This window comes from Dermacentor andersoni, chromosome 10, assembly GCF_023375885.2.
Source record: "Dermacentor andersoni chromosome 10, qqDerAnde1_hic_scaffold, whole genome shotgun sequence".
Lineage (NCBI taxonomy): Eukaryota > Metazoa > Arthropoda > Arachnida > Ixodida > Ixodidae > Dermacentor > Dermacentor andersoni.
Genome location: NC_092823.1, coordinates 135,788,225 through 136,364,940, shown reverse-complemented (window position 1 = coordinate 136,364,940; position 576,716 = coordinate 135,788,225). Strand labels below are relative to the sequence as shown.

The 576,716-nt window shown below is 45.8% G+C and overlaps 11 protein-coding genes, 1 long non-coding RNA gene and 3 pseudogenes across 18 annotated transcripts in view; 10 read left to right on the top strand and 5 right to left on the bottom strand.

Annotated features, from left to right (window-relative positions):
* Positions 1-15,001: 15,001 nt before the first annotated feature.
* On the top strand, positions 15,002-35,625 carry LOC129380346 (uncharacterized). Its single transcript, XM_055061150.2, has 3 exons — positions 15,002-15,149; positions 18,282-18,537; positions 35,222-35,625. The coding sequence occupies exons 2-3, from the start codon at positions 18,283-18,285 to the stop codon at positions 35,615-35,617; spliced, it is 651 nt and encodes a 216-aa protein (XP_054917125.2). The 5' UTR covers positions 15,002-15,149; position 18,282; the 3' UTR covers positions 35,618-35,625.
* Positions 35,626-44,549: 8,924 nt separating this feature from the next.
* On the bottom strand, positions 44,550-66,583 carry LOC126543726 (uncharacterized). Its single transcript, XM_072284747.1, has 7 exons — positions 66,340-66,583; positions 62,931-63,107; positions 59,469-59,796; positions 55,295-55,550; positions 54,717-54,785; positions 47,005-47,094; positions 44,550-45,432 (listed from the first exon to the last, which is right to left on the bottom strand). Exons 1-7 carry the CDS (start codon positions 66,581-66,583, stop codon positions 45,331-45,333), a joined length of 1,266 nt encoding a protein of 421 aa, XP_072140848.1. The 3' UTR covers positions 44,550-45,330.
* A 44,959-nt stretch (positions 66,584-111,542) lies between these two features.
* LOC129388131 (uncharacterized) lies at positions 111,543-139,437 on the top strand. The gene is made up of 4 exons (XM_055078281.1): positions 111,543-117,045; positions 125,795-125,863; positions 128,059-128,148; positions 138,824-139,437. The coding sequence occupies exons 1-4, from the start codon at positions 115,948-115,950 to the stop codon at positions 138,905-138,907; spliced, it is 1,341 nt and encodes a 446-aa protein (XP_054934256.1). The 5' UTR covers positions 111,543-115,947; the 3' UTR covers positions 138,908-139,437.
* A 12,139-nt stretch (positions 139,438-151,576) lies between these two features.
* On the bottom strand, positions 151,577-207,793 carry LOC126545181 (uncharacterized). The gene is made up of 8 exons (XM_055078280.2): positions 207,619-207,793; positions 205,841-206,066; positions 204,490-204,629; positions 193,423-193,557; positions 185,459-185,606; positions 179,044-179,200; positions 172,165-172,318; positions 151,577-153,840 (listed from the first exon to the last, which is right to left on the bottom strand). The coding sequence occupies exons 2-8, from the start codon at positions 206,044-206,046 to the stop codon at positions 153,500-153,502; spliced, it is 1,281 nt and encodes a 426-aa protein (XP_054934255.1). The 5' UTR covers positions 206,047-206,066; positions 207,619-207,793; the 3' UTR covers positions 151,577-153,499.
* LOC126545179 (uncharacterized) lies at positions 164,453-166,388 on the top strand (annotated as a pseudogene).
* Positions 207,794-207,919: 126 nt separating the features above from the next.
* LOC129380345 (uncharacterized) lies at positions 207,920-208,972 on the top strand. Of its 2 annotated transcripts, XR_011890520.1 has the most exons (3): positions 207,920-208,105; positions 208,220-208,287; positions 208,433-208,972. It is a non-coding gene; the product is annotated as an uncharacterized lncRNA (long non-coding RNA). The 2 variants fall into 2 exon arrangements; XR_008608337.2 differs by having other exon boundaries at positions 208,220-208,972.
* A 23,429-nt stretch (positions 208,973-232,401) lies between these two features.
* Positions 232,402-290,534, bottom strand: LOC126545154 (uncharacterized). Of its 3 annotated transcripts, none has more exons than XM_050192914.3 (10): positions 290,342-290,534; positions 281,028-281,135; positions 273,615-273,961; positions 273,140-273,283; positions 263,456-263,759; positions 260,355-260,529; positions 253,270-253,502; positions 243,970-244,083; positions 239,813-239,938; positions 232,402-232,862 (listed from the first exon to the last, which is right to left on the bottom strand). In XM_050192914.3, exons 1-10 carry the CDS (start codon positions 290,352-290,354, stop codon positions 232,804-232,806), a joined length of 1,623 nt encoding a protein of 540 aa, XP_050048871.1. In that variant the 5' UTR covers positions 290,355-290,534; the 3' UTR covers positions 232,402-232,803. The 3 variants fall into 3 exon arrangements, with proteins under 3 accessions (XP_050048871.1, XP_050048872.1, XP_072141184.1); XM_050192915.3 differs by having other exon boundaries at positions 263,456-263,681; positions 290,342-290,532; XM_072285083.1 differs by lacking the exons at positions 281,028-281,135; positions 290,342-290,534 and adding an exon at positions 278,161-278,796.
* A 7,892-nt stretch (positions 290,535-298,426) lies between these two features.
* On the top strand, positions 298,427-298,566 carry LOC126546431 (U2 spliceosomal RNA; annotated as a pseudogene).
* Positions 298,567-306,070: 7,504 nt separating this feature from the next.
* Positions 306,071-306,826, top strand: LOC126543725 (uncharacterized). The gene has a single exon (XM_050190829.3). The coding sequence runs from the start codon at positions 306,071-306,073 to the stop codon at positions 306,824-306,826; it is 756 nt and encodes a 251-aa protein (XP_050046786.3).
* Positions 306,827-307,887: 1,061 nt separating this feature from the next.
* Positions 307,888-313,487, top strand: LOC126545166 (uncharacterized). Its single transcript, XM_050192931.3, has 2 exons — positions 307,888-307,911; positions 312,214-313,487. The coding sequence occupies exons 1-2, from the start codon at positions 307,888-307,890 to the stop codon at positions 313,390-313,392; spliced, it is 1,203 nt and encodes a 400-aa protein (XP_050048888.2). The 3' UTR covers positions 313,393-313,487.
* Positions 313,488-344,673: 31,186 nt separating this feature from the next.
* Positions 344,674-344,851, bottom strand: LOC126546362 (U2 spliceosomal RNA; annotated as a pseudogene).
* A 19,493-nt stretch (positions 344,852-364,344) lies between these two features.
* Positions 364,345-458,715, top strand: LOC126545159 (uncharacterized). Its single transcript, XM_050192925.2, has 6 exons — positions 364,345-365,021; positions 436,014-436,095; positions 437,874-437,997; positions 452,141-452,327; positions 455,718-456,020; positions 457,155-458,715. Exons 1-6 carry the CDS (start codon positions 364,679-364,681, stop codon positions 457,280-457,282), a joined length of 1,167 nt encoding a protein of 388 aa, XP_050048882.1. The 5' UTR covers positions 364,345-364,678; the 3' UTR covers positions 457,283-458,715.
* An 8,261-nt stretch (positions 458,716-466,976) lies between these two features.
* On the top strand, positions 466,977-492,728 carry mRRF2 (mitochondrial ribosome recycling factor 2). Its single transcript, XM_050192911.3, has 10 exons — positions 466,977-467,481; positions 469,129-469,499; positions 472,798-473,071; positions 474,989-475,232; positions 476,054-476,220; positions 479,099-479,191; positions 482,514-482,654; positions 483,977-484,234; positions 490,242-490,352; positions 492,473-492,728. Exons 1-10 carry the CDS (start codon positions 467,110-467,112, stop codon positions 492,629-492,631), a joined length of 2,190 nt encoding a protein of 729 aa, XP_050048868.1. The 5' UTR covers positions 466,977-467,109; the 3' UTR covers positions 492,632-492,728.
* LOC126545153 (transmembrane protein 62-like) lies at positions 469,396-566,950 on the bottom strand. 3 transcript variants are annotated; one of them, XM_055078278.1, is made up of 14 exons: positions 566,386-566,950; positions 565,425-565,536; positions 565,162-565,299; positions 564,846-564,891; positions 559,523-559,670; positions 550,097-550,215; positions 543,280-543,402; positions 536,704-536,859; positions 534,986-535,135; positions 533,323-533,446; positions 527,725-527,806; positions 520,797-520,925; positions 513,860-513,978; positions 469,396-469,486 (listed from the first exon to the last, which is right to left on the bottom strand). In XM_055078278.1, the coding sequence occupies exons 1-14, from the start codon at positions 566,593-566,595 to the stop codon at positions 469,469-469,471; spliced, it is 1,674 nt and encodes a 557-aa protein (XP_054934253.1). In that variant the 5' UTR covers positions 566,596-566,950; the 3' UTR covers positions 469,396-469,468. The 3 variants fall into 3 exon arrangements, with proteins under 3 accessions (XP_054934253.1, XP_054934254.1, XP_050048870.1); XM_055078279.2 differs by lacking the exon at positions 469,396-469,486 and adding an exon at positions 493,620-495,201; XM_050192913.2 differs by lacking the exon at positions 469,396-469,486 and adding an exon at positions 496,683-505,063.
* A 3,517-nt stretch (positions 566,951-570,467) lies between these two features.
* The window catches only part of LOC126545160 (uncharacterized), a 30,186-nt gene continuing 23,937 nt past the window's right edge, over positions 570,468-576,716 (top strand). For both annotated transcript variants that reach the window (XM_055078275.1, XM_055078276.1), the window contains exon 1: positions 570,468-571,579. In XM_055078275.1, coding sequence (XP_054934250.1) covers positions 571,353-571,579 — 227 coding nt within the window. In that variant the 5' untranslated portion in view covers positions 570,468-571,352. The remainder of the gene's footprint in view (positions 571,580-576,716) is intronic.

The following is a 576,716-nucleotide window of genomic DNA, read 5'->3' as shown; positions in this document are numbered from 1 at the left end:
AGCGAGAAAAGTGCATCTGGTTTGGCCCCAATGAGCGACAAAGGCCGATGCGGAACGCCGTCGAACAACCCCGGCAGCTTGAGAGTCGGCTCGCAGAGCGCGCGCAGCGGGTCACGACCGCTTCCGACAGAAAAAACGCGCGTAGCTGCCGCGACGGCCGCTGGTGGATCTGGAGCTGCCTCTGTCGACGGCAAAGGGGCACCCCCTGATGCATCAACGAACCGCAAGTTCGCAGCCAGCTCGCCGGAGACCAAGTCCGGTTCCCACATGGTCTCAGCCAACACGATCAACTCTCCAAGAGACGCACCCAACGCTACCAAAAGCTCATCGCCATTCACCGGCAAGAGGCGTACTGCGTCTCCGGAAACTTCTGTAGCGGGTACGAAGAGAGCCAAGAAAGGGTCCGGTGCCACCTCCGCGAAAAGTGCCTCGATCGGTGCAAAAAACACGTCCACCGCAGCCACGAAGAAAGACGCCACGTCGCATGCCGGCTCCGCAAAGGCGCCAGCAAACGGTGCTTCGGCGACGAGGGCCGGGAAAAATGACCAGGCCCCGTCTGTCAGAGATGCACCGGGAACCGGCTCGGCCAGGGGCGGCGCTCCAGGACACGACCGAGAGCAGAGCAGCGCCGAGGCGCCGTGCAGCGTCGAGGCGAGCTTGTCGCCGACCAACACTGCGGAGACAGCGCAGCCCGCCTTGCAGCGGCGCAGGGGCGAGGCATACGTGCCACCCGGCTGGTTCAAGCCCCGCGAGTCGCGCTCGAGCGAAGAGATGTTGGAGAGTGGCACGGCGACGTCCGCCGAGGCCTCTGGCTCGAAGTCCTCCGCCACGTCACCTAGGTGGGTCAGTGGCGCTGTACCACATGAATACGTGCAGGGAAAACAGGTGGAAGGCGGGAGATGGAAATTCACGACGATGAGCAAATAGAGAACAAGGTGAAAGCGGGAGCGAACGTTTCGACAAGTGGAGTTGTCTTTTCTAAGGCGACATATACTTTCCTCGCCACTGTATATATAGGTAGAGTTCTTCGAGAGCGGACAGGGGGTAAGGCGGGTGAGTACGGCAACGAGCGAAGGTGGGTTAGCAGCGAGGCTGTAGAATTGAGAATAAAGGAGTGCTGTGCAGAAGGCCGGTGACAGGGCCGTCTGTCAGCCACGTGTCAACGGCCGTGTGTCAGCCGGCGTGTCAACAGCGTGCACAGCACCTCTACTACCTGCTTCGCTGGCGGTCGTGAGCTATCCTGTCTCTGAAAGAGATAATAGGAGGGACAGAAACCGGTGCTCGTGAAAAAAGGAATATATAAAGAAAATACTGAAATGGAATAAATAAATGAAGGCAAAAAAGGAAAGGAAGGAGAAAAAAAGAAACAAGATGTTGAATCGAGTTGTAGTTGGTTTATGACCATAGCGAAACAGCGCTGCTGAAAAGACGAGCGAGTACACAAGACGGTGCACACTATAATGTGCACTGTCGATGTGAGAAGGCCTTTGTTAACGCTTTTCTCAAACTAGAGGAAGCAGTGTGAACCTCATGCGCGCGTCAACAAGCGGCTCGACGTCAAGGACGCCGCCAATTCAGTCGAGCTTGTGCCCGACATTCCTGCGCTGTGCCGCAGATTGATCTCGTCACTTGCAGAGCGCAGTTTGGCGCTATCTTGCGTGCAGCGGCAGCAGCTGGATGCGGCGCATCGCTGGTAGCGAGGGCAAGCTGTCCGCGCGCCAGCGGTGCAGCTTGTGCGCCGCCTGCTGCGCCCTCGTGGTGTGCGTGGCATCGGCCGCCGCGCTCGCAGTGGCTGCCTTGCTGCACAGGGGCGACAGGACCTGGGATTACGGCTGCAGGTGGGCCGAACGATGTGATCCGATGGTGGCGCGGATGGGCATTTCCTGTAACTGTGCGCGCGCGCATAAGCACGCATAAGTGGAAATGACGGCAGGAATCTTTCTCTATGAATGAATGAATGAATGAATGAATGAATGAATGAATGAGTGAATCTTTATTTCAAGAAAGGGGCGGTTCTCGGCCGCTAAGAAAAAGCCCTAAGGGTGATGTGTGTGCGTCGGACCTAAGTTGAGGGATCTGATCAGTTTAAAAGCAAGGAAAGCACTGAAATAAACTAAACTAATACATTGCGTATTTGTAATTCTGCCTGCGTTTGCCCATACAGAATAGGAGACCGTAGTAGTGTTTTGACTGTAGTAATGACCGTAGTTGTGTTGTGCTTCCAGTCATTGCGCGCCGTCATGAACTTCTTATGCTAAAAACTGCAACACCACAACGGTCTTCAAGACGCCTCAAGTCTGGCAATTACTGATATTATATGGGTAATTTTATGGTAGCACCAGCCAAATAGCTTGTCATGTGCAAGTGTTTTGGTATTACTTATTTGTAAGTAATCTGTAGGCTACTGTTCTCGGCCTGACCTCATTACAACCAATGGACTCATGGTAATGTCTATATACGGAATAAATGTTGCTCCAACACAGTCAAAGGGGCTCTGAAATGTGCATTTTTCGAGGCACCTTTAAGGTGCATGGTTCCTCTAAATGCTCGAGGAGTCACATGCGGCGACGTCTGATTCCCACGGCGTGGACACCAAGGATCTCGTGACATGCACGCGCCTCATTGCATATGCCCAATGTATACAGCCCAGTCGGCATGTGATCCAAGCTGATTTTGACTATACGTACTGATAATTTTCCTTCATAATATGAGAGCTACGAAAGAGGAAGAGAACGTGCACTGTCTGTTGGCTCAGGTATCCTCCTTGAAGCGCCATTTTTCTTACCTTAAACCAAGAAGACTGTCAGTAAATGCTCGTGAGCATGCGGAAGAAATCTTACTTTTCAGTCCGAACTCTTCTTTGCATTGTCGCACACCACTCACTTTGCTCGTGACCGAACCCGTGATGCGAGCACCGTATACGCTGTACAACATTCCGCAGTGCCAACGGCTCTGCGGTGCAACCATGGCCCATCCTCGGCGACAACACTTGTAGCATTGCTCTAAGGATGGGTTCATAAGTGCGGCGCCAAGCGGTCATTTCTCTCCGTTGTCCTGCTCTCCGTCCATTCTGTTGTTCTCGTGGTTGCGCTCGAAGCATTGCAGCTGAGGACAGCCGCTCGGCGCTTGTGCACGGGCCGCGTGGCTCACCAGGCTTTCGTTTTCTCGCGCGCAGGACGAATTTCTGTGTGCGTGCCCTCGAGCTGATGCAGCCACCGCCGGGGGCCCCGAGTCCCTGCGATGACTTTTACGGCCACGTGTGCTTTGCATTCACGCGCTCGCACACGGACTTCCTCGAGGCGTTTCGGCTGCGGCGCAAGACCGACTACCACGAGCATATGCTCGCCGATACCTTAGCAGCGGTCACAGGAGACGCGTTGCACAAGCTCGCCTACGCGCACCAGGTCTGCGCACAGTTCTCGCACCGACAGGTACGGTCCACCGAAGCGCGCCATGCCCGGTTTAAGCGCTCCATAGCAGCAACCGATTCTTCTCGCAACAGACTTGAGTAGTTTAGGTTGCGAGGATGATGTATTGACGATACACTTATACCGAGACAGTATTAAGACCTATGACGTAGGGTGAGCTCTATGTGGCCTTGACAGAAAGCTTGAAAATCGCAATGGGTGAACGGCAAGCGTACACTTAGCTTGAGTATTCGTGCTATCTTGTAAGGTTCAATAACTGTGCGTTACCTAGAACTGTCGTACGTAAGCCAGAACGTATATGGACTCGACCGTTCCGGTTACTCTGATGTACAAGGTGACCTATTATAGAAAGGGTCAACCAAGTGTCCTATCTAAAGAAGGCAAGGTCGGCACATATGGTTCTATAATTTGATGAATAAATGTTGGTTATATCTCTCAATGCTGTCTGTTTTAATGCGAAAGCATGATATGCCCAATTACGCGAAAATCCGTCGTAGTCAGCGGAGCGATCGAATTACGGTACCAAGAAAAGCCGACGTCGCAAAGAGTACAATCAAGTAAACAAAATAGTGCTCAGATTGACGTCATATATATCAGGCAGGTTCCTGTAAACGAAGTAAATTACTGGCTTTGAAAATAAAGTTTGGTAAATTTAAATCTAGGTGGGATTCGAACCCGGGCCTCGGTCATTGAGGCCCGGGCCAACGGGCGCACGCCATGAGTGTATAAAATAGAAAGCATTAATGTCCGATTGAACCCCGCTTGGCGGGGATACGAGGTATGAACTCGTCGCGGGCTGGCGAGTGTGTTGAAACGCTTGGCGCATTTTGATTTGGCCTTACCGAGCGAGAGCTTGGCGGACAAGGAACGCGCGGAGAGAAACATTTCACCGTAATGCTTTCGCATCACCCCCCTCCCGCCCCCTGCGAGCAGTCCTAAGTGTCTCTGCCGAATGTGTAATTTTACAGCGAAGCTGTTTGCGGCTAGGGTTCCGTGCATTTTTGTTCTGCGTGTGTAAAACTCAGGTCCCGAATTAGATGCAAAATGGTTTGATTCTATGCAAAAGCGTATACGTCTCATCACTTGGATATTCATTTTGAGTAATTAGTTATCATTAGGCACCATGTTGAAGATCAGTAGACTCTCAGGTAGATAAAGGTTTCTCAAAGATTTGCCGCCACGGAGGAAGGAAACTCAGGAGAGGCCCTGACGTCACTCTTTGTGAAGCGAAAGTGAAGCCGGAAGTTGGCGTTGCTCATGGCATTGCTCCGCCTATCGGGCCAGCCCTCCCCTCTTGTTTACATTTCTCGGGAAACCACGCCGCGCTGCGCGCAACCGTGCTGCTCGGACCCGCGCGCTCCGAAGCAATACTAAACAATCTTTAGCACGTTAGCATGATTTCGCCAAAAAGGGCAAAATTTCCCACGGATATTCCTTCATCCGTTGCCATTGCCGTGGCGCGGTACATTGCGTACAGGGTTGCATGCGCGTTCATTTCACAAAATTTAGTTCCTCCTGTCCCACCTGGCCAGAGCAAGATCCGGTAGAGCACGGTCCAGATAACGCAGCGCAACAAAACACGGAGACCAACGCAAACCTGCCCGCACGGCGCCTTTGCCACGGTACGAAACGTACGGAGCAACACGTGTGAGCGCACAGAACAATAACAAAGCCGCCATTGTGGCCCGAAAGGCAGCGCCACTACAGCAAAGAAATAAAAAAAAACACCAAAACAAAGGAGAACCTACTACGTCATTTCCCCCACACTTTTCTCCTAGCGCGCGGAGGGGGTAGGGCCTCTCCTGAGTTTCCTTCCTCCATGTTTGCCGCTGTGAAATCTGCGTCGGCCATGTCTACGTTCGCACCGCCCTCTCGTTGTCGACGTTCCAAGCGCTTGCCTATTGACCTTTTTCGTGGAGAGGAGTTCGTTCTAGAGAAACGAGATGGCGCTTACAACGGCGCGCCGCACGTCGCCTCAGCGACGGCGCACGAATACGAAACGATTACCGCTTCACCTTGCTTCTGTGTAATCAGCTCTAGAAAATGCAACTGAGTTTTTCGCTAACACATTGTGCTCCAATCATGCCGGATTGACTCGTGTGGATTTGAGCCGTGTGCAGTAGTTGGCTGCAAAAATAGTGCTGACATATTAAGGAATGGAATTAATCTGCGTAGCCAATTTCGCGGAGCGTTTCTGCAACTGTCCGTACGTGTTACCGGCACTTCGACATGTACGGCTTTCTACGAGGATACAGAAATTTACTCCTCCGCCATTATTCTATCGCTAACCTTCAAAGAAAGTGCTTCAGCACCGTAAGGTCGGCAAGAGTGAGTACCGCTCGTTAAACAATGACAAACGGAGCAGCGCCGCTTCCTGTCATAGTACGTTTCGCGCACAGTATCTGCACACGTTGTCAGGATTGGGGGCTCAATCCCATCGCTCGTAACCCGTTGTCAAGATTGGAGTCCGGCATGAATTAGAAGGTAGCTGGCCCATGCCGTCGTCCAACTTATCCACGCTGAGGACGTTGACGAAGGGAAGGACTGCTTCTCACCGAGAACGAGGAATATGGGTTTAATTACAGTATTTATATCAGTCTAACATGAGTGTGTTTACACGCAGTTCATCAGTCTAGCATGACTGCGAGAGAAAGTATGTCAATCTAACATGACTGCGAGAGAAAAGTGTCTCGACCATGCACACAACAGCGGTTTGTAAACATTCGGTCCCCCCTCGATTCCAAGGCGACGGAAACGTTCGTCCATACTTCGTAAACAAGCCGCCTCTCCGCGGAACGACTCACACACACACCCGCGCACACACACACACACACACACACACACAGGTTCATGGTCCGTAACCGACGTCACATGGACTTCGTAGAACTCGGGGCTTACTGCAAGAACGGTGCGTGGGGAGAGGTCTCCGTCGACGTTACCGCGGCGCTTCCCCGCTCGCAGCAGACCAGGGCGGCGGTGGCGAGTGCAGGCACAAAGCCTGCTTCGTCGAACTCGGCTCCAGCGACGGAGAGTTGAGGACGCGTGTATTGTTCTCGACACACAGTCGACTTAGTCACGCCGTGGCTAGAGGTTTGCGGCGACGCTTCAGGAGAAGATGACGCCCGCGGTCGCAACTGGTTGGCAAAACTTGCACGTCAGCCGGCCGTTCTTAACAACGTCTACCCCAACTGGCACGGAATTACGTCCATTATATCGCGAACGTGTAAATAAATGAATGGCCGCACACTTGAATATATGCGCGCCATATACGCACAATAAATGACGCACTACAGCGACAGCGCACAAATGGCCGAAGCTGAATGTTTCGTGGCAGTCCACATGAGTAAGCGAGTTACTAGGGATAATACATCTTTGCTACAAGGTATTACGATGTACAAAACAGCTACGTTTAAAGCCTTGCGTGCTGCAAGAACAAATCTATCGGAACTGAACACTTCCGTGAGTGATTAGGCAGAAATAATCAGATAGTGACCGCACCAAGGAAATTTATAGTCAGCAATGTGACAAGCCGCTGCTTCAAATATTTGCCAAATAAAGAACGAATAGCAAAACACACTAATCCTGATTCAATACATGAGTGAAAAGCTTGGATAGTTTGGAATAGATACCTCGCTTTTAAAACAAGCACCCCATATGCTGCTCGCGCTGCTTGGACATAGCTTAATCAGCTTCCAAAGCGCTTTTGTATGTTCTCTGAAGCTGTGCCCAAAGCTTAGTCCCGGATTCTGAAACACCCCTGTCCTTACTAAGGATGTCTCACACGCTGTAAGGCGACCTGACGTCAGTTCTGGAACGTACCTTACTAAGGGGCATTATGTTAAGGCCTCCTTGGTGCTTGCCCGCGCTTAGGGAGCCGGAATGCTACCTCCATGCTTCCTAACTGTGCTCCTCTAACTGAACGCATGCTTCTCCGCACGACTTTGTACGCGGTACGCTCGGCTAGAATAGGTGCCGTGCGCATCCAAGGGCGCGTAGCCAGCTGCCGTGTATTGATGTCCAGTTTGGTTCCGCGGGCCGCGTTTTGTGCCATATCTTCTTACTTTGATTTTGTTAAAAGCGAGTGGTGAGAATGACCGCCTTGCGATATTTATCCGAAGACAATAGCTTCGAAAGCTATGCACGGTTCTTCGACGAGCAAATGAACTTCTTTACGGGACTGTGCACAAGCCTCCGCCTTTGACTATCGCCCGGCGTCTGATTGACAGGCAGAATCCACTGCAATACTACGACGAAGTGGACTTTCTAGCCCGGTAACGTTTTTGCAAGCGAGCTGTTACAGCCATACCTGCAGAGCTGCAACTGCATTGTAACACTGACAACAGAGGAGAGCAGCTGCCTGCTCTCTTGAAGGTCCTCATCGCAGTGCGTTGTTACGGAGCGGGTGCCATGCAAACTGTTGTAGGCGACCTTGTGTTTGTATCCCAACCCTCTGTGTGCCGATGTATTTGGGAGGTGACACAGCTTATATGCCTACGTCTGTATCCTAAGTACGTTCGGCTGCCAAACGCCAGTGAAGCGAGGGTAGTCATGACCAGGTTCTATTCAATCGGAGGACTCCCTGGGGTTACTGGGTGCATCGAATGTACTCATATACCCATTAAAAGTCTCGGTGGAGACGACGCAGAAGTCTTCCGAAACAGGAAAGAGGTATTCTCGGCAAATACACACACAGACGAAACAAAACGTACGCAAAAAAAGGAAAGCGACACCTGAGAAACCGAACTCAGATGCTGCCATAGTTGCTAGACTGAGTTTTCTTTCCTGCCATATGCATCATGTTTGAACTATTTTTACGTTATTAACCAAAGAAATGGAATTTATGCCCCGGTATAGAATAGAAATGCAATTTTAACAGTCCCGGCACTTTACCTTGGCAATTCATTACAAATATTTTACAATTTTTTGTGAGTAATCTCGAAACCAGAAGCCTCTAACGTTACACTTCCTTTGGTGAGGCGCTCCATCCGTAGGCGGTGGCCTTCCGAGGGCGCCTAACGTTTAGGTAGCATGGAGGACTCCTTGCGGAAGGTAGGGAAACGGTCCAAGGTTAGGAGCATTTCAGAATCCGGCCCTTAGTCTTTTAAATATTTATGGAACCCTCGTTCTTTTTCATCTTTTTTTTCATGTGTGATATGACGTTGGCCTGATGCTAGGGTACCAGGTATCGGTGCTAGGGTGCCAGGTGCTAGGGTATTGAGGCACCCTATAACGAGACATGTTTGGTGATAGTAAGGGTCAGGTAATAGGTTACGTGTAGGCAATGTTCAAAGTGGATGGGTTAGTTGGGGCCTTGGTAATAAATTAGGTATGCAATTAAGTGCTCTATAGGGTTATGAGGGGGCCTTACGAGCGGCGCCATATTCAGCCTGTTACCCTGGCGGAACTATATAAATGCCACCGAGATCAAATTTAGCGAAAATGGATGGAACGCTACGGCAAATCTCTGTGCGAAATTAATTGCTTGTGGATGAAATACAGCGTTTGCAAAAATTTTCTTGATCAAGTGCTAAAAACTATCGTACGGCCGCCATCAGCTACGCTTCCTAATGTCCCGACATAGCTGTGCGCTACTCCAGGATCATATTTCGGGGAAAGGGGACACCGCGTTTAGTGCAATTTGCGACACTTTTCACATTCCAGGCCTAATTATAAGAATTGCGCATAAATACTGTGCCCTCGTATTTTTCATAATGTTATGCATCATACGACTTTCGCAGTTTGTTTCTCCGGTGTCCTCGGTGAACTACACAAGGTATACCTTGTTTATATTAGGCTTAATTAAGGGGCACGTTATGGGTAATGTGTGCGCAAGGTTCTAATTGTGCGGACTGATTACGGCATTTTCTGTAAATTACTTATTCAAGCACGTGAACGCAGCACAGATCAAATTTAGCAAAAATGGAGGAAGTGGGACACTAATATAGGCAATGTTCTGGCGAAGTATATTGTGTGCGGATGAATTACTGCCTTTGTGAAAATTCCTCAACAAGTGCTAAAAGCGTTATATGCGCGCAAGGTTTGAAACGGGACAATGATACACGGGCAACGCTTTCAAGCATGGGACTTAATTACACGCAATTGAAGCTTTCATTGCAACTGCTCCAAATAAGTAGCTTCGCTGGAAAATAGATGTGGATTCTGCAAGGTCACACGAGTGTGCTGTAACTGTTTTTATTATATCCTTGGTTTTTGATGACTGTTACTACGGGCCAAACAATAATATCTTCCTTACCTCAGTAAGGAAGCCTTCACAGCGGTGAGGCCACCTTATGTCACTCTGAAAGCTTCCTTACTGAGGGGCACTCGGTGAAGGCTTCCTTGGTGCTTCCTCAGCGTAAGGTACCTCCGAAGCTACCTTCATGCGTCCTTACCCCGCTTCTGGCCCTGAACGAGCGCTTCACCTCAACGCTTAGCCACGTGACGTTTTCTTGCGCATGCGCGCTGTCGCCCCCCTGCGGAGAAGCGCGAGCGCGGTACGTCTTGCCAGGCATGTTCGTTTCAGTAACGCGTGCCGCATGAAAGCATTGCTAGGCGTTGCACGACGCCGGCGTGCTAGCGTTGCGGGAACACGTCAAGTTTTGCACTGCAATGTGGTACTTTTTCTTACGTTTAGTAAACAAAACTAGAAGAAAACGTCGATGCATCTCTATATTAGCTCTTCAATTTAAAAATTGTGCGACGATACATTTTTTTATTGAATAATGGTGCTCGCGTAAAGCTTTTAAGAGATAATCTTGAATCCAGGCATGCGGAAACCGCTCCTTACGTGAGAACGGGCGAAGGGAACTTTCAGAGTACCCTTGCTTCCTCCATCGGTCCTTCGCTGTAAGGAGGCCTCACGTAAGGTTAGGAAGCGCTCGAAAGAAAAGAACGTTTCATTGTTTGGGCCTACGTTTTCTCGGCATTGAGAGTAATCATTTGATACCATTCTCATGTTAAGACGACATGTACAAATCCCCTAGGAGATCCGTTTTCTCAGGTTGGTTACGAGTGAGTCAGGTTCGACGCACCAACCCCGTCTGAGGTCAGAGACTTCGTCTTCAAATGCGTCTAGCCGGTACCCAAGAAAAAGTTACTCACGCTTCATTTGCTGAGTATATAGTTTTGTTGAGCGAGAATCTACCCTATCGTACTTTTTAGAACTTGACCGTTAAAGAGACAATAAAGTGAGAAATTATTTCTTCTGCATCAGTAAATTACCGTTCTAGAGCACCAAAAACACCACTCTTACAACGATAAGGCGTTTGGCAAGCCAGAAGAAGCGCAAGAACGAAATACGGGCGGCGACGCCTACTTGAAGTTCCCGCACCTGGGGGCTGTGACGTCTTGGATTTTGATTTCATCTTCTAGGGCCTACTGATTATATATAGCGGTACAGATTGACTACATCGTGTTCTAAAGGAATCAAATATTAAACATGGCAAGTTTCGGGAACCTTTATTCAGCCAACGCGGCCCAAATGCGAAAACATACTTCGGAATTCCTGACGTCACGCTGACGTGCCGGCGCGGGGTTTCGGCGCGCCGGTACGTCAGTGGGGTTTCGGCGCGAAATTCAAATACTGATACTTGGACCTTCATTTTCTCATCTAATAATCAAACTACTTTTTTGAAATGACTGCCTGCAGGGTTCTCAAACAATGCTTCATTAGACTAAACTGATTTGTTGTTTCGCTTTAGTGTCCCTTTAAGGTAAAGGATAGTGGTACCGAATAGACAATCGGCGAACACGCCCTTTCGTATTGACCTCTATGACGGCCATTTACGTGCGGAAGGACGCTCATAAGTGCAATGCGCTCTTAAAGTCGGAGTACGCATGGTGGCTAAAGATATGACAGGGGAAGCTGCGAAGCGAGTTGTATCCTCTTGCTGGCCTTAATGTGTCGCCCTTGACAGAAGTGAAATCGCTAAATATAAGCTCGAGAGGACTGTGTGCAGAATGTTGTCGAAACCGGACATCGTCTGCACTTTTTCCTCTAATGGACCCTTGCAGCCATCTACAGTCCTCTTAGTGTTCTCTTGCCTTGGAATATGATGCGCGAGTAAACATTGTGCAGTACTTATTAGATTTAAAAAGAGCTCTTGTCATCGCGCTAACCACTATTTGTATACAGCTAAAGTATGGCTGCGCTATATTTTTTAATGGTTATATTGCACTTAGTTTTACACTGACGATGTTAAGTGAAGGACGTGGGCGTACGTAGCGCAGCGTACGTCCACGTATGTTGGACAGGACGTACGTTGTGCTACGTACGTCCCCGTCCTTCACTTAACATCGTCAGTGTAAAACTAAGCGCAATATAACCATGAACGTTCACCAACTAGCCACCTTCATTGCTTTACTATATTTTTTATATGTAGAATATGTTAATAAAGGGTCGATCGCGAGCTGCATACTTCGATGAATGCTGGCCTTATTACCATTCAAAAGCTCCTTTTGAATGTGGATCACAGTGTACGGGCTGTTCATTTAAAGCGACTTCCTAAAATTTCAGTGTGACAGAGCAACGCCTACTTATCGAAGGCAGGCAGGGCTGTTGACATATATGTATATGCTAGTCTAAACACGGTAACATCTATAGAGTCGCATATTTCTACAATTATAGCTAACCACTGCTGTTTTACAATAAATAATTATGCGAGCAGCCACGCGGGCTTAGACGTTTTGTTTATTTTTCGTTAGGTCGGAAGGTAGCATCGATGTTCAGCGCAACGCGTTTTTTCACAGATAGTGTAACACTGGTGTTTTCGTTATCTGAGGTTCATTTCTGTAAGTTTTATTGGAGTCAATGCCGAATTCTCGCCCGACGAAAAGAAAGCTACATATTCAAGCTTTCCCGCATATGCACATTATTCTAAGAGTGTCGGTTATCTTTAAGATACGAAAATTTGCATCTGTACAGAAATTGTTCTTTAAGAAAAATTTGTTGTTGAGCTAGTTTCTGCATGTTTTGGGCCAGAAATGTGCCAAAGCAATAAAATGAGGCGAAAGAGTATTACCAAAATATAATAAAAATTGATGTTTGAGGGGAAAAAAATAAATTATGGGGTTTTACGTGGCAAAACCACTTCCTGATTATGAGGCACGCCGTATAGTGGAGGACTCCGGAAATTTCGACCACATGAGCTTTTTAACGTGCACCTAAATCTAAGTACACGGGTGTTTTCGCAATTGGCCCCCATCGAAATGGATCGTTGAGGGAGCTAAATGAATTGAATTGCAATGAATCTAGATACCCGGGTGATCGTTTTTTTTTTTTAAATAGGTGCTCACCTTTCTTGTTCATGTGCGCATGCGCTAGATGCATTGGCTTTCTTGGGGGAATAAATTTGTTGTAGGTGTTCGCCTGTGTCGTTTCTATCGATTAAGTCCTCAATGCGTGCTGCGCCACAATTCTGGTCTAAAAGTTCCTAAAGCATAACCGCGAGTCGGCCTAGTTGGAACAGATACACTTCTTAAACACCTCTTGTGCGCGAACAAACGGGGACGAAGAAGAGGAGCAACACAAGGACGAGCGCTTTCTAAGAACTGGCTTTATTTTCGAAGAACCACCTGCTTAAACACCCACAGATCTGCGCGAGTTTACTAGATCGCTATGTTCGCTCCGTTGACTAGATCGCGCAGATCTGTGGATATCAGGTGGTTCTTCGAACATAAAGCCAGTTCTTAGAAAGCGCTCGTCCTTGTGTTGCTCCTCTTCTTCATCCCTGTTTGTTCGCGCCCAAAAAGTATTAAAAAAAAGTTCCTGTGCTCAAAGCGCACAGCCCGGAAGAGCAGAACACCGCCACCGTGGCCAAAGTGGTGTGAGCGCTGCGTGGCTGCACTTGGTCTGCTCTGTCGAAAGTGCAATTTTCTCAAATCAGACCAATGTGAAGAACGCCAGCAGCACCACGAGGCCTCACGCCGCCCGCCCGTCGGAGTGCAGCACTGAACGTATTACGAACATGTGAACAGACAGCTCGCAAGCAACGAGCACTTGGAAGACACTTGCAGAAGCTGCGTGCGGTAGTTATGGAGCCTATAGAGTAAACGTGTGCACCGGATGTACAGTGCGGTGCACTGTTAAATGGAACATGAATGCGTGCGAAATTCCCCCTCTGGCAAGTGTACAATTCTCTGGCTCTGCAGCAGGTGACTCATATTTGGTGGCGCTCGCACCTTTCCGTATGTCTGTTCGGTTCATTTATACGTAGCTCCAGCAGGAATTTGCAGCTACAGCGCCAGCAGAGAGAGAGCCGCACATTAGAGCGTTCCCTTTAACAGTGCACCGCTCTGTACCGTATGCAAGGGGCTTTATGCCGTACAAGCTGCGAGCGCCACATACTGATGCGCCCTGTCTGCCGACAACGTTTCCCCGCGCATGCGCAGAATCCCTCGCTGCGCACCTTGGCATCCCAGATGCGCCTGTCGCTGGAAGGCGTCATGACGAACTTCCTGGAGGCGCGCTCCGAACACGATAACACCATGTTCGCCCTGACCTGGGCCGCCGTGCGCCTGGGCATCAGCACGCTGTTCAATGTCACCGAGGTCAATACGACCACGCTACTGCACATCTACGCCAGGTGCGCCCTCTCCTTTGGGCAGGCTGCACGCTTCGCGCCTACGTGTTTCGGGCCTTTACCTCACTCAGCTTGTCTGCACATGCCTAGGAACGTTACGTCTAACAGGTACGGCGTGTTGTGGTGGAGCGGGCAGAAATAATTGCTAACGTGCCTGACTCCCGATTATCAATGAATGCGCAGTTTCTTTCGTGTGCTAACGCAGCACGTGTTCTCGTTTCTCTTTTCGTGAACTATTTCTGGTATACTTTCCACACCATAAATATTACCACGCAGCGCACACTGTTAAAAAAAAAAAAACGAAAAAAAAAACAACGTCCGCCTCCATTCCGCCGTGTGAAAGTGGATGTTCAACGAAGCTGCAGTGTTGCCGACGAGCACAACCGACGCTAAAGTATCGTCCCAACTGACGCTTGGCCCCTTGCGCACGAAGTTGCTCGAGTTTGGCCGCACGCCGCTGCTGGTCGTATACTGTCGTTTCTTTTCCCCTCTGCCGCTAGCGCACCTGCGTATACGTGGCCCACCCATAGCGCAGCCGCAGCCACACTGAAATCCATTACTAGGATATACCTCTCCTCGAAAAGGTCTCCGTCACGTGACATTGGGTTACTCCGATTTACGTCAATCCAGACGCCGACGACTGCGGGTGCCTTCTGGATGGATGGATGGATGTTATGAGCGTCCCCTTTGGAACGGGGCGGTAGGTTGCGCCACCAAGCTCTTGCTATTATACTGACTTGTGTCCTACCTAGGTTAAACAATAAAAAAGAGAAAAAAAGACACTATGAACTACCACACCCAAATTTTCTGATCCCCTATTTCGAACTGTGCTTTTGTACGTCTTCGTTTTTTGTCGTTTCCACACTTTTCTTCCACCAATCCTCTAATCCTTCTGACGCCTTCTGTCCAGTGGCGTCAGCGCCCCCTTTACCAGTTGCCGTTTTAGGTCTGTCTGAGTGGCCGCGGCCTTTAGGTGGCGGTACTGTTTTTGGGTGAGCGCGAGCCGACGAAAACTCCCGACTTGCTAGAGGCTAACAGCATCGCTGTAAAAGATATTTACTTTTTCATTGGTGTTCCATCCTGTTTTCAAACTCTGCGTTCTCCGTGTTCAGGGCGAACAGACGTCGTTTGACTTACGCAGGTATGTGAATCTCGTCTCTTCCCAATGGGTGCGGAATTGAAACGCTGAAGAAAGGACACAGAACGCTGCCGTGGCCACTGGCGCTCGTTGTGAGCCATGTGCACATTGGCAGTCGCCAATGGATCACGAAAGCCGTGCCCTCCTTTCCGCGTCACTTCCACTTTCGCATTCCGTGGCGTGCTGACGCGTATTTTGTGGCGAAGCGCGTGTATTCATATTGCGCTTTAGTCTTTCTTTGACCCGAGCTGTTGAAATGGACGATGCAGTTTTGCCTCGATAAATGTTTTTTTTTTTCTCCTTCCGTATCTATGTTAGGCGGGCGTGTGAAGCCACAATTGCTTGGTACGCAGGTGACAGTAGTGCGAAATACTTACGCAATCTGACATTCTTCGTAAGCACGATGTATTTAATAGATCATTTCGTGGGAACTTGGACAGTTCTACACAAATATGTATTTAACATTTATGTGCATTTCGTGTAGATACAGAAACGATGTCCACCTATGCTGGCATTTGTTATCAGACTTTATTTATGCATTTATTCAGAAAAAAACTGAATACTCAACAAAGAAATAACTGTTGTTCCATTTCAGGCAACATTCGGAACAAAAGCATCGCTCTACGAACGGTGGACATTATCTTTGTATAGCTAATGACAGGTAACAAGAGTCGAAAATGTAATCAGTATGTGGCCGCAGCCACAAGTGAATTACTGAACTGTACTATATCAGTGAGAGAGCATCTACATCAGTCCTGACATCAGTGTTTTTTGCATGTCGATTGCTGTCTTGTTGAATAATCACTTGCCACATTGTCTTGTGCTCACTGCAGGGGCGAGACTTTACACTGCAAGCGAGACTCACTGCGAGACTTTAAATTTGCCCTTCCTTACGCAATGAATACAGCGACACTGAGTAAGAATGGAGTAGTAAGAACGGATTCATTATCTACAGCGCAAAAAGACGGAGACAAGCTAAAATCAGGGGCACAACGAGCACTATCTTTCAATCGAAGGTGTATTGAAATGTGTGCCCATTCAACACACAAGGTCACAAATTAATAAGATTGTATATAACACGAAGCTATCATTCATAAAGTCATTATAGGTCTTCCTGTTGCTCACCAGATTTCACTATATAACGCTTCCGTACTTGTGAAGCACATAGGTTAGTGCACTCGCGAACGAGCTTATCATATTGATTAAAAGAAAGCTTTTTGATTAGATTTTGTTTTACGTGCCAAAACCACGATACGGTTATGAGGCACGCCGTAAGTTCGACCGCCCTGGGTTGTTCAACGTGCACCCAATGCACGAGCATATTGCATTTAGCCCCCATCGAAACGCGGCCAGCGCGCCATCTGCTGTTGCTCAGCAGCGCAACGCCACCGCGGCGGGTTTTACGTAGAAAGGCATGCGCAGTCTTTTGTGAGCCAGTCATCGATCAATCAAAGCAGGAATTTGCCTTATCTATAAATGACACTCAACTGCCCCACGCCCACGTGACCGCTAATGTTGCCACCTCACTTTTGACACGTTTTCTTTCTTTCACGAATTTTATACCACGTTTATGTATAAGCGGCGCATGTTTTCAATAAACCTTCAGCTGAAAGACAGCGCTACTGCTGTCCCTCTACTTTTACTCCTTGCCACCGTCTTTTCTCGTATATCATGAAAATTAAAGTTAATTTTCGTCAATAAATTAACGTTGTCCGCGCCATGAGCGTGTCACAGTATTTTTCACTACTACTCGGTACAAGTTCGATAAAATGTAGCAGCCGCGTAGCTACTGAAGTAATAAAAATGGTACAAATGCAAGGAGTGAAACTGAATCTTCAAAAGATCAACGTCTTATCTTACCTCGAGAGCTCTGCAGAGCCAACATATAATGAAGACTAGGAATGTGAAGTTATTTGTAGTTTTCAATGGAAGGGTTGAAATGATAACACAAAGGAAATGAAAGTGCACGGTAAAACAACGCGGCGACTGAACCCACAACCACGCGTGCGCTGCAAAAGCATCCGCTGTGCTACGGCTGTTCCCGCGTCCACCGTGTCTATTCAAGGCCATGGTAGCGAATCATTCGTTTTGATTAATGGCGTCCTGTCAATTGTTTGTTTTTGTTCGTTCTTTTCTCAATAGTGGTTCCTCACTTTCATTTCCATTTATCTGATCATTTGTACACCTCAATTAAAAATCTACAAATAACTTCGCCTCTGCTTTGCTTGCTTTCATTATCTGTCGAATTCCTATGGTTCTGGCTAATAAAAATGAGGCCTCTCCGTTCCTCTTGTTGTCGTCCCTCGACAGATTCTCGTTATTTAGTGGCGTGTGGAGCGGCCGCAACTTATGTTTAGCGTGCGTTCTCATAAAGCACTGAAAGTTCGAGTAAGTGGCTCCTACGCCACACTTCTGATTCCAAGGACGATGAATAAAAAAGAAGGGGGAAGCGAGATGGGCGTGATGCCGCACACGTCGAAAGCACTGCCGAAACTGGCTGGTCATGCATGCGCTCGGTTTGTGCTCGAGACCGCCGGTTAATGTAGCTCCGCGTTTGCAACGTTTCGGTGCTCGCATCCTATGATCTTTTTACTTGATATTCGATGAAAGTCTCTGCGCAAGTTTCTGGGCTAAGCGTAGGCAGTACCACACACACACACACACACGCACACGCACACTCACACGCACAAACACAATTTTTTTTTCATGGAAAGCAACGCTTCTGGTTGTGAAACTATTTACAGCTGCAGCGCCGTCCCTCTCATGGACGCAAAACTGGCACCAGTTGGCGGGGCCTTAATTAAAGGAAAAGGGGCCATACATGAGGGGCATTCCAGACACAGTTCTCAAATTGGCAAATTTACCCACTTTGACGTTGCATGAACAGCTTTATTTGAGCCATCTTTAGACACGAGGCCGCGGTGGCCGTCGCCATTGGATGGGCGAGGAATGCAAGAACTCTGGCACTACGAGCGTTAGATTCCCGTAAACCAGCTGATGAGGGTTTGTCCACTATATATATGACCCTACACTACTGCGTCATTTGGGATGTTAGGACACTACCAATTAACCAACCTTCCAGTCTTATTCTTCAAGCTTCCCAACTAATAATGGAATTTGTTCGCTCGTGGTCAGGATGCCGGACCAGTACAACTTCGGCCTGTCGGACAAGAACAAGTTGCTGGTTTACGTGGACAACCTGCTGCGCCACCTGTGGCGGAACAAGGCCACCGACTCTGTGCTTCAGGCCATCGTAGAGCTGGCCTCGACGCTGTCCAAAATGTCCTTTGAGAATGACGCGCGCACCCAGGTGCCAAAGCTCGAGGACTACGTGTTGCCTCCCGGCAACTTCAAGATCGGCGCCATGTTCGTCAGAAGTGTGCCTCCAACGGTAAGCATTCGTATGGGCCACACACACACGCACAAAATAGTATTGATTTCACGAGCAGTTGACAATAATTACAAACCTTGTAGACAAAGCCCTCTATTTCTCGTATTCATTATTTTACATTCCTGATATTCTGGAGGTAGCCGCGCCCCAGTTATATCGCGGGAATCAGCCAGTCAATAGACGTATTATAGGGTTATTCCAAACGGCCCTACATTTGCGACTCAAGTCCCTCAAATCAAAGCGAGCAAGAAGGTAGCAGTGATAATGATCAGTACGATCGTCTGCCGTCATATTCTTATAATCGGACCTCATTTTTACCACACAATAACTGAACCTTTTATAATAGGTCAACTGGCGGCCACCGCAAAGAAATAAGCCAGACACGTGATGGGCTCAGCGTTGCAAGAAACGAGCATGCGAAATTGGAAGAATGCATGGTGCTTGTAAGAAATTCTACCATGAAGGAAAAAAAATGTACAATTCGCTCTAGTGGGCATATTAAATACTTTCAGCTTTTTAAGTAACTACATAATTGAACAGGGCAGCAAGAAGGTTCATATCAACTTAGCAGCTAGCCTTACTTTTTGTATTAACAAACATATCTCATTCAACTTGGTGAATGTATTCCCGTTGTCCAATTTCGTATATCTCTTGTCTTATGACAAATCACCGACGTCATAAATACTCCATAGATGTATATACACCTTTAATTAGTTGACTTTTCTATGCATCCCTTTTTTGCAGTTAATTCGGGCTAGAACTGCATAGCTGGCAAGCGACAATCAGTCGATGGGGTATTACTCGTTTTTTTTTCTTTTTTCCCCGGCATTTTCCTTGCAGCGACCTGAAAGGGCAACATCGAAGGGTCACGAGTTCAAATCACCTGTTATGTTCCTTTTTTTTCGCCCCTTTTTCTTTCTTTTTTTTCTTTCTTTTAATGTCTTTTCCTTTATTTATTTTTTTATGGCCTCACACTCACATGTGCAGGTCATAAATACCAGGTTCTCTAGCCGAGTGCCATCCATGCGGTATAACCGAGCTCAGATTGGTCCACCTTGACTGACCAAATAGGGCACCACTGTAGGTTAAATGAGGCGTACAACTCCTGCGGGAACGCCGTGGTTGCTCAGTGGTTATGGTGTTAGACTGCTGAGCACGAGGTCGCGGGGTAGGACCCCGACCACGGCGGCCGCATTTCGATGGGGGCGAAATGCGAAAACACCCGTGTACTTAGAATTAGGTGCACGTTAAAGAACCCCAGGGGGTCAAAATTTTCGGAGTCCTCCACTACGGCGTGCATAATCAGAAAGTGGTTTTGTCACGTACAACCCCATAAATTAATTTTTAATTTAACTCCTACGGGGACGGTAGAGTATACGTCTCCAGTGCAAGAGGACCGTGATTCAAATCCCGGTGCCGCGCTATTCTCCACCGGAAAAAAAAAAAAAAACCCGTGTGTTGAGAAAATTGCACAAACAGGCCTGGAGTGCGGCCTGATCCCGGTGACCAGAACCGGTAACGCACTCTCTCACCAGAGCAGGATTGGCCACCCTGGTGCAGTACTTGGCCACAACCTCCTATATGAATACAACAATCGAACCCCGGCCCTCAGTCCCCAGCAGCCGCGAAGCAACTGACCACGGCGGCGGTCAGATCTGTGACGCTGCAGAGGGTGCTAAGAATACCTGGCTCCGGACAGGCCGCCATTGGAATCTGAACCTGGCAACGTTTAACGTTAGAACGCTATCTAGTGAGGCGAGTCTAGCAGTGTTATTGGAGGAATTAGAGGGTAGTAAATGGGATATAATAGGGCTCAGTGAGGTTAGGAGGACAAAAGAAGCATATACAGTGCTAAAAAGCGGGCATGTACTGTGCTACCGGGGCTTAGCGGAGAGACGAGAACTAGGAGTCGGATTCCTGATTAATAAGGAAATAGCTGGTAACATACAGGAATTCTATAGCATTAACGAGAGGGTGGCATGTTTTGTTGTGAAACTTAATAAGAGGTACAAAATGAAGGTTGTACAGGTCTACGCTCCTACATCTAGTCATCATGACCAGGAAGTCGAAAGCTTTTATGAAGACGTAGAATCGGCGATGAGTAAAGTCAAAACAAAATACACTATACTGATGGGCGACTTCAATGCCAGGGTAGGCAAGAAGCAGGCTGGAGACAAGTCAGTGGGGGAATATGGCATAGGCTCTAGGAATAGCAGAGGAGAATTGTTAGTAGAGTTTGCAGAACACAGTAATATGCGGATAATGAATACCTTTTTCCGCAAGCGGGTTAGCCGAAAGTGGACGTGGAGGAGCCCGAATGGTGAGACTAGAAATGAAATCGACTTCATACTCTGCGAGAACCCTGGCATCATTCAAGATGTAGACGTGCTCGGCAAGGTACGCTGCAGTGACCACAGGATGGTAAGAACTCGAATTAGCCTAGACTTGAGGAGGGAACGAAAGAAACTGGTACACAAGAAGCCAATCAATGAGTTAGCGGTAAGAGGGAAACTAGAGGAATTCCGGATCAAACTACAGAACAGGTATTCGGCTTTAACTCAGGAAGAGGACCTTAGTGTTGAAGCAATGAACGACAACCTCATGGGCATCATTAAGGAGTGCGCAATAGAAGTCGGTGGTAACGCCGTTAGACAGGAAACCAGTAAGCTATCGCAGGAGACGAAAGATCTGATCAAGAAACGCCAATGTATGAAAGCCTCTAATCCTACAGCTAGAATAGAACTGGCAGAATTTTCTAAGTTAATCAACAAGCGTAAGACAGCGGACATCAGGAACTATAATATGGATAGAATTGAACAGGCTCTCAGGAACGGAGGAAGCCTAAAAACAGTGAAGAAGAAACTAGGAATAGGCAAGAATCAGATGTGTGCGTTAAGAGACAAAGCCGGCAATATCGTTACTAATATGGATGAGATAGTTCAAGTGGCTGAGGAGTTCTATAGAGATTTATACAGTACCAGTGGCACCCACGACGATAGTGGAAGAGAGAATAGCCTAGAGGAATTCGAAATCCCACAGGTAACGCCAGAAGAAGTAAAGAAAGCCTTAGGAGCTATGCAAAGGGGGAAGGCAGCTGGGGAGGATCAGGTAACAGCAGATTTGTTGAAGGATGGTGGTCAGATTGTTCTAGAGAAACTGGCCACCCTGTATACGCAATGCCTCATAACCTCGAGCGTACCGGAATCTTGGAAGAACGCTAACATAATCCTAATCCATAAGAAAGGGGACGCCAAAGACTTGAAAAATTAGACCGATCAGCTTACTGTCCGTTGCCTACAAAGTATTTACTAAGGTAATCGCAAATAGAATCAGGAACACCTTAGACTTCTGTCAACCAAAGGACCAGGCAGGATTCCGTAAAGGCTACTCAACAATAGACCATATTCAGACTATCAATCAAGTGATAGAGAAATGTGCAGAATATAACCAACCCTTATATATAGCTTTCATTGATTACGAGAAAGCGTTTGATTCAGTCGAAACCTCAGCAGTCATGGAGGCATTACGGAATCAGGGTGTAGATGAGCCATATGTAAAAATACTGGAATATATCTATAGCGGCTCCACAGCCACCGTAGTCCTCCACAAAGAAAGCAACAAAATCCCTATAAAGAAAGGCGTCAGACAGGGAGATACGATATCTCCAATGCTATTCACAGCATGTTTACAGGAGGTATTCAGAGGCCTGGAGTGGGAAGAATTGGGGATAAAAGTTGATGGAGAATACCTTAGCAACTTGCGATTCGCTGATGATATTGCCTTGCTTAGTAACTCAGGAGACCAATTGCAATGCATGCTCACTGACCTGGAGAGGCAAAGCAGAAGGGTGGGTCTGAAAATTAATCTGCAGAAAACTAAAGTACTGTTTAACAGTCTCGGAAGAGAACAGCAGTTTACGATAGGTAGCGAAACACTGGAAGTGGTAAGGGAATACATCTACTTAGGGCAGGTAGTGACCACGGATCCGGATCATGAGACTGAAATAACCAGAAGAATAAGAATGGGTTGGGGTGCGTTTGGCAGGCATTCTCAAATCATGAACAGTAGGTTGCCACTATCCCTCAAAAGGAAAGTGTACAACAGCTGTGTGTTACCAGTACTCACATATGGGGCAGAAACCTGGAGGCTTACGAAAAGGGTTCTGCTGAAATTGAGGACGACGCAACGAGCTATGGAAAGAAGAATGATGGGTGTAACGCTAAGGGATAAGAAAAGAGCAGATTGGGTGAGGCAACAAACGCGGGTAAACGACATCTTAGTTGAAATCAAGAAAAAGAAATGGGCATGGGCCAGACATGTAATGAGAAGGGAAGATAACCGATGGTCACTAAGAGCTACGGACTGGATTCCAAGAGAAGGGAAGCGTAGCAGGGGGCGGCAGAAAGTTAGGTGGGCAGATGACATTAAGACGTTTGCAGGGACAACATGGCCACAATTAGTACATGACCGGGGTAGTTGGAGAAGTATGGGAGAGGCCTTTGCCCTGCAGTGGGCGTAACTAGGCTGATGATGATGATGATGATGATGATGATGATGATGATGACCTGAAAGGCAACCGAGACACGAGGTATGACACGACGTGAAGAACCCATTGCCGAAGAATAAATTTCCGGGTGCAGTGTACGGAATTCGATGCGCTGACTGTGACCAGATTGACACAGCGGAAGCCGAGATTTTGATAGAAGATTTCAGCAACATTGCTATGATGTCTGCCTACTGAGCTAGCCGGGCATTCACGCAAAGAATAAGGAAAAGCAAGTAGCAACAACACCTAGCTGCAAAGTCAACACACAGATTTTCATCACGTCAGAACGATCGCATATGCGTCCATTCCTTTCGTCTTCATCTGCAGTTATTCTGTCTTGCTTATTTTCGTTTGTATTCCCGAGAATACAAACGAAAATTTTGTATTCATTGTATTCATATTGTATTTTGTTTCATTCCTTACGCACACAACCGAGGGGAAGGAGGAAAAAAAAGAACAGATTCGCAGTTTCCACGCAAGCGCATTAGAAATTTTCGTGCTCTGATCCTATCAACAGACTGGTCATATGTATTTGAAAAACAAAATCCAAATGCAGCCCACGAATTGTGCAGCCCACGATTACGTGCTAAGACCTAGCATTTCCGTTGAAATTGTGCAATCAGAGGAACAAGAAAATACGAAAACCCTGGATAAATGCGGCTTTGCTAAAAATGATAACAAGAAAAAACAAAATGTATCACTTGTTTGTAAAATGCAGGGGTGTGCAATTGTTGACTGATTACAAAAAATACCGAAATAAGGTCAACAATGAATTAAAGCAAGCAAGAATTAATTACTATGAACGATTATTTGCTAAAATAAAAAATGACCCTAGGAAAGTTTGGAATCAAGTTAGAGACTTAATATCTGCGAAAAGACAGAACACGGAGATAAACATAAAGACAGCCACTGGCGTGTTGACAGGCAGAGAAGCAGCAGCTGCTCTCAATGAATATTTCGTTTCCAGTGCCCAGCACCCCGACAGGGGGGAACCCACGGCCACATCTATAGTGAATAAATTCAGTCTTCCTAACTCAGTGATACTTACACCTGTTACACCTGCTGAAGTTGTGCAGCTGCTGTTTAAAGTAAAAAACAATGTCTCGGCTGGGTATGATGATGTGGAACCAGTACCAATGAAATATATTGCCGATATAATTGCACATGTCATTGTTCACATCATAAACAGAATGTTTGAAAGCGGTATATTTCCTGATTCTCTAAAGATAGCGCGTGTATGCCCTATTTACAAAGGAGGTGATAAACATTTAATGACAAATTTCCGGCCGATATCTGTCTTACCTGTTCTATCAAAGGTGTTCGAGAGTGCCCTGAATGTTAGACTACAAAAGCTTTTCAGTCAATATAGTGTAATTAGTGACATGCAGTATGGATTAAAAAAAAAATAAATCTTGTGAAGCAGCTCTTCTTAATATCAAACATAAAATAATAAATATTGAAAATAGAATGTACACATTAGGTTTATTTGTAGACTTAAGGAAAGCCTTTGATTCAGTATGCCACAGTTTATTAATTAGCAAATTGGAACAGTGCGGTGTACGAGGTATCGTATTGGAACTTTTACGACATTACTTAACCAATCGCTATCAATATGTCAGTATAAATAATCATGTTTCATCTCACGCGGAAATCGTAACGGGTGCTCCACAAGGATCAATACTTGGACCTCTTCCGTTTGTAATATTTTAATGATCTGTGTGACATCCCCGATTCTCCTGAATTAGTTATGTATGCAGATAATACTAACATATTCTTTAAAGCTGCTACTATAACAGAGCTCGAAATTAAAGTTAACAATTACCTGGCGCAACTCTCTTGCTGGTTACAACGTAATAAGCTACAAATGAATTCCTCCAAAACAAAATATATGATATTTGTTCCTGCTAATAAACGACGTAACTGCAATGCGGCTATTCTTTTTGAAGATAGGCTGATAGAGCAGGTAAAATGTCAAAAATTTCTGGGTGTGTGGTTCCAAGAGGATTTGGCCTGGAACATGCACATCGACAAACTTGCTATCGAACTAAGCAGAAGTGTTGGTTGCTTATACAGACTGAGTACTCTGGTTCCTCCATGGTTGAAAAGTTCATTAAACTACGCACTCTTTTATTCTAGATTAACCTACTGCATATTAATTTGGGGCACTACTTCGCAAAAAATTATAACAAATTGATAGTGCTACAAAAAAGTCTTACGCGCATTCGATGGATATTATGGCCCTGTACAAAACTTTAGAACCGCACCATATTTCATGAAACATTTTATGTTAAAGGCAAACCAAGTGTATTACTACAAGTTGCTGCAATACATTAAACAAAACAAATCACAGTACATATTGAATGTACCCACCAATCTGCATTACAGCCTTCGACAACATAACATGAGAACACCAAAAATAAGAACCAATTACGGAAAACTACTAGTCACTTACCAGGCACCTTCACTACTAAGTCGCCTACGTGATTTTGAAGATGAAATTATAGAAAATTCGAATAAATTACTCAAAAATTTTCTCATTCTGAACAATATTGAGTTTGTCTGATTAGAACCACAGTATAAATTGTCAGTCTTTTGTTTCTTTTGTTTTCTGGTTGTGGTTGGTCTGAAACAAAATACATCGTACTTTGAGTATTCTGTTGGTTTCTCATATTTCTTGTATACATGTTTCGTTTCACGAAAATAATATTGTCTCGTGACTCTCCATTTGATTTCAGTATCTATGTATGATACATGTTGCTGCGTACGGCCTGCGTGCCGAATAGTTGTGGGAGCAGAAGCCTCCGTCAGGCCACATCGCCTTTAGCTTCTGCTTCCTTTCTGTTGTAAACAGGAGAAATAAACTCATTCATTCATTCATTCATTCATTCATTCATTCATTCATTCATTCATTCATTCATTCATTCATTCATTCATTCATTCATTCATTCAGAATTGTATTGCGACCGCTGCGGTAGCAGAGCCGTCAATTGCTTACAAGCGCGAAATGTTCAAACCATGTCTGACTGATCGAAGAAGGCACCACTGTAGGTTAAATGAGGCATACAATTCCGAACTCCCTAGCGTTTAGGGAGTCCCAGAAAAACTACGGGGTCTGTTACCCCCCCCCCCCCTCCTCCCCAATTTCCTCCTCATTAGTTCTAGTATAACCACTGTCCAAAGCTGTAGAACGGCTGAATACACCATTGGGAGCTATCAAGGTAGCCTGCTTTGCGCGAGGCTCAGAGCGGCATTGATACGGCGGCACGACTCACCATTCTTAACCATTCTGAATAGCTACCCGGGCACGCTAGTTTTCGGACGCCAAGGGACAAGCGGACGCGACGAGCGAATGATACGCGACTCGGGGCCTCTCGGTAAGCGCTGAAAACTTCTCCCTTTTTTATTTTTACACAGAAGTGTTAAGTGCTGTTCAAATTCAGTGAAAATATATCGTGTACCTAGGCACGTTGAAGACCGCGTGCATGCGTGACATTCGGGAAACAAGAGGTTAGGACCACGGAGAATTGACACTATTAGCCCCGAGAACACCTAGAGGGGCGCCGCGAGCGCCGCTCGCGTGTCGTCAGGGCACGGACTCGCGCCTGTCGTCTGCTGCAGTTCAGGAGGTGCCCGGGCGCCTTCTGCAGTGTTTCCGTTTGTTCGCTCTCGTTCTCTATGCTTGTATACTTATGATGGGCCTCTCAGATATATCTTTTACAAAGTCTTCGTTCGCGAAAATGTAATCGAGGAGCTTATTTCCTAGACGACAATATATTTCTCAAAGGCAACGCTATAGTGCCACTCACGCGCCGTGGTTGCTGAGTGGCTCTGGTATTGGGCTGCTGAGCACGAGCTCGCGGGATCGAATCCCGGCCACAGCGGCCGCATTTCGATGTAGGCCGAATGCGAAAACACCCGTGTACTTAGATTTAGGTGCACGTTAAAGAACCCCAGGTAGTCAAAATTTCCGGAGTCCTCCACTACGGCGTGCCTCATAATCAGAAAGTGGTTTTGGCACGTAAAACACCATAATTTTTATAGTGCCACTCGAGGGAGCTCAGACCAGCCGATTACGGGTTTTTCATGCGCGGATTTACATTTTGCGGAGGTAGCTCACGTGAATAATAAAAGCATAGACGCAAAAGCACAGCACATAAGAATCCAGTTAGGATTCCATACCCACCATGGTGCAACATGCTTGTCACAATCAAACGCTGGCTATATATGACTTGTACAACATTTATCTTGATTTTAAACCACTAAAGCATGTTTGCTGACGACGAGTAGTTCATAGTATATTATCGAATTGTTCTATTTCTTCACAGAAACGCTCGGCAGTAACACGAGGACTTAACTCACACTGCAGTTTAGATTCTGCCAGCACCACCTGCGTCTTTAACTGTTTCTCAAAAGGCCGTTCTGCACCGGTTAAACTTAAGTGGGGGAAATTTGAAGTAAAACTGATTGAAGCTTACAGCTCTTTGCAGCACACGGAAAGGAATGTACCAATATTTATTCCCTTTCCATGCTACACGTTCAGCTCAATTGAGCAATTTACTGGTGCTTCTTGCTTGAGAAATAGACATGATGAACCTCTTTGGAGAACTGACACAGGTTGTTCGGGCCAAATATTTGAGTGAAATATGCCTTTTGTACCGTTTCACTGCAGCCAGCAAGTAGCATTAGTAGTGCGGAACATATTGAAGATATCATTGTTCCCCAGTGGAGGCCTAAGTCAAGTGAATTCATGTGAGGCTTGTGGTGTCGTCTTTGTGAGGCGGGTATGCGAGATCTTCTTGTGCGTACTGACGAAGAGAATAGTTTTCAGTTTGTATAATTTAACAACGCAGGATCGAGACATGGTGAGGCAGAAAGTGTTTGAATTTTTTATTTCAAGGGAGCCTAAGCTGTAATTGGCGCTGTAAAGAGCTACTTCATGGTTTCAATTGGAAGTTGTAGTGAACGGTTCGGTTCCGCGAACAATGCGCGCCTCGCCATAACGACAGTCGGTTACTTCCGTTGCGGGAGCTCGGGTGGGCCATGTCGTCGATAAAAGCTATCGAAGGCCACTATGATACATTTCATCGTTTGCAGTTGATTGATTCTCGATCTTAACCACAAAATTTTCTTTCATGTGATTGCTGTTATGGTATTCGTTAAATATATATATACAATACATGATGCGCTGTTAACAGCTAATGCGTTTCTGGGTGCCTATTTCAGAAAACGGTGGCACTAGTACCAAACCTTTTTACAAAAAATGCGCGCGTAACTCTTCCTTTTAGGCCTTAATACAGTTGCAACATTTGACTAAAACTCACCAGAGTAATAAGAATCATGATGAAAGCTTCCTTCTAACACGATTTTATAATGTTGACACCAAATATCAAGGTTTCCTTCCATGTAAAATGCGATGTCCCTTACAGCTAAGTACTAAGAGAATGTTAAGTGCTTAGAGGAGCATCATGCATAACTTCGCGTGTTGAGCTTGAGTCTGTGAAGGAGTATGTTTGCCTAGGTCAATTAATCACAAGGAACCTGATCATGAGAAAGAAATTCATAGAGGAATAAAAATGGGTTGGATTGCATATGGCAAATATTGTCAGCTCCTGACTGGAAGCTTACCATTATCATTTAAAAGGAAGGTGTACAATCAGTGCATTTTACCGGTGCTGACATATGGGGCAGAGACTTGAAGTCTGACAAAGAAGCTTGAGAACAAGTTAAAGACCACGCAAGGAGCGATGGAACTAAGAATGCTAGGCATTACGTTAAGAGACAGAAAGAGAGCGGTTTGGATCAGAGAGCAAACGGGTATAGGCGATATTCTAATAGACATTAAGAGAAAAAAATGGCGCTGGGCAGGTCATGTGTGAAGATTAGGTAACCGTTGGACCATTAGGGGGACAAAATGGGTACCAAGAGAAGGGAAGCACAGTAGAGGACGGCAGAAGACTAGGTGGTGCGACGAAATTAGGAAATTTGCGGGTGCGAGTTGGAATCGGTTGGCGCAGGACAGGGGTAATTGGAGATTGCAGGGAGAACCCTTCGTCCTGCAGTGGACATAAAATAGGCTTGCTGCTGCTGCTGATGATCATGCTATGATGTGAAGAAAATAAATTATTTGACGAATGTTTTCGCTGAGCATGCTAAAACCTTTGGCCACATCATTGACTGGGATTACGCACGCATCATCGGCACTCCAGATCACAACCGGATGGCACGCCTTCATCTGGAATTACTACACGTTCAAACGAGACTGCACATACGCTCAATCGAGATGACGGCACACTCCCGGCTGCTTATGCACGCTGTTTGCACCCCCGTTTTTAGACGTATATAGTGCATGCAAACTTAATCTGTAACCATTGTGAACAAGGTTATCGTACCGGAGCCTAGACGTCTCGTTTCTTCTTGCTTGCTTTCTTTCTTTCTTTCCTTTTTTAAAGTTCTAATTTCATGGTTGGTGTCCCGTTTTTTTTTTACCAGATGCGAGATCATATTGGAACGTTCCTCTTTTGGAAGTATTTAGTGTGCGCTCAGCTGAAAAGAAAAGGACGTACCAGTGAAAAACAATATACGCCTAACTTAGCGAACGAGAAATAAGTTCAGCGGATGTCAGCAAGGCAGGCGAGGTTCCATAAAAGAGAAAAATCGACCCTAGCGTAGCCTGCAAGAGTTGAGGTCGGGCATGTAAAACGGGGTGGCTGGCCCATGCCGTCGTCCGACTCATGTACGCCAAGGACATTGAAGAGAGGAACTTCTCATCGGAAACAAGTAGTACTGTTCTCGATGACAACAAGTTCCTCTCTTCAATGTACTGTGTTTATTTACAATATATCATGTATGGCCTCCTAGGCCCCGTCAAGCTGTTTTCTTGCAGCTTTTAGCCCAGGAGTCCAGCCAGGATATTTTCTGGTAAATCATGCAAATTGAATTGAATCTACCTGAAGAGTGGAGAACGATACATCTCATCAGTCTAGCATGACTGAAAACGAAGCACACCGAGTAGCCGAAAACGTCTGCTTAAAACCCCCTCTTTCCTCCCTAGATCCCTATGCCAGGGAAGCTGCCGTCCAGTCGGAGCGTCCAAAGTTGTCGAAGGACCCGCCTTGGAGGGCGAGGGTTCCCACATTCACTCCCGCACCTTTGTTTCCCTGAACACATGCAGAATCAAGCATCCTTCCTTTCTTTAGATCACTATCATCACAGTAAGAAGGTGGGCTTCGTAGAAATGGGTTGTTACGCTTGACTCAAGCTGGCGCGTCTTGGTTCCTGGTATGACCCCGCAGTTAGCTGGGGCGTTTGTCAAACGACCGTGGCGGTTACTGAAGTCCGTGGGGGGAACGCCATAGAACATCCTTTGGCGCCGTAGAACACCCCTTGCGGCCGCCAGTAGTCTGTCCGTGGGGGACGTGTTGTCAGCGTCACGAATCGATTTGTCGCAGTGGTGCAGGAAAGGCTAGAAGATCACTACCACCGCTGGCCGATCGTAATAAGCTCAAAGCTGCCCAGTTGCCCCGGTTCTGGCGCTGCATTCGGGTTGATGGTATTTTTTCCACAAGGGAGGTGGTTTGGAAAAGTTCATATTCAATGGCGTATCCTTGACATTAACGTAACTTAGAATGAGTAAAGAAAAAAGGAAAAACACCAACAGTAGAGAGGAGAGGGTGTGCTAAACCACGCTCGGTCTGGAATGCGCATCGCTACAGACTGGCCGTGGCTAAACTTGCAACTTCTAGGCTTGCACTTGAGACCTTCTTTATCAAGAAGAATAGAGATAGGTTATAAGTGAGCCTTCTATCTCATTACGTCATGCTGAATCTGACTTCTTGCGCAACCGCCTTTGATGTGCGTGTGCCTGTTCTTTCTGCTTGGTATGTGCATGCGTGACAAGAGGATATATAGGTACGATTCTATCCTTCCATTAAACAGTTGAGTGTAGCGCTTGTCTTTGTCGACCTTTCTTGTTTCTGTGATTTTTATCGCGCTAAGTTACTACTTCAATTATTGCATCTATTATAACGGCCGTACTCAGAATCAACTTGTGAAGCTGAAATCGTAGCAATATTTGCAGAAGCTAGTGTGAGCTTGCCGTATGTACTCTAGTTATGCAAAGAATTGGTGTTTCTAAGTCTGTCAATCACGTGTCGCTTGAGCTGTATGTATTTTTGTTTGTTTTGTTTCCTTCGTATAACACCAATTCGCATGTGTCACGTAACAAACAGTTGCCCGTCGGTCTTATGTTTCTTGTTTTTTCGTTTTTCCGTTACTAATTCCGAGTTGCGCCAATGCCAATGATACGACAGCTTTCCCATTTCATTAATTACCTGCTACATGTAGCGATGGCGTCATTATATCCTGTCACAGATTTTGCCATTACTTTAGCCCCTTTGTCAAAGAGAAAGCCTAGAAAAGTTTAGAGATGGAATTATTTTAGAAAGCAAATGAATCCGTTTTCCAATGAACATTTTGTCAAACGTGTCAGTTATGGCTGTAATACGTAATGTAACTGTGGTTTAATCACCTTGTATTTACATCGCTGTTAGCATCATATGTATTCTTTCAATAATGGTGACCTACTTATTTCTTAAAGACCGACTGAAACGAAATTTCGGACAGCGTACAAAGCGCATCTTCAAACAGTGTAGATATAGAGCAACCATTCTTGGGCAGAGCACAAGAATGGATAAATTCCAACTATCCCTTCTACAGAGCAACCTCCGTGCAATATTTCACGCTTGAAATACGAATTTGTGCCTCACGAAGAGCTCGCGAAAGCAGACGTTTTTGACACCGAAACCAAAAAAAGAAGAAAACAGCAAGAAAATCCGCCGCTAATTACTGGCCGCTGAAAGTGAAGCATGACCCACAAAGGCTCCTCGGCATTGCCCCCGAGACAGGGCACCGCCTGCTGCGTTTGACGACGCGCATAAAAATCTCGGAGGCGACGTATGGTAGGATTTAGGGCATATTCGCTAACCACCAGGATCGCGCGTCGATCGTCCGCTAAGGGGCTATTTAAAGGCTGTTAATGCGAAAGCTAGACGACCATCGGCATTCCAGCCATGCCAATATTGCTTCAACGGTGTGTACCACTAATTTATAACCAATTTAGCCAAAGTGAAATTTAGTTGCAGATGTCCTTGAAGGTGTGTAACGTGTCTGGTGATAAAGTACAGTTTTTGCCCAAGTACGTTCAGGTGCACACGTGAAAAGCTGAAATACCCTCATTTTACCTTAGTAAAGTCTAACATTGGGTTAGTTGGTTCCGTATGATCGAAGGCACGGTGGAAGGAAAAAAAAAAATATAGGAGGGAGCCTCGCGCAACACGATTGAAGCCAGGAGTGTCGTCCCAACACGTGGCGTCAAAGCACGGATGATACGTTCGAGCACGCGTAGTACTCCCGGATGAATTTTTTTTCGATAGGCATGGAGGAAGGAAAATGTCTCTCCATGTCGGCAAATCTCGATTCTTGCTCCGTGATCTCGACGCAAGAGGTCACGTGTTGGGCCGACCCTGAGCAAAAGGACTGTGTCACCGAGCGTTCGCTTGCGAAGGCTGGTTGTGTGACGCAATGCTGTTTCCTAACTTTTTCCTTCCTCCATGATTTAAGGCATAGTAGCTTGACGACCGAAGGATCAGAAAATTGCTTGCATTTACTAGTTAGAAGAATCGCCGAAAATGAGAACTTAAAAAGAAGCGTCGAGCTTACAGCACAGGGACTCTGAGGTGTAAGAAAATACTTAGGAGGTATTTATAAAGCTGACAATATCCATAAATTTGAAATTATTTAGCTCTGTATTACGCTAAAATGTAACGAATAGGAGTGCTGCATAACCTACGTCAACTGAGTCACGGTTCCAGGTATTCTGTTTTTGATATGTCAGATTAGTGCGCGCTGACATATCACGAAGTTCACATAGCACAGCATAGCACGAAGTTCACAAAAGAGAATCGCGTCGATCAAAACTTGGTGCATGTATGAAAACAGGGAAGGCACGGTGCTGCACCAGCAACTGATGGTTTAGTCCAAGTGATCAATACATACGGGGGGGATCATATTTAGGTTTTCCGGAATTTCTAAATGTTGCTTGCGGCAGATAGCATAATTCTTGTCCTTGAGCTGTGCTTTTCGAAGAGGCAGATATTACTAGCGCGACAAAGCATTAAGCTAATTAACACAAATTCACTAAATATGTTTTAATTACTTACTTTGCGGCACATATTGCAATTCACGAATTGTAGCCGGTGAGCTTGCGAGACGTATGCGCTTGAAAGGAACCTCGAGGATGACAACAGTGTGGATATATTTCGCAAAATGTAGCACGAAATACACGGTCGTTTCAGTTACATTAGTGTTTCAATGCATGAAGGAACGTTTCGTTAAAGAAGTAAACGGTACAAGAGTGCATTTTTAGGCAAGTTTGACGGTTCATATCTCCAAACTGGTGTCATTCCGTAAATTCCTTCCAAGTGGATACGCATTGCAAATTCACCGGCTACAATTCATAAATTGCAGTATGTGCCGTTAAGTAATTAAGAAGTGAATTAGTGGTATGTTACAATTAATTGGTAATCTGTTTCCATTTCAAGTGCAATTAATGTCCGCCTCCGTCAATAATCCAGCTCAATGGCTAGAATTATGTTAAAAGTTCCAGAAACGTTAAAGATGATGACCCCGTATATACGACCGTATGCAACAGAAAGGAAATACAAAACAAATACCACCAAAAATTCCACCATCAAACATCTGTCAAACGCCGCTGTCAAGAAACGAACAGTATTTCCTTCTATCACAAGCAAACTGCCTGGCAGCTTTTTCGCTTCTAGCGTTCAGCTGAAATGATTCTACGACCTGAGCTCCTGCGAACACCGGCTGCAGTGCACGCAGGGGTCGGAAAGACGAGCGTGCCAGCTTGCTAATATATATGTGTATAGACCCGTGACCGATCATTCAGACATGCATCTGCCCGTCTCTCCTCTTGCCCGCATAGACCAAACTACAGTCATTCTGCGCTCGTATGTCGCAAATGAATCGTGGTGCTTTTTATCCCAACCACGTCGCTTCTGCGTATCGCTATTCACTTTCGCACGCAGACGTCAAAGTTATAAAGGAGCGGGGAAAAGACTTCCGTGAAGAGAACAAAACAATAATAAACGATGACAATGACAACTCGTCCTTTAATTTTTTCTTGAATATTATGGCTGCCCTGGTGAAGGTATACGGCACACAGGAACCTCTGCTCCTTTATTTTTACTTTATGTGTCTCTGCTAGTTTGGTTCAGCAGAATCAAGCCTGTCCTTGTCGCATTTCCGTATGGCATGCTGCCGGTCACCAACAATAACCGTACAGCTGTCGTAATCAAGCGCGAAACTTGATTTCAAATGTTTCTGTGAACAAATTGCAAACAGCATAAACCTGATTTTCAAACACAAAGGAAGTCCGCAAAGTCTGATCAGTCGTACTCGAGCAATTTTAGGAGCATTTGATATAAACTGCCGAAGCTAAAGTTGCGCCCACTCACCATTTATGTGATTGTCAAAAACAGTTTTCTCTCTATCGTAGCGGCCTGTGAGAGATAGCTTTTCTGAGATCTAATCTGTGCTGCGGTGTTTTTTTTTCTTCCTGCTGTGCGATGAACAATATTGCACATGCATTGATACTCCACGTGCAATGAACCGCCAGCTTTTACCAGAGCCATTTCATCGTGTCGCGAAGAAACGGCCGGTTTGCGCTATGCATTACGAGACACGATACCAGCTAATTATCCCAGTCTGTCATACTGCGTGAACTCTAAAGTTATTCTTTTAAGCATTTTTTAATTGTATGATCTAAATTGAAAATCAACTCTGTGAGCATGGTTGAACGTTTTCTTTTAAATGCAACTGTATAGCGGTGCCGATATACTAACAGTAACAGAGCGATCCAACTCAAAGACAACAGAACGCTGCTCGGCTGGCAGCCTTCACTGGAAATCGCCGCCGATAATATAGAAACGGGATGCATCTGTTGCCCGTCAGCGGAACAAGTTTCGTTACGTTTCACCTGCATTCGAATGCGGGAATCGGGGGTAGCTTCTTTTTAGCCCAGTCGCTTTGATGCTCAACACAAGCGCGGCGTCCTTTTCCAAGGTGAACCTCCGGCGCAACGTGAAGGCGGCCATCTTCCACGGAGACGTCATCTCGCGAACGTACGAGATCCTCGCGTCGGCGACGCGCGAGACGGCCAACCTGTTCCTGCTGGTGCTGTTCTTCGACGAGTACCTGAAGCTGGTCACGGGCTGGTCCCAGCAGACCTTCGACGAGTCCCTGAGCTGCACGATGCTCGGCTCCAAGCTTTTCCCGCTGCAGTACGGCAACTCCGAGGCGACCCTCTTCTACGACCAGACCGCGGCGCGCGAGCTCCGCGAGATCTTCACTGCCGCCAAGGTGCGAACGCGGGCTCGCAGCGACCGGAGTGCCCCTTCCGGCACAGTTCGTACTCAAAGTACTAGGGGTGCGAATATTTTAGACTATACTTACAAATGAGGAATCGAATGTTGTCCCATTCGATTCGGTCCTCCAATCAATTATTCGCAAATGCGAAAGCTTTCGGATACTTCACGTTGTCAACTAGCTGAGCACAATCACGCACGAAGCAAAAATAGAATAACTTTATTCTGGCGACAAGGAACGCTAGCGTAGTAGAAGAATGTTCAGATCTGACGCACGCGTTGGAATTTATGGGAAGCGGGTAAATAAATGCTTCACGATTAACGGCGACGCGTAAGATTTTTCTTGCTTTTGTGCCGTGTGACGTGTAATCTCGTGAAATGTTTGTTCATTCACCACAAGGGTGCGAACTTTATTGTCATGCGATCTTTACGTCTATGCACTAAATCGCTCACAAGCTGTACCAAATGGCAAGCCCCAAATCTCTACCTCACCACGTCTCGCCAGTGTGAGACGTATACGCGGCGATGCCACAAAGACGATGTACGGTGCCTGTCGGCGGGAAGAACGCGCGGGGACGACAGGTGTGTGTGTGTGCACGCACAGAGGCACGTATCGAGCAACGCGTAGAAATTCTGTGCCTTTTGTTTCACGTGCCCATTTCTGAGCATTGAGCAACCACCCTGTGACGCACACTGAGTGATTAAATTATAGAAAGTAAAGTGAATTTAAAAATTCCGTTACGCATATAGTTCGCCATTCCAGTGAGAGATTGGTGTGCTTTAGTGATGTGTGAGCAGACATCATATGTTCGGTTTTTATGTAGAAAGTTATTTTCTGTCACGCAAAACAGAGGTGAGAGGATTCGAGGTTTATAGCGAGTGCTTCTTTCTTTTTTTAGATCATACAGAATTTTCAAAAATCGCCTGTGGCAGATAGCATAATTTTAGTCATTGAGCTGGCTTACTCATAGACGGCCGTTACTTACGCAGGACAACAAAATCTGTAATATACTAATTAACGAGCATCCGGTAGGTAACATTATCTTTAATTACTTTACGGCACGTATCGAAATTTACGAATTGTAGCCGGTGAGTTCGCAAAGCGCTTAGAACGAATTTTCAGGAGGACACCAGTTTTGAGATATTCATTCACAAGGTGTGCGACGGAATGCATGGGCATGCGTAAAACAGCGATTTCAATGCATAAAATAACCACTTGTTAAAAAGTGGAACAATAACGCATTTTTATGCGAGCATCACGGCACATATCTCCATGCCCATGCAATCCTTAGAAGTCGTTCCAAGTGGATACGCCTTGCGAACTCACCGGCTACAATTCGTAAATAGCGACATGCTGTATACGTAAGGTAATTGATTAATAGGTTAATTCGTGACTTATTAGTCGAATATGGATTTCGACTTCTCGCATGAATAATGCCCTCCGCTTCGAGTAATTCAACCAGGCACGTACCCAGGGGGGGGGGGAGGGGGCGAGCCCCCCTTCCACACACACGCTCCCCGTCCACGCCACCACTTCTCAAACACATTCCTAAAGCGCCGCCAAATCAATGTTGAGACTTGACAGCTATTCGGCGGTCAACATTTTGCTGCCTTTTTCACTGCTTTTGGAAGGAGTAGTTATCGGGATCTACTGGGATGTGAAGGCCAGTTTCCTCATCGATTCGGTGGCCGCGCGATCAACTCGAGATGCATTCAATTGTCACCGTCTATTCAACGTTCACACGCATCGCTGTTGGTTCGTTAGTCCAACCTTCTTTGTTTAGACTGGTCTAGAGACCAGGAAAGGGATTCGGTTCGTGGTCAGCTGGTCTGTATGTACGTGGAACGAGCATGCGCCAGAGAAAACGCCAATTGCGTTGAACTTTTCCTTTTTGCTTCATTATTTTCTCGAGTGATGGCTCGCCGAAACGCTGACAGATCCTCGAAACCATATGCCCGTGATATGGGTCAGATAAGGTGGAAAATAATATAATGCGAGACAGCGACCATCATAAAACTCTGCAATAACCCTTAAACTCATAGGCAATACGACTTTCACCCATTAACTCGTCTGGTTTTTGCCTAATTGTGCAGCACTTTTTGTGTAAAATTGCCAACTGGAAACAAGAGTCGCAAGGAGTTGAGAAATTAAGCGATCTACTAAGGAAGAGAGCCGAGGCAACAGCCAAACAGGAAGGAAAAGCGAAAATTAACACATTTACCCATTGTTTATGAAATTATTTGTGGATCAACATTTTTTTTTATTTAACTAGGAAGTACAGAAAACGCCGCCGGAAGAGGAGAACAATTTCGCGTGTACTGAATGAAGCTTATACAGTTATCATTCGAGCCGCCTGACGTAGCCTCTTCTCTGCTGTGCTTATATATATAGGTGTCTTTCTAACCTTCCGCGGTGGGCGCAGTACGTTTAGAATCCCAGCGTTCTGCGCCCTACGCAGTTGTACGGGACTGGCAGCCACGCATCGCTACGTAACTTCCCAAATAAATGTACGGGTCGGTTGTGGCACTTGGTAGAGCAGTAAACGAGGGATCCAAAAGAACTGTGATTGTTCCACAAATATATATTTCTCTATAATTGTTCCAGAGCGAATTCAACAAACGCTACTGTAGTCGGCTACAACTTAAGTCCGCCAGCCACTGTTCCTCCGCGAGGCTGCAAATAATTCGTACTTGAAACTTTTCCTGTTACCCAAATAAGGCGGTAACCACAAAAATAAATTTATTAACGCGTAACTTTATATATTTTACCTCGCCTATTATAGGGGAATGGCGAAAACCTAATTCTTTATTGAACTGAAATAACATGCTTGCTTCGCTGCAACTATTTATTGTCAAGTTTCACTTCAGTTGGCAGTGAGGTTTCATGAGTAAAACGGGTTCAACAATGAAATGAACTGCACCGCAGACTTTTGAAGTGTGAGATGCTCAGACTCCATACACTTTATCCATGTATGTTGCACACCTCATTGCTTCCGCCGATGAAAAGACTCTTCAAGAACAGCAGACGCTCCGGAGGCATCAAGTACGACGCCATATTGAAAAGGCCGCATGACAACGATATTGTTTGCTTCTGTGATTGGCTGGCGGAGTAACAAAACTCCGCGCGGTCCGTGTGCCTTGGTTGCCAACTGCTGTCCTTTTTAAGTAGTATTCTACTAAAGTAATCTTTATCTTACACATTTGCTTCTTTACTTGTTCTCGGCACTGTTCTTCCTGCGCTTCTTTCCTGCGCGAGTCCATTTGACATGGTTCCTTGTTTGCCAAGTAAAGGAGAGGGGCATCGCATAGGCGTAGCTGTAAAACACACCTTACTTCATTTTTACTTTGTGGGTTTACACTTTTTTATGGCGAATGGTGTGCGTTATTCACATTTCTGCTAGTAAAGGTACACCCCCCCCCTCATTTGCATAGAAAGGTTACCTTGGGCTGCCTCCCCCCCCCCCCCCGAAAAAAAATCCTGGGTACGTGCTTGAATTCAACTCAAGGACTACAATTACGTTATCTAACACATGCAATTTTTTAACATTTTGTATAGCAAAAAATTAAACACCCTGCATAATACATTTCGTGGGGACTTTCATGTAACCTTTGTACATATGCCCGCAAATACATCCGGAGAAACAGCGACCGACAGGCACGCAAAAACCGGTAAATTAGGCAAAGAAACCTTCGCTTTAATACCTTGTGTCGTTCTGCGATCCTGACTATTCCTCGGCTAAACATGGATCAATCGACCATTAATATTTCTTCTATAGATGGCATTCGGTGGTGGCTGTTGTTTTACACTATTTATTCATTGTCAACCTTTGTTCTCACTTCGGATTATATCTGAGTACGCTTCATTGCAAGATTGATTGATTTACTGATCGTACAATCTGCCGCAACCATTCGAACTAAAAAAAAAAAAGAGTCCTTTTTTTGTTGGTGTCATCACCGCAGACGACGCATATTATTTGGTTTAGTCTCGAAAGTATGTGGAGATTATAATCGGCCTTTCAAAACTTGCAATACCCGCTGCTGGGCAAGCTGGCTCATGATTTAGGCTTAAGAAGTAGCGCAAGAAGGACAAGAGACAGGAAAGGCTCAGTCCTATTGAAATGCAACAGCGACGCGCCGTTTCTGTCTCTTCATGTCGTTTTTACTCCCTCCCCCACCACAACTGACCGCTGTTCAGGTGCCAGCAGACTGCGCTAGACAGTTACTGCGGTCAGCAGTAATTTTAAGCATGAAATACTTTTAGCTGCCGTTGTCGGCTACCTTCAGGAGAGGTTGAGCCAAAATCCAGAGCCGTTATCATGGCACTCAAGACGAGCATGGGGCGAGAACGAAATAAGAATATCCGGGCATTGTTGTGAGAGCAAAACGAGACCATCCGGGCAATCAATCAAAACTTAAGAAAATCCGGTCTCTGGCCCTCGACCCCTTGTATAGGACCGCGCTACATACGCTAGTTACTGCCCAAACAAGTTTTTAAAAATATTGCTTCCGATTTCTTCCGAATGTTTGTTCACAATATCACTCAAGCTGTAACTTCTTGTACGCTGAAGTTTGTCATTTCCAATAGCGACGTTCAAAAGGCGGATATACAGTACACTGTATACTTGATTGTCACCTTTTGGCGTCGACACAGGGTTGCCTGTACTCTTTTCAACGCCAGCGGTCCGCGATTTGCGCCGCCTCCTTCGATAGAAGGCGCCACGCTGTCTGGCCAGGCCTGCAGCGTCCGGCGCACCGCGGATAGTTGTGAGATGGTTGCGAGCAATCGTCCCACAACCATCCGCGACGCGCCGCGGACGCTGTTCGTCGTAATTATTCCGACCAATCTGCTTTGCCGCTAGCCATTTCGTGCTTACATCTACTCTCTATTACGGGAAAGGCAGTATCTTTTGTTCCCTCCAATTTCCTTCATTTATCTATCTAGATATTTAAATAAACAACCAAATACTACTATTTTGTCTCTGCAACTTCGCCTAACAAGTGTCCGGCATGAATGCGCACATTTTCAATCAGAGCAGCAGACTCTTTCCTTCGCTGTAAATGTTGTAGGTGACGGCAGAGGGCCACTTGGGTGTCAAGACACAGCCAGTCGAAGTCAACATCAAGATCCTGGAGCCAAATTCGTTCCGGAAGGACGCGGTCGACGGCACGAACCTGTTCCAGACGCACGCCCTCAACCTCCTCGAGGGACTGAAGGCCACCATGACCGCCATGCTTCGGCGGGTAGCCGAAGGCAAATACGGAGGCGAGAGTCGCATCCTGGTCGAGGCCCAGTTTAGGGGCGCCTTCGACTACGACTCGAGGGTCTCCAGCCTCCTGGTCGCGACGCAGAACTTGCAGCCGCCTTTCTACTGCCGCCAGAGGACCACGTCGAACCTGTCGCTGGGCACCAACGACACTGCGGTCAGCGTCAAGTGCGACGGCGGACAATTCAAGCCGTTTCTCAACTACGGCCTCGCTGCGACGGCCACGGTCGAAGCGTTGTTGTCGGTCATTATCCAGAACTCCCTCCACAACGCGAAGGAGATCGAGGAACGGGCCAGCTGTTACAAGAAACAGCTGAACATCGACGGCTCCGTCGACACCGCGACCTTGGCGACCACCGCCATGGGCCTGTCGCTGTCCTTCTCGATGCTCAAGACGTCCAACATGGCACTCTGGCGGGACCTGAAACTTAGCAAGGAGGACCGCGCGGCGCTGCAGCTGTTCTTCCACCGTCACTGCCTCCGCCACTGCGGCAAGACGGGAACGCTCAGCGGCAAGCATAAGTGCCATCTTGCTCTGGTCAACATGCGCCAATTCTTCACGGCCTATGGATGCAGAAATGACGCACCAATGAGACCGACCGTACACTGCGCTATATAGCACTTTCACCTGGTAGTTGACTTTTATGCTGCAAAGGCTGCAGTTACGCGACCGACGGATTATTCCGATTGTTTGGGGGTGTAGAGAAATTGAAATCGCGGCTGTCAGAATGCCTACGTGTCGCACTTGCTCGCATGACACTACAGCTTATTCAGATATTAATGTTATTGCATTGCCTTTTTCATGGTGTTACGACATTTCTTTCTTTCTTTCTTTCAATTGTGCAATATAATCACTGGTTTGTACGAGACAACGTGCAGGGTGGAAGAGCCACGAATAAGTCAAAATGTAGATTTTGTTTATTTATTTATTTAACACACACACACACATATATATATATATATATATATATATAAACGAGAACAGAGGGGGTTAACCGAGGGTCCCGATTTTTTATTAGTCATATCATAAGAAGCGAACAAACACTGACACCAAGGACAACATAGGGGAAATTACTTGTGCTTAATAAATGAAATAAAGAAACGATAAATTAATGGAAATTAAAGTGGATGAAAAAACAACTTGCTGCAGTTGGGAACCGAACCCACAACCTTCGCATTTCGCGTGCGATGCTCTACCGATTGAGCTACCGCGGCGCTGTTTCCCCATCCACTTTCTTGGGTATTTATGTGTACTAGTAGAACCCTGGGAGTGTTATCCAGCGCCACCCCTCACAGACCTTGGCGGCGGACGTGGAACGTCATTTTTGCCGCAGGCGTCAAGAGAACGTGATCTTTTTGGGTGAAGGCAACTGGTCAATAAACCCACACATGCTACCTGGAGGCATCAATGTTGCCGGATTCGAGGCCTTCACCGCAGAAGATCACGTTCTCGTATATATATATATATATATATATATATATATATATATATATATATATACATATACGAGCAAGCACAATATTCTAGTTATACAATGTTAGCTAAGGCGTTCTTGATCAGGTTGTGACTTGTCATGGAGGTTACATGCGGAGGAAGGTGATCCCACTCTTCTGATGTCCGTGGTAAGAGTGAATGAAAAAAAAAAGCATCAGTTTTGCAGAAAAGAATACGAAATTTTAGTGGGTGATCTGAGCGGGATGAAACATATTGAGGAGGCGATATGAACTCATTACGGAGATGAGGATGATGAAATATGGCGTGAAAAAGGCTTAAACGAAATAACTTACGACGGGATGCAAAGGATGATAGGTCAAGACTTGATCTCATGAAAGATATGCTTGCTGTTCTGTCGTAGTTAGAAAGAATGAATCGTGTAGAGTTATTTTGAACTATTTCTAGTGAACGAATTAGGTTATCATGGCTTGGATCCCAGATGGAGGCGGCGTATTCTAGTTTCGATCAAATGAGTGTTTTGTACATGACTGATTTTGAAGATGGAGGTACTTTTGCAAAGTTACGATGGAGGTACCCCAAAATTCGATTAGCGTTGTTAATTATATACGAAATGCGGTCTGCCCAAGAGAGGTTTGACTTTATGTGAATTCCAAGGTATTTATACTAGAACACAGTCTCCAGAGCAGTATTATTGATGTGGCAAATGGACCAGACAAGCGATGTTCAAGATATGCGCATATCTTTGCATTTCCTTATGTTAAGTTCCATCAACGATATGTTACACCATTTGTTATAGCGCCAAGGTCAGATTGAAGGGCCTTAGTGTCATCAGCGCAGGTTATTTCTCGATAGACAACACAATCATCGGCAAATAATTAATGTATGAAGAAACACAGGAAGATAAGTCATAAATGTAAACAAGAAAGAGCAAAGGCCCTAATACCGTTCCTTGAGGGACCCCAGATCGAACAGCAGTATGCTCTGAATTAACGTTATTTTCAGACACGAACTGGGAACGGTTAGTAAGAAATATTTCTAGCCAAAAGAGCACTTCGGAGTTTATGTTAAGCTGGCGCAGTTTGTAGAGAAGCAGTTTATGACATACCTTGTCAAATGCTTCAGAAAAGTCTAGAAAAATGCAGTCAATTAGAGAACGATCAAGGACGGCATGAAGTTTGTGAGGAAAAGATATTAGTTGGATTTCGCAAGAGTATGATTTGCGAAAACCATGTTGTGATGGTGAAAAAAAGGAATTTAATTCGAGAAAGTTAGCAAGGTTTGAAAACAAAATGTGCTCAAATATTCTGCAAGGAATGCTGGTGAAGGAAATGGGCCGGTAATTTAATGGTGATTGCTGGTTATCAGACTTGAAAAGTGGAATCACCTTGCTGATCTTCCATTCAACTGGCAGGGATCCCGTGTCCAATGATTGCTATAATAGCTTGGTTAATATAATGGATGAATACACATTTGTGGCTTTCAAAAACTTTGTGGTAATCCAATCGCAGGCGGGTGAAGAGGAAATCTTTAATTTGTTAATTATATTTTCAACACCGCTAAAATTCATTATTATAGGAAACGCAATGGTGTATTCGGAGCATGAAAATTCTGGCAGTGAGACATTTACGCCATCAGAAAAAGTTGTGCGAAAAAACGGCGTTAAGCACGGATGCACATTTCTCGGGCGAAATGGCACCACCATGCAAAGCTATCGATAAGGGTTACTGTGTTATCAGCTTTGGGATTTACAGAGCGCCAGAACTTTCGCGGATCAGTTATCAGCATGCATGGTAAAGTGTTTTGTTGATAATTCTGCTTCGAGTTTTTAAGGGAGGTCATGTATTCTTCGGAAGCCTGTTTGTACGATTCCCAGCTCATGTTTCTAGGACGTAACCGGGATAATTTATAAAGCCGCCTTTTTTTCGTTTGCTAGCCGCTTAAGGCTAACATTAAACCATGGTGCATTGCGATTTAAAATTAGACGGTGAAGAGGGATGCACTTGTTGGTTAATTCAGCGACACTGCTTGGACGCAGGAACCGCATTATCGATCCCTCTTGGACTTCATTAGGTCAGCAAATCTTTTTTCATTCATTTAATCATCCTTATTCACCCCCATCCCATACCCTTGTATGCCCTGAGGCATTTACCCTCGCATTAAAAAAAATTTCAGCGACACTACCTATAAACATGCTCCAGTTAGATTGAACACTACGGTCGCTGAAGTGGTTAAAAAGTATGTCTATAAAAGTGCAGAGCTCGCGGTTAATTGTCTCAAAGTTAGCGTTCTTGTAATCTCTAATAAACTTATATATTTTTAATGTTTAAGGTCATGAAGTGTTCATCTGAAAAGTAATCAGTAAATGATAATTTAAGATAAGCATGTAACTTTAGAAATAAAATCGGGTTCAGATGTTAGCAGCAGACGAAGAATATTCGACACGGATGGCGTTATTCTAGTAGGTTGACGGACTAGCTTGCCGGACAATTCGTCAGACATTACCATCACTTGTGATTTTATTGCACTGACAGCAACATCCTCATCCACTCTATTGTAACCCAACCTTGCCTGGAATCAGTCAAGTTGTAACCACTGATAATGTTTATGTTTAATGTTCGTGCGTATTTTGTGTCGGGCACACACGTCTGAATCATTCATTTCTAATCATGGCGAATTAGCAGCTAGAATTTGATACTTGTCAGCATTAATTTATTTAATCACGTGTACAGACTTCCTACAGCGCTTAAAATATAGAAGCGAGAAATAGTGGGGGAGATCGAGAGGCGTACAAGTGTGCTACATACATAGAGCACCGTGTTTCGAGTTAAGTTTCCTTTAAATTTACGTTTAAGTTTATTGAAAACGTCTTCATTTAGGTTTGAAACAAGCACCAAGCGTAACTTTTTGTTTTTTCTGTGTCATTATTTTTGTTTGGTGTTTTTTCGTTGGTTTTACATGCACATAGGCATGGTGCCGTCACTTCTTGTTCTGTATTAGAAAACGAGCAGGCTCCTGCTCACGTTGCGGTTTAGAGGGACCTCGTACTGCTTGCACACGGTGCATGCTTTGCATTTCTAGGTGTTTTTTCTAGGCGATTGTATGGTTTGTGCACTGTTCAAGCGAACCCCTCAAATAGCTTTCGTTCGTCTGGACCAACACGACGGTGTACGTGATGACAGCACCCATGATCTGAAAATAGAATGGGGAACACATGTGTGGGAATGTGCACTGTAGTTGCAACCTTCGCCACATTTTCAGCAAATGTGCGAAGTAGGGCTTGCTATCACTCTCGCGTTCGATCTAAAGGCACTTGTCAAATCACAGCCAGTTGTGTATGTGTGAAGAAGTGCGATTTTATCGATGTATCCAGCTTAAGACTAAACGTAGAAGACAGATGCACCCGGGCTGCGAAATTAAATTGCGGGGTTCACCATCCCGTAACAGTTCAGAATGCCATAGGGGACACCGTAGCGGAGGGATTCAGGATCATTTTGAACACTCCGAGTTAACTTGGACCCGAGCCGAGCGGTATGCGGGCGTTTTCTCGTTCCGCTCTCGTTGGAATGACCGCCGCGACGGAGAATCGAACCCGGGACCTCGCAGCCCTACACCACGGCGCCATAGCCACCGAGTCACCTCGGTGAGTATACCGTATGGACTCTTTCTGAGAGGGAGCATAAAATCAACGCTTCTCCATTAATCTTTGCTGTCCCGCGCGGTGTTGCGTTCCGCTGGCAAGCGTCGCGGTGCAGTCGCCCAACGGGGGAGCGGTGCGCGATATGGCTCCGAGATGCCCTCCAAATGATGTTCGGAGTGCACGCCACGTCGTTTTGTTGCCGCCTCCGCACGACGGAGATTAGCCGCACTGGAGCGCGCCCAACAATAGATAAAGAGGGGTAAAAAAGCAAACAATCAAGAACGAAACATTAAGCAAGTAAAGCAACAGTTTCTTTATGGTTCCATCCATAAATATAAAGAAATAAAGTACACTATGGTCGGTACCCAGTAGCTTACTTGTTTTTTCAAGCCCATGAAGTGACGTTAAAGCGGTGACGTAAAAAGTGTTAAGTAACCGAGCTGCCGCAGTTCTGTGCGAGTCCACCATAACATTGCGAACAAAGCTTCGAAATAGCAATAGGTTCGTATCCTTAAGTGGGTGTATATATATATATATATATATATATATATATATAGTTCAAGGAAATGTTTCGTAGGCCCAGTGCATAGGTATAGTTGAAGACACGAAGTGGCACACTTACGAAAAATGCATGTTTAATAGTTTCGGCCGTACCCTGGCCGGCACGTTGAACCATTAAACATGCAATTTTCTAAAGTGTGCCCCTTCGTTTCTTCAACCATATCTACACATATATACTGACGCGATGATATCAATGTATGTGCGATTAGATAAACATTCGTTTTAACACAACGGTGAAACGGTTCCGGGTGACAGCGAGAATACCAGGATTGAAAGCCTTATCGTTTTACGTATATATTTTAGCTTTTAGCGACACGCAGTACATGCAGGCTCAATTGCAATGCATCTCGCTCTTGAGCAGCTTGATCGAAGATGTACTTGACGCGATTAAGGCTTCACATCGCGTCGTCATGTCGTTCTTATTTTCGTGCCCTTTATATACTTTTGTTTTCCACACCCTTGTTCGATGTCACCCAGACGTCATTATACGAAATACACCGACCTTTTTCATGCGCTATAATAATTACCAAAGCGAAAAACAAGGAATCACAGTCGTTACTCACATCGGCGAACGTCGACAGGTCCACCACAAAGAACCCGCAGCCCGTAAACCTGAGGTCGTCGTGCTTCATGCTGTTCAGCATCATCCGCAGCTGCGAATAGGAATGTCTAGTGGCGCCTACTGCCTGAGATCTCGGTGAACGCATGCCGTGAAAGCACATTTCGCGCTCGTCTGACGCATCTGCCTCATGTGTGACCTTGCGACCAAATCATGCCTTGAATAGGAAGGAAAGCAAGCCGCATTCGCACTTTGAAGGGACGCCCAAGAAATGTACTTGATCAGTTCAACCTAATGAAGTACTCTTTCAAAACGCTATTAAAAATTAAGTGTGCCTGAGCAGACACTGTCAAATCCGTGACGTCACGGCGAGCTGGTGACGTCTAAGGTGCCGTCCGCCATCTTTTTTGGTTTTTGCGTTTTTTTTTTCTGGCTTGCCCAGCCTCCTCCTAAGGGTGGCTTTTCTCTTTCCTTTCTTTTTTTGTTTCGGTAGACAGGTAGTTCAGTCTAAGTAGAGAAAGAACATCTCGACAGTGACACTTTCATCAGTTGAAATGTCTTTTATACCCCTGTTACACGGGCACTTGCAACGGCCGTTAACGCAAACGGCAGTTGAACGCCGCAACGGCCGTGGGAACGGAACGGTGGTGGCTGCGCTCACACGGCACTTTCCATGTTCAGTAGGTGCGCTGCCGTTGCAACGAGTTATTACGTGACTCTTGAACTTTTTACCTCGCCAACTCGAAAACATTTTGTTTCTGGATCCAATTCGATCCATTGCGTTGCAAAATGGTTGCGTTTATTGTGGTTTCAACGTGGTGAAGCGTCCCATTTCACGTTCCATCGCTTGTACTAACCGCAGCACCACTGTGCATTTCCTTTTTTCTTTCGTACCGCGAGTGACCATCTGCGCGATTCAGTAGGTGCAGTGTTTAACGTGGTGCAACTTTGCGACGCGCATCCGAGAACAGCTGAGGAATGGCGCTTAGCCGGCCGCTTATGAATGCGACCGTGATCGCCCACCCGATTTGCTTCTCCTGGTTGCGGAAGACGACGAAGTGTGGCGACGGGTCGGATGGGCTCTACATCTGCTCCGCACAGAAGCTACATTTTCGGCGAAATCACCTCCGCATCCAGATTCTACGTCATCATCGTGTGCCTGAAGTCAGCCAGAGCACGTCAACACCAAACTTGAGGGTGTAAGTGCTATATTTTGCATTTTACGGCCACATCAAGTTTCGACGCGGGGCCGCCCCGCTAAACCTACTTCGCTAGTGGCGAGGCCTAGCAAAGGCTTCGGCCGCCGCACCGCTGCAGATGGCGAACGCGCTGCTCAATGCCGACGCCGACAAAGCCCACCAATCGTCTACCGGGGCCCCGGAGGACGAGGACATGGAAATTCGCGAATCCCAAGGACTTCTTCGGGCTGCTGAGGAGAACGAAGAAGACAGTGAGCCTTGGATCAATGTTACCAGTCGTGCCCGTCGCCGTCGGCTGCAGACACGCTCGACCACGCCCCAACTTTCCCGAACGCCACCGAAGCCCGTTCTCCGCCACAGCCGACCGGCGATGCGCAAGCCCCGACAACCCCCCCTTCCTGCCGATGATTACAAGTTGGCGGTTCGTCCACGGAACGGCCTGCAGCTCAACAAGGTGAGCCCAGGGAAGTTAGTAGACGCCATTACAAATGAGGCAAAGCTACAAATCGGCGCCACCGGATTCAAAATGCGCATCGACGAAGACCAAAACATCCTTGTTCTGAGCACTGCCTCAGAAGCTACGGCCTCAGCACTAAGCAAGATGCAAAAAATCACAATTGATGCAACAACATATGATATTGCATCATACGGAATTTCCCCCGATAACTCTTGCAAAGGGGTAATATACAACATCGATCACGACACCACGCCCGAAATGTTACTTAAACGCATTGAATCTCCCGGATACGAGGCGCTAACATGTAGAAGACTGGGAAACACAACCACCATGGTGATCACATTCTTGGGAAAAACAGTACCATATTACATCGAATTTTCCGGCCTTCTTCTGCGGTGCTACCTCTACAAGAGAACCGTGCCGCATTGCCGAACCTGCAACGAGACAGGCCACAGAGAGGACGTCTGCCCGCGGCCCCCCGCCACACCCAAGTGCAGAGAGTGCGGCACTTCGCTAGCAATGGAGCAGCACGAGTGCCACCCTCGGTGCTCTCTGTGCGGCGGGAATCACCCGACAGCAGCGAAAACCTGCCCCAACAGGTTCCTGCCGCCCGTCAACCGCCGGAAACCGCAGCAGACCCCGAGAGCAGGCTCCTCGTCTCCGAGGCCACGTGGCGAGCACTCAGCATCCCGCAAGTCGCGGTCCCCGAAACGACGCGGAGCTGTCCAGGGGAGGAGCAGTTCCAGGCCGCGTTCCGGTTCCGGTTCCAGGCGAAGGACCTCATCGCGACGACGGACGCCATCCCATGGCAGGACCTCGAGCCGTGGTCGTTCCGCAAGCGGCAGGAGGGGAAGCAAGGGTGCAGCGCAGGTCACGCAGCAGGTGAGCTGGGCACAGGTTGTTTCTCCCAAAGCTCGTCCCCCCACTCTTGACACAGAACTGGCACAGGCACATGCCCAGATTAGGCGTCTCACTGAAGAAAACGCAAAACTCAAATCAGAAATCACTAGCGTACACGCAGAATTCGTAGCACTTAAAGATGAATTGCTTGGAAGAAATAGCACTACCCCTACACAAAACACTTCAACCCCACCCCCGGAGAAGCGGAAACGGGAAGAGCAGCCAGCTCACACAGTCACTTCAAATCCGACACCACAACGAGCAACCGCGCAGCCCACTGCACCGCAGGGAGTCATACCCGTCCAATATGCCACTCTCCAGAAGGTAGAAGAGGTAGTAGCAAAAGCTATTCAGAGCCTTCAGACATCCCTACAAGCTACTATGCAGCAACAACTCACAGCTATACAACAGTCAGCGGCACAACAACAACAATTCGCAACTCAACAACAACACTCTAACACTCAGTTGGCGGAACGCATCATGAGACTAGAGGAACGCATACTAGCACTGGAAGCTCGTCAAAGCCGGCGCCCCAAGAAAACAGCTCATCAGACCCTACCAGAATTGCCAGATTCTCTGGGCTCCCCAGAACCCCATCTTGTGCACGCATCACCACCCCTTGATAACCAAGATGGCTCCGCCCCAACATATATGCAGTAAGCGCGGGGGCTCCCCAGGCGAAACCACGGTGTGGCAGTGGAATTGCCGGGGCTACAAGAACAAGTATGGATCACTGATACAATACATCGCTACATCAACAAGACCACCTGAAATCATCGCACTGCAAGAAACGAACACACACGTCCGCCTACCCGGATACGTCACTTATGGCACCGATACAGGGAGCAGCCTTCACACCCTGGTCAGTAAAAAGCTAGTGGCCGTTCAACACCACCTCCAGCAATCCGAACCGCTTGCCATTCTGCTCGAAATTATTCCACAGGCAACAAAGAAAAAGGGTCCCATGTTTGTTCTAAACGTCTACTGTCGGCCGAAAAGCGCGCCATCGGTCCTCAAACTGGTTTTAGAGCAAGCCACGCACGCAGCCGGCAACCATCCGCTTCTAATTGTGGGCGACTTTAATGCAGCCCACCCCCTCTGGGGTTATACGTACACCAACCCCAGGGGAAACATGCTTCACAAAGTTATTGAGGACCTGGATCTCACGCTCGTCAACGATCCAAGGAATAGCACGAGGCTCGGCACAAGTGTGCAAAGAGACACGAACCCCGACTTAACCCTCACCAGAAGTATCCCCCAAGCTTGCTGGACCAATCTGGAGGAATACCTAGGCAGCGACCACGCGCTGCTAGCCACCACTCTCCATGGTCTCGAATACAAAGCCAGGATAGGCACGGCTCGCCTCACGGATTGGACCAAGCTGCGGGAGATAAGAGAAGAAAGAGCTGCGAACGACCAGAGCCAACAGCTTCAGTCAATTAAGGAGTGGATCACTCAGCTTCACCAGGATGTGAAGGCGCACACCAAAATGCTTGAAACATCCACCACCACTCCAAGCATCGACGCTCGCTTGCTCCACATGTGGGAAGCCCGGCGTAGCCTGCTGAAGCGTTGGAAAAGGCAAAGATTAAATCGCAAGCTCAAGAGGCGAATAGCACTACTCACACAAGAGGCTGCGGAATACGCTACCACGCTATGCCGAGAGAATTGGCTATCCCTCTGCGACAGCTTGAGAGGAAGACTGAGTACTTCCAAGACGTGGAAGTTATTGAGGTATTTAATCAACCCGGCCAGCAGCAAAACGGAATCCCACCACAATATGGCTCGAGTAATTCACCAATTTCCTGGAAACGAGGCGGACCTCCTTTTGACTCTCAAAGCCCAGTACTTCCCCACACAGACATCGGAGCCTCTGCCACCCTACACCGGCACCCCTAACGAGCTCCTAGATGAGGACATTCATCTACATGAGGTAACAGCGGCGATAATGGGCTTGAGACGCCACACAGCCCCGGGAATGGACCAAATTACCAATAAGGCACTTGTAAATCTTGACAGCCCCTCGCTAGTAGAGCTTACCGCTCATCTTAACGAAGTATGGAGGACAGGAAACCTTCCCGAGGACTGGAAAATAGCCGAGGTTCGTCTGATACCGAAGCCAGGCAAGCCACCAGCCATTGAGAACCTACGACCGATCTCCCTCACTTCATGTGTAGGAAAGCTCCTAGAGCACATCGTTCTCAACCGGCTACAGCCATTCCTGGAGGATTCGGGGAAACTTCCAACAACGATGATAGGATTCCGTCCACACCTCTCAACTCAAGACATCCTACTTCAGCTGAAAGAGGAGGTGATTGTACCAGCGACACGCAACTCCCCCACGGCTATCCTCGCCTTAGATCTTAAAGGGGCGTTCGATAACGTCAAGCACACAGCAATCTTACAGAGGCTAAACGCGCTGGGCTGTGGGGCCAGGACGTACTCCTATATCAGAGATTTCCTCTCAGATAGAAAAGCCATCCTAAAGGTCGGGGACAAAGCCACAAACCCCTTCCTACTGGGCGGGCGCGGCACACCACAGGGCGCAGTGTTATCCCCTCTCCTTTTCAATATCGCCCTAATAGGCCTACCGCCGCTCCTCGATAACATCCCAGGGATCCGGCATGGCCTATATGCCGACGACATTACCATCTGGTCGTCCACAGGGTCCATAGGGGAAATGGAGAACCGCTTGCAGGAAGCTGCAGACGTGGTGAGCGACTATGCTAAGTCATGCGGGCTCAGCTGCGCCCCCCAAAAGTCGGAGCTACTCCTGGTCTCACCTCGAAAGAAGCACACATCCGACTCGCCCACTATCAACATACAACTGGAGGGACACACCATCGTTCCGTCTCAGAGCGTAAAGATATTGGGAATGGTTTTCCAGTCGGATCGCACCAATACAATATTAATTCAAAAGCTTAAGAATACAACAGCCCAAGTTACGCACATGATCCGGCGAATAACAACCAAGACAAGAGGCATGGGGGAGGCGGACACGCTTCGGCTTGTCCAAGCCTTCGTCGTGTCTCGAATAACTTACGCTATTCCATACGCACTACTCAACGAGACGGAACTGAAGAAAATCAACACAATGATCAGGAAGGCATATAAGCAGGCGATGGGCCTGCCAACCAGTACTTCCACAGAACGCCTACTACGACTAGGTGTGCACAACACGGCCGAGGAGCTGATCGAGGCACATTTATCCAGTCAACGAACAAGGCTGGCGGTTACGGAAGCAGGGAGGTCCATTCTCTTACGCCTGGGGCTCTCTGCCCCTCTGAGCCATCCGCCGCCTGAGACTGTGAGCTTACCCCATGCCATCCGGAGAAACATCACCGTACGTCCTCTACCTCGCAATATGCACCCAGTGCACCACGCAGAGCGAAGGGAGGCCCGCGCCCTGGCCATACACAAGCGATACGGGACTTTACCCTCTACAGCCTACACGGACGCGGCTTCTTACTCCAGACACGCAGCCACAACAGCCACCATAGTCGTCAACAAAGAACATCGGAGCGGCATTTCACTCACGCGAAACAATCCCCTCCAAGCCGAGGAAGCGGCCATAGCCCTCGCGCTCTCCCAAACAGAGGTTGAAGTCATAGTGACCGACTCCCAACAGGCGTGCCGCAACTTTGCTAGCGGCAGAATTCATACCACTACGCTCCGGATCATCAATCAAAAGCCGCCAACGAGATCAGTCATGATCATCTGGGCGCCAGCTCATCAAGGCATTCCTGGCAACGAGGTCGCCAACCACGTGGCTCGAGATCTGACCCACCGAGCCGACGCCGAGGAATCTGAACCCGAGCGCATGCACCCTCTAGTCTCTTACCAAGACATCACACAACACTACAAGCTCACCCGCAGAACATACGCACCCCCACACAAGTCACTACCTAGAGAGCAGGAGCGATGCCTCCGAGCTCTACAGGTTAATACATTCCCCCACCCAACCAGAAATCACCTCATAGACCCTACAAAATTCTCTCCGCAATGCCGCTTCTGCGCAGAGCCCGGGTCCCTCAGGCACATAGTAGGGGGTTGCAGAGCGGCTCCATTAAATCCTCCGGACCCTTACCCCACTAACGAGCTTTGGGAGAGAGCCTTGGCCAGCTCCGACCTCGAGGATCAGCAACGGCTGATTGCGAGGGCCCAGGACGCGGCCCGAGCTCAAGGCATCCTGGAATGAGGACGCCTCTCCAAAGCTTCATTCACCGAATAAAAAAGTTTATTCTCTCTCTCTCTCTCTCCTGGTTGCGCACTACGAGGCCTTGTCTGCAAAAAGGGCTGAACCGCAAGCTGTGCGCATTAAGAAAGCGTCAATCAAGAAGAAGCGGAAGGCGGCCGAGAAGCGATGTCGCATCCTCGCTGCACTCTCTGTGGTGATGTCTGCCAGGCAAAGGAGTGTGAGGACGCTTTCCAGACGACCGTCTTAGTACGACACCACCGTGCCGACGTTGTCGGATCAAGATTTCAAGGCCAACTTTCGCGTGACCCGTTCCACATTTGCCTACATCGTGAGCTCGTGTCCCTCACTAGCATGGGAGGATACGAACATGCGAGCTTGCACACCCCTACACCAGTGCGTCACCCTCTCGCTGCACAGACTGACTGCACAGAGCTGGTTGAACAGTGCCGTCATCCTTGTGTACACGGGCGCATTGTGTTTCTGAGCTCGCAGTTCGGCAAAGTAATCCTGCCACAAGTTGATAAGTAAATGAGTCAGTGACGCTGTCCAGGCAAAGCGTTTTTGCGCCGGCGCGCTCACCTGCAGCGGGGACACGTTGCTGCTGGGATCTGCCATCTTGCCTATTTCACGAGAAAACAGACGGAAACGGTGGCGGAACGGAGACCCGCGAGTCAATCGCCGTTGGATTTCCCACGGCGCTCGCGCTGCCGTGCAACTCCGCCTAACTGCCGTTAAGGCGAACTGCCGTTTCCCTTAACGGCCGTTCGAGTGCCCGTGTAACAACAGGGGTATTAAGTGTTTCATTTGAAGTAGTAGAGTTATTGAAGAATATCGTTGATACTCTTGAATGTGTTACTGGGAACGTTCACTGCTCTCGATTATTTAATATAAACCGTTGCTAATCTGTGAGCAGGTAGAATTTAGCTAAGACATTATAACGACGCAAGCCACAATGAACAAACCTGTGCTAGCAGGTCGTCGGAGTAATCAGCCATTGACACTCCTTGCACTGCGCTCCGCAAATCGATGACCTGAAATATAACAGCGTGTCCATCATGCCACATTTTTCAAGCCAAAAATTAAATGAAACAGCTTTTGGTTACTTGACGTTCATGCGCTTATCTGTAGACTCCAACATGGTATGTTGTTTATATTTGTAACTGCTAAGGTACGGTTGTAAACTTTGTGGGCTTCAATCTATTTTTTTTAAGTTACCCGCCTTGGTAGCTTAGTGATTTTGGCGTTGAACTGCTAAGCACGAGGTCGCGGGGTCGAATCCCGGCCACAGCGGCCACATATCGATGAGAGCGAAATACGAAAACACTCATGTACTCAGGTTTATATGTGCACGATAAAGAACGCCAGGTGGTCAAAATTAATCCGCAGTCCCCCGGCGTGCCTCATAATCAGAATTGTGGTTTTGTCGCGTAAAACCCCATTTAAAGAAAAACCTTTTAAATTCTTATTTTAGGTAATTTCTCTGATCGATGGCCCCAGTATGTGCGCATCTCGTGTTCGGAATAGCCGCACGAAGGCTTACGGCTCCCTTCATGCGGTGCGTGGTGACGGTGGGCAGCAGGACGCTGAGCCAGTGCAGCGAGCCGAAGAAGAAGAAGAAGAGTCGGACGCGGAACTCCAGCTCCGGGATGATGGTGTAGTAAGCGGCCGCGCACAGGATGGCCACGCTGTACGCGTAGGCGTACAGCAGGCTCGGACCGAGCAGCGAGCTGGCCAAGTCGACGCAGTTCTTCAGCAGCGCCAACTGGACGCGCATGTGGTCCACCAGCAGCACTTTCCTGCGAACGCGCGCTCCGCGTAATTAACATGCTTCTGCCACCGCGTAGGTGGTTTTCTTAGCTCTCCCCGCCTTGCAGACTTGCCGGGCGTACTCGCTCTGCTGCGACACGTCTTGCACAAGAGGAACAAGTTTGTGGCATTTGATCAACCACTTCACTGTAGATTCGCTCTAAATAGATCCTAAGATACCCATTGGGTCGACGTAATTTCTTTTTCTATAAAATTCGGGGCGTTTGGCCGATGTGTTGATGACTGAGCGACAGTGCATGAACTTTCTGTGAAGAATACATTATTGTTATTCTTAACTTTCTGTTAAGAATACGGTACATTGCAAATCATACGAGGCCAGATTCACCAGTATGAGCGTAATGGGCAGAAGTAACGAGGTGCTTCCACGATAAATGTTGGAGGCATAATACATGAAAAGAAAGAAAGATACCTGTGTTAGCGATACGTCTGTGGTGTTGTGCGATTCTGTGTTTGGATTCTTTAGATGCTTTTATAAACTAGCACGTGTCTTGTTATTGACCGATCTAGGCTGGTATTACACGCAGAAACTTCCCGCGCATGTGTGGCTGGCTACATGTGACGCTGTTTTCTAAGAATAAAGATAGTTGGCACCCATTCTTTTCGCCTGTCTTTTCCTTGGTGTTTTGCGTCTTTTTCGGTGTATAAAGCACGCACCAGCCAGCCCAACAACAAGCTTTATTCTGATACTCCCAATGCGCATTAAAATTCTGGCAGAAGCACTTATCTCACGGCGACTGTGGGCATCAGTGCGAATATATATATAACATTCAAGCAATGTAGCGACGCACTGCATTGCTGATGACATGTTTACTTGAGCCTGTAAAGCAGGCTGAGAATGCTAATCTCATTATTGCACCCACTCGCCACAGCGCCACCACAGACCACAGCGCCTACACCGGGGGGCCCCAAACTACGGCCCGCGGCTGGATCCGGCCCGAAGAGACCTCCGGACCGGCCCCCGCGGTGGCCCTCCCGATGGCGGCCGGACCGTAGGCAGGCCGTTATTCTTCGCAAAGCTCTTCTCCATAAAACCTTGGGCTATGGGGCTTGTTCCCGAGAGCCGGCTTCACTGCAGTTACACGCCGACGCATCCGCAGGCGCCTCGCGGCCGACGAGGCATCTCCTCGAAACGGGGAGAGAGAGAAAAGACTTTATCGATCGGGGACGAATCGTCGCCTGCTCGAGTTTATGCTACGACTGCTTTTCCCTCCGCGTGGCCATCGCGTGCCACGCCGGCCTTCGACGCGTTCGTCGAACGCCAACTAGACGCACGCGCATTCGCGCATTCAGGTGCTGCGGTCGACGGTGGGGCTTTGTCGCCCGTATCCATCCCCTGCACAAGACGTCAGTAAGAAGACAAGTGCGGCAAGCTTTCCGAGACGTTAGTCACAACATCTTAGTAGTTCGTCGAAACTTTGCGCTCGCAAGCATGCAAAATAGAAACGATAATGCTCCTTTTCACACATCTGGTGCAACGCTATGGAGGCTGATAGGCTTATCGCAGTGGCTGCGTTCGCGCCTAGAAACAGTTCGGCGTTTTCTGACCAATTTTTGCGAAAATGTCCTTCACAGTATAGGCTCAGTTACGAATGAAAAGGAAAATATCTTAGAAATAAATAAACCACGTACTTATATGCGGCTACTAACACGTTGTCTTATATCGCTTTGCTGTTCGTTGTTTTTATTTTTAGCGTTATTTATTTGCAACCCGCCGCGGCATTTGCTCGGCAACCCGCCGAGCAAATGCTGCTGGCGCGCAGCGAAGTTCTTATGAAAGAACGCCCGCGGAGTGATCCATTCTGGTGACCGTGCCTGGCCTTCACAGCGTTGCACCGAGTGTATGAAGCCGAGTACAGAAAGATTACTCGACAAAAGCTTGTTTTTTACTCGTCCTGAAACAATAACATACACGGAAACGTCGTTAAAGCCTTAAGTACAAGAATTTCAAAGTATGCTGGTACATTCCTTAAATTTCTGCGATATACGGACATTAACAGATAATTTAGCGGTAGCAGAAAACTATTCGCTTAGTTTCACGATCGTCATCGATGGTTTTTTTACATAACTTTTCGTCTGTTGCGAACACATTTATTGCCGTTGAAGACGCCCTAATGTGCCTTATAAAAGATGTGGTCATATTCCGTATTTCCTGTCGGTAAAAGTTACAAAATGAAATCGATCGCCAGCAAGTTGTGTTTGTCATTTTCTGGCGAATAACAATAAACGCTAAATTGTTAATTATAATGAGGTTTGAGAATTGTGATTACAAGTTCTCTCTTTTTGCCACTTCGCGGGTTTTCCGAGTGAACGTGCGCGCGCCTTCGTCACTGGCATTTGGCGGTAAAAACAAACTTCTATAATAACTATAAAATGCTTATTTCGCTCCTTTTCTCGTCCTTACGCCAGAAGGTCAGCACTGCTAGTTAAGATTTGTCTTTGAATAAAGCAGGGCGCTTAATTGGAGTAAAATACTAATTTACCAATTTTATCTGTATCTTTATTGTCCGGTCCTATGGCCAGAAGGCTTCGAGACCTTGGTCAGGTAAAGAGCTTCGAATGTCACAGTGAAGAAATGTTCACCAAACGTGTCCTGCCAACCGAAGCCTGCTTTGGCGCCGACGTTCGTTCTTTTTCGCTGCCGCCGCTGGCACTGCAGTTCAGGATTAGCCGACTCCCGAGAATGAACTTATAGCGGCAGCAGCAGCATCTGCGTCGCAACAGAATTACGCAGACGTTCGCGTCTACACGAGGCAGGTGCTGCTGGCACGCGTCGGCACGGGCTGTCGTTCGGATCTCTCTCTCTCTCTCTCTCTCGGAAGGCCGACACTGCACCGGTCTACGCGGCCGCCGGTCGCCACAAACTGTACGGCTAAACGGAATGGGCCACTTCTCCTAAACTTTACTTTTCAGCGTCAGCTAAAACAGCGCACGTCCTCACTTTTATCACTGGGACGCGTAGCTTCCTCTTTCGTTTCGCGAGCGGGATTAACGTTTCAGGGACCAGAGCCGCAGCAAGCTAAATTTGAGCGGACGGCGATTGAATTAATAGCAACGAGATGAGAACGTATGCACGATATCAGACACAGACGTTGGTGAGCTGGGTACAAATGTCCACCTGCTTCAGTTTTCATGTCTCCCTCACTGCCCCGTCTTTCATGCTGCCTAATAATCGCAAAAGCCCAAACTCGTTTAATTTCGAAGCCAGTCGGTCTCGCGACCTCTCTGAGTCACCGCTGTAAGTTCGCGTTCAAACTTCTAGGCACGACGTCCTGCAGTACCAATTCCTTTGTCACGGTTCGAACGGCACACAGAAACGCCATTTGGCGCTGTGCCTGCATTTGATTTTGTCGCAAGCCCCGTTAAGCTTTAGACGTTTCCCTAAACTGGGTTTTTTCGCATTATGCACAACTACAGTGCTGTATTTTGTGAAGTAAGAAGCATACAAGACTGGCATGGCAATGATCGGCCATGTTCTCCTTATCAATAAGACGTTCTGCAGCTATTCAGTCGATCTGTTATTGTATCTTTTTTCGGCTGAAGTGTCTTTAACGAAGTAAGGTCGACACCACGTCACTGCACGCCTCCAGCAGCGCTGGCATACTTGGCATACGGTCCCTTTATCGCAGTAATGTATAGCAACAGTGAAGCTTCTGTCGTGGGTTAACATATTGCTTTCAACAACCGCGGGCAAAGTGCGTGCAATCCTAGCATGCGTGTCAGACAGAATAAAAAGCATTTGATGAAGACTGAAATGAGCGAATACGTTTCTGCGCTGTCCTGACCGTACACTTACGAGCGCCGATTGGCCTAAGATTAGTTTGTTCTGCACGGAACATTGCGCACCACCGTGTGTGCCGTCAAATCACTTGTTCAAACACAAAGTCCACCTGCTTTCCGGAGTGCTCCTCGATCGCAGGCACTGGTCCAGGTTCCTGTAGATGCAGCCCAGGTAGAGCGCGACGGCCCTGGAGATGTACATGAGAAGGAGCCGAGTGCTGAGGCACATGGCGGACAGGTACACGACACCCACGAACCCATTGCTGACGGCTAGGTTCATGACAAGCGGGTCCAGCTGGCGACCATCTTCTGCCAGCAGCACCGTGCCGAAGTGCGAGTGGACGTTCAGGGCCACGTTCAGGATGATGGCGGCAACCTGCGTGGGAGGAGACACACTTGAAAAGACTGCTCCGTCCCTCCTGCTCCGCTCTTGGTCCACTGACAGCGGAAATATTAATGCGAAAGCACTGTATGGCTCGTGGTGCGGGAAATCCGGCGTTGGCGTGACCACGTCGTTGTCCGAAAAGTCTACGATCCCACCGACCCTTGGCGTTAATTAAGGTGAATTAAGGCAAAGTTAAGTAAGACAGAGTTAATTAAGGCACTCGAACCCACGATCTTTGGGATTAAGGCGCAGTTCTTTAAGGCGCTCCAACCCACGACCTTTGGTGGGAGTCGAATCCACGACCTTTGGTGTTAATTAAGGTGTTAAGGCACAGTTATTTAGGTAGAGCTAGTTAAGACACTCGCACCCACGACCCTGCGCTGTGCGCACCTTGTGGCAAACACCATTGGTCACGTCGCGGCACTTCTCCTGACGCGGCCGCAATGCTTTCGCATTCATCCACGTAAGTGCCCCTTGAATATTTGTCTTTCACTTTTATACTTTGATGAGTCTGTATATATCTGATAATCACGGAGTAAAACCGTAAGTGCTCCAATGTGACCGATAGCATAATTAATTAGGATCGATTTTAATGTCACTTACACTGCCCACCCGAAAGCATAATAGTGGGCCCAACAATCTGAGGAGCACGCTTGTTGAATTGCCAGTTGCTGAATATGCCTGCTAATTGCGAGCGTGTCGTCGGCCTCAGAATCGTGGTCGTCGTCATCCTACATAAAGTGAGGCCGATGACTGCGTGCCAGTCGGAATCACTGCCGTAGTACACACGTAGCGAACCGTTTTCAGTTGGGGCCCCTCACTGCAGCGGGTTCGAAATTGACAGCACTGCAAGTAGAACATGAAAACGTATGCACTGGCAGCCCCGAAAAAGTGAGTGCGAAAGAAATAACAGAATGGTGCGGGCAAATGGTGTTGCTCTCCCTTGGTGTCCTTTTATTCCGAGCCGTGTTGAAAGGGAAGTCAACCAACTGTTGTCGGTGTTCCGCGGGGGGAAACGAACGATTCGCCTGCTGCGGTGCCATCTCTGTGCTACGATGGAGACAGCTGCAACCCGCGCACCGATGCCTCGTCATGCCGGTATGTTCAGACTGCTGCTACACACGGTGTGATTTCGCTGCTATCCTTCGTATACGACTCCTGGCCACTGGCCGTAGCTGCTTAGTGGTTTTGGCGTTACGCTGATTAGCACAAGGTCACGGGATCGAATCCCGGCCGCTGCGGCCGCATTTCGATGGGGACGAAATGCAAACGCCTGTGCACGGGGTACTGGCTGTTCGTTAAAGAACTTCAGGTGGCCCAAATTAATCTAGAGTCCCCGACTACGGCGCGCCTCATAATCAGATCGTGGTTTTGGTACGTAGCACCCCATAAATAATGACATTACGCCTGGCCGTCCTACTTGCCGCATGTGCGCAGTACAGATATGAAACGGGCGCGCGAGCGACCGTGCGCAGTGCAGACTCTGGCCAGATTCGGCGTCCCTGCATGCATGCATGCACGGTCGCAAAAGTTCGTATCGTCATCAGGAAGTACAAGATGAACTCATTTGCACGACGCTCCTTAGTTTTGCACGAACATTGTCAATAAAAGCACTTCACAGCTAGCGACCAGCAGTTCACAAAGGCGCGTCGTCCACTGGCGCGCGGCTCCGATGACACCCGCCCATGAATCCAGTGGCCACCGCAGCCGATGGCGCTTGCGACCCGGCCGGAGCGTATGAGTACTTATTTTAGAGCACAGCTATAGTAGGCGCCCCGAGCGTCGGCGTCCCTCGTAACCGAGCGAACAAGCTCAGCCAAGGATGAAAGACCGAGCGCGGAGCGCAGCGGGGAATGAAAGACGGCGATAGCGAAGAGAGCGCGAGGAGGAAAGCGGAAGAGGTGACATACCCGTGATATTTTGGTGTAGGTGAGGGATATAAAACTATTTACACGGTGTATTTACAAGAGATACATAAACATCAGCAGAATCCCGAGAGGCTGTTGCCACTTCGTCGTCTTCACCGTCGTCGACATTGTCCTCTTTTCCCACCGTAACAATATTACGCGTTTAGTGGCTGCTTGGGCTCTCTGTGACGTTCGCCAGCTCCACGACTATTATTGGCGTCAGAGATCGGGATACTTGTGCACAGCACCACGGGACGCTGCTTCCTCGCTTCCATCTAGGGCTGGTCGTCTGCTCGCATGAGGCACACGGTACGATCTGTCCACGGATCCGGCGTGCGACTTGTGGCTACTACGACGTCCAGCTATTTCCAAGTTTCAACAGGTTGTAGCGTTAGATTGGACGCCGTACCCGTGACGATATCAATATATTGTTACGGGTACGGCGATGTCGCGAGGTGCTGCCAACTCAAATCAGCCGCTCCACTGCTCCGCAACTGTTTTCGTGCCGCAGCGGCAACGTGTGGCGCCGCAGTCGTCATCGAGGAGGCACCATGGAGGTCATAGTACAATGTGGTACCGGCGCTGTAAGGTCAGTGCATGCAGCATACACGAACACGCCTTGGACGTAGCTTACAGTGTGGAAGTGCAATGTTCGGATATAATGAAGCGAACAAAGAGACTTGGCTATCGCGAGGAAATTTCACCAGACATAGGCAAGTGTTTGCAAAGTCTTGGGTATGGAAGTTTATTTAAGGAATGAGAGAGATCGTCTTGAGGAAGACAGCTCTACCCTAGCTGCTGCTATGCGCCGGGATCAAAGAAATGGAAAACAAAGAGGGCTGTGAGTGATGATGATGATTATGTGTACAGAAGGTGTCAGTAGAAATTCTATAAGATGAACTTTCACAACCGCGAGTCGAAACCGTACTGTGCAGGAATGCAAGTAATGTGCAAATTGCTCTGAAATTGCATTTGCTGTCTGGCCAAGGTTCCAGTATTACGTCTTCCGTAAAATACCAATCGGTGATATAGGATAGAGAATCAGCCAGCGTATTCTGTTCATGTGCACTGGGGGATAGTGGGGGCGATGGCAAGCCTTTCTTAGAGGCAGGAATTGTCCAAATTTGCATACATCTGCGAAGGTTCCTTTATTTTCCTTTCACGCGCGGTCAAGTGCCAACATGAGCGCCTTACCTGGAAGGTCACCATGGCCCATGCGAAGCGGACTGTCTGTCGCTGCACGTAGGGAGGCACAGCAGTGTGTAGCTCGATGAACCCACAGATTCGCAAGAGCTCGACAAACTTGGGCGCCTGGACCAAGAGGAGCACGTTGTTGAGCGCAGCCTCCACGATGAGCGCCGCCATGAAGGCGATGAAGATGGTCTTATTCAGCCGGTCCGTGTCCTTCATGGCGTGCTTGTGCCGCTCCGAGTCCACGAACAAGGTCAGGCCGACCGCTGCGTTCGAGCACGTCGCGCATACCCATCTCGTGGTGTTCTATTAGTTCAGTGAAACGCACATCTTAACACAGCCATCGAAACATCAGGACGCCGGTGCACTGAGATACTTATGAAGTGAAACGTCGATAAAACATCTATCTTTTAGGGCCTTTCAATCCCTCATACCCTCCCCCATGCAGAGTAGTATATGTAGGACACTGTACACATGTCCGCAGAATCGTTTCATTAGAGCTGTCTCTCTCTCTCTCTGCTCTTAAAAAATACACCGCAAGGATACTCTGCCACGTTCTTATGCCACGTACTTATGTAGAAATAGGAAAAAATAATAGATATTCTGGCGTTACTTAAACTAGTCACTTGAATTTCACTGCATATATCTGAAAGTCATTCCTCCGCGCTACAGAAATAGCGCATTTTACAGCGAAGCTACTAAGGGCTACTTTCCCCACTATCGTGTCCGCGTGTAGAAAAAAAAAAAAAAAAAACTCGAAGATAGTGCAATGCCGGGCTGACCCGCGGCGGAGGTGACGCAAGCGTTGAGCACTTCCTTTACATGAGCCAATACCGGAGATGGTAGTTTATAACTTCTTGCTGGGCTAGTTGGGGCATTGCTTTGAAGAACCAAGTTGCGCATTCAAAAAATACGGCCACAGGAAAAGGCGACGGAGACGGAAAGAGCGCTCTTTCCGTCTCCGTCGCTTTTTCCTGTGGTTGTATTTTTTGAATGCGCAACTTGGTTCTTCAAAATCCGAAGATGGTTCAATACTGGGCCGACCCACGCTGGAGGTGAAGCAGGCTTTAAGCACTCCCCGTACGTGGGTCGATCCCGAAGATAGTGAAATGCCGGGCCGACCCGCGGCGGAGGTGCAGTTCGCCATTAAGGGGCACACGTACACAGCTTCGTTGGTCATCCTTCTTCACAGAGTGGAAGGGAACTGAGCTGTTTAGAGAAGGAAGTTAAATCAGGTTATACAGTTCAAGGTAAACTACAAGCTTCAATGATAATGCAATTATTAGTTTGAAGTAAGAGTACGTGCCTGTAGTACGGGACCTTTGCGTGAGAACACAGATTCACCGCTTAGAAATGGTACCGAGGAAAGCGGTTTGGAATATTTTTAACAAATACAAAAGGATAGCCTCACCAACTTACAAATAGTATACCTACACGAGCGCCACGCTGAAAAAAAAAGGGCCGTGTGGTATATTTGCGAAGTATTTTGCTTGGATTAATCACTGTAAGCACACCTTTGTCTAAAGAACCCCTGACAACACGAACGGTCACCACACTCACAAACACACTACAAGAAAGTTCTACAATAAAAACAGCTTAGAAACAGTTTTTCCCCCGTTTACAGTCTCAGCGCACTGGAACTTTCTCGCTGAACATGTATTTCAGCCTGGTAGCTTTCATGAAGCTGTTCAATAGCATTTACCACACAAAACATTTTTATCACGTTATTTTTACAGCCCTACTTGCTGCTGTACTGAGTATTGCTAAATGGTTTTGATTCTCCAAGTGTGTGCATGCTTTGTGTATTATATGTATGTTTTCTTTGTTTTTACGACGCCTCGTTAAGCCAGAGAAGACTTGCAAAAAACAAATAAACAAATAATAAAGTTGAGTGTGACCTACGTATTTAAAGTCTTACGTTCAATGTTGTAGTCGCTGTTAGAAGCATCTTTCTTATTTCGGCACTTTATTTTTACGCACACTGACACTGCCAACGTGCGTCCTCGCCGTCTACGAATTCACGAAGCGGCACGTTACGCCACTGGGCTCTTCATTGTCAGCGACTTCGCGTGTAAAGTCGGCAGTCTGGCACGCAGTTCTTCTTCTGTGCACTTGAGTGGGTTTTTTTTCTTCTTCTTTAGCGACAGCCACAACGAAGGAGTTGTTGTTAAAACTTGGTTCAGGAACTGCAAGTGGTTGATCCTGCTGAAGGAAGTGGTCGCGACTAACCCATCAATCGATTAATCTCAAAGCCCCCCCCTCCTCCCCCCATCTTCTCATTGCTTAGGCAAAATGTAAACCAGTTGACTACTTGCCTAAAAGCATTTATGCCTTTCACATGCATTTTGACACATCTGGTAAGCCCAGAACAAAAATTTTTCTTAAATGTATGGCAGCGCAGCAAACAAAAATGACAGAACGCATATGCTGTACTTCCAAGTGATTTTTATTACATATACACGCATATTTTATGCACACATGTATGAAAAAAAAAAGATTATCTTACACCATGATTTTACTTAGAATCAACAGCAAAACAGAAGAATTACATGAGTGAAATTGTGTATTGTAAATCTAACAAGCTTAAAGAGGAAAAGAACCGCGACTTGAGACGGGACGTGAGACGAAGTAGTGGAGAGGATGAGCGGTAACTAGCAACTGAGGTTTACTACCATGAAACACATAGCAGCAAAAGGACGCATCATATCAAGGCACGCTGCGCGCTGATGCGTCCTTTTGCTGCTATGTGTTTCATGGTAGTCAACCTCAGTTGCTAGTTACCGCTCGTCCTCTCCACTACTTCATCTCACGTCCCGTCTGAAGTCGCGGTTCTTTTCCTCTTTAAACATGTCGGACCAACTGGCCCAAAGTTCCCCCCTCTTAAACCTAACAATTTTGCGCAGACGTGTATTTGCTTATTTCACTTGTTTCAAAATACTGTGAGCCCATTGCGGGCCTTTACAGGCTGAAAAAAGGAACGCAAACTACGTAACTACGCAAGACATGAAATGTTTCGTAACACGGGAATCAATCATGCGTTACAAGAGAAATAATTTCACAAGAACACATCAGACAAGCAGCAGTTGCTGATTTCTCGTAGAGGCGACAACGAAATCCGTAGTGGCCTAAATGTCCGAATTAAGATTGTTCCACTACAAAATTATTTTAATTACAAAGAGTGTTTAAATTATTAACTTTGGTTGATTAGGGCATAAAAAATATCAGCATAATTTGTGCACAGAGAAATACTGGCAGGGGGTCACAAGTACACGCTGGGGGATATCTCTCGTGCGATCGGTGCAAAAATTATTAATCTCGAAGTTTCTCCGCGAGTTTCAAGATACGGCAGGTGCGCTCTCGTAAGTAACACGGATTAAATATCGCTTGGAAGTGCCGTTCACGTGTCCCTTTCTGTTTGCCGACATGCAAATGAAATGGCAGTACTACGAGAGTTCGTCCAGACCACGTGAAACGTTTCTCGTCGTCGTGCGGGCTTACTCAAGTGGTAGCACCATATGCAGAGCGGGTAGAGCAGGTAGAGGCTCGCCCTCTTGGCCCGCACGCGCTGCGGATCGGCCGAGGCCAGGTTCTCGAGGAAGCAGCAGCCCAGGAGCCGCTGTGCGCGGCCGATGACGCGGAATCCGGCGTAGAAGGGCCGCCACTCGTTGCGCAGCAGCTCCCGCGCCAGCACCTTGCTGGCCGCGGGGCTTCGCTGCTGGGTCGCGGGCGCCACGCGGAACATTTGGGTGTCCCCAAGGGGAACGGCGCGAAAGGTTGGTTTCTTCCTTCCCGACTGTTGCGTTCGTTTGACTCACGAAGAGAACGAAAGAAAACAGTCACGGAGATCAAACAACAACACAGGATAACGACACAGGATCACGAGTAGAACAACGAACAGCATTTAGGGCTGAAGCGTTGGTGCAGTTTTTGCCCTTAAGAACTGTAACGGTGGCTTCGTCACCATCTAGTTCTGCGCCATTTCGGAATAGTTTGTTCTGTTAACGGTTTGCGATAAATGTTCAGCTCCGATACATCAGTATGACGTCACAAATTTCCAAGTATTTTCGTTCATTTTAGCCGTTTTTAGATTGGTAACGTTCTTAATGTTTTTAGGTCAAGTACTTGGCTTCCGTAGAATGCAATGCAGTCACCTCTTTTACCGGCAAGTTAAATTCCATGACGTCACGGCACGGCTGTATCGCGAGAGTCGAGGTGGCGTCGCCACTCGTGCTTTGTTGGGCGTCTTTCCTGGCTTATCAAGCTTCCACTCGAACTACCTCAATTTTCTTTTTTTTTTCTCGTTCTATGGGCAGCATATCAATAAGTGAAAAAAAAAGAGTAACACTAAAAACATTGCCAAACAACAAAAAAAAACACTATGTTTGCTCACATGAATGTCAGAAATTTTCATCTCCTGTGACTTCTCTTACTTTATGCGCAGCTTTTCCTAAGTCGATGGCCTGGTCACTCGTCATTAGGGAAAAGCACGCCACCGAGAAACGAGTCACTTTTTCGACTCACCCGCACATTGCCGACTGGCATCAAGCGGCGCTTCGGTCAATTACGAGCTCCTCCGAGCAGAGTGAAAAAGCCCGGTGTGCCCGCCCACTTCTTTTCGCGAGAATATCGAACTTCGTGCGCATCTGGGGCGGTGGGCGTGCCCGCCCGCCAGTAGGAACGCATCGATCCCGGCGCGCCATCGTGAGGCTGTTCACTGAAACCCATCGATTGGCCTTTATCCCAGTAGTGTTGCATGCTCGCTGGCTGTTTAACGACGAGACAGAAGAAAATTGATCGTGGTGCACTTGCGTGTGCGTACTCCTATCACACGCCAATTAATTATGTTGATTAAAAATTTTGTTTGAACACATTTCTTGCCTCTTCACTATCATGAAAAGAAACCAACTGCAGAATGGGTCAAGAATGTTTCATTCTTCAGCTAGTTTTGTCAAGTCTACGGAATGTGGACTCATTTGAGAACTCTATACAAGATCGTCAGATTTGAGGATATCATCTATATTACGTCTAGCATACTTGAAAGCATTTAGTCAGCCATGAATACTGGGAACGCACCTATTCACCCATTTGAAAAATCTACGTGATACGTTGTGAAAAATTTGGCAGACTCCACTGTAGTTGACGTCTACGTAATGTGAATCAGTCATAATTTGCAGAGAAGGGTTGTATGAATAATGTAAATGTTGGGTTGCGAACAATTATGCAGAGATTGTATGTAAGGCAATGTTTCTAACGGAAAGATATAAGACTGAAAGCCAAGTAAGACACAGCGGCGCATACCAAGTGGCCAACGTAGCGATGGCAACGTTTTTCCCCTCGAGTGAAAAACAAAACAGAATAAAAGTGAGCGGTAGCCTGCGCCAATAAGAGGTGTGCCGGGCATTAATACCAATGTAAAATAAGTGAAGAGGTCTTTTTTTATGAAAATCCTATACGAAATTGGGAATAAAAAACCAATTAAATCTAAATTAAAAAGAAACGTACGCAGCTTGCACTAGTGGTGCAAGGCTGGAGTCAACAGTGGAGCTTGGGATCACCTAGCTTTTACGTGGCTTTCCTAAGTTGTTTGTAGGTTTTGCGAGGTTATGTTAGGTTATCTTAGTTGTTGGTAGGCTTGACTATGTCGTTTATAGGTTTTGCGAGGTTATGCTAGGTTTTGCTAAGTTGTTGCTCGGCGGGCTTGGCGCTGGAAGTTTTCGAGCAGTTGCAGGCCGGGATCGCTTTCTCGGCGACGTCGAGGGTTCAGGCGCCGACTCTCGCGTTCCCTGGACTGAAACTCGGGATCCTCAACTCGGCGTCACCTGTTCTCAGCTGCAGCTTCGGCGCGGTGTTCCGGACCAGCTCGGCGGCGACGCATCGCTTCTCGCTTGGAAATACGGCGCTCTTCCTGGTAAGCCGCTTCTTCGGGCGTGCGGACTTTCTTCGGTCTTCCTATGGCAGCAACACGTACGCATGGAGTAGATGTGTGTCGCCGCGCTGGCTGTTCCGAGCTTTTTCTCGCCTGTGACGTCAAGACTCCGCCCTAGCGCGTGGGGTGTGAGGAGGTTACGTGGCTCGGTGCTCTCGCAGGTGGTTGCTAGGCAACGCGAGGCGACGCACAGCTGGGCTGAGTTTTCTGGTAACGCTCCACGGTGGAAGTAAAAGCTTAAACAGCTCCGCTGTTAAAAGCAGATTTGAAGGCTAAATCAGTGGAGAATAACAGGATGGTAACGTTAGGTCATGGACGAAGCAGGCTGAGTAGCACAAGGTTTGGCCAGCAACAGGAGTCGTCCTCCTGACCATCACATGTAGATATTGTGTAATACTGATTGGAAAAATTAGTGTAAAATATAAAGGTATTGTAATGCTCGGCAGTGATTTTCTATACCAGTTCTACAAATCTATTTCCAGTGCGATTTATTGGCTGTGTCAGTTTCCCAGAAAAGTGTGCCGTTGTCCCTGGTGATAGATGTAAGCGATGCTTCATACAGTATAGCTTCAGGTAGATGTTAATGGCGATCATCCGCTGGCCAAGCACTTACGAAATTGGCTGGGAGGCCTCTTGTCTTAGCAGGCCGCAAAACTTAGGCCAGAAGGAAATCGTTTGAAGTCATGACAAAGTAAAATAAGTAGTAAAGGGGAATACGCAGGTGTAAATGAAGTAATAAATGAATATAACAAGATGTGGCCTAAAGATGACGCATATATTTGTTAGAGCCAGTTGGCGCGGGACCAACCCCACCATGGTTGGCGTAATCCGCGATTATGACAAATAACAGGCATGCGAACATAACATGAAAATAGCGTAAATGAGGAAGTGATTGAACACGGGACAGAAGTGAGTGTCCAGATCAAGTGGAAAGCAAAGAACAACGTCACGACCCGCCTGAATGTGATGATAGAGAAGTGGTGATGGGGACAGGAGCGTTAATGACCCGAACAAGCTGCAAAAGCATTCTCTACTAGCGCAGGGCATTGAACAGGAGGTTTTCGTTCATCATTCACAACACATATTGTCGCGACGATGTGCGCGCTGAGGGGGGACAGGAGGTAATGTGACTAATTTTCACTGAAGTCACGTACGCACAAGTTTCCGCGGGCATCAGATTAAATCTGTGTAAGTAGCAGAGGAAATGACCATGTCCGTTTAGTAAATGACTCTAGTCTTTATTGGGAGGAAACAATCGCGGTATGGCGTGCACGCTTTTAACCGAATTATGCATGCTATGGTGTTTGCACCCTCCGACTGTCAATAGCAATAAGAAAAAAAATTCAGCGATCATATAGAACTTTGCGTGAATCGATTGAGTCGATTGCACGTTTTCCCTAACGGTCCGGTAAATAGATGCAGACGAAGCTGTTGTGTCCATGAGTTCATTGCCCGATATATCGCTGCGACCCGATACATGAAATAAATGTAAACAATAACCATATTGTGTTTGCGAATGGAACAGACACTTAATGTGATGGATGCGCGACTCTGTATCATTAAGGTGCGAGAGAGCTGTTAAGATACAGTCTGTGTACAGATACGCACTTTTCGTGTGATGTGTGTCTGCTACAAAATAAAGCGCTTCCGTGAAAGCTACCGCCTCGGCGCTGTAGCTCATGGCTTTGTCTACTCTGTATTTTTCGACGCAGACTAGTCTGCCTTGAGCGGTCAAAAACGACCTAAGCCGCACCAGCTGCATTAGTGGTATAAGTCCCGTCCGTATATATATGATACACATGGTTTCATGAAACTTGATGGGCTTGTGACACAGTTGACCACTTAAAATGAAATATGAATTCTCGACTGGGGTGGTCTTTCCATGGGTCACAGGGGAAATGAATTTGGGTAGGGCAAGCCGTTTGTGGTCCGTAGTGAGTGATACTGTGCAATACAAACAGTGAGATTTCTGCACAGAGCCTGTCCAACTCAACTCTTAATGGAGAGGAATTTCCCAGAACCTGCAGTGCGGCGGTTCGTGTGGTGTGATATGCACTAGTAATAGCCAGAAGAATTGATGGCAGAGCTGAAAGTGCCCTGGTTGTCAGATAGATTGTTGGAAATGAGGGCCACGGTGCAGGTTGAACCATTAGAGAGTTTTAGTTTGGGGGACGCAAGCGGCTTGCGTACGCAAGAACTAGCGGCGACGGTACTGCGCATGCGCAGACCGCTACGTCTACTTGCGTCCTTGGGTTGTTAGGCCGGCCGAAAACATAGCTGCCCCTAAGTGGTTACGTTACCCACGTGACTCTCGCGGTGTAGGAGAACTTACGAGTAGCTAGCGGGTAGATAATCTAACAACTCTTTCGCCAAGTGTCGACAGACGTCGTTTTTATATATATTAGAGAGGTTTAGCGTGTCCGGTATTCGGACAAACGCCGTTGGGGCGTTGTAAAGCCCCTCCATACACGTTTCCGCCGACCAGGTTAAGTACCGCCAACCTGCCCTCCTCCTGCACGCTCCTCTCCCACTCACCCCCTTAGCTTCCGGCGGCAAGCGGAACTTACGTAGCTGCAGCTTCCTGTTCCGAGTGGAAGTGGACGCTTTGTTTTTTAGCGTTGTCTACTTTCGCAACGCTGGAGAGGCTTTAATTGCACGAGCTGCGGTTGAAACTGTGAATGCGATTCCATCCAAGAACCACCGCCTACTGTAACCAGCGATCTGCTCGTGTTCGCTGCTTCGCGTCAACCTGCGACGGGTTGTGGTACGAGCGACAACGTACAGTGGAATGTAGTGCCTAGGTGCTTGGAGACCACTGCCGTTTTTCGTGCATTTGGAAAACAGCGACCGCGTACTACTACTTCAGCGGAATACACAGCTTGTCCCCTTTGCATTCTTCTTATGGCGACTGCCACAGCTCTACTAAGCACGCGCGGGCGTCTCACCATCGTCCAACAGCAGTCAAAGCGGAAATTCCCACAGCGCAACTCCAGGAAGCGGAAACGCCGGAACCGGAAATGTTTAAACCAAAAATGCCGGAACCGGAAATACCGGAACCGGATTTGGTGTGAGGGGCAAAGGCGGCGCACAACAAAGGTTGTCGCTACTTAAGAAAGCGGCGGTGGCGCGTGGATGGAGGGGCTTTAGGGCGTTGGGGCGGAACCATAAACGGGAGCGGTCGGCATGGTGCAGTCACCTGGCGGCGCAAAGCTCAAACGGACAAAAGCAGCTAATATTGCTGTAACCAAGTCTATTCTACTTCGCTGCTGGTGTAAATTTTCGGAACTGGCGTAATTGTGTTGCTGCCAAAAATTTATACCCGCAGCAAAGTAAAATACACTTGGTTACTGTAATATTAGCTGTTTTGCTCTGTTTGAGCTTTGCGCCACCAGGTGGCTGCACCATGCAGGTCGCTCCCGTTCATGGCTACGCCCCAACGCCCCAGCCTGCGTTTACCCGAATACCGGACCCTCTAAACCTCTCTATTAACTGCTTTTAATAAGAATAGTTTTATGTGCTTTACTTCATATGCTTTATTTCATGTTTTAAAAAATGATAACGCAGCAAAGGAATTATGGACTCTGAAAACGCTGAATACCTTTTGAGGCACCGAAAACACCGAACACCAAAAATCCGAACAAATTATGGAAGGCAAACAATGGCGTATCAAATACCTGCGATCTTAAACAAATTTGAAGGTAAGCTAAACTTTGAATGCAAATTAAAAGCATTTAAAAGCCAACTTAGGGAGCTATTGCTATCTTGCCAATTTAACTATAGCCAAAATTGAAGTGTTTTTTATATTTTACTGTCTTCTCACAAATGATACATAAAACTCTATATAACACAAAATGACTCTAGAAATTGCTCTTATCTTACTTTTGTGTCGTTTCAAGAAACATTATTCAGTTTCACTGACAATTATATTTTATTTGTATGTTTTTGTACAACAGCTGTTTGTGCTGATTTATTCAAGTAAATTGCTTAGCGTCCTATTATGTATGATTTGTTATGTGTCATTTGTGTGCAACAGTATATGCAATACGTTTGTGTGCAGGTGTCAAATGCTGCGTCTTTCTTAAAATTTATTTCCTTTGTTTCTAAGATTTGTGTTGTATCTGTAACCGCTGTAGACTGTTTAGGGTCAGAGGCCTCGTCAGGCTCCATCAGCCTTTAGCTTCTGTCCCTGCATCAGGCCCTGTTTTCGTCTGATGCTGAAATATAAAAGAAATAAAGAAAAAAAAGAAATAAAGATCAGACGTTGATGGCGCTGCGAGCGCATGCGACCTCACTGCGGCTTGCGTTTGGGGCCGCTAAACTATAACGTGTTTCTGCTTGCGTACGCAAACGCAAACGCACCCAATCGCTAGGGGCCCCAACGCCTTGCGTCCCCTAAACTAAAACTCTCCATTGCCTTACTGCTGGCAGCAAAACTTCGTCTGCACAGTCGTCGGATTATGCCAGGATTTAACGAACGATGGGACCTAATGAAACTCAACAGACGCACAACCAATAGCTCAGGCGCTGACTTGATGTAATCTACATGTTCATGAAAATTTAATTTTTAATCGAATACAATTCCCAGCAGTTTTATATGATATTTGTGTTTTAGAAAAGCGCCATCCAGTTTGAATGATGGACGAAGCTTTTAAGTGCCAATGTGTCCATTATCAAAAAACAAAAGTAGAATACTAATGGAGTCTAATTGTGACCTTACTTTTGCTTGCCCATTGGAAACAGATGAAAGGTTTTGCTGTGGCCTGTAGCTGCAGCCGTGAGCAGCCGGCAAGAAGTATAATCGTTTCACCGGCTTGCCGGCGCACGCCTTGTGGAAGGTCTCGGCCAAGCAGACTCTGAAGGACCCACAGTACTGGGCGCGTTGGCAATCCTTGTGGGTGGATGGATGCGTCGAGACTTCACCCGCGTCACTTTCCGGTTCTTCAAAAATAACTAATAAATAATAAAGATTCGTGGGACAGCGGTGTTTCCTGAAGAAGTCAAGTACAGTGTCGTGCCATGACACTATCAGAGGCACCGGTAAAGTTCAATTATATTATTATGTCTGGTGTTTCTTGTGTATATACACTCCAGTGAACCATTACCGCAACGCGTACAGGGCTAGAGAGGAGTTTTTTGCGTGCGTGAAACTGAATTTTTGTTCATGGATGAGGTTGTTTGAATTTAGAAAGACAGAAATTTAGTAAACGTTCGAGAATCTTTTCAAATAGGGAGTTCCTTACGATAGGTCTGTCTGCCATAGGAAGGATAGCACATCGGCCAATTTTCGGGATAAATATAATATCGCCTTGCTTTCAGCAGGAGGGGAAATGACCTAGTTTAAGCGCGGCGTTGGATAACAATAGAAACAATTTGGCATGTCAATTCAATAAATTAAACATGGCCGTCTAGACCTAGCGCGGAGCGGGTGTTTCCTAAACAGAGAGCATGTTCCGTTTCACGCCAAAGGACGGTTCTGCGGACTGCGGGGTGTCGGCACGGACGCGGTAATACAGCGTACCCGACGAAGGTACTCGCTGTCGCCTACGCCAGTGTGTGTGTGTGTGTGTGTGTTCAGTAACAGTCTTGCGGATTCCGAGGCGCGCGGAAACTTCCATCGGGTATAGACGGCTAGGGGTATGAGATGTGTAGTCTGAGTCTGCTTCTCAAACGCCAATTTCTGTCCACAGGTGTGCTTGATGGCTAACTCGCGGCATATTTCTTCGTCAAGTAGGCCTTAGACTTTTTTGATATCTTGTTTCTACTGTGTGCAAGCACTTGCACATTCTTTTTTGAATCTCTCGCAGGCGCGCATCATCTGCATGCTGAATTTTCATCGACATGGCCCTCACCGTTTTACGCTCCTCGATTAATTCCACCAGGCTCGATTAGTCCACCAGGCTTTGTGATGACTGCTTCGAGGTTTCATTTTACATAAATTATGTATAAACCTTCACAGATCTTATAAAATCTCACACTAACAGAGTCGAGGGTAAGGCCAGAGTAAAAAATGCAGTGGCCGCATACCTACAATTATTTTCTGCATAATCATTCCACGTATTCACTACAGTTATTTATACCGCACTTGGAGGTTACAAATTCACATTCTGTACAGAATGTGAAATGAAACAAACCAATGTATCGCTAATTAGAGTGCTTACTTCTAATACAAGTAATTGTAAGTCTCAGTGAGTTCCAGTGAATGGGGCTAGTCGAGACCAGATAAATATTTACGAGAGCGAGATACCGTCTACTGAATTTGTGGCATTTACGAGAGCGAGATACCGTCTACTGAATTTGTGGCGCTATTTGGCCATCATATTCTTCCTGGAATAATGCCTGTGATAAAAAATATTCATAACATTTTTCGTTACGGCGAAACTTTGTTTTGTGTTACATGATGGTTCGATATTTTATTCCGGGGTTGTGACACAATGACGAAGAAAAGCTGAAAGCTATAGTAAAGCAGCGTTATCAAGACGCCATGCAGGCCCTTTAATTTTTCAGACGGCACCCAGAGACGGAGCCTCCAGAAAACCATTTGAGGACAAAGCCGTTTGTTCCAAAACGCACACAAGGCTTTTAATACAACCAATGTAAACATACACATATCAAATAAGCACTCGATGAAAAAATTCGCAGCAAGAAACCAATGCACTCAACGCTCGGACACCACGCAAGTTAGGGCCGACCACGGCTGTGATGGCGCTCAACAGTTCGACGTGGAGCTAGGGAGGCGAGGCGACGAAAGATTGGTCTCACCGATGTGGCCGAGCGACGAACGGGCGACTGCAGAGCAGCTTGGAAATGGGAAGCAGGTGGCTTGGCAGCATGTGCAGATGGAGGTGGCCGGCCAGGCAGCTGGGCGCAATCTTGGGCCCGACAGCTCACGCTCGGCCTGAAGGCGCAGGAGTTGGTCGGCCTCGGGTCGTGATCGGGCAGAGCTGCGGCGCCTGGGATCGGGTGAAGTTCTGGAGGCTCGGGTCCGGAACACGACAGCCCGCCTTCACTCCGGGTCAGGTGGCACCCTGGCGCCGATTTCTGGAGCTCTTCTGCCAGTGCGCCTCGCTTTTCTGCCGCTCTGACCGATTTGTCTTTGCCTGATTCGGAGTTCCGTCTCCACAGGGCCCTTGAAACTTGTCTTGTCTTGTCTTGTGTCCCAGACAGTGGCGCATACCCACTATGGGGGATTGGCCAAGAAGCAGGCGGTTTTTCGTATGCTTAGAAGTAAAGCCAAACTAGATTTAAATAGTGGAGCGTGGGACTAGAACTGTAATTTAGACGTGTGATGAAAATATTGTTAAGAATTAGATAAAATAAATTAACGTAAATAAACGAAATAATAGAAAATATTGATAATTTTAGAAATTCAGCAACGTACTCTTTTTGTCTCTCTGATAAAATTGTAAATTGCAAGAAAAGCATCCCTGTGGCTGGATCCCAGTGAGGTCGCACCAAAAGAAAGAATGGTTGGCGACGTTAGCAACAGCCCAAGTTTCGTAAATGAGTATACAATAGTATTCTTTGTCTTAGAAAGCGGCGGCAGAAGAGAAAATAATGTTCGATAGTTTCAGGTGCACTGCAAAAACAACATATAGGGGACATAGCGAGACCAGACCTGTGCAAGTAAAAATCTGGAGGAGGTTTACAACATCTCAATTTTGTAAAAGAAAGTTCCAATTGTCTCGAAGGACGCCAATTATTATTCCATGGGAAGCCAAGATGGTGGAAATCAGAAGACGGTGTTAGCATGGATGTTGCAGAGTTTTGAGATACAGTAAACTCTCAGTTGTACGAACGCCGGTTTATCGAATATTTCAGAATAACGAACTTTTTAAATATCCCCGGCAGTTTTCTTATAGATTCTATGCAAAAATGTTTCACTTAAACGAATTTCGGAACAGTCAGTATTTCAATTTAACGAACTCGCTCAGAGGACCAAGGCTTATATTTAACGAAGTTTTGCGCCCTGCACTGCAGGCGCAACCGATGCCCGCCCTCATCAAACCTCCCCTCCAGCGGCAATGTAACGTCGCTGGCGCTACAGCACCGCTGGGGCAAAGCAGCGGCGCGGAAAACGAACGGCAACGAGGCATGCCCTCCGAGATTGCCCACACAAAACGAGCAAGCATGTAATCTCGGAGGCCATGAACAAAGTAACATCGCTGGCGCTTACAACGCAGCCAGAGCAAAGCAGCGATCTGTCACACAACAAACCATGTGGTGTGTGTGTTTTTCCGACCGGCTAGTCGTGGCATTGTCGTCGTCTCTCTTTCCACACAAACGACCCACGTGGTGCGTTTTTCATTGATATGTAGAAATTCCATTTCACACATTTCTGACACTATGGATGCCGTGTCTTATGTTGGTCTGGTGAATATTCAGTTTAGTGAACTTTCGGTTGAGTGAACTATTTCCTTCGGTCCCTTGAAGTTCACTCAAGTGAGAGTTCACTGTATAGCGAAATTTCTGTACCTAGCCGCGGTGACATAAGATGATGTCGGCAAAACAGATACGATAGGGCCGTTGAGGGATGCTCGTGCGAGTGAATCGGCCATTTAATTCAAGTGTAACCCATGATGTCCCGGTACCCAAAGGAAACAATCTTTCCGTAAATACGGAGGCATCATAGAACGAAATGTTCTTTCAATTCTTGTATCTAAAGATGCAGTTACTGCTGTACATACAGGTAGCGAGTCGGTCACGATAACAACTAATGGGTCATTTTGGGGGAGTTTTCGTAACGCTAATATAATTGCTAATAATTCTGCTTGAAATATAGATGTGAAATCGGGAAGGCGAAGGGAGTAAGACCATTGAAGAGATTCAGAAAAGATCCCCACTCCTGCCTTCTCATTGCACACAGAAGCGCCAGTAGCTATTACATTTTCAGTGGTTAGTTGGTGTAGGTGGTCGTGTAAGATATCATTTAAATCTCGCCTTGGTAACAGTTTAGCATGATTCGGAAATATGTCCTCGAACTCAATTTTGAGGTCTGTTAAGGCATCATTTGAATGACAAACTTGGCGTATGGACACATCCAATTGTTGTAACTGTGCTTGCACAAATAATATCTGAGGACTGTGGAATCTTGACCACGATACCTGAAAAAACTCAGATGGTTCAGTGATAAATGCACATTGCGTGCGTCTTTTTAAAGAGTCATAATGTCTGAACCGTAAGCATGCGGAATCTGCAATCTAGGGTGGGTATATGAGCTTCCTGATATAAAACAGCGTTGGCAACAAATCTAGGTAGCCCGAGCCATGACCGTAGAGCTTCTTTCTAAAAGTATGAAAGGTTTAATTTTGTAGGCGGGGCCACCGGAAATATTACGCAGCCAAATTTTAATATGGGCCGAACATACATTTTATAAATCATCAGTAAGGTATGCCTGCGTAGTCCAGAGCGGCGGTGGCTGAGCCGGCGAAGCATAGCTACGGCTCGTTCTGCCTTTGTTTGAATATGTTCAATGTGACTGCGCCAGGTGAGTTTGCATCGTAAATAACACCAAGGTACCTGACGTCGTCAACTTGAGGAATGATTTCCTGTCGGTATTGCAAAAATATATGTACCTGTGCAGTTAATGGGAATACTAAGACCGCACTTTTGCTAATATTTAATGACATACTTAATCTCTCTAGCCATGTCTCCAGCATTCCTAAGTAATTTTGCAACGACTGTTGTAGAGAATATATATTGCTTGCGGAGGAAAAAATGCGATATCGTCCGCATAAACATAAACATGTACTTCCGGAGACAAAGGAATGGTGCTTAGCAAAATGTTAAATAATATAGGGGAAAGAACGGAACCATGTGGTAGACCTCTTGTCTGCTTGTGTTTTGACGTCGAAATGCCGTATTGGTAACAATAAAACTCTCTGTCCCTCATAAATTCATAGATCCAAGCGGTTATATATTTTGGGAAATTTGTAGAGTGAAGCTTATCGAATAGAATACAATGTTCTACAGAGTCGTATGCTTTCGATACATCTAGCCTTACCAAAGCTGCGTACTCTCGTTTGCGGCGAGCAAGTTTAATGCGGCTCTCTAAATGTACATGGGCGCACCATATGGAGTGGCCCGGACGAAATCCAATCTGACAAGGACTGAGAAGGGTATCGCCCCGCATGAAATTTGTTATACGGTCGTGAAGAACCCTTTCTATTAATTTGACGACATTTGAGGTAAGAGAAATTGGTCTTATGTTTTCTAAGTCAAGTCCAGATGATTCTTTCTTTAATAGTGGGATAATTTTAGCTACTCTCCACTCTCTTGGAACCCATAAGTTCTTGAGAGAGAAATTTATTATGTTTAGTAGGTCCTGAGGCGCATAATTAAATAAAACTTTTAACATTCCTGTTGTAATTTCATCTGGACCGGGGGCTGACGCCGGCAACGAATTAATAATGCCTTCAAGCTCTGTCGCTGTTACTGTTACAAAGTCGTCTGCCAAGCGAAGTTTCTTTAGTCCTATCGGCAATTTATGTGTGAAACGTCGCGAAAGTCCTTGAGCAATTTTCTCAAGGGATTTTGATAATTATTTTGTTGATATAACGACAGATTCGACTTTCACGAGCGCCAGTATAGCTTTGCGAGAGCGAAGAAATTAATACAGGGCTTTTTTATTCCTAGACTTTGAAAGGTATGCGTAGTGCCTGGAATCGTAATCCTCCTTAGCTTTTGAGACTGTTCGTTTAAATGTGGTAGCTATATATGTATAATCAGCTCAATTAACAGGACATTGGTTGTATAAAAGCTTTTTCCATGCAGCTTTTCTACGTCTAAAATCTCGCTCGCACTCAGAATTCCTCCAGGGACAATATGATCCACCCTTATAAGATTGCACAGCAAATTGAGATTTTTTTGATGACTGTTTTAGTACTGAACATAGGTTCATTGCTTTAATATCCCTCTTCATGCCCACCTGGGCTTGTAAAACTGATTTCAAAACATTCAAAAATGTTTCGTAGTTAACAAAAGTGCGCATATTAGCTACACTAGTTAACGGAGTAAGCAGTTCAAAAATTATAGGAAGGTGATCACTGTTAGTTCCGGTATGTAGTCTTCCAGAGAGAGAGGGAAGTGGTCCTTGTGGGGAAAGGAGGAAAGGCTGGCACTATCTTCTGCAACCCTTGCGGGAGCACGGCTCAGCGCCAGCAGGGGTATGGATATGGGAGTGAAGGAGATAGAAGGAGGGAGAAAGGTGGAGAGTCACCATGGCAGCAGCGGAGCAGCCCGCCAGGGAAAGCCTAGTGGCTTCGACCGGAGGAATGGACTGGTGATAGACCATAGGAGGTGGCCCAACAAAAGCGAAGTTGCTCGAGGTAGCAAACGTAAGATCTAGGGCAGATCGCGACTGACCACGAACGAAAGTATGTGCTCTCGTATTTAAGCAAGAGAAATGATTAATTAAGACTCAATCTCACAAGCGTTTGCCACAAGTGTCCGTTCGGAAGCCCCACGATACATGATGAGAATTAAAATCTGCCATTAGTATGATGTTCTGACTGCGAGCAATAGAGGTATCTAGATAACGGGTATCTTGTACTCCAGCGGGGAAGTATGTGTTAATTATAGAAAAGGGTGTGCAACCAGGTAGTATTATATCCAGTGCTAAGATTTCACAGTCTGGGGACATTATCTGGTATGCTATAGTAGCTCTATGGCAGAGTTTTGATGAGACAAACAACACTAAACCACCGCCTCGGCATAGGCGATCCAATCGAAAACATCGGAAATTTTTTAGATGAAAAGATTGACCAGCAGCAAGCCAAGTTTCCTGTAAAATAATATCTGGAGAATATGTAGAAATAAGATATAATAAATCTGTTGCGGCCGAAAGTATGGAACGACAGTTCCACTGAATTACTGTTAAAGTTCCTATGGTGCATAAATCCGAGCAGCAGAGACTGCTTGGTCTAAAACGTTCTCTTTTAAGAAGTCCTTCTTAGTCAGAATATCTCTAACGTACTTTTTTGCCTTGGAGTTGATGGGAGAGCTAGATTTTTCTCTGTCGGTGACCTTGTTCGTTTAAGAGATGGGAGGTCCATATCTACATCTTGATTTTCCACCCCATCTGGGTCGGAGAGACAGATTTGGTCGACTTTCTCATTGATGGCTTTGGTGAATCGTTATTTGTGAATGGCTGCGCGGTCGATGTTTCATTAGGTGGACTCCGCGGTAGGCCCGACACCGGATCCTCAATATTGGCTTTATTAGTTAGTTGAAGCCGCGGAGTTAGTGGTGAGGACAGCACCTGAACAAGGGAGTCGATGAAATTTGTCATGATGCGCTCCATTGCTTTCTCCAACGCCTTTTCTACGGAAGCTGCCACAGCCTCAGAGATTGAGTTCTCCATAGACAATGTTTGACGGGCCGTTATACCAGCATACCCTTGAGTCCTGATCTGAGTTTCTCCAATGGCCTCACGACGAGAGCATCGACGTCTGTCAATTATTTCGAGGATTTGTACTTCTTTTGACCTTGCAGGGCAATTAGGTTCATCTGCGAGGTGGGGACCACTGCAAAGGCAGCAGGACTCATTTCGGGAAGAACAGTCATTTGAATGATGGCCTTCTCCACAAATTCGGCATCGTGTGTTAGACCTGCAGCCTTTTATGGAATGCCCAAACCGCCAGCATTTAAGACACTGAAGGACACAAGGTGATAGAGGCTCAACTAGGTATATAAGTGACCATGCCTTGATTTCCGATGGGCGGTTCGTTCCAGCGAAAGTGGCTATGACTGTTTCAGTGGGCATGCGCTTATTATCAACGACACGGCTGCAACGATACACAGAAATCGAGCCTGCTGCTGAAAACATTTCCAAAAGTTCTGCCGGACATAGACTTATATCGACAGCGCGGACTAGGCCTTTGTTACATGCAAGGTGATGAGCAATGAAACTGCTCACCGGATGTGTCACAAAAACATCGCACTTTAGTAAATCTTGAACACAAGCCTGGTCTGACGAGCAGCAAAGAATGCCCCCTGGGCCAGATTTTACTGTCAAACCTCGGTGATTTGTTGAAAATTGGCCGAGGCCATCCGGAGTTTGGTTTGAATTGCTTTGGGATTCTTCATGCGAATCACTCCACCATCACTCGGAACCAAAGCCACCGGTACGCTGCTTGTCCCACTGCGTAAGAAATGCTCCACCGGCAAATCAGAGTTAGGAAGAGAAGCCGACCAGGAGGAAGCCTCCTGGCCTGGCGATGAGAGTGACATTGCCAAGAAATAGGAAATTACTCTGGAAGGTTAACAGATATTGAAACAAAAGGTCAAAAACAATTACGTAAAATACACAGATTAAAAGAAAACCGCCAGCTACTCGACCAGAACCAGTGTTCGGGAGCTCAGGCACCAGGCCACGGTCTGTCTCTATTTCGCTTTCTTTTTTTACTTTTATTGCGATCGGATTCTTTTCCTCTTCTTGCACCCTCGTATACCGGATTGAATTAGATTGGATTTCCTTCTTCGATGGCGCGTACCCACTGCGGGGGTTGGCCAAGATTTGGATGGTATTAGGAGGATGTTGGTAGTACAAAAACTGGTAAAAGTGTTGTGTGGAAACGGATAAAATTAATGTTTGAAGAATTCAAACAATGCTCTTCCCCGCATGTGCTGCAACGCTGGCTAGACTTGCATCCTGCACTACTATGGCCGCATCGCCAGCAATTACGGCATTGCAGCAGACGCGATGCCAGAGGGTCAACTCTGAATACAAGGGGCCACACCTTTAGTTCTGATGGACAAAAAGTTCCTGCGAATGTTGCAATCACCCATTTTGTTGGGACCCTCTTATTGTCTACCACTCAATTGTAGCGGTAAATAGCAATTACTACAGTCCCAGACAATCTCTCTCATGTTTCTGATGGAGATAAATCAGCATCGACACCTCTGACTATTGCAGGGATGATGAACAGGGATGAAGGCACTCACCGGCAATGACGCGAATGATGAACACTTAAGCAAATCCGCGACACAGGTCTGGTCTGGTGATCTGCACACGACCTCCGCGGCCGAACGGTCTCACTTCTGTGATGGTCTGGTACGCAGAAGTAGCAGCACGGAGAAATTTCTGGATAGCCTGGGGTTTGGTCAACCGTATAGAGCCTCCATTGGAAGGAACCAGAGCCACAGGGATGCTGCTCACGCCACTGCGGGTAAACAAATCCAGGGGTAATTCGTCTGTGGGAATAGATGCTGTCCAAGGGGGAAAACCCCTGCCAAGGGAGTTTTTGGACATCAGCCTAGGATGATGCAGGCGCAAGAATAATAGGCGCAAGAATAAAGAATAATAACAAGATCAACCAATAAGCATAGAAAAGCCTAATACCACCCAAAACTTGGCCAAGTAACAGGAGACGCAGACAGGTCCGAGGAACGTCCGAACAGCGTTCGAAGGCTTCCATCCAGCGCGGGATTCCCATTTGCGCGCGCATTCTTTGTTGTCGTTTCCTAACCAGGGCACCGTCTCGCACACTATACATATCACAGAGTGGTACATCTTTATTCGATGCTTCTTCATTGTCAACACAAGATATTGCGGGCTGATTAGTCATTAGTGTAAAGATTCGTGTAATAATACCACAGCTGTCTGTCCACTGAAGAGGAAGCAACCTCACTCAAATATGCGCATACAGCATAGTTACAAGTTCGTTTTTTTTTTTTTTTAATGTGGGGTTTAGAGTCACAACCTGCACGGCAGCTTATGAGAGACGCGGTACTCTTGGGGCTCCTGATAGATTTCTGCAATCCGGTGTTATTTAACGTGCACCTAAATTTAAATTTAGGCGCCCCCCCCCCCCCCCCCCCTTACGCGGCCGCCGCGAGCGGGATTCGACCCGCCGCCGAGGCAACGTCGGCTGTTGTGGCAAGTAGCTGTGAAGCGGCGGAAGCACAGTCTCGCTTATAGTGAGCGAACAAGCTGGGGAAAAGGGTCTATGGCGTGCACATATAAATAGGAATATATTGATTTCCTGCCAACCATGACAAGGAGGCCGGCCTTAGTGACGAAAACAGCGCCATATCTGACAGCCACCGTAGGCTGCCAATAAATACGTCGTTATTTTTTTGCCTGGATCTTATAGCAACTGTTGAAATAAAACGGTACAGTTTTCCACAAAGATGCGGAATAAATGGAAAGCTCGCTGTCGAACCTTGTTAGTGCTGACGTACGCGTCAAGATATTCAACAAAGAGCCCCCTATGCACTCTTATTTTTAATTATGATTCCCTACAGTCAACCCTTATGGGTTTAGGTTTCTTGTTTCTACTTCGTTTTACTCTCTACTGATTCAGTAGCTCTTGCAACAACGCTTCATTCATCATTTGCTCGTTTGCAGTTGATCCGTTTCCAGCCTTTGAGGCGGTTGGCAGTGTGCCTCTTCTTGTCAGCGCGTTTTATCATTTTTTTGTGTTTGTCACTTGGAACATTAACAGACCTAGCCTCCATTCTTCCGAAATAACAAAGCGCAATCGCAGCCTTCGTCAGAACACGTCGCGGTACCTCACAGCGGTGCCCGGCGCGGCGTGGCAGAAACAAAGCCGCAATGATCGCGACTGAATAGTCACGATCGAAACGAAAGCTCGGAGCTCAGTCATCTAGCATGGAAACCCTTCGACAATTGCACCAATGCTGTACCTTCAACTGGCCCCAGTTTACAGCACAAGGCGAGCGGATCCTGGGCAGAAGTCGCATTAATTTGACGAAGAGCCTGGAATAAACTCGCCGCACCGCAGAACACACTGTTTGTGAAAAATCCGAGTGCACCCTATACCACTGGAGCACCATGATGCGACAACGGACGGGATACGGATACTGGAAAGAAAAGTTTGTCGGTAAATCGGCTGTTTTTATAAGTGTTTCATTGAATACTTGATTAATGCATTGATTGAGTGATTAATAATCCATCGATTAATTATATATTATAATGAATTACTGCATAATGAATGAAATGATCCTTCGCGTTGATTGATTAATTAATTAAGGCTTACAGCTACCGGGCTATTTTTTCAAGAAAATTATTCTGAGCCTCTTCGTTTATTTACCGCGAAAATCGGTGTCAGCGCGTGCGTGGGGATTGATGTATGCGAAGAACGAGCGCTTTTGGGTGAACTTATTTTTCCCGGCTGAGACGATGTTTTCAAGGGATACAGGCTTAGTGTTCATTTTTCCTAGAACATTATTCTGGGCCTCTTCGTTTATTTATCGCGTAAATTAATGTCACCGCTTGCGTGGGGATTGATGTATGCGAAGAACAATCGCTTTTGGGAGAATTTGTTTTTCGCAGGTGAGACGATATTTTAATGGGCCATATAGGCTTAGTGTTTTTTTTTTTCATTTTTTCGAGAAAGTCATTTTGGGCCTCTTCGTTTATTTATCGCGTAAATCGGTGTCAGCGCGTGCGTGGGGATTGATGTATGCGAAGAATAAGCGCTTTTGGGAGAATTTATTATTCGCAGAGGAGACGATATTTTCATGGGGTATAGGCTTAGTGTTGTTTTCATTTTTCGAGAAAGTCATCTTGTGCCTTTTCGTATATTTACCGCGTTAAACGGCGTCTACGCATGCCCGGGGGCTGATATATGGGGAGTACCGGGGCTTTCGAGACACTTTATTTTTCGTCGCAAAAATGATATTTTCATGGGCTGTTTTTTCCATTTTTGGGGAAAAATTATTCTTTGCCTGATGCTTTATTTATCGCGTTAAACGGCGTCTACGCATGCCCGGGAACTGATATATGCAGAGTACCGGCGCTTACGAGACACTTTATTTTTCGTCTAAAAAATGATATTTTCATGGGCTATATATAGGGTTAGTGTTTTTTCCGTTTTGGGGGGAAAATTATTCTTTGCCTGATCGTTTATTTATCGCGTTAAGCGGCGTCTACGCATGCCAGGGAACTGATATATGCGGAGTACCGGCGCTTTCGAGACACTTTATTTTTCGTCGAAAAAATGATAATTTCATGGGCTATAGGTTCAGTGTTTTTTTCCATTTTTTGGGGAAAATTATTCTTTGCCTGATCGTTTATTTATCGCGTTAAACGGCGTCTACGCATGCCAGGGAACCGGTATATGCGGAGTACCGGCGCTTTCGAGACACTTTATTTTTCGTCGAAAAAATGATAATTTCATGGGCTATAGGCTCAGTGTTTTTTCCATTTTTCGGGAAAAATTATTCTTTGCCTGATCGTTTATTTATCGCGTTAAACGGCGTCTACGCATGCCAGGGAACTGATATATGCGGAGTACCGGCGCTTTCGAGACACTTTACTTTTCGTCGAAAAAATGATAATTTCATGGGCTTAGTGTCTTTTCCATTTTTGGGGGAAAATTATTCTTTGCCTGATCGTTTATTTTTCGCGTTAAACGGCGTCTACGCATGCCAGGGAACTGGTATATGCGGAGTACCGGCACTTTCGAGACACTTTATTTTTCGTCGAAAAAATGATAATTTCATGGGTAGGCTTAGTGTTTTTTCCGTTTTGGGGGGAGAATTATTCTTTGCCTGATCATTTATTTATCGCGTTAAACGGCGTCTACGCATGCCAGGGAACTGGTATATGCGGAGTACCGGCGCTTTCGAGACACATTATTTTTCGTCGAAAAAATGATAATTTCACGGGCTATATAGGCTTAGTGTTTTTTCCATTTTTGGGGGAAAATTATTCTTTGTCTGATCGTTTATTTATCGCGTTAAATGGCGTCTACGCATGCCAGGGAACTGATATATGCGGAGTACAGGCGCTTTCGAGACACTTTATTTTTCGTCGAAAAAATGATAATTTCATGGGCTTAGGCTTAGTGTTTTTTCCATTTTTGGGGGAAAATTATTTTTTGCCTGATCGTTTATTTATCGCGTTACACGGCGTCAACGCATGCCAGGGAACTGATATATGCGGAGTACCGGCGCTTTCGAGACACTTTATTTTTCGTCGAAAGAATGATAATTTCATGGGCTCTAGGCTTAGTGTTTTTTCCATGTTGGGGGGAAAATTATTCTTTGTCTGATCGTTTATTTATCGCGTTAAACGGCGTCTACGCATGCCAGGGAACTGATATATGCGGAGCACCGGCGCTTTCGAGACACTTTATTTTTCGTCGAAAAAATGATAATTTCATGGGCTGTTTTTTCCATTTTGGGGGAAAAATTATTCTTTGCCTGATGCTTTATTTATCGCGTTAAACGGCGTCTACGCATGCCCGGGAACTGATATATGCAGAGTACCGGCGCTTACGAGACACTTTATTTTTCGTCGAAAAAATGATAATTTCATGGGCTATATAGGCTTAGTGTTTTTTCTATTTTCGGGGGAAAATTATTCTTTGCCTGATCGTTTATTTATCGCGTTAAACGGCGTCTACGCATGCCCGGGAACTGATATATGCGGAATACCGGCGCTTTCGAGACACTTTATTTTTCGTCGAAAAAATGATATTTTCATGGGCTATAGGCTTAGTTTTTTTCGTTTTGGGGGGAAAATTATTCTTTGCCTGATCGTTTATTTATCGCGTTAAGCGGCGTCTACGCATGCCCGATAACTGATATATGCAGAGTACCGGCGCTTACGAGACACTTTATTTTTCGTCTAAAAAATGATATTTTCATGGGCTATATATAGGGTTAGTGTTTTTTCCATTTTAGGGGGAAAATCATTCTTTGCCTGATCGTTTATTTATCGCGTTAAACGGCGTCTACGCATGCCCGGGAACTGATATATGCGGAGTACCGGCGCTTTCGAGACACTTTATTTTTCATCGCAAAATGATATTTTCCTGAGCTATAGGCTTACTGTTTTTTCCGTTTTGGGGGGAAAATTATTCTTTGCCTGATCGTTTATTTATCGCGTTAAACGGCGTCTACGCATGCCCGGGAACTGATATAGGCGGAGTACCGGCGCTTTCGAGACACTTTGTTTTTCGCCGAAAAAATGATATTTTCATGGGCTATAGGCTTAGTGTTTTTTCCGTTTTGGGGGAAAATTATTCTTTGCCTGATCGTTTATTTATCGCGTTAAACGGCGTCTACGCATGCCAGGGAACTGGTATATGCGGAGTACCGGCGCTTTCGAGACACTTTATTTTTCGTCGAAAAAATGATAATTTCATGGGCTATAGGCTTAGTGTTTTTTCCGTTTTGGGGGGAAAATTATTCTTTGCCTGATCGTTTATTTATCGCGTTAAACGGCGTCTACGCATGCCAGGGAACTGGTATATGCGGAGTACCGGCGCTTTCGAGACACATTATTTTTCGTCGAAAAAATGATAATTTCACGGGCTATATAGGCTTAGTGTTTTTTCCATTTTTGGGGGAAAATTATTCTTTGCCTGATCGTTTATTTATCGCGTTAAACGGCGTCTACGCATGCCAGGGAACTGATATATGCGGAGTACCGGCACTTTCGAGACACTTTATTTTTCGTCGAAAAAATGATAATTTCATGGGCTATCGGCTTAGTGTTTTTTCCGTTTTGGGGGGAAAATTATTCTTTGCCTGATCGTTTATTTATCGCGTTAAACGGCGTCTACGCATGCCAGGGAACTGATATATGCGGAGTACCGGCGCTTTCGAGACACTTTATTTTTCGTCGAAAGAATGATAATTTCATGGGCTATAGGCTTAGTGTTTTTTCCGTTTTGGGGGGAAAATTATTCTTTGCCTGATCGTTTATTTATCGCGTTAAACGGCGTCTACGCATGCCAAGGAACTGGTATATGCGGAGTACCGGCGCTTTCGAGACACTTTATTTTTCGTCGAAAAAATGATAATTTCATGGGCTATAGGCTTAGTGTTTTTTCCATTTTCGGGGGAAAACTATTCTTTGCCTGATCGTTTATTTATCGCGTTAAACGGCGTCTACGCATGCCAGGGAACTGATATATGCGGAGTACCGGTGTTTTGAGACACTTTATTTTTCGTCGAAAAAATGATAATTTCATGGGCTATAGGCTTAGTGTTTTTTCCGTTTTGGGGGGAAAATTATTATTTGCCTGATCGTTTACTTATCGCGTTAAACGGCGTCTACGCATGCCAGGGAACTGATATATGCGGAGTACCGGCGCTTTCGAGACACTTTATTTTTCGTCGAAAAAATGATAATTTCATGGGCTATAGGCTTAGTGTTTTTTCCATTTTGGGGGGAAAATTATTCTTTGTCTGATTGTTTATTTATCGCGTTAAATGGCGTCTACGCATGCCAGGGAACTGATATATGCGGAGTACCGGCGCTTTCGAGACACTTTATTTTTCGACGAAAGAATGATAATTTCATGGGCTCTAGGCTTAGTGTTTTTTCCATTTTGGGGGGAAAATTATTCTTTGTCTGATCGTTTATTTATCGCGTTAAACGGCGTCTACGCATGCCAGGGAACTGATATATGCGGAGTACCGGCGCTTTCGAGACACTTTATTTTTCGTCGAAAAAATGATAATTTCATGGGCTATAGGCTTAGTGTTTTTTCCGTTTTGGGGGAAAAATTATTCTTTGCCTGATCGTTTATTTATCGCGTTAAACGGCGTCTATGCATGCCAGGGAACTGGTATATGCGGAGTACCGGCGCTTTCGAGACATAATATTTTTCGTCGAAAAAATGATAATTTCATGGGCTATACGCTTAGTGTTTTTTCCGTTTTGGGGGGAAAATTATTCTTTGCCTGATCGTTTATTTATCGCTTTAAACGGCGTCTACGCATGCCAGGGAACTGATATATGCGGAGTACCGGCGCTTTCGAGACACTTTATTTTTAGTCGAAAAAATGATAATTTCATGGGCTATAGGCTTAGTGTTTTTTCCGTTTTGGGGGGAAAATTATTCTTTGTCTGATCGTTTATTTATCGCGTTAAACGGCGTCTACGCATCCCAGGGAACTGATATATGCGGAGTACCGGCGCTTTCGAGACACTTTATTTTTCGTCGAAAAAATGATATTTTCATGGGCTATAGGCTTAGTGTTTTTTCCGTTTTGGGGGGAAAATTATTCTTTGCCTTATCGTTTATTTATCGCGTTAAACGGCGTCTACGCATGCCAGGGAACTGGTATATGCGGTGAACCGGCGCTTTCGAGACACTTTATTTTTCGTCGAAAAAATGATAATTTCATGGGCTATATTAGTGTTTTTTCCGTTTTTGGGGGAAAATTGTTCTTTGCCTGATCGTTTATTTATCGCGTTAAACGGCGTCTACGCATGCCAGGGAACTGATATATGCGAAGTACCGGCGCTTTCGAGACACTTTATTTTTCGTCGAAAAAATGATAATTTCATGGGCTATAGGCTTAGTGTTTTTTCCGTTTTGGGGGGAAAATTATTCTTTGCCTGATCGTTTATTTATCGCGTTAAACGGCGTCTACGCATGCCAGGGAACTGATATATGCGGAGTACCGGCGCTTTCGAGACACCTTATTTTTCGTCGAAAAAATGATAATTTCATGGGCTATATAGGCTTAGTGTTTTTTCCATTTTGGGGGGAAAATTATTCTTTGCCTGATCGTTTATTTATCGCGTTAAACGGCGTCTACGCATGCCAGGGAACTGATATATGCGGAGTACCGGCGCTTTCGAGACACTTTATTTTTCGTCGAAAAAATGATAATTTCATGGGCTATTGGCTTAGTGTTTTTTCCATTTTTTGGGGAAAATTATTCTTTGTCTGATCGTTTATTTATCGCGTTAAACGGCGTCTACGCATGCCAGGGAACTGATATATGCGGAGTACCGGCGCTTTCGAGACACGTTATTTTTCATCGAAAAAATGATAATTTCATGGGCTATAGGCTTAGTGTTTTTTCCATTTTTTGGGGAAAATTATTCTTTGTCTGATCGTTTATTTATCGCGTTAAACGGCGTCTACGCATGCCAGGGAACTGATATATGCGGAGTACCGGCGCTTTCGAGACACTTCATTTTTCGTCGAAAAAATGATATTTTCATGGGCTATAGGCTTAGTGTTTTTTCCGTTTTGGGGGAAAATTATTCTTTGCCTGATCGTTTATTTATCGCGTTAAACGGCGTCTACGCATGCCAGGGAACTGATATATGCGGAGTACCGGCGCTTTCGAGACACTTTATTTTTCGTCGAAAAAATGATAATTTCATGGGCTATAGGCTTAGTGTTTTTTCCATTTTGGGGGGAAAATTATTCTTTGTCTGATCGTTTATTTATCGCGTTAAACGGCGTCTACGCATGCCAGGGAACTGATATATGCGGAGTACCGGCACTTTCGAGACACTTTATTTTTCGTCGAAAAAATGATAATTTCATGGCTATAGGCTTAGTGTTTTTTCCATTTTGGGGGGAAAATTATTCTTTGTCTGATCGTTTATTTATTGCGTTAAACGGCGTCTACGCATGCCAGGGAACTGATATATGCGAAGTACCGGCGCTTTCGAGACTCTTTATTTTTCGTCGAAAAAATGATAATTTCATGGGCTATAGGCTTAGTGTTTTTTCCATTTTTGGGGGAAAATTATTCTTTGCCTGATCGTTTATTTATCGCGTTAAACGGCGTCTACGCATGCCAGGGAACTGATATATGCGGAGTACCGGCGCTTTCGAGACACGTTATTTTTCATCGAAAAAATGATAATTTCATGGGCTATAGGCTTAGGTTTTTTCCGTTTTGGGGGGAAAATTATTCTTTGGCTGATCGTTTATTTATCGCGTTAAACGGCGTCTACGCATGCCAGGGAACTGATATATGCGGAGTACCGGCGCCTTCGAGACTCTTTATTTTTCGTCGAAAAAATGTTAATTTCATGGGCTATAGGCTTAGTGTTTTTTCCGTTTTGGGGGGAAAATTATTCTTTGTCTGATCGTTTATTTATTGCGTTAAACGGCGTCTACGCATGCCAGGGAACTGATATATGCGGAGTACCGGCGCTTTCGAGACACTTTATTTTTCGTCGAAAAAATGATAATTTCATGGGCTATAGGCTTAGTGTTTTTTCCGTTTTGGGGGCAAAATTATTCTTTGCCTGATCGTTTATTTATCGCGTTAAACGGCGTCTACGCATGCCAGGGAACTGATACATGCGGAGTACCGGCGCTTTCGAGACACTTTATTTTTCGTCGAAAAAATGATAATTTCATGGGCTATAGGCTTAGTGTTTTTTCCGTTTTGGGGGAAAAATTATTCTTTGCCTGATCGTTTATTTATCGCGTTAAACGGCGTCTACGCATGCCAGGGAACTGATATATGCGGAGTACCGGCGCTTTCGAGACACGTTATTTTTCGTCGAAAAAATGATAATTTCATGGGCTATAGGCTTAGTGTTTTTTCCGTTTTGGGGGAAAAATTATTCTTTGCCTGATCGTTTATTTATCGCGTTAAACGGCGTCTACGCATGCCAGGGAACTGATATATGCGGAGTACCGGCGCTTTCGAGACACTTTATTTTTCGTCGAAAAAATGATAATTTCATTTGCTATAGGCTGTGTTTTTTCCGTTTTGGGGGGAAAATTATTCTTTGCCTGATCGTTTATTTATCGCGTTAAACGGCGTCTACGCATGCCAGGGAACTGATATATGCGGAGTACCGGCGCTTTCGAGACACTTTATTTTTCGTCGAAAAAATGATAATTTCATGGGCTATAGGCTTAGTGTTTTTTCCGTTTTGGGGGAAAAATTATTCTTTGCCTGATCGTTTATTTATCGCGTTAAACGGCGTCTACGCATGCCAGGGAACTGATACATGCGGAGTACCGGCGCTTTCGAGACACTTTATTTTTCGTCGAAAAAATGATAATTTCATGGGCTATAGGCTTAGTGTTTTTTCCGTTTTGGGGGAAAAATTATTCTTTGCCTGATCGTTTATTTATCGCGTTAAACGGCGTCTACGCATGCCAGGGAACTGATATATGCGGAGTACCGGCGCTTTCGAGACACGTTATTTTTCGTCGAAAAAATGATAATTTCATGGTCTATAGGATTAGTGTTTTTTCCATTTTTTTGGGGGAAAATTATTCTTTGCCTGATCGTTTATTTATCGCGTTAAACGGCGTCTACGCATGCCAGGGAACTGATACATGCGGAGTACCGGCGCTTTCGAGACACTTTATTTTTCGTCGAAAAAATGATAATTTCATGGGCTATAGGCTTAGTGTTTTTTCCGTTTTGGGGGAAAAATTATTCTTTGCCTGATCGTTTATTTATCGCGTTAAACGGCGTCTACGCATGCCAGGGAACTGATACATGCGGAGTACCGGCGCTTTCGAGACACTTTATTTTTCGTCGAAAAAATGATAATTTCATGGTCTAGAGGATTAGTGTTTTTTCCATTTTTTTTGGGGAAAATTATTCTTTGCCTGATCGTTTATTTATCGCGTTAAACGGCGTCTACGCATGCCAGGGAACTGATACATGCGGAGTACCGGCGCTTTCGAGACACTTTATTTTTCGTCGAAAAAATGATAATTTCATGGGCTATAGGCTTAGTGTTTTTTCCGTTTTGGGGGAAAAATTATTCTTTGCCTGATCGTTTATTTATCGCGTTAAACGGCGTCTACGCATGCCAGGGAACTGATACATGCGGAGTACCGGCGCTTTCGAGACACTTTATTTTTCGTCGAAAAAATGATAATTTCATGGGCTATAGGCTTAGTGTTTTTTCCGTTTTGGGGGAAAAATTATTCTTTGCCTGATCGTTTATTTATCGCGTTAAACGGCGTCTACGCATGCCAGGGAACTGATATATGCGGAGTACCGGCGCTTTCGAGACACGTTATTTTTCGTCGAAAAAATGATAATTTCATGGTCTATAGGATTAGTGTTTTTTCCATTTTTTTGGGGAAAAATTATTCTTTGCCTGATCGTTTATTTATCGCGTTAAACGGCGTCTACGCATGCCAGGGAACTGATATATGCGGAGTACCGGCGCTTTCGAGACACGTTATTTTTCGTCGAAAAAATGATAATTTCATGGTCTATAGGATTAGTGTTTTTTCCATTTTTTTGGGGGAAAATTATTCTTTGCCTGATCGTTTATTTATCGCGTTAAACGGCGTCTACGCATGCCAGGGAACTGATACATGCGGAGTACCGGCGCTTTCGAGACACTTTATTTTTCGTCGAAAAAATGATAATTTCATGGGCTATAGGCTTAGTGTTTTTTCCGTTTTGGGGGAAAAATTATTCTTTGCCTGATCGTTTATTTATCGCGTTAAACGGCGTCTACGCATGCCAGGGAACTGATATATGCGGAGTACCGGCGCTTTCGAGACACGTTATTTTTCATCGAAAAAATGATAATTTCATGGTCTAAAGGATTAGTGTTTTTTCCATTTTTTTTGGGGAAAATTATTCTTTGCCTGATCGTTTATTTATCGCGTTAAACGGCGTCTACGCATGCCAGGGAACTGATATATGCGGAGTACCGGCGCTTTCGAGACACGTTATTTTTCATCGAAAAAATGATAATTTCATGGTCTATAGGATTAGTGTTTTTTCCATTTTTTTTGGGGAAAATTATTCTTTGTCTGATCGTTTATTTATCGCGTTAAACGGCGTCTACGCATGCCAGGGAACTGATATATGCGGAGTACCGGCGCTTTCGAGACACTTTATTTTTCGTCGAAAAAATGATAATTTCATGGGCTATAGGCTTAGTGTTTTTTCCGTTTTGGGGGAAAAATTATTCTTTGCCTGATCGTTTATTTATCGCGTTAAACGGCGTCTACGCATGCCAGGGAACTGATATATGCGGAGTACCGGCGCTTTCGAGACACGTTATTTTTCATCGAAAAAATGATAATTTCATGGTCTATAGGATTAGTGTTTTTTCCATTTTTTTTGGGGAAAATTATTCTTTGTCTGATCGTTTATTTATCGCGTTAAACGGCGTCTACGCATGCCAGGGAACTGATATATGCGGAGTACCGGCGCTTTCAAGACACTTTATTTTTCGTCGAAAAAATGATAATTTCATGGGCTATAGGCTTAGTGTTTTTTCCGTTTTGGGGGGAAAATTATTCTTTGCCTGATCGTTTATTTATCGCGTTAAACGGCGTCTACGCATGCCAGGGAACTGATATATGCGGAGTACCGGCGCTTTCGAGACACTTTATTTTTCGTCGAAAAAATGATAATTTCATGGGCTATAGGCTTAGTGTTTTTTCCGTTTTGGGGGGAAAATTATTCTTTGCCTGATCGTTTATTTATCGCGTTAAACGGCGTCTACGCATGCCAGGGAACTGATACATGCGGAGTACCGGCGCTTTCGAGACACGTTATTTTTCATCGAAAAAATGATAATTTCATGGTCTATAGGATTAGTGTTTTTTCCATTTTTTTTGGGGAAAATTATTCTTTGTCTGATCGTTTATTTATCGCGTTAAACGGCGTCTACGCATGCCAGGGAACTGATATATGCGGAGTACCGGCGCTTTCGAGACACTTTATTTTTCGTCGAAAAAATGATAATTTCATGGGCTATAAGCTTAGTGTTTTTTCCATTTTTGGGGGAAAATTATTCTTTGTCTGATCGTTTATTTATCGCGTTAAACGGCGTCTACGCATGCCAGGGAACTGATATATGCGGAGTACCGGCGCTTTCAAGACACTTTATTTTTCGTCGAAAAAATGATAATTTCATGGGCTATAGGCTTAGTGTTTTTTCCATTTTTTGGGGAAAATTATTCTTTGTCTGATCGTTTATTTATCGCGTTAAACGGCGTCTACGCATGCCAGGGAACTGATATATGCGGAGTACCGGCGCTTTCGAGACACGTTATTTTTCATCGAAAAAATGATAATTTCATGGGCTATAGGCTTAGTTTTTTTTTCCATTTTTTGGGGAAAATTATTCTTTGTCTGATCGTTTATTTATCGCGTTAAACGGCGTCTACGCATGCCAGGGAACTGATATATGCGGAGTACCGGCGCTTTCGAGACACTTCATTTTTCGTCGAAAAAATGATATTTTCATGGGCTATAGGCTTAGTGTTTTTTCCGTTTTGGGGGGAAAATTATTCTTTGCCTGATCGTTTATTTATCGCGTTAAACGGCGTCTACGCATGCCTGGGAACTGATATATGCGGAGTACCGGCGCTTTCGAGACACTTTATTTTTCGTCGAAAAAATGATAATTTCATGGGCTATAGGCTTAGTGTTTTTTCCGTTTTGGGGGGAAAATTATTCTTTGCCTGATCGTTTATTTATCGCGTTAAACGGCGTCTACGCATGCCAGGGAACTGATATATGCGGAGTACCGGCGCTTTCGAGACACTTTATTTTTCGTCGAAAAAATGATAATTTCATGGGCTATAGGCTTAGTGTTTTTTCCGTTTTGGGGGGAAAATTATTCTTTGTCTGATCGTTTATTTATCGCGTTAAACGGCGTCTACGCATGCCAGGGAACTGATATATGCGGAGTACCGGCGCTTTCGAGACACTTTATTTTTCGTCGAAAAAATGTTAATTTCATGGGCTATAGGATTAGTGTTTTTTCCGTTTTGGGGGGGAAATTATTCTTTGCCTGATCGTTTATTTATCGCGTTAAACGGCGTCTACGCATGCCAGGGAACTGATATATGCGGAGTACCGGCGCTTTCGAGACACTTTATTTTTCGTCGAAAAAATGATAATTTCATGGGCTATAGGCTTAGTGTTTTTTCCATTTTTTGGGGAAAATTATTCTTTGTCTGATCGTTTATTTATCGCGTTAAACGGCGTCTACGCATGCCAGGGAACTGATATATGCGGAGTACCGGCGCTTTCGAGACACTTTATTTTTCGTTGAAAAAATGTTAATTTCATGGGCTATAGGCTTAGTGTTTTTTCCATTTTTTGGGAAAATTATTCTTTGTCTGATCGTTTATTTATCGCGTTAAACGGCGTCTACGCATGCCAGGGAACTGATACATGCGGAGTACCGGCACTTTCGAGACACTTTATTTTTCGTCGAAAAAATGATATTTTCATGGGCTATAGGCTTAGTTTTTTTTTCCATTTTTTGGGGAAAATTATTCTTTGTCTGATCGTTTATTTATCGCGTTAAACGGCGTCTACGCATGCCAGGGAACTGATATATGCGGAGTACCGGCGCTTTCGAGACACTTTATTTTTCGTCGAAAAAATGATAATTTCATGGGCTATAGGCTTAGTGTTTTTTCCGTTTTGGGGGGAAAATTATTCTTTGCCTGATCGTTTATTTATCGCGTTAAACGGCGTCTACGCATGCCAGGGAACTGATATATGCGGAGTACCGGCGCTTTCGAGAGACTTCATTTTTCGTCGAAAAAATGATATTTTCATGGGCTATAGGCTTAGTGTTTTTTCCGTTTTGGGGGGAAAATTATTCTTTGTCTGATCGTTTATTTATCGCGTTAAACGGCGTCTACGCATGCCAGGGAACTGATATATGCGGAGTACCGGCGCTTTCGAGACACTTCATTTTTCGTCGAAAAAATGATATTTTCATGGGCTATAGGCTTAGTGTTTTTTCCGTTTTGGGGGGAAAATTATTCTTTGCCTGATCGTTTATTTATCGCGTTAAACGGCGTCTACGCATGCCTGGGAACTGATATATGCGGAGTACCGGCGCTTTCGAGACACTTTATTTTTCGTCGAAAAAATGATAATTTCATGGGCTATAGGCTTAGTGTTTTTTCCGTTTTGGGGGGAAAATTATTCTTTGCCTGATCGTTTATTTATCGCGTTAAACGGCGTCTACGCATGCCAGGGAACTGATATATGCGCAGTACCGGCGCTTTCGAGACACTTTATTTTTCGTCGAAAAAATGATAATTTCATGGGCTATAGGCTTAGTGTTTTTTCCGTTTTGGGGGGAAAATTATTCTTTGCCTGATCGTTTATTTATCGCGTTAAACGGCGTCTACGCATGCCAGGGAACTGATATATGCGGAGTACCGGCGCTTTCGAGACACTTTATTTTTCGTCGAAAAAATGTTAATTTCATGGGCTATAGGCTTAGTGTTTTTTCCGTTTTGGGGGGGAAATTATTCTTTGCCTGATCGTTTATTTATCGCGTTAAACGGCGTCTACGCATGCCAGGGAACTGATATATGCGGAGTACCGGCGCTTTCGAGACACTTTATTTTTCGTCGAAAAAATGATAATTTCATGGGCTATAGGCTTAGTGTTTTTTCCATTTTTTGGGGAAAATTATTCTTTGTCTGATCGTTTATTTATCGCGTTAAACGGCGTCTACGCATGCCAGGGAACTGATATATGCGGAGTACCGGCGCTTTCGAGACACTTTATTTTTCGTCGAAAAAATGTTAATTTCATGGGCTATAGGCTTAGTGTTTTTTCCATTTTTTGGGAAAATTATTCTTTGTCTGATCGTTTATTTATCGCGTTAAACGGCGTCTACGCATGCCAGGGAACTGATATATGCGGAGTACCGGCGCTTTCGAGACACTTTATTTTTCGTCGAAAAAATGATAATTTCATGGTCTATAGGATTAGTGTTTTTTCCATTTTTTGGGAAAATTATTCTTTGTCTGATCGTTTATTTATCGCGTTAAACGGCGTCTACGCATGCCAGGGAACTGATATATGCGGAGTACCGGCGCTTTCGACACACTTCATTTTTCGTCGAAAAAATGATATTTTCATGGGCTATAGGCTTAGTTTTTTTTTCCATTTTTTGGGGAAAATTATTCTTTGTCTGATCGTTTATTTATCGCGTTAAACGGCGTCTACGCATGCCAGGGAACTGATATATGCGGAGTACCGGCGCTTTCGAGACACTTCATTTTTCGTCGAAAAAATGATATTTTCATGGGCTATAGGCTTAGTGTTTTTTCCGTTTTGGGGGGAAAATTATTCTTTGCCTGATCGTTTATTTATCGCGTTAAACGGCGTCTACGCATGCCTGGGAACTGATATATGCGGAGTACCGGCGCTTTCGAGACACTTTATTTTTCGTCGAAAAAATGATAATTTCATGGGCTATAGGTTTAGTGTTTTTTCCGTTTTGGGGGGAAAATTATTCTTTGCCTGATCGTTTATTTATCGCGTTAAACGGCGTCTACGCATGCCAGGGAACTGATATATGCGGAGTACCGGCGCTTTCGAGACACTTTATTTTTCGTCGAAAAAATGATAATTTCATGGGCTATAGGCTTAGTGTTTTTTCCGTTTTGGGGGGAAAATTATTCTTTGCCTGATCGTTTATTTATCGCGTTAAACGGCGTCTACGCATGCCAGGGAACTGATATATGCGGAGTACCGGCGCTTTCGAGAGACTTCATTTTTCGTCGAAAAAATGATATTTTCATGGGCTATGCTTAGTGTTTTTTCCGTTTTGGGGGGAGAATTATTCTTTGCCTGATCGTTTATTTATCGCGTTAAACGGCGTCTACGCATGCCAGGGAACTGATATATGCGGAGTACCGGCGCTTTCGAGACACTTTATTTTTCGTCGAAAAAATGATAATTTCATGGTCTATAGGATTAGTGTTTTTTCCATTTTTTGGGAAAATTATTCTTTGTCTGATCGTTTATTTATCGCGTTAAACGGCGTCTACGCATGCCAGGGAACTGATATATGCGGAGTACCGGCGCTTTCGAGACACTTTATTTTTCGTCGAAAAAATGATAATTTCATGGGCTATAAGCTTAGTGTTTTTTCCATTTTTGGGGGAAAATTATTCTTTGTCTGATCGTTTATTTATCGCGTTAAACGGCGTCTACGCATGCCAGGGAACTGATATATGCGGAGTACCGGCGCTTTCGAGACACTTTATTTTTCGTCGAAAAAATGTTAATTTCATGGGCTATAGGCTTAGTGTTTTTTCCGTTTTGGGGGGGAAATTATTCTTTGCCTGATCGTTTATTTATCGCGTTAAACGGCGTCTACGCATGCCAGGGAACTGATATATGCGGAGTACCGGCGCTTTCGAGACACTTTATTTTTCGTCGAAAAAATGATAATTTCATGGGCTATGGCTTAGTGTTTTTTCCATTTTTTGGGGAAAATTATTCTTTGTCTGATCGTTTATTTATCGCGTTAAACGGCGTCTACGCATGCCAGGGAACTGATATATGCGGAGTACCGGCGCTTTCGAGACACGTTATTTTTCATCGAAAAAATGATAATTTCATGGGCTATAGGCTTAGCTTTTTTCCATTTTTTGGGGAAAATTATTCTTTGTCTGATCGTTTATTTATCGCGTTAAACGGCGTCTACGCATGCCAGGGAACTGATATATGCGGAGTACCGGCGCTTTCGAGACACTTCATTTTTCGTCGAAAAAATGATATTTTCATGGGCTATAGGCTTAGTGTTTTTTCCGTTTTGGGGGGAAAATTATTCTTTGCCTGATCGTTTATTTATCGCGTTAAACGGCGTCTACGCATGCCAGGGAACTGATATATGCGGAGTACCGGCGCTTTCGAGACACTTTATTTTTCGTCGAAAAAATGATAATTTCATGGGCTATAGGCTTAGTGTTTTTTCCATTTTTTGGGGAAAATTATTCTTTGTCTGATCGTTTATTTATCGCGTTAAACGGCGTCTACGCATGCCAGGGAACTGATATATGCGGAGTACCGGCGCTTTCGAGACACTTTATTTTTCGTCGAAAAAATGATGATTTCATGGGCTATAGGCTTAGTGTTTTTTCCGTTTTGGGGGGAGAATTATTTTTTGCCTGATCGTTTATTTATCGCGTTAAACGGCGTCTACGCATGCCAGGGAACTGATATATGCGGAGTACCGGCGCTTTCGAGACACTTTATTTTTCGTCGAAAAAATGATAATTTCATGGGCTATAGGCTTAGTGTTTTTTCCGTTTTGGGGGGAGAATTATTCTTTGCCTGATCGTTTATTTATCGCGTTAAACGGCGTCTACGCATGCCAGGGAACTGATATATGCAGAGTACCGGCGCTTTCGAGACACTTTATTTTTCGTCGAAAAAATGATAATTTCATGGGCTATAGGCTTAGTGTTTTTTCCGTTTTGGGGGGAAAATTATTCTTTGCCTGATCGTTTATTTATCGCGTTAAACGGCGTCTACGCATGCCAGGGAACTGATATATGCGGAGTACCGGCGCTTTCGAGACACTTTATTTTTCGTCGAAAAAATGATAATTTCATGGGCTATAAGCTTAGTGTTTTTTCCATTTTTGGGGGAAAATTATTCTTTGTCTGATCGTTTATTTATCGCGTTAAACGGCGTCTACGCATGCCAGGGAACTGATATATGCGGAGTACCGGCGCTTTCGAGACACTTTATTTTTCGTCGAAAAAATGTTAATTTCATGGGCTATAGGCTTAGTGTTTTTTCCGTTTTGGGGGGAAAATTATTCTTTGTCTGATCGTTTATTTATCGCGTTAAACGGCGTCTACGCATGCCAGGGAACTGATATATGCGGAGTACCGGCGCTTTCGAGATACTTCATTTTTCGTCGAAAAAATGATATTTTCATGGGCTATAGGCTTAGTGTTTTTTCCGTTTTGGGGGGAAAATTATTCTTTGCCTGATCGTTTATTTATCGCGTTAAACGGCGTCTACGCATGCCAGGGAACTGATATATGCGGAGTACCGGCGCTTTCGAGACACTTTATTTTTCGTCGAAAAAAATGATAATTTCATGGGCTATAAGCTTAGTGTTTTTTCCATTTTTGGGGGAAAATTATTCTTTGTCTGATCGTTTATTTATCGCGTTAAACGGCGTCTACGCATGCCAGGGAACTGATATATGCGGAGTACCGGCGCTTTCGAGACACTTTATTTTTCGTCGAAAAAATGTTAATTTCATGGGCTATAGGCTTAGTGTTTTTTCCGTTTGGGGGGGAAAATTATTCTTTGCCTGATCGTTTATTTATCGCGTTAAACGGCGTCTACGCATGCCAGGGAACTGATATATGCGGAGTACCGGCGCTTTCGAGACACTTTATTTTTCGTCGAAAAAATGATAATTTCATGGGCTATAGGCTTAGTGTTTTTTCCATTTTTTGGGGAAAATTATTCTTTGTCTGATCGTTTATTTATCGCGTTAAACGGCGTCTACGCATGCCAGGGAACTGATATATGCGGAGTACCGGCGCTTTCGAGACACTATTTTTCGTCGAAAAAATGTTAATTTCATGGGCTATAGGCTTAGTGTTTTTTCCGTTTTGGGGGGAAAATTATTCTTTGCCTGATCGTTTATTTATCGCGTTAAACGGCGTCTACGCATGCCAGGGAACTGATATATGCGGAGTACCGGCGCTTTCGAGACACTTTATTTTTCGTCGAAAAAATGATAATTTCATGGGCTATAGGCTTAGTGTTTTTTCCATTTTTTGGGGAAAATTATTCTTTGTCTGATCGTTTATTTATCGCGTTAAACGGCGTCTACGCATGCCAGGGAACTGATATATGCGGAGTACCGGCGCTTTCGAGACACGTTATTTTTCATCGAAAAAATGATAATTTCATGGGCTATAGGCTTAGTGTTTTTTCCATTTTGGGGGGAAAATTATTCTTTGCCTGATCGTTTATTTATCGCGTTAAACGGCGTCTACGCATGCCAGGGAACTGATATATGCGGAGTACCGGCGCTTTCGAGACACTTTATTTTTCGTCGAAAAAATGATAATTTCATGGGCTATAGGCTTAGTGTTTTTTCCATTTTGGGGGGAAAATTATTCTTTGTCTGATCGTTTATTTATCGCGTTAAACGGCGTCTACGCATGCCAGGGAACTGATATATGCGGAGTACCGGCGCTTTCGAGACACTTTATTTTTCTTCGAAAAAATGATAATTTCATGGCTATAGGCTTAGTGTTTTTTTCCATTTTGGGGGGAAAATTATTCTTTGTCTGATCGTTTATTTATTGCGTTAAACGGCGTCTACGCATGCCAGGGAACTGAAATATGCGAAGTACCGGCGCTTTCGAGACACTTTATTTTTCGTCGAAAAAATGATAATTTCATGGGCTATAGGCTTAGTGTTTTTTCCATTTTTGGGGGAAAATTATTCTTTGCCTGATCGTTTATTTATCGCGTTAAACGGCGTCTACGCATGCCAGGAAACTGATATATGCGGAGTACCGGCGCTTTCGAGACACTTTATTTTTCGTCGAAAAAATGATAATTTCATTGGCTATAGGCTTAGTGTTTTTTCCGTTTTGGGGGGAAAATTATTCTTTGCCTGATCGTTTATTTATCGCGTTAAACGGCGTCTACGCATGCCAGGGAACTGATATATGCGGAGTACCGGCGCTTTCGAGACACTTTATTTTTCGTCGAAAAAATGATAATTTCATGGGCTATAGGCTTAGTGTTTTTTTCCATTTTGGGGGGAAAATTATTCTTTGTCTGATCGTTTATTTATCGCGTTAAACGGCGTCTACGCATGCCAGGGAACTGATATATGCGGAGTACCGGCGCTTTCGAGACACTTTATTTTTCGTCGAAAAAATGATAATTTCATGGCTATAGGCTTAGTGTTTTTTCCATTTTGGGGGGGAAATTATTCTTTGCCTGATCGTTTATTTATCGCGTTAAACGGCGTCTACGCATGCCAGGGAACTGGTATATGCGGAGTACCGGCGCTTTCGAGACACTTTATTTTTCGTCGAAAAAATGATAATTTCATGGGCTATAGGCTTAGTGTTTTTTCCATTTTTGGGGGAAAATTATTCTTTGTCTGATCGTTTATTTATCGCGTTAAACGGCGTCTACGCATGCCAGGGAACTGATATATGCGGAGTACCGGCGCTTTCGAGACACTTTATTTTTCGTCGAAAAAATGATAATTTCATGGGCTATAGGCTTAGTGTTTTTTCCATTTTTGGGGGAAATTATTCTTTGTCTGATCGTTTATTTATCGCGTTAAACGGCGTCTACGCATGCCAGGGAACTGATATATGCGGAGTACCGGCGCTTTCGAGACACTTCATTTTTCGTCGAAAAAATGATATTTTCATGGGCTATAAGCTTAGTGTTTTTTCCATTTTCGGGGGAAAATTATTCTTTGCCTGATCGTTTATTTATCGCGTTAAACGGCGTCTACGCATGCCAGGGAACTGGTATACGCGGAGTACCGGCGCTTTCGAGACACTTTATTTTTCGTCGAAAAAATGATAATTTCATGGGCTATACTTAGTGTTTTTTCCATTTTTGGGGGAAATTATTCTTTGTCTGATCGTTTATTTATCGCGTTAAACGGCGTCTACGCATGCCAGGGAACTGATATATGCGGAGTACCGGCGCTTTCGAGACACTTTATTTTTCGTCGAAAAAAATGATAATTTCATGGGCTATAGGCTTAGTGTTTTTTCCATTTTTTGGGGAAAATTATTCTTTGTCTGATCGTTTATTTATCGCGTTAAACGGCGTCTACGCATGCCAGGGAACTGATATATGCGGAGTACCGGCGCTTTCGAGACACGTTATTTTTCATCGAAAAAATGATAATTTCATGGGCTATAGGCTTAGTGTTTTTTCCATTTTGGGGGGAAAATTATTTTTTGCCTGATCGTTTATTTATCGCGTTAAACGGCGTCTACGCATGCCAGGGAACTGATATATGCGGAGTACCGGCGCTTTCGAGACACTTTATTTTTCGTCGAAAAAATGATAATTTCATGGGCTATAGGCTTAGTGTTTTTTCCATTTTGGGGGGAAAATTATTCTTTGTCTGATCGTTTATTTATCGCGTTAAACGGCGTCTACGCATGCCAGGGAACTGATATATGCGGAGTACCGGCGCTTTCGAGACACTTTATTTTTCGTCGAAAAAATGATAATTTCATGGCTATAGGCTTAGTGTTTTTTTCCATTTTGGGGGGAAAATTATTCTTTGTCTGATCGTTTATTTATTGCGTTAAACGGCGTCTACGCATGCCAGGGAACTGATATATGCGAAGTACCGGCGCTTTCGAGACACTTTATTTTTCGTCGAAAAAATGATAATTTCATGGGCTATAGGCTTAGTGTTTTTTCCATTTTTGGGGGAAAATTATTCTTTGCCTGATCGTTTATTTATCGCGTTAAACGGCGTCTACGCATGCCAGGGAACTGATATATGCGGAGTACCAGCGCTTTCGAGACACTTTATTTTTCGTCGAAAAAATGATAATTTCATTGGCTATAGGCTTAGTGTTTTTTCCGTTTTGGGGGGAAAATTATTCTTTGCCTGATCGTTTATTTATCGCGTTAAACGGCGTCTACGCATGCCAGGGAACTGATATATGCGGAGTACCGGCGCTTTCGAGACACTTTATTTTTCGTCGAAAAAATGATAATTTCATGGGCTATAGGCTTAGTGTTTTTTTCCATTTTGGGGGGAAAATTATTCTTTGTCTGATCGTTTATTTATCGCGTTAAACGGCGTCTACGCATGCCAGGGAACTGATATATGCGGAGTACCGGCGCTTTCGAGACACTTTATTTTTCGTCGAAAAAATGATAATTTCATGGCTATAGGCTTAGTGTTTTTTCCATTTTGGGGGGAAAATTATTCTTTGCCTGATCGTTTATTTATCGCGTTAAACGGCGTCTACGCATGCCAGGGAACTGGTATATGCGGAGTACCGGCGCTTTCGAGACACTTTATTTTTCGTCGAAAAAATGATAATTTCATGGGCTATAGGCTTAGTGTTTTTTCCATTTTTGGGGGAAAATTATTCTTTGTCTGATCGTTTATTTATCGCGTTAAACGGCGTCTACGCATGCCAGGGAACTGATATATGCGGAGTACCGGCGCTTTCGAGACACTTTATTTTTCGTCGAAAAAAATGATAATTTCATGGGCTATAGGCTTAGTGTTTTTTCCATTTTTGGGGGAAATTATTCTTTGTCTGATCGTTTATTTATCGCGTTAAACGGCGTCTACGCATGCCAGGGAACTGATATATGCGGAGTACCGGCGCTTTCGAGACACTTCATTTTTCGTCGAAAAAATGATATTTTCATGGGCTATAAGCTTAGTGTTTTTTCCATTTTCGGGGGAAAATTATTCTTTGCCTGATCGTTTATTTATCGCGTTAAACGGCGTCTACGCATGCCAGGGAACTGGTATACGCGGAGTACCGGCGCTTTCGAGACACTTTATTTTTCGTCGAAAAAATGATAATTTCATGGGCTATAGGCTTAGTGTTTTTTCCGTTTTGGGGGGAAAATTATTCTTTGTCTGATCGTTTATTTATCGCGTTAAACGGCGTCTACGCATGCCAGGGAACTGATATATGCGGAGTACCGGCGCTTTCGAGACACTTTATTTTTCGTCGAAAAAATGATAATTTCATGGGCTATAAGCTTAGTGTTTTTTCCATTTTCGGGGGAAAATTATTCTTTGTCTGATCGTTTATTTATCGCGTTAAACGGCGTCTACGCATGCCAGGGAACTGATATATGCGGAGTACCGGCGCTTTCGAGACACTTTATTTTTCGTCGAAAAAATGATATTTTCATGGGCTATAAGCTTAGTGTTTTTTCCATTTTTGGGGGAAAATTATTCTTTGTCTGATCGTTTATTTATCGCGTTAAACGGCGTCTACGCATGCCAGGGAACTGATATATGCGGAGTACCGGCGCTTTCGAGACACTTTATTTTTCGTCGAAAAAATGATAATTTCATGGGCTATAGGCTTAGTGTTTTTTCCATTTTTGGGGGAAATTATTCTTTGTCTGATCGTTTATTTATCGCGTTAAACGGCGTCTACGCATGCCAGGGAACTGATATATGCGGAGTACCGGCGCTTTCGAGACACTTCATTTTTCGTCGAAAAAATGATATTTTGATGGGCTATAAGCTTAGTGTTTTTTCCATTTTCGGGGGAAAATTATTCTTTGCCTGATCGTTTATTTATCGCGTTAAACGGCGTCTACGCATGCCAGGGAACTGGTATACGCGGAGTACCGGCGCTTTCGAGACACTTTATTTTTCGTCGAAAAAATGATAATTTCATGGGCTATAGGCTTAGTGTTTTTTCCGTTTTGGGGGGAAAATTATTCTTTGTCTGATCGTTTATTTATCGCGTTAAACGGCGTCTACGCATGCCAGGGAACTGATATATGCGGAGTACCGGCGCTTTCGAGACACTTTATTTTTCGTCGAAAAAATGATAATTTCATGGGCTATAGGCTTAGTGTTTTTTCCATTTTTGGGGGAAATTATTCTTTGTCTGATCGTTTATTTATCGCGTTAAACGGCGTCTACGCATGCCAGGGAACTGATATATGCGGAGTACCGGCGCTTTCGAGACACTTCATTTTTCGTCGAAAAAATGATATTTTCATGGGCTATAAGCTTAGTGTTTTTTCCATTTTCGGGGGAAAATTATTCTTTGCCTGATCGTTTATTTATCGCGTTAAACGGCGTCTACGCATGCCAGGGAACTGGTATACGCGGAGTACCGGCGCTTTCGAGACACTTTATTTTTCGTCGAAAAAATGATAATTTCATGGGCTATAGGCTTAGTGCTTTTTCCGTTTTGGGGGGAAAATTATTCTTTGCCTGATCGTTTATTTATCGCATTAAACGGCGTCTACGCATGCCAGGGAACTGATATATGCGGAGTACCGGCGCTTTCGAGACACTTTATTTTTCGTCGAAAAAAATGATAATTTCATGGGCTATAGGCTTAGTGTTTTTTCCATTTTTGGGGGAAAATTATTCTTTGTCTGATCGTTTATTTATCGCGTTAAACGGCGTCTACGCATGCCAGGGAACTGATATATTCGGAGTACCGGCGCTTTCGAGACACTTTATTTTTCGTCGAAAAAATCATAATTTCATGGGCTATATAGGCTTAGTGTTTTTTCCATTTTTGGGGGAAAATTATTCTTTGTCTGATCGTTTATTTATCGCGTTAAACGGCGTCTACGCATGCCGGGGAACTGATATATGCGGAGTACCGGCGCTTTCGAGACACTTTATTTTTCGTCGAAAAAATAATTTCATGGGCTATAGGCTTAGTGTTTTTTCCGTTTTGGGGGGAAAATTATTCTTTGCCTGATCGTTTATTTATCGCGTTAAACGGCGTCTACGCATGCCAGAGAACTGATATATGCGGAGTACCGGCGCTTTCGAGACACTTCATTTCTCGTCGCAAAAATGATATTTTCATGGTGTATAGGCTGACTGTTTTTTTCCATATTTGGCGGAAAATTACTCTTTGCCTAATCGTTTATTTATCGCGTAAATCGGCGTTAGCGCGTGCGTGGGGATCCATGTATGGGAAGAACAAGCGCTTTTGGGAGAATTGATTATTCGCGGCTGAGACAATATTTTCATGGGCTATAGGCTGTGTTTTTTCATTTTTTTCGAGTCATTTTAGGCCTATTCGTTTATTTATCGCGTAAATCGGCGTCAGCGCGTGCGTGGGTAGTGATGTACGCAACGAACAAACGACTTTGCAGAATTTATTTTACGTGGCTGCGACGATTTTTCTCATTTTTTCGAAAAAATTAATCTGACGGGTGGGACGGAATTCTGATTAGGGTTACCTTTTTCTCGCGAAATCTAATTTGCGCATACCCCTTTATTCATCGTGTAAATGGGTGAATGCACGTACACCAGCAGGGAGTGGTACTTGCGCCGAACCAGCGCTTTCCAAACAATTGGTTGTACTTGGCTGGGCCAAAAGTCTAATGGGCTATAGACTTACCTTTTGTCCGCAAAATCTAATTTGCGCATACCCCTTTATTCATCGTGTAAATGGGTGAATGTACGTACACCAGCAGGGAGTGGTACTTGCGCCGAACCAGCGCTTTCCGAATTGATTGTACTTGGCTGGGCCAAAAGTCTAATGGGCTACAGACTTACCTTTTGTCCGCAAAATCTAATTTGCGCATACCCCTTTATTCATCGTGTAAATGTGTGAATGCACGTGCACCAGCAGGGAGTGGTACTTGCGCCGAAGCAGCGTTTTCCGAAGAAATGATTGTGCTTGGCTGGGCCGAAAGTCTAATGGGCTATAGACTTACCTTTTGTCCGCAAAATCTAATTTGCGCATACCCCTTTATTCATCGTGTAAATGGGTCAATGCACGTACACCAGCAGGGAGTGGTACTTCGCCGAACCAGCGCTTTCCGAATAGATTGTACTTGGCTGGGCCGAAAGTCTAATGGGCTATAGACTTACCTTTTGTCCGCAAAATCTAATTTGCGCATACCCCTTTATTCATCGTGTAAATGGGTGAATACACGTGCACCAGCAGGGAGTGGTACTTGCGCCGAACCAGCGCTTTCCGAAGAATTGATTGCACTTGGCTGGGCCGAAAGCCTAATGGGCTACCTTATTTCTGCGACATCCAAGTTGTGCATATCCCCTTATTCAACATGTAAATTGGCGCATGCACGTGAACCAGCCGGGAGTGCTGCTTGCGCCGAACTAGCACTTTCCGAAGAATTGATTGCACTTGGCTGGGCCGAGAGCCTTTTTTCCGCGAAATCCAATTTGCCGATATCCACTTATTCATCGTGTAACTTGGCGGAAGCACGTGCAGGGGGAGTGCTGTTTGCATCTAACCACTGCTCTCCAGGGTGATGACTGGATTAGGCACGTCGATATTGTAACGGGCTATGGTGTTATCTTTCTATTTCTTTTCAGAAAGCCAATTTGACCATATATCTAATTCTTCGCCTGAAAATTGGATTTGCCCAAATTAGCTGTCGTGGAAAAAAATAAGACTATGTATAGATAAGCCCATTGGAAAGTCTGCACGCCAGGTTCAGTCACTTTTCTGGAAGGTGCTGGTTTGATGCATACATTAAAATCCAAGGTAGTTTTTGATTGTGTCGAGTCACCATTGCTATATGAACAAAGGGCCGCAAGTGCGCGTCGCTCTTGGAGAAACGGTGGTATACGAGGGCACCTACAGTCAAGCAGGTAAAGCTGTGCGGAGTGCTGTCGGTTAGTTTGGGCAGACAAAACATTTATGAGGTCTGATGGACAGAGAGCGGGTTGTTAGTTCGCGCCGTTCATAGGCTCCTGCGTGGCCCCCGGCCTGTTTCAGTCTGCGTTTGTCGGTACGGGCAGTCTCCTGTTTAGCAGCTATGCTAGTTGCACTAAGTGCTTACACCATGAACACCCAGGCGTTCCAAGAAAGCAAGGTGCCCTGCCAGTAGCAGGAAAACGCTGCAGTACCACCCAATGCATGCCTCTCCCGCATTCCGCTTGATGTTAATCCAGCCGCACCGCGTGGATAACGAGAGTGCTTGTTGACGCAACTCTGTCAAGCAAATACGTGGGGGCATTGTTGCTTCCCATCTAGGCATTGTCTCTACTTGTGGCACCAGGAGATTAGCATCTTCGGTACTTGACAGGAATGTCGACCACGCGACCACGATTCCCTGGCACTCGCCCGCAGAATACATGCCACCCCGTCTCGCCCCGAGAGAACATAAAATCGTACCAAGAATTACTCCAAAAATTTCGTGCTGTCTTGTTTCCCCACAATCTACACCCAGCCACCTAGAGGTATTGAGCATTGTCGTCATGAATTCAGTAGTTATTCTAGGAGAATGCCAGCAAACTTGAAAAAAAGGGGAAAACTCGAGAGGCAGACAGACAAAGCGACAGGGAGGTGGCCACCTTCCTGTCGCTTTGTCTTTGTCTCTCGAGTTCTCCCCTTTTTCGGGTTTGCTGGCATTCTCCTAGAACAACCACGTACCAACTGGCCCAACAAGCCACTCTCATGAAGCCATTCAGTCGTCTTTACTATATTGCCGGAACTGTCGCTGAGTAAGGCGGTTGGCAGTAGCAGAGGCAAACTGTTGAATGTTATAAAAGTCGCAGCTTCGAACGAAAGGCGAAGCGTCGATTGCCATAGAAAATTAACGGACAGCTATACGAAGCAAGGATAGTAGTTTTATCGGCCGTGTAAACTAGTAAACATGTTTCCTACTAACTAAATTAACAAGCACGGTGTCACGCGCAAAGGCAATCATGAACACATATTGATCACCGCGGACGCTCGCTGTCGAAACGCTAGCGTGAGGAAGAGCGACAGCAGCAGCGAGAGAATCCACCTTCGTGCTGAATCTCGCTTCAACACGAACTAAGCGGCGAGAACACAGCGCACACGAATCTATCAGCCTTCGGCGCACCTAGACTCCACCCATCGCAAATCGCCTACAAGAGAGGGCCCGCGCTCAGCCGCGCATGCGCCGCCGCCGCCGAAGAGAACTCGCGCCGGTGCCTTTCGCGCGATGCAAGACGGCGCGCTTCCTCCCCACTTTTCTTCCTTGCGCGAGATCCCGCCACCATCTTCGGTTCACTCTCGCACGCATTCACTCGCATTCACAACATACGGCGCAGAGCCAGGATGTTATCGCATTTGGACTTATGATGATGTGATAACTTTATCTGGAATCCGGCGATTGGGAGGCCCGTGCCTGGGGCCGCCTAGATGGCCACTGGGAGCTGCTGCTCCCGTGCGGCGTCTGATACGAGCCGCCGCAGTTTTGTTACCGGCGTGATAAGTGACGCGCCAAGTGACGTCAGCAGGGGCTCTTCAAGAAGCGAGCACCTGCATGAGTGCAGCCAGACAGCATTCTAGCTGCCGCCCAATAAAGTACTACGCAGCCTTCTTATCGCTTCTTGCTTTCTTGAACCCGCGAACATCACAGCTTCCTTGGCTCGCTGGACGGCCCAAAGTTGTTCTTGGAGTTCTGAGCTGAGCAGCACGGCCAACCACCGCGCCCGTAGATTTTCCAGGGAGTCTGCCATTTTATATTGGTATATTTCGCATCCCCACAACATGTGTTGAAGGGTGGCTCTAACAGACTTGCAATTAATGGAACTTGGACTTAAGAGGAAGCTTTACCTCGGGTTCTCCTATGTAAATACATGTAATAATAAGAATATAATAATAATCTTTATTTCACTCATGAAGTAAGGGAGTGCGGGAAACAAAGCTGACAAGTCAGCTTGACTAGTTCCCAGCTCCCCGGAGTACAAAACAGAAGAAACAGAACACTTTTCGCATGGCAATATAAAAACCACAAACAAATAGTAATAGTAATGCAGCAATAACTTGTCGATAACAGTGAGAATAAGTAACTATAGAAATAAAAAGCTTGTTAACAGCGTGATAGACCAATGTTAAAGGAAACGTACAAAAATGAAAAACCTGCAAGTAAAAAGCGCTACATAATGAAGGTAAAGACGAAAAATAAAACGGCACACATTTGTATAGTATGAAACAGTACATTGGTACATTGCAATGCGTATAGCGTACATGCGCAGAGATGAAAAAACCACATTAAATTCTGTCATGGGAAAGGAGCTTTGCCACAGAAGAACAATTTCAGTTTCTGCTTCGATGCTGTTTCGGGAGTGAAACCGTTGTTATGGCAGAAATTTAGCAAATGCGGTAGCGTTCTGTTTACCATTTGTTGTCCGTATCCGGTTCTGCACGTTTTGATTAGCCATGGCGCTGTGTTTCGATTCTCATAAGGTGTGGTCCTTTTAGAAAGCGATGCCAACCGTAGTAGGGAGTAGCTGTTATTTTCTATTTCAAGCTTATAACGTGAACAAAGGCAATGCGGGTATAGGTCGTCTATTTTCTTTATACATTACTTCGAGAACAGAGGGTGGGAAGGGTGACTCATGGGGACGTTTTCAATATTTCGTAAAATTTTTTTCTGTAATATCATGATTCTTTGCAAATTACCTTTTGTTGTGTTCCCCCAAACTAATTGGCAATATTTCATATGTGAGTAGAATAGCGCATTGTACAATAGAAGCTTAACCTTTGACGGTAGAATGTATCTGTTGGCGTATGTCGATCCAACGATGCGAGACAGTTTTGACACAACGTGGTCGATATGAATGTCCCAGGTCATATTTTCACTGAAATACACTCCAAGTATTTTAAATGCACTTACTAGTTCAACCTTCTGAGTTTTGCAGCTTAATATCTGAGGTAACGTTAATTTTCGTTTTTCGCACGGTATATGACAGCCTTCGTTTTACTAACGTTTATTTTCAATTTGTTAAGTTGCGCCCATGTATCTAATTCTACAAGCGTTCTGTTCGCTCTCAGAATCAGCTCATCCGTACTTTCTGCAGAGAATAACAGTGTCACATCATCAGCATAAATGACGAATTTCACCTTAGGATCGACGTTAACAATGTCATTCAAATATAAGTTAAACAAAAATGGGCCCACAATACTCCCTTGAGGTACGCCGGCAGAAATTGGTAATATATTAGAAGAGCAGCCATTTAAATACAGGTACTGCTTGCGCTCACTAAGGTAGGACGTCAGTAGTGGTAGAACCGTTCCGCGGAATCCGTACATTTCAAGTTTCCTTAGCAGGATAGAGTGATTCAAATAATCGAAAGCTTTCGTAAAATCCGCGTATATTCCACGGGCTACTTCTTTATTTTCAAGCGATTGCAGGTTAAATTCTTTTTGTTCTAACAGTGCCATTTCTGTTGATCGATATTTCCGGAAGCCATACTGCGCGTCGTGAATGATATTGCATCGTTCGCTAAAATGTTATTCTAGTAAGAGCCATTTTTTCAAATCCTTTTGAGAAAACGGGTAGTATGGATACTGGTCTAAAATTTGTAAAATCATTCTTACTACCTTTTTTGTGCAATACGCTCACTTTGGCCAGTTGCATTTGCCCCGGAAATGTTCCTTGAGATAAGCAAAGGTTGTATATGTAAGCTAAGCACTCTGCTATGTTTCCTATCACAAATACAAAATGTAAAAGAAGTATTCGTTTTTCTCGGCAACCACTTCACCGAACCTCACGAGGTTTGTTGCATTTAAAAGAAAAACCTAAAATCTAGTTACTGTTGGTTTCGTATTTTTGATTTCGGCAGTCAATTTTTTACTAGATTGGCGAAAATCGCACATTTTCAGAAAACTAAACTATCAGGTTTACAACTCCTTATCTCAGCAATGAAAAACGGTAACACAATGCTGGGAATTGCATCTCATAGTACATCTAAATCGGACAAAATTGATATGTTACACATGATTCTCAAAAAATTTAGTAATATGTAAATATATAGAATTTGTCCGCTTTGAATGATATAATGGAGGCCGTTTAAAGAACCGCGATACCTGTTCTTGATGCAGAGTTACTAACTTATAAACTTCGTGTGTCTTTTTTTCGAACTTGCGAATTATTGAAAATGCTTTTAACAATCTTCAGGCCATAAATCGAAATTCCGCTACCAACAGTCACTGGAATTTAACTTTCACTCTCAAATGCAGTAAATTTCATTAAGATCGGTCCAGGGGTTATCTCAGAAAAGCGTTTTTGCGTTTTACATGTATTTGAATAGGCCGCGTCGGAGTTGGGCCCGAGCTAAAGCTTCCTCTTAATACGGATCACGACAACGACAGCGGGTATGCGCCTGAAAAAAATGAAAAAAAACTTATGCAATGAGAAAAACTTATGCAGGTCCAACGCACATGCTGGAATCTATGTTCGAGGGACTGACAACCAATTTTCATGGTAGCCATTTTTTTCAGTGCAATGGAAAGCTTACCTGTCAGAGTATATAATCATGAAGTACTAACGCCGAAAACGCCGTGGAACATTTTTTCGTCAGAATTTTTCGATCTGCAGCGAGGATATGGTTGTTCACTGGAAGCATGCTGAAAACGGTGATATGTGAGCGCGATAACGATTATACGCCGGAATTAATGGGAGGCAAGCGACAAGTGTGGCCGTAGCTGTGACGAAGTATGATTTTGTTTATCAAGTTGGTGTTCCTGTGATTCATGTTTTCCGAATCGACTAGTATTTCTGTGATAATAGCTATGTGTTTTCGTGGATTCCTGCCCCCAACTGCTTTAGTATTTAACTTGTCAAAACGAAACCAACCGGATCGAAAACGAAACGACGCCTTTACGCGTGATTCAGCGTGTTGCGAGTTTTTGATTTCGGAAGCATAGAATAATGCGCGAGTGTCTGATAATATACCAACTGCAATTTTAGGCAATAATTATGGTGTGCTTAATAACAGTCGACTTACATACAGTAATAACATAGAACACATTCGAAGTAGCAAGATTTCACCGCGAGGCCTCGCTACTTGCGGGTTTTTCAGTCTTTCTTTGCCAATTTAAAATTAAAATTCCTACTTAAATTGCGAACAGTGTGCTGGATTCTTTCACTATAAATCAGTCATTTCATTTCCATCAATGTCTCACAACACATTCCGGCCAGTTGTCAGTCCCTTTAAGCGAACCTTTCGTGAAGCGTTTATTGCTGGTTAATAAAATGCAATAAATTTGCCCATATAATTTCTGCGCCTTTGGCGTAAAGCAAACTGGCGCGCGCACGTGCTCTCGCGTACCCGTGCGAGGCAAAGTGACAAATCTTATATACACATATTCTGCAAAGCTTCCAATATGCATACCCGCCGTGGTTGCTCAGTGGCTATGGTGTTAGGCTGCTGAGCACGAGGTCGCGGGATCGAATCCCGGCCACGGCGGCCGCATTTCGATGGGGGCGAAAACACCCGTGTACTTAGAATTAGGTGCACGCTAAAGAACCCCAGGGGGTCGAAATTTCCGGAGTCCTCCACTACGGCGTGGCTCATAATCAGAAAGTGGTTTTGGCACGTAAAACCCCATAATTTAATTTTTTTTCCAATATGCATATAAGGTGACCATGTATATGAAGCTAAACCTAGTCACTGATAAATAAAGGTTGGGTAGGCTTATTTTCTTACTGAGTTATGCAACTTCGTACATAAGTATGACAGAAGAAATGGCCGCTACATGCGTAGGCCAGGAAAGATCAGGGCTAAGATACACACCAAGGTGTTTATATGATGGAGCGTTAGAAACAAGTGTTATTGATCTAATAGGCATATAGTCGGAGTTAGTGCGCATACGGCTAAAGGAAACTTGCCATGGTTGAAGAGTGGGCGTGTTGGTATAGCATATTAGAGATTGGATTGCGGAACATTTTGACAAGACACAAAAGAGAAAACAGACACGACAGGGCGCTGTCGTGTGTGTCTCGTCAAAATGTTGCGCAATCCAACATCTAATAGTCTAAAAGAAATTACCTTGCATTTGAGTTATTAAGAGACATTTTCCAATTTTTGCACAGACCATAGGTTAGATTAAGGTCATTCTGAACAGTATAATGATACTAGTGCGGTAAATGATGCAGTCGTCAGCGAACAATCTAAATGAAGATGATATATAAGCGGGTAAATCCCTTATGTAATATTCAGCAACTGCATGCCGCCCCCTGCTAAAAAAGCTTTTTCAGGATAAAAACGAGAAATGTATATTAGATTGCCTAAACATACGAAGCAGAAGAGGCTGAAAACCCAGCTGTTAGCTGCGTACCATATCGCAATACAATCTGTCTACCTTCCGTTCTCCTTTCTCGCAGTGCCTTCGAGGAGCGCGCATCATCAGGAAAGAACAATGGACACCAGCGGTTCCGCAGTTTTTCGCAGCGTCCAGGTCATGATGCTCACCAGCAGAATCGCCGGTTGCCCTTTCGTCGACGACCTGTGCAAAACAAAAGCTCGCGAGAGGTTCTCCATGCTTTCACCAATCCGAGGATTGCTTCGCCTTGTTTACTTCCTCGTTTGCGCGAGTCTTTTCTCCTGCCTTCTGTCGACTTACGTCATCATCCGGCTCTGGTTCAGTAGGCCGACCGACCAGATCACCATAGTAACTCAAGCGGGCAACTACCTAGTCGTCTATGGTCAGGCCATGATCAGCTTCCTCAACATGGTCCTCAGGCGAGACCTGCTAGCAGACATCGTTCTCTCGGCAGTAAAGCTCGAACCGAACCTCTTCTTGGACACGAGAAACGCTAGCCGCCGTCTTTGGAAGTTGTCGCTCCTCTGCCTCCTTTTCACGATGGCGGACGCAGTCAAGCTGTTCGCGGGCCACAGCGGTCACATTGCAGTGGCGTCCCTCCTGTTAGAAGGCCAAAGCGAGCACCTGTTCATGTTGGCCTACATCGCGAGTTGCTTCCTCCTCTCCGTCTGGTACAACATGGTCTTCTGGCAGATCGTCTGCTTCTCCAGCCTGTTTCGCGAGTACTTCGCCACGCTGGCACGTCGCCTAGAAGGCAGCTTGGAGCGTGACTCCGCGCACGTCGACGATGGAAGGTGCCTGGCCGCCGAGTATGCGCGCGTGAATCTGGTCGAGCTGCAAAGGCTCTTGCGCAAAGTTGACGCATTCGTCGGACCACAGGCGCTGTGCTACTACGCAGGCAGCGTTTTCTTCCTCTGCGGGATGCTGTACAGGATCGCCGTCTCGAGTAATACGCTGATCCAGAAGGTGTCGCGCTGGAGCTACACGGCAGCCATGGTGGCGGGCCTCGTTCTCTCTACTGCTGCGGTCGGCAGCATGAGCAGCCAGGTGAGAGAAGCACCTTCTCATTGCACTGGGACGTGACTGTAAAATATGTTGGCTTTTTGTACTTCATCAATGGTCCACCAGCCCAGAAGAGACCAATCGCTCAACGTACAATTGACGTTCTCCAAAGGCCAGCTCTTCTAATAACTACATTTATTCATTTCACTTCAGACACACGAAAAATGTATACTCTGATGAACGAGACAGGTGAAACGGTTAGCCACAAGAAAAAACAGAGCAAGAAAAGAATACAGTACACAGAGCTTGACAACGTCCAGAGTTTCAAACGAGACAATTGTTCCTTGGTGTTTCGGCACTGGTTCATCACCAATAAGGCGACTGATAAGTCATCCAGGGATGTTGAAAAATGTTAGGAGGGTTTTACGAGACAAAACCAAATCTCATTATGAGGCACGCCGTAGTCGAGCAGGGCGGATTAATTTCAACCACCTGGGCATCTTTAACGTGCACTCAATGCACGAAGGGATATTAAAACTGTATTCGCTATTCCCAACAAAATGACACTAAGAATTAAAGAATATCGCTTAGCAAAACACATTGCAGGGCTAGTTAATGACGCATGACAGGACGGGTGCTTCCGTCCTGTCAGGTATATCTGTCATCAAAAAAAAAAAAAAAGTAGCGGTGGATTACTTTCGCAAGAAATTACAAAAATAACGGAGGTTTTACGCGGAAGGCCCCACTCTTTCTTCGTAGTCGTAGTTCGCTATAGTTGTGAATATACTATTTTCCTTATTTTGCACAAACAATTGGGCAAACAGTTTAAGTTTAATTAGAATATGTTTAATCAACTTACCTAATGGATGATGCATGAATGAAAATGTTGTGGAGGATAGCGAGAATTTACCAACAACATTCCAGGCAACGTAAATCTTGCGTTGTCCTTTTTTACGATGAATAAAGGAAGTCCGAGAATTAAAAAAAAATACTGTTTCGCCGGAAGTTGAAGCACTGAAAGTGAAAGCAAGCTTTAGCGTAGCGCTGAAGGCATCTCAGAACGCTGCCGTGATAATGAGCGTGCTAGCGGGGTTCCAGGTGTCGCACCTCGATGGTGCATGAGATGAGATCGAAGGAAAACCGTCAGCGTTGGCTAGCGTCCACAGAAACTTATGCAGATCCAACATGTTGGAATCAATGTGACGCGAAGCTTCGTTTATTGGTGACGCCTATTTGATGCTATTCAAAGACTGGTTGAGTTTAGTTTGATGAGTCTTGCATATTATAGTAGCGGGACATGCCAATTATGGAGGATTGGCCAAGAACGGGCACACACCCGCTGGCACATACTGAATAGCTAAATGAAAGGGAAGAAAAAAAGAAAACCCGAGGACACCTAAGCGCTTCTTATGAGCTGTGAATGCGAAAGTGTTGATGTCCAATTGAACGGCGCTGAGCGGACCTTCTGCACTGCAAGTAATGTACCATAGTGGTACATAGCCCGCAAGCAGCAGAAGCCTGCCGTGCGAACGTCGCATGCCACCGATGCGCTCGCTATCGACGCAGCCATGCGTTCCCTTTCACCCGCTCTGCCAACGCCTGGCTCTGTCGAGGAGCGCTCGTGCCAAGAGCGTCGCGGCGATGCCCTCTCCCCTCACGCAACACCTGGCACGCTATCGACGCAGCATGGTCCCCTTTCATTCAGCTCTGCTCTGTCGAGGCGCAGCTCGTGAGTTGGCGTCGCAGCCAATGGCAATGCGAGCTTAGGTGCTGTTTTGCTGCTGCAGATGACAGACGCGGGCCTTTTTGCTCAATGGGCCATTTGACGCTTTCGCATCAATAAAGTAAATCATAGAATCTGTTCAATATAATTCACCATTCCGTTAGCAGATCGGTGTGCCTTAGAGATGTCTGTGAGCCGACATTACACGTTCAGGTTTCATGTATCAAGTTGCTTTTTGTTAGGCATAACAGAGGTAGGCATACTTGGTCATATAAGCCCATTCACTGTGTTCAGTGTCCCGAAACTAACAAACTACAAAATGGGTGAAAGAGACAAAGCTATCGCTATTATACCATGTGACAACGCATCCGCGCGCCAGCGAAATCAACAGCTTAGGTAATACCACGGTAATTTGCGATGCCTCACTAAAAGTGATATACACTACCTGAATTATTTTGTTTCGACACAAAGGCATTAGGCACATCGTGGGTGCGTGTCACCGCCCCCCTAGCAGCCAGCCAAACTTCATTGATAATTTGCATGACTCATTAGAATACGTGTTCAGTGTGCATCAACAATGCATTCTAATATTAGGCGCTGATTTTAATTACCCCGGTAAAAATTGACAGTGGCTGAGCTCGGCTATGCCAGGACATACGTAGCGAAAGCTAAGGCATAGCATGGTTAGCCTTGGTTAATCTTGATTGCAAGTCCAGGTTAGTCTGGTTGTCTAGCTATGTTGCGGCGTTTAGCCAGTCGTTCGGCGCGCTGTTCGTCTGTTTCCTGGGCGATTCGTTTCCTCTTCATCTCGTTCCGATGTCGATTCCAGGCCTCCTCCTGGTTATCAGAATTGTCGCCGTCCATACTGCCGCCTCAACTGTGGTTGCGGAGCACGCGAGCTCTCCTTTTCAATCCTCCGACATGCTATCAGGCATGCGACGCAGCTGGCGAAGCGAGCGGAGGCGAGCGCAACGACGAGGAACGCGGTGTGATGTCATACCAAACGGCGGCGGCGACGGAAAGGTGCGGCGCTGCGCAGCGGCGGAACACCTGTGGCTCGCTGCTACTAGTGGCGCATGCGCAGTAGTAACTATGGAGCGAGAGAAAAATATCCGCGGCGAGGCGCGCGTTGTGACGTCATGTGCCTCCTCGGAGAACCGCCACAGCGAAATCGCAAATTCGCGGCCAGTGAAGCTGTCGCTTTAAAATTGGACGACATCCCCTGTGAACTCTTCGGCCAATAGTCACAAGTGTTCCCACTTTCTTTACAAAATAAGCCTGTTCAATTTGGTCCAGCTGGCACACAAGCCGACTAGAGGCAAACATGTTCTAAATTTACAATTTATATATACTACAGGTAAAGTTCATACAAACGTATTTCCGGAAATAAGCGACCACAGATTCGTTCACTGTAAACTTCCACTGTCCCTTAAAGCAGAATCTACTGCCACAAAACAGATACTAAACTTTTCCAGAGCTGAAAAACTAAACCGAATGTTGGATGAGTTTGCCCCCATGTTCGAAGACATGTTTAATACATGCACAACAAATGAGAGCTGGTTTGTCTTCCATGATAAAATGAAAGAAAGTGAACTTGCTTATATCCCCAAGATAACCCTTAAAACCACACTAGATGCACCATGGTTCAGAGGAAATGTTAAACAAGTCTTAAAAGGAAAGAGAACGCATATCGAAGAGCGAACAAAACGCTCACAATGGTTGGCAAAGATACGAAGAGGCGTACTTGCTAAGACAGCAATTAAGGAGGCTAAAGGTAATTTCTTTAATTATACATCACCTAACTTGTCAAAAACTAACCCTGCAAAATTTTGGTGAGTGGTTAATCCGAGAGAAGAACCTTCAATACCTAGAGAAGAACCTTCCTTCAATAAACAATGGAAGCAATAATGCTGTCCCCATAGAAACAACAGCCAATGTCTTTAGTGATTACTTTTCTGTAAATTGCACTGATTAGTCACATTTTCAGGCTATTGTTGAGGGAATTAATTGAGCTCTTCATCACCCGTGTGCACCAGGCGTATCCCATGCTATTGAGCAGCTGCCACTTAATTCAAGCCCTGGTCCTGATGGCATCAACACTGAACTTTTGGAAATGACAGTGCACATTTCAACCATTTTACTGTCGCTCATCTTTCAGCAGTCCTTAGAAAGCAGGAGCATTCTTGATGACTGGAAACTGGCACATGTCATTGCGCTATTGAAATCCAGCAATACTAGTACAAGTCTTAACAATTACCGACCGATATCACCGACCTGTATTTGGAGCAAACTGCTAGAACACATTCTTGTCTCGTGCATTACAACTCATTTAAATACAAATAACTTACTTTTAGATAGTCAGTGTGGCTTCAGGCATAAAAAGATGTCGTCAAACACGATTGTTCGAACTAGTTACTGATCTTCATGACTACATACATGAGCAAAAATGCCTAGATGCAACATTTATTGACTCTAGAAAAGCTTTTGACCATGCTGCACATAACCAACTAGTCAAAAAAGTCAATAACCTAGAATTGGATTCTAACGCAACCCGTTGGACTGCCGAACACCTAACTAGTCAATATCAATGAGTTGTCATTAAGGAACATACATCTGGATGCACACATGACAAGGGTCAGTTCTGGGACCATTGCTTTTTCTCATTTACATTAATGATAATAAATAACATAGGTTCTAAAACAATACTTTTTGCTGACAACTGTGTCATCTACAGGCAGATATTAGATTAACTCCTGAGGACGTCACTAGCTTACAAGCAGATCTAGTGCAACCCAACCAGTGGTGCAAGGTCTGGCACATGGAGATTAATGCAGAAAACACAAAGTTATGAAATCTTATACACTTACTAATATTACTCTAAGTGCTTACACAATAACCAATACAGTTATAGAGAGAGTGCAAAGTTTCAAATACCTGGGCGTCTATTTAACTACAGATCTAACTTGGCATACACACATAGAATACTTAACAAAAAAGGCATTTAAAAAATTAGGATTAATCAGACATTGTTTGTATCCTGCCAACTCAGAAACAAAGCTTCATGCTCACACATCTCTCATCAGGTCTTATTTAGAATATGCATTCATAGCATTGCATCCAAGTACTATTACTTTACAAAACCACATCAAGTCAGTACAAAATAAGGCGATAACATTCCTACTTGCCTCATATTCACCCTGTGTGAGCGTATCATTGTTAAAAAGAAGCATCAACATTTTCACCCTGAAAACCCCACACAAATATTCGCGTTTCAACATCCTTCCACTCCTTATATTATGGCAAACCAAAATTTGCAACCAAACGTATTAAGCCAGCGAATAACATTTCGAGCACACCGGATCATGAACATAAAGTGCAACCTATATTTGCTTGAACACTAAAATATCGATGTTCACTTTTAGTGCAATCCATAAACAAGTGGAAACCAGAAAATATTGTTACTTACACTGAAGCATCTATTTTTCAATGGGAACTTCTAGAACATCTTCTTCATGAATAACAGCTGTGTTCATTTTTATGCGTGTTTTAGAATTGTATAGCACTTCTTTGTCTTTCCTGCTGTTTTTACTCGTGTACATTTAAATGTCACTCAGTATTCATATTATAATACTCTAGGTACCATTTCTGGGATTTATATCAGTGGTTTTTCTTTCTTGTGTTCATGTCATTTATGCACATTTGGAATCGTATCTTATTTCTCCTGGTAAGCTTGATTTTAATTAACATTTTGAATGTGTCATTAAACTTCCTTTATACCACGGTGTTAAAGTTTTCTCCAATTCAAATCTTTTTGTTTTTTCTTCAGATGTTTCCATATTTGACACAATTATTTTGCATTATTCCCTCCCCCCCTACGTAATGCCCTCTAAGGCTTTTACGGTACCTAAATAAATAAATAAACAAAAAGACTATCACCATGCTTTTTGCTTTGTTTTAACAGCATCCTTAATAATTAAGCCGCACTAAAACAGGGAGCTTTGGAAAAAACACATGAACAGCAACCTATGAATGTATTGACTCCAGTTCTATCAATATCTTCCTTGCTTTCTTTACATCGAATACTCAAATGCCTCTTGCATATATATACCGACAGCTGACCAGTCCCTATGCCCCCCACCACGGCGCCCTATCTCAACCTAGTGGAGGGATCGTACAAGACGGCACTTCCGGGCAAGGGAAATGCCCCGCGCCCTTAAAGGGACACACATTAAAGGCAAATACTAAGTCAATGTGGACTGCTGAAATAGCATTGCAGAAACCTTGCAGCACTTGTTTAGTGCCAAGAAGAATTCGTTTACGAGAAAATGGCGTCTGAAGGGCCCGCATACCTTTAGCGCAATTAAAATAGCCCACTGCAGAGTGGGGGAGTGGTGACGTTGCATATGCCATCACTGCCCTTTACTGCAGTCAGTGGGTAAAACGGCACCCAACAAACAGCGCTACCGTTTTTTGCGCAAAACTCAAACACGCGGCCATGGAGAAACCGAGCCAAGACAAAACGCTAGATTCACTGCTGCAACTGGTCTTGGTTAGGTGGCGTGGACTGTTCGGGAATCCCGCAACATCACACGGACATGGAATGCTCGACTACTTGCTGTTTGCGTGAGTTTCGCGAGCCAGTAAGACCAGTGCAGCAATACACATATGATAATGAAACTACTGAAACATTTTAGTAGAGTAGTTTGCTGGGCCAGTTGGTGCATGGTGAATGTATAGTGGTTTCCAGCAGGTACGGACGCGAGCACAAGTAAGTAGAAACGGACAGGACAACGCTGGACACAGGACAACGCTGGACAGAGGACAACGCTACTGAAACATGAAAGCACGAGTGGTGACCCTTGACTGCCTGCGTCTTTGTCAAGCGTAACATCAATTAGTTCTCTTTTCTAAAAAAAAAACAAATAGAACTGAACAAGTAGCATTCTCTTCCGCCTTATAATGCAATACAATTACCTTTCTATTGCGAGTGGCTGAGTACTAGTAATACAATTATAATGAGGAGTGCCTTCATCATCGGGCTAGTACTTGAATTTCGCAGGGGAGTAGCCTATAATCATGCCTTGTATATACTGCAATTTCTTGATTGTCAAAGCTCTGTTAGCAATAATATTGATGCCTTAGAGTTTCTCAAGCACTAAACTATCACTATAGCTTGACTTAATATTAGCCTTTAGTGCCACCCTAATTCTGGTAAACGCAAGCGAGCTGGGCATTTTACCGGATGAGCGGAAGTGCAAGCATGAACTGCCTGCAAGGTGCAGCCACCTGGTGGTGCAGAGCTCAACACCAGACAAACAAAGCTAATATTGCAGTAACAAAGTGTATTTTACCTTACTGCCGGTGTAAATTTTTGGCAGCAACATGATTACACCGCTCCGAAAATTTACACGAGCAGCCAAGCAGAATACACTTGGTTACTGCAAAATTAGCTCTATGTCTGTCTGGTGTTGAGCTCTGCGCCACCAGGTGGCTGCACTGTGCAGGCCATTTGCACTTCTGTTCATCCGCTAAAATACCCAGTCCACTTGCATTTACCATAATACCGGAAACACTAAAGCTCTCTATTTTTGAAATTTAGCGTTTGGGATGTGCGAAAACCCAAGGAATGGGTACGGCGTAGGCACTGTGGTTAGACGCTAATCTGTAAATAAACAAGGCAAAACTTCTCGCTGGTTACGAAACATGCCCATGTGCACTAATATATACATCCTTTGTAAATAAAGTGCAGAGAACTAAGGGTCAACAAACACATCATTATTTGTTGTTTTTATTTCTGTTGTTTTTCTTAAATGTATAAATGACTTGGTAACTTGACTCGTGAACACTATTTGCCATTACATGTGGCCGTAAATTATTTCACTTGTGTCCAAAGAGAGGCCATTGCGTGTATTAATCGTTTCTAATTAATAAAGGAAAAATCAGACAACCACCCGTTCGTAGCAATTGTTACAAAAAAAAAACCCATATGGGTTCCTCGAAAGAAAGGCCTTGCAGTTGAAGAAAAATTCGTCCTGGTATGGGACTCAAACCCGGGACCACCGCCTTTCCGGGGCAGCCGGTCTACCATATCAGCTAACCAGGCAGCTAGCAGATGGCAGGGCGAAGTCGAATTTGTCAACAACTCGAAGCAAAGGCAAGAGTTTTGACGTAATAGTTCTGCGGAAACCCACAAGGTGGGGAGAAGTAATTAATGAAGGGAAAAGCAGACATCCACCCATTCGTAGCAATTGTTACAAAGGAGACCCATACGGGTTCCTCGAAAGAAAGGCTTTGCAGTTGAAGTTCTCCCTTTATTAATTACTCCCCAGCTTTTGGCGGCCAAACAGCAAAAACACAAATTTCTTTCCGGTTTTACTCGTTACAACACCAAATTTTTACATCTCAAATTTCCAAAAATATAAAACACAAACATGAGGGACCCTAAATATATATTGTGCATTTTACATCTCATTGGTTCCAATAAATTTAGCTATGCTATCCCTACCGAAAAAAAAATAAAACGGTATTCCTCATAACTCATCTCCACTAACATAGCATATGACACATGGGAAAAACAAGTTTCTGTGTGGGAAACTGTATGTTTCATATCAGATTATTGTATATGGGAGTTATGGAGCATATGTGATTTTTCAATAGGGATAGTGAATATATATTGATGAGTTTTGTAATATAAATTTTGTAGGTAGAGTGTTTATTGTAAATATGGCCTGAAGGTTTTGTTTTCTCAGATTGGCAACATACAATGGTCACTTAAGCAATATACCATTTAAGTGACCGTTGTATATAGCCAATGTGAAGATTTTCATAAACCAAATCAAGCTGCTCTGAGTAGTTTTTAGTCTTAAGTACAGTCCAATTCTTCTTCTGGAAGAATGAAGTTTGACCTTGAACTTAAGATATTGCCCAAGGACGTCAACCCAATCAATCAATTCATAACTCAACCTATAGAACTGCGCCATCTATAAAAACATGTGCTTCATTGTGCAAGTTCCATGGTGAGACAAAGTTCTTGCAGGTTTGAAATCACGTGTGTATTATTGTTTTTTCTAGGTGTCAAGAATTCAGAGTATCATTCAAGCTTCGAAGTTTCAGAAACTTTCAGATGCAGCCACACACAGGGTAGGTCTATAGGACGATCTTACAAATTGATAGCTGTGATTCATGTGCTTTGATGCTAACAAAAGAGAGACAAATTCGATATGGAGAAAAAAAAGGTCAGGGCGGACTACCAACTTTGTTGCACAGAAAGATAGGAATCAAACAAAGACATGTTCATTAGAAGCGCAAACAACAATCCTGATATATATTCTTTGAATTCACGTACATGTCACACATGTCACCGTAATTAATGACTTTATGGCATATACTGCGATGGAAAAGATTCATTCTGATGGAAATGAATCTCCAGGATGACACTAGTAGTTTCGAGATATTTTCCAAAGTGTGGGACGAAATACATGGGCGTTCCAGTTCCTTTTGTGCTTCAATGCATAAGAGTGTTTTATTAAAAAGTGGAACAACAGGGCATTTTTGTGGAGAGTTTGACGGCACTTATCTCCAGACTGGTGCTACTGTGAAAATTTATTCCTAGTGCCTGGCAAACTCACCGGCTACATTCATAAATTGCAATATGTGCCTTAAGGCAAATAATTAAGAACTAGTGATTGGTTCTGATTAGTTAGATGTTATTTTTTTACTATTTCTTGTGCAAGTAATGTCTGTCTCTGAATAATCCAGCTTAAGGAGTAAAATTTTTATCTGCAACAGGCGATTTTGAAAAATTCCGGCAAACTTAAAAATGATCTCCCGGTAGTTTGTGTGCATGCATAAGTGTATAACTTTTCATCAATGTTGTAACCGTACCGACATTTCTAGACGCTTTATTGTTGTTTGTGTCTTGATATGTGATCATCAACATGTTATTTCTTTTTTAATGTCTGTGTTTTGATGTCTACTCACTAGAATATTATTTTGTGAAGTTTGAAGTGTTTGCCATATGAAAATCAATACGAATGTCAAGCGTTTACCTACCTATTCATACACGCATTTTGCATAGATTTGCTGGATCTACTCACAGCGTTAATGTACACCTTGTTTTATGTTATATCTTTTATTTGTCCTTATTGTCATTGATAGGGGCATGAACCTCGTCAAGCTGCAAACAAACAACTTTTAGTTCTTGTCCTAGCATTAATTTTTGTAAAGGAATGAATGCAAGTAAAGATTGATTGTTTGATTGATTGATTGTAGCATTTTCAAGGGAAATATTGGTGTGCAGTAATTTAGGATTCAGGGACACAAACTGTGAATAACTGTGCACACAAACTGTGAATAACTCACCTGTTAACATCTGTCAATCCACATAACATCCGTTGAAGCACAGACATGCATCAAATATCACATCTTAATCTTTGTTTTGTTAGGAAAGAAGCAGTTTACTGACACATTCAACAGTCCCTATGGTCAGTGACCTGTTTCTGATTTTACCTGACAAATTTGTATCCCATCTTACATGACTGTAGATTTTGGTTCTTTGTATTTCTGGAGGATTTGATTTGCCGCAAGCCATTGAAACTGTAGGTCTCGCGCCAGTCTCTTCATCATCAAAGCCGCATTTACTTCGAGTGCTCAACAGTTTATAAAAGTCAAGGTTTTTTTTTTTTTCATTGTAATGCGAATGGCATTCTTGGCACTGTCAGACCAGTTTTCTTTCCGGACATCTAACCATTGTAGGCCGATCCCGAAGATAGTGCCGTCTAAAATCTGGGCCTAACCTTGTTCATGGTGCCATTCAACAAAATAATAATAATAATAATTCTTTACCATTTCTCCTGTGCTTGGCGGAGTCGAACCCGCTTCACATGGGTTTATCAATACAGTAATCAAACGATTTAGCGCACTGCACCATGAGCCCCCGCAGGTAGAGATAGATCAATTCTCAGTGTTCGCACGCAACAGCACACAACACATCTCGGAGGCCAGGCCAGGACTTCGCAAGCGCACTGCTAGATGGCACAATGTGTCCAGAGGGAAGCACGAGAGAGGAGCCCAGTTGCTATGCACATCTCATACATGACACATCTCAGCTATTCACATATATGGATAGCCATTATAGATGAGTTCTGCCTGAATTTTTTCGTTTAGCACACACTGCAGAAAATCTTATGTTTGTGGATTTGCTACTGTTAACCAATGTTTATGCTTGTCCCAGACAGATGCATACAACAATTCGAGTTGGACAGTTAGAAGCTTCTCTCTAAAAAAAAGAAATCATTAGGCTTCAGTGATCATCAATGCTATCTCCTTTTTTTCAGCTGCACATATTGCTATTAGCTGTGGAGGAGCTACGAGGCTGCCTGACCGGCTGTGGAATGTTTGTCATCAACCTCCCACTGATTGTTGCCGTAAGTGAAGGAGAAATGTACTACGCACTCGTGACTAAGTTTGTCAATCATGATGACCTTATCTCGCGTGGGAACGGGGGTGGGGGTGGGGGGGGGGGTTAGAACTTGAAAGCCTTTTAGATCTCAGCCCCGACCACGCTGAAGAAAAAAAGTGCATGGCACGCTGTGAAAGCTGTGGCAGCTTTTTCATGCTGTGGGAGACATCGATCCTGGACCCACTTTTCGTGCACCGCAGATGGAAGAGATAAATGAGAACGACCCCTTCAGTGACGTACACGCAGGAAATTGGTGTCATGCGAACCTGCCTGAAACAAGTTGTCTGGTGTAAGCCAGACAGCTTGTTTCACACTATTGTCTGCTCGCGTCAGCTCTTGTTTGCGCTTCTTTTGGTTGGCTTTGGTTTGGTCTCATTCGCACTTGTTTTAGTTGTCAAGGTTTGCAATTGCTTTACAATGATGAGTCTAAACAAAGATCTCCCGATGGGAAAGCTCTTGGAGACAGTGCACCATATTCGATTTTGTGCAAGGCAGATCCTGAATACAAGGATGCGGAGATGACACCCAGTACCTTATTCTCCTTGTCTCTTGAACATGGAGGCGCTGCAACAGAAGGATGCCAACCAATATAGTTACATGAGCAACCTCCAGATGGCACCATCACACTGTGGCGCAACCCCTTCTCTAGGATTTGCTCCCTGGCTTCTCGTCAAGCAGACCACGCCTCGCAGCCCTCGAAGTAAGATGCTTATGGCGGCGTAACCTCAATAAACGTCTCTCTTTGAAATCCTGTGCCTTCCATACAAGCAATCAACATGGTGTCAGAAGTGGAAGACTGAAACCGCTGATGCGACCAAGCAGCAAGGACAGGCTACCGCCACAACCGAAATTCGAAGCTGATAGCAACGCCGCAGAACAATGGTGCACATTCAAACAAGCCTTCATGCTCTACGTGAAAGCGACTGATGCCACTGACGCATCCTTGGAAAGGCAAGTTGCTTCTCACGGTCAAAGGATCAAATCTCCTTGATGTGTACAACACACTCTATTGTGGAGAACCAACTCTGGCACAACCGCACCCAGAATTTGGCTTCAAGCATGTGGTAAAACTGTATGACACGGATTTCTCACCAAGGCAAAACGAAGTCTGCTCCCGTTATATCTTCCACATCCATGCACAACTTTCCAATGAGAGCTTCAACAGCTTCCTGATGGATCTGAAGCTGAAGACTAGATACTGCAACTTCAAGTCAGAAAAGGAGATGATATGCGTAGAGATTGCCTGTGGAACAAAAAGCAAAAGAGCTTGTGCTGACATCTTGAAGCTGGAAGACCCCTCGCTGGAGAAAGTTATCAAGGTGTGCCTCACGCACGAAACAACAAAGCAGCAGATGAATGTTTTGAAAGAGGTAGCCGCACCCGCTGAAGATGTGCACACCATCACTGCAAAGGTCAACAGAAAAAGCAGCCAGCAGCGAGGAGAAGAGTGTGAACATGCAATTATTGTGGAGGAAGTCACGAAACCTCAAGGAACGCATGTCTGGCATGGAAGCAAACATGTAACAACTGTAAAAAGCTCAACCACTTCGCAAGTGTGTGTAGGATCAGTAAGACTGTCGTCAGCTTGAAACCTCAAGGTGACGATTCTGATGCTATACTTATGGTTCGAAATGGCACAGCAAACCCATTGCCCACGAGGTTCGATGTCAATGGAAGGAAAGTGAAGTTTCAGGTTGACAGTGGAGCTGCAGTTAACGTCATCACGCAGAAGAGTGTCACATTATGTCAGATAAAGCTGACATCAGCAAGTCTATGCATATGGAATGGTGCAAAGGTGATACCGATGGCAAGACAAAATTGAGTGTGATCCCTCCAGATGGATACGAGCATGCTGTAGAGTTCATTTTGTGCAAGATTACCTCACACCACTTAAAGGACGGCAGACAGCTGAGGCCATGGGACTCATTACTGTGGACTATAATCTCGTTGCCAGTGTCTGTGAGGAACACAAAAAGGCTCGCCGAATCGCATCTTCCACAAGTGCCCAGCTGTCTTTGAACACTCCTTAGGTTCGCTGCCTGGGAAAGTGCATCTTGTAACGAAGTCATCAGTTTATCCAAGAGCAGTCACACGTTAAAACGGATGTTTAGGCGAGTTCGTAAGCCATTTTAAACAGAACAGCGCATATTTTGACAGGGACAAAAAGCGAGACGCGACACAGACAAGCGCTGCCATGTTGCACTTGTCTGTGTCGCATCTCCCTCCTTGTCCCTGTCAAGATACGTGCTGTTCTGTTTAAAAAAAAGCACTCACGAACTTCCACATCCCTGTCAGCATCAAGCCACAACTCGAAAAGGCACTCAGACACATGGAGCAACGTGGAATAATAGAGAGGGTCAGTGAATCAGAAGGGTTTGGGTGCGAGCTAGTTGGTACAAATCATTCATATTTAAAACAGAGCCAAAAAAACACGGACAAGGGAGGACACAGGATGAGCACCGACTGCCAACAACAAAGGTGGTGTTGGCAGTCAGCGCTCGTCCTGTGTCCTCCCTTGTCCGTGTTTTTTGCCACTGTTTTAAATATGAAGGGTCAGTGAACCTACCCCATGGGTCAGCCGGATGGTCGTCGCTACAAAGAAAAATGGTGAAATGAGGATCTGTGTTGATCCACAAGCCCTGAATAATGCTCTAGAACGCAAACAACACCCGCTACCTGTCTTGGATGACATATTGTCAGAGGTAGCAAAGGCCAAGATCTCAAAGTTTGACCAACGCGCTGGATACTAGCAGTGCATCCTGGATGAAGAATATAATCTTCTAGCTATATTCCAGACACCAATGGGCCATCTCGTAAAAAGAGGGGCACTGCACTATAAAAACATGGACAACAGAAGTGGACAGGATGCGCACAGACTCAACTGAATTTTATTGGGTGAAAGATGACACCATATACAATGATCAAAAAGGTTTCATTATGCCCATATGCCATTCAAAAGTGCAGCCACCACAATCTTGCATCCAGTGATTTGTGTGTTTTCTGCGCAGCACTCCCCTTATTACAAGATGAGCTTGCACCAACTATCCAACCTTGCCGCTCTACTGCTTTGCCAATGGGACGTTTGAAATGTGTCGCGTCGCATTTGGTTTGGTAGTGAGTAGTGCAGTCTTTCAAAAAAGGCTTCAAACAGCCCTCAAGGGACTCAAAGGTGTGCAGTGCATAGCGGATGACGAACAAATTTTTTCGTGTCGGGGAAACTGAAATGGAAGCGCGACGTGATCATGACCTGAAGCTCAACAGCTTACTTGACAGGTGTCGCAAAATCGGTATGCATTTGAACAATGAAAAAAACTGAACTTCACCGTAGAAGTATGATATTTCTTGGACAATTTCTCACAAGTGATGGATTAAGTGTCAACCCTGAAAAGGCCAAAGCCACACGAGAAATGCCGCTGCCCAATGATGTCTACGGCATTCAATGTTTCTGTGATTTGGTCCACTACCTCGCACGCCCCTTACCAAGAATCTCGGAAGTAACCAAGCCGCCCAGGAAGCGAACAGTCAAAGATCAAGCGTGGGACTGGAAATATGAACACACCAAGGCATTTCAAGAGGCCAAGAACCTTGTTACTGAAGCACCAGTATTGGCGTACTATGATCCCCAGAAGCCACTTGTGGTGCAGTGCGATGCCAGTGAACGTGGTTTAAGAGCTGCACTCCTACGAGAGGATCAGCCAATAGCATTTGCAAGCAGAGCACTCTCTCCAACTGAAGTGCGACATGCACAGATAGAAACAGATGCTTGCAATTGCATTCTCACTATGTAAATTCCGTCAGTATACTTTCGGGAGACACACAACTCTGCTGACTGACCACAAGCCACTGAAAACAATCATGAGGAAACAGCTTGATCAAGTGCCGAAAAGGTTGCAAGGGATGATTTTGTAAATGCAGCATTACAACATTGACATAAAGTATCAGTATCGACCAGGTAAGGAGTTTCTTCTGGCCGACACCATGTCCAGAGCGTTCCTACCAAATGAACAATGCCAAGAACAAGCGGAGGACATAAATTTCTCGCAGTGCTTACCAGTTCGTAAATATACAGTTGAAAAGAAACTTGCTGCAACTCTGATGGATGAATCTCTGCAGAAACTTAAGACTGTTACTCTCTCAAGATGGTCACAAACCAAACATTAAATGTATCCGAAAGCCAAAGCCTACTTTTCGTTCAGAGATGAGCTTTTAGTGCATGACAACCTCATATACAAAGGGCAACATCTAGTGATCCCCAAAGCTCTCCGACCTCATTTGAAGGAGAAGCTACATGCAACACACGTGGGCATTGAGAGCACACTGCGACATGCACGAGAGTGCATATGCTGGCCTGGAATAAATGCTGAAATCAAAGATCATATTGAATCATGTGAAGTGTGCCACCAGCCCAACAAAGAGAGACACTAAATCCTCATCGATGACCAAATTTCCCGTGGGAGTGCATGGGTTGACATAATGGAGCACAAGGGTAAGTACTTTCTGGTGACCACGAACTATTATAGTAACTTCTGGGAGGTTGACCAGCGAATTGTTCTGAGCATGGTTGTTGGTTGCCGAGTTCCTCGGAGAGGAGCTGTTGAAGCCTACTCTGTTGCGATGGCTCGAGGTGCTGCAGGACCGTGCTTTTAAGGTCATCATATGCTGTGACCGAAGGTGTACCCACTAGCAAGTCATCTATGGCATCGGCGATGTCAGAGGGTAGCGCGGCAACAACGTGCAGGTACCTTGCTGTCTGTGAAGTGATGCGCCGGAGTTGAAAATGGGCCTCTCGAGGATTCTTGTGCCAAAGGCTGGGAAGCTGAAGCTCTGCGGCGATGACAGGAGACGTAATCGTGGAGTCTTCTCTGTCAGCAAAAAAAACGTAAATGTCCTGGGTCCCCACTTGTTAGAAGCTTGGTTTAGCGAAGGTACGTGATACACGTTTTGACAGGTTGAGAACGAAGAGTAGACTGGCTTCATTCCACAGTAAAACAGGTTTGCCGAAAGTCAGTGGCGGTGCCCCTGTTGGGCAGCCACCTCACGTCCCAAGAAAGAGCAGGGGGCAATGACCCCCACGTGGAGGCCAGGCAAGGTAATTGAATTTTACAGAAGTGGGGGATAAATCACAGTGACAGACGGTCACTACAGATTTACTACTGGCAGCGCGGCGCCAGTGTTTTTTCTCCAGTATGACAGGGACTTCACAGCTTGAGTATGCCACTAGAAATCAAAAGAGAGCGCTTTGCATTCAAGACTGCGAGTCATACCTAGCTCCTGTAGATTCCAAATCGTGCAGCCAGGCTAAAAGCACGTTCTGCTTGAAAAAATGTATACGAGATGTTCAAGGAAGGCTTGCTGTAGCACACTGTGGTTTCTTCATAGGAGCCTCAGTTAGCTAGCTTTATTGTCCATATCACTACGAGCAGTATCGCCTGTGTGTTTTGTTTTTGTGAGTTTCGTCAGTTGTATACTTTCGAGACCGACTGAGAAAGAATACAATTCAGTTTGTTTAGGTGGACTATAGCTGTATAATTGAAGACGTGCATATTAAACTTGCACAACAAATTGAAATGGCCATATAGCTAATTGGGAAGATGAGCTAATTAACACTTTTTAAATGTTTACCTTGCTCAATCTACTAAATTGAAACTCGGGCGCGGTGAATTTGTATCTGCGTATACTATAGCAGATATCCTGAGAGCCTATATAGCATCACTTTTACGATTTTCATGCCCAAAAAGTGCTAGAATATGTGCTCACGTTGCTGTTATATTAGTGTTTCGAACTCTTTCGAAGTGGCTTTTGTGCAATGGCTAACAGGAATGCCAATATTTTTCGCACATCTTGGAGATGCAGTTTCGAAATTGGTACTAGTGTAGGGATTTTCACTAAGCAGACGTGACTTCACAACCGCTCAATTTTACTATTTCAGTATGCAACTTAAACGATACACTTAAGGTAAAAAATTCAGAGCCCTTCCACTATGTGAATATGGCAGTGAAGCTGTATTGCTCAATAGGTATGTTAAGTTTTCTATGGTGGTTGTGCTATATTGGTTGAATAAAGGCACAAACATATAACTGTGTTCCTTGTTTTTCTTTATTTTCTGATTTTCAGATTTTTTACTTTTTTTGAACTTTATACACATACACCGACATTTCAACATGCATCGTCATAGACTAGCATTTGGGCAACAGCGTTCATCACTCCAGTGCATTGCTTTTGTCGACACCTTGAACACATTTTTTCCAGATCCTAGCCATAGACAGCTTATGCAAAATATAGTGAATCTTTTCAATTACAGCCACCTGGATATTGCAATTTGCTGTGCAAGTAATGTCCACACATCCAGATGACTTATTTGAATAATAGTTTAATTGCACCCCCCCTTTCAAGGCAATTAAAAACAAATCCTAATTAAAAAAGGAAAACAAATAAAAAGAAAGTAAATGTGCCTCAGTGTGCTTACGCCCGAAAAATGGGTAAAGCAGTACCATAAATAGCGTAAAAGATGAGGCGCTATGGTGTTCGTTCTTGTCTCATTTCCTGCGTCCTGCCTTTTTTTTTTTCTGCACGAGTTCAGTATATGTATATGTGGGTTTTAATTCACAATGTTTGGGAGCATTCCACATAACAAAAGCAAACATTGTTGCATAAATACCGCCAGAGCTGTTTGAAGATACATTTGCCATGCAGCTAGAAACTTTGTAGCCCATGGGGACATGCGATATAGCACTTTGTCACAATTTAATCTTTTTTTCTTTTTTTAATATTCATCTTGGTGTTCAATAATTTAGCATACAACCTGAAGAATGTATGCAACCTTTGGGTCTTGCTCCCAAACGATAATTGCCATCAATCTCCTTTCATATCCAGTATTTCAGATCACGAACGACATGCGCAAAAAGCTGAAACAGCGTGTCATAGCATTCTTAACAGGAAAGTAGCTAGGACCAAGGAGCTTTGACCAGGGTACCGGAATCTTTTCCTTCAAAAGCGGCCTGCCCTCCAAGTGGCTGAGACAGGCTCACAGAACACATCATTGAGCGTCAAAGGATGGGCAGTGGTACAGAAGGTGCTATTCATTACACCCGCAAAAACTGCACACAGTACTGTAGGCTGTTACTATAACTAGGAATGAATAGGCAATGGTAAATGTGCAACCAACCACTTGCAACACAGGAAAGTTGTTTCGCAATGAGAGAGTCTAGGTGGCAGGCGAAGTCAAAAGTGAACTCATACAAACTAATAGGAGCTAGAAAGGTTTTGGGGTCAATCGGATGTCATGTGAACTTGCCAACAGCCAGGTGGCAACTCTAGCAATGAAAAAAAATCTGGTGTCTTGCAAACTATCCAGAGTGCTATCAATGTGGGGAAGAAGGCGCACATCCTTGCAACTTAATTTTGTTTAAGCGACCATAATCGATGCAAAATCGAATGAACGATACTTTTCCGGTGAAAAGAAACAGGTGATGACTACAAAATGCAGGATCATGGTGCCTCAATGCGCACCTCTTTTCCCACTAGTCACAGGCGAGGAGGACATAGAAGGCAGGATGGTTGGATGATGCCATAATACAACAGATGGTTGACTTGCTTGGTGACGGCTCAAGCTCAGCAGAAAACATGTGGTATAGGCACTACCGCAATGACAGTGGGTAACAATAACTGTTCAGCCTGATGATGTTTGCTGGTGCTTAAATTGAGTTTCGTGGCCTTGCAAAGCCCTATTACGATTGCAACCAAGCACCTTTACACCGAAGAGGAAGCTTTTGCTTGGGAGCTCCTACCTAAATACATAGCAACAGAGAAATTGTTTTTCCTACCCAACTACTGCACCGATTTTGACAAGGTTTGTAGTTTAAAAGGCCCCTCACCAGGCCAGACAGCAAACCTCGGTTATACGTAGGAAATTGTTACATGTCCACTAGGGAGCGTTCTGCCGCAAACATTTTTCAGATCGACTCATTAATAGCCGAGATAGAAATATTTCAGTGTCACGAACCCATAATTTCAGGAGGCGAGCTCCACTGCCGAGTGAGATACTCTCTCCGCTTGCCCCATCTAGCCTCCACAAGCGAAATTCCTTCTCTGCGTTACCCCATACTAGAGCTTGAGTACTACGTGACGCATATGTCATAGGCCCCGCCTTCTTTTTTTTTCCTTGCTTTTTTTCGGCGCAGCGCACTTCCGCTGATGGCATCGTGCGCGAGCTGTTGCGGTTGTCTCACTTCGTGCAGCGCACGATTTTGAGCGCTGTGCACGAGGACACCCGACTAGTGGTATAAGTCAGTGCTACACTAATACTGAGGGAGACACAAGCGGATCACATAGCATGATCTCGCGCTGGAACACGGTAGAAAATGACATAGTTTCGGTGTATGCGCGAGTGACTGCATGAGGTGGAAAGAAGCAGACGAGAAGGAAGCACATCTCTCTTGCTGCGATGCGAAGTAAAGCAAAAACATGCAGACATTCGGTTTGTGTGTTTTATTATTTCTCTAAGCTTAAATTCATCTATTCAAGCAGCATAGTACTACACAAATAACAGATGTTGCCTCACATAATTCTCAAAGTCATGTGTCACCACCAGCGACATCACAGCACAAACACGTGTACGTAGGCACTACTAGCTTGTGTACATCATTGTCTGACTTGGAGTGTGGTGGCCGCGAAGAGAAGAGAAAATGGCGTTCGGTTTGAAATTTCAGATCTTTACACGGCATGTAGCAATGTAATACTTTGCAAACACAATCGTTATAGTGCATTGTATGCTCTGCGCTTGTCAGCTCGAAATGGCCAGACCTGGTGAGGGGCCCTTTAAAAGTAAGATAAAATCTAGTGACTGTAGGAAGCATATTTCTTATTTAGGCCGCTTTTTTTGCTTATTCTTGAAAATTCCAATATTCTAGAAAACTCAACTCCCATGTTTTCAACTCTGTAACGAAGTAATGAAAACTGTCTTTACAATATTCCAAAACTGCACTTAATAACACATCTAAAGTGGACAAAATTGATGTATTAGTAGACACCACTCTGAATTATACCTGTAATTTGCAAGTAGGACTTCGAAAAACTGTCTTAAAAATCGTAACAATTGTACGTACACTATCATTTTATATATCAAATTTGTCAGCTGCACACATCACCGCAATATCTGTTCTTGGTGCACAGTTAGATTTGTAAACTGCATGCTACCATTTTCGTAAAACATTCGAGACTTTAAATCAAAATTTGGCTTCCTAATATTGCTATAGAATTTATGTTATTTTAAATGCAACAAATTTCATTCAAGTCAGTCCAGTGGTTGTCGCATAAGCGCATTTCTGCACTTCACATGTATTTGAATAAGGAAGTCTGAGTTGAGCTTGAGGAGCTAAACTTTCCTTTTAAGGTATGTTGCCACCTTCAAAAATAGATTTTCTGAAGAAATATTAGTTCTGTGCCATTTACTATTCTAAAGTTTCTGGTTATTCTGGAATATTTTGCCAAAAAGAATGGAGGTTCCATCTTAAGCCACTGAAAAGTAATGAATGTTTTTCCAACCCTTCTGCTCACACCTAAAACCAAAATTGAACCTTTTTTATTTCCGGACATAAGCAATTTCTTCAGTGATATTGTTTGCTTTGAATATTACACAATGATAACTTGTTTTTGTACGTTATAACATCTTTTAGAAGCATTTTGGGACGCTTGCTATATTTGAATCAGTTAAAAACTTTCGCTAGAAAGCTTTCAATACCTAGACAATTGCTTATTTTCTAGCCCATTTCACCTGAAACGTTCTTTCTTTAATTTATGGTTATGCGATCAGTGAAATTTTTTGTAATAAATATCTTTCCATGAACTTTCACATGCTGCTTCATTACGCATTAAGCTGTGCAATGAAGCAGAATAACCGTAACTGAGCTGTGACTTTTCATACTATGAGCAGCTGTTTTGGGAAAAAGTCTGCGATGAGTTACATTTTTTAGTCTTTTGATGATAACACCTTTTTGCTCCAAGATATAGTTATCATGGTGGCTGGTTGCACAGTTTGTTGTCCCTATTATGCACCTGCCAAGCGGCATTTGTTTTGTACTTACCATTTCATAGTTACGACGGTTGGTGTAACACTCATATTTCAGCAAATCGTAAATAATATTAAAAAAAATGTTTTAATAGTTTTCATAGCTCAATCACCTGAAAGGTTCGAACTACATACATAGGCTTTTACAAGATAAAAATGTAATGGCAGCTTTGTGACTAAAATTGTACATTGTTTTTCTCGAAGGTGGTGACACACCTTAAAGTTTGGGAGGAACACTTTCCCACTCGAAACTGATTTATTATTGCTTTTTAGTATCCCTTTAACAAGTTGTTCTATGTTAGGCTTTCACCCCCCACAGTGACTTAGTGGCTATGGTGTTGCGCTGCTAAGCATGAGGTTGCGAGATCAAATCCCGGCCACCATGGCTGCATTTTGACGGGGGTTAAATGCAAGCACCCACATCCCTAGCATTGCAGGCATGTTAAAGATCCCTCGTGGTCAAAATCAGTCTGGAGTCCCCCACTACAGCGTGCCTTAAGCACAAAATACCCCAGAATTCATTTATATGTTAGTCTTTGCCTAAACGTATTTATAAGTTTTGCTTCTGTTACAGATTGCCGGTGCAGTGATCACGTACACTGTTGTACTGGTTCAGACCAACGAGAGCATCATGGGAAACAAGTGCCTGAAACCTTAACGTACACTGCTGTGTTGACGAATCAGCCACGGACGTGGTTACTATTTAAAATATACACACGAGGGTGAAAGGGGCAATAACTTCCTAGTTTATTCAGAACACAGACCCATGATTAAACACACACAAAAAAAAACATCGAAGTATGTGCCCATCACTTAACGAGATTATATCAACAGATCCAATGAGGGCCATAACAACATGCAAGCACAGGAAGAAATTTGCCCTTGCATTCCAAAAATTCCAACTCCATCAAAGATATTAGGGTTATTGCAGACATGGTTACCGTACACATGTAAGTGCGCAGACTGCAAAGGCTCAATTAAATGGGATCTGGAAAATGTTGCATTAAATGAAGGTCCTGCATGGACCAAGTCTAACTCTAGAAGACATACTGGCAGGCCTCAGAGCGCCCAAATAATTTACTAAATGGCTTTTATACGAACCAGTTACAGCTTTATTTTCAAGGAGGTGAATGCTTCATGACACAGAAGCTAAAAAACATGGGAGCATAACGTCGCTGACTCGGTCGTCTTCTAAGCTGCTACTCATTGTTTAGCCCGACGTAGTAGAAATTACCTAAACTACCCCCATGCAACCCAACTCAACTAAACGTATTTAGCACGTGTTGTTGATGTTGACGAGAAATCCGAAGCATTGACCAATTACTCAGGATGTAAATTTTTAAGTTGCATTTACTGAAACCTTCCACAAATGTAGTCAAACTTTAGAAAACTAACATAATATGACAGTTAACTTAATGTAACCTAAATTTTAATTGCATGTTTTGTTGATGTAGAGAAATTCAAAGCATTGACCAAGTACAGAGGATTTAAAGTTTAAATTGCATTTATTGAAACCTTCCAATGCAGTTGCCATCTTGGACAAACTGACTTGACCCACCCTAACCCAATCTAATCTAAACTAAATTTCTTATGCTTGTTGGCCAGGATTATTTTTTTGGGAGGCATCCCCAGGTAACTTTTCTATGAAAATGAGGGAGGTACCTTTACTAGTACAAACATGAATAGTGCCCACCGAAACTATATCATGGGTATATGGTTTCGAGGATCTGCCAGCGTTGCGGTGAGCCATCAAGTGAGGAAATAATGAAGCAAAAGCAACTGCCGTTTTCTCTGGCCGCAACTCGTTTCTCGAGCATACAGACCAGCTGGCTGCGAACTGAATCCCTTTCCTGGTCCCTAGATCAGCCGAGACAAAGAAGGTTGAACTAACCAAGCAATACCGTTGCAATAGACGGTGACAACTGAAGGCAGCTTGAGCTAATTACGCGGGCACTGAATCGATGAGAAAACTGGCCTTCCACCATCCAAAAGGTGCGAGAAAGGCAGCGGAATGCACAGATAGGAGTATACTATATAGCCTGTGCAAAATTCCACCAAATTTTTTTTTAGTGGAACGGACAAGAAGGAACTGCCACAGACGAAGTTTCATACTCAGAAATCGCTTAATGCAACATTGTCCTGTATGCACAGCCACAAATTAAGAAGACAAAGGAGCACTGGGCTTCTTACAAAAACTTAGACTATGAAAAAAAAAAATGACAGATCTTACTACCCTATTTCACACAAGATCGTAACAGAATTCTTTAATGAAGCAAGCACAAGGTCCAAATAGGAATAACCTGAAAATTGCACAGAAGAAAAACAAAATATGGTGCTGTATTATTGTGTGACATAGTACGTACCATCTTTACTACATACGCTGGTTACACAGACGAAGCAGGTATGAAGAATACACACCAAGAGAGCCGCACACTTATATACAGTTAGGACAAAATATTATGCATTGCACACATACCAGTAAACATTCCCATCACAAAGAGGACAATTTAGAAATTGTGAAAAATCTATATGCTTAGCATTAGCATCAGCACTACACCTTTATGCTAGTGGCATTTTATAAATCAGAAGAAAAGTGCTGTATATGACAGTGGCGTTTTTATTCTGCCAGCTGTACTTTTGGTGTGGGTTAGAAAAATAAAACTTTTTTTCAAGCTGCGACAATTCGCCATGGTTTCTTCAGAGCGTGATTCATAGCGCAAATGATTCTGACCATAGCAATTACAGGACCGAGACGACCTGCAATACATGTAAATAAATGAAGAGATGAATTATGACATGTGTCGGCACTTAACTTTGACAGTTTGGTAAACAAGCTTGTTATTGCTTCCAGCTGTGGTTTGTCCCACCTTTGCCCATAGTCACGGCTCAAGATGGGGAGACCTCAAGCCATGCTCGTGCAGGTTTAAATAGCCCCTCTTTGTGTCTTTGTGGGTTTTAACACGAAAGTGTTTTATGTCGGGGTCCACGATCAACTTTCTGTAACGGATGTGACGTCAGCGGCGAACAAGTAAAATACAAATTCTTGACAGGGATGGTGCCGCCATCTAAGAGCGTTGAAGCGAAGTACTGCATCATGACACTAACGTATGCCGACCATAAGCGCTTGGCACTCTCAGCGCAGCGGCAGCTCCAACACGGTGTAGCCTGACCTGGGTGGTGTAGGCCTTCTGCTGAAAAGACGACACAGTTCCTGCACATTGGTTGTCTTTCGTATCGGGTTAGCCTGTGACATCTCATGGCCTATGGAGTGCAGCTTCAACATGCATTAGCAGTGCTTACATGCCGCCTGCTGCTTCGCTTGCAGTAGCACCAACTAAGAAAACTGCTATGCTAAGCGGCGCAGAAAGGCAACGACATCGACAAGCGAATCTAGCGTTGGTCTGGCGAGACGTGCCAACGTGTCCAATAATGGAGAGCTATAGCTGAGTGAGTTTACAGGCCAGCGGGCCCAGCGGGCGAGCGGAGACGGCAGTGGAGAGCCGCACAAGAGGAAGAGATTTAGCTCAGTGATCCCTCACTCGGTCAAGCGGAGCACTTTGATGCACCACCTGTCGAACAAGGTTAGAGTTACCGTGAAAAGATCAATACGCTCACTTCAGGTTCTCAGTCACGGTCATCCACTTCAAACCACTGCTAAATGGTCTCCTTGCTGAAACCTCTCATGGGATACAGAGGTCCTCTTCCATGGTGAAACACCTCTGAGGCGTTTTCGCCTGCAGGTGAGCCAGCGCCGCGTTTTAAGACAATGCCGACGACATGCCGCTGTTCATGTCGGTGGTCACCATGTCTGTTTCGAAAAGACGCTGGTCCACTGCGCACGCTATGCTGGGGGGGAGATACCAGCAAGTGAGCGGCCCGCTCCGTAAACACAATGACCACCCCATCGTACTGCACATGCGCAGTGGTGTCTGCGCTCTGGGCCCGCTGAGCTAGAACTCTCCAACACTGCAACAGCAGCCCAGTGTTGACTGCCGAATAGCTGCCAAGTCTCAAGATTGATTTGGCAGTACTTTCGGAATGTGTCTGAGGAGTGGTGGTGTGAGCAGGGGCATGCTGCTTAAGGGGGGCTCCTCCTGGCTCTTGTTGGCAAAGAGAAATGCAAAGCATTGAGTCAGGTTGCAAAGTTTGAAATTGCATTTGTTGAAACATTCTGCAAATCTAGTAGCTGTTTTGAACAGATTAGCCTAACCTAACTCAACCTAGACAACCAAAGCCAACCTAACTTTTTAGGTGTTGCTGTCAAAGAGAAATGCCAAGTACTGCGCAGGATGTAGATTTTGAAATTGGGACAAGCAAATTGTCCAAGAGGTCCCAAAATTGGGACCTCTTGGACAAGCAAACCTGACCAAACGCAACCTAACCTAACCTAAAGTCTTATGCATGAGTTATTGATGTAATCGAGAAGTGCGGAACACTGACCAAGTACTCAGAATGTAAGGTGTGAAACTGCGTTTATTGAAACCTTCTGCAAATGTCACCATGTGAGACAAAGTAACCTAAGCCACCAGGCTCTATAGTTGGGCGAGTAAGATAACATGTGTTGCTTCAGCACGAAAAGATGCACATGTAGACAAGAAACACAGGACGAGTGCTCTCCTTACCCAACCTAACTTCTTTTCTTGCTGTATATCAATAACTTACCTGACCATGTTTCACCAAAAATACAGCTTTACGCTGGCGACTGTGTCATTTATCAGGACATTACCTGCAATGAGGTTCACCTTCCTAAAATAGCTCTTTTAAATATTTTGTATATGTATGCAGTCTTGCCATATTATTTTGGAGCGTGTTGCTAAACTGAGACAAAAAGTCACTAAATTTCCGCTAAATTTTGCTTCAAAGTCACTAAAATTGTCGCTAGAACTGTCGAGTGAATCTTAAATAATGTATGTGTTTTTGAACACTATAACATAAGCTAACATTGTGTAAATAATCTACCGAAGTGTTTCATGTTTACCTAGTATTTGTGCAAATGAAGAATAAATAGTAAGTTTACCAGCATAGAGTCCAGGGATTTTATGTAGTAATATATCAACATATAATGAGGCAAGCTGAAAATCTGCATTAACCTTTAGAATGTAGGGTTACAAATCTAGGAGAATTGCAAAAACATGGGCAACCTGATATTCTTAGTACAACAATTAAGGCACTTCCACCGCATTACCCCAGCAAATTTTGTAGTTCTCGGCACTTGACAAAGCATAACACCCTTCAACATGGGCTTGGTCGTATGTTGGTAGCACAACAATGGCAATTGCGTGATCTTTATGTAGGTCAAATATTACATTCCTGTCCCTTAATCCACCTGAAGGTTTCATGCAGTACTGATTTGTCCTAAAGCCAAGAAACTTAAGTAGTGTGCTCAGATTCGCGTGAACGACCCTAACACTTCGATATGCAGAACTGTCAAAAAAAAAATTCTGGGGTTTTACGTGCCAAAACCCTGACCTGATTATGAGGCACGCCATAGTGGGGGACTCCGGAAATTCAGACCACCTGGGGTTCTTTAACGTGCACCTAAATCTAAGTACATGGGTGACTTTAACTGTCAATCTGACTGATTAGCCCCAACTGCACTCTGAATATCACCATACACTTTGCTGCAATTAGCTTCGGTAAATTAATTTACTGCTACAGTTATGAATATTCACTAATCAAGCAGTTTAGCAAAGGTGCAGAACCAGCACCACTACGTCCCATTAAAATCAGTTTTATAGAAACTTGAACAAAGAAACGTGCTTTTTGTGAGCGTGGCGTATATGTTATGAACCACAAGCACGATGTGAAAACCACTGATGTGAAGACAATAATTTCTTCCTCAGAGTCCATGCACTGTACAGCCAAGTTGAGTGACTTGTACTTGTAGTTTTGGAATAATAAAAGTGCTTCCTAGAAAACCATTTTTGAAGCAACTTTCCTGACTTTAATGTTGCTAAAATGTCGCCGATTCTTCTGCTATGTCGCTAAAATGCCCCTGTTCACTATAGATAGAAAAATTTGTCACTAAACTTACAAGGAAGTATCTAAATCTAGCAACAAAATCACTAAAATGGCAACACTGCCTGTATGTCTTTTTCAACACATACCTCACTGTCATCTTTCATTTACTAATATAATGAAGGTTCGTCCCAGCAAAAAGTGTCTGTATACAGTACCTGGGTGTTATATTTACAGACTTCTCATGGTCTAAAAACATTGATTTAACCTATACTAAAGTGCTTTCTTGTCTCGACTATTTCCAATGCACACTTAATTCAGCTCCCATGGCTGCCAAATTGCTTACTTCAAGTTACAAGAGCTGAGTGCATCCTATCCTAGTACATGGCTCAGTAATTTGGAATCCCTACTTAAAATGGGACAATTTGAAGCTCGGATCGGCTCACGACATCCACTTTATATGCCAGTGTTATGATCATGACTTCTCCCTCTCTTCGAACATCTTTTGTTTGAATCTCACTACTCTTTATGCATGTCATCAGAATGAATGCCTTAAATTTCTTCAGACTGTAACTAATACTCGACGCTGCTTACCTTTACATTACATTAAATTTTTCAAACCTAGCTTCGACTAGAACTTTTCACCCTCTAAATATAGCACTGATTTATGGCAGAACTGATAGATTTAAACACAGCCTCTTCTCTCGTACTATTGAATGTTGGAACATGTTGCCCAGTGATGTCAGGTCTTAGTCACCAAAGGAATTTGTAACTATTAACAGTTGCTAATATTGTCTTAATGTTGACTGTGTATTGTGCACTGTTTGCTTTTACCCCACTCCTGCAAAACCTTTCTTAGGCTTGCAATATGCACAAATAATAAAAAATCCTAACCTAATCAAAACTTTATTGAGGGGTATTAATAGGATCAGGCTACATGTTCCTTCATATAGTGTCCCAGATAGTATATCTGGTATAATTGGCCAATAAAGTAGCATCAATATGTCAATATAATAAATAAATAATATATATATATATATATATATATATATATATATATATATGTCAATGAGTAAAATATGGATAGAATTGAACATGCTCTCAGGAACGGAGGAAGCCTAAAAGCAGTGAAGAAGAAACTGGGAATAGGCAAGAATTAGATGTATGCATTAAGAGACAAAGCCTGCAATATCATTACTAATATGGATAATATAGTTCAAGTGGCTGAGGAGTTATACAGAGATTTATACAGTACCAGTGGCACCCACGAAGATAATGGAAGAGGGAACAGTCTAGAGGAATTTGACATCCCACAAGTAACACCGGAAGAAGTAAAGGAAGCCTTGGGAGCTATGCAAAGGGGCAGCTGGGGAGAATCAGGTAACAGCAGATTTGTTGAAGGATGGTGGGCAGATTGTTCTAGAAGAACTGGCCACCCTGTATACGCAATGCCTTATGACCTCAAGTGTACTGGAATCTTGGAAGAACACCAACATAATCTTAATCCATAAGAAAGGGGACGCCAAAGATTGAAAAATTATAGACCGATCATCTTACTGTTCATTGTCTACGAAGTATTTACTAAGGTAATCGCAAATATAATCAGGAACACCTTGGACTTCTGTCAACCAAAGGACCAGACAGGATTTTGTAAAGGCTACTCAACAATAAACCATATTCACACTATAGATCAGGTGATAGAGAAATGTGCGGAATATAACCAACCCTTATATATAGCTTTCATTGATTACGAGAAGCGTTTGATTCAGTCTAAATTTCAGCAGTGATGGAGGCATTACGAAATCAGGGTGTAGACGAGCCGCATGTAAAAATACTGAAAGATATATATAGCGGCTCCACAGCCACCGTAGTCCTCCATAAAGAAAGCAACAAAATCCCAATAAAGAAAGGCGTCAGGAAGGGAGATACGATCTCTCCAATGCTATTCACAGCGTGTTTACAGGACGTATTCAGAGACCTAGATAGGGAAGAATTGGGGATAAGAGTTAATGGAGAATACCTTAGTAACTTGCGATTCGCTGATGGTACTACCTTGCTTAGTAACTCAGGGGACCAATTGCAATGCATGCTCACTGACCTGGAGAGGCACAGCAGAAGAGTGGGTCAAAAAATTAATCTGCAGAAAACTAAAGTAATGTTTAACAGTCTCAGAAGAGAACAGCAGTTTACGATAGGTAGCAAGGCACTGGAAGTGGTAAGGGAATACATCTACTTAGGCCAGGTAGTGACAGCAGATCCGGATCACGAGACTGAAATACAGTAATCGGAAGAATAAGAATGGGCTGGGGTGCGTTTGGCAGGCATTCTCAGATCATGAACAGCAGGTTGCCATTATCCCTCAAGAGGAAAGTGTATAACAGCTGTGTCTTACCAGTACTCACGCACAGGGCAGAAATCTGGAGGCTTACGAAAAGGGTTCTACTTAAATTGAGGACGACACAACGAGCTATGGAAAGAAGAATGATAGGTGTAACGTTAAGGGATAAGAAAAGAGTAATATAGGTGAGGGAACAAATGCGAGTTAATGACATCTTAGTTGAAATCAAGAAAAAGAAATGGGCATGGGCAGGACATGAGGAGGGAAGATAACAGAGGGTCATTAAGGGTTACGGACTGGATTCCAAGGGAAGTGTAGTAGAGGACGGCAGAAAGTTAGGTGGGCGGATGAGATTAAGAAGTTTCCAGGGACAACATGGCCACAATTAGTACATGACCGGGGTGGTTGGAGAAGTATGAGAGAGGCCTTTGCCCTGCAGTGGGCGTAGCCAGGCTGATGATGAATGAGCAATGTGTACTGCATAATAAAGCAATAAATTGCGGCATGCTGTATAGACTCATGTATAAGCCACCACCATGTATAGCTTGCACCCCCCCCGCTTTTGGATGCAAAAAATGGGGGAAAAAACAGAAAAACAAAACGTGCTTAGTCCCACAAAGTGCAACAGGATGTCACCAGTTAGTTTTTCCCACTCACCGCATACAATTATCATCGACACTGCGCATCGACATAACAGACCGAATGAAGGCTCGGCTGGCTGACTGCCGAACGGACTTAGCCGTGATTCCTCATGGCTTGACAAGTGTGCTGCAATCGCTCGATATTTTTGCAAATTGGCCATTCAAGACAGAATTTCGGCAGTGCTACATCGAGTGGATGGCCGCAGGCAACCACGAAACAACTCCGGCAGGATGACTGAAGCAAGCGTCCCTTCAGCAAGTGTGGGGTTGGATTCTGGACGTGTGGCATCCAGAATAGTGGACACTATCGATAGTGGACACTATCGCAAAGAGCTTTAGAGTCACGGGCATTTCAAGTGTCATGGACGGCACAGAGGACGACCAGCTCTGGGAGCGCGCCGGTGAGGTGAGCTCATCTGACAGTGGTGAGAGTGCCGATGAGCTGAGCTCGTCCGAGAGTGATTAGCTTGAAAGCCGCGCTAAATGGTGAAATAATATGCTGACATCTGTCACCAGATTTTTAATTATCTGACCCAGAAGTCGCAGTGCCACTAAAGTGTGTTAATGTGTAGCTGTAGGCTTGATAACCTGCATCTGAGAAGTGTGGCTTATATACGATATATACGGTAAAATCTCACACCTGGGCAGTTAGCTTCCTGGCACAGAAATTTTTGACAAGTGGAATAGGGAGTGGATTGCTCCGAGTAAGCAGCAAGCTAACATTATCCCATCGGTCTCACTTCATGCACCATCAAGGTGCAGTGCCTACAACACCACTGGTGGCACTCATCACGCCAGCATTGCAAGATGTCTGGCAGCTGCTAGAGTGCTCTTCCTTCTGCCCAGTGGGAGTTGCCTTGCTTGCCTGTGCATAAGTCCTCTGTTGTGTCATCACGCCAGAAAGGCGGCAGACAGAACGAGTACAACCAGAGCCATGGCGCACACGGTAAGCATTTAATTTATTGCACATGTGACGAGTATTTACGTAGGTGAGCGATGGCGCACCTACGTAAATATGTTGTTGATAAGATGGCTATACAAGGGTAGATTGTGATCACATGTCCTCCTAAAAAAAAAGAACCTCAACTGATGAAAGCAAAGCAAGCAATCAAAATGCTACATGCTATGTTGTCTTCTTTTTGCTGCTCAGTTCCTGTCCAATTTCTGGCATGATAATGTTTTTTCCTCATGTATCCTGCATCTCTTCACTGTTCCCGAGTTGAACCACCCCATTTGTGGACGGTCTGCAAAGCCTGGCATCAGCAAATCATAGCAGCTGGTGGCACAACTGCTCTCTACAGCTGTGGTATCGCTGCCTCACATTATGGTTGAAGCTGCCTTTTGTTCTTTCTTTATTCCTTTATAAAGGTCTAGCAAAGCACTTCGGGATTCCTGTTAACATTCACCGGCAGACATCAAAACCATTCAGGAAGTGCACCCATACTAGCTATCACTGTATCGTGTTAACCCGATTGTTCATAACCTTTGGATTTATTAAACTGTGTTCATGGAGTTACACACATGAGCAAGAAAATTGAAACTTTTGTTTTATGCAGACGAACTTTGAAGAAAAATCTGTGCTATTTGAATGTTGTTTTTTATCTGAATGTTCTGTTGTTATCTGATTGTTGTTTTTGATGTCACGTCAACAGCACTGCGTTAGTGGACATATTGAACATATCAAACTCCCCCTCAGACATGATCATAAGTATCGTAAGTGCAGCTAGCCCTCTGTTCAACACACTGCAATAGCAGCTGCAGCAGAGACTAGACTTTCTTCATGCTGGCTTAAAGTGAAAAGCACATGAGTGTTCTCACAAGCCCACGAGTGCAGTAAAAGAACACAGTAGTTCAATCTGTCATTCTCTTCCTTGTTGTCAGCAAGCGAAGTGGGAACGACAGTTCCAATGCTTGCATAATTTTGCGAGTGACCTCAATTTGATTATTTCTGATCAAACAAAGTGTGATAAAAGCATTAAGCAATTAATCAGAAGATTAATCGTCAATCGTCCAGCCTTAGTGCAATATGCCATATTTGTCCTCTTTAAGGGGGCATGCGGGGCTGAAGAGTCAACTTTTAAACTGCTGCACAAATTTTGATAAAAATTTTAGGGATGGTTTATCTTGTCATTATAATATGTTCTAAATTTCAGCACCCTAGCACAAAGACAGCAATCCATATGGAGCAATCAAGTGTGTCGAGTTAGAAAAACTATCATTTCAAAAATAATAAACATATACTGTTTGTGATTAGATACCTTCTAGATGGTTTATAGTGCAGGATAAAGCAAATCGCATATTTTTTTGTCATTTCTGTAAAATTGTCATCACTCTAAAAACGAAGTCCATTCCTTTTGTTGTCATTATATGTCAGCCATCTGATAATTTATTGTGTTGGAAAATATTTATGGATCTAAAAAGTACCTCACCTTGTTCCTGACAAAATTTCAGTTATAAGACACCTTGTAAGCAGCTTTTGGCGAAGCAGTTTGGAAATGAGTTTTTCTAAAGGTTTTGTTCGGCCAAAAAGAGCAAGTTGAGAACAATGAGCTTACAGATTTTTGAACAATGCTATCTTATCTTAAGAACCAAAAATTATTATAAATTATTAATAAAAGTGCCCTGCTTCATACGTTTGGCCATCCTCTTCACGATTTGAACCTGCTCTGCAGCAACAGCTTCAAGTCGCCTTTCTTTCTTTTTTTTTATCTTTATAACAGTGCAGCATTCTTGCCTGCACTCGTAGACAAGCTTGCCACAGCTTGAATTATGTCTTTCTTTTTTAGTTTTTACTTTGCGGTCTGCTGTACTCTCGATGGAAGGTATCTCATGATTTAAAAAGCACGACAAAGAAGCTCTCCCAATGCGGGCATTTGTTCCGTGTTTGGTTTCTTGTGCGGTTGCGTCTCGAACACAATGTTCACAGGCGCTCTGACGGTGAGCGCATTCCACCGTTACGAGAAGAGAGTTCATTTTCATTTTTTCTACGGCACAGATTGCAACGAAACCTGGTGATGAGCTTCTTTATATGTCTAGGTATGCAAAATAAATAAATTTAGGAAACGCATTTTTCTTACGAAAATCTCGATTTTAGCCCCGCATCCCCCCTCAAGTGCTTATCAACCCATTCATTTTTGCAGCGGGCACAGACCAGCACAAAAAGAAAATCTTTATATAAAGTGTGAAACTAGCTAAAATGACAAATTTTATTTTAAAATATTCCAATTGTGCTGTTCTTTCATGCGTAGTTATAAGAAAATGTGTGCAAAAATTTCCTCACATTTAAATGGCTTAGTAAAAAAAGGAAACAGAGTGTGCATTTTCAGAATATTTTTACTCAAGTCATTGATGTTTCAGCCTCAATAAATTTTTTCCCACTTTTGCCTGTTGCTGTAGTTCATGCTAAAAATAATTTTAAACTATATTAAAAATAAGTAATTTTCAAGAAACTTGCTTTCAAAGTTGGCAGAAAATGTCTTTTTTACTAGATTCATACTTAAATTAAGCATCAAGGCCCTCCAGATAAAGATACATGAGAAGGCTCATTATACACACCAGCCTCTAAGCTTCAGTTTAGAAATTGTATCTAGAAAAGTAAATTTTGCTTGAGGCGATAAAAAAAATTTTGAATTCCACAAACAATCTCACCAGTAGGCACTGCCATACTGTGTCTTCACTGCAGAGCACGCACATGCCAGAAACGAATTCTTGGCATGCTTATGAACTCGGGATCTATGATATGTGGGCACATGTGCTGTTTTATGTAAGGTAAATGGCAGCAAGTAATTAAATTACGTACACTATTTGCATGTTGATGCCCCCACAACTGGTTTTTACATTTTACATTTGTGTGATGAAATTAAACTATGACTGCTTCAAGGTCGTCATGAGGGCCCGAGAGTTATCATTGTGCACGATGCTGATTCGTTGTTCTGGAAGCATAGCAGAGAAAAAATTACCGTGCAATTCTTCTGCCTTCATGTTGGACAGAATGAGGCAAAGTTGGCCACTGCAAAACGCTCACATCGATGCTGTGTTTGCTTACCTGACCACCCCAAGCCACAAACATGAGAAGTGGTAAACTGATGAAAATACACTGTTCACAATGTATTTATACAGATGTCAACCAACCCAGCACACATTCGCTTGGCAAGGTGCCAGAGAGCATGTGAGTGACTGAAAAATAGCTGGCAGCATGTATGTGTTCTGCAGTGAAGACACAGTTTGGCAGTGCATGCTGGCGAGACTAGTTGACTTCAACATGGTTTTTGCACCTCAAACAACATTTACTGATGTAAAATTTCTAGATCACAAGCTAAGAGGTTGGCACATATAAAGAGCCACCTTGTGTACTTTTACCTGAAGGGCCTTGGCACTTAATCTAGGCCATGAATCTTGTGAAAAAGTCATTTTCTGCAAACTTTAGAAGAAATTTCCTTGAAAAGTACTTTTTTAATAATGTAAAATTATTTTTAGCATGCACTACAGCAGCAGGAGAAAGCAGGAAAAAACTTATTGTGGCTGAAGCATTTAACAATGTTTGTGCAAAAAAAGTTGAGAAAATGCACAATTTTATTGCTTTTTTTTACTGAGCCAATTAAGTGCTGAAAATTCTTACATGCATTCACTTATAATGTCCTGTGAGAGAACAATCAAAGCTGTTATTTCACATGACAACTCATCAGCTAGACATCTTCTATCTTCTCTTCCTCCTACTGCATTCCTGCACAAATAAACTTCTCAGTGCTGTTCCCAGTTCAACTGCAACAATATTCTAATGTAAGATTTGTCATTGTACCTACTTTCACACTTGATTTTAACAAGATGAACCTCCGAATTTTGCTTTTTTTTAGGAAAACTTAAATGAGCACTTAGTTGACCAAAACGTATTTTATAAGAGAAATATTTTGATGAAACCTCCTTCACACAATCGCCAACTAGCTAAATTTTTTTAAAGACAATTGGTGACAGTCGCTTTTCAGCTCTGGGACGTTTCACATGGAATGACCCACTGCCAAGCTAGCAGCAATCAGTCATAACAAGACTTAGAGCAGGCTAAAGAATAGCCATACATGTTTCCAACATCCATAAAGAGGCATGCTTAAAATCACACTTTGAGATTGAGCACGTCACTGTACAAAACCATTCAACAGCGACAGCAGGCTCTCGGCTAGAACAGCTGCTTCATGAATTTAAATTAGAAGTGCACTGGTAACCTCGGTATCTAAACTATGCACTCTGCAGGATCTGCAAAAAGCCTGAATTTCCACATAGCTCTAGGTTTTGAGCTGCATGTCTGCAGAAGAATGAAAAAAAAAAATGATATGTTGTGTTCACTTACAGATCGCATGCACAAAGTCTGTACAAGTATCCCGCAAGCTTTTGACACCAAATACAGTACATTGTACAACAGTATATCAAAGCACTGGAAAAAAAAAAAGTTAAATGCAGCTCACAGAAGAGATTATGGTGGGTGAAAGTTCTTCTCTATTCTTTTTTCAGGCAAACAAAGCATGTATGTTACTCTGCACAAGAAACAGTGCAGTGAACAAAACGGCCAGCTGACTGCGTGCAACTCAATGTACACAGAAGAGTAGTCACTACAAGCAGCTAAATGCTGCACAAGGCCATCAGGTGCATCAAAGGGCACAATGTGATCTGCGGCAGGCTTCAGTATGGGAGCCAAGCAGCAAGTTTCCCATCTGATACAACAAACCACTATATAGAGCAATCACAACTAATAATCAACTCTTGATTACAACAGCCATCTTAAGGATCAACTGTGCAATGCATGATGCCCACATTGGAATCGTGGCTGAATTTCGTTTAGTCTTATCACTCAAACCAGCAGCAATATGCAATTCACATTTTAGAGGAATTTTAACACAAGCATAGCATTCCAAAATGGAAGCACTAATGCTAAGGCAATACCTGCACAGCATTTTCGACAACAGCTAATACTTGCACCAACGTTGTGACTGAAGTGAGTAGTGCGGGGTGAAAAATCAGGCAAGTTGATATGCGTTCATAGCTGCAACAGTGCTACTGGGCAAGGATTAAAAAAAAGAAGGGGACACCACATGGTGCAGTGCCATGTAGTGTGCTTCTTTTTTTTTTAACCTTGTCCAGTAGCACTGTTGCAGCCATTAGCTGTGTTATACACCATAGGGTCTCATAGTATGATAAACTGCAGCATTGCGTAACATGGCTGTACACTTGCATGTCAAAAAAGCAACACTAGAAAGCCTTTCCTAGATGGTTTCCAGGCATACAACATATGCACATAAATTAGCAACAAGAAACATGACGAACACTAGTCAACACTCGACACAGAATGGAAAGGCCAGGTGACCACATACCGTTGATGGCGAGTGGCGGCTGCCACCACTGGCCGTGGGGTGTCCGGCTCACTGGTTACATCAACAGCTATGATTGGGTCTCTGTCTAGCTGCTGGCTCCAGTCTGGCAGCCTAGACTCCAAGTCAAGAAGCAAGTCCTGCACTCGGTACACGCACAGCCAACCACTGTCCAGGCCAATTACCAGCAGTGGGCCTCGTAGGGCCAGTGCCGTCACTCGACCGTTCCATCGCCGAGCAGCTACGATCTCCCGCACTTGATGGCCAGCATCCATTGATATGTACAGCCTCATGTCAACTGCATAGGCAATCGGAAAGTCAAGAAGCTGACATCAGACTACATTTCCAGATTTCGCTTCACGACTAGTGCATACTGATGGCCTAGTTACAAATTATACTAGAATACCAAAGAAGAACACAGGAACAGACACCACAAAGAACATTTTAGTAGAGCTGGGCATCAATTAAAGTTTTGAACCCATTTATTGGAATCACTTAAATGAATAATTAATTAATTGGATTTGTGAATTGACCTACATAGCAACAAGAATCATTACAGTGATTTGTCACTATACATAATTTGAAGAAAAGAAGTTGTGCTATTTGAATCGACAGTTGCCTTTATTATTACTTGAATGACACTCTGCACAAATGGGCATTCAATTTTACAAGCATTGTGATGAGTTCAGGCTTGCTTTTTGCCAGTGGCTTTAATGCCTGAAGTCTTCGATTCAGTCAAAAAATCAAAGAGGGCGGCATCTACCTTCGTTCTGTGCCATGCCTCCTCCCTTGTTCCGAGTGCCTAAGGAAAGTAAGGTGCCTCTGGGTGGTATTTGCCCTTTTTTTTTTTGGGCTGAGAAAAAATGCCTTACACTTGTGCGACAAAACACACAGAAAGAGGAATAAACATTTCAACAGATTTTGGCACAAGTGCAGCACAAATGTGAGGGAGCAGTCGAAGCTTGTTCTTTTCCTTGCTGTTGAGCAAAAGAAGTGGGGACATCAATGCCGGCGCTTGCCTGATATCGGCCACATGAGCTTAGCCGATTAATTGCGATTAAAGCTTTAATAAATTAATTAATTGCAAGGTTAATCGATCAATCACCCAGCCCTACCTTTTAGTCTATTTCTTTGTCTTCATCTAAAATTGCACTATGCATATATACAGTCGACTTCCATTAACTTAACTCTGACAGGACCGACGAAATTGATAGGATTATTCGGTGGGTTGAATTAAACAAGATGCAGAAAAAACGCCAGAACACATTGCCGATTCATTTGGCACCATGTACCCAAGTCTAACAGTTACGCCCCTGAATCAAACACGCACCCACTTTCTATGCGTCCGGAGTAGAAAACTAACGTAGAAATGACATTAAAGCTCCTAAGCAAAGTCGAACTCTAATGTGCAGCCGATTCGTCAGCCAGAAAAAAGGGCAAGGTTCTAAGAAGTGCATAATAACGGCTGGTTTTCTAACGTTATACCCCTGTCAAGCGGGCAAGTCAAGTGCACTTACGGTGAGTGCACTTCAAGACCTTGAGTGACACCTTAGGCTACGCAGTGCTAAACGGGAAAGCAGAGTGCACTCGCACTAAAAAAAGATGGTGACAGACTAAAACCATGTTTTTTGAAGATGTAGAATAAAATTTAAAAGAAACCTTTTAAAAAGAGATTGCTTTATTGTATTATAAATAAAAAACAATCGTAATCTAAATTTACTCAACAAAAGCGAAAGTATTTTTATCATAAGAGTGTTGCAAGTCAAGGCTGGCCAAGACAAATGCCTAGCCAATCCAGAACAATATGGTGGCGTGCGGCGAGGCAGCATTTGATCCTGCTAGAACAGAATATCAGTGAGTTCTGCCCCAATTATTTTGTTAAACACTGTTCGACAGCTAAAATTAATTTCTGTGTCCTTTTTCTATGCATTACATTTTGTATCGTTGAAACTGCTGGCGGTGAGGCTCGACCAGCACTCGACCAGCAAAGTGCGTTCCATGAACGCACTCCAACCGGAGTGCACTTTTCTGTGAATACACTCAGATTGCGACGTTCAGATTTGGGAAAGTGCACCTAAAGGGCCCCTGCAACAGTTCGGACAAATTTTGTAGACGCGTAGGGTACAGCTTAAGTAGAACATTCGCACCACAATTTAAGTGAAGCGTTACGTATTAATAGAGCTACAAGCGATTGCAAGTTACCCTCCTCCCTAGCCATGCTTTTCCTCCTCAACTTGTTCGCCAAGCGATCGGGGCTAAGCTCCGCCTTCACTGGTTCTGCGTCACGATGCGACGTCACATCGTGCACTTCCGGTTGTTTTAGAGCCCGCCCCCGCCTGCACGAAACCTCTCCGCTAGCTGCTTGGCCGTCGACCCCAAGCGAGAGTTATCGAAGCAGCGTGTGTTGCGAGCATTCTGTCGCAGCGCCGAACGTGTCTGGTATTCCAGTAACCACACACTAGCTGAACATTTCAAGGGAACGGTGGAGGCATAAACTCAATCTGATGAAGGAACTTTAGTGCAGACGTAGGTGAGCTGCCTGATCGGCCTCCACAGTCCAGCCACCCGTTGGCGCAGAGCTTAACCAGCCAAACAAAGAGCTAATATTGTTCTAATCAAGTGTAAAATATTTTAAACATTTACAATAACAACATGTTAACGATTACACTCCTGCGAAACATTTACACCAACAGCAAAGAGGAATACATTTTGTTACTGCTACTGTGTGTGGTTCAGCTCTATGCCACCAGGTGGCTGCACCGTGCAGACCATTCACATTTGCGCTTCTGTTCATCCCCTGAAACGACACGCAAGGGGACACGGGCAGGCCCTGTCCCTTTGCGCTTGCATTTACGCTAATACCGGACTTGCGAAACGCTATTGCGTTAGTAATATTCCAGTCTAAAGTGACGGCCGCAAACGGGAAAATCCTGGCGCCGATCGGATAGCGGTAGTCTGATGCGCTGCAGCCAGTCCGCTTGTCTACTGGCTTGCAGAGGGACACGATGTCGCAGCTTAACGTATTTCCAGCCATTACGTTTGCAGTCCACAACGCAACAAAGTCGAATCATAGCGCTCACGAAAAGACAGACCGACACTGACGGTGGAGCTCTCGTCAAAGACGGAGCACGTTGTAACACAAGCACACAACACTTGCTGTGTGCAGGAAGTGCTTAAGTGTACTGAAAAATTTTTCTTGTGCATTCCCTTTATGTTACTTTCTTTTTATAAAAACAAATTAACTAACATTCCAACTATTACGAACATCATTTGTTTACCATAAAGTTGGAAAAATTACCGATCACGCGCCCTCGTCAGCCAATCGGATAGCTCGCCCCACTGACGTCATATGGGTGATTTGCGTCATATGGGTAGGGGCGGCTTAATGTTCCACCGAGCAGTGTGCTGCGATCGGCAGCGACATACATCTTTAAAACATTATAATAAATTACACGCTTTACGCGGAGCACTTAGATATGTCAATTAATGATCAGAACGACCTACTCTAACGACTCTACGTTTGTAGAAAATCGTCAAAATCGTTTCAGGGTCCCTTTAAAACTGAGTGCACTCTCCGTAAGTGCACTCAACTTGCCCGTCTGAGAGGGGTATTAGCTTCACCACAATACTACAGTGTTGTGCGGTAAAGCATTTAAACACCATGAAGGCGGTTTTGGTTTTGTATCCGATAGCAGCGCGCAGCCAATTTTCGGCACAACTTTCCTGGAAAAAAAAAGAAACAGGGGCGTGCGACCGAATCGCACAAATACAGCAATCACGCATTGTGAGCTACAGTTATTGCTTAGAAATCTTCCTAGGACAGGCCGAAGATTGACATTTTCGACGAGAGATGAGTGTTCAACACATTCACTGTCTCCTAAGCTACCGAAACAGATGCTGCCACTAAAGAGGTCGCTATTGGGGACACCATAGGAGTCGGGCACGTGAGTTCTGACTGGCAAAGTTCGAATTATCCAGCGAAGGTCAATTTTACGATCGGAATAACAAAAGTTCGTGCCCTTAGAAATGCATGGGCTCTGGCCGCAACCTTCAGTTGGGATCCAATTAGCCAAAACATAGATTTAACTGTAGTAAGAGTAATGGAAGTTTACTGTACATACATAATAGCACTACACAGAAGGCTGAAATTATACTGCGTGAGCAAAGGGCAACTACTGCTACTGGCCACTTTCAATGCTATTTGTGCAGCAGGCTCCTCAGTGCATGCCATTGCTATTACTCATAAGAAAAAAAAGGACAGCAACCATTCAGCTGTATTGACAGACATTTTTGTTGTACAGTAGAACCTTGCTCATACGCTTTGGAAAGAAAACATGAAAACAAACGAACTAACCGGGAAAACGTACGACCTGAGGTCACTAAAAAATTTAACAGACTATACTGTAGTTGACCTCTTTGCATCGTTGCAGTACGAGACGCCGACGCATGCCGATTTGGTGGGGTCCGGGTGGGTCGGGAGGCGTGCTGTCGTTTTCCCATTGCATAGTATTTTAAGACCGACAGAAAACCTAAATGAAATCAAGCTGGTGGGCGAAGATGGAATATGATGCCGTTAGAGCTAAATATGACGCTCACTTCCCACTGCCTGCAGCAGGTAATGGCGGCGCATTTGAGTTATCGTCCATTAAAAGCATGCAGTATGCTTCCAACGTCATTACGCAGCACACGCTGTAAAATGGATAGGTGAATATGCTTATCGCAGCATGGTTGGTGGCGATAACTGATGGTGATGCGCAATGACCTGCGAGAAGATTTGCCGGCACCGGGAGAGGAAAGTGAGTGCATGCCAACATTCTCAAGTATGACACGGACGGCGAGTACTGCGGGGAAGCTGCCACGGCAGGCGGCTACTGCCTTCGACTGGGTGCGCCTCGCTTTTTTTTTTTTTTTGTTCACGTGCGATCTAGCGGACGAGAAATGCATCACATGATTGCGCTTTGACAATTTACTGAGCCTGGTGCCGACAGACTGTGTTTTCCTCAAAGGTATTAACCGGTAAAAAAGTCGTAACTGTATAGGTCATTTTTTTGTTTTCTTGATTGCAAACGTTGGCGCTGGGAAATCATATGAAACTGGATCGTATCAACGAGGTTCTGCTGTATTTTGGCAGTTCTTTTTTTTATCATAACATAGACTCGTTGCAGCAACAGAAATAAAAAGTGTTGCAATAAAATCTGCGCTCACAACAATACCTGCACCTTCGTGTGGTGACAAGACCAGTTCTCTCATAACACCAGAAAGCTTGCAACAAGATGCCAGAAGACAAATCTGTCCTGTCTTGGGATATTGTTTGTTGTCATCTTGGAACCCCGAGATCAACACTAGTTCTCATAATCTGTCACATCAGTGTCCCACATAGTTTTAAGTTAATTGGACTACGTAAAAATGTCTTTCAGTAAATGTAATGAGTGGAAAGCCAACACATTTTGCCAAGAATATGTGGATAAAAGAAGCACATATTTTTCTATAGCACTTCTTTAAACACTGAATTCTTTTCTCCTGTTTTTACTTTGTTGAATAAATGTGAACCCAATAATTAGGCAATACATAGCAATCTTCACTCACTTTACTACAATTATAAATGTCCTCTATTACTTTGATCAGTCCTGGCTCTGATTCAAACAAAGCACCACACTGAATGCAACATAGCTGGTCGATATCCGCACCCAAGACAACCACAGCTGATGATCAAGTGGCTTAGTGACAAGCCAGTGCAGAATTCACCGCAGCCGTGGCCTCATAGTTGAGCTTCTGCCACTGATGCAGGAGGACATAAGTTCAAAATCATGCTACTCTTGGTTACCCACCTGTTGTCGAAATGGATACAGGCATTCCCCAGCCGACATTCAGCTTTTAATAGGGGTGAGTTATTCTGGGGAAGGAGCCTGCACCATAGAAATCCCATCTAACCCTGTGAGCACAACAAAACACTGAAGAAAACAAACACAGGATGCCTACCAAGTAGATATTTCCAAATTCCCTGAGTTTTCCAGGTTTTGCCTGAGTGCCTATGCAAAATTCCCTGAGTGGCACAGAACACTGTTTTATGTCAAGACAGACACCATGTCACCCGATGCTGTCACTCTCTAGTAAGCATGCTAAAAAGAAAAAGCGACTACATCCAGTTTGAACAGTAAGGAGTAGCATTTATTTTATTCAAAAAGAAATCAGAAAGGAGGGGACAGTAAAATGCACAATGAATAAAATATCCCTTGCCTAGTACGAGGGATCATGCGGCAGCCCTCCAGTACATTTCTATAAGTACTCTCAAAATGAGGGAAGTTTTTTACTGTCGAAATAATAATCATGGGCAAACTGAAAGCACGAATCGTTTACAGATGCCATCTCATTACCAAATACGTACAGTGAAAGCCACTGGGAGCGGTCGCCGCGATGGAACCGGCTTGCGTGAAAGGTCGGCAATCGCTGAGCGCAAACTATGTGAAATATGTTCTTATAGTGGGCGATCTGTAAAACCAAATGGCACATAACAGAACGAAGCCTCAATGCATGCAGCGATCGCACAGGTTCGCAGCGACTGACTGCGTGTCTGCATGCATGTGCATGCACAATGTTTCGCTTTCACTGGGAGCGTTTTCGCACCATGCTGTGAGCTTTAGGCCGCAGAATATGAGCATTTGACAGTCCACAACCAACCATTGTTGCGTGGACGTTATAAGAGCTGTTCAAACACAATTTCGTTTTAACGAGGGACTTCGACGCCTACAGCAACTGTGATGTGCCGTCGCGACGATTCAATAATTTTCTTCTAAATTCTTGGACGTTTCAATATTATTTCTAAAGTTCCATTGCACTGTATGCACTCAGCAGGCGATTTCATGCTGCTTCCTTTTCGTAATCCAGTGCGTTAATTCATAACACAAACAAACATGACCATATGCCATGCCTTTGTTTAATGTGCTTCTTACCACTCCCATTCCATTCCAATAAACTTGCCAGTGTCTAGCATCAACAAGTTCACAGACCAAACTGTCGTGACATTAGCCGGGCAGCGAGTGTGGGCAAACGTCTCTGTGCGCGTTTTCTGCTACTCACCGAACATCGCAGTCCCAGCACCGTAGCAGAAATATTCCTCGCGTCTGTACTTGCTGCATATTCAAGTTGTAGCTGATGGCTGTTTGCCGGTCCTAAGTTTCGCGAGCCAAGCTTCATGCAGCTTCTTATCCAGCAGCTATGTGTGAATAAGGCTGACACTGGGCTCCGTTGCATATGTCCGGCACTGCGGCACTGAGCAGTAGCCTACCATGCTGCACGCCTCCAAAGGCAGCCACTACCTATTATAGTGATTTCAAATGTTATCAAGCAGTCACCCAAGGCGGAAATGCTTCATCACTTAATCAAAACCGCAGCGCAGGTGGGACTTTAAACTTTGTTTTCAGCTCGCTTCAGCGTTTCTGAAGCAGCCGACGCAGCCGCTGTGTCCACGTGATCATCATCACTTGGACACAGGTCACCATCACGTGAGCGAGTGAGCTGGGTCAACGTAGCGAAAGGGAACAATATAAGGAATGCGCAGAAAATCACCAAAGTCACGAAGAAAGATGATATGAACAAGGTACGAGAAGCAAATGAGACCCTAAGAGAAGAAAACAGGGCGTTGCGAACGACTATCAACAACCTCACGAGAGAGATCGCCGAGATCCGTTAGTTGCTGCTATGCAACAACGAGCCTCTATAGAGACCCACGCCAAGCACAAGCAAGACCGAGAAAACAACCACGAACACCCAGGAGACAGCCGTAGAGGAAGCGGTACCAAAGGAGCGAGCCATCGAGGCCACGTGCAAGCAAACAGAAAACTGTCGCATCGACCACCTCAAAGTGAAATTCGAAGCAACATTCACCAAACTCGAACAGCTAATTACGGCGAACATCGTAACAGTGACAGCAATGAAACAAACAATGGAGACCTACCAAGCCAAGAACACGAAAAGATTCGCCTACATTGAAAGGACCCTACAGCCGATGGCATGCCACCCGACGTTTGCGCCCCTCTTGGCGCAACATCCACCCAACCAGGGAGCCCCGTGCACGCCAACGTAATCATGGCCGCCAACGCAACACCAGCAGCAGCAGGTGTAACAGCGTGGCAATGGAACTGTCGCGGTCTCGAAAGGAAGGAGGCAGTCATCCAATAGCACATCACACATGCCGCGCGCAAGCCGGACGTTACACTATTACAAGAAACACTAACCGACGCACCATCCCTCCCCGGCTACAGAGTGCACAAGGGACCGCCCAACGGGAGAGGCCTGTGCACCCTGATCAAGAAGGGACTCACGTTCGTCGAACACGAGCTGCAAAGCAATATCAAGATCCAGCACACACTCACCGAAATCATTGCGAGCAAGAAGACAAAAGGAAGCATATTTCTGCTCAACGTCTACAGCAACCCATCGCAGAGAAAATAGAGATTCAAGACATTACTGCACAGAGCCAGCACTGCAGCGGGCTTCAACACGCTGATTGCGTGCGGCGACTTCGACGCGGCCTGGGGCTACAACAAGTACACAGTAAAGGGCCGTGACCTGTACCAAGACGCCACGGGTACGACGCATCACGGGTACAACGCATCCGACAAGAATCGGTAACACCGTGTCCTAGAACACCACTCCGGACCTCACGTTCGTCAAGAATGATGTCCGAGGCACGATCACCTGGAGAAACGCAGGCACCGACATCGGCAGCGACCACACCATCGTGGAAATCGGCATACCGGAACACAACAACACCAGCATCAAAACACACAGATGGATAGACTGGGATTCCTTACAAGACGCCAGAAGCAAGAAGAGAGACAGTGATGATGAGATCGAAGACGTCAACTCGTGGACGGCCGAAATCATCAACAGTGTACGCAACGAAAGAAATTGAAACGGGCATGGAGATTGACAAAGTAGACAGCCGGCTTGTGCATCTCATTGAAGCCAAACAGTCGATGCTCAGCCGCAGACTCAGAAAGAAGGTGGCAGAGCTCAACCGAGCGATCGAGAAGCACTTCCGCGTGCTCTGCATGCAACAGTGGAACGAGATCTGCAACACGGCAGACGGGTAGATGCTCAACGGGAAGACGTGGAACTTGCTGTGACACCTGCTCAACGAAACCAAGACCAAGGGCCAGATCCCACTGCGGTTCCATTCAAGAACCAGTTCCTTTCGCCTCCTCTCATTGGCTGACCGTCGTCACATCCGGCGTGACGAAAAACTTCCGGAGGCAGCTCCGCAGTTTTCGCCTACGTCACGGGGCGTGGCCACGGCGCCGAAAGGAACCATTTCGCCGGCCGGCACAAGAACCGCAGCGAGTAGGTCCACTTCGCGGGAACCACTGTAAACAAACATGGCGGCGCCCATGACTCCGTATCTTTTCACGGCTCTTTGCGGCCCCACTGGGCAAAGAAGACCTAGAAACAGGGAAGATGCCTTCGATCAGCCGGAGGAGGATTTCCGCCGCCATTTCAGGATGAGTAAGGGGCTGGTGCATAGGCTGCGTGCTGATCTTGAGGGCGAAATCGGGACGAAGGGGCCGACCGGACTGTCGACAGAAGCGAAAGTTCTCTGTGCGCTTCGGTTTTTTGCGACCGGGAGCTTTCAGACTTCTGTCAGCAGTGAGGTGACCATCCAACTCTCGCAATCCTCAATGAGCCGCTGCAGTTATAGACTTCTTTTTTTCAGAACTGCGGCCACTGGTCTGCTGTTTTCGTTGCTGGCCCCTTCGCATTTAAAATCTCTGCGAGCTCACGCCACAACCGCGCTTTGCTCGCTTTTGTAACTTCTGGCATCAAAACAGATGACCCTTTCACGAGCCACGGGTGTTGCTCCATGAACTCTACAAGCAAAGTACGCTGTCGCGGCGAAACATGGGAGCCAAGAGGCCGGCGAGTCGCTGCTTGTGCCATTGCGAATCTTTGTGTCAGAAACGGAACAAAAGGCAGACGGAACTTCAACGCACGCGCCAAAAAGCCCACAATTTCCCAGATGGCACCGCGCGCGGGCGTATGCGACACCATCTACCGAGAGAAAAGAGAAACATGTATCAAAAGAAACGTCAAAATAGTTCTTTACTGCACTCTCTTGTGCATACTGTGACTTCTTATTAAATAATATGTATTACCATTTATTTGTGATATTTCATTTCTTTTTAAAACAACCTATCTTTTAGTGTACGGCTCCCGAAAAAGCCAGGCAGTCGTGGGCCGGGCTCCCGCGAGGTCAGGCGCTCGCCGATTGGCCGTACGCTTCCCCTTCTTTCTCCTCGCGTTCTTCGCTGTCGTCATTTTGACGTCACTCCGAAAAGGAACGGTTCGGAGACGGAACCGCAGTGGGATCTGGCCCCAAGTCGCACCAAAGGGACAGACTCGCCAGGCTCATACATTGGGCGGTCTCGGTACACGACGCCGACGAAGTCACCAGGCACATTAACGACAAATACCTGCCGACTACACCCACTGAACAACACGCGCCGTACGGCGGCCTATCCAACGCGATGCTCAATCGTGACATCGATGTTGAAGAGGTTCGCGCGGCCCAGCACGACCTCAACAGCCGGTCGGCAGCCGGCCCAGACCTCGTCACGAACAAGGCACTCAAGAATCTCGATGACGGCTCGATTGAGAACCTCGCAAAATACTTCAACAAGTGCTGGAGAGCAGGCGCGGTGCCAAAGCAGTGGAATACAGCCAAGACCATCCTGATCTCCAAGCTGGGGAATCTGCTGGACACAGACCACCTCCGGCCCATCTCACTTACGTCCTGCGTCAGCAAGGTGCTGGAGCACGTCCTGCTGAACAGGTGGCAAGACTACCTGGAACGAGAAAGGCTGTACCCAGCCACAGTGATCGGCTTCAGACAGCACCTAAGCACGCAGGATGCGATGCTGCAGCTCAAATACCAAATCATAGATGATGGCAGCAGCGCCCGCGACAAGGCAATCCTGGTCCTCGACCTGCAGAGCGCCTTCAATAAGGTGAAACATTCAGCGATTCTGTCCCAGGTCTCCAAGCTCAACATGGGCAAAAGATCCTACAACTAGTACATCAAGGACTTCCTCACAGACAGGACCGCCGAGCTACGAGCAGGTGACCTACAGACGCAAGAGAAAAAACTCGGGAGCACCGGCACACCGCAGGGATCGGTCATTTCGCCGATGTTGTTCAACGTGGTAATGATCGGAATGGCCGAGAAGCTCACGGACATCGAAGATGTTAGGCACACCATCTACGAGGACGATATCATGCTGTGGGTGAACGGTGGCAGCGACGCCCACATCGAGGGCGCGCAGCAAGCCACCATCGACGCGATAGAAGACCAGCTGGTAGGCACCGGACTGAGATGTTCGCTGAGCAAATCGGAGCTTCTCATACTACCACCTACCAACAACAGCTGAGGCAAGACCAGACAACGCGAATACAAAAAAATCAGAATCATAACAAAATCCGGCAACATGATCCCCGAGGTCGGCAAAATTAGGATCCTAGGCATGGTCATCGAAAAGCACGGAAGAAATGGCGAAACCATCAACCGTCTCATGGCAAAAGCGGCCGACGCGATTTGACTCCTCAAACGAGTCACTTCCCGGAAGGCTGGCATGAGAGAGGAGAGCCTAATTAGGCTCGTCCAATCCTTCATCATCAGCCACGTCGCATACGTTGCAGCCTACCACAGATGGCTACAACATGAACGTAACAAAATCAATGTGATCATCAGAAGAGCGTACAAGACAGCGCTGGGCCTGTTCAAGTCCACGAGCACGACCCGCTTTTTACAACTCGGGATACACAACACGCTTGAAGAAATAGCCAAAGTGCAACGGACCTCTCAACTGGGGCGGCTGTCCACGACCAAAGCTGGGAGGAAGATACTGGACGACCTGGGAGTAGGACGCTCGAATGAGGCGGAGATGAAGCTCTCCGTCCCCAAAGAGGTCCGATGCCAGACAAGAATCGACCCCATACCGAAAAACATGAATCCCAAGTTCAACAAGGGAAGAAGAGCGGCAAGGGCCAAGGCTCTCATCGACCTGCACGCTAACGACGAGCATGCGAGGTACGTGGACGCGGCCGAATACCAGCGAAACGCCTTCGCAGTGGTCGTCACAGAGGCGTCAACCGGCACCAAGAGGATGGCAGCGAGTGTGAGAAGTGCCGGAGCGGAACAAGCGGAGGAGGTAGCTATCACCCTGGCCATTGCCGACGCAAACTGTTACACGGTGCTGAGTGACTCGAGACAGGTGGTGCAAAACTTCGCCAAAGGCCAAATCTGCAATGAGGCCGAGCACGTACTGCGAGCGGCCAAACTGCAAAGCAAAAAAGTAAGACTCAAGTGGTTCCAGACGCATGCCCACGCCCCGGCGACAGACCATCCGACGTGGTTCAGAGCCAAGGACCGCATGACAGACTACAACAACATCACGAAGGCCTACTGCCTGGCTCGCAGGACTCTCCCACATTCCCACCCAAGGCTGAGTCAAGTGAAGGCAGTACTGCTGAGACAGCTCCAGACCAGATCGCTACCGAGCCCGGGACTGATGCATCGCATGTACCCCGAGACATACCCAACCAATCAGTGCAGTCTGCCGGAGGGAGATGGTAGTTTACACGCACATCTTGGGGGACTGCATAAAAAATCCAGAAGCAAGATCAAGAACGATCCCACCGTGGCTCGAGGCAGCCACAAAAAGCTACGACCAAGACCAACAGCTCTGGGCCGTCCAGCAGCTCCTCGGGGCGTTCGAAAGGCAGGGACCCAGCAAGCCGGCAACGGCGAGCGGAGACCCGTGCCAAGTAACGGCAACCTCGAGGATGACATAGGGCCTTGTCGGGGCGCAATAAGTGTTTATTTGTGCCTGCCCAACTGCAGGCACAAATAAAGTTTGCTCCAATCCAATGCAATCATGCCACGTCACGCCAACGGTGGCGGCAGCTTTTCCAGTAGTGGAGCTCGCCCCCAATAACGCGCCTTATCGATGTCATCTGGAAGCGACGCAGCGGGGTGTCATTTCTCGACGTTGTACGCCAGCTTCCTGTTCCTTCCTTTTTTTCTAAATTTGAACTTCGTAGCGAATTTCGGAGTTGAGGTCGGCATCGCTGTTAGCGCGGGAAACCACGCTGGCACGCACGGCGGGTGCGGAGCAGCCACGGAGTGATGCAGATAACACCAGTCTAGCCAATGGCGCGGCTAGCTGAGGGTCACGTTCCTTTGTCGACCAATGACAGCACAAAGTGGGTCTTCATTCTGAGGCGGAATTTCTTCACTGCCAATGTGCGGACGGAGCCGGTGGTGGCGGGAAAATGAAGACAAGAGACTACTCGTTCAAACGATATACGGGTCAGCGCGACCAAATGACTGCGGGGGCCGTCACACGCCGTTGAAAAAGCGATTTTTTACAGAAGCTTTGGATAATATTTAGCCTACACTGGTGCCAAAAATTTATATTACGGCTAAAATATTGATTTAAAATGCGCAAAATTTGGCGAAGTGGTAGAATAATAGTTGGAAATTTGAAGAAATTGAAATTGCCTCCCAGTCAAAGTCAGTCGAGGAATTGTGGCAGCGATTGAAATGCATTATTACAACTTGCGTCGACAGATTTGCACTAAGTCATTACAAAAAAAGAAAACAGAAAAATCCACGGATAACTCGCGACATTGTTCCCATGAAACGTAAAATAAAAAGGCTATGCAAACAGCCAAAGTTAAACTATCACGGGTACGGAGCAGCCTTAAAACAGCATTATCAGAATCAAAAAGAAAGTTCTTCAATGACACTCTCGGCAACTTCCTTAACAGTGCGTCACAAAAATTTTGGCGTTTTTTTGGGAGCACAGAAAGAAAAAATAGAGCAGATAACAATAGAAGGCGACCTTGTCACAGACACGCAACAGATAGCAGATGGTTTCAATGAGTTCTTTCAGTAGGTGAACACAGAGATACAGATAAACAAGTCACAGATGACATAAACTATTCCTGCACTTTTCCTTTGGAGCCTCTTTCGTTTCACCAGGAGGGTATGTTTCACCAACTTGCTAAACTTAAGATTCAAAGAAGGCCAGTGGCCCCGACGGGATACCGACAGTATTTCTGAAGCGATATGCCAAGTGGATGTCCTTTTATTTAGAAATTATTTTTGAACACTCTTTACGGACTCATTCCCTTCCACAAGATTGGCGCTGCGCTGCTGTTATTCTGGTGTTCAAAAGTGGAAATCGCCTGCTTCCAAACAACTATCGCCCTGTATCCCTGACATCTGTATGCTGCAAACTTATGGAGCATGTAATAGCGAAACACATTACTCATTTCCTGGAAACAAATAAGTTACATTATGCAAATCAGCATGGTTTTAGACAGGGCCTCTCAATGGTTACGCAACTAAACGAAACTGTTCACAATTTTTCAGTGGCTTTAGACGAACACCAACAGACTGATGTGATTTGCGTTGATTTTACGAAAGCGTTTGATAATGTGTCGCATAATAAACTGCTTTTTAAACTCTGCCAAGTAGGTATGAATAACAATATTTTAAAAAGGATTGAAGCATATTGAACAGGTCGAAGGCAAGTTGTAGGCATTAGTATTTGTGTGTCAGGTTTTTGGGAGGTATTTTCTGGGGTACCACAGGGGTCGGTGCTAGGCCCATTATTGTTTTTTCTTTATATTAATGATGTACTAGTTACAGTTGTTCAGCCGCCAGTGGTGTTGAAGGTTTTTGCAGATGACTGCTTACTTTATGCACCAGTTACTTGTAAAAACAATCAGGTAAAACTTAAACAGTGTCTCGAAGGTGTCATGGTGTCATACATGGTGTCAGAAGTGGACATGGAAATTAATTATGCCAAGACCACCTTCGCACGTATTACCCGAAAGAAAAAGGTTGTTTCCTTCCAGTATCATATCGGAAATGTTATTTTGACAAATGTGTCTAGTTTCAGATATCTTGGTGTATTGATTGCTGATGACTAAACTGGCGCAGCCAGATTGAAAATGTGTGCTCTGCATCATACAAAAAGCTGTGTTTTCTTTGAGTAAAGCTACGAAACGGAACCAAAGACGTCAAGCTAATGGCATACAAAACTTTTATTTGACCTGTTCTAGAATATGCTGCCGTAGTTTGGAGTCCCCACCAAAAAGGTCTAAACGCTAAACTAGAAATAATTCAAGGACTTGCAGTCTGATTTATAAGTTCTAGGTACAAAAAAACGCTCAGTTACCGCAATGCTAAGTTCATGTAATTTGGAATTATTAGAAATTAGGTGAAAGAGGAACAAGATAAAATTAGTATTTCATATTCTCCAGGGTCACATAAAGATTCATAAAAACAGGTACATACGTGCACCTGGTAGACTTAGCAAGAGAATAAATCATGGTGCAACCATCCGTCCTTAAACCACCCGCACAAACGCCTCTCGTTATTTGTTTTTTCCTGATGTCATTGAAAAATGGAATGGACTACCTGCACATTACACATATTGCTGAATGCACTGATGTAAAAGCGTTTGAAAGTTTTCTTGATAGTTTTGTTCCCTGAAATTCATTCAATGTTTTCTTGATGCTCTGCATTCCTGTCAATCATTCTATGCCACTTGTTCGATGATCTTGATATTTTTCGATGATGTTTTGTTGAAGTTTTATGATACGTCAAAGTTCCTTCCATATCAGTTTTGTATTTGTGATGTATTCCCTCCCTGTAATGACCCTCACATGAGGGTTAACAGTATGTTTAAATAAATAAAAATACCGTTTTCGAAATATTGATTTTTTTCCCAATTTTTTGGTCTCTAAAACCTGTGTCCCCCCTTGAGCATTTCAAGAAAGAAAAAATATATATTTTTTCAGTTTGCTACCGACATGCCCCCTGTCAAACGTCATGTAAAACACGGTGATGCCTTCACCAAAGCGGTACTCTGTAAGGGTACATATCATTCAAAAGTAAAATGGAAATAATTTAGGTTATAGGAATGTTCAATTTACCTTAAGATTAACGTCTGTACTCCATTCCTTGCTACCACTGCCCAGAAATGGCAAAAATAGGTCGCATTCACAAATGTGAACACCATGACTGTAGGGGATATGAGCTATTTCTATCAACTGATAGAAAGCTCATTGGTATGAGGCCCGAACCTTGTCGCAAGCGAGATTCTCTCTCAACAAGTGGTGTGTCAACTTCAACTGTCCTGACATACTCTCACCCCACACACAACGCCTCAGTGTTGGGTTTCACTGCTTTAAAGAGTTTATTTTGGTTTGCATGAGGGACACCAGGATCTCGGCGTCAGCCAACACTTCGTTTATTGAGCTCAAGCGCCTTGAAAGAAGCAGTGGCACGCTTCCTTTGCCGTTCATTCCTCAAGGTGTAGGTCCTTTATGTTCTCGTCCTCCTTTCACCGTGCGTTCGCCCTGTGCACCATTTGAAGCATCCTCTTGGTCAAGTGTACAGTCAATGTCCAGTTTTTCAGACTCCCTAGGGACCGTGAAAACATAAAAAAAATCGGACAGTTCAAAAAAATGAATGCGTGCCTTTTACTGCCCTTAAGGGTTCCGAAAAGGCCGAGAAGGTCTCATCCGAAAGGCCTGCTAGTACACTTATTAGGCATATCAGTGCTCATATTGTGACAGGTGATGGCAGGTGGACACGTGTATAATTAAAGGATACATACTGTGTCCCATGACAATCACCCCATCCCACGCTTGTTACGCTTCACCGCGTAGCATTGCTATATTGAGGCAAAGCTGACTTTCATGAACCGCCATACTTTCCGGGCTTCGAAGCCAATCGCGACAACCGCAAAGGCGGAGTGGAGAATTCTTTCAATGAAAAACACGGCGCCGAACGGTAAGAAGGTTAATAGCGAAGGTTGAAGCTAGGCCTAGCAGGTGCTGCAGTGGTGGCTACGGCTGCCAGCAGATCTGCGTGCGAGAGCGCTGGCGAGTCGGTGAGGTAATCAAAACAACGGCACCGGTGACTGATTAATACCGTTTCGGACCTACGGTCATGGCAAAAAGTCCGGCAAATCAGACAGTGAAGGGTTCTTGCGTCCGAAATTTCACACGTTCTTATACACTGACTCTATGGGGTATGTGGTAGTGCCACGAAGCCGTCCGAATTATCGGGCGTCGGTAAAGTCGGTCGTTGACTGTACACTGGCAACTCCTCCAGCCGATGACACGACGTCAAAAGACAATTCGTTACGATCTCTCTCTGTTACTCGAGCCAGCATTACCGCGATTTTCATTCCCTTTCAATAAAATTAGCTAATTTTCCCTCATAGAAGAACAAATTCTCTGAGCTTTCCCTGAGTATTTCCGGACTATTCGAAATCCCTGAGAATTCCCGGTTTTCCCGGTTGGTAGACATCCTGAAACAGATTTATGCGGCACTCCCATGGCAGCAATTTCCCATGTGACATCCTAAAGAACCGATTAGGTGAGGACGCCTTCGGGTTACGGGGATAAGTCCTTTTCCAAGCGTTAAAGAACCATAATGGCTGAGTAGCAGGCTGGGAGCACGCTTGTAATTATTTTACCGGTAAGCATGGGGCGCACACAAGGGGGCCATGGCCCCTTCTGCCCTAATTAGTGGGAGAGGTACAAATCGAGTGCACAGTCATTAATACGAGGTCCCACGAGCACCTTCAACAGTTGCTTTTGCCTTTTGTTGATCAGGGCATTGTTCTGTCTACCAGCGATGCTTTCACCATCCAGTATGGGTCAAAAGAACAAGGTTTTTGAAAGGTGAGGACAAGACGTGTAAGCGCTAGAACCTTACTCACATTACCCATGTCTGATAGCATCTTGAGTTGTTCATTCCCATCGCCTTAAAAATCACAATGCAAGATTTTATGAAGGTTGTTTTCCCTTTCTGGAAATACGTAACTTTAAGAGTCTTTGTTGGCACTATAAGAACAGTTTTCATAATAAACCTACACATTTATGAAGGTGTGAAAACCAAGACGTTGTAGATTTCTCTTCTTTTTTTTACAATGAACAACAAGCTCTCGATATAGTTTCTATGACCCAGTTTGTACTATTGAGCTTGATGCATGGCTGCAGGTAGTTTGAAATAAGATGTGGACAAAATGCATGTTTACAACAGCCTAGCGCATTACAATATAGAAGTCTGATAAACTATTATTGAGTAAATAATAAATATTGTATTCCATGGCTCTTTCGATTTCCCATGTAAACTTTGCAAAATTCCCTACGCAGGGTGGATAGGAAAAAAGAAAATCGATTGGGGGTAGGGGGCACTGCAAGATAGTTTGAGGAAAAAAAGTGAACAGCCCAGATCACAGCAGTCAATCTTTCAGCCTTGCTATGTGCAAGTGTCCGAAATGGTGACACGAGCAGTTCGAAAGTCACTAGGCCACAGGGAGCCACAGAACGAGTCATGGTGACATCTATGTCACAAGGCGGAGCACTCTGAAGTCAGCCACTCGCATGGTTGTTAAAATTATTACGAAACATGGTCTTAGCAACCCTCCATTAATACTCCAGATCCACAGAATAAACAGATAATACACACAACTCAAGCTTGAAATTCTGTTTCTGAGCTCCACCCCCAACACTGCATGCTTGCACACCACGCGCTCACCTGTGGCGATGACAAAGATCCCCTGCCTCTGGACAAGGGCAAGTGTCACATGCAGTGGCTCTCCTCTGTCCACTGGCGCCAGTTGCCACGTCTCTCTGGCTTGGCTTGCAATGACAGCCTTGCCTGCAAGCCACTGTGGTCCCATGTGGAAAACCTGAGTGCAGCAAGCACATAGAGGCTGTTGTAGAGCCACAAGGGCCACTTTTCTACAGTTCCTAAAGCTTAAGAAGCTTCCACTTTTGCTGGCAGCGCACTGTTGGTGGGCTGCCAGCAAGAGCCACGTTATGCAGTCACATTACAGTCACATACAGTAAGTTTATACAGTTACATTAAAGGAAGTGTTACCTTAACTATCACTAACTAGAATGTGAAGGCTCAGTGACATTGCACTGTGCATGAGCTGCAGCCATAAGTCAGACACATGTGAACATTGGCACCAGTGGACTGGAGTGCCACAAGCATTTCATTGATTGTCAACACTGTCCTGCCACGTTGACAGTTGATGCGGTACCATATTTGTTGTTGACACAACTTTAAACACCGTCATAAAATGATGATAGTTGATGCAATGCTAGTAGCAATCCAATCTAGTGGTGTGAATGTCACCTTCATAGGGCCGGCCCCACATGGTGGGTGACTGCATCCTGACACATGATCTGCAGCACCCGGAGCAGAAAAAAACCTCCCAATTTATGCACACATCTAAGTTCAATGTCTATGTGCAGTCCTTGGGTATGTTATCAGTTTACAAGAACATGTAGCCTGTAGCAAGTTTCGCACCTTGCAATGACAGTGATGGCAGCCACCGACACGGTCACAGCCTACATGCTGCGGACAATTGTTATCGCTGCGCTTGGAAAAAAGATACGTGCTCCACCTGAATGGAGGAACATATTAAAGGACCCCTCACCAGGTCACATAGCAAATTTGGGATATAAGCTGAAAGTTGATACATGCTCTCTAGAGAGCATTCTGCCACAAGGATTTTTCGCATTGGTTCATTAATAGCCGAGATAGAAATATTTCATTGCCATGAACCCATGATTTCAGAAGTCGAGTGTCACCACCAACATAGACACTCTCTCTAATTGCCCTGTCTAGCCTCTGCAAGCGAAATTCCTTCCCTGCGTTCTCCCGTACCAGAGCTCGAGGATAGCGTGATGTATACATCACGAGTCCTGCACCCCTCTCTCTCTTTCTTTCTTTCCTTTTTTTTCTTTTTCAGCGCACTTTCACTGACAGTCTCGTGCATGAGTTGTTGCGTTTGTCTCGTTTCTCACAGCGCACAATTTTGTGCGCTGTGCACAAGAACACTTGAATAGCAACCTAAGTCAGTACTACACAAACACTATAGCAAATGCAAGCAGTTCAAAGAGCATGATCGCACGCTGCAACACCGAAGAAAATGACAGTTTCGCTCTCAGCATGCGCAATTGCACGACATGGGAACAAGCAGTCGAAACGGAAGTACGTCACTCTTGCCACAATACAAAGTTAAACAAAGACACGCAGACATTCAGTTTATAGGTTTTATTATTTCTCTAAACCTTAATTCATCTATTGAAGCAACAGATAAAACAAACAACTGCTTTTGCCTTGACTAATTCTTGAATTCACGTGTCACTGAGAGTGATGTCACAGCACGGTGATGTACGTAGCGCACTTGCGATTTGGACGTCACTCTTGGGCTGGGAGCGCGGTGCCCGTGAGAAGAAGGGCAAACAGCATCTGGTTTGAAATTTCAGCTCTTTCCGCGGCTCGTAGCGATGTAATACTTAGCAGATACGTCATTAACACGCATTGTTTGCACTGCGCTTGTCAGCTCAACATAGCCAGACCTGGTGAGGGACTCTTTCACAGCAATAAATTAACAGGATAAAGAACACAAGTAGACTAGACATGCACTCATCTAATTGTGCCCCTAGTCCCATACCTTTAAGCACTATTCCATAAAAAAAAATTTCACTCTAAGCGAGAACTGCAGTGTCTATAGTACCGTGCCACTGCCTGCTTTATGTGCAAATAGGTGCGCATTCATGAAACACTGCCTGGCTGCGAACTACAACAGATGCAGTGCACGATTTCATCAATCATGCTGCTGATAGCAAGCACTGTCAGTGCAAGACAGTTTACTGCTGACTATGAAATCGACTGTAGTCAAGCATATGTTGGTTAGTTACGTTCACTCACTCAATAATTTGAATTTGAACCTGTAGGCTCCTGACATAGATTGATGATGTAGGCAAATAAGAAATAAAACAAAATCCAAGAACACCTGAGCACTTTTTACGAGTTGTGAACGCGAAAGCATTGATGTCCAATTGAGTCACACTCGCATTTCTTGCACCCAACACTACTGCAATCCTCCAGCCAATGGACCAGGGCACAATTAAGACAATCAACTGAATTGGAACACCACTGAGCAGTCCTTCGAGCTACAATCTCTTCACGGGAAAGCGAGCGAGCTGAGATCCTTGGTGCATTTTGATCTGGCCTTATCGAAGCGCAGTTAGAATACAGGCTTGTGCGGACAAGGTACACGTGGATAACACAGGCTTCTGAGAATGAGAGCGAGAGTTGCATGGGGTCGTGGCGACGCCCTCTCCCGTCACACAATGCCTGGCACATTAGCGCAGCAGCAGCAGGTGTTCCCTTTCACCCACTCTGCTCCGTCTAGGTGCACTCGTACCATGGTGTCACAGCCAATGACAATGAGAGCTTAGGTGCTGTTTCGCTGCTACAGACGCGAGGCTTTTCGCTCAATGAGCTACTTGATGTTTTCGCATCACAATGAAATGCAAAATACACAACACCGAATGCGCACTGTTACATAATCAAGATAAAACAAAAAGTTGTAACTTCTCATGAAATTTAACAGCACCAGTCATTAACCCGATCCAGCTTGGAAAACCATTCCAAGGCTTTACTAAGACAACACAAAAGAGATTGATGATTGTGTTTGATCAAAGATGCATCTGCAAATTAAATTATCATGAAGCCAACTAGATGTGAGAAACTAGCAGGTGAGCAGCAGACAATGCTGAGCCAGCTAGCATAGCATTCTGAAGCAGGATTTCAAGTTTGGCTACTTAATGAACATTCATACAGAGAAAAAAAATGACAGTAGTTAAGATACAGTTATCGGTTCATTCCAAGTCTATTTGCATCATTAACCACTGCACTTTCTTTTTCTCAGCACAGCATCCTTTAAGAAATCTATAGCACAACAACACATGGCAAGAGAACAAGAGAACTTGTATGGATGGGACAAAGCACTGAAGTGAACATGGAGGCACACTCAAGCAAGTAATGCACATTTTCCACATTGTAAATGAGCTAACCGTGATGAGAAACACTGTAGAAGTAAATTTGCTAACCATGAATCATGTGCAAAACTCATTTGTCACAATCTATTTACAAGTCTAGTAAGTGCTTTTTATAACAAAGTCACATCCAACACGAAAGTATTTTTATTATATCCGACATTCATCATAGGCATATATACTATTTCTGCACACTGGCACAGATATTTATTTCATTATATTGAATAATTAGTTATATCACTGCTCATTACATTGAGGTTTAACTGCAGTTGCAAGTGGTTGCCCTGTCCTATCCATGTGTGTCCTTTTTCTATACTGTCATTCCTTCTTAGAATTTATGAGCTTATATGAAATACAGAACATACTCAATCTCCTGAATAACGTTTTCAGGAGATATGTCAGTTTCTGACCAATTATAGCAGTTTCTCTTGGTTGCACGTATGCTAGATATTTTTTTCAAGATGATACATTTTTTTCACCATATTGCAACAGAAGTGCAGTAAGAAACAGCACGATTTCATTTTGTATTGCACCTAGTGATTGTGCGACGGTTACTAACACATAAGGACACGCCAAACAGGATGAAAAGGCACAAACTACGAACAGGTTTATTTTCATTTAAACCTTTTAACTAGGCCAGTTCCTAGTTTACCAAGCGATACATCAAAGAATGTGATATCGATGTTATAAGCGTTGTTCTTGTGTTGTTTTTTATCACACTGCTGCTCTAATATGTCACATACTACGAACTGGTTTATTTTCATTGAAACCTTTTAACTAGGCCAGTTCCTGGTTTACCAAACAATACATCAAAGAACGTGAAATCGATGTTATAAGCATTGTTCTTGTGTCTGTTGTTTTTTAGCACACTGCTGCTCTAATATGTCGAACCAATTCGCTCTTCAAATTGGTTTTAACTTTTCTTTTTGTATGTGTCATGTAAATGAGGCTTGATTTTACATTGCAGGAATACCAATTTTGACACCAAAAGCAAGCTAATCCTGAACACCTGACAGTATAAATCCTTCAACCACTGCATGCATAATCACACCAAATAATACCTAAAAATCCGGGTTATCAGTGAAAGCAATGACACTAGCAAAATGTTGCTTACATCTAAAGGGACACTAATTAAAAATAAAATGAGCCTTATTAATTAATTACACTTCAACACTTTTCCAAAATAAGTGAAAACCCTTGCCACTCCATTCGTACAGTCACGAAGGTGCCTTCAGTGTTCTCTTTACGTACAAGGAGTTCACGGCACATCCAACCCACCGCAGCGTGTACAGCCAAGGTGCTCATCTAAGACCTGCTATATATACCACATTGAAGTCGAAAATCAAGATGAGGGCTGACAGATGGAGTAGCATACGATGATATAAAAGTTATGAACAGGGGTAAAGTGCCTCAGAAAGGCTGGCCAATGTTTAGATAGGATGTCTAGGCCACCTTTGACGAAGATATGTCCTCCTATCGAAACATTGGTCAGCCTTTCTGAGGCGCCTTGTGCCTGTTTATAACTTCTAGACCACAGTTAACCAGGTGTTTCAGGTGACTTGAGCCAAGGATGTAAATAAAGCGGTTAGCCGCCGCTGAATGAAACCAATGGCACATGGTTTGTCGTCATATGGCACTCCTCAGACCATTCTTTATATTCTGCTCAATTAGTTAATTAACTAAGATCAATTATGCAAAATATTTATTATTCACTTAAGGGCCAAGTGCGCTTCGTTGCGTTGTAGAGGGCGTTCACAAGTGACCGATCCAATTTTTTATGGCAACGTACATGCTGCGTGGCAATTTTTTTTTGGCATTTCAAGAAAGCCTGCAATATACGAAATAAAACCACGTGACTGCACTCGTGTGCCATCGCATTGCAGCGCTCTCAACCATGCGTCGAGCCTATCGCTTATCAGGGACAACAGCACTTCCTTTCCGTGTGCCACCACCAAAGATGCTGATGCACTATGAAGCCGTTGTCAAGAGATGTGGCCTCTAACTTTGCCATGGTCCACGCCCATGGTTCTTTCGCATAAACCACACTTGCGAGCACTGCAATACCGTAGCACATGAGCGCAGTCACATTGTTTTATTTCATATTTTGCAGGCTTTCTTTAAACGCTGAAAAATATTGCCGTGCAGCATCTACGTTGCCACAAAAAATTGGACCGGTCGTTTCTGGCACCGCTCCACAACGCAACGAAACGCACTTTGCCCTAAAGTGAATATTAAAGGTTTTGCATAATTTATCATAGTTAACTAATTAAGCAGAATATAAAGAAACTCTAAGGAGCACAATATGACAGCAAACCATATGTCATTGGTTTCATACAGCTGCCGCTCACCACTTTCTAAAAATCTTGGTTCAAGTTACATGAAACACCTTGTTTACAACATCGACCTTCTTGTGTTGGCTTCATGTTCCCAAGACATCATTCTCAGGTGGGATGTTTAGTCATGCCATCATGCTAATATCAACTGCGCTCATGCACAGCAGGAGCTCTTTGCATTGTGTGATACACCTACCAATATGTTGTCATCGTCCGACAATGACCTTCCTCCTCGCAGTGGTGCCATGGCTCCTGTTTATTGTGCCATTCTATCCAATGCTACCATTCTGTTCCTGCCCTGTGATGTCTTTAGTCGCCACCACCATACGTTGCTGCTGTTTGCCATCCTCATGCTTCCTTAGGATGCTACCGGCATACTTGTTTGCAACCTCAACGCATTCCTTCTGACATCGTGCTTGGCCACGTTTAGCTAGTAGTCACTGATGCCATCGTGCCACTTGATTCTTTTAAGACCTATAGCAGGTCTCAAACGAACGCACTCATTGCTAATTTTACATCCGACCTCTTGCCCTCTGATTCTTTCCAGCATTCCATCACCAACGACTTCACTCCAGCTCAATGAGTGCCGCTTCTAGCCCTTCTGTATGAGTTTTGCACTAATGCCATTGTTTATACAATTGGCATTGGAACTTGCACCCCTTTGTGACAGCTCCCCAGTGCCGCTTGCTTCTCTTCTTCATTACAATAGAAAAGAGGTTGTGAGAGGAGGTTTGGCAAGCTGAAAAGAGGCAGAAGCAGAAGATTGGTGGCAATGCCACCTTGACATCATGGCACTGTGGATTTGAACAGCGTCCGCTCGAGCCTAGTTAACTTTTTTTTCCTGATGAAGATAGACTACGTTGTATTCTAAAGAAGCAAAAGACTGGACTTGTCAAGTTTCCAATAGTTTTACTGTGGCACCGACAGCACAAATGCGGTAAAATACTTTGGAATCCACAATGCCGCACTGACGGAACAGCGCTAGGGTTTAGATGCAAAATTTCAAGAACAGAAGATTGGCTTTCATTTGCTCGCATACTAATCAACCTCTTACTGCGGAATTAATGAAAACAGAGTTCTGAAAGAATCTTTTACCAGTTTGAACTGATTTAGTGTTTCTCTTTAATGTCCTTTTAAACAAAATCAATTAGCCAGGCCCAATCCTTATCATTTTTTTGTAAGTAGAACATGCTACCAACGTGCAAGAAGAGTCACCCACTCACACATTGTTTATTGAGGCCTATCCATGAGCAGGCACCCTCTTGCAAGAAAGAGCTCAGCAGTGGTTGAAACTGGAGATTGCCTCCTGTCAAGGTCAGCCGCATGACAGACACAACACACCGCACCAAGGTCAGAGTGGCCAACAGATCACCACAAATTCTGCAACAGGTCAGACAAAAAAAAAAAAAAATCAGAATTTGCACCACTCACAGTGAGGCACACAGTTGAAACTTGTTATATCCAACATTTGTTATAAGCATGCATACCATCGAACATAGATACAATGTAGATATAACAATTATCAAACATAATAAAGTAAATGCAGAATTTCCTCAGCGTTATCAGCATGAAACAAATATTTACTTGTAATGCATGTCGGATATAATGAAGGCATTTTCGTGTAAGACAAGACTGTTATAATGAAGTTCGCCTGTATTTCTTACACGTCGATATCAGCGTTAAATATTTGCTATTTAAAATCTTGTTACAACAAAATTTCACTGGCCACAAAAATATCTTCATTACATATTATATTTGTTTAAACATACACACAGATATTATCAATAAATATATCTCGATTCTGTCTATGCAGAATAATGCAAGCAAGGTGTCTCCAACGAGCCAGCAAAAGGTCTCCTGCGGATTTTCATGGCCCGCCGGCATCTTGCCACACCGATACGAGGCTTGAAGCAACAACAAATTCTACATGCAGTGTTCTGCATTACCTCGAATATGTAACCATGCCATCGGTATTATTATACGGGATCGGTACCTGGCTTGCTAACTGCGGTCCAACCAGCCAAGCCACCGGAGAAAACATGCATGCGCCAGTATGTGTCATTTAAGCTGGCTATTGCTGTGTTTTGCTGCTGGCATACTTTACAGATAAGGAGTGAACTGCATCTTAGATCTGTACTATGCTGGCACACATCTGTCAGCCTTGCCTGTGCATTTGATCTCATGCTCGATTGTCGATTAGGTGTGCGAGTGCGAACATCTTGACAGCGAGCTTCCCATGACAGCTTGTCACCAGCCACTCTGCCAGCTGCATTGCTTAGGCCTCTAGGCCTAACCAGTGCCATTTCGTCAGCAGCCAAACCTGCGGCTTCATGCCAGTCGACATGATGGCAACAATGTTTATGGCAACCACGTTTGCGGCCATCACGTTTGCAGTTCATGCCCAAAATGTCACGCAGCATCCAAAATTTCGGTTATTATTCCAGTGCTTGGCATATAGGTGGCAATGCTGCAGGGAAGTTTAAATAATCACACGTCCAAAAAATCGGTTGACGACTTTATTTGACATTTTTGTTAACAGAGTACATATATTGAGCAGACTGGTACAAGTTACAAAATAAAAGTAACGAATTACAATCACTTCACTCATAAATGTAACTGATTATAGTTACCAATAACTGCTCCACGAAAGTAATTGAGGAATTACTAAAAAGTAATTGACTACTTCCACGTTACTTTCCTCCTCACTTTTAATAACATTGCACAGATGCCCTAAACAGAAAAACCTATTGTGGCACATTCAGAGCCTCCTCTGCAACATCGATACATTGCTTATCTTTACTAACAATCACTTTCAAAAATTTCATCGGTCATCTTCCCTCGTTTTTTTTTTTGTGAAGACATCAGCAGCGACAGTGAAAACTCACTCAATGGAAGCGCCTGGGATTAAGGTGGTGTTCGAATGTAGGACATCTCTCGTACGAGATTGCCATTACTCAGAATCTGGGTCCTCTGTGAAGCGCAGTGCTTTATTGTTCCTGGAACTTGAAGAAGACACTCCTGCTTGGGCCAATGATATCCTTTAAACATTGTTCGTAAGTGATATCCTCGCATTAATTTTCTAAGTGGCCCTCGCTATCGAGACATGCCAGAGTCAGCCGAAATCTGGTGGAGCATTAGCATGAAGAAATATTGAACTCTCAGTTTTGCCCGCCTAAACTGGCTGCTGCGTGGCATGACCTGTGGCTTTCAACTGTAGCTCCAGATAAATTCTGGCTCCGAAAATAGCGTTACCAGTTACAGCTTGTCTTGCCAATAAAGTAACAAATTACATGTCAGTGGCTACTGAAAAAGTAATTGCATTATAGTGTGTGTTACCTAGTAAAAAGTGTAATTGTTACACAGTTAAACCTCGATTTAATGAATGTCAATGTAACTAAACTCTCGACACAATGCAGTATTTAACTTTTTCTAGCTTACTGTCCATAGAACACCATGTATTTAGAACCTCAATATAACAAAGTGTACCTACACATGATTTCCATATAACAAAATTTCCCTGCCGTCGTGAAAGAATGCAAAGACAATAAATGGAAACTTGCGTGGATGCAGATGGTTAAATGGCTGCTTGTGAATGCAATTATCAAAGCACACACAGCATGCCTTAGAACAGCCCCTGAAGTGGAGCGGCGTCATATTCCGTATAAAGTCCAAGTGCAATAAGATCCTGTTGCACCCCGTGCACTGTATGCTTTGGGTGCGAGTGAAAGCACGTGAGGGTGAGCTGAGAAGGATGGTGGCTTCATGAGCGCCGCCTTACCACGCAAGCAAGGGGAAAGGTAGGGGAAGGGAGCGAGCTCGTGGTAATGCAGTCAAGCGCACACAAAGGGGGGCAGAGTGGGGAGGCAGTTTGGCACGTCTACTTCTCTAGCACAGCTGAGAGCATATGCATACTGCAAGCCCTGTTTTAGAGCTAATCTGCCATGTGCGCAAAGAATGAGCATGCCGAGATGGTGTGGCATCATGTATGCCGTCGTCTTGTGCATTTCGTACTGGAGGTTGCATAATCTCGAGTTTCAGAGACCAACTGAGAGGCAGACGAAGCATTCGCTCCCCGCTGCAAGCGCTTTTCATGATACAGTCTTCCCACTGCAGGGGACACTATCAGTAGTGAGGGTAGAGCGGGTGCGAAAGCATGGCTGGCTTTGTTTCGTACCACCGACGTGAAGATATCGTCGACAAGGCACAACACCTTATTTTTCGCAAATTTAAATTTGCTGCCCCTTCCACGTAAGAAAAATCCATCAGCGACTGCACTTATTTGCATAAAAGATCAAATTTTAATACAGCGAAATTTCAATGTAACAATGCAAATTGCCAATTTTGCCAACTTCATTATATATTGAGGTTTAACTGTATATCGTATGATAAACGTTTCATATTTATTTTTACAAAATTGTGCCTCAGGTAATGAGCATGAACTGTGTATTTATGCAGTGTATCTGTATGCCTGTGTTTCAATGCCAAGGATTTGGGGGGGGGGGGGGGGGCAACAACCTTTGTTAGCAGCTTCTTGTTCTTGTCCTCACATTCATTCTGATGTTGTATTGAATGCCAAATGAAACGATTTCATTATTTGTTTATTTGTAATGTCACTGAGGGCACTACAGAAAGGAGTGGAAACATTTACAAAATATTTGTGATTGAAGTTTAACTCTTTCATAACTGGGCCCCAAGAAATCGATCAATTTGATCGACAGTTTTTGGACGCGCTGTTAAACAGTGCCATTGGAATTCTGCCACGAACAGCACCATGCACCATATGATGTATGATGACTGCATTTGAATTATTCGTCAGATTTGCCAACTTTAGCACTTTGGGGAGTGTGGAAAAATAAAACATTGACAAGAGGTATCGATCTAGCTTCCAGTGCTCCTAGCGCATCCCCAGCAAAACTACACAAGATTTGCATTTTGGTCGGCTTGGCAACATAACTTTTAAATAACGGCAGCAGTAAAGATGCCGAAGCTTCTATCGGATTGTTTAATTTTCTTATCCGACATCTATGCTGCTTTAACAATGTCTCAAACATCGGTACATGCTCAGGAGTGCTTGTTGTTTTAGCGATTGTGCTCAACTAATATAGAATGCAACTATTTTTTCCCACAGTAGTTCACTTTTATTCATCGGCATTTTGGCAGCATATCTACAACTTATTAAGAGCAATTCTACTCGTCGTGTAAGCTTTCTCTCACACAAGAACACCACAATCAATTTCAGACTGAATTACTAACATGCTGCACAAGATGCACAAAGAAAGAAAAAGAGATCAGGACAGAGCACAGATTATCAACTTCATGAAACGACAGAAGACCTTTATATAGGCAACCTAATCACATGCGAAGTGATTGCAGGAGCTGAAAATATGTCATAGCCACCATGTGTCGTTTTGTGCTTGCATGTGCATCTCGAAGGTGTGCTGCTCCTTTTATCGCACGTGTGAAGGAATTGCGGGCACAATTCAAAGTGTAAGCAACGAACACGGCACCGTGACCACCAGGCCCCGTTTTTCTCAAAAACCAAGGTGCCTCGAAGATATTGAGGAGACAGTCCCGCAAGCGGCTGGCTGCATGCCTGCAGCCTCGCCACCACCCCCGGTTCGACCCCCCTTTGCTGCCTGCAGGCATTTCCCTCCGCCTTGAGCCCCGCGTCTTACGACCCCGGCAGTGTACAGTAACCTGTGTCGGAGAGAGAGTAAAGTTGCGTTTCAAAGAGAAAGGTTGTGCGTCTGTTTGCTCCCCCAAGTTCACAAGGCGCCCTTCTTGCGTGGGAGCCGCTTGGGGCAAGTGTACACGTGTGCCTTACTTTGTGTCGAGTGTTTCTGGTCCACAGCGGCACATTCGCAGGCCACTGTCGACCAGAGCTAGTTTCCTAACCAAGTGCACGGTTAGCTAGCTGAGTCCGTGGTAGAGAACATTCTTTTTTTTTACACAATGGCACCTTTGCAGCGCCATTGGGTAACAAAGCATGCACTGCGAAATGTCAGATGCTGTCTCGAACTGTTTTAAAGCAGACGACACAGCGGCAGCCCCTCATTTCCCAACATCACACAGTGGATGCCAAAATGGGGGCCAGAGGCAGTAGTTTTTAATTGAGATTCTGAATTAAAAAGTCCATGAGAGCTCAGTTTTCTTGTGTGTGAGAGACAGAGACAACTAGAAGACAAGAAAGGCAGGGAGGTTAACCAGACGCACGTCTGGTTTGCTACCCTGCACTGGGGGAAGGGGGATGAAGAGAGAGAGAGAGAGCACAGTTTCACGTAAAGTTTAAGGTTCGCACCTAGTCTACACACGGTTGCCAAGATCTGTCGACTTGAGGAATTTCAAGTGCTTTTGTGGCTTTCTGTGCCATCGACACGTACAGCCATGGTCCAAGGACCTTCAATACCGAAAAAGGTCTAGAGTCCAGCTGGTTCAATGCTGTCTGGAGAGCTTCATGCTCAACGTCGTATTGGGGACAGATACATAAGATGTGTTCAAATGTTTCTGCGGTTCCACAAGAGTCACACATGGGTGTGTCCCCACTTCCAATGCGGAACGAGTAGGCCTTCGTAATTGCCCCCCCAAGCCAGAGGCGGCATAATACTGTCGCCTCAGAGCGGGAAACTTTTGGTGGCACTTGTAGTTTTAAGGATGGATCCAGCCTATGAAGATGGCACTTCGGGAGGTTGGGAGAAGACCAGCATTGGTGTGTCATAGCTTTAGCCACAATATGAAGCTTTCTTGCTGCATCGGTTCTGGATAAGGGGATTGGAACTGGTTGGGCTTCCAGATGGGCAGACCGGGCGGCTTCGTCGGCGAGGTCACTACAACAAATGCCGGTATGTCCAGGTAGCCGCTGGAATATAATTTCATGCCCTTTAGCGATAACTTGATGGTGATTTTCTCTTATTTCATGTCAGCTGCTCACGAGTCCTACGATATAGGACAAAATGCCGACTCTCAAGTGCTGCCTTAGAGTCGCAAAAAATGACCCATTTCTGAGGTGCCTCTTGTCAGAGATATTTGACAGCAGCACGCAGCACAACAAGCACTGCCGCCGTTGATGTTGTCATGTGGGACAGTTTGAATTTGATTGTGGTTTTCGTGGCCGGAATGACAACGGCACCTGAAGAGCTGGTTTTCTTGTGTGTAGTATGTATAACTATATTGGGCCTTCTGCTCTCAGTCACAATCATAAACTGACAATAGTTGGACGACTATGTCAGGGCACCTTTAAGTATAGTCAAACTTCGTTATAGTAACAAAGTCACAATTGACAGTAAGACACCTTCGTTATATATGTGATATACACTATGAGCATGTGTTTGTTAGATGTTGATTTTGGTGAGAAACATTCTAGAGTCTACTTTGTGGTGGCACCACTAGCGGCCACTTGCACCACTTGCCAAAGAAGGCGACGATCGGCTCGGCGTGCGATCAGAGAGAACACCAGGCAGCAGCCAACATATCTTTGGTACATTGCGGCTGCTCAGCCTCTTCTCAAAAAATGTGGCCATGGTCGCAACGGTAACCTCCAAAACTTCACTGTATATGATAATTCAAAATATCCGTGTTCGCTATATCGAGGTTCAACTGTACTCACGATGGAACTCGCCAAACACATAAGATGTCACTCACTTCATAGACACTATTGGGTAAACTGTCCTGGCCGGATTCATACAGCTCGAACCTCCATCTTCCAGACTGTAGGCTTTCAGGAGTGGCTCATGCGGTGCACACAGAATGTGAGCACGCTTGTAGCAGGATGGGCCCGGGTGTAGCGTAGCTGTAAATGGAACTTCCTTCAGCAGGCCATACTTCACTCTACAATTTAATCAAACAAGCCACTGTCAAGATTTTCAATTTCACAGGATCAACTTTGGCAATTTGTTTCTGAATCAATTATGTACACAACATAGCCACCAGAAAAATATAAAATGCCGCGATGAACCAAGAAAAATAATGTCATAATTTACAACGTGCTGAAAAAATCAGAGTAATTCCCTACTTCTTATGGTAACCCATTTCACTCATTAATAGTACAAGCATAAAATTGAATAGTTAAATGCATAATTGTGGCATTATTATGTTTTTGTTTTTTTGCAATCTCTACCCTCTGAACCATAATGCAGTGCACCATTCGGCCATTGTATACATTGTAAGATTCGTCGGACGATCCTACCGCTGTCGACCAGATGTAGGAGTCGTCGGACTATCTCGCCGCTGCCACCATTTGAAGGAGGTGAAGGTCGTAGACAGGAACTTGGTGTACAGGATTTATTTACATATTAACAGTTTAAGCAGGATACATTGGCAGACTAGCACGACTCCCATATGGAGCCCGCAAAACTAACATACAGCAAACAGTTTACGAGCACCCAGCTCACTAATTCATTTCTAGCATGACAAGGAGCACTCAGCTCCCGACAACGAGCACGACACGAGCACTCCCTAGCAGCCGGCAAACGCTGCTTATAAGCCCTTGCTCGACGTCATAGTTCGACGTCATTCAATATGACCCGCCCTTTTGGAGGATGAGGTGTGTCGGAGCAGGAATGGTCGGGAAGGTTCGTCCAAGCATTGTAAACTCGCCGCCGCCCCGCACTATGGCTCACACACACAAAGGCACACACGTTCGAGCCCATACACACAAAGGCTCCGGAGTCGACGACCGAGGGCTTCGTAGAACTGTGCTCCGTCTCGGGTGGCGCGGCGGAGTACCACATTCCTGAGCTGACCGCGCGCCACGTGGCCGCCGGTCATCCGCAGTTCTCGGTGCCGCCCAGCTTTCAGTGCCGACGTCAGAGGGCTTCGTAGAACTGCTTTGTCCCGGGTGGCTCGGCCAAGTACCAATTTCCGGAGTTGATCGCGCGCCACGTGGCTGCCGGCCGTCCGCAGTTCTCGGAAGGGCGCCCCGACTGGTGGGCTTGGAACACGTGCAGCGGGCTGAAAGCTGGCACGTTGCCACCCCGTACGGCCATTCTTAACAGCTCCTCCATGGCCCGGAAAATCTCGCCTGGCCAGTGCTGGCAACCGCTCGGCAGGAAGAGAATGGCTGGCGAGCAAGACGATGGCTTTGCTCTCTGCAACCCCTGCGTACTTGGAATGCCTTCAACCATCTTACAACAACTGGCACAGAAGAGTCGACCCGGCAACACAATACCGCTCAGCGTTCAAACGCCCGGAATTAGCTGCTAACCCACCAGGCCTCCTATCACAATTTCCATGCAAGTCACTCAACTGGGAATCCCAAATTTTGCCCCAAAATTTCGTGCCGCCAAAGCGAGCGTTCACGTTCCTCCTGAGTTCGACCAAACCCGACCGTCACGCTGCACAAGAGTAAAGGTTTACGCAGAATTAAACTGAAGCCTTTCAAACGCCAATACTCAATCATAACTTCAGCAGCATAACTTCGCGAACAGCCTGTTCCTACCCTATCACAGTGGCGTACTTATCTCATGTACTGCTGCCACTGAACCGTCTGGCCAACTCCACAGGTACGTCATCACAGACGCGCTAAGTTTGAGGTCCCTATTCCGAACACGTGCTTGCATCATACAAAGTTTTTATCACGCTGACTCACATTTGTTCCTTTAATCCACACAGGACACGTTCCTTAAACAAACAACCAAATTTGCGTAACTTACGCAACACAGAGGAACCTTCGAACAAATGTGTCTTCTAATAACTAGCTCTACGCACGCGTACTAGAGAAGTCAGAATACGGCTGCCCTCAACACACACGAGCAACCCAGTCATAAACGTTCTGCTTCCTTCCGTCCGCACAGGACACGCGCTAATGGACCTAAGAGCTCTTCTCAGTGCAAATCACGCACTTACTGAAAATCTACGCGGTTAACCTTAGAAAAATAAAAAAAATGCTTAAAAAAAGAAGGTTAAACAACACACACGCGCGTTACGATAGGCCTCTCAACGATAACCTTGACCTTCAGGTTACTCACACACACAAAAAAAGAAAGCCTATATACTTATTAATGAACACCTCGCGAGACTACAGGTTTACTTAAAACGCATCTTTCAAATCTCGAGCTTCTCAAACAAATCATAAACAGAGCTCATACCTTACATATTGAAAGAAATCCTAGTCTCAAATCGCGAAAATTTGCAAATGTTCAAAAATGAAACAGAACAACACGTTTTCCTACTACGGAAGCTCTCCTGGCCTCCCGTTCCCGATTGCTTACGACTGACTCATACTTTCAGCCGAACCCGAGGTGGTCGCGGTTTAAAAGCTACTCTGGCTACGGAGGAACAACAAAAGGGCTGACTCACTATCAGCTCCCCCAAGACGTTACGGTCTCCTGCCAATTTGCGTCCTCGCGCCCCGTTTTCAACATGACCTCGACTGACCACGTCGCTACTCCCCACCTGGTCTCGTCTTGCCACCTTGCGCTTCTGTGTACTGCACGCTAAGCTTCGAAGAGAACGACGGAACGACGAGGAATTTGACTGCCCCGTGCCCTTTGTCCGCGTCCGTGCAGAACAAGCTTCTCGGTCCCCCTTTGACCGGTGGCTCGAACGTGTTTGATGCATCAACATCGTCCGTGACGACCGCACCTGTCTTTTCTCCGCGCCCTGCCCTTCTGGGTCTCTCGCCGTCTTTGGCGATGCTACATTAGTCACCGCATTCCGATTTTTTCGGCGCTTTTTTCTGCGGCGCTTTCTCCTCGAACTCTCTTTCATGCCGTCATCTCGCGCCTCGTGCTGGCCGTTACACATCTCGTCGGCCCGGATCGGTCTCTTACCCGCACAGTCTGAGTGATTTACATTTAAATCTACTCTCACTTTGCCTCGACTGGCGGACAGCTCAACCGACTCTGGAACAATGCAGCAGGCTTTACTCGAGTTATGCAACTCGCACTCTTGCGAACTGCCCTCTACTGCATTGCCCAGCTCACGCTGTGCATCTGCACACAGCCTGTCGGTATCGATCGCTGTATTTCACGCGCACAGTCCGAATGATTAACAACTGAATCATCCCTATCTAGGTTATCTAGACTGGCGGAGAGCCGCACCGATCCCTGAACAATGCAGTTGTTCTCTCGTGAGCTACGGAGCTCGCCACCCCGAGAACTACTCTCAACTGCATCGTCCAGCTGGCACATTACTTCTGCACGCAGATCTGACTCGACATGGGTGCTCGCGTCTGTCAAGTCCGTAGTATTCTGTACCTCGCTAACGACCTCGCTACCATGAGATGCGACGCACACGCGCGGTAACTGTGCCAATTTGTTCGCAGCTGGCCTAGCTGTCTCTATAGTCATCTGTTGGCACAGTACCTCGTCGCTCTCACTCTGGCCTTTAACGGCCTCTGCTGCCACCAAGGCTTCGTTAGCTGCTAGCACTTCGAATTCACTTGTGAACGTGCTGCTACTCTCACAGGTACTACTACTTTCCTCGGCTTTTGAACAAAATCTGCTATTTACTTCCTGCCACTTTCGCTGCGTCCAGCCTACAGATTTCTCAAGCCGCTGTTGTCTCTGTGCCAATAACTGATCACAATACTGTATCTCTTTGATCAGTGCTGCCTTCTTTCTGTCATACTTTTGCTCCCGCTCACGCTTACGTTCCTGATACTCACGTTCGCGTTCATTCTCACGTTCGTGACGCTCACACTTAAGAGTAAGTTCTTGAAGCTCACGCTTCCGTTCATTCTCGCGTTCTTCACGCTTATGCTCACTCTTACGTTCACGACGCTCACGCACCAGTGGTTCCTGTCTTTTACTTAGAATTCGTTTGCCCATTTGTTCTATGAATTTCAAATCATTGTTACTTTCTAGAATGGTTTTACGAATCTCTGATTCCTTCAAGTCCTCATCTACGTTTACCTCGATCTCCTCACACAACCACAACAGGTCAGCTCTCGTCAAACACATTAGGACCATGATCACTACTTTAAGCTTTGGCTCTGCTGTCACACAATACTTGTTGCGATACCCACGCAAATCAAAATACAAGTAACAGATCCCAGCGAATCAAATTCAAAAACACAGAGAAATTGAAGCCTGGTAAATCTTACAGCCAAAACCAAACGCTTACCCACTGAAGCAACACCATATCACCAATCCTTCCCCGCCGTATCCAGTCAGTTGCAAGAGGTGGTCAATCTCAAGTCGCCTCCAACTTGATCAGGATGCCGATCGGTCACCATGTGCCAACGTCCGTCAGCTGCCGTTGCTGTCTCCGAGTCGTAGGCCGATTTACGAGCCGCAGGCCGATCCCTCCGCTGCCACCAGTTGTAAGATTCGTCGGACGATCCTACCGCTGTCGACCAGATGTAGGAGTTGTCGGACTATCTCACCGCTGCCACCATTTGAAGGAGATGAAGGTCGTAGACAGGAACTCGGTGTACAGGATTTATTTACATATTAACAGTTTAAGCAGGATACATTGGCAGACTAGCGCGACTCCCATATGGAGCCCGCAAAACTAACATACAGCAAACAGTTTACGAGCACCCAGCTCACTAATTCATTTCTAGCATGACAAGGAGCACTCGGCTCCCGACAACGAGCATGACACGAGCACTCCCTAGCAGCCGGCAAACGCTGCTTATAAGCCCTTGCTCGACGTCATTCAAGATGACCCGCCCTTTTGGAGGATGAGGTGTGTCGGAGCAGGAATGGTCGGGAAGGTTCGTCCAAGCATTGTAAACTCGCCGCCGCCCCGCACTATGGCTCACACACACAAAGGCACACACGTTCGAGCCCATACACACAAAGGCTCCGGAGTCGACGACCGAGGGCTTCGTAGAACTGTGCTCCGTCTCGGGTGGCGCGGCGGAGTACCACATTCCTGAGCTGACCGCGCGCCACGTGGCCGCCGGTCATCCGCAGTTCTCGGTGCCGCCCAGCTTTCAGTGCCGACGTCAGAGGGCTTTGTAGAACTGCTTTGTCCCGGGTGGCTCGGCCAAGTACCAATTTCCGGAGTTGATCGCGCGCCACGTGGCTGCCGGCCGTCCGCAGTTCTCGGAAGGGCGCCCCGACTGGTGGGCTTGGAACACGTGCAGCGGGCTGAAAGCTGGCACGTTGCCACCCCGTACGGCCATTCTTAACAACATACAATAAGTATACTGGGCTGCTGAAAAGTTCATTGCCAAACCTATCTTGAAAATTATGTGTATAGTTTTATTGATTTCATTAAAAATAACATTCCTTCGCATGATGGTGCATGGATTTTCACATATCAAAAATTTTTTTATGCAGTTGTTCGAGCCATGTCAGAGGCGAATGCAGAATAATTTCGCCTTTTGACCTTAAAGGCTGTCATAATGTTTCTGTTCTTCCAGAAGAAAATGTCAAAGATTTAAGAAAATATAAGGAAGACACTGGGTGGCAAGTGCCTGTCCTACTCCACTGTTAAGGAGTGGTGTTCACAACTTCAACAAGGCCTATCTTGAACCGAAGCTGCAGCATGGTACGGGTAGCATTCAACCGCTACGGTTCCTGAAATTTTTTAACATGTCCCCTACATTCTACTGAAACACCGGAATCTAAGCTAAATTTATTGCTAAGACACTAAACATACATACATAAAGAATGAGCCCCATTCATAAACCATCAGCCGTTGATAACACAGAAGCTGTTGACAAAGAGGGTGCCCAAATGTTTGAATGCCAGTGAAACGCGTCGTCAGGAGGAAGCATCGAAGCCCATTTTCGAGCATTTTGAGCAATCTCGTGGCGACTTCCTTGACCCCTTGTTTGGCCACTGTGGAGGAAATGTGGCTGCATAACTGTGATGGGTAATAAAAGAAAAACCGAGTTATGAGAACAACATTCTCAAGAAACAGGTGAGGCTTGTTTCTGCATTAGCTTCATGAATCTTACCACGAGCACAGACATACAACAAGGGCACTCAATAATGCGACGTTTCACAGCACAGCTAAATATATAAAGCAACACACCAGGGAGCACAATCAGTTGATGTGTCAGATGTGCATGTTGACAGCACATTGGCACATTCGGTGCAGTCGTCGTATCAGCTTGGCAAAGTGTGGTTCGACACTGGAACAACTGTTGCTTCAGTGTTAGTTGAAGATGGAGGATGTGGGGCTTGAGGTCATGCAAAGCCTTATGCTCCGACACATGGCCTTCACCAGGCAGGGCAACACTTGGGCACACACCAAACCGTGTCGCTGATGATCCTGGCGGTTTCCTACGGTGCTCCACCCAAGGCCAAGTTAAATGGCCAGCTTCGACTGGTTTCTCACCAGACACTTGGGTCTACACCCAACCATGTTGCTGGCCCCAGCAATCTCCCATCTCAGCAATCTCCACTGAGGAGGACGGTGAGGCCATGTGAGGCACTGCAGTTCAACTCATAGCCAGACACTCGGGACTACCCTCGACCATGTGGCTAGCGAAAAAATACCCCTGGTCCCCACTATGTCGTTCAGGTGCCTCAGTAGCAACTGCCTGGCTTTTTGTGTTCTCAAACGTGCTCTTGTGACAAAGGAACGACATTAGTGGAAACAAACCAAGGGATGTTTATTGTGCCTTTTTTACATCAATGTCAGCTAGAAAAATCACAACTAATGAAACGAGGAAGTCTGACTGACCGCACATGATATTGAGCGAATATGCTTGCCCCATGCTGGGCAGCAAGCCTAAGCCATTTACGGGTAAAGTCTCACAAATAGAGGTGCATACAAGCTAATGAGAAGGTGTCCGCAGGACAGTCAGCTCCATCAAGCACACGTGTGATCTGTCTGCGCAGGCCAAGCACCCGCAACCAAAGAGAAGGAGGTTACTTCCTCTTGCACCCAAGTATCCGCCATTAGGTGGCATTAGCAGCAGAACACTCGCGCCATCTCTCTCTGAACCTTGAACTGCACAGCAGTCCCTGTAGTGGCATCACTCGGGTTAGCTGCTGCTAAAGGAAGTCAGGGCCCAGAAAGCAGCTGGGAAAGTTATGGGTACAATTTCTTGCGATAAAGAAAAGTGCTACTGATCAACTATGTCTAGAAGGCTCGTACAGTGAATGCAAAGTACTAATTCAACTTATTGTTTCAATTAAAGGATGCTTTAAAAAGCAAACAAAGTGGGACATTGCAGAAAGGTCTTCTTTTGCAGGAATACACCCCTGCACACAGAGCTGCAAAAGCAACAGCTCTTTTGAGCAAACTAGTGTTTAAATGCCTTGATCCCCCACCGTACTCATGCGATCTTGCTCTATGTGACTATTTTTGTTTCCTTACCTTATAAAGAGCATCAAAGAAAAAAAAATTGAGCAAGTTTGAGGTCATAGCTGCAGCAGAGCAGTATCTCAATCAGCAATCTTTACTATTTTTGTGTAGGTACTTTTCTTGGTTTTAAGAGCTACTGAAGCATAGTGTGAATTAAGCTGAGCTTCAGGGAGATAATGTGAAATAAAGTGGAAGTATCAATATTTTCTGTTTGCTCCTTTGTCAGGCCAAAAACTTTTCAGCACCCCAGTACAACAGTGAATGCAAATGACAACCTGCAACAAGTGTACGAAGAGTTCACCACAAGCAGTACCGACTCATTGCAGACTTTAGGAAAGTTGAAGGAAATCACAAATACACTTGGACCAGCACAATCAAAGCAAATGCCACCTTACCAGGACCATGAAGGTTGAAGAATGCCAGATCAGATATTGCATCTCCAGATGCCTTTATCGACAAAACTTGCCAGCCTCCCCAAGCATTCCAAACAATTATATATCCAGTATTATGGCCACTCACAATTACGTTTCCTGCAGAATACAAAAAAGAAGAAAGAAAGAAAAACAGTTTTAGCTTTCTGTCCTTGGTCCGTCGTCTAGAAGCCAAAAATATATTGCACAGCATATGTACATTTCTGGCTTTTTGCGCCAGTAAAAAGGAAAACAATTCGCCAACACATGTGCCTCATCCAATCACCATATTTACTCAACTTCCACATTTATTACCATAATCAGTCAATTAGTACGATATTTACTTGAATGTAGGTTGATACTTTTCTTTAAAAAATGTACGAAAGCCGCTGGTCACCTTAGATTATAAAGGATGCGGCTTGGTCACAACCAGAAGCCACTGCTGATTGGAGAAAGGTTGATGCCAACAGACCGAAGAAGACGTTTCTGTATTTATCAAGAGACAACGGAGAGTGGGAATGACCATAATGAAGGGATTCACACAGGCAAAAGAAGAAGGTTGCAAATATTCAGGGCGTCGTTCCAAATAAGTTTAGATGCCTGTACACTTCGATATGCCTTCAGCATGCCTACTTCCCTTGGTCAGGTCCTGATGGCCTTGGTGGCATAGGATCGAATTCCAACCAAGCTGAGAATACAAGCATTCCGAAAGTGAATCTCGGCAATGCTGAATGTTCTTTTCACAGTGCAAATACTTTTTTTCATTCAATGTATATTCAAGGAAGACTTTTTCTTTGTCTTCTGAGCTGCTAAATTTCATGAGTCAGCCTAAAACAAAGGTTGGCCTAGATTCGAATAAATACGGTACTGTTTACCATATTTACTCACTTAATGATCACACTTCTTCGTCAGAAAAATTGACGCAAATTCAGGGGTGCGATCATTATGCGGGTTAAATTTTCAACGAAAAGAAAAATATATATTTTTTTTTCACCTCGCATTTGCTGCGGGATGACAACAGGTCAACAAACAGGCATGGAGGAAGGAAAAATGCAAACAGGTGGCTGCCGCTGTAACATTGCAAGACACCAAAACCGCACATGCATTGAAACACCTACACCTTCCGCACGTGCATTGAAACAATTTCTTCCATATCAGCAATGAATAATAATATTAATATCGGCAAGTTTGCAACAATAACGCAGCCATATCCACTTTGAGAGGACAAAAACAGAGATAGGCCCGCTTAGCTACCAGTGACATGTGCAGTGGTAGAGCATCCACCTCGCGTGCAAAAGGACTGTGGTTCAAATCCCCGTGCCAAGCAATTTTCCACTGAATTAAAAAAAAAAATCTGCGTGTTGATAAAATTGCCTAAACAGGCCTGGAGTGCAGCCTGATCCCGGTGACCAGAACCGGTAACGCACTCATTCACCAGAGCAGGATTGGCCAACCTGGTGCAGTACTTGGCCACAACCTCCTGTATGAACACAACAATCAAACCCCGGCCCTCAGTCCCCAGCAGCTGCAAAGGAACTGACCACGGCGGCAGTCAGACCTATGACGCAGCAGAGGGTGCTAAGAATCTCTGGATCCGGACAGGCCGCCATTGGAATCTGAACCTGGCAACGCTCAACGCTACAACGTTATCCAGTGAGGCGAGTCTAGCAATGCTATTGGAGGAAGTAGAGGGCCTTAAATGAGATATAATAGGGCTCAGTGAGGTTAGGAGGACAAATGAAGCATATAAAGCACTAAAAAACGGGCATGACCTGTACTACAGGGGCTTAGCGGAGAGACGAGAACTAGGAGCTGGATTCCTGATTAATAAGGATATAGCTGGTAACATAGAGGAACTCTATAGCATTAACGAGAGGGTGGCAGGTCTTTTTGTGAAACTTAATAAGAGGTACAAATTGAAGGTCGTACAGGCTTGCGCGCCTACATCTAGTCATGATGACCAGGAAGTCTAAAGCTTCTATGAAGACGTGGAATCAGCAATGGGTAAAGTCAAAACAAAATACACTATACTGATGGGCGACTTCAATGCCAGGGTAGGCAAGATGCAGGCAGGAGACAAGTCAGTAGGGGAATATGGCATAGGTCCTAGGAATAGCAGGCGAGAGCTATTAGTAAAGTTTGCAGAACGGAATAATATGCGGATAATGAATACCGTAATTATTCGAATCTAGGCTGATAGTTTTTTTGAAACAATCATATTCCAAACTCTAGGGTCTGCTTAAATTCGAGGATTTTTAAAAACGTGCCAGTTTTTCATTGAAACTGCTAAATATGGTGCATAGCTAGTGCCATCTAGAAAAGTCAGTATCGCAGCCGCTACTAGCCATGCCAGTAGACAACCGTACACAAGCGAGGTCGCCATTTTGACCTGTGTCATGTCGGCCGTGTCGGTGTGCGGCATGGTGTTATCGCAATGGCACCAAGCGGGAGATGCCACTACAGTGCTGCTTTCAAGCGTGAAGTTGTGACAGCCGCAGAGGCATCGTCGAACCTTCAAGCCGGGCGGGACTTCAGCATCAACGAGAAAAACGTCCGTCGTTGGAGGGGACAACGACAGTAGCTTTTTGCGTGCGCGGCAACAAGAATGGCATTTAGTGGACCAAAGAAAGGCCGTCACCACGAAAGTGGAGACAGTTTTGGCCGACTTTGTTCGGACACAGAGAGCAGCTGCCCTTCCAGTGACAACAGAAGTGTTCCAAGCGAAAGCTAGGGAACTTTCGAGGGAGCGAGGCCTCACGCCAAAGGATTTCAAAGCCAGCCGGGGCTGGCTTCAGAAATTCATGAAGCGCTTCGGCTTCAGCCTCCAACGTCGCACTTCAGTCACCCAGAAGATGCCAAGCGATCTTAAAGAAAAGCTAATAGCTTTTCAGTGCTACGTGCTGCGAAAGATCGGCATCGCCAACCAGACGGCTGTGTATTTTGATATGCCAGTGGCGTACACAGTGAATGAAAAGGGTGCCAAAGAGGTGAAGGTGCACTCTGCGGGCTACGAGAAGCAGCGCGCAACTGTGATGCTGTGCTGCACAGCTGATGGACATAAACTCCCTCCTTATATGATATTTAAAAGGAAGACAGTGCCTGCTCGAGAAACTTTCCCAAGAAATGTCATTGTGCAGGCAAATAAGAACAGGTGGATGACAGGTGCGATGGTGGAAGAGTGGTGGAAGAGTCGGATTGTGTGGCGACAGCGTCCAGGAGCCCTTTTGACAAAGAACTCTCTCCTTGTCGTCGACTCTTACCGTGGGCACTTGACCGACAATGTGAAGGCTGCGCTCGCCCCAGCGAACACTGACCTCGCTGTCATACCGGGCGGCATGACGGGCCAGTTGCAGCCACTTGATGTCTACATCAACAAACCTTTCAAGGATCGTCTACGGAAATATTACAGACTGGTTGACTGACAAAGACCACATGCTAACGGCAACGGGCCGCATCAAACATGCATTGCTATCGCAGCTGGCGGGCTGGGTAGCTGCAGCGTGGCATGACATCCCAGGTACTTTGATCGTGCGCGCCTTTAAAAAGTGCAGCATATCTAATGCGCTTGGCGGTACCGAAGATAGTGCATTATTTGAAGGTGACACTGACAAGGAACGCAGCAATGAGGACGTTGAATGAGCTCTGCACGTTCAGATTCAATAAATGCTGTTTGCATTTTGTGAACGCTGTCCTTGCTTTTTATGTTCTGCCTACATTCAAGGTAATATATATTTTGTTGTTGTTGGCTTCGGACTTTAAGGGGTTGGCTTAGAATCCGGGTCGGCCTAGATTTGAGTAAATACGGTACCTTCTTCCGCAAGCGGGTTAACCAAAAGTGTACGTGGAGGAGCCCGAATGGCGAGACTAGAAATGAAATAGACCTCATACTCTGCGCTAACCCTGGCATCATACAAGATTTGGACGTGCTCGGCAAGGTGCGCTGCAGTGGTCATAGAATGGCAAGATCTCGAATTGGCCTAGACTTGAGGAGGGAATAGAAGAAACTGGTACATAATAAGCCGATCAGTGAGTTAACGCTAAGAGAAAAATAGAGGAATTCCGGATCAAGCTACAGAACAGGTATTTGGCTTTAACTCAGGAAGAGGACCTTAGTGTTGAAGCAATGAACGACAATCTTATGGGCATCACTAAGGAGTGTGCAATAGAAGTCTGTGGTAACTTCGTTAGACAGAATACCAGTAAGCTATCGCAGGAGACGAAAGATCTGATTAAGAAACGCCAATGTATGAAAGCCTACAGCTAGAATAGAATTGGCAGAACTTTCCAAGTTAATCAACAAGCGCAAGATAGCTGACATAAGGAAGTATAATGTGCACAGAATTGAGCATGCTCTCAGGAATGGAGGAAGCCTAAAAGCAGTGAAGAAGAAACTAGGAATAGGCAAGAATCAGATGTATGCGTTAAGAGACAAAGCCGGCAATATCATTACCGATATGGATAAGATAGATCAAGTGGCTGAGGAGTTCTATAGAGATTTATGCAGTACCAGTGGCACCCACGACAAAAATGAAAGAAGGATTAGTCTAGAGGAATTTGACATCCCACAAGTAACGCCGGAAGAAGTAAAGAAAGCCTTGGGAGCTACGCAAAGGGGGAAGGCAGCTGGGGAGGATCAGGTAAAAGCAGATTTCTTGAAGGATGGCGGGCAGATTGTTCTAGAAAAACTGGCCACCCTGTATACGCAATGCCTCATGACCTCGAGCATACTGGAATCTTGGAAGAACGGCAACATAATCTTAATCCATAAGAAAGGGGACACCAAAGACTTGAGAAATTATAGACCGATCAGCTTACTGTCCATTGCCTACAAAGTATTTACTAAGGTAATCGCAAGCAGAATCAGGAACACTTTAGACTTCTCTTAAACAAAGGACCAGGCAGGATTTCATAAAGGCTACTCAACAATAGACCATATTCACACTATCAATCAGGTGATAGAGAAATGTGCAGAATATAACCAACCCTTATATACAGCTTTCAATGATTACGAGAAAGTATTTGATTCTGTCAAAACCTCAGCAGTCATGCAGGCGTTACGAAATCAGGGTGTAAACGAGCCATATGTAAAAATGCTGAAAGATATTTATAGCGGCTCCACAGCCACCGTAGTCCTCCATAAAGAAAGCAACAAAATCCCAATAAAGAAGGGTGTCAGGCAGAGAGATACGGTTTACAGGAGGTATTCAGAGACCAGGATTGGGAAGAATTGGGGATAAGAGCTAATGGAGAATACCTTAGTAACTTGCGATTCGCTGATGATATTGCCTTGCTTAGTAACTCAGGGCCTTGCTTAGTAACTCAGGGGACCAATTGCAAAGCATGCTTACTGACCTGGACAGACAAAGCAGAAGGGTGGGTCTAAAATTAATCTGCAGAAAACTAAAGTAATGTTTAGGTCTCGGAAGAGAACAGCAGTTTACGATAGGTAGCGAGGCACTGGAAGTGTTAAGGGAATACATCTACTTAGGGCAGGTAGTGACTGTGGATCGGGATCATGAGACTGAAATAATTAGAAAAATAAGAATGGGCTGGGGTGCGTTTGGTAGATATTCTCAGATCATGAACAGCAGGTTGCCATTATCCCTCAAGAGAAAAGTGTATAACAGCTGTGTCTTACCAGTACTCAACTGTGGGGCAGAAACCTAAAGGCTTATGAAAAGGGTTCTACTTAAACTGAGGACAACGCAACGGGCTATGGAAAGAAGAATGATGGGTGTAATGTTAAGGAGATAAGAACAGAGCAGATTGGGTGAGGGAACAAACGTGAGTTTATGACATCTTAGTTGAAATCAAGAAAAAGAAATGGGTATGGGCAAGGCATGTAATGAGGAGGGAAGATAACCGATGGTCATTAAGGGTTACGGACTGGGTTCCAAGAGAACGGAAGCATAGCAGGGGGTGGCAGAAAGTTAGGTGGGCAGATGAAATAAAGAAGTTTGCAGGGACAACATGGCCACAATTAGTACATGACCGGGGTGGTTTGAGAAGTATGGGAGAGGCCTTTGCCCTGCAGTGGGCATAGCCAGGCTGATGGTGATGACATAGAAACACATGACGGGCATGTTGCAAAAACTGCAGCATTTGTCCTCACTACTATCCAAATATGGCACATTTCCACTAACAGTAGACAAATATCTTAGTTGTGTTACAAGCTTCGGCGTGTGAATAAAGAACACTTGGAATGTATCAGTGTAAACGTGGCTACTATCGTTATCGTTCGCGATTGATTACGTGCCCACGAGTGCAGACGAGAGAAATCGAAAGGCGCCTTTATTGTTGTTGTTGACCACAACCATTATAAAGCCTACAAATAATAAAGTCAAGGCAAGTTTGCGTATAGCTTCTTTTTTCTTTCATGGAAGTGTGGAAAGTGATGAAACGAACGAAATGGGGCATCTGGCTTAAGAATGCTTGATGCATGCAGACCGCTTGGTATTTCTTGAAGAGTCGTCTGCATAGCATTCGACAGATGGTAAGTGCGATCATCACTAGCTAGACTTGGCACACGACATATCACTGCGGGAAGTTCGGGGTGTGATCATTACACGGGAAAGAAAAAAATTGAATTTTTATGACAAAATTCAGGGGTGCAATCATTATGCAAGTAAATACGGTAATTGTTTTTCACTGCTCTCATTCAAATGCAAGCAAAACACACCTACTCCCTGCTTATCCAAGTCACTAAGCTTCACCTGGCCTTAATAATAACTTCTTGAGACGCCGTGGACATCAGATTTTGTCCTTTTCAAAACTGAACCCGAGGTGATATTTAGGTATTATGCCCAATACATGCAGCACTATCACATGCACATTGTGTTAATGTTTGCCCGTGACCATTTTTCACTAGACTAGCACTGTTATCAAGTTATTGCTGAATGCACCAATTGTATTCAAAATGCCTTTAATGTTGCCAGTGATTTCCTAATGAGAGCATTTTCTAATCAGGCTGCACATTTAACAGAAATAGTTATACATTCTTGAATGTATGCAAGCCCCAGCAATCACTCTGGAACGTAGGGTGATGCATGTATAGTTGGCTACCAGACGACCTACTGGTTCAGACTAAACAACCAACGATTGAGGACACCACTACAGGTGGTTTGGATGTTGCTCCTCTTTCTCGGCATAAGTTCGCAGTTTTGGCAGAGTGTTATTCTTCACTGTCATCCCTAGTGCATAAAAATATATCAATGGTTTCATCATCTCATTGTTGCCACCAGTTCTTATCTCTTTAAGGATGAGACGAAGCTGCCTGAACAAAGCGTTCATTTTTCATTGAAGTGTGCAAAATAACACTTGGAAATAAGAATATTCAATTTTAAAAAATACATTTTTTGTGGGCGCCTTTTCAGCAATAGGTGGGTAACGCCAGGTAGAACTCTAGAAGCAAGCTTCACCCAAGGCTTCATATGAAACTAGTAAAGACAGTTCTCGCCAGGTGTGAAACACAAGCATGCTTTGCATTTTCTCCACATTACCAACGTTCTACCACTGCAGCCAGGAATCTTTCATTGATCTGTCTCCTACAACCACATCAAAAAAACAAGTCACGCACCAAAATTATTCTTCCTTGTCCTCTTTTCCTGCTTTAATATAACAAATGGTGCTTGCTGCTGTCTGTCATTCATTGTTGGCTGAAGACATTTAGCCAAGAGCTCCATGCTCAAAGCCAAAACTCAGCAAGAAAAATCTTTTTCTGGTGTGTTGCTGTAGGCGACACTCTTCTCCAAAGCTTTAAGATGGATGCCACTTCACTTGACAGCACTGCGTCATCAGCAACAAAGTGTGCTTGTGAAGTACATTTATATGAAGAATTTGCTGCCATTCAGGATGAAAAATCAATACAACAAATAACAATGCATTTAGCTCTATCCATGTGTACAGGTAATAAATACAATTTTATTTTTCTGCTGAAGGTGAAAAATGGTTATTTTGCTTATATGCAAGGAGATGCTGTTATGTGCATGTACTTATGCCATTTGATCAATCTATTGCATAAAATTCTGAGTGCAATAGTTTCTTCAGAAAAATATATCTAGTGCAACCAAGAAACAGTCAATTTTTCCCTTCGTAGGGAAAGAGTTTAAGAGGAATTGAATTTGTTGCGCTTTGAAAAGAACCTCTGACACACAATGTGCAGAAGTCCATGAAATGCCCACCACCCAGAGGGTCAAGGTGGTAGGCCACATTCAAACGTCAAATTTTTTTTCTTTTTTACATTTAATGAATGTCCAAACATTCAGCAACTGGTTGCAAAAAATAATTATCTTCCGACAATCATTTTGGGAGCTGCAGCGAGTTTTCCAACCCATACGGGAGTTGCTACAACACCAAAATCAGTACTATTTATTTTGTATAAATACTATTATTCAAAATACATCTAGAGCGCAGCCCTTAGGTGCCCGTTCTTGCGGCGAGCGTCGGCATTGTGCAATGGCGTAACTGAGTGAACAAGTACAACGAAAGATCAGAGCGAAGAGGCACGAGGAAGAAAGCGGAGAGGAGGGTATGGCAAAAGCTTGAGAAGAAAAGCGCAGAGCAGCGGCAATGGCTACGAGATAGCGCCAGAGTAGCACACATCATCTGGCAGCTCTGTCGGCAGCGGCTGCTGTGAATCACGCCCACACATCACCCATGCGCTGGCTTTTGAAATCTACAGATTAGCGGAGCAGTCGCGCCGCATTTTGCTCCGTTTGCAACGTGCCGCACGAGACAGATTGTCCACACCAGCCAATATATCACGAAATGAAAACACATATACAGCTGCGCTCAAATTTTGCATTAGGGAGTATCATAATCATCAGTGAATTTTTTTTTATTTTATGTTATCATCGAGCAGCTACATAAACAAAAGGAGACTCTAGTGCATCTCATGGAGGCTTCAGCTATGAAGCTGGTGAATTTTAGGCCTCTGCGTAGTTTTTCACATCTTTCACATAGTTTGAAGATTGTTTGCATTTTTTTTTAAAACAAGATTTTGCTCCACCTCACATTATGCAAAATTCGATATTTTTTAAAATGAAAATTTCAATCTGAAATTTTTTACACTCCTTCCTCGCATAGAAAATGAGTACAAACTAGAACAGAAGAAATTGATGCAATAGTTTCACATTTACAGCTCATTTCGCAAATGAATTTGGTCCTAATTTGCAATTTTTTTCCCTTTGCTTAGTTTTTTTAATGTTACTTTCTTAATACGTATCACATCGCATTTACACTAGTTCACTGAACAGGTCGCCCACTTAGCAACATAAATGCCATAATATTACTCAATTCAGCAATTCATTAGTTACGCACCACTGCTGCCGTGACGAGCACTTTTACCACATTTCGTGACAAAAATTACCTGCCAAAAATAACATGAACCATTTTCTGCACTTTAAACAGTTGAATAAGCAAAATAAGACATGCTTATTCAGGAAAAAAAGTTGCTCATATCCTGGCTTCCAATTTTAAAAGGAATTTGTGTGTGGCCTACCACCTTAGAGGGTCCTTGAAACGGTTCAGACAAATTTTGTAGATGCATAGGGTACAGCTACAGTGAATCATTCACACCACAATTTGTGTGAAGCGTCTCATATTAAGAGCACTACGAACGATTACAGGTTACCCTCCTTTATAGCCATTAATTTCCTCCTCAACTCATTTGCTGAGTGATCAGGGCTAAGCTCAGTCTTTACTAGCTCTGCATCAGGATAGGATATCATGTCGCCTACTCCCAGTTGTCTCAGAGCCAATACGTGAAGCCTCTCCAACCTCTCCGCCAGCCACCTGGTAGTCGATCCCAAATGAGAGCTATCAAAGCAACGTGCGTTGAGAGCATTCAGAGCACAGCGCCGAGCGTGTCTGGTATTTCGGTAACTACAGGTGAGCTGGGCGTTACGACAAATCGCTGGTGGCATAAACTAAATCTCCTCCATACTACTATTGCTGTGATGAAGGAGCTTTAGCATAGACATACGTGAGCAGCCCGATTGGTCTGCACGGTAAAGCCACCTGGTGGCGCAGAGCTTAACCAGACAATCAAAGAGCTAACATTGCTCTAACCAAGTGTAAAACATTTTAAACCTTTAGAAAAACAATGTGTCTCCGATTACGCTCCTGCCAAAAGTTTACATTAACAGAAAAGTAGAATACACTTTGTCACTGTTATGTTAGTTCTGTGTTTGGTTGAGCTCTGCGCCACCAGATGGCTGCACCGTGCAGACCGTTCATGTTTGTGCCTCTGCTCAACTTGCGAAATGCCCAGGCAGAGTGCACTTATGCTTGCGTTTACCCAAATACCAGAGACGCGAAACACTACTGTGGTAATAATCTTCTCGTGTAAGGCGACGGCCGCAAACGTGCAAATCCTGGCGCCGATCGGATACCAACAGTCCGAAGCACTGTAGCCACTCCGCTCGTCTGCTGCCTTGCACAGGGACACGATGTCGCAGCTTGACATATTGCCAGTCACTACGTTTGCAGCCCACAACGTAACAAGGGCGAACCATGGTACTCACGAAAAGACAGACTAGCACAGACCACACAGCTTGCATCAACATGGAGCACCTTGTAACACAAGCAGACAACACTTGCTGTGTGCCAGAAGTGCTTAAGTGAGAAATTGTTCTTGTGCATTCCCTTTCTGTTGCTTTCTTTTTAGAGAAACAAATTAACTAACATTTCAACTATTACGAACAACATGCGTTCACCATAAAGTTGGAAACGTTATTGATGACGCACTCTGGGCAGCCAATCGCATAGCTCGCCCTACTAGCATCATATGGTCACCTTGCGCCACATGATCAGGCGTGGCTGAAAATCCAGCCGAGTAGTGTGCTGCGATCAGCAGCGATGTACATTTTTAAAGCCTTATAATCAATTATACGTTTTACGCGGAGCACTTAGATGCATCAATTTATGATCAGAAGGGCCTGCCCTAACGACTCAGTATGTCTGTACAATATCGTCAAAATCGTTTCAAGGTCCCTTTAAATCAGGCGGAAAGATGCAATGCATTTAAAGAACTAGAGAAGATGAAGCACCTACCTGATGCCTTCAAGCACGTCACGTCCCGTAAATAACAATGCAGCATGCGAATGCGATGAGAGAACTTTGAGATGGCACTCGTGCTATACCAACGCTTGTAGACCTTGAACCAGTCTACTTCCACTCCTCCAGATTCATCCCTGCACAATACGGTGTTCTAGTCATTCACCTCCATGCAAATATCCATCAAGTACATATTGCACAATGTTGACAGCTGGCATGCAAAGAGTTCACACAAACTTGCAGTAAGGTTAATGGAATACTGGCAAATTATTTTTTCGAAACTTTATTTTCATCAAGTTTGCAACAGTAGGCTGATTATTTGAAACGAAAATGAAGGAGAAACTTCCATTCTTTTCTTTCATTTCACACCAAAACGTTAGTGCTGAAACATTAGTCCTGTCATCGGCACTGCTTTCAGAATGTCAACCTCGGGTGTCTTCGTTCACGTACTCGTCATCTATGTGCTAATCCATTCCTAAGTATGTCAACCTCAGATCAACTAGCTTATCTACACACAAGATGGCAAGTAAGCTTGGTTGATGTTCATCATAGTATGACTCTTTCATTTCATTTACTATCACCTTGAAGGCCCAAAAGCATTACACAAGTGCGGGCAATACAAACACATGTAAGAGAGGTTACATACAACTCTTATGTGTAACAGCTGATTCACCAAAAAAGATGAGGCAACAAACAGTAAACAGAACAGCCAATTAATAAGTCAAGCTACAGTCACTTTACATAAGGAGTTTGCCATCCTCAATAATCAACAGTAAAAAAAATTAAATTCTGAAGTTTTACGTACCACAATGCTAATATGATGGTGAAGCATGCTGTAGCGGAGGTCTCAAAATTAGTTTTGACCACCTTGTGTTCTTTAATGTTCACTTAAATATAAGTGCACAAGCGTTTCTCCATTTATCCTCCATCAGAACATGGCTGCCGCAGCTGGGATCGTACCCCCGCCATTGAGCTCAGCAACGCATTGCCATAGCCACAAGCTAGCATGACAGGTGACCATTAACGGTTGCCTGGTTTTCTGGTAGTTTTGGGCGTAACATACTGTTGCAGGTATAAGATTGTTTTTCATGATGTAACTGGTTTACCCATGCCCTTCTGCACATGCACAAGAATTTTGGAACTGCTTATACTGTTGGTGTGTAATAAACATTTCCATTGTGAGTGGAGCACTGTCCTGCCTTCCACTCAGTGCCAGCTGTTGCTCTTCAAACATCACACTATGATGAATTATTATACAATATGATACTGTGATGAAAACTGTCTTTCCAACAAATTTAGCAAATAACTAAGCAGAAGTCACAGTAAATTTGCAGTAAAAATGCCTTACTCTGGGCATGACTGGTCAAGAAGTTCAGCCAGCACGTCAGGGTCAATTTCTGACTGGCATATCATTTTCCAAAGAACATGGCTGTGTTGCAGGATTGCCTCCACTAGTACGTGCCACCGCTTGCATACACGCTTGCACCTGACAAGACTTGCACCATCCACAAGTGCCAGAATAGGCAGCAGCACCTCGTTTGGCACAGTGTCCATGATCACTCAGGATTCCCTCCCTGAAACAGTTTAAGAGCACATTTTCAGCCTTGAAGTAAACACATGGCAACAACTTTTTTTTTTTTTGTAATCAAACTTGGATTACCTTGGCACACCTTGAACTACTACATCTAGTTCCTTCTTGATCCTTTAAGATAAAGTGCAAGCAAGCAACACACCTAAAATAACAGTACCTTTTACCAGTTATGGCCCTCCATTACTACTTCTATGTAGCCCCTCCATAGGATGAGTGGCTACCACTGTGCTACAATTTTATTACCACCAAGACAACAAAGCTTCACACAAGTGGGAAGCCATCTCTTGGATTAGGGTGCCTTGATGCAGCGCGCCGCCGTTACATCGAGGCACCCTATCTTGGATCAGAAAGCAGTGCCCCTAGAGGACACTGTGTGAACAGCACGAACACAACTGTTCAGAGAAATAGATGGCAGGTTGACTTCATCAGCCCAACAATTAAAGCCCAGTATTCACACTGCTCACAGCTATAACAGAAACAATACATTCTTTATCACTTCATTTGCAGGTCATACACGATGCGATTATAGGTGTTCGCAACTCGACCAACATTAATGTCATTCATATCTATGCTACCTCTCCCAACACTGTGAAGCAGCTTAAACAAATAACAAAAGCAATGCATATCTCTGAAGCCATTCATAGACTTCACATGTCCAATTTCATCGTAAACCGAGTGCTGTCACAGTCACAACCCCAACAATATGGCTAAGGGCTAACTGTTGGTCTACTTGGTCTTGCACAGCTGAACAGGTTGTTGCTAGAGCTAGCCGGCACACTTGGGATAGCGCAACGGAAGACACAAACGATGCAAAGGGGAGACTCTTCTGGTCTTTCGTTTTTGACCGTGCGTTCGAAAAAGAAGACCTTTCACGTGACAAAATACAACAAGTTGTATAATTGTGAATTCGGGCTCGTGCAGATGTAGAAACCCCGTGCAAAAATGCATGTTCCATTCTGAATAAGCGTGAGGATCGTCTGCTGCCTGTCGATAAATGCAAATGCCATTCTCGGCAAAACAAACAGCAACTCCATGTGTCTGCTTTTACAACAAGTGGAGGCGCGCACCGTGCTTTTGCATTAATCACGCAAATCGTTTTACCATGTAACAGGCACTGCACTGTCCCACTGGATATGAAGGCACCGCGGATGTGCATAAACCACAGAATGCAAAAGTGCGCGTGTCTATCGTCGACATTGCATTGCAATGCATTGTAAACGTTGCAGTCTTGCGACTCCGTAAACACAACAGCAGAACTTTTAAACAATGCTAAAAGAGAAGGATTAATATACATTACATATATGTCAGCTATCTGTAGTGCACGTGAGAATGCCAGAGATTCTGGGCGCTGCGAGTTGGAATAACACAAAAGCAGTCGAAAATTAAGTACCGCTGACGAACAGCACCTACACGAGCATGGGCAAACTCTTATTGCTGCACAGAAAATTACGCGTCACGGTACCCAAAAAGTCCGCGTGCACGTGTGAACGTTGCGGCGGGCCCTTCCCGCTGCTCAGCATAACATGCATTCTTACCAATTCGGTACGTTTTTTTCACAAGCAAGCAATAAAACGATGTAGCATCGTTGTAGAAACGGCGTGTGGAAACGAAAGTGGCAATCCGTATGCGTCGTCTTGTCAATATGTACGCGCCAAAAGTTGAACACTATCACGAATACTATATGCCTGCGACGTCGCCTCCTATGCCCTGCCGCGTGTTTCTATTTACGCCCAAGCCCAGCGCTCGATCGCTGCGCCGCCATGCGCCGTTCGCGTGTACCACGTTTCTAGGTACGGGCTTGCTCCGGCCGTCCCATTCAGCGCGCACCCCATTGGAGAGGTGTAATCGGAGAAGTTTCCTCGCGCGCCGCGGAGCGGCGCTGTTCTCCCACCCCTGCTGACGGCGCGGCGGCATGGCACATGCTTGGAGAAGCGAATACATCGGAGAGTGCACGTGTACAATCTGGCGTCAGCTTCGCTCTAAAATGTGTTGACAGCCAGAGGAAACCGCAAGGAAATCAAGGTACGTCTCTGTATATCCTCAAATCAGGTTTGCACAGTGCACGTTGTTTCTTGTAGCATAATACGATCGAGACGCAGCTAAGGCTGCGTGATGCATGACCGTTTTGTTTTCTAGCATTTGTGAACCACCGAGTTTCGTGGATGATGTCAACAGTTTGCTGGCGCCCTTGAAAGTGATGCCCTGTAAGTAGGCAGACTTAATGTATTGTGCATGCAGTTATAATAGCCTTTCGCGCTTATTACTTTTTCAAGCCGGGATTGGAGCTCCATATTCCTTAATTAGTCCTGATATGAGCACTTTGTTCTTACCTTTTCTTTTTCTGTGCAGCGGCCACCTTCAACAGTGGAAACCGCTGCAGTAGCATACGTCGCCGGTTTTGTCGTGAAAGCGATAGAAGAACAAAGGATGTGCAGCGCCTGCCCAAAACTGAATGATTCGGGACCATCAATATCACCAGTGATGGGACTTATTAACCACCGAACTAGAGGGGGTTTGGTGTTCCCAAAGCTCGAGTTTGTAGCTGTTCTTGTAAAAGTAAAGAAGGCCATCGACATCGCAGTGCCACGTATTAGCACAAACGATGTGTGCAAGATCACGGCAATTATTTTGCCGCATCTGGAGAGCTGCCCTCTATTTATATGCGAGGCAAGAGAGGACCATGCCTCGGTCATGCACATCCTCAATAGTGGTAAAGAAATTCATAAAGCCCCTCCTATCAAACATTGCTGCTCTTGTTACGGACAGAGCGGCCTATCGCAAAAAATTAATCACTAAGCCGCTCAGTCGAAAGGTTTAGCGCGTTTAAAGAGCTCGAGCGCGCGCGAGCTGACAACTTTTTATTGTAAATAAATTCCTGCATACACTGACTTTGTTATGCTGGTAATTTTTACCACGAATATAGTCATGATATTCAAGTATACAGACTAATCAGAGCCACAGGACGTTGCTCTCCGCGGCTGTCGACTCTGGTGAGCAGATTCTCTCGTACAGGAGGAACAGTGATGAGCTCGCCTAAGGAATATAAAATTGACACCTCAGCGTGCAACATCGCCTGCCCATTTTCTTCATAGTAACATTGCCATTTTTCTTCCAGGCTGCTTTTTTGACCGGTAAAGACATTCTGACCGAGCTAGTACGTCATGCACAAACGTTCATGAATTTACAGGGGAAAAAATTACTACTGCGTTGCCTCGTGAGACGTGGCACTTCTCTTACGCTATTATAAAGAAGTAATGCTTTTCCATACTTCCATGCTTTCATTGGCCTGCTGCGCCCAAACCCGCAGATATCATTGTTTTCCGGGGAGCACTCGTTTAGCATGGCATCACGTTTCTTTTGAAGCGATATACATAAGTGGGAGGAAACCGTCGATGGATGATTGCCCAAGTTACGAGATAGCTTCGTGATGAGTGCTCGCTTCGGGCAACATGCTGCCGCAGCGTCTGGAGCAAATAAATACCTAGCCGCAGGAGGCATTGGTATTCTTGTGTGACTTTGTATTCATCGTGGTTTTCCGTCACTCTTCATCACGCAATACGTCCAAGGCGCCGCAAATCGCCTCGTGCGAAGCCATAGCACAGGGAGGCGAGGGGTCGGGCACGCGCGCCGCGGTGCGGCGAAAGGAGCGGGCACGCCACTCTCCGCAATTACACCCTCTCCGTCCGAATGGAACGGCCGGAGCAAGCCCCGCCGTGCGCGCGTGATCGAGGCGGCCTTGCTAGGTACTTTTCCCCAAAGCTCCACGGCGAGCGCCCTAGATTCTAGATTCTAGCTCTGCCAGCAGGGTTGCCAGGTCCAAAATGTGAAAAGTAGCCAAAAAATCTGGGAAAGTAGCCAAAAAAGTAGCCAACTTTGGCCACATACAGAAATGTAGCCAAAAAAGTAGCCACGTTACGGAAAAACGTTGCATTTTCATTTATTATGCAACTCTGAAGACATTATCACAGCCAACACTTAAAGCTGCTTTTAGTAAATGTAGGAACATACACAAAATATTATGAAACGTGTATAAATGACTACAGCTAAGAGTGCTTTGATCAGCATGTAATATGACTAGAATATATATCACAAATCAGAATCACAGCTCCAGTACAGGTGTAAATGTCTGAGTTAATCTTGGCACACATTTCTCGAAGAATGTGCGCCAAGCATTGTCAGCAAAATTTTGAACAAAGGGACGAAACCGATCGCTCGAGGCATCCTCGAGCGATCGCTTTCGCGATTATTTAGGTGCGATTTTGCGTTTTGGCATCGGACGCGTCGCAGGCCTTTTGTTACGCTCTGCAAAGTGAGATGCCCAGTCGCGCGAAATCTCGCAAAAGTGGTCGTATTCTTGAATACAGCTGTATATTTTCAAGCTGGGAACACATAAATGGACCGACTACGCCGAGAGCGCGCCGGCCAGACCGGCCGCTGACATGCTGGTATAGCATGTTTACGTTTATCCCGCGGTCAGCTGTCCAAGTGTTCGATTTTGCAAACTTCGGGCGGCTTCGGGTTTTCTTAGGATCCCACCTCACGGTGACTTCCCATCAGGACCGGCACTAGCTGGCTACCGTCTGGCTGCCAGCGGGCTGCCAGAACTCCGAAAACCGAAGAAGCCCAATGTGCGGAAGGCCTCACGCGGAACGTCAATGCGAAGATGGAACACGCTGTGACGTCACCAGTGCGAAATCCTTTGCATGAAATGAAAGCGCGCGAGTCAGATTGACGATGATGATGGACCAGCTTGAAAAGATTTGAAGTGTCGTCGTCGTGCATTGGCCTAAATATTTGCTAATGTTGCTGCATAATATGAGCCACACATGTTCCTACTCAATTTTTACAATAGTCAAGCTATGGTGGCTAGAGGGGGGTAGTGTGGCGGGCGCCTCATCCGCTCCGTGGAGGAGGAGCGCGCGGAACGTGGTGAAAATTTAGCCACCGCTAGGGGCACTGCTGTGTTCAAAGGTGCCACGCTTGCGACGGCCGGGCACTGACAAGGCTTCGCCGGCTGCGTTGACGCTTCGCTGTCGTCGTCTGTGAAATTTGTCTGCAGTGTTGGGTCGTCGCGTTGCCACACGAGGAATGGACTCTTCAGATTCAGACTGTTGGATGTAATGAACCCTGCCGTCAAGCCGCTCACGCACGTGCTTTATACCTGGATGCAAAGGCAGGTATCGATCTTTCTCGCAAAAGCTTTCTGTGTTTGAAAGCCCCAACTGATGTCTTGCGAAGGGAGCAGTGGACCTGAAATATTAAACGGGCTGAAAAAGAGCTTACCAACGACAGCGTGGTTTGTGAACGGCACTTCGACGAAAGGTTCGTCGAAAGGACCTACCGGCACACAGTCAACGGTGAGGTTGTGGAATTGCCGCGCGATCGTCCGCGTCTGAAAGAAGACGCCGTGCCCACTGTGTTCCCTGAGGCACCTAAGTATTTCACGAAGCTCCGATGAAAAGGAAAGAGAGAAATATATGCGAGCAGCTTGGACCTGCTGCAAAACGGCAAAAGCTGAACGCAATCAACAGTCAAGACGCCCAGCAAGAAGACACCGTAGCGCACACGCAGCTACGCCAGGGGCCAGATATACCAGATATCATTGCCTCAGATAAACAGCACGCCGTGCAACTTGAGCGTGCGTGTCATAATGTCTGCCTACCTGATGCAACATGGAATAAGGTAACGTTTCCAAGTGAACGTTACAGTGTGTTTTTCGGAACCAGTGAGCTCGAGGGCGAGCAGGTTGACCACATCTTGGTGCCGAAGTTAGTGAAATTCAAGTCGGAAAGCAACCAACCGGAGTCGTTGTGTTGCTCTGTATTCCTCAGGGGCCAATTGCGCTACCAGTGCACTGTTTCTTCGCCGGAGGAAGCGCAGTCAGTGCTCCACAGCACACATGCACTTATATTGTGTGGAGGCTGCGGCGTGAAACCAGAGGAGAAAGGAAGATATATATCGTTTGCTGGGTGTTACCTTTCCATCAAGTGCACTTACGTATGTGAAAGTAACGGCCCCTGCATTCATTGCAAATACTTGAGAAAACTGCTGCAGAATCAATTTTCACGTAAGCGACGGAACGGGAGTGAAACAGTTAAAAAAATAATGAATGAAAATGTTCGGTGCGACAGAGCCCTGACTACAGCATTGCCATTTCTACTCTAAAAATATAAGCTCTCCAAGGAAAAAGAAAAGAGAAAATTCAATTTAAATTATTTCAACACTGAACAAAACCTTCGAGAGCGAAAAATAAACACGCGAACCATTGCTTCTTATAAGAGGAAATATTAAGCAGTTTACACTCCAAAAAAAGCCCATAAAGAAACAAACACTCAAGACATAGTTTGACTGCGCTCACGTAAATGGATTAATTCACATGAAGTTGGCGAAACATGTCAAATCTGGTCAATGCTGAGAAACATTTAATTATAAGCTAAACGCCGCTTACCAGCTGCGTCTGTCAGAAATATTGTGGTTTTCGTTTATGTTAAGTAGCACCATTTCAAATTTCAAACGCACGCTTTTCAACGAACTAACAAAATGACTAGTTCATGTCCTGTTAACACGGACGCGGCGTGTAATTATTGGAAACAAGGTGAAAGTAAAAACACGTGGTCCAACGCGAAACCGGCCAGCCCCGCTGGCACCTGTCGCGCAGCCAACGCCATCTACTGGGGCCGCCATCTTTCATCACAAATTTGTGCACCCCTCCGCTCCCGCCCGTCACACTACCCCCCTCTAGCCACCATAGTCAAGCTATTTCAAAAGTAGCCAAAAAAGTAGCCAAGGCATTTTTTTCCCCGCCAACAGCCTCGAAAAGTAGCCAATTTGGCGCAAAGTAGCCAAATCTGGCAACCCTGTCTGCCAGCACTGGTGAAAGCAGTGGAAAAAACTTTAAAAGATAGACGAATACCAGACAGTTGGCGACAAAGTAGAATGAATTTAATTTATAAAGGTAAGGGGGAGAAAGACAGAATTCACTCGTATAGACCGTTGACCATTACATCGGTAATATACAGGCTAGCAATGCAGGCAATCAAATTAAAGCTTCAAGCATAGGCAGAAAATAATGGCATTTTGGGAGAGCTTCAGAATGGCTTTAGAATAGGTAGGCGTTTGGATGATAACTTGTTTGTTCTTACTCAGTGCATTGAAATATCAAAAGCAGAAAGCAGACCGTTGTATGTGGCCTTTTTGGACATTACAGGAGCCTACGACAACGTAGACCGCAACATATTGTGGGGTATTCTGGAAGGGGAAGGCTTAGGTAACGATTGTCTACAGATTTTGAGAGAGATTTACCTAGAAAATACCGTTTGCGTTGAATGGGAAGGGATGAGGAGCGCGGAGAAAGTTCATATCAACAAGGGACTGAGGCAGGGGTGCCCTTTATCCCCGCTGCTGTTTATGATGTACATGGTGAGGCCTGGAGAGGGCGCTAGAAGGAAGTAATATCGGGCTTTCGCATAAGGTAAATCTGTATATATTCACGATTTTGCCATATGGAATGCAAGATAAGGTCATTTAAATAAACTGATTTTCCTAATATTGTTTCTTTTTGTGTCGGCGTCGCCTTATTGCAGCTCGGGCCTGGTCCGAGCCGGGCCTGAACCCGGCCTAAGGCCGAGCCCAGCCGCACCGGGCGAACTCAGGCTTCTTTAGCGTCGGGCCGGACCGGGCCGCCTGTGGTAGTGTAGGGCCCGGGCCGGGCGCGGGCTCAGAATTGCGGCCCGTGCACAGCTCTACACCACAAACCAAATCAATAGATACGGGCGCGCATTGAAGCTATACGACTGCATTCGTAGGCTTTAGTGAGCCTTGCAAAAGTGTTGAGAATGTGCTAACCTCTGGTGGAGCTGAAAAAAAATTGCCTGAATGAAGTCGCTTTTATGTCACACACCTGCTGCAGAAGCGAGCACGTTCGTGGCAAAACAAAACTCCTGTGAAACAAAGCGAGCACATTCGAAAAAAGTAAACTTAAATGCGCTAAATACCGCGCACAGCATGGACACATGCAATCATATTTTTAAAGAGGCAGGCGTAAACGAGGTTCAAAAGAAGAGGTAATGAAGAATGTGCCACTTCACAAAGCCGTGCGGTTTCTTGTTTTTTTTCGCAACTTCCTTGAAGTCAGCCCGTCCGGCGCTGTGCATGCACGCTTTTCTTTGTGCGTTGCGCTCGCCCAGAGGCGTAGCCAGGAGGTGGGGAGGGGCTTATTGGGCTTCAGCCCCGCCCCCCGGAATTTTTTCGTGCTGTCATGCACTGCCGACCAAAACACCCCCACCGCCGGAAGTCATTCTGTATTTTGTCTAGAGATTATTTTTCACGCTCAAGAAGACATTTCGGCGCGAAGATTGTCAACTCGGGCTGGATTTCGTGGCAACGCCCATGCACCTGGAGTCACATAACACAAAGAGCCCCACCCGATCACAAAGTTTCAAGGGCGTTTTGATGGCGAGCGGGCTCGTCGCGGATGCCATGGAAGCTACGGAGAGCATGCATTTCAATTCCGATACTTTATGGGCGTATAAAGATCACATGAACTTTTGATGCGAAAGGTGCATTGACATTTCCAAAGTCGTACTTTAGATTTTCAATTACAGATCTTTGTGGGTTTAATGTTCTCATAAACATTTGACGCCAGAGGTTCATTGACTTTTCTAAAGTTGTACATCGAACCATACAACGAGACAAGCCAAATCAACACACTATCAGACAAGTTCACAAGGCACTCAGCGAGGCCCGATGAGACGAAGCGTTGTGATGATTCATTTGTACCATCATGTCACAGAAAAGAATGTCAACATTTTTTTCACCTGCGCCAAAACATCCATGTCGATACACTATATAAAGCCAGCAAAGGTAACTACGTTCTTATTTTTTCTACTTTGCCTTTTATTCGCGAGGACACATTGAGCCTCTTCAATTTTCTTGTTATCACTAACTGCGGGCTGCCAGAGCCAGCCAGAGGTATGCGTTTTTTACGTGTTGCCCTGCCAACCACGCGGCGCACTTCGGTGCGCGTTCGTTTTTCTATGGCCGAGTTGATTTTGGCCTCACAGAGTTTTGGACGCTTCCTGGCTTGCTGACGAGAAAAAGAAGCAATGGTCGCTCGCCGCCACCACTGCGGGGATTCGACGGATTGCAACGCGTTCGCTTGAGGACATCACCTTCATTTCGATGTTATCGCAACCTCTCCGGAAAATATTTTCTCTCGACAGTGTTGGATAACGAGTAGCATGCATATGGCTCTCTGTGGACCAAGCGTCTGACGTTTTCTTCAATATTCCTTCGGTAGCCACATTAGATGCACAAAGTACGCATTCGATTGTGGCCAAGATGCTTTACATTGCGGTTTTTTTTTATTTCTGTGCCGCCTCACCACACACACAAAAAAGACGTTGCGGTAGCGCAGCGAATCGTCGCATGGTGAAAGTTCGATTTTGTTACTTCTTTTGTGGAAATTAATGGGCCACGGGACGCTTCAGCTGCCGGATACTCTTGCTATATTATTGCGATAGCAATTATATGTACACTCAAGGCGCATTCCTGTCGTCGCCGTCATATTTCGTATGAAGTCCAAGAGCGATAACATCGTCACCACGCACCGCATGCCTTATGTGCGAGTGAAAGCGAAGAGGGGGGGGGGGGGGGGAGTATGGGGTGAGCCGATGAATGGTGGGTCAGTCTTGTGCGCGCAACAGAGAAAAGCGGGGAGGAGGCGCGCCGCCTTCTGTCGCGCGCGATGCATCGGAGCGAGTAGAGGGAGGGAAGGGGGGGCTTAGGATTCTGTGAATCTGTGATTGCACAACATGTTTATTTGCCTTGTTTGACGCCCTATACAGGGTGTTTCAGCAAGCTTCAGCCAGAGTTTAAGAATATGCCGATGCACTGTAAGACGACGTGACCAAATGCATGTTGCTGCCTTTTGTATGTAGTGTGTCATGCTATTTTTGTATATTATTTAATTGGACAATTAGTCACGATTAATTAACCAATTTCTGAAGCAACGAAGCTAAGAAAGAAACTTCCAATTAGAAAGTTGAAGAGCGGTTTGCAGAACGTTGGAATAAACAGTTTCTGTCTTTCTATCTATTAGGTATTAGTGTTCCTAACCTTGCTGCGGATGCCCGCGATATACAAAAAAAGCACAACGTGACATGCCGGCTTGCGCGTCGCGATTGCAATGCTCCCAAGCATTCTGCGCACAAACAGCCATAGGTACGCTGCAGCTTAAAAAGCGGCTAATTCACACGCTAGCATGCGCAGCGTGGTGCACAGCTCGGTGTGTCCAACTCAACTACCTGGAGGATATTGAAAACACCTGGACTGCACCCCTATCATCTGCAGTTGCATCAATGCCTGGAGTCAAGGGAAGTCCAAAAGAGACTCGAGTTTGCGAATTAGATTTTGATTCAGGAGGAGCAAGATTCTGACTATCTCACCAAGGTATCTCTGGACTGAAGAGGCGAACTTTTCCCGAAATTGCCAAGTAAATATCCACAACGCACACTATTGGAGTAAGCAAAATCCCCACTGGCTAGGAATATCCCGCTACCAATATCAGTGGTATTTTAAGGTTTGGTGCGGAATATATGACAGCACAGACATTGACCCAGTGTTCTTTAACAACACTCTGACCGGCAATAGGTATGTAAGTGAGTTCCTCAAAGGGTCGGTTGAAGACTTCTGCTGCAACATGCCACTAGCCCGGCTTGACGCAATGTGGTATCAGCGCGACGGGACTCCAGCCCACACCTTCAGTCAAGCACGAGCATGGCTTGATGTTACCTTCCCAGTGCAATGGATAGGGAGAAACGGGCCTGTCCTGTGGGCGGCAAGGTCACCCGACCTCAACCCTTTTGACTTTTTCTTGTGGGGCTATATTAAGCATCACGTATACACGACGGTAACGACGATTCCAGAAGCCTTACAGGAGAAGATAATTGAAGTATGCCACAGCATTTCACTGACTGTGCTCAAGGCAGCGACAGCAGGCCTTCTCAGGAGATCCCAGTGCTGTATTGCTGCAGAAGGTGACATCTTCGAGCACTTGCTGGGAAAGCGCATGAAAAATAAACGTAAATTCAGTGAAAGGCGGCGTCTGGCCATTTAAGATGCTCTTATTCTACCATTTTCAGCCTTCTGAAAACTGAGATTTTTTTTAAATTTAGGGATGTTCAATTTCTTTGCAGCTATCGCGAAATGACGGACTTGTTGCTTCCGGAAGCACAAGCGATAACCGCTGCGTTTGCTTATCGCTATAACGAAATGTCGCGAGGGGAGCACATCGCTGGCGTAAATGACACAGCCAACGCCTACGTCGCCGCCCTGTCGCCTTTTAAGCGGCAGCGCGCCTATTGCTGTTTGTGCGCGCACCGTTTGGGAACAGTGCAATCACGACGTGCAAGCGGGCATGTCACGTGGTGCTTTGTATTTCGCGGGCATCATTAGTAAGCTAAAATACGCTAATACTTAATGGATAGAAAGACAGAAACTGTTTATTCGGACCTTTTGCAAACCGCTCTGCAACTTTCTAATTGAAATTTTTTCTGCTAGCTTCATTACTTCAGTAGTTGGTTAATTAATCTTGACTAAAAATTTAATTAAGCAAAAATGCAAAAAATACCTTGACACACTAAATACAAAAGCAAGCAACATGCATTTGGTCGCGTCGTCTTAGAGTGCATCGGCATATTTTTAAACTCTGGCTAGATTTAGCTGAGGCACCCTGTATACAGTGACTTTTGCCTAGATACGTATATTTATTGGAGATTTATACGTATATTTAAATATCTTGTTGCGAGGTTTTGTGGATAAATGCAGTGAATTTTGTTTTCAGTGACACTTTTTTTTCCTTTATAAAGCTTTATCTTCACATTTATGTATTATTCCATTGTATCTTCGTATTTCTAATGTATATTTTGTAGGACTCCTGCTTTTTATATTTGATCTCTGTTGCGACTATAATTTCCGTGCAATTACAATACACGACTGGTGACAGCTGCTCCTGCACAATACATTGAAACGATAGACAACGTCATTTTCCCTGGCCGTTGCATATGTACAAAAATGTAAACAAGGTTCTTGAATGACATAGTTTCATTAAAATATTTGTCCTCAATTCGTTCATTTCACGGCCTTCACATTTATCATACCACCGGAATGCACTGCTTTGCTGATTTCTAACTGATATAGTTCTGAAGTCCGTGTGATATTTTCTTTACTTATTAAATAGATAAAAAATGTGGAAGCATTTATATCAGTTAATGGCACAATTTTTGGGACATACGAACATATTCTTTGCGGAAAAAAATTCACATTTTACTTGTCTTGACAGTGCGTAGCGTCCAAGAATTCGTTTGCGGCACTGCAGGAAAGCCAACTTACACTTATGCGTAGAACACTAGAGTTTACATTCGTAGTACCGCGCCAGCATCGACTGGAAGGCCGGTCAGTGCCTGATAACGGCGCGAAGCGACGAGCTCAGCAAGAGTAGCGCATGCGCACAAAGGAAGCGCAAGTTGCGTCTGCTATAGTCGGGAAGCAAAGGGAAGCTGAAAGCTTTTCCAGAAAAAATAAGTGAAGAGCAGTACGTCATGGTTTTCAACCCTCTGAATTCGAATATCGCATCGAAATTGAGCGAAAGAAAGCGCAAACATGTTTTATTTCGACGAAAAGTGCAGCAGCAGACACGCCCCGCTCGCGCGCCTCGTTTCCGCCTGTGATTGGTCGGGCGCCTCGTGACGTCAACAATGGTGTTCGTCCGGACCGACTGCTGCCGCTACACATGAAGCACGGTGCAAGGTAGTTTGGTGCTGTTTTGCTGAGACGGTCATGGAATATTTCGAGAGCTTGCGCTTCTCTGAAGAGTTCGGCGTTAAGTCCAAACTCCACGAGAGCGATTTTGCGCGCGACGGTGACGGGCGACGGCTTCGAGCGACAAAACGGGCCGTCGCTTTAACAGATCGCTCGGTGTTGTCGCTCGATCGCTCGTTTCTAGAAATCTAGAACTCGTCGTTCGTCGCCCGGAAGTGCTATGAGCGACTAGCCAATAGTGCGAAGCCGGAACTGGATGTACATAACTCAAATACTACTGTTTGTCCCACGGAACGAGCAAATTATTGAATGTGACACGTGCAAGGAATAAGAACCTAGTGCAAGACCTTCAGAAATATTTTATGCTCCTTTTTCAGTAAAATACATCAACTTAAATTGATAAAGCATGCGTCACGCTAGTTTCGGCGCGTATATTGCTGCCCTCATACCGGGAAGTCGTCGCTCAAAGCCGTCGCTCGCGTGGAGTTCGGCTTGCAGGCAACGAGCGAACGCGACAGCCACCGCCTCGCTTGTTGCGCTGTCGCTGTCGCGTGCAAGATCACTTGTAAGGGGTTTATACTTTACTCCCTTTATGTACGAGCCGATTGCGAAGAGCCGGCCTCTCCAAGAAGTAAAAAATGCTGGTGCAAGCATTGCTTTCCACGCGAACGAAGGTGAAGTGTTAGCATCTCCTTGTGTTGGAAATGTTCTTTAGCGAGTATGTTTTCCGCTAAGCTGCATTCAGCGTTCCAGTGAGTAGGTAAGCTAACACGAACGGGAACCCAAAGCACGCATTATTGATAAACTCCGGTAGTAATCGTCACGGAAGTGGCTAGAGCACAACACTGTTGTTCTTGAGCGCTTGAAGTTGTTTCGCTTCACAGCAGCCTCCCATTTAGCTGAAAGCTTCTTGTCTTGCAGGAACTAACGGAACATCGTCGCGGCTGCTGGTGTTCGTGCAAGCGTAGGCTGCACAGAACGCCGGCATGATCGGTCTACAAGTTCAATTGATGCTGCGCACGTCAACTACCACTCCTATATACACACAAACAAAGAAATGTAGGGTCGAGCGAAGCAGATTAGGGCGGCACGCACGCAGGCACGGTCGCGGAGACTGCGAAGGAACGGAACGCCAGTGCCGACGTCACTACGCCGCGGTTTCCGGTCTCCGCTCGCATCGTCAGCGTCAGCAGCAGCGCGCGGCGCTCGACGGGGGGCGGAGCTACAGCGCAATTTTAACTGACGATTGCACGGAGGAAGGAAACTCAGGAGAGGCCCTGACGTCACTCTTTGTGAAGCGAAAGTGAAGCCGGAAGTTGCCGTTGCTCATGGCGTTGCTCCGCCTATCGGGCCAGCTCTTCTCTCTTGTTTACATTTCTCGTGAAACCACGCCGCGCTGCGCGCAACTGTGCTGCTCGGACCCGCGCGCTCCGCAGCAATACTAAACATTCGTTAGCACGTTAGCAAGATTCCGCCAATGAGGGCAAAACTTTCCGCGGTTATTCCTTCGTCCGTTGCCATTGCCGTGGCGCGGTACATTGCGTACAGCGTTGCATGCGCGTTCATTTCACGAACTTTAGTTCCTCCTGTCCCACCTGGCCACAGTAACATCCGGAAGAGCACGGTCCAGATAACGCAGCGCAACAAAACACGGAGACCAACGCAAACCTGCCCGCACGGCACCTTTGCCACGGTACGAAACCTACGGAGCAACACGTGTGAGCGCACAGAACAATAACAAAGCCGCCATTGCGGCCCGAAAGGCGGGGACGCTACAGCAAAGAAATAAAAAAAAAAAACGGCCGTGGCTTAGCTTGGTTAAGCTTGGTGATTGCGAAGCAATAGTGTGTTATTCTCGGATCAGCTGGTAGTATGGCTGGTGGTAGTCTTGGGTTATGCTAGTGTTACGGCTTACAGTGAATCATCTAAGCACCAGCAGGCCGCTGCTGATGTCGCGACACGCGAGGATGACTCGGGTAGTGTCCTGCGGGAGCATATACAGGAACACTAGACTCGGGCGCCGCGCCGCGCCTCTGGTGAGAGGAGCAGGAGTTAGGCCGCTGTTGGTGGCTACCGCCTCGCCTCGCGACGGCGTGAGATGGGGCCCCGTTTTTACACAGCTGGTGTGACGTCACTCTAGGTCACGTGGTGTGACGTCACGCAGCGAGGTCACGCTAAAGGTCAATGGTGCCTACCACCGCCTCGCCACGGAACGGGCTAAAGTAGTATTGCTTCGCAATAAAAATGAGGAGAACCCACTACGGCATTTCCTCCACACTTTTCTCCTAGCGCGCGGAGGGGGTAGGGCCTCTCCTCAGTTTCCTTCCTCCATTGACGATTGCGTCGCTCCTAAGTGAAAAATTCCCCCCAAAATTTTACCTGCATGGTTTATAAGGTCCCCGCATCCGTATATGAGCGTCTTATTGAATTCGGCAGACTCTTCAGCTTCCCATTAAGTCTGCAATGAAGCCCCGCCCACGCCCTCATAACTGCCAGTCACTGTTCCTCCGCGAGGCTGCAAATAGTTCGTACTTCAACCTAAATAAGGCAGTAACCACAAAAATAATATTATAAGCGCGTAATTGTGTACGTTTTCACTTGTCTATTATAGTGGAATGGTGAAAGACTAATTTTTTTATTGAACTGAACTAAAACGCTTGCTTCGCTGCAACTATTTACTGTCAAGTTTCACTTCAGTTGGCATTGAAGTTTCATAAGTAAAACGGACTCGGCAGTAAAATGAACTGTACCATGGACTTTTGAAGAGTGAAATGCTCAGATTCCATACACTTTGTCCATGTCTGTTGCACACCTCATTGCTTCCGACAATGAAAAGACTTCAAGAACAGCAGACGCTCCGTACGACGGCATATTGAAAACGTTGCATGACGATGACACATCTGGCGGCGGAGTTTTGGCGGGGAGCGTTTCGCCAGCGCTGGCGCCGTCTATGTATTGCGGCGTTGCCTAGCCTGTGTTGTGCTTATGGGTGCAACAACCGAGGAGGCTAGGGGAAAAGACATTTCGTTATTCCATCCGGAAGAAGCAACGCGGCCCGCCGAAAGATTTGGCTCCACAGGATCGGCCAGGCAAACTTTGAAAATGCGCGGGACCCGCGCCTTTGTGAGGAAAGTGGCCGTTCATCAGAAGTCACTCGTTATTTTTTCGGACGATTTGGTGAGAAGCGCGAGCGTCTGCGGCCTTTCTTCACACTAAAAACGTTCGGCATGTTTGCAGTTGGAAACGTTCTCTCGCTGCTACGAAAGCCGCGCTTCATGGTCTTTGAGCCTCGCCGTTCACGCTTCTGGTTCGGCAGGCTTTATTATGGTGTTGCGCACATTGCTTGGCGCACTCGATTCCTTGTAGTTGAAATCGTTGCTGGGCTCAGACACGAAAGTTGCGCTTCATATGTTAGTTCGGCCCCGCCGTTCAGTGAGCGTATTGCTAGACGTTTTCTTTTTAGTTGGACTCCGCTGACAAACTCGAGACTAAAACGGCGGTTCTCGTCGTTTGAGCCTCCGCTGTTCATGCTACTCGCGCTGCAGGTCTATCTTTCATGTAGCGCGCATTGCTGCACCTATTTGTATTTGCGGGGTTGTTGCCAAAGTCGGCAGTAACTGTGCCTAGGCACAGTAACGGCAGCTATACCTTGAGTACGCCATATCTGCGCGCATAATAAATCAGAATGCAGACATCCGCTAAACACAGCCGAAGATATATTGGGTTCAAAGATGCCGTGCAAATCTAAGCTGGATAAACATTTTTAACGCGGATAGGTCGAGTAAAAGAAACCTCTAACGAAGGGGCGCGCAATGACCCACACCATATTCAACGTTCGACGTTGATAAAATTGTTATGGCCACGCACATGGCGGGCTGACATTTCAACAGTTCTTATTTTCGAAATTATTTGTGAGATGTCACGGTGTATATCCCCCCCCCCTCCCTGCCTTGTATCATTTCTCAAGAAAGTTGTGTCATACCAAATCTTAGTTTATTCATCTTAGGATAATTTCACCGAAGACCAATTTGAAGGCCAAATCCTTCGGAATTACGGTATCAAGAAATTAAGGCCAGTTGCATTACCACGCCGTTTTGTAGTGCGAGCAAACGCGCCTTTGACAGAATATATTATGGAAGTAATACACCACCATCGATTCATATAAGCCTAGACCCCATGTCTGTGTTTAAGTAAAAGGTAAATATCCACATACAAAACGTGTGTTGTTCCCAGTTCTCTTGGCGGCGTTGAAGTTCAAATGAAGCTGATCAAAAGGCGCCGTTCGATAAGAAACACTCCGTTAGCTTGCTTGCGCACACCACCTTCACCGTTGACACCGCAATCGAAGCGATCGCAGTGGAAGGAGCTTCGATAAAGTAGTACAACGTGGATCACAACAGTCATTGGAGTAACTCATTTATAAAACTCGCTTGTCATAAACGTGGCAATCAACTCCTTCAGGCGCGCACTGCACTGTGCGCTAAAGGGCCGAACGTTGAGAGCGTCTGCTAGCTGTACACGGCCTAGGTGCCGCCACTGTCGGCGCCCGGGATGAGCCGAGAGAAGGAGCGCAGGCATAGGATGCGAGACATGCAGGAAGGAAACTGAGGAGAGGCCCTACCCCCTCCGCGCGCTAGGAGAAAAGTGTGGAGGAAGTGACGTAGTAGGTTCTCCGCTTTTTTTGCTGATTTTTTATTTCTTTGCTGTAGCGGCCACGCCTTTCAGGCCATAATAGCGGCTCTGTTTTGGTTCTGTGCGCTCACACGTGTTGCTCCGTAGGTTTCATACCGTGGCAAAGGCGCCGTGCGGGCAGGTTTGCGTTGGTCTCCGTGTTTTGTTGCGCTGCGTTATCTGGACCGTGCTCTCCCGCGGATGTTGCTGTGGCCAGGTGGGACAGGAGGAACTAAAGTTCGTGAAATGAACGCGCATGCAACGCTGTACGCAATGTAGCGCGCCACGGCAATGGCAACGGACGAAGAAATATCCGCGGGAAATTTTGCCCTCTTTGGCGGAATCATGCTAACGTGCTAACGAATGTTTAGTATTGCTGCGGAGCGCGCGGGTCCGAGCAGCACGGTTGCGCGCAGCGCGGCGTGGTTTCGCGAGAAATGTAAACAAGAGAGGAGAGCTGGCCCGATAGGCGGAGCAACGCCATCAACAACGCCAACTTCCGGCTTCACTTTAGCTTCACAAAGAGTGACGTCAGGGCCTCTCCTGAGTTTCCTTCCTCTGTGATGCGAGAGGAGATATCGTTACCTTCAGATCATTTAGGGGTTTTAGTACCAAGTACTAAGTGGACAGGTGTAAAAGGAGAAGGGAAGAACAGGCGGGTTTCACGCCCCCGTAGAGAAGGGGCTGGTTGAACATTGATGTCGATAAGAGTGGCGACAACATTCTTGAACGAAAGAAATCTCTACAATGCATGCCTCCAGCCGTAATTAATGTTCTTGACATGGCGGCTATGACATTATTTTTTGCGGGGCGGGGGTTAGCTTTTGCAAGCTTCCAAATGCATCGCCTTTGAGATTCGTGTTTGCAATTCCCAGAAAGCGGTCGCCAGGCATTTGATTTGGACATGGATACGTCTACCCCTGCCCCCATGTACTTGTAACCTAAAAAAAAGTTTTGATTTGTGACGCTCTGTTCTTGCATAATTTTCACAGCAAGATCGCATTTTAGGGTCCAGATCGTGCATATGTAACCCTTGGCACTTACGGTGGTCGCTTTCGTTGTTTGCTACGCGGCAAAGCATGACCTTTTAAGATCGATTTTCACAACTCATTGCAGCATGTGACTGGGACATTACGAGGTGCAAAGACGAAATTCATAGTGTCCTTTATTTTTTTTTCTTAACATACCAGACAAGTGACCGAGCCAAGTGTAATACTGAACGATCCTGATAGTAAAATATTATTTTCCTGCGAAGTTTGAGCAAGAACAGAGCAGCACGAAATATATCATGCACTAAAAAAAACGTATATATAGTTACATTCAGCGCTTTCGGTTTATACTAAAAAAGGCATGTCAACTTTGTGTTTTTTATTCGGTTTCCATCGAAAAACCAGTGAAAGCAAATTTATCAGACAGCCAAGACAAGGTTCTGTAAGCGGCTGCGAGCGTGTGCCTGCATGTGGACCATGACACCGCCTCCCCCCCCCCCCCCCAAAAAAAAAAAATTATTTCAAGTACACCTACGCATACGAAATAGTATCAATAAACTACATTTGTTGGTGAGTAGTGCACCAGCTAGAACAAATATTTATTCACTGTCTGTTGTCCAGACATTTTTGCTTGCAACTGTACATATGCACTCAAATGCAAGAAGCCTTACGGTAGTGTTATGGCGTATATCGTTCTTCCTGCCCATTCCGCAGCAGTCAATGGAATGCAAATTGCACAGGAGGGCATCCAAGAGGCGCAAAGGTAAATTCGCAGTTTCTAGCATAGAAAACAAAAGCAGCTGTACCGAAACGCTGCAGGTGGCATACCGACTTCACTCTGACTGTAGCAGACCACAGATGAGCGTGCCCATTCCGATTTCACATGAGAATAAAAAAATTATTGAGGCACTTTACATGAGAAGCCCTTGCAGCATTCTGTAGGCCATACCAGGGATAACCACAAAGCACCCTGGCAGCACTGTAGTACTGCACATGCACAGTGTGGAGCACGCAATGATAAGTCCTTGCGGTTGATTCTACTAAATTAGTATTGTTGAATGGGGGCACGGGGAGGAGTCTCACTTTTCTAAGGTGGCAACTAGAGGTGCAGGTTATAAGTGCAAATATATAGGCATACGCATTGTATATTAAACCATCCTTTGCCACTTTCTCATCAAGAGGTGAAACACGGCTTAGAGAATCAACTTGCTTATTTCTTCATGGATTTTGATGAAAATTGGCATAATTGTTTAGAATGTCTCCCTGATGCTTCCATAAACGTTTCAGAGCGATATCTAAGAACGTTTTATTGAGCAGACTTTTTTCTCCCTCGAACTTTCTGGGGAGCCTGGGGAACTTGAAAAGACGGTTTGTTAAGTATTGACTGCATAGCTAAATGCGTGCTGAAGGTCGTGACATTTTCTTTTTGGCAACGCAAATTTTTTGGAGTGCCATTTTTTTATGTTACCTTCGCATCAAGCCCACTTTCGGGGTAGATAAATAGCCATATCATAAAGTTACAAAGGGTCAAGATAAGAAAGCGAGAATGTCACGACCTGCACTGTAACCCAAGGAACGTGACAGAAAAAAAGAAAAAGACGGAGTCAAAATATGTTAAACGGTAACAAAGAAATCAGCTCCAGAAACTGAGCAGAAAGGAAAAAAAAAAAATGTTTTGAGAAAACGGCTCTCAAAGTTTCACCTTCTCTTCAGTTCTCAAAAACGCACCAAATTTCTAGTCTTTGGGGTGTTTTGTGATGTACAGCTTTTTTATACGTGGCCTTTGGTCTGGTGTGCCTTCGTCCGCGCCCCCCCCCCCCCCTTTTTTTGTTTGACATTCTTTGCTGCTGCTCTACAAAGAGCATGGTGTCTGGGTTTCAAACCAATTGAAGCGCAGAACTCTGTGTGGACATGAATATAGCTCCAGTGTTGTACCTGCAGGCTGCCTGATTGATAGCAGTCCCCAGTACAATCAGTGAGGCCTTTTTTTTCTTCTTTTGGTAGAATTGACCATGTTACTGAATGAAGGCTCTGAGTGTCAGCAGCCTTCCAAGTCATCTTCACCTGACAATGGCTGTAAACTTAGGATCAGAGAGCCAGTGGTAGATATGCAGCTGCTAGGTGCTTTCCAGAATATAGCTAGGTGCCTAGATCACTTCTGCAGCCAGGTGTCTGTGCCAGCCCAAGGGGCCTAGTGAACTATAAATTATAGAGCTCATGATGAGGTTCTCTTTATGAAGGGGTGGTATGACAGATATTGCTACGAGCCATCGTGACAATATGATAATATAGTGAACGTGCAATTTGCTTGGTTGCGGGTCCGAGGGTTGCCGGTCCGAGGAGCCTACGCGCGAAATTCCGATGCCGTGGGTTCGAGGAGTCGACACTCGATGCACTTATTCGCGCAGTCCGAGGCGCGCAATGTGCTTGATCGCGGAGTCGGTGACTCCTATGTACGAAATGCTTAGCCGCGGTACGAGGATTGCGTGCGCGATGTGCTTGGTCACGAATTCCGAAACATTGAGTGCTGAAAGGCTTAGCCGCACGTCTGAGGATTTTGCGCTCGAATCTTGGTCGCAAAGTTTGCGTCGCCGATGCTCGGAATGCTTAGCCGCGGGTCTGAGACGTTCGCAGACGTAGGTATCGGCCATGCTACTAGGTGTTCTGTGACGCTACTGCGATGTCCGCGTAGCATGGCGTAGCGCCCGTTTTGACACGTCGAGATTACGGCTAGTAGGCGAGTGAATACTTCCAGACTCCAGGGTTGCCAGATGGCCACAACAAAGAATAGCCAAATGATCTCAAAATGTAGACCAAAAATAGCCAGACTCAAATTTTTCGTGAGCGAAAAGTAGCCAAAGCATAGCCAAGACGTTTGATGACGTTCTGCAGGTGTATTATAGATGGTGTAAATATCGAAATCTCGCCACATATTTCCGGCTCTGAAATCACTTCTGCCGCATGCAAACAACACAACAGTGGCCTCAAGATCTGCATAAAGAATTCTAGTGAGAGCTGCCACTCAAGCGTGGATTTCGACAGCACTTGTTACAATAAACGGAAGGGTTTCTTTTCCGATTTACTCGTGGCATTACTGGTACTTACTAAGCCACGTTCTGAGCTAACGTTAGTTCACGCCTCACTGTATCCGGAGCATTTTTAGAGTCGGGCAAAATATGGCCAGCACCAAGCTCGAGCATCAGTTTCAACTGTTGCCGATCGCCTGCCCAAGAGGCAGCCCGAGCTTAAGGCATTAAAATAGGGATGCCTTTCCTAACCCCTATTCATAATATAAACCTGTTTTTTCTCTCCTGCTCTCTTTATTTTTCAGTTTACTTGAAAGCAGCTCTACACTGAGTTAGCAAATGCTGCCACTTGGAGGCACACTGGACCTTGGAGAAAACCTGAAACCTTCTCGCATTTTCCTCGTGTGAAAAAGCGGCAGTTGTGACTGCAATTCGCCTTTCAGTGGGAATAAACAGGACGACCTACTGGCAAATAACAGAAGAGGTGGATTAATGTTCATACTTTTAAATGCCACGTGGGTTACAGCACTGATAGATGGTATTAGTATCAAAAAGAGTTGAACTACACAATGTTTAAGCAGGGATTTGGTGGCAAGATTTGTGCTATATGAAAATGCGTACTTCAGTTGAATGCAGGCACGAATGCGTGTTGCCAAATTTCCAAGAGGCTACACACGTTACTTTCAGGGTCACTTGAAAAAATAACAAATGTTTCACTAGGGAACTCACAAATTCGATTTACATGGGCCGTGCACGGCTGTCATGAAGTTAAGTACAAAGTAAAGCCCTTTGTCTAACAAATTCAAGCACCATATATCAGAATAGGAAGTCAGTAGAACAGTATATATATGTTTACAAATTGGCAAGAACTTCTTGCCTAACCACCACTATGATGTGTGCAGAAATAATAAAATGTGGACATAACATTACCGCAAGCACCTATTACGTATATTGAAGCAGTTTTTTTAATCACAGCTGAAAAATATGCGTGAGCAAAGTACAATGTAATGACCAGTAAGACAAACAAAGCAGAATTAAAATGATGATAAAGTAGTGCTTATAAAAAGTTAGCCATAATCGCAACTACCCGCACGCACAAAGCTTAAAGGGAAAAAATTGACGCAGGAGTACGGTATGAAAATCGATGAGTTATCCCAACGTTCGGTTGGCAAGGCGATCACTCACCGACCTTTGGCGAGCAATTGCCTTGGCATCTTCACTGAGGACGAACATCGTATTTCATGTATTTACAGAGCCTATCATTGTCATAATATTTAACGTTCAAGAAATGCCATGAAACAATCAACTTTCACATAATACGTAGCTGCTTTACTAAAACAAAAAACGAAAAGAAAAGAACAATGCGTAGAGTCCCAGTTAATACTGCTCACACTGGCGATTTTTGCAAATGGATTAAATATACAATCTAGCCCCACTTGAATTAAGTTCCACAGCCACTTGGACCATATGGAACTGCAGAGTTGAAACACAACAGTAACTGTTCAACTGGCTGAAAATCTTTGCAGCAGTCCCCATTCTCTGCCAGACCAAACTTGACGTGAAGGAGAGCTTGCAGTGTCTCATTCGACAGGCGGTTTGTCAAATCATTCTTTGTCAACAAAACCTGGCTGAACACACGCTGCATTTGAAAAAGACAGCAGTGCAGATGAAGACGAAGCAAGCTCAGACAGAAGAGGGAATGTTGCATTTCTAGCCCAGTTTTTTGCATTCCTGAGGCTTGGTGATACTAGAATATTTTGTTCTGATCGACAGTCAAGGATACTGCGCTTCACTGAGCATGTACGTAAAGACTTGAACCGTCCCGCTTCTCGTCTAAAGGGACTTGCGAATTTTTCCCTAAATTTACCGGGTAAATAAATAGCATGGTGCTTTGCAGGAAAACCAAGCAATAGGCATCGAGGAACCCTTGATAAACATTGAAGGACCACGGGCGAAAATTACTTGCCACGACATGTGTTTGAATAATTCAGCGGTTGTGTAAGTTGCTGTATAACAGCCACCATAAAACACGTACTCGACAGCTGTCAGCCCCACCATTTTTCTTCCTGAACCAGGCGTGAACCGACCACAGATGGTGCCGAAACCAAAACGAAAAGAAGAGAGCTCAGCGCTGGAATGACGTATAAATATGGCAGCCATGACTTACCGCCATCCTGCCAGCACCGACATTGCCTAAATACACAGCTTTCGAGATTGCCCACATATTTTTGTAGCAGCAATGAGCTTTGGGTTTTTATCAGCCGGTGTTCGCAAATTTTGTCAGCGTTAATCTGTCTTTGAGACTCTGAACTTCTTAAGACAAAAATAGCCCAAATATAGCCATGTAACCAACTCAGAATTTGCAACACCAACCCACATGAAAGTAGCCCGATTTGGCAATTAAAAACCCAATCTGGCAACCCTGCCAGGCTCGCGAAGAGCTAAGAGCCGAGCAGACGACGTGAGCGCCGGACCAATGATGAACCGTACTGGAGGCACGTGGCGGACACAGCCAATCGCAGACTCCGGCATGACCTTCAATCATTTGCTTTTTGTGTGCTTGTTCCTGTATGGAGGAGATAGCTGAAGCAGTAAATTTGAAGATGGAGAAATGCGCTTTCTATCAGGACCAAGATGGCGGCGCTCAGTCGTGCCGTTCCAGAGATATTGTGGCTTGAAAAACGTTTTTCTTAATTTCCGTGAAATTTTTCACCACCTTCACTAATAAAACAAACTTTTTAGAGCACTTCTATGTGGTTTATAGTGATGATATTTTGGAATCAGAAAAAGCTATAGAAGCTGACAATGCGATATTCAAAAAATCTACTTTGTGGCCATTTTTCGCAATGCATAAGCTGCGTCCCCCTTTAAAGGGCCCCTTACCAGGTCTGGCCATATTGAGTTGACAGATGCAGAGCATACAGTACGCGCCAAGGATCATGTTTGCAAAAAATTACATCGCTACGCGCCATGGAAAGCTCTGAAATTTCAATCTGAATGTCATTTTCCCTTCTCCTCGCGGCCACTGCACTCCAAGCCGGACGGCGGCGTATTCGTGTCCCTGCGCCTACGTACTCGGGTCCGCAGTGTGACGTTGCTCGTGGTGACACACGACTTCGAGAATTAGTCAAGGCAACACCTGTTAATTTTGTGATCTGTTGCTTGAATTGACGAATGGAAGTTTAGAGCAATAATAAAACACACAAACGGAATGTCTACATGTTTTTTGTTTTACTTCGCGCCGAAGCAAGACAAATGTACTTTTGCTTCGTCTGCTTGTTCGCATGGCCATGCAGTCACGTGCATAGGTACCGAAACTGCCATTTTCTACGTGTTCCAGCGCGTGATCATGCTCTGCGACCTGCTTGTTCTGCCTCAGTATTCGTGCAGCACTGAATTATAGCGCTAGTCATGTGTCCTTGTGCACAGCGTACAAAATCGTGCGTTGCGTGAAACCAGGCAATCAGAACAGTTTGTGCACAGCGTCGAAAAAAAAAAAAAAAAAAAGTGAAAAAAACATGACATATGAGTCATGCGATCCTCAAGGTCCGGTATGGGAAAACATAGGGCAGGAATTTCGCTTGCGGAGGCTAGACGGAGCGAGTGAAGAGAGTGTCTCGCTATGCAGTGGAGCTCGCCTCCTGAAACCATGGGTTAGCAGCTTTGAAATACTTCTAGCTCGGCCATTAATGAACAGATCTGAAAAATTTTTGTGGCAGAACGCTCCCTAGAGGACACGTAACAACTTTCAGCGTATAATTAAAATTTGCTATGGGGACTGGTGAGGGGCCTTTTAACAAAATAGACCAATTTCATAAGGGATTGAAAGGCACAACCTTGCATTAGGCTCAACTTGCTAACATTTGTAGACAATTACTATTGCTATGTCAGAGGCACCTGCTACCTTACTCAACTCCAAATATACAAAAAATATTTTTTGTACAGCCATCTTGCTTTTTGCAACGACTTGCACGAAAATACACCTGGGCCGGTATACTGCAGCAATTCCTTTCACCCGATTCTATACCTTTATTATCCGATGTTCATGACCGACTGATTCTGTTAATAACATGACGTTGGTGCCAGATCACAGCTTGAGCCACTTACAAAGCACAGGAACAAAGAATTGGAATAGAATCATTACATTACACTGGCCCTCAACAACAAACATAAGCAAGGGCTATCAATAAACAGCAATGTGAGCTACACTTCGATTACTCTGGTCATCATAGCATCAAATGGTAAACAATATGGGAGCAAGTAGTTCTAGAGACGTTACGCTTGCCGTGGGCTTTGGCCACAGCAGGTACCCGACTATCTATGGTAACATTTTTTAATTCCCTCATATTTCCAGATTCCTTGCGACTGCTTTTATAAAAATTCCTGGGCTGCCTTTGACACTGGAGCTTCAAGTTTATGGCTTGCCCAAGTTACCATGCTAACCAAAAAAAAAAAAAAAAATCACCCAGTACAGCCATTACTGGTAAGCTGCAAATAAAATTGGATGTAGTACTGCATCACTATCACATTTGACTGAGTCTTGTTTTACACTATTCCAACCACCCAGCCAAGCACACATTCACAAAACTAGCAAAAGACACCACTATTTGCAGAATGTGAAGGTTCGCTGTAACCAATTACCACGATTCAAAACAACCAGAGTAAAAAATGCCTAGTCTTTCTCCCAATTTTCCAGAACTGTCAAATTTACTTTAAAGTTCCAGGTTTTCTCTGATAACCTGCAAGCGGAAAAAAAAAGGAGATACTAGAGTCTCCAGTGTACACAGAATGACTTCACACAAACAGCAGTTGCTCCATTCAGACAGCAGGAACTTTATTATTATTTTTCTTTTCACTGGTTGCTTGTACCTAGACCTGCTTGTGGTCTGAATGCCTACTTACAAAAACCTGCTAGGAACCTTGGGCACACGCACGCACGCACACACACACACACGCGCGCACACACACACATAAAAAATGGGGGGGGGGGGGGGCAAAGGAAAGAGGGAGGGACTCCCCTGCTGCCTCCACTGTGCTGCACGTCTGAAGCCGCGCAAGATTCTGGCAGCACGAGAAGCACAGTTGTTGCTTGTTGCCCGGCCTGCCAACTGGTCGGCCAATAAATAGGAAAAAAAGGCGGTATGTACACGGTTTCGCGAAGAGTCATTGCACATGTTGCCACCATGTGCACACTGCTTGTTGCACATAGGCCAGGTCACTTTGGCACCAGCTTCTTGGTGTCCACCGGGGAAGACAGGTCCAGCGGGCCATCGACTGCACAGAACACAGACGGGCAAGATTAGTCATTCGTTGCAAAGCATGGCACCGCAAGCTCGTTTTTTATAGCAAATGCACTGTCGGGCGCTAGATACGCTACGTGGACTGCGCAAGCCAAGTAGTTCACTGGATTCCCCTTCTTTTGTGGCAGCTGCTACGTAGGCCAGACGGGAAGGTGCTTAAACAACTGTCTGCACGAGCACAACAACGTGCGCAATGGTAAAGAAAGATTTTTTAGCCATTCACTGTCACACCTTTGGTTGCACCCCCTTGTTTGAACAAACCAATGTACAGTAACACAGTTGCGAAAATTACTTTCATCCACAATAAAGCCGAAGTGCATAATGCGGCTTTAAATATATTAAATATTAAAATATTAAATATAAAAAAAATATTGATTTTTCATCAGCACAATCGTGGCACCATCTGTCACCACTCTTGTGAAACATGCCTTGCACCATAGCGGTTACAGATGGGGCCACCACTCTGTTGCAGTACTATATCTTTTTTAAAGGTGTTAACATAAGGAGTATCAAAGTGGGAAAAAGTATATGTATGAAGCATAGGAAGCCAGTCGCATGGTAAAGGTAGAGAAGGGATGGGAGAGCTAAGAGTATGTGTGAATTATATATATAAATTCGGTCCAAGATATGTCGAACTCGAAGTGGATTGTGAAATACGTAGTTCGATATATTGACCATTCGAAATATAAAATATGTCTATCTGACTGAAGTTTACCTGAGATCTCCACACGTCTCGGACAGTTTCCAGAGATCATGAAAAGCAGCAACTTACCAAGTGGCTTCTCTAAGGCAGTGTCGAACACACAAAAGATGACTTATTGCTCATGAACACTGCAAGTCACTCATACTCACGCTGCTAAATGGTCTTTGATATACTGATCTAAAAAAATAATTCCATTCGGACGAAGGCCTCTCCCTGCGATCTCCAATTACCCCTGTCCTGCAGAAACCGATTACCACTATGGCGTGCATATTTCCTAATTTCGTCGCCCCATTTCTGCCATCTTTGACTGCACTTCCCTTCTCTTGGCACCCACTCTGTAATCCAAATGGTCCGCCGGTTATCTAGCCTACACATTACGTGACCTGCCCAGCTCCATATTTTTTTCTCTTAAAGGGACACTAAAGGTTACCAGAAAGTCAAGTTAAAGTGATAAAGCAATGCTCTAGAACGTCTAAGGCGTCAATATAATCGCGAACAGAGCTTTAGTAACCGAGAAATTGAGGTAAATGCATGACACGATTTGAGACCCCTCAGCGACATTCCGGTACTAGCCCGATGACGAAAGCACTCCTCATCATAATTTGTCACTAGTACTCAACTACTTGTATTAAAAAGATAATTTCATTAGATTATAAGACAGAAGAAAATGCTACTTGTCTACTTCTATTCAATTCTAAAGAAAAAATAACATCTTGACGTTACCCTTGAGTAGTATGGGTGATTGAAAGGTTTCGTTTTAGCTAAACTCTGCGCGCTCGACTTTGCGCCGCGCGCGTTTTGGAGTTTCAGTTATTTCTTTATCGCGTCTTGCTGAGGTGGTCCTGCTGGCTCGCGAAACTTGCATTTGGAACAAGCAGCGAGAATGCCACGTCCATGTGATGTCGTGGGATGCGCGAACGGTCCGCGGAACTTGGCCAAGGGCAGTTGCAGCGGCGAATCCAACGTTACTTGTCACTGTGTGCCAACGAGTGAACCTCTCCGTTCGAAGTGGTTAAATGCCGTACCTCTGCCACAGCGCGCTGGCAAAGAGCCGAAAAATCACGTAGTGTGCTCGCTGCACTTTCGTCCAGAGGATTACGAGTTCAACGCCTTACTGAAGTCGCATTAAGTGCCTTTCAATGCAGGCCGTCGTCGTAGTAGTACGCAACGACGCCGGCAGCGCGAGCCCTCAACAGCAGGTCACGTTCATCAGTGCTTCAACCGCTGAACTTGGGCCCAGCATCGCGAGCTAATGTGTCGTTGTCAGGGTCATCCATTGCAACGAGCGTCGAAGTTGGCGTCATAAAATAAAGATCCAGCTTATCGTCGTGCGCTTTCCCTTTTGCTAGCCACCATAGTCCTACTTTCGCGCTGTTGTCGGCTCTGTTTCTGGCCGTGTGTTTGCGTTTTGTGCAGAAAAGCCGTAGCGCCGTCTGCGGGAGCCGTTTTACTCACTGACGGTGCAACGTCACTATGAGACCATGACGTCAATACTCCTCGATCGGAGGGCGGGTGATTTGAACTGCGCTAGAGGTACGCGGACGCTTCAAAACGCATTTTCTCTTAAAATAAGTCTCTTCTTCGCACGAAACAAGCGTTTCAAGGTTTCTGGGATGGTATTTCAACAGTCCACATTGACTTAATATTAACCTTTAGTGTCCCTTTAATGTCAATTAGAACATCGGCAATTCCCATTTGTGCTCTGATTCACAATCTCTCTCTCTGTCTCTTAACGTTATGCCTACAATTCTCCATCACTCTTTGCATGGTCCTTAAGTTGCTCTCAAGCTTCTTTTTCAATTTCCAAGTTTCTGCCCCGTATGTTAGCACCAGTCAATGCACTGATTGTGCCCCTTTCTTTTCAATGATGTTGCTAAGCTTCCAGTCAGGATCTGACAATGTCTGTCGTATGCACTCCAATCTATTTTTATTCTTCTGTAAATTTATATATATACACTAAACTCCCTTTAAGATGAACTCGAAGGGACCACGGAAATTTGTTCATATTATCAGAAGAATAATTAGCAACATGACCAGGTGCATCCAAATATGTTACTTCAAAACAGCAAATGAAGTAGACGTACAAATGGAGAAAAATGACACAAAAGCATTTATTTAGCTGAACTTAATAGGAAGCTGTTTTCAAGTGGTGCTCTTGCCTGGTTTCATCCAGTCCGTGATGGATGTTTGGCGCTTCTGTGCAAATTGGTGAGCAGCCACAAACAATGTCATCTCATCTAATGACCTTAAATATCATTCTGTGCTTTCGTGCTGCTGGAAAAAGTTCTCTAGGGAGTTCAAGCAGGCATCTGCTGTCTCACAGGTCATTGGTGCAGGGTCCGAGCTAGCGCAAGTACAAAGGAGCACGCTGAGCGTGCAGCAAAGCAGCGCAACCTCGAGGAAAGTCTACGTCACGTCGAGCGAAGTGGGTAAGTAGAAATTAGGCGGCTTACACACAGTTGAACACGGATATATTGAACCTACAAATAATGAATTCTTGCATAGAACAAACAGCTCTAAAATCCCCTTGAGAATTTTAAAATAACATTCGTATTTGACATATAGGATTACCTATACAGGGTGTCCCACGTAACTTGAGCGAAAATTTTAAAAATGAAAGGCATGTCGGAAGCGAATTGAACTGAACGCATACTAGTCACAATAGCCTATAGTAAATCGGGCATTTTTTTTTTGTTTTTGCCATAACCCACTCATTCAGTTTAATTACCCAACTTTTTAATTATTGGCTGAGGACCCCAAGTATGATATGCAGATTTGCAGACCACCTTCAGAAACCGCCGATGAGTTTCCTGTACTCATGTCTCATGTAGCCCTTTTTTTGTTGCTGTAAAGAAAGCCTGCAAAATATGAAAAAAGCCACGTGACGAGCGCTTTCACAATGGTATCATGCTGCTCTCAAGCATGTGTTCGATGAGCAAGGTCGGCTGCACTGGGACTGGCGACGGGGAAGTGGCTGAGGAAAAAGCCATGTTTACGTGGATTTTGGACGCAAGGGCACTAAATGTGCCCATAATTGACATGATCTTGCATCAGGAAGCGAAAGATTTTGCGTGCATTCTAGGCCACAAGGACTTCAAAGCTAGCAACAACTGGTTGCAAGGTCTTAAGAGCAGGCAAGTCTGCTTCTGCTGACAGCGACGCTTCTGCACCATGGGCTGCCAAGAAGCTGCCTGACTGTTTTCAGCCGCTACAATCCGTTCAGTTTCAGTTTATTTCTTTAATAAGTGGATATATGCTTACATAAGTACACAGAAGGAGGTGCCAGAGAATGTGGCTGAAAGGGGACCTCCTGTCAGAAAATATATACATTAGAACAAATACAGTCGCCGACCGTTTATTCGGACCTCACGGGGACTGCGGAAATGTCCGAATAAACAGGTGTCCGAAAAAGCAGATTAAGAAAAAAAAATGAAATCCTTTATTTCCACGCACTTATTCGGGCTCTGCAGTAGGCTTGAAGAAATCGTGAGTGCGCCGTTGCACGCTGTTCCGTTTACGCGCAATCAGATAAACCTGAATCTCGGAGAGGGTCGAACGGTCACTATAGGCGGCTGAAAGCACAGTCACTGCTTGTGCACATTCCGCATGCGACAGCAGCGTAGCACATGGTGCGTCATCTTCCAACTCGGAGTCATCGTCCGGCGGTGCAGCATAGAGAATGGGTGCAGCAGAAACCTGACGAATGATCTCGCCGTCGTCGAGTTCTGCGCATGTCAGTACAGCAGTGTCAGCACCTGTGAAACTCTCAAATGAGACGGTGTCCGGAATCGCAATGCAACCACTGCGCAGGTCTCGGCAGAACTTTTTCCGAGTCAGTAGGGAGCACATCGGAAGGCGACAAATCTTAGGCCCCCCGGCACCCGCACTGTCGGCGCCATTAGACACTTGACGCGATGTTTCCGTACGCCGCGTTGGAACACCAAAACCTCGACACAGCACACAAAGCAAAAACTATCGTGCCGACACCAGTGGCACAAACGAAAAACGCGGCCTGCTCGCATCGTCGTGCGCGAAAGAAACAAATCAGCTGCTGGATTGTCTTGACATGGCTTACTAAGCTGAAACCGGAACTGCTGTACGGCCATTCTATCGAACCAAGCAGAAACGATGATGATGAGCGGGGATTTCCAGTAGCGCCGCTTCGTGGGGCAGCAAGGAGGCTCCGTTCAAAACAAAAATGGCGTTCAGCAAGTCGAACTATGCGCCGGTCAGAGTCGGTGCATGATGCCCTCGATCGAGTTGACTCAAGGAGTGTCCGAAAAATCAGACGAGAGGCTGCAAGGTGTCCGAACTTTCGGCAGTTGTTATACATTATGGTCTATGGGGAGAACGGCGGTGCCGCGAAGCTGACCGAATAATCGGGCATGTCCGAATTTTTGGAGTCCGGAAAATCGGTCGGCGACTGTATACAGCATAAAACAGCAATATAGTCGTCACTAAGTGGTTGACATCTACAACGTTGAGGAGACTGCTCTGTTTTATCAGATGCTGCCAAATCGCACACTGGTGCTTAAAGGACAAGACTGCCACGGTGGCAAGCAAAGCAAACTCCACGTGACAGTTTTGTTTTGTGCCAACAGTGATGGTAGTGAAAGACGAATCCCGTTAGTTATTGGGAAAAGTGCCTAGCTCAGATGCTTCAAGGGAACGAAGTGAATGATAGTTAAATATGTGGCCAATTATAAAGCGTGGATGTCGCGGGTGATCTTTTCTGACTGGTTGAAAGAGGTTGACAAAGACATCAAGCGACGAGGCTGCCAAATCTGCTTGCTGCTCGACACTTGCTCCGCGCCTTCAGCTGTCAAACATCATGTTGATATATTTTCCTCCCAATTACACATTCCTGATACAGCCATTGGGCAAAGTGATCATCAACAGCTTCAAATGCTGCTATCACCGTCAGGTGATAACATCCTTCTGGACATCCGTTTTGAACGGCGAAGATAAACATATATCAAGCGATCGAGATGCTTGCTGTGTCGTGGCAGGAAGTTGGAACCCAGACGGTTTCAATTTGCTTTGCCAAGATCCTAATAAAAGTCGTTCAAGCTGGAATCTGCGATGATGAAGCGCAGCATGAAAACCCACCCGATGCCACCGAAGCGTAGGATGCGCTATGTGCGAATGGTGGAGTGCCCAACGACAACGAACTTGGCGTTGTTTTGTATGCTGACAATGGCATCGTATGTACTGAAGAAATGTCAGATGCGGTGCTTGTTGAAATCATGCAAGATCTTGGTGACGAGGTGGGTGCATCAGAGGCAGATACACAGTTTGTCGTGCCTGCCACGAGAGACGTGAGGGACACATTGGATGTCTTGCATCGTTCTGTTGGTACGCAGGATGATGAAGCCACATTACATGATTTAGCTTCTTTGGAGTGCCGCTTGATGTCGTCAATTATGCAGAAGAAACAAGCTAAAATCATGCAGTTTTTTTTTCTCCTGAATTGAGAGGTGAGCTCACCTGAAGTGAAATCCATCCTGGTTTCATTATTGCACGATACTTGCCAGTTTTCATGTGAAACCGCATGTAACAAAAACCTGTATATAAGGAAATATTGTGGACTTCAATTTCGTTACATCCAGGTTTAGCTGTATTACCAACTTTGGCAAGATTGTTTTCATAGCGAAGTCAACGAGCAATTTTTTGCACATGCCTGATTATTTGGAAACCTTCACAACACCACAACATATTCCACAGAGCCAATGTATAAAGACATTGAATGCTGAAGCCCTTCACCGTCCGATTTTTCTGACTTTGTATGATGTCTACACGTTCAAACAGCATTAATCGAAGCTATTACTGCTGTCATTTCGATTATCTTGCAGTCTTGGGCCAGTGCTTTCATACGCCGATCTGTTGGCAGCCGTAGCCAGCCGTAGCCAGCCATGGCCACACGGCCACCACAGCTATTTGTGTGTGGTTTTCTGTGCTGTCGTGCGCTCTTCAATGCTAAGCCTAGTTGCTTAAACCTTCGCTACCAAAGCTCCTGCTGTTTGGTGCTGCGTTTTTTAGCGACAGAATTCAATAATGTCAGAAATGGCGCCAACTCCGTTGGTTGAATACAGCATCCGCAGCAGGCGGGGTTAGCCTGGCAGCCTGGGTCAGCAATTGCTCTGCCTCTGTTTTCTCGCGCTATGCAGCATAATGCCACAGCTAGTGGATTGCCCTGGAGGATAGAAGGAGAGGCACCTGACCTGTGGTGCCAGTGGCAGCCGGTGTCACCAGAGGCGAAGTGGTGCTGGTGGTAAACAGGGGAGCCAGGAAAGGCACTCCAGTAGGCCGGCCACCACGCCAGTTGGGGCGACAGCGTTCCACGCAGCCTGCAGCACACACAGTTCATAGCATTTGTGGCAAATAGTCCACAGGGCCTAAAGCCCCTAAATAAAGCATTTCAAAGACTGAAACAACATTGTTTGGCAGAGAGCGTTGAACCGAAAATGTCTTGCTTCCAGTTTGGCAAAAACAGTTAATTTCTGGTTCAGCTTCAGCATGGAAAAAAAAAACAAAAAAAAAAAACGGCATATAATAGAACCCTGCTGATATGTTCTTCATTCATAGGTTTTCTCAGGCATTGCATTGCTAATGCCCGGTACCAGCCAAAGGCTCACAGGCACCTATGTAATAGAATCCTTATTGATGTCATGATTTCACCAAAGTTCACGCGTAATACATTGTGACTTGGGTGATTAATTACAAGAAAATATCAACTGTACCATCTATAACACAACAAATCTTTAAAAAAATATAGCCAATCGGACATCCTAGGCCCCCTATACCAACACACTTCCGACCACCACCAACGTGTGCTTTCGATGTGCCACGGTCCTGGCAGAAATTTCTTACTGCAGTGCAGCGCGATATAGGACTCCGGCTGCACGAAAGCGTGCCAATCTGGCCACAGAAATGAGAAAAAATAACTGCATTTTGGTTTTCATACCGTATTTACTCGTTTCTAATGCACACCCGTTTTCCGTCACGAGAAAAAGGGGGGCAAAAATGCCCTCGATTGTAACGTGCACCTGTTTGCCGTGACCTAAAAAAAAGAAAAGTCCTTTACTGTACTGCAAACCTCGTTATTTCATACAGAAATAAAACTTTCTCTCATTTGAAAAACGGATTTACTACCAATGTACTAAAGTTGTGATAAATAAAAAAGTCACAGTTTCGCCCGAAAGCCGAGCATAGACTGCGATAGCAAATTAGTAGACAGCTATACGAAAAGTAAAGATAATAGTTTTACCGGCCGTACAAACTTTGAAACATTCACTTACTAGCTAAATTAACAAGCATGGTGTCACACGCGCACAAGCAAACGTAAACACGTCTTACTCAATGCCCACAGAAACTTTTTACCAGAACGCTGGAGTGAGAAAGTGCGGTAGCAGGAGCGAGCAAATTTACTTTTGTGCGGCCTCTCGCTTCAGCGTGAACTAAGCGACTAGAACCCAGCGCGGTGCGCCTAGATACGTAGCCTGTCTCCATCGCAGATCGCTTTCGAGATAAGGGCCGCATGGCCGTGCCTACGCAGTAGGCACTGGAGCAGAACGCTTTTACTTTTGAGGCTAGTCCAGCAGGCAAGTTTCGGGAACTCCAAACACCTGTGATGCGGCCTGATTTTCACCAGTCTCTGTACACGTGACCACTTTCCTTTTGGAGGCCATGATGCATCATGTTTCACGAGCGCATGCTCACATTTCAGAGTCATGAGGCCACGTCTCTTCCTTTTTACATCCGTCTTTCTGCACACACCTCTTCTTTCTTTCGTGCTTCTATCTGTCGCCCTACCAGCTAAGTGCACGGGAAATGTAATCCAGCTCTAGCGAGACAGCTGCAGTGTCCATGGCAAGGAATGTGAAGAAAAGAGTAATAATAATAAACATTATGCTTTATAGGCGACTTGGACCTCTTTTTGTTGGTGGTTTTCTAGGCCTCGGCGTCTCTTTTGCGAGTGCTACTCTATATACAATGCTGTGGTGGTGCGTAGCACGGGAATCTATGGAAAATAGCAACAGCACAGGTCGAGAACCAACAGCAACGTTTTCGTGGATAGTTCATTTGGTTACAACTGGTAAACTAATGGGTTGATGGGTGAAACGGTTAATTTTGGGCCTCTCAATATAACAACTTTTCAGAATAACGAACAATTTGCCGTGGTCCCCTGAAGTTTGTTATATCGAGATTTCACTGTACTTCCCCCCTCCCTTGGACGCAAGATGTCCATCCATTAACAATTATCTACGGAGAAGCCTGAATTCAACATATTTTTCCTTTCCATGTCCCTTTTAATACCCAGCTGCACAACCCCAACAGGCAGGACGTACACACGAAAATAACTACATTGAAAACACGCTGCACACATCCAGTACCCCCTCTCAGTGGACACATGCTTCAAATTTGGTTAGCCCATTTAGCTACACTGCCAGCAATTCACCGACTGCTCAAATAACGGCTGCTTCTGGCCATTTTTCATAAATGACAACACAATGCATACTGTCTTCGAGATGTTTTGGGTTTCGCACACTAGATGTAGATATCTGTCTACACTTTCACCAAATGTTGTTTGTAAAACAATGGAAAGATTCCTGCTCATCAGACTCCTCTGTTGTTGTAGCCGTTGCAACCAGAGTACCAGGCTCAAAAAAAAAAAAAAAAAAAAAAAGTGTACAGGCTTCCGGGTGGGCTAATTTTTTTACGCAGATACCACCAAAAACTGTAAAGCAGAACCATTTGATGCTGTGCTTAGTTTTGGAGGGCCTAGTTCACAAGCCCAAGAGGCATTCCGATTGCAAAAAAAAAAAAAAAAAAAAAAAAAGAGAGAAAGCAAAAGTGCACTCCGCGTTCCTGCTCGTGTTAAAACTTTAATTGGCCTCACTTTCTAGTTTTTTTACCACATCTGACGCAGAAGCCTTTCGGGAATAAATCAGACATTTTATACATGCAATGTCTGTAGCAGATTTCAGAGCGATCTTACAACACAGTACGCCAGGCGTCGCAGAGCACCGAACGTGCGGAAGCAAAGGGGTTAATGTGAAAGAGATGAATATGAATAAGAATGAAAGAAAGCTTTGGCTTTTTTAGAATCGGCTTCTCGCTGCAAACTACTGCGACTGCCTTTTCCACAAGGCACATTGCAGTAACCCCATTTTTAAAGATGACTTGTTCCATCATCCATCCTACATGTCCTTCTGCACCGATCATCAATTCAAGTTGCTGTCCCTTCGAGCTGCACCAATGTCTACTTTTTAACTCTTTTTATACCAAGAACTGCGAACGATTGGAACTACCTTCCCGCCACCATCGCTGCCATCTCTGATGACGCCACTAATTTTAAAGACGCTGTCACCTAATACCTTCACTCCTCTCTGTAATGCCTTCAGCCCTGAGAGTATGAAATATAAATAAATATGCATGAAGTGCACAAGAAAAATAAATGGAGCATGGACATTGCCAAGCATCTTGAAAGAACTAGCATGGCAATACAAATGGCTCTCTTATTCATTTTTTTTTTTTTTCAATGATTATTCACATCGTGCCACTTCAGTGCAATCGGGCACTGCAGTGCACTTTACTGCACTACAGTCAACAACCGATTTTTCAGACGTGCCCAATAATGTAGGCTTTTTGCAGTGACCACATGTCCGAAACGGCATTAATCGAAGTTACCACCACCGCCATTTTGATTATCTTGCAGCGATGAAGCGGCACTCTCGCACGCCAATTCGCATAGCCACCATGGCAACATTAGGCCTAGTTGCTTCAATATTCACTACAAGCTGCCTGCTGCCTGGCACCATGCTTTTCAGAGAAAGAATTTGCTGCTGCCAGCTATGGCGCCAACTTCACCTTCTGCATTATCGCAAACAGCTTCGAAGTACACAAAATATGGAAAGGGACAAGTGTTGATAATGCCAGTTCGCAAAAGTCAGCTTCGTCGTAATACAGCAGTGTTACGCGATCAAGCATACCAAGAATGAAAAGGGGGTCACGGTCGCGGGACACTGTATGTATTCTTTAATTATACACGTGTGCACCCACTTTCTCCTGTCACAGTATGAGTACCGATGTGTCTTCACATAGCTCTAACATGCCTTCAGAGCTATTTCAGACATCTCTGTGGCAATTACAGCCCTTGGGAGCACTAAAAAGCACGCATTCATTTTTTTGGACTACCCATTTTTCGGACATTTTCGCGGCGACTAGGGAGTCCGTCCGAAAAATTGGATGTTGACTGTACGCATAGAACAGTTACTTGCACTTGTATAATCTGAAGTATTTTTCAGTGTTGAGACATGTATCAAAGCCCAGTGCCTTGATGACTTGGGTCATCAAAAGTTGGAGTCACTGTGCTTACCATCAGCGTGTGGTGAACCCTGCGGCATCAAGAGTGGTGGTGGCGAGTTGGAGGCGCTCTGGCTCCTAGCTGGTGCCGGGGGACGTAGAGTCAAATTCAGGGGTGGAGGAGGGCCTGAACACACGGGGGGGACACTTCATTTACCTGCTGCACAACACTCTTCTGTGTCCACACATACAGTCAGCGAATGGTGCCCAATCAAGCGAAATGTCACATTCTATGACAAGCAGTTGCAGGCTTTCGGCATAGAATTACAGAGAAATCATGAAAATGAGAACCAGATACAGATAGCTGTCTTGCAACTAGGCTTTACTTACAAGCATGCATACACTGATGACCTGATCAAGATGACACAAAATTATCAACCAACCAAGCTAAAGAATACGTGCAGCGGCATATGTTGAAGAACAGTAAAAGCAGTATCACCTAAGACATATCCTCCTCATGAGAAGGACAGAAATGAAAGCTCTTTATCCAACAGGTGGACTGCCGCTATACTCGCGTCCGTACACATCACTGTTACTTCAATCATTGTATGGCTTCCTTGTGGTCTGCACTTTTCCCAACACAGTTGCAACGAAGCCTGTAAAAACGGCAATTAGCTTCATTATATCAAATTATTGTTGCATTGAATTCGATCTTTTATGCAAGTAAGTACAGTCACGGATCAATATTTCTTACAGGAAAAGGGCTGCAAAGCTATCCGAATAATCAGGTCATCAAGAAAAGCAAATCTGAATGAGAAAAAAAAAGTATTTGGCTTAATTTGAGAGTCAACAACAAAACATATGTTTTCATGCTGTGTTGACGATATCCTTACATCAGCAGTACAAAATAAGGGAAGCCAGCTACTCTTTCGCGTCCAATCCATCCCCGTGGCTGATAGTGTCACCTGCAGTGGGACGACGCTGTGATGAAAAGCACCAGCGGCAGGGAGCAAATGCTTCGGCTGTCTCTCGCTTCGACGCATCTCCAAAACTCAAGATTACACAACCTCCAGTATTGAACAAGTGGGAAAACAGCACATGGTGCCAAACCATCTCAGTATGCCCACTCTTTAAACACATGGCAAACCTCTAAAACAGGGTGTACGGGCTGGATATATGCCCAGCCGTACACAGCCATGGCTGCTCTAGAAAAGGTGATGCACGTCAACCTACTCCTCCCTCTCTCACCCCTCCTCCCCTCGCAAGTACTTGATCTAAATACACAGTGTTCTATAAACAAGAAGTTATGAAAAGTTAAATACTTCGTTATATCGAGAACTTCATTATAGTGAAGTTCATTATATCGAGGTTTAACTGTACAACACATTTTTCGGTGCAATTCTGCGCTGAAGGCCTGCAATGTATTTAGAATTTTAACTCCATCAAAATAAAACAGCACAATCCGGACAAAGTACAATAGACTCTAACAACGCAAACACTGCCTCTTTGCACTGTTTGATTTTGACAATGTTAGCCTACCAACTTGGCTAGCTTGCCATTCTGATACAGATTTCTAACACTGCAAAATCATCAAATCTATCAAAGGACACAAGCCAGGCAGCAAGAGTCGTGCAACTCCTGCGCTAATTTGAGCCGACAGGAACTATCTTGAGTGCTATGAGAGAAAGCACAATTACTGGATGTGGCAAGGTTATGACAAAACTTTTCTTGAAACAGAAAAAGGAAAAAAGAAAGGACATGTTCTCAAGAAGCTATAATAGTCAAAATATCCCACCAATGATTTGGACTTGACAGGGATGACCTAAAAGTAGGAATAATGCTTGAAAGTTGGAAGTTTAAAAAAACAGACGCACCAGAAAAGCTCTTCATTGCATTGCTGCAGGCGAGTGTGCATGCATGCAAGCCGAGTCAGTTTGTATTCCAGCCTTGTCAAACCACTGCCTTAGTCAGATGAAAGCACAATCAGTGCATGCAACCAATCTGGGTTGTGTGGCAACATTGAACTGAGAGATTAACTCGGTATATTCCTTGCCAAGGGGACGCCAAAGACTTGAAAAATTATAGACCGATCAGCTTACTGTACGTTGCCTACAAAGTATTTACTAAGGTAATCACAAATAGAATTAGGAACACCTTAGACTTCCGTCAACCAAAGGACCAGGCAGGATTCCGTAAAGGCTACTCAACAATAGACCATATTCACACTATCAATCAGGTGATAGAGAAATGTGCGGAATATAACCAACCCTTATATATAGCTTTAATTGATTACGAGAAAGCCTTTGATTCAGTCGAAACCTCAGCAGTCATGGAGGCATTGCGGAATCAGGGTGTAGACGAGCCGTATGTAAAAATACTGAAAGATATCTATAGCGGCTCCACAGCCACCGTAGTCCTCCATAAAGAAAGCAACAAAATCCCAATAAAGAAAGGCGTCAGAAAGGGAGATACGATCTCTCCAATGCTATTCACAGCGTGTTTACACGAGGTATTCAGAGACCTAGATAGGGAAAAATTGGGGATAAGAGTTAATGGAGAATACCTTAGTAACTTGCGATTCGCTGATGGTACTACCTTGCTTAGTAACTCAGGGGACCAATTGCAATGCATGCTCACTGACCTGGAGAGGCACAGCAGAAGAGTGGGTCAAAAAATTAATCTGCAGAAAACTAAAGTAATGTTTAACAGTCTCAGAAGAGAACAGCAGTTTACGATAGGTAGCAAGGCACTGGAAGTGGTAAGGGAATACATCTACTTAGGGCAGGTAGTGACTGTGGATCGGGATCATGAGACTGAAATACAGTAATCAGAAGAATAAGAATGGGCTGGGGTGCGTTTGGCAGGCATTCTCAGATCATGAACAGCAGGTTGCCATTATCCCTCAAGAGGAAAGTGTATAACAGCTGTGTCTTACCAGTACTCACGCACGGGGCAGAAATCTGGAGGCTTACGAAAAGGGTTCTACTTAAATTGAGGACGACGCAACGAGCTATGGAAAGAAGAATGATAGGTGTAACGTTAAGGGATAAGAAAAGAGCAAATTAGGTGAGGGAACAAACGCGAGTTAATGACATCTTAGTTGAAATCAAGAAAAGGAAATGGGCATGGGCAGGACATGAGGAGGGAAGATAACCAATGGTCATTAAGGGTTACGGACTGGATTCCAAGGGAAGTGTAGCAGGGACAACATGGCCACAATTAGTACATGACCGGGGTGGTTGGAGAATTATGGGAGAGGCCTTCACCCTGCAGTGGGCGCAATCAGGCTGATGATGATGATCCCTTGCTTAATTGTAGTTCCCATCGATGAAGACAGCGCTGGTGACGTTGGCAACCATTGAAGCTACCTGATCATTCCAAGCAATAAAAATTGGCCAATTTTAGGATCTAAATAAAGAAAGTTTGAGCTTATACTTACGTATGGGTGCTGACTGAGACCTTTGGTCGGAATTGAATTAACTGAAAAATCTAATTAGCCAGAATCGAATTAAACGGCCCATGAAACAGTTCTAACAAATTTTGTAGATGCGTTGTATACAGCTACAGTAAAACATTAGTGCCACAATTTAAGTGAAGCGCCTCATACAGTGAGACGCAAATATAATGAACCTGGACATAATGAATTGTTGTATACAGCGAACAGCTGTAAAACCCCCTTGAAAACTATTGTATAAAATTTTTATTTTATAAATCGAAATATATTGAACTATTTCGCAATCCCCTTCGAGTTCGATATATCCAGGTTTGACTGTATTAAGAAGGTTATGGACGATTACAAGGAACCCTCCTAAAGTCATGCTTTTCCTCAACTCGTTAGCCGAGCGATCAGGGCTAAGCCTTGCCTTTACTGGCTCTGCATCATAATGGCATGTCCTGTAGTCTACTTCCTGTGTCTTGAGGCGAGTGCACAAAGCCTCTCGAACCTCTCCACTAGCCGCTTGGCTAGTGGAGAGGTTCGGCGTGTTGCATTGCTTGAGACGAAGCTGCAAATTTTGCAAGGCTCAAAGTGTGAGCTCACTAAGGGACATTGGGATTATGACGGCTGCAACCAGGGGCCATGCCAATCAATGGAAAAGATGGGCTGGCTTTGTGCACCAGGGTGAAACCTCAGGAACCAACACGGTGGCATTACCGCGGACATTACCGAGCTCTGGAACCATGTCACTACTGATGATGAAACAGGTGATGCTTCGATGAAGGAGTTTCTGGGTTCAGATAGTGCTGCCTCGTTATGCAAAGAGATCGCCGATGGGGCGATTGTTGTCGGGACAGACTGCGACGTTGTGCCACTGGGGCGACAAGATTGAAAATGACTCGTCTTTGACACCAACCTCGATATCCATGCGAAGTGCACTGTCGTCGATCGATTGCTCATTCATTTGATGCACGCTTAATCATTGCCGCTAGTGTTTGCGCAGCAGCTAGACACCACAGTTTTTAACCTGAAACTCCCACAAAAGCAAGTGCGGATTTCTGACTATGTCAGTGTGTGTAGTGGTTGATACACTGTTTAGAGGCATAGATAAACATTTTGTTCTTCACAGACTACTTAATACAATGTCTATTTTTCAGCCCAAGTGGCCCATTGGGTTTCAGAGCTGCAAAGGTATGTCCGGCAGCCTTTCTTTACGGCAGTCCAGATATAGCGATGATCGGTTATAATGATCGGATTTTTTTTTCTCTTGATATCGTTATAAGTGGACTGTACTGTAATTCTCGCCAATGGCTACGAAGCCCGGAAGGCACGACGCGTTTCATAATGCTGGTTCCTGAAAGCCAGCTTCGCCTCGTTGCAGCAATGTTATGCAATGAAGCATACCTAAAGTGGGAAGCGGTAATTGTCAAGAGACACAGTATGTATTCCTTAATTATACATGCGTGCACCCACTGTCTCCTGTCCCAGTACGAGCACCGATATAGCTAATAAGTGTACTGGAAGGACTTTAGAGCTATTCCAAACGTACCTGTGGCAATCTGAGCCCTTGGGGGCAATAAAAGGCATGCATTAATTTCTTCGAACTTTCCATTCGTTTATTCGTTTTTTTTTTTCACCATTTTTACGACCCCTAGGGAGTCTGGAAAATTGGACATTGACTGTGTATGGTACCATTATAGGTGGACTACACTGTATCTCTTTCTGTAACGTTTCTTATAGAAAAAACACAGTGGAACCCCAATTATACAAGTTTGAGGGGACCAGGCAAAACCGTCGTATAATCGAAAAACTAAGAATACAGGCAGTGACGCTGCCTTGCAGAAAAAAATGGACACAGACTGCCCGAATAAGCCAGCTGCATGAACCCACACTGCTCAAAGGAAGATAGATTAAATTATTAGAATACCTGGCAACCATGCATTTAAGTGGAGGAAGTGCCGTTGGGGTCCCATTGCAGTCTCGAGGGTCCCGTTGCAGTCTGACTTTGGGACCCTCGTCTGTATATTGTATCTCACCAATGCATTGTATTTAAAGAATAATAAACTGAAATTGAAAAGTGCGAGCGAATCTTTATTCTCACCTTTAAAAAAATCTGTGATAATAGACAGTTTTAGTTTAGCGTACACTATGTGCTATAGTGTAGCGTACGCTAAGCAGCGCAGGTTTTTTACAGTTTTAGTTGGCCAGCGAGATCTTCGGATCTCAGAGGCCATATGCCGTCATTGCGGCTATTTCCGGACTGTAGCGATAGGTGGCACTGACATCTCGAATGTTTCGTTAGGCTTCGACTCGTTCGAAACAAGAAGTGATCTCGAAAACACCACAAGGTTATCCATAATACTCTGTCATCGAAGCAGCCTGAGACTAAGCGAAAGCCGTTGACACAATCATTTGCTACGAACGAAGTGCATTTTACAAAAGCAATGCCAAATTCAATTCGAAGCGGGCAGCCAGGACCGCCGCCAAGTTTCACACAAACTCCGCAAACCACGCAAAGACGCTAACGCTAAATCTGAGAAATAGCGTACGTACGCTATACACTATGGGTCGTCTAGTGTGCTGCGCATGCGCAGTGACGACCCGTTATTTTATAGCGTACACAATGGTATAGTGTACGCTATACTAAAACTGTATCTTTCTGGACATTTGCGCAGCCATGACGTGTCAGCTTCCTCTCGAAAGCTGCAACATCTAACAGCAAGTTGCCGACATGGTCGTGTGCGCAAACAAACCGCCAAATGTAGCCGTAATTTAGAACAAACAGACAATTCGGAAACAAGTTCTCTTCACTTATCGTCGTCGTCTGAACTGGAGACTGCTTTCCTCGGACGGTATTCCTCGGCGATCCCTTTCGGAAATAGTTTCACTTTTGCGAAATTTCGCCTGACTCGGCCCCAATAGTACCAAGAGCACTCTTGGCCGTATACTTCAAAGCCAAACTACCTCTGTAAGTGATCACACGAGTACATGTCCGCTTCGAGCTTGTTTGACATTAAATTTATTCAAATCTAGGTCAATAGTTCTTTTTTCAAATAATCGCATACATAACTCTAGGGTTAGCTTAGATTCAAGGATTTTATAAAACACAGAAGTTTGTAACTGAAAATGATAAATATGGTGCATAGCTAGCACTATCTAAAAAAGTCAGTTTCACAGCCACTAACTGGCCGGGCCAGTAGCCAACTGAAGTACACAAGCGATGTCGTCACTTTCACCTGTGTAGTATCAAAGCTGGTTCTTTATTCTATGGTACAGGTGTGCGGCGTGGCATTGTCCTAATGGTGCCAAACAGGCGATGCCACTATAGTGTCGCTTTCAAACAAAAAGTTGTGCTAGCCGCAAAGGCATAGCAAGCCAGGCGGGACTTCAGCATCGATGAGAAAAATGTCCTTCGTTGGAAGGCGCAAAGGGAGATGCTTTTGCTTGTGCTGCAACGAGGAGATGACAGCGATAAGGAAGGCAAGCGTGCAATAACAGAGTGCTGTTCACCGAAATCGTGCCACGTTTCGACACATGCAATGCCGTGCCGTCAGCGCGTGCATGGGCACGTGGATGCGAGCTTGCATGCGTCTGCAAGCTTACATGCGGTCTGGGCTATAGGGAATGAGACTAGTGGCGGTGCCAATGTAGAGTGAGCTCAGCATGTTCATATTAAATAAATGCTGTTATCATTTTGTGAACGCTGTCCTCACTTTTTTTGTTCGGCCTAACACTCGAGGTAAGTTTTTTTAAGTTTTTTCTGGCTTTGGACATTCGGGGTTTGGCTTGGAATCGAGGCCGGCTTAGATTCGAGTAAATACAGTACTTCTTAAGAGACCGCACAGCCATTTGATAGGGAATGGTGTCAGGCCACTATGAGGTCCACAGAGCCCTTCTGAATGGGCTCACATGTAAAGGAAGTCTCCCGCGGGTCCTGCCATCCGCGAATCGTTGCCATCGAGCCACCAAGCTACGGTGGAATTTCCCTCTTCCTTGGCCATCAAAATTGCTCACCTCTCGAAGCGTGAAAGACTGCAGGGTACTGCAGTACCGTAACCATGACACAAGTACGGTGAAAATGGCATCGACTCCATCCAAAAACAAGTTTTGACTTTGGTTGACTTGTACATGGATTTGATGGAGACTTAAAGGCACATATTGCCAACGTAACGCTAGAAACCATGGAATTTAGGATATTTGTTTTAACATTGCGGATTTTGTCATTATTCAAATGTAATGAGAATGAAACCTGTTATCAGCCAGCTGCAGTGTGCTCCCGTGCCAGCGTCCGTCTGCTTAGGCCTTTTCCTTCTTCCATAGTCATACGAGGAGGGTTTGTCATGAAATTGTGTTGCATAAAAGAGGCTTTTAATACATTATTTCTATGCGGGTTCTGCCAGGACCAAGCCAATTCGTCGTAAAATGCGGGTCGTTGCATGACTGGGGGATGTAAAATCAAGGTTCCACTGAACCAACATTCCAACAATTATGAACAACATTGTTCACACTTGTTCTTGTTGCCTTTTTGGTGTCCTGCGTCCACTCTTGCGCTAGTCACTTCAGTATCTTCACCATAAAGTAAAAAAAAATTATGGAAGACAAAACGTGGGTAGCCGATTGGATAGCTAGCTTGAGTGACGTCACGCGCATATGCCCGCCATGTAGCTGGTGACGGGTCGGCTGAAAACTCAGGGGAGCTATGCTGCTGCAATCGGTAGTGATGCATATTTGGAGATATACCTTATAATAAATTAACCACATACCGTGGAATGTGTAAATGTGTTGCTTAAAGGGACACTAAAGGCAAATATGAAGTCTACGTGGAATGTTTAAATACCTTTCCAGAAACCTCGCAACGCTTATTTCGTGCCAAGAAAATACTTAATTTATGAGAAAATTGTGTCTGCAGGGTCCGAATACCCTTTTCGAAATTCAAATCTCCCGCCACCCAACCGGGGAGGTGGTGACGCTGCATACGCCATCAGCAGCTGTTGGTGAGTAAAACGGCGCCCAACAGATGGTGGCACCAAGCCAAGACAGAGCAGCGGATTCGCCACTGCAAGTGCTTTTTGGTCAAGTAGCGTAGACCATTTGGGCATCCCGTGACATCACATGGAAGTTGAATTCTCCGCTACTTGCAGTTTGTGCGAGTACTGAAACGCGAAAGCGTGGGCAGCGCAGAGTCAAGTGAACACGAAACCTTTCGACCAACCGCGTAGTTGTCAACGGTAGTTTCAATGAGTTCTTTTTTCTAAACATGAAATGGAACTGGACACGCAACATTTCAGTTCACCTTATAATACAAAACGAGGATGTTTTTTGCAACGAGTAGTTGAGTTCTAGTGGCAGAATTTAACTGAGGAGTGCTTTCGTCATCGGGCAAGTCCTTGAATGTCCCGGGGAAGTCTCTAACCATGTCCAGCATTCACCTCGATTTCTCGATTATTAAGGCTCTGTCCGCGATGATATTGACAGCTTAGAGATTCTCGAACACTAATCTATCACTTTAGCTTGACCTAGTATTTGCCTTTAGTGTCCCTTTAATGAGCAGAAGGACCTAGCTTAATGATTCAATACATTTGCACAAAATCGTCAAAGTCATTTCAAGATCTTTCTAACAGAATTCTACTTTATTGGATTAAGCCATAACAGAAGCATTGTTACTCAGCTGCTAAGCATAGTGCCGAGCAGGTGAGGTATTGAAGCGAATGGTCACTCTGTCTGCCCATCATGATGATTGAGTTTATGTCATGCAGGCAAAGCTTGAAAAGCGAAGTTTGATCCTTCAAATAAGCCAAGACTACGAAGCCTAAAGAGGAAACAGTTACCACTGTTGGTGGTACAACCATGGCTCTGCTTGGATTGCGCTCCTTAATTTGCTCTGACTTTTCAGAATGGTTGAAGGTGAAAATCTGCCATTCTTATTCTTCAGCTCACCGAGAGGGGGCGCCTGAGGTGGGCACTTGGGCGAGGGCGCAGTCCTGGTGGCTGACGGGGGCCGCTGCTGGTTGCTGTCATCGTCACCTCCATCCTCATCTTCCGTACTGTTGTTCGTGTTGTTGCAGCCCCCCGAGGTGCTGTCATCAGGCGTTGCCATCCGAGCCGTTGCCAGGCTTCCTGAAGGCGTCAAGGGCGCTGTCTCTGGCCATGACGTGCACCGGGAACTGCCCCTGTACGAGCAGAGAAACAGTTTTCACCCAAGCGACACACACAAGGCAAACCCTCATGATTAAAACGTTGATTAGAGAGAGAGAGAGTGGAAGCAAGGAGCTATGGCTTTCACCACACCGCTATCTGAGATGAGCACAGGAAAATAACTACTAGCAGAACATTCAGAAATGATGCTCAATTGCAAGGAAACTTATTGCTGAAGGAAAAAAAGTTGCAGTTTCGGCTGAAAGGCGAAGCATCGATTGCAATAGCAAATTATTAGACAGCTATACGAGGGATGGTAGTTTTATCAGCCATATAAACTTGTAAATATTCGCTTACTAATTAAGTTAGCAAGCATGGTGCCACGCCCACACAGGCGAACATAAACACATCTCACTCGATCAGCACGCACACTCGCTGTCAGAACACTGGCGTGAGGAAGGGTGGCAGCAGCAGGTGAATTGACCTTCGTGCTGCCTCTTGCTTGACGCGAACTAAGCAGTGAGAACACAGTGTACACAAAGCTATGGGCCCTCGGTGCACCTAGACTCTGTACTCATCGCAGATCGCATTGAAATAAGGCCTGCGTGGCTGCACTCAGCCACACCATAAGCAGCCACCGATGGAGTAGAATCGATCACCAATATGTTTGGACTACCATAAAAAAAAGCTGCTGAACATACCTTCGTAGCTCCTAACCCAAATTTGCCTCTTTCGCTAGATAATAGAGGTTGTAGAAAGCAGGCAGTAAAAAAGTAAACATTTATACCTCTAAATGGCATGTCAAGCATCAGGCACACTGAAACAGAAACCTGCACTTGCTTTCGTGGCAGCTTCGGGTTTACAACCACAGTGCGTATTGCATCCAGCTGCAGCGTGAGCACTGGCGGCAATACTTTAGCATGTGGGAAATCAATGAGCGACTTGAGTGACCGCGACGCACTTTGCGTGATAGTCGGGGTCAAAGACTGGCCATTGTCAATCTTGCTGTCACTGCCACTGCTATCAGTGCCTCGTTGGAGATCTCTTTGCAGAACGAGGCAGCACTATCTGCACCCAGGAATTCCATCAAAGCACCATCTGTTTCATCGTCAGTAGCGACGCGTTCCCAGAGCTCCATAATGTCAGCGGCTTCCACTGACAGTTTCACTATCATGGAAGGTTTCGCCCTGGTGCACAAAGCCTTCCTTTATGCAACAGTTGCTTATTGTGGAAAAGGGTCCCAACCCTTTTTCTGTTGATCGGTATTGACATTGGTTCCAGCTATCATGATCGTGGCAAGCCTGGTTTTTCAGAATTGTTGATATCGTCACTGCATGAGCTGATACTTGCTTGGGTTTTGCAAGACTTGTGGCTCTGTCTCAAGTGACACAGCTTTGAGCTTTGTTGGCATCATCTTCTACAAACTGGGATGTCTGCTGCTTTGGGGATGCTTCCATGGAGCATTTCCACGCTTGCCGACAGAGAGAGAGAGACAAAGATTGCAGAAAGGGTGGGCTAGGCGGTTTGGCCAGTGCTGCGAATGTGCTGGCGGGTTGTGTGCACTCTCTCCAAGCCCCTATACTGCGAGAAATGCCTGGCAATGCATTTCACCGAGCACATTTCGCTGTAACGCCTGCGATCATCATTTGGTCAGTGCAAATAGCATAATAGGAGGGTCAACATTTTCAGTCAATTGCTTTCGAAGCTACCACTTCAAGCGGATGCAAATTGTCTAAGCCAGCGAGCAGCTTTTTATCTCTTCGCACTTAGCCACTAGGCCATGGAGCTAGCTTTATGTTGATAAAAGCTGTATTATTAATTAATTTTCTTATTACTAGGCCTTACAGTAACCCACCTTGGAAAAAAAAAGAAAACAAGGAGAAAAAGAAAATGCTCATTGCTCAGCGAGCAAACATATCTCCAAAAATTATGGACCGAAATTACGTGCCTCAACATAGAGGGAACTGCCGTGCGTGGTCTAACATCCCCAAATATATGACTAAACTGCATAACTAATGGAACAGAACACATGAATAAAATGTTTAATTATATGAATTAACTGTTACAGTTCAGTGATCATTGGCACCACCTCATTTTACATAGCTTTCGTCTCTTGCAATGTGAAGCTTACTTTTTGTTGCCTTCGTAAAAAAGTCCAGCTTTGTCAAGGCAAAAAATTAATCATATTCCTTGTGGCTGCATGGCCGTTTTTTTTCTTCTTTGATTGTTCTTTGTTGCACTACAGAATGTATGCAAAAAACTGCACGCAGGAAACTGTGTACACTGCAGTCAACTTCTTTGAGTTAATGCCCTCAGAGGAAGCTAGTTTCTGCAGAAAAAATAGTAAAAGCGTTCTTCAGCTTTGTTCTCAAACTTAAAGGACCTTTGAAGGGTAGAGTAAGCGTCAGCGACTGTCAGCCGGATGTCATTTTTCTTTTTAACACAGCCAAAGCATATATGTTGGGTTTCCCTCATCCAAGAGCTGATCAATGTGGCTTGCTTTATGTGCTGCCTTTCTTTTTGTCCCTACATCAGATGGCTGCAGAAGTGAACTTACAATCTCAGCTGGGGAGTTTCTATTCATTGATGTCTTTGCCAAGTTGTGAAACCGAAGACTATTTAAATAAGCAAAAACTGGTTCGGGGAGGGAAGATCATTCCAGCCAAATGATTGCCTCATTGAGCAAATTTTTTTGATTCAAATTGGCTGTCAGCAGATATTTGTAATTTAGTTACATACTTCAGCAGTGACAGTGTGCTTTCATATGTAACATAAGTCCAAGGGCATTCCCTGCATTGAGAAATAGTCGAAATCCACGATAATAAAATCTCGCAACAACGAAACATTTTCGTACGTGGCAAGCGCCCATAGGGTTCAATGCATTTCATACGTGTCGACAACAAATTGTTGTGTGCCACAATCCTGCATCGCCGAAATTTGCTGGAACCTAACCCCACATATTACCTACTTGCACAAGGCTAGCAGGCTCCAAAATGTGCTCAAATGTGATTGCTTTGCACTAAAATTGCATAAAATACACTACTTTACACTTGCGTGGGTGCTGCCATTTTTGTTTACAAAAACAACCAAGCGCCGGAAGCGATTGTGTGCGCTGGAAACACGTCATGGCCACCATCTTGTTTGTTGATCGCCCATTTGAAGCGACACGCATGTTGCTACCGACATGTGACGACGGTTTTTGCACACTTGGTGCAGTGTGTAATGTGCACCTCGGTGAGAAAAATGCAGCAAAAACAAGAAAATCCACGTCCCACTGACGCGGAATTGCTTATGGAGCTCGAGGTGGCAGTCGCAGCATGGAGTTCCACGCATCGGGCCGTGATTGAGCGATCGTCCGGGAATACACATCCCTTACTTCAAGAACGCCGGTTTTGGTGCCCCCCAACAGGTATTATGTGCGGATTCGGCACGGGACGTAGATTTGTGCAAAAGGGTCGTAATCTTGATCGATTGCCTTCGGGTATACAAGATAAGATCACTTTCGTGCTTGGCACCGGACGCATCAGCACCTACGGGTGACAGCGTGTGCTAGACAAATGCAGCTGCATGCATGGAGCACTGTTGCTCTGTGTCTGGTGCCGAGTTACGCAAAATCTCGCAAAAGTGATTGTATCTCGGAAAGCAATTGACCGAGAATACTGCTCCACGGCAGTGCTGCCACTGTTGATTGACACATGCGGCGTACTTTGTACTGTCGGCAGTGCGGTTCTATATCCTCGAGCACAGCTTGCCAAAGTAGGCTAATGGAATGTTGACAGTAATGTTTCGTCCTGCAACACATTACCTATCTGTGCTGTCTCTCTCACTTTGCAACAACGAAATTCTCACGAAAGTGATATTTTTCATGTTCCCCGTCGATGTCGTTATTGCGAGGTTCAACTGTATACCCCGTGCTGAGCAGCATAGTGCTCCCATGCATTCATCCTAAATGGTTATAGAATCTTCTAGAAAGCCCGCACTCTCCGACTTTGCTTGAAGCTCTTTGGACGGTACCCCAGACGTCATGACAAAAATTACTCATTACATGAGTTTCACAAATATTCCAGCTTCCCTACTTTCACTGGACTAGGCACGAACGAGAAGCAGTGGTGGAACTGGCTCCCTCTACTAGCCACTAAGCGACCGGAAGTGGTGTCTGCTCATGACACTAGACAAACCTTCTAGCCTCTTTAGATTCACTTTCCACGTTATTCCTTTTTTTTTTTCTTTCTCTACTCTGGATACGTATGGCGCACGGCACCGACACAAAGCAGCTGAGTGCACCAATTCGCAATGCTTTCGCAATCAGTGCACGAGCGGGACACATTGTGATGCAGTAATGGTGGCAGATACGAACTACCGTACGCAAGCTTTTCGCCCTGTCTCAGCATCGTTCATTTAAGGGGAACTTAGCAATGTAAATGTCAAGCTCAATCTGCATGAAAAATGCCATCCAGAAAGCAAAACGTTTTATATTCGACATGCAGTCATAACATATCATTATATATGTTATTTTTTTCATGGCCCTAATGCACATCTTTTGCATCACTAGAATGACCAAAAAATGCAGTAATCCCTCGTTATAACGACATCGCCTTACTCGAAATATCCCTTTATTTGAAGTTTCTTCCTGTCCCGACCCGAATGCACACATTTTAAGCCCCATTACTCGAAGTGCACGAAAAGCTTGACCTGCTTAAAGTGGCGAGCGGAGGCATCGGTGGGCGATCCTTTTGCGCATGCAGAGTCAAATTAATACCGCCAACGAATTAGTCTCATGCAGGCACAGAACAGGCCACAGAAGTAGGAAACCCACAACCGACAACCGCCTAGTAACGGGTACCAAGCGAGTGCCGAGTGCTCCCAGCTGTTTACTGCGGAGCGAACGGAAGCTGTCAACTTCCGTGGTGCAGTGTGACCAAACCATTAATCTCGGTCGCAATCACATTGCTGGTGTCCCCCACGATGGAATCCACATGAAAATAAAGTTTTCCCAACACTTTGTGATGCCAGGAAATCATGGTCTCTTGGATGCCGAAAAGTAGCCAAAAGATCGCGGGCAGACTTGGGCTGTAGTATTCCATGGGGTGCGCCCGGCGAACAAAGTTTAATGCTCTAAAGAGCGTTTCTGGCACTGAAACGTGCCAAAAAAACACAAAAGATATGTCCCTCCAATTATAAGTGCCATGTTGGACACATGGAGCTACATTAACAAATCACGAAGAAGACTTTGGGGAAGCCAGTCTAGAAATTTGCTCGCCACTCGCCATAATCAGCCTGGACCACAATAAAACACTGCCCCTAGCTTCGTTGCACTTTCGACGCAAATCGACTGATAACTTGCCAAAAACATGAAAAATCCAAGTGTCGCCAGCGACCAGTGAGGCTGTCAACATGGCGGGTCAATACAAGCTGGTGTTTCCCCAGTGATATTCTCGAGCCGGTCATGCTCGATTCGTGCCATGCGAATTTAGACAAACCGAGTGCTGCTATCTTGGTCTCATTGGAAAGCACATTTCTCTGTCTTCAAATCTGCTGCTTCAGCTGTCTCTTTCGTACAAAAACAAGCGCACATAAAGCAAATGATCGAAGGTTGTTCCAAAGTCTCCGATCGGTCACACCCGGCATTTGTTCAACGCACACTCTGTAAGCGCGTCGTCTGCTCTTGGCACCTCGAACACTGTGATCTCGATAAGCGTCGAAATGGGCGCAACATGGACATCAGAGAAGCGCTGCCAGCCCATCCATTACTCGACGTTTCAGAACCACGGCTAAGAATTCTGTGCATCGGTGCGTGGTGTAGTGACCAAGCACTTCGCACGCGGAATCCTCGGACACATGGATAAGCCTTTCAAGCGTGGGTGCTTCGGACTTCGCTTCCAAGTTTACTTCCAAACACATTGCGCAAGCAATCTTTGGACCCGCAGACCAAGAACATCGTGTGCGAATTCCTCAGATTTGTGGCTAAGCATCTCGCACATTGGCCCCTCAGATTTGGCTATTGAGAACATTGCGCACGGACTCCTCAGATTCAGCAATCGAGCACATTGTGCGCACACTCCTCGTATCTACAGCTAAGCAATTTGCACATCGTGCGTGGACTCCTCATATCCATGGCTAAGCATATTGCACATCGGCCCCTCGGATTCAGCTATTGAGCACATTGTGCCTGACTCCTCATATCCATGGCTAAGCATTTCACACACTGGCCCCTCAGATTAGGCGATCAAGCACTTTATGCGTGCACTCTTCATATCCACAGCTAAGCATTTTGAACATTGGGCCCTCGGATTGGGCAATCAAGCACATCAACCACCGAAGTTGGGCTTTGATTTTATTTATGAAATAATGAAATCAATTGACACTTTTGTTCAGACAAGAGTGCACATTTCACTTTGTTCACATAAAGAACTGTCTGTCCCTTGCACCTTGGTTGTTTGCATTGTTGGCATGTGCCGTTGACAGCTGGCCAGTGTCTGGCGCTGTCAGTGTTAACATAAGTTACAGGTAGGGGGTGTAGCCAGGGGCTAACGGGAGCTGGTGCACATCACCAGACAAATGCCCAGACAGATTTTAAGCAGGCTTCCTTTACTTAATTTTCCGCAGAAGTCTGTGAAAGACTGTTTTAGATTTTGCTAAACAGGGTATCAATGGCTTCTGCATCATTCAAGGAGTTCAGTAAGACCAACCTTAATGCTCTGTCTTCGCAGCAAGAGTTGCGAGCCTTCAAAGTCGTCACTCGGAAGAGTGTTTTCCTTCCATTTTTTTACCCCCACCATAAACAACCACCTCTATCCCGCATCTTTGTGCATGCACCTTCCCTTGGTCAGTCATCCAAGCAAGTCTGCGCCTTCATGGTTGCCCAGTGGCAGGGAGGGAGCACGTACCTGAGTGGTGGTGTGGCACTGCCTCCTGCGCCAAAGGACGTTCCTGGCGCCCCATCATCGTCATCACTCGCGTCCTCCGACGGGGGCTGGCGTGGGCGCCCCAGCCGGGGGGTGTCTTGGGCTTCAACCCACGACCCCCCTTCCTGGGCGCTCAGCTTCAGCACCAGCCGACCCCCTGCGTAGCAAGAAGTATGCAAGGAGCAAATGAGGCCAGACGAACAAGCAGCTTGCCAACAATTTCCTACAAGAATCACCAGAGGGTACTCTGGCACTGTGGTCATTCAACTATCACAGGGAATGCAGACCCGCCAACTTTAAGGTTTGGAAAATACTGCTGATGAAGCCTAAAATTACTAAATTTATGCTAGATGATGATGAATAAACTTTTTCTGAGCAGAGGGTTGTCGTCCTTGGCTTCGAGCCGTCCTCTTTGCCTAGTCCACCAGCTTTCACCGGTCATCCGAGTAGGTGCTGGTCAGCTGGTTACAAATACTAAAAATTGCTTTAGCACTCGAGATGTGGACTGTTTATTAAAATAATTCACAGCTAATTTGTTCTGTAGGGACACTGTAAACAGGCAGACTCCTCTATATTCACAGCTAGAATGATAAGCATCACAGATGGAAATACAGTAGAACCTCACTCATACGTTTTGGGAAAAACCGTGAGAAAAAAAAGTACTAAGTGGGAAAATGTATGATCCGAACTACCGTATTTACTCACGTAATTAACACATTCGCGTATTGAACGCACCACCATATTAGGTGGGAAAAATCTGAGTATTTTTTTCCTCGTGTAATGAACGCACCCCTAATTTTGCTACTTTGCAATTCCACAATCGAACAGTCATGCTGTAGTTTTTCAGAGAGACTACAATCTTTGACTCTCGCACATGTGTTTAAAGCAAGCAGACTCAATGCTTAACACATCTTTTCTGCCAGTGCCGCCGTAAAGACACCTCCCACATTTGAGAGAGAAAAGAATACAACTAGCTCTCTGCAACATATGCAGTTTACGTAATTTACACTGACATAATAGGAGTGCACGCACATGGGATGCACGGCCTGGCGCGGCACACAGGAGAGTTAAGTGAAGAAGGGGTGTCTGGCACTTGATCAGCACAGTGGCCATAGTCGGGCGTAGATGGCCGGAAGCGGCTGCGAGGACGAGCTGGGGTGCGATCGGAGATCACTGTACGAAGCGCGCGTTCAGTTTTACCGCGTGCGATTGGTCTAGGCCGCACCGACTTCGCATGGCTGATGTGTTAGTTCTTTATCCTATGGTGGAACCACGATGTAAAGTTACGGCTTGCAAATGGTATACATGTATTTATGCAGGTTCCAAATAATTACCGCCTTACTTTTAAATTTCTTGCTGTTTCGAAAATGTCTCCATGAAATTTACCCCAATTAATGAATGCACTCGTCAACTTTGGTATAATGTGGAAAAAAGTGCATCCATTACGCGAATATACACGGTAAATAAAAAAATTTGACAGACTCAACTATTGTTGACATCTACGTAATGCGAAGTGTCGCACAGATCGTTGCAGCACCAGACGCCAATGCATGTTGAGCTGGTAGTGCTCTGGCGGCCCGAGACGCATTTTGCCGTTTTCCTATTGTGTGGCATTTTAAGGCAGTGACTGGAAACCGAAACTAAATCAAGCTAGTGGGCAACGCAGGATGCCACAAAAGCGAAACGTGATGCCCACATCATGCCACCTACAGCGGGAAATGGCAGCACATTTGGATTATCGCCCCACTAAAAGCGTGCAGAACTCTACCAATGGCACTACGCACCATGCGCTGTAAAACAGATAGGTGAATATGCTTATCGCAACAGGTTTAGTGGCACTAACTGCAAATGCAGCATGCAACGACCCGGGCAGAGATTTGCTGCTACAGGAATAAGAAACTGTGCATGCCGTCGTTTTCACGTGAGGCGGGCGGTTATATACTGACACGTGTACATGTTTATCTTTATCGGGTAACCCCATTTCACTGCCTAACAAATGTTATCGCACAGCGCAGGGGGCGCCTGCATGTATCAGCAGTTTCTCAAAAGTTATCGATGGTTGTATCTGGTGTCTGTTGTCACCGAACCTTGTGTCATCTGATTTCATGCATGTGCGACGCGAATGGTGTAGAACTTTCTGGAAGACACGCAGGCACCAGCCATTACTTTGGAACGTTCGATGAGATGAGATGCTTGACCCGCTGATGAGATTTTCGGCAATTGCCCACTGTGTTCACCACTATCGTTGTGCCTGTTTTTAAGGGCACAGGTTCGCCCAATAAAACACTAGTTTCGCCATTCACAGTTTTGCTGCTTTCTTCACCGTCGCTACCACGTGACAATACTGTTCTCGATTGCGTGTGCCTCGCGTATTTCCTTGTTCACAAGGGATCTAGCTGTCGGAAAGCGTATGCAATGGCAATCTGCAGCAGCGAACGACAGCGCATTTCAGTTATCGCCCATTAAAGCATGCGCTATGCTTACGACGGCACCATGCGCTGTGAAACGGATAGGCGAAGATGCTTATCGTAATAGGATTGGCAGTGATAGCTGCGAATGCCATGTGCAACGACCCCAGAGAAGATTTGCTGGTACTGAAATAAGAAACTGAGGGCATGCCAGTGTTTTCACGTGAGACGGGTGGGCAAGTATTGCGGTGAAGCTGCGGCGGCGGGCAGCTATATACTGTTCTTGATTGTGCATGCCTCTCGCACTTTCTTGTTTACACGGCATCTAGTGGCCGGAAAACGTATCGTACATTTGCAGTTTGGCGACCTACTGAACGATGGTGCCAAAAAATCATGTTTTCCGGGAATGTATGAACCAGCAAAGAATGAATGGAACTCTCTCTATTGGGTCATGTTTGGTGTTTTCGATCACGAACGTTGGCGCCGGGAAAACATACATAACGGGAACGTATTAATGAGGTATTACTGTATTTTCAAATTTGAGAAATATTTCTGAAACAGCAGCTGAAAATATAAACGGGTGGGTTCAATGGAGTGGATGGTGCTGCTGTGGATACCTATCCGAATGATAGAGCAGGTCCGAAAAATGCAGCTCTGAAAATTGAGTACGCTCACCAAGGAAAAACTTGAGTGAACCAACGGGTGCTACCGAGGCAGCGTCTTCAGGTGCTTTCAGCGGCTTGGCGCGCATGGGCTTCACCTCGGGACCTGATGGGGGCGCGCGGACTTCTTCACTGCCACCTTCGCCCACAGGTGAGGCCGAGGGGGCCTCCTCAGCTGCTGGGAGCTCCTCCTCGTCCTCGGGCTCGTCTGGCGGCTCAGGCTTCACCTCAGGCTCCTTCTGCACAGTGCAGACAGACCTCCCGCCCTCAGCGAGTTGGCTTCTGTAGAAGCTGCCCGCACTGGACCTGTCCCCAAACTGCACAAACGACGACTGAATCATAATCTGGTACTACTTGTTTAACCAACATAGTAGACATCGCACAAGTAATCCCATCACCGTGGTCCCATCGGCTATATTGCTGCAGTAAGTTTTCCTGGCAAAGCTGCAACTGAGGCCAGTTGGTTACACAATGTGTTCTAGACTAATTCGCCGTTTTGTACAAATTAAGAACGACTTTAGCACAAGACGAGAGATATACTACACAGAGTGAAAAGAAATGTCCCTTCCCGTTCTGAAGTCATTTTTGGTTTTGTGCAAAATAGAGTGTTTACAGTATACAAATCAATTCTTCCTGGGGACATATTCTGCAACAATTCCTTTTGGCGAGAGTATTGCCTTGGCCGTCATGCACACGCTGATTGGCTGGTTGAGCACTATATCACACAAAAGCGATAGTATCGCTGAAGTGATCGTATTTTGCGACAATCACTTTAGGCGACAGTACTGCCTCAGCCGACAGGCGCACGCTGATTGGCTGGTTGAGAAAAACCTGATTGGCTGATTGAGCACTACGTCACACGAAGGCAATAGTATCGCCAAAGTGATCCTCACAGAATATGTCCCCTGCATACAACTTAGGATAGAATGCCTTTCTGAGCCGCATAACATTCATAAACGATTCCGCACGTTTTGAACCTACTGTAAAGGACGAAGAATCATCTGTAAAAATCTTCACTGCCATTGTCCTTCGTATGCTCACCCTTCATGCAAGGTCCCTTTCATGGGACCTTGGCCATTTGATGGTTGGGCTAACATAATGAGAACCACATAAATATCTCCTCAATACATGCATCTTCTCAAAACAGTAGCTGCACAGATGTGCAACTACAACTGAAACTCGCAACAACGAAATCGGTGGGGAAGGCAAAAAAATTTGCTTTCGCGAGAATTTTGTTGTTGTGAAATGTGACAGCACAGATAGTTAATGAGTCGCAGAATGAAACTTTACTGTCAAAATTCCATTAGCCTACTTTGGCAAGCTTTGCTCGAGGATATAGAACTGCATTATCAACAGTACAAAGTGTGCCGCATGAGTCGATCAGCAGTGGTAGCACCGCCGTGGAGCAGCATTCTCGGTCAACTGTTTTCCGAGCTACAATCGCTTTTGTGAGATTTTGCGTAACTCGGCACCAGATGCAGAGCAACAGCGCTCCATGCATGCAGCCGCATTTCTCCAGCGCACGCCGCCGCCCGTAGGCGCCGATGTATCAGGTGCAGAGCACAAAAGTGATCGTACCTCGTACACCCGAAGGCAATCGATCAAGATTATGGCCCTTTCGGGCAGGTCTACATCTGGTGCCGGTCGGGCGGCACCAAAAAACAGCATTCTTGAAGCAAGGGATGGGCATTCTTGGACTATCGCTCAATTGTGTCCTCATGCGTGGCACTCCATGCTGCGAGTGTCATCTCAAGTGCCATTAACAATTCCACATCGGTGTGATGTGGATTTCCTTGTTTTTGCTGCATTTTGCACGCCGAGACGCCCACGAAGCACTACACTAGGTGCGTAAAAACCATTGTCACATGTCGGTAGCAGCATGCTGCTTCGTATGGGCAATCATCAAACAAGATGGCAGCCATGACATGTTTTCGGAGCCCACGATTGCTCTAGGCACTTGGCTGTGTTTTGTAAACAAAAATGGCAGTGCCCACGCAAGTGTAACGTGGTGGTGTTTTACACAATTTCAGTGCAGAGCAATCGCATTTGAGCACCTTTTGGAGCCTGCTTTCTAGCAAATTTCGTTGATGTGGGATCGTAGTACAGTGACATTTCAGAGGTACACATTGCAATGAATCCTATGGGAGTTTGCCGGAGATATGAAAATATTTCGCTGATGCAGGAATTTCATTGACGCGGAGTTTTGTTATTGCGGGCTTCAACTGTACTGAAAAGTTGCCTGAACTGTAATTAGTACTACATTGTCATGATGCCCCATGGGAAAGCTCACTTATGGATCTAGGAAAGGAGTCTTCACTAGGGGTGTGCGAATACCAAAAGTAGATTTCAAATCGAGTATCAAACCGAATCAAGAAAAACAAGTCGAATATCGAATAGAATATTTATACATCAGAACACGTTCCACAACATTTAACCATTTGAGGCTCGATATTTTTCGCCATATGCGACCGCCCAGGGTCGATTTTTTTTATTGCAGATTCCAATTCTTAGGGACTCATTTCGAAAAAAATTTACCGCAATTTTTCTAGGGTGACCGTAAAGTGAGAAAAAAATATTTTGCGTTGGTATATATGTGCTGTTCATTCATGAATAACAACAATAAAAAGGAAAAAAAAAACTTGTAAGAATTAAAAATTAGATGCATTTTTATGCACACAGTTCAAGGCCTTGAATATGCACACATGATAATATTTCGCAAGACTCAAATATTCCTGCTCTTACACCAACGTGTACATCCATAGCGTAATCGAACTGCGTAGGTGCGCACACTCAAGAAAACTGTGCGGTTGTGTGCCCGTCAAAAAAGCACTACGTGTGACAAACTTCCACTAATCTTTATCTTATCACCAACCAGAGGCAATTAGTTTTCGCGAGTGTCAAAAAAAAAAAGAAAGAGGCAACGGAAACGCATGCACGGCGGCATCCTTCCTATTCACGCTTCACCAGCGTCACATTGTTAAAACAATGTGCCGTGTTGGAATCACTATAAATGCACAACCGTGTGAGGTCTGTTACGTTTCGCCTACAACGCGCGGTAATGCCGGCGCGGATGCAACGGACGCCGGGGCTTTGTTCAAAACGGCGGACATTTTGGCCTGTTCGACGCCGCCGCGACGCCTACCCGCCAAGCGTGTCCAGGCGTGTTTCAGTGCCACGTGTCTTCGTGTGTGCGTGTGTGTGTGTGTGCCCTCGCTTGTCAAAGCGCGGCAGCCGGGGAGCGGAGTTCCCCGAATGAGGAGCCTGGACGTCTCTCGGCTCAACTGTTCACGCCGTCGTGTGGGTGAAGGTTGGCGATGCGTCACTACACTCGGTTCAGCAGGTCTCTCGGCCCGACAGTTCGCGCCGTCGTGGGCTCCTGCTGCGCCGTCCCGTGACCTTCATCCCGTGACCTTCCCTCCTTCCCTTTTGGACCGCGACGCCGGGAGTATAAGAGCAGCTGCCCCCGGACGCCAAGGGAGAGGCTCCGATTTGTACTGTTGAGTTACGTGCTCTCCCGTCTCTCCACTCCGGTCGACCTGACCGGCCGCTCTTTTGCTATGTTAGAATAAACCAGTTGTTCTGTTACCAGTCTTCTCATGCTTTGCCGGGACCTTCGGATGCTTCCAGTGCCCCAGGCCGCCAGGCCAACGCTACCCTTGGGGCTTGCGACCCATTGGCAATAACGGGCGTCAGCACCGAGACCCCAACAACTCGTGCCAGCGGTGCGATTACAACATCTGGTTGGCAGCGGTGAGATCGCGACAACGGAGGCCAGCAGCGAAGAGATGCGGTTGAATGTATGCTGAGCAGCACAACGACCATCCGGGAGCAGCGCAACGAGCCCTGTGTGATGACTGGTTGCCTGCAGCGGAACGACTACGCTGAAGTCTTGGCTGCGAGGTTTGGTGAGTGCGGGACTTTCTTCTTCTGAGTTTTGCCAGGCTTTTGTTAGTGTCAGAAACAGAGCTGGTAATTGTGGTTGTCGTTGCTGCCGGGTTAGTTTGCGGCAAGACAATAGTAGGCAGTAGAGAAAGCAGCATTCAGAGCAGCCATGGATTTGAAGTCGTTGCGCAAACCGAAATTGCTGGAGCTTGCAAGAGAGTTGGGTCTGGATGTCTCAGACAAACTCAGAAAACCAGAACTGCTAAGGGCTATTCTTGAGTTAGAAGCTGAGGATGACGAGCTGTCGGAATGCCTTGAGACCATTGAGGAGAGGGAGCGTGAACGAAAAGAACAAAAAGAGAAAGAAAAAGAAGAGCGCGACCGTCAACACGCATTGGAAATGAAGCGTCTCGAGGTAGAGATGGAACGCGCTCGTAATGGAAGTCAGGCACACGGTGCAGGAGAACGAGTATTGTTCAAAATGACTGACCTGATGCGGCCGTTTAAGCTTGGAGAGGACATTGGTTTGTTCCTGGTTAACTTTGAGCGAACGTGCGAGAAGCAGGGGTTCTCTCGGGAAACGTGGCCACAGCGCTTGCTCACTTTGCTACCCGGCGAGGCGGCCGACGTAGTCGCTCGCTTGGAGAGAGAGGAGGCAGAGGATTTCGACAAAGTGAAATCGAGTCTGCTAAAAAAGTACCGGCTGTCAGCGGAGGCGTTCCGTCGGAAGTTTCGGGAAAATGAGAAAGGCAGAAGTGAGTCATATACAGAGTTTGCGTACAGGCTTATGTCAAACATGCAGGAGTGGCTCAAAGAAGAGAAAGCGTTTGGTGACCACGAGAAAGTTCTGCAGTGTTTCGGGCTAGAACAGTTTTATAGTCGGTTACCTGAGAACGTGCGGTACTGGGTCTTGGATAGGCCAGACGTTAGTACGGTGGCTCGAGCTGCTGAGCTAGCCGAGGAGTTTGTGACGCGTCGGGCTCGTGGAGCTAAGGACGGTCAAAAGGGTGAATTTGGCTCTAAGTTTGAGAGGCCGAAGTTCACGCCCATGAGAAAGCGGTTCGAGACGAGGCAAGCGCGCGTGTGTTATACGTGCCAGAAGCCGGGTCACTTTTCGGCGCAGTGTCCGACCGAACGTAAGGAGACGGCGGCAGCCGAAGCCGAACGCAGAAAGCGGTTCGAGGCGAGGCAAGCGCGCCTGTGTTATACGTGCCAGAAGCCGGGTCACTTTTCGGCGCAGTGCCCAGAAACAAAACCAAAAGTCGTGTTTTTTTCATTAGGCAGCACTGACGAGAACATGAAGCTTCTCGAGCCTTACATGCGAGACCTCCTCGTGAACGGGAAAGAGTGCCGAGTGCTTCGCGATACCGCAGCTACGATGGATGTAGTTCATCCCTCTTACGTAGAACCCGATATGTTCACGGGCGAGTGCGCATGGATCAAGCAAGCAGTGGAAGCTCATAGCGTGTGTCTGCCGGTAGCAAAAGTGCTTATTGAAGGACCTTTCGGAGCACTTGAGACGGAGGCCGCAGTGTCATCTATGCTGCCCCCCCAGTACCCGTACCTATTTTCGAACAGGTCCGATCACCTCCTGCGCGAGAAGGAGCTTTTGTTTGGTGAGGCTAGCGTTCAGGCCTTAACCAGATCGAAGGTTCGGGAGCTCGCTGCAAAGGCGGTAGATGCGGGACCGACGTTGTTGAACGATGAAAAAGGGTCAGAGGCGCAGCAAGCTGGTATTCGGAGCACGCCCGAACGGGATAAAATTGAGCCTGTAGCGTTAAGGGCACCAGATACTGGAGAGGAAATTCCCGATGCGGGAAAGTTAGAAGAGCTTCCGGTCGAGCTTCCGGGACTAGGCTCAGTGACGAACAGGAAAGACACCGATCAAGTCATTAGTGACTTAATAAGTAAAGCATCGCTGTCGCCTGAGCAGAAAACAGAACTACACCAGCTCTTACAAGAGTTTCAAGGTCTGTTCTCTGAGAGGCCTGGTAGGACTTCTGTCCTTACTCATGACATAGAACTTACCTCCCCAGAGCCAGTACGATCCAAGGCGCACCGGGTGTCACCCCGCCAGAGCGATATTATGGAGGCTGAGGTAAAGAAAATGCTACAGCTCGGTGTTATTGAAGCGGGTGAGAGTGATTATACCTCCCCTTTGATTTTAGTTGAGGTACAGGGCAAGGAACCTCGTCCTTGCGTCGACTACCGCAGGCTTAATTCCATCACTAAGGATCAAATTTATCCGATCCCTAACATCGAGGAGCGCCTTGAGAGAGTGAGTAGCGCTCAGTTTATTTCCACCCTAGATCTTGTCAGGGGTTATTGGCAGGTTCCACTTACAGAAGAGGCTAGTAGGTATGCGGCGTTCATTTCACCAATGGGGACATTCCGTCCTAAAGTTTTGAGTTTTGGTTTGAAGAACGCGCCATACTGCTTTTCAAGCCTCATGGATAAAGCGTTGCGGGGACAGCAAGAATTCGCTTTACCGTATCTAGACGACGTAGCGATATTCTCCGCATCCTGGCCGGAACATATGGCGCACTTGCGGGCAGTGCTAACCCGCCTGCGCGATGCGGGCTTGACAGTCAAGGCTCCCAAGTGCCAGTTAGCACAGGCCGAGGTTGCCTACCTCGGACACGTGATTGGTCGGGGTCGTCGCCGCCCCTCTGAAATAAAGGTGGCCGCTGTGCGAGACTTCCCGCAACCGCGCACGAAGACCGATATTCGGTCGTTCTTAGGTGTCGCCGGCTACTATCAGAGGTACATCCCCAGGTACTCTGATATCGCGGCTCCCCTAACGGATGCTCTAAGAAAGACAGAGCCGCAAACAGTCGTCTGGGATGAGACGAAGGAAAGGCGGACATTTTGGCCTGTTCGACGCCGCCGCGACGCCTACCCGCCAAGCGTGTCCAGGCGTGTTTCAGTGCCACGTGTCTTCGTGTGTGCGTGTGTGTGTGTGTGCCCTCGCTTGTCAAAGCGCGGCAGCCGGGGAGCGGAGTTCCCCGAATGAGGAGCCTGGACGTCTCTCGGCTCAACTGTTCACGCCGTCGTGTGGGTGAAGGTTGGCGATGCGTCACTACACTCGGTTCAGCAGGTCTCTCGGCCCGACAGTTCGCGCCGTCGTGGGCTCCTGCTGCGCCGTCCCGTGACCTTCATCCCGTGACCTTCCCTCCTTCCCTTTTGGACCGCGACGCCGGGAGTATAAGAGCAGCTGCCCCCGGACGCCAAGGGAAAGGCTCCGATTTGTACTGTTGAGTTACGTGCTCTCCCGTCTCTCCACTCCGGTCGACCTGACCGGCCGCTCTTTTGCTATGTTAGAATAAACCAGTTGTTCTGTTACCAGTCTTCTCATGCTTTGCCGGGACCTTCGGATGCTTCCAGTGCCCCAGGCCGCCAGGCCAACGCTACCCTTGGGGCTTGCGACCCATTGGCAATAACGGGCGTCAGCACCGAGACCCCAACAACTCGTGCCAGCGGTGCGATTCCAACAGCACTAAACGAGCGAGAAAGAGGCGGTCGCCCTTTGAGCGATTAGTAACGAGATAGTCATCCGTTCTGCAACTGCAAGAAGCCGAAACCACCAGCGTAACAAAACTCGAACTGCCACCCGCCTGCCCGCGTGCCAATGCGCCAGCGGTAGTATATAGATGCGCGAGAGCAAACTTGCTCTAAAACAAACCATGCAACGAAAACCGAGAAAGGGGGGTGCGAGAAAAAAATTCCCTGTATTCCCACATAGTGGCAGCACATGACAGAAAAGAAAAAGTTAGGAAATTGGCGCGTTTTTTAAACTTACAGACGGCGCTGTAAATATACGGCATCAACCATTTTATGACTTGTTCGCGGCGCCGTATATTTAGGTCATTGGCCCTCAAAGGGTTAACGCTTACAAATTTTCGGAAAGAAAGTTTGGGAAAGAAAATGTGGTGCTGCGCATGCTTGGGAGTCTCCTAGCACTGAATAACATGAATGTATGCAGCTATCAGTAACATAGGCACATGGAAATTAAGACATACAATGCGGTATACTCTTATTAAAGGGAACACCAAATTAGTATGTCAGCACCGATTACAGCTCCATTCTAGTATATGAAGGTCTGGAAAATATACTTGTTTAGTAATAAAATTCGCCGCTGGCCGGTGTGATAATAGGCCACTACCCGTTCCGAAATGCTTGACGTTAATAAGTTCATACGGGTGACTCATCAATAATCAGTCCCAATATCACGTGTGCAGGTGAGATTAATGGCGATTGGCGTATATTGAAGCGGCATTAAGTTCGTCGCCGTGCATCCAACATGCTCTACATGCCTATTGGGGGCTAATCAGCCCGATCTTCTCACATGCTTCCGCATTTTACTAAATACAGTCAACGACTGAATTTTCGGACATGCCTGATATTTCAGACGTCTTCGCGGCACCGCCACGAGCCCCATAGAATCAATGTATAAGGACATCTGAAGTTTTGGATGCTCGAATCCCCCGCCGTCCAATTTTCCTGACTTTTTGACACGATGGAACATCCTTTGACTCCAGAGGTTGTTGATCATGATGTGATCAATGACCTCTGCTCTGCTGGGGTTTCCATACCCACGGAAATAACTTTTGAACAGTTTGTTGACGCTGACAACGAGCTCAACTTCTGCGCAGAACTGACTGATGAGGAAATAGTCCGTCAGGTTGTGGGGGATTCAGAAGACTGCGATGTTGAAAGTGAGGAGCCAATGCCTGCCCCACCTACAAGCGCCGAGTTGATGCGGGCAATGTTGACTCTTTCATCAGTGTACAGTGCTGACATGACCCTTGCTCAGATAGAGGCGAATATGATCGCATGCAACCGGAACGCCGTCCAAACAACCATCAACAAGTTCTTCAAGCCACTGCAGCAATAACACCGGTTGCCCGACGATGCACATGTACATAATAAACCGGCAGTCGGCTGCATACAGAGTTTTTGAACACCTCTTTTTATAGACACTTCACTGATGCTTTGGCAGGGTTTTGGAAGCCTGGTACTTCGCCCTTTACCTCTAGATCCGAGAAAAAAAGAAAGAAGGTGAGTTTTTTTTGCATGCATTCATTTTTTCGGACTGCCTGAATTTTCGGACGTTTTTACATTCCCTAGAGGTTCCGAAAAATCGGTCGTCGACTGTATGCACTGCTTTTTTTGACGTTACCTTTATTCAAGTCACATTATCGTTTTGATCGGTCCTGTTGACCTGTATTAGCCTTGTACCAACAGACGTGGAACTAGCCAATGCGGCGCGAGTTGCAGCGTTCGGGTGCTGTGTGTGCAATCCCCGCATCAGGCCGAAATCGGGGAGTGCTTGCAGTGACCAAGACTGCTATTGCATCAGCTGAGGCGACTCGTCTGCGGCACACTCAGTGCTCCTTTAGCACTGAAAATGAAGTGAAATGCTCACTTTGGTCGCATTGAGCCCGAGGAGCTCTGTGGCACCGGCAACATACATGGCACTGCACGTGTTTCTACATGAAATATATTACATATTCTAAATATCTAATAGTAGATATTCGATTCACAAATCGAATTATTCGAACATTCACTATTTAATGTGATTTGGCGATAGCCAAGTATTCGCACAAGCTCGGTCTGCCACATAAAGTTACCTTTGCTTTTTGCTGTTTTGAACGATTCAGCTGCAAGAGAACCGTGGTTTTGCTGAGTTATTAGTTTGAGTGAATGCGTGAGACAGATGCATGAGGCAAGCCACAGGGTAGCAATAAATGTCAAGTGCATGTGGAACAGCTTGTGGTGAACCACTGGTGAATTTGTCTAGCAACTGGGGCTGTACCTTAACACAGTTGGCAGTGGAACAATGGCCTCCGCTGCAGCCAGCAGCGCCATCTTCTTCCTCTCCATCCTCCTGTGGCTCCTGCTTGGGGTGGCGCCCCTGGTAGTAGAACTCAATCAGGCTCTTCACCGGTTTCCAGGGCAGCTATGGACATAAAGGCATCACTCTCAGCTGTTAAGAGGATGCAGACAGGCATCACAGTCGACTCGCGCTAATTCCTGCGCACAGCATATGCCAACTGAATATATTAAATGACACAAAAAGGCTTTTCATTTTAGAAGCGACAAAGAGGCATGCACACCTACGCAGCTATTGTGGAAAGTTTGCAGACACTTAGTGTTTGTGAGACATTCTGCACTGGCTGTCTGCAAATGTGCTCTGCATATAACACCCCAGCTCATTCAAAACAGCAGGCAATAAATGCAGGAAAACTCCTGTCCCAAACGAATGGGCGAGCACTTGTGCGCACACTCACAAAGTCCTTCTTGATGGCACCGAAGTTCTTGCCACATTCGTCGAGGGCACGCGCGAACAGGCCCGCTTCAGCAGATGTCCATGTTGGTGGTGGGGGCTGGGCCACACGGCAGCCTGCATCCTGCTGGCAGCCATGGTGTGAGGCCACAAAGTCAGAGAGTCCCCGCAGTGCCGTTTGCAGGCACTCTGGCCCTCCACCGCCCTCGGGACCCCACTTGTTCATGGCGCGGGCAAACAGGCTTACTGCCTTGGCCATCGACAGGTACTCTTCAATGCTCTGCTCCGACAGGCTCTCAGGCCGCCACCGGAGCGTCTCCAAGTCTTCCAGACGACGCCCATCACTCTCCCCTAAAAACAAAGCACAACTTATAGTAACAAAATTTGTTGCTGGGCTAGTTGGTTCATGCTTAACAACTGAATACTGGTAAGCGCAGTTCCAAGACGGGACAAAAGGAAGACACAGAAGCACAGTACAAGCACTTGTACTGTGTCTTTCTTTTGTCCCATCTTGGAACTGTGCTTACCAGTATTCAGTTGTTAGACATAACTTACAACGTGCTCAGTAAACGCTGTTGAACTACTATACTCCATTTAAAATATAGCAGGCAATGAAACAAAAGCTTGAGAAGATCCTCTCACTGCTTGCATTCACAACCAAAAAAACAGACCCATCACATATCAAAATAAGCTGTATGCTTTGTCATGTAAATCTATGTAATATCACATCTCACAATTTTACACAACAAAACATGAAATATTCTTTACATGGATAGCATCACAGATCTGAACCTACTCGCCACCAAATGAGCAGAGTGACACATTTCTGTAACCAGTGGCCACAGTGCAGCACTTGTGCTTGTGACCAGAACATTGTATTTCCCATACTGGAAACACAAAGTAATATGTGATTTGACATAGGCTGATGTCTACAACTTGGAGCCGTAATGGGTGGTGTCCAAAATATGGTGCCTATGTCTTTCTGGTTCAGCAAATTGTTCCGGCGCATGCAGTTAGCAAAAGCATGGCCTTCGTGATCTGTTCTTGTAGCCCAATGAGTGTCATCACTTGGGCATTGATTTGGACACAACCTATATATAGCATTGTGAAACACGCAGAGTGAGACAATAACTTATTGAGTGTATTGCTGCTTGCTATATCACATGATCTTTAGTAGCACAAGAAATTCAGCAAGAAGTAAGAATAACAAGCAGCAGAAAGAGCAGGGAGTAGAACAGGCACTGAGAGAGTTCTATGACCACACTACATGCACGGCTTCCAGTGTTGCCTGCTACATATGAAACGGTGTTTACAAACCAACAGTTTCTGGAGTATTATACTTTAATTAAAAGCTGTACACAAGCATTTTTGGATTCTGGTCCAATTGAAATGATGCTGGGAATAGCCTAAGCCACTGGGTCACCAATGGTGGGTTGAATGCCAGGTGGAAGTCCAAACCATAAGCCTGCACTGCCTCTAGGCCACAGCACATGATGACCATTTTTGGCGGTATGTATTGTGCAAGCAGCCATCACTAGCTAGTGTTCTTGATCTGCCCACTTCCTGCCCAACTTGGCAACCATCTGGCAGGGACAGCCAAAGCTAAACAGCACCATTTAGCCTAATCATGCTGCTATATCCCCTTGAGGTGCTGTGTGCACAATTGTGTACGTCAAAACAGCACATTAAAAGCAACACTGATGGAAATAATGATGTTTAACACTTTCCGTGCCACAGAAAATGGCAAAAACTGCAAGAAAATTCCAAGAAATTTCCCTGCAATGCAACATGTAAGCACTGATGTTTCAAATGCAAGTGTTCAAGCAGCCCGTAACACTAAAAAACTACACATGATACCCCTAATGTTAACCACTGATGCCATCTAGCACCAAAGACTGCAACTAGAAGCGAGCTCACAAATACACAAGTCATAGGCTATGTATTAGTTCCAATGACCTGGCAGTGGTAAAGGAATCGTTAAAATGTGTCACATGCAATTTGAGACACTTCCTGATTGGACCTTTGGTGCAAATTTGAATAATATGTGCACAGTGATTATAGCAGGTAGAAATCTGGGTGTTTCCTCTCAGTGTGAGTATGTCATTATGTAGTGAGATCACTTCTTTCAATGCTTCTAACTGTGTTTTACATCAGGCATATTCTTCATGTGGCTGGATGGGCACTAAGTATGCCAGACATGAAATAGTTGATGTTCACACATTGGAAATTTCTGCAGACCGTTCCCATGTGGAACACACACTTTGCAAACTTGAAAAAAAAAACTAACTGAAGAATTCGGAATTCTTATTATGTTCTGCAGTACATTTTCAGCAATTATGAACGCAAAAGAGATGTGGTGATTCAATTGAGTAATACTTGTTGGGGGGCTAGTTGGTGCATGTTTCCAGAAGAGAGTTGTAGCGCCAAAAAAGACAACACCTGTCTCGCTTCTATGTGTTGTCTTTTTCGGTGCTACAACCCTCTTCTGGAAAGGTGATTCAATTCTTCAATTGATAAGAGTTAATTGGCATCTGAAAGGGACATTCTTGCTGTCTCTTCCACTGAAGGAAGGCTTTAAAATGACTGTTTTCAATACCCTTGCCCCTCAGAAATATACAGCACCTATCTCAGTCTAAACTTTTTTATAATGGTGTTAAGCTGTGTTACATCAAGCTTGATTTGTCAATTACATTTCTGACATAACAACAATGTATTTCAAGACCAGTGGCACCACAGAAAGCACTGTATTGTGGGATCCATCCTTGCTGGATCTAAAAGCCAATGAAGTGCTCTCAATGTCCTCTGAATGCTTTATTCAATGTTGCTCAGTGCTTTTGTTAGACAGACATGTGGTAATTCTTTCCATTAGCTCCAATACGTTAACATTTTAAGCTCTCATAAACTACTAAGGCTGTCTGGTAAGACCATCTTTATGCAATTTAACAAGCAGGTTCATCTGATGTCTTTCCTATAAAACAAACATTACAGAAAATGAAAGTCAAACAGCTAGTGCCACATATGCAGCAAAAATTAAATGAACAACAAGGCATGCCTTGAATGTCTGATAATAACACCTCTAAAAGCAATACTTCATCCCTAACTGAGTGTCTCAGGAAAGCATTCCTTAATGACATGAGCTCACATCTTGATCAAAACGTACCCATAGATGCCCTCTTCTTAATTTCCAAAAGGATTTTGAGAAGGTTCCTCATGAACGGCTCTTCCTAAAATTATTGCAACTTAATTTTAACCCTCGTGTTCTCCAATGGATACCCAACTTTCTGACTAACCGTCAACAGTTCGTTTACGCTAACCAATGCTCGTCTAATTTATCACCCGTTATCTCTGGCGTGCCGCAAGACACAGTCCTGGGGCCACTACTCTTCTTAATTTACATTAACGACTTACCGAGAGGTTGTTCTTCCAACATTTGTATATTTGCTGATGATTGCGTAATCTATTGTCCTATTACTAACGACGCTGATTCTCGTGCTCTCAAATCCGACCTTAACGTCATTGAAATTTGGTGTAATAATTGGCTAACGTCTATCAACGTGAACAAAACATCGCTACTTACTTTCCACCGTCGCCAATCATTTATTTCAGCTAATTACGTTATCGCCGGTTCTGAAATATGTGCTGTGACTTCTTATAAGTACTAAGGTATTAAGTTGACCAGTAACCTTGGTTGGTCCTCACACTTTGCAGCATTAGCAATGATGCCAATCGTGTACTATGCTACCTGCATCGTAATCTAAGTCTTGTTCCCCCCTCAGTAAAACTATTCGCATATTTAAAGCTCGTTCGACCTATACTGGAATATGCATGCTCAGTGTGTCCCCAAGACCAATCTAACCTGGCAACAGCACTGGAATCAATACAGAATTGTGCAACAAGGTTCATTCACTCCGACTACTTTTACCACACTAGGGTCACTAAACTTAAGTCATCTCTGAACATTCCCACCGTCGAGCACCACCGCAAAACAGCAAGACTGTGTCTCTTTTACAAATTTTATCACTCGCTGCTTCACCAGACCGACATCACGCCTGCACATCATGCCTGCACATCACACTTCATCCCGTCATAGCCATTCAAAGGCTGTTTATCGCCCTCCAGCTAGTACCATCGCTCAATCTTAACTCTTTCGTCATTCAAACAGCGAAAAACTGGAATCATCTACTTGCTGAAGCGGTGCACCACTCAAGTCATTCATCGTTCAAGGCATTCATTGAAAATGTGACCTAAATATGCCCACTCCTCATATAAGACCCCAAAAATGAAGCATTTGAGGTATGAATAAATAAATAAAAATAAATAAAAAGCTGTCATTACTGGCTCATTTACGTTTATTCTTTTATTATCAGCTTCTCTACAGATAAAAGAACCAAATAACTAAAAAGCAATGAATATTCCACAAACAACACTTACAAGAACACTAAAGAGAAAAACTATTTTAGCTGTAATAGTAAATTGGAATTCTAGAATGCCAAATACGCCATTCTTGCAAGTTAGGCAAGTAGGAATGAATTCATTGAAAGTATACTTGCAGGCAACTTTTGGCTATGAAGTGAAGGCTACGGCACCGAATCGCACCTCTTGCCCTGCAGCTGCAGGTAGTCCCGCAGTTTTGTTCACCGTTTCATACGTGCAAAATAGATAACATACAGTCGAACCCACTTATAACGATACCGGTTTTAACAATATATCGTTTATAACAATGAGAAGCTGCTGCACCGTCAACTTTTGTATGTTTTCCATGGTGAAATAACCCCCTTACCACAATGCCCAGATGCCGGATTATCGGTTATAACGATGAAGTCTGGCTGCTGGGTGCCCATGATGAAAGGTAGTGAAATATGAAATCCTTGAAAAAAAAAAAAAAAAAAAAAAGAACGAGAACTTCGAGCCGCTAAATTGTGGCCCTGACAGCCGCCGTGCATTCATTTACCAGCCTTCTCCGTGTGTCTCTCTCCCATCACCCTTCCACCCCTCCGAACACAATGGGCTGTGTACATATCTCTACACCACACCACCCTCTGAAACACGCATGGACTGTGCCAACTGCGCTACTCCCAGATTGCTCACTGGCTCCTTTCAGTGCAGTTCTGTAAACAGCTTAATCGCTCGCTTTGTTTTTGTTGAAATCGTTCCTGGCCACATGGTTTCCCAGCCTCGTTTGACTAGCTGCCAAATCGGAAGATGGCTGATTCGCCCGCTGAACATTGTCAATGCACGAGGTTGCGGGTGAAAAGAAAGCGCTCAGCTATAGATTTCGAAACTAAAGGCTTCTAACCGATGAGGTGAACGTCGCGAATGTGCTTGCATCGGATAGCGATGGCAGCAATGACACAGTAGGGCAGGCTGCCGCACTATTGTCCTCACAGGAGGAGCAGCATATGATTCAGCCCTTCCAGTGCTTCGTTTTCACGAGGAAGCTTCCGCTGCACTACGTGGAGCACCTAGATGCCTTGGAGAAGGATGTTGGCAAGCTTCGCGTAAAGCATGCAAGGCTAACGGACTTCGGGTTTTCTCATGCAGGCTAGTGAGAAGTATGTTGCGAGATGCTTGTGGCAATCTTGCCTCAGCGTTTCTTCTAGATTTCTCAAGCTGACAAGCTGCAGCAGCAACCGTCTCGCATTTCTTAAAAGGCCCCATTTGGAGCTACCAAAATGATGCCTCAGTGGAGCTCGCATATCGCTTGCCACCCATGACCCCTCTTTGTAGTTGTTATATCAGTGCCATTCTTTAACGCTGACAGCCGTGTTTTGTTGCATGCGATCGGAGCCCCTAGGAAGCAGTTAAACATGTGAACAATCAGCAGCCGGATGAAGCAATGTGATGGGGAGGAGCACTGGCCTCCCCTCCATTATAGTTTTCTCACAACAACTCTGCCATCCCCTAGTTTGCTTTTTCATGCAACCCGGTTATAACTATGATCAGTTATAACAATGGAATTTTTGTGGCACTTGAATATTGTTATAAGTGGGTTCAACTGTAGGTACATATATATATATATATATATATATTTTACAGCACATACTTTAAACAATACGCAAGATTCGCCAGTCAGCTACTGTTATTTTATTGTATATTTATTATGCCTTTTTGAGTTTTAGCACACACGAGACTGTCGCACATTTTATGTATTCCTCAAAGGCAAAAATCGCCTGCATCTTCTGGCGAGTATTCACCGCTTGCTGCCTCGTCCGTCAGCTCCACTGAAAGTCTGATGACCAACTTCAGCAACAAAGGATCAGAACTGTCAAAGCACATAGAACTAGCGTTCGCAGCACTTACATGGAAACCAAACGAACACATCTGGAAATTACAAATGTCAGCACGTACAAATGAATGAGTGAGCCGACTCATGCTGCACTGGCAATACTGAAGCCAGCCTCGGTTACACGTCTTATTCCTCACCGACGACGAGGCCATACTGCCACTTCAGGGCTCCAATGCAGGGTGCGTTGCCTACTGTTCAAAACTCAATACATGTTGGTTGTATAAAACATATTTTAGGTTCAGAAATTCATGCCAACTGAATTGTTTCTGCCTTCACTAAGTTAAGCAGCTATGCAAAGTCGGACAAACTGAAACCAAAACCGATAACAAACTCACCCAGGCTGCATTGCATACAAATACATGTGCAGAAAGCTCCGGCCCTGCAGCTTTTGCTTCATGGCCAAAAAGCTGTCCAAGGGTATAATGCACAAAGGAGATGAGGAACAAGCAAATAAATAATGACAAGGATGCAGCACATTATTTGTTTGCTTGTGTCCTCCTCCCCTTTGCACATTAATTACAATGTATGCCATTCTTACTATGAAGAGTGCCTTGGACACTAAAGAGAAACGGTAAATGAATTCACACTGATAAAGCATGCTTTCAAAACACTACTTTTGTTAATTGTATAGTAAGCGGTAATTAACTAGAAGAGAAAATGAAGGCCAACCATCATTTCGTTTTTGTTTTGTTTGTTTGTTTTCCAATTTCATGTACCATTGTTATTTCATGCAGCACTTTTCAATTTCCCAGCGCTGCTAAATTATTGTGACATTCAAAGTGCATTTTTTTTAGCACCTTTAAAGCTTTCGAAAATAACTAAGTTTATAGTCTTTGGCTCTTTTAGAGCACAATGTTATCCATTTCTACCAATAAAAAATCAACTATACCCAAGCAAATATCAATATCCATGACGTCATGGTTGGCTGGTAAGGGAACTTCAAGGCAAGGTCTCCATTCATCCTATGTTTCTTGCATCTTCTCTGGCCTATCAAGCCTGATCTCATGGTAACACTGGCTTATTCAGTATTGCAGAAAGGTATTTACTAATACAGCTTAAGATACATTTCTCTTTAGTGTCCCTTTAAAATAAGTCACTAAGCCCTGGAATACCCAGAATCAAGCCTCTCACCTGGCCTCAGCAGCGGAGGCACAGTGGCCTGGTACTGTCGGCCTACTCGGATGCGGTTGCGGTTGTTGTTGCGAGACTCATTCTCCCAGTACGAGTCAAAATCCGCATCTGTACACAAAAATGACCGGCAACATGCATGACCACTTCCACAGCCATATCAGCACAACAAGGCAGCGCATAAAACATTTCTGCTATAAGCACAAACATGTAAGGCAAAACTCTTTTCCAGCCCTTTTGCTAGCAAGCAACCAGCATCAACCACTTCCCAAAGGCTGGAAGAATTGCCTGCCTAGCCAATAAATGGAAAGCTTTTGCACAAGGAAACACTGTGGATTGGAACAACACAGATGTTTAACAGAATGTATGTTGAAACAACATGTACAACTTCCAAGATTTTTAGTAAGGCATAAGCACCGACTACACGGCATGTCTGCATGTTATAATAGCAAGAAGCGACAATGGTGTGTACATGCATGCAATGGACACCGAAATGCAAGCACTGTCTGCAATGCTGTTATGTTTAGGGGGACACACTTTGCCACTGTTATTTGTGCAATTTGTTTTAAAAAAAACTGGTGTGAAGCAGAACATGTGCATAACTATGATGTGTCATCTACAAAAGCTTTTTTTTTTTTTCATTACTGGTCCTTTGTATGCATAAGCAAATTAAGATGAGAAAGAGAAATGAGAATATGTAAGAAGATATAGTGAGGAATTCTTGCAAACAATGGGGCCTTGAAGGACAATAAAGACAGGGCATGTACACTCATTGAAAGGGAGAGCATGGAGGATGACAGTCCCACTGATGAATCGATTGTGCGCTTTCACATACTCTTGCTGATCTCATTGGCTCTATGTAACACGTGCTATAACAGATCTGTATCAAGCCAACAGGCAATGAAGCCAAGGAAAGCATAGGGGTAATTAAATGTGGTTGAAATTGAAGAAAGTAATGAGGAAAAGAGAAAATAAAAGTGGACGTTACTCATGGCAATGTTTAAAGGGCCCCTGAAATGGTTCGGACCAATTTTGTAGACGCGTAGGGTACAGCTTAAGTAGAACATTCACACCACAATTTAAGTGAAGCGTTACGTATTAATGGAGCTACAAGCGATTAGAAGTTACCCTCCTCCCTAGTCATGCTTTTCCTCCTCAACTCGTTCGCCGAGCGATCGGGGCTAAGCTCCGCCTTCACTGGTTTCGCGTCACGATGCGACGTCACATCGTCCACTTCCGGTTGTTTTGGAGCCCGCCCCCGCCGGCGTGAAACCTCTCCGCTAGCCGCTTGGCCGTCGACCCCAAGCGAGAGCTATCGAAGCAGCGTGCGTTGCGAGCATTCTGTCGTAGCGCCGAACGTGTCTAGTATTCCGGCAACCACAGGCAAGCTGGTCATTTCGGCAAATGACTGGAGGCATAAACTCAAGCTGATGAAGGAACTTTAGCGTAGACGTACGTGCGGCCTGATCGGTCTGCACGGTCCAGCCACTTGCTGGCGCAGCGCTTAACCAGCCAAACAAAGCGCTAATATTTCTCTAACCAAGTGTAAAACATTTTAAACATTTATAAAAACAAAGTGTTGATGATTACACTCCTGCGAAAAATACACACCAGCAGCAAAGAAGAATACACTTCGTTACTGCTACTGTGTATGGTTGAGCTCTGTGCCACCAGGTGGCTGCACCGTGCAGACCATTCGCATTTGTGATTCTGCTCATCCCATGGATCATTCCGTTACGGCACAGTCAAGCGGCCAGACCCTGTCCGCTTGCGCTTGCATTTGTCCTAATACCGGACTCGCGAAACGCTATTGCGTTAGTAATCTTCCGGTGTAAAGTGACGGCCACAAACGCGCAAACCCTGGCGCCGATCGGATATCGGCAGTCCAATGCGCAGCAGCCAGTTCACTCGTATGCTGCCTTGCAGAGGGACACAATGTCGCAGCTTGACATATTGCCAGTCGCTACGTTTGCAGTCCACAAAGCAACAAAGTCGAATCATAGTGCTCGCGAAAAGACTGAGACCGACTCTGACCGCGGAGCTCTCGTCAAAATGGAGTACGTTGTAACACAAGCAGACGACACTTGCTGTGTGCCGGAAGTGCTTAATTGTATTGAAAAATTGTTCTTGTGCATTCTCTTTATGTTACTTTCTGTTTATAAAAACAAATGAACTAACATTCCAACTATTACGAAGATCATTTGTTTACCATAAAGTTGGAAAAATTATTGATCACGCGCCCTGGTCAGCCAATCGGATAGCTCGCCCCACTGATATCATATGGGTGATTTTCGTCATATGGGTAGGGGGCGGCTTAAAATTCCGCCGAGCAGCGTGCTCCGATCGGCAGCGATGTGCATTTTTAAAACCTTATAGTAAATTACACGCGTTACGCGGAGCACTTAGATGTGTCAATTAATGATCAGAAGGACCTACTCTAACGACTCAGTACGTTTGTAGAAAATCGTCAAAATCGTTTCAGGGTCCCTTTAACAATCCACTGGAAAACTGTTGATCAAATTGATTAATTTCTTTCGGCCCAGTAATGAAAGAATGTTCTGAAACTGGCACTGTTGCTTATGAAGGATGCCGCAGCAGAGGTGTTCTGGGTTGATTTTAGCCACTAGGGTTTGTTGACGTGCAGCTAAATGTAAGTAAACAAATGTTTCTTGCATTTTGACTATATTAAAATGTGCCTGCCGTGACCAAGGGTTGTACCGGCGACCTCACACTCAGTACAAGAATGCTATGACCAATAAGCCACCACAACGTGTCCAAAGTGCATAACATCATCGTGAAATATTATTAGACAGCCTTCTTTTTATAGCCTCATCAACAAAAATAATACTAGGTTTTCAGAGCACAATCACCTTCTCTTAGCTAAAATCAGATCCAACTATGGAAAATTTGCACTTCGCTTCTATGGCATTTCACTTTGGAATCACATCCCTGTTAACATTAAGTCATCTCTTTCATTGCAGCTTTTTAAGCACAAGATGAAAAAAATACTGTTAGCAAAACCACCTTGTCATTTGTCATAAACACATTTTCTTAATTGTTACATTTTCTTTTATTTTTTCTACATTACATTTATTACTGTATGGCTAGGATCCACATTTTTGCAAGACAAGTTGTATTTTTCGTTGTTGGTAACATGTAAAATGGTGAATATTTTTCTTTTCTTTACTAAACATTCCTGTTTATGATTATTTATTGTGATACTATTGTATAATGTTTTAATGCTTATCTAATTGTTTTCTATTTTATAACTGGTTCCCTACGGATTGTATTTCTTGACACTTTTTTTGCCCAGTTGTTGCTTCTCTAATACTCTTACGTAGCTACTAATGATAGGAGGTCCCACTATCAGTTTCTTACTCCCTGATGTTGTATATAATATGAAAGCCCATTTTTTCATACAACCAACTTGAACACAGCAGGTGTAAGAGTAAAAGAGCTTTAATTCATAACATCTTCGGGGAGATTTTACTCATGTACGTACACACATTTAATTGGTATTTATGCTACAAGTGCCAGTCACTATATCATTGAGCTGCTGAGCTAGGCAGCCTTCTGCATGCAGCAGATTTGTTTTTAATATGATTAGCATTCTTAGGGTACTTCATACACTTTTGGGGGACTGACTATCTATCTATCTGTCTCTCTGTCTGTCCGTCCATCTTCATTGTAAGGTTCGTTACAACACAACATAAGACACGGACAAAAGGAAAGTACAAAACGACGACATGGCGTGCCTTGTGCTGCACTGTAACGAACCTTACAACGAATCCTAAGCAATTGGCCCAACTTGCCATCTTGATGTCTGTCCGCATGTCTGTCACACAGGATATTCCATGGTCGAATGGGTAGCGTATTGGGCTTCTGTGCTGAGGAAACAAAGCTTGAAGCCAACCAGCGCAACAACATGGGTCGGTGGCTATGTGGCACTGTGTATACATGCACCACCTCTGTTGATGCCGATATGCACCACTCAGGATGTCGCACTGGACATGTGCTGCTCCTTAATGAACCTCTTTGACACTTCGAGCACCAACCATGTGCCACTCTCTCTGCTGCTCTTTGATACCATCTTGGGTCACTGGGTATGTGTCAGTAGGTGCAGTGTCAGTAGACCACTCTTCAGTGAACCCTTAATGTCAACCAGGGTAACTACGCATGTGCTTCTCTGCAATGACAAAAACGGTCCCTTAAATTTCTCCGATGCTCAGCAGAATCACACCCATGCCCCGCGCAAGCTCTTGGGCGGCAGCGCCAGATGGTACAGTATGTGCAGTAAGAAGTGTGAGAGAAGAGCCTGGCTGCATATACGTTTTGGTGTTCGCAATACAATGGGTCGCTGATATTGCTTCAATGCTAATCACATTAAAGGGGCTTTATACGACCCTGAAGTCAAAACTAGTTACACAGTGGCTGATGTGTACTAGTCTACAAGAAACCTATGACCGCAAGAATTTTTCAAAGGGGTGCAATTATAGCAAAGTTATAGGTGTTTGGTGAATGTGAGTACGCAGCTGCCACTGTTTCTCTCTCTCCACCCTACCTTTCTACACTAGCACACTCTCCCCCTCACCAACCCTACGCAGTGCAGCAAAAACTGTGGGCTGCGTCAGCACACCAGAAGAAAGGCTCCTCCATTTGTCCGCCTCTAATTGTCCTCCGCATGAAGCTGACTGAAGGGAAGCTTCATAAAAGGTTCAGTGGCACAAAATGGGTGAGCCGCCCACCATTCTAGAAACACAGTCAGCTCTTGTCATATTGATGCTGTTGTTCCTCAATGACCGACCAATCGACCACTTTTACTCCTGGTGACATCACCTGGCGAATGCTGTTGACATCACAACATGAGGAGGGGGCAGCAGAAAGGCCAGAGGAGGCGCATGAGATTGTTGTTTTGAATTTGTGGCATTCCCGCGACAAGTAGCACTGCCGCATTCGCCACAGATTATGGTCACGGTAGCTTGTTTTAAATGCGTAAAAAATGTCCAAGGTTGTCTGGGGACCCTTTAACATTGAAATTCATTTTGAGATGGGTTCTGCCAGATTTTTTTTTTTTCAATGAGGAAAATGCTTTGAGTTTGTCTCATTACAACAGCATCAGCACTTAGAAAATGAAGATCATGAGCCCTACACTCTAAAAAAAGTGTACACCCTTTGGGGTGTATGTCTGCCACACAACAATAATCATCATTTGCCTTGCTTGCGTTTCCTTTCTTGGAAACGCTGCACCCGCTACTTTCCTGTCGGCAATGCTATGTCACACTGATAATGCGCATGTCATTCGTTACTAGGAAGTACCGGGCTCGCAGTGTTAAAGAAAGGAAATGCGGACAAGACAGATGACGTTTATTGTTGTGTGGCAAGATACGACTCAACGGGTGTAAACTTTTCTTAGAGTGTATACTGTGCTCATGCAGTCAGTAACAAAAAAGCAAGAATATCATGATCATGAAGGTTGCACTAATAAGCTGGTGTACATACTTTTCGTCCGTTTCATACTGGTTGCTTCAAGGAGTACTGACACATAATGTCAAAGTTCTATAAATAACACCTGTTTCTCACACATAAAAGGGATCACACTTGGCTAGTACAAAAGTTTGGAAAAAGTTGCAACATATTTTAATTTGATATTAAAATTGTCTAAAAACTCTAGGCCTGGTGCCATTGATACTACCACGACGTCATGACACAGAAAAATTTCCCGATTACATGTATAAAATCGGGCTAGGTACAGTAGCATTGCTCATAAAAAATAAAAATGTGATGCAAGCTTATTTTTGGGCTGCACTCACGTGTGGCAGCCACAACAATCACTGGAACATAATACAAAGCATTCTAGAAAACTACTTTACTTCAATGCTTTCCAGTATATTTTCCAACGTTTAGAGGGTTTGAACCTTCATTTAACAGGTATTTTTCTGAGGTATAATAAATTCAATTTCTGTTTAAGTAACCCAGTAGCAGACTTTAAATTTAAATGCTATTGATTGGCAATATGTTGTCGAACATCTGAAAATATTTGAAATTTGAAACAAAAGGTAATACTCATGCTGAATACTGATTTTAATTAGAACAACTAGTGCTTCTCTTGCAGCATGGTTACTGTCATTGTCCCTTGAAAATACCTCATAATCAACTAAAAGGTTCTTGAAAGAGTATCAGTTAGTAAGACATTCATGAATTCTTGCATCATAAAAAAAAAAGAGGGAGAGCTTTTTGCACTGACATGCCATGTCAGCTGATCAGGGCCACAATTTTGTAGCAATGCATTTTCCAATGCTAATGCTTTTCAGCGCTTTTTGCATTCGTGAGTGAAGAGATGCTCCAGCCTAGGCACAGTGTCGAACAGGTCCACTAACAAACGCGAAAAGCGGCTAAAGGCATTAGCATCGCAAAAGGCATCGCTACAAAATTGCAGCCCAGCTCTGTCTCACCACCCGTTGTATAAAAACAAAACCTACCATAAATTTTTTGTTTAAACAACTTCTGAGTAGATGGTGGAACCAGTCTATAGTTATTTCACGCTCACGAATTATCTTGGGCACAGCTAGGGGTGTGCATGGATGGCCCGACGAGTATACTTGGACACAGCACGAGTTAAAGCTTATGTTTGGTTAAAGACCAACTACGAACTGGACTGTGCAAACTGCCGTAGTATGGCTCCACTATTCCATTGCAACAAAATTTTGCAGCAATTTTTTGGCAGCATCAATGCACACAGCATGCACTTCTGTTTTACTACTAACTAAGCAGGCAACAAACATTCGTAAACATGCTATTAAACTGAACTCACTGCAAAGTACAACATCTGTGCAAAATTCGAGCAGAAATCAGCCACCAGTCCACCTGGAAAATTCGTGCACACATGGCACTCCTATTTTGTTTAATAATCAGTAATTTGCTACAACTAACAGCAGTAAAGATGAAGATGTTTTTATACTTGCTGATAACTTGTCAACAATAGTATGCAGGGAAGTAGACACAACACTAATAGTGCTCTATTAAACAATGCTTACAAGGCCTGTATGAACATTGTTCACATAAGCACTAATCAAAGTAAGATTGTCAGACTGTGATGATAGATGATTATACTTTTCACTATCTGCAATATATCAGATGTCGGTGTGCATCAAACTTTCTGCTACAAAAGTGCCAAGATTTTATGTACATGTTTTATCAAACCACTTGATGAAGATATAGCAAAGGGCTGGGGCACATTTATGAAAGCTAGCAGCATTAAAGTCAGTGTGATCAAAATGCGATGAGAGTAAAGAAATATAAAAAAGAGAACAAAACAAAATTTAAGAGGCATGTATTATCTGTTGGAAGAGCTGTTTAAAGCCCAATGCTCCACTATGGCATAGTGAAGTACCAGAAATCACTTTTGTCAGCGAAGTCTGATTTGACTGAATGACTGTACTAGTTGTTGGTCGCTTGAAATTTCCCTACTTGCGTAAAAGTGAGCACTATTGCAGACTTTTCTCACAGTCTTACATGTTCTACGGTTTTGCAAGATTTGCAACTTGTATTATGATACTAATAGCTACTTGTAAAACTGGAATAAATGTAAGAGGTATAACATCACATATTATTGCTGACTTAATATCAATGCACATTCAACTACACTTTATCTGCAGAAGCTTAAGGCAGCCTTGTAAACTCTATGACTTGATGAGTATGCTTGCTCCTGACAAGCTATTGGACAGCTTTGGACTAGGAGACGCAAACGGCTTGCGTACCCGTGAAGCCGAAATCTGCTTAGGTTTTGATGAGACCCAAGCAGCTTCCATATAGAAGCAGAATGCGTGCCTCTTCAGTCCCCATATAAAATTCTTTAACTGCAGACTCCTTATATGTGTTCTGAAATCACTTTCTTGGGTGGGTTGGTTCGTAATAAACACAAAAATTTTAGCACAAGGATGCCAGTCCTGTGCAATGTGCATTTTCCCTCATCTTTCTACGCTACGATCTTTAGTTTTCCTCATATGCTTACGGCAATTCGAGCTGGCCCTGCAAAGCCTGCAATAGCTAATTCGGGAATAGCGTGAACACTCCATCAAATCTCGGAAGCATTATTACAGCCGCACCAGTTTGGACAAACCTATCATCACCGACATGCAGTCGCATACAATCTCTGAATGCTGACCTTAATATGTTTTTAACTATGCGAAGACATATCGTGACCTTCGCAAAGCGAAGGCGGCAAGTTTTACGGGTTGCGTGCCAGCATTTTCTGATAAAGTTAGTCGGGCAGTGTATCTCAGTCTTTCTTTTTTTTTTAATTATGGGGTTTTACATGCCAAAACCACTTTCTGATTATGAGGCACGCCGTAGTGGAGGACTCCGGAAATTTTGACCACCTAGGGTTCTTTAACGTGCACCTAAATCTAAGCACACGGGTGTTTTCGCATTTCGCCCCCATCGAAATGCGGTGTATCTCAGTCTTCATATAACGGCACACTTAACGTTACCACATTAGACGGTCACGAAAAACAGCCCAATGAGTTTTGCAATGTGCAAGCGCTGCAAGACGGCTACTCAGATGCGTGTGTGTGTGTGCGAGTGCTATGCATACGCAGGTGCGCATATGACCCAGCGTTTTGAGTCGCCACACATGGCACAGACGCTGTGCAAACGCGCCGCGGCAACGTGCATGGACGCAGCAGCTGTGGTGGGGTGCGCTTCAACACAGGCGTCGAAAGGCTCGCCCGGTCAGAGCCCCGGAACAGGCCATCCGTGCACACCGCACGCCGAAACGGCGGCTGCCGCGACGGCACGCGCACTTTTTTCTTTCTTTTTAAGAAAAAAAAAATAAAGAAACGCCGAGCTTTATTTTTTTTTTCCGCCAGTTACGAGGCCACCATCTAATGCAACCCTCGCGCGTCATGCCCTGTCCAGAAATTGGTGTCGACGACGGAATCCGTGTTCTCGCACGGCCCACGGAACAGGGCGAGCGGAAGGAAAGCGCAGCAGAGAGGAAAGAAAAAAAGAAATAAAGCAAATGAGAGAAGCAGGAAGGACAGACTGCCGTTCACTTCGCCGCTGGGCCAGACGAATTTGTGATCGCGTATCGTACACCGGCCGCGCCCTGGGGGTCAGCTCGCGCGCGACTGAGCACGCACAGTGCACCTGAAGCATGCACTGTCCGCAAATCGCGCGTTAATTAACAGCAGTACTAATTGCGTTAAGCCCAACCATCATCGCTCGCTCGGGTGAGCGGTTTCCTTCCCCACCTTCCCCCAACCTCGTCGTCGATGAGACCGACAGCGGATCACTTGCTCGAGAAGTCGAAGGCTTACCTGATACATCCATTAATGCACGGTGACTAAACTTGAGGCTGTCCGGCTCTGTGCATATTTCATGTTAGCGGACGCAAGCGGCGAAAGCTGCACGGGCTTTTTTCGAATGTTTACGAACTGTCCAAAATAAACTTCGGAATCCCACACAAGCACGGAAACGCCGAACGGGTGAGGCGAACTTCTCGTGATCGACGTCGAACGTCGCCAGCGTAGGACACTTCTGAAGTGCTGAAAATAAACATGGTCGTATAGCAAGGTCGAGATAACGTGCGAAGACTTTTTCATAAACAGGAAGTTAGTAAAATTTATGAGCACGTAGAAAATGAAATGATCTTACACATACTCATCTAGCCACATAGCCAACGCCAGATCTAGCCTCTAGCTTATGGCTTTGTTACAATTGGTATCGTCATCGCGGTGTACGTAAAATAACGAGAACTGAAACCACTGATATGTTAACCGCCGTAACAGCGCGTAAGCGAAACCTTACACATACATGCTTGATTTGTACGTATTGTGTGCGTGCAGGTGTATGCACTTGCTCCCTTCACTGGTATATGCAACTAGCGCAATGTAAGGCTATCTCGCCGGAGTCGACGTGGGAGTAGCAACAGTAATTTCTAGGCGCTTTGATGTTATACGTTAACAGTTGACACATCGGCTGTTTTAGCCCCAACTTCGAAAATAAAATAAAAAAAAAATCTGTGGGCTCCTCTGCGGTTCAAAGCAAGTACGGCTTCACAGATTTATCTAGAAATAAGCGCTGGACCTGTGATGCACTGGTGGTCTCGGAGGTCAATTTTGTAGGACGTTAGGTTAGAACCATGTTAGAGCCACGAACTAGTGAACTACCGTGAACTAGTGAACTACTGAACCCCAGACCTGCACATATGTTCCTGCTTTATCGCGCCAGCTCTACTTCATCCCTTTTGCCGCTAGGGACAGAACTAACGAGCAGAGTGGCGCTAGTTAGAACTTGTTCGCTGTCGTCTGATTCCGCGGTACGTTTCAGCAGTCGTGCCACTATTTCGGCTGGCGGAAAGCGCTTTCATCCTGTTTGATAGCACAATTAACGACAATGAAAGAATAACAGGATATTTGCGAATGTTTTGCATTTGAGCATGGAGCCACAGTAGGAGGAGCGGCGCAAGAAACGTAAACAAAGAGTACAGCTGGCAGATGGCAACTTTTTCTTGCCTTGTATCCGCAGAAGGTAAACTCTTCTGACGGCAGGTAGCTTTATCCTTTGCTGCATGTATCTTTTATGAGTTGATTGCGGATAGGCTAGTGTCAAAGATGCGTTATATGGTATCCTGCTGTGTGCCTTTATATGCAAGCCTTGAAGGAGGCGAATGATCTGGCATAAGTTTTCAGAAGTTTCTTGCGAGCGATGTGTGTGCAGGAAATATATCGAGGCTGTTTCAGGGAAAGGTGACATTTCTTTTTTTGCAGTATTACTTCACGTGTATGGGAGTTGAAAGCTTGCAACAGATATCCTAGCTAGCGCTCTAAAACACCGCTGCACAGCTCCCAATTAATTCTACCAAAGTAGCTATTCCGCATGGCACAGCGGCATAGTAACGGTGGTGCGAAGGACACGTACGCTTTGAATATATATATGCGCAATCCTCTTTTTGAACTAGCAGACATCTTGTCACATTATAAGAGTTACAATAAATAGTCACCGAATTCCGTCCTCGAACGTTCTTTACGGTGGTTTCTAGTTCGAAAAGGCGGAGAAGCGAATATTTTACAAATTGGACAAGCAGTTAAACTGCTGTGAACTTTACAAACTCGATAAATACTGTGACTTAATATGTAATAACTGTGCAGTTCGTTACTGCGTGCAAAAAAGCAATGCGATAGGTTATTTAACGCTATTTACAGAGTAGCAGACTGCACGCGCCGACATTATTCACCGGGTTCTGGCAGTCAACTGTGGAAGCCAAGGGGCAGGTCACAGCCGTGGCATCGCGACCACTGTGATCGCAAATGTCAACAATGCAAGCAGTCTGCCACAGCTCATGGCAGGTTACTTATCGGAGTTACTCATGCAAGGTTTCTTTGTTAGAACGACAACCTACTGGAACTCCAGACCTGCACAGATAACCGACTTCTATGGGAGTAGCGTGCGCCCACTTCTCGTTCAACCGTTGGCCGTTGGTGTCGCTTTTATGACCTGTTCGTCATAAATGTTACGACCTTTTATGGCCTGTTCGTCTTTTCATAGCCTGAGTAACTACTCAAGAGAAAAAACGAAATCAGAAAAAAGAACAATTTATGATAATTCAAAGGGAAGCTCTTTACTTTTCGAAGCGAGATCAGGATGCCTTAGAACATGCTCTTATAAAGCGAGATACAACAAGGAAGAAGAAGCATGTGCTTGCTGCGGTAAAGCTAGAGAAGCGATGGAGCATGTTTTATTAGAAAGTGAAGATATCTGCCCAGCGGTCGATTTATGCACCTCTGGTCGCCTTGAAGCCATTAGGTTCAGCGAGAGCAAGGGAAAGCAAACATGTCCGCAATGGAGATTAGTAAGAGGCGATTGGAATATTGGTGGAAGAAAATGTGCTGCATGTGCTGCATCACTTCGCAAACTCTGTATTCTGCGTCATAAACTAAAACAAGCGGCCCCAGAAACTAAGCTTTATGCATACAAATCACTCATTAGGCCGAAAATGGAATACGCATGTACCGTCTGGGATCCGTATAGTAAACACAATATTAATGCACTGGAAAAGATTCAGCGGAAAGCAGTTAGGTTTATGCTTTCTAAGTACCGTATAAGTGACTCACCAACAACTATTACGCACTATCATGGTCGTGGGGATGCGCGACTCACGCGTCCCCTGATATGTTGTTTTCCCGCATAGCTCCCGTCACCTGTAATCCGGCTTCGCCGCGTGGCTTTACTGCGGCGGTTGGTATGCTTACGGGGTAGTACGAGAGATGGCGAGAGTGTTGCTCTGCTAACGCCACTTAACGGCGGTGTTACTTGGGCGCAAAACGGAGAAGGCTCCTCCTTTTTGGCTCGGGCTCGGCAAGCGGCGCGGACGTTCTGCGCCGATCTATGCTTCTGCGAGACCGTCCCGTGAAGCCTACCCCGGAATCGACGAACACGATCGTTCGATCGCGCCACATTTCGCGTGACCGTAAACGCAAACGACCAGGCGTTGATGTCCAGCATGGGGCGAACATATTCGCTCGTTATCCGGTCGCGGTGAGTCGAACTTCCGCGATTTGTCGCGCGCCCATCGGCATGTTTTGTGGATAGCAACTTGGCTAGCAGGCATTAGTCTATGAAAGGCGCAGTAAGTGCCCTTGTGATTGTTTGCACTACTGTGTTGTCGTTCCTTTGTCCCAAGAGCACGGGTGAGAACCCCACATGGTATACAGACATTACAATTACGGCGGAAAATTCTAAGAATTACATTTCTTTTTCTACTCAAAAATAAACTCTCGATCCATCCTGCTCCATATGCCCGACCATTAACCACAAGACAAACCAGACATCACCACTCTGAATCCTTAACTCCCTATCAGACCAGAACTAATGCCTTCAACTTTTCCCTTTTCCTCGTACTATTGAAGAATGGAACGCACTACCATTATAATGATTATTCTTAAACAGCACTGATTCAATTGATCTGATAAATTTTTATCTGTTAATTTCGCAACAGAGGGGTCAGCATTTTGCTTTCTTCTGAATGCATGTATGATTATTTTTTGTAATTTTTCCACTCCTGCTTGGGCCCGCATGGGCCTGCAGTATTTTGTAAATAAAAATGAAATAAAAAGTAGGCAAACGACAGACAACGGTGGCGTACAAAAACAAAGTTCCCATTACGCATTAAGAAGGTTTGGTGATAGGAATTCTTCGATTTTTTTTTTATTTTTGAAGGGAGGTAGGGCATTAGGCATTATAATAACAAGAGCTTGGTGGTGCAGCCCACCGCCGCGTTTCAAAGGGGACGCTCACACTCACTCACTCACTCACTCACTCACTCACTCACTCACTCACTCACTCACTCACTCACTCACTCACTCACTCACTCACTCACTCACTCACTCACTCACTCACTCACTCACTCACTCACTCACTCACTCACTCACTCACTCCTGTTTTATTTGAATGTTGCGTGCTATTGCTTTGTTGAATAACGCTTGTTTTACGTTGATGTAACCACACTTCCCCTTACCCAATGCTTTCATGAATGTCATGCAAGATATGGATAAATAAATACATTAAAAATAAACTTTCTCTAAGAAGACATGCGGAAAAGCGACTAGTATATTTGTGTTCGATGTAATTAACATTTTAATATTTTATATTGTTTTAGTTATGATAATGTCTGCTCGGGTGGCAACTACATGCACTGATGAATGAGTAAATAATTGCATAATTTGTCATTTCACGCTTTGTGTACAATTTCTGGCTCCATCCTTGCGACTGCGGCACACAGCAGGCAATGGCACGAAAACTCACGCAGCAGAACATACGAATTTTCTTTAATCCGCAAGAAGCTTTCTTAAAGGGACACTAAAGCGAAACAATAAATCAGTTTAAACTAATGAAGCATTGTTTGAGAATCCTGCAGGCAGTCATTTAAAAAAAATAGTTTGATTATTAGATGAGAAAATGAAGGTCCAAGAATCAGTATTTGAATTTCGCGCTGAAACCCCAGCGCCGGGACGTCAGCGTGACGTCAGGGATTCCAAAGTATGTTTTCGCATTTGGGCCGCGTTGGCTGAATAAAGGTTCCCGAAACTAGCCATGTTTAATATTTGGTTCCTTTAGAACACAATGTAGTCAATCTGTACCGCTATATATAATTAGTAGGCCCTAGAAGATGCCATCAAAATCCAAGACATCACAGCCCCCAGGTGCGGGAGCTTAAGTAGGCGTCGCCACCCTTATTTCGTTCTTGCGCTTTTTCTGTCTTACCAAACGTCTTATCGTTGTTAAAGTGGTGTTTTTGGTGTTGTAGAACGGTAATTTACTGATGCAGAAGAAATCATTTTTCACTTTAGCGTCCCTTTAAATCTTGCTACGCTTTAGCTGAAACATTATTTGTCCGTATGAACATTTCAGGGACAGCTCACCTTGAATATTTGCCTTTAGATTGGCATACTTAATAAGTATATAAAAAAATCATTACATAAAGAGTTCACAAATAAATAGACCAGTACATTTTGGATGTACGTCCTAAAAACATGACCTAATTACGAGGCACGCCGTAGTGGGGAGCTCCGGATCAATTTTAACCACCTGGCATTATCTAACGTGCACCTAAATCTACGTACACGAGCGATTGCTGCATGTTTGTCTCCATGTTTGTCTGCATGTTTGTCTGGGCAGATCATGCTACGCCTTGCTTCACGACCTATCACGATGGGGAAATGCAAAGGCGTATAACCAATAGTAAATTATGAAGTATAGTGCGTGTCCGGCTCATGACGAACTTTTGGAGATATATTACACTATATTCCAACGTGAATGTAGAGGGAATATGTGCGTAGAAATAAAAATAACGCCTTTGAGAATAAATAAGCTCCAGCATGCACATTGCCCATCGTGGACTGTCACGCATCATTTTCAAATCAGTAAGGGATCTTATTGCAGCGTAAAATAATTTTTTCTCTCACCTAATCAAAGCCACAGCAATAGTAGCGGAGCCATGTCCCTAGCTGCATAGAGAACCTGACTGTCACCCAAAAAGTCCCAGCGCTGCGATCGAAATGACGTGACTTTTAACGCGATAGCGTTAAGGGGCCCGTGTAGCAGAAAATCCGGTGTCGGACGTCATTTCGGCAAAAAAACATTTTCGAACCACCTACTAAAATACTAAAAGCTACTAAAATAATTGAATTTCTCAAGCTAGAATATGTAGAAGAATCGTAATGTACATAACCTACAGACATGATAGTGTCGGATTGTAATTTGAATATACGAGAAAACATAATTCTGTTACGCGAAAACTCAAAGAAACCCCTTTTCTAGCGCTTCTACCATTCATAGACCGGCCACGGCGTCCGCCATTTGCGCGCGCCGGCGCCTGAGTATCTCGGTGGCCACGGAGTGGCGCGCCCGGTTCCTTGCAATACTTCCAGATGGCGCTAGCCTCCGCCGCATCGCGGCGCACGCAAGAAACCGCGTTTCTACCAGAAAGCCCGCCTTCGAGCATAGTGTTCGCGGCTAGCGTTTCCCGGTAAACATTAAGGTTACATATGCTCCAGTTGCCGGGAAGCGTCAGAAGCAGTCAGGGATCTTTGAATGCGATCCCGTTCCATTCTTAAAGGTGAAGCGTGTGGTCTGCTTCATCGTCTGTTGTTTCCGGCATTCAACTCGCGCTAACCGCCGCTGCCTTTTCAGAACACCTCCAGCTCTCAGAATTCGATTAATAGTGCTTACTGCGAGTGGAATGTGCCACTCTGCCGCGAGCACATTAACTTTCTCGCTCAAGGAGCACATATGTGAAACGTTGTGGGCATGAGGAGTTCACGACGCGCGGTCCAGGGCTGATGTTTTCAAAGTGCTCAGAGTTCCAAGTGCTGCGTAGGTATGGTGTTTATGCTTAACTAAAAATGAACGCTACAATAAGTAAACTGTGGATTATCTGGGGATTTTCCTTATTGTTATTATGGCTTGCACGCCAGCCTTCGCGATTAGTAAACAAATAAAGTGTGCGTTCGATACGAACGTAATTTGGACAGTTTAAGGGCGGCAGGCGTTAAAAACGACGCAACTAGTTGAGTACTAATGTGGAGGAACCAACATAAATGTTTCGCCAACTGCCGTTTTAGATCACCCAGGCACGCACATTACCATATTTTTGTCGTGTTTGCATTAACTTCAAATGTTCTGTTTGCGTAAACAAGCGTTATGAAACTTCCGAGAAATCTAGAATGAGCGAGAAACATTCAAGAAGAATAAAAATGAAAAGAAGGCACGTACGATTGCATTCGAATGAAACGCGGTGATTTTAGATGGCACAGCGTTCGGCGGGCGATGTGCCGTTCCAGGAAAGCTTTTAAATACGCAAGCACTTATAGGCCTTCCTAACGAGGAAACCCGTCGGACTGTCAGTCACTTAGGACGAATAGCTCTAAAGAAATTAATGTATAAAAAGTTGAGGAGCAATCCCACTCTGTGAAGGTGGATGGCCAGCGGAGCTGTAGCACATCTCACAGGCTTAGACAAGGGCACGTGTATTTATTTCCATCATTTGGTCATGGTATAGCGATCATAACTTAGTGATTACTGTGATATACACTGATTCGTTCGTTTACACGCTTAGACAGATTCTTGGACAAAGTTAAATCTATACACGACCGTTGTCGAGTAGTTGAGTGACTTGGATTGCTGTGGCACTTAAAACCAAACTCTTCTAACACAAACTGAGCGAACCATATATTGTCTGGTTTGGAACTGTCCACGTTGAAGTCTCCAACGATGATCACAGGGGTCGTGTCATCATGGCTAAACCATGCAAAGTGCGTGGTCATGAACTTCTCTATATCACACTTGGGTGTGCCTGGAGATATATACGAAGTGGATAGCACAATTCCGTCTTTCGTTTGCACGGCACAGATATCCCAGACGGTGGCATTGTCCTCTTCCGAGTCTAGAGTATATAGTCGTACGTACATTTTGTCCTTTGCATATATGGCAATACCTACTGTTCGTGAGTCTACGTACTGTTCACAGTGGTTACGGTATACCCAACGACTTGAAACAATGCATCTTGATTTATTTATTGCATTCATTATTATTACTATTATTATTATTAGCTTTATATGTTAACGCCACCTAACAGCAGGGTTACTTGGGTGCAAAACGGAGAAGGCTCCTCCTTTTTGGCTCGGGCTCGGCAAGCGGCACGGACGTTCTGCACCGATCCATGCTTCTGCGAGATCATGCTGCGAGATCCATGCTTCTGCGATGTGCTTTACTGCACGTCCATCTGCCGACTTTGCCGGGCCAAGTCCCTCAAGCCACTAGAGGCTTTGACAGGCCCGTTTCATTGCCCTGTATACGTTATGTGCAATAAAAGATTTATTATTATTATTATTATTATTATTATTATTATTATTATTATTATTATTATTATTATTATTATTATTATTATTATTATTATTGGTGGTGGTGGAGTGCTTGAAGCCTGCTTCACCTCCACCGCGGGTCGACCTGCTATTGCACTACCTCCGTGATCGGCCCAAACTTTTGCCCACGGACACAACGCATGCATTGGGGGTTAGAAGTATATAAGTTGTGGGCTTCTCACCCGTGCTCTTGGGACAAAGGAACGACAACACAGTAGTGCAAACAATCACAAGGCCATTTATTGCACCTTTCATAGGATAATGCCTGCTAGCCGAGTTGCTATCCACAAAACATGCCAATGGGCGCGTGACAAATCGCGGAAGTCCGACTCACCGCGACCGGATAACGAGCGAATATGTTCGCCTCATGCTGGACACCAACGCCTGCATGGTCGTTCGCGCGTACGGTCACGCGAACGGTGGCGCGTTCGAACGATCATGTTCGTCCATTCCGGGGAAGGCCTCGCGAGATGGTCTCGCAGAAGCATGGATCGGCGCAGAACGTCCGTGCCGCTTGCCGAGCCCGAGCAAAAAAGTAGGAGCCTTCTCCGTTTTGCACCCAAGTAACCCTGCTGTTAGGTGGCGTTAGCAGAGCCACACTCGCGCCATCTCTCGCAATGCGCTTCAACCAGACCGACTGAATCTGGCACCAAGCCAGGCGGCGAAGCCGGACTACAGGAGACGGAAGCTATGTGGGAAAACAACATATCAGGGGACGCGTGAGAGTCGCGCATCCCCACAAGGTTCGCTGTAAAACATGGGGTCCGCTCCACGCCGTGAAGTTGGTTGGCCAGCAAAGCTGTGGTATCACCTGATCCGATAGACCAATGCGACGTAGCCTTGAACTGGGCCCTGTCGAGCCTGATCACGACGCGGTTGTGCTTATTTACGTGGTGTTCCTTTGATCGCTCATTGTATTCGCGCTGCTCTTCAGGTGTCCTAAGTTAAATTATCAAGCTATTATTACATTATGTGGTTTTACGCGCCAAAACCACAATCCGATTTTGAGGCACATCGTAGTGGGGGACTCCGGAAATTTTGACCACCTGAGGTTATTTAAAGTTCACCTAAATCCAAGTACACGGGTGTTTTCGCATTTCGCCCCCATTGAAATGCGGCCGCCGTGGCCGGGATTCGATCCCGCGACCTCGTGCTTAGCAGCCCAACACCATACCCACTAAGCAGCCACGGCGGGTGCGTGATAAGTATGTGTGGCTTGCTTTGGCCAGGAAACGTTGCGTCCTGGCTAGCCTGAACGCGACGCCGTTGTGCACACGGATGTTGGCGTTCCCGTCGCCACTTATCGTGTTCACGCTGTTCTTCGGGGGCCTTAACTATGCATAGATTTTCCATAGCACTATCACGATACAAATGAATTCAGTTGCTAGGCGGGTTCTTCTACTACATATGAATGTGTAGTTACGTCAGTCCCTGCTTCGTATGCTACCGTTGCCGCTTCCCGACAACTGCTTCTTATGCAGCCATAATATTTACCAGGGATTGCTTGCGGCGAACGCTATGCGCGAAGCCGAACTTTCTGGTTCTTTCTTTCTTTTCTTTTTCTTTAACAGTGAAGCTGTATACATCTACCCCGCAATGCATTTGTCGTGTCCATGGGCAAAAATAACCTCTTTCGTCGGCCGATGCCGGAGGTAGGTAAATAGTAGGCTAAAATTGAAGCGAAAAGTGCGCATATCCTTTCGAATCACACATACAGCGTACATATCCAGCTTTAGTGGATGGATGGATGTTATGAGCGTCCCCTTTGGAACGGGCCGGTGGGTTGCGCCACCAAGCTCTTGCTACTATGCTGCCTAATATCTTACCTAGGTTAACCAATGAAAAAAAAAAACACTATGAACTACCACGTCCAAATTTTCTGATCCCCTATTGCGAACTGTGCTTTTGTACGTCTCCGTCTTTTGTCGTTTCCCTACTTTTCTTCCACCAATCCTCCAATCGCCTCTTACTAATATCTATTGCGGACCTGTTTGCTTTACCACTGCTCCCGCTGAACCCAAGGGCTTCAAAGGAGGCCAGTGGTGCCTAAATCGACCGCTGGGTAGACGTCTTCACATTCTAATAAAATATGCTCCGTCGTTTCCCTAGCTTTACCGCAGCAAGCACATGCTTCTTCTTCCTTCTTATATCTCGCTTTATAGGTGCGTGTTCTAAGGCATCCCGATCTCGCTACGAAAAGTAATGAGCTTCCCTTTGAGTTATCATAAATGGTTTCTTTCCTGATTTCGTTTTTTCCTCCTAAGTAGTTACTCATGGCAGCTTTCTTTTCTATTGCCGCCACCCATGAGATTAATTCAGCCTCTCTGACTTTCCGCTTGACCGTCTTTGTTGCTGTGTTGCCCACCCCACAAGCAGCATACTTGCTGGTAAGCTTCCTAGTTCTTTTCCTCCACTGTGAATCAATGTTTTGCCTGTACAGATACATGAACACTCTCCCAGCCCATTTACTTTCTTCCATATTCCTCAGCCGTTCTTCATACTCAATTTTACTGCGAGCTTCCCTCACTTCAAAACTAGTCCAGCCCATATCCCCTTGCACAGCTTCATTTGTAGTCTTCCCGTGAGCGCCCAATGCGAGGCCACCCACTGACCTTTGGTTCCCGTCGAGTCCTGATTGTACCCCTGATTTAAAGCAAACAACCGCATTTCCAAAAGTAAGTCCTGGAACCATTACCCCTTTCCGTATACCTCGGAGGACCTCGTACCTATTGTATCCCCATAGCGCTCTGTGCTTCATTATGGCTGCATTTCTCTTCCCCTTTACTGTTATGGTTTTTTCCTGTGTTTCCATATATCCATTGCCTTCGTTTATCCATATACCAAGGTATTTATATTCTGTTACCCGAGGTATTTCTTGGCCCTGTATCTCCACTGCCTGTTCACTGTTTTCATTGAATACCATAACACCTGATTTTCTAACACTAAATTTCAAACCTAAATTGTTGCCTTCCTGTCCACAGATATTAGCCAGAGTTGCAAATCACTTTGCTTGTTAGCGAGCAACACAATGTCGTCCGCATAAAATAAACCTGGGAGTTGCTGCTCTATTACTGTACCTGCCTGTTTGTATGAGAGATTAAACCCGATATTACTTCCTTCTAGCGCCCTCTCCAGGCCTCACCATGTACATCATAAACAGCAGCGGGGATAAAGGGCACCCCTGCCTCAGTCCCTTGTTGATATGAACTTTCTCCGCGCTCCTCATCCCTTCCCATTCAACGCAAACGGTATTTTCTAGGTAAATCTCTCTCAAAATCTGTAGACAATCGTTACCTAAGCCTTCCCCTTCCAGAATACCCCACAATATGTTGCGGTCTACGTTGTCGTAGGCTCCTGTAATGTCCAAAAAGGCCACATACAACGGTCTGCTTTCTGCTTTTGATATTTCAATACACTGAGTAAGAACAAACAAGTTATCATCCAAACGCCTACCTATTCTAAAGCCATTCTGAAGCTCTCCCAAAATGCCGTTATTCTCTGCCCATGCTTGAAGCTTTAATTTGATTGCCTGCATTGCTAGCCTGTATATTACCGATGTAATGGTCAACGGGCTATACGAGTGAATTATGTCTTTCTCTCCCTCACCTTTAAATTAAATTCATTCTACTTTGTCGCCAACTGTCTGGTATTCGTCTATCTTTTAAAGTTTTTTCCACTGCTTTCACCAGAGCTTCCTTACTTTTTCGTCCCAGTTCATTTATCAGCCTAACGGGAACCTCGTCTAGCCCTGTGGCTGTGCGCTTAGGAATTTTCTCTTCCGCTTTCTTCCAGTCTAAATTTGTCAGCACCAGCTCCTTTTCCACTTGGGTCTCTTCCATGCTCTTTTTTTCTTCAAATACAACCTCGTCATTGCCTTGGAAAGATTCGGCTGTTGCTTTTCGGATTTAATTTATTGCCGCTTCTCCTTCCGGTCTGTTTTCATCTTCCTCTAGGATATGTTGTTGTATTGTTGTTGACTTCCTGCCTAATAATTTTATGTGGTTCCAAAATATTCTAGGTGCGGCCTTCTTTTTCTCACGTATTTCTGACAACCAACGTTCACTTTCACCCTTCAATTTTGCTTGCACCAGTATTTGAACCATAGACTTTTTCTCCCGGTATATTTCCCATTTACTGGTTACTTCATCCTGTGGCAACTGCGCCTTCTTTGCCTGCCTGTGCTCTCGAGATGCTTTCTGTCGTTCGGCGATCGCTTCTCGTATCTCCTTGTTCCACCAGCTTTTCGGTTTCTTTTTTCCTTTCCAACGAACATGTTGCTTCTCTTTACGTATTTCTGTCGTTATTACACTTAGAAACTCACCATATTCCCACTCCTTACTTGGCCACTTGCCAAGTTCTTCCTCACCTCTAGTGACTACATTTGCTATTTGTTCAGCGTTCAAATTTGGACTGGCCATTGTGCTTTCCTTGCTATCTTTCCCAACTACATATCCCATTTTCACAATGATGCGTTTATGGTCACTCCCTATGCTGTTAAACCCTTCCTCATCGATGACCATTTCCCTCAACTTATCATGAATTCCTTCTGTTATCAGACAGTAATCAATGGTGAATTGCCGGTTTCCCACTTTCTACGTGATCTGTCCTTCACACTTAGGCCCTGTATTCACGATCACGAGGTTATCTTGCTCGCAAAGGTCTAGCATTGACTTCCCGTTATTGTCGGTATAGCCATCTAAATCCTGTATGTGAGCATTCATGTCACCTAATAGGACAATCTCAGCACCATTCCCGAAACCCTTAATATCAGCGCTTATGCATTCCACTAACTCTTTATTCTTCTCTGTGCAATTTTTTCCGGTCCACAAATACGTAACTCCAAGCCAAGTTTCTTTCCCACTCATTGTACCTGATAACCAAAGATGCTCTTGACATTGTGAATTTACTCTTTTCCATTTGGCTCCCTGATGGATGAGCATTCCAACTCCCCCTCCCTTTCTTTCCGACTTAGTTCTGTTGCATCCTTCCCATACATAATTCTCAATAACTGGCGGCTCTTCTGAGTCTCTAAAGTGCGTTTCTGTAACCGCGTACGCCCCTATTTGTTCTCTATGTAACTGCTCCTCAATCTCTGCCCACTTTTCCTTTCTTCTGCCGCCGTGCATGTTTATGTAGCCTATTGCATGGCGAGCTCTTGTTCTTGTTTTCCTCCTTTTTCTGTTATCGACGGCGATGCTCTTCTGATGTTCCCCTAGGGGACCTTCTTCATTACTACCTACTCTGACCTCCTGAGCGCCCGCGAGCCCCCTAAAAAAGCAACAGCGTCGCGACCACCAAGTCGCCAGCCCACTTCTCGTGCTAGCCTGTAATTGAAGTGGATCCCATCTCGTTTAAAACCACCACAACTTCTCACTCCCCTGTTTACTTCGACAACCTCGAAGCCCTTCTCTCGGCTCATTTTCCATATTGCCTCATTGGCAGCCATTACGGCTCTTTGAACGTGACTATCACGCACAGGCACCTCCGGCACCGTGCACACCACGATCTGCACCTGAGGGGATAGCTCGCGCAAGTCGTCCATCCCCTTCGCCAAGCGCTGGGTTAGTCCTGGCCATTTCCTGTTTAGGACGTCATTTAGCCCACCTGCTACTACGACAAGGTTGCGCACGTGGGCATTTTCCGTGAGCTTTTCTTTTGCTCGCTCCATGACAGAACTCAGTGTCCGTCCTGGAAATGTCCCTACCGCCACTCTTTTGTCGCCTTTCACCCTCTCCACAATTGCTTTTGAGCACCCAGCCATGTTTCAGTCGCCAGCGATAATCACCATTTCACTCTCTCCTACCTCTCCCTGATTCCCTGTGTCCTTTTCCGCGTTATTCGGACTCGGCAAAGGGCATTGTCCCCTGGGCTCCTGCTTTTTACGCTTGGCGGCCTCAAGGTAGGTGCCGCTCTTTCCAGCTTCCTGTGGCTGCAGCGTCGCCTCACTCGGGGCGTGTTGCGCTGCTGATTCACCGGCGGCGAGCTGGCGACCGCTTGCTTTGGCTCCCTGCCTCCCACTTCGCTTGTAGGGTCTACCCTACTTTCTGAGTCTTTGCCACCGCTTTGGTGTCCTGACCCGACATTCTCCGCTGCCCGCGTCTCAAGCGCGTCGAGCCGCTTTTTCAGTTCGGCGCTCCTTTCTTTCTCTTCCTCAAGCTCGGCCACAGTCCTTATTAACTGCGCGGCCTGGGCCGCCTCCACCTTGACGAAATTTTCAACTTTCGCCTGCAGTGTTACCCGCTTCTCCTGCTCCTCCCTCAGGTTTGCCTTAAGCTCTTCGAACTTTGCCGCCCAATTCCCTTCCAGTTTTTGAACGGCTTCCCTGACGCCCTCGCACGACCTGCACGTGAAGCTAGACACCTACGCGTCTGCTAAACTCTGGAATTTAGTCTCGTCGAGGAAGCACCATCGCAGGCACTCGTCGCACTGCACTTGCTCCCCGTCCCCCGCGGCCTTCACGTTCTTCGATTTCATCGCTAGGCCTACGTCCCTAGGCCCAACGAGCAAGTTCGCCAAATCACTCACGCAAAGCCGACCTCGACCGCTATCCCAAACAAAAATAATTATCACTCCCTACTCCATGTAAGAATCCGAAGAGCTAGCTGAAAGAATTAAATAAGCCTATCAAATAGGTCCCTCCTACCACCTAGGCCTAACGGGGGAGCCGCCAGACCTAGACAAAGTCGGTACATTTACTACTCCTACCAAGAATTCAAAATTTGCGCCCCTACTCCATGCAAAAGAAAACACTTCAAAACACTAGCTAATAAAGATAAAAGAGTACTTAGCTACGAACGAAGTCGCTGAAGCCTCGTGCACAGGAGCGTCCGCGAGCCACGACCAACCACCTGTCGTATCGGACCACAAACCACCCACGTACCACAGCGCCCCAAGCGGCCCCGGCACGAAGCTAGCGCGTTTTCAATGGAACGAGCAGGTTTTTCGCGAATAACAAAAGCTGCAGGTCGATTATCGAAAAAGGCAGGTGACAGACGTGTTCTGGAAGACAATCCACACGAGCCAAATGCAGTGATCACTATATGGGACGTAAGAATTTTGTTCCCACAGCGATTAAAGATTTAGCAATGGAAGCCTATGGAAACGATGAAAATTTGTACTCGATTTTCGAGGCAAGAACGATGCCGGTTATAAAACTATGGCGTCTATCGTAATACCCATTGCAGCGTATGTAGTCCGGAGACTCAGCTTTCGATTGATGCCTATCTCGACTCTCCACACATGGCGTAACACTGTCCCTGAAAGCGTTTTTTGTAACACTGTCGTGAAAATTCACGTGGTGTCTATAGAAGGATGAGCGTACGACTGGGCGTAGCCTCGGACGCTGTGGCCGAAGGGAAGAAGAGGCTTGTTCGAACGGCCACGTTTGCGATGAGCTACGCTGGAAACAGCACATCGGCCCTTGGCCGAGGATCACACCCACCGTCATCTACCGATTCCGGTAATTATAAAGTCGTTCTTCCTCGTCTACCGACTGGCAACACCGTTCTTAATTCAGTTTTCCTGCATGCTGACCTGGCAGGGCGGCCGTATCGAGCCTCGGACTTTCGCGATGCTCTCCTTTCAGTGCTAAATGCAACTGACATACTCGGCGCTGGACAATACCAGATGAGCCATTTGTGGTTGGCGACATGTGTTAATAGCATCGCGAAACAGAAACTTGTCGACAAAGGCGAGTTGTTGGTGAAGGGCCTCAAATGCCTTGTCATTGACCCGGAATGCAACAATATCAAGATGAAGCTTCTTTGGCTTCCCTCACACCTCGAACAGAGACGGATTGTTGAAGCGCTAGAGCCATATGGCACAGTGCAGTCCATCACGAGAGAAATGTGGCGGTGTGACGGCATGGAGGGCTGGCAAACGACTAATCGAGACGTAGCGTTCACATTGAAAGATGGCGTTTCTGCCAGTAATCTGCCACATCTGTTGAGCATATACGGCCACCAGTGCCTTATCTTGGTACCTGGCCGACCACCACTTTGCCTCCGGTGCAACAGAGTTGGGCATATCCGGCGACAATGTCGAACACCACGCTGCAGTAACTGTCACCGCTACGGTCACCCTGCAGATGCATGCGTCGGAACCTACGCTGACAAGCTTCGTGGAAACAGACCAGCTGAGGATGATACCATCACCGATCATCTCATGGACGTGAGCGAAGTTGTGGATGCAACTGGAGAAACACTCCTTGAGACTCATCGACAAGAACACATTAAGCCGTCATCGGCTGACATTAGCCTCAGCCAGAAGCCTGCGAGCGAGGATGAGACTAAAAGGCGCCTCACGACGAACCAACTGTGTCATGGGCAGAATCGCCACCAGTTCAGCATCGCCCACCATAGAGTTTCCCACTATAACACCTAGAGGGTAATCTGGCGCCACCGTCTATGGGAGTTTCTTAATGGGGCACCGTGCCGTCATGGGAATGACGGGACATGTGTCTGCGAGGCTCGTGTTGGCTGGTGTTGTAAGAGGCTTCGTCTAAAACGTGGATATGGCTACAAAAATAACGCGTTCTCAAAGTAAAATCTTCATAAAATGTTTCCATTCACGCATATTACGTCTTTACTCACCCACGATGCATGACCAAGTGAAGAAAAGTAAGAACAGACGACCAACTGTTCCAAAGCGAGCGCGAACCTTGTCGTCTGTCCTCCAACTTTAGCGGCCCGCTGATACTTTTTACGTAACATGTAGTCGTACACACAATAACAAGTTCTCATAGTTCAACAAAACATGTTTTCGCGTAATAATAAAGCTAAAACAGCTTTTTACGTGCTGTTCTAGTAGAAAATGAATCATTGTGACAGACGGAACGGTACTTGCCAAGCGCGTCTTCAAGGTGTCCTGTCTCTACGAGAACGATGCCAATCCGAATCCACAATATACCGGCATTCCCATGCATACCACAGCGCAGCAGCGCCAGATTTCCCTCTAGGTAATGTAGTGAGAAACTGTATGTCGCCCACCGTCAGTGGAATCTGGATCGATGTGCGAGGCCGCTAAGAAGCGTCCAGCGCCATCTGACAATCCATCGCCCTCGGGAAAAGAGGCTCGCGTTCCCAAGGTGTCAAAGTTGACAAAACCGCTCCGGGGAACGCCTACTCCTGCAGATGTCCCTTGTGTTAACGTGCACCAGAAGGTCCATAGTGCATCACCTCATCAAGAAGGGAGTGGTGCACCTCTGGAGCAGTGTTTAGACGCTGCGCCTACATAGGTAATCATGGCGGGCGCTCTTCCCTTCCATTTTGGTACTTTAAATGTCCGTGGCTTACGAAGTAAGCGACGGCAAGTACAGCTTCTTCATTCGTTACGCAATAGAAAATTAGATATTGGTGCTATCCAAGAAACAAAGATTGAATCCGACGAAAACACAGAAGTAGCCCTATCTCCATTCCTATCCGACTATAATGTTTGTGTCAGCCATGCAGTCGGCGTTTCCGCAGGCTGTATGTTATTTGTTAGAAAACATTTACCATGTGATTTGCTACATTTGTCTACAGATAGGGAAGGGCGCCTAATCTGTTGCGATATGGACATCAGTGGTATGAGCTTTAGATTTGTGTGTGTTTATGCCCCGAACAAGTTACGTGAACGGGAGTGTTTCTTCTTATGTCTAGAACATCATTTCTGTACTGATCGTGCATTGGTCCTCTTTGGTGACTTTAATTGTGTATGTAACGCGCAAGATCGTACGTCACTGAAGCTGAGACATGATACAAGTAGTGATGCGTTGCAACGCCTGATATGTGATTATCAGCTTGTGGACATTGGGGAAAATGAAAAGGCAGGATGTCGATATACGCACTTCCAGGGCACCTCGCATGCAAGGCTTGATCGAATTTACATTTCACTTAGCGCACTACCTCTTATTAACGCGACAGCGTTAAGGAGCTCGTGTCGCAGAAAAGCCGGTGTCGTCGGTGTCGGCGTCGGCGGCGTTGGCCGTGAACAATAAATCCCAGCAGGCACTTCATGAATAAAAAACAACTTGCAAGATGGGCCGGGTGGTAATCGAACCAGGGTCTCCGGAGTGTGAGACGGAGACGCTACCGCTGAGCCACGAGTTTTTTTTTCTTTATTGCCTCGCTTTTCACAGAGTTTACGAGATCAGAAGAACAGATTAACAAGATAATAGTGCCGAGAACCGTCAGCTGTTTGCTGACTACAAGCCATCAGTATTTCGGCATCTGCAACAACATTTCTAATCTTGGAACCCACTCTGGTACATACGACTGCACCTTCTGCACTTCGACAAAATGGGACACCGATTCGCAAAAATATTCGCGAACCGGTCTAGCGTCAATATCCGCATTGTGTACAGCCGTCCGAGTTCGCCATATACTGTGCAGGCCCAGGAGCATAACCAGATCGAAAGGCACACCATCGTCGTTTTCGACCGTGAGATAACGGATTCCGTGCGGACTTAATGGCAACTCTTTTTTCAAGGTTCTCTGTAAGATGTCCCAGAAGAACACTCCACCCCAGCAATCTATAAACACATGTTCAATTGTCTCTGGTTTTTTGCATAACAAACAATGAGTACCCCACGGAACAAATAAACCCTTTTCTTCTAACCATGTTTTAACAGGTAAGGTTCCTGTGTGCAGCTTAAAAAAAAAAAAGGTTTTAACCCCTGGCGCCACTAGCATTTTTTTAACGCGTTTCAAAACATCTTTTCCTTTGCCTGCACAGTATAATTCACGATACAATGGCACAGGAAATAACACATCCACAAGGTCCTTGCACAGTTTTTTGCGTGACACATCTGTCAAATATTGCAAAGAAAAACGCACCGATAAGAAGCGGAAAGATGACACCACTTCTTTTAGATATCCACGTACTGGTCCTTGCTGACAAACCGAAGACACAACAAACTCTGGTAGCACTTTACCCAGCCTCAGTTGAATCATAGTTCTGAGAAAGGTATGATCTACATCTCTAAGAAAAGCAAATCGACTGACGAGTTGTCTCACATACAGATGCACTAGACCAAGCCCACCATCACCCCCTCTTTTAAACAGATTTGTTCGGCTCGTTTTTTCCCATAGAGAGCTCCAGATAAAGACCGCGAACACTCTGTGCATTTTTTGTACATTTAACCTGCTGCAATGCAAAACTTACATTACATACCATAGCTTGCTTACAAGAAATAGGTTGCACGTCGTGGCCCGTGCGAAAATCGACTTATCCCATCCTTTCCACTTTTGTGCATTTTCACGTAACACCTCTGTTTGTTTTTTCCAATAAGGCTCATTGTCAGAATAGCACTGTAGGGGTACTCCTAGGTATTCTGTCGGTGTTTCTTGCCATTTAATGTTCAAAAACATCCTTGGTGCGACGTCCCATTCCCCATGCCAGAACCCAACGCACTTGTCCCAGTTTACTGCACTACCACTTGCTTGACAGAAACTTTTAACAGCATTGACGGTATGCATTATACTTTCATGATCAACACAGAAAACTGCAATGTCATCAGCGTAAGCAAGAAGGCTTACCTCGGCTTGATGTAACTGAAATCCACGTATCGCGTTGTTCCTAATTACGCTTAGACAAAAGGGCTCAATATATATGCAAAAAAGAAGCGGTGATAATGGGCACCCTTGTCTGACCGAGCGCTGTACTGGTATGTATTCACCTACTGATTTGTTTATTATCAATCTCGTCGTACATCCGGCGTAAGCCATCCGCACACCCTCGCTGATCACATCGCCTACATTCACATATTCAAGCATACATAGAAGCAGATCGTGTGGCACGCGGTCGAATGCCTTCTCAAGGTCAACTTGCAGCATAGCAACACTTAGTTGCATTGCGTCACAGCATTCAAGGATTGATCGTGCTATGTGTATATTTGTCATAATTGTCCTTCCTTTTATTCCGCACGTTTGATGTGGACCGACTAAATCTTTCATTACGTTCCATGCTTCAAAGCGGTACAAAAGCGCCTCGAGTGAATGCGGTGTTGCCTTAGAAACGAGCTGTTTCTAAGGCCCTGGCGTGCGTCGCGTCGCGTGCTCAGGCGCACATTTCGTTGCCGCGCCGAACGCTGCGTTGCTCGACGCTCACCGCGTCCGATGCGGGGCGCGTATCTGCGCCGTAGCCCATTGTCTTGCACTCCTTGGCGGGTCTACGGGAACGCTGTCGCGTTCCACTCTTGAAGGCGAAGCTTAAGCGTCCCCCAATTTTTTTATGGTTACACTGTGCACCCTATATTCTTTAGTGACCATTGCCTAGTCTCAGCATCGTTTGGCAGCCGTCGGTATCAAAGTCGGTGTATGTGCTGGGAGCTGTGGAAGTTTAATAACCAATTACTTTCGCGTGAGTGTTTCTTAAATCGTGTTACTGAGCTTATAGCTCATGTGTCATGCCGCAAGGACTTGCCACTCTTTGCTGTGTGGGAATTATTCAAACAGGAAGTTAAAATGATAGCTATCGAGGAATCATCAATATTGGCCTTTGAAAAAAAGAATAATTACAAAGCATTGTATAAACTTCTGAGTGAATTGCATGAGCTTGAATGCCTACATCCGGGTCAATATATTGATGATATTTATAAGGTCAAGGCACAGTTACAAACTTTGAACGCAGAAAAATACAGAGGTGCACTAGTGCGTGCGCGAGAGCAGCGTTTCATGGAAGAACAGCCTTGCAGTAGGGCCCTTGGTGATGAACGCCGACACGCGCTGTCGAAACAAATACTAGATATAGACTATGGTGGAATCATTGTTAATGATCCTACTCTAATAACTAAAGCGTTTTTCGAGCATTATCAAAAACTATTTCGAGACCATAAGCCATTGGATACAAATGCTGCCAAAAAAATTGTATCGTTGCTGCCCCAGGTAAATCAGGATGATTATAATTATACAAATGAAAACATTGATATTAATGAGGTAACTGCATGCATCAATTCGTTAGCGAAGGGCAAGACGCCCGGCCCCGATGGCCTTACTGCCGAATTTTATCAGTGTTTTCGTTCCCTCTTATCACCATTATTACTTCAGGTGTACCGTGAGGCCTTGGAAGTAGGGTACCTAACCGCCAAAATGTACGAAGGACACACCGTCCTTATAGCCAAAAGCGATGATGAGACTAAATTGCAAAAAGTTGACGGATATCGGCCTATCTCCTTATGCAATGTTGGTTATAAAATTTTTGCCAAGGTATTAGCTAACCGTTTGCAAGTTGTAATAAGATCTGTGGTCGGTGATCATCAAACATGTAGCATCAGGGGCCGGTCCATTCAGACGAACATTCATGTTGCGAGATCGGTGCTAGAGTGTGTAGCTGAGGGGTTTGGACAGGTGGCAATGGTACAGCTAGATCTGGCTAAGGCGTTCGACAGGGTAAATCACTCATTCCTGTTTACTGTACTAGAGCATATAAATATCGGGTCCCTGCTCCTTAGAGGTGTCAGGATATGTTATGCTAATGGTTCAACGAGGCTCATAGTGAATGGCTCTCTCTCCGATTCGATTAGGCTTGCATCATCAGTACGCCAAGGATGCCCTTTGTCACCGATTCTGTTCTGCTTGTATTTAGAACCACTTTGTATGAGCATTGTTAAAGAACAAAATTTCCAAGGGTTTAAATTACTGACTAATGAGGTTCGGGTTCTTGCGTATTCAGACGACGTGGCCTTTTTTTGTACAGATAAAGAGAGTGTGAAGACTGCTCTTGCAATTACAGAAGAATTTTGTGCGGCTTCTGGTGCAAGCGTTAACTTTGAAAAAAGTTCAGGTTTTTAGTTTGGATTATGGGCCACAATGTCATCACATTACGCAGGCATTCAATGGAAAGAAGATCTGCGTTATTTAGGTGTGCCTCTCTCACAGTATAGAAATAGCAACGCTCATTGGTCGGGAGAAGTTGGCAAAGTTCAACGTAAAGTGAATTCATGGCGAGGGCGTAATTTGTCAATGTTCTTTCGTGCTGAAGTGTGTAACGTTTTCTTAGCTTCCCGTCTTCTGTATGTGCTGCAAGTACTGCACTGCTCACGACTTCGCCTTCAGGCACTGCATCGCGTATTTGCAACATTTATTTGGAGTTCCAGTTGTGAATCGATGCGGCGCGACAATCTGTTCCTCCCTCTTGAACGTGGTGGTCTAGGATTAGTCCACCTCTTCATCAGGCAAACAGTCTCACGCCTGTTTTTCTTTCGAGACAATGACCATCCAATCTTGCGTGAAACGTTGCAACTCCGTTTAGTTCATTATATTCCTAATATAGTAGTGTCATCAAATGCCAAAGATGTCCCACAGGCTCCTTGGGGCTTTCTTAAGGAGGTTGTTGACACATTTCTTTTCTTGAAAGTTAAATTCAGCCTGGAGTACGTGTTCACTACGAGTCGAAAAGCAATTTTTGCGGCACTGGTGGACTCTATTTTCCCAGATCCTTTGTATCGTGCACCTTATTTAAGCCGACCTTATCAGGATGTACTTAAGCGCGTCCGAAAAATGTGTGTACCTCCTGGAGTAAAAACATTTTTCGTTAAATTACATTCGGAAACACTCCCTGTTAAGACTTGGTTGAATTCGAGGGGTTGCTTTGTGCCGTGGTCAACAAACTGTCGGCTCTGTCCACGTGCCGAAACCATAGATCACTGCTTGATAGACTGTAGGGACGCTGTATTCTTTTGGAACATTCTCCAACGGACGCTTAAAAAGGACATTGACATGACTCCATATACAATTATGTTTCTACCGTTTAAGGTTACGGGTGGTCCTTCCTATGACATGTTCATAGAACTTGGTTTACATAGCCTATGGAGAAGTAGACTGTGTGACCGCCATGCCGAAAGCCCGCGATCTACAAAGTCCTTCTTTCGCGAAAGTGCTACTTATGTAAGAAGTGTCTACGCTGCGCAGGAACCTCCGCCAGACTGGATGCACTTGTTGAATGCATGTGTGTGTTTGCCTGAGTTTTAAGTGTGTAGTTGTGTCCACTTTGTAATACACCTTCAGTTTTCTGTTCCATGTTATAAAGAAAAAAAAAAATCGGACGCCGTGGCCGAGTGGCAGAATCGCGCGCACCTTTAGTCGCGGTGGCCACGGTTCGATTCCCACTTCGCAGTTTTTTTTTTAAGCCGCATAGGACCTAGTTTTGTAGTCTTTCACTAGATGGCAGAAACACAAAACACAACGTTTGCTTTCGGTTCTGGTTTTTCAGCGGCGCCTTTTTTAAAAGCCGCATAGGACTTAGTTTTATAGTCTCCCACCAGATGGCAGACCCACAAAACTCGTGATTTACTTTCGGTTCTGGTTTTCCAGTGGTTCTCTTGAAATGTTTTCTATTTTTCCTTCCTAAAACATAGCAGTGTCGTGTTCATTTGTTAAGTCATCGCATTTATGCAGATTTTATTCATTCGACATCATAACTAGAAGTTTGCGCATAGCTTTGTGTTGTGCAAAAAAAGAAAAAAAAAAGCTTTCGTGCTTTGTAGTGTGGATCCAGGGAGAACAAAATGGCTATTCTTATTGAGTTCTTCTGGAAGGTCCGTTTTCTTCGACTTTCACCTGTCCTTAATGGCACATACTCCGAGCGAATCAGGTCCACCCAAGCCACAATGCCACTCGGTGGCCAGTGCCATTCTTATGCAACATTCGTGCGGAACAAAGGGTCTGCTAATCTGAGTCGCTGCCCGAACGTTAATTATTTCTAAAGATTCATCCAAATAAGAAATGCACCAACTAGGAGAAGATGTACAGTGTGTGGATAAATAGCTACTGTTAACGTGATCCCTACAGCCAAGTGGTATGAAACCATTTGAATAAATGTCCCGTGCTGTGTCTGCCCCAATCGCTCTACAGAGAAGCTAGCTTGGCTAGCCGTCAGTATTTAGGATCACCATATGGCGTCGCTTGTTCGGTGCAGTTGCTTTTAATGCGCAGCCTTCTTTGCGAGTACCCCCAGCAATTTGGTAGCAAAATCGTGCAAAATCGGGTCTGTAACGCCAAAAAACTTGACGCATTTCCTACATGAATACGTAGGTTTTTATAAAAAGGGTTGGGGTGGCCAACTTGAAATTGGAAGTGGTATCAGCATAAATTTGGGCGTGATAAAGGGATGGGCCAAGTTGAATTTGGTTCTCGTCTCTCCGCTAAGCCCCGGTAGCACAGTACGTGCCCGCTTTTTAGCACTGTATATGCTTCTTTTGTCCTCCTAACCTCACTGAGCCCTATTATATCCCATTTACTACCCTCTAATTCCTCCAATAACACTGCTAGACTCGCCTCACTAGATAACGTTCTAACGTTAAACGTTGCCAGGTTCAGATTCCAATGGCGGCCTGTCCGGAGCCAGGTATTCTTAGCACCCTCTGCTGCGTCACAGATCTGACCGCCGCCGTGGTCAGTTGCTTCGCGGCTGCTGGAGACTGAGGGCCGGGGTTTGATTGTTGTATTCATATAGGAGGTTGTGGCCAAGTACTGCACCAGGGTGGCCAATCCTGCTCTGGTGAGAGAGTGCGTTACCGGTTCTGGTCACCGGGATCAGGCCGCACTCCAGGCTTGTTTGTGCAATTTTCTCAAGACACGGTTTTTTTTTTGTATTTTCCGGTGGAGAATTGCGCGGCACCGGGATTTGAACCACGGTCCTCTTGCACGGGAGGCGGATACTCTACCGCCCCCGCAGGAGTTAAATTAAAAATTAAATTATGGGGTTTTACGTGCCAAAACCACTTTCTGATTATGAGGCACGCCGTAGTGGAGGACTCCGGAAATTTCGACCACCTGGGGTTCTTTTAACGTGCACCTAAATCTAAGTACACGGGTGTTTTCGCATTTCGCCCCATCGAAATGCGGCCGCCGTGGCCGGGGTACGATCCCGCGACCTCGTGCTCAGCAGTCTAACACCATAGCCACTGAGCAACCACGGCGGGTCCCACAGGAGTTGTACGCCCCATTTAACCTACAGTGGTGCCTTATTTGATCAGTCAAGGTGGACCAATCTGAGCTCGGTTATACCGCACGGATGGCACTCGGCTAGAGAACCTGGTATTTATGACCTGCACATGTGTGGCCATACATAATTTAGGATATATATATATATATATATATCTTTAGGAGGGTTCCCGTACAGTGATAAACTAAAAGAAAAGACATTAAAAAGGGTGAAGAAAAAAGAAAAAAAGGAAGGGGAAAAAAAAAAAGGAAGAGAACATGTGATTTGAACTCGTGACCCTTGGATGTTGCCCGGAAAGATATCTCAGTCGGTTGGTTCGTCAGGCCCCACGCTACTTTGAAGCGCCATAGCTCCTGCGGTGAAACAAATGTCGAATAAGAACAGTTTGCATGAAAGCTTTCTTGGTGATTTGGTGGTGTTGGAATAAAAGCTATCTCTAGGACCACACATAGAGCCGAATTGGAGCATTGTATAGACGTTAGGAAACTTTCAATTTGGGAAATTTTAATGCTAAGCCTGGCACATTCCCGATGCGTTTCGGTGGTCGAGGGAAGCGCCTTCCGATGGGGCGTTGATAGAGATGCCACCGATCTCTGAGGACTTATACACTTCGCGTCGCGCAACACTGACAGGTCAGAGCCAGTGAGTTGATAAGGATGATAAGGAGTGACCAAGGGTTATATGGGACTCATCACGGTTGATAATAGTTCGACGCAGACGGATAAGGTGCTAAAGAGCGATAAGGGCTTATAATCTTCGGCTCAGTTCTGATAAGGTTTATAAGGACCGGTGAGGGTTGTTAAGGGTGAGATCAAGTCTGATAAGGTTGATAAGGAAAGATAACGGTTGATATAGATCGGATCGATTGCGATAAGTTTGATAACGACAGACAAGGGTCGGATCGAGTCTGATAAGATTGATAACAACTGAAAAGGGTTGATAAGGGTAGGACCTATTTCGATAAGGTAGATAACGAACGAAAGGGGTTGATACGAGTTTATATTGGTCGGATCAAGTTTGATTAGATTGATAATGACACCGGGCTGCATGGAGATAAGCAGGTGGCACAATGCTTACGCATACTTAAGACAACGCTAATGGAGTTTCTGCGGTAATTTTTTTCCGATGCTGCTACAGCCTGGCCCACTACACCTCGACATAAGACAGTATAGCGTACGCTATGCGCTAAGCAGCGCACGTTTATTACAGTTTTAGTTGGCCTGCGAGATCTTCCAATCTCAGAGGCCATATGTCATCGTCGCGGCTATCTCCCGACTTTTCCAATAGGCGACGCTGACATCTCAAAGGTTTCCGGCTAGGATGCAAAACTTGCGCCCACCCGAAACAAAGGTCAAAGCCACATCATAATCATCATCATTTCTTTCCCGAAGTTTATCTGACATCTCGAAGGTAACAATTCTAGTCCATCAGCAGGTCTACTCGAAGAGGGGGATAATGCTTGCCCAAGAATTGACATGCATAATCGACTAATTAAAGAAAAGTTCACTAATTGAGTTTTTAACTAATTACCTTATGGCACATATTGGAATTTACCAATTCTAGCCGAGGAGTTTGCTAGGCAGATCCACTTGGAACGAATTCTCAGGCTGACACCAGTTTCGAGATATTAATTTCCGAAAACTTTGCGAAGAAATGCATTGGCGTTCCAGTTACTTTTGTACTTCAATTCATAAAACGACGTTTACTTAAGATTATAAGTGGAACGACAGTGCATTTTTACCGCAAGTTTGACGGCGCGTATCTCGTAAATGGTGTCATCCACAAATATGTCTTGCAGTCTCACCCGCTAGAATTTGTAAATTGCAATATGTGCCATAAGGTAATTAGTTAAAAACTTAGTGAGTTTTTGTTGATTAGACGATTATGAATTCCAACTTCTTGTGGATGTAATGTCCGCCGCTTCGAGTAGACCAGCTCATGGACTAGAATTGTGCTGCCACAGGAAATATGTAAAAATTTTGAAATTGTTCGCTGAAACACCCGGTATGTTAGCTAACGAAGCAGAAAGAGCGCGTAGTCTGCGGCGTGGATGGTTTCACGTGACCTGGTTGCAAGTATATAAATATATATATATATATATATATATATGCTAGCAAGAAAAGTAGGAAGCTACCTATAAAGAATGGGGTCAGACAAGGAGACACAATCTCTCCAATGCTATTCACTGCGTGCTTGGAAGAAGTATTCCAGCTATTAAACTGCGAAGACTTAGAAGTAGGGATCGACGGCGAATACTTCAGCAACCTTCGGTTTGCTGATGACATTGTTCTATTCAGCAACACTGCAAACAGTTACAACAAATGATCGAGGGCCTTAACAGAGAGAGTGTAATATCTGCAGAAGAACAAAGATAGTGATGAATAACCGGGCAAGGGAACAAGAGTTCAAGATGGCCAGTCAGCCTCTAGAGTCCGTGAAGGAGTACGTTTACCTAGGCTAATTAATCACAGGGAACCCTGATCATGAGAAGGAAATTCATAGAAGAATAAAAATGGGTTGGTGCACATACGGCAGACATTGTCAGCTGCTGACTGGAAGCTTACCATTGTCATTGAAGAGGAAAGTATACAGTCAGTGCATCTTACCGGTTCTGACATATGCGGCAGAGACTGGGAGACTGACAAAGAAGCTAGAGAACAAGTTAAGGACCGCGCAAAGTGCGATGGAGCGAAGAATGATAGGCATAACTTTAAGAGACAGAAAGAGAGCGGTATGGATCAGAGAGCAAACGGGTATAGACGATATTCTAATAGACATTAGGAGAAAGAAAATGGCGCTGGGCAGGTCATGTAATGCGTAGGTTAGATAACCGTTCGACCATTAGGGTTACAGAATGTGTACTAAGAGAAGGGAAGCGCAGTCCAGGACGACAGAAGACTAGGTGGGGCAATGAAATTGGGAAATTCGCGGTTACTAGTTGTAATCGGTTGGCGCAGGACAGGGGTAATTTGAGATCGCAGGGAGAGGCCTTCGTCCTGCAGTACACATAAGATAGGCTGATGATGATTATGATTATGTTGATGATAGCAACACCTTCGGATAGGCGACTGGCTTGGCGATCTCTCCGAGGGAGTTTTCCAACTGACCGCGCCTATAGTAAAGTTGGCCCCAAACTGTAAAACCGAAGTCATATGAAAATTACAAGGGGTGGCGAAAGCTGTAACGAAAGAACGATTTCTGTTTCGGGTTTCACCCGTCTACGATAGTACATTAACCAAAGAATAACAAACAAAACAGTGGTTAGCACAGAATAACTTTTTGTTTTGTGTTTAAAGGATACTGACATGATGTTGACGATACATTTTTATCGTTAACTGAAGGTCTTGTGCTTTGAACTCTAGAAAAAATAGTGACAAGTCTCAGATGGTCATGAATAACTTAGCATAACAGCTTTCCTGCGGTCAGTTGCGGTTTCATTTCCCAGGAGGATACTGTGTCATAACGTAACGACATTCACGTGGTAGCAGGATATTGCAATGTTTTGAAGGGCCTCTTACGAGATTCTCCCTTTGTTAAAATTTCGGATAGCTAATTGGTTGTCGCATAATATTACTCCCGCTTTTGTACCCGCACAAGTGAGCGCTACTGCAACCTCCTCGGCTGTACAGGCGTCCCTCGTGCACTTGGAGCACGCTATCTTAACGCATCTGTCGCCATCAACCACCGTCGACACCACAGCCCCGTCTCTGCCGCAAGCGGCATCCACGTACGCTACTTTATGCGCCGGTGTGTTTTTAAGTTTATTTACTAGAGCCTTAGCCCTGTGAGCTCTCCTCTCTTCGTTGTAGATAGGATGCATAATTTTCGGTACGGGGGGGCGATTCGGAAGCGTTTACGCACGTCCAACGGAATGTCCTTCTTGTCAGTCGGGGCACCCCTGTCGCATTGGATCCCTACCCATTCCATGATTTTTCTCCCTGTCTTAGACTGCTCGTCCTCTCCCCCCCCCCCCCTACCTACGTGTAGGTTAAGAGGCGGGCACCCCAGCTCGGTGAAATAATAAAATTTTCAATCAATCAATCAATCAATCAATCAATCAATCAATCAATCAATCAATCAATCAATCAATCAATCAATCAATCAATCAATCAATCAATCAATGCAACGTTTTGACACTCTCTCCGGTTCGTTCGGTCGTATGCTATGTGCCACTACATCGACATCACAACAAGTAGCAGAATCTTAAGTATCCCTAATTACTCTTGAGTATGCCTAATAATTAATAGTAATTACATTACTATTAATAATAATATACTAGTAATTACATTTCATTTGCGAATTATATTTACCTAACTTACTTTTTAATTAGCCTCACTGTTCTTAATTACCTAACCTTAATAGTGATTACGCTCAAGTAATTTCATCGTGGTTAATCTCCAATAGGATTCATTATACCCGCGTGAACTTCATTATACCTTCATTAGGCTTAAGGAGTCGTATTTAGGCTTAATTAATTTCATAGTAATTAATATTATTATTTCGTTGACCTTGATTACCCTTAACGCCTCTTCAGTGTTCACTGTACGTAGTCATGATCACAAATCTAAGTAGCCATACGCAGTCACATAAGGCATTCTCATGTACCAACCATAGGACCGCACGTGCGGAGCGCATCGCATCATGCAGACGGACAGGTTTCCGAGGGCTTACGCGTGAAAGCATCGCAATGTCCTGCTCCCACGCGACCACGTGCAATGGCGTGACGTCACGATACAGTATCCTCCTGAGAAACGAAACTGGCTGTATAAAAGCTACTTTATTAAATTATTTACGGCCCTCTGAGGCTTACTACTTTTTTCTCTGAGGTTTTGATGTCTAAGACAATAATAATAATAATAATAATAATAATAATAATAATAATAATAATAATAATAATACCTTTACTGCCAATAATTAAAACAGTACATTCATACAGGCCTGCCAAAGCCTTTGAAGGCTTGAGCGGCAGCGCCTGGCAGGCAGCAAAACCATACACGGTACATTAATAGACCAGTTATAAGCAGCGAACTCAAGTATAGAACACCAAAAAAGGTTATTAGAATTCATACAGTGTCTATGAAAAGAATTTTCATTGAACATAATGAAACACAGAAGTACAGCAATGCGTGTGAACAAACATTATCACGAGATAATGCATAACCATATACCAGACTGACCGTCACGGTGCAAAGGAATCACAGAATCACATGCACGAACCCAAGCTATAACGGTAAATAAACGGAACAAGTACGCCTTTACGAGCAGATACGCCTTAGCAGTCTCTAACTTATATTTCGTTTTTGCACAGAAGGTGCTGTGCGGTAGTTTATTGAAGTAGGTGGGCACATAATGGGCCCGAGCTCTAGTGCCGTTCCTTGTGGAACAACGTGGCCTCCAAAAGGGGTCCCTGGGCCTTAAGCATCGGGAAGCTGTGTACGGAACTAGGAATTGACTGGACCAGAAGTGTTTTAAAACAACCGTTTGCATTAAAAGATAGTTGAAATTCGGCATCGAAAGTACTTTGAAACGGTCTGTGTCAGCATTCAGGCTCCGATCATAACATATGTTTCTTAAGAGGGAGTGCAGTATCGCATTTATTCTGTTGTGCCAGCGGACAGCACAGTGCCCGTAAATTGTTATGCCATACCGGAGTAGACTGTAGCCTAAAGCATGTGTTATTGTTTTCCTTACTGATAAGGGCATGTAGTATCTTATATTGTACAGCTGATTTAACGCAAATGAAATAAATGTTCCGAAATATCACGTCTGTGCTCCTTTAGGAAATAATGCAAGTCAGTGCACGCGGAGGCACGCACGCACAACCTCTGGCGCCTACCAGGTGCGTAAGAACGTATCTGAAATAAAAAAATTAAATTATGGGGTTTTACGTGCCAAAACCACTTTCTGATTATGAGGCACGCCGTAGTGGGGGACTCCGGAAATTTCGACCACCTGGGGTTCTTTAACGTGCACCTAAATCTAAGTACACGGGTGTTTTCGCATTTCGCCCCCATCGAAATGCGGCCGCCGTGGCCGGGATTCGATCCCGCGACCTCGTCTGTTTAGCAATTTCCCACTACTGCATCGATGAACATAGTTCGCGGTCCGAGAAAGTGAGGCTTGCTATATCTAGCCTAATTCGATTATTTATTTTCAATTCGTTGTTCCAATAATCGGACAACCGTACTCATTTCGGCAATATAGCTTTGCAAGTACTTATACCTCCGTACAAGTATAGAACCAAATAAAAATGAAGAAAAGAAAAGGGGGGGGATGAGGTGGTGTGGGGGGGGGGTGCGACTATTTACTTGCCGGCCCCTCACGGCGGAGAAGTGAAAAAACGTTCCGGAACTGAAGCTCTCGCATTCACCTTTTCAAGAGGCGCCTCCCCACTCCCCTCGCCTTCGTTTCCAAAATGACCACTTCACAGTTCGAAACAGCTTTCGAGAAACACGCCGAGCATCTCGGTGAAAAGCTAATATCCACGAGTGCGCAGCAAAGCGGAGAGCAAACAGGTCGCGCACCAGCAGACGGCGCCTGTCACTCTGCCTTCGTCTTCGCGGCTACGGGTGCATTCGCGATAACGAAGTCGTTCAGCGCCTCGCGCCGAACACGGCAGGCGGGGAGGGCCGCGCAGAGCGAACAAGAGGCGCCCCGAGTCGACCGGCGAGGCTTGACCGCGGGAGGCCGCGCTGCCACGATGAGTGGCCAGCTCCGGCGCCGACCGTGTTTGCCTGCCTGTATCCCCGTCGGACACGCAAGGCACGTCGCGAGAAGGTACGGCACCGTCGGCATTCGCTCGCTACTGAAGAGCGTGCACGAGTTGGCCGAAGCCGTGCCCGCGAAGGAGGCTTTGCAGCTGCTTAACGAATGCTTAACGTTGGGGGAAACAAAATTATGGGGTTTTACGTGCCAAAACCACTTTCTGATTATGAGGCACGCCGTAGTGGGGGACTGCGGATTAATTTTGACCACAAAGAGATGTTTAACGTGCCCCTAAATATATAATAGGTACACGGGTGTTCTCGCATTTCGCCTCCATCGAAATGCAGCCGCCGTGGCCGGGATTCGATCCCGCGACCTCGTCCTCAGCGCTTAACGTCGGGAATATGTGTGGATCTGCTAACGGCATTACGTCCATTGCCGCGAAATAGCCTTCTTGGCGAACAACGGTCGCGTGGATTCCACGGCATCGCCCACGGCCTCGTGCTCACGCGCGTGCAACGTGAGAACGTTTCCCCGAAAGAGCCTTGCCCCGACACTGAACGCGTCGGCATCGATGTGCCCGGGAAAGCATTTGAAGACCGCTCCTCTCCAGTGGTTACGTCAGCGATCTTTTATAGCGTAACATCAAATCTTTCTCCCATACGTTTCGCGAGCGACACCACAGTGTTCACAGTGGGCGCAACAGCCGAACGGAGTCTGCAACGAGGCGGCGTTGCGTGACTTCTTCACCTGTAACAAAAACAAACTATCTTACTGCAAACGCAAAAAAAGAAGAAAAAAGTTGTTCCCGCACCTAAAGTAACCTTTGTCACTCATATGACAGCGGTATAGTAGAGAGCATTGAAGTGTTGGGAGTTTATTTCTCTGCTAATGGGAACGTTCATGTAAAGGAAGGTAATCGAGATTGTGCAATATAATCGATCAAATAGGAAGAGGCATATTCTAAGCCGAAAGAATAAAGTTGTTGCTGTATATATAATACAAATGCTATCCTATTTTAGTTACATATATACCATAGAGAGAACGACCGACGCCTAATAAGAATGTAACAAAGCTGCTGATGCTGCCAAATAAGTTTTCGAAAATTATTGCAAAAATTCCGTTCGAATTTAACAACAATGAATTCTTAAAGCCAGTTCGCGTGATTAAATTGAATGAGTTGCAACTATCGCCTGCGCACACACTTCCACTCAAAAGCAACGATTATTTGTTCCAGAACCTAGACATGCTAACAAGTTTCTTTTTTTTTCGTTTTCTTTTTGGTGTAACACGTTTCGTGGACATCTCGTATATATGTACCTGCGTAAAAATTATGAGTCGCTATCAATATGCACACAGTCTTCAGTCTTCAGAACCGTGCTTGTCTCTCACCAGCGGTGTGCCGTAAGGTGGTATTCCGGCTTCCGTCATGTTTATTGTTTACATCGATAGTATTGTAAACGTAGACAGAACAAATACGCGATAAGTGCAAGTGATTCAACAATACTCGTTCTTGATATTAATTTGTATCCTTCCACATTCAAAGCTAACTAGGTATTTTCTAGATTAGCTAGTGGTAAAAAACGAATCGATTTATCATTAAGCAACAAAATATAGTCACTATAGTCCATGCTAAATATAAACTGGTTAATACTCACCAGCCTTTAGTTCTTAACATACAGCCAATAGACATAGTTAATTCACATACGATTCTTGGGGTTGACTTTTTGTCAAAGTTAGGTTGGGATTCCCACGTTATAGTTAGTTCTGTAAGGAACAGCATGTTACTGCCGTAACCTGCAGCCGCTAAAGTCCAAACTTCACATATATATTATGCGCTGTTTAGCTTACATTTAGCCTGTTGAACCTTAACATGGCTTGGCCACAACAACAGAAACAAATATTGATAGAATTATTGTTACACGAAAAGAAAAAAAAATAACTTCGTTTATTGGAAACATTGAGTGTTTAAGAACCACGTGTAGCCGCTCGAACAGTTCAATATAATATAAGTTGATAATATTTACCCAATAAGCTGATGCGTCGGCCTAGTTCACTGATATGCATAATAGACATTATCTCGAAGCGCATCAGCACGCGCGCAAAAAGAGAACGGAAAAAGTGCAACGCTGTCCTGTCTACTTTTTTTTGTCCGAGTGCTGTAGCGCTTCAAGATCTTCGCAGTGAACGTTTACTCGTTTCGTTTGTTATATACACTCTGCTTTTTCAGCGGTAAAGTTCGATACGTTACCGTTATACGTGAGGCACTCAGCGCATGCGCTGCCTCTCCGCGGAACCGCGGCAGGCATACCGAGAGATCAACGCTTTAGCATACCGTTAACCGTCATCGCGTATCAAGCTTTGGCTTAGAATTAAATTATGTGATGCAGTGAAGAATTAGGGTTTTAGAGCATTCTGCATCGCCAACACACCATTATGATGATGATGAAGTGAAAACGGGAAAGGGAAACACTATCCCGTCTCGGTGCCGTGCCGTCTCTCAGGCATATATAGCAGCGTCAAAACAAACAGCTGATCGCAGTAATAACGACAAGAGATCGCTAATGTTTTGTCCTCAGCGTTGACATGCGAGACTAAGCGATGGCTGATTTCACCATTCATTTCTTGCTGCATGTCAATACGAAGAACAGGTACACGCAGCAAGGGTAAATTCGGATCGAAGTGGGTGATTTTCTGGGATGGCATGGGCGCAGTCATAAGCGGGAAGTTCTCACTTTTTTTCCGCGGGAGGGGACAGCCAGAAGAAAGGGGTTAACCGAGGGTCCCAATTTAAATAAATAAATAAATAAATAAATAAATAAATAAATAAATAAATAAATATAACCTGTGATAACAGCTGCACGTGAAGAAACATGGTGTGACTTTGAAGAATTGTTAACCGAAGTGACGGCCTTATGTGAATATCTACAAGAGCTCATAGTTGGGGACAGTTCAATTTCACAGCTTGAATCTCCTCGCATCAACAACAGAATGACGTCTCTTGGATCAGCCATACGACACGCGGATTCGGTGAAACACGATTGGAAGATATATGTGTTTTGTGCGTATTAGGCCGGACAAATACACATCAATGATAAAAGGCATGCAACGCCTTCTCAAAGATTTAGTACTCATAAATACAATCAAGAAGTCTTTTTCTGACGAAAGGTCATTTCAGAAGAGATAACATATATAAAAATTACACATTAATACAATTTGTGAACACTTTTGACTAGAATTACTAGCATATATATATATATATATATATATATATATATAGATATATATATATATAAAGTCATATCATAAGAAGCCAACAAACACTGACACCAAATACAACATAGCTAGGGGAAATTACTTGTGCTTAATAAATTAAATAAAGAAACTATAATTTATTGGAAATGAAAGTGGATGAAAAAACTACTTGCCGCAGATGGGAACCTAACCCACAACCTTCGCATTTCGCGTGCGATGCTCTACCATTTGAGCTACCACGGCGCCGTTTCCCCATCCACTTTCTTGGGTATTTAAGTGTCCTAGTAGAACCCGGGGAGTGTTAGCCAACGCCACCACTCACAGACCTTGCGGCGGACGCGGAACGTTCTTTCTGCCGCAGGCGTCACGAGAACGTGATCCTTTTGGGTGAAGGTTTTGGGTGAAGGCAACTGGTCAATAAACGCACACACCCTACCTGAAGGCATCAATGTTACCGGATTCTAGACCCTCATTATCTAATAAACGAGAAGAAAGGGGGTTAAAGGGACACTAAAGGTTACCAGAAAGTCAAGTTAAAGTGATAAAGCAATGCTCTAGAACGTCTAAGGCGTCAATGTAATCGCGAACAGAGCTTTAGTAACCGAGAAACTGAGGTAAATGCACGACACGATTTGAGACCCCCCAGCCACATTCCGGCACTAGCCCGATGACGAAAGCACTCCTCATCATAATTTATGCACTAGTATTCAACTACTCGTATTAAAAAGATCACTTCATTAGATTATAAGAGGGAAGAAAATGCTACTTGTCTATTTCTATTCGGTTCTAAGAAAAAAATAACATTTTGACGTTACCCTTGAGTAGGATGGGTGATCGAAAGGTTTCGTTTTCGCTCGACTCTGCGCGCTCGACTTCGCGCCGCGCGCGCTTTGGAGTTTCAGTTGTTTCTTTATCGCGTCGTGCTGCGGTGGTCCTGCTGGCTCGCGAAACTTGCATTTGGAACAAGCAGCGAGAATGCCACGTCCAAGTGTTGTCGTGGGATGCGCAAACGGTCCGTGGAACTTGGCCAAGGGCAGTTGCAGCGGCGAATCCAACGTTACTTATCACTGTGTGCCAACGAGTGAACCTCTCCGTTCGAAGTGGTTGAAGTGCCGTACCTCTGCCACAACGCGCTGGCAAAGAGCCGAAAAATCACGTAATGTGCTCGCTACACTTTCGTCCAGAGGATTACGAGTTCAACGCCGACTTACTGAAGTCGCGTGAAGTGCCTTTCACAGCAGGCCGTCGTCGTAGTAGTACGCAACGACGCCGGCAGCGCGATCCCTCAACAGCTCCTCACGTTCATCAGTGCTTAAATCGCTGAACTCGAGCCAAGCATCGCGAGCTTATGTGTCGTTGTCAGGGTCATCCATTGCAACGAGCGTCGAAGTTGGCGTCATAAAATAAAGAACCAGCTTATCGTCGTGCGCTTTCCCTTCCGCTAGCCACCATAGTTCCGCTTTCGCGCTGCTGTCGGCTCTGTCTTGGCTCTGTTTCTGGCCGCGCGTTTGCGTTTTGTGCAGAAAATCCGTAGCGCCGTCTGCGGGAGCAATGCATTGGCGGGAGCCGTTTTACTCACCGACGGCGCAACGTCACTGTGAGACCATGACGTCAATACTCCTCGATCGGAGGGCGGGTGATTTGAATTGCGCTAGAGGTACGCGGACGCTTCAGAACGCATTTTCTCTTAAAGTAAGTCTCTTCTTCGCACGAAACAAGCGTTTCGAGGTTTCTGGGATGGTATTTCAACAATCCACGTTGACTTAATATTAACCTTTAGTGTCCCTTTAACCGAAGGGCCCGATATTTATTAGTCATATCATAAGAAGCCAACAAACACTGACACCAAGGACAACATAGGGGAAATTACTTGTGCTTAATAAATGAGATAAAGAAACGATAAATCATGGAAATGAAAGTGGATGAAAAAACAACTTGCCGCAGGTGGGAACCAAACCAACCTGGCGAGCTCCTTAAAACTTTTAGGTTTAGTGTTTAGTTTCTTTAAAGTGCAATTTAATATTTCTTTCTTTCGACAAACAACTCATGAGTTGTTCTACGACGTCAATCTACCACCACACGTCTTTCGGTCAGTGCCCTTTATTTTTTTATTATTATATTTAGCTTACGAACTTCTGTTCACACTAAAAGTTATAGTTCTGGTACATATATTTTGATTTTGTATGTTTTTTGATGACCATCGTTGGTCTGCGCGAAACCACATCCACGTTTTTTTTCTCTCCTTTCTTTCTGTGAGACGCCCGAAATGGAGTGGAGAATGGGCCGCGTCTTGATTTGCGAAATGCGGTTTGCGCTGATAGACGCGACGTAAGAAGAGGATACAGCACACACGTGTTTTCTGCCATGTCTGTTCCTGTCAGGGCAAATAAGTTACATACGTGAACATAAGTTAATTCTTCTTACTTTTCCAGAATTTACGAACTTATGTTGACGTTTGTAACTCAGACACTGCTTTTATTTTAACATTCTTTAGCAACGTGACTTGCAGGGACCAGCCCAACTGTGCGTGCCCTGTACTGTGTGTGATCGCCTTTATTCTTTAAGATTTGTCATCTTTCTCTTTCTTTGCTTTTTCCCCGCCTTCTTCCCATCATCCATTTCTGTTTCTTTCTCCTGCTTTCTGAAGAGTAGGCAGGCGTTGTGCCCCTTCCGGTGGCAGTTGCCAGCCTACTTTCCCTTTCCTGACTAGTGTACATATATTTTGAAAACAAATAACAATAATAATAATAATAATAATAATAATAATAATAATAATAATAATAATAATAATATTTCCTCAATGCATAACCAACTCACCCGAATCGCCTCCTTGAACGCCGGCCAGCAAGGAGGAAAAATAGCGTCTCATGAGTCGTGGACAGCATAGACGGACGTAGAGGGTAAGAAGACAGCTAAGAAAATTAAACAGATTGTAGTTTCGGTAAATTGACTATCTATAGTTCATTGGAACTTTCGGTAGTGTTAAAGAGGCTATCCATAGCTGTACTGTCGGCTATGCTATCAATAATATTGCGTTAGTTCGCTACCATTGAAGGCCTCATCGATCGCCCTTCACCCCCTCTGCCCTAGCTCTAATCGCTTTCGTTGCGTTATGTCGCCGCCGTTATACGGACAAAGAAGCGCAAGGAGCGCGTAGCTGTCGCAGAGGCACACAAGTGCCTCTGGGCGAGCGAGAAAAGCAGAGCAGGGTCGGCCAGACAAACCATTCACGATGCCTGTGACGGTGCGGAGATTAAAGGCTCCTGCGCTGCACCCGCCGGTGGTGAGTTTGCGTTTGTCAGCACGGACGGTCTTCAGCTTAGCAGCTGTGCCAAGTGTTTCCTTCATCTGACTGCTATAGCAAAGTGCCCCGACTGTAGCAGCGGCCCGCTGCGGTCCCATCCAAGGCGCGCCTCTCCCGCATTCCAGACTACGTTCAACCAGCTGCACCACGTCGATGCATTGTTTAGTTCGTCACCCATAGGGTAGCCCGTGCTCAGACGACCGAAGCGCGACAGCCGATTGCCTCCGCGTCTAAACTAGTCCCGCTCAAAACACCGTGCTTCAAAAACGCGTGATTCTCGGTATAAATAAAGACTTTCGTAATTTGATAACTGGTTTGGCAGAGCTCTCGTGGTTGGAATGCCACAGCACATGTCGGATCGCGAAAGAAAAATAATCCCGTGCCTTCAACAATGATGCGCGTCGTCTGCTTTTTAGCTTCATTGTAAGGGACAAAAGAAGAAAGAGCAGCTCTGCATGGATGTTGCGCTGGTTTACATGTACACGGCACATTTAATATTCCTTTTCCACGCTCAAAATGAATCAGTTGCTATTTAACAAGTACTTAGCAAAAAAGAATCATTTATCGAAGCTATTACAAAGCTGGGGCGAGAAGACGATCTTGCAGGAAAGGTACAAAAATGCTTCATTCATAGTTTTAAAATAAATACTCTTGATATTAAATAGCATAAGAGTTATATTTATTTTGCTTTGTGTTTTCACAAACTGATTTTGAAGAATCTTTTCCTTTCCTTTCTTCTTTTTTGCAAGCCTGCAATCTCGCCAATTCCTGTAGCGTAGCGTAATTTTTTGCCGCCGGATCACGGCTCAGAATAAACGCACGCGGCACAAATGCTGCATCGTAAGCTCGCAGTAATATTTCCGGCATGACAGACCACCGCAAAACAGTTTGGGAATTCACTCTGACGAGGGGCTGGCTATCACGACCGGCGCCATTCGGCTCAGTTCGAAGTGCGGGCGGCCATCTTCTCCATCGGCGGGGTCGCCGGCCGTCCGGCTCGTGACGTCAGTCCAGAGTGCGCGCCCATTGGTGGAGGTGTATCCGTCTTAGAGGAGTATAAACGCCCCCTTTTTTCTAAAGCTGTACCCGACTATAGACCGTTTTTTCGTAGGCGCCGCCATATTGTGAACGCAGTGGCGCCGCCTATGAGCAGCGCCATACTGGCTTGGGTGAAAGCGGTCTTTTGCATGGCAGGTATACGCTCGGCGGTAGGTTCTGGCATTTGTTTTCGCGGTCGTGCGGTCTGTTTGGTATGACGTGCGTCTTCTACGTGGTAAACGGTTCTGTGAGATGTGCTGAAGTGGTTAAAGGCGTCATGGCCGGAATTTCTGCTGGCGTTGAGGTGGACGGAACACGCCGCCCGATGTGTGCGCGCATATTTTTGCATATACAATGAGCTTCCGAGATCAGTTACGTATTTCTGAATGTTCCATTCACTAATGTGACCTTATTGCAGTATTATCCTCTATTTCTAAGCTGCGGTTTAGGAGCCATGAAACATACGAGACGATCGTAACAGCGTGGGTACCGTTCTGCTACGGTAGGAGCTGTGATGTTATACTTTGACAAGCGTTCAAACTGTTCGCTGCAGGTTACATTGCGTGACTACTTGGTTCGATGGATGAGGTTTCCGCCCCTGAATAAAATAGTTTTGGCAAGTAAAAGCAGCATACCTTATAGCCTGAATTAATCTTGTCCAGCAAATGGACTGTTTACGAACTGCGCAAGCGTCCTAAGCAGTGGTAGGTGCTGGATTACATATATCTTTGTTCTATATACCGCATGGTCCAAGCATACTGCATCAGCGGTTATATATTTATAAACGTTGTGCGGCGTGACTATGCGAGGTCCTATTGCGGTGTTAACCCGTTTTCTCTTGCTTTTTCGAGAAAGAGGATGACAACCGAATTTTTTTTTCGGTTGTGTTCATTCCGTTCTCTATGACGCACTCACACGTATTACGGAAATTTTGTCCTAAAAAATAGGCATTGCATTCTTTTTATGTGATCCATGTCATATATTATGGCTGTATGCAGGCCAAAAAGGCAATGCCGAAGCGCACAGCTTACATATGTATCGTGCTGGTTCACCAAACACAGTGATCGCTGTGTTGAGCAGCGCCATCAGCCTCATGCAGGAAGGCTAGCGTAGACATATGGTAATTTGAAGCCTACTAGACTTGAAATGCGCGAGAACGATGCCGGTGCATCACAAATATTTGATAGCACCTGCCGCTTGGATGTTTCGTGGTTGCCTTAGGTTGTCCGTGCACGAGCATGCGCTCTTATGCTTTATGTTTTACTCCCTACGCCAAGCTATCAGATAGTGAGCAGATTTACCATTTCATGCTGCTAATACAGAGACACCGGTTTTCTTTGTTGAATTAAAACCGATATAAGCAAAATATTTCACAACACATACACACAGCGCGACTGATAATGTGCGTACACCACGGCTGATTATGCACGTCACATTTTTGCGCCCCCAAGAAATATTTCTGCCTACAGTAGTTACCGATGTACCGAAAGGCTTCCCTGACGACCTTATATGAACGAACATGGCGTAAATTTCACAAAGTAAGATCTAAAACATCTCGAAATCGTTCCGCAGCACGCGACAGCAATACTTTCAAGCAGCTCCGCGCCGAGTCGCCCAAGCCAGAGAGGAGGAAAGGCTCTCCGCGCGCCCTATCGTCCTCGCCCGATGAAACGGTCTATAGGAGCTTAGCATTTACGGTACTTTACGGGCTCATCGACCACGCGACAACGATTCCTGGACTCTCGTCCACCCATCCCCAGTGAGCCTTCCGAGAATCGCTCCGGAAATTTCATGCTGCTACGGTTGAATGTATTGTCGCCATTCGGTAGAGACTTTGGTATACAGGGTGTCTCAAGTTAAGCAAAGGAAAGAAAGAAGTGGCTAACCGAAACTGAATGAAATCAACGACATATGGTTTCCCGTCATGCGGCGCTCCTTAGGGTAATCTTCATATTCCGCTTAATTAGTTGGTTAACTAAGATCAATATGCATTTTTTAAATACTCTCTTTAGGGCCAAGTGAGTTTCACTGCGTTGTAGAGGGCATTTCAAAAGGACCGATGCAATCGTTTGTGGAAACGTGCATGCTGCGTGGCGATTTTTTTCCGGCGTTTAAGGAAAGCCCGCGAAATATGAAATAAAACCACGTGACTGCGCTCATGCGCTACCGTATTGCAGCGCTTTTAACCACGCTTCGTGCGAAAGAACCGTGCGCGCGGACCGTGGCGAAGTGAGCAGCCGTGGCTCCTATAGGTATCGGCTTCGCAGTGCGTCAGCTTCTTTGGCGGTGGAGCACGGAAAGCAAGCGCCGTCGTCCCTGATCAGCGACAGGCTCGACGCACGGTTGAGCGCACTGCAATGGGGTGGCGCACGAGCGCAGTCACTTGCTTTTATTTCATATTTTGCAGGCTTCCTTGAAATGCAAAAAAAAAAAAAAACGCCACGCAGCCTGTACGTTGCCACAAAAAAATTGGATCGGTTTCTGAACCCCCTCTACAACGCAACGAAACTCACTTGACCCTAAACGGAATATTACAAATTTTGCATAATTGATGTTGGTTAATTAACTCATTAAGCGCAATATAAAAAAAGGATATTCCGAGGAGCGCCACTTCACGGCAAACCAAGTGTCATTGGTTCCATTCAGTTGCGGTTAACCACTATTTTGAAATCCTTGGTCCAAGAGAGAGAGCAAATGATGAATGAAAGGTAGGGAGGTTAACCAGGACTGAGCCCGGTTGGCTACCCTACACTGGGGAAAGGAAAACGGGGACGGAAAGATTAAAGAAAGAAGAGAAAGTCCACCGGGGATATCGTTCAGTCACTCAGTCCGGATCACAGACGCTGACTCAATCCTGTATCTTTCAAATATCGCAGCAGCGCTTTTGTGGCCTTTTGTAGCTGCGATATGCGAGGCCATGGTCCCAAGATCTTGTTCAAGGTGAACGGTTTTCTATCTAAGTGGTTGAGAGCTGTGCAGAGTTCTTGTCTTTCATTTTCAAACGATGGGCAGTAGCACAGTAGATGGTCTATAGTTTCTTCGACACCGCAGGCATTGCACTCGGCGCTATCAGCCATTCCAATTAAAAACGTATATGCATTCGTGAATGCGACGCCCAAGCGTAAGCGGCACAGCATTGTTTCCTCATTACGCGGAAGCCCTGGTAACAGTCGCAGTTGCATAGATGGATCGAGGGAATGCAATCGATGTTGAGTGAAATCAGGTGTGTGCCACTTCTCCAATGTCATACGGTGCGCTAGCTTGCCTAAGTGTTGGGCTGCGTCAGTCCGCGATAAAGGTATAGAAACAAGGGTTGCTCCTTCATGTGCTTTCTTAGCAGCTTCGTCAGCGACGTCGTTGCCGGAGATACCGCAATCGCCAGGCAGCCACTGAAACACGACGTCGTGCCCTTTCGCAATCATGTGATGGTGCATTTCTCGTATCTCCGATACGAGTTGTTCACAGGACCCGCGACGAAGAGATGACAGAAGACATTGTAAGGCCGCCTTTGAATCACAGAATATTGCCCACCGATTAGCCGGTTGGTTGTTAATATAATCTACGGCACCTCGGAGGGCAACAAGCTCCGAACCGGTCCATGTTGTCAAGTGAGAAATCTTGTATCGGATGCTTAGTGATCGTGATGGTATAACCACTGCCCCGGTGGAGCTGGTCTTGGTGGAAGAGCCATCCGTATATATGTGGACGCGGTCAAAGTAGAAAGTGTGCAAACAATCCAGAGCTGCTTGCTTCAAGGCCAAGGTAGGCAGGTCGGTCTTTTTTCTTATCCCTGGAACCGTAAGACGCACTTGAGGTTGTTTTAAACACCACAAAGCTGAGGTTGAACGTGCTGATGGTGTGAAGCCCGATGGTAGGGAGGCACGATGCTTGCTGACCTCGTTGGAGAAGGATGCCTGTGGTCGTCGTTCTGGCAGACAGGCAAGAAAGCTTGATTGAATCCGTGAAATATGACGATCATGGGCCCTAAGCGAGTCGGTGCTGATGTAAGTCGTGATCGGATGGTCTTGAGCCATGATAATGGTTCCTGCTGTTGAGGCGCTCCGCGGAAGGCCTAGGCAAACACGTAGTGCCTGTGCTTGCACGCTCTGAAGTTCTCGAAGATTTGACTTGCATGTTTTAGCAAGCACGGGAGAACTATAGCGTAGAAATGCGATAAAAAGTGCTCGATATAACTGTAGCATGGAGCCCACTGACGATCCCCATGTTTTGCCGGCGATGAACTTGAAGATGTGAACAATAGATGTGAGCCTCTTCTTCAAGTGGGCAACCTGAGGGCTCCAAGAGAGGTCCCGGTCAACAATGACACCCAAAAACCGATGATAATTCTTGTAGCAGATAGGCTGGCCATTGATGTACACTGGATAACCAGACATCGCTTTTCGCGTAAAAGCGACTAACGCACATTTTTCTGTTGAGATGGTAAGCCCTTGTGTCTAAGATAGTCAGATGCCTGTGTTGCTGCTTGCTGTAGCCTTGCGCGAACCTGCAGGCGAGTGACCGCTGATGTCCAGATGCAGATGTCGTCGGCGTATATTGAAACACTCACTGTTTCCGGTAGGGATTCAGCCAGCCCAAGAAGCGCGAGGTTGAAAAGAACAGGGCTTAGAACACCGCCTTGGGGAACGCCTCGGCATGTGTAGTGGTCGGTAGTCGGACCATCTTCCGTACGCACGAACAAGGACCTTTGTGTCAAGTAGTTTCTGATCCATCGATATACACGCCCTCCTAGTTCAACTGTCAGAAGTGCGTCTAGAATGGTTTGATGGGAAACATTGTCGTAGGCACCTTTCACGTCAAGAAAGAGTGATACTGATAATCGCTTCCAAGGTTTTTGTTGTTCTACAGATGATACCAGATCGATGACACTCTCAATCGATGAACGGCCTCGTCGATATCCTGCCATTGAGTCAGGGTAAATTTTGTTGTGTTCAAGGTACCATTCGAGACGCATGAGGATCATACGTTCCATGAGTTTCCCGACGCAGCTGGCAAGTGCTATCGGCCGATACGATGCCAGTTCGAGCGGTGACTTTCCAGTTTTTAGTAGCGGTACCAGGCGGCTTCGTGGGACGACACCATCTCGCCATGAGCTGTTAAAAAGGCTGAGGAGTTCTCTTCGTGCTTCTTGACCTAGGTGGCGCAAAGCACTATATGTTATCCCATCGGGCCCTGGTGAAGATGAACACCTACAGAGCGCCACAGCAGCTTCTAACTCTTCCATAGAGAATGGAGCGTCCATACTTGTATCTCGTGGACCGGGGATGTCACCTAAAGTCATGTCAAAGACTAAATTTGTGCCGCCGGCGACTTTCGCACAAAATTCCTCCGCAACTTCTATCTCGCGGCGGTTTTCATAGAGAGCAAGGGCGTTGAAAGGGCGTCGTTGCTGGGGGCTTGAGCTAAGACCCCGTAGGGTACGCCACACACGGGATAATGGCTTGCGGGGGTCCAGTGACTCGCAAAAGCATTTCCATCTTTGTTCCGCTAGCTTATCCATTCGCCGCTTTATCTTCTTTTGCATGCACCGAGCTTCTCTGAGGTCAAGAATTGACTTCGTGCGCCTGTACCTCCTTTCAGCTCGGCGACGTAGTGCACGAAGCCTTTCCAACTCAATGTCATTCTCTGTACGCTTTGATGAATGTGTGAAGCAACGCGTGCAATCTTGCATTGCGTCAGCTATAATTTCTTCTAATTTGCGTGCGATACGTTTCTTGCATGTGTCTTCTACACGAGCCTGAAAGACTGACCAGTCGATTTGGCGAGATACAACCGGTAATGCGGCGTCTAATCCATCGATTCTCACATAGGTCGGAATGTGGTCACTTCCATGGGTTTCAATATCGGTGAACCACTGCACGCTCGAAGTCAGGCAACGTGACACAAAAGTCAAGTCAATGCAGCTGCTGTACGTTGTTCCTCGCAGAAATGTCGGGCTTCCGTCGTTTAGAAGACATAGGTTGTGGCCTGATGCAAAAGATATTAGTGACCTGCCCCTCGAGTTTATCCTGGAGCTTCCCCATATATGGTGGTGAGCGTTGAAATCCCCTGTTATTATCCAAGGACCGGGAGTAGCAGTCACGATATCTTTTAGTCTTTTGCTATCAAACTGACTGGTTAAGGATAGGTAGACGCCAATAAGAGTAAAAGACAGCCTCTTCTTTTTCACAGTAACACAGACGTATTGGTTACCGTCGTGTGGCGCTACGAGTTGGGAAAAATACGTAAGGTCTTTGCGGATGTAAACCAAAACCTTACTACTTCGGATACACGTGGTTGAAACAAAAGGTTCATACCCTGATAGTCTTATGGAGGCTGATAAGTTCGGTTCACAGATAACCAGTATAGGGAAGTGGTTGTCAAACACGAACTGCCGCAACTCCGAAATACGTGACCTCAAGCCTCTCGCATTCCATTGGAATATGGAGGCACTTCTGACATCATCCCGGAACGATCGCTGTTGTTGTCGATGAGCCGTGGTTCTGCTGTAGAAGCCCTCAAGCACTGGACTTCTGAAGGCTCTCAAGAACCGGATTGATGGCATCCAGCACTTGCAACGCACTTCGAGCTGTTGGTGTCTGTAGCTTGTCCAGGAGAACACGAATAGCACTCATCAGAGAGCTTATCATGACAACAACTTGTTGATCCTGGTCTGAGAATTTATCAGGAACAGATGAGGTATCCTTTGCTGTAGAGCTCTGATTTCGCTCAGTAGGGGCATGTAGCCGCGGGAGTGCAGGCCAAGCGTCAGCAGTCGTGCTGTTCGATGCACCTGTGTCCTTTGAGCTGACTGTGTTTGGCCGGGGCGGAAGAGCGGGTGGTAATGTCCGCGGCTGACGTTCTGCAGAGGCTTTGGACGTTCTTGATCGACGTCGGCGACGTGATCGTCGTCGCTTAATAGATGCTGCTGCTTCTCGGTGAGACGGGTGGTCTCTAACCATTTTTTTCAATATTGCCATTTCCTTTCGTATCAAAGGGCATTCCTTCGAGGATGCATCGTGAGGGCCGCTACAGTTTGTGCACTTCAGCACATTGGCCTTGCACGTGTTAGTGGTGTGGGGCCCAGTGCAGCGAGAACAGACGGTAGTGTTCTTGCACACACTACTCACGTGTCCAAACTTCATGCATTTCCAACACTGCAGCGGTTTTGGTATAAACGGGCGAACTGCGTGTCGAAAGTGGCCCACTTTTACATGCGATGGGAGGGATTCGCCCTTAAATATGATCTTCACACACCGTGACGTGCCGAGACGAAACGCGTTTGTGATGACGGTGTTTTCGGTAGCCGGCTTGATTAAGATCGACAGATCGGAGTCGACAATGGTCTCGTCAACATCGTAAATTACGCCAGTACTGACTTGTTTGCCCAGCGGAATATGAGGGCGGACTTTCATCCCGTCAAGTTCCGTGACATTGCGCAAAGAATCCAACGCAGCTGCGTGTTCTACGTCAATCGCAAGGACGTTCTTACGGGTGTTCACTCTGATGTCTTTGATTTCATTCGGAACTAGCGCCTCTAGATGTGAAGACACGGCTTGCCTGTTGAGGCGTCTCAGGTTGTCAGTGGCGAGAACTGGCGCGAACAGGATGGTGAGCTCCTCGGTATTGCGCGAAGATCTCACGGTGGACTCACTCGAATTGGATGATGCGCTGAGAAATCTTCGCTTTGCTTTACGACTCCGCACCAGCTCGAAGGTGTCGTCACAAGAATCTTCACCGCTGACATAGTACTGCATCGTGTCGTCGCTGTCAGTATCGCTCTCGGTGCCGTTGCGCTTCCTGGAGGCAGCCGTCGCGGGCACTGCCGAGTCCGGCGGACGCGCGTGAGGCTCCATCTCCATCGCAGTTAAGGAGGAAACAGCAGTTCAAGGCAGAGTCCAAGAAATTCACAAAATGAGTAGAGCTGGAAGACTCGGCGTTCTGCCTGAAAGGCACTTCGTCTTCTTCCTTCTTGGTCCAAGTTACGTGAAACACCCTCTATACTGCCGAACCCTCGTAGATTGAGAGATTTTGTGGCATACCATAAATTTTCGCCTTTGCTGTAGTGAAATGGACACTTTTGAACGGCAACAATCATTTCTACGACTCAGTGGTCGAGAATGTATGCTTTGGAAATAGTTCGCTCGAGCACGCGCCGAATATCTTCGCACTCATATACAGGTTGTAGTTGTCTCGTGCACATAACTTGAGCCAAAGTTTTAAACATGAAAGGCACTCCGGACGCGAGTTGAACCGAATGCATAATGTTGGCACTGGTCTAGAGTTACTCAGACTCTTTTATTTTCCCCTTAACTAACGGATTCGTTAAGTTTAATTAATCCACTGTTTAAATATTGGCTGCGGACCGCAGGTGTGATACGCAAAGTTGTAGAGCACCTCGAGAAACCTCTCAATAAATTGCTTCCAACACGATATATCTCACGTGGTCCTTTCTTCCGCGTTCCAAATAAAGCCCGCGAAATATCAAAAAGAAATACCACGTGATGGGGCGCTTGCACACTGTTATTGTGCTGCTCTCACGCGTGCGATGGATGAACGAGGTCGGCTGCAGCGAGACTGGCCCGCGACAGGGCGTTATGTCTGGTGTATAGGTATCTGGGCGTGCGGCTTTTATTGCATAACGGCGCAGATGCGCGCTGCTGGCGGAGCGGTGCCGAAGTGATAAAGCGTCTGAGACGAAATAGAACAATAACATAGCTTTATTTATTTAGTTTTATGCTTGAAACATAGAGAATATGCTTGAAATGTGCAAGAGCTGGCAGCCTGCCGACGGAGTGTAATGAGGTTAGGTGGGGAGGCGGCGTTAGCGCCGGAATGATTTTCCAATGACCTTCAATACAAAAAGCGCCCTTTGATTATAATGCGTGTTCGAAGAATCTGCTGTAATACACATTTAGCATCTCATAGGCGCATTTTCCGAGGCGTTCTTGATCATGATATCAGGGATGGAGTTGCAGACTTGTCTTATTTTTTTCTTTTAGGTTCTCTGATGTTGTGGTTGGTGTCCGGTATACTTGATCCTTGACATAGCCCCAGAGAAAGAAATTGAGCGGAGTTAAATCTGGCGATCGTGCCGGCCAAGCAATGGGCCCTTGCCATCCAATCCACTGTTGCCGTGCGCGGGAGCATCATCATACTGATACCAAATATTCGTGATCCTAGCCAATGGAACTTCGTAAGGAAAATCCTCAAGCGCCCCATCAAGGATCTCGGTATCTTTCGCCTGTAAGCGTGTTATCAAAAAACACGGACCAATGATAGTGCCACCGTAAACACCGCACCACACATTAACCGACCGCTGATATTGGTGATGTGTCTTAAAAACTAAGTTAAAATTTTCGTCGTTCCAATAGCGAGCGTAGTGGATGTTCACTTGGGCATTACGTGAGAAGGTACGTCATCGGTCCACAGTATTTTGTTGGCCAAGCCTGGGTCCTCTTCCATCTTGATTATACTCCAGTTTGCAAAGTCCTTTCGATTTTGGAAATCGCGGGGCTCTAACACCTGATGCAGCTACACGTGGTACGGATGAAGCTGCCTCTTCTTAAGCACTCTCCACACTGAAGACTTTGACACTCTAGCTTCAGCACCCACACTATACGAACACTTACATGTGGGATGAAGAAAACTTTGACAGAATATCTGTCGCCACGTCCTCGCCCAGGATAGAAGATTTATGTCGTTTCTTCGTAAAAGTCCCAGTCTGTCTCAGCGTTTCATATGCACGCACAATCGTCATTGAGCTCGGACGCGTACCTGGATGCCAGCGTTGAAATAGCTCAACTGCTCGCCTTCTATGTCCACTTGAAGCACCTAGAGCCAAAACCATATATATCCGCTCTATCCTCTTTGGAGTAAGCCATATCTGGTGCTCAACATTGGTCACAGCCAAATAGCGCTGCTGTGGAGAACACGCAGGGATACGGGCGCCTGAGGAGCAGTGGATATATTACAGTTCACTGGGATTGGTTCAAACGAGGTACATAAAGTATAATCTACATCTGGTAAACTGGAACAGCCTGCAGGCGCACTTTCTCATGAGACTGACGCGCCGGTCACGGTGCACAAGTGTGAAGCCAGACGCGGCCACCCGATGTATACTGCGACCACGAAACGATAGGCACGTGCAAGGTGTGAGAATAAAAAAGAACGTTTGGTAGACAGTAAGCGGGAGAAGGAGAGAAGATAGGGCCAGTGCGAAGAGTCACCGTCTGAAGAAGACATGCGTAATCTTTCTTGAATATAATCAAGGCTTTTTTTTTACCATTAGTTAGTTTTGTCCCCGTGTGATTTATCCGCTGTTATTCGAGCCCTAAGGTTTAAAGTTGTAGCATCATCGTTCAATTCGAAAACTGCTACAAGGTCATTTGTGTACAAAGGCAAAATTGTAGCAGCCGTCATCGCCTTCCATCGTTCCCACGTGCTTCGCCCTTTCCTTCTTTCAAGCAGAATGAAAGTGCCGCTTTCGTCTTTTTCGGGGCCTTAGACGCTTTATCGCTTCGGCATTGCTCAGCCAGCAGCATGCATTTGCACCGTCATGCGATAAGAACCGCATGCCCAATACCAACACCAGGCATAACGCCCTGTCGCGGGTCAGTCTTGCTGTAGCCAACCTTGTTCAGCCATCGCACCATTGATCAGAACAATAACAGTGCGCCCAGTCACGTTGTATATTTTTTTAATATTTCGCGGGCTTTCTTTGGAACGCGGAAGAAAGGACAACATGAGATATATCGTGTTGGAAACAATTTATTGTTTGTCAAGGTGCTCTACAACTTTGCGTGTCACACTTGGGGCCTGCAGTCAATACTTAAAAAGTTGATTAATTAAACATAACTGATCCGCTGGTTAAGGGGAAAATAAAAAATAGCCTGAGTAACTCTAGGCCAGTGCCAACATTATGCATTCGGTTCAACTCGCGTCCAGAGTGCCTTTCATTTTTAAAACTTTGGCTCAAGTTATGTGGGACAACCTGGTGGGCTGCAGCCGTCGCGGCAGTCCCGCGAGAACCTTATACGCAGTTACCAATTAACACGCACTCGATAAGGAGCATTCATACTACAATATGAATGCTCCTTTTTGAAAGCATGAAGGTGTCGCCGCTCCTCGATAGGGTAAACTACACCCGCTGAACGCGAGTGCCAAACTAGCCGTCTGGCCGTTCCTGGTGACACCAGCCGCCTCGTGGTCACGTGACTGAAGCGGTCACACTCGTTGGACTCGTCTCTCTGCGGCATGCCGCGAAAAATAGCTCCGAGAGCCGTCACTCGCACGGCAGCTTCCGCGGTACGCGTGTTTCCTCAAGTGCGGCCGTGCCTTTACAAAACGACTCTGCAGTCTTCCGAGCTGCAGAAATGCAGTCCAGGAGAACATGTCAGGAGAGAGCAATTATTCATATCTATCGGAGCTTCTAGCCTCTATAAGCCTGTGCGAACTACATGAAGGCGAGCACGATGACGATGTCATGTATACTTCTGACAAAGGTGTCTTCTAGCACAGAAAGGAGCTCCGCTTGGGTCTGTCGGTGTCATGGAGTCTCGTGTGTGATCAAATAAACACAGCTGCCGCGTGTATAGAGAGAGCGCTGATCTACCACAAAGCCATGATGTCGAGTTCAATTCAAACACCTCTTGAGCGAACAAGGATGCCATGTGGATTAGCGGCTCTTCGAAAGTGGGCTAAGTTTGACATTGTGTATATCACACTATCAAAGTTCTGACCTAAAGCTTCGCCACGGTATTTGCAATTGAGAAGCAACATAGCATGCGCACAACGCGGGAAGGGCGATTCAGTAATTGTTTAAGGAATAAGAGATATTGGAGCCACAGTAATGGTTTAGGTTGTTCACTGTGTGGCTTAGTAAGCGCCGTTGCTCATTTGAATGCGTCAGGTTGTAAAAAAAAAAAAAGGTTTTCACTTTTTTTTTTTGCAGATGAAGCTTTTCGCTTCTTCTCTAACCGCGCTCCCCCTCCCCTTCCTAAAGAAATCACGGCAGAACCCGGTCGCACAATAACAGTCGTCGGCAATGCGATTAGCATTCAAGCAACGTAGCGCGACACATGCTATTTAGACTTTATCAACCGGGTATGCTGCAGTGAAACGACTTGTTCGTGCTGCAGAGATTGTATGGGCACGAGCGTACAATGAGAAATGGCGTGCCTGCGTACACGTTACGCTTACTCATGCATTGAAAAAAAAAAGGTAGCATATGTTACAGCTAGGGGAGGTTAGAGTTACTGGATAGGCTTCCTTTATAGGGAGCCTATATACAGTGACTCTGTAGTGGAGCGGGCCCGTTTGCCCTGCAGTGGTTGTTTGGGCGGGGTACATAAGTGAGCCCTCCTCGCTGCGCTCAACACGGAGACGCACACGCTTCGCCGTGGTCGAAGGGGTACAGTTAACCGCCGTTGCGTATCCCTCTGTTTTGCTGCCCGAGTCTCTTCACGACATTTCTGCCTGTCGAACGCAGAGGCCGCAAAGCTGATCGAGCATGAAATTTCTGCAACAGTTTGCACACTTGGTATGTTTCAGTTTGTTAAATCATACCTATATCTGTGACATGGTGAGCTCTCTCAAGTGCGACCACTCCTGCTTGCACAGATGGACTGCCGAACCACACCTATATACCTGAAAGTCGAGTGCGAGGTTAAATTTAGCTCCAACTGTGTCATGCATGGCGCTACAACGACGCTATCTGCGCACGCAAAACATGCATGATCGAGTACTGACTTTTCTTCCTCTGTGTGTGTGCCGATGCCAAAGTGGCCGTAGAGCGGTTGCAAAGATAGCAGCGATAGCAATACCACATGTTCTAGTTACATGCGATTTTAGCAAGCGACCCCCTCTGACCAAACTGAAAAACGTTTCATCTTCAAAAAAGAAAGAAAGAAGCAGCTTTAGAACGCCGCTTTGGGGGAGGAAGTGAAAAACGCTGCGTCGTTCTTCGTCTGAATCACGACGCTTCCGTGGAACCATTGCGAGTGTGGCAGCAATTGCACTTTCCAAACGCACTTTTCCAGTTGGTGCTTTACACTTGGTGCAACTTAAAGGACCACAGACAGTTGAAATTACCTGGAACTGTCTAGTACACAGCGTCTGGCACTGTTTATAGTGCACATACCTTTGCAACGTGAACCCTCCAGAAGTATTAAACCGATTTCTCTTCATTCGAAAAACACCAATATTCACGCCCAGAGCGTGTATCAGGCATGGTCGTATGAAAAATGGGACAACTGGATAAAATGCTATCGCAGCACGCATGCTCCGACAGCATGTTAAAAAAAAAGGAAATAAAGAGAAAGGTAATCTTCACTAACACGTAAACTCGTGTCATCGTGCTTACAGAAAAATTCTGGAAGCAAAGCAGCACGACGACGACGCAACAAAAGCGTGTTGTCTTTGCTCGATTCGTGTTGTACGAGGCGTATTCGACAGCGAAATAAAAAGCGTGCCGCGCATACCATTCTGATGGCTGGTGCACTGTCTCCGGGCTTTCGTTGAAGTGGCCCATCGAGTCCTGGTCTTGGGCATTTCCAAGCACGTGTTGAGCGAAGCGGCACGCGTATTTGACTGACGGCCGCGTCGTAGCAATTTCACGCACGTGACGCATGCACGCACCCCTCTCGTCCTAAACAAGGCGGACGCGTTTCCGGCGAATGCGCGTGGTGGAGGGGACTGGTTTCATGCGACAGGAAAGCTCGGCGCCATCTTCTGCTGCTCTTGAGGGTGCTAGCACGGCTCGCTATTTGCGGCAGCCTCGCTCTTCCCCTCTCCCTCGATACGATACGACTGCGTTTACGTGCTCCGCGTGAGTCGACTTACCACCCGTCCCGATCTGCACTTTCCTGCCGCACATGAATATGGTCGGCTATATACTTGTCGCATTCCTGCAAACGCGAATCGGCTCAATTGATAGTATAACTCGATAAGTCATCTCACGCGAGCTGTTTGCTCTTGATAAAACACCCAGCTACTAATAATCTTCTGGAGCGTTAATAATCCTCTGAACCGGGAGAAAGATCAGACCATAAGTGAGCACCGCCAAAGTATGCCGTCTCATATACTTACATCCGATGGTTGTGACGCCTAAGGCGGCAGTTGCGCGCGGGTGCGTCACGGGTGACCTTGACCACTCTCGTTTATCAAGGTAGCCTCCTGCACACTGCGACGCGCTCGGTCAACACACTATAGAGTTTCCTTCATAGACACCTCCAAGGCGGGTAGGCGTGACCGACAGTGGGATCGAACCTGTACGGCTTCCAGCTGTAAGCACAGCAGCCCATTATATCGCACGCATGCGCCTCTCGGGACAAAGTCGTTTTTAACGTGACGGCGCCGTACGGGCCCCGTCTCGCAGAAAAACTGGCGTCCGAGAAAAACATCCCGTACCACGCAGACCCTCCCTGTGGCGCATAGGCGTTACTGAACTAACTGAATTTGTCAAAGTAAGATGCGCCAGAAAATTCGTAAGATATTGTAATTTGAATATACGAGAAAACGTAATTCTCTTACGCGGAAACCCAAGCACAAACCCCTTTTCAAGCTGCCGTTCGAGGCCTGTCTTGGAGCACCGCGGCCCGCTCGGTTCCTTGCAACACCACTCAAAAAAAAAAAAAAAAAAAAAAAAAAAAAGCTTTTCGTGCATGGCGTTCGGCGCCAGCGTTTCCCGATAAACGTTACGGTTACATAAGCTACAGTTGCCGGGAAGCGTGAGAAGCAGTCAGGGATCTTTGAATGCTATCGCGTTCCACTCTTAAAAGGCGAAGCTTACGCGCGTACTCCCAATTTTTGCTTTTTAGAACGTCTGGCGCCAGTTTCTCGCACCCTTCTCTCGTGACGCTGTGTTGATTGCACTGCCTTCGGAATCTGCCCACATTTTATGTCAGAGCGACGTGATGCCGCCACAGTGGAGAGTGGTGCCAAATGGGTCGGAATTTTACAGCGAAGCTGTTTTAGGGTTCCGTGCATTTTTCTTCCGCGTGTGCAAAAACTGTGCGCCGATTCCAGAAATAGTGCAAAACCGGGCCGACCCTAGTAGAAGGTGAAGCAGGCTTCAAGCACTTCGTCAACTTGCAAAAATAGGGTAACATCTGGGTCCAAATAGAATCCGTATCAGATATTAAGCTGATAAGAACAGATAGTACACTTTCGTCCGCGTCAGTCATGTCTACGTCATAGCGGCGCCGTCTCTTTGCCGGCGTTCCAAGAACTTGCGTATCTCCTTTCCTTCCGCTCTCCCTCGGTGGCGGTCCCGTCGAAACGTCACGCGTGTCTAGTTTCCTCGGGTTGCTCGGGGTGGCGGTCCCGTCGTCCACGCGAATGTGTACAAAAGTCACGGTAAATGAGTCCGTACTTTTGTTCAAAATTCTCTGTCACCTCCGTGTCGTGTGCTAAACAGCTTCGCTGGTCATCCATTTCCACAGAGTGGAATGACTCACGATTTTTCAGGTGCTTTCGGGAAATGAAGTGGAGGGCAGAAATGCGTTGGCTCGGGCCAGTTGATTGGGTCGCACACAATTGCGAATTCTTCGGCTCGATTCAGTGCGGCGAAGGTCGGTCGCGAGAGCCGGTCGCAGGCGGAGCTACGGTGGCTCCCTTCCAGCCCCCGTAGCGCAGCCATTCTGCTGGCTCTCTTGTTGGCTCTGCGTGTGGTTTCTCGCAGAGCGAATTGGCCGCTTGCAGTTGAACGGGAAATCACAAGCGTGAAACGGGCGTGCGGCACAATGTAAGAAGTGGACAGCACGAACAGACCCACATGTACGCGCTGACGTCAGCCAGAGTGTGGAAAAGGCAACCACGGCTGAACAAAAAAAGCTTGCGCACTCGAGCCGCTTCGTACAATAAGTTTTTCCCCCTCTCCTCTGCCGACGGGTTTCGCGAGGGGACACGAGTGAGTGGCGCGCATATAGCTGATGGAACACTGCGCCGCGAAGGAATGCTGCATGTGGACGTAAAGAACTGCTGTATACTCCTACTGTATACTACTAGACCATTATATATAGACATACACGAAGCGCAGACTAACGAATGCTTAATGACAGGGAGGAAAACAAAACGAATACGTAGCGAGAGTAAGCAAGGTGCACGCTCATATGGCTCTTTTCAAGTCGCGTGCGCATCACTTCCGTTTCTTTCGTTTTCACAAATTCGATTTCTTTGTCACCTAGTGCTATGGGCCGTGCGCTAGCACACGTACCGTTTGATAGTACTGCAATATGGAACGCTTCGATAATCCCTCGCTGCATTTGTCGTGCGTGGCAATAACGGTATAGTTTTTAAAAGACCTGGCTGGCAAGGGCACATCCAGCAGTGCACGTGCATCGCCACATATCGGTGACGTTTTGTAGGCTTTGCAGTTGTGCTCTCCACGCTGCCCGACTTCGCGCATCGGCGCAGCGTTCCATCACGTCTCTGAACCAACTGGCCTGCAAGACGTCGACGTATGCAGCTGGGAAACTGGGGGAGGCGAAGGCAGGTTGTGTGTCCGCTTCGAAAACGCCTCCATACTGACCGGGGAACAAAAGTGGGGAGCTTTCGAAGTTCTGAAATACCACTCTGTCCACAATGGCTTGTGGGCACAATGGCACAATAACCTATGATGCCCTGTGACTTGCACTCATGATGCACCATGCTTGGGGGGTGCCGGGGTGTAGGCGCTAAATGGTCCGAGTAAATTGCCCTGATAGTCCCTATTCTAGTTTACTTTCCCTTAGGCTGCGCCCCTCTTCTGGCCGCTGTTCAGGTGTCTCCCGTCGCGGGTGTGGCCAGGAGAATTCTCCGGCGCGTACATGTGGTTCCTGCTTTGTTCTTGAATTTATTCACAGAAAAAAAAATTTAAAAATCAGCGCATGTGCAATAATATTTGGGACAAACTAAACATCATCCTTTTAAACAAACATTGTAAAACATTATATACGAGACGCACCCGTTGTCAAGATAGTTAAATTCTTTTGCTGTTATATGATCAACGATCGCGCGCTCCCACATATTTTGTGCCACAATTTTCCGATTAGATATGCTTCTACACAACCTCTCGCTCCTGCTACGTTTTCTCCCGTTGGCCGACGCGAGCCATATCTTTCGCTGCATTGCATATAAGTGCATGCGCATATAGTAAATTATCTGGTGGTTGTGGGAAACGCGTAGATAAGAATTATACAGGAAAAGAAGCGGAGAAAAAGAAAAGACAATACTGGGAGTGAAAGAATAGATTGTACGAACGGTTCAGACCGAGAAGAATGTGAATGAAATGTAGTAGAGACTAAAAAAGAAAAGTAGGATTTAACATAGCTTGCGTTTCTTGCTTGGAGGAGACTTAAAGGCCAAGGTACTTAAGTTAAAGGGCCAGACAACCTCTCGGCACATGAATCGAGATAACCCCGCTCATGGAATGATTTCCTATCGTAGTGGCTAAAACGAGCCACGTTTTCTCATTAAACGTGGATTTATGTTTTTAATGCATCACTAAAAATCACGGCAAATGACATTTCTCGCACCACGCGGGAAGCTGCATAAGAGGTCCACCACGTGACTTCATATACTAGTTTACGCGGTTCCTGGTCTTTTCAATATAGTATTGAAATGCAGTATACTTTTTTATTATTATGTTTTTGCTGACTTACAGTGTGCAGAAAAACCTTCGTTTGTAGCGAGCAGAAAAGTGACACTGCCTTCGCCTTCGTTTTCGATGAGTTGGCTTGGCTCGTCTATCGACAAAACAACGATGACGAGCGGGCTAGCCATGACGTATGCGCGTACTTGGGGAAAAACGCAGTACAAATATAAGAAGTGTCTGTACAACAACGCGAACTTCGACAGCTTTTTGTTTTCAAAAGTGGTTGAAAAGGTCAAAATGTAGGTGGTTACATTAGTTACACTCACTCCTGTGAAATCAGAACGATGGGCTGATTTCACAATTTGCGAGGTGGGCTATCGACATTGCTCTCACTTCTCATCGTTGCTATCTGGAGGAGGGAGGGACTCTTACTTTTTTAGAGGCTGCGCAGATCGGAAAAGTCTGTTTACTAAATATCCATGTGTTTTTGGAAGTAGCGGCTGCAGACACTATCGAGGGTGAGCTTTGCGTTGCTCCATAAAAAAATCTGTCCTTAAAAATCGATTGTCAGTCGCTTTAAAGTTTGCGGGACGAAGCGGAGCCTCAAAAGGCTTTAACTTTTCTTCTTTTCAAGGTACTTCCCATGAAACGGCAGACAGTCCACAGATAAGGATAGAAACATGCGCCGGGCAGCAGGCGAACAGTGCAATCCCCACGGATCCCTTTTTTTTAGATTTCTTCCTTCGAAAACCTAAGCGCTGCGGATCCGGAACATTCGTACTCGCGAGGATCTGTGCTGTTGTCTCACAGTCTGCTGGAGTGGCACGTTGCTATCCGTGGCGAACTTCAATCGCACTCTAAATGACGCAATGATACGAAGGGCATTTATGCCTGCTCTTCATTCTTATATAAAATACAAATGTCCGTGTCGACCATTTCCTTTAAACTTGGATCGCATTTTTTTTCTTTTTTTTTTTGCCAGGACACCTTGTAAACTAGCCCGGATGACCCTCATTTGTGTAATTCGTTTACGTGAACCCGACGAAGTCGAGTCAATTCGGCTTATCGGGTCCAATGTGCATAAACGCTACAGCGGATCGGGCCGACCGAGCGTCGAGGCAAGTTCAGTCAACCCGTCTGCAAGTGATGAATTGGCGGCCATCGACTTCCGACTAAACCCGTTCGCGTTTAGCTCGGGTAAACAAGAGGGGCACGTTGTATCGGTCTGGGTTCCTGGTTGCAACCGGGTTTTGTATTGAGCCAGCCTCACACCTGTTTTCCCGCGATGCAATACCACGAGTAGAGAGGAAGAGATAAATGAGATGCGAAAGGCGGAGAGGTATACCGCGAGTAAACTAACAGTCGGCGTTGGCGCCAAACTTGACACAGTCCCGTGCAGCGTCAGTCCGTATATGGCAACTCAGCCCGTCTGTTATAATTAACTTTTGAAGTTGAAGAACAGAGGGCAGCCGCACTTTTCGCAGCAGAGCGTTCCAAGGCTTAAAGGGACACTAAAGGTTACCAGAAACTCAAGTTAAAGTGGTAGAGCAATGTTCTAGAACGTCTAAGGCGTCAATTTAATCGCGAACAGAGCTTTAGTAACCGAGAAATTGAGGTAAATGCATGACACGATTTGAGACCCCCCAGCGACATTCCGGTACTAGCCCGATGACGAAAGGACTCCTCATAATTTGTGTTACTAATACTCAACTACTCGTATTAAAAATATCATTTCATTCGATTATAAGACGGAAAAAAATGCTACTTGTCTACGTCTATTCGACTCTAAGAAAAAATAACATTTTGACGTTACCCTTCAGTAATATGGGTGTTCGAAAGGTTTCGTTTTCGCTCGACTCTGCGCGCTCGACTCTGCGCCGCGCACGCTTTGGAGTTTCAGTACTTTCGTTATCGCGTCGTGCTGTGAGGGTTCTGCTGGCTCGCGACACTTTCATTTGGAACAAGCAGCGAGAATGCCACGTCCATGTGATGTCGTGGGAAGCCCTCGTTGCTTTCCCACTCCGGAGAGCCGGTGTCGAGGCCGCCGTCGTAGTACGCAACGACGCCGGCAGTGCGAGCCCTCAGCAGCAGGTCGCGCTCGTCGGTGCTCAAATCGCTGAAGTTGAGCCCACCATCGCGAGCCAATCTGTCGGTGTCAGGGTCCATTGCGACGAGCGTCGAAGTTTGCGCCATAGAATGAAGTACCAGCTTATGGGCGTCTTGCGCTGGAGTTTGAGGTATAGTAGCGGCGCCTGGTGGCGGTGCGGGAAACGACATCTGGGTCGCGCCAGCTTGGGTCGTATTGAGCCCTGGCTGTGGCGAAGCACGTTTCTAGGCCGAGTTTTGCGTCGATTCGCACTTTTTTATGCCCTGTTGCGAGTGCGAAAAGGCTCGTCACTTCTCACAGACCACGCCGACCACGCTGCGAGCTCGCCGCAGCCTATAGTTTAACGAAAACGGACTCTCCGTGTGCCGTGGGACGTAATGTGGGACGTAATTCGTTTCTCCTTCCGCTAGCCACCATACTCCCGCTTTCGCTCTGCTGTCGGCTCTGTCTTGGCTCTGTTTCTGGCCGCGCGTTTGCGTTTTGCGCAGAAAAGCCGTAGCGCCGTCTGCGGACGCCGTTCTACTCACCGTTGGCGCAACGTCACTATGAGACCATGATGTCAGTACTCCTCGATCGGAGGGCGGGCGATTTGAACTGCGCTAGCGGTACGCGGACGCTTCAGAACGCATTTTCTCTTAAAATAAGTCTCTCCTTGGCACGAAACAAGCCTTTCGAGGTTTCTGTGATGGTATTTCAACAGTCCACGTTGACTTAATAGTAACCTTTAGTGTCCCTTTAATGAACTTCACCTTGGACGTTGACCTCCCAGCCCGTATTTCAGCACCCCTGCATGTTTGGCGTGCGTGTGCCTCGCCGTCGGCCTGCATGGTGTCGCTATAGCTGGGCCTGGACATGTCTCTCTTCTTCATTCCTTTCTTCGCCCTTTCCCGCTCCTTGGCGATGTTGCAAGCCCTCCATCACAAGTGAGACAGTTGCTACGCTTTTTCTCTTCGTGAGAACGAGTCTGCTGATTAGCAGCGAAGTGCGGCAAGCACGGCCGCAGTTTGCTAGCACAGAGGGGAAGCGATTGCGCGCAACGGTGGTGCACTCGCTATAGCACTACAACATAAAGAAGCCGCTCACCGATCAAAATCTTTTTTTTTTTTTTTGCGATATGCAATACAAATTCAGCATGAACTGAATCGAGCTGCGTAGAATTATTGCGGAAGCTCTACAAAAATTAAACGAACCTTTTTTTTTTTTTTTTTACCCAGTCAACGAAAGCGCGAGCTGCGGCGGTGCACAGAAAGCGGCCGCTCGTGCACGTGCACCCGAAATTCTCCCGGAGCAGTCGATATGCGAACAGGACAAATGGGCAGCCTTTCTATGTTCCATAGATGTGCATACTCAATAAACGCGGGAGCCATCACAGGCGCGAGCGCATTTGCGTGTCCGCATGCAAATGCGCGTGCACGCTTGCCGTCTCTCCGTGGGGTTAAGCTGATTCCTTTAGGAGTGTGCGCGCAGCGACGCCTTCACAAGGTTACCCGGCCCAAGTCACACATCGACGGGACAGAGTGCTGTGTTGCAAAGACGCTGCGAGGTTTTAGAGGGGCGCGACACAAAAGCTGATTTTGAACAAATGTGCGCGCTATATAAGCTTCGCGCACCTCTTGCGCCGCCTGTGTGTTCGCCCTGCCGCTCGTTGCTGCTCGGCACGCGCGGACGAACGAGCGCAGGAACGCGTGCTAATCCAAAAGCACGTTCCGAACGAAGCACGCGCTGCACTCAGTCTCTGTATACTCAGCCTGTCTGTCTAAATGCGTGCAACGTTGAAAAAATCCACATATAGCGCTTGCCAACAGACAGCTGCGATAGAAGAATGCACCGCTTTCGATGACGGCGCAAGCGCATGCATCACATTTAACGACGTCCGCTGCACACAATTTCGCACGCAGATCTCTATATGGACTCTCTCGTGATTGATAACGCCGAGCTACCTCCTGGATTGCGGATACTGCGTGAATGCTTGCAAGTCGCACATGGGCTTCGCTGGCTGTATAGTATATGCATGCAATGGTACAATTGGATCGTACATTTCACCACAGCTCTTAGTATGCAAATGTGAGTACGTTACGAAAGTGAGATGCGAGGTAATGTCTGTGAAAACGTTCGAACGAGTTAAATTGGCGCTGCAAGATTCTTAATAAGCTCGGGGGGCCAGGCATAAGGTGGGTTAGCAGGAGCAAGACAATCGTAATTGGAATTGATGGGTTCGACGTCACACAGCAACGCAGCGGGTTTAACCAAAATAATTTTGAGCAGTTTAGGTTAATTAACGTGCACGCAAAGCATGGTACGCGAGGGGTTCTACATCCCGTTTTTGTGCAAATAGGATAGACGGCGATCAAGACCGCGGGGAATCGAACCTTCAACCTCGTGCTCAGCAGCGCAACCCACCGTGGCAGTTGAAGATTGTTGAAGCGATATTTACTTCTATGGGTTTTATGACGGCGCGTCGACGAGTCCTTTATAAAAGTTCGTTACACCGAACAATTCCTTCGAGTGATGTTCGCTCGAGCACTTATTCGCTGCGTAGCTTTCACAGTACTGCACTGTTTTATCGATGCATACCGGGCGCGACGATAACCATCAAACGACGAAATTGAAAAGAAGGAGCGCGGCATGAGGAAGCAAAAATCCTGCGGAGCAGAGCGTACATCGGCTCGAGGTGGTGAAAAAAGAAACGAAACAAATGGAAGCACCACGGAGTGGTGCCGAAGCTATGACGGTCACCGCGGTTTCCCGCCGAGGCGGCAAAACGGTTTTTCCACTCAGCTCGCATTAGGTGCGCGCAGAAGCGGACGCGGGAAGACGACGCCCCGCGAATATCTGCATGCACGCACACACGACGCAAGGCTACAGGGACCGCTGTGCTCGGCAGCAAAGGAAGCAAGGATTGTCGAAAGGGGAGGCGGGTATGCCTCGATTAGATTGAGGGAGGGCGCGTCGTCGAGTGGCGCCCGCCCTCCGCCCCGGGAAGGCGCTTTTGTGTGCGACCGCTGCGTGCGTGCTCCGAAGGGAGATGTGCGCGTGGTGGCTTTGGCTTCGGTTTGGCTACGGGCTCGGCGGGCGCCTTTCGCCCTCTTATCATCGTCGACAATCTCCGGGCTGCGCGAGCGCTGTTTTCACGCTCACTTGGGCAGCGCGCAGTACGGGGCTGGCGATTTCCGGCAGGGGTTTTCTAAAATGGTTTCTCTGCTGCCCTCTCCGAAGCTCCGAAGATTTCCCATCTTGCGTGCGGGGCCGCGGATCTCAGAAACGGCGGTTCGTGGTAGTTGTCGTCATTATGAATCGTATGGGATTATGAAACTAATAGCTGCACTGGAATGACGGGCAGCATCCTCGCTGAAAGCAATAAATCGTCCCAAGGCTCTGGATTCGATTAAAAAAAAAAGAAGCAGAGCTCGGCAGGTCATGTGATGCTTTATGTAGATAACCGTTAGTCTATCAGAGTGCGCAGAGTATACTCTGATAGACCAAGAGTGAGAGTGAGAGAGAGAGAGAGGAAATAGAAACAAGCAAATATGCTACCGTAATGAAGTAAATTAAACTGTTGGATATAACACCTCGAAACTGCACAGTACGTTGTGAGGGACGCCGTATAGTGCGGGCCTACGGAATAATCTTGACCGCCTTGACTCAACGCACGCAACACGAGCATGTTCACACTATAGAGCAGCCGCCACGGACGGCAACCGAACCTGGGAGCTCGTGCTCAGCAGTGCCACGCCACCGCGGCTGCTATACATTAGGCCACTATGCCGGAGGCTGCACTCGACGGAAGCAACAGTGCGGCACTCGACGTCAGCCAAATGGTCCATGGGCAGCAAATCACCTCATGCGCGTAACACAAGCGCTTTCGGGAGCGCCGCAACCAAGTCGACAAGGGTTTCAGCGAGCACCGCACGCTCTGAGCAGCAAATACTTCTTAATTTGCGATATCTCGCCGACGGCTGCAATGAAGAAGTAGAGGAACAAGGAGAAGAAGAAGATGATGGCGATGATGAAGAAGAACAAGAAGAAAATGTGTATCGGGGCAAAATAAACGCTATTTACTTCTTTCTCTTCCTTACAGCCGTCGGCAAGACATCGGCGATTGGCTTCCACCGGACGTCCTTTAACGTTGCGCTCGTTTCGCGGCGTGCCGCTTTGCTCTCAGTGCGCCACTCGACGTCAAGGGCTGCGCAGTCAACGCGAGGGGCTAAACCACACGCGCTGCAGCCTGCAGGCGGGGGGAGGAGAACGCGCGACACGTGGCCCACATTAGCGTCAGGGCCAATGAGGAGCTCATCGGTCAGCTCGGCTCGTTGCCAGGGCGACGGGAAGACACGGCGGCAGCCGATCGCGAAGCCGAAACCGGGGAGGACGACGGGCCTTCTGCTCCGACGACCGGCACGGGACGCCTCGGGACGAGAACGCACTGCCGTTGCGCCACACTCTCGAGCCGGACAATGTCGCCTCTCGGTCGACGCACTATTATGAAAAATAATAATAGTAAGAGGAGGGGAGGTCTCTGGCTCTTTGCAATGCTAGGTCGCGTGTGGAGAGGAAATTTAGGATAAAGAGTTATCACTGTGTCTCACTAGAAAAATAGAGCAGGAAATACATGATGCTGTGAGACACGACGTCGCGGTTTCAACTTCCGGCAACAGCTGCCGCATTCTGATGTGCGCCCGGATAAATGTCTACACGCTTTACCACAGGCGGCCAAAATTAATCTGCAACGCGTCCCGCTCCACAATCGCTACTACTATGAAATCTGTCATTGGAGTTAAACACACTCATTAAATATATTATTGAACAAACCAATAATTAAATTCCTTACTTATAGAATCGATCGATCAATCACTGAATCAATCAAGACGTTTCATTTCTTTTTAACCGAAATGTGACTTTTTTTGCCATGCGGCGAAGCAACGTCTGCAGGAGCCGGCACTCGGGGAGTGGTGTTCAGTCGTCACACAAACGACAAAATATTCGTACTCAAAGGGCAATCACAAGGCCCACTATAATCTGCGGTGCGAAAACAAGGACAATTTTCTGTCTTGAATACAAATCACGGTTTGCTTGTCCCAATACTGTACGTTGCCGTTCTTGCCGCTGCGAATTTGGAACTCTGTTGAGATGTTTCTCCCGGTGACTCGCTCGATGAGGTGCCGTCCACTTTACCGTGCTGATTGTTATGACTGCGTGAGGAGGCAATACTAAATGGCTTGTGTCTCGCGCGGTCGCCACCACCTGACGACAATTTGTGGATGATTTTGTGGACGTATACATACGATCGCTTACGAGGGTTTGCTTGATATGTACTTGCACCACATTAAGTAGCATTTGTTCTCAGAAGCGCATTCTCTATAGTAAACTCGCCAGCTAAAACGTGCTGGCTTTGTAAAAGGTTTCCAAGCCACTATACAGATAGGAACGGTTACCTCGCTCTGTTCGCTATACAGACGAAGCTGCTTGCTTGTAGCACACGCAAATTGACACTGTCCGGATGAAAAAAATTAGGATGTGACTAAACGATGACATTTGTCGTCTTCTTCGCTTGCCGCCACTATAGGCAACATTCTTCACAAAGTAAAATGTGAAAACTTCGTCACGTGAGATAATCTTGATTTCAGAGGAAATTTATGTCTTGCTCGTAGTTCGCCTGAATCTTTTTTTCTTGCATAGACTGAATGCGACGGCAGTGCTGCCGCACCTACGTGACGTCACGCTCAACAGCTCGTTTATAGTCCAAAGTTTCCTACAAATATCGCTAGAGGGAACTCTATAATTATAATGTCTATATACATTCAGGATCTGTAAGGATGGCAAGCGTGCGAATGATGTATATTACATCAATTTATCTAATCTTAGTCCGTCGCGCTTCATTTGACTGACTGCGAATTGGTGATGTTCAAAAAAATATTGCGTTATAAATGCAACAATTAGCAATGAACATAGGTGCGCGCAGAAACTTTTATTGTTTTCGTGCGTTTAGAACGGATGATTTATTGGTAGTACAGAAAGATGAAGCGTGATAAGCGACGGAGACGAGATCATCTGAAGCCCCTATAGCACGAAGATCAGGCAAAGCCCCGTCCTACCCATCATTTCCATGGCAGCTGAACTATCTCAGCGCCAAAGGTTCTTGTAGTTTTTGTGCGAAACTACGACAAGTACAGCCTCGGTGAGCCGTGCTGCCTGCTCCGAGGCTTGGGAGAGTATACGCCCGCACTGCTGTCCCCGGCTTTGAGGAAAGCAAACGAGAGACCGTGTCCGTCCGTCCGTCCGTCCGTCCGTCCGTCCGTCCGTCCGTCCGTCCGTCTTGAAAATGTCAATGTGTTCAACCATGCACCGCCTTCTTTAGAATCACTAAAAATAGTTCCATGCTTTCTTTTTTTTTTTTTTGTGAGAAGTAGCGCGAACATTGCATTGCCTGGGGGCATGCATATACCTGCCCACCCGCGGACATTAAAATTCGTAAAAATCCTTCGGACTCCGGACCTGAGGAGCGAGAGGGGTAGCACGTACATTTAAATTATTTATTTAAAGCTTGCCTAGAGTACACGGCATTTCTGCACTACGCATGCACATCGGTTAACGATGGTATAGCTTTAGGGGCACCACAGAAGAAGAAGAAGAAAAAGAAGAAGAAGTAGATGATGATGATGATGATGATGATGATGATGAGGAGGAGGAGGAGGAGGAGGATGGGGAGGGAGGAGGAGGAGGAGGAGGAGGAGGAGGAGGAGGAGGAGGAGGAGGAGGAGGAGGAGGAGGAGGAGGAGGAGGAGGAGGAGGAGGAGGAATCAAAGCTGGAAAAGCCGAGAATGACAAGCGAAGCCTTGGTTTTTATATCACAGTAACTCTTTCAGCGACTTTTCTGTTACAGGTTTTGCCTGCTTCAGGAACTTACTCGAAGCAAGAGCCTAGCCCCTCTTGCACCATTTCACCTATATAAGGAAAACTTCGAACGGGATGGATGAATGGATAAAACCTTTACTTGAAACAAATGGCTGACGCTTTCTTCAGTTGCGGGAGGTGACGGCGGTTAGTCGGCCCGGAGTCCCTGCTCCCTGGAGGCTGCGTCTGCACGTCCCGCGACCCAGACCCGTTCGGCTGGGAGGTTCCGAGACCGACGAGCTAAACTTTCTCTCAAACAGCGTTTTTCGTAAAACTTGAAACAGCGTTCGTAAAGTCGCAAAACAATCCCAAATGCGTGAAGTTTACGAAAAATTCGGGAGAGTATAGGCAAGTAGTGGTTGCATGCCGCCGACAGAAGCACTACGTGTCACTTGTTGGAACTTGGAAGGGCCTAAAGCCTTGGAAATATGATGCTGACTCGCCTGAAGCTTATGAATCAATGGCTGCATTTACAGAGACTATAGTTGATAAGCTGGAGCGGTTCGCGAGAGCAGCATCTGGCCAACCGTATGCCAAACACATTTACTAAAGATCGGCTAATGATCAAAGAGTTCTTATTAAAAAAAAAAAATCCTGTCATCAGCTTCATGATCTCTGTTACATTGAAACTTACGGCACAGTAGTTCGATAGGTTCAAGTTTGCCATTGAAATCTGCAGTGTCTTGATCTTGTTCCGCGAAACATCTTGGAGAAGGACCTTACTCAACAGAGAAAACCATATATCTGACATCGTATACGAAACCAGCGCACGAACGAAGCAATCATACCAGCTCGCCCAGCTTACTGTGCTTCTATGCAACTACACATGTGTTACAGGCTACACTGGCGCTTATAATTTGGCGAGACTTATACTTTATGAGAACGTGGTGCATTATTCCCCCACAAAATAAATTAGGTAAAAAAAGTAACTACCGATACATGAAAATCACCGAAACTTTATCTAAAGTGCTGCGTGACCGCAAACAAGCACGACTACAGCGAAATAACAAGATTTTTAATGAAAGAAACCGCGCCGGGTTCACCTTTCGTCACTACGAGGTTTTTATCCAAGATAACATACACATCAGCCAAGGAGGGTTCGGGACAACTGGAAATGACCGGCCGAGTCCGGGACTGAAGGCGGTGGGGAGAGAATTGCGGTGCTTCCTATCAACTTCTCTGGGCCGGTGGTGCCGTGCCCCAACCTAATACTGCATCTCGCAAAAAGCAGTTCAGCACTGCCAAATCCACCAAGTGCGTGAGCCCGTAAGTTCGGTGCAGTGCAGAAAGTACTCGGTGCCGGGTTTCGACAACGCTTATTCTTTTGCGAGTTCGTCGCTGTCAGTCGTCAAAGCGCTCGAGTTGCAGCATCGTTTGTTTTCGCGTAGTTTGACGCGTGCGGGTGACATCGGCTCGCGTCAGGCGGTGAGACGCTGCGACGCGTATACACATACGCGGTGGAGCGAGACATCCGGCGTTCTCGCTTTCGCGATTGGCCCGCGCGAGATGTATACAGCTTTCAAAGCGCTGCACCGTTCTCGCAGGAGCGAGTACGCAGCGAGGCTAACCGAAAAAAGAAAAGTGAGGCGTCGGCGTGGAAAGCGGAGAGCGGCACGTCGTGTCCTAATTGAGCGGCGGCGCGCCCAGGGGCAGCTCTAACGAGAGAGCGCGCGGCCGCCGGCGTCCGAGTGGCTTCGTTAGGCGGCGCTCGCGCGAACGGGCTCCTGGCTGTCGTCTTTCGGCGCGCGCGGGGCGCTAATGGCGGCTCACCGGCGGAGCGCCCGACAAAGCCACTCGCGGGGGCGCCAATTAGCAGCCGGCCAACGGCGTCTGCGCGGAAGAGGCGCTGCCTCGCCCTCGCTGCGCGCCTTGCCGACGACGAAGCACGCGCGCCGTCGGTCGCAGCCCGGGCTGGCGCAGAAGCGCTCACGCCTGGGCGCTCGGTCGCGCGCTATAGATCCGCGCAGCGGCGCGTAAACCGTATTTGCCGCGGCTCGAGCCAATCTAAAGACCAGAGCGTAGTGCAAGTTTGAGCTGTTTGCCTCCGCGACGCACCCGTGGGGACGTCGACGGATCGAGCGGGCAGCGCCGCGAAAGGCGCTGCGATTGTTCGAAACGAATTGCCACGTGCTCGAAGTCGTTCTGCACGACGCACAACACAAGTAACATAGACAGCGTTAACTCAGTATCTTCGCAGTAGTGTCGCCCGTCGACAGAATGGGCTACCACCGTCGTCGAAATGACGTGACACTGTTTAACGGCACGCGAGGAACGACAAACCCGGTAGACACTCGGAGCTTGTATGCTGCACGGTACTGGTGAGACGCTCGCACCGTCTCTTGCCCGTTCTCTCCCTCGCCTCTGGTAGGGCACGTTCTTCGAAGAGGGCACGTCATTACGAGGCGACCCGCGGCAGCCGACGCGCGTGTCCGCGCATTTGACGCGCGGCGCTCGCGTGTTTGCGGAGCGCGACTCTCTCGGCGGTGGGTGGCACGACGAGCGTCGGCACCCGGAGACGCGAAGGTTAATAAACAGCCGGCAGTGATAACGGAGAGCGAGGGGAGGACTCGCTCGTATACGGTTCCTTCCGTCGGCGAAATGGAGGAGGAGCGACACACGTGCCCTTTCACGGCGACGAGCAAAGTGCCATGGGAAACCTGGTTGGAATGCAAGCAGCCTATACGTAATGTAGCTTCACGTTCATTTCAAGATTTAATTCACTGGTCGTCATGGCCAAAAGGGAGAACTACGCTGCACGTTCCAAATGACGTACGTAAATTTTCGAGGCTATGAGATAATATTAATTGGCCTAATTAAGTGCGAAAGTTATACAGCACTTGAAGGCAAATTGAAGACAAGGCTTTTACAGAAGACACAAAAGTATCGATACTAGACCGTGTCGGGATTGCGTTTCGTGAATGCCGCAGCAGCGAAGCGAGCGACTTCAAGTAAATCGCTTATCGCAGCGTGCTGTTCTCACTGAGGCTGCAAAATGCCCGAGACTGCTATATACATATTTTTAATGCAGCGTATATTTCCGGAATTCAGACTCCAGAATTGAACGCATAGTGACTCCGTAAATTCATCGCTCATGTGGGACACTCAAGTAAAGCATGTAATTACACGCTTTGCCATGCATGCACATAGTTGTGTAACTGGCCTAATGACAGGCAGACGTGCGCATGCCCTATAGCCATCCGATTCCTGTCCGCTGTCCACCTCATTGCAGCAGAAGCACAGACTGGATAAACGCAGATATCAGTTTATAAACGTGCGATGTTTTGCACAGGGCGGTGCAGTGCTCGACGGACAGATGGCAAGTAACTTACTGAAAGCTGGCTCTTTCGCAAAGTGATACTTCATGCGGCGAAGCCATATAGAAAGGGATTGAGAGTGCTGCGCCGGGGGTAAAATCGCGACTTCTCTAAGGCAACGAAATAACGAAATTCGTGATTTCTGAGTTTTGTGTATGTGAACAAGACAACTCTGTATTAAAAATGTTAAAAAATTTGGACTACGGGGAACAAAATCGCCGGTGCTCAAACAAGCGCGCTGCCGCCAAGGATCACTAATGTCATTTCCAGTGTGTCTTCAAAACTTTGAAAAGCTAACGTCAGCTATAAAACCACAACTATATGTTGTAAAAGCAGGAAACCAGCTTTTTCATGCTTATAGCTGTTTTGTAGGCGTTGTGTCAAATCGCAATGAAGCCAAGCTGACCTTTATAGGAGGGAGGTAACATTGACGGCACACTTGAAACGCTTCTATATAGTGCTTGTTTCGGCATTAAGTTTGTAAGTTATTGAATGAATGAAGTATTTTTGGTAGCAAAATTGGAAGTACGATTTTTTTATGGTAATATTGCCTACCACCACCCGTAACTAATCTATAATCCGGTGAATGAATTCTTGCAAATGCATTGGAAATGCCGGTCAAATACGTTGTGTGGTCTCTGCAGTTTAACCTTTATATTAGTAAACGAAGAATACGTGGTAGGAGATGTAGCAACGCTCATAAATTCTATGATGAGGCATATGTCGTTGAACAAACACTGGAACTATGTATGACTTACAAAATAGGCTAGTTAGCATGTAAGGCAGCGTTTAATCTGTCTTATTTAACGTATAAAACTGCTAACAGTTTCGGTTGCGTCTGCGCTTGAGCGCGGCCATTAAACATCTGTTCTTTTTTGCGTCTTACGTGCACATCAATTCGAAGGCAGATGAATAAGTTGTTAGTTGCCGCCAGATGTTCGTGCACGTTATCATCAGCTTGTCTCGTGTGCCCTGCTGGAGGAAAGGCTCCTTAAGCGATCTCCAATTATCTTTTTCTTGAGTCAGCTAACGCTATAGTTCCCGAAGCTCTGTTGGTGTATTCTTGTAAAAGGCCCGCAGTACACAAAGTAAACAAATTTAAACATTGTTAAGGATGAAAGTATCAGGCCCCAGCCACAGTCATAACCGCGATCAGTAAATGTTAAGCTCTGTGGATGCAAGCATGCAGAGAAACAGGAAGACGATCGAGTCCGACGCTCGAAGGTGGACCGTGTGACGATTAAAGTGTGGCGTTTACTGCAGTGTGAAGTTCCCGTAACAAGATGTACATAAAGCATGCAGCAAATGATGATAAAAAATGTGCCTGGTGGCTGGCAGTGTATACAGTGACTCGGGCTATGTATGGACCACGATTGTAGAATGCATAAGAGGCTTCCTCGCCACGTCTACATACGGAAAGACACCTCACCTAATGCGATAACTCTAATAGCCTATACTGGCTATCTGTTTTATATATACATTACAAGGCCTGCCCAACTTCATTTCTTTCTCTTAATCTCAACTACAATATCGGCTACTTCTGCGCTCTAATCAATTGACACCGCTGCCTTCCTGTTTTTAACGTTACGCTCGCCGTTACGATTCGTTGAGCCGCTCAGTGTACGGTCCCTAACTTCTTCTGGAGCTCCTTCGTTAGCCTCCAAGTTTCTGCCCCGCATGTATTAGCACCGGTAGAACGCAGTCATTGTGCACTTTTATTTTCAAGCGTACATATAGCGCGGTGCCAGTCGTGACTTCGTATAGTGTCTGTCGCGTACGTGTTCTGGCCCATTTTTATTCTTCTGCACGGAGAGTGTAGACGTGTTCCTCACGACCCGCGTCCTTTGTGGCCTTAGACGTATACATATAAACGTACTCTTGCGCACAAATTGTTCATTGCCAATCACGAATTCGCGTTGTAATGGCGGGCTATTAGATGTTACCTGAGTCTGTACATAATTGTTCAAACACATGTGCACTCTCAAACTATATATAGGAGGGTGTAAATGGCCGAACACCTCGACATACAGCCACGCTGATTTAGATCAAACATGCACGCGTCTCATGTACGTCACTGGCTATCGTATAATACACATCGCTGCAAGCGCTGTCACTCATTTAATTCTTCATGTATATTGCCGTTAGCCTGCTGCTAAACGTTTAAGGTCACATGATATGGGTCGGTATATATGCCAAGTTACGTTTCTGAGAATTTAATAACTACTTTAATGTTAACTACTGTAAGACATGGGCTGTTAGAGCTATGGGCTTGGCAATAATTTTGACCGAATCAGTTTACGTGCACCGCGGCATTCCCCACGCCAAGGAAGGCGGTATATAGCCAGGAGTCGCACATGTGACTCGATGCTCAGCAGCATGAACGCATTGGGCACGGCGGCAAGAATTGAGGAACGGAACGACAACCACCCATTTCTCGATACATACACCACGAAAGGAGCAACTTCGTGCTTCTTGTGTGGCACGCATACCTTCGCTGTATATATATCGGACGGTGTAGAAGCTGTTCACCTGAAGCGGGAATGACATAAGCGCACGCTGAAATATATTCTGAATTCTGTTACCAAATGCATGAGGCAGCAAAACAACAAATATGCACCGCAACGGTGACGACGACAACAACAACCGTTTTTCCTCCTTACATGCAGGCCGTGTTTACTCACGTGAGATGATTTGCTGATACATATGGTATATAGTGCAACAACATCGGATCAATTAGCTATGCTCAGGAAGCGCATTTGGTGCGAGATCCGAAGGCCTATGCACGCTAATTTGTGTTTGATGTAACTTTATAGCTGAATGTGCTACTTCCGGCTTTTATAGTTCGCACATACTTAAAAAAAAAGGGGGGGGGGGAGGTCCGAAGACTATTTGCCCTCCAGGCGTATTTCTTTCCTTGCAATTTCTCGAATTGTCACTTCCGTCGACAAATGTAGAAACGCTGCGTGGCCAAGCATTCGTTACGATATAAAACGGGAGGGCGGAAATGGATGCGGCGGCGCTTGTTTGGCAAGAAGGTTCGCGCAAGGCGCATATTCTTTTCTCTCATTTTTGTGACGGTGTACTATATATACGCGGCCCGTGTGTGTCTACTGCAGAAGGCACGCAGTGCTACATCAAAATTCACTTACGCCCTTTCCCAGGGAAGGGAACGTTCGCTTCGCCGCACAGAGGCGCAAGTCGGGTTCGTACGGGAGGCGGCTAAGGTAGCTCGTTTCGCTTGTGCGGGAATGAAACGAAATGCGAAGAAACAACCGAAAAGCGATCGGTGCTGCGGAAATCGGTTCCCGACGCCTTGCCGCAACGAAGGAAGGAAGCGGCCGGCGGCGCGACACATCACCCGTAAATAAGGAGCCCGGCTTCGAGAGCTCCCGAAGCCCATTAAATGCGTGCAGCAGTGCGGCAGCGCCAGCAAGAAAGGGTGAGCACACATCGATGCAGCCAGTCCGTCCGCGCTGCACGCACGCGAGACCCGTCGACTGTTGTCAAAGGCTTGGAACAGACGACGCTGCTCCCTATACAGAGAGCAGCAAACAAAGGCTCGATGCATCGTCGGGTATCGCGCGCACAAAATCCGTCTGCTCGGTGGACGTATCCACTAATGCCTTAAAGCTTCGTGCAAGTACTATGGAAGGAACTGTGGCGCTATAGTGTCTACGGGAGCTGCAAGCAGGGCGGTACAGCCAACATGGGAATCATGCGTATACAGTATACATGGATTTGCCTAAACTTCGCGATGCTGCAGCTTTAAACGGTATCGCGACTTTCCAAACTCATCATTTTCGTGAAAGTACAGCGCTATAAACAATTAAATAGGCACCGTTAAAATTATCCGACGGCAGGAATACATCCAGCACCGAAGCCCGATATTGAAAGCCGTACGGCACGGACATATAAACGAGCGGAGCCACTGCAATTAGCAGCGATTATGTGTGTGCGCAGATTCTTATTGCCTTCTGCATTAAAAAAAAAAAAAAAAACGTATACACTGCTTTGAAAGGCTAATGAAAGAAGATAGTGGATAATAAACGAAGCCTCGAGAACATCTGAAGCCACAAGCACGAAGATAAGACAAGTTCACGTACTATCATACCCATGGTGGCTCAACGATCGCAGCACCAGAGTTCTCTCTAGTAATTATTGTATGAAACTCTATGACTACTGCAGTTTCTACATATGGGTGGTCGCCCCTTAATTTGAATATACGTCTACGACGCACGGGAAGTTGCAAAAAAAAAATTACATGTATAAAAACAGCTACATCGTACCGCTGAGCACGGCGCACCTTCGAATGTGCTGCACTGTTTTAGCGAGACGTGTTATAGTACGCAGCAGCGTCGTTTAATGCCCACGCGCTTCGCTGTCGCCGTTGTCCCGATTTCACCGTTTTATCCTTTTTTCTTTCAACATTCGCTGACACGAAAGAAGGTGGCCGCACTACGACAGGACTTTCTTTTCTAGTCGGCGGCATTCTTCTGAAAGAGCAAGTAAAACCAGAAGAAAAACGGAAATAACGAGAATCAGAAGACGGGACCGCCAGCAAACCGTGGCCAGCCGCTTTATAATGGCGCACGACTACATAAACACGATGCCCGAGTCCCCCTTCGCCATCCAGCTTTCGCGTGTGCCTGCGCGCCCTTAAACTATTTTTGTTTTTGCGTTCGGACGAAGCGCGCGCGCGCGCTTCTTCAAGATGGCGGTTTACTCCGCCGGAACGGTGGTCTGGCCGCCTCCTAATTGGCCGAAGGGCGCCAGCGTCGGCCAATTAGGGCTCCAGCGCGGCGGCCTCCATTGGCTGCGACTGAAACGCGGCCGACGGCGTCGCGTTACGAACGGCCCAATGGCGTCGCGTCGCGGGCCTGATTGGCCGTGTCAGAACTCCTCCTCCTCCTTCACCTTCTCTTCGCTCCTAGCGCGCACTTCTCTTTCCTGTTCCCCCTCTCGTTCCACATCCGGGAAGAAGCAGATGGCGGAGGAGGGTCGGCGCTTCCTCCGCGGTGCCCGGAGGTGGGGACCGGGGCTTTTGTCACGAGTGCGTGTTCGCGGGATAACGGCGTCTTGACGCGGCGACGGGTTCGGCGACGTTGCGGCGGGGCGCAGTCGCGCCATGCAGCGTGGCCCGGCGGCTCAACATCAGCGCTCGCCGTTCGCCATCCAGGAACTGTTGGGATTGAGCGATGCCGGACTGCCTGCTTCTTCTTCCTCCTCCTCGACACATCACGGCAACAGCCAGGTGTCCTCGCATGCGGCGGGATTGCACCCGTCGGTGCTGGGGCACCCGCCGGGGCACTCGCTGGTGCCCCAGGCGCCCCCCATGCACCACCCGCCGCCGCACTGCGGCTTCCCTGGCGACAGGGCCGGCGTGTATCTGGGACACGCGTTCGTGCCCTGTGCACCGTTCCTCCACGGTTTCGACGGGTCGGCCCACGGCATGCCACCGGACGTCGCCGGTGAGTCTGACGTCGGAGAGTGTGTGTCACGCCCATTTTATTTGTTCGCTTGGCGCCGTCAAAATCCCTATTGGGTATTACGCAAAGGCGCACATGCTAGCATGCCAGAAACGCAGTCGCAGACAAAGCTAAACTACGGAAAAGAGGGAATGTCGCTTTGGGGGCGGGAGGCTACGTACTTTTTACAGCGAACCGGACAGGCAGACAGCATAGTCAGTGAGGACATGATGGAGGACAGTCACCGTGAGGAGATTGCTGTCAAGTGTCCAAAACCCTGTCAATATCAACCAGTCCCGTCTCAGGCTGTCATACTGTCACACATACGCAGTCGTATATACAAGTTATAGGCAGACAACTGCTACACAAAACAATCAGAAGAAACTTGTAAAGTTGTGAAGCGAGTTTTGCTCAACAAAAGCATGGTGTGTGACTTTCGGGACTATTCTTTTCCTACATGCACGAACTCACGCGATTGCGCCCTCTGACATCAATTATTGAAACTGGTGGCTGATTCTGCCCTCGTACTGAATTAACAGCGCACGTGTAGCCATTTGATGAGGCACCACGTATGAGCAGCATGAGAAATGCCTCCGCATGGCTGCGCGCTTCATCCACGGACCGCGTGGCAAAAACAAGCTCAGTCAGCCAGTGACGGTGCGCGAACCTGACTGATCTCCAGTGGAGAACGGTTCTCTCCTCCGCGTCAAGCGAGAAGCCGTCCCTGCTGCGACAACACTGGTGGTCATCGTGCAATAACCCGGTATGACGAGTCGGTCGAGCGTGGCTGCATGCGAGCCTGCGAAGTGCTGTGCATATGCATGCACTGTCCCTTGATAAACTCTTTCCCCTGACGCGTTAAAGGAAAAGCGGGGAAACCCGTTCCTGTATACTGGTGCGCACTGCCGGCGCGAAGTCGCGGGTTCGTGTTCTGATGGTTGCATTCCGCGAAGGGAAACGGCATGCTGCAGTAATGCTCGTGCAGTGATACCTTCGTCCAAGTATATGTAGGAAAGGCGTACCTCTGGTGGGCGGTCGAAATTAATCGGCTGTACGTCCCTCACGTATAGTCAAACTATAGGGATGTGAGATTATTATATGTATGTATACTTGTGTCAGTTGAGGGCAAAATCATTTCGATCGAGGCATAACCACGAATATATATAGCAGATCCAATGCTCATTTTCGAATCTGTGCGAAGCTCTGATGTGGCTACTGCAATTCTGCAAAACCTGTTCATCTTCTGCAACGCGTTTCGCAGCATGTAGCGACTAGGTGCCTGGCCACTAAGTCCACGAGACGTGGAAACTTCCGTTATGTGACCCACGTGATCCACGCGACCATGGTTTACACTGTCATCGAGGTCGGCCAACATTTCATCCCGCCTCATCCCATGCAGCCGATTATACGCTGTTGTATCTCGATATGACCGGCCAGAGAACACATAATATATATATATATATATATATATATATATATATATATATATATATATATATATATATATATATATACTGCAAGACAGCAACAGGAGCCACGCCCAGTAATGTCCGCGGGAGCGTTCGCCTCACAGAACTCAGCTTTAAAAGAAAGGAGCCTTGAGCGTACATATATAAATACTGTATATATAACATGCAGTTCTGTTGCGCTTTCAAAAAAATTCGAGCGGTGCAAATTGTGAGCTTTCGACGCGGCATGTCCTTGAACCCACCATTATGAAGAATAACCCAAATAAATGTGACGAAAACTCGCAATATATATATATGCACCAGAGGTTTGCCGCAGGCGTCACTCGTGTGTTCGGAGATATGCCACTTATATAACCGCTCGTGGCTTTGAAACGTTAACACGTATTAGTTATTTCAGCTAAGACAAAGTACTGTTGAGCGATGTCTTGCTTTAAGATTGTTCTAATAAGAACGCCCTATATTCTGATTATTTTAGAATACTGCATGCGGTCCAGGACAAAATTAATCGGTTAATGTTTTTTACAGAACCCTGTGGAGGGGTGGGGGGAGGCGGTTTACTACATAAAGGGTGGAGAGCAAGGGGTTGAATATGTATAGCAAATAATTTGCAAGAATTCATAAAACACAGCAGCAAATAAGACAAAATAATTATTGCATAAACAGTTAAATTTGTGCATATGGTTATCGCTAACACGTTGTAACAATGAAGACTGCTAGCTGATGGCGACGATTTCAGAAGGAAGCATGTTTGAGCGCAGTGTTTTATGCTATAGCACCAAGAAAAAACTGAGAGGGTGTCCGCAGTCGCGCTTGTTTAGAGATCACGTCTATAAGCATGTGAACGGACAAGCCATGCATGCCGAAGCCACTGCACCAACGGATGGTCAGACCGACAGGAGAGGAGGACACAAGGGGGGGGGGAGGGGGCTTGTGCCCGCCGGTTGGTTGTTTTCATAATGGACTACTAACAATAGTCGAGTCACGCACCTTGTTTCACAGGTATACGGCGACGTTTACCGTGGCTTTGTCCTCCGCTGTGCAGAACTCCTAAAAATTTCTTAAAGCGTCCTTGGCCTAGACTTCAGTGGCATACGTCTATATATATATATATATATATATATATATATATATATATATATATATATATATACGATGCCAATGTGCTCAACATTGTAGTTGCTGTGCATCTATTTATTATATATGAATGAAGGATGATGACAGGCAACGTGAATCCCTCCAGCTGTTTATCACCAAACGCTGGACAGTCAGTTGCAAATGAAAAAGAAAGCACAGAAAAAAAAATTTGCATACATAGCAAATTTTCGCATAGTCAGATAGAGACAGTATAGGAGATCTTCTTTATTCCAGACACTTCATGGATAGTTGCTTTTAAACAAGAACAAGCTTGAATATTGTACTCTAAATTGCGTTTTTTAGGCAGTTGCAAGTCCAGCACGTATACAAGTCTGTCACACGAGCATTAATTAATTTATAGGTATCATTATTTTTTTTGTAAATGGTTCATAAATTATACAAAAATCTTGGTTCATATATAGCTCACAAAATTCGATACAATAATTACGCCAGCGCTCGCGATATAAAGCTCAAACGGTGCCTTATCGCAGTTTATTTCGCTGAAATAGTCATTACACTTACACCTACATGCCACGACTTCATAAGTGCGTACACAAGTTTTACCGTACACATAAAAGGAAACAAAAGAAAAAGGAAAGAAATCAAGTGATCTAAAGAGGCGTCACGCATGTGCACGCGCAAATTTGTAAACATTTTCACTAAGGTATCCTTGGCAAATATGTACGAATATGATAACGAGCCGAGTCACATCTCGCCTGAAAATTCGATCTCCTCATGGAAACAAGATATCACTGGATGGATGTTAAGAGCGTCCCCTTTGGAACGGGGCGGTGGGTTGCGCCACCAAGCTCTTGCTATTATACTGCCTCGTGTCCTACCTAAGTTAAACAATAAAAAAAAAAAATAGAAACACTATGAACTCCCACCCAAATTTTCTGATCCCCTATTGCGAACTGTGCTTTTGTACGTCTCCGTCTTTTGTCGTTTCCCTACTTTTCTTCCACCAATCCTCCAATCGTCTCTTACTAATATCTATTGCGGACCTGTTTGCTTTACCACTGCTCCCGCTGAACCCAAGGGCTTCAAGGAGGCCAGTGGTGCCTAAATCGACCGCTGGATAGACGTCTTCACATTCTAATAAAATATGCTCCGTCGTTTCCCTAGCTTTACCGCAGCAAGCACATGCTTCTTCTTCCTTCTTATATCTCGCTTTATAGGTGCGTGTTCTAAGGCATCCCGATCTCGCTTCGAAAAGTAATGAGCTTCCCTTTGAGTTATCATAAATGGTTTCTTTCCTGATTTCGTTTTTTCCTCTTAAGTAGTTACTCATGGCAGGTTTCTTTTCCAATGCCGCCACCCATGAGATTAATTCAGCCTATCTGACTTTCCGCTTGACCTTCTTTGTTGCTGTGTTGCCCACCCCACAGGCCGCATACTTGCTGGTAAGCTTCCTAGTTCTTTTCCTCCACTGTGAATCAATGTTTTTCCTGTACAGATACCTGAACACTCTCCCAGCCCATTTACTTTCTTCCATATTCCTCAGCCGTTCTTCATACTCAATTTTACTGCGAGCTTCCCTCACTTCAAAGCTAGTCCAGCCCATATGACCCTGCACAGCTTCATTCGTAGTCTTCCCGTGAGCGCCCAATGCGAGGCGACCCACTGACCTTTGGTTCCCGTCGAGTCCTGATTGTACCCCTGATTTAAAGCAAACAACCGCATTTCCAAAAGTAAGTCCTGGAACCATTACACCTTTCCACATACCTCGGAGGACCTCGTACCTATTGTATCCCCATAGCGCTCTGTGCTTCACTATGGCTGAATTTCTCTTCCCTTTACTGTTATGTTTTTTTTTCTGTGTTTCCATATATCTATTGCCGTCGTTTATCCATATACCAAGGTATTTATATTCTGTTGCCCGAGGTATTTCCTGGCCCTGTATCTCCACTCTCTGTTCACTGTTTTCATTGAATACCGTAACATCTGATTTTCTAACACTAAATTTCAAACCTAAATTGTTGCCTTCCTGTCCACAGATATTAGCCAGACGTTGCAAATCACTTTGCTTGTTAGCTAGCAACACAATGTCGTTCGAATAAAATAAACCTGGGAGTTGCAGCTCTACTACTGTACCCGCCTGTTTGTATGAGAGATTAAACCCGATATTACTTCCTTCAATATAGCGCCCTCTCCATCCTCACCATGCACATCATAAACAGCAGCGGGGATAAAGGGCACCCCTGCCTCAGTCCCTTGTTGATATGAACTTTTTCCTCGCTCCTCATCCCTTCCCATTCAACGCAAACGGTCTTTTCTAGGTAAATCTCTCTCAAAAGCTGTAGACAATCGTTACCTAAGCCTTCTCCTTCCAGAATATCCCACAAGATGTTGCGGTCTACGTTGTCGTAGGCTCCTGTAATGTCTAAAAAGGCCACATACAACGGTCTGCTTTCTGCTTTTGATATTTCAATACACTGAGTAAGAACAAACAAGTTATCATCCAATCACTTGCACTTGAGTGTGGTGCCATCTTGCGCTTTGCATTCTGTGTCAAATTCAGGACACTCTGTAGTAAAGCAATGGTAAAGGTCACCAAGAACTTGACTCTGCACACACGACGATGGCAAAATGAAGCTTGGCAATTCGGAGCGGTAAAATCTCGCTGCGGAATGCGAATCTGCGGCCAGTCGGGAGTTAAGCGCACAACGCCGGTCGGAACAAGATCGTGGAAAGTGCACGCCACGTTGTTGCGTCGCACACGGGCGGAACAGAAAACCGCGTTTCGCGGTGCACGATCCGTAAAGTGGAACGAATAATTCGACGCCAGTTATTTCGGTCTAAATGCGTGGTCATATTGAAATGCGCAAACATGAAACTGCACTTTTATCTTTTATGACGATACTAGTCAACTGTCCAGTAGAAGCATGCATGTGCCGTAAAGTTCGTAACTATATATATGAAGTTAATGTATTTAGCCTATTACTAAATGAATTACTTTGCTTTTCTATTTTGCAATGATGTCCGCCTGGGCAGATATATATATATATATATATATATATATATATATATATATATATATATATATATATATATATATATGCAAAGTGTCTCGAGCGGTCAAGAGCTTGGCAGTTAAAAAAAATTATGGGGTTTAGCGTGCCCAAACCACTTCCTGATTAGGCACGCCGTAGTGGAAGACTCCGGAAATTTCGACCGCCTGGGGTTGTTTAACGTGCACCTAAATCTAAGTACACGGGTGTTTTCGCATTTCGCCCCCATCGAAAATGCGGCCGCCGTGGCCGGGATTCGATCCCGCGACCTCGTGCTCAGCAGCCCAACACCATAGCCACTGAGCAACCACGGCGGGTAGCTTGGCAGTGTTGCGCGTATACGCAACGGCTTGTTTCATGCTCGGAAAACCACCCTTATGGAGCACGTATTGAGAAACACAAAGCTGTATCGGCATTTTTTCATGTTACTCTACAATTTTCTCATTGACGCTTGTCATCTAAAGATATTTGCGAAGTTCATTGATTAATGAAGAGTAATTATGTAAATAGGCGTAATGCAAGAAAATACTTTGAGTATCTCCAAGCGACGGCAAACAACACTACCTTGCTTCTGTCCAGCTACGTGGCATTCGTATATTTCTAAATCTTGGTGCATGACAGTTGGGACACCCTGTATATCCGCAAAGTCACTCATATATAACAGAACAGGATAAAGACGCGTGTTGTGACGTCAGTGAACACCATCGACGTATATGATGGCAGCGCAGTGACAAACGTTTCGTGTTCACACCTATAGTTGGAGAAAGGCGGTCAAATTACCACGGTGAGCCACGTGGTATAGTTCGATTGAAAATAATAACCGGCTGTATCGCGTTTCGCTACAACAGAGGTTCCGCTGTGCCACCTCAGTTGACACTTGCAGTGTACGACTGTCCGTCGGCGAACAGCTCGGTTTCGGCCTTTTTCCCAATTAACGCGTCGCGCGCGCTTCGTCGCGTGCAGCCGGCGCACGTGCGGCCGCCGAGGCGTGGCCGAGCTGCGCGCGCCGCTCTCCGAAATCAATCAAGCGGGCGCCGCATCGCATGCACGGGTCGACCGAGCTGCTGGAATATGCGCGGCGCGTCTCGATGCAAATCAGCGGCCCTCGCTATCTTCGCGGCCTCGGTGTCCGTGGCCTTCGGGCACCGAACACAACGCTCTGCCGCACGGTTTGTAGCGCTGCACGCGAGGAGCACGCACGCTCGCACACTTAATTCGGTGCACCCGAAGCACACAAAGCTTGTTAGGTGACCATTTTCCGTAGATAAATATCGTGCACAAATTACGCATGCTTATAAGCTGCCGTAAACTTACGAACAGCATTGCTTACTAACTGCCAGTGCTCCCGTAGTGCACCTCCACGCGAAAGGCTATATATGTGCACTGTATTCGAGTTCCTCGGATTGGGCTTACTTAACTGACTTGGAGAACGCTGATTGTTACCGCTGGACTGGATTGTATGGGCAGTTTACTTCGTTCGGGATACTCTTTCTCTTCCTTTTCCCCTTTCCTCCGTGCAAGGAATATCCAACCATAACTACCTCTGGTTAACGTCCCTGCATGGCTTTTTGTACATCCTCTCCCTCCCTCGCTCTGATAACGATACGTAGTAAACGTGACTATATGCCAAGCGTATGTATACCATAACGCGACACAAACACATTCACACTATTTACACAACCAGCACACGAACAATTGACATCTTGATCTAATTTACTGTGTAAGAAAGGTGTGGTGGGGCAACGAATGACAGGTTGTTGTTGTTGTTTACACGTCTTTGTTCACATTCTTTAGAGGCCAGCGGGTTGTAGCCGGATACAATTCGTGCACGGAAAACTATAATGGCCTTGCTTTGCTTTTTTGAGCGCAGGTTTGTCGGCTGTGGATAGAAGTGGCTTTAAAGAAGCCATGTGCCTTTCGCATTAGAATGGAAGACAACGCATACGTGTGAAATGCATGCGGTCGCGAGGAAAGGCCTTGCACACGCTTTGCCTGTAGCTTCCCTCCATGCAGCGCGTACATGCCTCTATAGAGGCGATCACCCGCGACTACGTTGGCTCGTGTTGCTCACAGACCATTTCCAGGACAAGGCATTATGGAATGCCGACCTCATTAGACATCGCTGCCTAAGGCGCTGATACAATTCTTCAGGGCAAATTACCTGAACAAAATGCTTTAGCCTTAATTGGTACACATTGTGATCATGTGATGCGATTGTGAGCGTTTATCGAGACCGGCCGTGCACATGTGATAGTGTCTCTGCTATCTTATTATCTTTCTGCCTTCCCCATCCCCTAGTGTAGGGTAGAAAACGGGATTGTTTGTTCCGGTTAATGCCTTTCTCCTTTCTCTCTCCTATGCTAATTGCTTTAGAATGTTATTTTTTTCTTTTTCGTCCAGTTATTCTGGCAATTTTTGAAGTGATCTTTCCATCTAGGATCGTGTTTCCTTGCGTGACGTAAGTTCGTTATGCTAATAACTTTATTGCTCTTCACTGTGAGTTTGATGAAGGTTACGCAATATATGAGCCATCTTGGTCGTGTCATCGTTGTTCAATGGTATTTGCTGAGTCAATATTATCATCCTTAATAAGCTGTCGGCGGGGATATCGCTGATTTGGGCGGCTCTTCCTTCCGAAAGCCCCCAATGGATTTTTTAAGACGAAGCTTTCCTTGGCTCTGGCTCAACTTTCCCGCACTTCACATGGGCGGCTATGTGGCCGAGTAAAGTGGGACGATCCAGTAGGCAGCTGCAGTTAACGGCGGGGACTTCAAGGGCTGATCCTGATACCAGCGCATTATATACGTGTCTTCGAAAGGGTTTTTGAGTGGTTTGTATTGCAGGCCGGTGTACTGGAGGCACTGCAAAACCTCATATATATGTCTATAGCATTAACCAATAGTAGAGCTTACGAATAAGCGTCCCCAGTAGCATATCTCTGAAGCTGTCGATTGACTTTGACAGTTGTCCTCCGATAGCTTCTGCCCATATTTTTCTTTCTCGAGCATATCAGAAGATAACCGTTGAAGGTACGTGAAGAAGATACGTGAAGATCAGTTAAGCTAGGTATGGAAAGAATGTTTTCTACTAAGAAACCACGTTTCACGATTAATCCCAACGTAGTTTGAAGTTTATTGGGGTGCCCTCTCTTACACGAGCTAAAGGCCAAGAGCTAAAGGCCATGAAACCTGACAGAGGCTCTTGCTCCTTGTATCATGCAGCCTAAGTTACTCACAGTTAAGCACAACAGATGGGTTGGTTGCAACCTGCAGATATATCGCAATGAAAAGAAACTGTATAATTAATTGTCTCTGGCCATGAACGACACGCTAGTCTGTGACCGCGTGTTATGCAGTTGAACGCAATACCTACAGAACCGTCTGGTGATTGCTCCAGTTAGATCCCTGATGAAACGTGACCTATATCGCTCCCTGCGACCAGCATCGAAAGAGGGAAAATTAATAATCCTTCTGGTCGTTATAGCTAACTTAAGGCGCGTGAGTGTCCATATGTTCTTTAGACATCAAGACAAGGCGTAATCCAAGTCTTCTTTATATCACAGGAAAGAAATTTACGACTAACTCTAATAATACACGTTTTTCCCACAATAATAATATTTTACTGACAGGGCTCGCACTAATTACGGACAAAATACCGTAAGCTTCGCTGCCATCAAGGGAGGAGGAGGAGGAGACAAAGGGGAGGAAAGACAGGGAGGTTAGCCAGTGTAAGTACCGGCTGGCTACCCTGTGCTGGGGAAAGGGGTAAAGGGAATAAAAGGAGAAAGAAGAAGAGGGAAAAATGGAAACCAGAAAATTCACACTGTAACGCGATACTACGCGCTATAACATTCAAAGGCGGTCGCACAATTCGCTGCCATCAAAGTGTGGAATATAGTATACCCTTGGAGGCGAAAACCTCTTCCTCATTAATTATTTTCAAACGTTCAGTTCGCCTGTTCATGAGCAGCTGATTTATATTACGATCGCTGTCGTTACTTCTTTCTCCATCCACTCCAGTGCATTTCGTGTATTCTTATTTTGTTCGTACAGTTACTTCACGTCGTGTGATTTATTAGTGTTCGATTTCTATTGAAAGTATATGTGACACTTCGTTATGCCTTCGCTTATTTACTCACTTATTTGCATGTGTTATTCAATTTTGATTAGTTTTTCTGTTCGTTATTTCCCATTCTTGCCAACTCCCTGTATACTTGTATGTATTATTTGCTTGTGTTTCGCAATTGATTCTGTTTGCTTGTATTGTATGCCGGAATTTCGGAATTGCCTCTGTTATTTTGTGTTATTTTTATGCACATTTCAATAAGAGGTGCCATTGCAGTGTTCACACTAAGGGTCTGTATACCATTCTCCATATGTAACTCCCCATGTAACGTTCAATAAATTCAAACTCAAACAAGTCCCCACGTCGGAACGACAACTCCAGCATAAATCGCTTAGAGAAGCTCAAATTTATTTTTAACGGCCTTTTTTAAAGAGCGTTTAACGAATAGAAGTGCAACAGAAAATTCATAGAGCTGTACAATTATTCTTCGCAAATGTGGGGCTTCCCTTGTTTGCCCTCTGTCGATCGTCTCAAGCCTTCATCTTCCTGCACACATTTTGCCTTATTTTGATATAATGCGAAGTAGTTATAGAACGTCTTTCATTCTGAGCTATTTATGCTCCAGAGCATCAAGTCAACTTCACCGTCCGTAACAATTATTACCCGTATATCAAGGAGACCCTATATGCACACTAATAATGTCGCAAATATCGTGCACGAAAGTAAAACACAGCGGATTAAATGTACCGTATAAGACTGGCCGTTTCGGCGAATGGCGATGCAGCATAGTTTTTTTTTTCTTTCTCTATGGATGCAGTGACAGAGACGGCAAGGTTGAGCGTTGCACTCGAACTCGTCGGAGGGCGTTCTGAACGCATGCATACGCGGAAGCGACGCAGCACTCACGCCCGGCCACTATATACGAGGCGTCTCGCAAAGATGGCGTCGTGCGGAGCGCCGTCATTGGCGTTGCAGGCCTCGATGGTGTTAGCATTGAGTGAAATGCATGGGATAACGTTAGCGTGCTGTTTACTGCTCCGCTCATACTGCGGTGGTTGCACGCAGCAGCGGACGGTGAACGCTACCCCGGCTCCATGCATCCTGTGCAGAGCCAATCGAGCGCAGCGTCCACTCCGCGTCGCCTGTTTTTGCAGCCAACGCACTACGCGTCTCTGCAGTCGAGGCCCTCTCGGCGTTCGGACGCGAGCGACGCCTACGCCGTCACACAGGACAACGGCGACGCGAACGCGCTTCAAGCGCATACGCATACTGCTATCGCAATAATAATAAAAAAAAGTCGGTAGTTGCCGAAGACCGCTTTCATTTGAAAAGATTAGTATTGGAGGAAACCATACGGAAAACTTATTTTATTCTATATATAGATATATTTTGTTTGCGAAAGTCTAACCTCTTCAAATGCAGGAGCTTTTCACGTCCGGCAGCCTTGCGCGCACTGGAGAACAATATTACAGGAAGTTTGTAAACATCGCGAAGACAACATGCTTTATTTTTTTTTTCGTTTTATTGTGATGGAAATTATGTGGACAATCCAGGCGCATTTCTGCCCTCGCCGTGAGGTTCCGTATACGAGTGAAAGCGTGTGAGGGTGAGCCGGCGAACGCGGTTCAATCTCGCGTGCGCGAGCGAGGAACGCGGCCCGGATGCGCGCCCTCTCCTGTGGAGCGCGAGGCAGAACAAAACCACCTAGAAAAATTTTTCTAGGTGGCTTTGGGCAGGAGCGTCAGGCGAGGGAGGAGGGGCGTCCTTCTCCGGCGGCTGCTATTAGGGTGCCTCGGTGTGCTCCTCGCCCGCCGCTCCGTACAGAGTGGAGGCATGTGGAGGCAACCGCGGAATACAGCGTTGGCCACGCGAATCGCGGACGCTGTACACAGGGACGCGTTGCCGGCGCTTGTGTGTCTTGAAAGCGATCTTCGACGTAGCCAAAGTGCGCGCTCGCGCGGGCGTCATCTTCAACGCAATTTGGTATGTTTGCAGAGTGCGCGTAGTGCCGGTGGCTTCACAGGCGCTGTGCTTTCGACGTTTCGTTCGCGTTGAAACGAGAGATGCATGAAGGTCAATTCGCTTGCTGCTGCCGCGATTGCTCACTCCAGAATTTTGACAGCGAGTTGCCGCGGTCATGGAGCGAGATGTGTTCATGTTCATCTGTGCGCGCGTGACACCGTGCTGGTTTAGTTAAAACACGTTGGCAGGATAGTTGGTTTGAATCCATGATAGAACCTGTAAAGGCGCGACTGAACAAGCACGTCGAAAGAAGCAGACACACAAAGACAGCGCTGTCTCTGTGTGTATGTTTCTGACTACGCCCTCGTTGAGTCGCGCTTACACGTTATATCATTGTTACTTGAGTTAGTAAGCGAATGTTTACAAGTTTATACGGCCGATAATACTGCTATCCTAACCTCGTACAGCTATCTACTAATTTGCTATCGTAATCGGTGCTTCGCCTTTCGGGCGTAACTGCGAATTTTTTCCCGCTTATTCTATACCGAATCTGCGTTCGGTTTCAAAGAGAAAAAAAGCAAAACATCGAAATTGCGTATTAAGTGCATGCCTGTACAACTCAGTATTTTGTTGTGTTTGTATGGCTGCATGCAACGACTCAGTTCTATCCAGATGCCTAAAATTCTATTCTGCAGACCGTAATCGGTAATTTTAGAATTGAGCTACAGAAGCCTTCCACTTTCTTTCTGCCATATGCATTCTCGAGATGGCTAACGGTGCACGTATGACGCACGCGGAAAAAAGTAGGATCGGTGGTTAAAGGAACACGAAAGAGTAACGTTAGGTCAGCGTGTATTGTTATGTTGAACGTTTATGAAATACCAGAATTGTTGCTTTTGCTATATGGTAAGTCAGAAAAGAAGCAAAAACTACAGACGTGCTTGAGTTCCGCCCGCTCTATACCTCCTTGTATTCTCAGCAGTTTTGGACAGCGTCTACTGGAGACTGTATACCTGTGAAAGAATAAACTTTATCTCAGAGACCAAGCTGCGGATGCCCAAAGGTGGGCGGCCACCCTATTCCAGGTAGCCGTGGCCCTGTGCTGACAGCCTGGCCCTGTTCGCCATTCGTAGTTGGTCCTCAGGTTTTGGACTTGTCAGCTGTGCCTCCCGCTGGTCTTGTTGCTGCTTGGATAGGCGCTGTCCGCGGGCTCTTTTTGCATTCCCCGACCATGCGGTCAAGGGTGTTTCATGTATTGCAGAGCGGACAGTCTCTTGTAAATGTTGAGGGGCACATTGGGTGTAGTAGAGTGCCGTGGAGATAACTGCCCATTTGAAGTCGGCGTATATAGTATGACGGCTTCTTCTCTGTTAGGCTTGGCGTGTGGTGATGAATATTCCCTCCTTTTCTTCTTGTAATGTGCCAGAATGTTGCGGTATTTTCTTTCTATCATTTCGTCTTGGTCTGACGCGTCATGGTTGCCCGGCGTACATCTACTCGGGCGGCGGCGGGAGCCGCTCGGTTTCCCACCAAGGATTCGTGTCCCGGCGTTCAGACAGTGCACGTTTCTGGGATGTCTTGGTTCTTGATGATGTAGAGTGCGTTCTTGCTAATTCTTCATGCCCGAAAATGGCGACAGGGTGCCTGCGAGTCTGTGACGACGATTACGGGCTCGTCACATCGGCAGGTCTGTATGGCCATTGCTATGGCGACCTGTTCGGCTACCTCAATGCCCCTAGGAGCTATATACTGATGCTGCTGCTATCTGTTCGTTCTGCTTGTTCGTTACGCAGGCAACATAACCTCCCTGCCTAGTATCTGGCGGGGTCCGTGTACCTTATTTCTGACTTGTTGCTTTCTTTGTTTAGCATTTTATTGTAGCGCGGTGTCTCTCACTTGTCTTCTCTTTTGTTCTATTCTGGGTGCATGCTTCTTGCTGTGGGTGCTACGTGTATATTTGCTCTCAGGGTCGGGGGTACACGCTGTGGACTGTTGTGTTCTTCGACAGGGTACACAAGTCTTCTGAGGAGAGCTCTATAGCGGCAGTGGCTAATCATTTATCTGTAAACAACGATTACAGGTACTTCATCTTAAATGAAACCGGGGACTCAACCAAGTGAGTTTTGAGAACTGTTTCTGACGAGGATTGTTCAAAATATGCGAAAACTCTTTGAAATAGGTGACGTCATACGCTGCTGTTCGGACGCGAAAATCAAGCGAAACCTTATCCTTCATTTTCTCTGTTGGTGACCAACTTCCCTCTACAAATTAGCGCAAATCAGGTCTTGAAAGAGTGATTCTCTGAATTGAACTTGATGCCTCAGTCGATTTCGCTACGGGGACTATACTTCTTTACGAAGTGGCCACCGCCTATTGAGATGCCCTGACGTGTCGGCAGTCGAGTCTTCTTCTTATACGGCACACTTAGCGTTTTCGGTGTTTCGTTGTCGAAGCACCCCACGTACGTGACACTGCCTTTTAATTGGAATAAAACGAAGGCACGACTCCAGTGAATGAGCTCGACACCAGCGCAGAGTGCCGCTAAGCTTGGCTCCTCGGGCCGATTCTCGCCAGCGGGCTGCTCTTGCCGGGCGCACATCACACGAGCGGCTCCGGGTTCTGGCCACGTGACACCAGCCCTCGCCGCTCCAGGAGGGCGGGGGTGGCGTGTGCGCGCTTCTCGCTCGATAACGAGCGTGGCGCGCGCACGGCGCTCACCTCTGAGCCCCGGCGACGGCGCTAATGGCGTCATTAGCGGGCGTTGCCCCACCGTCACGCCGGCGGGGCCCCGCCGAGCTCGTCGGGTGCGCGACCCCCGTGCGACGTTTCCGCAGTCCTCCCGCTGCTCACTACATAGACGGCCATGCCGGCTTTGTCGTGCACGGCTCACCGTGCCGCGATCTCGTGTCTCGCTCTTGCCCCGCGTCCGTCTGCCATTTGTATCGCCCAGTTTAAAATTACATTTTGCAGCGCGGGCAGCGGACACGAACTACGTAAGACCAAGATTTGCACGTGATTCCGGAAGTGGTCGGCCCTGCTAGTGCTGAGTATGCGACGGCAGCAAGAAGCGTAATCGCCCATCTACTGTACAGGCAATCGATCGATCGATCGTGCAGTCGATCAATCACAATCAATCAATTAATCAATCAATCACACGAAGTTTCGTGAAGTGTAGTTGCTGTCAAAGGCTTTATATATATATATATATATATATATATATATATATATATATATATATATATATATATACCAGAAGAAAAGCAGTTCTGGGTCCGGGTAAATATTCACAGTGAAGTAGACGCGCGTATGAAGCGGCGGGGGCCGGCCTTCATCAGAATACATTGCATGGTGTCAGTACAGTTAATATACATGTGCATATCAACCAAATGAAGATAGGTTTACATGAAAAACGAATAAAATGGGCGAACAAAATGCATCTGAATCGTTCAAAGGACAGCTGATACGTGTATAGACCGATGGCGATTGCAAACATATGATCTAAAATACAAAGCATAAAAACGCACCGGAATGAATTGCAAAAACCAATCGCCACGTGACAACAAAATGTCAATATGTGCTCAATATGTGCTATGTTATCAAGCAAACACAGACACAGGAAAAGGGGAATAGTGACGTGCTAGTAGAAGAAGGGACAAGTGACGGGCTACAAAGACAGGCAACTGAATTTTCCTGCACATTCATTCATACCGCACGCGACGGTATCAAACTTATAGACAAGGAAGGATTCGCGGGCTTCTCTATCATAATGTGAACGAAATCCAGATTCAAGCAACGTGACTCTCAGTTTATCAAATGAGTGGTCAGGAAGATGCACGTGTCTTGAATGAGTGAGTGAGTGAGTGAATAAACTTTATTGTAGGTCCGGCGAGGACGCGAACTCGTCGCGCACCCGGCTAGTCCCACGTCGGGACCGGCAGGTCTAGCCCACCGGCCCGGTCGCGGGCACGCCGGACAGCCAGGATTTGCTTTTCTAGAGTGGGGCTACGCAGAAGCGAGTCCCACTCCTCCTTGATGAACTTGGGGTATGTCGCTTAGGCTCCTACAGACCAGCACATATCCGTGTCTGTCCGCTCTCCACGAGGCTTACCCCGACATGTATCGCGACGACGCCTGCCTGTCCTGCGGCCAGACCTCCACTCTACCTCACATGCTCTGCGGGTCGGCACGTGTCGTGAGATGGGCAGGTTGGGCAACGTGTTAGCGTGGGATCCCTTGCTACGGCTACAACTGCCATCTAGCCTTTCCCGCGGCGAAACAACCTTGCTGTGCCGCTTGTGGGTTGAAGTGGCGTTCACGAACGCTTGTTCCTATCGTATAATGGCCGAGAGCTCAATGTGCGACTGCTGTAGGTGCGAGCATACCATCGAGCACCTATCGTGTACCTGTCCTCGCAACGACGTACAACGCGTCTCTCTGTCTCGGGACAACCTTAAGCCGACTGGACTCGATACCGTTCTCCGAGTCAAAGATGGTCGGACCGTCCATGGCCACACCCGTCAATGGCACAAAAAGCGATTCGTGCACTAGTGCGCACTATATATACTTGAAATGCATTGGTTTAAGAGACTGCTTGCACATGTCGCCGTGCATCCTCCCACGTGTACGCAGCGCTCGCTCTCTCCCTCTCTTTATTTCCTTTTCCCTTACCCCCAGTGTAGGGTAGCAGAACGGACGCTCGTCTGGTTGACCTCCCTGCCTTTCCTCCACTTGCTTTCTTTCTTTCGTCTGTCATGGCGTAACCTGCTCTTGCGTTGGTTAAGATGACTCGTGCTCCTTGAGATTGCTCTCCGGAATGAGGGTCGATCGTCTTGATCAGCGATCGCAGCCGTGCGCTGTTCTCTGAGCGGCGTTTCTGGAGGCAGCACCGTTCTTCTTCGTGGGCCTCGCTTTAGAACGTCCGGGGCGAGCCGCGATGGGTTGCGAGCGGCGATTGAGTCGTGCCTGCCATGGCTCGCCAGTTCGTGGATTCGCTCCTTGCCAGTGATTCCAACATGGATTTGCATCCGCTTAATGATAGTCCTATTTCCTGGCTCTATTATGCGCCATTATGCAATCTTGCTGCTGTAGGTGGCGCCGTTGCGCCTTGGAGCTCCCGGTCACGCAGTGCCATGCATGTGCTGTCGGAGTAGAGGATATTGCTTGTTTGCGCGGACACTTTCCCTCCTTTCTAAATTCCTTGCGTCGACCTCCCACTGTATTTGTTGCACTTGGATGGACTTGGCGGCCCAATGATTGACCAAGACAGACGAGTACCCGTGCAAAATTGCGCGAAGCTCCAGTTTTGTTGTCGCTGCATGGTTCACGTTTTGAACCCACGACGCGGGTTCAGTTCATTTGCGTGTTTTTTGCAGTGTGCCGGTACTATCGCCGTTGAGGTGCTGGAGGGCTTCCGGAACCTCCAACGCGCACACGCGGAGTGTCTGCTCTTCGGCATTCGAGGTCGCTTATGCGATGGTTCGGGGTCGGCGCACCAGGTGCGCCTTCGTCCGTTGGTCTTACGAGTTGGCTATCTCCGCGCGACACTCGTCGCCACACAAAGACGTATACCGGACAGGAGATTACTCAGACTGGCCTCACTGTGCTTCCAATCTGCATCTGTATGCATATCTGACATAAATAAGGATCCAACTCGAGGATGCCCACCGCGGTTGCTTAGTGTACATGGCTATGGTGTTGGGCTGCAGAGACATGACGTCGCGGGATCGAATCCCGGCCACGGCGACCGCATTTCGATGGCGGCGAAAACACGATGAACGTGGCGTTTTGTGGCGCAAGGGCCAAATGTGGTCAAAGAGCGCCAGGGCGGCGAAAACACCCGTGTGCTTATCTATAGATTTAGGTGCACGTTAAAGAACCGCAGGTGGTCCAAATTATTCCGGAGTCCCTCACTACGACGTACCTCGCAATCAAATCGTGGTTTTGGCACGTAAAATCCCAAATCTAATTTAATTTAATGGCGACGATGGCAACGGCGTCGACAACGATAGTGACAACAACACGTGTACTGGCATTAACGGATGTATCTTGATTATGTATATAAACGGTGAAAAATCAAATGAAAACATACGCACCCACTGTCACTGTGTCGCACTGCATCTAGCGCAAGGGCGAGAAGGAAGCGGGAAAACGTAGAACGCCTCGCCGTATGCATGGACAGATTACTTGCGGCACACATGTAAACTGTCCGACACGCAACACAAACCTTGTAGCATAACAACTGTTAAATAAAGGGGATACTTAAACGAGTTCGATGTATGAGGCGTATTTCCTCTATCCATCTCAACACATAAAAGGGCGTGCATCTCTTTATCAAGCACATAAAAAAAAAGATCCTTGCAGCAAAGTCGATAGCCGAAAATGTAGACAAGACCACGCGGACGAAACGGTTCACATCCCCCTACATAGTGGACCCCTGCACCATTACGCTGCGCATTATTTTCAGTTCTTTTCTTTAAAATTACCGCGGGAACGATTACGGAAAACATTCATCCCGGGTATGAAGTCAAGTGCATGCGCAAGTGCTTAGACGTGTTTTAGTCAGAACACGAGTTCTGTCAGTACTCGAGAAAATTGAAACTAATTTCTAGGCCATTGTGTCATCACAGACGAAGAAAAGCACCAGTGAAGTGAGTTTTCAATAGCGCGAGATGAAATGAAAATCCAGGACGCAGCGTCAACATTCCCAACCCACCACACGACGTTAGATATTCATCTCGGTGTTTAGGCAAAGGAAAACCGTTTTTATCGCAATAAACTTTGGAAGATAGTTACTTTGTTCATACGGAGATACCATTGCTGCATGTATTTCGCGGGTATCCGCAGTAAGCTGAAAAACACTAATGCTTAATAGATAGAAAGTTAGAAAATGCCTAATCGGATGTTTTGCAAAGCGCTCTACAACTTTCTAATTAGAATTTTCTGTCTAACTTCATTGCTTCAGAAGTTGGTTAATTAATCTTGAATAATTATATATTTAAGCGAAATACAGAAATTAGCGTGACACACTCCATACAAAAGTGAGCAACAACATGCATTTGGTCGCGTCGTCTTATATATAGAGTGCATCGGCATATCTTAAAGCTCTGGCTAAAGTTAGCTGAAACACCTTGTATATGCAGCCTCTATTCCCCTCCAAAGTTTTCACCTTTCATTAAGTAAGATTTTGAGAAGGTAAAAATTTTGACAGACTGCACTGGCGCAAACTTTCTCAAAACACAACATTATTAGGCGCGCTAAAATTTTAGAAATTTCTTGACAAGCATTGTTCGAAGCGTTGAAGAGTAAAGAAGGAAAGCGACAAGATATAGTCGGCATTTCTGCTGTCCCTAACTCCCGAATTCCTTACTTAAGTATAGCTCTAAAGAAGGGAAAGCAAGAAGACAATATTATTAACCGCTATACGCATACAATAACACAAGCACACCCAAGACATGTTTTCTATCGGTCAAACACTGGTTATCTTTACTTTGCGTTTGTGTACATTTACGTCTACCTTTAGACTACTATGTTGTGGTAGGTGTAAGCGCTTTATTTGAGAAAACGAATAATGTTGATTTGTTAATGGTGCAAAAGTCTTAATTGGGATAGCGGGCTTCAATGCCTATCCTTTCGTTTATGTTCAGTTAATGCACAACAAACAGCATGGCATGTAACACAGGAGTTCGTGGCCCGCGTTCCCATGGAAGGAGAGGACAGACAGGAGGAGACGGTGTCGTATGTGATTCGCGCATGCGCAATGTACCGCAGGTTTTGCGTGGATACACTGGAGCAGTTACGAACGAGCCTCTTGTGGTGGACTATGTTTTCGGTGGCTGAGAAGTTCGTGCAAAAATCACGCTGGCACTGCGATCGTTCGGCTACACCAAGATAGAACAGCAAGTATTCGGGAAAGGACTATATAGGCGAGACTTGCATACAGCGAAAGTCTGGAGACAACTCGGAACGTCGTAATGAAATGCCAAAATACTGTAGGCATTCCGTGGAACATATACTACATTCCGTATAAATACCCAGCAAGAACCGTAGGGAACGTCCACCTTCGAAAAGTGCTCGGATTCAAAGCACGGATGGAAGAATGAACTGGTCTGCGGTCGATATAAGCAAGAGACGCTTAGAGTATTGGTGAAAAAAAAAAGGGGGGGGGGAGCAGGGAAGAGACTGATAGCACCGGGGTTGTTACAGGCATATGTAACTGTCTAATATAGAGATGAGGATCATGATTATATTGTGCTTAGTGTTACACAGACGAACGTAAGGGACATGACGCGGACGTATGTCCGCGTCCTTACCCTTACGTTTGTCTGTGTAACACTAAGCGCAATATAATCATTAACGTCCACCAACTATAGCCACGTCCATTGCTTTATTAAATAGAAATGAGGGTTTTAATGAGGAGAGAAGAGATGAAGGAGATAAAGGGAAAATTCTAAACTGCAATATATGTATATGTAACACCGGATTATATACCTCAATCAGCTTAGGTGATTATTTGCTGCCGCGAAATCCCCATCTCACGCGTACACCATCAACCTCATTACCGTGGGAGTGAATTAGTATATATATATATATATATATATATATATATATATATATATATATATATATATATATATATATATATATATATATATATAGTAGATGGATTTGCATGACTTCCGCGCTTGTGGCTTCAGACAATCTCAATGGCGTTCTTTGCTTTGCTCTATCTTTCTAAACTTTCAAGATACGTTTAACCAAGCGCATCAAGGCAATAAGATTTATAAATCTGCAACGTCACAAAGGAGTTTAAGGCCAGATACGCGAATTTTAGGCACATCAATGCAGACGTACAATCTTGCATCTCAGCTAAACTGCCGCCCCATATAGCAGTTACCGCGTAGACGCATTGTATATATAGCGCCAGAGTTTCGTCTGGTAAATTTTGTAGGAAACTATGCTCCGCAATCTGAACTCGTGCGCTTTCATTGCTCAGAACGTGGGCCATTCCCACATAAAACGTGTCGCATTTCACGTGTAACCGTATAACGCATACAAATGCCGTCCACAATGGTTAAAACGTTCCGAGGTCACGAATGAAGCCACAGTCAGTGAAGAAGCCACGGCACCGAGTGAGCTGTCGTTACGTATCCAAGTGTACACACTACACGGTTATTTCATTCACGAACGTGTGCGAAAGTGGGGCGTGACCGCTGGGGGCACTCCAAGCTGGTCTTCGGGAAGCGCCGACAACCGCCGATTCCATCGGGCTGCACTCGTGGTCGAGCGAAGGCGGTTCCGCGCTGCGGAGTTTTTTTCTTTTTTTGCCCCGTCGTTAAACACACAGCTAGCGCGGCGGCTTTATTTGTACAGCGCTCGCATGCGCACGGTTCTGCGAATGCGAGTACGGCGCCGTTGAGTGACCTGACGTGCAAAGTGGCCGCGTTTCTGGGAGTGCGTAGAGTTTGCCACGGCCGACGTCGCTTATGGTAGAGAAAAGAGCGATTTACATCCAACGCAAAGAAACACGTTTGTTCTCCTTTCCATGCCATCACTAAAATTATCAACGTTATTTTGGTGGGAGCATATATTGTACGCGTTCTAGCAAATTCTGAGCATCATGGGATATTTATAAATGTAATTCAGTCGTTCAACGACATTTCATGCACCCAGAAAGAGAGAATAGGTGGCGCGCGATGAAGTTTAGGCGTATATGTGTAGAAACGAGGTGCATGATGCAATCGTGAATGGTCTTTTCATCGAGCGTGAACCAACGGGCACAATAAGGTAAACACCACGAGTACTTAAGAAGTGCACAATAAATGCGGCCTCAGAAAAGCATACGTCTTATAATACCTGAATCGTTCAGGACGTGCCTTTCGTATACCGTTCGAGGATGTACGAAGGCAGATTGATCTCTTCAGGGGGGGAGGGGGGGAGGGCGGGAATCATATGACACTTTTCTATTGCAACAATTAAGAACTCTAATTGCAGAATATGCTAGCGGCACGTGCAAGAAATACATCGGACACGTCTTGTGTGGACTGTGCAACATGGAACGGGCTTGCTGACTGACCAGTAGCAAGATGTTAAAGCGACAAAGCCAATTTGGCAGACTCGTAGAACCTGGCCCCGCTTCGAGTCCGTACACACACCAATGATGGTGACGACGATGATGATATTGGTGTCTCTCCATTTGCAACGGGCAATCAAAAAATAAATTTCCGGGTGTGACCGGCCGCAATAATGCCCGTTGTGGCCAGTCGTGTTGATGCAATCATCTATATATGTGCCCTCGCTATACACGTACGAGCAGTGGTGTAGCCAGAAATATTTTTCTGAAGGGCACCCGTTTGATTGGGGACGGGTAGGAAGGAGTAGATGGCTGGGAAAACCGCATACTAACATATAACTTTCTTGGGGGGTGCGGGGGGGGATATTGAGTGACATTATAGATTGGATTGTGTTAACGCACGTCATTAACTTTGGGGAAGCATCAACGTAAATTCCGAAGTAAGAAACCACGTTTCCTTAATTGTCTGTGACCATGAACTTTGCTGTCTAAACGATGGCAATCCCACGTTTCTGCGGGGCCGGACGTGTAGCAGTCGTTTAGACTTAGCTTTTGTCTCGCGATGTCTCACTTGCAGTGTCCCCTGGTTCGCAGAAACCCACGGAAGCGCCCACATTCCTAACTACCTGAAAATAAAGGACCTAGCAAAATCAGCTTCATCAAGCCTTCAACAAACAATAGATTGGTCCGTGTTTAAATATCTTCTGGAAGATGCGCGCCACGAAGGCTCCACACTGGAAATTGAGATCGAAAAGGCCATGCAGGATGCTATGGGTTCATTTCGGCCATTGGATAAATACACGGATGTTGAAGCGCAAATACAGATCATCCGTGCAGTCGGCTGGCGAGCGGGGCCACGATACAGACAGTCTAAATCAGTTTAACACCTTAGAAAGGCCAAACGCATTAAAAAGAAAATTCAGCGTCGCATTGCTGTGCTGCAATACCAATGCTGGAATTCTGCGAGTCTCTCGATCCACGTAAACTTCTGTCAGTTGTCTGGAGAATACTCCGTGGAATTCGAGCAGCTCCTCAATAGTGCAGTCCATTTAAATCTTTAGACCTCCATCAAGGACGCCGAGAAGTCGACGTAGCAGAAGATTACTGTGCAGGAATCACGGGCCCAACGTTCCAGCCTAGCATACCTATTCCTATTGTCACCACTGGCTCCCGAGATCCTCGCATGAATGCTCCTTTCTCCATTGAAAAATTGGAAGCCGCACTGGCTGGGTGCAGGCGTTCTTCATCACCAGGTCCCGATGGTATCATACTCTGCACTTGCAAACCTTGGTCAACAGGCCAGAGGTGCACTTCTTGGTCTATACAACGCATCATGGCGTAACGTCAAGCCTGCAAATCTCGATCGGAATAGTCATCTTACCTTCCAATAGCACTGGCCAGCTGCGTCGGCAAGGTAATGGAGAGAATGATTCCAACACGGTTAGAATGGTACTTGGAAGTTTACAACGTCTATCCGGATGTAATGGCTGGCTTTCGACGGGGACACTCGTCGATTGGCGTCGTAATGTATGTACAGTACCCTGAACACCTGAAACGAATTACTGCGGCCTTTTCCTATATGTTAAATGTGCCTATGACAGTGCAGCTCATCACGCAATTCTGGATGCCCTAGAAGCGGTAGAGTTTGGTGTACACGTCTTTTGCTGGAGACGCAGCTATTTCAATGGAAGATCTTTCTTCATTTTGACTGAAGATGTACCAATGACATCTCGTTATATCAGTCGTGGTGTACCGCAAGGCGAAGTACTTAGCCCTATCCTGTTCAACCTGGTGCTCCTTGGTCTCGCCGATTCGTTGCCGCAAAGCGCAAAGCTATCCGTATATGCGGACGACATCTGCACATGTGCTTCAATAGTTACACATGTACAAGTCCGCGCACGATTTCAGGAGGCTTCAACAGCATTGTCAATGTATATAAAAAGGCAAGGCCTGGAGCTTTCACCTGAGGTGTGTGCATTCGTTGCTGTTGCTCGCAAAGCGATGGCTACATATGCTTTGCGGATTAATGACCAAAATGTACCAAACAGACGAACTCACCGATTTCATGGCGTCATCAATGAAAGAGGCTTGTCTTGGAGCCCTCACGTCTCGTACATGACAAAGCGTTTGGCCGCCATCGTGGACCTTCTCACTTTGCTCGGCGGGAAGTCCTGGGGCGCTACACTACCATCAATGTTGCAGTTATATAAAACACTATTTTTAGACATCCTGCGGTACAGATTGCCTGTACTAGAAGATACTTGCACTAAAAGTATTCGCAGACTTCAGATTGTGCAAACAGAAGCACTCAGAACTTGCAAGTCTTGGTCTCCCCCCAAATACGTAAACGATTGCGACAGTGGCCATTGCCAGAGACTCTCCTATGACAGTATACGTTGCTACAGATGTCCTGAGAGCACACATCCGACACCTGACTCGGATTCCGTCTCACCATCTTGCTTGCTTTCCAGCAAAGAGGCCACATTCAACATTTGTCAAAAGTATTGTAAGACATCAGTCCTACTTGCCAACACAATTCACGCCTGCTATGTGATTGTCAGTCCCGTTGTGGTCTCTGCACCGGCCGCAAGTACAATTGACACTTCCGAGCATCAAAAAGAAACTGAAGCACCGTTGCAAGCTTTGAAGCAAACAACTTTCGAACACATTTACAACATGCACAGATTCCGGCAACACGGCTACACAGATGGTTCGGTAAACCTCAACAGCTCTGCTGCTGTAGTCATCATACCGGCAAAATCTGAAGAATTCGAGTTAAATACTTCATGTGTGACCACATCAACGAGTGCAGAGCTTGCGGCACTCCATGCTGCACTTGATTTCGTTAATCAGGAACCACCGCAACAATGGAAAGTTTTTAGTGATTTCAAGGCAGCCATTCAGTGCATACAAAGCCATATGCTCCAGGCACCCAATGACCAACTGGCATCAGAAATTCGAAAATATATCATCGCAGCCATGACAAGGGACACAACATCATCTTTCAAAGGCTTCCAGGACACTGCAACCTCACCAAGAATGACCACGCTGACGAAGCCGCCCGATCTGCACATGAGAGTGGTCAAGGTGGCTTGATTCCGCTTTCGCGAAAAGATGCTGCGGCTGCGCTGCGATTGATGTCCCCTGAATGTATTTTGCCTCTGGGACTCGAAATTTCTCACTATTTGTCGTTTGCGTTCGTTGTCTCCAGATACACAGATACATCTACCACCTGAATAACCACGACGTCACGAGACCATGCTGTACCGTATGTGGCTATGCGTAGCATTTAACAACTCTTATGTCTTCCTTATTGGAATGGCCAACGGTCCCACGTGCGACAAATGCAGCTGTGATGAGACGCTCGCACACATTATATGTGCCTGCCCGCACTATGTTGCCGAGAGGCAAGCGATGTGCAGAGTGGTGGACAAATTGGACAATCGTCCACTATCAGAACTGAAGGCTTTAGGCCAGTGCTCCCAAAGAACATCCGTACAGAAGGCCTTATTCGCGTTACTAAGAGTCCTGCTGTCTACGGGCCTTCATGATGTACATTAAGAACGCCACCTCCTATAGACCGCTCTAAAGTGCACGCGGTTTGTTTGTGCTCGTCTTGCTCTCTGTCTCTCCTCTTCCGCTTTCTTTCTCTTTTTATCCCCCTATTCTTTCCCCCTTGCAGGGTAGCCAACCGGAACTAGCTCTGGTTAACCTCCTTGCTTTTCTATGCATCTCTCTCTCTCTCTCTTTCTGATTATGCCACTGCGTACAAATTATGCACCGCGGTGAACCGATCCCTGCATCCTGTATTATTAAGCAGAAAGTATGGTCCGTGTATATACTTCGCTCGCGAGTGTGAACGCTCGATACCATTTTGGTTGGATAACCAGACTAACTGCTCGGCGGCCAAATATAAGCGCCGAACTTCCTTCTGCATAGAATTCGTATGTGTTCCTAAGGCCCTATGTGCGTTATAATGAAAATTGCCTTCAACCCAACTTCAAAACTAATTCGGAAGCAATCACGCAAAAATAGTCATCCCGCGGATATATGATGTCAGTTGCATGCGAAACTGTATAAAGTAGCTCAGTCATATTCTTGTCGTCTCAGCTCTCGTGAAAATTTACACTGATTTGATCTACATCGTTGTGTCGTCACAGATGCCGAAAAGCACCCGCGAAGTGTGCTTTAAATACCGCTAGCTGACTTGAAAATGTAGGATGCAGCAACAAAATGCCAACCTGTAATGCAACGCGATGTCACACCTTCATATCTGTGTTTTAACAAAGAAAAGCGGACTTTACGACAATAAACGCAATGAGACAGTTGCTTTGTCCACGTAAGTGGAGCTGTGAGGCCGCTTCTAACATTGTTTATTTATTTATTTATTTATTTATTTATTTATTTATTTATTTATTTATTTATTTATTTTCGAAACACTGGCGACATCTGATACGAAGACTTTTATAGGGGTGGGTCATACAGTGAGAGAACACTAATAATAATAATAATAATAATAATAATAATAATAATAATAATAATAGCGGCGCGAAAGCAAGAAGCCAATTCAAAGACGAGACAACGAATCTGATTATCTTGTTTGCACGATTCTAATGCGCACTTTAAATAAAAAGTGCGTTCAAATTTGCATGCGCGTTACAATCGTAACTAATTCTTCTCAAAATCAAGAACGATACCGATTCTTATTAAATAAAAAATAAAAATAAACCTAATGCAAGCACACTGCCATCGAACGGGTCACCCGTCTGAAAAAAGCGATGCTCGGAGACATCGCAAGGTGGGTCCATGGTGCGTGGAATGTCCTCCCACAGACGGTGGTTGCGCGAGCCTCCACAAGTGTGGCATTTACAATGCATTAAATGGAACCGAAGATGGCTCCTTGTGGTCGGTAAACAGCGAAAAGGAGGCGTCGTCGGACTCCGACAGCCACTGGCCGCTAAGGTTCAGCTGTGTGCGTGTCTGTGTGCCTTTGCATGTTCCATAATATCGTTTCAACACGGTATGCGTCGACTCAGGTTCCATTACTTGATGTGCGTGGTCGGCACTAAATTATATTATTATTATTTCAATATTTTTGCGGTAATATAAGTGCGCATTACGATCGGTGGCGCGGTAGACTCGTGCAAATACGGTAAGCTCTTAAGTACTTGTACAAAAAGTAATGTTCTAGTCGCCAAAGAAGAAACAAAAACAAACAACAAAAAATTATCGTGAGAAAATGCTAATGCTTATACAATAGATAGTTCGCACAGACGTTCATCGTCGCTGCCATCTTTGGTACACTACCACGCCGAAAAGCGGCGTAAGCAAGATACGTGACAGCACGGTCGACAGGCGCGTCTCGCGTCAAACGAAAAAGCGATAACAGTGATAAACCACGGTGAAAAACAATCACCGTCAAAAAGCAAAACGATGTCACATGAAATATATCTATCGACAGGGATAAAATTATGTCGCCTAGACATATGGAAAAGAACTGAATGTGTGAACGCTAAAAGACAGCACTAAAGATAAGCGAGAGCAGTCACAAGTTAAAAAATTTTGAAGGCCTGCAAGTACGCATTAATGCAGAGGGTGATAACCTAACGTCGTTGTTGAAGGCATACAGAAAGGCTCAAGTAAATCGGGATGGGGCGCACATGTTAAAAGAAGCAAAAGAAAAGAAGAAGGCTATCAAGTGGTTTCATTGTTGGCCCAGCACAGACAGGAATGACTGAATGGTTGTACAGTTTACTATGTCTGCACATAGGAGATTCCGATAAGCGACCGTGCGCGAGAAAACCGAATTTTTCAATGCCTCGCTTCCTACAGGAATACTACCCTCAGGCTTTCTTTTATCTTTTATTTTTCGAATGCTCAGACAGCGTTGATCGAGAATTGAGTGATTCCATACACGCGTTCTTATATGTATCTAGTTTGTCGCGATAAAGCAGATATACATATATGGTAAAGTAGGTACATAAAGTAGAACCTTGGTATTTAAGCTTTGGTTAACATATCAGTCATTATTAAGAACATACTTAAAAAGCTGTCCACGGCTCTGAGGAGAATGTAGGAAGCTTTATCATCGTTCAGTGTAGATGTAGCTTTTTATTACACATCGTCCGCATTCAGTAGTCGGGCGTAACGTGTGTACGGTCGCGGTTATGGCCGATGCGCGGCGCTGACGTCTCGGGTGCTGCGGGTGAGGGAGTCCCGCTCGGCTGACAGCTGAAACGAAAAAGAACGGACAGCGACGGCATTGCGCGCGCTTTCTCGATTCCCGGCCTCTCTGTGTGCACGCGTTCGCTGCAGGCCGAAGCTGTCGACAGCTTGCGCCGTCATCTTTGCACCGCACGACTGCGAGCGCCGCGGGGGCGACTGCGGAGGTGGGAGTGCCCGGCGATGTGACCTTTAGATAACCGCAGGCATCCCCCCTCTTCGCGATTTGAAGCGACGCACCGTGTGCAGACGACGCCCCATTGTTTGCTTGCAGACGTCGCCGACTGAGTTGCACGAGGCGTACGGCAACCGCTCGGCGGCGCACCCGACAACGGTCGCCATTCGGGCTTGGAAAGTAAAAGTTAACTGAATTCTGGGGTTTTACGTGCCAGAACCACGGTCTGACTATGGGACACGCCGCAGTGCATGGGGACTCCGGATTGATTTCGACAACCTGGGGTTCTTTAACGTGCACCCAATGCGGGGCACACGGGCGTTCTTGCATTTCGCCCCCATCGAAATGCGGCCGTCGCGGCCGGGGTTTGATCCCGCGACCTCGTGCTTAGCAACGGAACGCCAAATCCACCAAGCAACCCCTGCGGGTGTTTGAGGCTGCTGTCATGAAGCGCAGCTTCCAGATCGGTGGCTAATAAGACACCACAGAGACATGAACAGAGAGAGGGAGAGAGAGAAATATCGTTTATTCGAGTTGGGCACAAGGCGACTTTTTCTCAATCACATTATTTTTTTTAATTAGCACACATATATTCGGTAGTTAAAGGAAACTCTTCTTTTTAATGCCGATCACTACGTGCTTCCCATCACTCATGACGTGTTAGCCCATAAAGAAGTGAAATGGGGTACACGCTTGCAACCTCTCTGCACCAGCTGAGCCCGATATATCGGTGGTTAAAAGGACCATCCTACAGGAAGACACCATGCTATAAAAGGAGCGTATTCGTCAAATAAGAAACGGGCGGGATATGTAGCGTTTTCTTTATTTTCTTTGTTTTCGTCTTCTATTGTGCTCGCATTTTTCATTGCACGGCAGTTCATTAGACAGTAGGCTCAAAGTTAGGCGACATTATGAGCCTCAGCGTACACAAAAGCGCGTTCTGCGCATGGGCAGTGCAGCTGACGCTATTTGAAGACGTATACGCAATCTTAGTTGGCTATTCATAAAACTTTTTTACCCGTGACAACAATATATACCCGTTGACACACGCACGCACACACATGCACGCACGCACGCACATGCCCACCGATATAAATTGAAAACAAGGAACAGGGCCAATCATTCAAGCTCATTCGAGAGTTCGACTGCCTCGAAAAGAATACTTGTCGCCAGAATTCTTGTTACAGCTGTTCAAAACCGCTTTCCTCATGGACCGTAAGTAATGACACCATAAGCGACAAGAACGTTACCCTTGCAGATTAAGATGGGTGGTTTGTTTGTATATGTTAAATATGTATATATCTACCGAGCGCGACTTCCGAATGTCAGAACTCGTTTTTACATTACAAGGAAAGTACAAAACAACACAGAAATTCTTCGCCGCTCCTTGGACCACTTTGAAATGGTCCGAAGGGCCACCGGGTTGGGAGCTAACCTGAGGTTATGAACCACTGTGTTGGGCGACAGTCGCAAGTCTCGTCCCCGAAAACGGCCGTTCATAGAGCATAACGCATCGATGACGACGCGCCCTGTCATCGTGTAACGGCGTAACGGACGACGAAGTTACCGCTGCGACTAATAAAGCGGCGAGACGCATCGTCCAATCGCCGAGTGCAACGGTATTTCAAACACAGAGATATCAGTCGCTGGATGAGTACTGCAATATTGTAGATGTTCTTCTCACATACCTGCTTCGACAGCTGCGTTTTATTAAAGCGCCTATCCGAGAAGGCGCAGAATTTACTTGGCGTCCCGAGATACCGACCTACAGCTATTCATTATACCTTCGCTGCGGACCAAACTAGTACGCAAGTGAGTATGCTTTATGTGCTCGTTCCTGCTCTTTTCTTTTTCTTTCCTACTTTGCTAACATCTTATTTATCCACCGATCACAAGATGCAGAAGATGTCAAATTTGGTGTGGTATTGGTGTGCGAGCTCTCAGATTCATCAGTGAACGCTGTCATCTTGATACGCTGACTTGATAGTACGAATGATTTTTTTATCGTCGCATTGATTCGTCAAGAGTTCACACTCATAGACGGAACTGATGCTCTGTTACAATTTCCGTTTACTTGTTCGTTATATTGTCCCAGTACGCCAATTGGAGGCGCCTTGAACATGCACGGGGAAAGTAGCACGCTATACATACGCGGTCTTCACGAAAGCGCACCTGAAAGTGTCAGGCAACAAAGGTCAAGCACAAAGCAATAAGACGCGGAAGAATGCATCGCCTAAGCGTAGCTGAACTAGCTTTTAAGCACGCTTTAACGAGTGTGTTCTGCGTGTTTTTGTGCATCATTGGCTCCTAAGAAAGGAAAGGGGCGTCGGTGAAAGCGGGCGCACAACGCCGCCCAGCGGGTTCAACAAAACGACAACGAGTACTCAGCAGTTGCTCTTCTCCTCACGAAAACAGACGACGTGGTTTCCTCCCGAGAGCAGACGACAGTGAAATCTACGCACCGCTTCACAGTGCTGCAGCAGCAGGCAACGCAGGAGGGGCCGGCCTGAGGTAGGGCGTTTAACGGGAGCGATATAGAGAGAGCTACGCGCGGCTTGTGTCGGGGGTGTCTCGCTCCTTGAGGAGCACGGTCCCGATAAAACGGAGAGAAATAAACTGTTCAAAGCGACACGACGAAGTTGGGGTGCGGGGAGAATGCGCGCGCGAGCAGCTGCTACGGTCGTTCGTGGGAAGAAGAAGAGGGCGCGGCACGTTGACGGTCTGCCCTCCGTTCCAGTTCACCTAGCGTGGTGGAGTCGCGCGCCCCTTCGCTCTCTTTTCGGTTCCTCGCGGGGGGCTGACAGCTTTAACAGGCGCTTTGTTACGGCGCGACAACAACTTGTCCGGCCGCCGCAAAACCTATTGTCGAGATGTCATCCCCCCGAAACGAAGAGCGCGAAGAAGCGCGCGAAGCGGCAGGCGCGCGCGTGCGAGTGCCTCGAGTTCTTATGTGTAGTTCTACGCGCACCAGGGACAATCCATTGAGCCTGGCGGGAAAGAACGGGGCGGTGAAAGGAGGGTCCCCTCCCCCGAGCATTGTTCTTTCGGGGCCGCCGAGGGCAGCCAGTGCCAACGGCAGCCACAATGGCGGCGCGGTGGACTCCAGCTCGGGTCGAGGAGGAGGACAACGGCGGCGAGGAGGACGCTCGCGGCGCAATATGACGACGACGTCGTCGCCGTCCCCAAAGCCCCGCGCTCCCCTCAACTTAGGCCTGTGCAGCGTTTGCGAAAGCCGCAGGGCGCGCTGAGCTGGCCGTACGTCGTATGGGAAGAAGAAAGTATAGTGCCGCGGATTTTGGGTGATGCTTGTGCTGCAAGTTCGACTCTCAAAGCGCACGCACTCTCTCAGAAACGCTTTTTCAGTGTCACACTGTCGGCCTGACACGGTCGTTTGCTTGGCACGGCGCTCGCCGACTCGTGATTGGCTGGCGCCAGCTATGAGCTTCCGCCACGCTGCAGTTATTTAAGTGAGACACGGGCTGGCATCGTGGTAGTCGAGGCTGGATGAAAAATCGCTCGCACGCAGCGGCGTCTCCGCTGCCGTTCACTGCGGAATGTCCGCGATTTGCATGGGGTGCCCGGAGAGCTGTCGCGGCAAATGGACAGCGTGACAGACAGGCGCCGCGAAGCCAGCGCGTGTTTGCCGTTGGGGGGAGCCGGCCGCGCGGAGGAGGAAGACGCGCGTTCCCGGAACCGCGCCGTGCTCTCCCGGCGCTGTTTGCGTAGGGCGCGCACGCGCACGCGCACCATCGAGCCTTGTGAGCGCGCGCTTTCCAGGGACGTGAAGCCTGTCATTCCGTGCCTTTCTCTCCCATCTTCACCTTCCTTCTTGTCGAACCCACGGCGGCCGATGCACCGTTCCCGTGAGCCCCGGCGGTGTGTGTCCTTTTCTTACGCTTTGTATCGCCGGTTCCTTTCTTTCATTGCAGATCTCGCGTCAGCTCACAAAATAATAATAACAAAAAATAAATTGCTGTTCCCGTGTCTCGCGCTCTCTTTTGCACTCGATCGTCGCGTAGGCAGAAACGACAGCTCGCGCTGAATAGACAGGCCCATGTGGTTCCGGTCTCGTCGAGTGTCGCGGAACGTCGTTTTCCGGGCGTTACTCCGACGCATCCTTTCGAGTGCGAATGGGAATGTGTAGACGAAAAAAAAAAAAAAAAGGAAACTTGCAGTCACAGTTGAAATCATCGCCGTCTAAAGATGTGCCCCCTGCGCCCTTTTCTAGATTTCTTAATTTCTTTCTCATCTCTATTCATCTAACTGGCTGTGACAGAATCAGTAAATTATGTCCATGAAAAGCGAGGCGGTGTGCGTCGCCAATATTGCCAGTTTCCACATGTGAACCTGAGTACCGTGTTCAACATCAGGCGGCTGTCTCTTGAGTGATGGTCTATACACAGCTCTTTGTTAGAAAGACCTCCCAATTACCTCAAATTCCTTTTCTTTCTGTCAAATAACTCTTGAAGGACGTCTATCACTCTAAATGTAAATAAACACATTGAAAGAAGCACATTCGTCACTTTCGCAAATGGACAGGCAGAGGTGCTGAATAGATGTGCCATGAGGTTATTTCGGGGATACGTCATGAGGTAAGAAAAGGCGATCGCAGGTGAAGAATTCACAGCTGAACACGGGCGAACCAAGAGCATATTTAAATACAATCTTAAAGAATAAGCGAAGGATGTGACATACGAGTAATTGGATAGAAGTTAATTACACATGCATGAAATGCTATGGGGAAACCACGTTACACGAGTTGACTATATTTAATAATTGTTTGCAAGCAAATGATAGAGGTGCAAGGAAGAGTACATAAAAGAAAGTGCTTTGCATCATATACTAACAACGTTTAACCTAAGAGAAAATGCAGATGCGTGAATATGACGATTAAAATACGTTCAACTCTACACGCAAGAGCGTGGACAACATGCAATAAAAGTACTGCGTACACAGCGAGTTATGCTGCAGATAAGACGCGGCGGCCAATGTCTAAGCATTTGTGGAACGCGAGCGCCAACGGTATCAATGAGTTTGCATAAGATGACTTGCGAAATGTGTATTTGCGATGCGCCTCAAAAAACCTCCCTTTAGCTGCACGTATTCGTTGATGTTGGCTTCTCCACATTACGAAGTACTCTAAGGGGAAGCCCGCTTTACCGATTCCCTTCAGTTGTTTTGGTGATAACCTGTATATTGGAGGTACCTGTGCGCGGTATGACCGTGGTACTGTCGCTATGGGAACCGTACATACACTGTTATAAGAACCAAGATTACTTGTAGCGGCAGCAGTTACCTCCTTCAATACCCCTGACTTTGTGCAAAACTGATTCCAATGCCAACGGCTCGCAAAAAATAGCCGTTTATAAATGAAGTCGAGGATGGTTGATGGAGTTTCAAGTCACAGCAGGTGTAAGACCATATATAGTACGCCAAAGCAATCGTAAGCTGGTCACGACAAGTTGAGATATGCGCAGGTTGCAGCAAGGTACGTGCAACGGTGTCATTTTCTGTGGACGAACTGCGGTTTGAAACGCACCCAAGTTTGAACGCCCGCATTGAGAACAACGATTGCGAAGAATTTGGTTCATGGTATGCGACTGCCGAGGATTTATACGGGGCTTACTTTATTTACTTCAAGCAGCGCGTCTCCGAAGCTTAAGCACCTGTTAACAGCACACATGACATAGACCGTGGCGGACAGTGCAATTCGCACAATTCTGCTAGTGACACTGCTGGTAACCGCATCAAGTTATCCCAAGACATAGCAATGTTTAGCATTGAAATCAAGGGAGACTTGGAAGCTTTAAACTAGGCCTCCAAACGACGGTCACTGTAGTTGGAAATTTGGGACTATTTATGGCGTTGAGATCTCATTGTCCGTACAAATATATACTTTTAGCCACATAGGGCATTTGTCGGTCGATATTGCAAGAGGATTTACAGAAGAAAAAGTTGTTTTCTCATTTGGAAAGCGTAGAAAGTATGCTTCTATTTACATTTTGTTTTTGTTTTTTTTTAATTATGCGGGGATTCGTGCATATTGTTACTGCTGAAATCACAACAAAATGTGTGGAAACACCTGCAATGACCGCAATATTATATTGCCGCGACGCCATCTGTGCCCAACCACGTTGGCGATGAAGACGACGGCCTCTTGTGTGCAAGCGAGGCGCTAGAGAAGAAGAAGCCTGGACTGAGCGCTTGTCCTCATCATCATCATCATCATCATCAGCCTGATTACGCCCACTGCAGGGCAAAGGCCTCTCCCATACTTCTCCAACTACCCCGGTCATGTACTAATTGTGGCCATGTTGACCCTCCAAACTTCCTAATCTCATCTGCCCACCTAACTTTCTGTCGCCCCCTGCTACGCTTCCCTTCCCTCGGAATCCAGTCCGTAACCCTTAATGACCATCGGTTATCTTCCCTCCTCATTACATGTCCTGCCCATGCCCATTTCTTTTTCTTGATTTCAACTAAGATGTCATTAACGCGCGTTTGTTCCCTCACCCAATCTGCTCTTTTCTTATCCCTTAACGTTAAACCTATCATTTTTCTTTCCATAGCTCGTTGCGTCGTCCTCAATTTAAGTAGAACCCTTTTCGTAAGCCTCCAGGTTTCTGCCCCGTACGTGAGTACTGGTAAGACACAGCTGTTATACACTTTTCTCTTGAGGGATAATGGCAACCTGCTGTTCATGATCTGCGAATGCCTGCCAAACGCACCCCAGCCCATTCTTATTCTTCTGATTATTTCACTCTCATGATCTGGATCAGCAGTCACTACCTGTCCTAAGTAGATGTATTCTCTTACCACTTCCAGTGCCTCGCTACCTATCGTAAACTGCTGTTCCCTTCCGAGACTGTTAAACATTACTTTAGTTTTCTGCAGATTCATTTTTAGTCCCACCCTTCTGCTCTGCCTCTCCAGATCAGTGAGCATGCATTGCAGTTGGTCCCCTGAGTTACTAAGCAAGGCAATATCATCAGCGAAGCGCAAGTTACTAAGGTATTCTCCATTTACTCTTATCCCCAATTCTTCCCAATCCAGGTCTCTGAATACCTCCTGTAAACACGCTGTGAATAGCATTGGAGAGATCGTATCTCCCTGCCTGACGCCTTTCTTTATTGGGATTTTGTTGCTTTCTTTATGGAGGAGTACAGTGGCTGTGGAGCCGCTATAGATATCTTTCAGTATTTTTACATACGGCTCGTCTACACCCTGATTCCGCAATGCCTCCATGACTGCTGAGGTTTCGACTGAATCAAACGCTTTCTCGTAATCAATGAAAGCTATATATAATGGTTGGTTATATTCCGCACATTTCTCTATCACCTGATTGATAGTGTGAATATGATCTATTGTTGAGTAGCCTTTACGGAATCCTGCCTGGTCCTTTGGTTGACGGAAGTCTAAGGTGTTCCGGATTCTATTTGCAATTACCTTAGTAAATACTTTGTAGGCAACGGACAGTAAGCTGATCGGTCTATAATTTTTCAAGTCTTTGGCGTCCCCTTTCTTATGGATTAGGATTATGTAAGCGTTCTTCCAAGACTCCGGTACGCTCTAGGTCATGAGCCATTGTGTATATAGGGTGGCCAGTCTTTCTAGGACAATGTTCCCACCATCCTTCAACAAATCTACTGTCACCTGATCCTCCCCAGCTGCCTTCCGCCTTTGCATAGCTCCCAAGGCGTTCTTTGCTTCTTCCGGCGTTACTTGTGGGATTTCAAGTTCCTCTAGACTATTCTCTCTCACATTATCGTCGTGGGTGCTACTGGTGCTGTATAAATCTCTATAGAACTCCTCAGCCACTTGAACTATCTCATCCATATTAGTAATGATATTGCCGGCTTTGTCTCTTAGCGCATACATCTGATTCTTGCCAATTCCTAGTTTCTTCTTCACTGCTTTTAGGCTTCCTCCGTTCCTGAGAGCTTGTTCAATTCTATCCATGTTATACTTCCTTATGTCAGCTGTCTTACGCTTGTTGATTAACTTCGAAAGTTCTGCCAGTTCTATTCTAGCTGTAGGGTTAGAGGCTTTCATACATTGGCGTTTCTTGATCAGATCTTTCGTCTCCTGCGATAGCTTACTGGTATCCTGTCTAACGGAGTTACCACCGACTTCTATTGCACACTCCTTAATGATGCCCACAAGATTGTCGTTCATTGCTTCAACATTAAGATCCTCTTCGTGGCTTAAAGCCGAATACCTGTTCTGTAGCTTGATCTGGAATTCCTCTATTTTCCCTCTTAGCGCTAACTCATTGATCGGCTTCTTATGTACCAGTTTCCTCCGTTCCCTCCTCAGGTCTAGGCTAATTCGAGTTCTTACCATCCTGTGGTCACTGCAGCGCACCTTACCGAGCACGTCCACATCTTGTATGATGCCAGGGTTAGCGCAGAGTATGAAATCTATTTCATTTCTAGTCTCGCCGTTCGGGCTCCTCCATGTCCACTTTCGGTTATTCCGCTTGCGGAAGAAGGTATTCATTATCCTCATATTATTCTGTTCTGCAAACTCTACTAATACCTCCCCCCTGCTATTCCTAGTGCCTATGCCATATTCCCCCACTGCCTTGTCTCCAGCATGCTTCTTGCCTACCTTGGCATTGAAATCGCCCATCAGTATAGTGTATTTTGTTTTCACTCTACCCATCGCCGATTCCACGTCTTCGTAGAAGCTTTCGACTTCCTGGTCATCATGACTGGATGTAGGGGCGTAGACCTGTACAACCTTCATTTTGTACCTCTTATTAAGTTTCACAACAAGACATGCCACCCTCTCGTTAATGCTATAGAATTCCTGTATGTTACCAGCTATATTCTTATTAATCAGGAATCCGACTCCTAGTTCTCGTCTCTCCGCTAAGCCCCGGTAGCACAGGACGTGCCCGCTCCTTAACACTGTATGTGCTTCTTTTGGCCTCCTAACTTCACTGAGCCCTATTATATCCCATTTACTGCCCTCTAATTCTTCCAATAGCACTGCTAGACTCGCCTCACTAGATAATGTTCTTGCGTTAAACGTTGCCAGGTTCATATTCCAATGGCGGCCTGTCCGGAGCCAGGGATTCTTAGCACCCTCTGCAGCGTCGCAGGTCTGACCGCCGCCGTGGTCAGTTGCTTCGCAGCTGCTGGGGACTGAGGGCCGGGGTTTGATTGTTGTGTTCATATAGGAGGTTGTGGCCAAGTACTGCACCAGGGTGGCCAATCCTGCTCTGGTGAGGGAGTGTGTTACCGGTTCTGGTCACCGGCATCAGGCCACACTCCAGGCCTGTTTATGCAATTTTAGCAACACGCGGATTTTTTTTTTTTTTTTTTTAATCTGGTGGAAAATTGCGCGGCACCGGGATTCGAACCACGGACCTCTTGCACGCGAGGCGGGTGTTCTACCTCTACGCCACCACTGCAAACATTCTCTCAATTGAATACCGCTCTTGTCTCCAGTGAGCCGTGACGCTGGTGGAGGTGCTGGGTATCGCATCATCACCTAATGACAGGGACGACTCCTGCGAGTAGCCCTGCATCCAGCCCTTCAAGACATCACCCACGCGTTGAGACACCTGTGCACCGCGCAAGGCGCCGCCTGCAAAGTCTGTGCCCGGAATTCGGCCTCTCCCAAGGAACTTTGTCAGCGACCTCACCGACTAGGAAATGGCGCTTGCAAGTCCAACACAGGCGACTGTTCAAAATAATCTAGTCCCCACTAGCTTCCACGGTGACACGTATGAAGACGCCGAAGACTGGCTGGGCCAGTACCAACGCGTAGCTAAGGTCAATCAGTAGCGTCCGGACCAGAAGCTTTCCAATGTGTACTTCGCTCTTGAAGGTAGCGCAAGGATGTGGTTCCGAAATCGCGAGGCACATTTGACCACGTGGGACGAATTCTGCCGTCGGCTACTTGACTCCTCGCCGAGATAATGCACAACGCATTCTCGAGTTGCGCATTCAGAAGCCCAACGAAAGTGTTTCGATGTTTGCCGAGGACATGTCTCGTTTGTTTCGCCGCGCAGATCCCAACATGCCTGATTCGAAGAAGCTGAGCCATCTCATGCGCGGCGTCAAAGAACAGCTATTCGCTGGTCTCGTGCGTAACCTGCCTACAACAGTGGAAGAATTCATTAAGGAAGCCACAGCAATCGAGCGCGCGCTGCAGCAGCGTTGCCGGCAATACGAACGCCTGACTAACGATGCGCCTGCAGGAGCCGAAGTACTGACAGTGACAGACGAGACCTCGCTGCGTGAACTAATAAGATACATTGTGCGCGAGGAGATTTCGAAGCAAACTGCGACACCGAAGGCGTTCACTGTTGCTTCTGTCGCTGAAGTTGTCGGCCAAGAAATCCGGCAAGCATTCGCATCACCTGAGCCATTCCCTGAACCGTGTCCCGAGCCACGCTTCGAGCCGCGCGCATACAGCTACGCAGACGCTGTTCGTCGTCCGCTTTTTACCAGGCCAGTACAGCAGTACCGCCAGCGGCCACCTTTTGCTGCCTGGATACAGAGGGAGCATTTCAGGCGACCCCAGCTTCGCAGGGCCGACGTATGGCGCACTGCTGATCGCCGACCATTGTGTTTTCAATGTGGCGAACCAGGGCACATTTATCGTTTTGGCCCTCATCGCCAGGGTGGCATCCAGGAAATGTCACCTGACACTCCGCGACAGTTTCCAGAGAGACATCGACGCTTCGACGACGGTGTCACTCGGGAACAAGACAGCTCAGATAACCTCCGGTCGCGCTCGCCGTCTCCGTTGCGTTATTCTTCGCCGAACCGTCGCAGTTTCGCCGACGTGGTGAGAGGCCGCTCTCCAAGCCCACGGCGGGGAAACTGAAATCGGCGACCTCCGGGGGGAAAGTTGCAAGTCGTCGAACCGCCGAAAGTCCCCCAACATTACAGAGAAACGAGCAGAGCAACCCGGAGAAACGGAACGCTGACGAATTTGTGAGTGCCGACCTACTCTTAACGATTGATGGGTACGACGTGACAGCTTTAGTTGATACTGGCGCAGACGAGCGGTTGGCAGACCAGCTTAAGAAAGTCAAAATGCAGTGGACAGGCCATTATATTCGAAATGCCGGGGGCCAGATAATGACACCTACAGGAAAATGTACTGCACGACTCCAGATAGGAAATACAGCTTTTGTCGCCACTTTTATGATTTTAAAATAGTGCTGCAGATCACTTATCCTTGGAATGGACTTCTTGCGGGAGTACGGCGCCGTGGTTAACATACGGGACGGCGAGATAACCTTGTCAACTAGTACAGACACGAGTCATGACAAAGAGCGCCAACGTACATCGTTACGTGTCGACGACGACGTCTGCATACCACCACTATCATGCAGTCTTGTCTCCGTCAGTTGCGGAGAACAGTTTAACAAGGACGGTGTAGCCGAACAACTAACTGCACTTCTGTTCCATCAAGGTGTTGCCATCGCTCGCGGTATCGTCAGCCTAATCGGTGGCCGCACAGAGGTACTACTGACAAATTTTACCAATGAACGCCGGCACATCAGTAAAGGCACCGTTGTGGCATACTTTGACGAAATTGACCACGTACAACACTGCTTTGCTGTAAAAGACGAATCGACCACCGATACGATGCCACCTGCACCCGTCGTCGACGTTGACCCAGGTTTAGAGCCGCAACAGAAACAAAGGCTCAGGGAACTTCATGACCATTTTAAGGACTGCTTCCCTACAACATCCCGAGTGCGCCAAACGCCACTGACGAGACACTGCATCATTACGGAGGAAACTGCAATACACATCCGACAGCATCCGTATCGCGCGGCTGAGAAAGAGCGGGAAGCAATACACCAGCAAGTCAAGAAAATGCTAGAAGATGGTGTCATCCAGCCGTCAAAAAGCCCTTGGGCATCGCCCGTGGTACTTGTTAAGAAGGATGGTAGCCTGCGGTTTTGTATCGATTATCGCAAGCTCAATCGGGTTACAAAAAAGGATGTGTATCCCTTACCACGCATCGACGATTCCCTCGACAAGTTACGGCATGCACGGTACTTCTCATTGATGGACTTAAAAAGTGGATACTGGCAAATAGAGGTCAATGAGCGGGATCGCGAAAGGACTACTTTTATAACGCCTGATGGGCTCTATGAATTCAAAGTTCTCGCTTTTGGTTTGTGTTCCGCCCCAGCCACGTTCCAAGGACTAATAGATACTGTTCTCTCAGACCTTAAGTGGAAGACTTGCTTAGTCTACCTAGACGATGTCATTGTTTATTCTGCCACATTTGATGAACATCTGAGACGGCTACGGTCGGTTCTTCAAGCCATACGGTCCGCTGGGCTTACCTTAAAACCTCAAAAGTGCCACTTTGGCTACTGCGGTAACCCATGAACATGACTAGCAAGCTATTTCCTTCAGTGCGCATGTGCGCACTCTTTCTGTCGCACCTTCCCTCTCCCCTTATCTTTTCTTTATATTTCCGAGCGTGAATAAACCCGGCGTTCTTCGGCTGGAACGACTGTCTCGTTCACTACGGGAGGGGCGTTGCCTCCGCCCGTCAACTATCGCAACAGTGGCGACGAGAACCCCCACGGATACGCAACAGCGACCGGGCACCAGCCACGACACGAAGACGCCCATCAGCCCAGCCGCGACCATGGCCCTCAAGCTTCCGGATTTCATAGAGGACACAGATAAGTGGAACGCATACCTCGTAAAAGTCGACGCTTACTTTGAAGCAAACGAGGTTACAGACGACGCCAAGAAGAGAGCCTTGTTGGTTGCGGCGTTAGGATCTAGGACCGTGGAAATTCTTTGCGGTAGAGTAGCACCTAGAAAGCCGAGCTCACTAAGCTATGAAGAAGTTGTTTCAACCTTGAATGAGCACTATGATCCATCTCCTAACGAGATATCGGAAAGTTTCAAGTTCTTTCATCGAAGCCAACAAGAAGGAGAGTCTATGCAGGCGTTTATCGTAGCAATTCGTCGAATAGCCCATAACTGCAATTTCTCTTCGATGTTGCAGCGAATGCTGAGGGATCGCATCGTTTGCGGAGTGCGGTCGAAAAACTTGCAGACACAGCTACTAGCGAAGAAGGATTTGACTCTCGCGGAAGCCGAAGCACTTGCTCTAGCTGCAGAAAGCGCAGAGCTAGGTTCGCAACAGATAAGCAGTCAAGGTGACGCCATCGATGCGCTCAACTTTCAGCGGAAAGGGGAACCCGCAATATCAAGGAATGAACCGAGTATGACAGTTCAACAATGTAGATGCTGTGGCCGACAAGGGCATCAAGCCATTGCGTGCTCGCTGCGAAGGCGCCGGTGTTACAAATGCGGGCGACAAGGTCACTTGGCGAGAGTATGCTCGCGAACAGTTCCCGCCCAACGAACCTTGGCGATAACCGAATGTTCAGCTGAAATGGAAGTCAGCGGCAGCAATGGGTTGCAAATATGGTCAGTAAAAAGTAATGAAAGTCTGGTTCCGCCCATACAGAAACTTGTCACGTGGAATGGAATTCCGCTGAAAATGATAATTGACACCGGTTCGCCTGTCTGCGTGGTGCCTAAAGCAATATACGAAGCTCATCGTCATAGGTGGCCACCGTTTTGTGAGGCTGCGCTAACCCTTTCATGTTACCTTGGAAAGCTACCAGTGCTGGGCGTTCTGCAAATGCAAGCTTCCTATCAGTCTGCGACAGTTGATTGCAATCTCGTAGTGTTGAACTGCGAAGGCCCTAGCCTTTGTGGCCGTGACTTACTGCAGAAACTCGAAATAAAAGGGGCGCCGCTTCTTCAGATCACGTCGCAGTCAACCGAAGTGAAGCTGGATAGCCAAGGAGCAGCACCCGTGATGGAGCAGTACGCTGACCTCTTCACGGAGGGCTTGGGACTCATAAAGGGGCCACCCGCACGGCTGCATATAAAGGACGGAGCAACACCAAGGTTCTGCAAGGCAAGAAATGTTCCGTTCGCTCTGTTAGACAAGGTCTCCGCCGAGTTAGACCGACTCGTGGCCGCCGGCATTATCTCGCCTGTTTCCTATGCAGAATGGGCCACCCCGGTGGTTCCTGTATTGAAAAGCGATGGGACAGTTCGCATCTGTGGAGATTTTAAAGTAACACTGAACCCAGTTTGTGAAATGGAAAGGTATCCTCTACCCGTAGTAGACGACATTTTCGCTACGCTTCGCGGGGGACAGCAGTTCAGCATCTTGGATTTACGCGATGCCTACAACCAAATTCTTCTAGACGAAGATTCGCGTAAATTAGCTGTTATAAATACACACAAGGGCCTCTTCTGCTATAATCGACTGCCATTTGGAATCGCGTCTGCACCTGCGATTTTTCAAAGAACGATTGAGTACGTTCTCCAAGGTCTTCCAGGGGTTCAAGCGTACTTAGATGATGTCTTAATAGCAGATGCGAAGGATCAGCCAAATAAGAATCTGCAAGCAGTTCTGCAGCGTTTCAGGGAATACGGCATCAAGCTCCGGGCGGACAAGTGCCGACTAGGCGAATCGTCCGTTACGTATCTAGGACATAGAATTGATGGCGCAGGGCTGCACCCGTCAGAAAAGAACATCGAGGCAATTAAGCTGGCTCCGACTCCTCGAAACGTTACGGAGCTTCGGTCATTTTTGGGCATGCTCACTTTTTATAACAAATTCTTGCCTAATCTATCCACGCTCCTCAGACCCTTATACCGACTTCTAGAAAAGAAATCGAGATGGTCTTGGGAAGGGCCTGAGGATGAGGCATTCCGGAAGGCTAAAGCCGTTTTGTGTTCCGCTCCGGTGCTGACTCACTTCGACTCCTCAAAAGAGCTATTTTTGGAGGCTGATGCGTCACCCTACGGCGTGGGAGCGGCTTTATTCCATCGCATTGCAGGACAGTATCAGCCCCTAGGATTCCGATCTCGGACGCTCACTGCCGCAGAAAAAAATTACTCGCAGATCGAGCGTGAGGCATTAGCTCTCGTCTACGGTGTCACGAGGTTCCGAGATTATCTGCTGGGCAGGCAATTCACACTAATAACTGACCACCAGCCATTGTTGGGTCTCCTAAGAGCGGACAGGCAAACGCCGGTTATGGCCGCTGCCCGCATTCAGCGATGGGCAATCATACTCGGGGCCTACCGATATCGATTGCAACATAAGCCTGGAAAATCCATGTGCAATGCCGATGCTCTGAGCCGCCTGCCTCAACCGTCACAGGATGAAGCGGACCAGGAGGATGAGGCCCAAATTGTACTGACCCTGGACCAGTGGGATCAGCCTGCCGTGCCGTTAAAGGAACTCAAAGCACTCGCCGTCGCTGATGAGGTACTCTCACAGGTACGCAAGTACACACGGGAAGGTTGGCCGCGCAGTTTTAACATGGAAACGGCAGAGATGGCAGAGTTCTACAAAAAACGGCATGAGCTGTCTGTTACTGAAGAAGTGCTCTACTGGGGTCATCGTCTTGTAGTGCCGACAAATGCGCGAGGGAAGCTGCTAAAGCTACTACATGCAGCCCACCAAGGCGTGTCCGCTATGAAGGCAAAAGCCAGGTCTTTATTTTGGTGGCCCGGCTTAGACCACGACATCGAGCGCATTGCAGCGACCTGCCACAACTGCGTGCAAACATTACCGATGCCTCAGGCGAAAGAACCAGTAAGTTGGCCCGATACGCGCGAAAGGTGGTCGCGCTTGCATATCGACTATGCGGGACCAATCAAAGGGAAAATGATTCTGGTAGTCGTCGATTCACACACAAAGTGGATTGAGGCGGTTCCCATGTCGCAGGCTAACGCTCACAGTACCATTAATGCCCTCAGGACAATATTTAGCCGTTTCGGTATACCGCGCACGGTCGTGTCAGACAACGGGACGCCATTCACAGCATGGGAGTTCGAGCAGTTTATGAAGCGAAACGGAATAGTGCATATTCGGGCACCCCCCTATCACCCCCAGAGTAATGGCCTAGCCGAGCGAGCCGTGCGCACAGTCAAAGAAGGCTTGAAGAAGATAGGAGGCAGTTGCATCATAACGTCGTTGGCCCGGCTGTTGTGCAATTATCGAAACGCACCACACCAAGGAGGCCCTTCTCCTTCAGAGATGCTATTAGGTTACCGGTTGCGCACAAGACTGGACATGTCTTTTCCTTCCAGAGCCTGCCCTGCTAAAGCTGTGAATGACTCAAGCTGGAACTTTGCACCGGGAGACCATGTGTACGTGCGAAATTACGGCGTTGGCGATAAGTGGGCCCCAGGCACTGTGGAAACTACTTCCGGCGCTCGCCTCCTGGATGTTAAGACTGCGGACGGGTTTGTCCGCCGCCACTTGGATCAAGTTCGTAAGCGGACCACAGATGAGACCCCAGCAGCCGTCGACCGGTCGAGGCTTCCTACAACGGGTTCCCCGGTATTAAAGGAACCAAGGACCTCTGAAACACCTGAGAAAATACCAGAAGCGCAACCTCAGGAGCTACGTCGCTCCACACGATCAAAGAAACCTGTCGTGCGTTTTGGTTACTAAGGGTGAAGAAATGCGGTAACCCATGAACATGACTAGCAAGCTATTTCCTTCAGTGCGCATGTGCGCACTCTTTCTGTCGCACCTTCCCTCTCCCCTTATCTTTTCTTTATATTTCCGAGCGTGAATAAACCCGGCGTTCTTCGGCTGGAACGACTGTCTCGTTCACTACGGGAGGGGCGTTGCCTCCGCCCGTCAACTATCGCAACAGCTACGAAGAACTACAGTTCTTGGGCCACATAGTAAGTCACACAGGTGTCAGACCTGATCCTGAGAAAATCGCAGCCATCACAATGTTTTCAAGGCCTACAGACAAAAAGGCAGTCAGACGCTTCCTGGGCCTATGCGCATATTACCAGCGATTTATTGCGGGTTTTGCTCGCATCGCCTCACCGCTCACCTGGTTTACCAGAGAAGATGTCACGTTTGTGTGGGGCGAGGAGCAGGAGGCAGCATTTAACGAGTTGCATCACCGTCTACAAACTCCGCCTGTTCTTGCCCACTTTGACGTGGATGCGCCGACAATGATCCACACCGATGCCAGCAACGTAGGTCTTGGCGCGGTCCTTGTTCAGCGGCAAGACGGCGCTGAACGAGTCGTCGCTTACGCGAGTAGATCATTGTCACGTGCCGAGTCGAACTACTCCACCACAGAGAAGGAATGCTTGGCTGTAGTATGGGCAGTTACCAAGTTCCGCCCGTACATACACGGCCACCCATTTCAAGTTATAAGTGATCACCATTCTCTCTGTTGGTTGACCAACATGAAAAATCTATCTGCACGTTTGGCACGCTGGAGCCTACGGCTTCAAGAGTACGACATGACAGAGGTCTATAAATAGGGAAGGCAGCACTTAGACGCTGACTGCCTTTCCAGATCGCCGATCGAGTTGTCAGGCGGAGGTGATGACGAATCCGCAGGCTTTTTAGGAGTTGTTGATGCGGCCACCATCTCTCAATAACAGCAAGAGGACCAGCAGCTCGCGTCACTAATTTATTTCTTAGAAGGCCGCACCACAAACAAGCCCAGATTGTTCTCAAGGCACCTGTCATCATTCTGCCTACGCAACAGTGTTCTTTTTAGGAGGAACTTCTATTCAACAGGGAAGAGATATTTACTAGTCGTCCCTACAACTCTCCGGAATGAAATTTTGCAGGCCTGTCACGATGAAGCTACCTCAGGTCACTTGGGCTACACAAGAACATTAGCACGAATCATAAAGAAATATTAATGGCCACGGCTCGCAGCACAGGTGAAGCACTACGTTCGAACGTGCCTTGACTGTCAGCGACGAAAAGTGCCACCTACGAAACCTGCCGGACTATTACATTCCGTTCCAGTGCCGGAAACACCGTTTGCACAAATTGGGATGGACCTTTTGGGCCCATTTCCAATATCTGCTGCCGCAAATAAGTGGATCATAGTCGCGACAGATTACCTCACGCGATATGCTGAAACCAAGGCACTTCCTAGCAGCACGCACAGCAGCCGAGGCCCCACAGTTCTTCTTCGAAAACGTCGTCCTGAGGCACGGTGCTCCAGCGGTCATTGTAACCGACAGGGGAACCGCGTTCGCGGCTGAACTTTTGCGGCTGAACTTTTGTACTCACCTTCAGTGGCACGGCACACAGAAGGACGACAGCCTATCACCCGCAAAGCAATTGACTTATGGAGCGCCTCAGCAAGACTCTCGCAGACATGATGTGCATGTGTCGATGTGGAACACAAGAACTGGGACCAAATATTACCCTACGTAACGTTTGCTTATAATACGGCTCGGCAAGAAACAACAAGAATGACGCCATTCAGTCTATGGTCGAGAAGTGAGTATACAATGCTGGATGCTATGCTTCCTCATGATTCTAGCGATTCCGAGACTGACGCCGCAGATTTTATAGAGCGCGCCGAAGAAGCAAGACAGCTCGCGCGCGTTCGCATAGCTAGCCAGCAAGACCGTGATGCCCGACGTTACAATCAACACCATCGATGCGTCGTCCACCAGCCCGGCCAAAGAGTCTGGGTTTGGGCTTTAGTACGCCGCCGAGGCCTCGCGGAGAAACTTCTGCGCCGATACTTCGGACCGTACAAGGTTCTACGACGCCTTAGCGACGTCAACCATGAAGTCGTTCCTGACAGCCCATCCTGCTCGAGGCGCCGTCAGGACCTGCCTGAGACTGTGCACGTGGTGCGCATAAAACCTTATTTTTCTGAACAACAAGGACACTCTCTGGTTTGCTGGACACCGGATGCTACCCGCCGAGCATCGGGACAATGCTCCTTCTGGAGGGGGGCAAATGCCGCGACGCCATCTGTGCCCAACCACGTTGACGATGGAGACGACGACCTCGTGTGTGCAAGCGAGGCGCTAGAGAAGAAGCCTGAACTGAGCGCTTGTCCTAATTCTCTCGATTAAATACCGCTCTCCGCTCTTGTCTCCTGTGAGCCGTGACAATATGTACTCTGACGTGCGTTTAAAAAGAAAGAAAGAAAAGGCCGTTATTTTGAACAAATATCAACGTAAACTCATTTTTATGAATAAATAAATAGCGATGAATCGAACGACCGCAGTGCATTCTGCTGCCAGTGCTAACCTATGAGAATGAAACTTGAGGAGCTAAAGTCCATGCCATCACGAAAGTTGAAACGGAAAATGACAGGCGCTGTGATGTTATATGGTATGTAGTATACGGGAAAGAGACGGTGTCGCGATTAGAAAGCAAGCGGGAGTAGCCGATATTCCATCTGAGATCGAGATGAACGAGTAGAGCTGTGCACGTCACGTGACACGCAGAACAGGTGTCCCGTGCTCTAAAAGGCTCAAGGAGTCAAGCAGTTAGGCGCTGTGATGAGATGCGACGAAATTTGCAAGGCACAGAGTTTGCAGGCGAAAGACGGGGCCATAACTGGAGACCACTGGGAGAGGCCGTCGTTCTGCAGTCGAGGCGATGAGGAGGTCTGCTTGATTACTGAAGCTTGCATTGATATATTCGCAGCACGATAATGAATAAGATACGCGCAAAAAGAAATAGACGGGACAAGCACTGTAATTCAATAATCAAATTTCGTATCCTGCGCTCACTCGATCCATTACCTTTCTTTCCGCGTGCGCGCGTCTTCAATTTCGCACTGCGAATATGAATGGAAGACGTTGCAGTTCGTGGATACGAAATAGGTCGATGATGATGATATTTGTAATTGTTGGCACCAGCGCCCACTGTTTGTCCACTTTTCTTCTGGCTTCGTAGCGAGCAAGTGCGCGTTTGCCTCACGCGCGGCCCGTCTCACGGGGACGCAGCATGCAGTGCGGTATCGATAGGCCGTGGTCAGTGGCGATCCTCATGGCCAGAGTGCACTGGCAGAAGTGACCAACCAAGAACAAAAGAAATGTCTCAAAGGTTGTCGGATCACACCGTGAGCGGTTGTGCATTCGGTTCTACGGAGCCATCGCACTAAGCGAGATGCCTTTTTTTTTTACGTTAACGAGCCGAGGAAGCCTCGTGTGCTGTGACCGCGGACAAGGTGCCGGGAAGACGCTGTGTAGATCCAGCGACTAGGCAGATTTTGCATCACCCTTCGCTGTATGCTTTCTGCTCGCATAATGTTTGTTCATTCTGTATATACATAGTGGACTTGGTTCGATCTCTTCCGAGGAATGACCAGCGGAGCTTCGGGGACAAATTGAGTTGTGTTTAATATAATTATGGTGATGAACATCCTCATGTAGCTTACAAGAATGTAGGATATAATATATTTTATACATTTGGCAGAGCGCGGCATCAGCCAATTACTGCAATAGAAGGGTATTATTATTTTCTGCTGTAGCATCGCGTAGAAGCGCAATATTATGCCGGATAAGTACAGCATACATGGCTTTGTTCCGTATCGGGTGGAGTAAACACTCACAGACGAGCGTGGAGCAGTCTCTTGTAGAGAAAACTTCATTTGTAGCCCTGTATTTTAGCAACAAGGATGTGTTTGATGCTCTTTGAGATTACATTCAAGCTACAAAACGCTTCTCATACTGATCACGTTTTATAGCGCTGCTCTTAGGCGCCCGTTCCTGGGTTGAGCGCCGGCGTCCCTCGGCGTAATTACGCGAACGTGCTCGTGCCACTGCTCGCGCACCCTCGTTTTCTTCCACAGCTGGCTCCAAGGCCGCTCATCATGTTGTTGTAGTTTACATGTTTTTATCCACATTTTTTTGCCCTTAAAGAGCTGCGGTGAATTAGCGAGAGTGAGAAGGTAAGGAAAACAGTGATAAGGGGGACTTAATTATCTTCATCATGGGGTATGATGCTTTCGATGGTACGCTCGAGATGAAGAAGCCTGGTCCCAGTGACTGGAGCCTCAGTATCATCCAGGAATTCGTACAGTGACCGCCAGAGCTCGTTGGCGGTCGCAGCACTGCAGTGTCTCAGTAGCGTCCAGGTCTGTAGGGAGGTTGGTCGCCATTCCGTTCAGAGCGAAGCAAGTGCCTTTCATCTGGGGTCAGAATACAGCGGGCAGTCCCAGATTAAGTGTTCGAGGTCCGCCCTGGTGTTGCAGGGGCTGCAGGTACCCGCACGCTAACATTCCAGGCCACGAGGGTCTTCCTTTCTGCGGAAACGCTGTACGAGGAAGGGAGTAAGAAAGGTGCCAGTCTGTACCTGCCGGATCAGAACCTGCTGCCAAGTAGCAGCCTCGGAGGAAAGGGGAGGAATGTCCATGGGATTGGACGCAGTGAAGAGATAGCTGCGCCGGTGGCGCTTGGCTTCGGCTATTGCTTCTATGGGATCGTACCACTCATTATGTATTTCCGTGTCTTCAGGTACGTTGTTCAGTAATTGTTCGGGTGGTTTCGACTGCGCGAATAAGAGAATTATGGGGTTTAACGTGCCAAAACCACTTTCTGTATATGAGGCACGCCGTAGTGGAGGACTCCGGAAATTTCTACCACCTGGGGTTCTTTAACGTGCACCTAAATCTAAGTGCACGGGTGTTTTCGCATTTCGCCCCCATCGATATGCGGCCGCCGCGGCCGGGATTCGATCCCGTGACCTCGTGCTCAGCAGCCCAACACCATAGCCACAGAGCAACTACGGTGGTTGATTGCACGAATAGTAGCGTGGCACGCGCTAGTCGATGAGCCCGTCCATTTCCTGGTATACCTGTGTGCCCCGGGATCCAGTGTAACTGAAAATCATGACCTTGGTCACGCAGACGACGCACGTGGAGGCGGAGTTGTTGGACCACAGCAGTGGTTGTACGAGTGGAGTGTCCTTACAAGCTCTAAAGGCATTTTGAGGGTCCGTAAACACTCTGTAGTGGGGCTTAGCATCTCTTGGAAATTTGTTGGCAGTGTGTTCAGCATGCTTGGCAAAATCTAGGACGGCATACAGTTCTGCCGTAGAGCTGTGAACGACATGTCTTGTGAGGTGGAGTTTACTGCCCCGTTTGGTTGTTTCCATATTTGTCCACGCCGTAGTGAACATTGGCTCCTCCTCTGGTCCTCCGATAGATAGTATCCACATAGACTATATGGCACCTGCCAGAGTGGTCGTTGCCCTCACGTACTTGGTGCGTATATTTCTTATGGCGTTTGGCGTGGGCCTGTCTTCGTGCCAATTGACCTTGTCCCATGTTCATCGGCAGTGGCTTGGGATCCGCAGTTGGTACATGCCCCCAAGGGGGAGGTATCCGTGGAAGCGCCAGAAGGTTAGAGATGTCATGCCCAATTTTAACCAATGTGGCCCTTCCTGCGTTTGTGGACTTGAGGCGTGTCACATGAGTATGCTCGTGCGTTGAAGTAAGATCGGCGATGTCATCCAAAGCGCTGCAGCTCTTGAGTGCAGGGAGTGGCGTGTACTTTGGCAATCCTGTCATTACACAGTTCGTATTCGATATTAGATGCCTACTATATCACAGGAGAAAGGACACCACGTGACGTTTCAGTGGCTGCCAAGTCACTGCGGCGTCATAGGAAACGGAAGACGCCGATAATGCCGCTCGGGCAGCTCTTGAAGACACACAGGAAGAGGCCATACCACTTTCACGGTCCGACGCAGCTAGCAGACTTTGAGTGCTTGCACAGGAGATCACGCTCTCTTTATAGTGCACGCCAAACAGCCAGACCAACCGGAGCAATCGTCAATACCACCTGCCCTCTTTGATGAATTTCTGTAGGCTAGCTGGACTCCGCTGAAGAGAGGCCACTCTGCTTTATCACTTATGGCTAGGGGTGGCATTCGCGAAATCTTACTCATTTCGCATTGGAATGGCCGACAACGCTCTCTGCAATGCCTGTCTTGGCGAGGAGACGCTAGAACACATTCTGTGCGACTGTCCTGAATATTATGTCCAGCGACAGTCCCTGGCGTCCGTTCTAGCGCACCTTGAGGATAGACCATTCTCACTTGAAACGATTTTCACATGTCGCCTACAGAAGACATCGCAGCTGAAGGCGACGAAGGGAGTGCTTCGGTTTTTGAAAGAGACGGGATTGGACAAGCGGCTGTGACAGTGATGTGCTCTCTCTCTCTCCCTTCCCCATCTTTCATCCCCCCATCCCGCTCCCATGTGTAGGGTAGCAAACCGGTTGAGCTAAATTGGTTGACCTCCCTGCCTTTACTTCTCCACTTTTTCCTTCCTTCCTTCCTCCTGTCATTACTCTCCTTGCCTCGTTGTTGAGGCGTTCCAGAGAATGTACCTATGTTCGAGTGATGGGGTGAAAAGGGGCGCCATACAGGATTAGAGAATGTAGGAAAGCCTTCACAAAGTGTCTCATTTCTTTTTCTTTAACGCCCCTTGTACGCTTGGCACTCCTGCGGAGGATTTTGGTGGCCTGCTTGGCGACCTTTATTGTTTGATTGTACCAGGTTTTGGATATACACTGCTCGTCTAAAAACATTCCGAGTATGAGGATCACCCGCTTCCTGAGAATGGGTGTCTGTCCAATCGAGAGATGGACGCTGGATTTCTCCTCGTCCTTCGAATTTGACCTTCTCCCCCCATGGATAACGACAAACTATGTCTTCTCCGGTGCTAGCGTAAGCCCTGCCTCCCTCGTGAAGCTCTCGATGTTATTCAACGCCGTCTGCAGGGCCTCCTCTTGTTCTCCCAGGGAACCTCGCGTAGTCCACAGCGTCACATCATCTGCGTAGATAGCGTGCTCAATGCTTGTGATTGTCTCTAGTTTTGCAGGAAGAGCTGCTAAGACGATGTTAAATAATATTGGGGAGATTGCGGCTTCCCGTGGGACTCCAACCCCGTTATGATGACAGGAGCTGAGGTCGCTGCCTACTTAAACTTGAAACGTTCTGTCCTGCAGGAACGCAGCAATAAAGTTGTGCATGTTGCCTTTGATGCCCAATTGTTGTATCGCCTGTATGATAGAGGCGTGGGGAATGCTGTCGAAAGCTTTCCTGATGTGCACCCCAACAACTATGCGAGGACACGAGGACGAGGCATCGAGCACGTCCTTTTTTAGGCGGAGCATAATATCTTGAGTAGAAAGACCAGGCCGGAATCCGTACTGAGTGTGAGGCAGAAGACAATTTACCTCCAACCGCCACATTAACCTCGCGTTTACCATGCTCTCCAAAAGTTTGCACAGACATGACGTGAGCGAAACTGGTCATAAGTTTCACAAGGCAGTTCGGTGGCTTGTTCGGTTTCGGAATAGGCTTGACAATCGTGTGGCGCCATTATTGTGGGAGAGTTCCGAAGTGCTTAAGAACATTTCGCAAGATGTCGGCACGCTGCCGCTAGCGGGCTGACTTCACGAGCGGCGAGTACAGGGTGGCTCAGGGCACAGAATCAGTTCGAGGGTACGGACGATAAACGTGCACAGGGATAAAATAAAAATAGTTTGCGGAAAAGCTACACAATTTTCGTTCACGTTGCTTGGTGCTCATGACCAAAGTGGCCAGGAGAACGTACGATAACGATTTCGTTGAGTCCCGCAAACCTAGACGAATCACCGGATCCGTAGTTGCCTTTTGTATGCAATACATCAGGGCTGAGCGGCGTCACCGACAAAGTCACCATCGCAATGCAAAGTGCCATGCGCTAGCCGAAGACGATGTCTGTCGCAAACGGCCGGAAGCTGGACGACGTCACATCGCTTGACTGACCGAGCCCATCGTGGTTGGTTGAATGCCAGTGACAAATGAGTGCCAGAATTATTGCCCGGAACTATGAATATCAGTAACAATAGTCATCTCGTGACTCGCTCAGGCGGAGCATTTATCGATCTCGATCCGATCATTGGGTTAAACCCCTCTTATACGACTACTATTGTCATGACAGCAACTGCAATGTAAAAAAGAAAGACAAAGTAAGAGAAGAGCGGAAACATCACGCTGCAGCCACACGACCCAACCACCCAGTATAAGCTTCTTCTTTATTCAGCAGATTAAGTAACGGGGCATTTGCGAACATGGAAAACACATTTGTCGTTCTTCGCATTCTTAAGCGTTTGAACTGAGGCGAGCACTAAAATGAGGCAACATGCCATGACAAGGCTGGCCTCTTGTCATGACTTGAGGGAGCAGGCATACTCCTTCACGTGACAAAGAATTAAATGCTGGAGGTTTTGTTTCCTATCGTCTTCTCTTCTCTTTCCTTTCCCTCCTCCCGAAAGAATAGGCAGGCTTGGTGCCCCTCTCGGTGGCAGTTGTCAGCTTGCTCCCTCCCTGCTTTCTTTTTGTGCTTGTATCTTTGTAAATAATAATAATAATAATAATAATAATAATAATAATAATAATAATAATAATAATAATAATAATAATAATAATGATAATGATAATGATGATGATGATGACGACGACGACGACGACGACGACGACGACAACGACAAGGACGCTTAGGTGCCAAAACAACAATCTGATTATGAGGGACACCGTAGTGGAAGGCTCAAGATTAATTTCGACTACTTACATCGTGCTCCCAACGCACAGTGCACGAGCGTTCTTGCATTGCGCCCCCATAGGACGGCCGTCGCGGCGCGCTCCTGGACGTAAAGCTCCACAGACGCCTACGCATCCTTTGATGCTGGCTTTTGGTAGTGTCCCTGTATATGCTCCTGCAGGGAGCAGAGTTGCGCATAGGTCCGCCGTTGTGTTCCAGCTCTGCAGTGAAGCAACTCCTCCAGCGCGCAGGAGGCAAATGCAGCGCGGTGTTCCATTTGCTTTCATCTCTGCTGGTCGTGAGCTACATGCGGCTATTGTTCGCAAGCGCTGAGCAAGATGACACTTTTTAATGCAGGCTACGCTCGAACGATTGGCGTAGCCGGAGGGGTACCAACCCCCCGAAATGTTTAGTTTGCGTGCACGTATATACACACACATATACAAACACGCGCACGAACGTACATATAGGAGTAGGACTCCCCTCGATCCTTCGAAATAAAATCCTGACTGCGCCCGTGGCTTGAACAGCTCAAACATTCGCGTGCAAACACGCATTACCTTGCAACAAAAAGCGGTGCAATGTTTTTCAGCCTGCATAGGAAGTTTTCTCGCGGAGGCCGGAAGGCAAGAAATGTTTTAAAGGGTGTTTAAAGAAAACTTCACACACGTGTGGTGGACAATTATGTCGCACATTGCAGCTGCCGAAACCAGATGAATAATGATCGTGGCCAGGAGAACTATTGTGCCTGCAGTTATGTCAGTGACCCTTAACCGTGACCGTCATTTATCACTAACCGTCATTCACAGCTGCTGCACGTTTTCGATATATCCAGTACAGACACGTGGATTTAAACGCATTTCAAATGTTCACATGCGCACATTTTATGCAAAGCTTATTTTTACGATTCATACCGCAAACTTAACAGCTGCTGTGTAGCAGCAAATCTGAAAGTGGAAAAAGATCCAAGATGCACGAGCTTCTAGATCAAATTTGTTTCGTACAAGGGAGCGGATGAGCAATGGCTGGTGGCAGCAGGGGATGAGTGCTGGTTCTTGGAGCCTTGGCGGCAGAATGCAAAGCCACTGGAAAGGCAAGTTATTAAGAGTAACGACTGTTTATTTTTATTGCACTAATCACAAAAGATGGCAAACTTGCAAAGTAATTATTCACACATTGCAGACTGTAATATGACAACACATTTTCTTTATGTCTTCATACTGCTCAGGTTAATGTACTATAACACAGCGCTCATTAAACGTACAAAAATAATTTCACGTTCCTCACGCCGACTAAGGCTGATCGAACAAGCAACGTATTGCGGGCGGTAAATGCTGACGTTATCATAGCTGTCTCATCAGCGGGAGCGCACAATGTTTTCGCATACTACAAGACAACGAACATGAGTTCATTAATCGACCTTACATGAAAAATAAGAACGCCGACAAAAAAAAAGAGAAAAGCCTCGGATGCAGCGGGCGATGTATCTGCCAGTATTTACTGTTTTGAACACACTGTTATAGAGCCGCATAGTCAGAACAATCGTACAAGCCACACAGCGAATTGGGCGAGTTGGTAAGTTAACATTCTAGCGTGTATGTGCAGCGCGACATAGAAGTGTCGTCCATTCTTTGTCCCGCGGCTGTGTCGCGCTGCACATGTTGTACTCCAAAAATTGCACAAGTGAACCACCTCTCACGCCAGGCGTACGCATTTCAGCATGCACAGGAGTGTTACTCGAGATAAATGCTGCTTTAGTGTGAACAAGGCGAACGCACCTCGCATATCCTGCCCCTTTCGGAGCTGGCCGGTCTCGTCCGTCCGCACGGCACCGCCTAAAAAGCTTTGCCACCTTCCGTGCGATTTGTGCAATTTGGTGCGCTGCACCCCGTCATACTGGAATACAAGTGTCAAGATTATGTCTTTCGTACCACTTCACCAAAGTTATTTTACTTAATATCGTCGAATACCGCACCTGCAACCCGGAGCCGATCGGTGCAACGCACGCTCGACGGTCCGCTGATTGCAATTTCCATGGCACTGCAGGAACGAGTTGGCGCCGCACTCGTAAAGTTGGCTTCGCAGCGGCGCAGCTGAACATTTGATGTCATTTTTGTACCACGTGATAACGCTCGGCGAATAGCGGTGCGAGCGGTGCCGGAAAAGTTATGCGCAACTCTGCTCCCTGCAGCAGCATATACAGGAACACTAGCTGGATGGATGGATGGAAGGTAAGAGCGTCCCCTTTGAAACGGGGCGATGGCAGTTGCCACCATGCTCAGATTTTATTTTGCCTTTAATTTTTATTTTTATCTGTGTTGTGTGTTATTGAATTTCTCGATTTTCTTTAAATACGTCTTCCTACCCTTTTAACCTTATGTCACCTATCTGCTTTTGAGCCACCAATCCTCCAATCGCCTTTTGCTAATTTCCACCGCATATTTATTTACATTACTATTATTATCTCTAAACCCTAGGGCCTCAGGAAGGGTGACTGTGGCCACGTCGACATCGGGCCTGATACCATCACATTTTAGTATGAGGTGTTCCATTGTTTCTACATATTTACCACACACAGTACATGTGTCTTCTTCTTCGTTAAATTTCTTTTTATAGCTCCACGTTCTAAGACATCCTGATCTAGCTTCAAAGAGTAGGGCACTGCCTCTTGAGTTATCATAAAACGCTTCCTTCCCGATCTGCTGTTTCCAATATCGATATAGTTCCACACTACGCTTCTTTTCCATTGAATTTATCTAATTTTTAGCTTCCGCATTTTTAACTTTTCGTTTAATGCTCTGTTTTTCTTCGTCCTCGTGTCTGGCATACTTACTGGTACTTCTTCCTACTTACTTACTTCATACTTACTTCCTAGTTCTTTTCCGCCATTGTGAGTCAACGCTCTTTCTGTATAGGTATTTAAACACCTCAGCTGCCCACCTGTTATTGTCCAATTTCCTCAGACGTTTTTTGTATAGGATTTTACTCTGAGCTTCCCGTGCTTCGAACGATGTCCAGCCCATATCTCCCTGTACTGCTTCGTTTGTGGTTTTCCCGTGGGCACCTAGTGCTAACCTTCCCACAGCTCTCTGATTTACTTCTAGTCTCGACTGAACCTCTGCCCTTAAACACAGGACCGCATTCCCGAAAGTAAGCACCGGCACCATTACTCCCTTCCAAATACCTCTCAGTACCTCATACCTGTTGTACCCCCACAATGCCTTATGTTTCATTATCCCGACATCTCTTCGCCCTTTTGCTATGCTTTTCGTGCTTTTCCGTGTACATCTGCCCTTTGTTTATCCATACCCTGAGATATTTGTATTCGGCCATTCGGGGTATTTCATGGCCTTGTATTGTAAGCTCCTGATCAGTTGTATCGTTGAAAAACATCTCACCGGACTTAGCTGCACTAAAACTGAAACCTAAACTGTCTCCTTCGTCCCCACAGTAATTAACCAGAGTTTGCAAATATTCCTGGCTATCTGCTAACAGTACAATATCGTCCGCATACATTAAACCCGGTAGTCGTTGCTCAACAACCTTTTCGCCTAATCTGTACGACAGATTATACCCTAGATTGCTTCGCAGTAACCTCCTTTCCATGCTTATCATATAAAGCATGAACAGCAGCGGTGATAGAGGACAACCTTGCCTTAATCCTTTGTGAACCTCGACAGTTGTCGTACTCTTAATTCCTTCCCATGTTATTTCAACATTATTTTCTCGATATAGTTCCTGTAGAAAATCAATTACCTTTTTTTGGGGAACCTCAGCGCCATCTACCGCTCGCGGAGCCACTGTTTCGGCAAAAGAACTTGGCATCTTTCGTTTGACTAAACTGTCCAGTGACGCAGGAGTGATTCGCCGCGGTAACTTAGTGGCTATGGTGTTGCGCTGCTGAGATCGAGGTCGGGGGTTCGATGCCGGACGTGGCTGTATTTAGATGGGGCGAAATGTAAAAATGCACGTGTGCTCAGATTTACGTGCACATTAAAAAAAAGTATTGTGGTCAAAATTAATCCGGAGTCCCACACTACAGCATTTCTCAAAATCGTATCATGGTCCTGGCACGTAAAATCCCAGATTTTAACTTTGATACAGGTGTGTGCCTTCCGCGGAGCCTTGTACCTTTGTCACTCCATAACTTATGTTCCTCGCACGGTTTTAGCACAAGAACCACCACGGAACAGCGCATGCCAATTAGTGTTGTCTCCGCCCAAAAGCTGCCAGACGTGACCTGACGCGGTTCAAAGACAAAAAGAAAACCGCGAAGTGCTCGCGTTGCCATCGTCGAAAAGACTTGTCACGTCGACGTGTCGCTGCAGTATGGCTAGTGACGGGGTCGCGAAAAAAAAGAAAAGGAAAATAGAAAGACAGGCTAAGCGACAGACAGCAGACGGCATAGAGGAGCAGACGGTACAGCACGTATATGTCGCTCGCGTGTGCGTGCGCGATGCCACTTGCGCCGTCTATTCGCCTGTGCGTGTGTTTATATAGCTACATGACGCGGCGAAGCGCTAATTGCCGCCTAATTACGAGTGGCCGCAAGTCCGGCGCCCCACCTGCCAGCAGGGTCGCCCGGTGGCCAGCCGTGCCGAACGAATTATACATGCCGCACCGTGCCGTAGTATTCGCCCGGTGTGCAGGCGAGGGATCGCTCGCACGGATGCCGGCCGCATACGAAGCTTACCCTGCGAGGCTCTGCACGCATGTGTGTGCAGGAGGCATTGGTGTGTGTATGCTTGCATACGTAAGTTGGACGGAGTCCCACCCTGCTGGGTGGACTTCATCACGGCTACCATAGCAGAGACGTAGTGTTGGCGACAATTGCAGCACGTCTTAAACTGGTTCTTTTAAAATTCCATTTTCATTTATTCGGCGTGAAAACGGCTCATTAATTACGAGCGGAGAAAATGAAGGCTGCATCTTCCCGCATGGCGAGGACTCCGACGACATACGTCGTCATTGGAGTGACGGAAAGAGCGCAAAAAAGCTGTGTTTTGAGCTGTCGCAGTAAAAAAGAAAAGACAGAAACAAGAAAAAAACCCCGCCATACAGCATTGTTTACAACGCAACGCGAACGGACGTCGGAACAAGACGAGGGCGTTCGCTCTGTGCCACTCTCGCATGCGCGCATGCTTGCGGCCATCGGCGGCATGCGTCTGCGGAAGTGCGCCGTATACCTCTTGACTGAGTGTAGGCACCCGCAGTGCATCGACTCTGCAGTCTGCTGGGCTCGTGTCAGCAACCGGAGGCAGCTAGCTGCGTGTTCCAACGATGACACGTTCACTCGCCCATTGCATATATATGCTGTACCAATATTTCCGTTAACCTTCTGTGTGGTAGCTGGACACGCACCTTCTAAACAGTCGGAATTGCACGGAGGGCCATCGGGGACGAGCAGTGACAGGTAGCTTCGCCTTTTATCCTCATTGCCTGACGGGGTCGGTGAGATGGAGGACGGGAAGGAGCATTACAGCACGCATCCAGCCTTCGCAAGCTAACTTGCCGTCGAGTCGTCCCGTTCTTTTGCCTGTCAAAAATTCACGGACTAATAACATCGAGGATTACTTCAGTCTACTCAAGGACCGGCACATCAGTCTGCACTTTGGGCGTGGAACCGGCGCTGCTATGCTTGCGTCAACATAATGAAAGCGATAAGGTACAAAACTGCGAGATTTATTACGTCGTATTTTCCCCAGACAATTTCGGATTGGAACCAACTGCCACGAGAAATTGCCACCACCACCGGAAATGGTAACTTTTTCTTGTTGGTCCAGTAGTGCATTTACGTGGACAATGTAATTAATGCGAAAGTAAATTCTATGCAATACAAAGAATGTATTCTAGGCCCTGTAATTGCTACGTAATTACTAGGCCCTGTGACGTATGTATAATGTTTATGCTAAAATTATTGCTTTCTATTCCTATGGTTTATTCGAGCAATGTTTGTTTTCATGTGTGTGTGTTATCGCAATGTTTTATGCACATGACAATGCACCTGCGTTTTTCCCCCTTCATTGTGCTATATCCCTCCCCCCTCCCCCCACTGTAATGTGATTCGTGGCGCTGTGGGTAAAGTGATAAATAAATAAATAAATAAATAAATAAATAAATAAATAAATAAATAAATAAATAAATGTCAGCCCGACGCGTGAGTCTGCGCTCGGCAAACTCGGCCCAGTGGTTCCCTGTGTATACGTTTTAATCGACATTCACTCGTTCGCATGTCTCTGCCCACCACTATAGCTCTGTGCACATTTTCTCTCGGTATGTTTCCGCAACTTCGGTCGTCTATTGCAATATGTGTGCGTTTATCGTGTTGCGCGGCGTCAGATCTCGGCCGGGGAAGCCGCATTTAGGCGAGGCCGAGATGCCATAACGCCCGTGCGCCGTGTGTGGGATGCCCGTTATAGAACCCCAGGGGGTCAAAATTAAGACCCCAACTACGGCGTGCCTCATAATCAGATCGCGGTTTTTGTACGTGAAACGCCACAGTTTATTATTATTATTATTATTATTATTATTATTATTATTATTATTATTATTATTATTATTATTATTATTATTATTATTATTATTATTATTATTATTATTATTAATTTATACTTTTCCGGGCAACGCGTGAGAGCGGCAGCCGCACGTTACTGACGTATCCTTCCTTTTTTTTTCGGAAGAAAACGGCGACTCTATGGTTTTGCGTGTGCCAAAACCACAATCTCATTATGAGAGTCGCCGTAGTACTCCAGCATAAATTTGACCACCTGGGGTTTTTTTCACGTGCACCTAAACCCAAGTTCACCACTGCATTCCTAAACACCGCCACAATTCACGGCCATAGCGGCTGACCTTTTCGGAAGAGCGTGCGCTGAGCGCAGCTATATTGCGAACTTACCGCGACACAATCACGTGTTGGGCCGACATTTCTTGGCTTCAACTTTGCTGCGCAATGCTCTCACCTGGATATTTCCTTCCTCCATGGATGAGGGTTTAGAAGGCGCAGTGTATGCATCCTATACTTGGAATCATTCGTGACGTTCAGCATCTGAAGGGAGAGTGAAAGAAAATCAAAGCGGGGTCTCTCCCAGGGGTGAACATTCGGGCCAGAGATACGAACGTTGAATTCAGCGATAAAAGCGCGATATCACGCGACCTATACCTGTGCGATAAGGATATCACGCGCTAGTGCCCTTAATTGACAGGACTGCGCTCTTTGTTTTTGTTTAATGGTGCGCACGGTATGGGCGCCAGATGAGGAAACATCATACAGACAGCTGACTTAGGATTCGGCTTATTTGCTGGGGAACCGTCATTTGATGTGCGAGCGTGAATGTGTGAATCGTCTATATTGTTACGCGGTACAGTGGCGGGTGCTGACACGCAGGCAAACGACGAACTTATATGGGAAATAATCTTAGCCGCAAAAGGGAAAGCAACACACATACGTGGCAATATCAGATAATTTTTTTTGTTCACCGGCGTCGCTGTCTTAAGCAGTAGTACAGGCATATTACAGCGAAGCTGTGTACATACCGTCCAAGGGATATTTCGTGTCGTTGGCGTTGTAAGCAAGAACACCCCATACGTGGGCCGATACTGAAGATAGTGCAATGCCGGGCCGACCCGTGACGCAGGTGCAGTTGACCATTAAGGGACCCACATACACAGCTTCGCTGGTCATCCTTCTTCACAGAGTGGAAGGACACTGAGTTTTTTCAGTTATGGCGTGACGTGGATAACATACAGCGTGGCCAGAAACAGTATTTCATTGTTTTACTCGCAGTAACCCCACTTGTCTGAAACACGGCACCTCGGCAAGAGAAAAAAAAAACTGCCGATGCGCGGATCAAGTACACCGAGCTGTTCGAGGCGCATTCTATGCGTGCACTCCGGTCCACAATTAGCGGGCAAGGTTGCGGAAGGCATACGCAAGTCGTGCGCTCGTATGAAAATCTCACTCCGCGCGATTCACAGTGCGGCTGTTCTTGATCTGCGACACTTTCTACAAAATAACTATTTCACATATTACAACTACAACTTGTGGACGCGAGGCGATGTCAAATTACGTATTAATTGTGCCTCTTTGCACTTCCAGTAAGAATGTTTTTGGCCTATAACTCAAGCGGTGCGCGCCGCTGGAGGTCGAAACGCGTCACTCCGCTCGTTTGGGGGTCAGTACAGGTTCAGCTCTGCGACGCCTTTCATAAGTACATCATACTTTTCGACATAAATATGTGAGGCTTAATGTTACATTGAATTACAAGACGCATGCTTATATCCTCATATGCGAAGCACTATCATTTGGTCTCTCTTCCTTTCACTCATCCATCGCTTTCCCCACGCGTAGGGTAGCAAACTGGACTAAGTCTAGTTAACCTCCCTGCCTTTCCTTCCACCCTTCTCTCTTTCTCATTATTATATGGTCGCGTATACTAGCAACGGGAGAAGTATGTCTAGCCTTCGTATAGCGTTTCCGGCTATATATTATGAAACGAAGTATCGTGCGCCCGTATAACGCTGAAGGCGTAGGCTGCACACGTTCTCATCGTCATGACAACATAAACATTCTGCAGAGGACGAGGGCTTAATGCGACGCGGGGAGTGCACGGTGCGAGCACATTGCGCGAAGCAAACGATGCAGTGCCCGTCGCGACGTTTTCCGGGACGCACTCGTGTTAAAGAGGACGCGGCCGTGTGTGGTACCCGCGAAAGCTTACGAAAGGTGACGAACGGTCGGAGGAAAACAACTACGCAGATCCGACGCACATTGTACAATCTATGTGAAGCGACGCTTTTGTGAAGTGGTTAATGAAATGCTATACATTCTTGTATTTCACTGCTGCACCGATCTTGGCGCAATGAAAACTGCATTGGCGAGAGCGCCCGTGCTGCGCAACGTGACAACTCCTATATTGCCTCGCATATATCTAAATTTCTTATTATTTATTTTAATGGTACCACCCGCTTCTTGGTTAATCCCCCGTTGTGGGTATGTGGCACAGTGTGGAAATCATAATCATCAACAACACGCGGCTATCATCTCAATTGAGGATAGCTGGTGCTGGCACGATAGCAGTATACGTGATGTTGTGGACTAGTGGTTAGGAACGTAGACGTAGAAATGTTAGAAATATCTGCTTTAATAAATGAGCTGTGCTCTTGAGGTCGTATATTTGTTCCAGTGAGGACACTTAGGTCTCACTCAGCAGTTGTACTTGCGAAAATAAACATAGTTAAATATCAGACCTTCTCCTCCTGTCCTTTATACGTTCTCGTTGTTAAACTTTCACCGACACTGGCTGCGGTACAGGTATACTTTCTGGCAGGCTGAATGCTCGTCGAGGAAGCAACCGTTAAAGAGGAGACCAGCCTGTCGCACATCTGCCCCTCGCGACGAAAGGCGCTAAGCGAGAGAGAGAGAGAAACGTGGTGTCGAGACACGCGTCTTACTTTCGGTACCTGCCAAGAAAACACGCGGTACACCTTCGCTCGATGGTGGCGCCACCGGCCGGATGATGAGCGAACGGGAGAAGAGAGCCGGGAGCGCGCTACGAAACCCGAGACAAGCGGGGGATGCGAAACGGGGAGTTTGGGGTGGGAGGTGGAGCGGGATGGGATGACGGCGCGTGGCGGCCATCTTTAATTTCCAGGTGCGCTCGGGGTCAGCGGCAGGAGCGCCGGGGCAGCCGCCGCCGCGGGGAAACGCCCGAGATGACGCGCTGAAAGTGGTCATTACCCGATTATCCCGCAATTATCGATTCACGCCTGCCGGCGGAGGACATCCCTTCCCTCCATCACTCGCTTTTTTTCTTTTTCTTCACTCCAGGGGGCGCCACAGCGGGAGCAGGAACAGAGGCAGCGCGGCAGTGGCCCCGTTTTTAATTTGGCGCTTGCCTCCTCGCCACTCCCCTCCGCGGCGGGTGCAGCGCCCCCCTCCAGCTGTTTGTTTTCCAGTCTCCTCAATCTCTCTCGGCGGGTCCTCTCCTGACGCGTCGTTGCCGTCGTCTCGCGCTCAAAATTGGATTGCCGGCCCCCTTTGCCGCCCCCGACCACCCCTTCTCCCGAACACCTTGGATGAACGTTGCGGGGAGGGAGGGAGAGAGCTTCATCCCCTGCTCTGGCATCTGAGGCACGCGAAGAGAGGACGCAGCGGCGTTCGTCGAGGAACGAACCTCGCGGGAGACCCGGCGGCATCGGCGTCTTGCCTTTTTTATTTTCGCGCTCGCCCCGAACACGGGTCCCCGGGTCGGCCGGCCGTCTGCGCTGCCTCTCCTCCTCCTACCCACTGCTGCCACCGGCGGCCGCTAGGTGTCGAAGGGAGCGCTCGCTCGCTGGTTGTATGCGTGCTTGTACGGGCGCACGATCGATACGCGCGGCCTGTCCGTTCGGCCGTGCTGTGAGCGCGCGGACCACGCAGATTAGAGTCCAATTTGCGGCGCTTAATGAGATGCAGCCGACGACGAGCGAAGCGAAGCTGCTGCGAAAGGGAGGGACGCGCCTTGAAATTGGAAAGTCCGAGCTCCCCCCCCCCCCCCCTCCCGCGCGCACACCCTCGGTTCTTTCAATCTCTCGCTGCTCGTCACACGAGGAAGATCGGCGCGCTCTCGCAGAATCTGGTGCGCCCGACGACAACGTCGTTCTCCTCCTCTTCGCAGAGCAGTGAGCGAGGCAGAGAGCGGCGCCGGCAGCCGAGCGACACTAATCTCCATCAGTGAAATGGATCCTCTCTGGAAGCGGCGGTGGTGGTGACTGCCGCGGTGGCGCGCCGCCTTTTAATAAAGCCGCTCGCTCGGGGGTTAATCCGGCGCGCCCGCCCCCGCTAATCGGCTCGCCACGCTCGGCCAAGTCGGGGTCAATAAGCCGACGGCGTTATGGGCGTCTCGTACCCCCCACCCCCTCCGGCCACAAAAGCGCGCGGATCGGGAAACGGGCGACGCTGTGCCTCAGGAACGCGCGCCTCGCATACAGCTCCGACACGCAACGCGCGCGTGCGTGCGCCGCGAAGCGTACAGCCGCGGCTCGAATACACGCTCGCTGGGCGCCACGTCACGGACGCGGTACGCGGGATCGCGGCTTGCGCTGCATCGTCATCACGCCAGCTGGAATGGACGAGCGTCACATAGCCGCTCGCTGCTCTCTTTGCGAGTGGGCGCAATGTCTGGCAGGGTGCTGGATACCCGAAGACAGCGGCACGTGAGAGTCGCTCGGCACGGGGCCACAACTTCGACAGCGTGATGCGTGTCTCGTTGCGAGTTTTGTCGAGTAGGACGACGAGCGTGCGAGGCTGGGATCTTGCATTTTCATCATCGTGGCAATGTCAAATCACCGAGCGTTGTACGTTCTTCACCGCGTCGGGCAGAGAGCCGGAGTGCCAGTGGAGATTGGGGTGCGCAGTATCCCATGCGAATCGCACATTCCCGCAGTGGAAAGCCGTTTCCTTTAACATAGGCTGTGGGTCACTCGAATCGAACATGGTAGGTAAGAATAAATGCACTTGTATTAAATGCGCTTTCTTTTTTTTCTTGTCTTTTTTTTTTTTTGTTCAGAGAGAACGCACTGGCAGTGCAGTCGTGAGCAAAGCGAGGCAACGCCGATATAGTGTTTAAGCATCGGTTACTCGTGATGTGTTGGCTCGGAGCTAACATGTCAACAGCTAACAAGTACTTTTACATTTGAACATTAACCACCATGGAGCTATTTTGTGCAGGGCGCGTGTATAATATAGCCTCAAGACAGTGGAAATTCGGACTTGTTGGTTCATGATCTTCGGGGTGTACAGCGCAGAGGGAACGACCACAAAAAGAAGGACAGGACGACACACAAGGCACAAAACGGCCAACATCACCAAAATGCGCTAGCCCCCTATTTTACCCGAACCAGCCTATTTAAATACGCTTTCTTGCCACGCACCATTAATGACTGGAATGACTTGCCTTTATAAAACTTGTATCCCGATTGTTTACCTTTTGTATCAGCTTTATTGTCGTATTGTTTCCGCATTTTGTTGTAGTGACATTGTTTTACTTCTTGTGACCTAATATTGTATTATCCACCCTGCATGGACTTCGTGCCCGCAGTATGTATTAAATAAATAAATATAAAAATTAATATTTCCACAGCACAACTTTATACGCACGCACAAAGTCACCACGCATGCGCAAATGATGACCTCCTGTTAAGCTTTCCGATAAGGAACATGTTTTTCTTAGGAGTTAATCATTTACGCATGCGTGGTGGCTTTGTGCGCGCGTATAAAATTGTGTTCTGGAAAAATAAACCTCTGCTAGCTTTCTGCTGCTGGTAATGTCGGTGTACCCTTCTCATGTTGCTCGAGGGTGTACGTGAAATGCAGTTTGAAAGAAAATGTACGCACTCGTAAACACATCACTTAGAAAAGGCGGTAAGAGCAGTATTGTCTTCTCAGAACTTAAATGAATTGACGGTGGTTGGCCCCGTCTATATACGCCTGTATTCTGGTTCTACTTATTGCGAGCGCCATATGCTGAGTGAAATTGAGCTTGCTGTCTCGTTCGTGCTCTCTAGTGCTGCTGCATCATACTGAACGTGCAGTTACGCCAACTGTCGCCATATTTTTTTGCGGATTAACGGCAAGCAGCTCCACTGTCGGCGGCTGTGTTCCAACGGAGTCCTTCAACTCGCGTTGCTGATGCACGACATTGTTCCTTTCCTCAAGATTTTCCTGTAAAGCTTGTTTCTCCTTACGCACAGCCATTTGCGGAAAAAACCAGTTTACAGTGCACCAGGTATTGCTTTCACTCACTCACTCATAAAAAGACACGCAAGCAGGTGCACACGCACGTACATACACGATCATAAGCAAACTAAGAGCCATTTGCAATGCTTTTGATATACAAGCTTTTGCGTAACATCGCAGAACCAAACCACAGCTAGCAATTTAAGCACGTGGAATGATATGTCCATGGTCGAACTAATGTAGTGTTCTACGTTCCACTATGGCGTGGCTGGGTTTGGGAAAATGTTGGCCACATAGGACGGCACTTCAGTGTGAAGGTGATAGAAGCCGTCTTGTCCTTCAGCGTTGGCGCCTATGCTCAGTTTTTAGCGCGTTGTCACGTGTGCTTGTGCTCAGTAGTGTTTTCCCGCATATGATTGCTGTCTGCGCACAGCTATCGATGCCCATGAGATTAGTGAAGCGGCTCATATCTCACGAAAAGCGGTATTGTGCGTAATCCAGGCGTCAAGAACAAAGCTCTCCTAGTTGTCTCCATGGTTATTTAGTGGGACCATATTGTTTCGTGGTGACACGTGCGAGTGCTCGTGTGACAGGGGATATAGTTCTGGATTTTTTTTTTAATCAGTGTTTGCGCGTTTATGCACCACGATGTCGTTGCAAATAAACTTTAGTTGCGAGTTTAATGGCTGCGAGATGTTCATTCCCAAAGTGTGTGACGAAAATACATTGTTGATCCATTTATTTTGGTGCTTCAGTGCATGAGATGGTGATTCGTTAAAAAAAGTGGGTGGAACAGCTGCGTGTTTTTAACGCAAGTTTGACGGCGCATATCTCGAAACCGCAGCCGTGACCTAGTGGGTAGCACGGAAGGTGCGTAGTTCGATTCTCACTGCTGGATACCCACCGGCTTATAAAACATGTACAAGCAACCTCCCGGCCAGGCGCCCGACTTTCCAGGGGTGCGTTGCTTGGAAGAGGTTCGTTCAGACCGCTATGCTTGCTGTACAAGGACAGCACGCCCTAGAAACCGATGCCCTCATCATCATTCGTTCCAAGCGGATATGTCATGTGGTTTGTCTGGCTACAACAACCCGTAAACTTGCGATATGTGCCGTAAAATGATAAGTTAAAGTCCTAATTAGAAAAAAAAAATTCACCTATAGTAGATAATGCATTACGGCTTCTAGCGCAAATGTCCACCGCCTAAAGCGATCCACAACAATGACCAAAGTTGTGGTATCTGCTACAATAGTTGGCAAGACTTCTAACGTTGTATTATCGATCACGCCTGCGAATACTTGCTATTACCATCTAAGCATAAAACTCCGTGCACATATATGAATGCTGAGCCGGGCATGCGGGCGTACGAAGCGCGCCTGCACATCTTCACGCAGGTGTGCATGCGTAATGTGCAGTAGGGCACGGACGCGAGGGCAACCCGGGTGCGGTGCCGGCCTGCAGCCACTTGTGGCGGTTGCGCGTAACGAGGCCGCGCTCCCCCCGCGAGAGAAAGGGGTTGCACGGGCCGTCGCATGTACGCGCGACCGCAGATTGCACGCCCGTAACCGGCATAGCGGCTCCCCCGTGCGGAATCGAGAGGACTCCGCTCACATGCGGCGTCGTTTACAACCCGGCTCAGAACGTCTCCCCCTTTCCTCTCGGGTCAGAGGAGTGGGCGCAGGGAGAGGACATCGTGCTTTTTATAGATGTGTGCAGGCCGCACAACCGAGCAGAACGTGCTCGATTGCGCAAGCTGGCAGTGCGGGTGTAGCGTCATAAACCAGCACGCAAACTGAGACAGAATGTGACAATATTTGCGACGCCTGTAAATTACATCGGTATTGTGATTGCCGCAGCAACAGTTGCCGAACACTTGCATTCAATTGCTGACAAATGGCGCAGCACGCTCCTCATAGCTTGGCTCTCTTAAGATCTTCCGATCTTAAAGAAAAATAAACAAGTAAGACAGCTATAGAGTTTCAGCATCGCTCATTTATTCGCTGCTCCACCATAATACTTGCCGTTCGAAGTGCGCGGTGACTAATCGGCTTCGACATCGCGCGTTCTGCGACGCCGTCTGCTCGATGTTCTCGACCGCAGTTGACGGCGCCACCGGCGTTTATGTCGAGGAAGAATGTGTACAAGTATCAGGCATTTTTCATCCGATATGACTGCTCATACAGCACAGTGACGTCCAAATACCACGGTCCGTGGTACCGGATCGGCCACCGAAACAACTCGTCCGCTTTGCCACCCTGCTCTCCTCGTCGCATACGTTTGGAGTCGCTCTTTATCATTTTTCCCCCGCAATTTACAACTGATGTATACTTATTAACTCATGTGTGTTCGTGCGGCAAATAGTTTCACGTTGCAAGACGAGGACAGCGCGCGCGCCCGTCTTGTGTACTTTGTCCTCGTCTGGCGTGCGCCGTTAATTTCTTTGAAGTCGGCGTTGGATATAATTCCCGCTTATTAGTAACTCATACCTGTGCAGACTTGAAAACAAACGTGTGACCAAAGGATGGATGGACGTGCTTCGATTACAAAGGGTGGCTCAACTTTGAAAAATTCTTTAAAGATCCACTCTACTTCCTGTAATTCGACACGACACGTATACTATATGACATAATCGACTTGTTTGAGAGTACTTCGGCGCAGGGTTATAAAAAAATATACATAATGGAGTATGTAAGCTTCGTTCTGACATGAAATTGACTCCAACATGCATTCGTGTAATTACGGTTGATCATTGCTAAAGTAAAGCACTTATCCAATTTGCTTTCTGTCGCCTATGAGTTAAAAATGTGGAAACAATGAATACGCAAAAGGAGGTAACCATAGTCAGTGATTGTATACTTTCACCTTCTGTCCAGGATAAATATGCAACTGAAAAATAAATAAAAGAACAGTAGAAAAATTAATTCCACTAAACAAAGTACAAAAATAATATAAAGCAGTACCCGCCGTGGTTGCTCAGTGGTTATGGTGTTGGGCTGCTGAGCACGAGGTCGCGGAATCGAATCCCGGCCACGGCGGCCGCATTTCGATGAAGGCGAAATGCGAAAACACCCGTGTACTTAGATTTAGGTGCACGTTAAAGATCCCCAGGTGGTCGAAATTTCCGGAGTCCTCCACTACGGCGTGCCTCATAATCAGGAAGTGGTTTTCGCACGTAAAGCCACATAATTTAATTTTTTAATATAAAGCAGTAAGTTGAACGATATTAGCGAAAAATAGTACATATAAATATTGTCGGCAATGTTGACCACGTTTTCAGTATTGCAATATAGTCATAGCGCTAGAAGCTGATAACAGCGATTATTCGGCAAAAGCGATCACTGCCAGAAAGTAAAGCAACGACCGCGTGGCAATACATAGAAAATATGCGAACTTGAAATGATATACAAAAGCACATCATGTAACTTGAGCGTTATAGATTTTAAAAAGCCGGTGCAATGTACAATGATACAACCCGCGGCGTTTTGTCGTCGGAGGTGTGACGACCGGAGGTCTTAAGATCGTATATTGCACCTTGTTTTCTAAATTTCTTTCGTTGAACACCTTGGCTAACGTTAGCCGGAACACCCTACATATATCGGTTAACAATTTTATGTGTCCAAGCAATCACATTTCTGAACACATCGAGGCAAGGATGCTCTGAGCACATGCATAATCGTTGCGAATTGCTGAATGCAATATTTTATTGAAAACGGTCAATTTGCTGAGTCGCAAAGCCGTTTGAAGCCATAAGGATGAAATTTACGCGAATCTGTGCACTGCCCGTCTTTCTCTGTAGCTGAACCGCCATACTTGCAGTCTCCTCTAGTTTTGGGAGAGATGGAAAAGTACCTCGAAGAGCCCCAAGCACACGACCCGAGCGTCGTCTTTCACGACTTCGTGGTGCCTCACGCGGTGCTATAAAGCGACCAGGTCGGGAAGGAACTAAGCTTACGCACGCTGCACGCATTTACCGGGGCCGACGCGGTCTTGCACGAAGGGAAAGCAGCGCGCTCTCTCGCAGCGCAACTTGTGCCGGCGAGAAACCGAACCTCGCCGCGGGCACGTGCGCGCGCTCTCGTCTCCGAGGGGGGAGGGGCTGCCCCGTGAGGGACGGTATCGCTTTTCACCAACTCTTCTCCGCGGCAATTCGTTTCCTCGCTTCCTTCTGCCGCACGGGGCAATGGGGGCGTATCACTGCTGCACGCCCGTCGTACGGTTGCGTAGGCTCGGGTGCAGTCGGGCGAAATACAAAACCCGCGCGTCGCCAAATTGCGAGCGGCAGTGACGAGCGCCGCCACCGTTCGGGTCTGAGATTAGGATGCGCCGAATAGGTAAAAAGAACGAGTATGGAAGCCTGTGCGACCGTCAAAAGCAGGTGCTTCCATCATCGTCATCGTCGCCATCATCAATAAATGCCGGTTTTGCGTATCCCTGCTGGAAGTTTAACAACACACGACCACCCCGGCTGCGCACTGACTGCGGCGTTCTGCTTTTGAGCACCAGGAGGCCGGATTGGTTCCCGACTGCGGCGGCCGCATTTAAATAAAAGTAATAAATGAAGAGATAGAGTTTAGCCTTGCGTTTCTCCACCAATAACTGCAGCCGCTTCCCACCTGCCAAATTGATTAAAAATGTAGTCTCGAAAGAGTATTTTTACGCGTGTACAGTGTCTCAGTGTTACTCTTTAGCGTCGCCATTGGGACCGCGCACACACGACGTAGCACTGTTCGGCCCCTTTAGCAGTACACCCGCACAAAGAGACTAACCCCTGCGTGCCACCTACTCGTCGCAGGATACCCTGGGGCGACTGCCACCGACCTCTGCGACGAGGGATCTTCTCTTGCCAGGAAGAAGAAGAAGAAGCGTAGGCACCGGTGGGTACACGTCCCTGCGAGTGTCACGCTCATTACACCTTGCCACTTATGCTGTAGCCTTACTCTCAAAGTGCATGAAATAGCTTTTACGTGCCACATTAAAGCCAGCATCCCGAAATATCAAATTTATCTTTTCTCGTTGTAAGTTGGACCTCTATCTCAACACCCACCGCGAGGACCGGAGGCGTAAATGATCCCGTATATACAAGAAATATGCGAAACATGAAAATTTGAGGATACATACGATTGTGTTTTAGCGTATAGATCACGTCCCCAATGGTGTCATTGGCAGTGAATTGCCTGCTGAGCACCGGAGCCGGCCCAAACGTCGTAGGTCGTTACGATAAACGTGTGCAGACACACAACTCATGTCGGAATGGACGAAAACACTGAAATGCGGTCGCGCTCTCATAGATATCCATATTACGCGGGGAGTCTCAACAGTACACACTGCTGCTCACAAATTAACTTCTTGGAGTCCAGGTTCGAACTAACCTTTTTAATTTTTACGTGGAACACAACGACTGAGACGTTAATTCGAGGCTTGTTTCTAGCAAGAATGACGTCTTAGCAATTGCAGTTATGTGAATGGCGCCACGTTATTTGTGTGACGAACACCAAGTCACGCGTGCATATGCGGGGTGTTTACTTTTATTATTAGTTTAAAGAAATACTGACGAAAACTTTTCGGTCTCGTTTTTATTGCTTTATTGGATAGGCGCCGAACAAGTAATTGCTCTAGCCTAAGTTTGCCGAGGACACAACCAATTAATTACATTACCTTTCAATGCGACCACTTCAAAACGCGTACTTTTGAACGTCGAAAAAAAAAAAAGGGAAACGCTCATCACGTCATCTACACCTCCTGTGGAGGTCTCGTGATACCAGATACCACTGACGCGCGCACACACATTATGGCTATGCTGCCACAAGATGAGCCCATTCAGCTTTTGACAGGGCAACAGGGGAGAGGTGGTTAAAACTTTTAGCGGCACGGTCATTGTATGGCCTTCAGCTACCACACTGGGCTGACTGGTGAGATTAAGTGACCGCCACAGTCGCTTTCGATGACGTGGTCATTCTTTTTCGTCCGAAGCCGCGCTCCGCTTGTCGTGCTTTTGAACGGATTGCATAAAAGGTGCTGTAAATAATTATTTATGGCACTCTCGAAAGATTAAGGCTTCGGATCGTGTATTTGGAGTCGACAGCTACGTAAAGAAGAAGAAAAAAGTGCGTTGGGGGGGGGGGGGGGGGAGGGGACACAAGATTGTCGTGTCAGTACACCTTTTAATAAAAATAATCCATCGTATGCAGCACCTCCGAAGCACAGATCACGTGATCTACAAGACTAGGCGAGCGGGAAGACAGCACACATCAAGCACCACCTGTCGCACTCGCATGTTCGCACCCGCAGCCGATCACGTGACTTCGAACACTCGGCACGTTGGCCGCGCATGCGCCGTAGCACCCGCCCTATCGAAACTACCCACAGGCTCCATACCACAATCCTATACGATACCACTTTATATGGTAAAACGCAGGTTTTCATACGCGGTCCTACTATAGAATTACGGATACAAGGACTATATAAGACCTTGTATGAAATTTTCTCCATATAAACTGATATGATCGTATATATATATCGTATATAATTGTGGTGCGGGCCCTGTGGGACGTACGGGATTTTTCAGTATATAGAGCGTAACAACAATGCGACGGCCCGAGCGTGCCAACCCCGTACACATACCGGAAATGCTAAAACACCCTCTGGCTCGCAGGACCATCTTCACGAGCTTCCAGCTGGAGGAGCTGGAGAAGGCGTTCAAGGAGGCCCACTACCCGGACGTGTACGCACGCGAGATGCTGTCGCTCAAGACGGACCTGCCCGAGGACCGCATACAGGTGCGCACATTGCCGAGGCTCGAGCGACGTGCACAGTGTCGAAGAGGAACCTTTGGCTGGCATCAGCTCACCGGCAGGGTGATCACGTGAATGCTCCTTTGGTATAGTAACGTAGAATTAAATCTGAAGGGAGCTAACGCGAATGCAGGTCTGTGTCTCTCCGCGTCAGACCGTCGTCTGCTTAGACTCGAGCGCCATGTGTGCGGCAGAACACCGCTTAGAGTTTCCAGCCCAGCAACGGGGGTCAAATAATTTCAACCACCCGCCTTTATAAAAATAAATTTAGATAGCTGATAGATGGTAGACTCCTTGTAGATCGCTTGGCCTGCTTGTTCTTATTGCTATATCTCTGAGGTCAATAGGTGAACAAAAGCCGTTAACAAGTCTTGCTCTTTTAGCCCAATATGGTCCAAATACTTCCTTCCGAACGGGGTGTTTGCAAAGGGCGCACGAACCTTAGTCGACGAAAGTATAATGCCGTAAAAGCACAGGCTGTTTATGTGTGTAGATTGTCTGTAGAACTTTTCTGACCGACGTTTTCCCGAATCACACAAAACTGTTGGGCCAATAGCCGAGATTCGTTAAGGTGAACATAGGTGCACCGCCATCAAAACACCCTCTTTCTCTACCCTTCCATTTATTCCAGCGCGTAGTAGCAGGCTAGAGGAGTCAACCCCGAGCCGACCTCTTTGTCATTTCATAAATAAACATCCCCCTCTCTGTTCGCATATTACATAGTCATCAACATAAGTGAGGCGAAAACGCGTTTAGGCGCAGAGCGCACCAGTTTACATGTAAACAGCTGTTAATCTACGAAAGTAGAAGCCAAGCAATATTTCAAGTGGAAAGAAAACAGCATTAGGAGGCGTACTTACAGGGCGCTAACGAAGACGGCTAACATGCATGTAAGGCTAACATGCATGAGAGGCTCGCGGGAAAGTCCAGAACACATTACGTAATATTTCGCACAGTAAAGCCAGTTGATGTTTGCGCTTCGTCGTCTTTAACGCCGTAACCATGTTTCATAATTACCGTGACCAACACGGCCAACTGTTAGCAAAAAGGCAAAGAGCAAAATGGCTGAGTAAAGAAAAAGTGCATGTTATTATAGATACCATTGCAATGAAATATTTTCCCTGAAAGCACAAAGTTTCCAAATGTTTAAATTTCCAGAAGTACACTATTGCGTGTGATCGCAACACAATGGCGTAACAATGGCCACTAAAATTTACGAAGAAAGTTAACGACAGCCTCGGAGTTTTTACGGCGAAACGGTCGTCCACGGCCAACAACGGGTTCAAGTCTTTGGTGGAGAGAACAAGCAACCTACTTTTGCCACGCGCGGCGGTCTTGGAGATGATAGCACGGAAAGGCGTAACATTTTCGCGTGTTTTTGCTGAGGAAAAACAAAGACAGTCATGAGCTTGTCTCTCACTGCTAAGTATATAGCGCGCAAGTCAATCGAGCTGGAGACCTTCACATAGTTTCAGTGCCTTTGCTTTCAAAGTAGATAGAGAACAATTATGTTTGCAGACGAGCGCCGATGACACAGCGTCACTTGTCTTCTGAATAAACGTTTTTTGGGAGTATACCGCAAAGCCACCCGCTTTGTCAGAGGGCAGGACACGACTGGAATCTTTTGCGCTACTTTGTGGCATCGTAATCAACTGTAAGAACAAGGGCCATTAGTTACAACGGAAATCTTTAGTTCAAACAGAAACAGACATTGAAGTATTTGGACATGTTGAAAGACGACTGTATATTTTCAGTGTTAGACTGTCTAAATAAGTTTTTGTGAAAGTGTGGTACTTTGATCAAGTGCACATATATCTGCATCCCGCCTCTATCAAAACGCGACCGACCCGGCCAGAAGACGAACCAACGCGCCCTCGTGTTTAATCCTTCTAGCTCTTTTCGACGTTGCAATGTATAATGCAGGGATTCGTGTAACTGCAGCTTTGAGTGAATGTACGAGTAAACTAGGGTCGAAAGCCGGCGCACATGCCACGCTTGTTCGCGTGGCGCAGTTTCCTCGCACAATGTTTTCTAAAACCAGAAATTCTCAGCGAGTAGCTCAACCGTCTGCTCTTTTGCAGTCTTTGCCGGAAGTGTTGAAGCCACGCGTGATTGGGCCTGTAGTCGGGCTGCGCACTTGGGGCCCCGTGCCACTTTCGTTGCCGCAGAGGCTCGGAGAACGCTGTTCGCTGCTTCAATGGGCCAGACCTGTTGTAAGAACCCTCAAAGAGTGCCCGGCGAGATGAATTTTATACATTTAAATGGCGGTTCGAGACGTATTTGGAGGGAGAGACAGATCCTGTCGCTCGCGGAGTGGCTCGGAAAGTTCTGACAAAGCCGGCAGGTCACACCGTCCGAGTTTGGCACCAAAACGCACAAAAAAGTGACAGGAGAACGCTTTCTACATGTCCTTACGAGTTGACGGTCCGTCTTCACTTGCGGGCGTCTTCTTCGCTATATATATAGGTAAGTTTTATAACGTAGCATATTATGGTATACAAAACTTTATGACAATATCCTTGGCCTAAAAGAAGAGACCAAAAAAGCAAGTGGAGAATATTGGTTTGCGATTTTGAAACGTTATATGGCGGAATTCAGTTGGCGCACCGGAGCACCGGAGCCGAGACCAGCGCTCGAACGCTGGTCCTGCCCTTATATAATACAGCGGAGTTCCAAAATCCTTGCGTGATTTTCTTGTGGACAGTGGCATCAAGAATTCCTAGTAAATACTGCTATTTTAGTGATATATTTGTACCTCATGGTTACATCTTGGCGACTTTGTCGTGCCATTGACTTTTTGTGTCCTTTAGTGCGTTGTTCTTTATACACCTCAATTTATTATCCTAACTCTTCCGTGTTAGTGACTTTTTATGCGTCTTACTTTTAACTGAACCAGTTCAACATGAACGGAGAGTGCGCGTGCTTGCCACAGGTATAATGCGATGATTCTGTATTATACGCATGATTTATGTAGCTTTGCAAATTCATGTCGAACTTTTAGTAGGTTTGTAGAGTGTATGTAATGTGTTTCTTTCGCTCTAAGCGATTGCGAAAGCGCTTGACTAATTCTATGTTCCTTTCTATTCATATTGTTTTCTCGTTTGCTGTTTCTTTTATGTGCTTAGCTACGACTTTGGGATAGCAAGCTCTTCAGTAGCCAAAAAAACAACAAAAGTGTGAGAGCGATTTCATAGTTGTGAAAAAAGGGGCTATCCTATTCGCTCACTGTAGCTAGCCATTAACAAATCTGACTATTGGGAATCAACCAAAGCTAATTACAGGACGCGTGAAACCAAGGCGTCGTCTGTCTGCCTCCAAAGTCACAATTCTGCGCCGACAACTTACTGTACACTAGCGACGTCCATTCAGAAAACCACGGTAAAGACACAAATGACGATGGCACAATCAGTAGCATTTTGATGCCTGCTCGCTGAAGTAAGGTAGCACATCGGAGATTCCATTCCGATAGCAATTGTATAGACACTCCAAGCGAATTCTTGCCGTCGCCGTCGCAGTGAGGCTCCCCATATATTTAGCAATATGTATGCTATATGCCACGCGCTGCTATACTACATGCGGTATATGGGGCTCATATTGCCACACCATTCTATCACTAAAGTTGCTCATACCAGGTCATACATTCTTGACACAATTATTCCTCATAATCTTTAGAATGACAGCCCACAAGCAGATGTCACGAAACAAAACACCGACATCGCATTCCTTTCATCTTAAATCTTCTCAGACTTAAATAATAAAGGTTAAGGTGCGAAACAATAACTGAGTTAAAACCTTCAAACGATGCAGTTTAATGGCGCAGCTATACAGTATATACCTCCGGGATCGGCCCACGCAAGAGGTTTGAAACATAGCCGATACGGGAAAGTGGTGGTAAAGTCGCTAAGAAAGACGCTGGCTTTAATAAACATAAATGAAATCGTCCGATGGCATGATTCAAACACAGGACCCCTAGCAGAGCAGCGAATTTTTACGTAGCTTACATTTACTTCAATTCATCCTGCCACTATAGCCACGAGTCTTACAATTCGTGTAATATTGGCTCTGAGTAACATTTTCAAACGTATACTCCTTTCTTGTCACAAAGTGGGCCATAGCCCACTTTGTGACTCCTGCGGGTGCAGCGAAACGATCGCGAACCTTCTTTGCGAGTGCCCTCGTCTCAACCCGCAAAGGGCTCAGCCACGGTGTAGGCCAACCGGACGAGCGCCCACTGACGGAGAAGAACGTTCACGGAAACTGGACTACACGAACATCAGCGCGAGTCGTTATGAAGGCACTGCTGCGTTATTTAAAAGGCACCGGACTTGGTGACAAATTGTGACTGTACACTGTGAGACGTACAATGTATTACTGGGACCTTGACACTGTGTAACACTATGTGACGCCTTCGCAGACTGCGTAACAGCGCCCACAAGTTCTGTATTTTGCGCGCGTGTGTTTCTTTTCTTTTTTGTATCCTTGATCTCATCTACCGCATCACTTTCCCCCTCTGCCGATACAGGGTAGTCAACCAGAGATTCTCGCCGGTTAACCTCTCTCTCTCTCTCTCTCTCTCGTGTAATATTCTAATATGTTGCTATCTCATTCGTTGCTTCGCCCGTGTGGCGAAACTGATTTTTTTAATATACTTCCGTCAAGGTGTTCTCCGTGATGAGAGGCGCACCATGGACGCTCTATACATTTGCGTTGATCCAAACGTATACCAGCCGATATTCGAAGCGTGCAGGTATTGTCTGTGTATGGCGACGACAAAGCGTGCGCGAGAGACCTTGCCATCTAGCGTATAGGTCGCATAACGAAGCAGCACACGCACGTGAATGAGATATTCACCCGCCTGCGCTCGCACAAAGAATATAGCTCGGTTGTGTCGCAATGCGCGATACTACGAGTTCGCCGACGGTCGAGAGCCAAGCAAGCTCGCTCGATCAAATGCGCCGCCCTGACGTAACGCGGGGTGGTGGCGAACATGCGCGGCGACTCAATAATGCCGCCCGTACATCATCGCCGATGCTCGCCCTTTATTATTCGCGTTGTTTAAAGGGACCCATTGTTCCGGCTGCGCGCGCGTCCATCGCTACTGCGTCCGAGAACCGCGCCGAGCGATGCTTCGGCCGCGATGCGGCGCCCGTCGCTTGACTCACTCGGCGCGTGGTGATGGCACCGTCGACGCGCGCGCGCTAATTGGATTGCCGCTCACTCGATTAGCGCCCCAAAACGTCGGCTCAAATTAAGTTTGCGCCGCCCCCGCCGCTCCGCGCGGCGCTGTCGACGCAACGCGCGAGATCTCGGCAGCGTGTGCGAGACGCGAGAGGAGCCACGCGGGCGGCATGAGGGAAGGATTCCTCTTCCGTCGTGTGCGCCGCGGAGGAGTCCCGCACCCGTCGAATCATCGATGAATTCCGCCGCCAATCACTTGCGTCTGAGAGAGCGAGCTCTTCGCGAACTTTGCCTGAAAAATTATTTGCGTGGACAACTGCTTTCTTGTTTTACGCGTTAAAAAGCGAAATAGTGCGAACGCGCTATAGAAAATGACCCAACTCGGTTTACAGCAGCAAAGGTACGCTTTTCAGAAAGCGACAGACCACGGGAAACGACTTGGCACACGCGCTTGATTGATTGATTCGTGTTTGATTCGTGAGGTTCAACTTCCCGAAGAAACGCTGGGGCTATGAGAAACGCCGTGGTGCATGGAGCAATAATTTTGGTCACCCGGACCTCTTCAACGAACATCTCAACGCATGTGCACGGGCGTATCTATATGCGGCCGCCGAGGCCGAGGATCGAACCCGCAACCTCGTGCTCAGTGGTACAACATCTCCTCCACTGATCCGCCGCGGCAGCTGCCACGGAAGTTTGCGCCTGGGGTAGTGGCAAACGCGAAGCGCTGCCACTTTGTTGATGCTCTCCTACATTTCTCTCTCTTTCGACATTTCGTAGGGCGCATTTTACTCTTCCTGGACTCAAGCTTGCATTCGTTTTACTCTTCCAACGCCACCACATGCTGGCAAAGTGGACGAAGCTCACTCCTTAGTTATGCTCCTTTCCAGGGACTTTTTATGTGATCCATATTTTTCCACATAAGGAGCACCTTGTTGATCTGAGGTGTCTGGGCTCCGTAAAAAATTTACAGATGCATGTCAACGCCAAGGAACTTCTTGCGAAGTACAAAAAAAAAATGCTTTCTTTTGTTCTCCCTTCTTTCTTTCTTTATTTAAGACAATTTTACAAAATTGTGTTGGAGAGCACTGCTAAAGGCGATCAGTTACCTGACTGGGCCGCGACACCCTTACGGCTGCAGCAGTAAGGCAGAAGCAGTCTACAAAATCACATTACACATCAACTGTATGAAAAACAACATCGATAGCGTGTATATTTCTCAACAGTCCTTGTAAAAACATTTTGCAGCAGATCATGTATAGCAAGATTATGTAAGTTCAAACAATGAAGTAAAAAAGCACGAAATAACAAAACCACCAATATGTTTAGGACTTTATAAATAACAGTACTGCCATTTGATTCTCAAGTTGCTGCATTGACATACCGGGTGTTAAAACATTTAGCACCACCGGGCAATCATTTGAAAGGTCAGCAATTTGTGCGACTAGATTTCGTTCCTCATATCACGTTGCGCTTTTTCTTCCCCACTTTTAGAAGGTAGCTGCCGCTTCCGCTGTAATATAACCAGCTCCTAGCACCGGTGCTCTCAGAGACCCGCAACATCTTGAGGCAGTTCACCATGAACACAATCTCTAAGCCTTCGTGCCAGCACCCTAAGCCTCTGTGCCAACGCCTTCGTCATAGACAGACACATCTCCTTCGAGACAAGAACGAGTGTACCATGGCTGGTGCCACCACTCTTATCTCCAATGTCTCCGTTAGTCACTCTGCTTATCACTGGTTTGTTGGTAGAAATCTGCGTTTTGTTCTCGCATATGTTCTTGCCTGTTCTCCTCCGCATTGCCGAACGTAATCGATTGTACAGTACAAATGAAATAAAATGTAACAAGACCTATATAAGACATACTCAAAACACCTTAATCTCACTCATTCTTATCCGTTCATCAAAGTATAATGATTTTCATGGCATGTATGTGCGAAATCTATTAATTCATCGTAACCAAAGCTCCAGACGTTGTGTTACGACATACATACAACAAGCTGCCTTTAAGCCACTGTAGGTAAAACGACCAAACCAACACAATATCAGCACGGCTTTAATTGTTACATTAAAGTGTGCATATACAGCAAGCCCGCTACCTCCACAATAAATGTCAAAATGTGCGTTTTGTAAAGGTTTCAGCCATAAGAGTGTAGCTGCAGATGTTCACAAGCTGACTCAGCTGCTCTCTGTAAACGCGCTCGACCGTGTCTATACGTTCGATTACTCTCCAAGTCCAGCTTCCTGCACGCAACCAAAGCTGGACTATCGAAACTATCTCTCCGACGTCGGTATTCGCCTTGCCCTAACGCGGGTTTGGCGAAAATTCCCTTCGCCCTGTAGCGGACGGCAAATACCGCCCCTCCCCACTTCAAAAAAAAGAAAGAAATGAAAAGGAAAATGAAAACAACTGAAATGTTAGAGACATATTACACAACAAACTGTGACACGAGGGCACGAAAAAGCGATATAGGAACTTTATACACAGATAATTCCTAAGACATCTTAAATAGCACACATCAATATGGTTCATTATGCGTACTTCATCATATGCATGGAACATCATAATCATCAGCCTATTTTATGTCCACTGCAGGGCGAAGGCCTCTTCCCTGCGATCTCCAATTACCCCTGTTCTGCGCCAACTGATTCCAACTAGCGCCCGCGAATTTACTAATTTCATCGCCCCACCTGGCCTTCTGCCGTCCTCGACCTGGGCTTCCCTTCTCTTGATGCCCATTCTGTAACCCTAATGGTCGAACGGTTATCTAACCTACGCATTACATGACCTGCGCAACTCCATTTTTTTCTCTTAATATCAATTAAAATATCGTCTATACCTGTTCGCTTTTCTGTCCAACAGAACAGCCACGATAGGGCTAGGAGAACTCCGCTCGGAGAAGTTCCATACCCCCAACAAAGGAACCCCCCAGGGATCGGTCATTTCACCAACGCTATTTAACATAGCAATGATCGGCCTTGCGAAACAACTCAAAGAGATCGAGGGCATACACCATGCCATGTACGCCGACGACATAACCATTTGGACCAACACGGGATCACTTAAAGAAAAAGAAGAAAGACTGCAAGAGGCTGCGACCTGCGTGGAGAACTACGTGAGGGCAAGAGGGCTAGCCTGCTCCACCGAGAAATCTGAGCTGCTCAGAGTCTGGAGAGGGAAACAGAATCGCACGGTCCCGACTAGCGACGAGCTCAAGCTTGGCGTCTACCTCGAGGGAAAACTAATACCGGAGAAAACGCTCATAAGAATTTTGGGCATGTGGATACAGTCGAATCAACGCTGCTCACACATTCTCGCTCTACTCAAGACATCAACTCTTCAAGTCGCTCGCATGATAACGCGCGTCTCCCACAGACGCTCAGGCATGCGAGAGGAAGACACGCTAAAGCTGGTTAGGAGTCTGGTGATCAGCCGGGTTACCTACAGTCTCCCGTACTACAACCCAATCAAGAGCGAGGTTCAGCAGATAGACGCGATCATACGCAAATCATACAAAACCGCGCTCCACCTACCACAATGCACATCCACGGAGAAGCTCTTGGCACTAGGAATTCATAACACATTCGAAGAGCTCAGAGAGGCACAACATGTTGCTCAGCTGCGCAGACTTCAACTGACTCCGTCTGGCAGGGAACTTCTGCAGAAGTTGGGATGCAGCGAACAGATACAAGAAACCCAAAGAACCGCGACTATCCCGGACAATATACGAAAAACAATCAAGGTGGCTCCCATTCCCAAGAACATGGACCCCAACCTACACGAAGAACGCAGGAAGGCGAGAGCCGAATACATCCAAAAGTCCCTAGCTTCCCAGGCAACAACGGTATACGTGGACGCAGCCACATACACCAGAAGGGCGAGACAGACCAACCCCAACGCAGTAGCGGTGGTGATAAACTCGGATATGCGAGAAATCGTCAGCGCATCTCTACGGGACTGCACGGTAGTCGAGGCTGAAGAAGCGGCCGTCGCTCTAGCGGCAGCGGAGGGCTATCGGACTAGGCGGTCCTTAACAATACTAACCGACTCCCAAACAGCATGCCGAAACTACATGTTCGGCAGAATAGGTCACAGAGCGCTCCGCATACTCCGCTCGGAAGATCCCCACACAAAAAACCCAGAAAAAGAACAACCAATTAGACACACGATAATGTGGACGCCGGGTCACACGGACGTGGAAGGCAACCGTGAGGTCGACAGGGTAGCCCGAGGATACACTGCATACCGAGCACCCTCCGCCAATGACCTCGAGGAAACCGAGCCAGTCCCCAGAGAATACTCGGCTATCCTGAATCACTATAAGGGCAGCAGGAAGCGGTACCCCTCGCCGCATAGGTCTCTCACTAGAGAGGACTCCGTAGCTTGGAGGCTGCTACAGACGGGTGCATATCCGAACTTAAACACCCTCAGCAAAATACAACCCACACAATACAGTGACAAATGCCCATGGTGCCAGGACACACCCACGCTCTACCATATAACGTGGGCCTGCCAGAAAACAAATGCGGCACCAATAATACCAAACCCGAGTGCGGAGCAATGGGAAGGAATGCTCTCCAGCGACCGTCAGGACGTCCAACTAGGGCTGATCCGACGGGCCCAGCTGGCAGCGGCATCCAGCGGAGCCCTGGACTAGGGGCAGACGGCCATTGCCAAGAAGATGGAAGACACCATCTGACTCCGCGAAATTCATAGAATTTTCTAGAGCTAAATAAACGTTTTTCCTCCTCCTCCTCCTCTCTTTCTGTCTCTTAACGATATGCCTAACATTCTTCGTTCCATCAATCTTTGCGCGGTCCTTAACTTGTTCTCGAGCTTCTTTGTCAGTGTCCAAGTCTCTGCCCCATATGTTTTTTTTTTTTTTAATTGCGATAAAGGCTTGCCCTTAAGGCATAATTCCCATATGCCCCATATGTAAGCGCCGGTAAAATGCACTGATTGTACACCTTCCTTTTCAATGATAATGGTAAGCTTCCAGTCAGGAGCTGACAATGCTGCCGGGTGCGATCCAACCCATTTTTATTCTTCTATGAATTTCCTTCTCATGATCAGGGTTCCCTGTGATTAATTGACCTAGGTAAACGTACTCCTTCACAGACTCTGGAGGTTGACTGGCGATCCTGAACTTTTGTTCCCTCGCCCGGCTATACATCATTATCTTTGTCTCCTGCATATTAATTTTCAACCCCACTTATACTCTCTGTTAAGCTCCTTAATCATTTGTTGTAACTCGTCCCCAGTGTTGCTGGACCCGACAATGTCATCTGCAAATCGAAGGTTGCTGAGATATTCGCCATTGATCATTACTCCTAAGTCTTCCCAGTTTAATAGCTTGAATACTTCTTCCAAGCACGCAGTGAATACCATTGGGGAGATTGTGTCTCCTTGTCTGACCCCTTTCTTTATAGGTATCTTCCTACTTTTCTTGTGGAGAATTAAGGTAGCTATGGAATCTCTGTAGATACTTTCCAAAGTATGTACGAAAGCGTCCTGGACTCCTTGATTACGTAATGCCTCTATGGCTGCTGGTATCTCTACTAAATCAAACGCCCTTTCGTAATCTATGAAAGCCATATAGAGAGGCTGACTGTAGTCTGCGGATTTCTCGATTACCTCATTGATGACATGGATGCGATCCATTGTAGAGTATCTTTTCCGGAAAACAGCCCGTTACCTTGGTTGACTGAAGTCCAGTGTTGCCCTTATTCTACTAGAGATTATCTTGATTAATATTTTATAGAATACTGGAAGTAAGCTAATCGGCCTATAATTTTTCAACTCTTTATAACGTCTACCATTTTGTGGATTAGTATAATGTTGGCATTCTTCCAGTTTTCCGGGACCCTTGAAGTCGTGAGACATTTCGTACAAAGGGCCACCAGTTTTTTCAAGCATTACGTCTTCTCTATCTTTGATTAAATCGAGGTATTCCCTCTTCTCCTGTCGCATTTCCGCGTTTCATATCTTGCAAGGCCATTCTAAGGCTTCATCGATAGTTATAGAAGGAGCCTCTGTAACCTGTTCATCACTACTTCGAATGGGGGTATCGTGGCTGCTTTGGGTACTGTACAGGTCAGTATAGAATTCTTCTGCTGCTTTTACTATATCTTCGATATTGCTAATGATATTACCCTGCTTATCTTTCAGAGCATACATTTTGGTTTGCAGGACGCCAAGTTTCCTTCTCACTGATTTCATGCTGTGTCCATCTTTTACTGCTTCCTCAGTCTTTATAACGTTATAATTTCGAATATCCCTTATTTTCTACTTGTTGATCAGCTTTGACAGTTGCGCAAATTCTATCTGATCTCTTGAGTTGGACACTTTCATTCTTTGTCGTTTCTTTATTAGGTCCTTTGTTACTTGGGAGACCTTACCTACTGAGTGCCTTGGTGCCTTATCTCCGACTTAAATTGCTGCTTCTGAAGCCAGCCTAGTTATGGTTTCATTCATTGCCTCTAAGCCATCTTCATCTCTCTGTTCTAAGGCTGCGTATTTGTTTGCAAGTGCCAACTTGAATTGGTCTGTTTTTACCATTATACTGCGTCTAAGTTGGCCTGTTTCTTCTTGACCAATTTTACTCTTTCTCCCTTCAAATTGAGGTGAGTGCTAGCCCTCACTATCCTATGATCAGTGCACTTTACCCTACCTAACACTTCTACATCCTGCACTATGCTGGAATCGGCAGAAAGTATGAAATCAATTTTTCATTTCTTGTTTCACTATTAGGGCTTTTCCAGGGCCACTTTTTGTTCCAACGTTTCCTGAAGAAGGTGTTCATTATTCGCAACTTATTCCTTTCCGCGAATTCTACCAACATCTCTCCTCGAGTGTTCCTAGAATCCACGACGTAGTTGCCAATTGCTTGTTCACCAGCCTGCTTTTTCCCCACTTTTCCATCGAAGTCGCCCATTACTACAGTATACTGAGTTTGCACTTTTTGCATCGCCAATTCAACATCTTCATAAAACTGTTCTATTTCTTCATCATCGCGACTGGAGGTTGGAGCGTAGGTTTGCACTACATTTATTTTAATTTATTTTAATCTATACCTCTTATTAGGCTTTACTACGACTGCTGCTACCCTCTCATTTATGTTGTAGAACTCGTCAATGTTGCCAGCTATTTCCTTATGGATTATGAATCCTACTCCGAACTGCTTCTTATCTCGCAGTCCTTTATAGCAGAGGACGTGGCCATTTGTCACCACTGTATAATCCTCACCAGTTCTTCTATCCTCACTAAGGGCAACCATATCCCAAACAATGTCTGATAGTTGCTCAAAGAGTACTGCTAGGCTAGGTTAACTCGTGAGGGTTCGGGTGTTAAACGTTGCAAGGGTCAGTTTCCATTGGTGACCTGTCCGGGTCCAGAGATTCTTAGCTCCTTCTGCTGCGTTACAGGTCTGACCACCGCCTTGGTCAGGTGCTCCGCAGCAGCTGGGGACTGAGGGCCATTGGTTAATCGAATGAGTCATTTGGGAGGGAGTGGCCGAATACTGCACTAGGGAGGCCAATTCATGTTCTGGTGAGGAACATATGGCCAATTCAGAAAACACTGTAACGGCTTTACTGGGACTTCTAATTGACATTTTGTTGGCTTTTAACGAATTTTATCGAAGATTTTAGCGAATAGTGAACTGAATGGAAAAAAAATTAAGGAAAGAACTACGGTCGCTATGGGGTGCATTCTACTGAAATATACTATCTTGGGTTTACAAAGTACTCCGTTCACTTTTAACAAAATGAGATACCACATAGTGGTTTGAGATAATGTTTTCGTTTGTGTAAGGTTTGATTCGTTTGATTCCTTTGGTGTCTTCACCTAGCTTTACACAGGGCATTCGACTATCAAAAATATATTGGCGAGGGCGGAAGCACGCGTTGTGCGCCTGTTTATCCCTGCGGCATCCTTTTCTGTGTCCCCTACTTTTTCCTATCTGCAAGTTATTTCTGTTGTCCCAATCTTCGCTGATGTAGAATACGAGTAAGACCAAGCGACAGCATGGTGTAGTGACTGCGCGTTTCTCTCCAGCAAATCATGTGTGGCGAGTCTGTCTGCTGTCTGGAGAGACAACTTCAAACCCCAGCAGCGTGTTTTGTTCCTCGTAAGCGAATTTCCTTTGCTATTTAGAGCCCGTGGCTCAAACTTGTAGCACTATACTTCGCTCACTTGGGCAAAGAGCGATACCGAAGAACGCAGTACGCGCTCGCTTTAGGCGCTGGGTTCCAAAAAAACGTGCCTCGTGGCTGGAAACACTATCCTCATTACAGGTCGCGGTGCCCCCTCGAAGCGAGCGGGCGCACGGTAGGAGGACGGAGGGCGTAACCGAATCCTGTGAGCGAGGCACTAACGAGCCGCCCCATTAGCCTAATTGGGCGTCGCTCCTCGTTGTCGGCGCTCGCTGTTGTTTATACGGTTCTGCACACGGAGATGAGAGAAAGAGGGGGAGGAGGTTACGAAGCGCCGTCTACGGGAACGTGCAAGAATAACAACGAAGGGAAAGAAGCGAGAGATTTTTAAGTAACTCTGGTGGTTCCTGGATTTTTAAGGGCTCTCGAATCGCGCCGCACGCGGCTATAAACTCCGTCTCGCTAACACGACGCAGTGTTGTGGAAGTTATAGAGCTGGCGTCCAGCCAATCAAAAAGTCTACAGATGCTGTGCTAATATATAACGCGTGCTGGTGTAGCAGTGGCGTCGTCTGCTATACGAACACTGAGCAGACGATGGCGTATAGGATAGATAGTTGGGCTCGTTGGTATTTCATCATTGTGAAATGGATCGCTGTGAGGACGGAACACAAAGAAATATGTGCATACGGGTCCTTCGTCGTCGCAGTGCTTCCCAGACGATGCCATCGTGTCACTGAGTGTGTCACCGTTATACTATAGCATTCCCTCTGCGCGTGGTTGTTTCTCGGCGCAGGTGTGGTTCCAGAACCGGCGCGCCAAGTGGCGCAAGACGGAGAAATGCTGGGGCAAGTCGACCATCATGGCCGAGTACGGCCTGTACGGCGCCATGGTGCGCCACTCGCTGCCGCTGCCGGAGTCTATCCTGCGAAGCGCCAAGGAGAGCGGCGACGACGTCTCCTCGTGCGCGCCCTGGCTGCTCGGTACGCAATGCCTCTCGGCCGTGTGCTGTACCCTAATCAAATCTCGAATGGCATGCCTTTGCGCACTGCAAACGCCGGAAGCGATTGCAGGAGCCGAAAGTACGCGAAGGTCACCATGTTTAGGAAATTACGTGTAGTCAGAGCCAATCAAGAGCGAGGCAGTGCCAGCAATGCACGCTGGGGCGTCAAAAGTGTCTACTCGCTGGGCCTTGTGAGATAGTGCAGTGGAACAGCGCTAAACTATAACCGGTTTTTATGCACTAATCTTGTTAAGATTGCCTATGGCAGATAGCACAATTCTGACCCTTGATCTAAATTACTCGATGAGGCGGCCATTGCTTCTACGAAAAATCAAAATGCTCAACTGAATAACTAACGTAATCACACTAATTATTTTTAATTTATTAAATTACGGCACATATTTCAATCTACGAATTATAGCCGCTGAGTTCGCACGGCGTATCCACTCGGAACGAATTCTCAGGACTGCACCAGTTCCGAGGTGTTAGTTTTCAAGGTGTCCGTCGAAATACATTGGTGTCCCAGTTACTATTGTGCTTCAATGCATAAAGAGCGGTTTATTAAAAAATATATATAACGCCAATGCATTTCGTCAGACACTTCGAAAATTAATATCTCTGAACTGGTACTGTCCAGGATATTCCTTCCAAGTGGTGTTGCGGCTTAGGGTGGCGTTAGGGCAAGGAATCCATCAAGCCCATCGACTGCTACGTCAGGTAGTAAGAATGGAGGGGAAAAGGTTCATTGGCTTAGTTACATGGCTCCAGTTACGGAAGCCCACTCCATTCAGGAGCAAGTTAAACGTCCGAGTTCATATCAGGGCTCTCTGTCTTCACTCTCGAGAAGTCTCGGCTTTTAATACCATCGTTTCCCCAGGCGAGTCGATTAAGAAATCTCAAGACTGTCCAGCAGCAAATCACAATCGTTGAATCTGTTGCGATACCACGCCCATGCTAGCAACACTCCTCAGTAACCCCACCTCCGAAGCCCGATGGTATGGAATATGCGGTAGGAAGGCAACCTGCGAATCCAAGGTGGCCGTCGTTGTTTGGTAGCATTGGATGGAGTCTTCCTTTCATCCTTAGTTCAGGCTGTCAGATAATGTTGGGGCTAGTGGCCTGTAGTGGACCCGCCTAGAGTAGGTGTACACGCTGCGTTGACGTCTGGACAGGCGCTGATGGGTGGGCGGGTGTTTGCCTTGTGGCAAAAGTCAAATTAACGCCTTTGTGGTGTTTAGACGCCACAATGGATACGCCGCGCGAACTCAGCGGCTATAATTCGTAGATTGAAAGATGTGGCGTGAAGTAATTAACGAAAACGTTAATTAGTGTAGTTGTGTTAATTATTCAATTGAACATTTTGACTTCTCGTAGAAGTAATGGCCACCTCGGCGAGTAATTTAGACCAAGGGTTAGAATTGTGTTATCTGCCATAGGCAGTCTTTAAAACATTTGATGCAGCTAGAAAGAAGAAAAAAACCTATATATTACTGAGCTAGATGCGTGGTCGCACAAATTCAGTCGCAGTCACCTCAAATGTCTGTAGTCGTACGAAGCCATTATTAAGGCAAGTCTGGAAGAACGGGATGGCCAAACCTAGCTACACAGTGCTGGATAGGAGCAGAGTGCCCGTTGACAACGAGTAGTAGAGCACTCGGCGATATTTTTTCTACTATTGCCTTGAGAATGCGCATTGCACACTTACGGTAAAGTCGTTTTGTCACATCTAAGCCAGCAAGTAGTAGTAGTATAGCTGTAGTAGTAGTATTAAGCTTTAATACAGCGTTAAGAGGTAAAGGATCTGGCGGAGAAAGCGGTTTGAAAACGTCGGTTTCTCAGCGTGACAGCAATTCCTTGTAATCTAGCTTTCCCGCAGTATTAGTTATAATGTGGTGAAAAAACTTAGTCAGAAAAAAGAGCAGAATCGTCTCAGTAAGAATCAGGCGGCAAGTTATTTTTTCTTCTTTTTGTAAGACAAGACTGTACCGCCATTGTGAGCATCAGTTAAAGATGTGTTGTCTATTGCGGGACAGTGATATTTCTCGATGCTGTCCGCTTACCTTTATGGAGTTGCGATGTGCGTGAAAGGGAGAAGGCAACGGGTAAGACGAGGATGCACTGAAGACGCGAAGGACACTAGACGTACTGTGTTGTCTTCATCGTCTCTTTACTGTATCCTCGCCCTGTACACTGCATTATTTTACATGCTTCTGCACCAACGAATCCAATAATCAGCATTGTTGGAGCAGAGTTTTTTTTTTTTTTCGGCATTTTAGCTAGTGTCTGTGCATGTGCAAGAGCCATGGAATTTACCCGTATGTGCGTGAGCAAGTGTAGGCGCAATTTACACGATGTTTCACGTAACTTGAAATACATAATGTTTAATAACTAGTCTTTTTAGGCGAACGAGCTAACAAGTATATCTGTATTTAAAAAATAATAATTTCCGGCTTTCTTTGGTGCACGGGAAAGAAAGTACGACGTAAAAAATAACTTCACGGGAATAATGAACTATATCGGATATTTCGGAACATTCTCCACGACCTTTAAAATACATCTTCAGCTATAAAATTACACCATGAATTTGTGTACCGTAACACACCGCGTACAATACGAACCGAATTCTACGAGGGGCAATTATCGGACCGTGAAATAAAGAGCGAGAAATGAAACTTACCATTGTATAACACGACTAAAGACACTTACGTTCTTGTTTTGCTTCTTTGGTCAATGGAGACGGCAAAAATGCTTCAACCGATGAAAGTTTTATTATTAGTGTATGATGTGAAGTTAACGACCAAATTTCTAAGAAATACCTCATATTACGTACGGGCTATTGCGCTAGGTCGTCTTGACGAATAGAAAACTAAATCCACTAAGATAGCTGGCTAGCTATAGCTAATTTAACGCACTGACATTAGATAGATAGATAGATAGATAGATAGATAGATAGATAGATAGATAGATAGATAGATAGATAGATAGATAGATAGATAGATAGATAGATAGATAGATAGATAGATAGATAGATAGATAGATAGATAGATATAGATAGATAGATAGATAGATAGATAGATAGATAGATATAGATAGATAGATAGATAGATAGATAGATAGATAGATAGATAGATAGATAGATAGATAGATAGATAGATAGATAGATAGATAGATAGATAGATAGATAGATAGATATAGATAGATATAGATAGATAGATAGATAGATAGATAGATAGATAGATAGATAGATAGATAGATAGATAGATAGATAGATAGATAGATAGATAGATAGATAGATCACGTTACCCTGGCGCACACACGTAGCAACGGCGCTGACGGAGCCCAGCCTCGTGCTGCCGCCTCGTTGACGCAGGCATGCACCGCAAGTCTCTCGAAGCGGCCGAGAAGCTCAAGGGACAGGATTGTGGCGGCAGCGACAGCACGGCCCCGTCCTCGCCTCCTCCTCCTTCGTCCGCGCCGTCGTCCAAGGCGCTGACCGGCGCGGGCACTGGCGGCCACGGAAGGACTGGCCGGGACACGGCCAGTCCGCAGGCACTGTCGTCGACACCGCCGTCGTCGGCGCCTTCGTCCCCGCCCGCTGCTGCTCCTCCGACGTCAACGACGGCGTCGAGACCGAGCCCTGCTCCGGGGACGCCATCTGCCCTCTCGCCGGCAGGTGTGTGTGTGTATGCTCATTGAGCAGACGTCCGAAGGCACACGTACTGTGCAACAGCAGCAGTGCACATCAGATCGAGGGCTCACTGAAAAAGAAAAAAAAAACTGATTCCTAATTCAGACGCTAGCAGAAGAAAAATTGATGTGACTTATGATCTTGCACGATCGTATGAGAACACACATGAAACATACGCGTTCCCATACGATATGGTTGGATATGTGGCATATGTGTCATGAGATTTTTTGATTGGGGACGCAGAAGCTCAAAATTGACAAGTGCGCAGGAAAGTTCGTAATGCCAAATCTGGACTGCAGTCGTCATACTTAAATTGCATTCATAAGCGGAGAAGATAATCGAGTTTATCGCCGTTCGTATACATAATTTTGATCAGAGGAGTGACCACTGTTGATTTAGTAGTGATTTGTGGTGAAAAAGTGATCTTCTGTGAAACTTCATTCTCGTAACACTACTTTCAAGTTGCAAGGAACACATTCATTGCTGTTTTTTCTGATTTTAGTATTACTTTATCGCTTGGTTTCGTTATGTAATTTATGCGCGGCCACTTGACTGCGGGCTACATAAGATATGTCCTCTTCAGCCTTCTGGCTTCTTTGTTCAACATGCACGTCAGCATGTATATTGTTGTTAACCTTATTTAAATGCCCACAAGTGTTGTGCCAAACCAACAGGGGTTGGGAGAATTAGCGGAGCTGGCATTTTGTCATGTATTTCACTGCGTTTTGGCCAGCATTGTCAACAATTGAACTCGCTATTCTTTAGCGTTAAGGAAACTCGAGAATCTTGGATATACCACTCGGGAAATACGTGGCTGTAGATCCCACTATAGTATCATCTATCGTGGACGATGGAAATACGAACGAGCTACGCCTCTCTAAAACGCGTTCATTTCTGCTATCTCTTTTACCTATAAGATCAAGACTGGTTTCAGCTTGCACGCTTAGTTCGGGGTCTATGCGATCTTTGGCGACCGGAGAAGTAACGGTGAAAGATGGTGCTTGTCCGTGACTGTGCATTCGCGTCGCGCTGAAACTGCCGCGATTAGCGTGCTAATCTTCTGAGAGCTTAAGAGTGTCTCTCTCCGACGGTGGTGCCTCCCTCTCGCCGTTGTCGCAGGCTCGGCGACCGCGTCCGGAGGCGCCGTGAGCCAGGACCTGCGGACGCACAGCATCGCGGCGCTGCGGCTGCGGGCGCGCGAGCACAGCGCCCGGCTGCAGCACTCCATCGACGCCCTGTTCGCGTGACCGCGCTCACCTGTCCCACCCGGGGGAGGAGCGCGTCGCCTCACCTGGCGCCATGAGTCAGTCGGTCAGGGCGCCGATTGAATTAGCGCCACGGACCACGACCGACCGACCGAAACCCCGCTCTGAGAAGGAGAGGAGGGAGAGATCTCGCAGAGACAATGGCGGTGAGAGAGAGGCTCCGCGGAGGCGACAGAGATCTCTCCCCCGGACATCGGAAGCGAGAGTGCGCAGAGAGAACGCTCTCGTCCTCGCGACCGGCAGCGAGAGAAAAGCGGCCTCGTGGATTCACTGGACACCTCCCTCTCACTCCCGACATGGAGAGAGCGTAAAAATGGAGACAAGCGCTCTCCTGCACCCCGATGACGATCTGGTAGCGGCCGCACGCTGATTGGATTAGGCGCCGCCGCAGAGCGGTCCGTGTGGCCAGCCGCACTCACCCCCGGCGCGACGACGACGGCGACGAAGACGGCGGCGGGTGTGGGGAGTTGCCGCCAACGCGGCAAGGCAGGCTGCAGTCCATCCGCCCCCCCCCCCCTCCCCCCCAAATCGCGTTAGGCCTAACGATGACGGACGACCCTGGGCTTGGCTGCCGCGCGCGCGAGAGAGGGTCCATCCGACAGCGGTTGCGCTTCACTTGGCCGGGACTAGTGGCCCGCTGCTTTTGTTTCTGAAGCGAGACCCCCTCCAAGCGCACCCTGTGCAGTGTAGTATGAACCATTCGCCCACGCCTGATAGTATATACAAACGCAGGCGGCGACAGTACGCGACTGTTCCTTTGTCGCACACCGTCGATACGTCTGTGTTATCCCGTCTATTTTGCGACATATTTAATCTCGATTTTGTGAGCCTTGCTGCTGGCATCTCGCCTGTTCCTTTTACACCGCACGACGGTGGTACCCGCTGATATATTTCTGTTCCGGAGAGACAATTGAGCGCCTCTACGCCATCGCTATTGCGCGAACCGCTGTCCCGCCGCATATAAGGGCGCGTTGCGAAGCATCGCCGCGTAAACGGCAAACTGACTTCTCGAGGTGCCCCGAGCGCGTAGGCGAGGTCCCCCGCAGGGCGCTGCTGGCCAACTGGCGCAGCCGCTGACGGGACGTCCCAAGGGAAGGCCGGCGGACGGCGGCTCGCACCATTAGCCACCGCGCCGAAGACGAGCGCGGGCTTTCAATTAGCGAGAAACGTTGTTTTCACTCGACGAAGGCGAACTCTGATGGATGGACCGGCGCGGATCATGAACTCCAGGGAGATGGGCGGACTAGATGGTCACCGATACGTCATAATACTACGTTGCTAGGCATATACAGCGCGAAGAGAGACGACGAGTAAGGAAGAACGTGGCTGGGCTATTATCAGAGCTACGTAGGATTCTCTCTCTCTCTTTTTTTTTTTTTTTCTTTAGAAAAGTCAAAATACATTGTACGCTTCGATCACAGGAAGACACGTAAAGCGTGACTTTCGTGTCGGACGTGTCGACGCAGAGAAAGAGCTTCTACATGCATGTAGGTACACCAGTGGGCGTGAATCCACAACAAGTGTTGGTGAACTAGCGCTCGGCTGTGTGCGTTGTGATCGTACAGGACCGCTTAGCATTCTCGTTGTAAACAAGGAAAGAAATCTAGGTAGCCATGTCAGTTCTCCACAGCAGCGCAGTCTGTAATGTTTTCTTTGGCACGTCAAACCAGTTCGATCAGTTAAGTCCGAATGAACAATGTATAAAGAGACCAGTGCTTACGACTTTTATCTTGATGTTATCTATGGGGCGCTGTAAGTCCTTTAGTATACTGTAAACTCATTTACACCCTTAAGTGTGCATAAGAGCGTAAAGCGGACTATGACTCACACCCTTGCGGTTATGAGGGCGTGATTTATAGACTGATTTACACCCTTGTAAATTAGTTTACAGTGTATAAAGTATCTGTTGTTCCAGCCTGTACGACGTTGCGTCAATCGTATGGCAAAGCGCGCCGAGAACAAAGCTGAAGAAAAAGCAAGGATGGTTAGATTGACGTGGAATGTAACCGGGGTTGTCGGAAAGTGCGGAGAAAAACTGTTCAGGTGTTTTCGGACGCATACTTGCACCCCACAAAAGAACACGTTTCCGGACCCCCCCGTGGACATCACACATGTCACGTTCTGTCAGAGAGAAAGCAACACAAGTTGTATAAGCTTCATGCGCTGCGTTCTGAGTTGAACTTCTCGACAGGACCCCTGCCCGGCATATACGCATATATACATTCCCAAATAATGTTTGCAGTTGTATATCCGTGGTAAGGGTGGGCATCGGTCAGCCATAATAATGATCAGTGTAATAACGAAGTTTGCATTCCATGACTCCTCCTCCTCCCTCCCTGTCCCAAAAGAATAATAATAATAATGTTAGGTAATGTAAAGGCATTCAATCCACCTCCATGTGCCGAGAAGCCTGTGTACCAGAACGCCTGTGAACATGGAACGAATGCTTGCGCGAGACCCGCGCATGCCACGGACCATGCAGCATATCCAAAATCACTGAAATTCTCGTTCGTACGCAGTTTATGACAGTCCGCCCGCCCCTTCTTTTGGTGCGAACTACGTTTCGAGCAGGGGTCGAGAAAGCAAAACACAAGGAGGGTGTATACACACCGACAATAACATTGACAGTTCCTGCAAATCCTCTTTCTCCGAGCGACGCTTGTCGTGCTCGTTTCGTGGTTTGCACACAGAAAAATTGTTAAAGCTGGGGCATAAATGACGGCTTAGTTTATCCATACACGGTGAGAGTGATAAATGGAAGGCGGGACCCCAACCCGCTCATTCCCACTGCAAACCTGTGCTTCCTGCGCGGGCGAGCATCCTTGAAAGTCGCGGTCAGATGGGTCTGTTCGAGCAAAGCTGTTTGCACAGGTTTTGCGGTATGTTACACGACGATCGAGACGCGAGGCACGGTACGTCTATGTGGAAAGAGTGCACCAAAGTTCACAGGAGCTCACCTTGAAGTCACTAAGTCGGTCGTGGTCCTCGAACAAGCTTAATACAACAATGTAAAATAAAAAACACCTTCGGCATGCGTTGCAGTCTGCGTGGACTGCCTCTTGAACAGAGATAGTCTTTTCTGTACTACAGCGGACGACTTTCCATTTCATACGGCGGCGTCTCTAACAACCCCGATGAAAACTCGTACGATGGTTCGGTACGCAAGGCTCCGTCTTACATATCCGCTGCGCACCTTGCCGGGCAAAGCAACAACTGTAAACGCACCGCTGAAGACGTCGAAATGCAAAGCCGATCAGGTCCCGTATACAGACGACAGCGCCCACCGCTAGGTGACTTGTGTGCCGAGACGTGATCATCGACGGCGTCCCGGTGAACTGTCGCGCGTTGCGACGGTGTGTGTGGAACTCATTGCGGTGCCTACGCAAAGACTTGAACACCGCGCTATAACGCGATCGGCGCAGCGTATTCCAACGGAAAATTAATGCTCACCGAACTCCGATTGGTCCGGAGCCGCTGTCACGATGTGAGAAGCGGAGTAGCCTGTCCCGTAGCTGTTGTTGTGCGTGTTTGTGTGTGCGTGTGCGGGGAATGTTGGTGTGATTGTGAAAAAAAAAAAAAACGTATCGTCAGCCACGTCTCCTTATTTCTCGCTATTTTACGCATTTTCCCGGTTCCTCATTGGCGTCTGGAAGCATCAAGGACCACGTCGGTAAGTTTACCAGAACTCCCTCCGCTCATGCGAGCAGAGCAATTACAGACAGAGCCTGGAGGGAAGCCATGCATGTAACAGAAGGCGCAGCGGTTGACACTTTAGCATCTCATCTGGAAAAGTATCTCAACCAGCCACGTACCCAGGGGGGGCCTGGGGGGGGCCGGCCCCCCTCCTCCGAAACTAAGCGGCATACCTTCCCCCCCCCTTCCCCTTCCCCTTCGGCCCGCGCCACCACTCCTCACACACATTCCTAAAGCGCCGCCAAATCAATCTTGAGACATGACAGCTATCCGGCGGTCAACATTTTGGTGCCTTTTTCACTCCTGGATGGCGGTATATATATAGTTACAGGCATCTCCTGGGGTATGAAGGCCAGTTTTCTCATCGATTCGATGCCCGCGCGATTAACCATCTATTGCAACGGTCACGTGCATCACTGTTGCTTCGTTAGTTCAAGCTTCATTGATCAGACAGATCCAGGGACCAGGAAATGGATTCAGTTCGTAGTCAGCTGGTCTGTATGCTCGTGGAACGAGTTGCAGCCGGAGACAACGCCAGTTGCCTTTAACGTTTCCTTTTGCTTTATTACTTCCTCGAGTGACGACTCGCCGCGAAGCTGGCATATCCTCGGTACCATAAACCCGTGATGTAGCTTAGACAAGGTTGAAAATAAAATCGTGCGCAACAGCGTCCATGACCAAACCCTGCAATAACCGTTAAACCCATAAGCAATATGAATGTCACCCGCTACCTCGTCATGGTTTTCCCCCTAATTGTACAGAACTTTTCGAGCAAAATTGGCAATTGGAAACAAGAGTCGCAAGGAGTTGAGAAACTAAGCGATCTACTAAGAGAGGGAGCCGAGGCAACAGCCAAACAGGAAGGAAAAACGAAAATTAACAAATTTAACCGTTTCTTGTGAAAATATTTATGGATCAACATCTGTTTATTTAAAAAGGAAGTAGAGAAAACGCCGCCGGAAGTGGAGAAGGATTCCGTGTGTTTTGAATGATGCGTCTACCGTTATCAGCCTAACCACCTGACGTAGCCACTCCTCTGCTATGCTTATGTGGGTGTTTCTAGAACCGCAACGTCCCGCGCTCTACGCTGTTGTGCGGGACTGGTAACCACGCATCGTTACGCAACTTCCGAAATAACAATACGAGTCGGTTTTGGCACTTAACTAGGTAGAGCAGTAAACGAGGGATCCAAAAGAACTGTGATTGTTCCGCAAATATATATTTGTCTGTAATTCTTCCATAGCTAACTTAAAAAAACACGATAGTAGAAATCTTTATTTTACATTTTTTGCTTGTTCACTTGTTCTTGGCAGTGCTCTTACTGCGCTTCTTTTCTGCGTGAGTACATTTGATGGGGTTCCTTGTTTGTGAAGCAAAGGAGAGGTCTATCCCACAGGCGTATATATATATATATACCTGTGAGATACACCTTATTTCGTTTCTCTTTTGCGGGTTTACACGTTTTTATGGCGAACGGTTGGCATTAACATTTACGCTAGTAAAGGTACCCCTCCCCCCTCGAAAGAACATCCTGGGATCTGAACATTGCCTCATGTGGCTATGATCCGTCAAGAGACAGCAACTGTTGTGATCCGATCCGACAAAGAAAATAGGAAAGTTGTAAAAGATGTCATTTACTATAACTTCATGAGGTGTCGCTGCGGACAAAATGTACCGAGCTGGAAATTTAACTCATCTCTGACCGCAAGTGGCCAAGACAGAGCGGAGCCCGAACCTTTTATATAGGGCTGCAATACAGTGGAAACATTTTTTGCGACCACTACCCAGTGCTCCGTGCTTCGATACCAGCGTTACCGTGAATGTGTGGCGAGTCTGGTCAGCCAGTTTGGTGCGTGGTCTCGTGACAGCCTTTTACCCATTAAGAATTTGCGCCATTGTGGGGAAGATTATAACTCAAATCCTTGAACGTCACCAAAATTTTCAGATAAATAAGTAATTAAACGAATAAATAAATAGAAATACAAACGCATACCGGAGACGCTAAACCATGCGAAGTTGACATCCTGTGACGCTCTGCGTGCTGAACTATATATACGCTCTGAATTATTATCAAAATGAGTGAAGTTAGACTTCTGTACGACTATATGACAGTACGCCAGGAAGGCACATGACAAATTGCTGTGTTTACACAACCGACGTAAACGCGTGGGCAGCGGTGTACCGCGAATAGATTTTTGCATCTTTTTTGAAGAGAAAAGCCGTGAATGCACTGATGTTGATACGTTTCCCGGCACTGTGGTATATGTGTGATACACGCCTACGATATGCTAAAACTCCATAATTCTGGACCCACGCAAGATCGACATTATACAAGTGCGCCAACCATACAGGGCAAGTATTGGCAGCACGAGTCATTAGCGCGTCATGTGCACTTGAATATGTTGTGCACACTGCAGAGTAGCGCTGGGCGAAGTTTGCAGGACGCGTTTCTACTGCTCGCGGTTGCGACGCTCAAACACTGCGAAGGAATTCTTTTTCCCTAGAGCTACGCAGAAAGCACGAAGAGCGCGTGAAGTTGGCCTGCTTGCATGGTACATCATGTCATTACATCATGTTGTTCATATATGTATACAGCCACCGTCAGACCTGATGAGCATAGAAGACACAATTATATAGCGGTTTAACTTAGACAAACACTGTTTGTATAGGGAGAAAATAGTAGATGTCTTGGAAAGAACATGCATTAAGCTAGGAAATTCAAGGCAAACCATCCAGATATCACCTCGCCCAGTAGAACAAAGAAGGCGCATTCAGACTAAGCATGATGGTGGCTGTATATCATACACATAAGCCGATATTACTCGTACTTACTAATTGAATTAAAGAAATTATGAATTAATAGAAATGAAAGTGGATGGAAAGACAACTTGCCGCAGGTGGGGAACGATCCCACGTCTTTACATTACGCGTGCGATGCTCTACCAATTGAGCTACCGCGGCGCCGTTTCCCTATCCCCTTTCTTGGGTATTTATGTTTTACCACTAGAACTAATCCTGGGAGTGGTAGCCAGCGCCACCACTCACAAACCTTGGTGGCGAATGCGGAACATCCTTTCTGCCGCAGGCGTCACGGTCGTGGTATCATCGCACGCGTAATGCGAAGACGTGGGATCGTTCCCTACCTGCGGCAAGTTGTTTTGTCATCCACTTTCATTTCCATTAATTTATAATTTCTTCAATTCAATTAGTGGGCACGAGTAACTTTCCCTTTTCCTTGGCGTCATTGTTTGTTCGCTTCTTATGATATGATTATCAAAAATCGGGCTCCTCGGTTAACCCCCGTTCTTCTCGTTCATAAGCCGATTCGTGACCCGTGTGCTGTCTAGTTTGCGGTCTGTACCTAGCCTCTTTCACACACCCAAATTGTCCGCTAGATTGGGGAGTGTGCTGGCTGCTGTCTCAGCCGAGCAGCCCTGTGTAGACAACTTGAATCACTGGGTGTGCGTGCCACTCAGTGTGATTGAACAGACAACTGCGTATGCGATACTAGTAGGCGTGTGCCCATTTTTGGCCCGTCTCCAAAAACGGATGTGCCAAGGTGACACAAGGGGCATATGTGGCCTTGAAACATATTCAAGCCATCGACAGCCATTGCAACGAAGCTGCAGCCGGGATAGTATAAGGGGTTGTGACGGAGTTTCAACTTACAACAATATACTGCGTGTAATAATAAGCGCAAGCTTTAGACGGGACTTGTGAGATAGACAACGGACAGGCTTTCCCGCGTCACTGTCCCGTCTAAAGGGGGCGCTTATTATTTCACGCAAGAATGGACCAACTATAACCCAGCAAATATCCCATTAAATTACAACAATATATATTGGGCGTACCTAGAGTACCTAGAGCTTTCATTAGTACCTACAGCTTTCATTGATTACGAGAAAGCGTTTGATTCAGTAGAAACCTCAGCAGTCATGCAGGCATTATGGAATCAAGGTGTAGACGAGCCACATGTAAAAATACTGAAAAATATCTACAGTGGCTCCACAGCCACCGTAGTCCTCCATAACGAAAGCAACAAAATCCCAATAAAGAAGGGCGTCAGGCAGGCAGATACAATCTCTCCAAAGCTATTCACAGCGTGTTTACAGGAGGTATTCAGAGACATGGATTGGGAAGAATTGGTGATAAGAGTTAACGGAGAATACCTTAGTAACTTGCGATTCGCTTTTGATATTACCTTGCTTAGTAACTCAGGGGACCAATTGCAATGCATACTCACTGACCTGGACAGGCAAATCAGAAGGGTGGGTCTTAAAATGAATCTGCAGAAAACTAAAGTAATGCTTAACAGTCTCAGAAGAGAACCACAGTTTACGATAGGTAGCGAGGCACTGGAAGTGGTCAGGGAATAAATCTACTCAGGGCAGGTAGTGACCGCGGATCCGGATCATGAGACTGATATAATCAGAAGAATAAGAATGGTCTGGGGTGCGTTTGGCAGGCATTCTCAGATCATGAATAGCAGGTTGCCGTTATCCCTCAAGAGAAAAGTGTATAACAGCTGTGTCCTACCAGTACTCACCTACGGGACAGAAACCTGGAAGCTTACGAAAAGGGTTCTACTTAAATTGGGGACGACGCAACAAGCTATGGAAAGAAGAATGGTGGGTGTAGCTTTAAGGGGATAAGAAGAGGGCAGATTGGGTAAGGAAACAAACGCGAGTTAATGGCATCTTAGTTGAAATCAAGAAAAAGAAATGGGCATGGGCAGGGCATGTAATGAGGAGGGAAGATAACCGATGGTCATTAAGTGTTACGGACTGGATTCCAAGAGAAGGGAAGCGTAGCAGGGGGCGACAGAAAGTTATGTGGACGGATGAGATTAAGAAGTTTGCAGGGACACCATGGCCACAATTAGCATGACCGGGGTAGTTGGAGAAGTATGGGAGTGGCCTTTGCTCTGCAGTGGGCGTAGCCATGATGATGATGATGTATCCTACAGTGGCGCAATCTACCAGGAGTGCACATCTGACGTGTTGCGAGGGACAACTACGAGGATAACGCATAGTTTGGTTGCCGGCGCTCGCCCTGCTCAAATTTTCTCAAAGTGCCTACAAAACAAGTTGGTGACTGCCAAATTACAGGTCCTGGGCAAACTGCAAACACAGAGCACTTTACACATCCCATGATTTCACTGTGGTCGTAGCAAAGAAGCTCGACGTTTTTTTTTTTACTTTTTTTAGTGAAATAAACATTCAAACATATTTGTAGTGTGTACGCTGTCTGTAAAACACCCATTGTCGTTTCAATGCACCCATAGCGCGGATTCTCAACGAGCGATTGTATACGTTTGCATGTATGTTAATTAGCGGCTGCCCCGGAAAGGCGGTGGCCGCGGGTTCGAGTCCCGGACCAGGACGAATTTTTCTTCAACTCTGAGGCTTTGATTTCGAGGAACCCGTATGGGTTCCCTTTGTAGCAATTGCTACGAACGGGTGGATGTCCGATTTTCCCTTTATTCATTACTTCTCTCCACCTTGCGGGTTTCCGCAGAACTACTACGTCAAATTCTTTCAATGTTCTTCCTTAGTTCCACCCAATTAGTAGCATAAGGACGCACGCAGTGATTGTGCAATGATTTACAAACCACTATAACGAGGCAAACACAGGGACCATCTCAGAATGGGCAGGCTATCCGCCGTGGTTGCTCAGTGGCTATGGTGTTAGGCTGCTGAGCACGAGGTCGCGGGATTGAATCCCGGCCACGGCGGCCGCATTTCGATGGGGGCGAAATGCGAAAACACCTGTGTACTTAGATTTAGGTACACGTTAAAGAACCCCAGGTGGTCGCAATTTCCGGAGTCCCCCACTACGGCGTGCCTCATAATCAGAAAGTTGTTTTGGCACGTAAAACCCCATAATTTAAAAAGAATGGGCGGGCTGGTGCTTTTGAGGGTGATAGCAGACGACGCCCACGTGAGCCATTGAAAAGACGTATCTGCAGTCGTTTAAAGCTAAGCCAAGACAAGTTAACCAACATGGCTGCGCCCAGTGATAGCCAAACAAGCCGTCTGCTCAGGACTGTCGAATGAACCTTGAGCAAATTTAACGCATATTTATTGGCGTAAATAATACGCAGCAGTGAACTAAACATGTTGTTAGTACGCGGTAAACCAAGCTCACTTCTTAGGTCGGCCACACCGCTTTGCCGTTGCCTGTGCACCGCCGGTCCCTCGCACAGCGAGCGGTCGGAGCTGCCAAAACACAAGCAACGCAAAGTGCGCAACATCGGCATCGTAGCCCACGTCGACGCCGGCAAGACGACCATCACGGAGAGAATACTGTTCTACAGTGGCCTGACACGAGCTATGGGCGAAGTTCACGATGGCGACACAGTGACCGATTGCCTGCCCCAGGAACGCGAGAGGGGCATTAGCATCACCGCTGCCACGGTGACCTTTCCTTGGCGAGACCACCGCGTCAACCTCATCGACACGCCGGGTCACGTGGACTTCAGCATGGAAGTATGTGGTTCGCGAAACCAGAAAGATAACGTAACACTTGGTGCGACGTGTTGGAAACCAGGCACGCAAGCGCATGCTCATCAAGTCGGTCGTATTTCGAGGGAAGTCGACGCATGCCACTTCCACACGACCTATTATGCGTCATTCTGTGCGCGCGAAACATGCGCAGCTGGCAAATGCGTCTTTGGTACGATACATTCAGCACAGGAAAGAAGTGTAGCCAAAAAAAATTTTTCCATTTGATGGAAATCAACGCTGCACTTCTTTAACTCTTTATTCTACCTGTCATATTTATTGTAAACAATATGAAAAAAGCACTTTATTTTATTTATTGTGACATTTACGTTAGGAAAACGAAATAAGCCGCTAATATCAAACATCGCACTGAAAAAAATTAATAAACGTAAGCATAACGTGCGGTATTTAACATTGCAAAGCGCAACTTAAGATGAAGCCGAGACGCACACAGGGTTGTGCAATACTAAACATACTGTACTAATAGGTCCACACCTTTACAATAACGTGGCTTCCCTGTAATGTTTTCCGAGACACCCGTGAGTCCTTTAAAGTTTACAGAAGCAACAGTTGCTGTCTGTACTAGCACATATCTGTCACATATGTGAGCCAAGGCCAAGAAGTGCGCATTAAATTTTTCATATCGACCGCCAGCAAGCCAAGGCTCTCTAATTGCCAGAATCCGAAGGTCTGGAAAAAAAATATATGGATTTACTGCTTCATGGTAATTTTTGAGGCTAGGCTCACACGATTGGTACTCTGTTGAATGATCTGTACATCTGTGTTTACATCCAACTTTCACACTGCTATATCTAGCACAAAGCTCTGCCTGATGACATAAACATTTTGAACTTGTAATTTACTGTTTCCGAGCTACCTTGCACATTTTTAACATATTTACAGACACGCAAACCTCAGAATATGGGGAATACTAGAGTTGAAGCTGGAGCAAATACTAAAATTTGGTAAAATATACTAAAAGTTGCTTCATTACTCAACATGTTGATTGTTTTTAAAGGGACACTGAAGAGGAACGCAATATGGCCTGTATTAGTAAATTGACCTTCTACAATACCAAAAAAGCTGCTCTCTTGGTGAGAAAAGCCTTAGTAAACCAGAATAAATGCACAAATGAAAGACAAGTGGCAACGCTGCTTTGAAGTTCCTACAGCAGCAAATTGTAACATGAACTTTTGACGGCGTCATCTCGGGGCTAGTTAATTTTTAATCAATAAATATGAACTAGTACCATTGTATTCTAACAAAAACTAAACTTAGCAAGTTTCAATTTACTGAGCCCCCACAATGGCCTGACAAAAAATTCATTAAAGATCCATGATGTCACATTGATGTACCAACATTGGTTCTCTTGTGTGAAACCATTTTTGTGTGAAATTGCCGAAATTGATCTTTTGCCTTGTCTTCATCCTCTAATAATGAACATATTATCGTGAAATAAGCAAATATAGAATTTTGAAAGAATCCTATATCAGTTACTGTCTCTCTTTAGTGTCCCTTTAAAAAAAAAGACACTGGGTGGTGGAAATGATTTGGGAGTCGGAAATAAGTCCTGCGGTGGCTCAGCATGTGCTGCTGTATTAGGCAGTGCTCCCGCTTGCTTGCTTGCCACAGGTGGAGCGTTCCCTGCGAGTAATGGATGGAGCCGTCACGCTTCTCGATGGATCCGAGGGTGTCCAGGCACAGACCATTACAGTGTGGGAACAGGCCTGCCGCCACAACCTGCCTCGCCTCATCTTTGTGAACAAGATGGACAAGGCTGCTGCCAGCTTCGATGCTTGCATATCTGATGTGCGCTCAAAGCTGGGAGCCGCTCCTCTGGTGGTGCAACTCCCACTAAAAACCGCAGACAGAATGGTTGGCATTGTTGACTTGGTGTCCATGGAAACTCATATGTGGCCTGCAGACTCCCACCAAGGCCGTGTCTTCACTCGTGCACCTCTTGGACCCGGGACTAGCCAATACGAAAAAGCTGCAAAGAAGAGGTGATGAGCACACGCCTCCCTTGCCACACTGCTGGTGCGATGCAGATGCACTTGCCGCCCATACAGTCGAGCTTAGTTATAATGACTGCATATCCAACCTTAAGATACTTTTGTATACAATATTCATTATAAGCATGTATTTGTTGCAGAATGATATGAGTGGGGAAAACTCTATATTCACTTTGTTATCTTTAATAATTTGCCATATATCGATGTTTGGTTATTTCGAGGTTCGACTGTATTATGATTACAGTGAAATAACTGATAGTTGTCTATTCATTGCATGCTCATATTGCTGAGAAAAATTTTATATTTATTGACTATATTCAATCGTTCATTATATTTGTGATCATTATGTCCAGGTTCAAATGTATTATGGTTACAGTGAGGTAAATGATAGTTAAGGGGCAACTGTCGGCAAGGGCCCAAATCTGATTTCTTTGTTCAGATTTATGTGAAATGCAGAAACCCTCTGATTAGACAACTGTTTAACAAAGTAGAATGCACTTTGTTTAATTTAATGGAGAGGCCAAATTCTACCAGCTGTTGGAAGCAGTATGCTTGTTTAGGGCCTCAAATACTCTTTCAGCAAAAAAAATGTTCAAACTAAAATTTTTGGACATTTGACAATTTCTGCAAACATTGATGTCTAAATAAAAGATCTGCTGCCAGCAGTCAAAATATTCTCTTTTTTAAATGCAGCAACACTCCAGGATTGGTTCAGCAAATATTGCGCAATGTGATATCTCTGTTTCTGCATATTTATATAGGAGCACACATGGCAAAGCTTCTTAAGAGATGAGCTGTTAAGACAAGGAAAGATGGGCCACATGAACAGAACTAAATGGACGAGACAAAGTGCCCTATTTGCACAATTCTACCGTGCCCTCAATTGTAACGCACAGTTATTTTACCGCCTAAATATTAAAAAAAAAACAACTTTGTGCCGATTCTACCGTGCACATCAAGTAATGAAACCTCCATTTTGCTGTCTGCCAACCACAGAAAGTCATCTTTAGTTCGATATAATGCATTACAAATTCCTTTGTCGCTGCCAACTACCGACGCATGTCTCGGGAACGCCTAACACATGCGATCCTGCCCAGTTACCCTGTTCTTCTGCCTCAAGGATCACCTTATGCTCGAAGGATGCCTCATAATGAAAACATCTTTTTTTTTATGCTGCCACTGGACTACCTCTACAAAAGGTGATTGAGCAGAAGTACTATGACAGGCGTACAGCAAACTGGAAAATAGCGACCAGAAACCAAGGAGTAAAACAAGAACGTCTGTTTGATGGCAGTGTGGCTAGCTACTTTGCAATGAGCTTTTTTTCTTTTGTTGTTTTATTGAGTATCGGTACTGTTTTTGATTCTGACTAGAAATAGTTATGATTGCAATGCACACGTGAATTTGCATGCACTTTTTATTCAAGAAACATGCACGTTAGAATCGTGTGAATACAGTAACACGAATGGGTAGGACAGGCCTTGTGTGTCTGATTGTGTTTTCAGCCCATCCAGTCTTTCCTTAATCAACTCTTTCAACTTTCCACAATAGCAATGACAGGGCTTTCACACTCATATTCTACTTACATAATACTCGCAGTGACTCAGTTACACATCTCTAGGTGATCGAGAGGTTGTAGTTTGTCGTCTTCTTATATGACACATATTGAAATGTATGTCAAGAAATAACTGCGATACATACGAATTTGTGAGGGCTGTTGAATAAAATTGCAGTTGCCTTTGTCACCTATAAGAGTAATTAGATGTTGAAAAGCCTTTATCATTAGTCCTCAGTAAGAGCAAAACAACGGTTTCCGCTGTAAAGGCAGAAAGGCAGGCTAGTAGCAGGTTGCTATAGCTGGCACTGGCACCCCACAATTCAGGAAGCCACACACACAAAGAAAGGCACAAGATAAATGGGATCTGATGAAAAGAAAGACACAAAATAGTTGTTCTGCAAATTTCATGCCTCTTTATGTGTGTTTTGCTAAATAAAAAAAAAGTTATAGAATTTAATGTATTGAAACTGCACAGCAGGTTATGAGGGACCCCACAGTGGAAGGCTTTGGGTTACGTTTGACCCCCTAGGGATGTGTACCTAATGCACGGTGCACACCCAAGTGTTTTTTGCATTTTTCTCCCACCCGAACGCAGCTGCCGAGGCTGGGATTGCACCCGTGACCTTGTGCTCAGCAATGCACACACTGTAACGGACTGTTCTTAAATTGTGTGCCACCAGTATGAATGCAAGCTGTTTATGTTGTGGACAATTGAAACATCAGAAAATTGAGGTTAACTAAGATGGATTCTTTCATTGTAGTTCTTGTCATTTCATGTCGTATGTCGTCATGATTTTGGCTTGTATGGTTAGTTTGGGCCAAACACCACCTTTGGCAACCAGATACGCTGCAGTGCACAGTCGCACTCTCAGAGTATTGCTCACAAGATGTCTTCCATTTACTATCTTCCTGCTTATGTTGCATTTAGTCACCTTAGTACATTTTTTATGCTGTGAAGATGTATGCAAGAAGCACACTTGGAACAGCTCGGTATTGAGCAGTGATATCTTTTAGGGTGCAGTTTGATAAAAGCAATATGTTAAAACAGGTGCATGATACATTTACACTTAAAAGCGAACTACAATGAAATTTCACTTTGACTAAATTGGTTATAAGTGTGTAGTACATGCTATTTAATCAGTGTTGGCAGAACTGCAGGCCTGGTAATTGTATAATTTTCTTATTAACTGCCTTTAAATAGCACTTAAGCAGACAACGCGTGCGCCTGGTGGTTAGCAAGTATGATGCAAATCCCAGCACATTGCCGCGAAGATTTTCAGCATGCCACCCAATCTCGGAGGTCATGTCGAGGAACCACACTGGTTCTCAGTGTTGTGGGTTCTACATCATTTCTAGTGAGCACTAATGGCAGCTCTTTCTCTGTTTTTTTTTTTTTTTAGTTTCTGTATCCGGAACATTTGTTTTTGAATTAAAAATGTCTGTTCTTGTGAGATTTTTGCAACAAATACACTCGCATTTCTGGCCATAGAGAGTACACTTGCACAAAAAAAAATGTTAGTTAATACTTAATTAGTATTGTAATCAATTAATGACTAACTGGATTACTGCAGCATCCACAACTGAAAACTTGCTCCAGTATATCAAAAATGCAAATTGGACTATGTGTTAACTTTCCCATGCTTAAAACAGAATCTTGAGGTTTGAAACACAGCACAGCATACATTCAGTGCCCCACAAATTGCCTAACAGTGTAAAACTTCTTCATTGCAGGCAGGAGCTCATTGAAGCAGCAGCAGAACTTGATGACCAGTTTGCAGACGAGTTTCTGCTACAAGATCGGCAGGTCCCGCCAGATGATCTCATGGCAGCACTGCGAAGAATAACTGTTGCGGGGAAGGGCGCACCAATGCTGTGTGGCAGCGCCTACCGCAATTTGGCGGTGCAGCCCCTGTTGGATGCCGTCATCGACTTTCTGCCCGAACCTGTTGTCTCTGATGGTAGCGGGCAGCTAGCTGCACTGGCCTTCAAAGTGGTGCACACGAAGGTATTGCAAACTTCAAGATGTCTCTAGAACCCAAGCCACCTTCTTTCCCAATGGAGCACACATTCGCATGTTCTCGCTCTCGACCGCAAGCACTCTCAAGTCAGAAAAGCGCATCTGTGAGGCTATTACTAATCAGTACATCTACTCAGTACGAATATCTATGGGGCTGAGCTTGGAGGATAACAAAAGAGCTTGAGAAGGAGGTAAGGGCTCTGCAATGAACGATGAAATGGAAAATGATATGTGTCATGTTAGGAAACAAGAAAACGGCAATATGAAGGCAGGTAGCTTTCATTCTAGATGAGACCAAGACAAAGAAGTAGAGTTGGGCAGGTTATATAATGCATAGAATTGGTGATTCATTGGAATAATAACACATGTGCCAGTAAAAGGAAAACAGAATAAAGAGTGTCAGAGTGTCAGGTGGTATGATGAGATTTGCAGGATGAAGTCAGGTGGCACAAGCACTACAAGGTGCTAAATTTCATCTCGTGTTTTGTTTTCTCTGCCAGCATGCTTGAAATATTGAACATTAAAAATAAGCAGACTTGTTGCACTTTCATGAATGGCCGCACAATCTTGCACCGCCTCAGCCACGCTTATGCCAATAAGGCTGCTCGGTCACAACCCGCTGGATCGCTGCACACTGTGGTGCTTTTTTCACCTTGCTTTCACTTCACTGCAGAAGGAGAATGAGTCTCTGTATCCTCCATGGAACATAGTTGCATTCGCTTTCCCACAAAGCTCAGTCACCTGGTTGCTGAGCTGCCTGCATATTGCAATGCGAAATTGGGAAGTGAAAGGGCATAGCATGAGCAAGGTGTTTTATCAAGGCGATTTGAAGGTGATCACGTTATGGTAGTCAGAATGGCGTAACAATGTTTCTGCTCAGCTCATTTTTTGAGGAATGACCGAAAGTGTACGTCGGAATAATGGAAACCTGCTGGGTGATTTGGGAACCGTTTGTACTGAAACAGCACAGACAAAATGTGAACTATGAGACAGAATGAGGGCACAAGCACTGACTCACATTTATTTCTTCCATTCCGTAGTGTGACTCTTAAGAAAGAAAAATGGTTCAGAAACCGTCTAACATTATTGTCAAAGTAAACGAAGCCTTTCGTTTCTTGACTGTGTTGGCCACTTTACACCACCATCAAGCATCTTTTCTTTTGGCTAAAGCAGCCTGACATCCTGCATCACTAATCTCTGATTGACGGGCCGCTTCACCTGGAGTCACCTCTGTGATGTTACACAACGTGCCAACAGAAAATGCTGGTGTAACACATGCTAGTGATGCACCTTTGTTCTGCCACAACCAAGCACAGGTGTGGATCTGCCATAACAGGCATGATATCGTCACTGATCCAACCAAAAAATCGGCACCATGCCTTACACATACTCTCATCTCCACCACAACCCCTCTTCACATTCCCTTCCTTTTGCAGCTCGATAATAGCATCATCAAAATCTGTCCAACTTAGTAGAGAATCTTTACCAATTTTAACTGCTAGAAGAGACCTCTGGTTCAACCGATGTGAAGGCAATCACCTTCGTTAAATCACACTGGCATCAGATTACACCGGTGACTTACGAAATTGCCCCAGAAGTACCCAAAGCCTACCCTGCCACAAAACATTTTCAAGTCGTGCAACTTAAGCTGTAGGTTCTGGCCCACAATGTCGCATCCTAATGAGTATCGGGTCAGTGAACCTGCCCCTGGAGAGCATTGTCATGGAGATGAAAACAAAAACGTTTTGGTATCTTCCTCAGATGAGGCAGCAGTGGAGAGAGATCACATGGGCTACAACTTTATCTTTTCTGACATTTGACTACCTATCAGCCTGTAGCTTGTAAATAGTTGTAAATGGATATTTTCTTGTAACGACAGTGTTACAAACATTCGTCTCTGTGCAGTTCAAGGGCCCACTAACTTTTGTGAGGCTGTATGGCGGCCGCATCACAATGGGCCAGCGACTGTACAATGCCACGCGGGATGTGTCTGAGAAAGCGGTCGAACTGGTTGAAGTAACGGCTGACGAGTATCGCACCGTGCGTGAGGCCCTGGCCGGTGACGTGCTGGCCATTGCTGGACTCCAGCACAGCGTCACTGGAGACCTGCTGGTTGCCAACGCAGCTACAGCTCGCTCAGCCCTCGAAGGTACTACACTGCACCACATTTGGTGAAGATGTAGCAGAACTGCGAATATTAAAGCATATTGATTGATGCCAGTTGAAGTGCACCACTATGACAAGTGGATGTCATAACCAAGGGATTAGAAAGGCAAAGATAACAAGCATGTGGAGTTGTTATAAAACAAACGCTCATAATTTATTCCTTCTATCCTGAGCTCCTAGTTGCATAACCAGAAAAAAGGTTGGGTTTGCACAGTGTTACACCACTTGGCATCCTAGGCTTACAGAGCACTGCACAAGGCTTAAATTTTTTTCAAGTCTCGTATGCGTGGTTGGGAAGCCGGTGCCTCGGTATCAAAAAAGAAGAAAAGAAAAATCTTGCATAGTTCTTGTACTATGGCTTTAAGTATAGTGCTTGGTGCGGTCACTCTGTGGCCATTGCATTCAGCTGCTGAATACAAGATTGCTGGTTTGAATACTAGCTGTAGCACCCACATTCTGATGAGCATGGTACGCACAAACGCTCATGCACTGATATTTACGTATGCTTCAATTAACCTTACGTAGTCATGGGCACGGCATCCCTCGTAGCCCAGCCACTACATACCGTCGAAACATCAAATCCCAATTTGTACAGCTTAAAGTATAGTGAGAGGCATACTTTCTGATTGAAAATTACATGAATGAAAATTGGTTTACATTTCTATAGATAGAGTGCTTGTAGTAAGCAACCAGGAAAAGGTGCTCAAGGTCATTGTATGCTTGAATATGCTTTGATACAGTAAGCAATCCTAAAGACAAAGGTTATAAGTGATTGAATGACCCTTGGTTGTTTGTTGTGTGCAGGGCCTGCTGGTCAACGGGCGGCAATGCAGATTCCGGAGCCCGTACTACTGTGCAGTATTGAGGCACCATCAATGCGTCATCAGAATGCACTGGATGCTGCCCTAGCCTGCATGTTACGTGAAGACCCAGCCCTGCGGCTCAGCCACTGTCCGGACACTGGGCAAATGGTCAGTGTGCGGGTGTTGATGTCAAGTAGTCAGAGCGACGAGCACAACCCAGCAGCATCCCATTTGGTTAAAAACTTGTTGATACACCATGAACGCATCAGTGCACTGCACATAGTTGAGAGGTTGTACCTCTCAAGCACATTGAAAGATTGAAATGGTTTCTCTCCTCGTATTATTGTGATAGCAACTATATGAACACTGCAGGTGCATCTTGCCATTGGCATTGCCGTCGCTGTGATGGTCCGTATGAAGTCCAAGGGCGATAACACCTTCCCTGCGCGCCGCATGCTGTATGTGCGAGTGAAAACGCGTGAGGGAAGCCGACGATCGCGGATCAATTTGGTGTGTGCAAGGAATGAAAGCGAAGAGGAAATGCGTTGTCTTCTGTCACGCGAAAGGCCCTAGAGTGAGGGATAAGGTGGGGGGCAATGTTCTACGCCGGCAGCAACTGTGTATTTCGTGACCATGCGCAAGGGGAACTGACGATTGCATCTCAGTCTCGCATGCGCAAGGGAGGAAAGCAGGGAGGCAGCATGGAAAAGAGGGTGGGAGCGTCCTACTTCGGCAGCAACTGTGTGCTTTGCACGGTCACGCACACCCTATCTTGAAAGCCATCTGCAAGTGGCTCATACCTTTGTGCTTGCTGTGTTCTCGCCGCTTAGTTTGTGTTGAAGCAATATATAGCACGAAGATCACTTCGCCTGCTGCTGCTGCTGCCGCGATTCTTGCGAAAGGATGGATAGGCAGGCTAGTTGGTAATGCATAATAATAAAAACTTAAGAGTGCTAAAAACACAAAGGACATGGAAAAGAAACACACATAACAAACCCCTTGAGCATGTGTGGTGTGTGTTTCTTTTCCACGTCCTTCGTGGCTTTAGCGCTCTAAGTTTTTATTAATACGTGATTCTTCATGACAGCATTTTGACAGCGAGTGTCCGTGGTCATCGAGTATCATGTGTTCATGTTTGCGTGTGCGCGATGACACCATGCCTGTTAATTGAGTTAGTCAGCGAATGTTTACAAGTTTAAACAGCTGATAAAACTACTATCCTTACTTCATAGAGCTGTCTAGTGATTTGCTATCACAATTGATGCTTCACCTTTCAGGCGAAACTGAGGCTTTTCTTATTTCATTCTTGAAGTGCATATGTTTGAATGTCGCATTTGTGTGTAAGCGCATTTCTTGTGGCTACTACTGGTCTCCTCATCAGTTGCACATTTGTTTTCTTTTGTTGTTGCATCAGATGCACATTTACCATTTCACTGTTGCATTTTATGTTTCATTGCATTTTGTACCCATTTTTCAGCAGCTGTCTGTTAATACAGTCGACTTTCGGTGATTCAACCCCCACGGAACCGACGAAACTGATCTAATTATTTGGCGGGTTGAATTAAACAAGTTGCGGAAAAAATACTCGAGTATTGCTCGAGTTTACCACGCCTCCGAATGAAACGCGCGCTGGCTTTCTACGTGTTCGAACTAGAAAACTAATGTAGAAATGATTTAAAGCTTCTAACCAAAGTAAAAATCTAACGTGCACCCAATTATTTAGAATAGCGGTAGGTTTCCTAAAGTCAGCTTCGCCGCTTTACGGCCATGTTATGCGGTAAAGCGCACGAACGCGGCGAAGGCGGTTTTGGTTTCGTAGCCGATTGCACCACGCAGGCAATTTTAGGCCCAATTTCACTGGAAAACAAAAGGCGCCCGTTAGAATCGGGTAAATACCGCAATCAGACATTGTGAGCTACCGTTATTGCTTGAAAATTATCCTAGGGCGGGCTGAAAATAGGCTTTTTTGACAGGAGATGTCATGTGTTCAACACATTCGCTGTACCCTAAGCTCCGCCGAGACAGACACTGCCACTAAATGGGTCGTTATTGGGGTCACCATATGGCTCAGGCGCGTTCATGCGGACTGTTCAAGGTTTAATTGTCCCGCAAATGCCCACTTCAGGATCGAAATAACGAACGTTTGGCCCCGTAAAAATGCATGGGTGCCGCCCGGGACTTTCGGTCGGGATCGAATTAACCGAAAAATTGAACTAACAGGAGTCGACTGCAAATGCTAGCATTATCCGCTTGCGACATCAGCTAAAATGCTATACTGGACTGCAGCACACATTAAACACACAAATATCATGTAGTCCAGAATGCCCATGAAGCCAGTACACTTTGTAATGCATGCCGTATCGACTCGTGTAAGGGTGGCACTTTTTTTCACGATTTTGACGAGGTGCGGCCCTTACGCGGGACCGAATCTATTGGTCAAAATGGTGCCGGCGACTACTGCACACCCCGGATCCCCGAGTGTGCCATTGCATCAGAGGTCAACGCACAGCTCTCGCCATCTAGTAGGAGCGCGCGCAAGTGCGGAGCACGCGGAAATTCGCCGATGCACGCGTGCGGCGCCGGGGCATCGAACGCGATGCATCTCCGGTGGAAATCTCTTTTTACAAATTTTGGGCTGCCAAGTTGGGGGTGCAGCCATTACAGGGGTGCAGCCCTTAAACAGGTCTATATTATTGCCTTTACAAGACAATGTTGCGTTGTTGTCTTTAACCTCGGTAATTAGAGATCCTTGCACTTTACATGAAACTTATAGGCCTTTGCTTTTAATTAAATATACTTGAAACATCTCAAAGAAACTGAGACATTAAAACAAAATTCTTTGCTGCAAATAATTTGTTGCGGTAGTTATACATTACTTTATAGCATCTAAGCTTGGCGAAATATCAGAATTCTGCATAATTAACTGACATTGAACAGACCTCTTGGTAGCTGTCATTCACGCATGTATGCTGTTTTTCAGGACTAACCGCTTTCTTTTTGTAGACTCATTCTGACTGTCTTTGTTTCATGCTTGGCTCCGCTGCAGGTGCTCGGTGGCCTGGGACAGCTTCACCTGGAAGTGACACGGGACCGCATTCTGCTCGAGCACAACGTGGATGCCAGCCTGGGCCCTCTGCAGGTGGGCTTTTCAAGCTGTCAGTGACATCTTTCATGCCATAAACTGGCCTGGTAAGACTCCTCGAGAGACGTTGGCCGAGTTCAGTGCCTTGGCCCCACTTTATCCAAAGGGGTACAACAGTACATGCGATTGCGTGTGTTGCGATTTCTTAAGACATACTGAAGAACTTATTAGTCGGACATCTGGGTACATCGAAGCTGCTTTTCTAGGCAAAGTACAATCGTGATATTCAGTATAGTTTCAGAAAATTGTAGGTTGTTTTCTGTTTTTACATTTCAGGCTTTGACTGGGTACCTCGGAAAATAATTCAAAGATATTGTTAAAAAAATAATAAGGAAGACGTCCGAACATTTAAAACATAAACAGAGTTCGGAGCAGGTCATCATTATCATCATCACTTTGCGGCTCTCCATTAAAAAGGGAGTGTTTTAGGCCGCAGCCTGGTGGCATCGTTAAAAAGAAAGTTCACGAAGTTAGATGCAAGTTACACTGCAAACTTGAGTTTGAAGATTCACCTATTGTGCAGTGATTAGGCATGCTTGCCTAAAAAATCAGCTATATTTTTATCACCTTTATCATCACGAGAGGTACCTGTTGTATTGTACTATCTTAGGTAGAGTTCCTTACACATTCCTTTAAATTCCTAAGTTGATGAAATTGGTCTTGCATAACTGTTGCGCAGGTTGCATGTGTTGTGGATTGAAAACATAGCAATGAACATCAGCATCACATCACTGATAACTAACTTACTAATCGCTGTGCATAGCTATAGTAAAGGAATTTACAAACTGCAGGAAAAACAAAGAATTGAATATAAAAAGTGTTTCTACTATTTTGCTGCAGCACTGCGATAATTTTCCCAACTTATGGAGCTGAAATTTTTTTAATGTGCTGCTTTCCTGGCAAACCTCAGGTGTGTAACTATATTAAAGTTGTACATACTTAAAATGCAAGGACTTCTTTTTAACTGCAATGTTCAGCTAAAATAATTGCATGCAAATTTTTATATTTGTATCATTTCTGTGTAGTGCAGAGGATACTATTTCTTAATATGGTTTCTTCTAACCGTTTTTTTTTTCTTTTGTTACTGACTGCCTGATGCTATTTTAAGTGCTTAATGACACCCATAGCTATACATACTTAAGCAGCTTGAGACCTGAACTGTGTGTGTTTTTTTACTACTGCTGCCATTATGGATTCTTTCAGCTGCTGGTGTGCCCACCCATACAGCGTGCAAAAAAACCCCATCCCTGTCATGTTGCCGCAGTAACAGTTTCATAACAGCAATAAGATAACTGAACCAAAGAGGGCATTGTGCAGATATGGCAGAGTCCCTCACTGATGTTGTCATTATGGAGTGAGCCAACACTTTTTTGGCAGGGCTTAAGGTTTTCCTTGAATGGCCGTCTGTAGCGTTGTCTTATCTATACGACAATGATTGGATGACTGTTTGGTGAAACTAGATGTTATCACTGTCAGAGATGCTCAGGCATAACATTTGCTGGCTGAGCACACCAGCCTAATACCCCTGACACACGGGCACTCTAAAGTCCTTTAAGTAAGGGGACATCTACCGGAAAGGCGTTCAAGCGCAGTGACACACGATAAAGAAGTATCTCCTTTAAGGTAAATATCCTTTGCGGGAAAGGAGATCGCGCATGCACTTTTCAAGCGAAAAAGGAGTTACTCTCACACACAGCGTGCACAACTCGTCAATAGAGGGAAACTTGCCACACAACTATGGTGCTCCATAAGTATTTTTTACCTTGCGAAAATGTTTTAATTTTTAGCGGTAATGCGATTTGTCGAACAGCGAAGATTTACTCTAGCTATACTCTTAAACGCTCGCATCACGTCGCTAGTGCCGTCATGTTGAATTCCGGCAGTGTCATTTCCTGTGTCGTCTTTGGTGTGTTGGCATCGTGAAGCCATTGTTTGTTGCACACGTAGGCCCGCCTTCGGCAGTTGGCGGCTTGAGGGGATACAGCCGAAGTAGTCAACATAAAGCATTGTCATGATGAGTCGACGTTTGATGTTTTCCACTTTCACCTTGGCTGCGTTTATCTCATCTTCATGAGATTCAAGAGTGACAAGCGTCAGAGCGACCTCAACTTTTGCTTCATTGCTAGCGTTTCGCTGAGCCATGATGCATATGCGCATTTCTGTTACGCGATCACAACTGTGCGAATAATACATTGAATAAAACACGTTATGCCTGCACGCACGAAGGAAGGGACAACAAAGACGTGAAAAAGGATGACAGAAACATGGCCTGCACCAGAATAAACCGCATGCACAGCTATTCTAGTACACTGTAGCATAGCAAAACACCGACTGTACATAGTTGCTGGACCAATTTAAATTGCTGCTAAGAGCGCAAAAATGCGAATGAGATAAATATGCGCATTATAAGCCATCGACAACAAAAAAAAAAAGACTTTTTTGTGGTTCTACAGTAGCTAAATGCAATCTAAATGCACAGCTTTTTAAAAATGTTTTCTCTCTTGCTGCTTTAACAAGCAGCACTATTTTTCTTGCGGCGTTCATCTGAGGAACCACCTAAGGAAGTTAGTGCGGTGCTGTGTGTCATCGGTGCAACTCCTTTCTGCAAAGGGTCCTTTAGAGTAACAAAAGGGGTTTACTGCAAAGGACTTTAGTTTTACCCGTGTGTCAGGGGTATAACCCTACCTGTTGCAATACCAGCACCACCATCAGGTGCGTGTTATAAAGGGACTCTGAAGAAAAATACTAAATTACGCTGTACTTACTCGTTGTGCTTCTACAATAGAAAAAAGACTGTTTTATTGTTAGCACAGACTTGGTGAGCCAGGAAATGACATAAATGCAAAACACCAGTGGTGTTTGAATTTCTCGTATCAACTTGCTATGACATCATCCATTTGGCAGTGTCTACTTCAGTCTAGATAGGTATTTTTCGATACAGAAGGACCACGTTGTATTCTAAAAAAAGTCAGAGACTTCACATAGCAAATTTTAGAAATTTTACAGCCCAAAACAGTATAAATATAAGAAAATAACTGCAGATTTGCGACATCCCACTGACGTACCGGAACTCAGGTAGTATTGGCTCAAAATTTCAAAAAAGAAAGCTTGATCTTCAATTTGTTCTCAATCATTTTTTGGTCAAATTAATCACAATCAGGTTTTAAAACAATAGTATACCAGCGTAACCTGATTTAGCTTTGCTATTTTGTGTTGCTATGTAGTGTCCCTTTATATAGCTATGACTTGCTCTGTGTTTGTAAATGAAATCTAATTGCATGAAGCCATAGCTTGTCGTGTTGTCTTGTGTGCTTTGCAGGTAGCTTACCGGGAGGCACCGACAGATCATGCTGCCAAGTCAGTGCGGCACCTGCTGGACCGCGCTGCGGGCGGCACGAATCACAGGGTCGAAGTGGAGATGCGCGTGTTACCATCCGACGCACCATTTAGAGGATTGAAGGTTAGCATTTTGTTAACACAGTTCCCTGTACTGTATAAAACCTTTGCATGGTGTTTTTCTACCAGATGTGTATGCATTTTCTAATCAGATTCTGATATTACATTCATGTCATTATTGTGCCATCAGTGCAACAGCACTGCAGTGTTATTCTGTGTAAAGCAGTGACAGTGCCCCCAAAGGAGCCCTGACACGTATGTTTGAGATTGTAGAAACACTCACTACCACATTTTCATAAGGGGACAACACTTCGCTGATATGAAGGTTGGGTAACACTTATAATATACCTTACATTGACACAAAAGTTCGTGAAGGAATGCCACCCTGGTGTCATCAATATTGACATGCACACATTGTTCATATTTTTCCACTGACAATTTTTCACTGGCTAATCACTGTAACAAAGTTGTCACTCGGTGCAAGATGTGCCTTCATGTATCAAAACTCTCTAGAATGTTGTCGCTGATTCTATAGCACGAGAACCTTGTCTAATCAGATGGCATACGCAAAGCAAATAGTGATGCACATTCTGGAATGTACATGAGTGCTAGCGATTATGGTGGAATGTAGGATGAGTCATGTATAATAATAGCTGGCTCACTCCACCCGTAGATCAGATTTCAATGATCGACAAGTGTGCTCGCTGCTATCATTATGCTTCGAATGTTACTTGTTTTTCTGAGCACAAGTTCGCCCAATGAGGAGTTAGATTCATGACCCACAATTTTGGTACTGTATGGTTCTTCATCATCACTACAACATGACGATAGTATCATGACATCATGACACAGAGCAAGAGTGAGATGCTTGCCACTGCTTTTTCTATGGTATAGAGGGTCTGTAACTGCATTTAACATCAGAAAACCACAAATTGAAACTGTCATGTCAGTACTCCTTTCAAGGGGAAGAAAAAAGAACTGTTGTCTGAAAGGATAATTGGCAGATAGCGTGGCAAACATAGAGTGCATTTGAAATACATTTGTTAACACATTTGTTAGGGACATCTTGTTGGGCTAGTTGGTACGTGTTTCATTAAAAAAGAGCCACTGCACAAATAAATACAGTAATTACAGTAAATACCTATCTTCATTGTATCGCGGTTCGAAGATCCCATTTGGATTGTACAATTCAGATCGTATATTCTTTCAGATAATACATTTTTCTCACTTATTCTTTTCAGGAATGTATCAAGATCCAATTTCATTAATGAACCTGTGGTGCAACAAGAGTAATAATGACGACTCTCGATATTGTAGCACCCTGGGCAACTTTCTGTAAATTAAGTGCAGCAACCATGACGTGAACATGCATGCCTTTCTGTGCAGGTGGTAGTGACCGACGACAACAACTTGGGGCGGCTTTGGCCGCAGCACAGACGGGCTCTCGATGCTGGAGTGTCGCTGGCACTATCACACGGACCCTTGCGAAGCTTCCCAGTGATCAATGCCAGCATTGAGCTGCTCTGGTGTGAAGTGGGCCGCGGCACCTCTCTGGCCATGGTCACTGCAGCCGCATCCCAATGCACCGCTCAGTGTCTGGCTAACGCTGCTGTCGTGCTCATGGAGCCTATCATGAAGGTCCAGGTGGGCCATATCTTCATGTTCCAAGGGTGCTGGCATTCCTGCACTCTATTTCACAAGTAGCTTGCAGCACTGCTGAAGGTAGGAGGCGTACACAGGCAATATCCTTGCGCAGCGGAGTATAGTTCCAGGTGTAACTTTCTGATTATTGGTGGGATAGAGAGTTTTTTACGCACGAAATGCTTTTAGCTTCCGTTTTCAGCGACCTGCAAATGACCTTGATCCTAAAGTCGGAGTTATCCAGGCACTCAAGCGAGAACGTCCGGGCAAGTTGCGAGAACAAAACGCGATCATCTGGGCAACCAGTCAAAACTTAAATGGTCTCTGGCCCCCAACCCTTGGTGCAGGACCACATTACATATGCTAGTTGCCGCCCAAACAAGTTACAAAATATGTTGCTTCAGAGTTCTTCCTGATGTTTGTTCCCAATATCACTCAGGCTATTCTAGTACGCTGAAGTCTTATTTGTAATTTTCTATAGTGACGTTCAAAGGCAGATACAGGGCATCATATACTTCATTGTCATCTTTTGGTGCTGAGACAGGGTTGCTGGTGCTCTTTTGAATGCCAACAGTCTGGGTTTTGTGTCGCCTAGTGAGATGGCGCCACGCTGTGAGGTGCCTCCTTCAGGTGCTTTTCTTCTCCTAGCTGGGCAGCGCACTCTGTGTACACGGCGTTTTTCCCCTGCCTGTCGTGCCGCCTTCAGCTGGTTCTCTTCTAGCTGGGCAGTGTCCATATGGACCAGTGCACAGTATGGTGTAGTGCGGTGTGGTGTGGTGGGGTGTGCCATTGTGAACATGCACTACACCCATTTCAAGATAGTGGCTAGTATCATCTCCAACCAATCTGCTTTGCCAGTTGCCATTTCATGCTTACACTACTCTCGATTATGGGAGAGCCAGCAATGATCTTTTTGCTTGGTACCGAATACGTTACAGTGATGCACATCATATACCTTGAATTACTGTGGCAGTTACCGCAATAGCCACCCTAACTGTGTTTATATGGCAACATGGCAGTGGCTATATAACCCAGATTGCCTGCTTCAATCCAAATTCATGCTTGTTGCTTACTCTTCACCCTGACAGCAAGAAATAAATGGCAATAGTTGTCATCTTTAAGTCTCATCTTACACTGAGGGCAGGGCATTAATTATGTTTTGTTGTTATTATTCAGATCACCTGCTTGGTTTGATGCTGCTAGGACTATGGAAGCAGTGCCAAGCTGTAAAAGTTGTTTAGTTTCCAAGCAGATGGCACCACAGCATTTATTGGTGATGCATTGACTGTGCAGAATGCTATAAAGGCATAATTGTTCACTGCATAATTAATTTACTACTTCACTATAGTATGGTATGCGATGATGGTGGCGAGCAAACACCAAGTTCACATCGAGCATATGATGTGGGGCATTCAGCCTTACTACTGGCTCAGGAGGCAGCAAGGAACTGCAGAGAAAATGTATACTAGGTGAAGGGAAAACCCACTGTCGCACTCATGCAGCTTATAGTTATAATGCCAGAACATTTGTTGCATTAAGCCACCAACCATGGAGCATGTATCGACAGGATGACAAGCAGACACTAAGCAGACGACATGGCATGGATGAACACATCTTGAAGGGCATTCGGCCTTCCTATTTGCTAAGGAATCCTGCAGCTTCCGTAGTGCTTTAAAGAACTACAGTCAAACCCGGCTATATCGAACTCGTAAAAAAACGCCTATCAGTTCGATAAAGAGCATAATTCGATATAAGCCTGCTAAATAATTGGATGTCATAAAAGCACATACCATTTATAAAATCACTTTATTAACGAAACTAGCTTAGTTTGGCATAAATTAGTCCTGCATTTTCTTCTGCTTGGACAATTTCGCTGCCTGCGACGCACGCACTTCCCCACGTTGTCTAAGGAGTCGGAGCAGCTGAGGCCGCAACCTTCCGCATTCGCGCAGAAGCGCCGGACTAATGCGAGTGCACCAATCACTTCGGAGGATGTGGGCAAAGGACCGTAGTTGCTTTCCTCAATGTGCCTACTTTCATTTCTGCTCGGTACGATGTCGGCGATGTAGTCTTCGTTTCCGGGCTCTACCGTGGTCGCGACACCATCATCTGCACTCACAAACTCGTCCACCGTTGATTCGAATGTCCCGAAAATTTTGACAGCTCGCTCCAAACTTCGGCAACACCGGCAACGGCTTCGTCGCATTCATCAGAATTTACAGTCCTCACCGAACACACGGAAACCGGCACGTATGAAGAACCCCTCGTACACGGCAGTGCGTACGCGTCGGGCGCCATGGGCACCGGGTTGAGAGTCTGGCCACTTTAGCCCTAATCGTGCCGAGAGTGCTCCTCGGAATCTTGCACGCTGCGGGGACATCCAACTTCTCATCGCGTTCGACGAGATTTATGATTTCGAGCTTCACGACGAAAGGCGAATTCTGCCGCTTCATCACGGCAACACTGCGGGAGAAGGCCCACAAGGCGCAAACACGATAAACCAGAGAAGCAGCCAGAGAACTCGCACTTTCGCCATCTTACACAAGAGAGCACAAGAGCCTCTGATTGGCTGTCTGAGCAAGCGCTGTAGGCGGGTCAGGATCATTTTTTGCTGGGGAGTGTCGCTAGATAGTGATCTAAAGAAAGGAAGGACGCTCGATTCTGCAACCCGTGAGGGAGCACGGCGAAGCCTCGTCAGGGGAGAGGGGGTGGCAGGTGAAAGATGATAGAGAAAGAGGGAGGATGTGGCCTAATAGACTCCACTATGCGCGACAGGGGGAGTGTCGACGGCTCGCCCGAACAACCCGAGGCAGCGCGGTCACAGTAGGGAGAGCGGTTGGATGGAGCCGCGCCGCCGGGTTACCCCGCTACCGCGAGGGAAAGCCAACTTCTGGGTGCACTTTTCCGCCGCTTGACGTTCGATATATCGGGAGTCACTGCAATATTTGTTCGATGTAAGCGTAATTTTTGCTATATATACTCATTGTAACTATACCGTGACCAGAAATTGTTCGATATGTAGAATAATTCGATGTAAACGGGTTCGATATAGTCGGGTTCGACTGTACTGAGATAATAGAGTGTAGAAGGGACCAAACTCATTACTATATGCTGAACCTCTCTTTAACGAAGTTGCTACTGACAATAAAAATTATTTGTTATATCCAGTATTTGTTATACGCATATATTTAATACTTGCTTATAGAGTCTACTTCCGTTAATTCGATCTTTATAAAACCAACAAAATAGATTCATTTATCTGTTGTTCCAAATTAAAAGAAGAGGCGTAATATATGTACTAACACCCCACTGCTTCAATGTGCAGTATTTCTTTATTCTAACACTCTTCCGAATCGAATGCACACCCAGTTTTTATGGGTTCATAGTACAAAACAATGTGCACCCAAATCTAATTCATGTCACATCTTATATTTAAAAAGTTGGCATGTCTTCGAATGTGTCAATCACAAATCAGATGAAATCTGTAGAGTTTACTTTCAGAGCAGGTAAACTCTCAAACAGCCTTCTAGCACTGTACATTGATATTCCACATTTTTTGAATGGCTCTGCAACCATTGCAAACAGGATGGGAACTGTATGAAGTGAATTTTTGATTTAGACTCTTAATATTTTGATAAAAAATCCTTGAATATTATATAACTTAAAAACACTGATGTATCAAGTTTCCAGCTCTGTAACTCAGCAGTAAAATACAATATCGCAGTTCTGTAAACTGCACACAATAAGACATTTAAAGCAGACAAAATTGATGTATTATACACTGCTTTAGAATATACCACTAATTTGTGAGTAGGACTTCTGCAAAGCACTCGTAAAAATTGCAACGATCTTACATATGCTGTAAAAACTTTTCTGATTGAGATGCTCTGACAGTTTACAGAACTACAATATTTTCTTTTGTAAAAGAATTACGGATTTCCAAGTTTTATGGTTCTATTTTTTCATAAACTTACCATTCAGACAACTTTTGTGAAAAGCTTGAGGTCCTGCGTTAAAATTCTACTTCTAGAGTTGTGAGAACTTACCTTCTCTCTCAAACACAATGAATTTCATTAAAATTGGTCCAACAGTTGTTTCACAGAGGCACTACTGTGTTTTATATGTATTTAAATACAAAAATCGGAGTTGGCCCTGAGCTAATCCTTCCTTTTAAGCAATTTTTTTTCTTCTCCTGCACAAGGTTGCTGGGACAGTGTGCTAGCTTAATGTGTCTTCTTTCCAAAACGTTCTCTGCTTGCTCCTTACAACCCGTGTTTGTTAAACTGCTGTAGATATTTCTTCATTGTTCAGGTAATATCTGATGGTGGCTGTATATGGATTTGTCTCAGCTTTATACTTCTATCTTCAAATGACTTTGTGACTGCAAATTGATATTGAAAGAAAAAAGTGCAACAATTGGCGATAAGCATGCATGTCTGCAGAGTCTTCTTGCTTTCGTGTGTTCGGAAATTTAAGCCAATAGAGGCAAATAAAGCATAATAATTAACTAATAAATAAATGCATCAGAACTTCTAAAGCCACAAGCACGAAAATGAGAAAAATCTATGTGTACTACCCATCATTTCTATGGTAGCTGAACAATCACAGCGCCAGAGCTCCCTGTAATAATTTGAGTGACACTGCATGTGTTGCACTTGTGATTGCCAATCTGTGGATGCTACTTTACAGCTTTAACACCACAAAGAAAATTAAATTATGGGGTTGTACGTGCGAAAAAACCACTATCTGATTATGAGGCACGTCGTAGTGGGAGACTCCAGAAATCTGTACCACCTCGGGTTCTTTAATGTGCACCCAGATATATTTACGTGAGTGTTTTCGAATTTTACTGCCATCAAAATGCAGCTGCTGTGGCCAGGATTTGATCCCGCGACCTCATGCTTAGCAGCCGAACACCATAGCCACGAAGCAACCACGGCGGGTTAACACCACAAAGAACCATTCGTTTTAGCAGGGTTGCAAATATAATGTTGCCCTTCTCTTGAAGTGCTGGATGCCTGCAAAGCATTGTCAGGTTCCTTCACAACCTTGGTGAATAATGTGTTTCAGGAAATATAGCTAAGTGACCTTGATGGGACACTAAGGAGAAAAAGAAGTTCATCTTTATTGGTAAATTAAACTCAAACAAAATGGAAAAAAGCTAGTGGTCTAAGCCAATTTACTTTTTTTTATTACTATGCCTAAAGAAACTCACCTAGAATATAAAAAAAAAAAAAGCCAGTCTTATCATGAGAGGAAACCTATTAAGCCAGAAAAGATGCTAGAATGAAAGATGGTTGGTGATGCCACCTTGAATGTTACGCACCATCTCACTGCAAGATCATGAACTTTGACTCTGTCTGTTGGACCTAATTAATTTTTTATTAGTAAAATTAGACTACCATACATTCAAACAAGACAGGAGTTCAGAGGAAGATGGAAACTTAAATGATGAGGAGTACTTGAACAAGAAATGTCGCTTTACTAAGCCAATGTTTTGACAAGGGGACTTGTCTTGTTGCTGTCCTGACGAAGACAAGTCCTCTTGTCAAGATATTGGCTTAATAAAATGACATTCCTTGTTTGCCTAGGCCATACATTGTATTCACTACCGTACATTGTATTCTGAGGGAGCCTAACACCGAACATAGCAAGCTTTGAGAGCTTTTGCCTTGCCACAGTGGCCTAAATATGAGAATTTGCTTTGAAATCTGTGACGTTGCAATGATGTACTGATGCTGGGGCTGCACCATAGAATTAAACAAAAAGAATAGAAAGCTTGACCTTTATTTTCTCCTTTATAGAAACCAACACTTTTCTGTAAAATTAACGAAAATAGAGTTTTGAAAGAACGCTTTAATCAGTCTAACCTGATTTAGTTTTTGTCTTTAGTGTACCCGATGGGTTCAGATTTTATTTGCAGCAAAGTTGAGAAATGTATTAAACAGATGATGTGCACGAGCAAATCTAACTGCCTTGTCCCAACGCGCCATCATATCTTGCAACGCAGGTGTCCATTCCCGAGATGTATCTTGGCCGTATGCTGAGTGACCTCTCCCAGAGGAGGGCAACGATTCGAGAGATATTGCAACGACAAGACATGCGTGTCGTGAATGCCGAGGTAGGCCACATTCTTTTTCTATTATTCCTTGCATCTCAAGAATACCGTGCGAATGCACACCGATGATAAAGCTTTCCTGGAGAGTAAACATTTCTTTTAGTGCATTTACTCAAAGGATCACTGTACGAATATGTAAAAAAGGTTCTGTGTGTGTAGTCAAGCGTTCATACGTTGAACAGAAATATAACGAATTATTGAATATAACAAAGCAAACCTAAACTGTTTATCACTGTGTCACCATGTATATACGACTGTAATGAATGTTCTCTTCTCTTAATCTTTCCCTCGCCTTTTCCCTTCCCCTGTACAGGGTAGCCAACTGGGCTCAGTCTTGGTTAACTTCCCTGCCTTTGATTTATCATTATCTCTCCCTCTTTTGGATAAAAGGATGGTATTTTTTTGTGTAGCATGCAACTTTTTATATTGAGGATCAACTACATGTAGTTTGCACGTTCTATTTAGGGTTGGTTAAATACAGAGGGTTAAATAGTGTTGAGAGACCACAACTCACAAAATGCAAATGGGCGCCACAGTTTTTCCATCCATGGTATAGGGCGCTCTGGGTATGTTCTGTTGGCGTGATAACCATGGAAGCCTTGCAATTACAAGGACAGATCTTAAAGAGACCCGCACAAGGCCCCATTGCAAATTTCAGCTATGTGCTGGAACTCATAAAGTGCCATACCAAGAATTTTAATAGGATGATTATCAGACGAGATAGGAGGAACCTAAATGCCGCACCGCTATGCTGCAAAGTGAGCTCCACTGCCAACAGAGACACCCTTTCTCTATACCTTGACTAACGTCCCCAGGGAACATTACTTTCCTGTCTTTTTTTATAGCGAAGCATAGGCTTTCATATGAAATTTTGTTTTCGCATTATGGAACGATTTGATACTTTACAGACACGATCATCACCTTGTGGTCTACACACTGCACTTTTCTGTTTGCGATATCAAAACCTAGTTGGGGCCTTTTAAGAAGCAGCAGCTTGGGGCCAAAATTCATACTTTTGTTCACGTATGAAACGCTGAAGTGGTCTGCAAATTTGTTGCATTAAAAGAGAAAAGTTACACTTCTAGCAACTTTTGGGAGCACATGTTTGGTTTAGGTGTCAATTTATATTACAGAAATGTATAAAAATTGGTAAATTTAGAAGAAATTTGAGCATAGGGTTTGCAACACTAACTCTGCATGAAATGACAGCTATCACACTTTTGTGTACTGCATCTAATAAAGTGTTCACAGTGAACAAATGTTCATGGTTTATGCAAGTTTCACAAAAGTTCAGCTCTTAAGTTATCAGTACTAGTCAGAGCAATGTATAATAAATTTTTTTCTGCTTTGGGTGCTCTTAATTATATATGCCGTTTATAAGATGCTGATGTGCACTTTTATTGCACACACATTCATTCCCTGTTTCCCGTTTATTGCCAATGTTTATTGCCAATTATATTGCAGGAACAGTGAAGGCATAAACTAAAATCAGTTCTTGGCAGTTTCCAGAATAACAATATTTTCTTTTTCAGGAACAACTGACATGACTTTTTCGTTTGTGTTAAATGAATGTCCACACCCTCTAAACCTTATAAAACAATACTTGCATGCATCAAAGCTCCCGAAGTACTTTGTGATAACCATTCTTTCTATAAACCAGTTATTTTCAGTATGCACAAGGTGTATGCATCCTGTCACAATATATTGGCTGGCTCTGTTCCTGCGATTGATGTAGCTGCCGCACGCCAAGCACAGCCAAAAAGAAATGTGTTACAAGTCTTTTTTTTTATGAGCAACACCATCAAACCTGGCCTTTCTGCTACATGATGTCAGCAAATATTGCTCTATCATGATGTCACATAGTGTCGATAATGCCAGGTTTGGCTTCTCAAGACGAACTTCAATATCAAAAATATGTATACCTTACAAGTGTTCTGCAACCTTCATACTTGCCAAGTGCTATACATTTAGGTGCAAGAAGCATGTGGGATAATTTTTGTGTCAGTAGTATGATGCAGCTGTGTTCATTAAAATCTATTGAGCAGTGGCGAAGTGAGAACATTTGTGTCTTTCAAATGGAGCGACCTGCGGCATCACGTTTGCAATGCTCTCCACCCCTGCAGGTTCCACTTGCTGAAATGAACGATTATGCAGATGTTGTGCGAACACTGTCTTCTGGCCGTGCCAGCTTCAGCATGTCACTAGCTGCCTACCATCCCATGGGAGCACAAGAAACTGCAGTGGCATTGAGGCGGCTCTCTGGATTCACAGACAATGCCTGAGACACTGCGATGTGGCAGTCTTGTTTTCTGTCTGTTTCTGCACATAATACAAGCCAGACACTGTTAATAAATAAGAAAACTAATTTGTTTTGTTGGATGTGTTGGTGTGTTCTTTGATGAAAAATGAAGGTGAAAAGGAGGCGAGTGCTTTAGCACATGATGGTAAAAAATTAATATCACGTAGCTGGTAATAGGTGATTACGACTTCACGAGAAGATCAAGCAATATTGTTAAAGAATTGGCGACCTTTACTTTTTGTCAAGGCATCAATACCTCAGATTGTGCCTCTTTTGCAACATCTTAAGTGACAGCACAGGGATGGACAAGATCAACTACATAGAGGAAACCAGGCTGCATTGCCTGCCGAATTGTTCATTCTTTACAGGTGTGTGAATATATGTGCGGAGTAAGAACATTTAAATCTGCACTTCTTTCCTACAACAATACGAGAGTGGAACTGCCACCTTAAGTGGATTGTTACTGCACTGTCTTTATTGTTTCCTTTTTCTTTGAAGCAGTATTACTTAACATAGTGCCAGATTTGTTTTCAATCAGATCATAATGCAAAAGGCAATTGTTCTGCTTACGTCTTTTGTGCCCTTTGTTACATTATTCTTTGGTAACATCACTAAATGTGCTTAGCGGGTTTGTGCCTCCTTGCAACAATGTTCTTAGGGGCACTGTAGGCAGGTCATTAATGTTTTCCCAAAGCACAGGGCACAACTGTTTTTTGCATGTTATGTCCCATCCAAATTAGACTACTGTAGCCAGAAACCTCATTCGCAACATCGTGGCTCAGAAGCAGAATGCTGTAGAGGCAGATCCATGCACACTATGACCCACTCTTAGAGGGAGCATCTGTATGGCAATAAAGCCCACATAACTAACATCTTTTCAGATTTAAAGCAAGAGATGTGGGTGGTACATTACATTCAGAATCTGAGAAAAATAAGGTGAACCAAGCAGTTTCATATTTTTGGTATGTGAAGACAGGGAAAGCATAGAACAAATTAACTGTTCATATTACATGAAATGTAGAACTAATAAGGCATATGAAAGTTGATGAAAAGACAATGTGCTGCAGCTGGAACCAACATTATCTGCACTGTGTATGCAATGTTCTACTTTTGGATGTGTAATGCGAAGGATCTTAAGTGAAAATTAAGTTACTTTCCCTTGTGCTTTCACTGATTCCCATGCGTACTTGTTTCATTTGCCATCTATCTATTATAGTAGGCCTTAATTCAGTACCCCAGTTGAATTGATAGCAGAGTTAGGCAGCGTAACAAAGACGTTCTCGTTCTGCTCGACACTTCTTTCAGGTCACTTCCACACTCGGTGCTTTGGTCTCCGTTTTGTTCACTTCACTGCTTCATCCTCACTCAGCTGCTTATGCTGCCAACATAGCAAGCAAACTTATTCATTTCTTTGTAACTCAATGCTCCTTGCTCACTTCTTCCTGCACACTTGGCTGCTTCTGTTGCCAACTCCTTTATTTCTCTGCTGCTGACCTCTCCAATTTTCTGTTGCCAACTGCTCTTCTTGGCTCATGTTCGGCTCGCCTATTCAGGCACACGCCTAGTGGCACACACCCTTTCCGGGGCATTGGCCAAGAATGGTTGCACGCCAAGTGTTGTGTGCCCAGTTGCACATACCAAGCCGCACATACCCAGTGACCACAGTTGTTTACCTAGCAAGACAGCATCCACACAGTGAGAGGAAGGGGCAAAAAGCCATCACTTTAATACTAAATGGATGTTCCTCTACGCAGCAGACCATAGCGTACATGTCACGGCATGAACAATGAAAACAAGGTGTGCAACAGATACAGAGCAGATAGAGCGCGACGATATTGTGCTATTGGCATTTCTATGTAGTTAACATGCCACAACCAAGATGCAAGAAGTTAGCTTGAGGCCAGTACTGCACGCATTGATGCACACACAGTTTACATATTTCATACCATGCCAGACAAGTTTCTCTTCAAGTCTCCACATTGTAGTATAGTGCATTCATGAGTTTTGTTCTGCGCAACTAAGGCACGAGCAAATTTTATTGCGATAGCAATTATATGGACACTCCTAGCAAATTTTTGCCGTTATCGTCAGCATTGATGCAGTAGTGGTCCATATGAATTCTTCAATATGGCTAGATAGATGCTATACTATTGAAACACCAAAGTTGCTCTGACCAGGTTTAATGATATTGACCGATATATTTATCAGACTTTTGGAAATTGCAGAGAGCAAAGAACAGTCATAAATCAATTCATTTTCAGTGTATGCCTTTCATCCTAAAGCATTAAAAATGCAAAACCGTACTCAGGCTCAGAATCTCAAACTGATGCAATTTTTCTGGTACCGGCACCACTGCTCTTTTACGGATCTAATGTTTCACAGGGCAATGAATAATACCGATGGTTTCCTGCCGGTCTCATTCACTCTCATTTCGTGCAACACTACTGGTGGCACTCGTGACGTTAGCATTCTCAGACACCTGGTGGGTGCCAGGACACTGTTCCTTCTGCACAGCAGAAGTTGTCTTGTGTGCTGCTTCAGGCCTTGTCACACCTGCATATAGTTACAACACCGTCCGAGGAGTTGAACTGCAACACTAAACCTTGCTACGACTGTCCATGCTTCACCCTTCGGGCAAAAATGCCAAAATTTTTTTCATGGAAGCCATGCTCTGGCAACACATGTACTCAATGATAACAAATAAACCACCTTGACTGCAAAAGCAGCATAGTCTCAGACATGACATGCATATTGGAATTTGTGAGTGCAATCTTTAAGTAGAGAGAATAAATGTATATTAAATGAGCTTAGCAGTCGAAGGCAGATCTTTCGCAGTACAGATAGACCAGGTAATGTCCACAGCAGAACTGTGCCAAGGCTTGCTCGCCCATATAAGGTCATAAAGCTGCCTGCTTGGACATTTAACACAAGCCTGTACGTGATGCGAGGCTTCACCACGAATTGTGCACAGCCACTTTGCATGTGTGCCCAAGACACTAGTACTGGCAATCTGGTTTCTCCTCAGGATGAAAGCTTTACAGTTGTCCTCGTTAACTTGTCCGATATATTCCATGGAACTTGTTAAATGTTCTTGCACTTCAAACTGCCAATTAAGGTCAAACCTCAATATAACGAATGGATACAACAAATTACCATTAAGGAAAATGTAATTGTTGATTGTTGATTTCACCATATGGTGAACATTACTTGTAACAAATATCAGATATAACAAAAGTTATTTTTATATTTGGTGCAACCGAGGTTTGAATAATTTGCTCTGGCCCTACATACAGTCTGCTAGCCTTCTGGTTTACTCATTTGGTGGATAGACTACCAGGAAAGGTGGTGGTGCTGAGTTTAATCCCTAAACTTCTAGAGGAAACCAATATGATTTTGTTTGTAATTCTGTGCTACTTCCATGTGGATGACAATGTTTTTTTGTTTTTTTTTTTCATGAGAATTCCATCTTGTGTTTGTGGAACTTATTGGCTTAGCATGCAGCTTGCGGCATATCTGCGAGGGTACGGGGAACCTGTTAAGTTGTCGGTGGAGAAGCTTTTTGCATGTTTCTTGCATTTCTCATGCAGAAAAACAATAGCCGAAGCTGCGTGTTTCGTTGTTCAACAATGGGTTTGTGCAGAAAACTTTCTGAAAGCGTGGGGGGGACAACAACTTACAGAGTGCAGGTAGCAATTACAATAAAAGATGGGGAGTATAAAGCAAGCTTCCTTTGCCATAAAATATTTTTTTTTTTTTGCAATGCAAGTGTGATATTACACAAAATGTTTCCTCTGAACTTGCATGATTCAGAGCTTCTTGAAAGTCAGCTATTGCTGTTTGGCCACATGGCCCGGGGATTCCCAGGAAGGAAAGAAGGGGGGGGGGGGGGGTTCATTACTGCCTTCTTGCTCCCCTACAAACACACGTTTGCATAAGCACATGTGCAAGGAGCACACAAAAGTGCAAGGCAGTACAGTTATACAAATGTGTGCATTGGCACACAAGATTGACAGTTAGTGAAGAGGAGTCACATGTACACAACCAAGAACATTTCTTTATTATTGAGGTGAGGCACCATGCAATACTAATACTGCTACTCTGCTGGTGACTAACATCACAGATGGATGCAAGCCTAAGCTGCAACATGGTCGTACTCACAGTCAAGTTTCTGTGGCAACAGAGGGAAAGCTACGGAGGTAAAGTGCACACAAGAGTGCTGCTGAAAAACAATTTTAAATTCTCATTCACATTAGTTTAAGCTGGGAAACAGGAAACAAACATCTTATTTACTACAGTTCTTATAATAAATTTAAGACAAAATACACCATTCAATATTTTCACTTTTTCCCATTTTCACTTCAGCATTTAGGCAAATGCAAAGCTGTCAGATGTGGAATCTACCCTGATTCAGTATCTATTCCAAGAAACTGAAGCACTATCAAATCCTGCCAGACTGCATTGCACTGTAACTTGAGCAGAAGCTTTGGCCGTGTAGCTCTCCCTCCACTGTCACAGAGAGTTGTGCAGAAGCACAGCCCACAGGCCTGTACACAATATGAATGCATTGAGTAAAGAGAAAGGTTAGCAGACCCATGGAATAAAAATAAAAACTTCTAACGAGGCAGTTGCATAGACCTTGCATCTGTAAATGTAATCTTAACACAAGATGCAAGGAATTGATCTGGAAACAGTTTTCTCAGGGCTGAGGCTACCACAAAGACTTAACGTACCATATCCAGTTTCCTTTTTGTTAAAATTTCATGCAAGACAGAGTGCACTTTCATTTTCTCACTGAAAGATTTTGTGTGTGCTTTCGGAAAGTGAGTTTTGCATGCACGTAGAGGAAGCTGAGAAGAACAACACCAATAAGAACATATCCACGCAACATACAACTCTGCCTACGTCTCAGTACCGCAAAACTAAGCTTCATTTTAACAAAATGCGTTGCTGGGCTAGTTGGTTCATTACTGAATGGAATAAAGGAAACCACAAACTTCAAATGGGATGGAACTCTGTCTTTCTTTCCATAACGTTTGAAGTTTGTGCTTACCTTTATTCCATTCTCTAAGCTTCATTTGGAAGAAGAAAGCATTTTTCATTTTCCAAGGTTAGAGGTGCGACTCGGGCATAGGTAAAATCTGAAGATATATCTATTTTGGACAGTTTTGGTCAGGAGATTGCATCTGGTGCACCATGACAATGACAGTCATGAAACATAACAGCATGTCACCAGATGTTGACGGAGCCAAGTGTATTACTACAGCACTGCACAACATTTTATTTAAATGTTTGCAAACGTGACCAAGATTTTTACCGAATAATAAATAGCCTTGTCTGAAAATATAAATTCATAGACTGCTTAAAGACACGGCATCCTTACTGAAGGAGTGCAAATTATTGAGCAGAAGATAACACCGTGCATTCTCTGGAGGAACTGCTGCCCTCAGCTAGCAGCTGGTTTTCTCCCTGCACACTCAAATAAGTATTATCCCTTATACTCAAAAATAAATGAATATTTGACAACTTCGAACACTGAATTCACAAATAAATAGGAATTGAATAACAACAAGTATACTATCTGTATTCAAAATCTTAAGTATTTGTACACCCCATGAACAGAGATATAACAAATTATCAGATATAAGAAGCATATATCTAAAACATTTATTGCTGATATTAACATGTAATGAATATACATGTATAATGAATACTGGAAATAATGATGGTGTTTTCATGTTGGATGTGACTGTTATAACGAGGTTCGACTGTGCAACTAAACATTCCTCTTTCTCTGATGCTTGAATGTTGCATATTCAAGCCTGCTTAGCTAATAATGGATCTGGCAATGACACCTGGCTCGTTTTGATCACTACTGCCCTTTACTATGAAGAGAAATAATAAAAAAATTTAATCCCGAGGTTGTATGAGCCAAAACCCCAATATGATTATGAGGCATGCCGTAGTGAGGGACTCTGGGTTAATTTCAAGCACCTTATGTTCAAAGAGGTAAAATGGTTTAGCTTCAAGACAAACTGATTGCCATGTAAATAGCTTGTATATAAGGTTTACTTTCATTCTTTTAATAATGGAATCCTCTCTTCAGAGGGCCTGACAGATCTTTAACTTTTCGATTGCAAATGATCACCGTCACACAATTGTTTCAAAGATCAGTGACACATCTTTTGTGAAACAGAGAGCACATACAGTCCAGCTCTGTTGCTTTTGAGCACAAGACAATTGAGAAGATTTTAGTACTATTCCTTTTGCATGGCTACAAGCACTTAATTCTTTGAACATTCCTTTACTGTAAGAAAGGTACAAATTGGCAATACCCATTTAGAGCTAAAAACCAAGCACAAAAACAACACAGGGCAAGAGAGAAAACTGGAAGGGTACTGCTAGCCTCTCCAATTGTCTCCCTTGTCTTGTCTCATTTTTAGGCTCAGTTTTTAGCTAAGATCACGTACCAACTGGCCCAGCAGCCCGTTTTGGTGCTACACCTATGGCCGTGCCCAGGACCCAATTTGGCCTACTAACTGGCACAAGCCACAAGGGTACCGGATACCAGTGTACATCAACATATAATTAAATAGTAAACAGAAATATCAACTGTTGTCTGTATACTCTATTGATCTGCAATATGCATACAAACACTTGACGTAATGAAAATGTGACTTGACAGGTGTGGCAGACAGTAAAAAAGAAAAAGAAAAAAGTAAGAAAAGTAATGTCATACCAATGTACAATGTACAATGTCAAACCAAATGTAAACTACAGTACCAGTTTAATGTGGACTGGTAAGCATCAGTGCATGGCCAAAGTTAACCAACAACATTTCATACTATGCTGAAAGGTGCACCAAACATTGCAAAGCAGCAACAGTGGCAAAATTTTGAGAAAGACTGACATATAGATTCTGCTGTGGTCAACTAGAACATTGCTTATTTATAGACCTTAAAACTAAGACAACTAGAGGAAATTATGGTGCTGATATCATTCATCCACCATGGAACTATGTACTTGCCTCTCAATATCTCTAGACCCAGTTAATACTTAACACTTCACATCCAAAGCAAACCATTTTCTCGCATAATATTTAGTGAACCACTAATACAATTTTGAAGTAATGTGTCATAGAGTTAGTATAATATATGGCTACCAATACACCCAACGGGTAAGCAACTTATGAAAATGAAAACAATTTTTCTTATAATTTTTGAAAATGGATGAATAATTGCAATTACACACTAATAAGCGAGGCGAATTGCTGCTATATAGTAAGTTAACCATGAAAAATGAGCTCGAGAAAGTGCAAGAAATGACAAGAATGCTTAAAGCCAAGGGGATAAAGTTAATACAAATGAGCAAATTGCACACAATTCCTGTGCTTGAGGGGCACACAGGCACTATCTCCAATTTCCTACATGTTTTCTCAGCATAGAACTCGTGGATTCAGTTACGCACAGCGACATAGATGTCAGGTGCTGGTGGCATTTTTAAGGTGCACATAACCTAAAAAAACACTAGAAAGAAAAGTAACTTGATCCGTTGTTAGTCCCGACATTCAATAGATCTTGCACATTAAGCAAGTTAAGTGCCGGGTCAACTAAATATAGAATCATAACCCTGGTCCTGCTCTATACTATTGCTTTGGGACACTTGTTTAGCTTACCCTCCAAAATAGCAAAAAAAACTGCTTTTACTACGGCAGGAGGATTGGAAAGTCGGAAAGGATGTAAAAAACAAAATACGGGTGGTAACACTGCCTCAAAGTTCCATACTTGCTTGCTGTGGCCTCATCAATTTTGATGACATCTGCTTGAGCACAGATAATTTTTTACAGATGGCAAATTGTATTCTAAAGGAGCCAAAGACTGAACTTGGCAAGGTACGATAGCTCTTAGTGGGCCACAAAGACCCAAATACAAAAAACTTAAAACATGTGAAATCAGTGATGTCCCACCGACATACTAGTGCTGGGGGCAAAATTCAGAGCCTGAAAGTTTGCCCTTCGTTTTCTCTGCTAGTAATCAATCCCTTACCATAAGATTGATGAAAACATGTTTCTCAAAATGTACTTTATCAGTCTAAACTAATCTAGAGTTTCTCCTTAGTGTCCCTTTAATTAGTTTACACAAATACATACTTGCAGCAGTTTATAGTGAATTGTGCAGGAAAGCCTGTACTAGTGGTTTCCTTTCCTAGAGATCATTTTAACAGCACAAGATGGATGCATTAAGCTGGAAAGTCAGTGCAGTAAATGAAAATAGATATACAGAGAATCACACCGAGCTGCACTTTTTCGCCACAAATTCAGGAGAAGCTCATGAGCTCTCTTGGTAGCATTTGAGGAGGGTGTAAATGTTACAGGTCAGCAGGTAAACGAGAAGAAAGGGGGTTAACCAAGGGGCCCAATATTTATTAATCATATAAGAAGCCAACAAACACTGACACCAAGGACAACATAGGGGAAATTACTTGTGCTTAATAAATGAAATACAACGATAAATTAATTGAAATGAAAGTGGATGAAGAAACAACTTGCCACAGGTGGAGAACGATCCCGCAACATCTGCTACCAAGGTCTGTGAGTGGTGGAACTGGCTAACACTCCGAGGATTCTACTAGGAAACATGAATACCCAAGAAAGCGGATGGGGAAACGGCGCCGCGGTAGGTCAGCAGGTGTCATTTTAAATGTGACAGCTTATTCATGGAAAAGCTGTGCAAATATTTAGGATAATCAAATACTGAATGAAATAGTTTAATAAATTCAACAAACTGGATGTACATCAAAACATTTTTTTTATATGTAGAACAAAATACTTTAAAGCACAAAGTCAGGTTGGATGGACACCCCTTTAAGCTGCTGAACTCTCTTGTAAAATGCAGGTCTTAATTCTCTTGTAAAACAAAAGCAAGTTCTAAAAAAATAGAATTACCATAGTGGTTCAAACACTAACATCAGAGATTTAACAAGTGTCCTCGTAACTGCATTAATCAACATTCATCAGAAGTGCATGAAAGCTAAGTATTTCCCTTGAGAAAAAGTGTACTTGTAGTTTAGCAAGGTTACTATAGAGACCTATAGTCTCATTTTCAACGGAAACCCATCTGACGAGAAAGGACCATAACTGAACTAAACATACTTGCCAAATAAAATAAAAAATAAAAGTGATTCTGGCGTTTCAAGGCTCACATGAGTATTGTAAGATACAGTTGACTTCCGTTATTTCGACCCTCATGGGACCGATGAAATAGATCAATTATGCAGCTGGTTGAATTAAAAAAGGTGAAAAAAAAAAAAGACAAAACACACTGCCGATTCAATTGGCAGTATTTTCCCGATTCTAACATGCACACGAATCAAAAGTGTGTCCCCTTTTTATGAGGGCACGCAGAGGTAAATATCAGGTATATGTCAAGCAAATGTCTTTATCAGACAATGTGACCTACGATTATTGCTTGAAAACCTTCCCATGGCAGGCCAAGAATAGGCACTTTCGACAGGAGATGATGTGTTCAACGCATTCATTGTCGCCTAAGCTCCACCAAGACTGCCACTAGAGGGGTCACTATTGGGGTCACCACAGGGGTCAGGCATGTGTGTGCTCATGGTCAGATTCGAATTATCTGGCAAAGGCCAATTTTAGGATTTAAATAAGGAAAGTTTGGGCTCATAGAAATGCATGGGCACTGGCCGGGACCGTTGGTCAGGATCGAATTAACCAGAGTTTAATTAACGGAAGTCTACTGTAATATTGATTCTGATATTTCAGAGCCCATACAGCTCCCTTGGATCGTTGAGGGCCCCAAAACACCATAACCAACACTACTTTATTTCATTTGACGAGTGTGTTTTAGTACAGCTATAAGGACCTGTGTTCGATCAAGATAACGCAAGCCAAAACAAACAGCCAGTAAAACACCAATGGTGACATGAGTGGATCGTCAGTGTTTCCTCATCTTTATTCTAGTGTCTATTACAGTTAAACCTCAATCTAACAAAGTCAGTAAAATTGGCAATTTGCTTCTTTATACAGGAATTTTATTATATTTAAATTCTATCTTTTATGCAAATAAGTAGAGCAGCCGATGGATTTTTTTCTTACATGAAGTGGCGCCAAAATTTTTTTGAATTATCGGGAAATTGAAAGAAGCAAATTTGAATGAGAAAAATCATTTTGTTAAATTTGAGTGTCTTCGATGAAACATATGGTTTTATGCCTTGTCGACAATATCAAATTGGCGGTAAAAAGCAAAGCCAGCTATGCTTTTGCGTCCACTCCCACCCTCGCGGCTAATAGTGTTGCCCCCAATGGGACGATGCTATCATGAAAAGTGCTGGCAGCAGGAAGTGACTGCGTCGTCTGCGTCTCTTTTCAACATGTTTCTGGAACTCAAGATTATGCAACCTCCAGTGCTAAATGCGCAGAAAGACAGCACATGATGCCACACCATCTAAGCTTGTCCAGTCTTTGCTCAAGCGGCAGATTACCTCTAAAGCAGGGCGCGTGAGCTGCGTATGTGCTCAGCTATGCGCAGCCACGGCCACGCTAGCAAAGGAGACGTCTGCCAACCTGCCCCCTGTGCCCTTCCTTCCAACCCTCGTGCGTGCTTGGTCATGTTATGGCGAGCTTGCTCCCTTCCCCTATTTCCCTTTGCTTGCTTGGAAAGATGGCGCTCATCGAGCCACTACCCTTCTTGGTGCATCCTTGCACGCTTTCACTAGCACCTAAAGCATACAGCACACAGGACACGATAGGATATTATCACATGTGGACTTTATACGAAACATGATGCTGCTCTGTTTCGATGGTTGCTCTTGGCCACGTGGCGGGCAATTTGAAAAGTGCATTCGCAAGCAGCCACATGTTATTGAACCACTTGATAATCTGCATCCACAGAAGTATCCATTTGTTGTCTCAGTATTCATTCCCGGTGGCAGTGAAATTTCATTATATTGAAATCATGTATAAACATGCTTCATTATATTGACCTGCAAAATATATGCTGTTCCACGGACAAGAACTAATAAAAAATGTAATACTTCATTATATCGAGAATTATGTTATACTGAAATTCGTTATATCAAAGTTTAACTGTAGTCCAATGGTAATTACATTCTTCAGCTAGTACCAACTAAACTAAAAGCCAAGTAGTTCTAAAGGCCACCAGCATCTCTTGCATCCAAGTTCGGGCAGGTCTGTCCCTCCTGCCAAGTTAAAGCGTACTCACTTTAGCCATCCAAGTTTGTTCATCTCTTGCCTAAAAATCATGTGAAGCAAGTTAGAACCACTGCCTCCAAAGCTTTCCAGTGTAGCACTTCTGTGTGGCACAACACCCAAGTACTGTTCATGGTTAAGCCCCAAGACAAAGTCGTAGCCACAACTCTTCAATCTGCTCAGCTGTGAAAAATGTCATGTGAAACCTGGCACACTCTCAAGATTTCTTGAATACCTTGTTAGAATCACATCTGCTTGTCACTTCTGTTGTTGTGTGAAGTCTTGGCAGAAGCTTGAAAATGGTCTAAGAGCACTAAGATACAATAGATCATTTTCAAGTGCAAACCAATTTACCCCAATTTACACCAGCTGCTTTAACCCTTTCTCTAGCAATTATAGATGTTGGTTATAGCTGACATCAGAATTTACACCACTATAACCAATGACGTGCATAGTTTTCACGAGGAATATAACTCACAGTGTGAAGCCATTATGACTGTATATACCCAGCTTGCTTTTAGTTGCAGTACTCAACACTAGAGGACAGCGCATGTCAACGTAAGCTCTATTGTATATAGTCTGTGTTTATTATGGGTTGCTTAAATTCTTTCACTAGAAACATAGCCATCTGCACACCACATTTCTGGTAAATTCGGTGAAACCTTTGTCATTTCCTACAGTAAACAAAGGGTTAACATAAGCTTTCGCCAATGGCTCAAACGTACAGGGATGCACAGCCTAACTAATAAGAAATGACTAGAGATCACAACATGACATTTTACGAAGAGGATATTACAACCGGTAAGATTGAAAAAGAAGCTACGGTGAAGAAGGAATGGAAGCGGGCGGCTGTCAGCTGGAACCAGCTTTGCTATTGGCCGCGCCATTGCTGGCTGCGCCACCGCCTACAAACCGCTCGAACTTTTCGAGCCGGTGGTAGGGCAGTGTACGCGCCCGCTGCCAGCTGATGACAGAGACGACGGGTGCGCCGACAAGCAGGAAGCCAAAGATCAGTGCCAGGTAGCCATAGGCAAGGACAAACAGGGCTGCCCAGAGGCACTGGAGGGCCAGCACAGCCACCAGTGGCAGCGCACTCACTGCTGGGTTTGCGGCGCCCGCACGCAATGCCTGGCGCCTTCGCCACAGTGTGCATCCCAGGCAGCACACCAATGGCACATAGCACATCGCAATCTGCAAAAGTTAACCCCATTGAGGTTTGAGAAAGTTGAGGAATGCTGGGATGCTATTCTGGACATTGATAAGTTCCTCCGTATTGTCTAAACCACCATCTTGTCAGCTCAGATTGGCTGAGAGGGCTGCTACAGCGTAAATGATTGGCTCAATATCCTGCCATTACAGAATTTGACAATATGGCAGAATAGCACTCCTGGACTAGTTGGTGTTGGTACAAAAGCAATGTTGGAAAAAAAAGGCAGAAAAGAAAGAAAAAGAGAGAAAGTAGGAAAGAAAGGAAAAATAACACATGTGCACAAGACAAGTTATGTTAAATTTTTAGGTGTGACAGCCCCAAAACTACTAGCAGGGTGACAAAGCTAGAGCTCTTTTATATAAATAGATGAGCTTAAATCTTTTGAGGAACAGAACTGACAGTTAGGTGAGTTGGTAAGTATTCATGGTGAAATTCGTAGCGTGCACAATGGACAAGGACGCAGAGAAGGTGGACACACTAGCACTTACTCACAACCGTTTATTTTTGGAAAGATACAGAACATAAAAGCACCAGCTATCTGCACTGATCATGTGCAAAACGAGTCATCAATTTTTATAAAAACAGATTACAAGAGTTCAAACAGCGAGTAACCTATGTCATTGTGAACCAGCATTTTTTGACCCTGATATTTTGCTTCCATATAAAAATAAATTAAAATGTGAAATTACAGAAGCGTTCCAAATAAGAAGGTGTGCTTTTCTGAAAAATTCATCAGTCAGCCATCAGTTGCTATCACTGACAAAGAATTTGTATTCTTGAATACTGCTTGAACCTTTGTAATCTGTTTTTATAAAAATTGATGACTCGTTTTGCAAATGCTCAGTGCAGGTAGCTGGTGCTTTTATGTTCTGTCTCTTTCCAAAAATGAACAGTTGTGAGTAAGCGCTCGTGTGTCCACCTTCTCTGCGTCCTTGTTCATTGTTCGTGCTACAAATTTCACCATGAATACTTTCGAGCAACTCGGTTCCTGGGTCTCTTACCTTACATAAACTTTTTCAGAAACTTTGTAATCAATTGGTGGAAATATCCGTGTGTGCATTGTACATTGATCAGGGGCGTAGCCAGGGGGGGGGGGGGGGTGCTTATGGGCCTTCAGCCCCCGTCGAAATTTTTTCGTGCTGTGACGCACCACCAACCAAAACAGCCCACGGCACCGGAAATCATTCTGGATTTTCTCTAGAATGTATTTTTCGCGCCCGAAAAAACATTTCGGCGCGAAGATTGTGAACACGGGCTGGATTTTGTGGTGACGCACATGCACCTGGAGTCACATAACGCAAGCAGCCCCATCAGAGCACAAAGTTTCAAGGGCGCTTTGATGGCGAGCGGGCCCGCCGCGGCATCTCGCAGAGGCCGCAGAATCTACGGAGCGCATGGATTTCAATTAAGAAACTTTAGAGGTATAAAAATCACATAATGTTTTGATGCGAAAGGTGCATTGACATTTCCAAAGTCATGCTTTACGTTTTCATTTCCGGATCTTTGTAGGTTTATTGTTTTTATTAACATTTGATGCCAAAGATGCATATACTTTTCTAAAGTCGTACATCGGACCATTCAACGAAACAAGCCAACTCAATACACTATCAGACAAGTTGGCAAGTTCCGATGAGACGAAGCGTTGTGATGGTTCATATTTGCCATCGTCACAGAAAACAATAACATCCTTTTCACCTGCGCCAAGGCATCCACGCATGTCAAGACACTAAAGCCAGCAAAGGTAACTGCATTCTTATTTATTTTTCTACTTTGAATTTTATTTGCGAGGACACATTGAGCCTCTACAATTTTCTTGTTCTCGCTACCCGCGGGCTACCAGAGCCAGCCAGAGGTCATGCGTTTTTCATGTGTTGCCCTGACAACCGCGTGGCGCACTGCGGTGCGCATATTCTCTGGCCGAGCGGATTTCGGCCTCGGAAAGTTTTGGATGCTTTCTGGCTAGCAGACGAGAAAAAGAAACAATGGTCGCTCGCCGTCACCATTGTGGGGACTCGACAGATTGCGACGCATTCGCTTGAGGGCATCACCATCGTTTCTATGTTATCGCAATGTCTACGAAAAGTCTTATCTCGCCAGTGTAGGATAATGAGCAGCATGCATATGGTTCTCTGTGGACCAAGCGTCTCACATTTTCTTGGATATTCCTTAGGTGGCTACATTAGGTGCCCCAAGTAGGCATTCCATTGTGGCCAAGATAATTCCTTTGCGTTTCTTCATTTCGGTGCCCCCCCCCCCCCCCACACACACACGCACAAAAAGATATTGTTGCTGCGCAGCGAATCATCGCATGCTGAAAGTTCAATTTTGTTACTACTTTTGCGAAAAGTAATGGGCCATGGGACTCCTCACTTGCCGGATACTCTTACTATATTATTGCGATAGCAATTAGGTGGACACTCAAGGCGCATTCCTGTCGTCGCCGTCATGCTCCGTATGAAGTGCAAGGGCGATAACATCGTCAGCGCGCGCCGCATGCTGTATGTGCGAGTGAAAGCGTAGCAGGGGGAGGGAGTGGAGGGGGGAGCCGGCGATGGTTGGTCAGTCTTGTGTGCGCAACGGAGAAAAGCGGGAAGGAAGTGCGCCGCCTTCCGTCGCGCGCGATGCATCGGGGGAGTGGAGGGAGGGGGGGTGTGGGCCTTAGGATTCTGTGATCTGTGAATCTGTGATTGCGCAACATGTTTGCCTTGTTTGACGCATTATACAGGGTGTTTTAGCTAACTTTAGCCAGAGTTTAAATAGATGCCGATGCACTCTAAGACGACACGACTAAATGCATGTTGCTCGCTTTCGTATGCATTGTGTAGTTGTTTTTGTATTTTGTTTAATTAGATAATTAGTCAAGATTAATTAACTAACTTCTGAAGCAACGAAGCTAGGAAAGAAATTCCAATTAGAAAGTTTCAGAGCACTTTGCAAAGCATCCGAATAAACAGTTTCTGTCTTTCTATCTATCAAGTATTAGTGTTTTTCAGCTCACTGCGGATTGCCGTGAAATACAAAAAACAGCGTGACATGACCGCTTGTGTGTCGTGATTGCACTGCTCCCAAGCTTTCCGCGCACAAACAGCCATAGGTGCACTAGCTGCCACTTAAAAAGCGACAGAGCAGCGACGCAAGCGTTGGCTGTTCGATTTAAGCTAGCAACCGTTATCTCCTGTGCTGTGTAACGTGACTGATGGACGTGGTTGTAGTGGTAGGTGGTAATTCCAGACAGCGTGTGGGGATGCGCGACTCTCACGCATCCCCTGATATGTTGGTTTTCCCGCACGGCTCGCGTGGCCTGGCGCCCGCGGCGGTCGGAGTGGTTGAGGCGCAGTGCGAGAGATGGCGCGAGTGTTGCGCTGCTAACGCCGCCGACAGGCGGGGCTACTTGGGCGCTGGAAGACAAGGCGCTCGCGCTTTGGTTCGAGATCGTCGAGGGGCGCGGACGTCCCGCACGGGCGCCGACCCATGCTTCGGCGAGACTGTCTCGCGTGGCCGCCTTCGAACGCGCCACCATTCGCGTGACCGTACACGCGAACGACCAGGCGTTGGGATCCAGCATGGGGCGAACATATTCGCTCGCAATCCGGTCGTGGTGAGTCGGACTTCTAGATTTGTCGCGCGCCCATCAGCATGTTTTGTGGATAGCAACTCGGCTAGCAGGCATTGATCTATAGAAGGTGCAATAAATGCCCTTGTGATTGTTTGCACCACTGTGTTGTCGTTCCTTTGTCCCAAGAGCACGGGAGGAGAACACCACAAGCGATAAACAGACTATCGTGCATCGGCCGCTAAAGTGCGAGCAATTTGGTGATGCCTTTTTCCAACAAGGAAAAAGCAAACATGATCCTTGCCCTAGTAGCTGCAAGCAGACAGAGACGGCAGGCTACAAGAATATTTCGAAGCTGGCACCAGGGTACGCGACTGAGCCCGATGACAATGTTCAACACCTACGAGTCGCTGAAGCAAACGGGCAGCTTCACAAAAAAGAGGCAGAGAGCTTGAGTCATAAATAATGAGGTTCGTTACAACGTTTTGTCTTTAATGGTAGCTAATCCACATGCTAGCACGTGCAGCGTGAGCGCACAGCTCGGTGTGTCCAACACAACTGCCTGGATGATTTTGAAAACAGCTGGACTGCACCCTTATCACCTGCAGTTGCATCAATGCCTGGAGTCAAGGGATCTTTAAAAGAGACTCAACTTTGCAAATGGGATTTTGATTCAGGAGGAGCAGGATTCTGACTTTCTCACCAAGGTATCCGGACTGACGAGATGAACTTTTCCTGAAATTGCCAAGTAAATGTCCACAACGCACACTATAGAAGTGAGCAAAATCCACACTGGCTAGGAATATCCCGCCACCAATATCAGTGGTCCTTTAACGTTTGGTGCGGAATATATGAGAACACAGACATTGGCCCAATGTTTTTAACAACACTCTGACCGGCAAGATCTATGTCAGTTCCTCAAAGGGCAGGTTGAAGACTTCTGCTGCAACATGCCACTAGGCCGGCTTGACGCAATGTGGTATCAGTGCGACGGGGCCCCAGCCCACACCTTCAGTCAAGCACGAACATGGCTTGATGTTACCTTCCCAGTGCAATGGATAGGGAGAAACGGGCCTGTCCTGTGGGCGGCAAGGTCACCCAACCTCAACCCTTTTTACTTTTTCTTCTGGGCCTATATTAAGGATCCCGTATACACGACGGAAACGACGACTCCAGAAGCCTTACGGGAGACGATAATTGAAGTCTGCCCCAGCATTTCACAGATGGTGCTCAAGGCAGCGACAGCAGGCCTTCTCAGGAGATCCCAGTGTTGTATCGCTGCAGAAGGTGACCTCTTAGAGCGCTTGCTGTGAAAGCGCATGAAAAATAAACGTAAGTTCAGTGAAAGACTGCGTCTGGTCATTAATGATACTCTCATTCCACCATTTTCAGCCTTCTGAAAACTGAGTTTTTTTTATTTAGGGATGTTCAATTTGCTTACAGCTGCGTCTGCTTATCGCTATAACGAACCTTTGTGAGGGGAGCACATCGCTGGCGTAAATGGCACAGCCGACGCCTACGTGGTTGCCCTGTCGCCTTTTAAGTGGTAGCGCGCCTATGACTGTTTGTGCGATGAACGTTGAAGAGCAGTGCAATCACGACGCGCAAGCGGGCATGTCACTAGTCTTGTAGTTCGCGGGCATGTAAGCTAAAATACACTAATACCTAATATATATATAGAAAGACAGAAACTGTTTATTCGGACGCTTTGCAAACCGCTCTTCAATTTTCTAAGTGGAATTTTTTCCCTAACTTCGTTACTTAAGAAGTTGGTTTAATAATCTTGACTAAAAATCTAATTAAGCAAAATACAACATATAGCCTAACACACTATGTACAAAAGTGAGTAACATGCACTTGGTCACGTCGCCTTAGAGTGTATCGGCATATTTTTAAGCTCTGGATAAAATTAGCTGAAACACCCTGTATAAAGTGACTTTTGCTAAGATACGTAGATTTACTGGTTACTTATGCGTATATTTACATATCTTGCTGCAAGGTTTTGTGGATACATGCAGTGAACTTTGTTTCCAGAGACACTTTCTTTTGCCTTTTAACAATCTTTATCTTGGCACTTGTGTATTCCATTGTACTTCGAATTTCTAATGCATATTTTGCAGAACTGCTGCTTTTTATATGTGATCTCTGTTGCGACTACGATTTCGGTGCAATTACAGTATGCAACCGGTGAGAGCTGCTCCTGCGCAGTACATTGAAATGAAGGACAGCTTCACTGAGATTTTTCCCTGGCCGTTGCATATGTACAAAAATCTAAACTAGGCTTTCGAATGACAAAGTATCCTTAACATATTTGTCCTCAACTTGTTCATTTCACGGCCTTTACATTTATCATATCAGCGGCATGCACTGCTTTGCTGGTTTCGCACTGATATAGTTCTAAAGTTCATATTATATTTTCTTTCTTAATAAATAGACCAACAACATAGAAGCCTTGATATCAGTTATTTTTGGCACAATTTTTAGGACATAAGAATATATTCTTTTATGCAAAAATACATATTTTACTTGTCTTGACAGCGCGTAGTGTTCAAGAATTTGTTTGCAGCATCTTTGGCAATTGCAATGCAGTTATTATTCACGTATTTGATCCCTCGACAAATTCAGTGAGCACGCCGAGCTCCAGTGTGAGCCTCCCCCGAACGAAATTTCTGGCTACGCCACTGACATTGATGTCAGTGTGATGAACAGCCAAATGCTTTTTCCGTATGCTGTCCAGTAACATACAATAATGTAAGGCCCACCATTAACACCACCCTGTACTGGAAAGAACATGATCCCATACACATGTAGAAGCAGTTCTTTTTTCAAAGTTGAGGGGAAAGTTTTTCTGCATGCTGTCAGGACCCAGTAACGTACAGTAATGTAAGGCGTGCCATCATCACCACCATGTACTGGAAAGAACATGATTCCATAGACATGCAGAGGCAGTTCTTTATTCAATGTTCACTGAGAATACATCTTCCAAGCAATTCAAGAAAATGCATTGTACGCTTTCATCTCTTGAACATATAAAGTGGTGAGTTTTTACATCATACGAATACAGTAAAACCTTGCTATAATGAAGTTGAAAGGGGAGCCGCACTTGCTTACACCCATTACTTCGTTGAAATGATTATCCACCTTCACAGCTGACTTTGGCTGCAAGGAACTGTTAGTAGCCACTGGGCAAGCCGATGCAAAAGCTCAGTGCTCAACACTGAAGCACCATGACTGATGGGCTGCTGCCACGTCTTTGTCAACAAGACGACTGATTTTTCTAATCTAGCTGTCATAATCTATCTTCTCCGTCTGTCACGGTGCGGCATTATTCGAGTTGGCGAAGCACCGATCAACAGGCGCCTAAAGGCCATGAATATAGGAACCAGCGAGCAAGACTGGCATTGCCAGCCACTCGGGCAAGCGGCCGAAAAAAAGTCGAGAACAGGTTTAGAGATTATTATTATCCTTTTTTGTTGTTGTTGTCAGCGCGACCATGACACCCTGACAGCTGTTTGTAGGAACCCCTGTGTATTCTCTGCCCCGCGCGTGCATTGAGAAGCTTGATAAGATGGCAGGGATGCAAATACCCCGAAATATGTCGTGTCTCTGTGCAATCCCATGTCCACGAAGTGCTGACAGTGTATGTGTGTCAGAACGGTTAACGCCGTATGGCCGGCTAGCGTCGTTTCTTCTGGGCTTTTGAACGGACAATAGAGGCCCACCATGGACTCAAGTGCGTGTGTATGTGCCTGTGTGGCGCAATGCGAGTGCACAACCTCTATCAGCAGCGAAGAAATCACTCGTTCCCTTGCCCCTAATCAAAAGGGCATGACCAAGACCTTGGGAGGAGCCGCGATAAAATTGGGTGAACTTAATTGGATCGTCACCAATATCTGCCGTTCCCCGACCCAGGGAAATAGGGAGAGGATAAGTTATTTAAACGCAGGTTTTGGACCTAGCTAAGCAGTCTAGATGTTGAACCTATGATCTGCTGAGAAGCGTCGAGGAGCTAGTGCCATCCAGTATCACTTGGGCCGCCTAGCCGTGTCTGAACTTTGAGTGTCTAGCTCACGTAAGAGACGAATAACCAATGTCTGCAACGAAGCTTATGGTAGTTCCCCTCAAGTTAGCTCTACCTGCTCGAGAGACGGAGTCAGATCTAGACTCCAGGAAACCCAGCCCAGCAATGGCTTCAACTGCAACGAGATCGGCTCGCCGGTGTTCTTCAGGAAAGCTCTGCTGCCTACGCCACCCTTTATGGACTTGCTGCTGCTGCCCGGCCATGTGGATGCCATCATTTGTTTTGTTTTTTTAACTCTAGAGCTTTAGTGGAACACCATTAAGTGTATTCTTGTGTAGTGTTAGTTTTGATATCCACAGTTAATTGCTCGTTGTATTTCTTTTGTCGTCATCATTGATCTATATTAAGTGCATGTGTGTTAGTGTTTTTGTCTTTCTTTTAATTTGTGTATCGTTGTCAGTCGATAAATGAATTTTTTTTCTTTCTTTCTCCTGACTCTGACCTCTTCACTGCGTTCGCTTGAGTATTTTTGTGGTGCAGTTGGCGCGGTCCACTTATGTTTTGGAAGGTGGAGCGGCGTAGAGCTATGGGCGCAGCCCATTCGTGTTCGGAAGGGTGGAAGGGCGACAAGAGAGAGCTGCGCGGAGATGGCTGGAAAATGAGCGCGCGGCAGCTGTTGGAACAGCGGCCCATTGTGCAGCGGCTTGAATTTCTTTTTCTTTTTTTTCTTTTCAAGGATTTCGTATTTCACTACCTTTCCGCTCGGACACCCAGCAACCAGACTTCATCTTTATAACCAATAATCCGGCGTCAGGGCATTGTAGTAAGCGGGTTATTTCACCATGGAAAACATAGAAAAGTCTATGGTGCAGCAGCTTTTCATTCTTATAACCGATATAGTGTTAGAACCGGTATCATTAGAAGTGGGTTCGACTGTATTTCCCCCCCGCTATAATGCTCTTGGAGCAAATGTGAGTTTACGTAATAAATAAATAAATAAATAAATAAATAAATAAATGTTACTGTTGGGTGGACAACAATTGCTTTATCTTTTCAAATGGTGTAAATTACAGCTTCTTCTGCTACTAAATGCTCCATGCAAAAATGGCAATGTGGGCATTTGAAAAAAGGCTAGCATTGCTTTTAATAAACACCTTTAACCACATATAAAACCATATGAGGCAGAAATGTGACAGCACTCACAAAAACCATGCCATAGAAGTAGGAGAGTCCACCGGGCAGGAATCTGCCGTAGACAATGATGCCCCAGACAAAGCAGGCACCCAAGTGGCCCTCCACCATCTCACCCACAAACCATGGTCCTGGGCACAAAATAGAGGTGAGAATAATTCAATTGGCACTTGTGGCAAGCAGAGAAAAAAGAAAGCATGAGCAAACAGAATGGAAGTGATGGAGATAAGACAGCTTTGATAATGGTACTAGTGGCCTTCCATATTGCAGAGGTAAGTAGTCATTAATTGATTGTGGCTCTGTAGCTGGGACTGTACTGTGACTCAGAAAGTGACCGCTCAAGAATTCATGAACTCTGCTTCAAGAATGCTGATTTAGGTGCCATCAACAGGCCTCGTGTGGATTCAGCATTGCCAGATGCAGATTTGTGCGAAGGGGCTGTATTTTCGGTCGATCACTTTAGGGGATACGAAATACAATCACTTATGAGCTGTGCACCAGACGTGTCGCCGTGTATGGGCTACAGCATGCACTGGAGGAATTCTGTTGCATTCATGGCATGCAGTCGCACCGTATCTGGTGCCGAGTAACGGGAAATTTTGCAATAGTGATATTATTTCCGAAAGTGGTTTACCATACTGCTCCATGGCAGTGCCCCCATCACTGTTCGACACATGAGGCACACTTTGTGTTGTAGGCAATGCGGCTCGATAGGCTTAAGCACGGCTTGACAATGTAAGCTAATGGAATTTTGACAGTAAAGATTGTGATACATTTCCCACCTGTGCTGTCTCGTTTTGCAACAATGAAATTCTCGTTAAAGATAATTTTTTCGATTTTCCCGTCAATTGTGTTATTTATGGGTTCAACTGCATAAGAAGAAAAACAACAACTTTTGTATAAATACAGTCACCGACTGATATGGGACGCCAACAATCCGGACATGCTCGGTAATACGGACAGCATCGTGACACCGCCAATGGCCCCATAGACTTAATGTGTAAAGGCAACCAATATTTTGGACAGCCGCCAGCTCTACATTCGATACTCCATCCGTGGCTGTAGCATATGCCAACTCTGCCGCCATTATCTTCCGTGGCAAACTCGATGATACACCAAGTATGGCCTCAGAGATTACAGGCTAGAGGGCTTGCCTTGGTCCAAGGGCTTGCCTTGGTCGCCACTCTACGCCTCAAATTTAGACTGCAACTGCCAATCTTAAAGGCTTTGCCTGAATTGTGAGGTCGCATCAACACCACGATCATCACGTCCTTTTCTGGCACCCCCCGCGCATGGCCCCCTATTGCCATTCTGTTTGTTGAGTCTGCATTGCGGACAGCGTTCTGCAATGCTGTGCTTGTTTGTTTAGCTTGTGTTTGAGATAGCACTCTGCTGGCTCCAAGAAGTTTTTCTCGTGAAGTTATAGATGGGCCGTGTCAAATGGCACCAATGGTGCCCTTGCAATTCGACTCCAAATGAACCTTGAGTCACAGTCCGAATGAGCCCAACTCCGCAACTGAAGAGGCTGAACTGCCGCCTACCACAACGAGCTCAAATGTGGACATCATTGATGACCCACTAGGCTGTGGTGTGCCTGTTTCTGCCGCCGTTAGACTTAAAGACTTTGCAGGCATTGACAGCGCAGTTTCATTGTGTGCCGAACTGAACAATGAAATAATTGAGCAAGTTCTCCCACCGTCGAACAATGGCTTGGATGATGATGTGCCGTGTGCTCTGGAGCCTTCCACATGCAGATGTGACTCAAGCCTTTGCAGTCCTTGCAACGGCGTACAGCAAAACTCCAAACTGGCAGAAATAGAGGCGGACTTGGTTGCACGTAAGCAGAATTGTGTGCAGCAATGCATCAACCATTTGTTCCATGCACAGGGGCCTTAAAACGTAAATAAAGTGATCTCTTCTGGATAAATTCATTTTTTCAAACATTCAATAATCCGGACTTATTTAAGTTCCCCGCGGAGTCCGAATTATCGGTCGTTGACTGTACAGAATATTTTCTCATCTCTAAACAAAATAAGATAGTCTACTTCCATTAATGCGACCTTGGTACCGACGAAACTGACTGTATTATCCGGCGGTTCAAATTAAACAAGATGGAGAAAAGGTGCCAAACACACTGCCGATACATTTGGTAGTATTTGCCCGATTCTAACATGTCTCCGAATCAAATGCACGCCTACTTTCTATGTGTCCAAAGTAGAAAACTAATGTAAAAATGACATCAAAGATCCTAAAGGAAGTATAAATCTAACACACACCCCTATTTTTGGCAGAAAACATCGGCAATGATTTAAAATCTGTTGCATAATGGCGGCTGGTTATTCAAACTCTGCACTTGTTGTGACATAGTTACTAGTGCATAAAAGACTAACAGAAAAAAAAACGTGGGACAGGACAGAGCGTTATTCTTTTTTTTTTAAGTCTTGTTTGCACTAGCAACTATGTCACAGCAAATGCATCAACACCAACTAGCCCACCTTTCTGCGCTAAAGTCAGCTTTGACAGAGAGTCATTTTGAAGTCAGCTTCGCCACAATACACTTGGGTTATGCAGTAAAGTATAGAAGCTCCACAAAAGTTTGGGAACAGTGTTCGATTGACCGTGCAGAAACTTTTCTGCCCAATTTTTTAAAATCAGAATAAATAAAAGGTGCATGTTAGAATTGGGTCAATCATTTGTAATCCCTTACATTCGAACTGAATTAAGTATTCATCAAACTCATATAGAGAATTTCAGAATCAATTATGAATCAAACGGTAAGGATTATTTGATTCATCATCAATATAGCCAATATTCGCACACCTCTTGTGTTGGCTGACGTAAATACCAAGGAGTGGGAGCTAGTCGTCACTGCAGACCCCAAATGGAGTTCACAGTTTTGCTTACGGCAGGTCGATCAACACTCCATTCGCATGATTAGATGCAGACACACAGTGGCATTTGGATGGTGGAACATAAGCCATGGAGCAGGTAGTGGCTCCTGCTTCCTCACAATGGGGGCTGTGTTATCAGAGAAAAACTATTTTCATTGCCTCTACAAAATGTCGGCAAACCTGCTCATTGAGTCGTGTGGGCCTTTCTCACATCCCTTGACATTTGTCCTTTCTGCACAGCCTGCTCTTACACTCGGTTTCCTTGCACGACACACAAGCAATAGTTGGAGTTGCTGTTGTATGTAACTATGCAGCTGCAATGAGCAATGGCATGAGTATTGGGATGTGAGTGCTACCTGACGCCGTGGATAACTCGGGTGCGAGAGGAACTTGCTTCCTTCTCTTTTTGGCTGTGGGATGGCAGCGCGTGTAGACCGACCATGCGCTCACCGGTGCACTTAGTGCAACTGTCTCGTGAAAGCTTTCCGTTTGGCTTCAGGGCATGGCATGGCATAGGTGGACTGTCACGATCCACCCTGGGTCGTGAACAAGGGAGGGTTTCTGGTACCCTCCGATAGACGGACGATCCGCAGCGTGGTGGTGCTGAATGATTACTGACCGGCGAGCAGCCGTGCTCGTCGGTGTTTATTGTGGTGCGGTGACCTATGTTCCCTGCCGAGCTTTAGCAGGCCACCGAGCTTGGCGGGCGAACCAAGATTATGCCCGAGGGGCCGTCACATACTTGCTACACCCCCTTACCCCCAGTTTGTTTGTTAGATGAAAAACAAACGTCCATGTTCACAATATGAGGCTCTGCCTCCATCCTAGCTGGGTCGATGCTGCCTGCTATCCAGGCGAGTAACGGTCTGGTGGCCTCCGCCGTCAAGTACTCCGCCTGGGCACCAGTGTCGACGGGTCGGGTCAGGTGTGGCAATGCCGGGTGCTGCCTGGGCCAGCCTCGCTCCATCCGGAGGGTCCGTAGTGGTCGGCCTCGTGAGTGGTGCCGAGCTCGACACCGGTCTAACGGGTGCCGCACCACTGGCTATGGTTGCCGCCTCCGAGGTAGGTGGTACTCCGCTGGAAGCTACTGGTGCTGCCGCTAGTCCTCCTGCCGGCTGGAACTCAGTGGCAGTCGAGGGTGCTGGCCAGGTCCCGAGGCAATGTCTGACATGGTCGGCGTGTCTGTGCCACATGGCCCCATCTGGCATGTGGATGAGCAGCGATGAGGCGCTGGCAGGAGACACCACCTGTCCGGCAGACCAGGGTGGGCCAGGACGGAAGTTCCTGGCGACAACTGGAGCTCCCGACTCTGGCAAAAGGCCCGGGACGGCACCCTTGGTCAGCAGCCAGCTTCTGCTTCTGCTTCTCTGATTGGGCCTTGCGCAGCTTGCGCTTGCTGCGGGAGACCTCGCTCTTGAGCTGCCTGTTGCGGCTCTGCAGGCTCGTTATAATGTGCCGCATCTCCCGGTTGATTGGCTGAGCCTGCTCGCTGGACACCGACGACGCCTCAAACTCAATGCGTAGATTCTCATACTCTCGATGAATCTATGCGATGTTGTCCTCGAGGCGGATGACCTCCGAGCGAAGCTTCTTCTGGACAACCAGCTCCTCGCTTTCTATCTGCTCAATGTGGCGAAGGTGCGAGTTTTTGGCTGTCGACAGCAAGGAGCGACACTCGTCCAGCTGAGTCTTGAGTTGCCTGCTCTCGTTGTACAGCACAGAGAACTGGCTCTGCAGGCACTTGTACTCTGCCGTGCTCACCACCAGGCTCTCGGGCAGCGACCGCAGCTCTATCCGCAGCCGCTCCACCGTCTTCAGGGCCTCCTTGTGGTCAAGCTGAAGCTGCTCCAGCTCCAGCAGCCGTGCCGATGCCAGCTCCCGCTGTTCCTCGAGCTGGCTCTGCAGGTCCTCCAAGCGCGGGGAGGCTGCTTTCCACATTAGGGGTGCTTTCCACATTACGCGAGGCTCGCTGATGCTCCTAACAGATTTGGCAGCTCTGCACCACATGCAGGCTGGCTTCCGGGTACTCTGGCAGACGAATGTCCAGTACATGAATCCAGTTTCGGCCCAGCAGCGTCGGCGACAACCCCTTGGTTAAGTAAAGGGGAAGGGTTGCTTTCCTGTCGCCAAAACGAATGCTGACCTGTGCCTGGCCCTGGACCTGGGAGAGTTGCCCGGAGGAGCTGCGCAGCATCACGCCCGAAGCCTCGACGGACACGCCGGGGAAGGTACGCTTGAAGAGCTTCCCGGCCATTACAGACACGCTGGCCCCTGTGTCCAGCTCCATGGAAATGGGGTGCCCGCAGATTTCGACGGTCAGCATGTATGGCGGCACAGACGACGGTACAAAGCCTGTGTGCCCCATGTCGAAAATCGGCGGGTCCTCGGCCACGACGTGGAGCCTGGCCGCGGAAGAACTTGAGCTTGCTGCCGCATGCCCCCGCCGTGTACCCTTGCGACGGCTACCCTGGCCGCGGGCTTGTGTTGTACCTGGGCTTGAATCAGGCTGCTGCTTGCTGTTCGTCCTCCCCTTTCGGCATACACGTGCCAGGTGCCCAGTTTTCCCGCATGTAAAGTATTGTGCTTGAGAGAACTGGCACTGTGAAGGGGAGTGGGCACCACCACAGCGACCGCAGGTACTGCCCTTTGTCGTGAACTTGTTGACCGCCGCTTCCACCGACGGTGAGCCAGTCGCACGGGAAATCTCGCCGGCGTCGTTGGCGGCAGCTTCCATTGCCAGCGCTGCCTTCACGGCGTCGTCCAGCGACGGGTCGGGAAGCTCCAGGAGTCGCCTCTGCATGGCGGGGTTGTTGATTCCGCAGACGAAACGGTCCCGGAGCAGCGAGTCCAGTTGGTCCCCGAAGGCGCAGGCACTCACTAACCCTCGTAGCGCAGCAACGAATTGCCCGAGGGTCTCTCCTTCCCGACGGCTCCGGTTGTTGAAGCGGAAACGCTCCATTAGTGTGGACGGTGCTGGGTTAAAATGCGAGCGCAGTATGGCAAGCAGCTCACCCAGCGTCTTAACATGCGGCGTGGCTGGCTTCAGAAGGTCGAGCAAGAGGCTGAAGACGCGGGTCCCGCAGCTGGCCAGGAAAATGTCCCGCTGTTTGGCCTCGGGTGTGTCGTTTGCCCGGAAGAACATGTGGACTTGCTCCTCGTAAATTTGCCAGGCGGACCCATCTCCCTCGAACGGCTCGAGCCTTCTGTACAGCGGCATGGCAACAGCAATGGGGGGCGGTGTTTCGCCGCTCGCGGCGGCGTGGGGCGCTCCGTAGGTACTTGTCGCCATCTCGTCAGTGTCACGAGGATCCCATCCTCGTCGCCAGTGTCACGATCCACCCCGGGTCGTGAACAAGGGAGGGCTTCTGGCACCCTCTGATAGACGGACGCTCCGCAGCGTGGTGGTGCTGAATGATTACTGACCGGCGAGCAGCCGTGCTCGTCGGTGTTTATTGTGGTGCGGTGACCAATGTTCCCTGCCGAGCTTTAGCAGGCCACCGAGCTTGGCGGGCGAACCAAGATTATGCCCGAGGGGGCGTCACATACTTGCTTGGTACCCTTGCATAATGAGCTGAATGTCCTTGATACACCACTGAGTCGCCATCTAGGAAATGTTCCCTTTATATATGTTTAACTTAGTTGGCACTGTTGAACAGATAGAGCAATAAATGCCCTTTTTGTGTGTTTACACTACTGTGTGCTGTGTCCCGTTTCCAACAGCACTTGAAAACCACTTGGACCCTGAGATACACGAGTCTAAATCAACTAAAGTGAATCCTCAAGGATTTCAGGCTGAGACTGAGTTGAAGTGAGTCTGTGCAGGTATCGCGCTATACAGCTGGGTGCCACTGCATCACTCAAAAGTATCTCGGTGTACACGGGGGTTGAGGTGGAGATTATTACATTTTGCACTTACAACTTCCAGGTCAGGTACATGCGTGCATGCATGTCTTGCGTGTCGTGCCTCGACACAGATATCTTGTACTCGTGCGCTTTTATGCGTTACAGACCCTTCGTAAATGCAAAAGGCTGGAAAGTTGCTTAACACAGGGCTGTACCTATGGCCACGTAGAGAGGCAGGGCGACCAATGGCCAGAAGAGCACGTCCACCGAGACCAGCAGGTGAAGGTTTCGGGTGAAGCAGCCACAGCACAGACGACGACCTGGACTGAGGTCAGGAGGACCCACTGCCAGAGGCACAAGTACAAACACAAATGCTGCGGTTACACATAGTATTCAACAATGCCCTCCATGGCACATGCAATGTGTTTTGATGCCACTATACCAAGTGTTGTGTGATAATAAGTGCTAGATGTATGCAAATGTTCCAGCTAAGCTGCTGGCTGACTACCACTCAAATTTTGCTCAAAGGCCACATTTCGAAGTGCTTTCAGCTTAACCGCACAAAGCCCATACACCATTCCAAATCAACGAAAACTGAAACAACTTTATTACCATTTTTTTTTCATCATCAACATCATTTTATTTGATGCAACCAACACAACAAAACATGATTGGACCCATAGCCAGCTCGGCTAGTGAAAGGTCCAAATACAAGATATTCACTAAAGGAATGGCAGACATTCAAACATGTACAAAAAGACGTGAGATACTACTACAATAGCGGTATTGCAAATATGTAAAGCACATACATATTCTGGAAAACAACAAAAGATAGGTTTATGAATATACAAAACCAAACACAAAAGTATTTAGTCCCACAGTTCTGGACAGACAAGAAAAACGTTGTTCAATAAGACCGAAAAATTATGTTTGAGTTTGATGTCATCGGGAATCTCATTCCATACCTGAGCACCATCATACTCTAATAGCCTTTGACCGTAAGTGTTATGACAAGGTGGTAGGTTAAATCTAATATTAGCCGCGGCTCGTGTTTGTCTCAGCAGTGATCTAAACAGTGTAAACAGTTCTTTTACTGTGTTTATTATTTGAGCTATCTTTAGTTTGTATGCAATTGATACCGGTAATATTTGCAGTTCTTGAAAGAGTGGTCGACTAGGGTCGGTTGTGTTACTGGCTATGGAGAATACATTTTTATAAGAAAAACACATGTTATTCTAATTAAAAATTGACATTATCATCCTAACATAAGTGAACAGGGTGTAATCTCCGGAGCCACATCTATAGATCCCATATGAATGATAGCATGATGGGTTATTTGTTCCAACAATGCAGGCTGTGCTGCCATACATTTCGGTAATGGATTTTTCATCGTGCTATGCTAAAATCATTGAACAGAAGCACCATATGCCCTGCCATATCTGGACTCTCTCATCAACCTCAATGACATTGCCCACTCCCAGGCACGCATACTAACTCTCTGCATCGGAGGAGGAGCCTTGTCCATGAGTTCTGGGACACTCTGTTCACCTTTAATGAATTCACTCCACATTTCTATCTGCAAAGTAGAATCTTTCCTCCACCACATAAAAAGCTCACAAGAGCTCAGGCTATGACCCTTAGGATGCTTCAGACTAGCTCTTATCCTAGTCTGGCCTTCATGCACTGTTTATTCCTGGATGTTTTTAGCTCACAGTGTCCTAGATGCGGGGGGACATGCAATTTAGATCGCATGTCCTGGTGGTGTCCCTCGTTACGAGAGGGACACCACCAGGATAAGGACATCACTGAACAGAATTGGAACTCGGCCATCAAGAGCTCGGAATACCATTGTCGCTTTGGGCTCTCCCGAGAGGGTGCGATGAGGCGGTTAGGTTTGTCCCCACATGGGAGCGGCCTGTGGTATCGCCCTAAGGTGCGGCACTTCTCAGGATGCTTTTAATGAAGTTCTATGTATCTGTATAGTGATGAATTATTATTAATTGGTTTGCTATGCTATCCATAACTAAAACTTGGCTCCAGCCTATCAAGAACACTACTCAGGCTTTTCCATTACTGCTTAAATGAGCCTTTCAAGGTTGCAAATATGATGTGTTTGGCATTATGTGGCTAAGATCACATTTGTGAGCATTACTTCCTCGTTTCATTACTTGCTGAAGTGCATGTCATATGTAGCAACCAACACCACTAAAAAGTCAATCTTGCCATGACAGAATGGTGGTGCCATCTGTCACTGCTATGATAGAACATGGCTTACACCTAGATCTAAAAAACAAGTAATACCTCTGTTTAAAAGAGATTAAAAGATTTTGTCTAATTATCACCTGACAATCATTCCACCATGTGTTTTGTAAAATTATTAAAAAACTCATCAGTAACTCTTTCAGCATCACTGACAAACCAGTACATGTTCGCGCTTTATTAGTCTGCAGAAGGTTTTATCCTTTTGTCAGATAGGAAAGTGAGGACCACACCAAAAGAGCATTTGCCATTATCAGTGCCATTTGTTTCACTTCTGCATAAACAAAAATGAACCATTCAACCCAAAAATTCGATTTTTACACATTTATCAACAGAGTTAGCCCTGATAAAATTTACTGATAGCATAAAAGAATTTTTAATAGTAGGCTGTATTGATGATTTAAATAAAGCTTTTCGACACCATCAACCACACCTATGTGTAGGCAAAATTTGAATACCTGGTAATTTGTGGGCCTACTTAAAGGGGCCCTCCACCCCTTGGGCTTGATGAAATAACATAGTCCACGGGTAGCACACATTGTTGTGAACATCTCAGCCAAGTTTTGCTGTCGTACGCAGTGCGTGGAGCTTGCAAGCAGATTGCAAAGTCACCTTTCTCTCAAACGCTCTCCTTTCAACAGAAGGCCCTGTCCTCAGTCTTTTCTAGGTGCCTTATTTCATCATTGGACGCTTTATTTCACCATTCCCTTAGACTGCTGCTATTGGCCGATAGCTGACATCAAGCTGTAGACGGATACACTGCATAGATACCATGGTTGCCACGAGGTCCTGCCACGGGTCCACTGGCTAAGCAAACTGCAGCCCGCTGAGGGCAACAGCGTTTGACTTATGCTTAGCGTGGCATAGGCACCAAAGGCAGAAGTCGTGGCGTGTACGTTAACATCCAAAATGAAACTTGAGCTGCGCGCCACGGTGACATTTAGAAGGCGGAGCATTGTGGGCCCGCCCCACTGCGCCTTTGCAGTGCAAGGCATTGAAAAAGAACAGGAGCACAGCGGAGGCGGTTGTTTGACTGCCGATAACTCCGCTTCTGCTGAACGCATTGAAGTACTTTTAGCGGCAAATTATTTCTGAAATAGCCTATTTTCACTTCAAATGCCTTTCTCCACTACGATAAAAGGTGGTTCAGGGCCCCTTTAAGCACTCTTACAAAGCTACTTTACCAACTGAGCTCAAGTTGTCAGGTAAGCAGATGTTTCCCCTTTGCCAAAAACAGATACCAGGGCATTTTGCAAGAATCAATTTTGGGCCCTCTCATGTTTCTTATTTAAATCAATGACATACCATCATTTATTAACTATTCTAACTGCATCCATTTCGCTCACGACACAACCATATTTCATGGCAATTGATAAACGTAAACAGTCACGTAGCGTGGCTTAATGCTGATGTCATAAATATTGTTTGATGGTGTAATAATAACTTACTAAATATGAACCCTGCTAAAACAAGCTTTATGTTATTTCATTTTTACTAAGGAATGCCTACAACAATTCATGAACTTCATATAAATAGGTGTGTCATGCCTCTATGAAATTACAGTACTCAAGTGAAATCAATTAGAAAGATGGCTGCTTTTGGTTACCTGTGCACACATTCAAACAAGGCATTGTTTCCAGCAGCAAATTCTGAAATCGGCTTACTATGCTTTCATCATGGGGCAACACATACCCCACACACCTGTCATTTACCACCAACGGTCAAAACCCCAAGCAGTTGAATTAATCTCTCTGTTCTTACAAAGTATCTGCACCATTCATTTCCTGCAGTCAGGAAGGTTTATTAATGCCATTAGCATTCTTTAGGGACTTCACCCTGCCTTTGGTTTTTCTGTCTGTCCATATTTAACCTTTTTAACATCAACTTGGGTCACTGAGTAGCCCATCATCTAATGAGTAGTGCATTGGGCTGTTGTGCTGGGAGAAATGGTTTGAAACCAACTGTCGGACATGTTTTAGTGCAACCTGCATTCTTCAGGAACCTAAAGTTTGTGGTATGTCTGTACAGTTAAAACTCGATAGAATGATGTAACGAATATAACTATATTCTCTAGTTAACGAAGTATTTAACTTTTCATAACCTCTTGTTCATGGAACACCATATATATATATATATATATATATATATAGAAGCTTAATATAACAAAATGTTTCTGTATGCAATTTCATTATAATGAAATTTCACTGCTACTGCAAAGGAATGCCGAGAAAATAAATGGAAACTTCTGCAGATGCCCATGGTCAAATGATTGAACTACAAGCGGTTGCTTTCAAACACACCTCTCAAACTGAACACCATGCGACCAGAGCAACCGCCGAAGTGGAGCCGCATCATGTTCCGTATAAAGTACAAGTGCGATAAGATCCTATCGTGCCTCGCGCACTGTGTGCTTTAGGTGCGAGTGAAAGTGTACAAGGGTGAGACAAGAAAGATGGTGGCTTCATGCGTGCTCCCTTCCCGCGCGAGCAAAGGGAAAGAGGGGAGGCGAGCGAGCTCGCAATAATGGGATCATAGTCGTCTGTATATTGTCTGTTACCAATTCATTGTACTTAAAGAACAATAAACTGAAACTGAAGTATACACAAGGAGACAAAGGCGTGGGGGTGGAGTGGGGGGGAAGTTGGCGCGCATCTCAGCCATAACTGCGCATGGCTGTAAATGAGGCTGAACGCACACGCAGCCGCGCACCCTGCTTTAGAGGCACAGTAAAAGCTAATTAATTCAAATTCCGCAAGGATGCTATGAAAATGTGAACTATACAAAATTTTAACAAATGAAAGTCAGAGAAATATATCGCTCGGTCAAGGGGCGTATATAGTCCGACATGGCGTGAGCATGCACGCACACACGCTATGTCACGTTCGCATGAACAACAATGTCTATTCGAATCATTGCCACAGGCAGTGTAACTAGATGCGGCCAACGTGGTACGATGTGCCCGATGTTGAGATGGCTCTTGCTACATCCACGCGTTTATAGCGCTGACTGGCACGGAGATAAAAAAAATGACAGTTTCGCCTGAAAAGCGAACAGATAGCTATATGAAGGATAGTAGTTTTATCAGCCATATAAACTTGTAAACACTCGTTTACAAACTAAATTAACAAGCATGGTGTCATGGGCGCACAGGTAAGCATGAACACATCTCGCTCGATGACCGCAGAAATGCGTTGAAGAACACTGGAGTGAGGAAACGCGGCATTAGCAGTGAGCGAATTGACCTTCGTACAGCTCTCACTTAAATGCGAACGAAACGTAAAATGCGCATCGCATATGAAGCTACCGGCACTACACGCACTCTGCAATCACTGCAGATCACCTTGAAGATGAGGCCCAGGCAGGCGCAAACTTTGGCCACATCGCAGATCGCTTTCAAGATACGGTACCCGCATGGCCGCGCTGTGAGCAGCAGTCACCAGGGAAGAACGTCCCCCCTCCCTCACTCGCGTCACTCCCGTGCCTCGCGTACAACAGGAGAGGGCTCGCTCGCACACGCGAGATTGAGCCGCATTCGCCAGCTCACCCTCGCACGCTTTCACTCGTACACAAAGAACATAGTGCGCGGCGACGGTGTTATCGTCATTGCCGCTGATGGAAAAGGCAAACTTGAGCAGCAACGCCAGCGTCGCCAACATGCTCCCTTGCACTAGCACTCTCCCCAACCACAATGGCACGGAGTTCGAAATATTGGTGGCGGTTGGGATTTCAGTGTGAATTAGCAGGATGTGTTACATATTGCTTTGAATACATTGTTGGACGGACCACGGTGGCTACTTCGAATTATTCGAAATTTCGAATTAACAAGTTGTGAATGAACGACCTTGTACTGTAATCTGCCGCATGTGCAAAGAGTGGGCGTGCCAAGACGGAGTGGCACGATGGTTTAAGCTGTCTTAATGCATGCTTAGGTATTGGAGGTTGCGTAATCTCAAGTTTCGGTGACCCATTGCAGCGAGAGGTAGACAAGCATTCACTCCCCACTGCTGGCTCTTTTCCTGATAGCGTTGTCAGAGTGTGGGCGACGCTATAAGCCGCGGGGGTGGAGTGCACGCGAAAGCGTGGCGGACTTAGCTTAATTCACACCGCCGAGAAGATAGCGTCGACGTACGTGGCATGAAACCGTATCATTCATCGCTGACTCCGAAATTTATCAAAATGAATTGGTTTTTCATTTCAATTTGCTTTTTTCTATTGCCCGATAATTTGGAAAATTCTGTGGGCCCTTTCTGTGTAAAAAAGAAACTATCAGTGACTGTACTCATTTGCATAAAAGGCTGATTTTCAATACAAGAATATTTCAATATAACGATGCAAATTGCCGATTTTACCGACTTCATTATATTGAGGTTTTCCTGTATCTAAATTTTTTCACGCCAACCTGGGTAGTGAGCATGTGCCCCTTTTAAATGAACTTCTTTTATGTGAATTTCAGTTCTGACACTTTTAATACAATATAGTCCATCTTTACTGATAAAAAGTTAACTAGGCCTGAGCAGACGGCTTCAAAACTCATGATGTCACAGCAAGCTGGTGCGGGAACTTTAAGGTGGCATTACCACAACTCTTTCACTTTTGTGTCATTTGTGGCTTACCAAGTGTCCCCTAAATGGTAAGAGAGACTTTTCTGGTATTTCAGGAGGGTAAATTACTAATACAGCTCAAATAGTTCTTCTCCTTAGTAGTCCTCTAAACATCTAAAATTGCAAGGATGCTCCTGTTAGTTCAAACGTAACAAACAGGAGCTGAAATGTCATTGTCTGTATGCCATTAGGCAGGTGCAACACAGTGTGGCTGGTGGAAAACTGGGGAAGAGAACAAGCCCGAGTCCCATCAGCACAGCTCGCAAAGAGAGCGCTTCCTTACACCATGTTGACGTCTGGACTGCCTTGATCCAGCACAGTGGCAGCACACATGCTAGGATGATCACGACAAACAGGAACCGCAACTGCAAACATGCAGGGTGGCCACAGATTAATGTCATCCACGCTGAATCACTGCTCTTTCACGTACTTGCAAAATGCAAAATCTTTCAGTTGCGACATTTGTGGGACGTATGTGGTTGTATACACTCACAAACATTTGTGCTATATTGTATCCTGAGTCAGTGCACATCCACAATAACTCTTTTTCTATAAAGTACCGCAGTTTTGTCTGAAAGGTAAAGCACTGACAGTGATAACAAAGTATGGGGCATAATGCACCAAATCAGCACACAAAGTTATGAGGGACATCATTATGGAGGGCTCAAGATTAATTTTAACCACCTGGGGGTCCTTTATGTACAGTGCTCACGGAATGAAACGCGTCAATTTAGGGCTAAGTAATGCGCATACTTTCGCTTCAACCGGCTGCAGTTCGTGTCACATCGACGTAATTCTGGCGCGTACACTTACATCGGAGCCCTCGTCACCTTTGGTGACCAAATTCCTAGCGACATGACATTGTGCTCTCGCGTACTTTGCACATATGTAGGGTTGTACTAAATGCTCCGTGTCCTATTTCAATCCATGAGCACTGTACACACACCCAATGCACAATACACGAGTACTTTTGTATTGCTCCCCATTAAAATGTAACCTGTTTACAAATTAGACATGCTTGGTGTAATGCATATACGACACACATGAACACAGTTCCCTCGATGACCACAACTACTCGCAGTCAGGAAGGTGGCCTCAAACGACCTTCAAACAACCATTTTAAAAGTCTTTTTTGATGGCAACTTTGTTATACGGCAACAATTACGTCTCATGCAGACTCAAACTTTTATATTTTTGATGGCTATATGAACACTACAAATGAAAAACCATTGGTAATGTTACCTACCAAACATTGTCAAGATTTAGCAGCACATACTGTATGCAATAAAGTACAGTGGAACCCCGGTTATACGTCCCCCAGTTTTGCAACGACCCTGGTTTTACGACGGATTAGCGCAGTCCCGGCAAAGTCCCCATAGAAGCAATGCATTAAAAACCCCGTTTATCCGATGCAATTTTAAGCCTGACCCGCATTATACGATGACCCTCGCAAAGCACGGGACGAAACGGCGGACGAAAGAAAAGTGCCGTGAGTCTCTTTCCTCGCTCCGTCTCTCCGCATGCAGAGCGCTTGACACCGCTCGACCGGTTCGCTCCGGCGCAGCTTTCTTCCCTGCCTCATCTCATCGTTCATTTCTCTCTCCCCCACCGGCAGCCACCCGCAATGCTCGCTGTGCTGAAATAGCGCATTTTCTTCTCCACAATCACTTTCTCCCTCTCTTCTCAATGGTGTCGCCTCTCGTGGCATTGGGGAAGTGTTTCTCTCCACCCCACCAGCAGCCGCCCGCAATGCTCACTGTGCTGAAATAGCGCCTTTTCTTATCCACAATCACTTTCTCCCTCTCTTCTCGGCGGCGTCGCCTCTCGCCGCATTGGGGAAGCGTTTCTCTCCTCCAAGTTTCCCAGCAGCAGATCGCCGACAAGGTAGCGCGGAGAGGCGTAGGTTTATCACACGTGTTCTTCATCGTAATCCTAGTGACCGGCGTTCAGCGGAGGTTTTGAGTTGTGTGGAGCAACGCGACGCACGATGTCTCGAAAGCGGACAGTTCTGTCGCTCGGCAATAAGCTGAATATTATTGAGGAAGTGGAAATGCGGCATGGAGCCATGAAAGCAAGCATTGCCCGGGACCTTAAGATACCCAAATCTTCGCTTAAGATGATCTTGTTGGCAAACAAAGTGGTGATATTGTAGAAAGCCAACAAGTTCAGGCTCAAGCGGAAAGCTGCAAAAGAAAGACAGCATGAGAAGTTAGAAAAAGTTCTCGTCAAGTAGCTGCATCAAGCACGGAGCTCTGCGATCAATGTTGATGGCGCCATAATAAAAGAAAAGGCGGACCTTGTGACATTGTGTCTGGGCATCGACGAATTTCAGGCATCGAACGGGAGGCTGGATCGCTTTAAAAAACAAAACAAGATTGTGTACAGACACTCCTCTGGAGAAAGCACTTCCGTGGATGTTTCGACAGTGAACGAATGGATGGAGTCGCTGCCGGAGATGATTGCTGCATACAAGCTCTGCGACATTTTCAACGCCAATGAGAGCGAAATTCTTTACCATATGCAGCCCGAGCAAACCCTTGCGTAAAACAGTGACAGCTGTCATGGTGGCAAGCGTAATAAAGAGCGTGTGACGGCACTATTCTGCGCTAACGAGGACGGTTCCGAGAGGCTGCCCGTGCTCGTTGTGGGAAAGTTTGCAAAGCCACGGTGCTTTAAGAACTTGAAGACGCTGCCGTGCAGCTACAACTTCAACAAAAAGGCATGGATGACGTCTTCGCTCTTCAGCAATTTTTTGCAGCAGCTGGATAGCAAAATGGGTGCTAAGGCGAGGAAAATATTGCTTTTCGTGGACAACGCACCGTGCCACCCACCAGATACGTTCAGCCTGAGGAACATAAAGGTTGTTTTTTTCCGCCTAACTGCACAAGCCGGCTGCAGCCGCTGGATACCGGCATCATTAAGAGCGTCAAGCAAGGGTGCAGGAAGCGGTTCGTGCAGCGTTGGCTGGCGGCTATGGAGCGCAGTGAGTCGGAAAAAAGATCACTGTGCTCGACACCTCGCATTTTATTGCCAGTTCGTGGAACGCAGTGTCGCGAAGCACAATCGCTAACTCGTTCAAGCACTGTGGCTTTAAGGAAGAGACTGCCTCCTCTGCTGGGGACACAACAACCTTGATGCCGCTCAAGGCCGATGCAGGCTTCGCCGATGACGATTTCGAAGGTTTAAACCTCACCACGACCTTTGCCGAGGACGTGGAGGCCAACGACAACATTGCGATCTGCGGCGAGGTGTCACTGGACAGTGATGATACCATCGAGGAGGCTTTGCCTAGTGCCGACACCACTGCGACATTGGACGAGGAGGACGACGCCGCCACAGATGCCGTGCCTGTGCCTACCACGTACGCCGAGGTACTGCGGGACATAGACGGCATCTGGAACTTCATCTGTTCACGTGATGCCGCAGAGGACTTCCTTTTGGACATTGCCCAACTCGAGCGAAAGCTCTTGGTTCACGGATCAAACAAAGTCCAAAAAAAACTTACTTTTTTTAAAGTTCGCACAGGCTGGCGGGAATCGCAGCAGTGGACAGTGGAGTGCCATAAGGGCTCGTTTAAATAAAGCATGATTGGTACCTGTACTGCAGCATTAATTCTTATCGCATTTACTTTTTTGGTAATTTCGTTTTCCAAGCCCTTCAGAGTATGTTAGTAGTTTACATTGAAGTTTCTCATAAATCCATTGTGCGAAATAAGTAGTATTTTTATAGGCATAATTTATGTTTGGACTTTATGATGCCCGCATTTTACGATGCTTTCTCGCGGTCCCGAGAAAGTTGTATAATCAGGGTTCCAATGTAATGTGATTTATTAATTCCCTGGAAATTACATGGCAATATCAACATCTTGTGATTGTTGAACACTAAGCATCTGTAGTGAAGCACTGCAAGGCTTGCACGGAACATAAATGAACCCCAAAGGAGAATAGAAGCCATAGTGCACTCTCAACAAAACCACGTCAAGTCAGAAAAATACACACACCACTGCCGATTCCCAAAGTTGTCAAATGATTGCATCAGATTTCCCATGGTTCATCTTATTTTGAAATAACGGTAGAATCTTGGTGATATGAATCTCTCAGGACGGCACAAAAACTCGTATCACCCAAAATTCGTAAACATAGTATAGGGCAATTAAGGAGGCACGCGGCCGAATTTCCACTCAGAATTGCTCAAGACTTTCAATTATTATTATTTTTTTTTTTTTTGCAATCCTAAGGCCTTCTTTTATCTCATGGTGAACTATATGGAAGAAATACACTGCAGATTTTCAGGAAATTGCGCTCTTTAGTGTGTTGTCTTTGAAGTCGGGAAGAAAATCGGGCTTTGGGAGGTGCTATCGGCTACTGATCACGTGACCGTGGCTTTCCGTTGGCGCAGTGCCAGACCACCTTGGTACTGCCGTAAACACTGTATTTCTCCACGCAGAAATAAAAGTAACAAAAGCGGGTGTGAGAAGAGAAAACTAGCATCGCAGTTCATTACAGCAGTTGTGGTTGTGCAGGAGGCACTTCTATTGGTAAATGCGAATTTGAATCACTGCCACGCTTGTTTTGTGCACATTTCGGCAGCAGCGAGCAGCACACTTCGCGTGTTCTATGATCAAAATTTCAAGATCTGCCTGGTTTTCTAGAGTTTCTTTCATTGCAGAAGCCTAGCTCCTGTCTGATGGTGATAAGGATATGATTTGCGCAACATAAGCGAATCTGTTTGCTTTGCAGCGGTGAAGCTACTTTGTATCGTGTGATCTGACTAGTGGAAAGGTAGAAAAGTTTCTAATTGTCATAAGGTGCTGAAGGCAACCGAAGGTGTGGACAACATAGATAAGGCTACCCAGGGAAGTGAATGCCGCCAATCTTACTGAAGCGGCAAGACTGGGTTGCATGTGATTGCCGGCTCCTGATAAAGTTTGCAAGGTGCCTGAAAATGTCAAAAAGTTGCATGACATTGCACAAAGCAAAAGTTTTTTTTCGTTGTTTTCATTTTTTTAAAGTGGCAGAGAGGATGCACATTGGTGCAGTCAAGGCAGTGACGTAGGTCACCCTGATAGCAGGAATGCAACCGGTGCACAGGTGCGGCTGCTCTGCCGGCCTGACAGCAGCCAGTGTCTCGTGCTACCGGGGCCTCAATCAAATGCCTGCTCAATTGGTCTTATCATCCACTACAAAGCGAAAAGCAGTCTTGCAACATTCAAAATTTAGCATTGCATTTAATTTAACACCACATTTAGCATCCCAAGCTAATGAACTTGCGATGGAGCTTCTCGAAAATTCTTATCCTGAAATACGTATCAGGCATGATCGTATCACCGAGCTTCTACTATGTATACCTTCACGGAGGAAGGATACGGAAGTAGAAGAGGGTCTCGAAGATGGATGTGAAGGCCTTAGCTATATTGGTGAGCCAACCTCCTCCTTGTCATCTTTCTACCCTTTCTGTCACGCCCTTCATTGTGGACCAACAAGATTGCCTCACCTCAACAGTGCTGGTTCATCATGCTTGCATTGCCAGCATTGCAGAACTTCGCATCAAAGCGACAGCTTTGTGTGTATGTGCTGCATATTGCACATAGATCCAATATAATCTATCAGCTCCGTGCATAGTGGAAATGCCAATGGTCACACAATGGTCACCAATGTAGTTGTGTTCACTTGCCCTGCGCAGCCAGGCGAGCATGGTGCAGTTACCAAAGTGCAGTGTTAAGGTACAGACAATGATGGTAGTTTGGAACACTAGTCCAGTGTTCCTCTGCTAAGACAGCTGACTTTTGCCCTTTGCCACACTAGCCAGGCTAGCCAAGGCCTCTCCTAGGCTTCCCTGCCTTCATGGTAATTAAAGTGAGGCTCAAACAACATTGGCCCACCGCTCTGATGCCGCCCTGTAGAAGGATGCGCATGGCCACATCATGGGCGGGCAGGGCGCCATCCACCGAGAAGGTCACCACATAAGCCTCCGACCAGACTCCTTCATGGTCCATGGCCTGCACCCTGTGAATTGGCATTCATTTATTCTTTTATTCATTCCTCAGAACAGTAAGATTTGCAATCAAAAAGCCATTTAAGAAGTACTACTGCTATGTTTTCTTGAAGTTGAGGAACTCCACCACTCACTTCTCACACATGAAAGGGATGACAGCAAGTATGAAGGTCATAAGATATTTTTAATTTCCTACGAAAGTTGGTGTTGAAATGCTGAACCTGGCATCATCAACATTACAGTGATATCATGATAAAGCAATATTTGCCAATTTCATGTTGCAATAAGGCTAGGTATGATGACATTGCTCGTAAAGAAAAATATTAAACAAAAAAGGGCATGTTAGAACTGCCAGGTGAATCAGTGGTGTGTTCTGGCATTTTTTCTGTCTTGTGTAAAATTCAATTTACCAAATAATTCAATCAATTTCATTGGTACTGTAAGGGTAGACTGTATAACACAAATTTATGGCGAGTTTAGAAGAAGCTCGTCTGGCCAAATAGAGTGTTATGGGAAGCAAAAAATTAAGGTCGATGACAAAGCGAAAAATCATTGTTAGATGTTTCAGAATTCATACGGATTACTTTTTCACAATCCAGCAACCACAGCGTCATTGTCAGTTTATGTGTATAGCACATTACCTAATGACGGTATAATCATGGGATGTGGTACCATTCGTCTGGTTGATGACAATAGGTGTTGCCTGGGTTATAAATGATTGACGTTTCAGAACCCATATGGTTTCATAGTTCACAATGCAGCAGATAATGCAAGTTTCTTCACTATTTCTAGAATTAACATTACCAAACTTAGAAAGCACCTAGACTTAGTTTCAGAACAACTTTCCAAGCATAAGGCAATAACTATTTTTTCACTTTCCACTTCAGTCACAAAATGCAATAAGCTCAGCCACTGGACGACTAAGCTTTGCAGGAAAGCCAACTGCTGAACAGCAGGATGCATAGGTGTATGGGAGCAACGGGAGCATGACGAAGCACAACGGTGGGAAATAAGGCGCTGGTGCAAGGCCATTCATCTACAGCGAAAGAGCTTCTATAGGGCCCTTAGGTATTGATCCGTTATTGCAACGTGTGTCCATGTGGCCTGACTGTGTATATGCAGCTAGCCCAGTGTATATTCATATTAGCTCTTGGTGTAGCATATCATGCTCCTGTTTGACGATTTTAGCATAACATGATGAACAATCCGTTACCGAAATGTATGGCAGCACAGCCTGCATTGTTGGAACAAATCACCCACGATGCTATCATTCATATGGACCTATAGATGTTGCTCCGGAGATTACACCTTGTTAGGTCATGTTAGGATCATAATGCAATTTTTTGTTTTAGTCGTCAAAAGTGACTTCTAGGATTGTATCTATGCAAAAGGTGAATTAATAAAAAATGTGTTATAATGAATTTCCATAGGCTATTCTGATTATCTAGAGGTGGGTCGTTGCACTAGAAACAGTTCTGTTACAAGGAATGGTTTGCATTTGTGAAGGCACCAGTTGAAAATGTGCTAGAGCCACAGTGAGTATTTCTCACACAAGAGTGTGCAGCCCTGGCGAGATCTCCTTGGTGTCCCATGGAGCGACCCACAAGGGACCCTCGGCAACCTGCTTCAGGGGCTGCCAATGGCTGTTGTCCACACTGCAGCGCACCTCTGACACTGGCACGGGCGAGAACACCAGGGCCCTGTAAAATGGGAAAAGGGCCAGGCAGACAGGAGATGAAGTGTCTCTACATGGGGCAGATGCATACCTGTTAAGCTAGGGACCTTGAAATTTTGAGAGATCCACCAATTGAAGGGGGGGGGGGGCAATGACAACGACCACGACTGCTCTGAATGGCTGTCAGAACAGTCATTAGATGTATCGGTGCTTGTACTGTGACTGGAGATGGTGAGTGCGCGCTTGTATAATTAAGAAAAGCATACAAGGTCCCACGACACTGGCCCCTTTCTACTCTTAATTTGCTTCACCGCTTAACAAGTACGTATTGCTGCGAAGCTGGCTTATGGAACCTGGCCATTATGTAATGCATATTAGAGCTTTGCCACATGCACATTCCTCAACACATGTATCGATCTAAAGCGAACTGGGTTGGGCTTGCACTGCCCACACAAATGGCTTAGATTTCAATCTGACTTCGGTTAGCTACCTAGCACATAACAGCAATTACGATGCGGCTGTACTGCACAAAGACATGGGGTTGGGGCAGTTTTTTCAGATTTATGGCCACGTCTGCACAATCTGAAGGTCAGGTCGAAATTAAGGAGCCTCTCGGATCAATCGGGAGAGTTGGCAGGTATGCAGATAGTGCACAGGCAAGAAACAGAAGCAGGCACGACGATTGGGGGTCTCTGATTTGTTGTTTCTGACTGCCCAGGACTGCCAGATACACCACCTCCATTCATTAATTCATTCATTCTTTATTTGCTTGTCACAATGGTTACGCATAGTAAAAGGGGCCAAGGTGAAAAGCCATTACTTGGCAGCCATTACTGAGAATACTTGGCACCATTTTTGGCATTCACAGCAACAAAGCGACAGCGCCTTCAATAAATGCATGGAACATGACAGGTACACACTCCTTAAGGACAGACACACTGAGACAATTAAGAATGTATTATACACACAGATATGACACATGGTGGAAATTTAAGAACATATATAAATAGCACATAGCAAGGCTCAAAAGCTAGAAATGAACTTTCACATAACAAAAAAAAAATCTTGCAGTGATAATGAAGCCAACAAAAAGGCACAGTGCAAATTACATGGGCAAAATGTGAATGAATGCATATGGATGGATGGATGGAATAACTTTACTGAAAGGTCCTGCGAGCTACGGGGCACAAGACTCCATGGAGCAGGCTACTCCCACATTGGGACCAGGTGTTTTACCTTCCTGGCCAGGTAGTGGGCTCACTGGATATAAACCAACTTTAAAAAATCCACGTATTTCATATTGAGATTGGAAGAAGCATCGCCATTATTCTCCAGGTATTCAAACCTCCGCATTCTGAATCTTATCTTCATATCTCTTTCCATTTGCTCATAAAACAGTTCAATGTTGCCAAAATGAGCATAGTGTTAACAGAGTGCCGTGTTTGGCACTCTAAAGAACTTCAGCACAATGTTACTTATGGAAAAACAATGTTTTCTAGGACTTAGCTGCCTGCAGCAGTAAAAGAACACATTACAATGCAAACAAGTAGAGCACTTGACTCTGAGCATGGTGTGTGCACACCGTCCACCAACCTGATGTGAGTAGAATGGGTAATGCGTTGCAATGGCTCCACAGAAGGCATGGCCATCACAGCGCTCTTTGGATTTGTAACAAGGATTATGGGCCACTCACGGAAACGTACATCCACAAAACTGAACAGACCATGGTCCACTGCTGCAACCCGGAACCTGGAACAACAACAGGACAATGCATCGAACTCATTCAACTGGCTTAGTTACATAGCACTTGTGAAAAATTAAATTGCGGATATGTTAATTGAAGCAGCTCAAGCAACAAAGTCAACAAAGCTGTGGTATAAGGGTGTTATCACACCCTTCAGAAGTCCTAATGGTCTGGTTTACCACTGCCCAAAATCTACTGGAGACTTTTCGAATGCTTCACTAAATCTGAGCTTGGTATGTACTTCTATACTCTCCACAATATCCTATGCATGTTTTTGTATGCTATGCTGGCTCTACTAACACTGATGCCTAGCTGCCTTTTCCAATGCCCTGGTAGGGGTGTGTTGCTGGCTGTTCTTAGCAATGGCTCCCCACAAGCATCAGCATCCTGCTGTGCAGTCTCACCAATGTGTCCTGGTCATGCAGCTCTTTCAGGGCTCCGATGATACTGGCCATGCTACCGCGAGTTTTGTGTGCAGGCCTTCACCACCACACAAAAGATGCTGTTGAACTCCCCTTAATAGCTTCACTGTAACGTTTTATGCCCCTCAGTGTGCAGCCTTGCCTCACAGTATCCTATTAGTAGACACTATGTTTGCAATTGTGCATGCCAATGTCACACCTTGGAGTCCCAAGCAATAAGGAAAACAGGCCCATTTAAAATGCATTGCATACACTTTAGGGCCGCTTATATTTTTACCTGTGGCACTAAAACATGAAGATCACCATATTTCTGCACATATAACCCGCACCAGAAATTTAAAAATAATTATCTGTAATATGGGGATGCAAGTTACATGCACATTTTGGCTTGAAGTGTGGCTTCACGGCAACGCTCGCAGTGCTGCCGTGAAGCCACACCTCAAGGCAAGTTTCTCTGCCATTCAAAGCTTCGTTATCGCCTAGTGTTGAAGCCCCTTCTCCGCTCTTTGATGGTCGCCAATTATCCTCCTCTTTACAGGCAGACATTTTGCATTTAGTAGTAAGCGAACAGTGCACGCGGCGCCGGCAAACTCATACGTAACCAGTTCTCACGGCGCTCCTTCAGTCTGCGCGAAGCGTTTGGTGATACAGCGATGAGTCAAATCACTGGTGGGATTTCTGGCTCAGTCACGTTTGCTCCATTTCTATGTTCACGCTGTCATACGCTGTCATGTGAGCGCTAGTTGTGCTCCTAATCACGTCACATATCCAATGACTGATTCGTCTGCAATAACATCCCGCGAGTAAATCCAACTTTCACAGGATCGCCGAAGAATGGGGGAACGAAGCCGCTGGCCGAAGATACAATGTGGTCGAGTCATGCATCCGCAAGTGGAGACCGCTTTGGTAAAAATTTGAGTGTTGTTATACTCAGTTATTACCACGGATTTATGCGAAGATATATTTTTTTCTTTCCGGGCTGTTGTAATTGCGGCTGCGGTTTATACGCGGCGGCAGGTTATACGTGCGAAAATACGGCATATGCAAAGCGTGTCAGAAAACACTGGAAGATACAAGAATGTACTGTTGGGCTAGTCAGGTTAATGTAATGTTATTCTGCAAAGCACGGACATGAGACATAGAGAGATTCTTGGTTAAAGGTAGTGAAAGGTCGGGTGAGTGCAGCGCAGTATATGTCTCTCAACAAAGGACACCTCAACTCTCTTCCGTCACCCTTCCACCCCTATGAACACGAATCGGCTGCGCTCATAGCTCTAAGCCAACCCACCCACCGAAACACGAATGGAATGCACCAAATGCGCTGCTCGCAGGTTACTCACATGTTGCTCGCTGGCTCGTTATTCAGCGCAGTTCTGCAAACAGCTTAATAACTCGCATTCATTTTCGTTGGGTGCGTCGAAATCGTTTCTGGCCACGCGGTTTCTCAGCCTCGTTTGACCAACAATTGGTTTGATTCGCTGCCGAAACGGAAGATGGCTGAGGCACCCGCTGATCATCGGCAATGCATGACGTTGCCAGAGAAAACAAAGCGCGTGGCTATACATTTGGAAACTAAGTGCTTCTAACTGATGAGGCGATCATCGCAAACATGCTTGCATCAGATAGCGACGGCGATGATGCCAGTGATGATGCGGTAGGGACAGGCTGCCTCAACGTTGTCCTCACAGGAGGCCCGGCAGATGATTCAGTCCCTCTGGGGCTCTGTTTTCGTGAGGAACCTTCCGCTGCACTACATGCAACACCTGGATGCATTGGAGGAGAATGTCATCAAGCTTCGCGTAAAGCATGCAAGGCTGACTGACATAAGGTTTTCTCATGCAAGCCAGCGGCCCCTTTTGGAGCCACCAAAGCAATGCCTTGGTGGTGCTCACATATTATTATTATTATTATTTGCAATACTGCCAGTCTCAGTTGAAACCAAAGCAGGTGGGCACGATTTTACAGAGAGAAACAAACAGGTCATGTTACATGGTACATTAAAAGAAAGAAAGGAAAAAGGAAGAGGCTTCCTTAACTACTGCAGAAATCACCAATGATACAATACTCTTGGTTGGTATAACAATATGGCTATAACAATATAACAATGTAGTTGGTATAACAATATAACAATATTGTATTACTAGAATTTATATAAAAAATAGCGAATGAAAGACCCTTGTAAGATTAGAGAACTTAGAGAGCTTAGAGATTAGAGAGCTAACAGATAACCGCGCAGAAGCGGCGAGTTTGGGGGTTGAAATGCAGAAATTCCACGCGCAGAAATAAGTATTACAGTTTAAGATATGTGGGTGTGTTAAGTGGCGTCTTCTCTGTTTGATGTCTCTAGTAGGTTGATGAACGATGAAAGTGACGGAGAGGAAACTATGTCTGAGTGGAGCAGATTCCTTTCTCTGATCGCACGTGGGGAAAGTGAAAACTTGAACGTGTCATTGCGAACACTGTAATAACTTGCCACCCGTGACCCTTCTTAAGTTTGCAGTTGTTATTAATGCCAACAGCCGCGGCTTGCTGCACGTGATCGGAGCACCCAGGAAGCAGTTAAACGAGTGAACACAATCAGCAGCCAGATGAAGAGAGGTGGTGGGGAGGGCCACTGGCCTCCCCACCACTCCCCATAAACTGTACCCGCTTAACCCTTTGAAGTTTTTTGCCGTATATGTACGGTAGCGGTTTTCTGTCCCATAAGGTCTTTGCCGTATGGGTACGGTTCCGACCCTCCGTTTGAAATTTTGCGCCATAATGATGATGCGTGCTCATAACCAGGCTGATGATGATGATGATGATGATGCGTGCTTATGGGAGGTGCTGCCACCTCTTAGGACTTACAAGAAGCATTTGAAATTCGCGCTACCTTCTTGCAGAGATAAAAAGAACTGATTTCTAGCTTCAGCGCGTCGCGCAGACTGCGGCAACACCCCTTTTGCGGTTGCGGTTTCGCCGCGTGATAGCAGTGGAGGCCCACGAAACGTGACCTTTCTTTTTGTCGGCACTCTCTTGCAGGGGTTGGGGAAGTTGATTTCTATCTTGATTGGCACTGCTCTTAGCTTGTTTATCACCGCTGTGCACGAGGTATTCTCACTCTCTGCGGCAACGCGCTTACGCGAGAGGGTGCCTCAGACCTCTGCCCAAGGCAGCCGCATGCAGAGAATATGTCATGTGTGTGCCAACACAACTCATCGCTCCAAGAGAACAGACACGCGTTTTAGGTGTGCAGACTGCGATAAGGCACTGTGCGTAGACCCTTGTTTCAAGGAGTACCACACTCTGAAATACTATTGAAAATTTCGCAGTTCTGAGTGATGCCGACACCAAAATACCGTTCCTAATTTTTTTTTACTATTTATTCCCGACTTTATAGATTCTGTAGATTCAAGATCGGCAATGAAGTAATTTGACCACCTGGGAAAGTTTTTTTTCAAAATAATTCGACCCTCAAAGGGTTAAACAGTAGTTTCGTTTTAGAAGTAGTAAAGTTAAATCCACAACTCAGCTGCCATTGAACATAATGAGTTTTGTATCTGCATAAACTGTACCAGCTTATTGCGTACATATAGATTAACACATAGTGTTTCCACTTTTTGTCGCGCAATCATGGGAGTATGTCATGATGGCAATCATGGCAGTACGTCGGCCCAGCAGAACAACAAGCCTCAGAGATCAGAACGACCTCCAAGCACAAATGGAAAGGGTGCTTGGAAGGGTGAAGCCGCATCAACATCATTTCGGCAGGGTGCCAGACAGTGTCGTGGCGTCACTGCAGCGTGCAAGCTAGGATTCGCGTCATGCCGAAGCTTAGACAAAAACCGGGTGCTCGGCATAGAAGAAAAATTGGACATCGTTCGTGCTATCGAACGTGGCGCAAGAGGTCGGCGCTGGAATGCGAGAGGAATCTATCATTGACTACGGTGTGTGGCATTTTGGAATGTGAAGAAGTTGCTCGGCAGTGCGGCTGCGACCGTGAAAAGATGTCAGCTACAAGTTTCGACTTTTCGCTATCATTGCCTCTGTTGTTGCCGAAGTGTCGCCTAATGACAGTGATGAGGGCAAAACGGAAACCGACAGCACAAGCGATTCAGGCCCAACAGTGACAGAAGCTGTGTGTTAAGTCAGCCTCATGCACGTGTTTGCGAGAAGAAGGGTCTGGCGGAAAAGCTAGCTCACAGCTCAAGTGAGTTTGAGGCTGCTGTCGTCGCTGCTACCCCGCCATGGCATCAAACGAAAATAACAGACTTTTGTTGCGCGAAGTCAATAATACTGCATGTTTTTTGCCCTTTAATCACACTCTCACTGAGTTCCGTTTTTGACAAGTATGTGGGCAATCTCATGCTATTTCGGTTAAGCAGTACTACTGTTTAGTACGTACTTTTTCCGAGCTCCGGCCAACTATGGTTTAATGAGGTTTCACTGTATTACAGTTTATTGCAATATATGCCCACTGTGGTGCACAATTGTAAGCATGGAAATAAAAAGATTAAAGATTAAAAAGAATAAAAAGATTTGCAGCTCACGGAACCGTTACACTGCCACGCATGCGATGAAATTTGAATAAAAGAACAAAAGAATGTTCGGCATGTGCAACACGAGACTTGGGACCTGACACAGCAGCCTTTACATACTAGCTGCCTTTTATTCCATTGCGATGGTCTTTTGCGCCCACTTTCCACTTGGCCTGCCGTGGTTGAGTAGCACGTGGCGCACAACAAAGCGCTCCACTGTGTGATCGAGAAGGCAAGAGAACTTTACCGCACCGGCTTGGCTCGGTGGCTCATGGCCTCCGAGATTGCACTGATGCCAGTGCGATTTCCAAGGCCGCGCCCAGATGCTAGCCGGCGCGGTGTGTCGCAGGGAGAGGGAGAAGTGAATGCACGGCCTGGGCATGACCCCCTGAGTTTGTGCCCAGAGGTCTCTGAGGCCAGGCCCAGCTGTGCTTGCATGTGTGGCACGCCATAGAGAAAGAGAGAAGTGAATGCACTAACCTTTTACACTGTCGCGCATAGTGGCACACTGTGGCACGGCTAGTGCAGCCAGGCACGCAAAAGAGAGAGAGGTCAGTGCGGAGAAGTGCGATAATGAGCTGATGCTTATGTGAAAGTGTTCAGTTATGTGCGGTAGTGAAAAAGACCAGTGCTGCTTGATGACGTATTCGACGCAGGGGTCAGGGAGTTTTAAAGAGCAGCGGCAGCAGCGGCAGACGAGTGCCAAAACCTGCAGAAAGTGATGTAATCGATACAAAACGGTCGGGTATCTTTTGGTTTCGGAGACGAATCTAGTTCATTATGTATCCACTGGCAGGACACCTTCAGTTCTTTAAAAAGGGCTTTTAAATACATGAATCTCTATGGGAATTTCAAGGGGAATTTTATTTGCTTTGCTATATTCGTTATAACAAGGTATGAGTGTATTATTCCTCCAGAGCTCTATTTTTGTTAATTATGTGGTAAGACACTGATTACTAGAAGAGAAAGTGAAGGTGAAAGTTTCGTCATTTAAATTTCATACCAAAACCACTCTGCTGGTGTGTCAATATGTTGTCACATATTTCAAAGTATTCTCTCATATTTGAGCCTCTCGAGAGCAGTCAAAGTTTTTGAAACATGTTAAGATTAGTCTTTTACTCTTTCAGAATACAGAGCAGTCCACCTTTACCAATAGAAAATTAAGTAGGCCTGAGCAGATGCCTTGAAAACACAGTAAGCAGCTGCGCGAACTTCAAGGTCGCTTCACGGTCGCTTCACTACCCGTCTTTCATTTTTTTTTTTTTTTTTTTTGCTTATTAGGCCTCCTCTTATGGCAAGAGTTTCTTGACATTGAAGAAGGGTGAGTTACTAACACAGCTCCATTTCCTTTCAGGGTCCCTTCGATTTAACTGTAGCAGATGGATCCCACCAACATGACAGCATGTTCTCAACCTTCGCTGATTCTGTTCTGTTGACTCGAACCGCATCTGTAGAAGTCAAATAAAAGCTGCACGAAGGCACTCACAGGCGACCGGTCTTCCAATCGGCCAGTTCTAGCTCGAGGAACCCCGATGGCTGCAGCGCATACATGCCTCGGAAGAAACCCAGCAGACTGTGGTAGTGGCCACACAGGTATGGGCCACCAAACCTGCAATGATAAGCGAGATTGAAACCAGAGCTCTGCCATACTTGTAGTCAAAGAACACTCAACAAGCCTGTGGAATTCAAAGGGCATTCTGTATAACAACAGTACTTAGTCCTATTGGGTCGCAGCATGACTCGGAAAACAAAGAAGTCCCAGTTTTGCCCAAAGAAAGAAGAACTGACCATGATAGCAATGTATTAGATTATTACACAAAGTCAGGTTCATGGTTTTATGTTCAGTAAAAATTGCAGAAGAGATTCACTTACTAACTAAACACATGTGGCGTTACATGCCCAAAAACACACATGAACAGATTTCACTTGTTGACTGCGAGTGCTCGCAGTCATCGAGCACTAATAGTGGCAAGTATGCATTCTTGTCCCCACAAAAATGTTCCATGCTAGTGCTCCCTTTACCATTTCACTGCTCCAAGCCTCTAAAACTCAGCAGATCATGTGACCTTCAATAATAGGTGGGTAGGAATATAGCGTGCATCCAGGCACCAGCCTTCTCACCTTAACTGCTCACCCACACACCAAGAACACATCCCGTGATAAGACACACCAAGCAGGTCGCGTATGCGCCGTTGCATTTGGGATAGCATGGCAGCAACATAAATGTGGAACAGTCTGTATGTTTGCCACAGCACCAAAAAAAGAAATGTGAGACTAAGTTGTACCTCACAGTTGGATACAAACTGCACTTAGGTTTCTGGTCCACTTTCAGGCAACATATGCAACGTCATCTATGGTGAGCTCGGCGATTAAGAGGAAGCTTTATCATTTTCCTCATTCAAAATACGAACGTAATGCAGAAATATTCATCCTCATCATCATCATCAGCCTGGTTACGCCCACTGCAGGGCAAAGGACTCTCCCATACTTCTCCAACTACCCCGGTCATGTACTAATTGCGGCCATGTTGTCCCTGCAAACTTCTTAATCTCATCCGCCCACCTTACTTTCTGCCGCCCCCTGCTACGCTTCCCTTCTCTTGGAATCCAGTCCGTAACCCTTAATGACTATCAGTTATCTTCCCTCCTCATTACATGTCCTGCCCATGCCCATTTCTTTTTCTTGATTTCAACTAAGATATCATTAACTCGCGTTTGTTCCCTCACCCAATCTGCTCTTTTCTTATCCCTTAACGTTACACCTATCATTCTTCTTTCCATAGCTAGTTGCATTGACCTCAATTTAAGTAGAACCCTTTTCGTAAGCCTCCAGGTTTCTGCCCCCATACGCAAGTACAGAAATATTATCCTCAGGCAAACAAAAATAGTGAGAATGAAATGAATTGCAATTAAAAAGGAAAAAAAATTATAGTTCAATGTTTAAAAGATTTTTTTATTCGGCCTTCAATTATTATTATTTTTTTTTCAGAGATTGATTAACTTAGGAAAATAAAATGAATTGAAACTTGACCTTCACAATAAAATCGACATACTTCATTCGAAAATGCCACTCCTATGAAACCATTCCCCAGTAGTGAAGTAGCATCGTTTGCTAGACGGGGAGGCGCACGGAAGCGAACAAGAAGAGGTGGACAAGAGCGCGTGTGCCACGCAGCAGGTTCTACATGTGGACAAGATACAATATAAAGGTGAAGGCAAGCTGACATGTTCTCTCCCAATTCTGAAACCGTGTCTGTTCCATAAGACAAACGCTGCTCTTTCATCTGAAAAGGCCCTAGCCTTTATATGCGTATTGTACGGAAAGCATTTGTTCTGTCTCCTTGTAGCAAGCATGTTCTTTCTTTGTTTTTCAGCATTCTTTAGGTTCTTAATAGCAATGATTGCCTTGTTGGGAAGACCCATAAGCCTCCTCATCCTCGATTACCTTCTTTCTGTAAGACAGCTGGATGTCGTGCACCTCAGACTGGCACTGGAGCCCTCTCGTGCTTTATACAGTATCTGCACTTTCTTGTACAGTAATTTACAGCATTGTACACTGGAGCCCTCTCATGCTCTGTACAGAATCTGCAGTTTCCTGTACATAATTTACAGCATTGCACAGTATTGTACAGCAATAAACATGGGCATTTGCATATGTGGTGTTCAAAAAGGAAGAGATCAGACTGCTAATCAAGCAAGCTGCTGCGGAAGGTTGGTTCGAAATCAATTGCCGACTTGTGTGCTAGTGAAAACTCAACACAAGGGGAACAGTTTCTCCTATGTGTTACATATGTTGTCGGAATGCTAATGAATAAAAGCAACCCATTGCGTGAGAAAATAAAGTTGATACTATTCAAACTCATTATTCAAAACAATGCACTCTCTGGAGAATTAGTGACGTCTGAAGCATCATTAGAGCAGCATAAACACCAGAGCGAAAAATTAGACATCAGAGAAGCTCCAAGGCTTTCACTGCTGCTGTAATTTAAAACTTACTTGATTTCGGAAGTGCTAGGAGTACACGAGGCCAATTTAAGCAATACCTCCTGTCAAAGGTTGACTTTTCAAGACTCCCCAATGTTTCTAAAGTTGCCAAATCTGACCAGAAAGTGCAGTCTTCATTTCATATAGTGCATGGCATTGCTTGTGGATGTGCTCCAATGGCAACACTTAACGTGTTAAAAAGCTGTCGACCAAATTTACCTATATTTTTTGGCCCAGCAAGAAGAAGCCTACCAACATGATATTTTTATACTTAATCTTTTATGTGTTAAATGAAGGTCCTAGACCTTTAAACCCTAGCAAATATACTCAAAAGCCTCAAAGCGCCTAAATAGTTTAATATAGTAACTTTTCTACAGCCAGCTTGAGTTTCATTACTACTGTGCCATTACATTGTGATAGAGAAGGCGGTTCCATGGGGGCACAACACTGCAACAATTTAACGCTCACTCTGGCTTGCTCGGTTGCCTCCTATGCTGCTACTCATTGTGAAGGCCTATATAGAAGCATAGCAGACGACCGAGTGAGGAGTGAGCCAGAGTGAGTGTCAAACCTCACAATGTCTTGTTTCCATGTGACCACCTTCTGTGTTACAATGTTCCAACACAGTAGAAAAAAACAAAACTGGCTGTAGAAAAGTTATTATATTAAATTATTTAGGCTCTGAGGCTTGCAAAGTATCTATCGCAAGTATCTACAGCCTGTGTTACTATTGCCAGCCGCCACGCTTCAGTTCTCTTCACTGTTCTTGACGAGTGCCCACGCAATGTCAGTCTTGGCATCGACTTCTTGACTGCTCACTTAGCACTCATCAATTGCTCTAGTGGTGTTCTATAGCTCAAATTGTCTTTGTGCCCTGATGTCGCCTCTGCCAATCACCCTTGCCTACATTCCCTATAGTTTCCTTGGCTTCCTCCTCAAGCTGCCACCTATGTACTTGTGTCGCCGTTCCTGATACTCCTTGATAGCAACTACATATGTAGTAGCACCACCTACTGTACTTATGTAATCCTCACCCGCAGCCTCGCTCTTCCATACACCATGGTAGTTGTTGCCAACAAAACATTCCTTCCTGTCCTCAACTTCTCTACTTCCACCTAAGTTCTTCCTCAAAGGATCTCACTCGCAGAGCTTTCTCCTTTGGAGGCCTGCACAATTTCTGCTTTCGCCCCTTATGCTAAGCCTGTGGCCGTACCTTCCACGACCGTGCCGATTAAGGAATTTCTGGACAAAATGATATCTCTGGACCTTGGATCTTCCCAAGTCAAAGCACTTTGCATTGTTCTAGCGTCCTATTTTGATATCTTCGGCGTTGACAATTGTCCTCTGGGTCGAACACATGTCGTTACCCATCGCATTGGCACTGGCAACGTCAGTCCTCTTCACAGAGGCCCTTACTGCATGTCTCATTCTGAATGCTAAGTCATACAGAAGGAGGTAGACAAATTGCTTGCCAAAGATGTCACAGAGCCTTCCTCCAACCCTTGGGCATCACCTGTCGCGCTTGTTAAAAATAAAAACCATAGATAGCGATTTTGCATCAATTATCACCATCTGAATCAGATCACTGAGAAGGACATTTATCCTCTTCCATGAATTGATGATGCACTCGACTGTCTCTGTGGTGCCAAGTATTTCTCATTGCTCGACTTCTGGTCTGGATGCTGGCAAATTTCTGTCGATGACCGCAACTGTGAGAAGACCGCCTTTATGCCCCCCTGACAGCCTCTACCAATTTAAAGTCATGCCTTTTGGGTTGTGTAATGCTTCTGCAACTTTCAAGCACATGATGGACTCGCTTCTACGTGGTTTTAAGTGGTCGACCTGCTTTTGCTATCTGGACAATGTGATTGTTTTCTCATCCATGTTTGAAAGCCACCTCCCTCCTATGTTGGCCATTTTTTATGTCTTTCGCCGAGCTGGCCTCCAGCTCAACTCTAACAAGTGCACTTTCGGGGGCCATCAGATCAAACTTCTTGGGCGCCTTGCTGACGCTACCGGTACCCAACCAGACCCTGACAAAGTTTGTGCTGTCTGAGTTTCTGGTGCCACGTTCTTCTCAAGAGGTCCACACCACAGTTTTCTTGGGCTCTGCTCTTATTTTTGGCGTTTTGTCATCAACTTTGCAGACATTGCACTGCCACTCACTGACCTTCTCAGAAAGAATGCTGCCTTTTCTTGGGGAGCAGAACAAGTGAATGCCATTACAGCACTGATATCTGCCCTCACGTCACCACCAGTGTTGGCTCGTTTTGGCCCAGCCACAAGAACAGAGCTTTGCACCGATGCAAGTGGCCATGGCAGTGGCACTATCCGCGCTTAAATACAGAGTGGCACAATTTATATTATAGCCTGTGCGATCTGCCTTGTTTCTCCATTAGAACAGAATTATATGATTATCGAGGGGGAGTGCCTAGCTCTCGTTTGGGCTATTGAAAAATTATGACCGTACCTATATTGTCACCCTTTCACAGTTGTTACAGACCATTGTGCACTCTGCTGGCTGTCAACTCTTAAAGATCCCATAGGAAGGCTCGACCGTTAGGCATTAAGACTACAGGAGTGCATGTTCTATGTAGTCTACAAATCTGGGAAGTTGCACAAGGATGCTGACTGCTTATCCCACCACCTAGTTGACCAACCCAGCTCCAACGAATGCGAAGCTGACGCCTGCGTATTGGCCATCAAGGACTTTCTTCATGTGGTCGACGAATAGCACTGCGATCCATCATTGCTCTCCCTCGGTGACAGTCTTCGATCCAGAATTACAGACCCTTTAGTATGCTCTTGCTTCAAGACAACATATTGTCCTGGTGCAACATGCACTCTGACGGCACGCAACTTCTAGTCGTCCCACATCATCTGGGCAGGGATGTCCTCACGCAACTTCATGATCCTCCAACCACGGGATACTTGGGAGTCTCCAGAACCTATGACCTCATAAGACAGTTTTTTTCTGGTGAGGCCTTTATCGTTTCATTCACCAATATGTTACAAATTGTGACTGGTGCCAGCGTCAGAAGAAGCCTATGACACCCTCTGCTGGTCGCCTTCAGCCAATTGAAGTCCCTATCGAGCCATTTTATCACGTAGGGTTGGAGTTGCTAGGCTCCTTCCCCACCATCCCCACATCGACTACAGGAAACAAATGGGTTGTGGTCCCTAGGGATTACACCATGCGATACGCGATCACTCAAGCACTGGCCACCAGCTGCGCGACTAATGTCGCTGATTTCATGCTCTACAACATCATCCTTCAGCATAGTGTGCCTTGTCAGCTACTCACAGACCGCGGCTGCTGCTTTTTGTTTTGCATGGTTGAAGATCTTCTCTGCTAATGTGCTGCTCATCACAAATTTGCCACTTCCTATCATGCCCAGACTAATGGCCTTACCAAGCACCTCAACCGTACACTGACCAACATGCTCTCCATGAACGTTTCTGACGATCACAGTGATTGGGACACTGCTCTGCCATTTGTCACCTTCGCCTACAATTCATCCTATCATGAAATGGCCGGCTACTCGCTCTTTTATCTTCTGTTTGGCCATGACCCCCTTTTGTACTTTGGCACCATGCTTCTGCGTAATTTAGCGTCAACCACTTCATATGCTCATGATGCCATCGCCCGTGTGGCCATCACATGCACGGTAGCTCGCGATTGGCTTTCTTCATCGCAGGTTGAACAAAAGTCCCTTTATGATCATCAACACAGAGATGCCTGCTTTCCTTGGGGCTCTCTCATCCTGCTCTGGCTCCATCTCATCGTGTTGGCCTTTGCAAGAAGCTCCTGTCGCGCTATGTTGTGCCCTATCGAGTCCTGTGCCAAATAACATCTGTCACCTATGAAATATCTCTGCCAAGACCCATGTCATCGACTACCACACCACAAAGTGACAATGTGCATGTTTCCTGCCTCAAACTTTAGAACTGCAATACGCTGTCCATGAAATGAACCCTGAGGGATGAAGCACCGTACTGGTGAAGACGGTGCTCCATCCGCCAGGGTTTTTGTCATGGTTGAGCAATGAAGACAGTGATGAGGGCATGACGGAAGGCTCAAGCTAGGTGGAAGTCTGTTTTTGTGCTGTGTAGCTTGACTTGTACCAACCAGCTACTGCCTATTAAATACTCCTTGTAACAATGTCATTAAAGTACCCCTTCAAACCTTGACCTTTGTTCATGCTCTTCGGCCACAACTGTCCAATAATCACAGTGTGTGAGCCACAATGATCAAACTATGAACTTTTAAATCTGACTCAAGCCTCACTGGAGCAAAGCCAACAAGTGGGTGAGCCACACCTGAGCAGCTCGTGGATTTCCTCAGAAGACACACTGCGCGTTGGGTGATGACCAAACCAGATGGTCATGTTGCTTCCCCGTGTCTCCTCTCGAATGCGCTGCAAGCTGCTCAGTTCAGCCTGCAAAAGATGTTGAGCACTTTTGCGTTGAACAATATCACGAAAGACCAAAATATATGTACATACAGCCCAGTTATAACTACAGTAGAACTCTGCTCTTACGTTCCTTGGTGCAGCGTTTTTCCAGCTGCCCCATCGTTTTGCCCAGTCCCGGCGCAACTCACATAGGATCTCATGCATTAATAATATCCCTGTTGTTATACGTTGTGGCTGTAAAAAAGTTCCAGCGTGACGCATTGCAACCTGGTATCTCGAACCTGCCCAGGCAACGCGCACCAACATCGCCACGTTGCCGGGACAGGTTCGGGCATAGCCTCCTAGATAACTTCTGTGCTTGCCGGATGACCACAAAACGGTCGTCTATGGAGGTGCCACTTACGTAGGGTGAGAGTCAGCATATTGAGGATAGCAACAACCCTCACCAGGCGCTAGGCAATCATCGTACAGCTTTGCCAGAGTAGCAGCAGATGACCAAAGTTGTTTGCACTCTTCACATAATAATGGTTTTGACTGGCAATTATTCAGGGTACCTGCGTCGCACAAACTGCAATCTTCATGATGGCATCGTGAAAGCTGAAGGCACTTTCCCTTGAGGAAAAGCTGGACGCACTAAACGTAGTCGACAAGCAGCCAGCACGAAAAAGGGTCAACACTGCCAAACACTGCCACCCTCAACGCTTAACAGCATTGCCTCAATGCGTGCCGAGGTAGAAGGGGATGCCGTGCTCTTCGGCCCGAAAGCTAAGCAGGCGCGTGACACCAAGTATGGGAACCTCGACGAGGCTCGGGTTTAAACAAGCAAATGCTGCCGTCGTTAACTTCATCGGCAGCATTTTACACAAGAAGGCGATGGAGATAGCCAACAGGCTGAGCATCACCAAGTTTGCGGCGTCAAATGGCTGGATTGACCGTTTCCAGAAGCGGCACAGCATCGCTTATAAGACAGTAGGCAGAGAAGCAGCAAGTGTGAACTTGGGAACAGCTGATGATTGGAAGGCCACACTATCACATACGACGACTATGTCACCGTGGATGCTGCCATCGTGATGTGGGAGTGCCAAAGCATCGCGAAGATGGTTGCGAACTCGGTAGCAATTGAAGCCGCTGAATGCGATGATAACCAGCCACAAGATTCCAGGGAATTGACAGATCCAATCATTGGAAAAGCCGTCACCACTCTGGAGCTCCTCCGTAGGTATATACATCACACCTCAAAGCGATGCTGACGGCAATGCAGCCTTTCAGGCTATTGAAAAACGTGTGGTGCTTTCTAGCGAGCAAAAGAAACGGCAATCCATCATTTTCAATTTTTTTTAAGTCCTAAGCATACTTTGCGAAAATAAATTGTTTTCAAGTCAAAGCTGCACTGTTTACATTCACTTTCAGAGCTTTTCTCGCTGTTGCGTTTTCCCGGCTGTTACGTTTTTTCTTCCTGGTTCAGTGAAAAACGTATGAATGGGGTTCCACTGTATATACCATCTTGCCTAGCAACAGTACTTCTTAATCTTCTGGACTTGGTTGTAAGGCCAGACGAAACAGCTCCAAAGAGTGTGCAACTGGCTTAAACAGTACCGCGCATCACGCCTGCTCCTAATAGTATTGTCTTTCAAGTTGACTATCTCCACATAATCAGTGTTCCCCATCATGATGATGACAATCATAAAACAGTGACATGTTTTGAATCAGATTTTTCCAAAGGACCTGCTAAGATTGTAGTCATCTGTCCGCAGCATTACACAATATTGTTATGTTGTGCTGTGACAACAAAGAACCAAACAACCAAAAGTATGACTTAAGAATCCGACTCCTTATTGGGTGAAGTCATGAGGAGAGAGTTCCAGAATCGGAAAAGGTTGACCACGTGCTGTGGCAAACACACCCACAACTCCAAGACTTGGCAGAAGGCGAACAGTTTGCCAATCTCGCGAAGTTGGCTAAGGTAGCTGACAGCCTCAAGGAGTGTGCTTGCAGGTGGTTGCAGTGCAAGCTGCCACTACCTCCAACAGCTCAAGTGGTGAGGGACCTCACCTTCCAGTCAGCTGTGAATGTGACTGGCCTGGCTGGAAGGCGACTCAAATTCTAGACGGCTGCGGCTGTTGCAGTTTCCGCCGGTGGCACCCTATTGGCTGTTGCATCCCGCAGTGATACAGTCATCATACCATCGACACCAGCTGTATGGACTGATCACTCATGCTATAAGGACACCTCTCGCAGCACCATCATAGGGATATGAACACCGCGACTCCGGGGGATTTACCTGCCATCGCTGTGGAGGTGTGGGTCACATAGCTTACGAATGCGCCACAGGTCGGCGTACCAGCCTGCTCTGCTGCTGCTACGAATGCAACGAAATCAAGGATATCTGACCACAGTGTTCAGGAAACAAGAGGTGCCATACCAGTGAGCACCTACGTGACTGCGCTGCAGGTAGTGGTTTTTGCCGGCAGGAAGGAGCACCTCCTGGAGATGCGGATTGGGAAGACTGCGTTCCAAGCCCTATTGGATACAGGCTCAAGAGTGAGCTCAATTGGAATGCCGGGGGCAAAGGCAGCAGAGGAGACTGGTGCCAAGCTCATGACACAGGTGTGTGCACTCCACCTGACAAAAGGTTGGTTTCTGTCTACCAAATCCCTAAAGTGGAAGATGCAGTGGGATGCGAGCAGCCACAACCAGCGTTCCCTGTGTGTACCAGACCTACATCGATACACTTTTCTCGGCGGGGACTTTTTGAGTGCAACAGGCATCTCTATATATGTAGCACTAGGCGGTTAGACTATTGGCACTGACCTGTTATGCATTGTGCTGTTAGCTAAACGCAACAAGGGTCCAGCCGCAGTGCTTGCAATAGAGGAAGATGGAAAGTTACCACTTGCACACCTTCTTAGAAGAGGTTCTTGCAGCCACTCACATAGGAATAGTATTCCAACTGAAGAGGACAAGCACCACACTGCAGCAACAAAACTACAACAAGCACGAAGGAAGTGCTTGACGACTTCAGCCCTTTGTTCACTACAATTCCTAGGTGTACCACCCTCGCTCAGCACTGCATAGACACAGGGGGTAGTGCACCTGTGAGGTGGAAGCTACGCCCAGTGAATGCTAAAAAGCAGAAAATAATTGAAGGCTGCGTACATGACCTCCTAGAGCAGGGTCTTGTAAGGCAAAGCAGCAGCCCTTGGACAAGCACCCCAATGCTCGTTGCGAGGAAGTCTGAAGGCTACCGACTTGCTGTAGACAGCCAACCGTTGAATGCACAAACCAAGGTGCCTGCCTACCCAATGCCTTCAAAGAACTGGCTGCTAGCACAACTTGGCCAAGCTCAGTGGTTCTCAAGCTTCCATCTCTGTTTTTTTCGGATTCCTGTTTACGAAGCGAACATTATGAAAATGGCCTTTGTCTGCCATCAGGGTACATTAGAGTTCGTCAGGATGCCCTTGGGGGTGGCAGGTGGCTCGGCGACTTTTCTAACCTTGATGGACCTTGTGGGAATCAATAATCACTTCGCTACGGCATTTTTAGATGATATTCTAGTCTACTCGAAGACACTTGAGAGTGACGTTGAGCAGGTGAGGGAAGTACTGCAATATATTGAAAGTGCTGGCCTTACGATTAACCAGGACAAAATACAGGTGTGACGTTAGTCCCTGAAGTTCACGGGCCACATAATCTCACCTGGGCAGTGTGGACCAGATGAAGAAAAGGTGCGTGCAGTGCTAGGTTACTTAAGACCCAGCACAATTAAGCAGATGCAAGACTTCCTGGGGCTTGCTGGCTATTACACTTTTCACTAACAGTACATCCACTCAAGGAACTTTTGAAAAATAATACATAGTTTATTTTACTTCGGGGGTTTTATGTGCCAAAACCATGACCTGATTATGAGGCACACCGTAGAGTGGGACTCCCAAATAATTTTGACCACCTGGGGTTCTTTAACGTGCACCCAATGCACAGTACATGGGCATTATTGCATTTCGCCCCCATCGAAATGCGGCCACCGCAGCCGGGATTCGATCCCGCAACCTCCTACTGAAGAAGAATGAGCCGGGGTAGTGGGCAGAGAGCCAAGCTTTTGCTGCACTGAAGCAATCCTTAGCTCAGGATGCAGTTGTGGGCTTTCCAGATCTAAACCGACCTTTTATGGTTGAAATTGATGCAAGCAGAACTGGCAATGCAGCTGTGCTACTGCGGGCTGGCCCTGATGGACTGCAGCCTGTTTCCTTCATTAGCAGGGTTCTTACTGAGGCTGCAAGCCATTACACTGTTCACGAGTGGGAGAGCCTTGCAGTGGACAAGTTCAAGGCCTATCTCGAATTTACCAAGTCTGAGATTCACTGTGACCACTTGACCTTGTCTTAGCACCGACCAAGCTTCGCCCAGGCTCAAGCGTTGGGTCCTATGACTGCAGGGCTTCAATTGCCGAATCAAGCACAGATAGGGACTGGCAAAAATACCTGCAGAAGCCTCGAGCAGAGCCCCTCTCCATTGTGAAGATCACCCAAGTGAGTCCGCATGAGACACTTCTTCCCCATTGCTGCTCAACATCTTTATATTGTATCTTACCAATTCATTGTATTTAAAGAATAATAAACTGAAACTGAAACTGATCCTGAAGTGAAAATTACATTTGAGCGAGTAGCAGTGACCTTGGAAGAAGATCCCACACCCTTAGGTGACATAGGACGGCTCATTCCAAAACAGGCTGTTGACAGCTGTCTCTCAAAACTGAAGACTGGTCCAGGGGATTCCAAGGTCAGACCCTGATCCCCGCCTTGTTCATGATCTGGCAGAGACAACATAACTGGAGCCAAGCAGACTGCTGGTTCAGCAAAGAGGTAACAAGAAGGTACCATGGCTATCTGATCACCTCCGACTCCTAGTGCTGAAGATGGCACACCACCACCCCCCACTGCAGGCCATGCCAGATTTTTCAAAACCATGTGTCTCAGCAGGGTTTATCTGGCTGGTCATGCGGTCTGACATATCAAAGTATGTGCAGTGCTATGCTGTCTGTCTACATACAAAAGCTAGATGCCAGAAGCCTGAGAGCCTCATGAACAGTCAGTGGGACAGAGCTCCCATGGAAGAGGTGAGTGTTGATATTATCGGGCTCTTTCCATCTACATCTCGTAGCCACGAATACTTGCCGGTGGCTATCGACAAATTCACTGTTTCCAGAGCTCTTCCCTCTGTGAGTGGCAGCAAGTACGAAAATCTTAGAGTGTATGGTTGCAGTTTTCTGTTACCATGGCACACCTGTGGCCATCACAAGTGACAATGGGAACCCCTTTGTGAGCCCTTTATGGTGAAACCTCCTAAAACACTGGGGCATCAAGGACCGTCACATTGTGTGATACCGACCGACATACGAATGGTCGAGTGCCCCAATGGCACCATTAAGCTGTGCCTACGAGCATACTGCTCCAACCACAAGGACTGGGACCAGCCCATACCTGAGATCGCCCTTGCCATGCATACTGCAGAGAGTGAAGTCACTGGATATACTCCAGCATTGCTCTGTTACGGCCATGAGATCCACACACCATGGGAACTCGCAGATGACAAGGAAGATACATGGCAAATAAGAAAGAGCGCACTGAAGATGAAGACAAAGGAAGACCATCTTCGTTTTCAGTGCTCTGTTGCTTATTTACCACGAACCAATACCAACTCACCCAGTTTTCCATCCTCTACAATGAAGATATGGAGCCTCCTGCAGTGGCACACCATGTTTTTGTTGTAGAACTCTAGCAGTGCCTTGAAGAGGCCCTCAAGTATGTTCAGAAACATCAAGCAGCTGCTTGGCAAGCACAGAAGTCCAGTCACGACCGTCATCAGCAGCCAATGACTATTAAAGATGGTGATCTCGCGCTCTTAGAGAGTCACACCTCGAGTGATGCTGCCATGGGTGTCTCAGCCAAGTTGGCATCATGACGATGTGGACCTTATCGCGTTGCCAAGTTGTTAAGTGACAGCGACTGTTCTGAGTGACTCTACTACGGGACATCGTCAAACTATTGCCCACGCAGACCAGTTGGTGCTCTACCATGGACCACAGGTTCTCTCTTCCCATGCTGTTACACATACTGAGGAGGTGAGAGTTGTGAGGAGAGAGTGGTGGCATAAGCAGACCGAGAGCTGCAAGTGAGGCGAGGCAAGGCATGGTTCTCGGAGGCTGCGCGCACGGCTGACTGTAGTTGCCAGAGAGAACCATATGGCATGAGTGCGGCAGCCAGAGGGGAAAGAAGACATGGGTGACGCAGAGTGTGTGTGGTGCTGTGTGCGCAGATGGACCGAATGTGCACAGCGTGGGGAAAGAGTCACGGAGCGTGGTAATAAAGAGAATGTTTGATGTCAACATGTCATCTTTCACAACAAACTTATGTCCACAAAAACAAGCACCATTAAAATCGCAAGGATAACAGTTATCAAAGTCGTAGTCGATGGTCAAATTTTGTCCCAAGAGGCAGATCTGTCCACTATTTCGGACTTATGCCCACAAAAACATGCACCATTCAAATCACAATGAAAACAGCGATCAAAGTCGTCGGTTGTCAAATTTTACCCCAAGAGGCTGATTCCGCCCACTATTTAGACATATTTATAAATGTCTCACCGCGAATTCCAGAGTAATTGTTGGTTCTCACATACATTTGAGAATGTAAAACACCATTTGCATCATGCAGGCAATACAATTGGAAACGTTTGTATTGCTACAGAATTGACAATGCTCAAGAAATTAGGGATACAAGAAGTATCTCTTGTGTTAGCAATAAATAACTCAATAACAGGGATAATCACGTGCAAACGGTCACTAGTAAATAATCAGAACAATGTACACATGACAGTGTCGCAGATATTTAATGTATCCATGCCACAATAACATCATCGGATACGTGACGCATGCACATTCTTAACATGCACATTTTAACCCTTACTGCCTGTTCAACAAGCTTATCTCTTTTTTCTTTTTATAGTTTTACTACAAAGTTTATTTCATTATGTTGCTGCTGTTCTGTGTCTTCTGCAGTGAAGCTGTATGGCTAGGGTTCCATGTATTTTTTGTGTTTGTACGTCAACAATAAAAAACGCCTTATAGATTCTCGAGCACTAATCTATCACTTTAGCTTGAGTCAACATTTTCCTTTAGTGTCCCTTTCAGCAGACAAACTATGCAGCTGGTTAAGCTGGATACACACGATGGGACAGTTGGCCTAATCAATCCTTGGATAAGTGTAACATGTCTGAGCTGCAATGAATCGTACTACCAAGCAGCTCAACAGCTGCTTACTTTTGCACAAAGCGATTCAGCAGCACTGAGCCCAGTCATGCTCGTCCACGAAGACTGGTCATCCATTTTGTCATGTGAATCAAGCTTTAGAGGATATGAAGCCAATCCCAGATCATGGCCTCAAAGATTTTTAAGCCTACCACTGATGCCACCTCGTTTCTCACCCTATGTCGAGGAGCTGTGCTGGTTCTCAATGTTCTGGGTTCAGTGTTATCTCCAGTGGGCGGTAATGATAACGTCTTTTTAAAAACGTCTCTTTTACCAGCTTTTTGTGATTCATCCCTTTGTAGTTCAAACATAAGATTTTGTGCGGCAGCTGCTCTTAAACAAGGCTTTTTATGTGGTCCAAAATTTCATAGCTATTGGTCACTACTGCTGTGAAGAACCGCCCAAAACAAAAGCAACATGCAGTAAAACATAGTGCTTCTGCCTTTCATTGTCTAGTGGGTGTGCATTTATTTGGGCTGCATTCTCAGTCATTAAATGTGCATTCATTTTGTTCTAAGAATCAGACTGACACAGGGAAAAGGACATGAGAGAAGGACATCAAGAGAAGTAAGGCCAACTAAACAAACAAACAATTTCGAAATGGAAAGCAGAATTAATAGCAGCAAGCCATGCATGCCAAAATGAACAAAATATGCTCCACTGCAACAATTGATTTCCTCAGAGTGACTGCGCTTTCATAAGCATAAAATGAACATGCTGCATATGAGAATTCAAATGGCTAGTCACACACAGGTTGCCCTGCATATTTCATGCATGATTTGTTTCCCATGTACGTGAAAGTCTTTATTTTGTTGTCCTGATTGCATGGTCACCACTAAGGTTGAGCTACAATGCCACTTATTTAAAGGGGCACTAAAAAGAAACACTCAATCAGCTTAGACTAATAAATGTATACTTTCTAAACCCTGTTTTCATTAATCCCACGATAAGTTGATTACTATGAAAGAAAATGAAGGTGAAAGTTCTGTTTTTCCTTTTAAGTTTCATGCAGAAACACTAGCAGCTGTATGTCAGGGTGACATCATGGATTTCAAAGAATTTCTTCATCTTTTGGCTGCTGTAGCTCTATAAGAATTCTTGAAATTTGCCAAGTTCAGCCTGTGGCTGTTTTAGAATATAATGTAGTCGATATTTACCAATAAAAAATTAACCAGACCCCAGCAGATTCTGTAAGAATCCCCTATCTTGTGTGGCAAGCTTGTGCAGGCACTTCAAGGCACTGTCACCAAATGTCTTTTGTTCATGCATCTTTTCTCGCTTACCAAGCTTCCTCTCACAGTAAGGGTGACTCTTTTCTAGGTATTGCAGAAGGTTAGTTAACTAATACAGCTCAACCTCTTTAGCATACCTTTCAAAGTCAAAACCAGTGTTTAAGATGCTGCATTAATAGTAAATGAAGGGACAAACCTGTACCAATAAATTTCTACACAGCTCCTTTTTATGTACTCAGCAGTTCAAGAACTGGTCACAACTAGAAAAGCAGTTTAGAAGAACATGCTGAGAAACACGGCTACGATTGACTCACCAAAATTCAAACTTTTAAAAAGTAAGTTACAGTTCTCAAGGAGAGTGTGTTGGGAGGCTAGCTGGTAAGACACATTTTTTTTTTTAACTTAAACTGCACTAGGGACGAGACACCGAGGTAGATGAAGACAGGACGAACACAGACTAACAGCTGGTTTATTGGGATCACACAATACTGCCTCTTCGAACCATGCACATGCCCAAGCCAGATCATAACCATGTGACCATGGAACACTCCCTTGCCACGCCCTTATCTACACCAAAAAATCAAGCTCTTTCCTTAAACAGTTACAGTTGCTTCAAAAAGCTGCAAATTCTAGTTTGTCTGTTGTGTTTTGAATGCATTTCTTTCATTCCAATTTGCCAGAACAATTAGGCTTCTGGGGCCAAAAGAAACTTTAAACAATTGAGAGCACTGGGGAGCAGCCACTAATAAGTTGGAAACAGTCCAAGTTCACAGTTGAGTGCGCCAGCAGCTCTCACCTGGGGCAGAGAGCCGATGAAGTTGAACGGTCGCTTGACACCGGGATCAGTGCAGGTATCAATGCCAATAAATGTGTAGCGATCACCACCATCATGGTGGGTGTAGGAATACGAATGCAAATGTTGCCGTCCTTGCACAGAGTACACCCTGCACACAGCGAATCAATCAGTCCTTTCGTTTGCTCTCTATCACTGTTGTGTGTTAGTGAGTGACAGTGTGCAAAGCCAGTGTCGTAGATTAAGGGAGCGGTGCATCGAAGGCAGCTTAACATCTAGAGTGAATGTGTGGGTGCAAGAAGCCAACGACAAAGAAGTGACGCGCGTGATATCTGACGCGCCGCCAAAACAAAAATACTAAGAAGAAAGGAACCATTAAGGGCCATACACAATGGGTGACGTAGAAGAAAATGAAGGAAAAAGAGATGAGGGAGAGACCCTAGAATGGCGTGGTGGTGTTCAGACGCAAGTGAGCGCCGAAGATGTCAGCGTCCGCCGGGAGCGAGAGTAAGCCGTCGGGGCCATGGGCCCGAGCTTTCAAACGCCTACCGGCAGAACCTGGACTGCCTAGCCTCTGTAGCTAGGAAAAGGTCCCATTGCGTGACTGGAGTGAGCTGTTGGGCCATGAGCTCGAGCTTCCAGATTTCCACAGGCCGAACCTGGAGTGCCTAACCTTCTGAGCCAGTACAAGGTCCCATCGCGTGACAACCTGGAGTTAGCTCAAGGAGCGACCAGTGCCTTCCGTCAATGACGGCTTGGCACTCTTCACCTACACTACCATGTGCCAGAACTGTTGGTGAGCCGCACTCTGCTCTCCATCTACTGTCCATGTGTATTCGGACACACCTAACAACTATAGGATTAGGATAGCGATGACTTTGATTAATGAGAACTGTGTTTGTTATAAGTAGTGTAGAGTGCTCTTTATCCTTTTTTTTTCTATCCTTTGTTTATGTGCATTTTCTTTCCACTTTCTATATGTAAATATATATTCTTCTGTCACTTCTGAAATTAAACGCTCTCATCCTTCATTTGAACAGAAAACAGACAGCGATATTATTTTTAAGTCGCTTTTCATAACCAAACCGTGACAAATTGGCGTCCCCGACAGGACTTGAGCGTTTGATTTCAGAAGTCAAAGAAGAATATATATTTACATATAGAAAGTGGAAAGAAAACACACATAAAAAAAGGATAGAAAAAAAAAACTAAAGGATAAAGAGCACTCTACACTGCTTATAACAAACGCAGTTCTCAGTAATCAAAGTAACCGCTATCTTAATCCTATAGTTGTTAGGTGTGTCCAAATACACAAGGACAGTAGACAGATCGGGGTGCGGCTCACCAACAGTTCTGGCACATGGTCGCGTAGTTGAAGAGCACTGAGCAGTCCGCCAACGGAAGGCACTAGTCGCACCTTGAGCAAACTCCAGGTTGTCACGCGATGGGTCCTTGTACTGGCTCAGGATGTTCGGCAGTCCAGGTTCTGCCTGTGGGAATCTGGAAGCTCGAGCTCGTGGCTCAACAGCTCACTCCAGTCACGCGGTGGGACCTTGTCCTAGCTACGGAGGCTAGGCACTCCAGGTTCTGCCGGTAGGAGTTTGGAAGCTCGGGCCCACGGCTCGACAGCTTACTCCCGCTCCAGGCGGACGCTGACTTTTTCGGTGCTCAATTGCGTCTGAACACCACTCTGCCGTTCTAGGGTCTCTCCCTCATCTCTTTTTCCTTCATTTTCTTCTACGTCACCCATCGTGTATGGCCCTTCATGGTTCCTTTCTTCTTAGTAATTTGTTTTGACGGCGCGTCGCTTCTTTGTCGCCGGCTTCTTGCACCCCCCCCCCCCATTCACTCTCGATGTTAAGTTGTCTTCACCGCACCGCTCCCTTTATCTATGACACTGGCTTCGCGCACTGTCACTCACTAACACACAACAATCGCTTCCAACAAGAGTTACGCAAGCTGAACAATTGCACGACACAGTCTATGGTTTAAGCCTACAATACCGTAAAACTTCACCTTAAAAGGAAGCTTTATGTCGGGGACAACACCAGTTTTTCTGAACTATTCAAATACACCCAAGACCTCAATATCAAGAACACATAACAAATATAATAGAGTTTTAGTATAGCCCATAACACTAAACGAAAGAAGTTAGCGTCAGCATCACATGCTCCGTACTGAGCAAGCAGCTGTACAAAAACGGAGTTGGGACTGTTACGTACGTATGCTATATGGGATTTAGGGTTAAACGCTCCCGCAGCCAAGGGGAGCGTTATGTAGGGCTGCATGGTGGTACGTATCAAAGCGAGAGCTGCCCGCTTGGGATCATCAAGCCATCGGCCTTCACTCATGCGTCCCCCACTAATGCGCATATTTGCTTTAGATTTGTGTAATGATGCTTTGGCAATGGCGTACAGGTGACAAATGGGCGCTGTTCTTGAGACACATTCTCAATTAACAGTGCAGTAGGCTTAACGAGAGTTTGCTCATGTTTGCTGTAGCTGCGTCAAAATGGTGCCAAAGCCTGCATGTAGTTTTTTGTTCATTCACTCATTTTAAGGGATTTGGCTACAAGTCAAGCCTAAATGTGCCACATTTTCTGTGACAAAATAAAGTTATTTGTGCGGTCAGTGCTTTGGATCAGCTTCACTTAGTGACACACTTGCGGATTTAGCATTGGATTAGCTCGATATTTTGTACAGATTTGGCTTGCCAGTACTTTGTGTTTTTACATCTAGATGGCATTGTATATGTTTGCTTTAGCTTTTCACTCCGTTCTGCTATTCTAAAAGACCAATTTGTGCCAGCACAGTGCTGCCTATCTTAGCATTAGCATTGTATCACACAACACTGATGCAAACGTTTTGTGCTATAATAAAGCTTTCTAATAGGAGATAAAGTAAAATGTTTCTGACAAATATCAGCATGTAATAATTATGTGCTTAAAACTTAAGTCGATATAATGAAGGTATATTTGTATCAGATACATCATCATCATCATCATCATCATCAGCCTGGTTACGCCCACTGCAGGGCAAAGGCCTCTCCCATACTTCTCCAACTGCCCCGGTCATGTGCTAATTGTGGCCATGTTGACCCTCCAAACTTCCTAATCTCATCTGCCCACCTAACTTTCTGTCGCCCCCTGCTACGCTTCCCTTCCCTCGGAATCCAGTCCGTAACGCTTAATGACCATCGGTTATCTTCCCTCCTCATTACATGTCCTGCCCATGCCCATTTCTTTTTCTTGATTTCAATTAAGATGTCATTAACGCGCGTTTGTTCCCTCACCCAATCTGTTCTTTTCTTATCCCTTAATGTTACACCTATCATTCTTCTTTCCATAGCCCGTTGCGTCGTCCTCAATTTAAGTAGAACCTAATTTAAGTAGAGTTACTAAGCAAGGCAATATCATCAGCGAAGCGCAAGTTACTAAGGTATTTCCTTTTCGTAAGCCTCCAGGTTTCTGCCCCGTACGCGAGTACTGGTAAGACACAGCTGTTATAAACTTTTCTCTTGAGGGATAATGGCAACTTGCTGTTCATGATCTCAGAATGCCTGCCAAACGCACCCCAGCCCATTCTTATTCTTCTGATTATTTCACTCTCATGATCCGGATCAGCAGTCACTACCTGTCCTAAGTAGATGTATTCCGTTACCACTTCCAGTGCCTCGCTACCTATCGTAAACTGCTGTTCCCTTTCAAGACTGTTAAACATTACTTTAGTTTTCTGCAGATTAATTTTTAGTCCCACCCTTCTGCTCTGCCTCTCCAGGTCAGTGAGCATGCATTGCAGTTGGTCCCCTGAGTTACTAAGCAAGGCAATATCATCAGCGAAGCGCAAGTTACTAAGGTATTCTCCATTTACTCTTATCCCCAATTCTTCCCAATCCAGGTCTCTGAATACCTCCTGTAAACATGCTGTGAATAGCATTGGAGAGATCATATCTCCCTGCCTGACGCCTTTCTTTATAGGGATTTTGTTGCTTTCTTTATGGAGGACTACAGTGGCTGTGGAGCCGCTATAGATACCTTTCAGTATTTTTACGTACGGCTCGTCTACACCCTGATTCCGCAATGCCTCCATGACTGCTGAGGTTTCGACTGAATCAAACGCTTTCTCATAATCAATGAAAGCTACATATAATGGTTGGTTATATTCCGCACATTTCTCTATCACCTGATTGATAGTGTGAATATGATCTATTGTTGAGTAGCCTTTACGGAATCCTGCCTGGTCCTTTGGTTGACGGAAGTCTAAGGTGTTCCTGATTCTATTTGCAATTACCTTAGTAAATAATTTGTAGGCAACGGACAGTAAGCTGATCGGTCTATAATTTTTCAAGTCTTTGGCGTCCCTTTTCTTATGGATTAGGATTATGTTAGCGTTCTTCCAAGATTCCGGTACGCTCGAGGTCATGAGGCATTGTGTATACAGGGTGGCCAGTTTTTCTAGAACAATCTGCCCACCGTCCTTCAACAAATCTGCTGTTACCTGATCCTCCCCAGCTGCCTTCCCCCTTTGCATAGCTCCCAAGGCTTTCCTTACTTCTTCCGGCGTTACTTGTGGGATTTCGAATTCAGAATTCAGTATCAGATACAACTTCATTATAAGATTAAACTGTACATGTGTGATGCTAATATGCTCTAATTGGAGATGAGCTGAACCACTCAATGAAAATTGTTGAGTTTAAAACAGAACACTAAATCCTACTGCCCTCTGGAAGCAAATCCTTGATTTAGGGCTTCACATTCTTTCATGAAAATTGCCAAGAAGAGGTAAAAAAAGATTTAAGCACAAAATTAACGAATCTTGAACTGTGCAGTAAAACATCACAACCTGAGCAAATACAGTTTGTTAGTTTACAACTTGAATTATCATGTACTAAATTTATTTATTATTTATTTCAACATACTGCAGGCCACTGTGGTGGCCCAAGCAGGTGTGGGTTACATCTAACATGAATGTACAAAACAAAAGACAACAAAAAGCAAGCAAGAAAGAAAAAGCAAAAAGCAAAAATAAAGCTTATTGTACGAAATGTGCCTGAAATCATAAAATGCCCAGTGCATACCTTCGGTTTCATTTGAATTTGGTTCCTGATAAAAGGCACACACTTGGCACACATGGTACACACACTTTAGTTATGTGAAGTTGACATTAAAAGAACCTTTTTTTTTTGTTTCTGTGAAATTAAAGTGAAGTTTAAGTGTAGCAAGATGACATGCGAACATAAGGGGTAACAACTGAGCTGTATAAACATGAAAGCCGTGGCAGCTTTACAAATATGATGCAGCAACAGCAGCAACAAAGAAGCACTTTACCTGTAAAAGTTGTGCTCGTGTTCCACAGAAGCAAGATTCAGATTATCTGGAAAGAAAGATGATATGTGAAAGGAAAACCTGCGCTCGCACTTATGAAAATAATGACATTTATCCTTTAAAGCGATGCTTTCTTTGCAACATGTTCTGCAAACATTTGTATCATTAAAGTTATGTTTGCATAAAATTAGCTTAAACATTTGCGCAAACATAAAGAAAGCTTTACTTAACGCCAATTTCCCAGTATGCATGAAATCTGCCAAATTTATTTCTGGTTCAGTCTCTGTGAAGAGCACATCAGTGTTACAATAGCACACACCATGATTTCCTCGAATATCCAACCAGATATGCTTGCGTGTAACACCGGTTTCATAGATGGCTCGCCAGTATTGTTGCCACTCCTCGCGCATCTGACCAGAGTCCAGGAAACGAGCACCCAGAGAGTCTACTATGTCACCTGTGGGAAACAATATCACACTGTCATGACACAATTAATGATTTAAAGTTTGCAGAGTGCATTGAATGCCGACCAATTCCCAGCCACACTTCTTTGTAGAGTTGTACAGGACTGAGGAGACTCACCTGTCATTACTATAACAGGTGGCTTGATGATTTTCATTATGGTTTCAGCAATGAATTCCTTCAATTGCACTGCACGCTGCGGTACGGAGCCACTTAGATGCGTGTCAGTGACCTGCATAAGATGGAAATAATGTAAAGGCAGCACAGGATTTATTCGGAAGTAATAAGCCTCAGGCTTCAAAGCCATCAGTCAAGATTCAACACATAACTTGTCCAGGCCATTGCTGACAGTATATGCAGGTATTTTTCTCATGCGGTGTATATTGAATTGAACAAGAGCGTGCACATTTCGGAGCTCTTATTATGTACCGGGAACGGACGACATTTGTGGACAATAAGCCGTCCGTGAAATGTTCAATGGCAAAATCCGTACAAGCTACGGACCTTCTTATCTATGTACGGATAACAAAAGTACGTCGATATTGAGGACAAGGTTCTGTATAAGTCGCGGGCCGCTTTTTTCGTCGCGACGATAGATATGATTTTTTACAAGCACTGCCCCAGGAAGGCACATGTAACCGGCAAACGGAGGCCTCAGAAGAGCACCTGAGATTATACTAAGGGAGGCGGCGCAGGATCTCCAGGGCATCCAAGGGGTGCGGGGGGATGAAAGCTGGAAGCAGGGCGGCCCGTGGTTTGGAGCCGCGGAGGCTGAATCGTGCCAGGGGGTGTTCGCATAAAAAGTTGACTGATCTTATACAGCCCTGGCATGCTCAGGCCTCGGCGCGCCCAAACCCACGGACCAGTCCGGGTTCTAGCTTTGGTGTCCCCGTTGGTGCTTTGGTGTGCTGGAGGCGCCGCCAATAATGCGAAATAATGACACGTTGTTACAATTAGTAAAAAACACGATTGAATAACTGTAATCCCGCCTAGCCACCAACTTGTGACGCTAAGTTCAGCACTACTGCGCCACGCGACTTCTGCAACACCAGTCAGCCGACGCCCAATTGAGGGAACCGACCTGAACGAAGTACATGAGGTGGCGGTGTTCGTCGTTGGGTACAGTGTCCGCCGAGGCGTCGTAAACTTCGGCAGGCCACATCTGTTCTTGCTGGGACGAATCGTCGATGCTCGCCACATATAGTAACGCGAGCACAAAAAACACGAGGACAGCCAGCAATCGCTTCGTACACGCCATGCTCTGCGGTTTTGGTCGCGGCGGATTGGACATTCGGTTGTATCAACATGAATCACAGATGTGCGCCGTTTTCTAATCGCGACAAGGGCGTGCCAGGTAGCGTTTGAGGAAGAAGAAAAAAGCTCCTGTGGAAGCGGACTGCTCCCCTCGTGAAAGGAATCAGTGGCCGCAGTGGCCGTCTCTTCGTCGTCGCCCTCATCGCATCGCCGCGAGCCGGGCAACGTCAGCTGTGACACATGACGCAAGTGACAAGTGTGTTTGCGTTCAGCGCCGATGGCGCTGTCAAGCTATGCAGTCAGGCGTGGCAGTCACGGCAGGCCGCGCGAAGGGAGGAAATAAAATACTGTCGGACCACAGAGCCCTTTGCCGCATCCACCCACAATCGCCGTTTTCTGTTCGTTCGGCAAACACTATGACGTCATACCTGCAACCAACAACGGTTTCGATTTCAGTTCCAGTTTCGAGATGTTAATTTTCAAAGTGTCCGACGAAATGCATTGGCGTTCCAGTTACTTTGGTGCTTTAATGTATAAAACAGCATTTTCTTTAAAAAGTTTAACAGCAATGCAAGTTTCACGCACAGAGTTTCTCAGTAGTGAGAAACTCTATGGTGCTGGGTTCACGGTTAATGTAGTGAGAAACTCATAGAGTTTCTCTATGGAGAAACCACTCTATGGGAGAAACTCTATGGTGGATGAATATATGGATGAATGTTATGAGCGTCCTCTTAGGAACGGGGCGGTGGGTTGCGCCATCAAGCTCTTGCTGTTACATTGTTTAATGTCCTACCTAAGTTAAACAAAAAACAAAAAACTATGAACTCCCAAAACCAAATTTTCTGACCCCCTAGTTGCGAACTTTGCTGTTGTACGTCTCCATTTTTTGTCGTTTCCCTACTTTTCTTCTCCCAGTCATCCAATCGCCTCTTACTAATTTTTGTTGCGGACGTGTTTACTTTCCCCCTGCTCTCGCTTACCCAAGGGTTTCAAGGAGGCCAGTCAGGCCAGTGGTGCCTAAATAGACCGCTGGGCAGACGTCTTCACAATGTAATGAAACATGCTCCATCATTTCTCTAGTTTTACCGCAGCAAGCACATGCTTCTTCTTCTTTCTTATATCTCGCTTTATAGGTGCGTGTTCCAAGGCATCCCGATCTCGCTTCGAAAAGTAATGAGCTTCCCTTTGAGTTATCATATAAATTGTTTCTTTCCTGATTTCGTATTTTCCTCTGAAGTAGTTACTCATGGCAGGTTAAATTTCTCTTCCATTGCCGCCACCCATGAGATTATATGAGGTGCATAACTCGAAACCAGCGCCATCCTCAGAATTCGTTCCAAGTCGATATGCCTTGCGAACTCATCACACTCGTGGACAATTTTCGGTGGCAATGAAGGGAAAGCTATGGAAAGCTACGGAGGCAAAGCGCGCACAAGTGAGAGCGCTTTTGAAAAGAGTCCCGTGTTTTCTTAGTTTAAGCTGGGGAAAACAAAACATAAACGCCTTATTAGCAACAGTTAAATAAGATAAAACACATTTTGCGCCTTTTCCCTTCCGCGTCTGGGAAAACGCGAAACCATCGCACGTGAAGCTGCATCGACTCAGCGTCTGTTCCGAGCGCAACCTGTGCCGAGGTTCCGAGCAGCCAAAACGCACTGCCAAACGCTGGCGGACTACTTGGCGCCGTGACACATGTGCAGCAGCCACGCGCACGTATCTTTCCCTTCACTGCCACAGAAAGTTTGCGCGAGTATAGCTATAATTCGTAGATTGAAATATGTACATCAAAGTAATTAATTTAAATTTTAATTCGCGCAAATATGTTAATTAGGAATTTAAACATTTTGATTTCTCGTAGAAGTAATGACCACTTCATCGAGTAATTTAGCTCAATATTCAATAATATAATTGTGCTATCCGCCATAAGAAATTTTTTTAAATGTGGTTCAGCTAAAAGAAAAAACAACATGTAGACCTGCGGATTAACAGTGCACAAGGTATATCATCGGCTACTTTTTCGTCTTAAGGAAAAATAAACATCAAATTTTCATGCTAGCTTGAATATTAATCAAGTGTGCTCCCTAAAAGCGAACGACCCTGTGAAGTGCAAAAAAAAGAAAGTAGTAGTAGTATCGTAGTGCGTAACACATCGATTTAAGCGCTGTCTTCGCATGTAATTTTGAATTTGACACATTTTCAGCCGAGCATTTATTTTCCAGTTCGTTGTTGTCGTTATAAACTAGTTAATCTGTCATCTCATGGTTCATACCGCTCACATGCTCCCTATGGAGGATAGACCATGAATCGGATGGATAATACAAGAGGATTAAGAAATTAAGTTTAATATAAAAAGCTGTTTTTTATGATTGAAAATTAAATTAAACAACGAAGTCAGTCGGTTAAAAGCATAAAGAAACTCTATGATTAAAAGGACTCAGCAGCTCTTATAAGGGAAAAATCATTTTGCTCGACATTCACTCCACCGATTTTGATGAGGTTTGCTGCATTAATAAACGTGAAAATCTACAAACTGTAGCGCGCGGATTTCTCATTTTTGTCATCATTTTTTTCTCAAGTTATTGAAAATTTCAAAAAAATTTTGAAGACTAGAGCAACAAATTGAAAACTTTGTGACTCAGCACTTAAAGGGCCCCACACCAGGCCCCATAGCAAAGTTTGCTTATGCACTGGAAGTTGTTACGCGTCCTCTAGGAAGCGTTCTGCTGCAAAAGATGTTTCAAATCGGTTCATTAATAGCCGAGATAGAAATATTTCTGTGCCGCAAACCCACAATTTCAGGAAGCGAGTTCCACTGCCTAGCGAGATACTCTCTCCGCTCGTCACATCTAGCCTCCGCAAGCGAAATTCCTTCCCTGCGTTCTCCCATACCGGACCCCGAGGATCGCGTGACGTATACGTCACGGGCACCGCTTCATTTTTTTTTTCTCCTCGCTTTTTTGCGTCGCGGCGCACTTTTGCTGACGACGTCGCGCGCAAGCTCTTGTCTCGTTTTCGACGAGACGTTCATTTGAGGGATCGCCAGCCGTTTGTGCACAGGTGCGAGTAAGAGCGGGCGCGCGAGAGAAAATCTGGGGACTTTTGCTCCTTGAATATGTGACTCGGCGTATACATCATCCAGCGAAATTAAGTGACATGCTGGGGGCGATGATTTTACTTGCGATGATGGATTAATGGCGATGATGTATTAATTAGGGAATACATCGAAATTGCAAGACGTTCGTTTTTCTCCTTTTCTTTTTCTCTTTTTTAGAGGCGTCATTGAAATGCTTACAAAGCGTCCCCGATGTCCTGGCACAACCAAAGAAGGCAACAGTTTCATATTTGGCCAGAACGGATGCAATGTTACGGGTAACGTGTACGGAAAGTTTTAAGTGTGTAAATAATTATATCCGTTGAAAATAATTACTGATTTCCATAAGTCGACAGTATAAGCGAACGCTCACTCACGTTCATTTCACACTCACCCTCGCCGGCACTTACTTATTTATTTATTTATTTATTTATTTATTTATTTATTTATTTATTTAGAAATACCTCTCAGGCCTCCAAAGAGGCATTGACTGAGGGGAGCATGCGGTACAATTCTATTACATTTGAAGACAATTCCGCTATAAAACATCCTCAAGGAAAGGCAATCTACAAAAATGGCATGACAAACCACGAAAAAAAATCAGAACTGCAAACTTACGTACTCACGCCTACCCGCACTCGCACGTTCATACGAGAGCCCACTCGCACTCGCTGGCACATTCAGGCCCACTTAAACGCGCCGTCAATACTCCTCCTAACTTGCAAATATATATAACACCAATAATAATAATAATAATAATAATAATAATAATAATAATAATAATAATAATAATAATAATTACAGGAGAGACGCTGAGTGTTTGTGACATATTCGTTTGTATATCGTTTGTTTCGCTTGTTGAAATTTTCTTCTTGCTTTCTGTTTTCTTCTCTTGCCTGAGTGCAGTCGAGCGCCTCTACAACCAAAAACCAAACGACCTGTATAACGAATGCTTGCAGAGGCCCCAGTCACTTTGTTATAAAGGCGTTCGACTATATTTGGTATATATTACGATAGCCGGTCCTAACAACCTACCTTCCCACTTTTCTACATGTGCAAAAAAAAAAAAGAAAAGAAAACACGGCGCTTCCATTCTTTGGAGATGTGGCGACTTTATTGCCATTAGCAATCTACTTTATGATGGGTGCGCATTTGGTGGTGATATGTTTTATATTGTGGAGATCGTCGTACAGGCGACCGCAGCCGCACTGATTAACGAGCGTGGCAGTCTCCGTCGGCCGCGCGGCAGATGGCGGTGCCCGCTGGATATGATCGACATGGAAAGGATCCCATACCCAGCGATACGTGCACCCTGTGGCTCCAAGCTGGCGCCAGATAGGTTTACTCAAGAGCGGCGCGTACCCTGTGACTCAAGTAGGCGTCAAAGAAATCCGCCGAATAGTAGCGCATAGCCAGTGTCACGTGCCCATTGCCCCACGCTGGTCCGACGGTTGGTTTCGAACCCGGTTCACACGGTATATCAGCCTCGTTCTACATCTAAGCGGGAAAGCGGTTAGAGACCTAGACAGAGAGGTAGATAAGACACCGGAAAGTGGGTCAAGCATCCAAATAATGCTAATCGCAGTCCAAAAAAGTGAACGGCCCGTCTCGCCTTCTTTTCTTCCCATCCAAGCCCTGCCTGAGCCATGGGCAGCCTCATGCGCCCGAGCATGAGCCGCTGACATAAGGCGAGGAAGAAGACGATGAAGAAGTGCCGAGTGTCGCCCGTCAAGATCGTCGCTTCTCGGGGGACGATGGAACCCGAGGGGTGCCCGCGCAAGAGCTCCACCTCGTCGCCCCCGGCTCCGCGGTCGTCGACTCCTGAGCTTCGATTGGCTGGCCAGGCCTCCCTGCAAATACCGGGAGTACACAAACCGCCACAAGGGAAGCACCGCGCCGAGGACACCGACGACGAAGGCGATGTGCGAAGGTTGTCGACGTCACTATGCAAGCGCATCTGCCGGCTTAAAGCGAGACTAAAATGATAAATAAGCTTAACTGTACTCGTAAATTACATTTCTGCAATACAGAAAAAGCCACTGTCAAGAGACGTGGTAAGCCAGAAAAATGCGAAAAGCGAAAGTCCCGTGGAAAAGCCATGCATCCTTGAAGTTCATGCGCTGGCCAGCTCGCCGTGACCTAATGAATTTTGACGGTGGCTGCTTTGTTGGCCTGTATAGAGTCAGTCTCTTAACGGTTTCACAAAGAGATACATTCCATTTTATAAAAAAAGCAGAAGGCTGAACTTGGCAAGTTCGTAGCACATTTACCTATAGTGTGTCATAACGATCTATATATATCTACGTTACGGCGTCGGAGCATCAGCACGAAATTAAAAAAAAATGCAAGTTACGCGTTATTTTTCTCTTCTAGATGTCCTCCTCTACCTCAAAATTCACGAAAATAGAGTTGCGAAATAATACTTTATCAGTCTAAATTGATTTATTGCTTCTCCTTAGTGTCCCTTTAAATAGGAGTACTGACACGAACTTTCGGAGATGTAGAAACTCTACTGTCCGCTTCTGGTGGATAAGAGTATGACATTCAGAAAGCGCGAAGGTTAGCAAACGCTTATCGGATATTCTAATTTCGTATTAAGTTTGGTCTCGAAATGCTGGAGCTCACGTCACCGATGTTTTTGTGACGTCATAGAACAGAACATTATTTACTGATGTCGCTTATAGCAAGAAGACTAGGTATGATGGAATTGCCCATACAAAAAGTTGGAAAGTGATTAAGCCTCTAGTTGAAGTCGACAAAAGAAAATGTCTTCCTGAGCGAGTAGGAGCTGAGAATGGGGGTGTATGAATCATATAATTTATTCTGAGGCCCACAGTGTCTCAAGCGACAGCGTCTCAGTCTTTTACCAGAAGCGAATCGTCTCAATGACAGCCTTTCAATGACAGTGTCTCAAAGCAATAGGTGTCACGAGGAAAGAATGCGGGAATTCTCCCCTTATCACCGTTGCCGATACCACCAGTCCCGCTGGTACCACCGGTGCCCCCAGTCCTTCACTGTGGTACCACTGGTACCAATATCACCGGGGCCATCAGTACCAGATGTACCTTCGGAATACCGGCGCACGTTTTCAGATTTCGCTATTTCTGGCATCAGCCCACGAAAAAAAGCTAAGAACATATCCGATACGGAAGAGTTGGCGTAACTTGCCAAGAAAGAAATTGTCTTTAAATTTAAGCGAGAGTGCCACGCATGCTTCTTCTGACTGCACCTGCCTGTCGCAGCGGTCGCGGGAACGGAGTGAACCAGAGTTTCATGACGTCATAGTCACGCATCCACCCCCTAGGTAACGAAACCGATTCATGTAAATAAGCATTATAATAAACTATTTAAGGCGCTATAATGCTAGCCAGTATGTTTTCTTGGGTTTAGATGGGTTGCACCTTAACATAATGACATCGAAAGCGCCTAACTTATCCTCGATCCCTATTCGATTACTCGCGAAGCGTAGAGATGTTCTCATTAGCAAGCGCTGTACCAATTGGATTTGGTATAAAAAAATTGTATAATTGGTAACATGATGGGCGCAAGCATATTTATTAGATATATGGTTTTTCAAAAGAGGGATGAAAATCGGGTTATGGAAGCATAATATATTACAATCTAACTATAGGCAGCGAAAACGGTTTGCGGTACCGCAAACCGGTAGACAAAATTAAAGCGTAAAAAGTGCATCGACAAAGTGTATTTGCTGCACGCACTCTAAAAGTAACGTTATTTGTGCATGAGGCATGAAAAGTATGTGTAAACGGAGTTAACATTTCCGCCGTAAGTTGTACGTTGCCATGACAAACTCGGAGGCACACACACACGCACACATGCACTCATATATATATATATATATATATATATATATATATATATATATATATATATATATATATATATATATATATATATATATATATATATATATATATATATATATATATATATGACTCTTCAACGAGCACAGATGACGAGCACAGATGGCGAAAAAACGAGAAGTAGGATGGAAGTTCGTTTGGACGCATGGCGGAAAAATCTTTGCAAGAAAATCAGAACCATCAGACATGTTAAAGATTGCCTGCCGAGAAGATCTGGATAAAATGCAACGTTAAGGTTGGCGTTTATATAACTAATTTGTTTTTAGTGTACAACCTAACAGAGACATGGCTGCCACGGCAGAATGTAAATACTATGACATTGAAAACTTCAACACTGAGATGTCGTCTACTTCAGTGCATTCCATTTAAACACTCGTAGCATTAAAAATAAAATGAACAGCCTATACATGTTTTTCGATAGCCTATCGATAAAATTTGATGCCATATTGTTCACAGAATCCTGGCTTTCTGCAATCGATAACCCACCAAAAATACCAGGATATAATTATCCCGGAATTACGCGGTCCGCTAACCGTGGTGGAGGTATAGCTCTGTACATAAAAAATTGTATTGCTTATGATGTTGTTGATGGACTAACTTGTATTACAGCCAATGTAGAGTATCTAGTATATTAAGACTTACGAATGTTGTTATTTCAGCAGTTTATAGGCCATCACTAGGACTTAAGTCCGAATTCTTTGAGTTCATGGAAACTTTGCTGCCTAGTCTACACTCAATGCGCCCATCCTTTTTAGTAATGGGCGATGTGAATATCAATATGCTCAGTGGTGACGCATCCAGTGAACGCTTCCAAAACATCCTTCGTACTTTTGCCTGCGCAAATCTGATTACGTTACCTACTCGTATTACTGGAACTAGCGCCACACTTCTTGATCTCTGTATCGCCAACCTTCCTTGCAACCAGTACTTAAGAGGTGCTTTCTCCCTTGATATCAGTGATAATTTCCCGGTTTTCACGTTTATACCAGTAGCTCCCAAAAAGCACAAAAATAGCAACCCAAGTTATAGCGACATTAACTCCGCTTCGCTCAAAAATTTTTATTCTGATACTGAACTGATAGCATGGGACAATGTTTACGCCGAAAGTGATCCCGATAAGGCGTACCGCATCTTTCTCAAGAAAATCATAGCCTGCTATGAAAAACATTTCCCTTTGATACATAACACCAAACGAAGCAAAAGAATATGCAAGCCTTGGATTACAAACAGCTTGCATAAGAGAATAAAAACCAAAAACAAAATGTACCATAAATTCGTTAAATCACGTGATGCTGCCTTGCTCACAGAATTCAAATCATATCGTAATAAATTAAACGCTGATTTAAAAAATGGCAAAGATATCCTTCTATCAGTCCCTGTTTGTTAAATATATACAACAGTCCAAGAAAATTATGGCAGGAAAGCAATAATTTGTTTAATAACTCTAAGGTTCAGTGCTCAATTAATATTGCAGCTTTTGCTCACGGCAAGACGCATGAAGACGCCCTAACAGAAATGAACGAATTTTTTTCCCAGCGTTGGCGACCACGTATATTTATTGGTATTAATCTCCCTCTGTCCCCGTCTTTATTGGCGGTCAATGTGATATGCAGTAAACACCAACTAGGCCAATGTGAAGTTCTTCTGGCGAGTACGTGTCTCCGAATAGCCATAGGGATTGTACTAAAAGGCCGCTGTTTGCACGTACAAAACTGACTAATTCAATTATTCTTTCTCCGGTTACTGCACAAGAAGTCGCAAATTTCATTTCCAGAATTAGAGACAACGTCGCCGCCGGGTTGGATGGCCTAAGCGCTGTCCCTATTAAGCATGTGGCGTCCATTATAGCCTTACCGTTGGCATTCATAATTAATCAAATGTTAGAGACTGGTATATTTCCCTCTGACCTTGAACTGGCACTTATAACCCCTGTTCACAAAGGTGGAGCCGACAGTGATATAGCAAACTACCGACCGATATCTGTTCTGCCCATCTTGACCAAAGTTTTTGAGAATGTCATTTATACACGGCTCAAAAACTTTCTCACTAAATACCGCGTTGTGAATGATTCACAATACGGCTTCCAGAAAGGGAAATCTACTGAAATGGCGTTATAACTAATCAAGAATGAAATTCTTAGCAACATTGAAAACAGGCTTTTTACTGTGGGATTGTTCATTGATTTAAGGAAAGCATTTGATTGTGTAAATCATAATATTCTGCTGTCAAAACTGCATGAAGACGGTATATGTGGCGTCGCCCATGATCTCATAAAGAACTATCGTTACAAAAGAACAGTGCGTGAAAGTCGATGGCTTGTCATCTCCGACTACGGTGGTAAAACATGGAGTACCTCAGGGGTCGATTCTAGGGCCCTTATTGTTTATACTTTACATCAATGACTTATGTGATGTGCCTAATTCTCCCAAACTGGTCATGTATGCTGATGATACTAATATTTTCTTTTCCGCACCAACTTTAGCCCACCTAAACACAACGATAAACAATTACCTAATTAACCTTGAACAGTGGTTGAACTCAAACAGACTAATCTTAAATATTAAAAAAACTAAATATATTGTTTTTAAGCCTCTCAACAAACAAAGTGGCTTCGAACTCACCCTAAACTTTCAAGGAATGGCCCTACAGCGCGTTGCATCTGAAAAATTTTGGGGGGTTTGGTTCGAAGAAACAATGTCTTGGAACATGGACGTTAATAGGCTCACGATTGAATTAGGCAAAGCAGTTGGTTGACTCTAGAGACTGAGGGAATTAATTCCAATTAGACTAAAGAATGCAATATATTATGCTAATTTTTGCTCACGTCTTTCATAATGCACTTTAGTTTGGGGTACTACGACCACCAACTATAACAAATTGGATCGGCTCCAAAAGAAGGTACTAAGAATCTTTGAGAACTTTAATGGACGCCCGAGTCAATTACCGACTGGTGCCCTATTCATTAAACATAATATGTTTAAAGCGTCTAAGTTATACGACTATAAACTAACTCTTTATATGTGTTAAAATAAACTCCTAAACGATACCAGAACATTCCCCGTATGACTACAGCATACGTAACAGGCTAATACCACTGCCGCGTACACGTACAAATTACGGTAGATCTAGGCTGGATTACTGCATACCAACCCTATACAACCTCTTAAAAGATCGCATTAATTT

Coding starts and splice junctions, on each gene's coding strand:
- LOC126545166 (XM_050192931.3), top strand. CDS start 307,888: ATGCAGTCGGCGTTTCCGCAGGCT. Junction 307,912..312,213: donor AGTCGGCGTTTCCGCAGGCT/GTATGTTATTTG, acceptor TCAGGTTTTTAG/TTTGGATTATGGGCCACAAT.
- LOC126545153 (XM_050192913.2), bottom strand. CDS start 566,595: ATGTCCAATCCGCCGCGACCAAAACCGCAGAGCATGGCGTGTACGAAG. Junction 550,216..559,522: donor TCATCGGCTCTCTGCCCCAG/GTGAGAGCTGCT, acceptor CATCTTTTGCAG/GCTGAACTGAGCAGCTTGCA. Junction 535,136..536,703: donor ACCCATTCTACTCACATCAG/GTTGGTGGACGG, acceptor CCCATTTTACAG/GGCCCTGGTGTTCTCGCCCG.
- LOC126545159 (XM_050192925.2), top strand. CDS start 364,679: ATGCAGCGTGGCCCGGCGGCTCAACATCAGCGCTCGCCGTTCGCCATC. Junction 436,096..437,873: donor AAGAAGAAGCGTAGGCACCG/GTGGGTACACGT, acceptor TCTGGCTCGCAG/GACCATCTTCACGAGCTTCC. Junction 437,998..452,140: donor TGCCCGAGGACCGCATACAG/GTGCGCACATTG, acceptor TTCTCGGCGCAG/GTGTGGTTCCAGAACCGGCG.
- LOC126545181 (XM_055078280.2), bottom strand. CDS start 206,046: ATGGACACTGTGCCAAACGAGGTGCTGCTGCCTATTCTGGCACTTGTG. Junction 193,558..204,489: donor GACGTGCTTGAAGGCATCAG/GTAGGTGCTTCA, acceptor TGTATTCTGCAG/GAAACGTAATTGTGAGTGGC. Junction 153,841..172,164: donor GATCTTTGTCATCGCCACAG/GTGAGCGCGTGG, acceptor TTGCCTATGCAG/TTGACATGAGGCTGTACATA.
- LOC126543726 (XM_072284747.1), bottom strand. CDS start 66,583: ATGTTCCGCGTGGCGCCCGCGACCCAGCAGCGAAGCCCCGCGGCCAGC. Junction 55,551..59,468: donor AGGAGCACTCCGGAAAGCAG/GTGGACTTTGTG, acceptor GCGCGTTCGCAG/GAAAGTGCTGCTGGTGGACC. Junction 45,433..47,004: donor ACCTGTCGACGTTCGCCGAT/GTGAGTAACGAC, acceptor TTCTATTTTCAG/ATCATGGGTGCTGTCATCAC.
- LOC126545154 (XM_050192914.3), bottom strand. Junction 239,939..243,969: donor GGGTTCACCACACGCTGATG/GTAAGCACAGTG, acceptor TGTGTGCTGCAG/GCTGCGTGGAACGCTGTCGC. Junction 232,863..239,812: donor GGCTGCCACTGGCACCACAG/GTCAGGTGCCTC, acceptor TGTTCTGTGCAG/TCGATGGCCCGCTGGACCTG.
- LOC129388131 (XM_055078281.1), top strand. CDS start 115,948: ATGTATATTAGATTGCCTAAACATACGAAGCAGAAGAGGCTGAAAACC. Junction 125,864..128,058: donor CAGATGCAGCCACACACAGG/GTAGGTCTATAG, acceptor CCTTTTTTTCAG/CTGCACATATTGCTATTAGC. Junction 128,149..138,823: donor ACCTCCCACTGATTGTTGCC/GTAAGTGAAGGA, acceptor CTTCTGTTACAG/ATTGCCGGTGCAGTGATCAC.
- LOC129380346 (XM_055061150.2), top strand. CDS start 18,283: ATGCCGGACCAGTACAACTTCGGCCTGTCGGACAAGAACAAGTTGCTG. Junction 18,538..35,221: donor TCAGAAGTGTGCCTCCAACG/GTAAGCATTCGT, acceptor TCCTTTTCCAAG/GTGAACCTCCGGCGCAACGT.
- LOC126543725 (XM_050190829.3), top strand. CDS start 306,071: ATGAGCCATTTGTGGTTGGCGACATGTGTTAATAGCATCGCGAAACAG.
- mRRF2 (XM_050192911.3), top strand. CDS start 467,110: ATGTTGTTAGTACGCGGTAAACCAAGCTCACTTCTTAGGTCGGCCACA. Junction 475,233..476,053: donor AGCTCGCTCAGCCCTCGAAG/GTACTACACTGC, acceptor TGTTGTGTGCAG/GGCCTGCTGGTCAACGGGCG. Junction 479,192..482,513: donor CCAGCCTGGGCCCTCTGCAG/GTGGGCTTTTCA, acceptor TGTGCTTTGCAG/GTAGCTTACCGGGAGGCACC.